Source organism: Somniosus microcephalus, chromosome 5 (genome assembly GCF_052327205.1).
Source record: "Somniosus microcephalus isolate GS21.2 chromosome 5, FLI_Smic_1.0, whole genome shotgun sequence".
Taxonomy (NCBI): Eukaryota; Metazoa; Chordata; class Chondrichthyes; order Squaliformes; family Somniosidae; genus Somniosus; species Somniosus microcephalus.
This window is the reverse complement of record NC_140991.1, coordinates 153,326,518-153,903,233: the sequence shown is the minus strand read 5'-3', so window position 1 is coordinate 153,903,233 and position 576,716 is coordinate 153,326,518. Positions and strand designations below refer to the sequence as shown.

The 576,716-nt window shown below is 46.8% G+C and overlaps 1 protein-coding gene across 1 annotated transcript; it reads right to left on the bottom strand.

The window, feature by feature from the left end:
- Window positions 1–277,059: 277,059 nt before the first annotated feature.
- Window positions 277,060–553,623, bottom strand: phf14 (PHD finger protein 14). The gene is made up of 14 exons (XM_085988375.1): window positions 553,443–553,623; window positions 549,980–550,091; window positions 544,862–544,999; window positions 527,083–527,229; window positions 515,058–515,328; window positions 514,597–514,703; window positions 510,389–510,484; window positions 508,704–508,807; window positions 494,453–494,584; window positions 484,031–484,199; window positions 440,349–440,405; window positions 440,135–440,259; window positions 368,906–369,023; window positions 277,060–278,033 (listed from the first exon to the last, which is right to left on the bottom strand). The coding sequence occupies exons 1-14, from the start codon at window positions 553,565–553,567 to the stop codon at window positions 277,944–277,946; spliced, it is 1,791 nt and encodes a 596-aa protein (XP_085844501.1). The 5' UTR covers window positions 553,568–553,623; the 3' UTR covers window positions 277,060–277,943.
- Window positions 553,624–576,716: the final 23,093 nt, after the last annotated feature.

The window sequence follows — 576,716 nt, the reverse complement described above, 5'->3', positions numbered from 1 at the left end:
GCTCCGCAAGCCCTCAGCCGGTTAAGGCAGCAAACGCTTCAAAGATCAAACATGGACAATCTGAATAAAGAAAATGGTTTATTGTACAAACTCAGGGCCCTTCCCACATGAAAACCAAAAACACACGAAACCCCCAAAAAACACTCACACACATGACTCACTCCCACAACCTGGGGAGCATTAACAAAAGATGTAAACAAAAATGGCCTTCATCCTCGGCCTTCACAAAACACCCATTCCAAAAAACAAAACATTTGGCCACACCCTCTACTTTGTGGCCCGCGAGGGTGATGCCTTCTGCAAACTTTGGCGGCCCCTGCACGCCCTGCTGCTCCTCCTCAAAGTGAGGCCAGTGGCTGCTGCAAGGCTGGGGGAAGGCTCCTGAGGGGCACATGTCGTGACGGCAGATGCCCTTGGGGGTCGGCCTAGACGAGGTCTGGCCCTTGAGGGGCCGGCTGGTGAATGCTGCAGCTGTGGCTGGGCAGCATCAGTCACTGCAGCAGCTCGTAGCAGCTCCACTGGGGGAGTGGCAGTGGCGGCTGGCGGAATGGGGGCAAGCTGGCGGATGGCAGGCGCTCGCTGGTCGCCTGAGACACTGGCACTCGCCTGGGCCAGCACTGCAGCATGCGCAGCAATCTGCCGAGCGACAGACCGCTGTGCTGCTGCAGCGCGGCGGGTGCCCTGGCAATGCTTGGCTGACGCAGCGAGTGTGGCAGCAGTGAGTGCCCGTGTTGCCCTGTTCTGTGACCGCATCAGAGCAGCCAGTGACTGCACGGCACCACTGATCACCTGGCCAGTCGCTGCCTGAGCTGCCCCGAATTCCGCCCGACTCGCTGCCTGATCTGCCCCGAATTCCACCAAACTCGTGGCCTGTGAGGCCCCGAATTTGGTCACACATTCGGACAGGGACTCGATGGCCTCAGGCATCCGTGCCACTACCCCCATGAGCTCCGTGTGCCGGCGCTCCGAGTCTGCGGACATGTCCTCGAGGAGGCGCAGCTCCTCGGCGGTGACCGTCTCCGGACTGGAGGCCGGACTCTCCCTCTGGGGAGAAGGCCGCCGAGCTGCCCGACCCTTCTTGCGTTGCTGGACGCCGCTGGGCCCAGCAATTGGACTCCCCTCCGACCCTTCCCCCCTCTGGGGAGAAGGCCGCTGAGCTTCCACCCCCCTCCCGCGTTGCTGCAGGCCGCTGGTCCCAGGAGCTACACTCCCCTCCGACACTTCCCCCAGGCTCCCCTCCAGGGAAGACGTGTCCCCTACATTGGCATGGCTTGCCGCGGCTGAGGGTTCCCCTGATGGGCCGCCTTCCTCTTCCTCCTCCTCCTCCTCCTCTTCTGAGGGGCTGTCACTGGCAACTTCAGGGACCTCCTCCTCACCATCTGAAAGCAGGAAGGCACAAGAGTAGCTTTAGAGTGAGGAGAGGGCGTCAGCGAGGGATGCATGAGTGGTGGCATTCAACGCATTGGTCGGACAGTGGCAAAGGATGTAGATCTGATGCGCAAGTGGGACGAGAGAGGTCCAAAAGGTGATGTCCTTACCATTGGTGCCGAGAACAGGGTCGGCATCTCCAGATGCAACGGGGCCAATCACCCGGGCACCCATGATGCGCTCCACGCGCTGTTGCAGCTCGGTGAGCTGCTGGATCTGGGGTCCGCCTCCCCCGGTCTCAGTCCGGCTCCTCTTATTATTGGCCAGCTTGGCCTGCAAGAGAAAGGACGGCCTCTAAGTACAGTGTGTAGCCCTGATCTTGTGTGCACTGCCTCCCATGGTGGAATAGCCTGGCCAGTGTGTAGCTCTGATCTTGTGTGCACTGCCTCCCATGGTCGAATAGCCTAGCCAGTGTGTAGCCCTGATCTTGTGTGCACTGCCTCCCATGGTCAAATAGCCTGGCCAGTGTGTAGCCCTGATCTTGTGTGCACTGCCTCCCATGGTCGAATAGCCTGGCCAGTGTGTAGCCCTGATCTTGTGTGCGCTGCCTCCCATGGTCGAATAGCTTGGCCAGTGTGTTAAGTGCAGAATGTGCAATTGATGTTCATGACTGTCCCATAGCTGCTGCATGAGGGCTGGCCATTAGGGCTTTCAGGTCCCTTTGCCCATAATGTGAGGTGCACATGCAAGGATGAGGCGGACACTGGAAAGGGTACTCACCCTGACAATCCTGGCGAGGTCATTTAGCTTTTTGCGGCATTGTACAGAGCTCCTGGGGACCTCACTGTTGGATGTCACCCTGGTGGCGACATGCCTCCAGGCTTTCCGGTAGACGCGGGCCGCCGGCTTCTTCCCATTGTCCAGAAACAAGATATGGCGTCTCTTCTCCACAGCGCCAACCAGCACCCTCAGATCATGCTCTGAGAAGCGCTGCGGTCGTTCACGGGCCTTCTCCATCCTTTCAGGCGCTATTTGGGTCCAGCAGCAGTGTACAGGCCTAGCTGGAGGGCTGCAGTGTCCAGGGCGTGGCAGCAGACCAACTCGACCCTTCCCCCTTAAGAGCTGGCCGGCGCCAGGGTGTCTGCTGTCAATCAAGAAATGACCGCACCTGCGCTGCGCCCAGCCTCGGCGGTATCGCTCAGCACCGCCGGCTTAGCGCCTAAAGATAGTCGTGCATCGCCAGTTTTAGCGCTCGAGCAAACTCTTAGGGCGAAGCTACTGAATATCGGCGAAGTGGCCTCGACTTTGCGCCGGGCGCAAACTTTAGCGGCCGCCCGACTTTACTGCCCCAAAAGTGGCTATAATGAATTTCTAGGCCTGTATCTTTTACTGATTCTTTTGCTATTTTCTTTGATTTTGTGTCTGACACGGGCAGCGCAGCAGTGACCATACTCACATGAACATCCATGTCTTTCTCAGTAGAGCTCACATGACTCATTGTGGGTGCTCGGGATAGTGCATCTGCTAACACTATGTGTTTGCCTGGTGTGTAGATCAGTTCAAAGTCATATCTTTGCAGCTTCATCATGAGTCGTTGAATCCTTGGAGACATCTCATTCAGATTTTTTTTTTATGATGGCAACCAGTGGGCAGTGATCTGTCTCAACTGTGAAGGTGGGAAGTCCATATATGTAGCCATGGAACTTTTCTAGTCCAACTACCAAGCCTAGACATTCCTTTTCAATCTGGGCGTATCGACACTCAGAATCAGTCATAGACCTGGAGGCATAGGCAACAGGCTTCCAATCTTCACCCTCTGCTTGTAGCAAGACCGCACCTAGGCCATCTTTTGATGCATCCGTTGACACTTTGATTCTCTTTGTTGGGTCAAAGAAGGTGAGTACAGGTGTGGTTGTCAGCACTGTTTTGCGGTTCATCCACTTTTGTTCATGTCTTTCTGTCCATGCGAACTCATTTGTTTTATGCAGCAGGTCTCGCAGACAGGCTGTCTTGGCTGACAAGTTAGGAATGAACTTTCCAATGAAGCTTATCATCCCCATGATGCGTAGCACTCCTTTTTTGTCAGTGGGTCGGGGCATGTTGAGTATGGCGTTTACTTTTTCGATATCTGGCTCTATTCCTTTGCCAGATAGATTATCTCCTAGGAAAGTGACTTCCTGGACGCCAAACTGACACTTGGCTTTGTTGAGCTTCAGTCCATTCCGGCATATCCCCTGTAGCACTTTAGTCAGTCTCTCATTGTGTTCTTTCAGTGTGGAGCCCCAGATGATGATGTCATCAACATAGACCCGAACTCCTTCCAGACCTTCAATTATGTGTTCCATCGCTCTATGAAAGATTTCAGATGCAGATATTATCCCGAAAGGCATTCTGAGGAAACAATACCTGCCAAATGGTGTGTTGAAGGTTGTTGTGTCTTCGAGCGCTTGTAGTGCTTTGTAAAGACGACTCTGGACTCTGTAGTTTGTAAAATAAACTACTGTTTTATTTGCTAAGTAATGGCTGCTGCCTCATGGTGCGGAGTGATACCCCAAGTGCCACAGTGTGGCGCCTGCTACTACTTTCCCAGCACGACCCAACACAATTGTCACTAAACAAAAGGAAAAATACCTGTCATATTGGGCAGAAACAACAAAAACCCAAAGCAAACTCAATTGCTACTTGGCCTTAAACAGACAATACAACATGGCTGAGTACCTGACCATAGTAAAGGATAACAAACTGAGAAAAACCTTGACAAGGTACAGACTTAGCGAACATAGCCTAGCGATCGAAAAAGGCAGACACAGGCAGACCAGGCTGCCAAGAGAGGACAGGATATGCTCTCACTGCAGTCAGGGAGTAGTGAAGACAGAGATGCACTTCTTCACAGCCTGTGGAAAATATCAGGGCATCAGGGAGAATTTCTACCAAAAATTCTCACAAATATGCCCTGAATTCAGAAATTTGAATGACGACCAAAAACTCCCATACCTACTGGGGGAGGAGAGAAGCTGTGTAGCACTGGCGGCACACTATGTTACAGCTTGCCATGAACAGAGGGACAACCAGTAAACCTAAGAAAAGAGTATATATAAATAATGCGAATGTATATTTATACACTCAGGGATATACCTGTTTATACACTGTATGAATAGAGCTGCGTTTATGTGTTCAACCATAAATGTATTTTGATGCTTTGGCAACATAAGATGTACCTTATCATGCCAATAAAGCGATTTGAATTGAATTGAATTGAATAGTACACTTGTACAATGTAGTCCCAACATAACTATGTAACATCCCTCTTTCCCAACAAAACTAATTACATCAATTTTTCTATTTTACAATGTTTCCAGTTGAATAACATTAACAAAATACAGAACGTGAGCTTTCTTTGCTCAATTTATATACAGATATTTGTCCATTTTGTTTTACTGTTGTTTTACTGTTCTGTGCAAATTATAATTGTTTTTATAATTATTCGTGATACCGCTCAGGTGGTTGGTTCACAGAAATCAAGAAATCACACAGTGCAGATAGAGGCCATTTCGGCCCATCGAGCCTGCACCGGCACATATCCCACCCGATCCCTGTAACCCCTACACCAACACCAACACATATCCCACCCTATCCCCGTAACCCCACGTATTTAATCCCCCTAACACTAAGGGTCAATTTATCACAGCCAATCAACCTAACCCGCACATCTTTGGACTGTGGGAGGAAACCGGAGCACCCGGAGGAAACCCACGCAAACACGGGGAGAATGTGCAAACTCCACACAGACAGTCACCCGAGGCCGGATTTGAACCCGGGTCCCTGGTGCTGTGAGGCAGCAGTGCTAACCACTATGCCCCCGTGTTGTATGTTACTCCTCCATCTTGTGGACTTGGCTGTAACTATTCCTCTCTGCGGTGTTTTGGTGTGTTCATTTCTTGTTGCCGGTGCTGTCGTGTTTGGCTCTGGAGAGTGCATGTTTGCAGTTGTTGTATTTGAGGTGTTTGTTTCTGGCATTATATTGTTTTCCGTGTCTGGTACCGTAACTGCTGTTAATGTTGTCCGCTGTTTGTCAGCTTCAGGTGAGGGTCTGATATGGATCCTGTTTCGCCTGTATTGGTTTCCAGGTTCTGTCTCTACCAAGTAAGATCTTGGAGTATCAGCTTTTCCAATAACCTTGGCTGGACTCCATGTTCTCAACAATGGATCTTGTATATGCACTGATTGCCCATTTAGCAGCTCCGGTAGTGGTTTTGCATGCTTGTTGTAGTGTTTGCTCCCCGTAGCTTGTGTTTCCATCAGCTTCTGCCGAACGTCCTCTTGGTCCTGGGGAGGATATATCTTTGCTGGTAGAGTTGTTTTGTATTTTCTACCGTTTAGTAGTTCTGCTGGTGATTTCGAGTCTACTCTCAAAGGTGTCGATCTGATTGCCAACAGGGCGAGGTCTTGGTCTTCTCCCATCTCCTTGCTTTTAATGAGAGCTCTTTTGACTGTTTGGATCTGTCTTTCGATAAATCCGTGTCCCCTTGGGTAATGTGGGGATGAGGTAATTATTTTAAATCCGTATTTTCCAGCCAGTGCTCTGAATTCGCTGGAGGTGAATTGTGTCCCATTGTCGCAGATGACCTTCTCTGGGATGCCCTGTTCTGCGAATAAGTTTTTCACAATTTTTGTGATTGTTGTGGCTCTCATGTCGTTTATCCTTCTGACAAAAGGAAATTTTGAGTAGTAGTCTGCTACTATGATGTACCACTCCTGGTTGCACAGGAACAGATCTGTTCCGACCGTGTGCCATGGTCTCGGGGGTACTTCCATTTGAATCATCTCCTCCTTCTGCTGTGTGTTTCGGTATTTCTGGCATATGCAGCATGTGGAGACCATTTGTTCTATGCTTTTGTACATGCCTATCCAGTACACAGCTGATCTGGCTCTTAGTTTGCATTTCTCCATCCCCATATGGCCTTGGTGTATTAAACGGAGAAGTTCCGTTTGCATCGTTTTTGGTATTATGATTCTTGAGCCAGCAAGGAGAACACCGTCCTCCACCGAGATGTCATCTCTGATTGTCCAGTACTGTCGGATTTGGCTTTGGACCTGCTGGATCTTCTCCGGCCACCCCTGTATTACCTGTTGCATGAGTAGTAGCAACTCCTCTTCTTTACCAGTCTCCTCTTGAATTTGGCTAAGCTTTGTGGGAGTAACATTTACGAGGTGGTGTATTTTTACTGTCAGGCCCTTCATCTCGTGTTTTTCGTGTGGTGACAATCGAGACAATGCATCTGCCAGTGCCATTTCTTTTCCTGGCTGGTATTTTAATTCGAAGTCGTAACTTTGGAGTCTTAACAGTAACCTTTGCAGTTTTGCTGGTGCCTTGCTTAGGTTTTTCTTGTAAATTTGTTCGAGTGGACGATGGTCACTCTCTACCTCGAATTTTCTTCCACTTTTCGCATCCGTATACTACTGCCAATAGCTCTCTTTCGATGTTTGCGTATCTTGTCTTTGCTGATGTCAATGCCTTCGATGCTAAAGCTATTGGTTTTCCTTCCTGCACGAGGGCTGCCCCTAGCCCCCTGGCAGAGGCATCTACCTGTAGGGTGACAGGTTTTTTTCTATCGTAATAAGACAGGCTGGTTTCTTTACATAATAATTCCTTTAGGTGTTTGAAGTTCCTCTCATGGGATTCTGACCATTGGTATTCCGTGTCTTCTTTTAGTAATTCTCTTAGGTTGGCGGTGTAGTCTGACATGTTCGGGATGAAAGAGCTCATATACTGGATCAAACCGAGGTAGCTTCTCAGCTCCTTCTTGTCGTTTGGAGGTTTCATCTCTGCTATCGCCTCGACCTTTTCGGGATTAGGCTTGACACCCTCCAGTGTGTAGATCATGCCAAAAAATTTGCATTTCGTACTTTTACATAGATACATAGATACATAGAGATAGGAACAGGAGTAGGCCATTCGGCCCTTCGAGCCTGCTCCGCCATTCAATGAGATCATGGCTGATCTTACCAGTTCAGTACCCCGTCCCCGCCTTTTCTCCGTAACCCTTAATCCCCTTAGCCTTCAGAAATATATCCAATTCTCTCTTGAAAATATTTATTGAATTAGCCTTCACAGCCCTCTGTGGCAGGGAATTCCACAGGCTCACCACTCTTTGAGTGAAGAAATTCTTCCTCATCTCTGTTTTAAATGATTTGCCCGCTATTTTTAGACTGTGGCCCCTGGTTCTGTGCTCCCCGGCCATTGGAAACATTCTCTCTGAATTCAGCCTGTCCAGGCCTGCCATAATTTTATATGTTTCGATGAGATCCCCTCTCAATCTTCTAAACTCCAGTGAGTACAAGCCCAAACTATTTAATCTCTCTTCATAGGTCATTCCCGCCATTCCAGGTATCAGCCTGGTGAATCGCCGTTGCACTCTTTCCATGGCAAGAACATCCTTCCGCAGATGGGGCGACCAAAACTGTACACAATACTCCAGATGCGGTCTCACCAGCACCTTGTACAGCTGTAGTAAGGTATCCCTATTCCTATACTCGAACCCCCTTGATATGAAGGCCAACATACCATTTGCCTTCTTAATCGCCTGTTGCACCTGCATGCTCTCCTTCAGTGACTGGTGCACAAGAACACCCAGGTCCCTCTGCACTTCTCCATCTCCCAATCTATTGCCATTTAGATAATAATCTACCCTCCTGTTTTTACCCCCAAAGTGGATAACCTCGCATTTATCCACATTATAGTGCAGCTGCCACGTATCCGCCCATTCCCCCAACCTGTCCAAATCGCACTGTAGCCTCCTGACATCCTCATCAGAGCCCACCCCTCCTCCTAGTTTAGTGTCGTCAGCGAATTTGGAAATATTGCATCCAATTCCCTGATCCAGATCATTTATATATATTGTGAACAGCTGGGGTCCCAGGACAGATCCTTGCGGCACCCCGCTGGTCACTGCCTGCCACTCCGAAAACGAGCCGTTTATTCCAACTCTCTGTTTTCTATCCGCCAGCCAGTTCTCTAACCACGTTAATACTTTGCCCCCAATTCCATGAGCCTTAATTTTGCATGATAATCTTTTGTGTGGAACCTTATCGAATGCTTTCTGGAAGTCAAGGTACACCACATCCACTGGCTCTCCCCCATCTATTTTACCAGTTACTTCCTCAAAAAATTCCAGCAGATTAGTCAAACACGATTTACCCTTTGTAAATCCATGTTGACTCTGTCCGATCCTTTCCCCATTTGTCAAGTGCTCCGCTATTTTATCCTTAATAATGGACTCCAGCATTTTGCCCACAACCGATGTAAGGCTTACTGGTCTATAATTCCCTGCTTTCTCTCTACCCCCCTTTTTAAATATTGGGGTAACATTAGCTACCCTCCAATCCACGGGCACTGTTCCCGAGTCAATGGAGTTCCGGAAGATGATCCTTAGAGCATCTGCTATCTCCAGGGCCACCTCCTTAAGTACCCTAGGATGTAGTTTATCAGGCCCCGGGGATTTGTCGGCCTTCAGTCCCCTCAACTTACCCAACACCATATCCCTAGAGATACTAATTTCTGTCAGCTCCTCCCTCTCATTAGTCCCCATGTTTGCCGATATTCCTGGGAGGTTATTTGTGTCCTCCTTTGTGAATACAGAACCAAAGTATGAGTTTAATTGGTCTGCCATTTCCTTATTCTCCATTATATATTCTCCCGAATCGGACTGCAAGGGACCGACTTGGGATTTTACCAGTCTTTTCCTCCTGATATACCGATAAAAGCTTTTGCAGTCTGTCTTTATGTTTGCTGCAAGTTTACTTTCGTATTCTATTTTCCCCTTCCTGATTAATCCCTTTGTCCTCTTTTGCTGTATCCTGTACTGCCCCCAATCTTCCGGTCTGGTGCTTTTTTTTGCCAGTTGATATGCCCTTTTTTTTGATTTTATGCTGTCCCTAATTTCCCTCGTTATCCACGGTTGAGTCACCTTTTTAGGTTTATTTTTATGCCAAACCGGTATAAACATGTTCTGGAATTCTTCCATTCTATCTTTGAATGCTTGCCATTGTCTCTCTACTGTCAATCCCCCCAGAAACACCACCCAATCAATCTTACCCAATTCCCGTCTCAGACCCTCGTAATTCCCTTTATTTAAGTTCGGGACCTTAGTCTCTGATTCAATTTCCTCACTCTCCATCTCGACTGAGAGCTCGATCATATTATGATCGCTCTGACCCAAGGGGCCTCGTACAAGAAGATTGCTGATAAGTCCCTTCTCATTGCACAATACCCAGTCTAAAATGGCCTGATCTCGAGTCGGCTCCTCGACATATTGGTCCAGATAACCGTCCCGAAAACATTCCAGGAATTCCTCCTCCTCAGAATTTTTACTAATTTGGGTAGTCCAATCAATATGTAAATTAAAGTCACCCATGATGACAGCTGTGCTCTTATCGCACGCTTCTCTAATTTCCCTTTTTATGCCTTCCCTCACCTCCATATTACTATTTGGAGGCCTATATATCACACCCACTAACGTTTTCCTCCCCTTGCTATTTCTCATTTCTACCCATACAGATTCCGTTTCATCCGAGTTAATATCCTTCCTTTCCATTGCATTAATCCCCTCCTTTACCAGCAATGCTACCCCACCTCCCCTACCTTTTTGCCGATCCTTCCTAAATATTGTATATCCCTGGATGTTAAGTTCCCAGCCTTGCCCACCCTGCAGCCACGTTTCTGTAATCCCAATCAAATCATACTTGTTTACCTCTATTTCCACAACTAATTCATCCACCTTGTTCCTAATGCTTCTAGCATTAAGATACAAAGCCTTCAGGCTTGCTTTTTTCACACTCTCATTATGAATTAGTTTGGCCCTTTGTGTTTCTCTCCTTTGCTTATTGCTTCTCACCTTTCTACCATCTATTTCTGACTTCATATGACTTCCCTCTTTTCCACTACCTAGGTTCCCATCCCCCTGCCAAATTAGTTTAAATCCTCCCGAACCGCCCTAGAAAATATTACCCCGAGGACATCGGCTCCCTCACAGTTCAGGTGTAGACCGTCCCCTTGGTACAGGTCCCTCCTCCCCAAGAACTGGTTCCAATGCCTCAAGAATTTAAATCCCTCTCCCTTGCACCACTGCTCAAGCCACGTATTTAGCTTATTTATCTTACTCTCTCTAAACTTATTAGCTCGTGGCACTGGTAGCAATCCAGAGATTACTACCTTTGAGGTCCTACTTTTCAATTTAGCTCCTAACTCCCTAAATTCAGCTTGTAGGACCTCCTCCCTCTTTTTACCTACATCGTTGGTACCTACATGTACCACGACAACTGGCTGATCCCCCTCCCCCTTCAGAATGCTCTGCACCCGCTCCGAGACATCCTTGACCCTTGCACCAGGGAGGCAACATACCATCTTGGAGTCTCGGTCTCGGCCACAGAAACTCCTGTCTATCCCCCTTACAATTGAATCCCCTATCACTATAGCCCTATCCCTCTTTTTCCCGCCCTTCTGTGCAGCAGAGCCAGTCATGGTGCCCTGAACCTGGCTGCTGGTGCCTTCCCCTGATAAGTCATCTCCCCCAACAGTACCCAAAACGGTAAACCTGTTTTGGAGGGAGATGACCGCAGGTGACTCCTGCACTACCTTCCTGCCTTTAACGATGCACTTCTCGGCGTTCAGCTTGATGCCAGCCATTCTGGTGCGCTCCATGGCCTCGTGCAAGTGCACGTCATGGTCTCTTTCATTTGTTCCGTAGACTTGGATGTCATCAGCGATTCCAATGGCTCCCTCACAGCCTTTGTATGTTTCATCGATCTTTTGTTGGAAGGTGTCTTGGCTGACTTTCAACCCGAATGGCAGCTGCAGGAATTTATAACGCCCCAATGGTGCATTAAAAGTCGTCAGGTTAGTTGATTCTTCGTCCAGTTTTATGTTCCAGTAGCCGTTTCTGGCATCCAGTTTGGAAAAGACTTTGGCTCCTGCCAGTGCTGGTGTGATTTCTTCTAATGTTGGTGTGGGGTAGTGGTCCCACTTTATTGCCTGGTTTAAATCTTTGGGGTCCAGACAGATTCTGAGCTGTCCGTTTCGCTTTTCCCGTACCACAATCGAGTTTACCCAGTCTGTGGGTTCAGTGACCTTTGCAATTATTTCTTTCTCTTCCATTTCTTTTAGTTCGGTGTGTAATTTTTCTTTTAGCTCAATGGGTATTTTTCTTGGAGTGTGGATGACGGGTTTTATCTCTGGATCTATTGTTATATGATACTTGAACTCCCCGAAGCATCCTACAGTGTCGTCAAAACACTCTGGATACATGTCCATCAAATGTTTCGTGTCCATGATTTGTGGACGATTTTCCAGTGGGGTGTTGCTGTCGACTTTCAGTGATGTTTTTGTTAGTTCGTGGTTTACCGAGATTAACCCCAGCTTCTCGCAGCTGTTTAAACCCAGGATTGCCGGTCCCTCGGAGTCGGTCACATAGAGCATGCAGTTGATGTTTCTGCCTTTGTGTGTTCCTTTTATATAGGTTGTTCCGAGTTGTCTGATCTCGCTCCCCCCATACGCTGTCAGCGTGACGTTGTTTGCTTTTAAACACCCTCTTTTCGGGTATCTATCTTCGTCCAAGTTTTCAGGGAAGATCATCCGGTATAGTCTCAGTGGAAGGATGTTGCTCTGAGCTACTGTGTCCAACTTTACTTTTAGATTGACAGTTGTGGGCTGTCCTTCGATCCTCTTTTTAATCTGGATGATAGTGTGCCATTCTTTCTTTGGGGTGCTTTCCGCTCTGGACGTTTCGTGTAAGAGAACCTTTATGGTTTCAATGTTCAGAGCTTTGTCGTACCCGCAGTCTTCGTCGTCTTGCTCACCCATGGTATGGATTTTGTTTTTCTTTTGTTGGTTCTGTTGTCCGCCTCTGCTTTTGGTGTGTAGCCCCTCTCTTTTAGCTCTGCACATCTTTTGGCAGTGGTTTGCTTTACCACACGTGTTGCAGCTTGTTCCATACGCTGGGCATTTTCTTCTGTCTGTGTAGTCGTGTTGTCTTCCGCAGTTTCTACACATATTCTTCCCGCTGTCATATACTTGTTTTTGTGTGCTGTGCTTTTCGCGCACTGCATCTACTCTGTGATCTGGTTCAGGAGTTGTCCGCACTTCAGCCGTATGATTATTCAGCGTTTTCATCTGTTGTTTTGTGGCTTCATGAGCCCTCGCTGTATCTATGGCTTCTGATATTCCGAGCTTTTCTTTTCCTATTAGTTCTTTTTGCACTTCTGTATGTGCCGAGCCCCATATTAATTGGTCTACCAGCCTTACTTCTAGTTCCATAAACTTGCATTTGCTGGCTTCGTTTTTTAATCTCGTCAGGAAATTGTCAGCCGTTTCACCAGGTTCCTGTCTTAAGCTTTGGAATTTATACCTGTGTATGCGGTGGTTTGATTTAGGCTCGAGATGGTTACTGAACTTTTCATAAATCTCCGTAGGGTTCGTTTTATCCTCTTCGGATAAACTCCAGCTATTATAGAGATCTAAGCCTTTTTCTCCCGCCCACAGTAGAATGTAGCTGACTTTTTCCTCATTGGAGGAGCCTTTCAGAAAACTTTTAAATGTAAGCTCGCATTTTTGCTTAAATTTCCGGAAAGCTTCCACGATATTGTCGGCTTCCCAGTTCATGATGGGGAGCATATTCACGGTCAGTGCATTGGACGCCGCCATTTTAGCTGCCCGTGCGATTTGCTGTTAAAACGCTGCAGAGTTTACTTTTAAGTTTCTTTCTTCAATCTGATATCATTTTTATACGCGTAAGTTTTACTCACTTATACCGCTACCACCATGTTGTGTCTTCTAGCGCTCATAGTGCTTTGTAAAGACGACTCTGGACTCTGTAGTTTGTAAAATAAACTACTGTTTTATTTGCTAAGTAATGGCTGCTGCCTCATGGTGCGGAGTGATACCCCAAGTGCCACAGTGTGGCGCCTGCTACTACTTTCCCAGCACCGTAGTGCTGCTACCTTGATTTGGGTGTTAGTACACTTGTACAATGTAGTCCCAACATAACTATGCAACAAAGGTACAATATTTGGTGCTCTCTTCATCCAGTTTTAGTTGCCAAAATCCTTGTGAGGCATCGAGCTTTATGAATTATCTGGCACCTGACATTTCACTGGTGATTTCTTCTCGCTTGAGAATATGGTAGTGTTCACGTTTTATGTTTGCATTTAAGTCCTTTGGATCCATGCATACTCTTAGATCATTGTTCTTTTTCTTTACACATACCATGGAGTTAACCCAGTCTGTTGGCTCTTCGACTTTCCTGATGACTCCTAGTGTGGTCATTCTGTCCAGTTCTTTCTTGAGCCGGTCATGCAGGGGTGCTGGAACTTTCCGTGGAGCATGTACCATTGGCTGAGCATCCTCCTTTAGCTGGATCTTGTAAGTGAATGGTAGAACTCCAAATCCTTTGAACACATCCTGGAAATTACTCACTACAGAATCCACCGAGTCATCTGGTCTGCTTATGGTACAGTTTATACGGTAGACTCTCTTGACCAGTTCTAAGTCCTCACAAGCTTTGTCACCTAGTAGTGAATCAAGTCCTTCAGCCACAACAGAAAACATGAGATGATGCACTTTGTTTTTGACTGTCACTTTAAGTCTGCATACACCTAAGCTATCTATTTTCTGTCCATTATAGTTCTTCAGTAGTACTGGCTTTTTCTGTATTTTGGGCTTTTCTTTTATATTAAGTTTGCTTTTGCCCCAGTGTCTAGTTTCAATGTAACTAATGCTCCATTTACCTGCAGTGGCATCATCCATTTGTCCTCTTTTACTGCATTAACTTTATGTTCAGCATTGTCCATTCCTGAGGGCTGCACATTTTCTGTATTCTTTTCTATATTGTCACATGACACCATTCCGACAAAAAATGTCTCACTTAAATCAGTGTCCTCAATCACATTGACTTGTTGCCCTTTCTTTGTTTTTAGTTTTGAAAAGCATTGTTTGGCAAAGTGATTCTTTCCATTACATTTTGTGCACATTTTCCCAAACGCAGGGCATTGTCTTGACTGGCGCTGGTAACCACAGCATTTACAATTAAAAGTTCCATCCTCCGATTGCTTTGCATTTCTGTTCTGCCCATGTTTCATCCCCTTGTAAGACACAGCACCGACAGCAGCACAGTCATTCACTACAGTCGCATTATTATTAATTTCACTGAAAGTCTTTGCATGCTGTTGAGCTAGCTCACTGGCATGGCATATTTTCACAGCATTCTCCAATGTTAGTTCAGTTTCTCTCAACAGACGTTCCCTGACCTTTTTATCATGAATACCAAACACGATCTGGTCACGAATCATGGATGATTTCAGTTCAGAGAAATTACATGTCTGTGCTTTCAGTTTCAGATCGGTCACAAAGCTATCAAAAGTCTCATTTTGCTGCTGTGTCCGTGAACGGAACACGTACCTCTCATAGGTCTCGTTCTTTTTGGGAGAACAATGTGTATCAAACTTCTTTAGCACATCGCCCATTCTTTCTCTGTCCTCCTCTTGATCAAAGACAAATGTATTAAATACCTCTATCGCCTGCGGGCCTGCAACCATGAGCAGCAATGCTATTTTCCTTGCATCTGGCATCGTACCGAACCCGATGGTGGCAATGTAGAGTTCGAATTGTTGTTTGAAAGTCCGCCAATTGCAGTTGACATTCCCAGTGAGTTTCAAACCCTCCGGTGGTTTCAAATTCTACATGTCGCGTTTCACAATATTCAGCAGATATTACCAATCCTGGTACCATGTTATGTTCATAAATAAATAGATGTTTTCATTATGAACAGCTAGCTTGAGCTAGTCATTTATTCAGCCATGTGGACTAGTGTACAGGCATCCATCTTGACTACTGCCTTGTGGGTAGCCCCTACTAAACATACAGCTCCACCTAGTGTACCATTCTAGAATGACATGTTACTGATCATTACACTTAGAAAATCATAGCATGATTAGGTAGAGTCAACATGGTTTTACAAAAGGGAAAACATGTTTGTCAAATTTATTCGAGTTTTTTGAGGATGTAACTAGCAGGGTAGATAAAGGGGAACCAGTGGATGTACTATATATGGGTTTCCAAAAGGCATTCGATAAGGTGCCAAACAAAAAGTTATTACACAAGATTAGGGTGCATGGGGTTGGGGGTAATATAATAGCATGGATAGAGAATTGGTTAACAAACAGAAAACAGAGAGTAGGGATAAACAGATTTTTTTCAGGTTGGCAGGTTGTAACTAGTGGGGTGCCGCAAGGATCAGTGTTGAGGCCTCAGCTATTTACAATCTATATTAATGACTAAGATGAAGGGACCGAATGTAATGTATCCAGGTTTGCTGATGATAGAAAGATAGGTGGGACAGTAAACTGTGATGAGAACACAAAGGGCTTGATTTTCATTCAGAAGTCGGGAAGGAGGCGGGACTACAACTTTCGGGTTTTAGTCCCGCCTCCATCGAGATGCGGCCAATCCACGCGGTTTTCCCTTGATTGACCTTGTTGAGCCCACCCAGCGGGCTCAGCAGGCCAATTAAGGGCCACCCGGCAACAGGTGACATCACAGACTGAAATTTCATCTGTCAAGACGTGCTGACAGATGAAATATCAGTGTTTCACAGCTGTTTGAAGCTGTCAAACACTGAGGCCTAGAAATTCAGTTGTTTGCACCAGCCGCTAGTGCCTTAGGAGGAGGAGATGTGGGGTGCTAAGCAGCTAGCGCCCCGGCGCAGCGCGATCTGCGCCTCTCGCCAACTTCAGTTAAGATTTAGCGGCGGCGCCAAGCCTTTGCGCGTGCTCAGCTGTGCGCGCAGATCCTGACGTCATTTCATGGTGCAACGCCCTTTGTGCGCCCCAAACCGGAAATTCAGTGGCGCCGGCCTATTGTGCGCCTGGCGCCCCTAGCGACTGGTAGAGGGGAATGGTTCCCAGTCGCTGCGGGGCATGGGGGGCGCTAATTAAAGGGCACTCCTCCTGCAGTAGAAATGGCAGCCATTTTGCAACACTCCTTCTTTGTGAGAGACGGATCCTTGGAGAGAGACAAAGGTAGAGAGCTTTCTGGTTTGGCTCAACACTCGCACAGGTACTTGTGGCTTCAGGCCACAGCTTTGCACTTGTCTTTAACTTCAGAGCCATAGCATTGATTGGAAACATATAATGGGGGCTGCAATGGGTGGGAACATTGGGCTTCTCCATTGCATTCAAAGGGCTCAGAGACGCCGTCAGAGAGTGCCAGTCATGGCCAGACGGAGAAGGGGCAACAGGCGTCGGCAAAGGAGGCCTTACCCACCCAGGGTATACCGCCAGCAGTTCTCATATCTGAACATGTCTGACGAACAGTGTGTTCGGAGGCTGCGATTCAGAAGGGCGGTGGTCACTGAGATCTGCCACCTGCTTTGCGGAGATCTGCAGCCACAGCTGAGGAGCAGGACGTCTCTTTCGGTGGCAGTGAAGGTGACGGTGTCTCTCAACTTCTATGCCACCGGCTCCTTCCAATCCGCTACTGGGGACATTTTAAACATCTCCCAGTTTGCGGTACATTGCTGCATCCGCCAGGTGACCAATGCCCTTTTCAGAAGGAGACGTCAGTTCATCTCCTTCTCCATGACCGTTGACAAGCAGCAACAGCGTGCAATGGGCTTTGCAGCATTCGCGGGCTTCCCCATGGTGCAGGGCGCCATTGACTGCACGCATGTGGCTTTGCGGGCACCTCTAGAGAATGCCGAGGATTACCGCAGCCGGAAGGGCTACCATTCGCTCAACGTGCAGTTGGTGTGTGACCACAGGCAGCTCATCCTAGCTGTCAATGCCCGCTTTCCAGGCAGCAGCCACGATGCCTTCATCCTGCACCAGACTTCTGTGGCAGACATGTTCCAGGCCCAGCCTCACCCATGAGGATGGCTTCTTGGGGACAAAGGCTATCCTTTGTGCACCTGGCTGATGACCCCGCTCCGTGCGCCCCGCACCCCTGCTGAAGAGGGATACAATGACAGCCATCAAGAAAGCAGGAACATCATTGAGCAAACAATCGGCGTCCTGAAGCAACGGTTCCGCTGTCTGGATCGTTCCGGAGGAGCCCTACAGTACTCGCCTGAGCGAGTCTCCCATTTCGTTGTCGTGTGCTGCATGCTGCACAACCTGGCTATCCGCAGGACTCAGCCACTGCCACCAGAAATTGGAGGACCACCAGAGGAGGAGGAGGAGGAGGAGGAGGAGGAGGAGGAGGAGGAGGAGGAGGAGGAGGAGGAGGAGGAGGAGGAGGAGGAGGAGGAGGAGGAGGAGGAGGAGGAGGAGGAGGAGGAGGAGGAGGAGGAGGAGGAGGAGGAGGAGGAGGAGGAGGAGGAGGAGGAGGAGGAGGACCAGCACAGGAGGGAGGCAGAAAGAGCAAGGGCCACCCGTCGGCGGCTTATTGCACGTCGGTTCTAGGCCCCCTCTCAGGGAATGGCTTGTGCCAATGGCACAAGATGAATGTCGCCACTCCACAAGCCCTCAGCCGAGCAGGGCAACCAGGACTTCCAAAAGAAAGCATGGACAGTGCGATTTCAGAAAATTTATTACTTTGATACCTCTGTGCCCTTCCCACATAACAAACTAATGGAGAGAAGCCCCCCCCAAAAAAACAAATAGACCAGTCTTGGCCTTTCCAAAAAAACAAATAGACCAGTCTCAGCCTTTCCAAAAAAACAAATAGACCAGTCTCGGCCTTTACAAGTAAAACAAAGACACCAGTATCGGCCTTTACAAGTGAAACAAAACATTTGGCCACACCTTCTACTTTTTCCCCCGCGAGGGTGATGCGTTTCGCATCCGTGACTGGGCCCTGCCCGCCCTGCAGCTCCTCCTCAATGGGACCCCAGTGGCTGCAGCAAGGCTGGGGGAAGGCTGCTGAGGGTCAGATGGCGAGACGGCAGATGCCCTTGGGGGTCGGCCTGGACCAGCTCTGGGCCTGGAGGGGCCGGCTGCTGACTGCTCCAACTCTGCTTGGGCGGCAGCAGTCTGTCCAGCAGCTGGTGGCAGCTGCAATGGAGGAGTGACAGTTTCGGCTGCAGGAATGCTGCCAACCTGACAGATCACAGGTGCTCCCTGGTCGCCTGATACATTGGCACTCGCATGGGCCAGCACTGCAGCATGCGCAGCAATCTGCTGAAGTACAGACTGCTGGGCTGCTGCGGCGCGGTGAGTGCCCTGGCGATGCCTGGCCGATCCAGCGAGGGTGGCAGCAGTTAGTGCCCGTGTGGCCCTGGTCTGTGTCCGCATGACACCAGCCAGTGAATGCACGGCACGACTGAGCACTTGGCTAGAAGCCGCCTGTGCTGCCGCGAAGTCCTGCAGACTCCTGGCCTGTGCTGCCCCGAATTCCTGCACACTCCTTGACAGTGACTCTATGGAGTCAGGCATCCTTGCCACTGTAGCCATGAGCTCAGTGTGCCTGCGCTCAGCCTGGGCGGCCATTTCCGCTAGGAGCCGCACCTCCTCTGCGCTCACTGTAGCAGGACTGGAGGCCGCATTCACCCTCCGGGGAGAAGGCCGCCGAGCTTCCCCACCCCTCCCGCGTTGCTGCAGCCCGCTGGGCCCCGGAGCTTCACTCTCCTCCGACCCTTCCCCCCTGCTCCCCTCCAAGGAAGACGTGTCCCCATCATCACCATGGGCTGCCTCGGCTGAGGGTGGCACTGATGGTCCGGCTTCCTCTTCCTCCTCCGATTCACTCACAGTGCCAGCTTGAGGGCCTGCCTCCTCACCTGGCGATTCAGCATCTGAAAGCAGGGAGGCACAAGAGTTGCTTTAGAGTGAGGACAGGGCGGCAGCGAGGGAGGCATGAGTGCTGCTATGCACTGCATTGGTCCGACAGTGGCAAAGGATGCTGTTCTGAGGCGCAAGTGGAAAGAGAGAGGTCAAAAAGGTGATGCCCTTACCATTGGGGCCCACAACAGGGTCGGCATCTCCACTGGCGATGGGGCCAATCAGCCGGCCTGACATAATACGCTCCACATGCTGCTCCAGGTCGGAGAGCTGTTTGAGGTCAGGATGGCCTCCCCCGGTCTCACGCTGCTGCCTTCGGTTGTGCGCCACCTTGCCCTGCAAGAGAAAGGACGGCCTCTAAGTACAGTGTGAAGCCCTGATCTTGTCTGCACTGCCTCCCATGGTGGACTAGCCCTGACAGTGTGAAGCCCTGATCTTGTCTGCACTGCCTCCCATGGTGGACTAGCCCTGACAGTGTGAAGCCCTGATCTTGTCTGCACTGCCTCCCATGGTGGACTAGCCCTGACAGTGTGAAGCCCTGATCTTGTCTGCACTGCCTCCCATGGTGGACTAGCCCTGACAGTGTGAAGCCCTGATCTTGTCTGCACTGCCTCCCATGGTGGACTAGCCCTGACAGTGTGAAGCCCTGATCTTGTCTGCACTGCCTCCCATGGTGGAATAGCCCTGACAGTGTGATGCCTTGATCTTGTCTGCACTGCCTCCCATGGTGGAATAGCCCTGACAGTGTGTAAAGTCCTGAATGTGCAAGTGATTTTCATGACAGTCCCATAGCTGCTGGATGAGGGCTGGGCATTAGGGCTTTCATGTCCCTTTGCCCATAAACTGAGGTGCACATGCAGGGATGAGGAGGACACTGGAAAGGGTACTCACCCTGACAACCCGAGTGAGGTCGTTGAACTTTTATCGGCATTGTACAGGAGTCCTGGCAACCACGCTGTTGGAGGTCACCCTGTTTGACACCTCCCTCCAGGCTTTCCGATAGGCGCTGGGCAGCGGCCTCCTGCCACCTTCAGGGAACAGAACATGGTGCCTGCGCTCCACTGTGCCAACCAGCACCCTCAGGTCACCCTCGCTGAAGCGCTGCACTCTCTCCCTGGCCTTCTCCATTGTCCTGGGCGTTGTACAGATCAAGCAGCAGTGGTCAGGCCTTGCTTCAGGGCTGCAGTGTGCAGGGCGTGGCAGCCAAACAAATCCACCCTCCCCCTTTAAGAGCTCACCGGCGCCAGAGTGTCTGCCTTCAATCAGCAACTCGCCGCACCTGCGCTGCGCCCGCCCTCGGGGGTATCGCCCCAGGCCGCCGGCTTAGCGCCTAATGATAGTCGTGCATCGCCTGTTTTAGCACAGCAGCAACCTCTTGGGGCGATGCCACTGAATATCGGCGAAGGTGGCGCTAAGTTGCGCCGGGCGCAAACTTTAGCGGCCGCCTGGCTGTAGCGCCCCAAACGTGGCTATACTGAATTTCTAGGCCTGACAGTCTTACTTCTAACCTGAGTCCTTCTATGCAGACTCAGTTAGAAATCTCGCCGGCACTGAAAGCTGAAAGCTGTCACTTTTGACAGCTCGCAGCCATTCAGCTTTCTGTGCCAGCTGAATGATGGACTCCCGAAGCCTAGAGGAAGAAAGGCTGTAATGGTAAGTACAGGTAATTTAAACTTCTTTACACACTAGTGACACACCAAACACACTTACCTTTGCACTCATGCACCCATCACTCACCTGAACACCGACATCGCGACCCCTCCAAGTCCTACAACCCGACGGCCCGCCTCCTCTAACCTGGCGTGGTTTGGAGCCGTCGGGAATCCCACATGACACCCCTCAAAATAGGGATTAGGCTAAAAACTGCCTGTTAACTACCTGTTAACAGGCAGTTAATTGGCACTAATCCCTTCCCGCCTCGGGTCAGCAGGTCCCAGTGCAGGGCGGGTACCCGCCTCCTTTGAAACTTACGTGGAGGCAGGTTTTGGGCGGGATGGTGTCGGGACCCCCGAATTCGGGATTTTTGCCCCCCACACGCCTAAAAGCCCGCCTCACGGCACACTGAAAATCGACCCCAAAGAGTCTGTAAAGGGATATAGATAGACTAAGTGAGTGGGCGGTAAAGTGGCAGACGGAGTATAATGTAGGGAAATGTGAGGTTATTCACTTTGGTAGGAAGAATAGAAAAACAGAATATTTTTAAATGGTGAGAAACTTTCAAATGTTGGTGTTGAGAGAGATTTGGGTGTCCTCGTGCAAGAAACACAGAAAGCTAGCATGCTGGTACAGCAAGCAATAAGGAAGGCAAATGGCATGTTGGCCTTTTCTGTAAGGGGGTTGGAATATAAGAGTAAGGAAATCTTGCTACAATTGTACAGGGTCTTGCTGAGACCACACCTGGAGTACTGTGCACAGGTTTGATCTCCTTATCTAAGGAAGGATACACTTGCCTTGGAGGCGGTGCAACAAAGATTCACTAGATTGATTCCTGGGATGAGAGGGCTGTCCTATGATGAGAGATTGTGTAGAATGGGCCTATACTCTCTGGAGTTTAGAAGAATGAGAGGTGGTCTCATTGGCCGCAAATTGAATAGAGGAGGCGGGTGGGAGTCGGGTTGCCTGGTTGGCGGGTACCAGTCCCGCTGCCGGTGTCAGCCGCTCCCGAATTCAGATTTTAATTTAAGTGGTCCAATGAGTGCGATTCGGGCTGTTAGTCACCTCTGATGACGTCATTGCTGCAGTTGTTTTTAAGGGGCCCATGCAGCCTCAGCCTTTCATTTCTCCTCTCTGCTTGTGTTTGAATGGACCCAGGCTACAATGAGTACTGCAAAAGCCAATGCTGCTCCACGGTTTAATGAGAACTCCCTCCAAGCTCTTGTGGAGGAAGTAAGAGGGCTCAGGGAGATTCTGTTCCCTCCCAATGGCCGGAGGAAGCCTCCTCAGCAAACAAAGACAGCCTGGCTGCACATTGCTGAGAAAGTCAGCCATAGGTCCATATGTTCACGCATCTGGGTCCAGTGCCGGAAACAGTTTAATGATCTTCTGCGATCATCAAAAGTGAGTATCACATCACACTTACCTTCAATCTGCTTCCTTTCTCTTCTCTTCACCAGCACTCTGCTTTGTAAGCCTGCTCCTCCATATCCCACCTTACCCTTACTTCCCTTAAGCCCTTAACTATCAATCTCTCTCTGTACTGAATCACTTTCCCATCCTATTATGCACCCCTCATACTCAATCTCACTGTTATGCATTGACAACAACTAACAACGCACAGGGAGGCAGCTTCCTCTTGGCACCTCACCCCATCTTGGTCTTCCTCTAAGCGTCAATGTTATGGATTCTTCACAGTCACTCCATCACTCTCGCTGAAACTCCACTTGTGTCCCTCCTTGCAGGACAAGATAGCCCACAATAAGAGGAAGAGAGCGAAGACAGGAGGAAGCCCACTATCCCTGGTGACATTGACAAGTGCTGAGGAGGCTGCGCACGAGATCGTAGGAGGTGGCGAGGAGCTGGAAGTGGGAGACGGAGCGACAGGCGCGCTAGACGAAGCTGGTGACAGAATAGATTTTCAACCCTCGCATTTAGATTTCATGATTGACTACAATGGCATCTGATGTTCATAGAGATTGACTTTTGATCATCTGCACAATAGGATGTGTCTGCTACCGAAATATCAGATGTCTAACTCATGCCTTTACTCTCCCACAGGACCATTGAGAGCCCCCTGCCCACTGTCCTGGAGGAAGAACCAGATGACTCCTCAGAGGAACCTGCAGCCTCTGAGGAAGCAGCGTCACCAAAAATCAGCGCACCCAGCACCAGCGCAGATACGCACACATCGGCGGGGCCTTCATGACATAGAGTAGTGTTGTCACTTGGTGTATCACAGCTCAAAAGTGAGCATCAGCAGATGGTGGAGACAGCGACAGCAGTGGAGAGTCCTTGTCGGAGGTCGCAGGACGCTCCTAGCTCTGCTCAGCTGCATGTAGACACAGTGCCTCTGAGGCCATCCAGAAAGAGAGCGGTGCTGGAACTCCAGGAACAAGTGCAGGAGCCTCTGACAATGTTTGCCTCCAGGGTAACTGTGCGTGTGGAGAGAATGGAGGAGTCCATCTCCAACATAAGCACTGCCTTTGTGGAGGCAATGGCGCATGAACGTGCTACCATGGAGAGGGTGGCAACCTCCATGGAGGACATAAGTCACCAGACACACAATAACATGGCAACTCTTTTAAATAGATGTAAGAAGTCACACAACACCAGTCTTATGTTCATTAATAAATAAACATTCTTATTATGAACACAGCTAGCTTTTGCTAGACACTTTTATTGAGCACATGTGGACTAGGCACAGTATCTGTAGAGGCATCCATCTTGACTGCTGCCTTGTGGGTAGCCTAGTGCCTCATGGGTAATGTAGTCTTAATATACATACAGCTGGGTAGTGTAGTCTTATATACAGCTCTACACAGCTCTACAGCTCCACCTAGTGTCCACTATAGAATGACATGTTATTGATCATTACATCCCCCTTTCTTTGAGGTTTAACAAAATCAATATCAATCAACTTTCAAGAAAACAATAAAGATAATATCAGTAACACTTTTGTTAGTGCTCTATAAACATAAACATTTTCAAAACAGTCAATACATTTTCAAAGCTTTACATTGTACTCAAAGATTAAGTCTATCAGGCTTTTTTACTTCACGTGTGGATCTTCTCAACACGGGTAAGTCTGATGTGTCTTCATGAGATTGTTCTGGCGGTGAATGACAAGATGCAGTTGCGGCATTGTCATCAATTTGGTCTTGAATAGTCTCTTGTGTTTTTAGAATCTGTCCTTCCTCAGTTCTAACAGTGTATGACCTTGGTCCTACTTCCTCAAGAACTGTAGCTTTCCTGTTCCATGCATCTGGATCCTCAATCCTGACAACATCATCCCGTGTCAATGGTGTTAGAGTTTTAGATGACTTGTCATAGTATGATTTCTGTTTCAGCTTTAACAGTTGAAGTCTCTGTCTCAGTTCCTCACTTTGCTGTTCTTTTGCACAGCAGGGTAGCGTGGTGCGCAACTTGCGACCCATTAGTAGTTCAGCAGGTGAAGAACCACAGTCTAAAGGTGAGGCTCGGTAGCTCAGCAGGGCGAGATAAGGATCAGACTTGCTTTCTGTCGCTTTCTTCAGTAGCTGCTTGAGAACTTGAACACCTTTCTCTGCCTTACCATTTGACTGAGCATACAAAGGACTGGATGTGATATGCTGAAAGTCATAATGTGCTGCAAACTGTTGCCACTCCTTACAGTTGAAGCACGGACCTTTGTCGCTAATGTCAATCCTGGGAATTCCATGTCTGGCGAAGATGGATTTCACATGCATTATGACACTGCTTGCTGTGGTGCTTGAGAGCAGCGCCATCTCAGGATAGTTAGAATAGTAGTCAATCACTATTAGATAGTCTTTACCATTTAAATGGAAAAGGTCCATACCAACCTTTTGCCATGGTGCTGTTGGTATGTCAGCTACTATCATTGGTTCCTTTGCTTGTTTGTTTTGGTGTTTCTGACATATCTCACATTTGCCTATCATGTTCTCAATGTCCTTATTTATGCAAGGCCAATAAACAGTGTCTCTTGCTCTCCTTTTGCATTTTTCAATTCCGAGGTGTCCCTCATGAATCCTTTTGAGCATGTCTTGACGTAGAGCCTGTGGAATGACTATTCTGTTCTGTTTTAGTAATAGTCCACTTGCGACACTCAATTCTGACCTTATGTGAAAATATTTTGGACAGGAACCTTTTGGCCAACCATGATGAATGTTCTCTATTACTGTTTGTAATACTGTATCTTTTACTGTTTCTTCTGCTATTTGCTTTGATTTTGTGTCTGACACGGGCAGCGCAGCAGTGACCATACTCACATGAACATCCACGTCTTCTTCAGTAGAGCTCACATGACTCATTGTGGGTGCTCGGAATAGTGCATCTGCTAACACTATGTATTTGCCTGGTGTGTAGATCAGTTCAAAGTCATATCTTTGCAGCTTCATCATGAGTCGTTGAATCCTTGGAGACATCTCATTCAGGTTTTTTTTATGATGGCAGCCAGTGGGCTGTGGTCTGTCTCAACTGTGAAGGTGGGAAGTCCATATATGTAGCCATGAAACTTTTCTAGTCCAACTACCAAGCCTAGACATTCCTTTTCAATCTGGGCGTATCGACACTCAGTATCAGTCATAGACCTGGAGGCATAGGCAACAGGCTTCCAATCTTCACCCTCTGCTTGTAGCAAAACCGCACCTAGGCCATCTTTTGATGCATCCGTTGACACTTTGATTCTTTTTGTTGGGTCAAAGAATCACAGAAATCACAGAAACCCCACAGTGCAGATAGAGGCCATTTCGGCCCATCGAGCCTGCACCGACACATATCCCACCCGAACCCCGTAACCCCTACACCAACACATATCCCACCCTATCCCCGTAACCCCATGTATTTAATCCCCCTAACACTAAGGGTCAATTTATCATAGCCAATCAACCTAACCCGCACATCTTTGGACTGTGGGAGGAAACCGGAGCACCCGGAGGAAACCCACGCAAACACGGGGAGAATGTGCAAACTCCACACAGACAGTGTGAGAAGAAGGTGAGTACAAATGTGGTTGTCAGCACTGTTTTGAGGTTTATCCACTTTTGTTCATGTCTTTCTGTCCATGCGAACTCATTTGTTTTATGTAGCAGGTCTCGCAGACAGGCTGACAAGTTAGGAATGAACTTTCCAATGAAGCTTATCATCCCCATGATGTGTAGCACTCCTTTCTTGTCAGTGGGTCGGGGCATTTTGAGTATGGCGTTTACTTTTTCCATATCTGGCTCTATTCCTTTAACAGATAGATTATCTCCTAGGAAAGTGACTTCCTGGATGCCAAACTGACACTTGGCTTTGTTGAGCTTCAGTCCATTCTGGCGTATCCTCTGTAACACTTTAGTCAGTCTCTCATTGTGTTCTTTCAGTGTGGAGCCCCAGATGATGATGTCATCAACATAGACCCGAACTCCTTCCAGACCTTCAATTATGTGTTCCATCGCTCTATGAAAGATTTCAGATGCAGATATTATCCCGAAAGGCATTCTGAGGAAACAATACCTGCCAAATGGTGTGTTGAAGGTACAGTATTTGGTGCTCTCTTCATCCAGTTTTAGTTGCCAAAATCCTTGTGAGGCATCAAGCTTTGTAAAGTATCTGGCACCTGACATTTCACTGGTGATTTCTTCTCGCTTGGGAATCTGGTAGTGTTCACGTTTTATGTTTGCATTTAAGTCCTTTGGATCCATGCATATTCTTAGATCATTGTTCTTTTTCTTTACACATACCATGGAGTTAACCCAATCTGTTGGCTCTTCGCCTTTCCTGATGACTCCTAGTTTGGTCATTCTGTCCAGTTCATTCTTGAGCCGGTCACGCAGGGGTGCTGGAACTCTTCATGGAGCATGTACCACTGGCTGAGCATCCTCCTTTAGCTGGATCTTGTAAGTGAATGGTAGAACTCCAAATCCTTTGAACACATCCTGGAAATTATTCACTACAGAATCCACCGAGTCATCTGGTCTGCTTATGGCACAGTTTATACGGTAGACTCTCTTGACCAGTTCTAAGTCCTCACAAGCTTTGTCACCCAGTAGTGAATCAACTCTTTCAGCCACAACAGAAAACATGAGATGATGCACTTTGTCTTTGACTGTCACTTTAAGTCTGCATACACCTAAGCTATCTATTTTCTGTCCATTATAGTCCTTCAGTAGTACTGACTTTTTCTGTATTTTGGGCTTTTCTTTCATATTGTTAATGTCACTCATTACAATCGCATCATTATTGATTTCACTGAAAATCTTCGCGTGCTTTCGAGCTAGCTCGCTGGCTTGGCATATTTTCACTGCATTTCCCCAATTTAGTACGGTTTCTCTCAACAGACGTTCCCTGACTTTTTTATCATGAATACCAAACAAAATCTGGTCACGAATCATGGATGATTTCAGCTCAGATAAATTACATGTCTGTGCTTTCAGTTTCAGATCAGTTATAAAGCTATCAAAAGTCTCATTTTGCTGCTGTGTCCTTGAACAGAACATGTATCTTTCATAGGTCTCATTCTTTTTGGGAGAGCAATGTGCATCAAATTTTTATAGCACATCTTCTAATTTTTCTCTGTTCTCCTCTGGATTAAATACAAATGTATTAAATACCTCTATTGCCTGTGGGCCTGCAACCATAAGCAGCAACGCTGTCTTCCTTGTGTCTGGCTTCGTACCGAATCTGATGGCTGCAATGTAGAGTTCGAATTGTTGTTTAAGAGTCTGCCAATTGTAGTCGATATTTCCTGTGAGTTTCAAATGCTCTGGTGGCTTCAAATTCTCTATGTCGCTTTTCACAATTTTCAGCAGATCTTCACCATCCTGGTACCTTCTTATGTTCATTAATAAATAGACATTCTTATTATGAACACAGCTAGCTTTTGCTAGACACTTTTATTGTGCACATGTGGACTAGGTACAGTATCGGTAGAGGCATCCATCTTGACTGCTGCCTTGTGGGTAGCCTAGTTCCTCATGGGTAATGCAGTCTTAATATACATACAGCTGGGTAGTGTAGTCTTATATACAGCTCTACACAGCTCTACGGCTCCACCTAGTGTCCACTATAGAATGACATGTTATTGATCATTACAACCAGGTTATAGTCCAACAGTTTCATTTGAAATCACAAGCTTTCAGAGCGCTGCTCCTTTGTCAGGTGAAGTGGAGAGATGCATAAAGACACAGCTTATATAGTCAGAGAATAATGCCAGATGATTACAGGTAATCTTTCTAACTGCCATTTATCACACCTCGGCAGAGAGATAATCACAGCAATCAAAGGTGTGAATGGTGCCCCAACAGGTTAGTCAGGAAAACATTACATCAAAGAACAATGAGGTGGGGTCACAAGGGGTCAAATGTTGCAGATGCTGGGGTCTGTATGAAAAACAGAAAACAGACAAAAAAACATTTTTTTTTTGCTGGAAATCACAGCAGGTCTGGCTGCATCTGTGTAGAGAGAACAAGCCAACAACGACTCGAGTCTGGGTGACCCTACATCAGGTGGGGTTACATGTAGCGTGACATGAACCCAAGATCGCGGTTGAGGCCGTCCTCATGAGTGCGGAACTTGGCTATCAGTTTCTGCTCGACGATTTTGCGTTGTCGTGTGTCTCGAAGGCCGCCTTGGAGAATGCTTACCCGAAGATCGGAGGCTGAATGTCCTTGACTGCTGAAGTGTTCCCCGACTGGGAGGGAACACTCCTGCCTGGTGATTGTTGCGCGGTGTCCATTCATCCGTTGTCGCAGTGTCTGCATGGTCTCGCCGATGTACCATGCTCCGGGGCATCCTTTCCTGCAACGTATGAGATAGACAACGTTGGCCGAGTCACATGAGTATGTACCATGTACCTGGTGGGTGGTGTCCTCACGTGTGATGATGGTATCTGTGTTGATGATCTGGCATGTCTTGCAGAGGTTGCCGTGGCAGGGTTGTGTGGTGTCGTGGTCGCTGTTCTCCTGAAAGCTGGGTAATTTGCTGCGAACGATGGTCTGTTTGAGGATAGGCGGCTGTTTGAAGGCGAGTAGTGGAGGCGTGGGGATGGCCTTAGCAAGGTGTTCGTTGTCATCGATGACATGTTGAAGGCTGCGATGAACATGGCGTAGTTTCTCCACTCCGGGGAAGTACTGGACGACGAAGGGTACTCTGTTGTTTGTGTCCCGTGTTTGTCTTCTGAGGAGGTCTATGCGATTTTTTGCTGTGGCCCGTCGGAACTGTCGATCGACGAGTTGAGCGTCATATCCCATTCTTACGAGGGCATCTTTCAGCGTCTGTAGGTGTCCATCGCGTTCCTCCTCGTCTGAGCAGATCCTGTGTATTCGCAGGGCTTGTCCATAGGGGATGGCTTCTTTAAGGTGATTAGGATGGAAGCTGGAGAAGTGGAGCATCCTGAGGTTGTCCGTGGGCTTGCGGTAGGGTGAAGTGCTGAGGTGTCCGTCTTTGATGGAGATTCGTGTGTCCCCACGTGGGAGACTTCTCCTGCCTCCCAAAGATACACAAAGCCAACACACCCGGACGTCCTATCGTATCAGGCAACGGAACCCTGTGTGAGAACCTCTCTGGATACATCGAGGGCATCCTGAAACCCATCGTACAGGGAACCCCCAGCTTCTGTCGCGACACTACAGACTTCTTACAGAAACTCAGCACCCACGGACCAGTTGAACCAGGAACACTCCTCACCACGATGGACATCTCAGCACTCTACACCGGTATCCCCCACGATGACGGCATCGCTGTGACAGCCTTAGTAATCAACACCAACAACAGCCAATCTCCAGACGCGATCCTACAACTCATCCGCTTCATCCTTGACCACAATGTCTTCACCTTCGACAACCACTTCTTTACCCAAACACACAGAGCAGCCATGGGGACCAAATTTGCACCCCAATACGCCAACATCTTCATGCACAAGTTTGAGCAAGACTTCTTTGCTGCACAGGACCTCCAACCAACGCTATACACCAGATACATCGACGACATTTTCTTCCTATGGACCCACGGTGAAGAATCACTGAAAAGACTACATGACAACATCAACAAGTTCCATCCCACCATCAAAATCGCCATGGACTACTCCTCAGAATCGGTTTCATTCTTGGACACACGAATCTCCATCGAAGACGGACACCTCAGCACTTCACTCTACCGCAAGCCCACGGACAACCTCAGGATGCTCCACTTCTCCATCTTCCACGCTAATCATGTTAAAGAAACCATCCCCTATGGACAAGCCCTGCGAATACACAGGATCTGCCCAGACGAGGAGGAATGCGATGGACACCTACAGACACTGAAAGATGCCCTCGTAAGAATGGGATAAGACGCTCAACTTGTCGATCGACAGTTCCGACGGGCTACAGCAAAAAATCGCATAGACCTCCTCAGAAGACAAACACGGGACACAAACAACAGAGTACCCTTCGTCGTCCAGTACTTCCCCGGAGTGGAGAAACTACGCCATGTTCTTCGCAGCCTTCAACATGTCATCGATGACGACGAACACCTCGCTAAGGCCATCCCCACGCCTCCACTACTCACCTTCAAACAGCCGCCTAACCACAAACAGACCATCGCTCGCAGCAAATTACCCAGCTTTCAGGAGAACAGCGGCCACGACACCACACAACCCTGCCACGGCAACCTCTGCAAGACATGCCAGATCATCAACACAGATACCATCATCACACGTGAGGACACCACCCACCAGGTACATGGTACATACTCATGTGACTCAGCCAAAATTGTCTACCTCATACGTTGCAGGAAAGGATGCCCCGGAGCATGGTGCATCGGCGAGACCATGCAGACACTGCGACAACGGATGAATGGACACCGCGCAACAATCGCCAGGCAGGAGTGTTCCCTCCCAGTCGGGGAACACTTCAGCAGTCAAGGACATTCAGCCTCCGATCTTCGGGTAAGCATTCTCCAAGGCGGCCTTCGAGACACACGACAACGCAAAATCGTCGAGCAGAAACTGATAGCCAAGTTCCGCACTCATGAGGATGGCCTCAACCGCAATCTTGGGTTCATGTCACGCTACATGTAACCCCACCTGACGTAGGGTCACCCAGACTCGAGTCGTCGTTGGCTTGTTCTCTCTACACAGATACGGCCGGACCTGCTGTGATTTCCAGCAACAACAAAAAAAGTTTTTTGTCTGTTTTTTGTTTTTCATACAGACCCCAGCATCTGCAACATTTGACCCCTTGTGACCCCACCTCATTGTTCTTTGATGTAATGATTTCCTGACTGACCTGTTTGGATACCATTCACACCTTTGATCGTTGTGATTATCTCTCTGCCGAGGTGTGATAAATGGCAGTTAGAAAGATTACCTGTAATCATCTGGCATTATTCTCTGACTATATAAGCTGTGTGTTTATGCATCTCTCCACTTCACCTGACGAAGGAGCAGTGCTCCGAAAGCTTGTGATTTCAAATAAAGCTGTTGGACTATAACCTGGTGTTGTGTGACTTCTTACATTTCTCCACCCCAGTCCAACTCCGGCATCTCCACACCATTTTAAATAGATGGTCTGCTATGGAGGATAGATTGGCATCTATTGAGGAGAGACACCAGAGGCACATTGACATCCCCATTATGAGGATTGTTAGTACTGAGACGGGCCCTCATGGCCCCACTAATGTGCAGCAAGGTGCTCTCCAGCCACTTGCTAACAGTGAAGTGCAGGTGACCCATGAGAGGGATGTTGATGGCAGATGAGAAGAAAGTGTGGGCTCCTCTCCAAGCGGTCACACTCCCATGCCACAGTGGAGTGCTCGGTTAGAGCCCCAGAGTCCTCACCCAACTGAGATGGCCGTCTCAGCCCCTGCACAGTCGCAGGAAGAGCAGATTGTGGAGGAGCCCTCCCAGGCTCCGAAACCCAGAAGACATCCGCCAAAGGCATCTAAGCAGGCGCAGCATCAAAGTGAGCAAGGTGCCTCTACATCTGCTGAAGCCACAGGTGAAGCACCACATAGAAGCACGCAGAAGAGGAAGTTAACACACCAATAGTCACAAGGGTAGTCACTTGGGTGTTTTGTTCTGTTGTATATTTTTGATTGTCATCCTTTTGTGATGAGATTAAACAAAAGTGATGGCAACCAGTTGAAGTTCTGGCCTATGTGTTCTGGAATGCTGTGCATTGAGTGCTGCTAGAGTTTGGTAAGAGGGAGAAAAGTCATTTAAGTGTATTTTGTGAATTTTAGTGTGTTAAAAAGTTAATTATTTGAAGTGTGTTTAATTTTTAAGTGTATATTAAACTGTTGGGGAGTTTAAACTGGAAGTAGAATCCGGGTATAAAAGGGGCGGGACTGGTGCTTGTGCACGGAGTGCTGTGCATTGAGTGCTGCTAGAGTTTGGTAAGAGGGAGAAAAGTAATTTAAGTGCATTTTGTGAATTTTAGTGTGTTAAAAAGTTAATTATTTGAAGTGTGTTTAATTTTGAAGTGTATATTAAAATGTTGGGGAGTTTAAACCGGAAGTAGAATCCGGGTATAAAAGGGGCAGGACTAGTGCTTGTGCATGGAGTGCTGTGCATTGAGTGCTGCTAGAGTTTGGTAAGAGGGAGAGTTCGGGCAAGTGGGAGGTGAGGGTGTGTTTTTTGTTCTGTTTTGTTCCCCACTCCCAGGCTTAGACAGCACTGCGGAAGCGGAGCAGTGAGACGAGTCAACCAAACAGGCCCCACAGACAGTATTCAAAGAGGAGGTTGGTGATCAGCAAGTCCTATTGAATAGTGGTGTAATAGTATCATCTACATCGGGGCAGAGGGTCTTCATAACTAATAATAATAAATTTAATTAATTACATAGATATGGGTGAACAGGTGATGTGTCACTGTTGCGAAATGTGGGAGCTGGTGGACCCCATTGAGGCTCACGGTGATCACATTTGCGATAAGTGTTTGCTGCTAGAGGAACTCAAGCTCCATGTTAAAGAGCTTGAGACCGAGCTTCAGACACTGTGACACATCAGGGAGGGGGAGAAGTTCCTGGACTCTATGTTTCAGGAGGTGGTCACACCTATGAAATTAATTACTGCAGATGTAGTCCGTGGCCAGGGACAGGACGGTGTGACTATGAGTGAGGAAGGTACAGGGATCCAGGATGTAGTGTTGAAGGAGACGCAGGATTGAGGTTCTTACTCCCTGTGAGGGCGGGAGTGGGGACTGCAGGGAGGATGAGCAACCTGGCCACAGCACCATGGTACAGGGGGCCATTCAAGTGGAGGGAGTAAAAAGAAATGTTGTAGTGGTAGGGGATAGTATCATTAGGGGGATAGATGGGGTTCTCTGCAGTCAAGAGCGGGAGTCCCAAAGGCTGTGTTGCCTGCCCGGTGCCAGGGTTAAGGACATCTCTTCTGGGCTGGAAAGAAACTTGGAGTGGGAGGGGGAGGATCCAGTTGTCGTGGTCCATGTTGGTACAAACGACGTAGATAGGACAAGGAAGACGGTTCTGTTAAAGGAGTATGAGCAGCTAGGGGTCAAATTAAAAAACAGAACCTCAAGAGTAATAATCTCTGGGTTATTACCTGAGCCACGAGCGAATTTGGCTAGGATAAATAAAATTAAAGAGTTAAATGCGTGGCTCAAAGACTGGTGTGGGAGAAATGGGTTTTGCTTCTTGGGACACTGGCACCAATACTGGGACAGGAGGGAGCTGTTCCATTGGGACGGACTCCACCTGGCCAGTGCTGGGACTAGAGTCCTGGCGAATCATATAACTAGGGCTGTAGAGAGGGCTTTAAACTAAATAGTGGGGGAGAGGTTTCTAGAGAGCAAATAATAGAAATGACAACAGAGAAGGTCATAGACTTAGGTAGCAGTGGGGGAATTAAAAAACAGAATGTGTCAGGAAGGGACAGAAGGTATGGAGTAAAAAGTAAAGTACTAAAAGGGGAAAAACAGGAACTAAGTGTTACAAAACATATTGAAAGCTCTTTACCTGAATGCACGTAGCATTCGTAACAAAATGAATGAGTTAACGGCACAAATAACGACATATGGGTATGATCTTGTGGCCATTACAGAAACATGGCTGCAGGGTGAACATGACTGGGAATTAAACATACCAGGTTATTTAACAATCAGGAAGGACAGGCAGGACAGGAGGGGAGATGGGGTGGCTATGTTAATAAAGGAAGGAATCACTATAATACAGAGAAATGATATTGGGTCAAAGGAGCAGGATAGTGAAACAGTTTGGGTGGAGATAAGGAATAATAAGTGGAAAAAAACACAAGTGGGTGTAGTCTATAGGCCTCTGAACAATTGCAACTCTGTTGGATGGAGTATTAATCAGGAAATAGTTGAAGCTTGTAATAAGGAAACAGCTATAATTATGGGGGATTTTAATTATCATATTAACTGGACAAATCAAATTGGGCAGAGCAGCCTTGAGGATGAGTTCATTGAGTGTATTAGGGATGGGTTTCTTGAGCAGTATGTAACTGAACCGACCAGGGGGCAAGCAACCTTAGATTTGGTCCTGTGTAATGAGACAGGATTAATTAAAAATGTCCTAGTAAAGGATCCCCTTGGAATGAGTGATCATAACATGGTTGAATTCCATATTCAATTAGAGGGTGAGAAGGTTGGATCTCAAACAAGCGTGCTGAGCTTGAATAAAGGAGACTATGAAGGTATGAGAGCGGAATTGATTAGAGTGGACTGGGAAAATAGATTAAAGGGTAAGACGGTACATGATCAGTGGTGTACATTTAAGGAGTTATTTTACAACTTCCAAAAGAAATATATTCCACTGAGGAAAAAAGGGTGTAAAAGAAAAGATAGCCATCCGTGGCTAAGTAAAGTAATTAAGGATAGTACCCGACTAAAAACAAGGGCATATAAGGTAGCCAAATCTAGTGGGAGGATAGAAGATTGGGAAGTCTTTAAAAGACAGCAAAAAATAACTAAAAGATTGATTAAGAAAGGGAAGATAGATTATGAAAGTAAATTAGCAAAAAATATAAAATCAGACAGCAAAAGTTTCTATAGTTATATAAAAAGAAAAAGCGTGGCTAAAGTAAATGTTGGTCCCTTAGAGGATGAGACCGGGAAATTAATGGTGGGAAACATGGAGATGGCAAAAACGCTAAACAATTATTTTGTATCAGGCTTTATGGTAGAGGACACTAAGAATATCCCAACACTGGACAAACAGGGGCTCTAGGGGGGGAGGAGCTAAATACAATTAAAATCACTAAGGAAGTGGTACTTGGTAAAATAATGGGACTCAAGGCAGATAAATCCCCTGGACCTGATGGCTTGCATCCTAGGGTCTTGAGGGAAGTGGCGGAAGGGATTGTGGATGCATTGGTAATCATTTTCCAAAACTCCCTGGACTCAGCAAAGGTCCCGGCAGATTGGAAAACTGCTAATGTAACACCCTTTTTTAAAAAGGGTAGTAGGCAGAAGGCTGGAAACTATAGACCTGTTAGCCTAACACCTGTGGTTGGTAAAATTTTAGAGTCCATTATTAAGGAGACAGTAACGGGACATTTGGATAAACATAATTTAATAGGACAAACTCAGCATGGTTTCATGAAGGGGAAGTCATGTTTGACAAATTTGCTTGAGTTTTTTGAGGAAGTAACATATAGGGTGGATAAAGGGGAACCAGTGGACGTAGTGTATTTAGACTTCCAAAAGGCATTTGACAAGGTGCCACACAAAAGATTATTGCTCAAGATTAAAAATCACGGGATTGGGGGTAATATTCTGGCGTGGGTGGAGGATTGGCTCTCTAACAGAAAGCAGAGAGTTGGGATAAATGGTTCATTCTCAGACTGGCAACCAGTAACTAGTGGTGTTCCGCAGGGGTCAGTGCTGGGTCCCCAACTCTTTACAATCTATATTAGCGATTTGGAGGAGGGGACCGAGTGTAACATATCAAAGTTTGCAGATGATACAAAGATGGGATGGAAAGTAGTGAGTGAGGAGGACATAAAAAACCTGCAAAGGGACATAGACAGGCTAAGTAAGTGGGCAGAGATTTGGCAGATGGAATACAATACTGGAAAGTGTGAGGTTATGCACTTTGGCAGGAAAAATCATAGAGCAAGTTATTATCTTAATGGCAAGAAACTGAAAAGTACTGTAGTACAAAGGGATCTGGGGGTCCTGGTGCACGAAACTCAAAAAGTTAGTATGCAGGTGCAGCAAGTGATCAAGAAGGCCAATGGAATGTTGGCTTTTATTGCTAGGGGGATAGAATATAAAAACAGGGAGGTATTGCTGCAGTTGTACAAGGTATTGGTGAGACCGCACCTGGAATACTGCATACAGTTTTGGTATCCATACTTAAGAAAAGACATACTTGCTCTCAAGTCAGTACAAAGAAGGTTCACTCGGTTAATCCTGGGGATGGGGGGGTGGTCATATGAGGAGAGGTTGAGTAGATTGGGACTCTACTCATTGGAGTTCAGAAGAATGAGAGGCGATCTTATTGAAACATATAAGATTGTGAAGGGGCTTGATCGGGTGGATGCGGTGAGGATGTTCCCAATGATGGGTGAAACTAGAACTAGGGGGCATAATCTTAGAATAAGGGGCTGCTCTTTCAAAACTGAGATGAGGAGGAACTTCTTCACTCAGAGGGTGGTAGGTTTGTGGAATTTGCTGCCCCAGAAAGCTGTGGAAGCTACATCATTAAATACATTTAAAACAGAAATAGATAGTTTCCTAGAAGTAAAGGGAATTAAGGGTTACGGGGAGCGGGCAGGAAATTGGACATGAGTCTAGGTTCGGAATGGTCATGGCCCTGTGGGTAGTGGAGTGGGTCCAGGGGCCATGTAGCCTGGTTCTGCTCCTACTGTATTCTAATTCTGTTTTAGATTTCAGGAGATGGTTTTATTCCTGTTCCTGGCTGGGGTGGAGATCGCCTTTACAGAAGGTAAGTACTGTAGAAAATATAGGGACAGAGTGATCTCCTGGACGAGTTTCGATCGCCTAGATGGGTCGGAGAGGAATTTCCCAGATTTTTTTCTCCCATATTGGCCATTGGGTCTTTTATCTGGTTTTTCGCCTCTCCCGGGAGATCACATGGGTTCGGGTGGATGGAGAGTGATAGAAGATTTGAGGTTAGGATCAGATCAGCCATGATCTTATTCAATGGTGGAGCAGGCTCGAGGGGCCGATTGGCCTACTGCTGCTCCAATTTCATATGTTCATATGTTCATATGAAATGGAAGTTGCACATTGAGGGCTCAGGGCAACTTGCATTTGTAATGATGGTGCTGAGAGTGATAGGAAAGCACTGTTTATTGAAGAGATGATATATGGCATCTTAAAAAGGTCATCCATACATTCATAGCCATATGCTAGCCACCTGTAGTTGAAGCGTAAGCTTACACGAATCTGGCATGGATGAGTGCATCCCTTGCGTGATGGCCAGCAATGTGCTCGAGTGCTGCTGTATTGGCCACATCCGGCCCCACAAGGTGTGCCTCCTCCTCCTCGTCCTCATCCTCCTCCTTTCCTCCTCCTCAGCCTCCTCCTCCTCCTCTTCCTCCTCATCCTGCCCCTCTTCTTCCGAGGATGCCCTGTGCTGAGCCACATGTTCCTCAGGTAGCGGTAAGCCACACTGCTGTGCGATGTTGTGCAGGGCACAGCAGACGACGATGATTCTGGACACTCTGGCTGGTGCATACTGCAGGGCTCCACCAGATCTGTCGGGGCATCGGAATCGCATTTTGAGCAAGCCGATGGTTTGCTCTATGATGCTTCTGGTGTAAACGTGGCTCACATTGCACCGCTCCTCAGCTTCATTTGATGGCCTCCTCATCGGTGTCATGAGCCACTTTTTCAGGGGATAGCCCTTGTCGCCAAGTAGCCATCCGGAAAGTTGGATTAGCGGTTTGAAGAGCTGAGTCGACTGCTGCAGGACGAAGGAGTCATGGCAACTGCCTGGGTAATTTGCGCAAACATGCACGATAATCTTCCTGTGGTTACACACCAGCTGGACGTTAAGGGAGTGGAATCCATTGCGGTTGACAAAAACAGCTGGGTTGTGATGGGGTGCCCTAATGCCACATGTGTGCAGTCTACGACGTCCTGCACCCTTGGGAAGCCTGCCATATTTGCAAAGCCAACCGCATGCGCAGTTACTCTTGTTTCATCCGTGGAGAGGTGGATGTAATTGTGCGCCTTTGCAAAGAGGGCATCGGTAACCTGCATGATGCAAGTATGTGCGGCCGACTGGGAGATGCTGCTGATGTTTGCAGCTGATCCCTGGGAGGAGCCTGAAGCAAAGAATTTCAGTGCGGTGGTGACTTTGACAGCCACTGGTAAGGAGTGTCCACAAGCTCCTCTGGGCTCCAGGTCTTGGTGCAGCATTGCGCAGATGTCAGCAACTACGTCTCACGGAAGTCTCAGCCTACCTTTGGCACTGCTGCTCACTCATGTTGAGGAAGCTCATCCTCTGCCTGTAAACCCTGTGTTGGAGGTATCTTGTGCGGCGAGGTGCAGGCCTGGGCTGACGCCCTCTGCCCTGTGCATCATCAGGTGGCTGAGGAGAAGGTTGGCACTCCTGTTGTTGGTGCTGCTGCTGTGCCTGGTTGCGTTGCTGCCGCGGCTGCTCTTCCTCCAAATCTGATGACCAGGATGAGAGGGTATAAATGGTTCCCGTACCACTGGTATATATCTCAGTCAAGGAGTGGAGGTTGCTTGCGCTCAGACAAAGGGGCCAGAGGGTCTTCCAAGGAGGTCACACTGCAGATGGATTTCAGCTCAACACTCACAAGATTAGTAGAGCTGAAAAATGTCTCCCAAACCTCAAAGCACTAAGTTGTGGCATGTGAAAGAATAAGAGATTGCTGTTATCTGCCTTAACTGCCTCTCCTGCCATTTGGTATCGGGTCAGTTCGGAAGTGGCTGACCCGACACTTGCCAAAGTCGTGTGGAGGTGGGATGGAGGCGGGTTTGCAGCCCGCCGGCAATTTTTCCAATTTTCGGAACAGACCCGCCTCCAAGCCCGCCCTCTGAGGTCAATTAAATTTGTGGCCATTGAAACATAAAAGATTCTGAAGGGGATTGACAGGGTAGATGCTGAGAGTGTCTAGAATTAGGGGGCATAGTCTCAGGATAAGGGGTAGGCCATTTAAGTCCGAGATGAGGAGGAATTTCTTCACTCAGAGGGTTGTGAATCTTTGGAATTCACTGCCCCAGAGGGCTGTGAATGCTGAGTCTTTGAGTATATTCAAAGCTGAGCTAGATAGATTTTTGGACTCATGGGGAATCAAGGGATATGGAGGGCGGGTGGGAAAGTAGAGATGAGGCCAATGATCAGCCATGATCTTATTGAATGGCGGAGGAGATTCGAGGGGCCGAATGGCCCACTCCTGCTCCTATTTCTTATGTTCTTCAAAACCAGCCATAACGGCCAGCGCTAAACCCCCAAATTTCTAGGCTATTGTATTTTTTTTTGTGTCACTGTGGGGGTTCCTGAGTGGTATCACTAGTCAGGGGAGTAAGGGGTATTCCCAGTTCGCTTTGACCACAACAGTTAGGGCTGCCCCTGTGCTTGTTGTCATCTGCCGGTCTGGCTGCAGTGTACAACACAACTCAATGACTATCTCTCTGCTGCAGCATAGCTGGGAAAGGCGGGTCACTTTCAGCATATCCAAGTTGTTGCACCTGCATCATAATTCCTAGATCACCAATGGGTGTGTGCCAGCCAGGTGCCTGCCATATCAGCGCACCTATCTCTCCTCCCTCCTCAGAAATTCCCATTGCTCCTCCAAATCTGGCTCCGGCATTGGCAGGCCCACTGGAATACTCATTGTCAGCAGTACTTCCAGCTGCTGGGGTGGCAGCAACAATACAGCTGTGGGAGGTGGGCACCAAAGCAGTGCTGAATCGAAGGAGCCCAGCAATAAATAGCTGACCAGAGCAAAACAACAGCTGTAATGCTCAATGTTCAAATTGTCAGGTCAAAAAACAGTCAAATATGGCAACCTAACTTTGAGTGATGGAGTTCTTCAACGAACAGCTTGCACACCTCCCTGTGCCTCTTTATACAGGCGCTCAGTGAATCAAGAGCTGCACTGCAAAACTGCACGGGGACTCCACAGTGGTACTAATTTGCATGTATTTGCATATATTTGTGGTGGTTAATGACACCAGTTTATACACAAAGCACTGCCGCTAAATCTTAATTCATTTTGTTCCGCGGAATCAGCCTTGATATCCTTTCTTAATAACATTGGAGGTGAATGTCCACGTGGTTCTCCTGATCGTCACAGTAACTTCTGCAGAACAGCAATGGAAACCACGGGAAAACGGCGTAAGGGCGTAAGCAGTTCTGGCGAAGGGTCTACACCATTTTTCCGGGGTTTCTGCATTCTTCTGCCAATATTAAGCAGGAAATTGGGAGAACCCACATGACTAATAGGTGATATATTGGTAATGTTCCCTTAAAAATTATTACATCCTGTCCAGCTGTTAGATCAGTAATCTATATCAGTTAGTTAAATACATAACCAGAAAGAGCAGAACTAAGCCTTTTTTGTAGTGAGTAAAAGTAGAGAGTAAAAGATCCAACCTCCACAACTTGCAACCTCAGTATAGCAAATTTATTAACTTGATAAAAGACATGTACATCATGGGCACTGACAGCTAGTTACTTTGGGGGAGAAATTCGGTATCGCCCATTTTGAGGCGCGAATATCGGCCGGGCACAAAGTTTAGCGCCCGGCGCAAATTATCGCCGCTGACTGCAAAATTCGCCTCTATCGCCCCTGGAGGTGATTGGAGCGCTAAATCAGGCGCTACACAACTCCCTTAAGGCGCTAAGGCCGAGGAGCGAGGCGCTACCTCAGAGGGCGGGCGCAGCGCAGGTGCTGTCAGTTAGCGATTGAACACAGACACACTGGCGATGGTCAGTTCTTAAAGGGGAGGGTCGATCTTGCTCTGCAGCCACACCCTGCTCACTGGAGCCTTAAATCTCGGCCTGGACAGACCTGTGGCGAAATCTTCCAGCCAAGCACTATGGAGAGGGCCAGGGAGCGAGCACAGCACTTCAGCGAGCATGCCGTGGAGGCTCTGGTTGGCGCGGTGGAGCGCAGAAGATCTCTACTGTACCCAGAGAGTGGCAGGAGGCCTTTGCCAAGCGAATACAGAAAAGCGTGGAGGGAGGTGGCTCACAGAGTGACCTCAAGCAGCATGGTGCCTAGGACCCCTATGCAATGCAGGAAAAAGTTCAATGACCTCACTCGGGTCATCAGGGTGAGTGCCTTTTTTCAAAACCTCTTCATCCCTCCATCTCCACCTCACTTTATGGCCAGAGGGTCTTGAAAGCCCCAATGCCCAGCACTCATCCAACACCTATGGCCCTTTCATGAAACACACATGCACATTCCACACTTTGCATACAGTAAGGGCTATTCAACCATGGGAGGCATTTCAGGCAAGATCATGGCTGCATATTTGCTCAGATGCTGTCCTTTTTCTTGCAGGTCAAGCTGGCTCATAATAGGAGACAGCAGCAATGGACCGGTGGAAGGCGGCCTCACCTTCAAGCCCTCAGTGATCTTGAGCAGCAGGTCCACAGGATTGTGGCAAGCTGGATGCTTAGTCTCGTCACCACTGGAGACACCGACCCCGTTCTGGCCAGCAATGGTAAGGTCATCACCTTTTTGTCCTCTCTCGTTCCACTTGTTCCTCACAACACCAGCCTTTGACACTTTCAATCCAAATCAGTACATCGCTGCACTCATGTCTCCCTTGCTGCCACCCTGTCCTCACGCTAAAGCCACTCTTGTACCTCCCTGCTTTCAGATGGTGATTCACTAGGTGAGGAGACGGGCCCTCAAGCTGCCATTGGGAGTGAAGCTGAAGGCGAGGAGGAAGAGGAAGCCGGACCATCAGCACAACCCTCTGCTGAGACAACCCATGCCCATACTGGGGACACGCCTTCCCTGGAGGGTAGCGGGGGGGAATGGTCTGATGAGGGTGAAGCTCAAGGACCCAGCGGGCTGCAGCAACGCGAGGGGGTTAGGGAAGCTCGGGGGCATTCTCCCCGGACGGAGAGTATGGCCTCAAGTCCTGCTGCACTGAACGCAGACGAGGAGCGGCTCCTCGCTGAAATGAGCGCCCAGGCGGAGCAAAGGCACACTGAGTTCATGGCTGCAGTGGCAAGGATGCCCGAATCCATTGAATCACTGGCAAGGAGTGTGGAGCACTTCGCTATAGCACAGGCGGCTGCCACGCAAATGCTAAGTGCTACAATGCAGTCAGTGGCTGGTCTCATGCAGATGCAGACTGAGGCCACGCGAGCACTAACTGCTGCCACCCTCGCTGGATCGGGCAGATTTCCCCGGGGCTCTCACCGCACTGCAGCAGTCAGGCAATCTGTGCTCCAGTAGATTGCTCTGCATGCTGAAGTGCTGCCCCATGGGAGTGCCAGTGTGTCGGTCGAGCAGGGAGTTGCTGTCCTCTCTCAAGATGAAAGCATTCCTGCTGCCAACACTGTCACTTCTTCACTGCAGTTGCCACCACCTGTAGGGCAGACTGCTGCCGCCCATGCAGAGTTGGAGCAGTCAGCAGCCGGGCCCTCCAGGCCCAGAGCTGGTCCAGGCCATCCCTCAAGGGCATCTGCAGTCTCAGTTTCTGACACTCAGCAGCCTTCCCCCAGCCTTGCTGCAGCCACTGGGGTCCCATTACGGAGGAGCTGCAGGATGGGAAGGGGGCAATTTCGCAAGGGAGGCAGATCACCCTCGAAGGGCAAAAAGTAGGAGGTGTGGCAAAATGTTTTTCATTGTTTTATTGAAGGCCAAGGTTCGTGGTCCAATTTTTGTTGCTGTTTTGGACATTATCTCCAGGTTGTGAGAGCCAGTTATGTGAATGACTGTTTTTTTTGGTGTTTCTTTCTATTACTTTGTCATGCGGAAATGAGACACAGTTTGGGAAAAAAAGAAGTGTCTGTATTCAAAATGTGCATGTTTGGTCTTTGCACTCATCATTGCGTTGACCTGCTTAGGGGTTGCGGGATGGTTTCATTCAGGTTGTTTGAATGGCAGAAGCCATTCCCTCAGAGGGGGCCTAGAAGCGACTTGCTATGAGCCTTTGACGGACGGCCCTTCCACTTTGTGCCTCCCTCCCGCCTTGGTGCTGCTGATGCTCATCCTCCTCCTCCTCCTCCTCCTCCTCTGCTGGTGCTCCAATGTCTGGTGGCATTGGCTGGGTCCTGAGGAGTGCCAGGTTATTCAGCATGCAGCACACAACAACGAAGTGGGAGACTCGCTCAGGCGAGTACTGCAGGGCTCCTCCAGAATGGTCTAGACAGCAGAACCATTGCTTGAGCACGGCAATTGTGTGCTCAGCGATGTTCCTGGTAGCTTGATGGCTCTTGTTGTATCATAGCTCAGCAGGGGTGCTGGGCGAACGAAGCGGGGTCATCAGCCAGGTGCTCAGAGGACATCCCTTGTCCCCGAGAAGCCAACCTCCTGGGAGAAGCAGTGCCTCGAAAAGATCTGCCACAGAAGTCTGGCGCAGGATGAAGGCATCGTGGCTGCTGCCTGGAAAGTGGGCATTGACAGCGAGTATCAGCTGTCTGTGGTCACAGACCAACTGGATGTTTAAGGAATGGAAGCCCTTTCGGTTGCGGAAATCCTCGGCATTCTCTTGCGGCGCCCGCAAAGCCACATGGGTGCAGTCAATGGCGCCCATTGTGCGTTCTTGCTGCTTGTCCGGGGTCATGGGGAAAGAGATGTACTCTTGTCTCCTTTTAAAGAGGGCATTTGTGACCTGACGGATGCAGCAATGCCCGCGAACTGGGAGATATTGGCGATGTCCCCAGTAGCGGATTGAAAGGAGCCGGTGGCATATAAGTTGAGAGCCACTGTTATCTTCACTGCCACCAACAGACGTCCTGCTCCTCAGTTGAGGCTGCAGATCTGGCTGAAGCAGGTGGCAGAGCTCAGTGACCACCTCCTTGCTGAATCGCAGCCTTCGCAAGCAGTGCTCCTCAGACATGTTAATGTATGAGAACTGTTGGCGAAAAACCCTGGGTGGGTAACGTCTCCTGTACCGACGCCTGTTGGCCCTCCTCTGTCTGGCCATGATTGCCACTCTCTCTGCGTCTCTGTGCCCTCTGAATGTGATGAAGAAGGACGATGTTCCCATCCATTGCAGCCCCCATAGTATCTGAGCAATCAACGTTATGATGGTCAAAAAGCAAAGTACCTGCAAAGTTATGGTCAGAAGCCAAAACTACCTCAGACAGTGTTGATTCAATGCACAAGTCTCTCTTTCTCCCTTTGTCTCTCTCCAAATCTCTCTCTCTCTCTCAGAATGAGTGGTGCAAAAATGGCTACCACACAAAAGCCAGGAAGAGGCCCCCTTTAAATAGCACCCCCCCAGCCCCACAGCGACTGTGAAGCGTTCCAGTCAACCTGTCGTTGGTCACGCCAGGCGGAAAGGAGGGGGGCGCCACTCAATTTCCGGTCCGGGGCGCCCCAAGGGCATTGCACTCTCGAATGACGTCAAGATCTGCGTGCGCAGGAGATCGGGCGGTATTGTTTAGCGCCGTCGCAAAATGTCCAGTCAATTTCGCGAGAGGTGCAGATATCGCCGCGCCCGGGCGCTAGTTGGTTTGTGCCCCACTTTGCGCCCTCTTAAGGCGCTAACGGGTGGCGCTACCAATTGAATTTTTCCCCCTTTGTCCTTTAAAACAGTGCATCTTTAATGTGTAATTATTCAAAATGGTATAATAGCCTATTTTGAAAATACTCATTTGCATAAAAGAGTTATAATTGTAAAAACATTGACATACCAGCAGAATATATACTAAAAATAAATCTGTTTTGGTAGCTAAATACAACAAGACATAGCCTGCAATGTGTTACACATTGAGCGGGTGGGATGATGCCGTGACCCATGAGAGTGAAGCTCAAGCCATTTATCAATGTCAATTCAAGCGCAGAATCTATTACTGCCTCGGAACACTGTAGACTGCTCCATTCTTTATTAGGTATAAAAAATCTTGCAATCTCTTAAATTTTAGAATTTTGATTTATTGTTTTTCCTTTGTTTTGCTAACAGTACTGTCACGATTGGCAGTGTTGGCTGTAGCACATAACATAGGTTCGAAGTCCTTTTTTCTTATAGAATAATCTACTGGAGTCCTAGACTTAGGGCATTCACAGTGCAATTGAGTGCTAGGCTATTGGATTACTAGGTCACCTCTCCTAATTCATCTCCTAATTCCTGCACAATATCCAATCCGCTTTGAATCACCTTGGGATGTTCTGCAATGTTAAAGGTGCTATGTAATGCAAGAAGTTGTTCTTGTCCTGGACTGATGAGCTTTGATGGACTGACAGCCTTTTCTAGTCCTTGACTTTTCTTCCTTAAGGATGTGTCAGCTGTGGCACAATTGGTAACACTCTCACTTCTGAGTCAGCAGGTTGTGGGCTCCAGTCGCTCCATTCCCTCAGTACTGTTGGTAGGTGCCATCTATCGGATGAGAAGTTAGACTGAGTCTACCCTCTCAGGTGGACATAAAAGATCCCATTTCAAATAAGAGCAGGGGAGTTCCCCCTGGTATCCTGGCCAATATTTATCCCTCAACCAACATCACTAAAATAAATTACCTGGTCATTGTTGCATTTGTGTTTGTGGGAGCTTGCTGTGCACAGATTGGCTGCCGCATTTTCTACATTACATCAGTGACTACATTTCAAAAGCACTTCATTGGCTGTGAAGCGCTTTGGGACATTCTGAGGTCATGAAAGGCACTATATAAATTCAAGTCCTTTCTTTCTTTCTTTAGTGATATTGCATCCTTCCTGACCTGCTGATTGGCCCAGAAACCTCGTTTTGGTTGGGAAGTCGGCCAGCAGCATGGTAATGACGCGTGGCCGTTAAAATCAGCTGGGCTTCCTACTGCCGATCCTGGACAGGCTGGCCGCTCACTAGCCCGTGCTCGGGAGTTAAAATTCCCACATCTGTCTTTGTCCTAGCTTTTCCAACTCTCAGCAAAAGACTGCTAATTAGTTGGCTCAAAATTCAAATGGTGTATTTTTGAAAATTGAACAAACATAAAGGGGTGAATTTTAACAGGAAATTGTAAGTGGGTTTGGGAGCAGGTGGGGTGGATAAATGCGCTGAAATTGACAACACGTCGAGAAGCTGGTTTCAACACGCCAGCTTTCGCATTTCACTCTGAGTGCGAGGAAACCCCTCAGGAGAGGCAGGTTACCAACTTAAAGCTATTAAGAGGTAGTTAAAGTGCTATTAAGAGTGTTTTTTACATGTGTTTTCAACTTTAACTGTGTGCACGGATTCCCCGACTTCCTGGACCTGGCCAGTGAAAGCAATTGAGGGGGCTGAACAAATGACAGGCAAAAAATCGCATAAGTACCTCACACCTGCTTCCTTGCCTAAGTGAAAGGCTTTTGTTCACCGTACCTGTTCTAAGAGTTTGCTTTCAGTACTTGGCAGGTGATTTCTACAAATTTGCAGGTCACTCTCACTACATTGGAGGTCACTGTTGTGTCGATACCTTTCTACCTAGACACAATTTAGGATTCAGAACTCAGAGATTCAAACATGAAGGCCTAGAAATTCGCTATCGCCGCGCCAGGTCTTTCGCGCCCGAAAGTTAGCGCACGCCCGGATTCCCGTAGCGCCCGCCTGAAATTCAGTTGCAGCACCCCAAGACGGAGGCGGGCGCTATTGCAGGGTTTGGCCGCCTCCGTTTGGGGCGCTGAAAGTCAATTTCAGGCGTCCAGCTGCCGCAGCGCCACCCGATGCGGTGCGACAGGCTGGGGTACTGCAGGCCTCCTCCTTCTCTTAAGGAGGAGCTGCCTGCAGCCGTGAGATCGCCGCTGGATTCCCCCGGCAAATGAGCCCGGCACCACGGAGAAGTGCCGGGCTCGCGGGGGTCAGAGACCAATGCCGCGGGGGGGTGGTGTGGGAGTCCGGGGAGGAAGGTGCGGCCAGGCGGCCGCCGGGAAAGCAGCCGGCCGCACCTCTACCTTTACGCCCCGGCCTCTCGGAGCTGCAAGGCCCCGTTTTACAAACGCTCTTTGCGACCGCTACGGGAGAGGCGGCCGCAACTGAATTTGGGCGTCGGGCCGGCATCGCGTTGGAACTGGGGCGCTGCGCACACCGATGACGTCATCGGTGCCGGCGCAGCGCTACCGGCTAACGCCGCCATTTGCGCTACACTGAATTCCAGGCTACCAACAGCGCCGGCGCAAAAGACCTCTTTAGGCGCTAAGTGGGCGCTAACACCACTGAATTTCTAGGCCGAAGTGCTTTATTGGAAGGAAAGGAAGTTCTGGAAAGTTCCGAACAAAGAGAGCTAAAACTTAACAGAGAACACCCAACCATTTATCTCCTGTGACAGCGCCACCACAGGTGGGGGGAGAACACACAATAGAACACACAATACATAACATTTCCTCCCCTCTTAAATGGAAGGTCCACATTATTCCTCAACAGGTAAGTTACTTTCAATGCACTCAATGAACCTAGGGTAGAGGTAGACTGCCTCAAACCCTGACTTTACCCTGGGGTTTATTCTGCCCCAGTCTTGTGGGTAAGTCACTAAGCCTACAGATCCAAGCGTCTTGGAGGCCGCCGCTCTCTGACAGGATACCGGCGGTCATCGCTGGCTTCCACAGCAGTAGGCATTGACACAGGCCTGGATGGAGAACTCATTTCTTTTTGAAACGTAAGGTTTCAAACTAGGAGAATCTCCTATCGCTCTCCCTCGAATGACATCGTCCATTACCTCAGACAGGACTGGATCGTTGCGGGTGTACCTTCGCACCTGAACTGCAGTGACAGGTGCTCCCTCCACTTGTCTAAAGTAGAAGATGTCTATCTGACGAGGCTCTGGGGGAGTAACAGGCAAGGGTAGCCTCGAGAGACCGTCTGCGTTGCTGTGCAAGTCTGATTTGCGATATTTGATGTCGTATGAGTGTCCTGACAACAGTAAAGCCCACTTTTGCATCCTGCTTGCAGCGAGAGACGGAATTCCGGTGTGGGGCCGGAAGATTGAAGTCAATGGGCGGTGGTCCGTCAGGAGTGTGAACCTTCTCCCAAACAGGTACTGATGAAATTTTTGAATTCCAAAAACGATTCCCACGGCCTCGCGCTCGATCTGCGCATAGTTACTCTCGGCCTTGTTCAAGGTGCGTGATGCGAAGGCGATAGGTTTCTCTTCACCCGAAGGCATGATGTGGGATATGACTGCTCCCACACCATATGGTGATGCATCACATGCTAGCTGCACGGGTAGCTTTGGGTCGAAGTGTGTCAGGACCTCCGAATTCAGCAATGCTTTCTTTGCTTGGGCGAAAGCTTCGTTGCACAGTTCAGTCCATTTCCATGTTTTGCCTTGACATAGCAACTGATGTAACGGCTTCAGCAATGTTGCTAAGTCTGGAATAAACTTCCCATAGTAGTTAAGTAGCCCCAGAAATGAATGTAACTGGCTCACATTCTGGGATGCTGGGGCCTCCACGATTGCCTTGACCTTTGGCGGCGCCTTATGCAGGCCAGTAGCATCAATCACATGCCCCAGGTGCTCAACTGAAGACTGAAAGAATTCACATTTGTCTTTACGAACTCTGAGTCCGTACTCTTTCAGTCGTTGTAGTGTCGCATCCAAGTTCAGAAGATGATCCTCCTCATTTGTCCCAGTGACAAGGATGTCGTCCAGGTAGCACTGGACTCCTGGCAGTCCACTCAAAATCTGATCCATTGCCCTTTGGAATAGAGCAGGGGCCGACGTAATTCCAAACGGAAGGCGGCAGTACCTGTATAGCCCCTTGTGTGTCACAATTGTCAGCAGCTCCTTTGATTTGTCATCGACATGCATTTGTAGATAAGCTTGGCATAAGTCTATTTTGCTGAACTTTTGCCCTCCGGCCAGGCCCGTAAAAAGATCATCAATGAGGGGAAGAGGGTACTGTTCCACAGACAGCACTGGGTTAATAGTCACTTTAAAATCCCCGCAGATTCGAACAGATCCATCCTTTTTCAGGACAGGAACAATGGGTGTGGCCCATTTGCTCACGCTCACAGGCTCCAGGACTCCATTCTCGACTAAGGCCTCCAAGTTAACCTCAACTTTTGGCCTAATTGCATAGGGTACAGGTCGGGCTTTGTGAAACTTCGGCTTGCTGTCAGGTTTAATGTCCAGTCTCACGCTGATCTTTTTCATGCTCCCAAGTTCCCCATTGAAGAGTTCTGCATGTTTGTTTAACACTGCAGTCAGACCTGACTCCCCTTTTGACATCATGCGGACTGCAGGCCAGTCCAGCGTGATTTTCTCTAGCCACGCACATCCCAGTAGCGATGGGTAATTTCCCTTTACCACATATAGTGGCAGTTTTGCAGTCTGTCCGTTCAATTTAACTGTCACCTCAATGATGCCTCTCATGGCCACAGGTTCGCCGGTATACGTCTTTAGCACAATGTTTGTTGGCTGAAGGGTAAGATGCTTTAGCATTTTGTTGTAGACAGTGTCTGAAACAAGGGACACAGCCGGGCCTGTGTCCACCTCCATCCGCACTGATTGTCCCTCCACCAGTGGTGACACCCAGTAGCCATTTCAATCACCTGCAACCGTCAGTATGTGCACCTCTTTCTCCTCGGAGGTGTCGCTCCCCTCTGTTTTGCTTGTTCCATCATACTGCACTGAATGAACACTCTTTTTCCTCTCTTGTCCAAATACAGACATTTTGCTTCCATGCTTCCCAGCTCTGTCTGTTCTTTTTTTACCTCTACAGGCGCGTTCAATGTGACCCTTTTTGCCACAATTTCGGCATTCCAGCTCCGTACACCAGCAGTCATTAGCGTGATGGCCCGTTTTCCCACAACGGTAACATGTGCCATTCTGCGCACCTTTAGGCTCAGACGACACCTTGTGAACTCTCCCTGTTGAACTCAACTGGTGAGCCTCCTTTTCCGCCATCTCCATGGAGACACTAACTTCAATGGCCTTTTCAAGAGTAAGGTTGTCCTCAGTAAGAAGGCGCTTCTGTGTGGCTGCATTTTGCAGACCACACACAAGTCTGTCTCTAATGGTGTCATTCAGCACCTCCTTGAACTGGCAGTGTTCCGACAACCTTTTTAAAGCAGCAATAAACATCGTCACTGATTCCCCCTCCTCTTGATTCCGTTTGTGAAATCTAAATCTCTCAGCAATAACCAGAGGTTTTGGTGAAAAATGTGCTCCAAGAATTTCCACTAGTTGCTTATATGTTTTAGTTCCTGGCTTATCTGGCTGCACGAGGCTGCGAAGTAAATTGAAAGTCTTCGGCCCGATTACACTCAAAAAGGTAGACACGACCTTTTCATTTGCCACCGCATTCGCCAATACAAAATAGTCAAAACATTCCGTATATGCGCTCCATTGCTCCACATTTTCATCAAAATCACCGATGTTTCCTAATATAGTAGCCATCTCACGTTTCAAATTAAATTTTCTGTTTACTCACTGCACCCGTAACGTACGCAGATTCATCCGCTCCTCGTTGCCACTTGTTGTGTCGGTACCTTTCTACCTAGACACAATTTAGGACTCAGAACTCAGAGATTCAAACATGAAGTGCTTTATTGGAAGGAAAGGAAGTTCTGGAAAGTTCCGAACAAAGAGAGCTAAAACTTAACAGAGAACACCCAACCATTTATCTCCTGTGACAGCGCCACCACAGGTGGGAGGAGAACACACAATAGAACACACAATACATAACAGTCACTCTCTCTACATTGGAGGATTCAGTACCTGATCTTCACTTTACATCTGTCATATATCAGATCAGTATGCTATTTCACCTTGGACCTCAGATGAGGACCAAGATGAGCACCAGCAGCAACAGCACCAGCAGGAGCAGCAGCAGGCTTCTCCTCACTGACCTGCCATTCCACAGGAGAGTGGGGATGGGCACAGGGGTCCACCTTGCAGGAGGCGATACCCCCAACATAGGGTATATAGGCAGAGGATGAGCTTCCAGGACATGATTGAACACCAGTGCCTCAGGAGGCTCAGGCTATCGCGTCAGGTCATGGTACACATTTGTAGCCTGCTGGAACAAGACCTGCTGCCAATTGGACATGGTGGACACGTGACAGTGGCTGTCAAAGTGACTACTCCCCTCAACTTCTTCACCTCAGGCTCCTTCCAAAGATCTGCAGGAGATATGTTCAGGATTTCGCAGTCGCCCACCTACAAATGCATCACCCAGGTGACTGACGCCATGTTTGCCAGGGCAGGCAGTTATGTACACTTTGCCACTGATGAAGCCAGTCAGAATGAGCAGGCGCTCAGCTTTGCAGCTCTGGCTGGCTTCCCACAGGTGCAGGGCCTCATTGACTGCACACATGTGCCAATCAAGGTACCCCCAGATCACCCAGGAGTGTTCATGAACCATAAGGGCTTCCACTCCATCAATGTGCAGCTCATCTATAACCATAAAAAGATCATCATGCATGTGTGTACCAGATTCTCAGGGAGCTGCTATGATTCATTCATCCTGTGCCAGTCCACCCTCCCTCAGCTCTTTACACCTCCGGCCAGACTTACCAGCTGGCTGCTTGGAGACAAGGGGTATCCACTGAAGACATGGACAATGACACCGTTGAGGAGCCCAAGCAATAAGGCTGAAGGGCACTACAATCAAAGCCAAATGACGACCAGATGTGTAATAGAACAAGCAATCGGGATGCTAAAGCTGTGCTTCAGATGCCTGGACAGATCTGGAGGAGCTTTTCAATACACACCAGCCAGGCTCTCCAGAATGATCATGTTAGGCTGTGCACAGCAGCGAGGATTGGAACTGCAGGAGGAGCAAGGTACAGAGCGCTGAGCCTCTTCAGAGGAGGAGGAGGTGGAAGAGGAACTTGATGTGGACATGGCAGCAGCAGCGCTGCACATTGTTGCCCAGGATGCCCTGGATGGCCTCATAATGGCACAATTTAGTTAGGCTGCACCAGTGCACCCATCTGGTACCAGATCCTGAACCCACTTCCCCCCACCCGCAACTCAAACCACAAAGCAGTCCTACAATGACCAAACCATTCCTTTCACAGACACCCATTGCTCGCAGTTAAGTCATGTCTTACCTTTCATTACAAGTGACAAGGCCACTTGCCAGGCAGCAGGCAAAACTGGGCAAGACGGGAAAGTGGTAAATAATTTTACGTGCCTCAAAATTTAAACATCAACTTGACAGTGTAAAATTGGCTAATACACCCATGTGCATACTCTTGTGCATCTAGAATTCTTTCATAGAATCATAGAATGATAGACATTCATGGCACAAAAGGAGGTCATTTGGCCCATCGTGTCTGTGCTGGCCGAAAAAGAGCTATCCAGCCTAATCCCACTTTCCAGCTCTTGATCCATAGCCTTGTAGGTTATGGCACTTCAAGTGCATATCTAAGTACTTTTTAAATGCGATAAGTGTTTCTGCCTCTCCCACCCTTTCAGGCAGTGAGTTCCAGACCCCCACCACCCTCTAGCCTCATGAGGTCGTTAAATTTCTTCCTGCACTGTATCCACGACCGTGCCACCACACTCCTGCTGCTCACCTCTGCCGTTATTTCCGGCCATACTTTCTTTGTCATTGAAGCTGGCCTTTTCCTCCCATCAGCAGAGAATACAACCTCCCTGCAGGTCCTAACACTTTGCTGCAGGAGGTCCAGGGAAGCATCACTGACGTAAGGGGCAGCTTTTGTGAATTACAACTTCATTTTCTCTCCAAGCAATCTTTCTGCCACCTCCACAAATCTTCAACTGTCATCTTTGCAGTGTTCCTTTAAATACCTCAGCTGAATTGGACCCATACATGACATCATCACACCCGCTAGCATTACTTGGTCGAGAAACCCAGAAGTCAGACTCAAATGCAACGGCTTCGTTAAAAAGCCACTGACAAATGCGCCGCTGAAACGTTCAGGTTCCCCACACAATCCAGGGCTCCTCCGCTGCCAACGCGTCGGACAGTGAAAATTCCGACCAAAGTCTCTTTTTTCTCTCTCTTTCTGTTTACTCCCTCTCTTTCTTCCCTCCCTTCTGCTTTATGCACTTTCTGAAGTTTACAGAGTAGGAAATCTACAACAGGTGTGCAGTCCGATCACTGTCACCTTTTTCTCCTTCTTTATCACACACACAGACATGCAGCTTCACTTCCCCAACTCCCACACCCCCATTGTATCTCCTACTCCTTCACTATTCCACCACCTCTTCCTACCAACTCTCACTCCCATCACTTCCCCTACCTCTTCCTCTTTGAAAGACCAAATCAACCCTTCCCCTGTGCTCTATTGTCTTTCACTTCATCTCACCTTTAACCTTCCATCGCTCACCCTGTCTGCTCCTAAGCATTGTGCTGAGCCGCAAGAGGCCTCTTCAGCTCAGCGACTTTCTCTTCTCCCCTGCTCCTACTATTTTGCGAGGAGAAAGGTAACCTGGAGGAATGCATGGGTTTGGGTGCGGGTAGAGGGGTTAAAACTGGCAAAAATGCGAGCGCGTCACGAAGTCGGCACCAACCCGCCGACTTCCGCGTTTAACGGGAGCATGATAGGCTGGTCAGGAGAGGTGGGTTCCCTGTTAACATATGCTAATCACTCAATTGCTGCGATATTTCAACACAGCTTTAAGTTTAAAGTCCCTTTAAGCATAGCCCTCACTCTACCATTACCACCAAGCCAGGGGACCAACCCTGGTTCAATGAGGAGTGTAGAAGAGCATGCCAGGTGCAGCACCAGGTGTACCTAAAAATGAGGTGCCAACCTGGGGAAGCTGCAACACAGGACTACATGCATGTTAAATAGCGGAAGCAGCCTGCTATAGACAGAGATGAGCGATCCCACAACCAATGGATCAGATCAAAGCTCTGCAGTCCTGCCGCATCCAGTCATGAATGATGGTGGGCAATTAAACAACTAATGGGAGGAGGAGGCTCCATGAATATCCCCATCCTCAACGATGGCGGAGCCCAGCACGCGAGTACAAAAGACAAGGCTGAAGTGTTTGCAACCATTGTCAGCCAGAAGTGCTGAGTGGATGATCCATCTCGGCCTCTTCCTGAGGTCCCCACCATCACAGAAGCCAGTCTTCAGCCAATTTGATTCACTCCACTTGATATCAAGAAATGGCTGAGCACACTGGAAACAGCAAAGGCTATGGGCACTGCCAACATCCTGGCTGTCATGCTGAAGATTTGTGCACCAGAACTAGCCGCACCTCTAGCCAAGATGTTCCAGTACAGCTACAATACTGGCATCTACCTGACAATGTGGAAAAAAGCCCAGGTATGTCCTGTCCACAAAAAGCTGAACAAATCCAATCCAGACAATTACCACCCCATCAGTCTACTCTCAATCATCAGCAAAGTGATGGAAGGTGATGTCGACAGTGCCATCAAGCGACACTTACTCATCAATAACCTACTCACCGATGCTCAGTTTGGGTTCCACCAGGACCATTCAGCTCCCGACCTCATTACAGCATTCGTTCAAACATGGACAAAAGAGCTTAATTCCAGAGGTGAGGCGAGAGTGACTGTCCTTGACATCAAGGCAGCATTTGACTGAGTGTGGTATCAAGGAGCCCTAGTAAAATTGAAGTCACTGGGAATCAGATGGAAAACTCTTCAGTGGCTGGAGATGGTTGCGGTTGTTGGTGGTCAATCATCTCAGCATCAGGACATCACTGCAGGAGTTGCTCAGGGCAGTGTCCTAGGCCCTACCACCTTCAGCTGCTTCATCAATGACCTTCCCTCCATCATGAGGTCAGGAGTGGGCATGTTCGCTGATGATTGCGCAGTGTTCAGTTCCATTCACAACTCCTCAGATAATGAAGCAGTCCATACCCGCATGCAGCAAGACCTGGACAACATTTAGGCTTCGGCTGATAAGTGGCAAGTAACATTTCCACCACACAAGAGCTAGGCAATGACTATCTCCAACAAGCAAGAGTCTAACCATCGCCCCTTGGCATTCAATGGCATTACCATCGCCAAATCCCCCACCATCAACATCCTGGGGGTCACCATTGACCAAAAACTTAACTTTACCAGCCACATAAATACCGTGGCTACAAGAGCAGGTCAGAGGCTGGGTATTCTGCAGCAAGTGTCTCACCTCCTGACTCAACAAAGCCTTTCCACCATCTACAAGGCACAAGTCAACTGTGTGATGGAATACTCTCCACTTGCCTGGAGGAGTGCAGCTCCAACAACACTCAAGAAGCTCGACACCATCCAGGACAAAGTAGCCCGCTTGATTGGCACCCCATCCACCACCTTAAACATTCACTCCCTCCACCACCGGCGTACCATGGCTGCAGTGTGTACCATCTACAAGATGTACTGCAGCAACTCACCAAGGCTTCTTTGGCAGCACCTCCCAAACTCGTGACCTCTACCACCTAGAAGGACGAGGACAGCAGGTGCATGGTAACACCATCACCTGCAAGTTCCCCTCCAAGTCACACACCGTCCTGACTTGGAAATATATCGCCGTTCCTTCATCGCCCCTGGGTCAAAATCCTGGAACTCCCTAACAGCACTGTGGGAGTACCTTCACCCCACATACTGCAGCAGTTCAAGAAGGCGGCTCACCGCCACCTTCTCAAGGGCAATTAGGGATGGGCAATAAATGTTGGCCTTGCCAGCGATGCCCACATCCGAGGAACGAATAAAAAAAAACAATCACTCTGACCTCTCTGTCCTTGACCTCCTACACTGTTCCAATGAAGCTCAATGTAAGCTCGAGGAACAGCACCTCATCTTTCGATTAGGCACTTTACAGCCTTTCAGACTCAACATTGAGTTCAACAATTTCAGATCATAAACTCTGCCCCCAGTTTTTCGGACGGCAGCTGTTGCTGATGATTCTAATATTCCCATTTACACCTCCTCTGGACACATCTTTTGTTTCTTTACTTGTCCCATTACCATCTCCTTTCACCTTGCACCATCATCCCTTTTGTCATTTAACCTCTCCTATCTTCCACCCTATCACAGACCTTCCCTTTTGTTCTTTCCTCCCCTCGGCCTCTGTACTTGCTTAAAACCTGTTACTTCTAACTTTATCCAGTTCTGACAAAAGGTCATTGATCTGAAATGTTGGCCCAGAAATTCAGGTCTCCACGGGTGAGTACGCACGGGGTACTCACCCGTAGGCCCAATGGAAGTGCCGGTTTCCTGCATGCACTGCGCATGCGCGGGAAACCGGCACTTCTGTTCCCCTGAACGAAGGGGTTCAGAGATCGAATGCGTGCGTGGGGGAGGCTGCGCGTGTGCATCGAATTTTGTTTTTTTTTACTGGTTTTCCCGGGAGGGTAAGCCTGCAGAAGTTAGAAATGTAAAAAGAAGGTGTAAGGCCTGCTTTTTACAAGGTAAGTGGTGAATTAATTAAAATTAAAACATTTTTTCCACAGGTTTATTATTTTAAATACTTTAAAGCAAGGTAAGTTTATTTTTAGCCCCGTTAGAAAATAAAATTATTATTTTCAAAAATTTAAATTATTGTTTAAAATAGTTATTTCATGTAATTTATAGTTTACTAGCTGGGGAGCCCTGCGTTGCGAGGGCAATTTTGGGGCCGAGGCTTTTTCGAGGGCATGTGGTTGTTGGAAGAGAGAGAGAGAGAGCGACTGGGGGGGTGGGGGGGTGGCAGAGAGAGACTGGGGGGGGGGAAGAGAGAGAGACTGGGGGGGGGAACAGAGAGAGACTGGGGGGGGAACAGAGAGAGACTGGGGGGGAACAGAGAGAGACTGGGAGGGGAACAGAGAGAGACTGGGGGGGGAACAGAGAGAGACTGGGGGGAGGGGGGAACAGAGAGAGACTGGGGGGAGGGGGGAACAGAGAGAGACGGGGGGAACAGAGAGAGACTGGGGGGGGAACAGAGAGAGACTGGGGGGAGGGGGGAACAGAGAGAGACGGGGGGAACAGAGAGAGACTGGAGGGGAACAGAGACTGGGGGGGGAAACAGAGAGAGACTGGGGGGGGAAACAGAGAGAGACTGGGGGGGAACAGAGAGAGACTGGGGGGGAACAGAGAGAGACTGGGGGGGAACAGAGAGAGACTGGGGGGAGGGGGGAACAGAGAGAGATGGGGGGGGAACAGAGAAGCTCCCCCCCCAGCGATTTCCCGAGGCTCTCCCCCCCCACCGCGATTTCCCGAGGCTCTCCCCCCCGCCACCCCCCGCGATTTCCCGAGGCTCTCCCCCCACCCCCCGCGATTTCCCGAGGGCAATTTTGGGGCGCTTGGTCTCCCTGCCCCTGTGTGTCCCCTCTCTCCCTGTCATGTCCTCTCCCTGTCCTATCCCTCCCCTCCCCTCCCCTCCTCTCCCTCCCCTCCCCTGTCTCCCTCCCTCCCCTCGCCCACTCCCCCGCTCCCCTCTGTCCCTCTCTCCGGCCCCTCCCCCTGCCTCGCGCCTGAGGTCCGGAGCTGAGGTCCCCCGCGTATCGCGCGGCTGATGGACGGCCGCTGTGGGCGGGCGGGCGGCGCATGCGCGCTCAGTGCGGGCGGCGCATGTGCGCTCAGTGCGGGCGGCGCGAGACGGCCCGCGGGGAGCAGGCAAGACCGCCGGCGTGCCCCGTTGCCGGGGTAACGGGGGCCATGGGAATGCGTGCCGTCGTCAAGGCGGCCGCGCAACTGGCGGCCTCTTGTTTTTTTTAAACTCATCAGCTCTCCCCCCACCCCCCCCCGCGATTTCCCGAGGCTCTCCCCCCGCGATTTCCCGAGGCTCTCCCCCCCCACCCCGCGATTTCCCGAGGCTCTCCCCCCCGCCGCGATTTCCCGAGGCTCTCCCCCACCGCGATTTCCCGAGGCTCTCCCCCCCCCCGCGATTTCCCGAGGCTCTCCCCCCCCTGTTAAATTGTTATTTAATTCCCTAACACATCATTAAAATATTTACCTTACTTCCCTAACACACTGAAAGTGTGGGGAAAAAATTGTGAAAAATCAAGATGGCGGCCACTCACCTCGGTTCAGAAGGATAAGGCCCGCCCACACACGCACCGATTGGTCGACCGGTCAGGTCACCGAAGCGTAAGATTGTTCAATCGTCGAGTCACTCGACACTCAACTGTAGGAAGGAACCCGCCGTCCGATTGGTCGACCTCGACGTCACACGGTCGCTAATGAGATGCTAATGAGCGGAAGGCTGAACGTTTTTCGGATACCACGGGCGCGGTTTTTGTCCAGCCGAAACGTAAATATGCCTATGACCGGTCCGGAATCGCAAGCTTTCTTTTGAGGTGATGCGCGCGTCGGTACGCTCTGTAACTTTCAAACGTATAGAGAACGGACAGACATTGGGACAGACAGACAGACATCGGGACAGACAGAAGAGCCGCTTTATATATATAGGCCTAGAAATTCAGTGCCCTTAGCACCGGTTTTGCGGCGCTAGAGGGCCTAGCGCTGCAATTGGCGCCGGTTCCTAAATTGCCTGGGGCCCTTCCGCGGCGGTAGACCGGTAGCGCTGCGCCGGCACCGATGACATCATCGGTGTGCGCAGCGTCCCGGTTGCCGTGGTAACCCGGCCCCAAGCCGAAATTCAGTTGCGGCTGCCTCGCCAGTGGCAGCCGCAACTAAGACTCCGGCAAACGAGTGCTGCCGGAGTCTGCGCCGGCGCTTTAAGGAGGCGCGGCGGCCGGCCGCTTTCCCGCCGGCCGCCTGCCCGCAGCTCCCTCCCCGGACTTCTCCCCACCCCCCCCTCGGAACAGATGCAAGCCCGGCACTTGTCCGAGGTGCCGGGCTCATTTTTGAGGAGATTTGCGCGGGCCGCGGCCGGGTGCAGGCAGCTCCTCCTTAACGGAAGGAGGAGGCCTGCACTTCCCCAGCCTGCCGCACCGCATCGGGTGCCGCAGCGCCGGAATTGCGGCGCGAAACGGCAGTTAGCGCCCTTTTCCAGGCGCTAAGACCCTTCAGTAGCGCCGGCAGCCGTTTGGGCGCGGCGCCACTGAATTTTTGGCGCGCGCAGGGGACTTAGCGCCGGCACTAATTTCCGGCGCTAAAGCCCTGGCTAAGCCAAAACCCAATTTCTAGGCCATAGATTTTAAAAATGTGATGTTTTTTTAAAATTTATTTGAAGATTTAGTGCTGTTTTGGGGCCGTAGTATTTATAAGTCCTGACAGTTCTTCCTGTCAATCTTATGAATGGAGCATTCCCTGCTCCGATTGGCTCCCCATGCCCCACGTGATCCCAGGGGATGCATTGAACTAATTGCGCCCCTGGGATACGCAAGCACTGCGCGCCAGCAGCTGGACCAGGCCCCGGATCGGAATTCCACGGGGGTCCAGAGCTCAACGGCCGGCGCACAAGGTAAGTGCAGGTCGGGGGCTTGCACCCGCGGGAAGCCCCCGACCCGAATTTCTGGGCCAAACTTTGTTTTTCTCTCCACAGATGTTGCCTGAACTGGCAAGTTGCCACCCAGCAACCAAGAATGGACAAGATGGAAAAGCGGTGCAAACTAGTAACATTTATGTGATTCTACTAAAGAAGAGAAACTTCACAACGTAACATTTTTTCATACACCCACATGCATAGCCTTGTGCAACTACAATGGTTTACTCTTCCTTTTTCTGCTACTCCTACGTGGTGCAACCTCTGAGGCTTCAGCAGAGGTAGAGGTAGGTTGCTTAGGTCCCTGCTCTGACTGCTGAGATGCTCTTGGCCGATGACCTTTGGGTTTTGGAGCCCGAGTGGGCCCCACTAATGTCTGTTCCACCTCCACCTGAGCAGGAGCAGAATCGGCCATCGGAACATGAGGCAGCATGTCAGGTATTGACTGAGGGCAGGGCAATGGGTGAGAAGTGGAAGCGCTTTGATTGGAGCCCCAACTTCCATGTTCCTTTTCGTCATCAATGCTCTCATGGGCCAGTCGCACTTCCCTGCTACCATTGTGCTAGAGAACACTTTGGTGCAGATCAGTGATATGCTGTAAGGCCAATGCTAAAGTATCTGTCATCCTATTTAAGGCAGCAGACATGGTGGCATCCAGAGTGTGCACGGCCATGGTCAAGGCCTGCATTGACTCATTTGATTGCTGCATTTTCTGTTCCATGGAGTTGGTGACTCTATCTATGGAAGAAGACATCATCACAATGCCCTGCAACCTCATATCACTCATGACTGAGGTGGACTGCTCCATTCTCTTTGCAATCGTAGTCAATATGCTTGGAAGGCCTGTCAGTACATCGCACATTCTCTGCTGCTCCTCAATGATTATCCTTTACATTGACGGACCCCGGGATATAGCATCTGTGTCCAGCTGAGCAGAACTTGGAGAGGGCTGCGTCCTCTGATGCGGACTCTCCACAGTTGTCTCTGCCACCACATCTACTTTTGCTCACTTGTGAAGTGTGAGTCACCAGGTGAAAACCCAACTATCTGTCTAACTGGACCAACCAAAATGTTGGTGCATGGTATGCATGAGTCCTAAGATGGTGGAACCTCAGAAGGAATTAGCTTCTCTGAGTATTCATCGTCCATGAGGTCCATGGATTCTTGCTGCACGCGTGACGGTCCTGGCTGAGAGAAAAGATATGAATTAGTATTGGCAAGGTAAGTATGTTGTAACTTATCATTACGAAGATAATCATATTTCACACACTGCTGAAATCAAGTCAACATGACTGAGTGCTGTATGACATGTGGACTGTTGATATTTAATTGTGTCACCAGATAGTGGGAGGTCCCCATCTCCCCAGCTTCCCATCTCCAATAGTTACGGACACCGAAATACTACTGATCTCCAGCGCTTCCTCCTTTGTATTGTTAGCTGGGAAATCTGTGGAGAATCATCTCCGATATTCTCCCTCTCCCTAGTGTTCTGTGCTCTCTTCTGCAACAGCGGAAAGAACAGACCTCTGAGTGAGTGCAATGGCATGTGTTCACCCGATGGATGCAATGCATTTGGTGAGGGTGACTATCAGGAAGAAGCATGAAATTGCATAAGGATGAGGGGGCGTGGCAGTGGTGGATGAATAGATGGGGATGTGAGGAAGTGCATTGAAAGAGGAGGATGGGCGCGCTTGCAAGGTGTGTGTGTGTGAGGAATGATAGGAAACATAGGAACATAGGAACAGGAGTAGGTTATTTAGCCCCTCGAGCCTGCTCCACCATTCAATAAGATCATGGCTAATCTGTGACCTAACTCCATGGCCTAGAAATTCAGTATAGCCACTTTTGGGACGGTAAAGTCGGGCGGCCGCTAAAGTTTGCGCCCGGCGCAAAGTCGAGCCCCCTTCGCCGATATTCAGTTGCATCGCCCTAAGAGGTTGCTGCTGCGCTAAAACAGGCGATGCACGACTATCATTAGGCGCTAAGCCGGCAGCCCGGGGCGCTAACACCGGAAGTTGGGCGCAGGGCAGGTGCGGCGAGCTGCTGATTGCTGGCAGACACTCTGGCTCCGGTGAGCTCTTAAAGGGGGAGGGTGGATTTGTTTTTTTGACAGGCCGAGACTAGTGTATTTGTGTTTTTGGGGAGGGCTTCTCTCCATCACTTTGTTGTTGTTCCTCCTCCTCCTCCCAAAGAAGGAGTGTTGCAAAACGGCTGCCTTTTCTACTGCAGGAGTGCCCTTTAATTTGCGCTCCCCGCGGCCCGCCTCGGCTGTGTACCGTTCCACTTCACAGTCGTTCGGGCCGCCAGGCGCACAATGGGGCGGCGCGAGTGAAGTTCCGGTTCCGCCGCACAAAGGGCGTTGCACGACGAAATGACGTCATGATCTGCGCGCGCAGATGAGCGCGCGCAATGACTTTGCGCCGGTGCTAAATGTCTACTGAAGTTGGGGCGAGGCGCAGATCGCGCTGCGCCCGGGCGCTAAGCGCCTAGCGCTCGAGATCTACTCCTCCTAAGGCGTTAACGGCTGGCGCAGCCAACTGAATTTCTAGGCCCATATACCCGCCTTTGGCCCATATCCCTTAATGCCTTTGGTTAACAAAAATATATCAATCTCAGATTTAAAATTAACAATTGATCTAGCATCAATTGTCGTTTGCGGAAGAGTTCCAAACTTCTACCACCCTTTGCGTATAGAAATGTTTGCTAACTTCATTCCTGAAAGGCCTGACTAATTTTTAGACTATAGTTTCTCTCTATCTACCCTATCAGTTCCACTTAATATCTTGAAAACGTCGATCAAATCACCCTTAACCTTCTAAATTACAGGGAATACAACCCTAGTTTGTGTAATCTCGCCTCATAATTTAACCCTTGGTGTTCAGATATCTTTCTAGTAAATCTACGTCGCACTCCCTCCAAGGTCACTGTATCCTTCCTAAGGTGTGCTCACAGTATTCCAGGTGTGCTCTAACCAGGGCTTTGTATAGCTGTAGTATATACTATCCCCTTGTATTCTAGTCCTCTAGATAAAAAGGCTAGCATTCCATTAACCTTTTTGATTATTTTTTGTACCTGTCCATGACATTTTAATGATCTAAGTACATAGAGCCCCCAGTCTCTTTGGACCGCCACTGTTTTTAGCTTTTCACCATTTAAGTCCAAAGTGGATGACCTCACATTTGCCTACATTGAAATCTATTTTCCACAATTTTGTCCATTCACTTAATCTATTAATATCTCTCTGTAACTTTATGCTTCCATCTACACTGCTTACAATAGATTCCATATGGATAGAGATAAAAGATAATAAAGGATCAATTGCACTAATAGGTGTAGTCGACAGACCACCTAATAGTGGAAGGGAGGTGGAGGAAGAAATATGCAGACAAATTAGGGAAAAAAGTAAAAAACGTAGAATAATAATCATGGGGGATTTCAACTACCCTGATATTAATTGGACAGAAGAGGTAGGTAAAGGGGATAAGGGAATGGAGTTCCTACAATGTGTACAGTACTCCTTTCTAACCCAATATGTAAAAAGCCCAACAAGGGAGGATTCACTATTGGATCTAGTAATGGGGAATGAACCAGAGCAGATAAGAGAAGGGAAATTAGGGGAACATCTAGGCAATAGTGACCATAATATAGTACGCTTTAAGATGATAATTGAGAAGGACATAAGTATGAGGAAAACCAGGGTAATAGATTGGAGAAAAGCTGATTTTGAGGGGCTGAGAATAGAACTTGGGAAAATAAAATGGGCAAAAATGTTGGCAAACAACGATGTAGAACAGCAATGGGAAACATTTAAAACGGTGTTCAACAGAGTGCAGGAACAATATATTCCGCTAAAAAGAAAGAACAAACTGAACACTAATGAGACTCTATGGATGAATAAAGCCATAAGGGAACAATTGAGGGTAAGGAAAGGGGCATACATTAAGTACATAAACAGCAGGGGAGTGCATGACAAGGGAGAATACAAAGAGATTAAGAGAAAAGTCAGAAAAAACAATTAGGAAGGCAAAGAGCAACTATGAAATTAAATTATCAAGGGACATAAAACAAAATAGTTAAATATTTTACAAGCAGATCAGAAAAAAGGAAGGTTGGGATGGGAATAGGGCCATTAAGGGATAGACAAACACTGGGGTTTATTTCTAAAGGTATAGAATTGAAAAGTAGGGAAGTTATGCTAAACCTGTATCGAACCTTGGTTAGACCACGCTTCGAGTACTGCGTACAGTTCTGGTCGCCATATTATAAAAAGGATATAGAGGCACTGGAGAGGGTGCAGAGAAGATTTACAAGGATGATACCAGAAATGCAAGTGTATACATATCAGGAAAGGATGAACAGGCTGGGTCTCTTTTCTCTTGATAAAGAAGGCTGAGGGGTGACCTAATAGAGGTCTTTAAAATTATGAAAGGTTTTGATAGAGTGGATACAGACAGAGGGGGAGAAATTCAGTATCGGCCCATTTGGGGCGTAAGTATCGGCTGGGCGCGAGATTTTGCGCCCGGCGCAAATTATCGCCACCTACTGCTAAATTGGCCTCCTTCGCCCCAGGAGGTGATTGGAGCGCTAAAACAGGTGCTGCACGACTGTCTTAAGATGCTCAGCCGGAGGAGTGAGGCGCTATCTCCGAGGGCGGGCGCAGCGCAGGTGCTGTCAGTTAGCGATTGCACGCAGACATGCTGGCACCGGTCAGCTCTTAAAGGGGAGGGTCGATCTTGAATTGTAGCCACACCCTGCACATCGGAGCCCTGAATCTCGGCCTGGACAGACCTGTTGCCACATACTTAAGCCAAGGACCATGGAGAGGGCCAGGGAGCGAGCACAATGGTTCAGCAAGGGGGCCTTGGAGGCTCTGGTTGGTGCGGTGGTGCACAGGCGATCTCCTCTGTACCCGGACAGTGGCAGGAGGCCGCTGCCCAGCGACTATCGAAAAGCTTGGAGGGAGGTGGCTCATAGAGTGACCTCCAGCAGCATGGTGCCTAGGACCCCTGTGCAATGCAGGAAGAAGTTCAACGACCTCACTCGGGTCGTCAGGGTGAGTGGCCTTTTCAGAATCCTCTTCATCCCTGCATGTCGACCTCACTTTATGGCCAAAGGGTCCTGAAAGCCCCAATGCCCAGCACTCATCCAACACCTATGGCCCTTTCAGGAAACTCACACACAGTGTGCAAAGTGCTGAATGTGCAAGGGCTATTTGACCATGGGAGGCATTGCAGCCAAGATCAGGGCTGCACACTGTAAGGGCTATTTGACCATGGGAGGCATTGCAGCCAAGATCAGGGCTGCACACTGTACTCAGAACCTGTCCTTTCTCTTGCAGGGCAAGCTGGCGCATAATAGGAGGCAGCAGCAACGGACCGGGGGAGGCCGGCCTCACCTTCAAGCCCTGACCGATCTGGAGCAGCGAGTCCAACGTATTATGGCAGGCCGGACGCTTGGCCCCGTCACCACTGGAGATGCCGACCCCGTTATGGAGAGCAATGGTAAGGTAATCACCTTTTTGACCTCTCTCCTTCCACTTGTTCCTCACAACAGCATCCTTTGCCTCTTTCGAGCCAAATCAGTACATCGCAGCACTCATGCCTCCCTTGCTGCCACCCTGTCTTCACACTGAAGCCACTCGTACCTCCCTGCTTTCAGATGCTGATTCACCAGGTGAGGAGGCGGGCCCGCAAGCTGCCACTGGGAGTGATTCTGAAGGCGACAACGAGGAGGAAGCCAGACCATCAGTGCCACCCTCAGCCGAGGCAGCCCATGGCCATAATGGGGACACGCCTTCCCTAGAGGGGAGCAGGGGGGAATGGTCTGAGGAGGGAGGCCCAGCAGGCTGCAGCAACGCGAGAGGGGTAGGGAAGCTCGGGGGCCTTCTCCCCGGAGGGAGATAATGGCCTCGAGTCCTGCTACCGTGAGCGCAGAAGAGGTGCGGCTCCTCACTGAAATGAGTGCCCAGGTGGAGCACAGGCACACTGAGCTCATGGCTGCAGTGGCAAGGATGCCAGATTCCATTGAGTCACTGGCAATTGCCAGGACTTCGGCACAGCACAGGCGGCTGCCACGCAATTGCTAAGTGCTGCAATGCAGTCAGTGGCTGGTCTCATGCAGACGCAGACTGAGGCCACGCAAGCACTAACTGCTGCCACCCTTGCTGGATTGGGCAGATTTCCCCGGGGCTCTCACCGCGCAGCAGCAGGCCAGCAATCTGTGCTCCAGCAGATTGCTCCGCATGCTGAAGTGCTGCTCCGTGGGAGTGCGAGTGTGTCGGTCGAGCAGGGAGTTGCTATCCTCTCTCAAGATGACAGCATTCCTGCTGCCAACACTGTCACTTCTCCACTGCAGTTGCCACCACCTGTAGGACAGACTGCTGCCGCCCATGCAGAGTTGGAGCAGTCAGCAGCCGGGCCCTCCAGGCCCAGAGCTGGTCCAGGCCGTCCCTCAAGGGCATCTGCAGTCTCAGTTTCTGACACTCAGCAGCCTTCCCCCAAGCCTTGCTGCAGCCACTGGGGTCCCATTACGGAGGAGCTGCAGGGTGGGAAGGGGGCAATTTCGCAAGGGAGGCAGATCACCCTCAAAGGGAAAAAAGTAGGAGGTGTGGCAAAATGTATGTCATTGTTTTATTGAAGGCCAAGGTTCGTGGTCCAATTTTTGTTGCTGTTTTGGACATTGTCTCCAGGTTGTGAGAGCCAGTTATGTGACTGACTGTTTTTTTGGGGGTTTCTTTCTATTACTTTGTCATGCGGGAAGGGTACACAGTTTCTGAAATAAAGAACTGTCTTTATTCAGAATGTGCATGTTTGCTCTTTGAACTAATTGTTGCCTTGACCGGCTTAGGGGTTGCGACACGGTACCATTCAGGTTGTTAGAATGGCAGAAGCCATTCCCTCAGAGGGGGCCTAGAAGCGACTTGCTATAAGCCACTGACGGATGGCCCTTGCACTTTGTGCCTCCCTCCCGCTTTGGTGCTGCTGCTCCTCCTCCTCCTCCTCCTCTGCTGGTGCTCCAATGTCTGGTGGCATTGGCTGAGTCCTGAGGATTGCCAGGTTATGCAGCATGCAGCACACAACAACGAAGTGGGAGACTCGCTCAGGTGAGTACTGAAGGGCTCCTCCGGAATGGTCCCGACAGCGGAACCATTGCTTGAGCATGCCGATTGTGTGCTCAACGATGTTCCTGGTAGCTTGATGGCTCTCATTGTATCGTTCTTCAGCAGGGGTGCTGGGCGAACGGAGTGGGGTCATCAGCCAGGTGCACAGAGGATAGCCCTTGTCCCCGAGAAGCCAGCCTCCTGGATGAGCCGGGGCCTCGAAAAGGTCTGCCACAGATGTCTGGCGCAGGATGAAGGCATCGTGGCTGCTGCCTGGAAAGTGGGCATTGACAGCGAGTATCAGCTGTCTGTGGTCACAGACCAACTGGACGTTTAAGGAATGGAAGCCCTTTCGGTTGCGGAAATCCTCGGCACTCTCTTGCGGCGCCCGCAAAGTCACATGGGTGCAGTCAATGGTGCCCTGCACCATGGGGAAGCCTGCTATCATCGCAAAGCCCATTGTGCATTCTTGCTGCTTGTCCGGGGTCATGGAGAAAGAGATGTACTCTCGTCTCCTTTTAAAGAGGGCATTTGTGACCTGACGGATGCAGCAATGCACCGCAAGCTGGGAGATATTGGCGATGTCCCCAGTAGCGGATTGAATGGAGGCGGTGGCATAAATGTTGAGAGCCACTGTTATCTTCACTGCCACCGACAGAGACGTCCTGCTCCTCAGTTGAGGCTGCAGATCTGGCTGAAGCAGGTGGCAGAGCTCAGTGACCACCTCCTTGCTGAATCGCAGCCTTCGCAAACAGTGCTCCTCAGACATGTTAATATATGAGAACTGTTGGCAAAAAACCCTGGGAGGGTAACATCTCCTATACCGATGCCTGTTGGCCCTCCTCTGTCTGGCCATGATTGCCACTCTCTCTGCGTCTCTGTGCCCTCTGAATGTGATGGAGAAGGACGACGTTCCCATCCATTGCAGCCCCCATAGTATCTGGGCAATCAAAGTTATGATGGTCAAAAACCAAAGTACCTGCAAAGTTATGGTCAGAAGCCAAAACTACCTCAGACAGCGTTGACTCAATGCAGAAATCTCTCTCCCTTTGTCTCTCTGCAAATCTCTCTCTCTCTCTCAGAAGGAGTGGTCCAAAAATGGCTACCACAAAGAAGCCAGGAAGAGCCCCCTTTAAATAGCGTCCCCCCAGCCCCACAGCAACTGGGAACCGTTCCAGTCAACCTGTCGTTGGGAGCGACTGGCGGAAAGGAGAGGGGTGCCACTGAATTTCCGGTCCAGGGCGCCCCAAGAGCGTTGCACTCTGAAATGATGTCAGGATCTGCGTGCGCAGCTGAGCGGGCGTTGCGGTTCAGCGCCGCCGATAAATGTCCGCTCAATTTTACGAGAGACGCAGGTATCGCCGCACCCGGGCGCTAGCTCATTCGCGCCCCACTTATCGCCCTCTTAAGGCGCTAACGGGTGGCGCGACCAACTGAATTTCTCCCCCAGAATGTTTCCACATGTGGGGAAGAGCCTAACTCTAGGCCATCAATATAAGATAGTCACCAAGAAATCCAATAGGGAATTCAGAAGAATCTTCTTTATCCAAAGAGTGGTGAGAATTTGGCACTCGCTACCACAGGGAGTGGTTGAAGTGAAAAGTATAGATGCATTTAAGGGGAGGTTAGACAAGCATATGAGGGAGAAGGGAATAGAGGGTTATGCTGATAGAATTAGATGAGGAAAGACGGGAGGAGGTTCGAGTGCAGCATAAACGCTGGCACGGACTGGTTGGGTCAAATGGCCTGCCTCTGTGCAGTATATCCTTTGTAATCCTATGTACAATGTTGCCTAACTTTGTGTCATAGGCAAACTATCCCATCATCTAAGTTGTTAATGAATACGGTGAATAGTTGAGGCTCCAACACAGATACTTATGGAACACTACTAGTCACTGTGGTAAACCACTGTTATAGTTATCACTGTATATTGTTCTCACTGTTCTCACTGTCACATCACTACACGAGGTCGCCTCTTGTCGCACTGTTATACCTGGGCTGACCACCTCCGACTCCGCCCATTACCTGCCCAGGTATAAAGGTAGCTGACTGGCTAGTATTCCTCCCTGTTGGATCGGATCACCCACGAGGGTGGGCTCTGTTATTTAGCCAATAAAAACCTTCAGTTACGTTCTTAACTCGTCGCCTTTTATTGGACTAATTGATAGGCATATCAATTTTATTGGCTAAATTTTAAAGATGTCTGATAATGAACAGCAACAGCAAGGAGCTCACCCAGCAGCACAGCAACAGCAGCCTCCAGACAACGGGCCACACCAGCCGGCTTGGCTGCAAGCCTTGAAACCACCATACCTGGATCTAAACCCACAGGCACCAAACGCAGCCCTCAACTTCAAACACTGGCTGGACTGCTTCGAATCCTACCTGGAAGAATCCGGCGCCCCGCAGAGATCCAAACTAAGACTTCTGAACGCCCAAGCGAGCCCGAGAGTATACGCACTCATACAGGACACGACTACGTACGAGGCCGCTATCAACCTACTGAAACAGCAGTACCGCAGCCCGGTAAATTACATGTACACCAGGCACCTCCTAAGATCCCGCCCGCAACAGCCAGGAGAGTCTGTAGCTGAATTTTTACGGGCGCTAAGAGCACTCGGCAGGAACTGTGACTTTAAAGCGGTGACGGCTGTTGAAAATACGGAAGATAATATCCGCGATGCCTTTGTGAAAGGCCTACGGTCCGACTACTCACGGCAAAGACTGCTTGAAGCTAAAGACCTCGACCTGGACAAAGCTGAAGCCCTCGCTCTCTCCCTGGAGGTGGCCCATCAGGACCAGGAGGCGTTTTCCAGGTACTGCTCGCGACCCTGGGACTCGGGCCCGACCCCTACCGCAATACCCTTCGCAGCGCCGCCCCCGGGACCTACCTCAGCGTCGGCGTCCCGGACCCGACCGGGCCCGCCACCCCCGGTACCGGCTCCGACATCGGGCACCCGCGATCGGGCCGCCGGCTGCTTCTTTTGCGGCCAGGAGAAGCACCCGAGGTCGCGCTGCCCAGCCAGGAACTCTACCTGCACAACCTGCAGGAAGAAAGGCCACTTCTCTAAGGCCTGCAGGAGCGGATCTTCAGAGGCCAGCAGTGCCTCATGCGAACTGTGGGGGCGGCCATCTTCTTTCACGGCAACTGAGGCCAGTATCCCCACACGTGAGTCATGGGGGCGGCCATCTTTGATCAAGGCAACCGACCCCAATAGTGCCTCATGTGAGTTATGGGGGCAGCCATCTTCTCCGCCATTTTGTCCTACCTCGTGGGAGACGCCATTTTACACACCACGCCCGACTGCCACCGGGCCCCCGGACCCGACGACCGCCTCGCCCGCAGACGACAACGACTCGCTTACCTACACGCTAGCCTCCGTCACTCTGGATCAAGCCCGCCCACACCACCTGTCCAAGTCGATGATGGACATCAAAGTAAACGGCCACGCCACGACCTGCCTGTTCGACAGCGGAAGCACGGAGAGCTTCATCCACCCAGACACGGTGAGCCACTACTCCCTCCCTGTCCTGCCAACGCGCAACCGAATCTCGATGGCATCGAGGTCCCACGCCACGGACATTAGCGGCTACTGTGCTGTGACCTTGTCGGTTAAGGGTACAGAGTATAAAAACTTTAAACTCCTCGTCCTCCCCCAGCTCTGCGCTGCCGTCCTACTAGGGCTGGACTTCCAATCCCACCTCCAAAGTGTAACCCTAGCATACGGTGGACCCCTCCCCCCACTCACAGTCGACAACCAGCGAAGGTTAAACCGCCCACCGCGTAACACCTGCAGCCTATCCACCCTCAAGGTGCCGCCACCTTCCCTGTTCGCTAACCTCACCCCCGACTGCAAACCCGTCGCTACCAAGAGCAGGCGGTACAGCGCTGGGGACAGAGCTTTCATTAGCTCTGAGGTGCAGCGTCTCCTGAAGGAGGGCATCATCGAGGGGAGCAACAGCCCCTGGCGTGCCCAGGTCGTGGTCGTTAAGACCGGCGATAAAAATCGCCTGGTCATCGACTACAGCCAGACCATAAACAGATACACCCAGCTGGACGCATACCCCCTTCCCCGCATATCTGACATGGTCAATCAGATTGCACAATACCGCGTATTCTCGACCATCGACCTTAAGTCGGCCTACCACCAACTCCCTATCCACCCCGAGGACCGCCAGTACACCGCCTTCGAGGCGAATGGGCGCCTATACCACTTCCTTAGGGTCCCCTTCGGTGTCACCAACGGGGTCTCGGTCTTCCAAAGGGAGATGGACCGGATGGTTGACCAGAACGGACTGCAGGCCACATTCCCCTACCTAGATAACGTCACCATCTGCGGCCGCGACCGGCAGGACCACGACGTGAATCTGGAGAAATTCCTCCGTACGGCCCAACGGCTGAACCTCACCTACAATAAGGAGAAATGCGTGTTTAACACAGCGCGCCTTGCCATCCTTGGCTGTGTAGTAGAGAACGGAGTCATCGGCCCCGACCCCGAAAGAATGCGCCCCCTCATGGAGCTACCCCTCCCCCACTGTCCAAAAGCACTTAGGAGAACCCTGGGGCTTTTCGCCTACTATGCCCAATGGGTACCCAATTATGCGGACAAAGCCAGACCCCTCCTGAAAACCACATCCTTCCCCCTCACGGAAGAGGCGTGCGCGGCCTTCTCCCTCATTAAGGGAGACATAGCCAAGGCCACAATGCACGCAGTGGATGAGTCAATCCCCTTCCAAGTGGAGAGCGATGCATCCGACTTCGCCCTAGCCGCTACCCTTAACCAGGAGGGTAGGCCGGTAGCCTTCTTCTCAAGGACCCTACAGGGCCCCGAGACCCGACACTCGTCGGTCGAGAAGGAAGCCCAGGCAATTGTGGAGGCAGTACGGCGCTGGAGGCACTACTTGGCAGGCAAACGATTTACCCTCCTCACCGACCAACGCTCGGTTGCCTTCATGTTTAATAACAAGCTGAGGGGCAAGATCAAGAACGACAAAATCTTGAGGTGGAGAATCGAGCTTTCCACCTATGATTATGAGATCTTGTACCGGCCCGGTAAACTGAACGACCCCCCTGATGCTCTTTCACGCATTACATGCGCCAGCGCGCAAAGTGATAGACTTCAGACCCTCCACAATGACCTCTGCCACCCCGGAGTCACCAGACTCTACCATTTCATTAAGGCCCGCAACCTGCCATACTCCATCGAGGAGGTCAGGACCATGACCAGGAACTGCCAGATCTGTGCTGAGTGCAAACCGCACTTCTATAAGCCGGACAGAGCAAGCCTGATCAAGGCCACCCGCCCCTTCGAGCGTCTGAGCATCGACTTCAAGGGGCCCCTACCGTCATCCGACCGTAATGTGTACTTCCTCAACATCGTTGATGAGTACTCCCGTTTCCCCTTTGCCTTCCCCTGCCCAGACATGACCAGTAACACGGTCATTAAATGCCTGAACAAACTCTTCGCCTTGTTCGGGTTCCCGAACTATATACATAGTGACCGGGGCGCCTCCTTCATGAGCGAGGAACTCCGTCAGTTCCTATTGGAGAGGGGTATTGCAGCAAGCAGGACCACCAGCTACAACCCCCGAGGGAACGGCCAGGTGGAAAGAGAGAACGCGACGGTATGGAAGGCCACCCTCTTAGCCTTAAAGTCTAAGGGCCTCCCAACCTCCCGCTGGCAAGAGGTCCTCCCGATTGCGCTGCACTCCATCCGGTCACTACTTTGCACTGCCATTAACACCACCCCCCATGCCCGAATGTTTGTCTTCCCCAGGAAGTCGACTACGGGAACCACCCTACCAACCTGGCTGACCTCTCCGGGACCCGTCTTGCTGCGAAAGCACGTGAGGGCCCATAAAACGGACCCCCTGGTCGAGAAGGTGAACCTCCTGCACGCCAACCCCCAGTACGCCTATGTGGCTTACCCAGACGGACGGGAGGACACTGTCTCCTTACGAGACCTCGCACCCTCACCCCCCCCTCCCAACCCCCCGAGTCCAGCCGAGGTAGACGGCATGCCGGAACCCCACGAGCCTTTGCCGACTACGCAGACACCAGCTTTAACACCGGATAATGTAACACCGCCGCTGCGACGATCGGAGAGGCTAACGAAGCCTCCGGACAGACTGACATACCAGAGCTGGTAATACACTTCACCCCGCCGGACTCTAATCTAAACAAGGGGTGAATGTGGTAAACCACTGTTATAGTTATCACTGTATATTGTTCTCACTGTTCTCACTGTCACATCACTACACGAGGTCGCCTCTTGTCGCACTGTTATACCTGGGCTGACCACCTCCGACTCCGCCCATTACCTGCCCAGGTATAAAGGTAGCTGACTGGCTAGTATTCCTCCCTGTTGGATCGGATCACCCACGAGGGTGGGCTCTGTTATTTAGCCAATAAAAACCTTCAGTTACGTTCTTAACTCGTCGCCTTTTATTGGACTAATTGATAGGCATATCAGTCACATCCTGCCAATTAGAGTACCTGCCCATTATCCCTACTCTGTCTCCTGCTGCTCAGCCAATTTCTAACCAGGTCAATAATTTGCCTTCAATTCCATGAGATTCAACTTTAGTTAACAGTCACCTATGAAGGACTTATCGAATGCCTTCTGGAAGTCTATAAAAATAACATCCATAGACTATTTCCATTACTTTAGTTCCCGCCTTAAAAAATTCCATCAGATTTGTCAGTCGTGACCTACCCTTTACAAATCCATGCTGGCTCTCTGATCAGCTGAAAATTTTCAAGGTGTTCAGTCACTCCATTCTTAATTATAGACCTTAGCAATTTCCTGACAACAGAAGTTAGGCTAGCTGGTCTATAATTCCTTGGTTTCACTCTCTCACCTTTCTTAAATAGCAGAGTGGCTTGCGTAATTTTCCAATCTTAAGGAACACTTCCTGAATTGAGGGAACTTTGGAAGATTATAGTTAGGGCATCTGCAATTTTCTCATCAACTTCCATTAAAACCCTGGGGTGGAAACCATCTGGTCCTGGGGATTTCTCACTCGTTAGTTCTATTATTTTCTTCATTACTGCTATTTTGCTTATGTTAATTTTGGTGAGTCCACATCCCTGACTCAATATTAGTTTCCTTGGAATATCCGGCATGCTATCCTCCTCTACTGTGAATACTGATGCAAAGTAATTATTGAACATGTCCACCATTTCCTTATTTTCATTTACAATATCACCATTATTAGTTTTCAAGGGGCCAGCATTGTTCCTGACCACCCTCTTTTTCCTAATATAATTGTAAAAAAAACATTGTGTTGATTTTGATATCCCTTGCAGTTTCTTTTCATACTCCCTTTTTGTAGCTCTTACTATCTGTTTTGTAACCTGTTGTTGTTCTTTGCATCTTTCCCAGTTGCCGGGATCTGTATCATATTAAATTACTTTTTGAACACCTCCCACTGATCTTCTGCCATTTTACTCATTAACAGATTTGCCCAGTTTACTGTGGACAGTCTCTGTCTCATCGCATTGAAGTCAGCCTTACCTAAATCTAGAATCTTAGTAGCTGTTTTGCGTTTCTCCCTTTCAAACATTACGTTGAACTCGATCATATTTTGATTTCACGCATCATTAGGCTGTTAACTAAACCTGGCTCATTACTCATTACTGTATCTAATATGGCCTGCCCCCTTGTTGGTTCGAGGACATATTGTTGCAGAAAACTATCCTGAATACACTCAAGAAATTCACTACCATTCTGACATGAGCTAGTCTGCTTATCCCAATCAATATGTGATGGAGTAGGCTTGACAAGGCAGAGTGAGGGGTTGGGGTGATGCGCACAGCAGGATGTAGGTGAATGTGCAACTGTGCTTACCTTTCCTGACCTGGTTAGGTCATTAAAGCGCTTCCTGCACTGAATCCAGGAGCGTGCCACTACGCTCCTACTGCTGACCTCCTGGGCTACATCCAACATGCCTTTTTTGTGGCAGCAGCAGGCTTCATTCTCCCATCACTGGAGAAGAGTATCTCTCTCTGGCTCCCCACAGCCCCAGCAGTACATCAAGAGAGACATCATTGAAGCAGGGCACAGCCTTTGCCCTTCTGGAGTCCATTGTCACACTTTGTCTCCTCTTGTTTCCAACTCCACTCCCATCTTTGGTTTGGCCCTTTAAATACTAGAGTTGAAGTTGTGTCATGTAGGTCTGCACCATGCCCTCTACTATGCAATTGAAAACCTGGAAGTAAAATGATAATGAGGTGGCTGCATTAAAAAAAATTGCCTGTCTGCCTTCTGTGCTGTAGCTTCTATTTAATTATCTGCCTTTATCGTTATTTGTATCTTTCTCCCTCCCTCTCTGCCTCACAGGGATATGCTGAACATGTTCTCACATTGAACAACTTCTCCTTTGACTCCACTCACTTCCTCCAAATTAAAGGTGTTGCTATGGGAACCCGCATGGGTCCTATCTATGCCTGCCTTTTCGTGGGATATGTGGAACATTCTTTGTTTCAGTCCTACTCAGGTCCCCTCCCTCACCTCTTTTCCTGGTACATTGATGTCTGTATTGGTGCTGTTTCCTGCTCTCGCCCTGAACTGGAAAATTTCATTCACTTTGCTTCCAATTTCCACCCTTCCCTCACCTTCACATGGTCCATCTCCGACTCTTCTCTTCCCTTTCTTGACTTCTGTCTCCATTTCTGGCGTTAGGCTATCGACAAACATTCACTACAAGCCCACTGACCTGAACTACACTTCCTCCCACCCCGCTTCCTGTAAGGACTCTATTCCATTCCCCCAGTTTCTCCGTCTCCGCCGCATCTGTTCTGACGATGCTACCTTCCATACCAGTGCTTCCGATATATCTTCCTTTTTCCTCAACCGAGGATTCCCCTCTACTGTGGTTGACACGGCCCTCGACCGTGTCCGTTCCATTTCCCGCACTTCTGCTCTCACCACTTCTCCCTCCCAGAACCACGATAGGGTTCCCCTTGTCCTCACCTTTCACTCCACCAGCCTCCACATTCAACGGATCATCCTCCACCATTTCCACCACCTCCAACGTGATCCCACTAAACGCATCTTCCCCTCCCCTCCCCTTTCAGCATTCCGAAGGGACTGCTCCCTCTGCAACACTCTGGTCCACTCCTCAATCACCCCCAACAGCCCCTCTCCTCTCCACGGCACCTTCCCGTGCAAGCGCAGGAGATGCAACACCTGCCCTTTTACCTCCTCCCTTCCCACTGTCCAGGGCCCCAAATATTCCTTCCAGGTGAAACAGTGGTACTTCTTGCAATTTAGTATACTGTATTCGCTGCTCACAATGCGGTCTCCTCGACATTGGGGAGACCAAACATAGATTGGGTGACCGCTTTGCGGAACACCTCCGTTCAGTCCATAAGGGTGACCCCAAGCTTCCGGTCGCCTGTCACTTTAATTATCCGCTCCACTCCCACTCTGATCTCTCTGTCCTTGGCTCCTTACACTGTTCCATTGAAGCTCAACGTAAGCTCAAGGAACAGCACCTCATCTTTCAATTAGGCCCTTTACAATCTTCTGGACTCAACATTGAGTTCAACAATTTTAGACTATAATCCCTGCCCCCATTTTTTCAGGTGGCAGCTGTTGATGATTCTGCCATCCCCATTTGCAACATTTAATCTTCATTCCTAGCACAGACTGTTCCTTCAGTTCCTTCCTCCCCTCCCCACCCCCTTTCCCTACCTCTGTGTCTGCTTAAAATCTGTTACATCTCCAACTTTTACCAGTTCTGACGAAGGGTCACAGACCTGAAATGTTAACTCTGTTTCTCTCTCCACGGATGCTGCCTGGCATGCTGAGTGTTTCCAGCATTTTCTGTTGTTATTTCAGATTTCCAGCATCTGCAGTATTTTGCTATTGTGTCACATTGATGCCATTGGCTTCAATGATGCCATTGGCTTCAAAATGCTTTTATGTAATTGAAATAACATTACATGAATGAAGAAACTATCTCTCTCCTTTCTCTCTTACTCTTTCTCTCTGATTCCAGTCTCTCTCTCTCTCTCTCTCTGTCCTTCCATTAGCTGAATTCCTCTTTTGTACAAAACAAAAGGTACAACAGGTATGTAATCAGAGCTTTCTCAAAAAAATTCAGAAAGCTTTTTCAGCAACTTATGGGAACCCAGTAACCACATTGTACAATCACAGGTTGAGGTAGTCTAACTATATAATAGCAGCTATCATAGTCACACAGTGTGAGACCTTTAATATTGAAAATACCTATGTACCTGCATAAGTGACATGCACTGTAGATACTTTAAATCTGTTTTCACATGCCCCATGTACTAAACTTAATATATGATCAGTCAATAGATAGATAAATATTTTGTTCTTCAGTTACTATACAAATATAACAAAATGAGGGTGAAAAGAATAGTAAAGAGGTTACAATACAGAAATAATACATTTACTGAATGGTAGACAAGAAACATCCAGTTGTAACAGAATGGAAGGAAAATGGTACAGTTACTAAAACAACACAGAAAATGTTAACTTCGTATTTCCAGCAATTTTCAGCACAAAAATAATATCTGAAGGCTGAGGTGAAAAATCCAATTCATGGCACTTGCCTCGAGATGCACCGCTCCAGCAATTTTTGAGCCATTATCACATAACATGACCTTCTTCATCCCCTAAAAGTTTCACAAATATTTCCTCATGAAAACAGTGTCCTTTTAAGCTAAAGATTGATACCAGTAACAATTTCCACAGGGATTCTCCTGCTCGTGAGCCATACTTTGGCGTAAGAGCCACAGAAAGCCTGGAAAAACAGCATAAATATTTTCCCCATTTATCAGGGGTTTCTGTAGCTCTTCCATCGAAGTTATGGCAGACGAGTGGGAGAATCCCTGTGCAAATTCGCCCCCAATATGTCATGGCATCAAATCTTAAAGCCTCTATCATGAATTAGCCCAAAATGATGGCACCATGTGATGATGGAAGAGTGATAAATATGTATCTGAGATTATCACAGCACTTGATTCCCAATAACATGACATTGTACCATTCTGCAGTTACTCTTTGCCTACAGTGATGCAGCACTTCTTTTACCCCACTTAGAAAATATAGAAATTTGACAAAAGTAAAACTCTTGCTTAAGCCTCCCTACATAAAGACTTTCACAAACACAACCATTTTAGTGAGGTAAGATTTAACTGAGATTTTTCAGTTAGGTTCTGGTAATTAACCCAGCAAGATGTCTTGACATTATTGCTGGCTTTCTCAGTAAAACTTAAATTCCAATTCTTTTATCAACATCTTGGGATAAATCTATAGTCCTACCCCAGGATATGAGTCAAATAATTGCTGTGTGAACAAGGGTTTTATGGCTCTCACAGAGCTCTCTGGTTGACAACATGCAGAAATAAAACACTAAAAGTGCTGTGCAGATAACCGTATCGCTGGTAGATTATTTACAACACTGTCATTAAATTATAATTACAGATTTTGTCATGTTAACACATTTTTTAAGCACGCATAATTAACATGCTAATAGTTTTGTGCAATATTCCGTGATTGTAATATTATGACTGTTAACTGACACAAGTATTGGAACATTTTTTACATTTCTTTTACAATTTTAGAATTACCTTTTTATAGTTCAAACATGAGAAATTGATGCTAATAATTGATCCAGGGATGATTGTTCTTCCTTGTTTCAAATTGGGTTGTATTCACCACTGGCTCAGAATGGTACAGTGTTACAGTGACTCACACGGTGAGTGTAACATGACATGATGGCCCGGATTTTGTGTTGCGAATAATGGTGAGGCTAACAGTGCTCACCGCTATTATGGAGTAAATCGGACAGCAATTTCCAGATTCCGTACATGCGCAGTTAAATATGGAAATCCGGAAGTTGCTCTCCAGTTTGCCCTACTCCTCCACAAGCTTTGCTCTGTGGGTACCTCGTCAATAGACTCAGCATTGAAATCCATGTAAGGGCGTGCAGTTGCGGTACTTACCCACTAATTACCCACTGAACACGCCAGAAAAAGTTAGGGCTTGTGCACTCAGGTGTAAGTGAATTTTTAACAGCGTGATAAGTCTTAAATACTGCCAAACAACCTCTCTGGCCCTGAAAATTTAATTATACGAACGTGAAGTCTCATTCCTTCAGAATTTAATTATTGTTGGATATTTTAAAAAGATTAAAAATTAAAATAAACATTTTTTTCGCTTTTTCTATCTGTCTCTTTTATCCCACTCACTTAATCTCATCTTTCTTTCCCTCGCTTTATTTTGCTTTCTGTACATGATTTTACAATGAATTAAATATTCAAATTTATACTTCCTGGTTTAGACTCTGTGGCCCTGCTGTTAACTCCAGGTGGATTCAGGCCTCAATGATTTCATCGGGCTGCAACATGCATATGTAAAGAAGGATTCTGCTGGCTCCAGTTGCATGTCCTTGTTGCCTGAAGTTTAAAGTTGCAGATGTTGGGATCGTGGCGGCTTTTGGACAGGTAAGAGCCAGGATGATTTTAACTGCCCACCCGCCAGGTTTCTGCTGATCGGATAGGGTTAAATCGACCCCCATGTCTCAGTGAGGATTCTTCAATCTGATTGGTTGAAGAGGCACGCTGTTGCTTGTCCTGCTCAGACATAGATAGGGTAGATAAAGAGGAACTTTTCCCCTTAGTAGGGGGGTCAATAACAAGGGGGCATAGATTCAGGGTAAGGGGCAGGAGATTTAGAGGGGATTTGAGGAGGAACTTTTTCACCCAGAGGGTGGTTGGAACCTGGAACTCACTACCTGAAAGGGTGGTAGAGGCAGGAACCCTCACAACATTCAAGAAGCATTTGGATGAGCACTTGAAATGCCATTGCATACAAGGCTATGGACCAAATGCTGGAAAATGGGATTAGACAGGACAGGGGTGGATGGGCGGCGTGGACACAATGGGCCGAAGGGCCTCTTTCTGTGCTGTAAAACTCTATGACTCTATGACTCTATGAGGGCAGCACGGTGGCATAGTGGTTAGCACTGTTGCCTCACAGCGCCAGAGACCCGGGTTCGAATCCGGCCTCGGGCGACTGTCTGTGTGGAGTTTGCACATTCTCCCCGTGTTTGCGTGGGTTTTCTCCGGGTGCTCCGGTTTCCTCCCACAGTCCAAAGATGTGCGGGTTAGGTTGATTGGCTATGATAAATTGACCCTTAGTGTTAGGGGGATTAAATACGTGGGGTTACAGGGATAGGGTGGGATATGTGTTGGTGTAGGGGTTACGGGGATCGGGTGGGATATGTGTCGGTGCAGGCTCGATGGGCCGAAATGGCCTCTATCTGCACTGTGGGGTTTCTGTGATTCTGTGATTCTGTGACTCCACAGATTCCCTGTAGATGGTGCCGCGCTGGATCAGATGCCCGATGACTGCAAGTTGCCACTCAAAACCCGCAAAATGTCTGTGGGCAGCTGTAAGCCTGATGAACGGTAAGTGCAGTTCCTTCGCTGCTGACTGCAAAATCCGGGCCAATATAAACTAATTGCAGATAGATAATAGAGCCAGTCCTCTGTACTTGTATTAAAGGACAATTCTCAGATCTTCAAGAGTTTATGGGTACCTAACCCCAGGAACAGCCTAGCCTGACATAATGGCTATTATGGCAAGGGATAGCTTATATGAACTACTGTGAATTTTTTTGTGTTAATCAAATTTATATACAGATGAACAAAAAAACTACAGATATGAGCAGTGATGTGATAAAGTTACTGTACCACTTCACCATTGTGCACAAGTGGTGAATACCGTCCAATGGGAAACAATGGAGAACAATCACCCACGATCAATAATAAACATTGGGCCGTATTTTGTGACACCTATGGGTGCGTACGAGATGTGTACGCGCTCATTGGGGCTGCGCAAGTTCTGGGTTTAGGCATGCAAAGCGCATGTGCTAAAACCCGGAACTTGCGATCTGTCAAGAATCCTCTTGACAGATCATCTGCATCCCTGGGAGATGGGCCTCCGCTGGTGGAGAGTTGCGCTATTTGTCCAACTTCCACCCGCTGAATGCCTGTGAAATTCTTACACCTGGTAAGGCATGCTTTTACCCGCATAAGAGTTTTAAAAATAGAAAAATAAAATGGTATCACTCATTTATACATTAAGGCCTAGAAATTCGGTTGTGGGTTCGCCAGGGCTTTAGCGCCGGAAATTTAGCGCCGGCGCTAAGTCCCTCTGCGCGCGCCAAAAATTCAGTAGCGCCGCGCCCAAACGGCTGCCGGCGCTGCTAGAGGGTGTCAGCGCCTCGAAATGGGCGCTGAGTGCCGCATTGCGGCGCAATTCCGGCGCTGCGGCACCCGATGCGGTGCGGCAGGCTGGGGAAGTGCAGGCCTCCTCCTTCAGTTAAGGAGGAGCTGCCTGCACCCGCCCGCTGGCCGTTCAAATGTTCAGAAAAATGAGCCCGGCAACTCGGACAAGTGCCGGGCTTGCAGGCCAGACGCATCTGTTCCGCGGGGGGGGGTGGAGGAGTCCGGGGAGGGAGGTGCGGGCAGGCGGCCGGCGGGAAAGCGGCCAGCCGCCGCGCGACCTTAATGCGCCAGAGCTAACTCCTGCAAGACTCGGTTGCCAAAGTCTTAGTTGCGGCTGCCACGGGCGAGGCGGCCGCAACTCAATTTCGGCGCTGGGGCCCGTCACCACGGCAACCGGGACGCTGCGCACACCGATGATGTCATCGGTGCCAGCGCAGCGCAACCGGTGTAACGCCGACGGAAGGGCCCCACTGAATTTGCCAACTGGCCATAACTCCGGCGCTAGGCCCTCCAGCGCCCCAAATGGGGCGCTAAGCCTACTGAATTTCTAGGCCTAAAAACCTTGTCCAATAAGGTAAGTTTATTTTTAGCCCTGTTAAAACATTCAAAAAATTACATTTTCATTTAAAATATTTAATTAAATGGCATTTTAAATATGTAATTTAAAAAAATTATTTCATGTGTTCATGTGTTTTTTAAGTGATCCCCATTCATACTTATGGGAGTTCCGTGGGTCTCTGCCCGCGCATACCTGGAAAGGCCCAGGATCGCAAGCCTCCATACTTCCCGGGCCACCAGGTAAATGCGTAGATTCTTTACAGGTCGGAGGCATCCACCCGCGGGAAGCCTCCAATTGCAAATTTTGGGCCATTGATTTCTCAAGTCTAAAACATAAATTGGTAAAATTTAAAATAGAAGAAGAAACTGCATACTCCTACTAACCTAGCAACTTCAAAGCCTTTCTTCACAGCTTCTGAGAAGCAGGAGACAATCATGTTCAGTGCCCAGTGAGTCAAAGAAGAAAATCAAGAGCCCAATGTTCCTCCTTAACATTAAGCACACCATCCAAATGTCTACTGCAGCTTAGAGGGTAAGCCCACTCCATGGTGTGGAACTAAACCATATAGACCAGGAATGTCCCAAGATCAATCCTGAGTCTGTGTTCATTTAGTTGATCTCAGCTGGGGTACTAGTAAGGATGCTACAATTGGCCACAGCAGTCCTTGGCTAGGAAGGGGGAAAAATCACCAGGATTCCCCACTTTTAATAGCCATCCAATGACAGCTGCTGGAAAGTGTGCATCTGTGAATGTTGGGTGGCATGATTCAGCTCAGCTGTGTTGCGCCCCCCTCCCCAACAGTCAAATAACCTGTCAACGAACTTTAGGCTCACATGAAGAATGGTCATATGAAGGAAGATAGCTATTACCCATAGAACTGTACTTTAGCATGAGCATCTACCTTCAGTAGAAGAGGGTAGAAAATGGAGAGAAAAGCACACAATCTAGAAGATGTCATTCTTTCTCAATTTTGTTTTTCATGATGGAAAATACATTCCATACCTTTACTTTCGCTCCAACAACTTTTTGTAGCATGCAGTGTCCAAATCCTTCATACTTCAAATATAATTTACATCCTTGACTTTCTTCACTGCTATGAAATTGTGCAAGTATTGCCCTTCACAAAAGGTTGGCAGTGAAAAATCACTGCGTTTGATTACACTGATCTTGGATTTTCCTAATATGTAATACCTGCACAAAATGATACTTGTGGGATTGCTCCGGCTATGTTATTATGTGCCAGCTCGAAAGCTGCAGTGGTTTGCTGCTGTGGTGTTAAGAGAATAAAATCATGGATCAGTTCATCCAACTCTTAAAGGTCCTGTGAAATCTTCAGGCAGCTCCAGATTAAATTCAACTCACCCAAAAAGGAGGTGCTTCCAGAAAAGATGTAAAGCATAGTGTTTTCTAAGGTGAATTCTGTTTACAGTGTGGCAGTTTTAACATTCCATTAAAAAAAATTATGTGGAAAGGTAGTTAGTATTATTCATACTCTGTTTCCTCAGTAACAATTGCTGTGGGATTGTGGGGGATATCCAATATCCTTCAGGATAGTTTTTCAAAGTGTTTACATGCATATTGAAGCATTTACAATTATAACCATGACTCCAGGACACTAACATACATTATTGGCCCAAAAATTTGGGCGGGGGCTTCCCGCGGGTGCAAGCCCCCGACCTGCACTTACCTTGCGCGCCAGCCGTTGAGCTGTGGGCCCGCATGGGATTCCGATCCTGGGCCTCCTCCAACTGCCAGCGTGCAGTGCTTGCGTATCCCAGGGGCGCAGTTAGTTCGATGCGTCCCCTGGGATCACGTGGGCCATGGAGAGCTAATGATAGCAGGGAATGCTTCATTCATATGTTTGACAGGAAGGGCTGGCAAACCTATAAATACTATAAGCCCCAAAACATCACTAAAACCTCAAATAAATTTTTTTTTAAATCACATTTTTAAAATAAACTATAAATTACTTTAAACAATTATTTTAAACAATAATTTAAATTTTTGAAAAAATTAATTACCTTTTCTATTGGGGCTAAAAATAAACATACCTTTCTTTAAAGTATTTAAAAATAATAAACCTGTGGAAAAAATGTTTTAATTTTAATTAATTCACCACTTACCTTGTAAAAAGCAGGCCTTGCGACTGCTTTTACATGTCTAACTTCTGGAGACTTACCTTCCTGGGAAAACCTGCAAAAAAAACGTAAATTCGATGCGCACGCGCTGCCTCTCCTGTGCACGCGTTCCACCTCTTAACCCCTTCTTTCAGAGGAACGGAAGTGCTGATTTCCCGCGCATGCGCAGTGCATGCACAAAACTGGCACTTCCATTGGGCTTACGGGTGAGTACCCCATGTGTACTCACCCGTGGAGACCCAAATTTCTGGACCATTATGTTGCTGGGCTGAAGGTATCCTGTATTCAGGACCCATATTACCATTATCAGAGCCTCCTTCAAAGAATTGCATGTGGGCCCACTTTGAATCATTCTCTACATTACTGGATTGAAGCTTATTGGTCAGCGGAAACTATAGTGCACCTGTGAGACTATGTAGTCTGTAATCAGCAACAAATATTTAATGTGCAATATTGTAATTTTAGTAGAATAAGCAATTTTATTCTTCATTTCTAAACCTTATAGGACCCTCTCACAAGTTGAAGCTGTCATATAAATGCAGGCTTCTGCCAAGAAAACCTCCCCTGATTATATTGTAAGAAAATCTGCTTCACTGAATTCCCTAAATTAAGGTTGAGACAATATTCTTTCACTCTGTTAGCCTTCTCTAGCAAACCTTGAAACCTACTCCAATTGACTTAAATTCTGTTTTTTTGTATTTATTTATTTATTTTTACATCGACAGTTTTTCACTGAATCAGCAACTGGAAAAATGCCTTTATAGTTATGGAAATGGGACTCAAGATACTCCAACAGGAACTGCAGGCAGATAAAATTGGATCTCAACTCTGGCAACAATAATGATCAAAGCTTGGAAATTATCCTGTAGGTTAGTACCATACACACGTTTAACATGTACATATCAAATCCCTTCTTCGGCTGTTTCAGCCATGAGACCCGCCTCCTGTTCTGTTGCCCCCATTTCCACTATACTGCTGACTACCCAACTTCCCTTCCTGGCCACCATGCTAGCCGACATTGTAAATAGTTTCCTATCCTCAGGTACTGTCCCCCTCCCTTTCAAAACTTCCCTCGTCACTGCTTCCTCAAAAAAACCATTCTCGATGTCTCTGTCCTTAAAAACTACTACCCATCTCCAACTTTCCTTTCCTCTCCAAAGTCTTTGAACATATGTTGCCTTCTAAATCCGTGCCTATCTTTCTCGCAACTCCATGTTTCAATCTTTCCAATCAGGCTTCTGCCTCTGCCACAGCACTGAAATAGCCCTATTTAAAGTTACAAATAACATCCTCTGTGACTGTGACTGTGACCGTGATGAATATCTATCCTCATCTTCTGCAACCCCTTTGCAGCCTTTGACACAGTCAATCACACCATCCTCCTCCAATGCCTCTCCTCCATTGGCCAGCTGAGTGAGACTGCCCTCACCTTGTTTCGCTGTTACCTATCCAATTGTAGCAGAGCATCTTCCACAATGGCTTCCCTTCCCACTCCAGCATCATTACCTCTGGTGTCCCCGAAACATCTATCCTTGACCCCCTCCTATTCCTCATCTACATTCTGTCCCTTGGCAAGCTCATCTACAGCCATATGGTTAGCTTCCACATGTATGCAGATGACATCCAGCTCTGTATCTCCACTGTAAGACCTCACCCCTGAGATCTACAGTGTAATGATTTGTACTTGAGATTTACGAGAAATTACATGAGACACATAAGTTCCATCTTTAAGATTTTATTGTCCTTAAGACAGATTCAAAGCCCCTATCACTATTGCTATGAATTCGAGCAGTACACCAATAATGTTACAAGAGATCATACATACAACCATCCGCAGATGATCAGTTCAGCGTTGATTGTAGGTCCTCGTAGGCGAAATGACTGACCAGGCCACCTCCTTCTGACTATTCCAATGTTCTCTTAGCCAGACTTCCATCCTCCACCCTCTGTAAACTTTAGCTTATCCAAAATTCTGCTGCTTGTATCATATCCCGCATCAAGTCCCACATGCCTATCACCTCTGTCTTCTGTAGGACATGCGGAATTACCCCTCGCCCCGTCCAACAGGTTATAGAGTTCGGGCTTGAGACTTATGAGAAATTACACCAGACACACGGGTTCTACCTTTAACCTTTTATTGTTCCTAACACAGATTCAAAACCCCAACCCAAAAATCATACATACAACCATCCGCAGATGATCAGTCCAGCGTTGATTGTAAGCCACTTCCTTTCAACTGCAGTAGCTCTCTGCCTGTCAACTGCAATAGCTCTTCGAGTTGAGATGATCAGCCAAGCCCCTCCTTCCGACTACAGTGCTGATATTTTCATTCATTGTTTTTTATACAGTTTTCCTTGCCTTTTTCAGTAAATTATTCAGAGATTGTGAAATGTTCCATTAATGTTTGACCTAAGTTGTTTGAGCTGTCACACTTTCACACTCACACAACGTGTGTGGTTACCCATTCATTCACTCATAAAAGTTTACAGAAGTGGCAGTAAACCACTTGGTCACATTTCACATGTTATGTTGCACCCTGTAAAGTGTTTAAATAAGCTTTACTTACCTTTATTTACTAATGCAGGCTTCCTTCCTTCAGGTCTCAGGAGTCCCTCATCTCATCGGCACAGAAAGCAGAATGGCCGCGAACTGTCAAAATCTGCAGCCTCTGCTTTCTGTTCTGGAGAGATCTCTAAATCAGGGCTAGGAATTACAGATTGTCAGTGTTTGACAGCTTCAAAGAGCTGTCAAACACTGATATTTCATCTGTCAAAAGCTCTTGACAGATGAAATGTCAATCTGTGACGTCACCTGTTGCCGGGTGGCCCTTAATTGGCCTGCTGAGCCCTCTGGGTGGGCTCAACAAGGGAAAATCAAGTGGGTTGGCCACAACTCAATGGAGGCGGGACTACAACCCCAAAAGTGGGAGTCCCGCCTCCTACTCACCTCCATTGATAAAATCCAGCCCGAAGTCTGCAAATCTAAGGGGGGGTTGTTTATCTCTGATGTCTATGACCACCCCCTGCAGTTACAACCATTTATTCTGTCAGTATCTACTATCCGACACCCAGCTCTTGAAATATCTCCATCAAAAAGCACCTTTGATTCAACAGTCTCTTTTGAAAGCACATCTGCTCACCAAATGTTTGCTGCCTTTTAGTAAAGCACATCAAAGCACATTCCATGTCCACTTAGCAGTGAAAGACATTCACCAACTTTATTTTACTTTGAAAAAAACCTTTTGGCCTGGCAAAGCATTTTAATATAAATTAAAAATTAAAGGTTTTGTATATACCTCCACTACATTGATCTATAATGACTTCCCATCCCCAACCCCTAAAATTTTTAATTTTCATTCTCATGTTTAGATCACCCCATGGTCTCAACTTCCCTAGCTCCGTAAGCTCTTCTAGCCCTACAATCCCCCACCCCGCGACAAACTCTCCATTCCTCTGACTCTGCCTCTCCATATCCCTCTCCGCCTTTGACCTTTCTTAAAACCCACCTCTTTGACGAACCTCATAATATCTGTTTCCTTGATTCAGTAACCATTTTCTAATCACTCTTTTGGTATTATTTCTACATTAAAAGCGTTATTTAAATGTAAGTTGTTGTTGTTATTACCAGAGATTTCAAATTAAATTGGTTAATGCCTCTATTAAAATAGTAGAAAGAGGAATTTGATATGAACATGTTATGTGTTCACGCAAATAATATTGCACAGGATAATTTCCAGCCTCAATAATCATAAGTGCTATCGAAGTTAATATTAGACTTTCTGTACTCCCAGGTCCTTGCATTTACATTTTCCCTTTTCTTGTTCTTTCCAGATAATAGCTTTCCAGATATAATTGTTCCCCAAAACTATGGGATGTAACTGAGCCCGTTACACAAGAGGCCAGCCGAGCCATTGTCAGGAGCCTCAGGATTCCAGGAAATGGACACCCCCATTCCTGACCACCCCTCCGAGTTCCTGACCACCCCTCCGAGTTCCTGACCACCCCCCCCAGTTCCTGACCACCCCCCCGTTCCTGACCACCCCTCCGAGTTCCTGACCACCCCTCCGAGTTCCTGACCACCCCCCCCAGTTCCTGACCACCCCCCCATTCCTGACCACCCCTCCGAGTTCCTGACCACCCCTCCGAGTTCCTGACTACCCCCCCCAGTTCCTGACCACCCCCCCGTTCCTGACCACCCCTCCGAGTTCCTGACCACCCCTCCGAGTTCCTGACCACCCCCCCGAGTTCCTGACCCCCCCCCCGAGTTCCTGACCACCCCCCCCGTTCCTGACCACCCCCCGAGTTCCTGACCACCCCTCCGAGTTCCTGACCACCCCTCCGAGTTCCTGACCACCCCCCCCGAGTTCCTGACCACCCCCCCGAGTTCCTGACCACCCCCCGAGTTCCTGACCACCCCCCGAGTTCCTGCCCACCCCTCCGAGTTCCTGACCACCCCCCCCGAGTTCCTGACCACCCCCCCCGTTCCTGACCACCCCCCGAGTTCCTGACCACCCCTCCGAGTTCCTGACCACCCCCCCCGAGTTCCTGACCACCCCCCCCGTTCCTGACCACCCCTCCGAGTTCCTGACCACCCCTCCGAGTTCCTGACCACCCCCCCCCAGTTCCTGACCACCCCCCCGTTCCTGACCACCCCTCCGAGTTCCTGACCACCCCTCCGAGTTCCTGACCACCCCCCCCGAGTTCCTGACCACCCCCCCGAGTTCCTGACCACCCCCCGAGTTCCTGACCACCCCCCGAGTTCCTGACCACCCCCCGAGTTCCTGACCACCCCCGAGTTCCTGACCACCCCCGAGTTCCTGCCCACCCCTCCGAGTTCCTGACCACCCCCCCAGTTCCTGACCACCCCCCCGTTCCTGACCACCCCCCCCGAGTTCCTGACCACCCCCCCCGTTCCTGACCACCACCCGAGTTCCTGACCACCCCTCCGAGTTCCTGACCACCCCCCCAAGTTCCTGACCCCCCCCGAGTTCGTGACCACCCCCCGAGTTGCTGACCACCCCCCCGAGTTCCTGACCCCCCCCCGAGTTCCTGACCACCCCCCGAGTTCCTGACCACCCCCCCAAGTTCCTGACCTAACCCCAGTGTTCCTGACCAACCCCCCGAGTTCCTGACCACCCCCTGAGTTCCTGACCCCCCCCCCGAGTTCCTGACCACCCCCTGAGTTCCTGACCACCCCCCGAGTTCCTGACCACCCCCTGAGTTCCTGACCACCCCCCCGAGTTCCTGACCACCCCCCCAAGTTCCTGACCTAACCCCAGTGTTCCTGACCACCCCCCCGAGTTCCTGACCACCCCCGAGTTCCTGACCACCCCCTGAGTTCCTGACCACCCCCCTGAGTTCCTGACCACCCCCTGAGTTCCTGACCACCCCCCGAGTTCCTGACCACCCCCTGAGTTCCTGACCACCCCCCGAGTTCCTGACCACCCCCCGAGTTCCTGACCACCCCCCGAGTTCCTGACCCCCCCCTGAGTTCCTGACCACCCCCCGAGTTCCTGACCACCCCCTGAGTTCCTGACCACCCCCCCGAGTTCCTGACCACCCCCTGAGTTCCTGACCACCCCCCTGAGTTCCTGACCACCCCCCGAGTTCCTGACCCCCCCCGAGTTCCTGACCACCCCCTGAGTTCCTGACCACCCCCTGAGTTCCTGACCACCCCCCCGAGTTCCTGACCTTCCCCCAGTGTTCCTGACCCCCCCCCGAGTTCCTGACCACCCCCCGAGTTCCTGACCTAACCCCAGTGTTCCTGACCCCCCCCGAGTTCCTGACCCCCCCCGAGTTCCTGACCCCCCCCCCGAGTTCCTGACCCCCCCCGAGTTCCTGACCCCCCCCGAGTTCCTGACCCCCCCCGAGTTCCTGACCCCCCCCCCGAGTTCCTGACCACCCCCCCGAGTTCCTGACCTTCCCCCAGTGTTCCTGACCCCCCCCCCGAGTTCCTGACCACCCCCCGAGTTCCTGACCCACCTCCGAGTTCCTGACCCCCCCCGAGTTCCTGACCACCCCCCGAGTTCCTGACCCCCCCCGAGTTCCTGACCACCCCCCCCGAGTTCCTGACCCCCCCCCGAGTTCCTGACCCCCCCCCGAGTTCCTGACCCCCCCCCGAGTTCCTGACCCCCCCCGAGTTCCTGACCACCCCCTGAGTTCCTGACCACCCCCTGAGTTCCTGACCACCCCCCGAGTTCCTGACCCCCCCCCGAGTTCCTGACCCCCCCCCGAGTTCCTGACCCCCCCGAGTTCCTGACCACCCCCTGAGTTCCTGACCACCCCCTGAGTTCCTGACCACCCCCCGAGTTCCTGACCACCCCCCCGAGTTCCTGACCACCCCCTGAGTTCCTGACCACCCCCTGAGTTCCTGACCACCCCCCGAGTTCCTGACCCCCCCCCCCGAGTTCCTGACCACCCCCCCGAGTTCCTGACCACCCCCCCGAGTTCCTGACCACCCCCCGAGTTCCTGACCTAACCCCAGTGTTCCTGACCCCCCCCCCGAGTTCCTGACCACCCCCCGAGTTCCTGACCTAACCCCAGTGGTCCTGACCCCCCCCCCGAGTTCCTGACCCCCCCCCGAGTTCCTGACCCCCCCCCGAGTTCCTGACCCCCCCCGAGTTCCTGACCCCCCCCGAGTTCCTGACCACCCCCCCGAGTTCCTGACCACCCCCCCCGAGTTCCTGACCACCCCCCGAGTTCCTGACACCCCCCCGAGTTCCTGACCACCCCCCCGAGTTCCTGACCCCCCCCGAGTTCCTGACCACCCCCCGAGTTCCTGACCCCCCCGAGTTCCTGACCACCCCCCGAGTTCCTGACCACCCCCCCGAGTTCCTGACCCCCCCCGAGTTCCTGACCACCCCCCGAGTTCCTGACCCCCCCGAGTTCCTGACCACCCCCCCGAGTTCCTGACCACCCCCCCGAGTTCCTGACCACCCCCCGAGTTCCTGACCACCCCCCCGAGTTCCTGACCACCCCCCGAGTTCCTGACCACCCCCCCCGTTCCTGACCCCCCCCCGAGTTCCTGACACCCCCCCGAGTTCCTGACCACCCCCCCGTTCCTGACCACCCCCCCGAGTTCCTGACCACCCCCCCGAGTTCCTGACCACCCCCCCCGTTCCTGACCACCCCCCGAGTTCCTGACACCCCCCCGAGTTCCTGACCACCCCCCCCGAGTTCCTGACCCCCCCCGAGTTCCTGACCCCCCCCGAGTTCCTGACCCCCCCCGAGTTCCTGACCACCCCCTCCGAGTTCCTGACCCCCCCCCGAGTTCCTGACCACCCCCCCCGTTCCTGACCACCCCCCGAGTTCCTGACACCCCCCCGAGTTCCTGACCACCCCTCGAGTTCCTGATCACCCCCCCGAGTTCCTGACCACCCCCCCCGAGTTCCTGACCACCCCCCCGAGTTCCTGACCACCCCCCCGAGTTCCTGACCACCCCCCGAGTTCCTGACCTAACCCCAGTGTTCCTGACCCCCCCCCCCGAGTTCCTGACCACCCCCCCGAGTTCCTGACCTAACCCCAGTGTTCCTGACCCCCCCCCCCCGAGTTCCTGACCACCCCCCCGAGTTCCTGACCTAACCCCAGTGTTCCTGACCCCCCCCCCCCCGAGTTCCTGACCACCCCCCGAGTTCCTGACCTAACCCCAGTGGTCCTGACCCCCCCCCAAGTTCCTGACCACCCCCCGAGTTCCTGACCACCGCCCCCCCAAGTTCCTGACTTCTCTTTCCCAACAAGTTCCTGACCGTCTCCTCCCCTGCTGCAACAAGTTCCTGACCTTCTCCGCTCCAACCCCATAGATGGGGCATTGTGTGTGGGTCATGGATTGGTAACAGGTTTATTGGGTATGAAGTGAATAGTGACAGTGTCATGACTTCCGAATTTCATCCAATCCAACGATGTCACTTGCCGCACACGTACTGAGCTTTCCGAGAAATCAACCAGGTCTAGGGGGAGGAGAGGAAGAATGTGGTGTGGGTGTAAAGCGGGTGGAGGTGGGGTTGGAAGAACGTGATCCACATCTACCAGACGGGGGAGAATGTGATCCATCTTCCCATCTGGATCACGTTCTCGCTCTCATCACCTCCCCCCCCCGCCGCCGTTTAAACCTGGATCACGTTCTCCCCATCCCCATTCTTCTCACCGTGCTCTCCGCCCTTCCCCCACCGAGTTCCTGACCTTCTCTGCCCCCGAGCTCCTGACCGCCTCTCCCTTCTCCGAGCTCCTTTCCTCTGCCCCTTTGACCCCTCTACTCTCCCCACCATATGATGCCCTCTCTTCTCCTCCCCTTTGATTCCCTCTCCTCCATCACTCCCCTTTTGATCCTCTCTTCCCCCCCTTCGATCCCCTCTCCTCTCTCTCTCTCCCCTTCGATCCGCTCTCCTCTCCCCCCAATCCAATCACCTAATCGTCTCCGCACAGAGCCGGGGGAAGTGTGGTGGTGCAGGCCGCAGCCGCCACATCGTTTGGTACTGTACATGCATGATCGTATCTAGTGCGCATGCACAGTACCAAATGGACACGCATGTGCACAGAGTCAAAAATGCATTGCAAGTAGTTACAGTGGACAATTAAATTGCCTGCTAGTGCTCATTAAAGAGGCTGCATGCCATTTTGCTGGCTAGCACTACAATTAACAACCTCTCCTAACAGCGACCAGCTGAACAGGAGTAAAGAAGTCATTGCTGAGGATTTTGAGTGCTTCTTAAAGCTATGCTCAGCTTTCACTGTTCACTTGCTGCTGGAGATTAACTGACTGCACTGTGTCTGAAGAGAACTTTTGAGACACATCGCGAGACTTTCTGGGACACTTTGTCAAGACTTCACCAACACTCTATCAACATTTTCCCAGAAATTCTCTGAGGACTTCACCTTAAAAGATATTGAGTGCTGTGCTACTCTACCTTATTGGAGATCTTAGAGGAGTCACCAGGAGAAAGGAAGAGCTTAGTCATAGGGATCTTGCTAAGTAAGGGTCCCCCTTGGTCTGGAGGAGGAATGGGAAGAGGAGATGAGGCCAGGCAGAGCAGCAGCAGCTGCTGCAGAAGAGAGGAACAGGAGGGCAAGGTGGGCTCCCTACCCCCCTGCGGGTACAGGACATCCCTCCTCCTCTGAACCTCCTCCACCAGGACTTCCAATGCTATGTCTGAGAACCTGTGCGCCCTCTCACTAGGTACCTGAGCCATCCTGAAACATCCGTTGAGTGTCAACCATCGCACTCCACACCTTCAGTGGCAGTGGGTGTCTGGAGCCCAGATATACTGCTCCAGGACAATTGCTTCTAATCAGCGCTAGAGTGCTAAACATGCAGGTGTCCGTTTTAGTGGCTCCTGGCATGTTTAAATCATGGTAATCGCCAATTAGCCCCAAATTTGTGGGCCAAACCAAGCTTTTAATCAGGCGTGTCTTATTAGCACAGTACCCACGTGGTGCCTGTTTTCACCCTTTCACCAAAATAAACCCCCAGGAGAGGGGTATATAAGTTTGAAGGGCTAATTTCAAAGAAGTGAGGGTACAACCTGTAGTGTATGTACCTTTAAGGGGAGAACTACTTTTTACAGCTCCTGTATACTGTAGTACCGGCAGTGACCACACCTGTATATAAACCCTGAGTAGGGATCTGTACGTTTAGTTTTAGAGTAACCCTCATCCAGTAAACACCTGTTGATTGTTCTCTGCAGTCTCTTGTCTAGTTATTGAAGGACACACAACATCAAGATACACGGATTTAACACAACCTAAACAAATGATGAAAAGTCATTGACCTGAAACATTAAGGCCGCGATTTTGCCGGTGCTCAGAGGGCAGGTTAGGAGGCGGGTCAAAGGTTAAAATCATTTTCATTGACGGCGGGTTGCGATTCCGCCGTTGTTTCTGTTTCTGGATGTTGATGACAGCTGCAGAAATGGCGTGAAGGATCCAATGTTGTACATGGTGAGTCTCAGGGGAAAGAACATGTTGGGACCTGCATTTTTAATACATTTACACTTTTCTTTAGGTTACAAGTTTTTAAATCCATGTCCAGTGCCACCTAATTGGGAGAACCTCTCTGACCAGTGACAGATCGCTCTGCCGCCTCACCTGCAGCTGCCATCTATTCATAAGAACATAAGAACATAAGAAATAGGAGCAGGAGTAGGCCATTCGGCCCTTCAAGCCTGTTCCACCATTCAATGAGACCATGGCTGATCTTCTGCCTCAACTCCATTCACTGGCCCTATCACCATATCCCTTGATGCCCTTACTAGTCAGAAATCTATTGACTTCTGTTTTGAATATATCCAATGACTGAGCCTCCACAGCCCTCTGGGGTAGAGAATTCCAAAGATTCACCACCCTCTGTGTGAAGAAATTTCTTCTCATCACAGTCCTGAATGGCCTACCCTTTATCCTGAGGCTGTGGCCCCTGGTTCTAGACTCCTCAGCCAAGGGAAACATTCTCCCAGCATCCACCCCATCAAGCCCTGTAATAATCCAGCCTATGGAGGGAGTCATTGGAGAGTCTGGGTGCAAGAGGTCACCTTTGTGTAGTGATTGTCAATGTTTTCAGTACCTCAATGCTGTCAAACACTGAGAAATCAACATCAAAATAAAATTATGCGTGGTCCCTTTAAGGAAACCGGCAGATGACATGTCATCAAATGACGTCATCTGACCCGCTTCCTCTTAATTGCCGGCAAGCCCACAGTGCAGGCTTAATAAGGTCAATCAAGGCAAAATCACATCTGTGGGCCGGATGCAGCTGGGGGCAGGACTAGAAGCCGGAAACCACCTGACCCACACCCAACCCGCCTCCATTAATAAAATCACGGCCTAACTTTGTTTCTCGCTCCACAGATGCTTCCTGGCCTGCTAAGTGTTTCCAGCATTTTCTGTTTTTATTTTTAACCTAAACAAATTCTTTGGGTAAAGTTGTTCAATACTCCAATAGTGGACACATGGAAGACCTATAAAAATAGGGAGGGGGGGGGAGGGGAATTGAGTCGCTTCACCGGGGCACTACTTTTAGCACCCCAAAAGAATTAGCACCCCCGCGGCCAAAATTCACTGGTAGCGCCCCAAGAGGGAAGTGGAGTGCTACTGGAAGTGCCCCACCTCCCTCTTGGGGCGCTGCGAGTGAATATCGCGGCACATCACGCCGTGGTACTGCAGGCCTTCCTCCCCTTCTTAAAGGGGAGGGGCCTAGCACAGCACGACCAGAGCCCAGCTGGGTCACCAGGGATCAGAGTGCCGGCAAAAGAGCCCAGCACTCAAGAGAAGTGCCGGGCTCACGGAGAGCTGCCGGCACTCCATGGGGGGGGTGCTGCAGAGGAGGCCAGGGACGGCAATGGGGGCAGGTGCTGGCAGGCGGCCAGCAACAAAAATGGCTGCCCGGCACCTCCCCTTTAATTTGCACCGGCCCTGCCGCAGGAAGGCCCCCCTGACCCCGTTTGACATAGCGTCCGGCGGTAAGTCAGGGGGCACTACCGAAGATCGCGGCCGGGGTGCGAGCAGAGCGCTGCGCACGGTGATGATGTCTTCGCTGGTGGTGCAGCGCCGTGGGGCGCTAACGGTTACCGCCACCGCTAACCTCCTGCTGAATTTCACGGGAGGTGTTGGCGGCGCCGTGCCCAGGCGCTACACCTTTAACTACCATGGTGGTTTTCCCATCTTCAGCCATAACTTCATTGGAAGATCCACGGAAATGCTGTAGATGGTATTAATGTCATTTCTTCAGGATTTCCAAAGATCTTCCATCGTTGTTACAGCAGCCAATCGGGAGAACTCCTGCAGAAATTCACAATGTTAAGCAAACAGGAGAGAGCTGGCAAGCTCAAACTAAACGGGCGTGACTCTAAATGGATTAATAAATGAATGAAAATGAAATAACCTCTACAAATCCTGTAGGGAGAAAGGGAATGGTGGTTCAGTGGGAATAATATAAGAACATGCAGAAACATGTTAAAAAGGTAATTATAGGGGCAGAGAAAAGCTGGGAATAAGCTTAGCCACAGATGCAAAACATTAACATGAGAAATTTGGTCAATACTTCAACAGTAAGAGGGCAGTCAGAGAAGAGGTGAGAACCATAAAAGATGCTTGATACAGAGCGCGAGCGCAAGATAGTAAACATTTTAAATGTCTACTTCCTCCAAACATTCACAAAGGAAGACATGAGCAAAAGGACCTCCTCAAGCTGAGTTAACCCAGGCAAAAATAATGACTTTAATACAAAATGAGATAGGAAGTTAAGACAGGTTAAAAGGGCTCAAAAACAATGGATCCCCAGGAATAGATGATCTTTATCACAGTGATTATAGAGACTAGGGAGGAGATTTCTGAGTCACTGACAATCATCATGAGGGAGTCAATGGACACGGAGAGGTACCATTAGGTTGGAAACAGGCTAACATGGTGTCCATATTAATAAAGGGTGGCAAATCAGACACAGGAAACTACAGACCCATCAGTCTTACTTCAATCCCATGTAAAACAATGAAATTAATATCAAGAGTCAATTTGTGGGTTATCTGCACAGCAATAGATTAGTAAACAACAGTCAACATGGATCCAGAAGGAGAAGGTGATGTCTATTAGACCTCTTTGAGCAAGTGACATCCTAAGTGGACTGTGGCAAGCCCTATGACATTTTGTATCTAGATGTCCAGAAGGCACTTGACAATGTTTCACATGAAAGACAATTAATTAAACTCAAAGCGGTGGGGATTCAGGGTAATCTTTGGTGTCAATAAGAAATTGACTAAAGGGTAGCAAACCATGGGTGCTTGTTAGAGGATTTATGTCAAGGTGGGGAGATGTACTAAGTGGGGCGTCCAGGGATGGGTGCTGGGGCCACTACTATGTTTCATTTAACTCAGTGATTTGGATTCAGAAATCCAATCCAATTTGATTAGATTTGCAGATGATACCAAACTAGGAGACAATGAAATCAGAGGAGGCAGCTCAAAAATTGCAGAATGAGTTAGATAAACTATGTAAGTGGGCAGAAGGATGGAAGAGAAAATTTGTTCGGGACAAATGTCTGAGTGCAGACTCAGAAAGAGCTCCTCTTGGATCATAGTCTCTGGCCCCAGGAGCTCCAGGGATCCCCCAAATGATGTAACCGGGCCTGCACCTACAGTCAGTGTGGGCCCAAGATAACAATGTAAATGAGGCGAGACAGAATGTTCCTGGGCTCCCTGCCTTAGTTCCTCTGACTATGCCCGTAGTTTGCCAAAATGGAGGGGCGCTCCACAAAGCTGACGATGGTACTTGCACCAGGGCCCTCATGGATTGGAGACTCAGCCGGGCTCCAGGAGCAGCTGGAAGAAAGGAGGCAAAAGCAGCAGCCTGTAGGCTCTGCTGCTGGCAGCCAGGGGAGTGGCAGCCAGGGGAGTAACTGCCAGCCTCTCAGGCCTACAGTTTCAATTCTGTTACCGCTTCACAATCCCAGCACCACATCCTGCCAGAGGGCGGGACTGCATTGGGAGGACAACCGGGTCATGTAATTGGCTCAAAACAGGAAGATTCAGCAGACGCCTCCCTTCGTAGGCTAATTGAACCTTCTGTGCGCTGCTCCAGTCGGGCATCCAACAGGGGACTGAATAGGAAAATCATCTCTCTGAAAGAGACAAGGCAATACGGTGATTCAAATCTTAAGTTCAAGTTCAAATGTCCATGGTATGCTCATGTCTAGCATAAAATTTGCCTCAAGTACAAAGTCAATGCAAACACCAGGCTGTCAGTTGGACTGCCACAAAAACAGAACTTTTCCCAAATCAAATGTGGTTCAAGCAGGATTTATACAAAGGACTAGAGATATGTATTTGGTTTTATTGGACTTCGATTTCAGCTTCAGAATTTTTAAAGTTCAAGTCCTTACACAATCCAAAGACTATAGACCACTAAGGTCAGTCACTCATGCAAGTAATTACCAGGCCACCAGAAACAAAGCATGCATTTCCCTTCCCATATGAGGTCCACATGTATAGAGAGACATATTAGCCTAGTTTTTCCAATCAGTTTGCCCGCTAAACAGCCTAAAATTGGGAGGATATACATAACGCCAGACCTCCGTACACAGGCACATTTTGGAAGGTGGGAAAAATGGGGGCCGAACGATCATTAAAATATTGAAATAAGGTACTGAAATTCATCTCGGGCGGTGGCGCAAAACGGGCGGTATCGGACCGGCCGCCCGTTATACACAGCGCCTGATAGTTAGTTCCATTGACTGCAATAGACTGAATATCAGGTGCTGTGTATAACGAGTGGCCGGTCTGATACTGCCCATTTTTCGTCACCACCAGAGACAAATTTCTAACCCACTGCCTGCTATTTCCAATTGTTCATGTGTGCAGGATGTTCAATGGTGTTTACACTCCTGAATAATGCCCATTCATGGTTGCTATGAAATCAACTGTGAGTAATAGTTCATTTAAATGGCACAGTAAGTAAATTTATTCTGCAGTTTAAATGTCATTCCTGGACCAGCTTGTTCTCTTCTTGTGTTTTTTTTTGCTGGCACTTGTTCTAAATTTACTTTATTTTATCCCCAAGTACCATGACAGGCACCAATAGGTTTACCAATGGGAATCCTCTATCTCTTGGAAGGAGGATCAATGGAAGGATGCCAGGCAGGGCAAAGCCACCCACCAGTGCCCACATACTCACATCTGCAAGCAGAGGACGATCAATGCATGCAAAGACTTCAATTCAATTCCAAAAAAGCCATGACACCACTAAAATATATGAATGCCTGACTAACTGTGATGCTGGATAATTTCTCAGAGGCACCCCAGTCACTGTATATCATGGCACTGCATGAAAGAAGACATGCCTGGGTGATCAACAGCTAGTCTACCCTGATTAACCACATTCAGTAAGAGGCCAGCAACCATATCTGCAGGTTCCGGCACACCTACCTGGCAATGACTGTGGGGAACTATTTTTGCAGGGGCTCAGCTTTCAGAGAGTTGTGCCATCTGCTGTAACGATAGCTATAGCTATGTTACAGCATAGCACAAGCATACCTAGTGACAGTAAGACCCAGGTTTCCTTTACCTCGGCGGGTCCGTGGCAGGTGACATCAGTGGCGGATCCCAACCCCGCTGTTGGCTCCATCCCGCTCTGGAAAATGATTTTACATTGGTAGGGCTTGTTAAGCCCGCCCAGCGCGTTACCCAGTCCAATTAGAGGACATCAGCCAGTTTCCTTAAAGGGACCATGGCCAACTTTCTTTTAACATTTGCAATGTCATTGTTCTACAGCATTGAGGTGCTGCAAACACTGACAAGCACTGCACAAAGGTGCACGGCTGCACCCTGGCTCTCCCATGACTCCCTCCATATGCTTATGGAGGGAGTCACAGCACGCAGGAAGGTCCTCTTCCCTTCCAATGGGCGGAAGAGACCTCCCCAGGAGATCAACACAGCCTGGTTGCACATTGCACAGGAAGGCACAAGCAGGGATGTGGTCAGGAGGACCTGGTTGCAGTGACGCAAACCTTTCAATGATCTCAGTAGATCCCAAAATGTTAGTACAAAGCCAAACTCACCTTCATCCTGCTGTGCCACTCATTGCATTCTCATCACTCTGCCTTCCCTACTCTACCCCAGCACAACCTTACTCACACCAACTTACCTTGCACCTCCACCCATCCCTCTCTATCTACAGTATCACATCCCCATCTCACTAGCCACCCCACACACTTACCCTCATCCTAGTCCAATCATACCAACTAACACACAAGGGTAGCCACTTGAGTGTTTTATCCAATGTTCATGTGAAGTTTCTGTTAACCTGCTGTCAAACATTGAAACCTTTATTTTCAACATTTTGCGTTCTTGGACAGATTTGTGTGCATCTTTGGAAGTGGCTTAATGAGATGTAGTGAATGGTGAGACATAATGGTACCCACCCATTGGCAATGAGTGTGAAAGGAATGGCTTGGACATTGTAGGGATGCTTTATGGTGTTGGTGTGAGGTGGTGCCAACCTGGCACATCATGTGGTAGCCAGGGTGTACAGCGTCAAGTGAAGTAAATCTGGCCATGGTGAGGCCATCCCTGGCATCCCGAGCAGTAATGTGCTCGGGTGCTGATGCCCTCTGTCCTGTGTAGCATCAGGTGATTGCAGAGAAGGTTGGTGTTGTTGTTGGTGCTGCTGGTGTGCCTGGTGTGCCTGGTGCTGTTGGTGTTGGGGCTGATTGTGGTCGGATTCTGAGGACCAAGGTGGGAGAGTATAAAGGGCACCCATGTTGATGGAATTGATGGCAGATGAAGTACAAATGATAGAAGCACTCTGTCAATGGTGAGAGAGTTCCTCCTATGAGGTAAGAGTGAATGGAGAGTGGAAAGTGGAAAGCCTGTAGAATCTGTGCTGGAAATGGACTGAGAAACAGCTTGTGGCTGAGGAAAGTGATGATCTGTCGGGTGGGAGCTTTTACTGTACATTTCAAGCTGTCAAGTAATCAGCTGGAGCAATGGCCACTGAACTCCTGCCTCAGGTTGACAGCCATGGTCCCTGAACAACATAGTTCCTGTGGCCATGAAGTTAAAGTGAAAAGGGAAGTTAAAAAAGCCCGTTAATGATCTGTCAACGAGATGCTAATGAGTTTTACCTTTCTCTTCATTTTTGCCCATCACTTCCTGGTCCCCTTCGCTTTCAGCCTCCGGAAAAGGTGCTGATGGCTTGAGATGCGTTCTGAGCCTTTCCACAGGTTTATGTTTTTTTTAATCACCCGATTGTGACACTGCGGTTTAATTATCTGTATCCTTTTAAATATCATTCGCACAATTTTCCACTTCCACCACTAATGTGCTGCCAGTACATATCAAAGCCTGCACCTGGAATTATGATAATGATCTGACCATGGAAAATTGGCAATATGGCACTTCTATTCATCATTGTGAAACGCATGTAACCATTTGGGTGTAAACCACAAATATGTTGGGAAATCTAAGCTACTGTCTCTGCATATCCACTAGCAATTTTTCAAAAGAGAGTGATACACCTAAATCCAAACTGGTCCAAGTTGGTATAAGTTCAATTATCTGTCAATTAAGAAATGTAAAATAACCTAATTTAGGTTAATTCTGCATCTAAATTTCATTGGTGCCCATCCCTATTAAAGAAATGTATTCAGTGCTGTACATACTAATCTTTCTCTTCTAACTGTACTGGAGATCTGATTCTGACTAATACAGACACCTAGGCCTAAAAATCTGGCTGCGTGGCACCCTTTTTTCAGGCACCACGCAGCCTACTAAGACCCCAAAATGGTGGACAGCAAGCCTGCGCACAATGCTGGTTGGAAGTGCGCCGACTGCCATATTGGGTATTGACAAACAAGAGGCGTCCTTTACTCACACCTGAAGCAGGCATGAGTCCTTTTACATTTGTAAATAAGGAGCCTAGCACCTGCTAGAGGTCCCCACTCCAACATTGTTTTGCCAACCTCCCCCTTCCCCTACCCCCCCACCCCCCAATCACCGCCATTCCCAACTCCCAATTGCGGACTCCATTGATAGCACGTGCACACAACCATTGTGCATTTATGGACGACAAGCGCTATCACTCATTGACTTTGTGTGATAGTATAAAATGGGTGATAGCAAATCGGCAACCCGTTTTACATTGTGGAAATAAAAAACAAATGACTTATTCAAGATCCAGACGGATGCTATAATGGGAGAGTTATGTGGGAATTTCTTTGGGGCTCCCCCCTGCTCCACTGCCACTACTTTGGTGGAAACCCCATTAACGTTAACTCTGTTTCTCTCTCCACAGGTATTGCCTGAGCTGCTGAGTGTTTCCAGCATGTTCTGTTTTTATTTAAGTGTATACAATATTTGTCCTTGAAGATCCACTTCCATAGCCTCCTGTTCTATGTTGTAGATTCTACATATATAGCTTTCTTCAATTGCTCATTGTGTCAGTAGTTGTGCAATAAAGTGTTCTACAGTGTAAACGGCTTGAATGCTGTAATAAATTGGAGGATTGGAGGCCCACTGCATAGTGCCATAAAATGGTAGGGTGTGGATTTGCAGCCAAACTCTGAACTCCTCAGCGATGCTGCTCTGTGGAGACACCAACAAAGACCAAATGCTTCTCCAGAATGCAGAGTAGAATCGAAGGCTGCGATTTTCCGAGTGGAGGCAGCTTTTATGTTCAGCTGGTTCCGGTCCCGCTGCTGGTTTCAGCCGCCCTGAAATAACGATTTTTGCTTAAGTGGGCTGATTAAGCGCATCGTGTGCGCTACCCAGCCCAATCAGTGGGTTCGGGCCTGCTGCTCGCCTCTGCTGACGTCTTTCAGCCAGCTGCATTTAAGGGGCCCATGCAGCCTTGTTGTTGATCAATCCTATTCTGCTGCTTCTCAATGTGGCACACCTGAAAATGACTGCTTCAAGACCAAAGGCATCTATCTCCCAGATTAGATGATGACTCCCTCCATGCTTTTGTGGAGGGAGTGAGAGGGCGCCAAGAGGTACTGTTCCCCTCAAACGGACGGAGGAAGCCTCCTCAGCAAACCAAAGCAGCCTGGCTGCAAATTACTGAGGAGGTGAGCGCCAGGTCTTTGTGTGGTCGCACCTGAGTTCAGTGCAGGAAATGACCTGCTTCGCACAGCAAAAGTGAGTATAACATCACACTTACCTTCAGTCTGCTCCCCATCTCCTCTCATCACCTGCACTCTGCATTGTCAACATACTTCTGCACATCCCAACTTACCCTTGCACCCTTAACCATCCCTCTCTCTATGTACAGAATCACTTCACTATTCTACTATGCACTCCTCACACTTGCTATCACTGTTATGCAATGACAGCAACTAACAACGCACAGGGAGGGCCCTTGGTATTGGCACCTCACTCTATCTTTGTCTCCATCTAAGCATCTATGCTATGGATTCTCTACACTCACTCCAACATTCTCACTCAAACTCCACTTGTGTTCCTCATTGCTGGAAAAGAGAGCCCACAATAAGAGGGAGAGGGGCAGGACAGGAGGAGGGTCACCTTCGAGTGTTCACTTGACCACCGCTGAGGAGGCTGCTTTCGACATCGTCGGAGGTGCTGAGGATCTGGAAGTGGGGGACAGTTAGACGGGCGCAGTAGAGCAAGCTGGTGACAGAATAGATTTGCAGCCCTCTCATTTAGGTTGCATGAGTGACTGATATAGCATCTGATGTTCATACAGATTGAGTTCTGATCAACTGCACAACTCGATGTGCCTGCTACGTTAATATCACATGTCTAACTCATGTCTTTACTCCCCCACAGGACCATCGAGTGCCCCCCTCCCCACTGTCCAGGAGGAAGAGCCGGAAGACTCCTCAGAGGAAGCTGCAACCTCTGAGATTGCAGTGTCAGCAGAATTGAGCACACCCAGCACCAGTGCAGAGAAGCACACCTCAATGGGTCATTCGCGAGATAGATTAGTGTTGTCACCTGGTGTATTACAGCTCACAAGTGAGCATCAGCAGATGGTGGAGACAGGGACAGCAGTGGAGAGTCCTCGTCAGAGGCTGCAGGGCACTCCGAGCTCTGCTCAGCTGCAGGTGGACCCTGTGCCTCTGGGGCCATCCAGAAAGAGAGCAGTGCTAGAGCTTCAGCAATAAGTGCAGGAGTCTCTGGCAGGTTTTGCATCCATGGTAACTGCGAGTGTGCAGAGAATGGAGGAATCCATCTCAAACATAAGCAATGCCATGGTGGAGGCAATGGTGTATGAACATGTCACCATGGAGAGGGTGGCAACCTCCTTGGAGGACATAAGTCACCAGATTCAAGACAGCATGGTGACTCTTCTAAATAGATGGTCTGCTATAGAGGATAGATGGGCAGCTATTGAGGAGAGACACCAAAGGTACATGGAATTCCCCATTATGAGGACTGTCAGTACAGAGACGGGTCCTCATGGCCCCACTAATGTGCAGCAAGGTGCTCTCCAGCTACTTGCTAGCAGTGAAGTGCAGACGACCCATGAGAAGGTGGTCGACAACAAGGAAATGTGGTCTCCTCTCCAAGCGCTCACACTCCCATGCCACTGCGGAGCCCTCGGTCAGAGCCCCAGATTCCTCACCCAACTGAGATGGCCGTCCCAGCCCCTGCACAGTCGCAGGAGAAGCAGACTGTTGCCTAGCCCGCCCAGGCTCCAAAACCCAGAGGATGCCCGCCAAAGGTGTCGAAGCAGGAGCAGCATGAAAGTGAGCAAGGTGCCTCCACATCTGCTGAAGCCACAGGGGAAGCACCATGTAGAAGCACGCGTAAGAGAAAGTTAACACACAAATAGTCACAAGGGTAGTCACTTGGGTGTTTTGATGTAATATAAATTGAAGATTATCATCGTCATTTCAATCATAATAAAGAAATGCGATGGCAAACATTCAAAGAGTTGGCCTATGTGTGCCCAGAAATGGATGTGTCACAGTGAGGTGTCAGGGCGCCTTTCATCTGTCATGATGGTGGTGAGAGTGATAGAAACCTACAGTTTATTGTACAGATGGTGTACGGTGTGGTAAGAAGGTGGCAGCCACATGTGTTTGCTTCATAAACTTAAGCGAACCTGGCATGGATTAATACATCCCTTGCATCACGGCCAGCAATGTGCTCGCGTGCTGGTGGAACTAGCACATCTGCGTCCGTAAGGTCTTCCTCCTCCTCTGAGGAGGAGGAGGAGGAGGAGGAGGCTGTGCGCTTAGGCACTTGTTCCTCAGGCAGCGGTAAGCCACGCTGCTATGCGATGTTGTGCAGTGCACAGCAGACTACGATGATTCTGGAGACCCTGGCTGGTGAGTACTGTAGGGCTCCACCTGATCTGTCGAGGCATCTGAATCGCATTTTGAGCAAGCTGATGGTTTGCTCGATGATGGCTCTGGTGGAAATGTGGCTGGCATTGTAGCGCTCCTCAGCTTCGTTTGATGGCCTCCTCAACAGCATCATTAGCCAGGTCTTCAGGGGATAGCCCTTGTCTCCAAGTAGCCATCCGGAAATTTGGGTTGGCAGATTGAAGAGCTGAGGCACAGTAGACTGCCGCAGGATGAACGAGTCATGGCAACTGCCAGGGAACTTGGCGCAAAAATGCATAATGTTCTTCCTGTGGTTACACACCAGCTGGATGTTAAAGGAGTGGAAGCCCTTGTGGTTGACAAATATAGCTGGGTTGTGATGGGGTGCCATAATGGCCATATGTGTGCAGTCTATGACGTCCTGCACCCTTGGCATGCCTGCCATGTTTGCAAAGCCAACCACAAGCGCAGTTACACTTGCTTCATCCGTGGAGAAGTGGATGTAATTGTGGGCCTTTGCAAAGAGGGCATCGGTAACCTGCATGATGCAAGTGTGTGCGGCTGACTGGGAGATGCCGCTGATGTCTGCTGATGATCCCTGGAAGGACCCTGAAGCAAAAAAATTGAGGGCGATGGTGACTTTGACAGCCACTGGTAAGGAGTGTCCAGACGCTCCTCTGGCCTCCAGGTGTTGGTGCAGCATTGCGCAGATGTCAGCGACTACCTCTCACAAAAGTCTCAGGCCTAGAAATTCAGTGGGCCTTGCGCCCACTTAGCGCCTAAAGAGGTCTTCTGCGCCGGCGGGGTTGGTAGCGCGGAAATTGAGTGCAGCGTTAATGGCGGCGGTAGCCGGTAGCGCTGCGCCGGCACCGATGACGTCATCGGTGTGCGCAGCACCCCGGTTCCGCCCCGATGCCGGCCCGACGCCCATATTCAGTTGCGGCCGCCTCTTCCGCAGCGGCCGCAAACAACGTTCGTGAAACACGGCCTTCATGCAGCGTTAGTGGGGCGCATAAAGGTGGAGGTGCGGCCGGCCGCTTTTTCGGCAGCCGCCTGCCCGCACCTCCCTCCCCGGCCTCCTACACCACCCCCCCGCGGCATTGGTGGTTGATTCCCGCGAGCCCGGCACTTCTCCATGGTGCCGGGCTCATTTGCCGGCAGAATCCAGCGGCGATCTCACGGCTGCAGGCAGCTCCTCCTTAAGAGAAGGAGGAGGCCTGCAGTACCCCAGCCTGCCGCACCGCATCGGGTGGCGCAGCGGCAGCTGGAGCGCTGAAATTCACTTTCAGCGCCCCAAGCGGAGGCGGGCACACCCTGGAACAGCGCCCGGTTCCAACTTGGGGCGCTAAAAGTGAATTTCTGGCGGGCGCAACGGGCTCCGAGCGCTGCGCAAACTTTTGGGCGCAACTGAGCTGGCGGGGCCATACCTAATTTCTAGGCCTCAGTCTCCTTTGGCAGTGCTGCTCACTCATGTTGAGGAAGCTCATCCTCTGCCTATAAACCCTGTGTTGGGGGTATCTCCTGCGGCGAGGTGCAGCCCTGCGTTGATGCCCTCTGCCCTGTGCAGCATCAGGTGGGTGAAGAGGAGGTTGGCGCTCCTGTTGTTGCTGCTGCTATTGTGCCTTATTCTGCTGCTGCCACAGCTGCTCTTCCTCCGATTCTGAGGACCAGGATGAGAGGATATAAATGGTTCCCATTCCGCTGGTATATATGTCAGTTGAGGAATAGATGTTATAAGCGCCCAAGCAATGTGGGGAGAGGGCTTTTGAAGGAGGCCACAGTGGAGATGGATCTCAGCTTAACCACTTACAAGCTCAATAGACCTGCAAAAAGTGTTCCAACGCCTCAAAAAACAAAGTTCTGTCATCTGAGAGTCAGCCATGTTACAGGTCCACTTTTATGCTGCAGGTGCAGCTGTCAAGAATTCACGTAGTTGCTGAACCCGGCACAATCAGCTAGTGTGTTTTGCAAACGGCGTGGAACACGCTGAAAATGTCCTAAAATGGGAAGAGCCTGCTAAAATTGGATTATGTAGGCAGTTAACAAGCTGTTAACTGCCTTAAGTGCCTCTCCCGCTGCTTGGTGGCGGGTCTGTGCAGGACCCCCAGAGCCGACACTTTGCAAATTTGCGTGGAGGAGGGTTGACGTAGGGTTCAGAACCCGCTGTCAATCAAAACAAATTTAACCTCTGACCTGCCTCCAAACCCGCCACCTGAGCGCTGGCAAAATCGCAGCTGAAGAGCCTGTTGTGTGTCTTGTGGTAGAGGCCTGGGAACAGGACAAGTTGTTCATTGCCCTTTGAACTGGTGATAGCGCATGGACCATTCAACCAAACATTGGGAAGATAAAAAAATATCCAACAATAATTTTTTTAAACTTTCTCCGGTCCGGCAACATATCGCTCAGCAACAATTCTTTTACAATTAGCCCTGATTTTAACCTAGGGTGGGTTCAATGCGGGCGGGAGACCCCCACGGAATCGTCAATGTGAGATCCAGACCATTTAACACCCAGGACTCAGATTAACTCTGCAGATATTTCTCTTGCCCAAAGCCCATGGAAAGGACTCCAAGGCCAGAAAGTTGAAAGCAGGAATTGGGGAGGAAGCCTGACATCGCAGTGACCCAAATGAACGTATGATAAGTGCTAGGGGGCGATGTGAAGAGGTGATGCCAGTTGAGAAAGGGAATGGCAAAATTGTGGCAGGGAAGGCCCAAGAGTTCCTTGCGGGACCCAGAGTGAAGGGATAATTACAAGTCCTAGCCCTTTTCGGGCTACCCCAGATCAGGCGTATTCCCCAGACGTTCACCTTCAACTAAAGTTAAAGATAGCCGAATTCTGTAAGACGCTTAATTGGGTCTAAAGGTTCAGACTATCTCTCCCTAAAGGAAAGGAACATCGTGAAGATGTTACCGTCCTCCAGATAGCACTTTTAATAAGTTTAACTAGACTGTAACCTTCCGGATATTATGAGGGTCCGGAATACCCCCCAGAATTCAGCAACTCCTCACAAAAGAGTGTACAGAAATTGAGTTCGCGAGATTGATACAGACATGCTTCTTGAGACAATTCTAGAAATATATAGATTTATTTAAGAGCCGACATACAGTTAACAGCTGTTGATTCAATCGCAACATTAACAGTTCAAAAACAAATAGCTTACATTTCTTATCCTCAGAGATCCTTATTCTCAAATCTTAACTTCGTACATTTTTACATTTCTTATCCTTAATTCTAATCCAGGATATCCACCAAAATCAAATACCTTGATTAGCCAAGACTCAAGAGTTGTAGGCTTACAGAGTGGTTCTGAAGCCGAGAATCGCTTGCCTCTTCCCAGTGACTTCTGACTGTCTATCTGAAAAACTCTTATTTTTATACTTTTTTTTTGTGGTTTATCCTTTGAAGTTTTCTGCTGATATAAGCTAATTATCTTTATTCATTTTCCTGTTGACTTTTTTCTATTCTTACTGTCAATTTAGCCGTTAACTTTTAGAATCCTGTCTCTGTGTTTAGGTGTTTCAAAAATGTATCATAAAATGGCTATTACAGATGTATCTCTTTGATGCCATTCTCACGAAGATCTTTCATTCAATTCTTAATATTGGCTTAACTGGTTATTAGCAGATGTTGTGACTCTGTGGTGTTCCAAGTTCAATGCAAAAGCCATGTGATTGCTTGGTGCATCCATTGAAGTCATATCTTCAAAGTGTTCTGTTGGTATCATATTTACTACATGTAAATTAAAAACACTTCAACCAGGGTGTTTCATGCATTTCTAGTTATCTCAATTGGTTGCATATATAATCTTATGTTTCCTGTCTTTCATTTGATGTTACTTTTACGAAGTCACACAACACCAGGTTATAGTCCAACAGTTTTATTTGAAATCGCAAGCTTTCGGACCGCTGCTCCTTCATCAGGTGAAGTGGAGAGATGCATAAAGACACAGCTTATATAGTCAGAGAATAATGCCAGATGATTACAGGTAACCTTTCTAAATGCCATTTATCACACCTCGGCAGAGAGATAATCACAGCAATCAAAGGTGTGAATGGTGTCCAAACAGGTCAGTCAGGAAAACATTACATCAAAGAACAATGAGGTGGGGTCACAAGGGGTCAAATGTTGCAAATGCTGGGGTCTGTATGAAAAACAAAAAACAGACAAAAAATCATTTTTTTTGCTGGAAATCACAGCAGGTCCGGCCGCATCTGTGTAGAGAGAACAAGCCAATGACGACTCAAGTCTGGATGACCCTACATCAGGTGGGGTTACATGTAGCGTGACATGAACCCAAGATCTCGGTTGAGGCCGTCCTCATGAGTGCGGAACTTGGCTATCAGTTTCTGCTCTACGATTTTGCGTTGTCATGTGTCTCGAAGGCCGCCTTGGAGAATGCTTACCCGAAGATTGGAGGCTGAATGTTCTTGACTGCTGAAGTGTTCCCCGACTGGGAGGGAACACTCCTGCCTGGCAATTGTTGCGCGGTGTCCGTTCATCCGTTGTCGCAGTGTCTGCATGGTCTCGCCGATGTACCATGCTCCGGGGCATCCTTTCCTGCAACGTATGAGGTAGACAACGTTGGCTGAGTCACATGAGTATGTACCATGTACCTGGTGGGTGGTGTCCTCACGTGTGATGATGGTATCTGTGTTGATGATCTGGCATGTCTTGCAGAGGTTGCCGTGGCAGGGTTGTGTGGTGTCGTGGTCGCTGTTCTCCTGAAAGCTGGGTAATTTGCTGTGAACGATGGTCTGTTTGAGGTTAGGCGGCTGTTTGAAGGTGACTAGTGGAGGCGTGGGGGTGGCCTTAGCGAGGTGTTCATCATCATCGATGACATGTTGAAGGCTGCGAAGAACATGGCTTCGTTTCTCCGCTCCGGGGAAGTACTGGATGACAAAGGGTACTCTGTTGGTTGTGTCCCATGTTTGTCTTCTGAGGAGGTCTATGCGATTTTTTGCTGTGGCCGTTGGAACTGTCAATCGAGCAAAAAATCGCATAGACCTCCTCAGAAGACAAACACGGGACACATCCAACAGAGTACCCTTCGTCGTCCAGTACTTCCCCGGAGCGGAGAAACTATGCCATGTTCTTCGCAGCCTTCAACATGTCATCGATGACGATGAACACCTCGCTAAGGCCATCCCCACACCTCCACTACTCACCTTCAAACAGCCGCCTAACCTCAAACAGACCATCGTTCGCAGCAAATTACCCAGCTTTCAGGAGAACAGCGACCACGACACCACACAACCCTGCCACGGCAACCTCTGCAAGACATGCCAGATCATCAACACAGATACCATCATCACACGTGAGGACACCACCCACCAGGTACATGGTACATACTCATGTGACTCGGCCAACGTTGTCTACCTTATACGTTGCAGGAAAGGATGCCCTGGAGCATGGTACATCGGCGAGACCATGCAGACACTGCGACAACGGATGAACGGACACCGTGCAACAATCGCCAGGCAGGAGTGTTCCCTCCCAGTCGGGGAACACTTCAGCAGTCAAGGACATTCAGCCTCCGATCTTCGGGTAAGCATTCTCCAAGGCGGCCTTCGAGACACACGACAACGCAAAATCGTAGAGCAGAAACTAATAGCCAAGTTCCGCACTCATGAGGACGGCCTCAACCGGGATCTTGGGTTCATGTCATGCTACATGTAACCCCACCTGATGTAGGGTCGTCCAGACTCGAGTCGTCGTTGGCTTGTTCTCTCTACACAGATGCGGCCGGACCTGCTGTGATTTCCAGCAAAAAAAATGTTTTTTTGTCTGTTTTTTGTTTTTCATACAGACCCCAGCATCTGCAACATTTGACCCCTTGTGACCCCACCTCATTGTTCTTTGATGTAATGTTTTCCTGACTGACCTGTTTGGACACCATTCACACCTTTGATTGCTGTGATTATCTCTCTGCCGAGGTGTGATAAATGGCAGTTAGAAAGATTACCTGTAATCATCTGGCATTATTCTCTGACTATATAAGCTGTGTCTTTATGCATCGCTCCACTTCACCTGATGAAGGAGCAGTGCTCCGAAAGCTTGTGATTTCAAATAAAACTGTTGGACTATAACCTGGTGTTGTGTGACTTCTTACATTTGTCCACCCCAGTCCAACACTGGCATCTCCACACCATGACTTTTACGAAGGCCCATGGTTTTTTAATATTCTGTGCTTCTGTTTCCCTGAGTGTTAGTTTTTAACACTTTACTTGGGTCATTCTATTGTGTTTCTCCCAAACTCCAGACCTTCTGGAAGTGCCAAACTGTTATTTCAATCGGGCCATTGTTTTAGTATATTAAACCAATTCCCATTTCAAAGCTTGTGGTGTTTACAATTTTTGTGTTATCACGTCACTTTATCTCAGAAGCCTGTATTGACACAGCTTGTGTCACCGAGGCTTTCCAGACTTTTAAACCCAGTATATCATGTATTAATAATATCAGAAATCTGTTCATATGGTGGTGTATCTCTTGGAATATGGCTTATTCCATCACAAGAGGAGCACTCTTGCTCCTAACCCCCAAGGAATAATTTTTTTTAAATGTAAATACAATTACTTTGGCCTCTTCTGGTCACACCACTTCTTCACGCCAGGTTTCACTGGCAGCTTTGTCACTGTGAGGGCCTCTCGCAATTTTAAATTAAAAATCCAGCACAGTGCCGATGACATCATCAGGCTGTGACCTTCACATTTTAATTATGTCCCCGCCTGCCTGTGGTGGGCAGCCTCCATCTTCCTTGAATCCCGGTAGTTAAGATGACAGGGGGCGGGAACGCAGCAGGAATGCAGTGACTTCCGTTCAGCCACCATTTTAACCCCCCACCCGCACCATTCCCGTCGGGAAGGCTGGTAAAATCAAGATTAATGTGTTTAAAGTCTCAACACAATCACAATACTGAATTTTTTTTACCTGAAGTAATTTGTCATGTTTAGATTTAGGTATAGTATGAAAACAGATGCGCTTTTAGTTCAAATATGTTCAAAATATGTGCAAAACCTACTTGTACTGGTCCGAACTGCATATAAGCCAGACAAAAAGGGAAAATCAAAGCTCAAGGCCCATTGAAACAAATCAAATATCCAAAATAAAACTGTTGTTAAGTCTGAAAGTGTTATATCTGCCTACCTAGTTTTTGATTCTAGTCCAACTTTTCATGCCGAACACTGAGCTCACAGAAAGATTCCTCTAGGACTCTTTAGTTCTGCCTTTCATCACAGCAGTGGGGAGTTAAGACTCAATAAAACCATTTCTTTGAACGTTGCTGCCTATTACATGGCCCCTGAGAGTCAACCTCTGTCATACCATGACCAGCACACTTCTTTACAAGTTTGCATTGGTCATCTGGGAGTTAACAAATACAAAACATCTTTGGTATTTTTAGACTGCCAGCTTGTTATGTCCAGGAGATCCAGCATATAATGGTTCACTCATAACTTACTAGAAGAAAGCTATGGCCTTCTTCTATGAATTAATGCTAGCTTAATCAACTTTAAAAAATCCAATCTAACTTGCACTCAACCGAGCTGAAAATTCTTCACAGACTAGTTTTAATCCCGGATTCAGCCAGCAGAGGGTGCTTGAAACCTGCTGTATAGACAAGAGTGAGGAGACTAAGGTGTTGGAATCCCTGGTAAATCAGTCGACATGTTATTGTGGTCACTGTTTGAAGATATTCAGAGTGAGTAGATTTCCACTGCACCATTAAGAAGCCTTTCAACAAGGTTACAATGAAATCTACATAATACCCAACGTCCCAGTCAAATGCATGGCATTAATGTGGTCATGGCAATATGTTGGCTTATATAAATATAAATAAATGATGACAGAACCGGGGGCAAAAAAATAAATATAAGAAAAGTAAGTGTAAATGTGGTACATTCAGAAGTGCTGAATGATAACTTACAATAATGGCAAAAATGAGAGATGTGTAGAAATCAATATGAGGTGAATGACGTGTTCTGGTCAGAAAGGGGATTAAAAGGTTATAATTTGTGGTCTGGGAAATTCACGACAGATTAAGCAAGAACATTGTTCTGCCTTAGGCTGCAGTTATACCATTACTTACAGGTCAATGCGAAGCAGTTTCAGCTGCATTTAACTCAGGATTCAGGTTTCAACCTCACTCCCGAGTATAATAAAACAAGTGTTCTGAGACCTGCTCTGACAAGGACTCCCACAGCACTTGAATGTGCTATGCATCAGGTGCAGTATAACTCCGAATGGTATGAAGTTGGTTCAAAATATGCTGGATCTCCTGGACACTTCATTAAGTTAGTATTGAACTTTATTAATGTTTGGAGACAGTGAAGAGACAGAGACCTTGGGTAGGATTTTCATTGGGCCGTGGAGGCGGGATTGGAGGAGTGTGGGGCGTTAAAATCCCGAAATCGGGGGGCATGAACCCATCCCGCCCCAACCCGCCGCCATGCCAGTTTCAAAGGAGGTGGGTACCCGACCCGCACTGGGACCCGCCTCCCTGAGGCAGAAAGGGGATTAGTGCCAATTAACTGCCTGCTAACAGGTAGTTAACAGGCAGTTTTTAGCCTAATCCCTATTTTTAATGTTGAAGTATGGGATTCCCGACGGCTCCAAACCACGCCAAGTTAGAGGAGGCGGACCGTCAGGATGAAGGGCTTGGAGGGGTCGAGATGTCCGGTGTTCAGGTGAGTGATGGGTGCATGAGTGCAAAGGTAAGTGTGTTTGGTGTGCGTAAAGTGTTTAAAGAAGTTTTACATACCTTTACTTGACTTTACAGCCTTCCTTCCTTCAGGTCTCGGGAGTCCCTCATCTCACCGGCACAGAAAGCAGAATGGCTGCGAGTTGTCAAAAATTGCAGCATTGAGCCTTCTGTTCTGGGGAGATCTCTAAATCATCCTGAGAGGAAGGAATTAACTTAGAATACAGATTGTCAGTGTTTGACAGCTTCAAACAGCTGTGAAACGCTGATATTTCATCTGTCAAAAGGTCTTGACAGATGAAATTTCAATCTCTGACATCACCTGTTGCTGGGTGGCCCTTAATTGGCCCACTGGGCTCAACAAGGTCAATCAAGTCAAAATTGCATGGGTTGGCTAGAACTCAATGGAGGCGGGACTACAACCCTGAAAGTTGTCGTCCCGCCTCCTACCTGACTCCTCAATGAAAATCCAGCCCCTTGAATTTTCTGTGATGATTGGAAAGTAAGCATTGGAGAATGGGAGTATAGTTTCTGCTTGGTTGAATTGTCTTTTTCAGCGCAATTCGCCTAAAATTGAAAATCGACGTAACCCACGCTAAAGATCGTGGGGTTTTAAGCACAAATTACATTCAGCGCAAATCTTTCTTTCGCGCTGGTTTTGAAAACATTGCGCTAGAACCCGGCCCTGCCCACAAAACTGGTTACGCCCCCAGATCAAATTAATCACCATTGTGAATTTCCGTTAATTGCGCTCGTTTGCAGGCTTTCGAGGAGGCTCCAAAAATTAAGCTGCAACTTTTGGGTTCAAGCGCACTAATAGGTACATTTAAAAGTTTTTGGATATCATTTTTTTTTGAATGACGACTGTACCCCAATATACCCAGCAAATGGTTCTGTATAGTTTACAAAAAACCTTTTCAGTAATTCAAAATCAGATTACTCACAAGTGGTGGATTGACTCTCTGATTAAAATGGCTTATTTTTTGTGATAAACCCATTTTCAGCTGTTTTAATCAAACTGTACCAAGTTACCACTCTTAAATATATCGAGGAATATTTTTTAAAGCAATTTTTTTTAAATTATGTTTTAAAATGCTGCTCGATTGGGCTGGTTCAAGGCAAATTTTGCGTTTGGCAATATGTAAATGAGTTTGAGCAGAAACTAGAGAAAAAAATACTTCTCAAAACAGACGCAATTTTGGGCGTAAGTTTCGCCCGGATCGCCGATTGCTCTCAAAGCGGAATCTCTAGATCTCTGAGCACGTAAGCAAACATACGCAAAGTTCTCTCCTATTGGGCAGATTGCAGTATGGGCTAAATTTTACAAATTAGCGCTCCCAATGCACAGGTTCGCATGATAGAGGCAAGCCTAACCCCCACCCTGCAACATTTTCCATCCATTCATTTTATTAGATGCAAAGGCAAAACTGCATCAGAAGTGCTAATTCCCAAAATCTGCCATTATAACTGGTCGTGGCAGCCGTGCTTCACACTTCACAGGCCCAGATCTCAGACTAGGAGTGTAATATAACAACAGCTTTGGTTTCAGGTCAGTTAAGGTGCTGTAAACAACAACAAAAAAGATCATAAAGCATCTACGATATCTTAAAAATGCACCAACAAATAAATAGGAAATTAATTGGTACACACTTCGATATTTTGTATCCACTGTGATTTGGTCCTATTAACTTCCTCCTTTCTAAACTGTAAAGTTTAAGCTTCACTAATCTTTCCTCATAGCCCATCTCCTTTACACGGGATCAGTCTTGTTGCTCTTTTCTATACCATTTCTAATGCACTTGAGGTGTTTCTGTGCCATGGTAATCAAACCTGAACACCGTATTGTAAGACAAAAGCAAAACACTGCAGATGTTGGTAGCGGAAATAAAAACAGAAAATGCTGGAAATACTCAGCAGGTCAGGCAGCATCTGTGGAGAGAGAAACAAAGTTCACGTTTCAGTTCCATGACCTTTCATCAGAACTGGTTTTATACCATATTGTAAGTATGGTGTGACATTGAGAAGGCTTTACATAACTTCTGCAGTTTTGTATTCTACTGTTGTAGCTATTCATCTATGAACTTTTCAATGGTTTCACCACATTGACGGTGGTGTGTCTTCTATTATGTCCTGGTCCCCTTCTTAAGTCTTCTGTGCTAATTCTATCCTATTTTATTCGTTGTACACTTATGCTTCACATTTTTTGAAATATGTATAATACTTTACATTTATGAGTACAAAATTCAATTTGCCAAGTTTACATAGGATATATGGTACAGAAACAGACCATTCGGCCCAACCAGTCCAGGCCGGCGTTTATGCTCCACATGAGCAAGTGTCTGCCCAATTGCATACATTGTTATGCAAATCATCACTACTGCTCTCTATGTTTTACTGTTGTCAACAAATTTGACCGCCTTGCACTTAGTCTCTATGAACATGTCATTTATGTAGGCGAAAAGCACGGATTCCTGGGGGTCACCGCACAACACCACCCCTAAGCCTCACATTCCACCTCTCACAAATCATTTTTGCTTCCGACTTTTTAATCAGCTTCTTATTGAGTCCTGTATTCTATACTGGATTCTTGCGGCTTTTAGTTCAATTAGAGGCTTTTCAAGTAAAAATTTGTTAAAGGTTTTCTGAACATCCAAATAAAACAGATTATAGGGTGGGCCACCATCCACTTTATATGTAATTTGCTCAAAGAAGGAAAGGAGATTTTTCAACTGGCTCTGTGTCAGCTGTGGCTCAGTTTGTAGCACTCTCGCCTCTGAGTCAGAAGGTAATGGGTTCAAGTCCCATTCCAGAGACTTGAGCACAAAAATCTAGGCTGACACTTCAGTGCAGCACTGAGGGAGTGCTATACTGTCGGAGGTGTCATCTTTCAGAAGAGATGCTAAACCGAGGCCCCGTCAGCTCTCTCAGGTGGATGTAAAATATCCCATGGCACTATTTCAAAGAAGAGCAGGGGAATTATCCCTGGTGTCTTGGCCAATATTTATCCCTCAATCAACATTACTAAAACACATTATCTGGTCATTATCACATTGCTGTTTGTGGGAGCTTGCTGTGTGCGAATTGGCTGCCGCGTTTCCTACATTAAAGCAGTGACTACACTTCAAAAAGTGCTTCATTGCCTGTAAAGCGCTTTGGGATGTCTGGTGGTCATGAAAGGTGCTATATAAATGCAAGTCTTTCTTTTTTCCTCATATTTATGGTCCCTAGTTTTGGACTCCCCCACAAGTGGAAACAGCTTCTCTACGTCTACTCTATCGAACCCCTTCATAATTTTAAAGACCTCCATCAGGTTACCTCTCAGTCTTCTCCTTTCTAGAGAAAAGAGCCCCAGCCTGTTTAGTCTTTCTTATTGGTTTCTTATTTAGTTTCTTATTAAGTTATGGCTGTACCAGTGCATAGCTTAGACTAGATTCCATTATTGATATTGATGTTAGGCTAGTTTGCCTGGGTCAGTTTTATTACTGTTTTAAATATGTTTACTTGCTTCCTATCCTGGCCAAACTCCCCAGTGCTTAGCGATATTTCCATGATATCCATTCGCCACAAACTTCAACCCTAGTCTCTTTAAGCACTCTGGGAAATAAACCATCTGGTCCAAGATTTGTAATTTTGACTTCAGAATAATGGAAATTAGTATTATTCTCTCTAGTAAGAGCTTCTAGCAAATATTTATTTAGATTTCAATTATCATTAGTTGCTCACCTGTGGTGTTGCACACGGCTGTCCAGAAAACCGATGACACTGTGCCTATTTTGCGGGCGGAAAATGGGCGCAAAAGCATTTAATATGGCGGATGGCGTGTACGTGTACATTCTAAGCCAGGAGTGCGCCATTTGCCATATTGGTGTAGACGTCAAAAGAGGTGTCCTGGACCAGCGTTTGAAACAGGCGTTAGGCCCTTTGCAGATGGAAATAAAGGCCCTAACACCTGTTGGATGCCTCACTTACCAAATTGGTTTGCCCGGAACACAGCCAGCGCTGGGCCAGCTGCAGTCAGGAAAATGTGGTTTGCATGCGGCCTAACCAGTAATCCTGAAAAGGATCACTGCCAGCCGCCACCAAAAAGGTAAGTTTTGCAAAATATACTTACCTGAATGTGGGGTCGGGAGGAGCGGTGTTATTTTCCAATTAATTTATTTTAGTCCACTGGTCATTCCTCCGAAGTTTGTATAAAACCTTATAAAATCATGTATTTATAAATCTTTACAACCTTGGCGGTGTTCTGCACAATGGCCTTGGCCCTTCACTTTGGTTTCACCATTAAAAACATCTAAAAACATTTGTCTGAGTTTCTAATAACTGTGCAGAATGCAGTTTGAGGTTAGTTCAGTATCTGACCCAGGGCTTTGATATTGTGAACTGTCCCTTTTCAATGTAACATTTCTCAAAATAAACTGAAGGACAGCTTAAAGTTGGGACTCAGAACAATGAAACAGTTGTCTGACCAAGAACAATTTAAAAACAAATGATTTCCTTTTGTTGTAACCCACTGTAATTATTTAGTCTGCTAATTTAAAGCTGTGCACTGAGAATTTTTTCATCCTAGTCAATACAGAAGACTTTAAGTAATTGCCAGTTGTCACCACTTGTGTTCTAATACTGAAATACTGTTTCTCCTCCTCGAGTCCTCTCCATCCTTATTCCCTACCAGGCATTCTTTTCAGAGGAAGAGCGAGGCAGTTTTTCAGCTTTGCCTGACACTTTCACAGAATGGTCTATAACCCAGGTCTCTGATGTAACAAGTGCCTCGGGCCAAACAAATGCCATTTATTTCTCTCACCTGCTTCCAGGGAAATTAAGGGAGACCAAAGCCTGTATTTGTTCTGCTTGATTGGGAAATGTGTCTGCTGAAATCCTGGCTGTCATCGGATCGTTTCTATGATGAAGTTCCTGGTGGCGGAGCTGAAAATGGATGAACTTACATCTGTTCAGTTGCAAGGTACCAGACTGCATGGCAACATATGCAGGCTCAAACACTGCCATCTGTGCAAGACAAATACACAAACCTGCTCTGAAATATGGAAAACATCAAAAATGTACAGAACAGACAGGCAAGGGTGCGTGTATGTAGTCATCTCACTTTAGAAAAACCCTTCGGTTAACCTGTCAAGGATTGTGTTAGCAATCTACCTACAAAAATAAAAACATAGCAAGTTCATGATTTCATTCCGAGAAATACTCTGCGGCCTTTATTCCAGTTTACTGTATGCAGCATTCAGAATTCTAAGAACATTAGTTTTATAATACATATGTTATATGTGAGAATCTAGAACCAAATGTTATTAATGTTGTTAATGTTGACAATGATCCTGTTGGTCAAATACCAAGCTTCATTCACTGGTATAATGCATGGTTATACAGAGCCGATTAGTAAGAACATTATTATTCACAAAACAGCCCAGCGCACTTTTGCACCAATAACACCATTGAAGTGCCAGAGCACCAGGTAGAAATGGCTCCAAACCCTGCTGGTCGCTATTGGGGCCATTTTGCTGCAATCAAGAAAAATAATATTTTTTTACAATCAAAGCTGTGTACAAATAGCACAAACATTGTTTGGAACACTGGTTTCCTTTCTTCAGTAAAAATTAGAAATTGGTGATGTGGCATCTTCATCGACCACGAACGTGGTTATGTTAACGCTGCCAGGCTGCGAACTGGTTATCTCTTGTAACATACTTTTCCCCAACCTAATCCCATGTTCCTGCATCTGTTATATTTGAATTAGCCACTAAGAAGTTCACAAGAGCAGTGGACTGATTTGCCCTCGCACCTTTTCTCTCCGTGGAAAACCACCTCCTCCTCCTTCTCTTCCTCGCCCAAAACTCACTCCCAATCCCACCCAAGGTTCCAGTTACCATAGGGGTTCCTATGTGGATAGCATGGCACTTCCCTCTCCACAACACCAGTCAGGCACAGTTCCTTTTTGGCAGATGAAGCCGTCCATTGAGTTGCATAAGCCCCAGAAGTATAGTATTTGTCAATATAAGTTATTTAACAAGCATTGCCATCACAATTGCAATGGTTCAATTTTTTTCCTTATGGAAACATATTTTGCTTAAAAAGCAGAGAATGACACTGAGAATTCACCATGTGGGGACCTTTGGGAGAAAAGCAAGTATGCCACAGCCCCAGAGTAACTGCCCGCTAGTGTATCTGCTGCTAGTTTTTCAATGCGCTGCACTGCAATTATTTTATTACAAGGTCGTACTGCTTATGTGATTCCATAATACCCTGTCTTGTGAGAGCAGAAGCCATATTAAGCGATAGGACATTTTACTGTAATTTGCTTACTTGCAAATCAATGATTCCACCATACAAGTGTTTTTTACTAGTTTCAACCTATGAGGCTTTACCCTTCAAGGCATAAGAGCAACAGAGCACAGAATTGAAAATGACAAGGTATGCATTGCAACGGGCCATGCATAGAACATGACCAAATACGGCCTTTCTTATCAAGCTTTTATTTCCATTTCCTATATCTTTATTAACCCCCTTGGCTATTGGCGCACTCGATAATTAGAAATAGGACTGACTGGAGTAACATTTAAAAGCAGCAAGCGATAGCTACTATCGCATAAAGATAACTATTAGCATGCAACAATCGCTTATCACAAGCTTCATGTCTTGGCTAAAGTTTTCAATTCCCCTTTTAATTTTGGAAGAGATTTTCTCTCCTGCTTAGTTTACCTCACACCACATATTTGCTCCCTGATAGGGCAGATAGGTTAACTGAGCCAAGGCCTGCACCTATGACATTCTTAAATCGACCAATAATAAGTGCACCACAGAATGGTAGTTCACCATGCACACTGCACTATTAGCTAACAGTCAACCAATCCATTCCTAGATGCCTTTACATGTCCCCCTTCCCCCTCTTCGAGCTGTAGATAAATATCTAACTGGAGTCCAAGTGTACAGGTACTTTACCCAACTGCAAAGCAGCATGTAGCAAGTCCTCTCAGCACTGCATTAAAATTTAATTTCAGAAAGTAAAAACACTTGTCACTAAAAATAAAACTTGTGGATTTGAAATACAAAACACTGCGAATACAAATGTTCTGCCAGCATCCCAGCCATTAGAGCAGGCAATTAGGGCCTGTGGATTTTGTTGAAAACTAGACAGTAGTATCCTACTGTGATAAATTAGCAATTTTTGCTGTTTTGAGGAAAAATTGCAACAGAAGATCTTGAAGCTTTTATTTATACATTTTGGTTATATATTTTGAAATTATATATATATTTTTGTTAAATTTTATTTTTCAACACAAATAAACAATGCTTTAAACTTATTTAAAATGTTTTATCTAGTAGAAATCCTGCCAATAATTATTGCTATTCCCTTTATACGTGTTGCAAGGTTTAGTTGTTTTGCTTCAACAGAATTTGTCATCAACACCTCTGCTGGAGAGCACGGTCTTGGTAGCGAGTGGAGTGTGAGGTGCTTGTCAGTAATTAAGATTTCAGCTTGTTTTTCTGGATGGTATAAGAAGTCTAGCCTGACCTCGATTATATCTTGCTCTTTGAGATGCCATATTGACAGTTATCCCGCTGATGCAGCCTATCTCAAAGCAATAAACGTAACTGCAGTAAATGCAGATTAAAATTAAAAGGAAGCATCTTTGTAAATTGATAGAAAAACAACAAAGCCCACTGCACATGTGAGCAGAAAGGGTTTCCAAGCAATGCATCTCAGGACAAATTATTGTGGAATAAATATATTGCAGTCACATTTCACACCAAGCTAGACTGTTCATATACATATTAGCTACCATCTGTCAAGCTTCAGCAGAAACCAGCAGGCTTTAATTACTTGTTTCAGCCAAGTTTATGAAAAGCTGCTTTTCAGAACGTGAAGGAAAAAATCTTATAAATAGCGACTTGCGACTTCCTTAACTTGTAACATTGCCATTGTATCCCATGGAAGAAATAAATCCAAATTTATTACACAAGAATACTGTGTGTATTACTACAGGATTGTGCTGCCACTTGCAAAAGAGCAGAGAGCTTGAAAAGGAATCAACACAAAATGATGACTGATGACCCAATTTCATAGGAAATAGAAGCACAGCAAGAATTTACTGAGGGGATGCCAATGCTCCTGGCTTCAGTGCAATAAATTTACATTTACAAATACTTTACAGGAGCAATCAAAATATTATACCAACAAGGTATGCTAGATAACTGCATACCTGAGGCAGGTATCATTCTGAGACAAGCATATAACACAAACTGCATTGCTTCCCATTCACTACTACTATCTAGATTTCCCACAGCAGCCATCACTGCTAAAAATACAAATGTAATATTCTTTCCAGTATTCACAATGCTCAACACGATAAATAATGCCAAGTCACAGCATGTAACTGGACTGGTCTGTTAGACATTAACATCTTTTTAAAAATACTATCATTTGAACGCTTTTATGTAAGGAAGGAGTTTATGTTATAAAATAAATTCAGCTGGGGAATGAACAATAGCTCATTTGTTTTTTTTAAGCAGTCTGTAAAAACTCTTATCTACACAAAACATTTATTGTAGGACTCTTATCAGGATTTAGCTAAATACAGATTATTACTACAATTACTACAAAACTGTAAGATGTCGTTTTTTCCTGATTCCACATTTCCCTGAATCAAAAATTAAAGATTACTGTTCTGATTTTAAACAATTTTATTTCTCCCCACTGGTAGATTTATTAATAAACATCACACAATATCTAGTTCCATGTTTAGTGTGGTCACCTCCAAAACATTTAAATTGCCTGAAATTCCTGCCTTATTCAAGAGAGCCAGCAATCTCAGCTGCTATATTGGATTGAAAATGATTTCACTTTTTAAAATTATCAGTTAACTTTAACAAATTTTATTGGATTTCATAATGGGCATTTTAGTAATGTGAAATGTTATTGAACGAAAAAAATGGATGCCTCTTTTCTCAAAATATTCACTAAACCTGCTGCAATCAAAATGGCCAACATGCTAGTGTCAATCTACAGTCTTCCTCTGAAGAAGGGAGAAAGTCACACATCTCCTTGCAAATGATTATAGGGTTAAGTGCAAGCAACTGGATCATCATGGTTCTTGAGCTGATGGAACCATGAAATTATCATGATCTGGAAAATCAAAGTTAAATAATGTAGGTTGCAAAGTTAAATAGATATTCCGGAATTTCAATTAAATATCTTTGGGGGAAATAGTCCCTGGGGAGATTAAATAAATTGAGTAGTCTATGATAGAGCTGACTGCACATGGTCTGACTTAATGGGTGAATAGCCTTTTCTCATACAGTGCCTTTTTAGGTTCATAGTCAGTATTTTCAAGTTGTATTTATGGTTGGTAAAGGTTGGTGTGGAGAAGGGTATCAGTATTGTGTTCGATCTGCTCTGTCCAGTCACTGGTATTGTAATATTTGGAACTTGTGCTTAGAAGTATCCACATTTTCCAGAAATTCAGACTTCAAAGCTTTCTTCTCACCTATGATGATGATATTTTTAATTCCTTCATAGGATTTATTTGCTCTAGTTAATGTATAAGTAATGTATTCATAGTACTAAGGGGGATGTTGTCCTTGAAATTGAATAAAGATAAGTTTAGTAGGACGGAAGACTGTGGATCAAAGTTAGGCTAGATAATAGAGGAAGTCAGAGATGGAAAGCAAAGTCTGGCCGGCATTGATTGCAGCACTAAGTTGATTCCGTGACAATAGTGAAATAAGTTAGGCTGGGTACAGAGATTTGAAGAATTGCATGTATAGTGTATGGATACGTATCACAAATCACATTCATGGATGTCTTGAACCACAGATTTGATGTAACTCACTAGAAATAAATCAACTTACATACATCACACACAACAAATGAACAACAAACATGCCCCATGAACATAGCCTAGCTACTACTGTATCTGAGAGACACAAACTAGTCTGTCAATTCCCCATAGCACTTGTCTCATAAAATCACAGGACTATGCCAGATTCCACTCTGTCTCTGCAGAGATTAGAACCCACACTGAATCTTAAGACTTTATATCCCAATGCCTCGGTAAATTTATCCACTACTGAGCCAAAGGGCTCGAATTTCCAAGTCCCGTGGAGGCAGGTTTGGAGGCGGGAGTGGTGGGAAAATTGCAGAATCGGGGGGCAGGAACCCATCCCACCCCCAACCCGCCTCCGTGCCAATGTCCCAGGAGGCGGGTATCCAACCTGTGCTGGGAGCCGCCACCCCGAGGCGGGAAGGGGATTAGTGCCAATTTTTAGGCAGTTTTTTGCCTAATCCCTATTTTTAGCCCTGAAGTGTGGGCTTCCCGACGGCTCCGAACCACGCCAAGTTAGCGAGGCAGACGATCAGTCTGAAGGGATTGAAGGAGTCGAGATGCCCGTTGTGCAGGTGAGTGATGGGTGCATGTGTGCAGAGGTAAGTGTGTGGGGTAAGTGTAAAGTGTTTTAATAAGTTTTACTTACCTTTACTTTCTCCTGCAGGCTTCCTTCCTTCAGGTCTCGGGAGTCCCTCAGTTCACCGGCACAGAAAGCAGAATGGCCGCTGAAATGTCAAAAGCTGCAGCCTCTGCTTTCTGGTCTGGAGAGCTCTCTAACTGAGTCTGAGTAGAAGGACTCAAGTTAGAAGACAGATTGTCCATGTTTCACAGCTTCACAGAGCTGTCAAACGCTGATTTTTCATCTGTCAAAAGCTCTTGACAGATGAAATGTCAATCGCTGATGTCACCAGTAACCAGGTGTCCCTTAATTGGCCTGCTGAGCCCTCTGGGCGGGCTTAACAAGGTCAATCAAGGGAAAATAGCGTGGGTTGGCCACAAGTTGATGGAGGTGGGACTACAACCCAAAAAGTGGGAGTCCCGTCTCCAAAAGCTCCCCATTGACAAAATCCAGCCCAGAGTGTCCAGGAAGGTCCACAATCTATGCTAGGATGACCATATTTTCTAAACCGAATCCGTGGACACACAGGGTGGGAGCACAACAAAGTAGCCAAGACATGTTTGAAGAAAACAGACTTTGTTGCTTCTGCTATTGGAATATGTGTACTGACAATGCCATTTTCATTTTATACCACATCTTGAATGTTGTGTGTGTTCTGGCAATAGTGCTGTACCATCAATACTCGTCCCCGAATACCCTAACATTTAATTTCTCAATTTTAAATCTGTTCCAAACAGACTGAGATTTTCCATATGATACCTTCTGCCTCGGAACGTTTCAGAAACCTCTTCCCAGAAGGAAAATTTAGAGCTTGCCTTATTCATTAAAAAAAAACACAATGCACCATAGTGATCTCTGAGGTAAAATAAATCCACTCACCCAGTAGCTCTCACCGTGCCCTCGGCTTCTCCTGCACATTTTAAAGGTTCCTCCCTCCGGTCGGTCACTATTGGCCGAAACAGGGGAGCGGGTGACTCAATCCCCCAGAATGCAGTGCAGCCCGAGCTATTGATGGGGTCTTTTCTCCATCGCACTGCATTGTGGGAAGGCAGAGCCGTCATCGTTGCTTCCGTTCAACCAGCTCCTGGAATCCGTTCCTGGGCACAAACGGGACGAGAAGCTCCCCCCGGGGTTTCTATACATTCGTGTTTAAAAAAAGAAAGATTGAATTTTTCCAGTGTATCCAAAAACAAAGTTAAAATCCAACTTCTGCCGACCAGCAGACCAATGAACATTAGCGGACATGTTTCCTGAACCAGGGACTCTTCTGGGGACGTTGTTTGCCCGGGGACACAGTACCTAATCCGGGACTGTCCCCGGAAAATGGGGACATATGGTCAGCCTAAACTATGCTGAGTTAGCTGTGTGAACAGCAGGCGAGGACAGGATCAGGCTTGGCTGTGATGCCCCAAAATCAAATATCTTACTTGTGCTCACTGCCAGGCTCACACATGAAGGACAGCAAGCTATTGATATGGCTGTTAAAAAAGCATGTGGGATCTTGGGATTTTCTAACGAGAGGAATAGAGTGCATACGCAAAGAAGTTATGCAAAATCAATGGTTAGGCCTCAGCTGGAATATTGTGTCCAACTCTGGGCACCACACTATAGGAAGGATGTGAAGGCCTTGGATAAGCTGCAGAGATGTACGAGAATGGTACCAGGGATGAGAGACTTCATTAAGTAGAGAGATTCAAGAAGCTGGGATTGATCTCCTTAGAGCAGAGAAGGTTAAGGGGAGATTTAATAGAGGTGTTCAGAATTATGAGGGGTTTTGACAGAGTACATAGGGAGAAATTGTTTCCACTGGTAGGAGGGTTGATTATCAGAGATAGATATAAGATAATTGACAAAAGAACCAAGGGAGAGATGATGAGAATTTATTTTATGCAGCGCGTTGTTCTGATCTGAAATACACTGCCTGAAAGGGTGGTGGAAGCAGGTTCAACGGTAACTTTCAAAGATAATTAGATATATAGGCCTAGAAATTCAGTTGGTTGCGCCAGCCGTTAGCGCCTTAGGAGGAGTAGATGTCGGGCGCTAGGCGGCTAGCGCCCGGGCGCAGCGCGATCTGCGCCTCGCCCCAACTTCATTAGAGATTTAGCGGCGGCGCAAAGTATTTGCGCGCGCTCAGCTGCGCGCGCAGATCATGACGTCATTTCCTCGTGCAACGCCCTTTGTGCGCCCCCAACCGGAACTTCAGTGGCGACGCCCCATTGTGCGCCTGGCGCCCCTAGCGACTGTTAGAGTGGAACGGTGCTCAGCCGATGCGGGGCGCGGGGGGCGCAAATTAAAGGGCACTGCTCCTGCACTATAAAAGGCTGCCATTTCGCAGCACTCCTTCTTGAGAAACGGATCTTTGGAGAGAGACCAAGGTAGATAGCTTTCTGCTTTGGCCCAACACTCGGACAGGTACTTCTGGCTTCAGGCCACAGCTTTCCACTAGTCTTTGCCTTCATTGACATCTCATTGTTTGCCAGCACATTATGGGGGCTGCAATGGGTGTCAACGCTGGCTTTCTCAATTACATCCAAAGGGCTTACAGACGCCGTGAGAGAGTGGCAGCCCTGGCTAGGCGGAGAGGGGGCAACAGGCGTCGGGAAAGGAGGCCTTACCCACCGAGGGTATACCGCCAGCAGTTCTCCTATCTCAACATGTCTGACGAGCAGTGTGTTCGGAGGCTGCGATTCAGAAGGGACGTGGTCACAGAGATCTGCCAGCTGCTTGGCGGTGATCTGCAGCCACAGCTGAGGAGCAGGACGTCTCTGTCGGTGGAAGTGAAGGTGACGGTGACTCTCAACTTCTATGCCACCGGCTCCTTCCAATCCGCTACTGGGGACATTGCCAACATCTCCCAGTTCGCCGTGCATTGCTGCATCCGCCAGGTGACCAATGCCCTTTTCAAAAGGAGACGTCAGTTCATCTCCTTCTCCATGGCCCTTGCCAAGCAGCAACAGCGTGCAATGGGCTTTGCAGCATTCGCGGGCTTCCCCATGGTGCAGGGCGCCATTGACTGCACGCATGTGGCTTTGCGGGCACCTCTGGAGAATGCCACGGATTACCGCAACCGGAAGGGCTACCGTTCGCTCAACATCCAGCTGGTGTGTGACCACAGGCAGCTCATCCTAGCTGTCAATGCCCGCTTTCCAGGCAGCAGCCACGATGCCTTCATCCTGCGACAGACTTCTGTGGCAGACATGTTCCAGGCACAGCCTCACCCACGAGGATGGCTTATCGGGGACAAAGGCTATCCTTTGTGTACCTGGCTGATGACCCCGCTCCGTGCGCCCAGCACCCCTGCTGAAGAGGGATACAACGAGAGCCATCAAGCGACCAGGAACATCATCGAACAAACAATCGGCATCCTGAAGCAACGGTTCCGCTGTCTGGGTCGTTCCGGTGGAGCCCTACAGTATTCGCCGGAGCAAGTCTCCCATTTCGTGGTCGTTTGCTGCATGCTGCACAACCTGGCTATCCGCAGGACTCAGGCACTGCCACCAGAGATTGGAGGACCACCTCAGGAGGAGGAGGAGGAGGAGGAGGACCAGCACAGGAGGGAGGCAGAAAGTGCAAGGGCCGCCCGTCGCCGGCTTATTGAACGTCGGTTCTAGGCCCCCTCTCAGGGAATGGCTTGTGCCAATGTCAGCAGATGAATGTAGCCGCACCACAAGGCCTCAGCCGAGCAGGGCAACCAGGACTTAACAAAAAAACCATGCACACTGCAATTTAACAACAATAATTTATTGCAAACCTCTGCCCTTCCCACATTACATCCTCATGTGGAGAAGCCCCCTCCAAAAACACAAAACTACCAGTCTCGGCCTTACAAAAAGAAAGACACCAGACTCGGCCTTACACAAACACAACTGCACCAGTCTCGGCCTTACAACAAGCACCAGGCATTTGTGCATACCTCTACTTTTTGCCCTGCGAGGGCGATGCCTTGCGCATCCTTGCCTGGCCCCTGCCCGCCCTGCAGCTCCTCCTCAATGGGAGCCCAGTGGCTGCAGCAAGGCTGGGGGAAGGCTGCTGAGGGGCAGAAGGCGAGACAGCAGATGCCCTTGGGGGTCGGCCTGCACCAGCTCTGGCCTTGGAGTGGCCGGCTGCTGACTGCTCCAAGTCTGGCTGGGCGGCAACAGTCTGTCCAGCGGCTCGTGGCAGCTGCAATGGCGGAGTGGCAGTGTCGGCTGCAGGAATGGTGGCAACCTGGCAGATCGCAGGTGCTCGCTGGTCGCCTGAGACATTGGCACTCGCACGGGCCAGCACTGCAGCATGCGCAGCAAACAGCTGAAGAACAGACTGCTGGGCTGCTGCTGCGCGGTGAGTGCCCTGGCAATGCCTGGCTGATCCAGCGAGGGTGGCAGCAGTTAGTGCCCGTGTGGCCCTGGTCTGTGTCCGCATGACACCAGCCAGTGAATGGACGGCACGACTGAGCACTTGGCTAGAAGCCGACTGTGCTGCCGCGAAGTCCTGCAGACTCCTGGCCTGTGCTGCACTGAATTGTTCCAGACTCCTGGCCTGTGCTGCACTGAATTGTTGCAGACTCCTGGCCTGTGCTGCTCCAAATTGCTGCACACTCCTTGACAGAGACTCTATGGAGTCAGGCATCCTTGCCACTGCAGCCATGAGCTCAGTGTGCCTGCGCTCAGCCTGGACGGCCATTTCCTCTAGGAGGCGCACCTCCTCTGCGCTCACCATCGCAGGACTGGAGGCCGCACTCACCCTCTGGGGAGAAGTCCGCCGAGCTTCCCCACCCCTCCCGCGTTGCTGCAGGCCGCTGGGCCCCGGAGCTTCACTCTCCTCCGACCCTTCCCCCCGGCTCCCCTCCAGGGAAGACGTGTCCCCTACATCGCCATGGGCTGGCGCAGCTGAGGGTGGCACTGATGGGCCGGCTTCCTCTTGCTCCTCCTCGTATTCCGAAGCGCTGACAGTGGCAGCTTGAGGGCCCGCCTCCTCACCTGGTGATTCACCATCTGAAAGCAGGAAGGCACAAGAGTAGCTTTAGAGTGAGGACAGGGTGGCAGCGAGGGAGGCATGAGTGCTGCCATTCACCGCATTGGTCGGACAGTGGCAAAGGATGCTGATCTCATGCGCAAGTGGAACGAGAGAGGTCCAAAAGGTGATGCCCTTACTATTGGTGCCCAGAACAGGGTCGGCATCTCCACTGGTGACGGGGCCAATCAGCCGGCCTGCCATAATGCGCTCCACATGCTGGTCGAGGTCGGAGAGCTCTTTGAGGTCAGGACGGCCTCCCCCGGTCTCAGTTCGGTTGCGCCGGTTGTGCGCCACCTTGGCCTGCAAGAGAAAGGACGGCCTCTAAGTACAGTGTGAAGCCCTGATCTTGTCTGCACTGCCACCCATGGTCGAATAGCTTGTACAGTGTGTAGCCCTGATCTTGTCTGCACTGCCTCCCATGGTCGAAGAGCTTGTACAGTGTGTAAAGTGCTGAATGTGCAAGTGATTTTCATGCCAGTCCTATAGCTGCTGGATGAGGGCTGGCCATTAGGGCTTTCAGGCCCCTTTGCCCATAAAGTGAGGTGCACATGCAAGGATGAGGAGGACACTGGAAAGGGTACTCACCCTGACAACCCGAGTGAGGTCGTTGAACTTCTTCCGGCATTCACAGGAGTCCTGGCAACCACGCTGTTGGAAGACACCCTGTTGGAGACCTCCCTCCAGGCTTTCCGGTAGGCGCTGGGCAGCGGCCTCTTGCCACCTTCTGGGAACAGAACATGGTGCCTGCGCTCCACTCCGCCAACCAGCAGCCTCAGGTCACCATCGCTGAAGCGCTGCGCTCTCTCCCTGGCCTTCTCCATAGCCCTGGGCGTTGTGCAGGTGAAGCTGAAGTGGTCAGGCCTAGGTTGAGGGCTGCAGTGTGCAGGGCGTGGCAGGCAAACAAATCCACCCTCCCCCTTTAAGAGCTGACCGGCGCCAGAGTGTCTGCCGTCAATCAAGAACTTGCCACACCGGCACTGCGCCCGGCCTCGGGGGTATCGCTCAGCACCGCCGGCTTAGCGCCTAAAGATAGTCGTGCATCGCCTGTTTTAGCGCAGCAGCAACCTCTTGGGGCGATGCGACTGAATATCGGCGAAGGGGGCGCGACTTTGCGCCGGGCGCAAACTTTAGCGGCCGCCCGACTTTAGCGCCCCAAAAGTGGCTATACTGAATTTCTAGGCCATATAGTCCCCACCACTTAAAATGTCCACATTTAAAATGGGCAGTCACTTATATTGGCCAGAAAGGGACAACCATTTGCCATTTGCATTAATGTAAATTTCAAAGTAGCTGGTTATGGCGTCTTAAGTGCTTTGTTTATTTCGGGCAGCAACAGCTCTGCTTACTCATTATTTCATTGACATTATTACCAAGACTAGGGATAATCTCCCAGAGCTTCTACCAAATAGAATTTAACTTAGCTAAAACATAACCTCGGACAAGATCTTGGTTAAAGGCTGAAAAATCTATCAACAGAAGAGAAATGGAATAGGTGGATAAACTCGAATCTAAGCTGAATAATTTCAGAAGAAGATGCAAGATGCAGTGATGAACTTATTGGAAGATTCTCCTTAGCTGCTGATAACTGATAATAGGGAACACAAGGAGTGACTCTGTAAACAAAACTAAGGTTAAGAGAAAGTACAGTTCCCACTGTAATGTCCGTGTGTAATTGAAACACGGACTGCAGAAGTTGGTTATAACAGGTGTTTACTGAATGGAGACAAACTGGAACTACGATACAAAGTTACTACACAGGCTTATATACAGGGGTGGTCACTACTGGTACTGCAGTATACAGGGGCTGCAGAATATAGTTCCTTCTTCAAGGTACATACACTACAATTCCTCCCCTTTTAGCTAAACAGTGCATAACATTCGATTAATAATTAAATAACATATTTACAATTACAGTTGCTATATACATTAGCTGAAGTTAATCAATTATAAATTCAGTCTTTGAAGAGGCTTCCTGATTCTGTCCAGATAACGCCTCTTTGGGGTATCAGGTTCTTCTGGCAAAGTTGATTCGGGATCAACGTCGTTGTTTGGTTCGTCTGCTTCCAATATCACCGATTCTGAGGTAGATGCAATTGGTACTTCGGTTTCATCACCAGGTGTATAGGATCGTGGTGTAGATTTGACGTTTTCCAGTGACTCTAGAATCTGGTCAGCATGGCGTCTTACAATGCTCTCTCCAACATCCACGGTATACATTAGAGGTCCTTGCCGTGTGCAGATCGTTCCTGGCTGCCATTTCTCTGTGCGGTAGTCCCGGGCCAAAACTGGTTGACCTATCTTGAAACTCCTGGTTGGCCTTTCATTCATATTCTGAAACTGCCTGTTCTCCACATCTCTTCTGATGTTTGGCTTAACCAAATCCAAGCGGCATCTTAGTCTTCGATTGAAGAACATCATGGCTGGAGTTTGGTTGGTAACCGCATGTGTCGCATTCCGGGAGGCAAACAAGAAGTTATCCACCTTGTGTTGTAGGGGTATGTCTTCATTACACATTGCCTTGATAGCCTTCTTGAATGTTTGAACGAACCTCTCAGCCAACCCATTGGTGGCTGGATGATATGGGGCAGATGTGTAATGCTTAACACCATTGTTCTTTAAGAACCTCCGGAACTCTTCAGACACAAACTGTGGTCCATTGTCGGAGCAAATCTGTTCAGGCAGCCCATTTCTGGTGAATATGGTTCGTAAGACTGATCGATTTTTCTGTGGTGGTTGAGGACATTTTTATTACCTCTGGCCACTTTGAATGTGCATCCACTGCAATTAAAAACATTGAGTCCATAACTGGACCAGCAAAATCAATGTGTACCCTTTGCCATGGAGATGAGGGCCACTCCCATGGATGTAGAGGGGCTTGTGGTGGGGCGTTTTGGACCTTCTGGCATCCTGTACAGCTCTTGGTCATCTCTTCGATTTCTCTATCGATTCCCGGCCACCACACAAACGCTCTGGCTACGTTCTTCATTTTTACCCCTCCCAGATGACCCTCATGAAGCTCATTGAGCACTCTATCCTTCAATTTGGGTGGAATTACTACTCTGGATCCACACATCAAGGTTCCTCTGCACACTGACAGCTGTTCTCTTCTCGGCAAGAATGCTGGCAACAGTGGTTCGCCATGTGCTGGCCATCCCTTCACTGTTAAATCATAGACCCTGGAGAGTGTCGGGTCATTTCGTGTTTCCTTTTCTATGTTTGCATTCGTCACAGGTAGACATTCGACTATGGTCAAGTGGAATATCTCCACAGGATCCACTGCAGGTGCTTCTTCCACCGTCGGCAACGGTAGGCGCGACAATCCATCAGCATTCCCATGCTATTCAGTTCCTTTGTACTCAATGTCATATTGGTGTGCCCCTAGGAAAAGGGACCACCTCTGTAGCCGTTGTACTGTCATTATCGGGACGCCCTTCTTAGGGTTGAAAATGGAGACAAGAGGTTGATGATCAGTTAGTAGAGTAAATTTCTGTCCGTGCAGGTAGTGATTGAACTTCTTCACCCCCCACACCAGGCTGAGGGCCTCTCTGTCAATCTGGGCGTAGTTACGCTTGGCTGCAGTTAACGAGCGTGACGCAAAAGCTATCGGCCTCTCTGAACCATCAAGGGATTTATGTGACAGTACCGCTCCAACGCCGTAGGGAGACGCATCACACGCCAGTCTTATCGGTAGTGATGGGTTGTAGTGAGCCAATACTTCTCTTGAAGTGATCAGGCCTTTACACTTCTGAAAGGCCCGCTTACATTCATCGCTCCATTTCCATGCTACTCCAGTTTGTAGCAGGGCGTTCAGTGGGTGCAGAATTGTGGACAAATTCGGCAAAAACTTATGGTAGTAATTCACCAATCCGAGGAATGACCTCAGTTGCGACACATTTTCAGGCGCTGGAGCCTTAACTACCGCTTCAATTTTGTCAGGGGACTTATGTAACCCCTCTTCATCAATCACGTGGCCACAATACGATATTTGTTTCTTAAAAAACTCGCACTTGGGGCGATTGGCTCGTAGCCCATGTTCTCTTAGTCTAGTGAGCACCTGCTCTAGGTTGGCAAGGTGTTCACTGTCATTTTCACCTGTCACTATGATGTGGTCCAAGTAACACTGAGTCCCCGGAATCCCTTGCAGGACTTGTTCCATCGCTCTTTGCCATATAGCCGGAGCTGATGCAACTCCGAATACCAGTCGATTATACTGGTAAAGACCTTTGTGAGTTTATCGTGAGATATTTCCTAGAGGATTCTTCAACCTCCATCTGCAAATATGTTTGCGCTAGGTCAATTTTTGTAAAATGTTTCCCTCCAGATAGTGAGGCGAAAATATTTTCTATCCTCGGAAGAGGATATTGTACTGTGTGAAGGACTGGGTTCACAGTCACCTTGAAGTCCCCACAGATGTGAACCTTCCTTGGCTCCTCAGACTTATTGTTAAACGTTTTCTTCATGACAGGAATGATGGGTGTCGCCCACTCACTCCAGTCTACCTTAGTTAACACGCCTGCATTCTCCAGATTCTCCAGCTCTGCCTCGACGGCTGGGCGAATTGCATACGGCACCGGTCTTGCTATGAAAAACTTGGGAATTGCATTCTCTTCTATTTTTATCGAGGCGGTTACGCCTTTAAGAGTTCCCAGTTCTTGTTGAAATACCTCTTTAGCATTAACCAAGATTTTTGACAATCATCCAGGTGTGACATCGTCATCCTTTTTACCAGCCACAGTCATTGCCTGAATGGCGTGCCAGTCTAAACTTATCTTTCTGATCCATTCACGTCCCAATAACGGTGGTCCACGATCTTGCAGTATGTACAGATACAATTTCTGTATTTCCTTGCCGTTGTATTCGACAGGCACCCTTATTTTCCCTCTGGGGTATACTTTCTGCCCCGTATATGTCTTCAAGACAACGGATGTGTCTTTCAAGGGTATGTGTGAGAATAGCTGCTCGTAGTCTCGTCGATTCATGACGGTCAGAGCTGATCCTGTATCCAATTCCATTTTGACTTGGGACCCTGCTATCGTGAGGGTGACCCAAATGGTTTGGTGATCCTCTTTTGTGATTACGTTGTGTAGTTTGAGACAGCTTATTCTCTTGTTCCCGGATTCACTATCGCTCTTCTGGTCTTCGGAACTACTGTCCGTCATCTTTTGTACTTTCCTGTACTTTTCCTTAGTAGTCTTTTTGTTGTCGTTAGTCTTCTTCCCGGACCTGCAAACTCGTGCAATGTGTCCCATCTTTCCGCATTGCCTGCATGTTTTGCCCTTAGACCAGCAGTCCTTCTGGTCATGGGTTGTTCTGCCGCAGCGATAACATTTTTCAAATCCCCGTGTCATTTCATGGGTGCTGTATTCCTGTGGCTTTTGCTGTATTTCCGCAGCTCCCCTTGCTGCTGCTTCGTGCGATACTGCCACGCTGAAAGCCTTATCTAGCGTCAGCTCTTTCTCTGAGAGTAACCTCTTCTGGGTTCCTTCACTCAGGAGTCCACAGACAAATTTGTCCCGTAGGGTATCTGCCAGTCCTGCTCCAAACTGGCAATGCTTTGATAGCTTGCGTAGTTCCGTAAGGTAATCAGCATTGCTCTCATCTTTATGCTGATTTCTCTTGTGGAATTTAAATCTTTCTGCTATCAGCAGCGGTGTAGGATTTAGGTGTTCCTGTAGGATATGAACAATTTCGTTAAAACTCTTTCCATCGGTTTGACTGGAGTGATCAGGTTCCGCAATAGGCCGTACGTTCTTGCGCCCATTAAGTTTAGTAATACCGATGCCTTTTTCTCATCGGCTACTTCATTTGCCTTGCAATATACTTCGACTCTATCCACGTACGTGGTCCAGTCTTCTATTGCATTATCGAAGGCAGTGATATTGCCAGTCTTTGGCATCTTGGAGATCTAAGATGGCGCCTCCCGCGCTTTGCCTTCTTCCCCGATTGAACAAAATGGCGCCTCCCGCGCTTTGCCTTCTTCCCCGCTGGATTAAGATGGCGCCTCCCGCGCTTTCTCTCTTTTCCGCTGCTGCCAGCGCTGTTGCTGGCATTTTTATGCCTTGATGGCGACGCCCTATGGTCTTCGCGCGCTTCCCCCCGCGCTGCTGCCAACACCGCTCTCCGCGGTCCCCGTGGCAAACTGCTGCTCCTCGCGGCTTTCTGCGCTTCTAATTTCTTTTTCTTTTATTTTAATTACTGTTCCCGTCGTCAGAGCAGACCCTATGGGACACTTCCCTCCCTCTTTTCGGGTCTGTACGCTGCCCGGCTTCGTAGCACCGGCCGCGCCCTGTGTGCTCCACCCTCTCCCTCTCTCTCCTCTTCCCGACAACGCTGCTCGGCCCCGTTGAAAAGCCACCCGATCAAGCTCTAGCCCGCCGCAGCCCAGGAAGGATCAGTGTACTACCTGCCACCAGCCCGATTAGCTGGAACACCATAGACTGGATAACCAAGCCCAGCTCTCGACAGCCTCTCCTGCAAATCTTCGAATTCGATGAATCAGAGGGCGGTTGCCCACGGTCGACGCCCGTTTCTTCTGTTTGTTTTTTTTTGGGGGGGGATTTCTTCCTTCTGGCTTCGACCTCTAATAAATTCGCTTCAGGGATGGATCCCTGTGAGGTGGTGCAGAACTGCAGGTAAGTTCGGATCTGTTCGTCGCCAATGTAATGTCCGTGTGTAATTGAGACACGGACTGCAGAAGTTGGTTATAACAGGTTTTTACTGAATGGAGACAAACTGGAACTACGATACAAAGTTACTACACAGGCTTATATACAGGGGTGGTCACTACTGGTACTGCAGTATACAGGGGCTGCAGAATATAGTTCCTTCTTCAAGGTACATACACTACACCCACTGCATATACACGGTGGACAGTAAATCCATCAGACTCCCTATTATTTTACACATCCATCAGAAATTAGATGCACATTTCAATTGCACTCTTTTAAGAGGGGAAATCCCGAAACAGATTTAGCGACAGCACTGTTACTTGCGCTGAAATTGTGAGAATCATCTTTCAAGAAGTCTGAAATGGTGGTTACTAATTCACTGCATCGCTTTTAATACATAGAAAATTATTGTAAATTAAATCCCACCCACTGAACCCTCGCCAGACATAGACACGCGAGCCAATGTTGAACATACACAGCACTCCGATCACATACTGTCATAGTGCTACCCTGTTATACGCTGGCCATCGCATATAGCAGGCAAATCGGGGTGCATGAACGTGCCCACTATAAGCGGTGAGGACTGTACCTGAAAAGGAAACAATTGCAGAGCTATGGGGAAAGAGCAGGGGGAGTGGGATTAATTGAACAGCTCTTTCAAAGAGCTGGCACAGGCACAATGGGCCAAATGGCCTTCTACAGTGCTGTAAGATTCTAAGGGGGAGAAATTTGGTTGGTTAGCGCCTCCCGTTAGCGCCTGGGGGTGTGCTAACGAGCCACTAAGGGGTTAGTGACCAGACGCAGCAAATGCAACGACGCCCGCAAAATTCATCTCCAGTTTATCGCTGGCACTACCTCTTACCGCCTGGGCCTCGAGCTCCTTGCATATCATGACGTCATCAAGTGCATAGTGCCCCGTTACCGCCCCGGATGTGAAATTGGCTTCCACCTCCTGCTGTATCGCCGGCCATGAACAACGGCAGGAAGAGGAATCGTTGTCAACTTGGCTGGCCGCTTGGGAAGCGCTATTTAAAGGGAAGGGTTTTCAGCTCGGCCAACCTTTAATATTTCCACCAGTCTGGTTCCTGCTGAAAGTTTTTGGTCACTTCATTGCTGCAAGATGTCCAAGCCCTCCACTTTGCAGAGTGTTTGGGGCTGTAATGGCAGTTGCGCAGGTCACCTTGCAACACAGACCTGCCGACAAGTGGGTTTTGAAGCATCACTGGCCCTTCCCTTTAAGCGAGAGAACCAACCTCTGATGCCATTAGCGATGTGCTCCAAATTGTTCAGCACTCTGCCGCCACCGCCCCACTCCCGGACTTTAGCGCCCTAGGAGAAGTGGTTAGTACTTGATTTAACGCTCCACTTCCCTCTTGGAGCACTAAAGCTGAATTTCCCATCAGGAGGGAATCATTAGCGCCTGGCACTACTTTTCCTACTTTTCAAAAGTTAGCGTCCAAACCGGGGCGATACGGAATTTCTAGCCCAACGGATTCTATGATTCTTTTGGAGGAATCATACAAGCATCTTCAAGAGAAGGGGAGGAGAGAAAATAGGCAGAAAAGGGAAATCATTCCTTTTATCTTTAACTACCAATACTGTGAAAATACATAGAGACTCAGGTTTTTATGACACCAGTAGTTCATTTTATTACTGCTTGTATGTTATTTAATCAGGTCATTAGTTGTGAATGAGACTGATCGGTATCCATCCCCTTTCACTACTTGTAATACAAGTTCTCTTTCTGAAGTATGACCATTTCACTCCGGTCTATGAACTTTTAACAATAAAAAGTCATGTTATTTTGTAAATGTAAAGCATACTGAAATTTTGTACATGTAAAGAATAAGTGAGCATCAGAACCCATGTAATTCATACCTCCCAGTTTATTAACGCTGTTATATCATGGCTTTCTGAGGCTATCAATTACTGAAGAACACTCTAAGTAGCAGTGATGCATTCACTCATAAAGCATAACACATTAGTTACATTTTGGGAAGCTATGCATGGGAGCTGAAGAAAGCAAGGACAGTTATATCTTTAGGACCCAATAGCACCAGTCAGGTTTTAACAGATACCTTTCATGTTTTCAGAAGTGACAAATGAAAAAGTAGATTGCTACTGTCAGATGTTTAAAAGTCTACTGCTCTCACAAGGTGGTAGCTCTGGTCTAATTCATCTAGTTAGTGTATCTATTATATTTAAGTTAATCAAGTCCACCTGCTTGATTTCTGCTGCAGAAAAAAATTACACATATTATCAATCCTCATGATTGTATTTCTTTCATAAGTGTTTTTATTTGGACTCTTAAGTGGACTTATTTTGAAATTAAGAGATACAAGCAGACTCTTTGAACACACAGACCTGAGGATACGCATACAAAAATAAATTGTAATTGTCTTTTTTCCTGATTTAGTAACTAGAAGGCAGGAACTCCTTTAGAATATAGTGCACCAAAATAACAAATGGTCTGCGGAGAGTTCCCTCACTTGAAACTTTGACTGGGTGGTCCAAGAATGTGACAGGTCAGTATGAATATTCTCTGTGCATTGACCCAGGACATGCATTCTGGTATTCCTTTCTGAAAGATTTTCCAATACCATTAAATCTGGAATTTGGAAAGTACTTAAATATGTGAAATGACCAACCTGTTGTGAAATTACAGAATATAATGGCCCAAAATTTCCTGTGGCAGGCCAACGAACAGTATTAGTTAGACTTGCTCTTCCCATTTAATGTCGATGATGTTTTGCCGTGCAAGTTGCTGGAAGTGTGAGATGGAAACTGTTGGATCCGTGGTTCAGTGGATATGCTGTTATTAAATAATCACACGGCTGCTGTACATTAACAATAAACAGGTCTTTACTGGAGGAGGGTAGTCTCAAGACTGGGGGTACAGAGGCATGCGCAAAGCTTATATACAGGTGTGGTCACTGCCGGTACTACAGTATACAGGAGCTGTAAAAGAAGTTCTGACTTAAAGGCAAATACACTACAATTCCTCCCCTTTTAGATTAGTAGTACCCCTAATATTCAAATAACAATTAACATTTCAACATGTACATTAAACAACAAAAGTCCATTTACAGATTCAGTCTTTGGGGCGGCTTCCTGACCCTTTCGGGATAGCGCCTTTCTGGAGGTTCTTGTTCTTGGTGCAGAGGCGATTCTGACCCCTTTTCATTGGGTAGTTAATCGGGTTCCACTGCTACTGGGTCTGAGGTAGATGCTACCGGTATGTCGGGTTCATTCCCAGGTACTCGAGACATGGGGTTGACGCGTTCCTGTGATGCTAAGATCTGATCGACGTGGCGTCTCACAATGTTCTCCCCGACATCCACTGTGTACATTAATGGCCCCTGCCTTGTACATATCGTTCCGGGTTGCCATTTCTCTGTTCGATAGTCACGGGCCAAGACTGGTTGCCCTACATTGAAGCTCCTTGTCGGCTTCTCATTGATGTGCTGGAATTGTTTGTCCTCAACATTTCTTCACACATTTGGTCTGAGCAAGTCCAGACGAGATCTCAACCTTCGGTTAAAGAACATCATGGCCGGGGTCTGGTTGGTAACTGCATGTGTCGCGTTTCGGTAGGCTAATAAAAAATTGTGCATCTTATGCTGTAGTGGAATGTAGCCTACATTTCGTTGTACTGCACTTGTGCACTAACAATGACAATAAAAGATGATTTGATTTGATTTGATTTCATCGTCGCACATGGCCTTTATCGCCTTCTTAAAGGTTTGTACGAACCTCTCAGCCAATCCATTTGTAGCTGGATGATACGGGGCGGATGTGTAATGCCTTACCCCATTCCTTCTCATAAATTTTTGGAACTCGTCAGACACAAACTGTGGTCCATTATCAGAGCAAATCTGCTCTGGCAAGCCGTTCCTGGCAAATATGGTCCGTAGGACTGCAATCGTTTTCTCCGTAGTGGTGGAGGACATCTTGATCACCTCAGGCCATTTCGAGTGCGCATCCACTGCTATTAAGAACATTGAGTCCATGAATGGACCAGCAAAATCAATATGCACCCGTTGCCATGGAGAGGAGGGCCACTCCCATGGGTGTAGAGGGGCATGTGGTGGTGCATTTTGGACCTTCTGGCATCCTAAGTAGCTCTTAGTTAGGTCTTCGATTTGTTGATCGATTCCCGGCCACCACACATAAGCCCTAGCAAGGCTTTTCATTTTCACTCCCCCCAGATGACCTTCATGTAGCTCATTTAGCAGTCTCTCCCGTAAATTGGGTGGAATCACCACTCTGGATCCACACATCACTGTCCCCTGGCATACTGACAGCTGTTCTCTTCTGGATGAGAATGCTGGCAACAGTGAGTCGCCATGAGTTGGCCATCCCCTCACCGTCAATTCATATACCCGAGACAGCGTCGGATCATTGCGGGTCTCCTTCTCTATATCCGCATTCGTTACTGGCAATCGTTCAATTATTGACGAATAAAATATCTCGATAGGGTCCACTGCTGGTGCTTCCTCCACAGTAGGCAGTGGCAGGCGCGATAGCCCATCAGCGTTCCCATGCTGTTTCGTGCCTTTATATTCTATTTCATATTGATTCGCCCCTAGAAACAGGGACCATCTTTGTAACCGCTGTGCAGTCATCACTGGAACGCCCTTCTTTGGATTAAAGATGAAGACAAGTGGTTGGTGGTCAGTCAGCAAGGTGAACTTCTGCCCATGCAGATAGTGGTTGAATTTTTTTACTCCCCATACTAGGCTGAGGGCCTCCCTGTCAATCTGGGCATAGTTGCGCTCGGCTGAGGTTAGTGACCGAGACGCAAAGGCTACTGGCCTCTCCAACCCGTCTGGGAATTTGTGCGACAGCACCGCTCCAATACCATAGGGTGATGCATCACATGCCAAATGAATTGGTAGTGCTGGGTTGAAATGGGCCAACACCTCTTTTGATGTGATCAATTCTTTACACTTCTGGAAAGCTCGTCTAGGTTCGTCATCCCACTTCCATGGTACCCCTGTTTGCAGTAGGGTGTTCAGTGGGTGTAATACCGTAGACAAATTTGGTAAGAACTTGTGGTAGTAGTTTACCAGCCCGAGGAACGACCTCAGTTGTGACACATTTTCCGGTGCTGGAGCCTTGACTACTGCCTCAATCTTGTCAGGGGACTTATGTAGCCCCTCTTCGTCGATGACGTGGCCACAATACGAGATCTGTTTCTGGAAAAACTCGCACTTGTGGCGATTAGCTCGTAGCCCATACTCCTTTAATCTGGTGAGCACCTTCTCCAAGTTGGCGAGGTGATCACCATCATTTTCGCCCATGACCAAGATGTCGCCCAAATAACACTGGGTCCCTGGAATCCCTTGCAGGACCTGATCCATCGCCCTTTGCCAGATAGCCGGAGCCGAGGCTACTCCAAATACCAGCCGGCTGCATTGATAGAGACCTTTATGAGTGTTGATCGTAAGGTATTGTTTCGAAGCTTCTTCTACCTCTATTTCCAAGTACGCCTGGGCTAGATCAATTTTGGTGAAGCGTTTACCTCCAGATAGTGAGGCGAAAATATCCTCAATTCGTGGAAGCGGATATTGTACCGTGTGAAGGACTGGGTTCACTGTCACCTTAAAATCCCCACAGATGCGGACCTTCTTTGGTTCCCCAGGCATATTACTCAACGACCTCTTCATTACAGGAACGATGGGTGTAGCCCACTCGCTCCAGTCCACTTTGGACAGTACTCCTGAACGTTCCAACCCTTCCAGCTCTGCTTCAACAGCTGGTCTGATCGCATAAGGCACTGGTCTGGCCTTCAGAAACTTTGGGCTTGCATTTTCCTCTATTTTAATCATTGCTGTTATTCCTTTTAATGTTCCTAGTCCCTCCTGGAACACTTCTTTTGTGTCAGTTGGCATTTTTGACAGTCGTCCAGGTGTGACATCGTCATCCTTTTTGGCCTCAACCTTCAGTGCCTGTATGGAATGCCAATCTAATTGTATCTTCTGAATCCATTCACGTCCTAGCAGTGGTGGTCCTCCATCTGGCAATACATATATATCCATTTTAGGTATTTCCTGGCCTTTATATGTCACTTTCACCCTTATTTTTCCTTTGGGGTAGACTTTTTGCCCCGTATACGTCTTCAAGACAATCTCTGTAGCTTTCAAGGGTATGTGTGAAAATAGCCGCTTGTAGTCTCTTTGATTTATGACTGTTAGAGCTGACCCTGTGTCCAATTCCATTTTCACTTGGACTCCGTCTATCTTGAGTGTAACCCAGATAGTCTGGTGATCCTCCATTTCTGTTACCTTATGTAGTTTCAGACAACCCAGCTCCTTGCTTCCGGAGTCTGTGTCACTTTTCTGTTCATCTGAACCACTGTCTATCACCTGATGTACCTTTTTGTACTTCTCCTGTGGAGATTTCTTACTGTTGGTTTTCTTCCCAGACCTGCAGACTTTTGCTATGTGTCCTGCTTTCCCACACTGTCTGCACACTTGGTCCTTGAACCAACAATCTTTCTGGTCATGTGTTGTTCTGCCGCAGCGATAGCACTTCCCTGTTCCATAGGACATTTCATTGGTGCCATATTCTTGCGGTCTCCGTTGTATCTCTGCAGCGCCCCTTGTGGCTGCTTCGTGTGATACTGCCATACTGAAAGCCTTGTCCAGCGTAAGGTCCTTTTCTGATAGAAGCCGTTTCTGGGTTCCTTCACTTTGTAGCCCACACACAAACTTGTCCCTTAACGTATCTGCTAGTCCCGCTCCAAACTGGCAGTGTTTCGATAGCTTGCGCAGTTCCGTTAGGTACTCAGCATTGCTTTCGTCTTTGTGTTGGTTGCTTTTATGGATCTTAAATCGTTCTGCTATCAGCAGCGGTGTGGGGTTTAAGTGGTCCTGTAGGATTTCTATTATGCTTTCAAAATTCTTGTTTACCGGCTTCTCTGGGGTTATTAGATTTCGCAGTAACCCATAAGTTTTTGCACCCATGGAATTTAACAGAACCAGTGCTTTATTAGCATCTGGCACTTCATTCGCCCTGCAGTACACCTCAATACGTTCCACATATGTCGCCCAATCTTCGACTTCATTGTCGAACGTAGAGATACTGCCACTCTTCGGCATCCTTGGGTGTTAGTTAACTGTCAAAAATGGCGCCTCCCGCGCTTCCCCTTCTTCTCCGCTAGCACAAAATGGCATCTCCCGCGCTTTCCTTCCTTCCCGCGCTCGCCCTTCTTCTCCGCTACGGCTCAATGGCGTCTCCCGCGCTCCCCTTTCTTCGCTCCGCGGACCCTGTTCAGCCCGTGAGCCCTGGCTGTGCTCTGCGCGTTCTTCTTTTTATATTTTTCGACGCCGCTCAGTCTAGAACCCGGCTGTTTCTCTACCCTCTCTCTCTCCGGTTTGTTTTCTTCTTCTCGACGCCGCTCGGTGTTCAACTCCCGGCTGCACCCAGCGCTCTTCACCCTCTGTCTTACCCCGTCGACGCTGCTCGGCTTTCTCTCCGCCGTCGGTCGGCTCCAGCCGCCGCTGCTCGGGAAGGGTCTGCACTGGACCTGTCGTCGGTCTCTTGCTGCTCATCATGGCTGGGGAACCAAGCCCGGCTCTCCACAGCCTCCCCTGCGAAGTTCAATCTCTGCCTGACTGCTGGGCGGTTGCTCGTGGTCGACGCCCGTGTTCCTGGCCTCGACTATTTTTTTTTTATGTTGCAGGTAGATTCGAATCGACACTCGTCGCCACTGTTGGATCCGTGGTTCAGTGGATATGCTGTTATTAAATAATCACACGGATGCTGTACATTAACAATAAACAGGTCTTTACTGGAGGAGGGTAGTCTCAAGACTGGGGGTACAGAGGCATGCGCAAAGCTTATATACAGTTGTGGTCACTGCCGGTACTACAGTATACAGGAGCTGTAAAAGTAGTTCTGACTTAAAGGCACATACACTACAGAAACGGCGCGGTGCCCTCTACCAGACATCTGGGATCTGAGTGAACAGGATAAGCAACTGTGCGTCTCCTTAACCAATCAGATTGAAGGATTCTGAAATTAACAGCGCAAAGACTGAGAAGAAAGTGTAAATTAGAGTCGAAGAATTCAATATCAAATCTGGTACAGAAAGAAAAGTAAAGGGGGGAATTTTCACACAAAAAAAGTGTGGGTTGAGGTGGGGGGTGTGCGCGCTGGAAGTTAAAGTTTTAAAAATCTAAAACCCGACCCGAACCTGCCTCCAACCACCCACTTTCACCTTTTATTCGAGCCAACCCACTGCCAGGAGGTGGGGTTGGCATTTTAAATATTATAATACGAGCGCTATTAGCCTCTCTGTTATTTTCACAACAATTTTTGGGCCATTATATAATCTGGATTAATTAATGATCCAGAAAGCAACCTATTTTTCTTAATCATTTTGTTAAAGACAGAAAATAGTTCCTTTTAAGTTTGATTTGTAATCTATGCAAAACAGGAGAACATTAAAAAGGATGAAAAACTAAAACGCTGGAAACACACAGCAGATCAGTCAGCATCTGAGGAGAGAACAGACTCGCTTAGGTTTTGGGTTTGGACCCTTCAGAAAAGGACAGCTTGTCTGTAGAAATCTAAATTTCTCACATAGTCTTATCATCCTGACCTGAAAACCAAAACTAGCATCTCGTTTCATTGAACTAAAATATATAATTTCAATAGATAATTTCATTTTTGTTAAGCCATATGTTTAAGAAACTATCTCACCAAACTGATGCATCCAAACAGCTTTTCCACCATAAAAATGAATTTCCTTTCTTTGTATTATTTAGAGGCTTGTTAGTATGCTGTAAGTGTCAATGGAAGACTTAAAGCAAGCATAAGGACTGAGCCTTTTAGTCATTAGTTTGATGATGGCTAACATTATTATGGGCATAATAAAATCTGCTATAGACTAGAATTCGGAGGTGCCATGCTGAGAAACCAATGATGTGGGTCGGTTTCTGACTGCGGGCAAGGAATATCTCATTAAAGCACACAAATTCCATGTGTCTGTTTCAAAATTTAAAGCCCTTAATGTAATAGTTTATGAGGTTCAACAATTTTAAAAGGATGCTCTTAGAGTCATTGTAATAAAGGAAGCATTACTTCTTAAAAGAAAAGCAAATGCAAGGAAAACGAGGTCACTTTCTGTTCACCTAATCTTCCAAATATTACCTTGCGGATTGGATAACAAAGATACACATTGTACAACGGACCCCCTGTATAGGCAATTTACAGCAGCTACTGATTGCATGTAAATCAGATAGCTGGAATCCTGACTCCCACAGAATGTAAAAATCCTCTGCTGCTGAACAAAGGACAAAAAACAGGATCAGAGCCATTATTAATTGTATTTCAACTTTCATACAGATAAAACTAGTGCAATGAGGCCAGAGGCGCTTCAGTTCTATAACAGAAGTCACTACAAGCAGGAACAAAATCTGTCTTTATGTGGATAATGAGCTTGTAGATCTTTGCACAACAGAGAGTAGTGCAATTGGTAATCCAGTCAAATCCACTTATATGCAAATCTGATTTGAACAAATCTACACCAAGTAGCAGCTTCCCCCGCCCCACCCCCTCCCCACCCTCCCCGTGGCAGTTTATTTGACCTTCTTAACCTGCTCTATATAACAAGCCTCCACTGCACTTGGATTTATTTATTTATTTATTCGTTCATGGGATGTGGGCGTCGCTGGCAAGGCCAGCATTTATTGCCCATCCCTAATTGTCCTTGAGAAGACCATAAACTGGATGGGCTGGATTTTACCTGCCGAGACGAGTTGGGGGCGGGACTGCTGCCTTCCGTGTTCTAGTCCTGCCTCCAGCAACGTCCGACGCACAGACACTATTTTCCTCTGATTGGCCTTGTTAATCCCGCCCTGCGGGCTTGCTGCCCAATTAAGGGGAAGCCGGTGTCAGATGACGTCAGTTGATGACGCTTCATCTGCCGGTTTTCTTAAAGGGACATGAACCATTTATTTTTGACAGATGATTTGACAGTGTTTGACAGCATTGAGGTGCTGTCAAACACTGACAATCACTGTACAATGGTGAACGCTTTCACCCAGGCTCTCCAATGACTCTCTCCTTAGGATAAAACAGATGGTAGCTGCAGGTGAGGGTACAGAAGCGATCTGTCACTTCTCCCAATGAGGCGAGGCCACACAAACACTTCAAAGCTTGTCACCTACAGGAAAATCTAAACACATTAAAAATGACTTTCCCAACATTTCCTTACCTCTGATACTCACCAGTGTCCCATTGCATCCTTCACACCACTTCTGCAGCTGTCATCTATACACAAACATTACAACAGACCCACAGCACACCTCACTTACCCTGGCGGGGTTCCCGGCTTCGGGAAGCCCACAGCAGAAGTCTCAAAATGGGAAAATGCCTCTTAACTGCCTATTAACTACCTGTTAATTAAGTGGCTATAATCCTCTTCCCGCCGCTAGGAGTCGGGTCCCTGCACAAATCAGGGACCCGACTCCTGGGAAGATTGGTTGGAGGTGGGTTGGGAGCAATTAGTTGCATCTGAAGCACTTTGAGATGTTTCTGAGAGATGATACATCAAACATTATGTAGGGTTAATATCAGTGGATGTTAATGTCTAACATTGAGTGTAGCACAATCATGGGATTCTGAGGACATCATCATTTCACAGTGAAAGGAATCTGGCAAATGTCAGTAAGATGTGCGATGTGCTCTTATAAAATCTATAGGGTATTCCATTCATATCTTTAACAATAAAATCCCGATAAACATATAATTTGTATTTTTTTAAAGAATGAAGAGATAATGGTAGTAATTTTAACTCCCAAGAACGGATGGATTTGGGTCGGGTGGGAAGTAAAAATGTGTAACATTTCAAACCCAACTCCAGCCCGCACACTTTTTAGCAGAGGCAGGTTGGGGGTTGAGCAGCCAAGCCACTCTCAGGTGGTGGCTCGGTCACTGAAGTCCTTTAAAGAGGCTGCATGCCTCCATTTTAACAATTTTTTATTTTTAACTAATGTCAGCCAGGTTTCCAGGGACTCAGGAAACCCAGCAGGTAAAAGGAGGTGAGAAGAGCTGGCTCCATAAGGTAACTGCCATTATAGCACTGCTTGTGGGCCAGGTGGAGCAAGAGTGTTTCCTCCAGGCCCAACAAGTTTGCCACTTCATAGACACCGCAATCTCCAACCCCCACCCCCCGCGATCTCCGACCCCCACCCCCACAATCTCTGACCCCCCAGCCCCGCGATCTCTGACCCCCACACCCAGCAATCTCTGACCCTCACACACCCAGTGATCTCTGACCCCAACAACGCGCAATCTCCCACCCCCAGCCCCGTGATCTCCAACCCCCAACCCCGCAATCTCCCACCCCCAGCCCCATGATCTCCGACCCCCAGCCCCGCAATCTCTGACCCCCAGCCCCGTGATCTCCAACCCCCAGCCCCGCGATCTCTGACCCCCACACCCAGCAATCTCTGACCCTCACACACCCAGTGATCTCTGACCCCAACACCCCGTGACCTCCCACACCCAGCCCTGTGATCTCCAACCCCCAGCCCTGCGATCTCCAACCCCCAGCCCCGTGATCTCCGACCCCCAGCCCCGTGATCTCTGACCCCCAGCGCCGCGATCTCCGACCCCCCACATCCTGCGATCTCTGGCCCCCAGCCCTGTGATCTCTGACCCCCACACCCCGCGATCTCTGACCCCCACACCCCGCGATCTCCGACTCCCACACCCCGTGATCTCTGACCCCCCCCCCCCACTTACCTGACATCCACTCCACTGCTGCTTTCCCACCTGATACTTACTTCTGGGTTTCACATCCAGAAAGCCTCCCACTGCTCTCTTAGCCCCGTGTAAATATCAGGGCCAATAATTGGGCTTTAATTTAAGATCAATAATGTTAGAAGTATTCAAATTGGCCTCTGTCCTATGATTTGCTCTCGACCTAGCTTCATGCCAGTACCACTGATGCAAGAAGCAAGACAATCTTTAGTTCCTCAGCACTAACATTATTCAAAAACAAAAACAGAAAATGCTAGAAACATCTAGCAGGTCAGACGGGATCTGTAGAGGGAAGAGACAAATTGCTGTTTCAGGTATGGGCACTTCACCCTTCATCAGAACTCACTAACATTGTCCATCTTAAAAAAGGACAAAGAGAAAACGGTAGCCATTTTCTGCAATCCAACAGCTGTATAATTACATTTATTGGCTTGGATGTGGCTGGTAGCCATTTTTAGTTTTGCAGCGCTGATTTTAAAAGGTCAATTTAAAATTGAAACAGAATTCAAGTATTAAGTCTGATTTTGCTGTTTTTTTAAACCTTAAATCTTCAGCTTATGTGGATCGTGTGAAGATGATAGGCAAAATGGGGGTGAAATTCAGTAGTACGAAATGGGCTCATAGTGAATCGGCAGCCCATTTTATACTGTGCCGAAATTCTTTTTCCACTGACTTCAATATAGGTAAATGTCAGCCTTGGCTTAGTGGCAGCGTTCTCACCTGTGACTCAGAAGATCATGGGTTTAAGCCACACTGCAGTGACTTGAGCACATCATCTAGGCTGACACTTGAGCGCTGCAGTGTCGATGGTGCCAGCTTTAGGATGAGATGTTAAACTGTGATCCTGCCTGCCCGCTCAGATGCAGGGGAGCTTTACTAGTGTCCTGGACAAAACCTGTACATCAACCACTGTCACTGAAACAGATTACCTGGCCACTTATCTCATTATTATTTGTGGGACCTTTCTGTGCGCAAATTGACTGCCACATTTCCCTACATTACAACAGTGACTACACTTCAAAAAGTACTTGATTTGCTGTAAAGTAATTTGGGATGTCCTGAAATCATGAAAGGTGCTATATAAATGCAAGTTCACTGTTCCTTTCTTCATTACATAATATATAGAGCATTTTCTTAGCTGTTTGTACCCCCTTCTGTTGTTGTTAATGTTAATTTACTGGGATAAAGCACTGGTGTTGATTAGCAGCTCTGTTTGAAATAAAATAGATAAAAGTGTACTTTCCATTGATAATTTGAATAAAAGATATTTAATTTTGTGGGCCTCATGAGCTGACAGCAACTTGTCTACATTATACGGCAGGGAGATTGGCCTAGAAATTCGATAAGGCTCCAAAATGGGCGGTGCCACAGCGGGCCGAGATTTGCTAACTCCCGTAAAAAGATCGCAGGCAGCGCAATTATTTTGGTGCTGCCTGCTGGTTAGCATTATTGTGGTGTTCAGCCCAGTGCTGAACATGCTGAAAGGCTGAATGCCAAGCAAGGACTCTGTGGGGGGGGGCTGAAGTTCAGGGCCGGGATTGGGGGGTAGATCGGGACCAGCATTAGGGGGACCTGGAGATCGGGACCAGCATCAGGGGGACCTGGAGGTCGGGACCAGCATCAGGGGGACATGGAGATCGGGACCAGCATCAGGGGGACCCGGAGATCGGGACCAGCATCAGGGGGGCCTGGAGCTCGGGACCAGCATCAGGGGGACCCGGAGATCGGGACCAGCATCGGGGGGACCTGGAGATCGGGACCAGCATCAGGGGGACCTGGAGATCAGGGCCAGCATCAGGGGGACCTGGATATCGGAGCCAGCATGAGGGGGACCTGGAGATCGGGACCAGCATCAGGAAGACCTGGAGATCGGGGCCAGCATCAGGGGGACCTGGAGATCGGAGCCAGCATCAGGGGGACCTGGAGGTCGGGACCAGCATCAGGGGGACCTGGAGATCAGGGCCAGCATCAGGGGGACCTGGAGATCGGGACCAGCATCAGGGGGACCTGGAGATCGGGACCAGCATCAGGGGGACCTGGAGATCGAGACCAGCATCAGGGGGACCTGGAGATCATGGCCAGCATCAGGGGGACCTGGTTATCGGGACCAGCATCAGGGGGACCTGGAGATCAGGGCCAGCATCAGGGGGACATGGAGATCGGGACCAGCATCAGGGGGACCTGAAGGTCGAAGCCAGCATCAGGGGGACCTGGAGATCAGGACCAGCATCAGGGTGAGCTGGAAATTGGGACCAGCATCAAGGGGACCTGGAGATCGGAGCCAGCATCAGGGGGACCTGGAGATCAGGGCCAGCATCAGGGGGACCTGGAGATCGGAGCCAGCATCAGGGGGACCTGGTTATCGGGACCAGCATCAGGGGGACCTGGAGATCAGGGCCAGCATCAGGGGGACCTGGAGATCAGGGCTAGCATCAGGGGGACCTGGAGATCGGAGCCAGCATCAGGGGGACCTGGAGATTGGGGCCAGCATCAGGGGGACCTGGAGATCGGAGCCAGCATCAGGGGGACCTGGAGATTGGGGCCAGCATCAGGGGGACCTGGAGGTCAGGGCCAGCATCAGGGGGAACTGGAGATCGGAGCCAGCATCAGGGGGACCTGGAGATCGGGGCCAGCATCAGGGGGACCTGGAGATCGGAGCCAGCATCAGGGGGACCTGGAGATCGGGGCCAGCATCAGGGGGACCTGGAGATCGGGACCAGCATCAGGGGGACCTGGAGATCGGGACCAGCATCAGGGGGACCTGGAGATCGGGGCCAGCATCAGGGGGACCTGGAGATCGGAGCCAGCATCAGGGGGACCTGGAGATCGGGGCCAGCATCAGGGGGACCTGGAGATCAGGGCTAGCATCAGGCGGACCTGGAGATCGGGACCAGCATCAGGGGGACCTGAAGGTCAGGGCCAGCATCAGGGGGACCTGGAGGTCAGGGCCAGCATCAGGGGGAACTGGAGGTCGGGGCCAGAATTGGGGGGACCTGGAGGTCGGGGCCAGAACTGGGGGGGGGGATCAGGGCCAGCATTGTAGGGAGGTCGGGGTCAGCATCAGGGGGATATTGGGGACAGCATCAGGGGGACCTGGAGGTCGGGGCCAATATCAGGGGGAGGTCGGAGAGGGCCTAAAGTTCGGAGTCAGGAGTGAGGTCGGAGATGATAATGGTAAGTACTTACCTTTTTTCTTTCGGTGCTGTTTAGCGTCAGTTTACCAAAGAGTAAACATCGCTGGTGCTGGCTGCCTCAGACGCAAGCCAAATTTGTAAGAGGCAGCAGAAGCAGCCGTTAAACCAGTTATTTGCATATGTTAATGGCCTAACACCGGCTTCAGATGAAGGTAAATGACACCTTTTTTTTGCCCTCACCACTATGGCGTCTGGCGCAGCCCACGCAGAAAGTGGGCAGAATCAAGGCAGACTCCATTTTTTCCACAAATCTGGCCTTAACAGCCGCCGCTAAGGTGCTGAATTTCAAGCCCATTGGGTTTTACAGTAGTTACAGCGTTAGATCTGTTTTGCAAAATAGATCATGTTATATAAATATAACACACTGTACTGCTAACATAAAACACTTTAGCCCAGATGTTTACTATTGGGGAACTTTTGCCCACTATTCTATCCAGAGGAGCCCAGGATCCCACCAAAAGTGACATCAGGGTAGGAGGAGCAAGCGGAGGAAATGCCCATCCCACTACCAGAAATCACTGGTGCAGTCAGGAAGGTGGGTGAACCTGTTTGGCCCTAATTTCCAACCCCTCCACTTCCAGAACACCTGAGCCTATCAATTTGATTGCGCCAAGCGTGTTTTCAGGCATAAAAAGGGTGCGTAAATGTCCAATCTGGTGAGCAGCGTGCGGGTGCCTGCCCCGCGGCAGAAGTGCGCCACCCAGCATTTTGTATCGGATGCCCAGTAGGCATTGAAAACATAATTAACATATTTAAATAAGGGCATTATACTTGATGTAGGACATTTTTTGTGAAATTGGGCTGCCCTAGGGCCTGAATTGTCACATGATATACTACTCACACACAAACAAATCAATTGTTCACACCACAGCAGTGTATTGCAGTAAAATCCTAAATAAGGGAATCTTAGTGCAATTTCTTCAAATTAAGTAATGTTCATTACCATTTTAACCTCATTTATTTCTAAATTCTGGCAATTGCACTCATGCAATGATTGAAATGCTTAATAAACCAGTTAATGCATTCACACGAGGAAATATCCTCAGTATCTCAAAAAATAAGCCGCATCAACTAATCTTGAGGAAAATTAACTGTTATATAAGGTAACAGCCAGGCATGTCCAGGAAGTTCTTTTGTGGAAGATTAAAAGTTTTTAAAAGCTGCATTTTGACAGTTCATTTGTTGTAAAATGGTTGTAACAGCCTTTAATTCTGCCCTCGAACTGATCTGAATGATTTTGACAGTCTTTAGTTGTGCCTTCTAACTGCTCTGCTCAGTTCATACTGACAACCTCCAATCCCAGTGTATAAAGCCGACTTTTCTTGTGAAGCACTGACAAGGGTTGAAAAGCTAACTGTCAGCCTAAAAAGCTCACGGTTGGCACACGTGCTGTAATTTGTTTTACTTGATCCGAGGAGTATTTTCAGGGTATACTGAGCTCATAACATGTTGTAATAAATGTAGAAGCAATGTTGGAAAATGAGGGAGAGGGATATGAAGAGCATATGAAATATAAATATTTTGATGATCTGATAAAGGCTTAGTAATTCGAGTAGGCTGGAAACCTGCCGCTGCCACCGCAGGCCGAAGATAACGGCTGCACTGGTATTTTGGTGCTGCCTGCTGATTTACATTAGTGCAGTGCAAAACTTGCAGTGTAACTAGCTGTTTCAGGTGGTGCTCTCAGCAGGAGGTCCAACGTACTGTAGCCGGAGCGACCCTGGAGTGAGGCAGCGTTCTCCTAAAGTTAGGCTGTCATTTTAGAAAGCAGTGTCAATCCCTTAAAGGGGAACTGCCTGTTAAATTAAAAAAATAAAAATCATTTAAAAATAGGCAGTCTGTAGCCCTTAGAGCTCAACTGCCTTCTGAAAAAATATATAAACATTAAAAATAATTCAGAAATGGGAGTCTTCAACTTTTGAAGCTGAACTGACTTCTGGACATAAAAAAAAGGGGAAAAGTGCCTCAGCACTAACACAAATGGCTCAGCAAGCCAGGGAAGGGGCACCCAGGGTCTTGCACGCAGCATTCCAGCTTTGCACAAGGGGTCAACACTTCAAGAGAGGTCCTCTACCCACAGGGGCCAAGAGGCCCTCCAAAGAGAAGGATGTGGGTCAGTGTCAGTGTCAAGGTCAGTGAATGCATCTTCAAAAGCTGCCTCCTACCTAGCCTCACATACTGCTCACTGCACGACCCCTGCTCCCTCACCCGCATCACTCACCACACTCTGTACCAAACACGAGGCACACCGCCCATTCCTAGCTTTACCTCACCCCTTTCGAGGAGACAGTGCTGGCCATTCTTGGCAGGGGCATGGCTGAGCACTTGGCCAGCGGCAGGGCTGAAAGGATACAAGATGCTGGTATCCTCATTAAAAAATATCCTCCTTCTCACATCTCACTTCTCCCTCATTCCACAATATCTTCTGATTTACAAGGTTGCACATGGTAAGCTCTTGCTTTCCTGCCCTCCCCTCACCACAACTCTACCCTTTGCATTCCTCTTTTCACACACCCAAGAAATCCAGCCTGCCCAGCCAATGGTTGACCAAGAAGAGGGAGAGGAGAGTGAAGAAGAGGAAGAAGCAGAAGAAGAAGAAGAAACAACGTCACTCGATTTGACACTCCCAGCCACCAACTCCTCGATGCTGTCCTGCATGGCCATCAGCGGTGTCCCCCACTGAAAGTCAGCAGCCTTCCACCAACCATGCTGCAGCCACTGGGGTAGCACTGCGTGACATTAGTAGGATAGGCAAAGGTACACAAAAGACAGTCACTAAGCGATTTCACAAGGGTGGTTAGCTGATTTCTTGATGTCATATTGGATGGATAGATGTATAACGTTGGATTCTAAAGTTTGCTTTGTGGTGGCTTTTCTTTCAGCATTGTGGCCAAGAGGATGTTGTGATGGTCAGTAACAGAGGGGAAGTAAAATGTGGACAAATGTAAAAAGGGGAATTGGGGTTGTGGTCACTGGTACCGCAGGCGGATGATTCCATCCCGGATAACCAGGTCAGAAAGGGTCTGTCTGGGTTGCATCCTTAGTTCCGCTACCTCCTCTTAAGCTTCTTCCTCTTCTGTGTCTTCCTCTTCTCTCTGCAAGCAGATGCTGGAAATCTGAAATTAAAGCAGAAAATGCTGGAGTTGCTTAGCAGGTCAAGCAGCATCTCAACCTGAGATGTTGGCCGCAAATTTGCTGGCACTCAGAGGGCGGGTTTGGAGGCAGGTCCGCTGTCAAAATAGCAATGATTGACAACGGGTAGTAAACCCACTGTCAACCTGCCTCCACGCGAGTCTCCCAGGTGTCGGGTCTGTCAGCAGAGAACTTACCCAACACCAAACGGCGGGGGATACAATTGAGCTCATTAAATGGCTTGTTAAGAGCCAACTTAATACTATTTTGAGGCTTCTTTCCAATTTTACGTTCTCTCCCATGGGTTACCCGCTGTTCAGGGAACACGCCAGATCAACCTGGCGTGTTTTGAGTCTGCTTGGATTTATCTGATAAGCTGACAGCTGCAGAAGTGGTGTCAAGGATGCCATGTTGCAGATGGTGAGTTTCAGAGTGCAGAAAATGTTGGTTACTGCATTTTTAATACTTATAGAGATTTCTTTAGCTTACAAGATTTTAGAGCCAACTGTCCAGGGCCACCTCATTGGAAGAACCTCTCTCACTATTGACAGATCACTTCTGTCATCTCAGCTGCAGCTGCCATCTATTACAGCAACATCGGTGCCCATGAAAAAATCACACCTTGGTCCTCTGAATCCTTCCACGATCAGCCCCAACATCACCATCACTAGCCTCATCACCAGCCTTCTCCGCCAACACCTGATGCTGCACAGGACACAGGACATCAGCACCAGAGAGAGTCAAGATGGCGGCCGAGACGGTCCGGTGCTAAGCGCGCTCTCCCTGCTTCGGGCGGCCCGCTCTCGGCGCTCGCTCCCGCAACCAGAGCAAAGTGTTCGGCGAGTCGGGCGGAGGCAGCGCAGCACAACGAGCAGCAGCAGCAGCCACGACGACCCGCTACAGCATGTCGGCCGGCAGCTCCTTGGCGGGAAGCTCGCAGTCCGACTGGGAGGAGGGGAGCCGGGCATGGTGGCCAGAGGTCGGATCGTGAGCGGGAGAAGCAGGCCACCACACGTGGAGCCGGCAACAGTGAAGGAGGAGGCCGTGGTGACGAGGAGGGCGGAGCGGCTGAGGGACATCGTGCTCCCACTGCCACTGGATGCCATTGAATTGACTTTCTGAACACGGCGCTGTAAGAATAGCTGATGTGTCCCTACGGGGAGTAAGCATTCCATTGCACTTGTACTAGTACTAGTTACATATGGCAAATAAAATTGAATTGAATTGACAACATTACTGCCTGGGAGGCCAGCGATGGCATCACCATGGCCAGATTAACTTCACTTGACACCGTTAACCCTAGCTGCCACATGATGCGCCAGGTTGACACCATCCCACACCAGCACCATAATGCATCCCTTTAATGTCCAAGCCATTCCATGCACACACATCAGTATAGCAGGGGGGTGGGGGTGGGGGGGAGAAGTTATGTCTGAACATTCACTGGAACTCAGTAAGACACTTCTCAAGTTGCGCTCAGATCTGTCCAATAAGGGCAGTTTTGGAAAAATAGATTTCACAGTATGACAACACATTACCAGAAACTTCACATGACCATTGGCGAAACCTCTCAAGTGCCTAGCCTTGTGTGTTGTTAGTTGGTATGCTTGCAGTAGGATGAGGGTGAGTGTGAGGGGTGGCTAATGAGATGGGGAAGTGATAAAGTAGATAGAGGGGGTTGGGTGGAGGTGCAAGGTAAGTTGGTGTGAGTAAGGATGTGCAGGAGAAGGGTATGGAAGGCAAAGTGATGGGGATGTGTTGAGTGGCACAGCAGAGTGAGTTTGAGTGTGGCTTTGCATTTCATTTCGTGATCCACTGAGATCATTGAAAGGTTGGCTCCACTGCAGCCAGGGACCCCTGATGACATCCCTGCTTTTGCGCTCCTGTGCAAAGTGCAACCAGGCTACATTGGTGTCCTGGGGAGGTCTCTTCCGCCCTTGGAAGGCAAGAGAACCTCCCTGCATGCTGTGACTCCCTCCACAAGCGTCCACCTTTGTGCAATGCTTGTCAGTGTTTGCAGCACCTTAATGCTGTCAAACACTGACAGAACAACTGTCAAACTCCATGTGGACATGATCCCTTTAAGGAAACCGGCTGATGACACGTCATCAAATGCCATCATCAGACCCGTTTCCTGTTAATTGGCTGGGAAGCCTGCAGGACGTGCTTAACAAGGTCAATCAAGGGAAAATCCCATTTACAGAGCAGCTGCAGCCAGGTTCGTGACTGGATCCCGGAAACCAGCTCTCCCATCACCCTCCCGCCTCCGCTGGGAAATTCACGGCTGTTAACTCTGTTTCTCTCTCCATGGATGCTGCCTGACCTGCTGAGTATTTCCAGCATTTTCTGTCTTCTCAGAGGCCTTTCTTTACCATCCAAAGCCTTGCAAGCGTTCAGCAGCACTCTCTGCGCTCCCTGCACACTTCAAAAGCTTTTAACATCTATTGCACCAAGACACTACTTCAGTTAAATATTTTAAAAAGTCCAAAAGCTTAAATCAAAACTCAGCTGAAAGATGTGTCTGTCCCTTTAAGAAGCACGGACAGCATCTCTACAGTGTCACTTCATGCATTTTTTTCTGTGCGTGCTTAGGACCCAGCATAATGATGAGTGAAAACGTCCAAGTTAGCAATCGTGGCCTCAAGTCAGGCGTTGCACACAAATTGACGTCACGATCTGCTAATTTACATATCAGAGGCCAGCGCTGTCAAAGGCAGTGCTCTGGCCCTTACCAAAATGGCGGCTGCCATGTCCCGTGCTGGAAGCAGCTGGAAGCGAGGCGGCTGCCATTTTTTCAAGAAAGCAAGTGTTAATGGTCGCCACTAAGCTGAGCAATTTCTCGGCCAAAGATTTCTAGCATGAGCCAAAACATCCTGAGAATTTCTAACTTACAATGATTTGTTGCCTGAGAACTGTAATTTTGCATTAAAAGTTCCTGGAGGCAATGAAACTGTATTCCAAGCAGATTTAAATGATAACAAATTACTTTCTGCAACAAATATCTTGCCCTAATTATGATCTGACATCATTTCTTCTTTCCAGCGATGGAAAGACAAGGGCTTCACTATAGTTAAATAAGAGGCTGTCTTTCTAATTGTCAGACTGGAATTAAGCTGCAGAATTAAACTGAAAAATCTATTCATCTAGAAACAAATATGGAGTGCCAGCAGCTCCTTAGATCTACAATTTGCCTTCCACAGATGCCAGCCTAAAGAGACTGGTCAGAGTCTATCTAGGGGAGTCCTTGGTCTGTACAGCAGTACTATGGAAACCGGAGAGGTCTCCAGGTAGATTTTTGAATCAATTGAAACATTTAGTGCTGTAGTAGCTTCTTGTTAGCAATTACTATAACTTTGTCTGGTGAGCCTGAAAAGAGTATCATTCCACTGCAAAGATGACAGGTAGTACATCAAAATAAAGGACTCCTGCTAAAGATGGAACACTTTCCCACAACTATGGGAAATAAAGTCAGTTAGAAAGATGAGCTCTTCAACTGTGAGCTTCACATTGTGACAGTGCAGTATGTGACAATTATTTTTAACCTGTCCTTCATAATTTTCTTAAAGACAGTGGTGTCAGTGAAAGAGCATACAAAGAAGGTGGTTAACAGCAGATATATAAGAACACATGAGGATCCCTCTTGCCTCAATCTGGTTTACTCCCAAAAAACAGTCCCAGTTATTATACATCAAATACCATTCGATCAGCACTAACTGCCCAGTACCTGTTTATTAACACTCATGTGTATACTCTAAAGGGGAGATTTCCTTGGCTCTGCGTCCAGTCAAGCTAATGCACCTGGGCACGGCAAATTTCAGAAATTTGGGAAACTTAGAGCACACATCAGTAAAGAAACCCGCCCAATTTTCCTGGGTGCAGACGCAAGAAAATTTCCCCTATCAACTTACTTCCTCAACCAAAGACCCGTGTTTCAATTTCCAGCAAAATACCTAAACCTCTGAGCCTCTGTGACTGCTGCTTTCCTATGTTGTTAATTCTTATGTGGACTATCACCATTAGCCCCTCTCCTGCTCTCTGCAGTAGTCCATTCGCCCTCTTCGCAATATCTATATTAGCTCCTATTTAAAGTCAGCTCATAATAAGCTTCGGTTAAAACTAAGGAATTAACATATCCACATTTTCATTAATAAGGTCTTTGCCAATGATATCTTAATAAAGAATCAAAGGGCAATTTTCACTCCATTGAAAAAACAAGAGGTTTGTACGTATGTATTTTTCATTAACCTGATGGCCGCTATTCTTCCTGCACAGATGTATTAAGGACATTGTGTACATTAATCCTGGGGAAATGTTAATGTTGCCCAATATTTATCCTATACATAAGAAATACTAAATGAAAAAAGACGAAGGGGGAATAATTGGGTTGCTTTGCGCCTCCTGTTAGTGCCCCGAGGGGGCGCAAAGCACCTAGCGCCCGGGCGCGGCACTGCTAACGCCTCCCGCAAAGTCAGTGGGAGGTTAGCGGTGGCGGTAGCTGGTAGCGCCCAGTGCCTCTGGCGATGACGTCATCGCCGTGCGCAGCGCCCTGCTTGCGCCCCGGCCGCAAACTTTGCTCGCACCCTCTGACCTACCACCAAACTTTGGCCTAGAAATTCAGTTGTTAGCGCCAGCCGCTAGCGCCTTAGGAGGAGGAGAAGTGGGGCATGAAGCGGCTAGCGCCCGGGCGTGGCACGATCTGCGCCTCTCGCGAGTTTCAGTCAAGATTTAGCGGCGGCGCAAAACTGCAGCGCCCGCTCAGCTGCGCATGCAGATCCTGACGTCATTTCATGGTACAACGCCCTTGGTGCGCCCCGAACCGGAACTTCAGTGGTGCCCCCCTTCTGTGTACCTGGCGCCCCCAGCGACTGGTTGAGGGGAACGGTTCCACGTCGCTGCGGGGCGCGGGGGGCGTTATTTAAAGGGGACTCTTCCTGCATTATTTGTGGCAGCCATTTTGTTCCACTCCTTCTGTGTGAGAGAGAGATATTTGACTCAGCGCTCGCACAGGTATTTCTGGCTTCAGGCCAGAGCTTTGCAGTTGGATTTAACTTTCAGTGCCATAGCCTTGAGTCGCCACGTATAATGGGGGCTGCAATGGGTGGAAATGTTGGCTTTCTGCATTGCATTCAAAGGGCTCAGAGATGCCGAGAGAGAGTGCCAATCATGGCCAGATGGAGAAGGGCCAACAGGCGTCGGCACAGGAGGCCTTACCCACCCAGGGTAGACCGCCAGCAGTTCTCATATCTCAACATGTCTGAGGAGCAGTGTGTTCGGAGGCTGCGATTCAGAAGGGAGATGGTCACTGAGATCTGCCACCTGCTTCAGAGAGATCTGTAGCCACAGCTGAGGAGCAGGACGTCTCTGTCGGTGGCAGTGAAGGTGACGGTGGCTCTCAACTTCTATGCCACCGGCTCCTTCCAATCCGCTACTGGCGACATTGCCAATATCTCCCAGTTCGCGGTACATTGCTGCATCCGCCAGGTGGCAAATGCCCTCTTCAGAAGGAGACATCAGTACATCTCCTTCCCCATGACCGTGGACAAGCAGCAAGAGCGTGCAATGGGATTTGCAAGAATAGCGGGCTTCCCCATGGTCCAGGGCGCCATTGACTGCACGCATGTGGCTTTGCGGGCACCTCTACAGAATGCCGAGGATTACCGCAACCGGAAGGGCTACCATTCGCTGAACATCCAGTTGGTGTGTGACCACAGGCAGCTCATACTAGCTGTCAATGCCCACTTTCCAGGCAGCAGCCACGATGCCTTCATCCTGCGCCAGACTTCTGTGGCAGACATTTTCGAAGCCCCGGCTCACCCAGGAGGCTGGCTTCTCGGGGACAAGGGCTATCCTTTGTGAACCTGGCTGATGACCCCGCTCCGTGCGCCCAGCACCCCTGCTGAAGAATGATACAATGACAGCCATCATGCTACCAGGAACATCATTGAGCACACAATCGGTGTGCTCAAGCAATGGTTCCGCTGTCTGGACCATTCCGGAGGAGCCCTACAGTACTTGCCTGAGCGAGTCTCCCATTTCGTTGTAGTGTGCTGCATGCTGCACAACCTGGCTATCCTCAGGACTCAGCCACTGCCAGCAGACATTGGAGGACCACCAGAGGAGGAGGAGGAGGAGGAGGAGAAGGAGGAGCACCAAGACGGGAAGGAGGCACAAAGTGCAAGGGCCGTCCGTTGGCGGATTATTGCAACTCGGCTCTAGGCCCGCTCTCAGGGAATGGCTTGTGCCAATGAAAGAACATGAATGGAGCCGCTCCACAAACCCTCAGCTGGTCAAGGCAACAAATAGTTCAAAGTGCAAACATGGACAATCTGAATAAACAAAATTTTTTTTTTACAAACTCTGTGCCCTTCCCGCATGACAAACAAATTCTGAGAAGCCCCCCAAAAAACAGTCAGACACATAAGTGGCTCTCACAACCTTGAGAAAATGAAAAAAACAGTTAAACAAAAATGACCATGATCCTCGGCCTTCATTTAAAAAACAAACACAACATTGTTGGCCCTCATTTAAAAAACAAACACAACATTGTCGACCCTCATATAAAAAACAAACACAACATTGTCGGCCCTCATATAAAAAACAAACACAACATTGTCGGCCTTCATATAAAAAACAAACACAACATTCTCGGCCTTCATATATAAAAAAAACATTTTGCCACACCTTCTACTTTTTCCCCTGTGAGGGTGATCTGCCTCGCTTCCGCGAGTGGCCCCTTTCCCGCCCTGCAGCTCCTCCTCAATGGGACCCCAGTGGCTGCAGCAAGGCTGGGGGAAGGCTGCTGAGGGTCAGATGGTGAGATGGCAGATGCCATTGGGGGATGGCCTGGACCAGCTCTGGGCCTGGAGGGCCCGGCTGCTGACTGCTCCAACTCTGCTTGGGCGGCAGCAGTCTGCCCTACGGGTGGTGGCAGCTGCAGTGGAGGAGTGACAGTGTTGACTGCAGGAATGCTGCCAACCTGAGAGCACAGGCACTCCCTGGTCAGCTGATACACTGGCACTCGCACGGGCCAGCATTGAAGCATGCACAGCAATCTGCTGAAGCACAGACTGCTGGGCTGCTGTGGCGTGGCGAGGGCCCCAGCGATGTCTGGCCGATCCAGCGAGGGTGGCAGCAGTTAGTGCCCGTGTGGCCCTGATCTGTGTCTGCATCAGACCAGCCAGTGAATGCACGGCACGACTGAGCACTTGGCTGGAAGCTGCCTGTGATGCCGCGAAGTCCTGCAATTCCTGGCCTGTATTGCCCCGAATTCCTGAACACTCCTTGCCAGTGACTCTATGGAGTCCAGCATCCTTGCCACTGCAGCCATGAGCTCAGTGTGCCTGCGCTCAGCCTGGGCGCCCATTTCACCAAGGAGTCGCACCTCCTCTGCGCTCACCGTAGCAGGACTGGAGGCCGCACTCACCCTCTGGGGAGAAGGCCGCCGAGCTTCCCCACCCCTCCCGCATTGCTGCAGCCCGCTGGGCCCCGGAGCTTCACCCTCATCGGACCCTTCCCCCCTGCTCCCCTCCAGGGAAGACGTGTCCCCATCATGGCCATGGGCTGCCTCGGCTGAGGGTGGCACTGATGGGCCGGCTTCCTCTTCCTCCTCCTCGAAATCTGAATCAGACACAGTGCCAGCTTGAGGGCCCGCCTCCTCACCTAGCGAATCAGCATCTGAAAGCAGGGAGGCACAACAGTTGCTTTAGAGTGAGGACAGGGCGGCAGCGAGGGAGGCATGAGTGCTGCTATGCACTGCATTGGTTCGAGAGTGGCAAAGGATGCTGGTGTGAGGCACAAGTGGAAAGAGAGAGGTCAAAAAGGTGATGACCTTACCATTGCTGTCCAGAACGGGGTCGGCATCTCCACTGGCGACGGGGCCAATCAGCCGGCCTCCCATAATTCACTCCACTCGCTGCTCCAGGTCGGTGAGCTCTTTCAGGTCAGGACGGCCTCCCCCGGTCCGTCGCTGCTGCCTGCGATTGTGGGCCAGCTTGCCCTGCAAGAGAAAGGACGGCCTCTAAGTATGCTGTCAAGCCCTGATCTTGCCTGCACTGCCTCCCATGGTGGAATAGCCCTGACAGTGTCAAGCCCTGATCTTGCCTGCACAGCCTCCCATGGTGGAATAGCCCTGACAGTGTCAAGCCCTGATCTTGCCTGCACTGCCTCCCATGGTGGAATAACGCTGACAGTGTCAAGCCCTGATCTTGCCGGCACTGCCTCCCATGGTGGAATAGCCCTGACAGTGTCAAGCCCTGATCGTGCCTGCACTGCCTCCCATGGTGGAATAGCCCTGACAATATCAAGCCCTGATCTTGCCTGCACAGCCTCCCATGGTGGAATAGCCCTGACAGTGTGTAAAGTGCTGAATGTGCAAGTGATTTTCATGAGAGTCCCATAGCTGTTGGATGAGGGCTGGGCATTGGGGCTTTCAGGTCCCTTTGGCCATAAAGTGAGGTGCACATGCAGGGATGAAGAGGATACTGGAAAGGGTACTCACCCTGACAACCCGAGTGAGGTCGTTGAACTTTTTTCTGCATTGCACTGGAGTCCTGGCAACCATGCTGTTGGAGGTCACCCTGTTTGCCACCTCCCTCCAGGCTTTTCGATACTTGCTGGGCAGCGGCCTCCTGCCACTATCAGGGAAGAGGACAAGTCGCCTGCACTCCACTGTGCCAACCAGTACCTTCAGGGCACCCTCGCTGAAGCGCTGCGCTCGCTCCCTGGCCTTCTCCATAGTCCTGGGTGTTGAAGTGTTGAAGCAGCTATGTTCAGGCCTTGATTCAGGGCTGCAGTGTGCAGGGCATGGCAACAAAACAAATCGAGCCTCCCCCTTTAAAAGCTGACCGGCGCCAGCGTGTCTGCCTTCAAGCAGCAACTCGCCGCACCTGCGCTGCGCCCGCCCTCGGTGGCAGTGCCTCGGCTCGCCGGCTTAGCGCCTTATGATAGTCATGCACCGCTTGCTTTAGCGCAGCAGCAACCTCTTGGGGCGATGCAACTCAATTTCGGCAAAGGTGGTGCTAAGTTGCGCCGGTCACTAAATTTAGCGAACGCCCGGCTGTAGCGCCCCAAACGTGGCAATACTGAATTTCTAGGCCTTTACGTCTGACAGGATCAGGGTGCTGTGTTTGCAGCTGCGGCGGCACAAATTAAAGGGTAGGTGCTGGCCAGCCACTTTTTTTGGGCCGCCTGTCAGCACCCGCCCCATTTTGCCTCCTCCTGCGGGATGCCAGCCACGATTGGTCAGCCCGGCACTCCTCTTGAGTGCTGGGCTCTTTTACCGGCACCCCGTTCCCTGGTGGTCCAGCAGAGCCCCGGTGAGGGCCACTCCCCTTTAATCAGGTGAGGGAGGCCTGCAGTACGGCAGTGCTACATGCCGACACTCGTGGCGCCATTGCATGTAGCGGTGCGATATTGAATGGCAGTGCCCCAAGAGGGAGGGGGAGTGCTTCAAGTAGCACCCCGCCTCCTGCTTGGGACATTACCATTCAATTTCCGGCGTGGGGGTGCTAACTTTTTTGGGGCGCTAAAAGGGCAAAGTTAACGCCCCAAAGAGGGCGCGACCCAATTTTTCCTCCCAAGGTCCATCTAGTTCACCTTCTACCAACGTGGTAATCACATGACACAATGATAATGGAAATGTTGCCTAATCATGCTATACATATCTACGTCAAGATGGTCATTAACTGTTAAAAAGATTCGACCTTAAACAAACTATGTCTGGTGTCTGAGATTTGTGCAAATCTGGAGACATGCTTGTAATGATATCAGCAAATAGAGATGGTATTTGCCTGTTCGATTATGATGCCTTAATAGCATGTTTGCATGTATTGATTGCTTGTGCCTGACCAGCAGAGGGCATGTGACCGAGAGAAGCAAGGCAGTTAGTTTAGTTTCAGTTTCATTCTAGATGCATCATCAGGATTTTGGCAGATGAAGCTGGACGAAGCAAGTTCAAGACTGTGCATGTTCAACAGTCCATTTGGCAGATACAGATTCCTAAGGTTACCATTTGGCATTGCCTCAGCTCCTGAAGTATATCACAAAACTATCCATATGATCTATGAGCACCTGGAGGGAGTTGATACATCAATGGATGACATCATAGTATGGGGAACCACGAGAACTGAGCATGACGAGAGACTGAAAAAAGTGCTGGAAGCAACAAGGAAAACAAACCTGAAGCTGAATAGAGAGAAATGCCAGTTCGGGGTGACAGAACTGACATTCGTGGGAGATATCCTTAGCAGTGAGGGCATCAGACCAGATCCCAGAAAGGTGTCCGCCATTGAGAATATGCCAAAGCCACAATGCAAAAAGGACGTGCAGAGGTTTAATGGAATGATCAACTACATGGGGAAATTCATATCCAACCTCTCAGAAAAGATGGCGCCACTGAGAAGACTAACTGAAAAGAACATAGAATGGGAATGGAATCATGAGCATGAGAAGTCATGGAGCGATCTAAAGAAACTGCTCACAGAGGAACCAGTTCTGAGGTTTTATGACCCAGCGAGACCCATCAAGATATCATCAGATGCATCACAGAGTGGGCTCGGTGCCGTTCTTCTGCAACAATATGACTGCTGGCAACCTATTGCATATGCATCGCGCTCAATGACAGACGCGGAGACGCAATATGCTCAAATAGAAAAGGAGCTGCTCAGCATCACATACGCCTGTGAAAGATTTCACCAGTTTGTGGCAGGACAAGCAATCAGTGTAGAGACTGACCATAAGCCCTTGATTGCATTGTTCCAAAAGCCACGAAATAGCTGTCCGCTTAGAATACAAAGAATGATGATCAGGCTGCAACGCTATACACTGAATGTTGCGTACACACCGGGTAAACTGATGCATACAGCAGACACGTTGTCCAGAGCTGTTCACCCAAGTGAGCCCGCAAACACCACAATGGATGAAAAAGTGAACGCCTACGTGGACATGATCACAAGTGCACTGCCCATAGCAGATGCAAAAATGGAGCTCATAAAGACTGAGACAAACAAAGATGAAACAATGAGACGATTAATCAGGGATAGTCAACATGGCTTTGTCAAGGGAAGATCATGTCTGACTAATTTGATTGAATTTTTTGAGGGGGTGACTAGGTGTGTGGATGAGGGTAACGCAGTGGATGTGGTATACATGGATTTCAGTAAGGCCTTCGATAAAGTCCCGCACAGGAGGCTGGTCAAGAAGGTAAGAGCCCATGGAATCCAGGGTGCCTTGGCACATTGGATACAAAACTGGCTTAGTGGCAGAAGGCAGAGGGTGATGGTCGAAGGTTGTTTTTGTGACTGGAAGCCTGTGGCCAGTGGGGTACCACAGGGATCGGTGCTGGGTCCCTTGCTGTTTGTGGTCTACATTAATGACTTGGATATGAATGTAAAGGGTATGATCAGTAAGTTCGCGGATGATACAAAAATTGGTAGGGTGGTAAATAGCGAGGAGGGTAGCCTCAGTCTGCAGGACGATATAGATGGGTTGGTCAGATGGGCGGAACAGTGGCAAATGGAATTTAACCCGGAAAAGTGCAAGGTGATGCACTTTGGGGGGACTAACAAGGCAAAGGAATACACAATGAATGGAAAGACCCTAGGCAAGACGGAGGGTCAGAGGGATCTGGGTGTGCAAGTACACAGATCCCTGAAGGCGGCGGAACAGGTGGATAAGGTGGTAAAAAAGGCATATGGGATACTTGCCTTCATTAGCCGAGGCATTGAATATAAGAGCAAGGAGGTTATGATGGAGCTGTATAAAACACTGGCTAGGCCACAGCTGGAATACTGTGTGCAGTTCTGGTCGCCACACTACAGGAAGGATGTGATCGCGTTAGAGAGGGTGCAGAGGAGGTTCACCAGGATGTCACCAGGGCTGGAGTGCTTCAGCTATGAAGAGAGACTGGGCAGATTGGGTTTGTTTTCCTTGGAGCAGAGGAGGCTGAGGGGGGACATGATTGAGGTGTACAAAATTATGAGGGGCATAGATAGGATGGATGCTGAGGAGCTTTTTCCCTTAGTAGAGGGGTCAATAACTAGGGGGCATAGATTCAAGGTAAAGGGCGGGAGGTTTAGAGGGGATTTGAGAAAGAACTTTTTCACCCAGAGGGTGGTTGGAGTCTGGAACTCACTGCCTGAAAGGGTTGTGGAGGCAGAAACCCTCACAACATTTAAGAAGCATTTGGATGTGCACTTGAAATGCCATAGCATACAAGGCTACGGGCCAAATGCTGGAATATGGGATTAGATTAGACAGGGCTTGATGGCCGGCGCGGACACGATGGGCCGAAGGGCCTCTATCCGTGCTGTATTACTCTATGACTCTATGACTCTATGACTGAGGAAAAGCATCTTGGATGGATGGCCCAACATGAAGCAAGACTGCTCACCTGACATGGCAGAGTACTGGAACTGCAGGGCGGAACTATCAGTGGTCGAAGACATCATCTACAAAGGAAGTAAAATAGTTATCCCAAAGAGTCTGAGAAAAGAGATGTTAAAAAAGATCCATGGAGGACATCTGGGAATCGAAAAGTGTAAGAAAAGAGCAAGAGAGGTGATGTACTGGCCACGAATCAACCAAGATGTGACAAATGAGGTGTCAAACTGCACAATATGCCTGAAATATCGAGCAAGCAATCCGGTAGAACCACTAAAGCCACACCCAGCACCAGACAGACCTTACCAGAAGGTAGGCGCTGACCTATTCGTATGTCAAGGGAAGGACTATCTTGTAGTCACAGACTATTACTCCCTGTATCCAGAGGTTTGTAGACTGTACACCACCACTGCAGATGCTGTGATAACATGTATGAAAGCCATATTCTCCAGACATGGCGTGGCAAGCGAGGTCTTCACAGACAACGGACCCCAGTTTTGCAATGCAAGTTTCCGACACTTTGCCAAAGAGTGGGACTTTGTCCACACAACGTCAAGTCCTCACTATCCACAGTCCAATGGACTAGTGGAAAAATCGGTCCAGACAGTGAAAAGACTGATGTACAAGGCAAAAGACAGTGGAACTGACTTCTACCAAAGCATGCTTTTATACCGCACAACGCCGCTCGAGTGTGGTAAGTCACCAGCCCAACTCCTGATGGGACGTCGGCTAAGGTCAAACCTACCCATCCTGGAGAACCTCCTGAAAACAAAAGAGGGGGAGAAAGTGAGGAAGTTCAAAGAACAACAGAAAGAAAAGCAAAAGTACTACTATGACAGAGGAACACAAAACCTACCTGAACTCCACACTGGTGACCAAGTAAGGTTGAAAGACAAAACAAACACATGGACTCAGAAGGGAACTGTCCTGAGTGAAGTTCAACCAAGATCATACACCATTCAGACAGATGAGGGTGCTATTCTGAGAAGAAATCGTCGAGATCTTCTCATGGGACCAGCCACAGCAGGTCAAGAGACTGATACTGTTGAACAACCTGATCACACAGCTGAGAACCAATCATCTGAGGCAACAACTCAGATTCAAGGACAATCAATCAGAAAATCCTCAAGACACGTGAAGCCTCCTGAGAGACTCATTGAGCAAATTTAAGGACTATTGTTATAGAAGGAAGTAATGTTATCTTATTCTTTCTTCAAGTTCTAGTGTATTGACATATTTCATGTGAACACACAAAGCAAGGTTAAAAAACCTTGATCATGATAATGATGTAGTGGCGCTTCTTAGTTTCCAAACAGGCAGCCACTGAGCTGTGGGGCTTTTAACGATGAGTAGACGCGTGTCGAAATAAAACATTCCCAAACGTAGCTTTGTCTTTTAAACTGTTTACTATAACACTTAACAAACGGAATTACAAAGCAAACACGTATAAACGAACACGGTCAAAAACTGTATTGCTCCAAACCTCACAACTTCTGCCTCCTTCAGCCACATGCAGTTTAAACTGTAAAATGGCTGCACACCATGTGTGGCTTAGGGACTGTACCATTGTGGCAAGAATGAAGGGGGTGTCTCGGACTATACTACTGGAACAAGAAAATAGGGGGTTTCTTAGTACAATAAGTCGGTCAGGTAAATTAACTGTATTATGCCATTTAACCACTATTTTAAAGTATTTTCTTAAGCTTTCATGGCTCTTACATTCCGGCCCCTAATTGACTAGGCACATGAAGCATATCAATTACTCAAACATTAAGAGTCATAAACTAATGAGTTCAACATATTTACAATATAAGTGTCCACTTTTTTCATTCAGGAACCTTTCACGCTGCTTCTTGTCGCAGGCAGAGCTTTGTGATCGGTCTTTCCAGGGTACTGGTCTTGGTTTGCAAACAAACGCGACGAACGTCGCCTCTGGAGTCTGGCATGGTCTGCCATTTTCTGCTCCCCAGCTCTAGCGTGTAACCGTCTGCAAACAATGCATTCAGAGAGTATTTTTCTTATTACGGAGTTAGCTCCTGGAATCCAGTATCTTTGTCTTAGCTTCGCAAGCACGTGATTCCTCCCACTGTGTCCAATACTCTGGTGTATATGCTGAAGAATGAGAGTAGCAACCCGGAGGTCCTTAGAAAGGATAGCAGGATGCTTAGCCTCCTCTGGCATAGCAGATTTGTTTAGTCTCCCTCCCACCCTCAGTACTCCATCTTGCAGTGTAGGGTCCAGCTTGTAGATATGACTACCTTTATTGATTGGAGTATTTCGCTGTAGAGCTTCGATTTCTTCTGGGTATCTTTGTCTTTGACTGAAGCAAACTATCTCCTTCTCAGCCTTGGCCAAATCCTCCACGGTCAATGAATTCTTGCCCAATGTGGTCTTGTGCTGATGCGTATACTGCTGTAGAAGCATTCTCTGCTTATCAGGGTTACTTTCAGACTGACTGATAGTGGCTCGGTACTCTTTTCTCTTACCGCTCAGGTGTAGCAGCAACTCTTTCAACCTTAGAAACCATGCAACTGCTTTCCTCAACTGGTGCCATCCTGAGAAATGGTTAACAAGCTTGTTCACTGTGTCAAAGTTCTCTTTCGTATTTATGAGATTTACTGTGACTGATCTCTTGACTTCGACGTCATCTTCAGCACTCTGACTTGGCATATCTGGTCTTTCTGGCCATGATCTCTCTGTTTCCAGCAGATAACTTGGGCCTTGTATCCAAGTTTCACTCCTCATGAAGTTTTCAGCCTTCAATCCCCGTGAGGCTTGATCTGCTGGGTTTAATGAGGTGTTTACATACCTCCATTGAGATGGTTGTGTAGCTTCTCTAATGGATGAGATTCTGTTTGCTACGAAGGTCTTGAAGCGTATCTTCTCATTCTCTATATACTTCAGCACCGTCGTGCTATCCGTCCAGAAGACAGATTCTTCTAATGGGAGCTGTAACTCTTTCCGCATCACCTGGTCAACTTTAACTGCAACAACCGCTGCCGTCAATTCCAGTCTCGGGATGGTGACCTGCTTCAGCGGAGCCACCCTGGATTTCCCCATGAGGAAGGCACAATGTTTCTGGCCCACTTGATTTGTCAGCAAGAGGTAAGTAGCCGTGCCATAGCCGTCCTCACTGGCGTCCGAGAAATGATGTAGTTGAGCCGTCTTTGTAACTCCAAAACTCGCGGGCTTGATGCATCTACTGACGTTGAAGCTAGAAAGTTGTTGCAAATCTGTCAACCATCTGTGCCATCTCTGAGCTTGACCTTCTGGGATATCTTCATCCCATCCTCTCTTGTCTCTACACAGCTCTCGTAGCATCAGCTTCACCGGCAGAATGAGTGGTGCCAGGAATCCAAGAGGGTCATAGATGGAACTGACCACGGAGAGAATCCCTCGTCTTGTGGATGGTCTTTCGTTCACCATTATCCTGAAGTTGAACGTGTCTGACTCAGTGCACCATTGTACACCAAGAGCTCTCTCGATAGGAAGGACATCGTGGCTCAGGTCCAGATCTTTGACTTCAGTGGCTCTTTCCTTTTCTGGGATAGAAGCTAGAACTGCTCTGCTGTTGCTTATCCACTTAGTCAGATGGAATCCTCCATTCGAACACAGAGTTCTAAGGTCTCTTGACAGTGCGATGGCATCGTCTTCTGTTGACACGGACTTCAGACAGTCATCGACATAAAAGTTTCTGAAGATTGTCTCCACGGCCTCTGATGGTGCTTTGCCTTTGCCATCTTCTGCAGTTTTTCTGAGAGCGTAGCTTGCACAGCTGGGAGATGATGTGGCTCCGAACAAGTGTACGGCCATTCTACATTCCACCATCGCTTGACTAACGTCGCCATCTGGCCACCAAAGGAAACGCAGAAGATCAGCATCTTCATCAGGGATTCTGACTTGGTAGAACATTGATTCTATGTCTGCCATCATGGCAACAAGCTCTTGTCTAAACCTAGTCAAGACGCCAATGAGGGTATTAGTAAGATCAGGACCTTGAAGCAGCTGGTCATTCAGTGAAGTTCCTCTGAATGAGGCGGCGCAGTCAAACACTACACGGATCTTTTTCTTCTTTGGGTGATACACACCGTGATGAGGAATGTACCAGACCCTTCCATCATCTCTGTTCAACTGTTCCTCGGGCACTTTTACAGCATAGCCTTTCGCTATGATGTTTCTCATGAAGCCTTTGTTGTCTTCGTGAAAGTCGGGGTTCTTGTTCAGCTTTCTCTTTAGACTGATGGCGCGTTGCTCTGCTATGCAGCGATTGTTCGGCATCTTCGCGGTCTGTCTTCTCAGTGGCAAACCAATGTGGTAGTGGCCATCAATGAACTGTGTAGACCTTGTCATCAAATCCATGAACTGATGGTCTTCTTGTGACATCTCTGTCTTTTCCTCACAGCTGCGTTCTGAGAAGTCTGCGTTGAACTGCTGTATCAACAGCTCTTCAATGCTTGCGATAGAGATGCGATTAACTGTGACATTTTGTCGTTCCTCCTTGTTGCCATCATCTCTCCTTACCGGTCCATTGACTACCCATCCAAGGGCTGTCCTGACGGCGTAGGGTCCGTCATCCTTGCTGTTTATCACCTGCCATGGCTCCATAGTTTTGTAGGCATTGGTTCCAATTAATAGGCCAATTTCTGCTTCAATGTATGGGAGACGCACCTTTTCTAGGTAAGGCCATCTATCCACATCCTTCTGCAGGGCTAAGTTCCCTATTCTAACAGGAATCTCCCTCTGTGTGAAAACATTAGGCAGGTCTATGAAGTCCTTCTCTTCAAGTCCACACACTTCTAAGTCTGACAGGATATAACTTTGCATTGACTTCTCATGACCCATGGTGCGTAATAGGATTTCTGTTCTTCTGCCTCTAACGTTCAGCTGTCGCATGAGTGATTCTTTGCAGAACGTTGCTGAACTACCTGGATCCATGAAGGCGTAAGTCTCCACAACCTTCTCACTCCTCTTAGACTTGATCTTTACTGGTACGATGGCAAGAATACAATCACTGTCACCGGCCCCAGTGAATCCGCAAGTCTCTGGTTCTAGCGACACCAGAGCACTTGAAACAACCTTCTCGTCGGTATTGTTTTCTTCACTCTTCTTAGAGACTTGTTCTTCTTTATGGATATGCAGCAGACTGGGATGTTTCCGAGTGCACTCTCTGCATGTTGTTCTTTGCTTACAGTTTCTACTCAGGTGCCCCTGAGAGAGACATCCAAAACATAGGCCGTTGTACTTCAGGAATTCGATTCTGTCCTTATGTGGCTGTGCTTTGATGTCGCTGCAGAAATCCAATGTATGATTCTTCTGGCAGAATAAGCATGGCTTCTGAAAGGCATCAGCAGACGTCCCTGTGCTGCTCCTTTTGGGAGATGAGTTCTGGGGCCTTTCTTCCTCGGCCTGAGTGACGATAGTTGCAAAGCTGCTTCCCCTGGGACCACCTTTCCTGAGAGTCTTTGATTCAACAGGCTTGGCTTTCACTCTTCCATCGGTGGTCGGGCTGACATCCTGGATGTTTCCAAACAATGGGTCACTAGCAATTTTAGCCTGTTTGTCTATGAAATTCACTAAATCTGCAAACCTGGCTCTACTTTTCCGTCTCTCCATTATCTCAAAGGCTGTTCTTCTCCATTGTTCTCTCATCCTGTAAGGAAGCTTAGAGATGATGATTCTCATAGTCGTAGGATTGTCCATCTCTTCCATGAATTCAACATCCTCCATGGTGTTGCGACATCCTATGAGGAAAAGAACATATGCGTTCAATGCCTCTCCGTCCTCCGATCTGATCTGTGGCCACTTGGTAGCCTTTTCAATATATGCAGTGGCTATCTTCAGCTCGTTACCATAGTGCTCCTGCAGCAACTTCCTGGCTTCTATGTATCCCCGGTCCGGTCTCATGCGTTCACAGCTTCTGACCAGGTCTTGTGGTTTACCACTGGTGTACTGTCCCAGGTAATACAACTTGTCACTGCTGCTCTCTGTTTTGGAGTCAATGGCTTGTTCAAAGGATCTGATAAAGGGCTTATACTTGAGTGGGTCGCCTTGGAACACTGGTATGTCTCTTTGAGGGAGTCGAAACAGATTCTGTTGTTTTACAAGCATCTCTGTAATTTCGTTCTGACGTTGCATCACTCGATATAGGCTTCTCCCTGTGTCTTCAGGCCTCTGGTGGTCATCAGCAGGGTCTAGTCTAGACCATCTGACATCTGGGGTAGCATCACGTGCTCCTGTTAGTGGAGAGGCCACTCTTCCACGCTGTAATGCCAGGGGATTGCCTTCGGACTCTCTTGTAACTCTTGAAGGTGCCCTGGATCCAACTCTATGTGACAACATTGACTGGCAGTATTCGCTCCCGCCGTCCCGTGAGCCTTCATAATCTTCGTACGCACTCAACCTGGCGTCTGAGACCGCGATAGCTGTTTTTATCTCCAGCTGTTCTTTCTTTGCCTGCACCTGGGCCTGTTGGGCCCGCACTTGGGCCTGCAGTTGGGCCTGTTGGGCCTGTTGGGCCTGCAGTTGGGCCTCTTGGACCTGCAGTTGGGCCTCTTCCCGTTCAAGAGCTTGCTTCTCCGCTAAAGATGCTGCGCGCGCCATCAACGCCGCCCGTTCAACCTCCGCTCTCATGCGTCGCGACGAGCTTGTGGTAGAAGCGGCTGACCTGCGTCCAGAAACAGAGCTACCTTCTTTTCGATTTTTGCTCGGTCTGGCGGAGGTCTCTGAAATGCTATCGTCTGGTCCGACTTCATCGTCAATTTTATCTTTCTCTGCTGTATCAGCATCTTGACGAATCTTTAACATCCACTGTTCTGTGGCCTTGATATAGTCCTTAATGCTGGTTGATTTAAGATCAAACCAGTTGTGCTGATCAGCATTTCCCTCTTCTTCAGACAGAAGTGCTAATACATCTTCATTGAGTACATTAAATTCTTCATGCAGCTTGGAGAAATCGTAATACATTATGTCTTCAGCTTTCTTAATATTAGCATTATCTTCCATGAGACGATCAATTATCTTCATTTTTCCAGTTATCTGAGCTAATGTAGCCTTCCTTGCACCTATGCTTCTATGTAACTTCTCTTCCATTGCCTTTGGGGGGAGCTTTATTTCCCTCTTTTGGCCAGCAATCCTTCTGGCTGGGGGAAGCTCCTGGCTCCGTAAGGCCTCGGCCATTTTACCCGCAGCTCTTATTTAGCTTCTCAATAGAATGAACAAAGCAAGTAACAGTCACTGTACCTTCGCTTTCTTATATTGTCGTCTGGCTCCGTGACCATTCATGTATACGTTCGCCGACGATTCCATCCTTTCCTTCTTAGGGAGCTAGTTTTTGACTAATGTAGTGGCGCTTCTTAGTTTCCAAACAGGCAGCCACTGAGCTGTGGGGCTTTTAACAACGAGTAGACGCGTGTCGAAATAAAACGTTCCCAAACGTAGCTTTGTCTTTTAAACTGTTTACTATAACACTTAACAAACGGAATTACAAAGCAAACACGTATAAACGAACACAGTCAAAAACTGTATTGCTCCAAACCTCACAACTTCTGCCTCCTTCAGCCACGTGCAGTTTAAACTGTAAAATGGCTGCACACCATGTGTGGCTTAGGGACTGTACCATTGTGGCAAGAATGAAGGGGGTGTCTCGGACTATACTACTGGAGCAAGAAAATAGGGGGTTTCTTAGTACAATAAGTCGGTCAGGTAAATTAACTGTATTATGCCATTTAACCACTATTTTAAAGTATTTTCTTAAGCTTTCATGGCTCTTACAAATGATAATGTAAATTCATCAAGTGTTACAGTTAAAATGCAGATTAATACAAAGAAAACATGTTGTTAGTTAAAAGTAAAATACTTTTGTTTTAAGAAAAGGAGATGTAATGATATCAGCAAATAGAGATGGTATTTGCCTGTTCGATTATGATGCCTTAATAGCATGTTTGCATGTATTGATTGCTTGTGCCTGACCAGCAGAGGGCATGTGACCGAGAGAAGCAAGGCAGTTAGTTTAGTTTCAGTTTCATTCTAGATGCATCACTAGCAGGGTGTCTCCTGAAAAGCTGTATAAAGTGTTGAACAAGCTTTAGATTAAAAGACATTCTCTTTCATAAATGTCTCGTCATTGAACCCACAAAGAAATCAATACAATGCTAACCTCTTTGGCGTATCTATTAATGATTGGAAACTAGGTTCAAGGCCAGCATTAAAAAATAATGCACGAGATGGGATGTATCTGTAATGGGTTTTAGTGCATCAGCAAGTGCGCTGGCAACGAGCAGCTCTGATTACAGAAGCATGCTATATATTCACGAAGAACACTCAGTATTGGTTTTACTGCCCTGCTGATTGTATTTTGTTTTCGGGTGGGGAGACAATATTCCACAGCTAAGAACTGTTTCTTATAAATTTGAGCACAGTTCACAGAAAAAGATCTTTAGTGGCTTCCTATAAAATAGTTGTTTGGTCATATTCAGGCTCACTCAATTATCCCAATTTTGTGTGTTTCCATGCATCATAGGATCAGCACAGAAGGTCATTCAGCTCAACATGCCTGTGCTAGTTCACTAATAGGGCTGTCCACTTAGTCCCATTTCCCCTGTCCTTTTACAATATCCATTAAAAAAAAATTTCAAATATTTATCCACTTCGCTTTTGCTTGCACCATTCTTTCTGGTAAAGTATTCCAGGGTAGAATTTGGTATACATTGCGCCCACATTTTTGGGCGTAAACAGGTGCAAAGCATACCAATTTAGCACTGAAACTGCCTGCACTCAATCCGCGCAGGCGTTAGTCCAACTGCTAAGTTTGTAGGACCCTCCTTTTAGGCATCCCGGATGGACACCTAAAACAGGCGTTAGGCCCCTTATATATGTAAATTAGGGGCCTAATGCCTGTTGAAGGACCTCATCAAGAAATTTGTCAATGATGAGCGGGCTAGGCACTCGGCTTGCCCAGCTCAAGATTTTTCACCAGCCCCCGCAGCCGCCAATGAAAGGTAAGTTAATAATTGATTCTTTTTTTTTAAATGTTCCTGCGGCACCAGGAGGAGCAGACATGCTCTTCCGACTCCACAGGAGTCACGATCACCCAGGACTTACCTGAGGGCCGTTGCCGATGCCTGAGCTGCCTGCGACTGTGTGGCCAGCGCTGGCAGCTTGCGCCAAATATGCTGAGGAGGCTCAAGGACCAAGTTCCATCACTCCTCAGGCTTCTTGTTTAAGGCGTGCTGGTCATGCAGAACTGAGTCTGAGCTTGAAAACAGGCCCAGACCAAAATCTACCCCTCCATTTTCTAAAAAAAAATGTAACTCTCCTCTCTCTTTGTTTTTTTGCTGATGAACTTAAATTTATGCCCTCCAGTTACTGACTCAACCATCACTGTGACAGTTGTTCCCTATTTACCCTATCAAAATCCTCCTTTTAACCTGTGTTGTTTGTGTGTGATTTGTTATCATAACTAAAGCCTCTCATCCTTGGCATCATCTAATAGAATCTCGTCTGGATCGATTCCTGGCTGGGACAGGGATCGCATTATACAAGAGAAGGGTACCAAATAATATAAGTCATGGTCAATGTAGTCACCTGGACTATTTTTGATTGCCAAGTGGGATCGGAGAAGAATTTTCCAGATTTCTGTTTTCCTAATTGGCCTTGGGTTTTTGGTCAGGTTGTTCACATCTCCCAGGAGACAACATGGCACTTATGGGGTAAGGAGTTTCTTGACATGATGCATAAGGCATCACAAATTATGGACAGACTAGATGGACCAGCTGGTCTTTTCCTGAAAGATGTTTTCATATGGTCTGCACCCTTTTCAGAGCCTTGATGTTCTTCCTAAAGTAAGGAGCCCAAAATTGGACACAGTTTTCCAATTGTGGCCTACCAATGATTTGTACAGCAAAAGTAGAATACTGCGGATACTAGAAATCTGAAATTAAAAAGAGGAAACACTCACCAGGTCAGGCAATATCTGTGGTGAGAGAAACAGAGTTAACGGGCGTGATCTTGCCAGCCCTGGAGAGGTGAGTATCTGAGGTAAGTGCAAAGTGTTAGTAAAAGTGTGCTTACCTTTGTTTCTTCCTGCAGGCTTCAGTCGGTTTGTATGTGAAGAGTCTCGCACCTCCATGGGAGAGATGACAGATGGCCGTTGCATTCTACAATACAATTACCATCCCATTTCTGCCAAAGAAGGATGTTTGATGAGGTCTTGAATTCAAGACCTCATCAAACTACAGAGAATGTCACTGTTTGATAGCTTCACAGAGCTGTCAAACGATGACAATTCATCTGTCAAAACTTTTTGACAGATGAAACGTCATACATTGACGTTCTCAGTAACCAGCTTTCCCTTAATTGGCCTGCTAAGCCCGCTGGGTGGGCTTAACAAAGTCAATCAGGGGAAAATAGCGTGGGTTGGCCAGAGGTTGTTGGAGGCGGGACTGAAACCCGACAAGTGGGAGTCCCGCCTCCAAAAGCTCCCTATTGGCAAAATCACCCCCAGGGTTTCAGGTTGATGACCCTTCATCTGAATTAAAAATTTGTGTAGGTTTAGCATACACAGGGTTGAATTTTCAAGCCTCCCGCCTGGCAGAAATGGGGCAGTGGCTGCCCGAGAATGGTAGGGATTGACCTACCGCCCTATTGCTGCCATTGCTGTGGCCACAGCACTGATCCCCAGGGTCAAACACTGGGCAGCCACAGCGACCCTGACTCACTCAGTTGGCTCTTTTAAATGCAAATCAGAGTCCTATGATGCACATGGGACCCCGACTGTCATTGGTGGACTGAACTGGTCAGAGCAGGAACGTTCCTCCAGGCGCCACAAAACCAAGCTGAGCCACTGCTGATCCAGCTCCCCTTCCGTCCAGATAGCCCTCCCCCCAGTACCATGGATCTACCTTGTTCCAGCCCAGAGACTGGCTGGGCCGTCTGATATTGCAGCAGCCCGGAGCCAGTGGGTTACCCCAGGGCACATGATCTCTGGCCGCAGTCCCTCTCTGATGCTCATATTGACCAGCACTCAAATTAGACAAATAGACCGGGCCTCCTGCTGGGACTGTCAGATGGCTGGTCGGCTCATTTGCTGGAAGTCCGCTCAGAGGAGGAATTTACCCGGCCGTCTGTTAGGATAAATAGGATGCTATCTGGTCAGGATGCCATTACTTGTGGTGTTCTCGATACAAAGAACTACTTTGCATCTTAACATAAACGCACAGTAATAACATTATGATAAAAGAGTACAAAATCCCAATCCATCCTTAGACGTTCTCTGTATCCAAATTTTAGTGCCACTGTTATTTTCTCAAGTGAATTAAATCACCCCATTCAGTTCACTCATTATTTGATATGGCACAGCCAGGGTAGCTATCTGACTAGTGAACCTACTCATCACTTATTTATGCTAGGAAATCTTCAAAATAAATTGTGTTCCTCACCAGCCTTTAATTACTAGATATAAATCTTTCAGAACACTATCTCTGGACTGGCACCCCAGCTGAACGAGAGAGCAGGATTCTGGAATTGAAAATATCTGATAACACAAGAATAATGTTAAGATTGTAAGTCTGGGCCCTTTTTAAAGTTTAGAACCTTTTTTTTACCAGGCATGAGAAAATAAAATCTTAGTCTGCTTACTCTTTGCTTGCCAATAAAGTTGCGGGGGTGGGGTGGGGGAAGGGTGGTGGAGACTGGACTTTGTCGTGCCTGTTTTTCAGGTGCAAAATGAGAGCAGAAAGATCCATTTTGCGGGACTATGTCCCACGCCCCAAGGACGGCTGAAATATGTCCACCGTCATTTTGGCTCGGACGATATTCCGGCACCCCTGGAGGCCCCTTAACCAAGCATCACACCTCTTGCATATGCCTGTCGATGGGTCCCTCTAAGAATTTTGTCTCCAATGAATGTACACACATGCAGCTCTCACATTGGTAGGGAGCCAATCGGCCAGCTGCCTCTGGATGTCTGATTGGTTTCTGCAGCTCACCAGAAATATGCTGATGAGGCCCAAGGTCCAATTTTGGATGAACCTAGCACCTTCAGCTTCCGGCGCAGGCTTCATGTGTGTCAGTATTTCGGGCCCGGAAATGGGCCTAAACCAATATCTAACCCAATATATCTCCCAACATTTCAATTTAAAGGCATAATTTTCTTTGTACACTATTTAGCATTTCCATCAACATGTTCCCACCAACTTCCTGTTTTTCCTGTTCTAACTGTCATTGTTTACAATAAACAGGCTAACAACTGTGTTAAAATAGAACAAACAAGAAGTTGTAACATATTAACCAGTGCAATAAAACTAAGGTGTAGACAAAATTAAACTCTTTAATGAATCTATTGCTATGCTGCCTACTACTGTAGTAGGGTTCTCTCCTATCAATTGAGGTATTCTTTATAAAATTATTTTTTCTGATTATTTTTTCAGTCATTTTTGAGGTTATTATTTTAAATATTATGTTAAGCATTTGTTCTTGTTTTGTACTGCAATCTTCAGCTGGTAAAACTATTTTGTAATTACAAATCTATAAATAATTATTGAACTTGCACCTACATTGATTAAATACTACTGCTTACTTGCAAATGGTTGTCTTTGTTCATGCAAGTGATGCATTTTGGAAGGAAGGATGAGAAAAGGCAATATAAACTAAATGGGGTGCAAGAGCGGCGAGACCTGGGGGTTTACGTGAAGAAATACTTGAAGATGGCAGGACAAGTTGAGAAGGTTATTATAAAAGCATACGGGATCCTTAGCTTTATAAATAGAGGCATGGGGGGAATTTTAACCCCCAAAAAACAGGTGGGTTGGGTCGGGTGGGAGGTTAAAATAATAAAAATCTGAATCCCGACCCCAGCCCAGCCACGTCTGCTTTAAAGGAGGCGGGACAGGGGACAGGCAGCCAACCCGCACCAAGAAGGCAGGATGGCACTTCAAAATATTATAATGAGGGGAATTTTAACCCCAAAAAACAGGTGCGTTGGTGTCGGGTGGGAGGCTAATGTGATTAAAAAATCTGAATCTCCCCACGATTGGACACCCCCGACTCTTCCGATCTCCCCGCCCCCCCCGCCCTGCCCCTCCCCGACCTCCCCACAACGAGGCCTCTGATCTCCAAATGCCCCCCGGCCCCAACCCTCCTCCGGCCTTCCGTCCCACGGTACCTGACCCCCGCTCTGGCCTTCTGACCCCGCCCTGGCCTCCAACAGCCCCCCCCACCCCACCAGCCTCCGATCCCCCCTCCGGCCTCCGATCCCCAGCCCCTGACCCCCCCTCTAACCTCCAGCCTTCTGACCCCTGCCAACCACAAGCCATTCGACCCCCTACGACATTCTCCAGCCTTCTGGCCCCCTCCGATGATATCCAGCCTTCAGACCCCACTCTGATGGTCTCCAGTCTTCCAACACCTTCTGAAGATCTCCAGCCTTCCAACACACCCCCCTCCCCGATCCCAGCCTTCAGCCACCAAAATGCTTCTGTCATCTCTACTTCACCTGCCATCTATTCCATCAGCATGGCTGCCATTTACACTCTCTCACCTTGATCCTCTGAATTCCACCACAATCAGCCCCAACACCAGCAGCACCAGGCACACCAGCAGCACCAACAACACCAACCTTCTCCACAATCACCTGATGCTGCATGGGACAGAGGGCATCAGCACCCGAACACATTGCTGCCTGGGAAGCCAGGGATGGCCTCACCATGGTCAGATTTACTTCATTTCATGCTGTACACCCTGGCTGCCACATGATGCGTCAGGTTGGCACCACCCCACACCAACACAATAAAGTGTCCAAGCCATTCTTTCACACGCACCACCATTGCAGGGGATAGAAACATAGAAACATAGAAGATAGGAGCAGGAGTAGGCCATTTGGCCCCTCGAGCCTGTTCCGCCATTTAATGAGATCATGGCTGATCATCCAAATTCAGTACCCTGTCCCTGCTTTCTCCCCATATCCCTTGATCCCTTTAGCCTTAAGAAATATATCTAACTTTTATGTTATGTACCACAATTATGTCTCCCCATTCACTGCAACTCACTAAGACTTCGATAAGGTACCACATAATAGACTAATGGATAAGGTCAGGGGACAAGTAGCAGAATGTGTAGCTAGCCAGCTTTAAGGCAGAAAGCAGAGAGTAGTGGTAAAGGGTAGCTATTCAGAGTGGCAGAAGGTGGGAAGTGGTGTTCCACAAGGATCAGTGCTGGGACCACGGTTGTCCACAATTTATATTAACGATTTAGACCTTGGAATCAAAAACACAATTTCTAAATTTGCGGATGACACCAAATGGAGGGGGGACAGCCAATACTGAGGAGGATTGCAACAAATTACAAGAAGACATTAATAAACTTGCAGAATGGGCATATATTTGGCAAATGAAATTCAATACAGATAAATGTGAGATATTACATTTTGGTAAGAAAAATAGGGAGGTCACAATTTACTTGGAAAATAAGAATCTAAATGGGGTAGAAAACCAAAGGGATCTAGGAGTTCAAATACACAAATCACTAAAAGTATCGACACAGGTTAACAAGGCCATAAAAAAAGCACTAGGGTTTATTTCTAGAGGGATAAAATTGAAAAGTAGTGAAGTTATGCTAAACTTGTATCGAACCCTGGTTAGACCACACTTGGAGTACTGTGTGCAATTCTGGTCGCCATATTATAAAAAGGATGTGGAGGTACTGGAGAGGGTGCAGAGAAGATTTACAAGGATGATACCAGAAATGCGAGGGTACACCTATCAGGAAAGGATGAACAGGCTGGGTCTCTTTTCTCTTGAAAAGAGAAGGCTGAGGGGCGACCTAATAGAGGTCTTTAAAATCATGAAAGATTTTGATAGACTGGATACAAAGAGGGTGTTTCCACTTGTGGGGAAGAGCAAAACTAGAGGGCATCAATATAAGATAGTCACCAAAAAATCAAATATGGAATTCAGAAGAAACTTCTTTACCCAGAGAGTGGTGAGAATGTGGAACTTGCTACCACAGGGAGTGGTTGAAGTGAATAGTATAGATGCATTTAAGGAGCAATTAGATAAGCATATAAGGGAGAAGGGAATAGAGGATTATGCTGATAGGGTTAGATGAAGAAAGACGGGAGGAGGCTCGAGTGGAGCGTAAACGCCGGCATGGACTGGTTGGGCTGAATGGCCTGTTTCTCTGTCGTATATCCTATGTAATCCTATGTAATGTAAGCCACTTCCAAAGGTGCACACAAATCTGTCCAAGAACGCAAAATGTTGAAAATAAAGGTTTCAATGTTTGACAGCTCATTAACAGAAACCTTACATGAACATTGGATAAAACACCCAAGTGGCTACAATTGTGTGTTGTTAGTTGGTATGATTGGACTAGGATGAGGGTGAGTGTGAGGGGTGGCTACTGAGATGGGGATGTGATAATGTAGATAGAGAGGGATGGGTGGAGGTGCAAGGTAAGTTGGTGTGAGTAAGGATGTAGGGGTAGGGTAGGGAAGGCAGAGTGATGGGGATGTGATGAGTGGCACAGCAGGATGAGGTGAGTGTGGCTTTGTACTAATGTTTCATGATCTAATGAGATCATTGAAAGGTTTGCGCCACTGCAGCCTGGTCCTCCTGACGACATCCCTGCTTGTGCCCTCCTGTGCAATGTGCAACCAGGCTGCGTTGGTCTCCTGGGGAGGTCTCTTCCGCCTATCGGAAGGGAAGAGGACTTCCCTGTGTGCTTTGACTCCCTCCATAAGGAGGGAGTCATGGGAGAACCTGGGTGTAACCGTGCACCTCTGTGCAGTGCTTGTCTGTGTTTGCAGCACCTCAATGCTGTAGAAGACTGACAGCACAAACGTCAAAATAAAGTTGGCCATGGTCCCTTTAAGGAAACTGGCTGATGACGCGTCATTAAATGACGTCACCAGACCCGCTTCCTCTAATTGGCCTAGGAAACACGCTGGGCGGGCTTAACAAGCCCTATCAATGGAAAGTCATTTCACAGAGTGGGATGGAGTCAGCAGCAGGGCCGCGACCCGCCACCGACCCACCGAGGTGAGTAAAATCACAGCCAGAGTTAACATTTCAGGTTGATGGCCTTTCATCAGAACTGGAAAAAGTTAGAGATGTAACAGATTTTAAGAAAGTGCAGAGTCAGGGAAAGGGTGGAGGGGAGGAAAGAACAAAAGGGAAGGTCTGTGATAGGGTGGAAGGCAGGAGTGACTAAATGACAAAAGGGATAATTGTACAAAGCAAAAGGAGATGGTAATGGGACAAGTAAAGAAACAAAAGATGGGTCTAGAAGAGGTGTAAATGGGTATAGCAGAATCATCAATAGCTGCCATCTGAAAAAATACAGGCAAAGGTTATAGTCCAGAAGGCTGTAAAGTGCCTAATAGAAAGATAAGGTGTTGTTCCTCAAGCTTGCGATGAGCTTCATTGGAACCGTGTAAGAGGCCGAGGACAGAGAGGTCAGAATGGGAGTGGAGCAGAGAATTAAAGTGACAGGCGACCGGAAGCTCGGGGTCATGCTTGCAGACTGAATGGAGGTGTTCCACAAAGCGATTAGCCAATCTGCATTTGGTCTCCCTAATGTAGAGGAGACCGCATTGTGAGCAGCGAATACAGTATACTAAGTTGCAAGAAGTACAAGTAAATCAGTATTTCATCTGGAAGGAGTGTTTGAGCCCTGGACAGTGGGAAGGGAGGAGGTAAAAGGGCAGGTGTTGCATCTCCTGTGCTTGCACGGGAAGGTGCCGTGGGAAGTGAAAGGGGTGTTGGGGGTGATTGAGGAGTGGACCAAGGTGTCGCGGAGGGAGCGGTCCCTTCAGAATGCTGAAAGGGGAGATGAAGATGTGTTTGGTGGTGGGATCACGCTGGATGTGGCAGAGATGGCGGAGGATGATCCATTGAATGTGGAGGCTGGTGGGGTGAAAGGTGAAGACAAGCGGAACCCTATCGTGGTTCTGGGAGGGAGGGGAAGAGGTGAGAGCAGAAGTGCGGGAAATGGAATGGACACGGTCGAGGGCCCTGTCAACCACAGTAGAGGGGAATCCTCGGTTGAGGTAAAGGGAAGGTATGTTGGAGGCACTAGTATGGAAGGTGGCATCATCAGAACAGATGCGACGGAGAGGGAGAAACTGGGAGAATGGAACAGAGTCCTTACAGGAAGCGGGGTGGGAGGAAGTGTAGTCCAGGTAGCTGTGGGAGTCAATGGGCTTATAGTGGATGTTTGTCGATATCCTATCTCCAAAAATTGAGATAAAGAAGTCGAGGAAGGGAAGGGAAGGGAAGAGTCAGAGATGGACTGTGTGAGGGTGAGGAAAGGGTGGAAATTGGAAGCAAAGTGAATGAAATTTTCCAGTTCAAGGCGAGAGCAGGAAACGGCACCGATACAGTCATCAATGCACTGGAAAAAGAGGTGAGGGAGGGGATCTGAGTAGGACTGGAACAAAGAATGTTCCACATATCCCACGAAAAGGCAAGCATAGCTAGGACCCATAGCAACACCTTTTATTTGGAGGAAGTGAGTGGAGTCAAAGGAGAAGTTGTTCAATGTGTGAACAAGTTCAGCCAGGCGGGGGAGAGTGGTGGTGGATGGGGACTGGTTGGGCCTCTGTTCAAGGAAGAAGTGGAGCGCCCTCAGGCCATCCTGGTGGGGGATGGAGTTGTAGAGGGATTGGACGTCCATGGTGAAAAGGAGGCTGTTAGGGCCAGGAAACTGGAAACTGTTAAAGTGGCATCAGGTATTGGAAGAGTCACGGATCCAGGTGGGAATAGACTGGACAAGGGGAGAAAAAAGAGTCAAGAAAGGAAGAAATCAGTTCCGTGGGGCAAGAACAGGCTGAAACAATGGGTCCACCAGGGCAGTCCTGTGTGTGGCATCTGGCTGACTGCAGGCGGGAATCAGAGGAGCAAAATGCTAATCAGGCCCTGCCATTAAATTCGGCAAGGCTTGAGGGAAATATGTTCTCCCGGTTTTCCCGACCGCATTCCAGCCCCCTCGCTCCCTACCCGCCTCCAAGTTAATATTCTAGCCAGAGTAAAAAAGCAAGGAATTCATGCTAAACCTTTAAAAAATATTGGTTAGGCTTCAGCTGGAATATTGTCCAATTCTGGGGACCACACTTTAGGAAGGATAATTCTGGGGACCACACTTTAGGAAGGATGTCAGGGCCTTGGCGAGGGTGCAGAGGAGATTTACTAGAGTGATACCAGGAATGCGGAACCTCAGTTATGTGAAGATACTGAAGAAGCTGGGTTTGTTCTCCTTAGAGCAGAGAAGGGAGATTTAATAGAGGTGTCCAAAATCATGAAGGGTTTTGACAAAGTAAATAAGGAGAGACTATTCCCAGTGGCAGAAGGGTCGGTAACTAGAGGACATAGATTTAAGGTGGCTGGCAAAAGAGCCAGAGGTGAGTGGAGGAGAATTTTTGTTTACATAGTCAGTTGTTATGATCTGGAATGCACTGTCTGAAAGGGTGCTGGAAGCAGATTCAATAATAGCTTTCAAAAGGGACTTGGATAAATACTTGAAGGGGAGAAAATTGCAAGGCTATGGGGAAAGAGCAGGGGAGTGGGACTAATTGGATAGCTCTACCAAAGAGCCGGCCCCCTTTGTCACAGATGTTAAGTCTGTGTGTTCCAGTTATATTTAAGGTCAATTACTGACACAGACTACAAGAATAACTTTTCAATAGGTCTTTACTATTCGGAGGTTAGGGCTGTACTACCCAGCAAATTACTACACAGCACTTATATACCGGTGTGGTCACCACCGGTATTACCGTATACAGCAGCCAGAGAAAGTAGTACATCTCTTAAGGTGGAACAGGTTTAAGTTCTCTTAAGGTGGAACAAGTTACATACACCACAATCCTCCCTTTTTAGCTTAACAGTTATATCCCCATTTAACATAACATAATAACATATATACATACTAGCTGGGGAGCCCCGCGTTGCAAGGGCAATTTTGGGGCGCGAGGGCAATTTTGGGGCGCTTGGTCTCCCTGCCCCTGTGTGTCCCCCCTCTCCCTGTCATGTCCTCTCCCTGTCCTATCCCTCCCTCCCCTCCCCTCCTCTCCCTCCCCACCCCTGTCTCCCTCCCTCCCTCCCCTCGCCCACCCCCACCCCCGCTCCCCCACTCCCCTCTGTCCCTCTCTCCAGCCCCTCCCCCTGCCTAGCGCCTGAGCTCCGGAGCTGAGGTCCCCCGCGTATGGCGCGGCTGATGGACGACCGCTGTGGGCGGGCGGGCGGCGCATGCGCAGTCAGTGGGCAATTTTGGGGCGCTTGGTCTCCCTGCCCCTGTGTGTCCCCCCTCTCCTTGTCATGTCCTCTCCCTGTCCTATCCCTCCCTCCCCTCCCCTCCTCTCCCTCCCCTCCTCTCCTCTCCTCTCCCTCCCCTCCTCTCCCTCCTTCCCCTCGCCTCCCCACTCCCCTCTGTCCCTCTCTCCGGCCCCTCCCCCTGCCTAGCGCCTGAGGTCCGGAGCTGAGGTCCCCCGCGTATCGCGCGGCTGATGGCCCGAATTGTTCCGGATTGCCATTTCTCGTTTCCATAGTCCCTGGCCAACACTGGTTGTCCTACCTCGAAACTCCGAGTGGTCTTGTTATTTATATGCTGGAACTGTTTGTTTTCAACTTCCCTCCACACATTTGGTTTTAACAAGTCCAAACTGGACCGCAACCTCCTGTTATAAAACATCATGGCAGGACTTTGGTTTGTCACTACATGAGCGGCGTTTCGATATGCCAGTAGAAACTTGTCCACCTTATGTTGTAGTGGAATCTGATCTTCGCTCATGGCCTTTATTGCCTTTTTGAATGTTTGTACAAATCTCTCGGCCAACCCATTTGTCGCCGGATGATATGGGGCAGAGGTATAATGTTTCACCCCATTCTTCTTTAAGAATTTTTGGAATTCTTCTGACACGAACTGTGGTCCATTGTCGGAACATATTTGTTCTGGCAATCCGTTCCTTGCGAATATCGTTCTTAACACCGCAATTGTCTTTTCTGAAGTAGTGGTAGTCATCTTGATCACTTCTGGCCATTTAGAATGTGCGTCCACCGCAATTAGAAACATGGAGTCCATGAATGGACCAGCAAAGTCAATATGTACGCGTTGCCATGGGGCTGAAGGCCATTCCCATGGATGCAGCGGTGCAATCAGAGGTGCATTTTGCACTTTTTGGCACCCTGAGCAGCTTTTCGTCAGCTCCTCTATCTGTTGGTCGATACCCGGCCACCACACATAAGCCCTAGCAAGGCTTTTCATCTTGACTCCCCCCAGATGACCTTCATGCAGTTCCTTTAGAACTCTTTCCCTTAACTTAGGAGGAATAATCACTCTCGTTCCATACATCAATGTTCCTTGACAGACGGACAGCTGGTCTCGTCTTGCCAAGCATGCCGGTAACAGAGAATCACCATGTGCTGGCCATCCCTTCACTGTCACCTCGTAGACTCGGGACAGTGTCGGGTCATTCCTGGTTTCTCTTTCAATACTTGCATTGGTGACTGGTAAACACTCGATGATGGTCGAGTGAAATAACTCAACAGGGTCAACCTTCGTTGTCTCCTCTTCTTCAGGTAGTGGCAGGCGCGACAGCCCATCAGCATTACCATGCTGCTTTGTACCTTTGAATTCTATCTGATATTGATGTGCCCCTAGGAAAAGGGACCATCTCTGGAGTCTCTGTGCTGTCATCACCGACACACCCTTCTTAGGGTTAAAAATGGATACCAACGGCTGATGGTCTGTCAGAAGCGTAAACTTTTGGCCCTGCAGGTAATGATTAAACTTCTTTACTCCCCACACAAGGCTGAGAGCCTCCCTATCTACCTGAGCATAGTTGCGCTCAGCGGAGGTCAATGATCTGGATGCGAACGCGACTGGCCTCTCCGTGCCATTTGGCAACTTGTGTGAGAGTACTGCCCCAATACCATATGGAGAAGCATCACAAGCCAAACGAATAGGCAGTGTTGGGTTGAAATGAGCCAACACTTCCTCTGAGGTTATCAATTCCTTGCTTTTGCGAAAGGCCTTCTTACAGTCCTCGCTCCACTCCCATGGTATTGCCTTCTGCAAAAGAGCGTTCAGCGGGTGCAGTACCGTGGATAAATTTGGCAGAAACTTATGGTAATAGTTAATCAATCCTAGGAACGACCTCAACTGAGATACATTAACCGGAGCGGGAGCCTTCACAACCGCTTCGATCTTGTCAGGAGACTTATGAAGTCCCTCCTGGTCAATGACATGGCCACAGTAAGAGATCCGCTTCTGAAAGAACTCACATTTCTGCCGATTAACTCGAAGTCCATATTTTTTCAATCTGATGAGCACCAGTTCCAAATTTGCGAGGTGTTCCTCGTCACCATCTCCTGTAATCAGAATATCATCCAGGTAACATTGTGTGCCTGGAATTCCCTGTAATACCTGCTCCATGGCCCTCTGCCAAATTGCTGGAGCCGATGCCACTCCAAAAACCAGTCTATTATACCGGTACAAGCCTCTATGCGTGTTGATCGTGAGGTACTGGCGTGACTCTTCCTCAACTTCCATCTGTAAGTACGCCTGCGCCAGGTCTATCTTGGTGAAGTGTTTCCCGCCCGACAATGAAGCGAAGATATCCTCAATCCGTGGAAGCGGATACTGCACCGTGTGAAGCACCGGATTAACAGTGATCTTGAAATCTCCACAGATGCGAACCTTCCCTGGTTCTCCCGGCTTGTTGCTCGAAGGACGTTTCATCACGGGAACAATGGGCGTAGCCCACTCACTCCAGTCTACCTTAGACAGTACTCCTGAACGTTCTAGCGCTTCCAGCTCCGCTTCCACAGCAGGTCGTATCGCATAGGGTACCGGTCTGGCTTTGAAAAATTTTGGTTGTGCATGTTCTTCAATCTTGATGTTTGCCGTAATTCCTCTCAGTGTTCCCAGTCCCTGCTGGAACACCTCTTTAGCATCGTCCAATATTCTGGACAATTGTTTAGGTTTGACATCTGTTTCCCTGGCATCTACCGTTAGTGCTTTTAAGGAATGCCAGTCCATATTCATTTTTCTAATCCACTCCCGTCCCAGTAGTGGTGGACCTCCTTCAGGTAGCACATATAAGTCCATTCCTCGGCTTTCTTTGCCCTTGTGGACCACCTTTACCTCTATCTTTCCGATGGGGTATACTCTTTGCCCCATGTATGTTTTCAATACAATCTCCGTATCCCGTAGGGGAATATGTTGGAATAACCTTTTGTAATCTTTCTTATTCATGACCGTCAATGCCGATCCAGTGTCCAATTCCATCTTCACTTGGACTCCTGCTATCTGAAGTGTGACCCAAATTGTCTGGAGGTCTGCTTCCTTACCAACGTTGTGTACTCATAAGCTACCCAGTTCATTACTGCTGGCGTCTGAATCTGACTTCTGTTCATTCGAACTGTTCTCTGTCACCTTGTGTACCTTCCTGTACTTTCCCTGCGGTGACTTTTTGTTGCTGGTCTTCTCTCCTGACCGGCATACTTTAGCTATGTGGCCAAGCCTGCCACATTTTCTGCATTCCTTATTTTTGAACCAGCACTGGTTCTGATCGTGCGTTGTCTTTCCACAACGATAACATTTTACTGTACCCAAGACCATTTGATTTGTGCTGAGTTCCGGTGACCGTAGCTGCATTACCGCCGTGCCTCTCGCTGCGGCTTCGTGCGATGCTGCCATAGCGACAGCTTTATCAAGCGTCAGCTCATTCTCCTCAAGCAGTCGCTTTTGTGTCTCTTCTTTTAACAATCCACACACAAATTTATCTCTTAGCGCATCTGTTAGTCCTGTTCCAAACTGACAGTACTTTGCTAGCTTACGCAATTCAATTAAAAATTCAGCATTGCTTTCATCTTTCAGCTGTTTTCTGCTGTAAAATTTAAGTCGTTCCGCTAGCATCAGCGGCTTGGGGCTTAAATGATTTTTCAGGACGGTAACAATATCCGTGAAAGTCTTATCCGCCGGTTTCTCTGGTGATAGAAGGTGTTTCAATTGCCCGTATGTCTTCGCACTCATTAAGTTTAATAAGGTTAGTGCTTTCTCCCCATCTGGTATCTTATTTGCTCTACAATAAACTTCTATGCGTTCTACATACGTGGTCCAATCTTCGATGTCGCTATCAAAAGTATTAATGTTCCCATGTTTAGGCATCTTTGCAATATTTTTTTTTCCAAAATGGCGGCTTCCCGCGCTTGGCGGTCTTTCCCGCGCTCGTCTTCTTCACCCGCTGGCTGCAATGGCGATTGCTGTGCTGCTGCCGGTCTCGCCTCCCCAGTGGTTAACAACTCCCCCGACGCTGCTTCTACTCCACCGCGGTTCCCGTGGGCATTCGCGCTTCCCTGCCGTCGCGCCTCGCAGCCCTTCTTGCAGCCCGGTTATGTGCACCCGCTGCATTCGAATTCACCGCGGCTCTCGCGCCTTCAGCTGCCCCAGTTGCTGTGCCTTTCGGCCCGAATGCGGCCCGGCCCTTTTCACCGGCCGCGGTCGATTTCACCGCCCTCTTTCCTCCGTCTTCCCTCCCCTTCGCTACAGCCAACGCGGCCGACTTTCGCTGATTGGCTTACCCACCACCGTGGTAGAAGGAAGATAGCTGTCTGCCGCTGATGGGGGCTTCGAGTTCAGAATTTCTCTTCTTCACTCCGGGTCCTCGATGCCTCCCGCGCGACGTGCTGTTCAGCAGGATGATGAGGGTGGATGCCTCTTCTCGATGCCCATTCTGAGGACGAAGCTGCCGTGGATGTAAACTGCCGCAGGGTAAGATCGGACTCGTCGCCACTGTTAAGTCTGTGTGTTCCAGTTATATTTAAGGTCAATTACTGACACAGACTACAAGAATAACTTTTCAATAGGTCTTTACTATTCGGAGGTTAGGGCTGCACTACCCAGCAAATTACTACACAGCACTTATATACCGGTGTGGTCACCACCGGTATTACCGTATACAGCAGCCAGAGAAAGTAGTACATCTCTTAAGGTGGAACAGGTTTAAGTTCTCTTAAGGTGGAACAAGTTATATACACCACAACAGGTGTGATGGATCGAATGGCCTCCTTCTGTGCTGTAAGATTCTATGAATCTAAGTGTGTCCAAACTTCATGCCCAGGACTAGTAACTCCATAGTGTTTCCTGTAATTGATTAAGAATTGATGACAAGAAATAGCCTTCATTTATTGAACTCTATACTGTGTAATTCTCCCCTCCCCAAGATAGGTCAGTTAGAAAATGCACCACATGATATGATGCTGAGTCATGCAGACATGGAAGATCTGGGGGGGAAAATTTGATTGTATTGCGCCTCCCGATAGCACCCTAACAGCAACAAAGCAACTAACGCCCTGGCGCAGCGCCGCCAACACCTCCCGCGAAATTCAAAGGGAGGTTAGCAGCGGCGGTAACCAGTAGTGCCCCGCTCGCGCCTCGGCCGTGATCTTCGGGAGCGCCCCCTGACTTACCGCCGGACGCTACCTGCGACCGGGAAGCGCTATTTAAAAGCAAGGTGGCCATTTTTGTTGCTGGCCGCCTGCCAGTACCTGCGGAGTGCTGGCTGCGCTCCATGAGCCCGGCACTTCTCTTGAGTGCCGGGCTCTTTTGCCGGCACTCCCGATCCCCGGGAGCCCAGCTGGGCCCTGGGTCACACTGTACAAGGTCCCTCCCCTTTAAGAAGGGGAGGAAGGCCTGCAATACCACAGCGCGACATGGCGTTGCGGCACGTAACGCCATGATATTCCCTCGCAGCGCCCCAAGAGGGAGGCGGTGTGCTTTCAGTAGCACCCCACTTCCCTTTTGGGGCGCTACCACTCAATTTCCATCGTGGGGGCGCTTTTAGCCCCAAAGGGGGCGCTACTCAATTTTTAGCCCCTGAGGTTTAATATTTGATTTCAACTAGATTTCAAAATAAAGTCTCTTCAGCATTCCTGGGATTGGAATGGGAAAAATATCAATCAGGATTTCTGTTCTTGATTGCGATCCAAAAAACCCTCCTGGAGCTGTTTGTGTTTAAAGGTTCAATGAGAACCAGATTGCCTCCACTATGATAAACCCTCCCCATATTGAATAGGTCATTGTTGATCACTGTCTAGATTCAGATATGACTTGACTGAGGTACTGACTGACTGATGCTACCCATGGAACTGTATCCAAGCACGTGTCAATATCTTCAGGAGAAGAAGTGGGCAAATATCAGGCAATGTTAGGAAATTACACCAAGGCCCTTAATGGTTCAAATGGACTTTAATGATCCCATAGAACTGTTCAAAGAAGAGCACAGGGTTCTGTTGCTGTTCTGGCCAACATTGCTTTCTTAACCAACATCACCAAATACAGGTTAACCAGTCATTCATCTCATTGATTAGTGGGATCTTGTACATGCAAATTGCTAGTTTTGCCTATATAACAAGACAGTGCATTGTATGTTAGGATTTTTTGTACTGTTTCTGAAAATTGTGCTGTATAAATGCAAGTCAAGCCTTTCTTTATAATGTAATCTGATAAAATTTTAAAATAACTTAATTGATAATATTTCAGAAAATTGCAAAATGACTTATATTTGTTACCCCCTTTGTTTCCTCCCTTTTCCCCTTCCATTTCCTACCTTGCTCCTCATCACGAGCGGCTTGTAAAAGGTGCAGCCAATCTGATTTGTGCCAGTTTCTCACCAGGCAAGGTTAGGTTAAAATTATCCCCTATACTTTCTGCTTTGGAAGATGGATGGGTTTCTGCTACAAACAACCTCAACAATGGATAGATTTAGAATTCAGATTCCATTACTTAAACTCCTGCTACAGTTCAGTCAACACAAGTTTAACTGATGAAGTCTGAGTTCTGAAGATACCTGTTTTGTGAAATCAATCCCAGTAGGAATCTTGATGATGCTCTGTAAGTGAAAAGATCAGTTTATACATTACTGACAGCAAGCCATTATCCATAGTACAATTTAATGTTTTGTCCAGAGGCTCAACTAACTTCAATTAATAATGTAGAATCTTCTAAAACTGGCCGCTGCATTTCATTGAACGACAAGCCTGCTTCAAGTAACGAGCACTGACTGATTGACTTTATTTGAGCAACAATCCACTGAGGCCTTGGCCTTGTGGGTTAAAGACTCCATGAATTGCTTTTCTCAGTAACGTTCTGCACCAAGTAATTTGCAAACCTTATTTTGAATTTGTTGACTGCTTTCTTGTAATTAGAACCACTATCTGATTAGTTTGGACCAGCAATCCCATGTGAAAGAAGCAATTTAGTTGTGTAATCCTCAGATGTCTTTGCAGTGAAACTATAGACTGATTGAAAGGTGCAGGTTACATTGATAAATGATAACATGCCAAGTACATTTTACAATTCAGGATACAAGAGGCAGTTTATTTCAATTTTGCAGCCTAATGCATGATCAGGTAAGTCTTTGCAGAAGAAAGGTGAAGTTTGCTTACCTGTTAGAAAAGCAATGCTTTTGACAGCGCATGAATACTTCCCAAATGAAACCATTAAAACAATTTGTTTTGCAGTGTATATCTCAGGACATTGAAAAGACAGTGATGAATTGTCACTTTCAGGAGCTAAATCTACTGATACAGATCTTTCTAATCTAATTATTTTTTTGTGTTAGTCAGTTTAATATTATTAGCAAAGCATGCATTTTCCCCTTTACATTGATATATTCTGGGCTGAGCCATATTCCATTTTAATTTCTACAAACATTTAAGGTACAGACGCTACTATCTCTGACTCATATTAATAGTACGACTTGATTGCTGCATTAAAAGCCAGACACACTGAATCTTTGTTGAGAATTAAAATAAAATTTGTTAGGTGAATCAAGTCTCCTTGGATATGGAATTGGTGCCAGAGGACTGGAGGATTGCAAAAAAAAGGTGGTGAGGGATACACCCAGCAACTACAGGCCAGTCAGCTTAATACTGGTGGTGGGGAAATCTTAAGAGAAAATGGCCACAAAAATCGGGGTTTTAGCGCTGGCCATTAAGGCTGGTTTTGTTGAAAAAATGGCGGCCGTCTCGCTTCCGCCCGCTTCTGGCACGGAACACGGTGGCCGCCATTTTGGAGAGGTCGTTAGCGCTGCCATTGCCTGCACTCACCTCTCACACGTAAATATGCAGATCATGATGTCAATTGGAGTGCAACAACTGAATTGACGTACGACTACGATTTTAGTCGTTGCCGCTCTCCATACCACCCTTTCCTAACCATGCACGGAAGAACGTGCATGGAACAGTTCTACAGAGACGCTGTCAGCACATCTTAAAAGGGACACACACATCTTTCAGGTAAGTTTTGATTTCAGCTTTTTGACCTTTTTTTTAACATTTTACTGGCGTAGTGGCTTGGTACAATACATTAAAAAAGTTGTTGAAGTATGCAGGGAGTGCTGCAAGTTGCTTGCAGGGCTTTGGATGTTAAAGGAAAGACTCTGAGAACACCACTTGCTCACAGTCCTGGGGGCTCTAGTTGCAGTCCCCCTTGGGCTGCAACATCACATGGAGATGAAGCAGAGGCAGCAAAGGGACAAGCTGCTCGCAGAGGAAAGAGAAGGAAGCAGACGAGGAAGAAGCAGAAGGAAGGAGACAACCCAGACAGCACCTTTCTGGCCGGGATACTCTGGATTGAATCATCCGCCTGCGGCCCCAGTGACCACAACCCCAATTCCCCTTTCAACATTTGTCCCATACCTTACCTTCCCTCTGTTACTGACCATCACAGCGTCCTCTTGGCCACAATGCTGAAATAAAAGCCACCACAGAGCAAACTTTCCAATCCAACTTTATCCTTATATGCAACCAATATTACATCAAAAAATCAACTAATCACCCTTGTGCATTCCCTTAGTGACTGGCTTGCGTCTGCCTTTGCCTATCCTAGTGCTGTTACGCAGTGCTGCCCCAGTGGCTGCAGTATGACTGGTGGAAGGCTGCTGACTTTCAGTGGGGGACACTGTAGGGGGTGGCGTGTGCCCAGTCAGTTATGCTCCTGACTGCCCATGAGCAGTTCGAATCGCTCCCACACCCCTGGGTTCTCGACACCGGACTTAGGTAGCGGCGGCGATACAGAAAACAAGTAGACAATTGGTTTGGTGCAAGAAACCGTAAACTTTATTAAAACAGGAATAAAAATTACAAATACTGAAAATCCACTATGTAGTTACAGGCTTATCAGAAGAATATACTCAAATGGGAATGGGGAACACACGGCACATCGAGGGAACAACACACATTAATAAAATCCCTTCACCCTAATACCTAACTAGATTAAGCTAAGAGGGGCCAGGAATTCATGCTCACCAATGGGGTTCCTTTGACAGTTCGAAAACCTGTCGATTAAGCCAGTTGCGGTTTTTGGGGTTCGCTCTTTGTGCTCTCTGGGGCCTGCCGTCGTCACGTGGTCTCAGGGCACTGCAAGGGCATCGTCCCGGTAAAGTACCCCGAGATTAAAGTCTTTGCTTGGGTACTTTACCTCGCAGGGATGATGGTTCTTCTTCTTCGGGTGGCAGTAGTTGAATTTTGCATGAAGATAGTCGCAAGTACGTTGGATTGAAGGCCCGATTATTCAAAGTGTTCCTCAATCTTCTTCCAATTCGTCTCGTCTCATCTCATCTCATCTCGTCTTGTCTCGTCTGGCCTGGTCTGCCCGTGTTCGCCTGGTGCTGTACCAGGCGTCCCTGATGGATTTGGGGAAGACACGGGCAGTGGCCAGGTAGCAAGCGCAGGAGGAAGAGAGCATGGCTACCAATGGGCCTATAATTATACTCCCGTCGAAAGCCCTTATCTGTGCACCAAATCAGGTCAGTCCCTTGTCCAATTTAGGCGGGCTCGTTTAATATAATTATACCAATCTAAGTTAACTGGCTTTAGATGACCGTTTATCGCACCTGATGGCCCCGATGTCCGGGTTGTATTGTCATTAATGCATTTTAATCGGCCTGTCCAACCTTGGTGGCTCCCTTGAGCTGTTTCTGATTATTTATGCGGACAAACTAATGGCCTTATGCTTAGGCCTAACTGGGCTTGATCTGTTTCGATCTGACGTAATGCATATTCAATGTTTGCCTAGCTGTCTGGCTTTCTGAAACACAAAGTCCTTTTCACAGAAATGCATTTTAAGTTTTGATTTCCCAAAGCTGCCTGCTTGTGCTGCAGAGTCCATGCTTTTAAAATCTTACAGGCTTTTGGTCACGAGGTGCGGACGCCATCTTTTTGGGTACCCTTTCTAAATTGTCCATACAGGGTTCCCTTTATTAATAACCTTGGGGGAATGTGGGAATTTTGAGAACCTTACACTCCCCCCTGTGATACTAAAACTTGCTTAAGTATCATCCTTACAAGGTGAGCAAAATTTCTGACCCTCCATAGTCAATCTTCCCCTGTAATTATCTATCTAACATACCCACGACACATGCACTTCCCATTCCGCGAAAATGTAGTGTACATAAGCATACATAGAATAACTACAGTCTTTTACACACATCCAAGCATGGAGGGGGTCCAACACCCCTGCACCACTTGGTACATATACATCTTTATTAACAACGCGTCGCAAAAATCTTTATTAAAAACAACAAAACACAAGAAGCAACAATCTTTAATCAAAAATACAAAACTCAAACAGGCGTATCTCCCTCCACCTTCACATAATGTTCCTTCCAGATCCTCTGGTTTCGGAATTCTAGCATTTGACCTTTTCCCTTGCACTGAGTGCAGACTAGACACAATACTGTTGTGTATGTACCTTTAAGAGAAGAACTGATTCTATACTGCAGTACCGGCAGTGACCACCCCTGTATATAAAGCCATAGCAGGCTTCTGTATTTCAGTCTTAAGTTACCCTCTGTTCAGTAAATACCTGTTATTATTGTTCTCCTGCAGTCCGTGTATTATTTATACTCGGACACTACATTGGCGACGAACAGGTTCGAACTCACCTGCAGTACTGCATCACTTCATGGGGATCTTTCCCTGAGAAGAAGCTTTTGGAGGTCGAAGTCAGAACAACAGGTGTCGACCGCGGGCAACCACCCAAGGATCCATCGGAGTTCGGAGAGTTGCAGGAGAGGCTGTGGAGAGCTGGGCTTGGCTCCCCAGTCAAGGTGTTCCAGCAAATCATGCTGGTAGCAGGTAGTGCGCTGACCCTTCCGGATTGCGGCGGGCTCGAGCTCGATCGAGCGGCTCTGCAAAGGGGCCGTGCAGTGTCGTCGGGAGGAAAAGAGAGAGAGAGAGAGGGTGGAGCGCACAGGGCGCGGTCGGTCCTCAAGAACCGGGCAGCGTAGCGAAAATAAAACAAGGGGAAGGAAAAGTGAGACGCACCGAAGCCGCGGGTCGCTGCCATTACCCTGCAGAATGCTAGGAGCAGCGTGGCAGCAAGGGGAAGAAGGAAAAGCGCAGGAGGCGCCGTTTTATTCCATTGGAGAAGAAGGAAAAGCGCGGGAGCCGCCATTTTAATCCATTGGTGAAGAAGAAAAAGCGCGGGAGGCACCATTTTAAATCACCCAAGATGCCGAAAAGTGGCAGTATCACTGCTTTCGACAACGAGGTAGAAGACTGGACCATGTATGTGGAAAGAATTGAAGTGTACTGCAAGGCAAATGAGGTGGCCGATGGAAAGAAGGCGTCGGTATTATTAAATTTGATGGGCGCGAGAACGTACGGCCTATTGCAGAATTTAATTACCCCAGCTAAACCAATGGAGTAAAGTTTTGAAGAGATTGTTAATACCTTACAGGAACACCTAAACCCTACACTGCTGCTGATAGCAGAAAGATTCAAGTTCCATAAAAGAAACCAGCACAAAGATGAGAGCAATGCTGACTATCATACGGAACTACGCAAGTTATCGAAGCACTGCCAGTTTGGAGCAGGACTGGCAGACACCTTACGGGATAAGTTTGTCTGCGGGCTCCAGAGTGAAGGAACCCAGAAACGACTACTTTCGGAAAAGGACCTGACGCTAGAACAGGCTTTCAGCGTGGCAGTATCCTATGAAGCAGCAGCATGGGGAGCTGCGGAAATACAACAGAAACCGCAAGAATACAGCGCTAACGAAATGGCGTATGGAGCAGAAAAGCGCTATCGCTGCGGCAGAACAACCCATGATCAGAAGGACTGCTGGTTTAAGGACAAAGTATGCAGGCAATGTGGGAAAATGGGACACACAGCAAGAGTCTGCAGGTCGGGAAAGAAAACCAACACTACAAGAACTACTAAGGAAAAGTACAAGAAAGTAAAGAAATTGACAGACAGTAGTTCGGAAGATTAGGAGAGTGATAAGGACTCCGGGAGCAGGAGACTAAGTTGTCTAAAATTACACAACGTGATCGCAAAGGAGGATCTCCGAACCATTTGGGTCACCCTCATGATAGCAGGGTCCCCAGTAAAGATGGAATTGGACACAGGATCAGCCCTAACTGTCATGAATCGACGAGACTATGAGCGGCTATTCCCACACATACCCTTGAAGGACACATCCATTGTATTGAAGACATACACGGGGCAAAAAGTCTACCCCAGAGGAAAAATAAGGAGGCCAGTTGAATACAACGGCAAGGAAACACAGAAACTGTATCTATATATACTACCAGATGGAGGACCACCATTACTGGGACGTGAATGGATCTGAAAAATACAATTGGATTGGCATTCCATTCAGGCGCTAACTGTGACTGATAAAAAGGATGATGACGTCACACCTGGACGACTGTCAAAGATTCTAACTGACGCGAAAGAGGTGTTCCAACAAGGACTTGGGACTCTAAAAGGAGTAACGGCAATGATAAAAATCGAAGATAACGCAAACCCAAAATTTTTTAAGGCCAGACCGGTACCTTACGCGATCCGCCCAGCCGTTGAAGCAGAGCTGGAGAGTCTGGAGCGTTCGGGTGTGTTGTCCAAGGTGGACTGGAGCGAGTGGGCCACACCCATCATTCCTGTAATGAAGAAATCATTGAGCAGCATGCCTGGGGAACCGAAGAAGGTTCGCATCTGTGGGGACTTCAAGGTAACTGTGAACCCAGTCCTGCACACAGTACAATATCCACTTCCACGGAGAGAAGATATTTTCGCCTCACTATCTGGAGGGAAACGCTTTACAAAGATTGATCTGGCCCAAGCGTATCTACAAATGGAAGTGGAAGAAGCATCTAGGAAATACCTCACGATAAACACTCACAAAGGCCTTTACCAGTACAATCGACTGGTATTCGGGGTAGCATCAGCCCTGGCTATTTGGCAGAGGGCGATGGAACAAGTCCTGCAAGGGATCCCGGGGACCCAGTGTTATTTGGACGACATCCTGGTTACGGGCGAAAATGACAGTGAACACCTTGCCAACCTGGAGCAGGTGCTCACGAGATTACAGGAATATGGGCTACGAGCCAACCGCCCCAAATGCGAGTTCTTCAGGAGACAAATCTCGTATTGTGGCCACATGATTGATGAGGAAGGGTTGCATAAGTCGCCGGACAAGATTGAGGCTGAAGTCAAGGCTCCAGCACCGGAAAATGTGTCGCAACTGAGGTCGTTCCTCGGGTTGGTGAACTACTACCATAAGTTCTTGCCAAATTTATCTACAATTCTGCACCCACTGAACTCCCTGCTGCAAACTGGAGTAACATGGAAATGGAGTGATGAGTGTAAGCGTGCCTTTCAGAAATGTAAATGCCTAATCACTTCAAAAGAAGTATTGGCCCACTACAATCCAACACTACCGATTCGGTTAGCATGTGATGCATCTCCCTATGGCACCAGAGCGGTGCTGTCACACAAATTCCTTGACGGTTCAGAGAGGCCAATAGCCTTTGCGTCGCGCTTGTTAACCTCAGCCGAGCGTAACTACGCCCAGATTGACAGGGAGGCCCTCAGCCTGGTGTGGGGGGTTAAGAAGTTCAATCACTATCTGCATGGGCAGAAATTCACCCTACTGACTGATCATCAGCCCCTGGTCTCCATTTTTAACCCAAAGAAGGGCATTCTGGTGATGACGGCGCAACGGCTGCAAAGATGGTCACTTTTTCTAGGGGCACATCAGTATGACAGAGAGTACAAGGGTACGAAACAGCATGGAAACGCTGATGGGCTGTCGCGCCTACCGTTGCCTACGGTAGAGGAAGCACCTGCAGTGGACCCTGTTGAGATATTCCATGCGACCATAGTCGAATGTCTACCTGTTACAAACTCAAGTATAGAGAAGGAAACCCGAAATGACCCGACACTCTCTCGGGTCTATGATTTGACGGTGAAGGGATGGCAGCACATGGTGACTCACTGTTGCCAGCATTCCCGCCAAGGAGAGAACAGCTGTCAGTGTGCTGGGGGACCTTGATGTGTGGATCCCGAGCGGTAATTCCACCCAAGTTGAGAGATAGAGTGCTCAATGAGCTTCATGAGGGTCATCTGGGAGGGGTAAAAATGAAGAGCATAGCCAGGGCGTTTGTGTGGTAGCCGGGAATCGATAAAGAAATCGAGGATATGACCAAGAGATGCACAGGATGCCAGAAGGTCCAAAACGCTCCACCACAGGCCCCGCTACATCCATGGGAGTGGCCCTCATCTCCATGGCAACGGGTACACATTGATTTTACTGGTCCATTTATGGACTCAATGTTCCTAATCGCTGTGGACGCCCATTCGAAATGGCCAGAGGTCATCAAAATGTCCTCCACCACCACGGAGAAAACTATTGCAGTCCTACGGACCATCTTCGCCAGGAATGGCTTGCCAGAACAGATTTGCTCCGACAATGGGCCACAGTTTGTGTCAGAGGATTTCCGGAGGTTTCTGAGTAATAATGGGGTGAAGCATTACACATCTGCCCCATATCATCCAGCCACAAATGGATTGGCTGAGAGGTTTGTTCAGACCTTTAACAAGGCAATAAAGGCAATGCATAATGACGACATACCACTACAACACAAGATGGATAATTTCTTGTTTGCTTACCGGAATGCGACACATGCAGTCACCAACCAAGCTCCAGCCATAATGTTCTTCAACCGAAGGCTAAGGTGTCACCTGGATTTGGTCAAACCAAACATAAGACGAGATGTTGAGGATAAGCAATTCCAGCACATAAATGAGAAGCCAACCAGGAGCTTCAAGATAGGGCAACCAGTCTTGGCCCGCGACTACCGAACAGAAAAATGGCAGCCAGGAACGATATGCACACAGCAGGGACCACTAATGTACACAGTGGATGTTGGAGAGAGCATCGTGAGACACCATGCTGACCAGATTCTAGAGTCACAGGAACAAGCCAAACCCATACCACGAGCAGGTGCACCTGGTAATCAACCCGAAGTACAGATTGCGTCTACCTCAGAAGCAGTGGTATTGGAAGCTGATGAACCAACCAATGACAATGAGCCAGGATCAACTCCGCCGCAAGAACAGGATACTCGAGAAAGGCGCTATCCAGTCAGGATCAGGAAGCCTCCTCAAAGACTGAACTTATAAATGATTATTTCAGTTGATGTATATAGTACAGAGAAAATTGTAATTGTAATTAGTTATTATTTATTTGTTAAATGAATGTTATGTACTGTTTATCTAAAAGGGGAGGAATTGTTGTGTATGTACCTTTAAGAGAAGAACTGATTCTATACTGCAGTACCAGCAGTGACCACCCCTGTATATAAAGCCATAGCAGGCTTCTGTATTTCAGTCTTAAGTTACCCTCTGTTCAGCTGCAAGCACGAGCAGAGGGAGCAGCCAGACTTTGGAGAGTGGATTAAAGTGGTGGTCCCCTGACCAGGAAGAGGAGGAGAACGTTGGACCACCACCACCAACTCCACCATCATTACATCAACTGAGGTGCCTGGAGAGAGAGGACAGAGGAGGAGAAGGAGAAAGGAGGCCTACATCAACATCAACCAGGGGAGAGGCCTTTCTATCACTGCCTCCCCAAATTGGCCTCCACTTCAGGAGAGGGAGAGAGGGGAGAGAAACCAACTGCTTGGAAGGAGGGAAGAAAACTTAATCCGGAACATCTACAGGTGGGTGTTATTTGGGGCACTCTCCCAAGACTTTGTATTTTAGGTGGGGGGAGAAAAGAAGAAGCAAGGCCGGATCATCAAGGGGTGTAGTGTGTGTGCTCTTGTTAAAAGCGAGGCCACACACACCACTAATTAGCATCCCTTCTATTGCCTGCCCTGGGAGAGCTTGGAGCTGCCCAAGGTGAAGTCCTTAATTTAATTTAATTACATCGTTAAGACCTGTTGCAGGACTAAGCCTGGGCTTCTCCAGCTTTTCCAGGTGAAGACGTCTTCTCCCCCTGCCAGAAGACCACCATCACCAAAGACTTTTTCCATCGGAGAGTGCAACCCTGCCTACACCCACCCACCATCCTGAGTGGCAACACTGCCCTTTGCGGCCTCCCTCCTTCCCACCCCCCCACCTCTCTCTCTCTCTCTTTGTCTCTCTCTGCCTGTCTTTCTAAGGCACCTTAGTTTCATCTATTTTATTAATTGCCAATTGAGCAGAGGGGCGAGGGATCCTCTCCCAATTTAAATCAATAGGGAGAGAGGTGTGTCCTCATTTTTAATCAGCTCCCTCTGCTCAATAGAGGACAAAAAAATATATATATACACCGAGGCCATTAACACCTTCAGGCCTGTGACTTGGGGTGAGTGTAGCCCTTAAAAAAAGCACCCCAGAATGGCGACTGCATCTTCGCCGGTGGCGGGGCCAGCCGGGACCTATGCGAGAGTGGTAGCCACAGCCACAGCTGCTCCCGCTGTTCCTGCTGCCCCGTCACCTTTTCGATTAATAACAAAAAAGCTTGGGGTGAAGAGCTACACTCACCCCACTATGACCATCGAGGCCTGCGTCAAGGCCATGGCTGGGGTTGTCGGCCCCTCAGCCATCGTCGCGGCCTCGAAAATGTATGGGAAGGCTGTGTTCTTCCTGGGGTCGGAGCGGGCGGTGTCCCTGGCTGTCGCCAAGGGGCTCACCGTGGGCGGGACCTTCCTGCCGGTGGATCCTCTCGAGGCCACCGCGCAGAGGATCATTATTTCCAACGTCCCGCCCTATGTTCCTGGTGAGCTCCTCCTTCCCCATTTGCGACAACTTGGGGAGGTGAGGTCGGGGATCACGCCCATCCCGCTCGGCTTCCGGGAGGCCAGCCTTCGCCACGTCTTCTCCTTCCGGCGCCAGCTGTTTATCCAGCTGGCGCGGGAGGAGGACACTGAAGGGGCGTTCGTCGTCCTCCACGAGGGGACCGCCTACCGCGCCTTTTGGACGTCGGACGGTGTGAGGTGCCATGCCTGCAGGGAGGTGGGGCACATCAGGAGGAACTGCCCTGCCTCCAAGGCCGCCGGATCATCTCGTGCGGCCGAGGCTGGCGCTGCCGCCGCCGCCCTTCCCCCCGGATCTGCCCGCGCGTCAAATACGTCTGATGCGCGGTTGACGTCGGGGGCCGATGCCACCAAGGCCTCCGGCGGGGGGGAGGGAGCGTGTCCGGCCGGAAAGAAGGCGCGGGGAAAAAAGAAGCACCTTAGGGCAGGTCCCCCCGTGGATGGTGAGCCCTTGCCCCTTACACCCGCGCTCCTCGCGGAGTTGATCAGGGCAGATGTGAGCGGGAGGGGCCCCGTGCCCGAGCCTGTGGCCGCAACCGCCGCAGCGGTAATGCCAATACCTGCGGCCGGGCTCGGGCCCGAGGAACCCGACAAACCTGCTCCGCCGGAGGGAGTCGAGGAGGAGGCCTTTGCAGACATGGAGGTCTCCCTCGCTCCCTCCGTGCTAAAAAGAAGGCGCGACCCCCTGGATGAGGAGGAGGACCGGGAGGAGGAAGGTCCCTCCGAGCAGGGGGAGTCGTCGCCCGCCGCGGGTACTGCGCCCCCCCGCCCCCCCAGCGCTGTCGTCATCACCAGCGATCGGCAGGGGTCGCCTGTCCCTCAGGAGGCTGAGGCAGATGTGTCTGTCCAGCACGTGCCTCCCGGGGATGGGGATGAGACCCTGCCCGTGGGGGGGGTTGCGGAACAACCCGCGGCAGTAATTGAAGTTGACCTTTTATCGGTGTCGTTACCCCTTGCCGGGTCGGGCAGCCTGGGGGCTGGGTCGGGCGAGCTCGAGGATAATGAGCTCGCCCAATGCGACCCGGACGTCTCCCAGGGGATGCTCGTCCTGGTAGAGCTTTTAATTCAAAACCCCCCGTCCGCTGGGTCGGAGGTTGGTGGCGGGGAGGAGGATGGCCCCCTGGCTGCGTCTCTGGTGCCGGACGTACTGGAGGAGCTGGAAATTGTTCTCTCCCCGGTTTCTCCGGTCGTTCCGGCGTCTGAGGCGGAGGGGAGCTCTGAACTGCCGCCGTCTTCTGGCCCGGCACCCCTAGAGGAGCCCAGGGAGAAATCCTCTGCCGCCGATCCTGGGGGTGGGATCCGGGCGGAGGCGGGGCTGGCTGGCGCGGCCGAGTCGTTCGCTTCGCACTGCGCGGCGGACGGGTCGGCCGCTGGTGACGACCCCCTGGACGAGGATGGGGACTCGGTGATGGGCACGGAGGACGATTCGGACTCCAGCGCCGACGTGGCGATGGATGACCTCGTGCCCCTTGCCGAGTCTCCCCTCATTTCCGTAAGGGAACTCCGGGATTTTATGGCCACGTGCCTGGGTCAGCGCAATAAGGTCCGGCTGGCCCTCGACAGGTGGTCGGAGCTGGCGCTGCTCATCGATTCCGTCCGCGCCGCCGTTAAGATCTTGGGCGCGGACGAGGGTGTGAACCCGCTCGAGCTGCGTCGGCTCACAACGTTTCTCACTGGGCTGCTGAGGAAGTGGCGGCGGACCAGCGGCTGCGCTTCCTCCCCCCGTTAGGTGTAGGTAGAGGTTGCACTATGCTTCTGACATGAAGATAACCATAGCCAGCCTCAACATCAACGGCAGCAGGGAGGCGCGCCGCAGATTCAATAACTTCTCGGTCCTTCGGGACGGGAAGTATGCGGTGTGCTTCCTGCAAGAAACCCACACCGTTCCGGGAGACGAAGCCACGTGGCTCCTGGAGTGGCAAGGAGGGGTCAGCATGAGTCACCTCTCCAACAATTCCAGCGGGGTGGCTATCTTGCTGGCCCTGCATTTTCAGCCGGAGATCTTGGGGGTCAAGGAGCACGTGCCGGGCCGCTTGCTCCATGTCACTGTTCGCCTGGGGGGCGTGCCGCTCCATCTAGTGAACGTGTACGCCCCTCAGACCAGTGCGCAGCAAGTGCGCTTCTTCGAAGAAGTGTCCGCTCTCTTGGGCTCCATCGACGTGGGCGAGTGCGTCATCCTCGGGGGGGATTTTAACTGCACCCTCGAGGCGAGGGACCGTTCGGGTCCCCCGCGAAGCCCGGCGGCGATGGAGAAGTTGAGGGACCTGGTTGGGTCCTTCGACTTGGTGGACGTCTGGCGAAATCTCCACCCCGACTCCAGCGCCTTCACTAGCGTGAGGTCTGGGGGAGGAAGGTCCAGAATCGACCGCCTCTACATTTCCCGGGCGTTCGTCTCCTGCGTTCCGGCAGCTTCCATGCGGCCGGTGCCGTGCACGGACCACCACCTGGTGTGGGCGGAGCTCGCTCCGCTGCGCGCGCGGGGGGGGTCCGTGTACTGGCATTTTAACAACCTGCTGCTGGAGGACGCACGGTTCCGGGATTCGTTTCGTCGATTCTGGGCCGACTGGAGAAGGAAGCAGGGGGGCTTCCCCTCCTTGAGGCTATGGTGGGATGTGGGCAAGGCTCACATCCGTCTCTTCTGTCAGGAGTACGCGAAGGGGTCGACCAAGAGGCGGGAGGCCCGGGTCGGGCGGTTGGAGAAGGAGGTGCTCGACCTGGAGTCCCGTCTCGGTCAGGTCGTCGAGGACCCGGCCCTGCGGAAGGTGTACGAAGAGAAGAAGGGCGCGCTGAAGGACCTGCAGCTCGTCGGGTCCCGAGGCGCGTACGTGAGGTCGCGGATCCAGCTCCTGCGGGACCTGGACCGCGGCTCCCCCTTCTTCTTCTCGCTGGAAAAAAGACGGGGGGTCCGTAAGCAGCTCTTGGGGCTGCTGGCCGACGACGGATCTCTGGTCTCGGATCCGGAGAGAATCAGCGCGGAGACCCGCGCCTATTACGGGGCTCTGTTCTCTCCGGATCCATCCAGCGAGGATGCGCGCAAAGTTTTGTGGGAGGACCTGACGAAGGTTGGCCCGGAGGGCGCCGAAAAATTGGACGCTCCGCTAAGTCTGGCGGAGCTGACCGGCGCCCTCCGCCAGCTCTCTAGGGGAAAGTCCCCGGGGCTGGACGGGCTGACCGTGGAGTTCCACAGGGCGTTCTGGGACGTCTTGGGGGGCGACTACGCGCGGGTCCTGGGGGAAAGTTTGGCGACCGGGGAGATGCCCCTCTCTTGGCGCAGGGCGGTCATTGTCCTGCTGCCTAAGAAGGGCGATCTCCGCCTCCTTAAGAACTGGCGCCCGGTCTCCCTCCTCAGCACGGACTATAAAATCTTTGCCAGGGCCATGTCTGCTCGCCTTGGCACCGTGCTGGCCCACATGATCCACCCCGACCAGTCCTACACGGTCCCGGGCCGGACCATCCACGATAACATCCATCTGGTCCGGGACCTGGTCCACCACTCCCAGAGGGCTGGTCTGTCGGTCGCCTTCCTTTCCCTGGATCAGGAGAAGGCGTTCGACAGGGTGGATCACGAGTATCTCTTCAGGACTCTGCGCGCATTCGGGTTCGGGACGCATTTCGTCGCCCGGATCCGACTTCTGTACGCCGCCGCGGAGTGTCTGATTAAAGTTAACGGGTCCTTGACGGCGCCCCTTCGCTTCGGGAGGGGGGTGCGTCAGGGATGCCCCATGTCCGGTCAGTTATATGCCATTTGCGTGGTGCCTTTCCTGCGCCTCTTGCGGAAGAGGTTGACGGGACTGGCTCTGCAAGGGCCGGGCGTGGAGGTGGTCCTCTCGGCTTACGCCGATGACGTGCTCCTCACGGTCACGGATCCCGCTGACTTGCGGAGGATGCGGGAATGCCAGCAGATTTACTCGGACGCATCCTCCGCCAAGATCAACTGGGAGAAATGTTCCGGACTCCTGGTGGGTCAGTGGCGGGTGGACTCCCTGCCGGAGGAGTTCAGGCCTTTCGCCTGGAGCACCACGCACCTCCTCTATTTGGGAGTCTACCTTAGCCCTGCCGAGGACGCTTGGCCGGCGAACTGGCAAGAGCTGGAGGCCAAAGTCACCGCTCGCCTAGGACGCTGGACAGGACTGCTCCGAGTGTTGTCCTACAGGGGTCGAGCGCTGGTCATAAACCAGCTGGTGGCCGCCATGTTGTGGTACCGGTTGGTCACTTTGATCCCTCCCCCTGCGTTTGTCGCCAAGATTCAGAAGAAGCTCATCGACTTCTTCTGGGACAAAAGGAAGCACTGGGTCTCTGCCGCGGTTCTGTGTCTCCCGCTTAGGGAGGGCGGTCAGGCGCTGGTTTGCCTTCGCACCCAGGCTGCGACTTTCCGTCTTCAGACGCTGCAGAGATACCTGTACGTCGAGAATCCTCCGAGATGGTGTGCGCTGGCGACGTTTTTCTTCCGCCAGCTGCATGGCCTCAATTACGACACACAGCTCCTGTTTGCGAAAGTGGGCAGCAGGCGTGCCGGCCTGCGGGAGCTGCCTGTCTTCTACCAGGAACTACTATGGGTTTGGAACTACGTCGCTTCCAGGCGGAGCTCTCCCCGTCAGGAGCGGCGGCTCTCCTTCGGGAGCCGCTGCTCAGGAATCCGCACCTCCACGAACATGGGTTCGGGCGGCTGGCGGAGGGTAGGGCTGTGGCTGGCAAGGTGACCAGAGTCGGGGACCTGCTCGATGGCGGAGGAGCGGGCTGGATGGCGCCGGAGGAGCTGGCGCGGCGCCTGTCCTGGGCCAACGTCCAGCTCGCGGTCGAAACCATCGAATCGGTAAAAGCGGCACTGGGCCCCGACTCCACTAGGTGTATCGAGGCGGCTCAAGCACGTGGGGCGATCCCGTCCGAGCTTACCCCCGTTCGGACGGAATTCCTCATCGGCGCCCGGCCCCGAAACTCCCCTCGGGAACCGGCGCCTCACAACTTGAGCCGTCTCGAGGAAATACCCTCCGTGCCTTTTCATTCCGCGCGGAGGGGTTTCCTGTACGGGCTGCTCCTGCACACTCTCCACTTTGCCATCTTCGTCTACCGTCCGGACACGCCTTGGCGTGGCGTTTTGCCGACCGGCGGTAGCGGAGGTCCCCAATGGAGGGCTCTCTATGCGGGAGTCCTCCCTTGTTCCATCGGGGACTTGGCCTGGAGGGTGTTGCACGGAGCGGTCCCGTGCAATAAGGTTTTAAGTAGGTTCACGGACTCCCAGGCCGCCTGCATTTTTTGCGGCCTGGAGGAGTCCGTGTTTCACGTTTATATGGATTGTGAGAGGTTGCAGCCCCTCTTTCACTACGTGAAGGGGCTGCTCCTCGATTTTTGGTTGCACTTCAGTCCCACGCTCTTGATCTACGGTCACCCGGTGCGGAGGGGAGCGGACAGGTTGGAGGACCTCCTTGTGGGCCTGCTCCTGGGCCTGGCTAAAAGAGCCATCAATTGGTCCAGGCAGCGGGCGGTCGAGGGGGTCGTCCAGCCGGATTGCCTGCATCTCTTCCGCGGCCATGTTCGCGCCCGGGTGGCCCTGGAGATGGAGCACGCGGTGTCCGCCGGTGCGCTTGAGTATTTCCGCGACCGGTGGGCGCCGCGGGGACTGGAGTGCATCATCAACATGGAAAACCACATTTTAATTTGATTTGTTAAGCTTTAGTTGAACTTTTGTTTATTTACAGTCGAATTGGTTTTTTTTGGGTCCAAATAAAAGAGTACCCTCTGTTCAGCTGCAAGCACGAGCAGAGGGAGCAGCCAGACTTTGGAGAGTGGATTAAAGTGGTGGTCCCCTGACCAGGAAGAGGAGGAGAACGTTGGACCACCACCACCAACTCCACCATCATTACATCAACTGAGGTGCCTGGAGAGAGAGGACAGAGGAGGAGAAGGAGAAAGGAGGCCTACATCAACATCAACCAGGGGAGAGGCCTTTCTATCACTGCCTCCCCAAATTGGCCTCCACTTCAGGAGAGGGAGAGAGGGGAGAGAAACCAACTGCTTGAAAGGAGGGAAGAAAACTTCATCCGGAACATCTACAGGTGGGTGTTATTTGGGGCACTCTCCCAAGACTTTGTATTTTAGGTGGGGGGAGAAAAGAAGAAGCAAGGCCGGATCATCAAGGGGTGTAGTGTGTGTGTGCTCTTGTTAAAAGCTAGGCCACACACACCACTAATTAGCATCCCTTCTATTGCCTGCCCTGGGAGAGCTTGGAGCTGCCCAAGGTGAAGTCCTTAATTTAATTTAATTACATCGTTAAGACCTGTTGCAGGACTAAGCCTGGGCTTCTCCAGCTTTTCCAGGTGAAGACGTCTTCTCCCCCTGCCAGAAGACCACCATCACCAAAGACTTTTTCCATCGGAGAGTGCAACCCTGCCTACACCCACCCACCATCCTGAGTGGCAACACTGCCCTTTGCGGCCTCCCTCCTTCCCACCCCCCCACCTCTCTCTCTCTCTCTTTGTCTCTCTCTGCCTGTCTTTCTAAGGCACCTTAGTTTCATCTATTTTATTAATTGCCAATTGAGCAGAGGGGCGAGGGCTCCTCTCCCAATTTAAATCAATAAGGAGAGAGGTGTGTCCTCATTTTAATCAGCTCCCTCTGCTCAATAGAGGACAAAAAAATATATATACACCGAGGCCATTAACACCTTCAGGCCTGTGACTTGGGGTGAGTGTAGCCCTTAAAAAAAAAAAAAAAAAAAGCACCCCAGAATGGCGACTGCATCTTCGCCGGTGGCGGGGCCAGCCGGGACCTATGCGAGAGTGGTAGCCACAGCCACAGCTGCTCCCGCTGTTCCTGCTGCCCCGTCACCTTTTCGATTAATAACAAAAAAGCTTGGGGTGAAGAGCTACACTCACCCCACTATGACCATCGAGGCCTGCGTCAAGGCCATGGCTGGGGTTGTCGGCCCCTCAGCCATCGTCGCGGCCTCGAAAATGTATGGGAAGGCTGTGTTCTTCCTGGGGTCGGAGCGGGCGGTGTCCCTGGCTGTCGCCAAGGGGCTCACCGTGGGCGGGACCTTCCTGCCGGTGGATCCTCTCGAGGCCACCGCGCAGAGGATCATTATTTCCAACGTCCCGCCCTATGTTCCTGGTGAGCTCCTCCTTCCCCATTTGCGACAACTTGGGGAGGTGAGGTCGGGGATCACGCCCATCCCGCTCGGCTTCCGGGAGACCAGCCTTCGCCACGTCTTCTCCTTCCGGCGCCAGCTGTTTATCCAGCTGGCGCGGGAGGAGGACACTGAAGGGGCGTTCGTCGTCCTCCACGAGGGGACCGCCTACCGCGCCTTTTGGACGTCGGACGGTGTGAGGTGCCATGCCTGCAGGGAGGTGGGGCACATCAGGAGGAACTGCCCTGCCTCCAAGGCCGCCGGATCATCTCGTGCGGCCGAGGCTGGCGCCGCCGCCGCCGCCCTTCCCCCCGGATCTGCCCGCGCGTCAAGTACGTCTGATGCGCGGTTGACGTCGGGGGCCGATGCCACCAAGGCCTCCGGCGGGGGGGAGGGAGCGTGTCCGGCCGGAAAGAAGGCGCGGGGAAAAAAGAAGCACCTTAGGGCAGGTCCCCCCGTGGATGGTGAGCCCTTGCCCCTTGAGCCCCTTACACCCGCGCTCCTCGCGGAGTTGATCAGGGCAGATGTGAGCAGGAGGGGCCCCGTGCCCGAGCCTGTGGCCGCAACCGCCGCAGCGGTAATGCCAATACCTGCGGCCGGGCTCGGGCCCGAGGAACCCGACAAACCTGCTCCGCCGGAGGGAGTCGAGGAGGAGGCCTTTGCAGACATGGAGGTCTCCCTCGCTCCCTTCGTGCTAAAAAGAAGGCGTGACCCCCTGGATGAGGAGGAGGAACGGGAGGAGGAAGGTCCCTCCGAGCAGGGGGAGTCGTCGCCCGCCGCGGGTACTGCGCCCCCCCGCCCCCCCAGCGCTGTCGTCATCACCAGCGATCGGCAGGGGTCGCCTGTCCCTCGGGAGGCTGAGGCAGATGTGTCTGTCCAGCACGTGCCTCCCGGGGATGGGGATGAGACCCTGCCCGTGGGGGGGGTTGCGGAACAACCCGCGGCAGTAATTGAAGTTGACCTTTTATCGGTGTCGTTACCCCTCGCCGGGTCGGGCAGCCTGGGGGCTGGGTCGGGCGAGCTCGAGGATAATGAGCTCGCCCAATGCGACCCGGACGTCTCCCAGGGGATGCTCGTCCTGGTAGAGCTTTTAATTCAAAACCCCCCGTCCGCTGGGTCGGAGGTTGGTGGCGGGGAGGAGGATGGCCCCCTGGCTGCGTCTCTGATGCCGGACGTACTGGAGGAGCTGGAAATTGTTCTCTTCCCCGGTTTCTCCGGTCGTTCCGGCGTCTGAGGCGGAGGGGAGCTCTGAACCGCCGCCGTCTTCTGGCCCGGCACCCCTAGAGGAGCCCAGGGAGAAATCCTCTGCCGCCGATCCTGGGGGTGGGATCCGGGCGGAGGCGGGGCTGGCTGGCGCGGCCGAGTCGTTCGCTTCGCACTGCGCGGCGGACGGGTCGGCCGCTGGTGACGACCCCCTGGACGAGGATGGGGACTCGGTGATGGGCACGGAGGACGATTCGGACTCCAGCGCCGACGTGGCGATGGATGACCTCGTACCCCTTGCCGAGTCTCCCCTCATTTCCGTAAGGGAACTCCGGGATTTTATGGCCACGTGCCTGGGTCAGCACAATAAGGTCCGGCTGGCCCTCGACAGGTGGTCGGAGCTGGCGCTGCTCATCGATTCCGTCCGCGCCGCCGTTAAGATCTTGGGCGCGGACGAGGGTGTGAACCCGCTCGAGCTGCGTCGGCTCACAACGTTTCTCACTGGGCTGCTGAGGAAGTGGCGGCGGACCAGCGGCTGCGCTTCCTCCCCCCGTTAGGTGTAGGTAGAGGTTGCACTATGCTTCTGACATGAAGATAACCATAGCCAGCCTCAACATCAACGGCAGCAGGGAGGCGCGCCGCAGATTCAATAACTTCTCGGTCCTTCGGGACGGGAAGTATGCGGTGTGCTTCCTGCAAGAAACCCACACCGTTCCGGGAGACGAAGCCACGTGGCTCCTGGAGTGGCAAGGAGGGGTCAGCATGAGTCACCTCTCCAACAATTCCAGCGGGGTGGCTATCTTGCTGGCCCCGCATTTTCAGCCGGAGATCTTGGGGGTCAAGGAGCACGTGCCGGGCCGTTTGCTCCATGTCACTGTTCGCCTGGGGGGCGTGCCGCTCCATCTAGTGAACGTGTATGCCCCTCAGACCAGTGCGCAGCAAGTGCGCTTCTTCGAAGAAGTGTCCGCTCTCTTGGGCTCCATCGACGTGGGCGAGTGCGTCATCCTCGGGGGGGATTTTAACTGCACCCTCGAGGCGAGGGACCGTTCGGGTCCCCCGCGAAGCCCGGCGGCGATGGAGAAGTTGAGGGACCTGGTTCGGTCCTTCGACTTGGTGGACGTCTGGCGAAATCTCCACCCCGACTCCCGCGCCTTCACTAGCGTGAGGTCTGGGGGAGGAAGGTCCAGAATCGACCGCCTCTACATTTCCCGGGCGTTTGTCTCCTGCGTTCCGGCAGCTTCCATGCGGCCGGTGCCGTGCACGGACCACCACCTGGTGTGGGCGGAGCTCGCTCCGCTGCGCGCGCGGGGGGGGTCCGTGTACTGGCATTTTAACAACCTGCTGCTGGAGGACGCACGGTTCCGGGATTCGTTTCGTCGATTCTGGGCCGACTGGAGAAGGAAGCAGGGGGGCTTCCCCTCCTTGAGGCTATGGTGGGATGTGGGCAAGGCTCACATCCGTCTCTTCTGTCAGGAGTACGCGAAGGGGTCGACCAAGAGGCGGGAGGCCCGGGTCGGGCGGTTGGAGAAGGAGGTGCTCGACCTGGAGTCCCGTCTCGGTCAGGTCGTCGAGGACCCGGCCCTGCGGAAGGTCTACGAAGAGAAGAAGGGCGCGCTGAAGGACCTGCAGCTCGTCGGGTCCCGAGGCGCGTACGTGAGGTCGCGGATCCAGCTCCTGCGGGACCTGGACCGCGGCTCCCCCTTCTTCTTCTCGCTGGAAAAAAGACGGGGGGTCCGTAAGCAGCTCTTGGGGCTGCTGGCCGACGACGGATCTCTGGTCTCGGATCCGGAGGGAGTCAGCGCGGAGACCCGCGCCTATTACGGGGCTCTGTTCTCTCCGGATCCGTCCAGCGAGGATGCGCGCAGAGTTTTGTGGGAGGACCTGACGAAGGTTGGCCCGGAGGGCGCCGAAAAATTGGACGCTCCGCTAAGTCTGGCGGAGCTGACCGGCGCCCTCCGCCAGCTCTCTAGGGGAAAGTCCCCGGGGCTGGACGGGCTGACCGTGGAGTTCCACAGGGCGTTCTGGGACGTCTTGGGGGGCGACTACGCGCGGGTCCTGGGGGAAAGTTTGGCGACCGGGGAGATGCCCCTCTCTTGGCGCAGGGCGGTCATTGTCCTGCTGCCTAAGAAGGGCGATCTCCGCCTCCTTAAGAACTGGCGCCCGGTCTCCCTCCTCAGCACGGACTATAAAATCTTTGCCAGGGCCATGTCTGCTCGCCTTGGCACCGTGCTGGCCCACATGATCCACCCCGACCAGTCCTACACGGTCCCGGGCCGGACCATCCACGATAACATCCATCTGGTCCGGGACCTGGTCCACCACTCCCAGAGGGCTGGTCTGTCGGTCGCCTTCCTTTCCCTGGATCAGGAGAAGGCGTTCGACAGGGTGGATCACGAGTATCTCTTCAGGACTCTGCGCGCATTCGGGTTCGGGACGCATTTCGTCGCCCGGATCCGACTTCTGTACGCCGCCGCGGAGTGTCTGATTAAAGTTAACGGGTCCTTGACGGCGCCCCTTCGCTTCGGGAGGGGGGTGCGTCAGGGATGCCCCATGTCCGGTCAGTTATATGCCATTTGCGTGGAGCCTTTCCTGCGCCTCTTACGGAAGAGGTTGACGGGACTGGCTCTGCAAGGGCCGGGCGTGGAGGTGGTCCTCTCGGCTTACGCCGATGACGTGCTCCTCACGGTCACGGATCCCGCTGACTTGCGGAGGATGCGGGAATGCCAGCAGATTTACTCGGACGCATCCTCCGCCAAGATCAACTGGGAGAAATGTTCCGGACTCCTGGTGGGTCAGTGGCGGGTGGACTCCCTGCCGGAGGAGTTCAGGCCTTTCGCCTGGAGCACCACGCACCTCCTCTATTTGGGAGTCTACCTTAGCCCTGCCGAGGACGCTTGGCCGGCGAACTGGCAAGAGCTGGAGGCCAAAGTCACCGCTCGCCTAGGACGCTGGACAGGACTGCTCCGAGTGTTGTCCTACAGGGGTCGAGCGCTGGTCATAAACCAGCTGGTGGCCGCCATGTTGTGGTACCGGTTGGTCACTTTGATCCCTCCCCCTGCGTTTGTCGCCAAGATTCAGAAGAAGCTCATCGACTTCTTCTGGGACAAAAGGAAGCACTGGGTCTCTGCCGCGGTTCTGTGTCTCCCGCTTAGGGAGGGCGGTCAGGCGCTGGTTTGCCTTCGCACCCAGGCTGCGACTTTCCGTCTTCAGACGCTGCAGAGATACCTGTACGTCGAGAATCCTCCGAGATGGTGTGCGCTGGCGACGTTTTTCTTCCGCCAGCTGCATGGCCTCAATTACGACACACAGCTCCTGTTTGCGAAAGTGGGCAGCAGGCGTGCCGGCCTGCAGGAGCTGCCTGTCTTCTACCAGGAACTACTATGTGTTTGGAACTACGTCGCTTCCAGGTGGAGCTCTCCCCCGTCAGGAGCGGCGGCTCTCCTTTGGGAGCCGCTGCTCAGGAATCCGCACCTCCACGAACACGGGTTCGGGCGGCTGGCGGAGGGTAGGGCTGTGGCTGGCAAGGTGACCAGAGTCGGGGACCTGCTCGATGGCGGAGGAGCGGGCTGGATGGCGCCGGAGGAGCTGGCGCGGCGCCTGTCCTGGGCCAACGTCCAGCTCGCGGTCGAAACCATCGAATCGGTAAAAGCGGCACTGGGCCCCGACTCCACTAGGTGTATCGAGGCGGCTCAAGCACGTGGGGTGATCCCGTCCGAGCTTACCCCCGTTCGGACGGAATTCCTCATCGGCGCCCGGCCCCGAAACTCCCCTCGGGAACCGGCGCCTCACAACTTGAGCCGTCTCGAGGAAATACCCTCCGTGCCTTTTCATTCCGTGCGGAGGGGTTTCCTGTACGGGCTGCTCCTGCACACTCTCCACTTTGCCATCTTCGTCTACCGTCCGGACACGCCTTGGCGTGGCGTTTTGCCGACCGGCGGTAGCGGAGGTCCCCAATGGAGGGCTCTCTATGCGGGAGTCCTCCCTTGTTCCATCGGGGACTTGGCCTGGAGGGTGTTGCACGGAGCGGTCCCGTGCAATAAGGTTTTAAGTAGGTTCACGGACTCCCAGGCCGCCTGCATTTTTTGCGGCCTGGAGGAGTCCGTGTTTCACGTTTATATGGATTGTGAGAGGTTGCAGCCCCTCTTTCACTACTTGAAGGGGCTGCTCCTCGATTTTTGGTTGCACTTCAGTCCCACGCTCTTGATCTACGGTCACCCGGTGCGGAGGGGAGCGGACAGGTTGGAGGACCTCCTTGTGGGCCTGCTCCTGGGCCTGGCTAAAAGAGCCATCAATTGGTCCAGGCAGCGGGCGGTCGAGGGGGTCATCCAGCCGGATTGCCTGCATCTCTTCTGCGGCCATGTTCGCGCCCGGGTGGCCCTGGAGATGGAGCACGCGGTGTCCGCCGGTGCGCTTGAGTATTTCCGCGACCGGTGGGCGCCGCGGGGACTGGAGTGCATCATCAACATGGAAAACCAAATTTTAATTTGATTTGTTAAGCTTTAGTTGAACTTTTGTTTATTTACAGTCGAATTGGTTTTTTTTGGGTCCAAATAAAAGAGTACCCTCTGTTCAGTAAATACCTGTTATTATTGTTCTCCTGCAGTCCGTGTATTATTTATACTCGGACACTACAAATACTATCCCTAACTGGCAAACAACGAGAATGTGGGAAGCCAGCCTGATCCACGAAGGGACCTCTATGTTATTGAAAATGTCCCCCCAGGGTGGAGTCACAATATCCAATATCTTAGCCCCTATCTCTACTGTTTTCTGCTCTAGAGTGTAAAAATGTTTCTGCGAAACTATAACGGCTTTGAGTATTTTGGTAAGGTTTTCAGGGAGAGGGGGAATTTCGTAGCCAAAATGCGCTACATACTTCTGCAGGTTGGGAAAATTCTCCTTTACAGTGAGGTGAACAGTGGAGGGTTCAGGAATGGGAACAATTCGCTCCTGGGCCACTTGAACTTCTGCCTTGGGTTTAAAACAGAAACTGCTGTCACTAACCGGACACCAGCTATGCTGTCCATGCTGGTAGTGGGGCACCCCTGTGGTGACACAATATGTCCCACCTCCTATATATGCTACCTGCAGGGGAACATGGCCTGCATGGATAGCGCCTCCATGGTACAATTTGTAGGTATCGCGCTAGCAGCTCTGAACCCGCACTGCGGTTTTGAATAGGCATTCAAGTGCTGGGGACACAGGATTATGTGTGCTCCCTGGCTCCAGCACCCTGAGAGGTCAGTACCTGTCATAGCGTGCTCCCACTTTATGACGTAAGGTGGGACTGCTGTGAAGCGGATGTGTGCACCCCCTTGAATGACTCCAATGTTCTCAACCCTGTATACCGGTGCGGGTCGGGCTGTCCTACCCATGACCGGCATCCTAACTACTACTCCCATGATCGTGTGGTTGGACCGTCCACAATCCACTGGGACTGGGTAGGCCTCGGAGGCTAGCCAGAGTTGGCACGGGCTTAATGTGTTCTCAAACGGATGGAGGGCTGCGAGGTGTTTGTTGCTGATCCAGGAGGGGACTAAACCCTGTTTTAAATCCTCCAGATTACTGCGGCCCTCGCCCAGCAACCACGCACCATACAGCATGCACACCTCGTTCTGCGCAGCCTGGTCAGAAGCATTTCTGTCCTCCCTTATGAGGGCATTTACGGTCTTTGTGTGCTTCTCCAACTCCGCTATAATCTCCTTTAAATGTATCGTCATGGCCTGGTCCTCATGCAACTCCGAGCCCAATACTTTGCTCTCATCCATTAATATCTTCCTTAACTGTGTTTTTAAACCGTTTACCTGGGTCAGCCCCTACAAACTGTTGATAACAGAGGACCCAGTGTTAAACGCAGTAAAAACATCATTCCATACTTCCCTTCTTTGTCTCCCTGCTTTACCCAAAAACTCGCGGTGTGTGGTGTACAGTTCGGTCTTGTCGACATTGGCGAAATTGAACTCATAAAACTTCCTGAACATGTCCTTCAATAGGGCCTGGTATAGCTGCTCTGTTTCTTTGGGACACCACTCCGGTAAATGTACCTCGGTGAGATTTAAAATCACGGAGGCTACCGCGTAGTGCACCCCTTGGTACAGTAACTGATCCATAGGCACTAGTACCAGCCTGGTCCCTTGGTGGTGGTGGGGCGCCCTTCCCTGGGTAACTTCGCCGCTTGCGCCGTGGGCAGGGGCTTTCAGGGGCGGGTTACCAGCTCAGTGGCATTGACTGGGATCGGGGAGAATGGGACTGCGCACACCTTCAGGCTGGTATCCCACCTCATCCCCTCCCCAGCGTCTTGCCACTGCCGGTGGAAAATGATAGATATGCCTGTGGGGCAGACCCTCTCTGACCCCCACATACAGATATAAATCCCCATGTCCGGTTCCCACCACTTGTCCCAACACACGCTTAATCCTCCGTGAGTCCCTGTAATCGTCCGGTGGGTATTGTTCCCCAACCGTTCCCACTCGACTGCAGGGTTTCTCATATCTTTGCTCAGCTTCCTGAGCCACCACCAGCTATCCAGAGAAATGTGTCCCTTGCACATTAAACATACACGTTTCCCTACGGTGACGCTGACCCTCGTGGTAACGACCCGTACCCTGGGGCACAGGAGGGAGACCTCCCCGTACGTGAACCCGGTCTGGCTGGAGTACTGAGACGAATTGGACCCCAGCCACCCTGGCCACCTTCCCTCATGGATGTAGACGGCAATCTCTTCCATATCCCGTTCGCCGCTTCCGTCGGTTGCTATAGGTGCTCTCTCCCCCGAGCACCCGTAGATGTGAGAGTCCTCCACGTCGCCCCTCCTTCCAAGGCTTAGTCCTATCAGGACGAGTAATGACTTTAATCTACATATAGATTGGGCTAACCAAATTAGTAACAATGCTGTGGAGGAGGAATTCCTGGAGTGTTTACGGGATGGTTTCCTGGACCAATATTTCGAGGAACCAACCAGAGATCAGGCCATCTTAGACTGGGTATTATGTAATGAGAAAGGATTAATTAGCAATCTTGTTGTACGAGGCCCCTTGGGTCGGTGCGATCATAATATGATCGAATTCTTCATTAAGATGGAGAATGAAGTAGTTGACTCAGAGACTGGAGTCCTCAATTTAAATAAAGGAAACTACGATGGTCTGAGGCACGAACTGGGTAGGATTTATTGGGGAATGTCGCTCAAAGGGTTAACGGTGGATAGGCAATGGCAAACATTCAAAGACCGCATGGGTGAACTACAGAATTTGTTCATCCCAGTTTGGCATAAAAATAAAACAAAAAAGGTGACTCAACCATGGCTGACGAGGGAAATTAGGGATAGCATAAGATCCAAGGAGACGACATATAAATTGGCCAAAAAAAGCAGTAATCCAGAGGATTGGGAGCAGTTTAGGATTCAACAAAGGAAGACAAAGGGATTAATTAAGAAAGGGAAAATAGAATATGAGAGTAAGCTTGCAGGGAACATAAAAACTGACTGTAAAAGCTTTTATAGATATGTGAAGAGAAAAAGATTGGTGAAGTCAAGCGTAGGTCCCTTGCAGTCAGAATCAGGGGAATTTATAATGGGGAACAAAGAAATGGCAGACCAATTAAATACATATTTTGGTTCTGTCTTCACAAAGGAGGACACAAATAACCTCTCAGAAATGTCGGGGAACATAGGGTCTGATGAAAGGGAGGAACTGAAAGAAATCAGTATTTGTAGGGAAATGGTGTTAGGGAAATTGATGGGATTGAAGGCTGATAAATCCCCAGGGCCTGATAATCTACATCCTAGGGTACTTAAGGAAGTGGCCCTAGAAATAGTAGATGCATTGCTGATCATCTTCCAACATTCGATGGAATCTGGAACAGTACCCATGGATTGGAGGGTAGCTAATGTTACCCCACTGTTCAAAAAAGGTTGTAGAGAGAAAATGGGGAATTACAGACCGGTAAGCCTGACATCGGTAGTGGGGAAAATGCTAGAGTCCATTATAAAAGATGTAATAGCAGAGCACTTGGAAACAGTGACAGGATTGGACAAAGTCAACATGGATTTACAAAAGGTAAATCGTGCTTGACTAATCTACTGGAATTTTTTGAGGATGTAACTAATAAAATAGATAAGGGAGAACCAGTGGATATGGTGTATTTGGACTTTCAGAAGGCTTTCGATAAGGTCCCACATAAGAGATTAGCGTGTAAAATTAAGGCACATGGGATTGGGGGCAAGGTATTGACTTGGATAGAGAACTGGTTGGCAGATAGAAAGCAAAGTGTTGGAATAAACGGGTCTTTTTCCGAGTGGCAGGCAGTGACTAGTGGGGTCCTTGGACCCCAGCTATTCACAATATATATTAATGATCTAGAAAAGGGAACTAGATGTAATATCTCCAAATTTGCAGATGACACAAAGCTGGGTGGGCGTGTGTGCTGTGAGGAGGATGCCGAGAAACTACAGGTTGATTTGGACAGGTTGGGTGATTGGGCAGAAGCATGGCAGATGCAATATAACGTGGATAAATGCGAGATTATCCACTTTGGTGTCAAAAACAGGAAGGCAGATTATTATCTGAATGGCAATAGATTGGGAGAAGGGGAAGTACAACGAGACCTGGGTGTCCTTGTGCACCAGTCGCTGAAGGTAAGCATGCAGGTGCAGCAGGCGGTTAAGAAGGCAAATGGTATGTTGGCCTTCATAGCGAGAGAGTTTGAGTACAAGAACAAGGATGTCTTGCTGCAGTTGTACAGGGCCTTGGTGATGTAATGTTCATAATAAATAGACGTTTTCATTATGAACAGCTAGCTTGAGCTAGTCATTTATTCAGCCATGTGGACTAGTGTACAGGCATCCATCTTGACTACTGCCTTGTGGGTAGCCCACTACTAAACATACAGCTCCAACTGGTGTACCATTCTAGAATGACATGTTACTGATCATTACATCCTCCTTCCTCTGAGGTTAAATAAAATCAATATCAATCAATATCAACCAATCATAACGACCTAAACATCTTCACAACAGTCAACACATTTTGAAAGCTTTACTTTATGAGCTCTAAGCTTTTCATTCTTTTATTATAGTTTTTTCTTTGTACTCAAAGATTAAGTCTATCAGGCTTTTTTACTTCACGTGTGGATCTTCTCAGCACAGGTAAGTCTGATGTGTTTTCATGAGAGCCTGTATGTGTGTTTGTGTTAGATTGTTCTGGTGGTGAGTGACAAGATTCAGTTGCGGCATTGTCATCGATTTGCTCTTGGATAGTTTCTTGTGTTTTCAGGAGGGAATGGCGGTTCCTCTTGAGAATCTGTCCTTCCTCAGTTCTAACAGTGTATGACCTTGGTCCTACTTCCTCAAGAACTGCAGCTTTCCTGTTCCATGCATCTGGATCCTCAATCCTGACAACATCATCCCTTATCAATGGTTTCAGAGTTTTGGATGACTTGTCATAGTGTGATTTCTGTTTCAGCTTTAACAGTTGATGTCTCTGTCTCAGTTCCTTACTCTGCTAAAGGCAATCCTGGGAATTCCATGTCTGGCGAAGATGGATTTAACATGCATTATGACACTGCTTGCTGATGTGCTTGAGAGCAGCGCCATCTCAGGATAGTTAGAATAGTAGTCAATCACTATTTGATAGTCTTTGCCATTCAAATGAAAGAGGTCCATACCAACCTTTTGCCATGGTGCTGTTGGTAAGTCAGCTACTATCATTGGTTCCTTTGCTTGCTTGTTTTGGTGTTTCTGATATGTCTCACATTTGCCTATCATGTTCTCAATGTCCTTATTTATGCCAGGCCAATAAACAGTGTCTCTTGCTCTCCTTTTGCATTTTTCAATTCCGAGGTGTCCCTCATGAATCCTTTTGAGCATGTCTTGATGTAGAGCCTGTGGAATGACTATTCTGTTCTGTTTTAGTAATAGTCCACTTGCGACATTTAACTCTGACCTGATGCGATAGTACTTTGGACAGGAACCTTTTGGCCAACCATGATGAATGTTCTTTATTACTGTTTGTAACACTGTATCTTTTACTGTTTCTTCTGCTATTTGCTTTGATTTTGTATCTGACATGGGCAGCGCAGCAGTGACCATACTCACATGAACATCCACGTCTTCCTCAGTAGAGCTCACATGACTCATTGTAGGTGCTCGGGATAGTGCATCTGCTAACATTATGTGTTTGCCTGGTGTGTAGATCAGTTCAAAGTCATATCTTTGCAGCTTCATCATGAGTCGTTGAATCCTTGGAGACATCTCATTCAGATTTTTTTTAATGATGGCAACCAGTGGGCAGTGATCTGTCTCAACTGTGAAGGTGGGAAGTCCATATATGTAGCCATGGAACTTTTCTAGTCCAACTACCAAGCCGAGACATTCCTTTTCAATCTGGGCGTATCAACACTCAGAGTCAGTCATAGACCTGGAGGCATAGGCAACAGGCTTCCAATCTTCACCCTCTGCTTGTAGCAAGACCGCGCCTAGGCCATCTTTTGATGCATCCGTTGACACTTTGATTCTCTTTGTTGGGTCAAAGAAAGTGAGTACAGGTGTGGTTGTCAGCACTGTTATGAGGTTCATCCACTCTTGTTCATATCTTTCTGTCCATGCGAACTCATTTGTTTTATGTAGCAGGTCTCGCAGACAGGCTGTCTTGGCTGAAAAGTTAGGAATGAACTTTCCAATGAAGTTTATCATCCCCATGATGCGTAGCACTCCTTTTTTATCAGTGGGTCGGGGCATGTTGAGTATGACGTTTACTTTTTCCATATCTGGCTCTATTCCTTTACCAGATAGATTATCTCCTAGGAAAGTGACTTCCTGGACGCCAAACTGACACTTGGCTTTGTTGAGCTTCAGTCCATTCCGGCGAATGCTCTGTAGCACTTTAGTCAGTCTCTCATTGTGTTCTTTCAGTGTGGAGCCCCAGATGATGATGTCATCAACATAGACCCAAACTCCTTCCAGACCTTCAATTATGTGTTCCATCGCTCTATGAAAGATTTCAGATGCAGATATTATCCCGAAAGGCATTCTGAGGAAACAATACCTGCCAAATGGTGTGTTGAAGGTACAGTATTTGGTGCTCTGTTCATCCAGTTTTAGTTGCCAAAATCCTTGTGAGGCATCGAGCTTTGTGAAGTATCTGGCACCTGACATTTCACTGGTGATTTCTTCTCGCTTGGGAATCTGGTAGTGTTCACGTTTTATGTTTGCATTTAAGTCCTTTGGATCCATGCATACTCTTAGATCATTGTTCTTTTTCTTTACACATACCATGGAGTTAACCCAGTCTGTTGGCTCTTTGACTTTCCTGATGACTCCTAGTGTGGTCATTCTGTCCAGTTCTTTCTTGAGCCGGTCACGCAGGGGTGCTGGATCTCTCTGTGGAGCATGTACCACTGGCTGAGCATCCTCCTTTAGCTGGATCTTGTAGGTGAATGGTAGAACTCCAAATCCTTTGAACACATCCTGGAAATTATTCACTACAGAATCCACTGAGTCATCTGGTCTGCTTATGGCACAGTTTATACGGTAGACTCTCTTGACCAGTTCTAAGTCCTCACAAGCTTTGTCACCTAGTAGTGAATCAAGTCCTTCAGCCACAACAGAAAACATGAGATGATGCACTTTGTCTTTGACTGTCACTTTAAGTCTGCATACACCTAAGCTATCTATTTTCTGTCCATTATAGTTCTTCAGTAGTACTGACTTTTTCTGTATTTTGGGCTTTTCTTTCATATTTTTAATGTCACTCATATTGATTAAGTTTGCTTTTGCCCCAGTGTTTAGTTTCAATGTAACTAATGCTCCATTTACCTGTAGTGGCATCATCCATTTGTCCTCTTTTACTGCATTAACTTTATGTTCAGCATTGTCCATTCCTGAGTGCTGCACATTATCTGTATCCTTTTCTATATTGTCACATGACACCGTTCCTACAAAAAATGTCTCACTTAAATCAGTGTCCTCAATCACATTGACTTGTTGCCCTTTCTTTGTTTTTACTTTTGAAAAGCATTGTTTGGCAAAGTGATTCTTTCCATTACATTTTGTGCACATTTTTCCAAACGCTGGACATTGTCTTGACTGGTGCTGGTAACCACAGCGTTTACAATTAAAAGTTCCATCCTCTTGATCAAATACAAACGTATTAATACCTCTATCACCTGCGGGCCTGCAACCATGAGCAGTAACACTATTTTCCTTGCGTCTGGCATCGTACCGAATCTGATGGCAGCAATATAGAGTTCGAATTGTTGTTTGAAAGTCCGCCAATTGCAGTCGACATTCCCCGTGAGTTTCAAACCCTCCGGTGGCTTCAAATTCTCCATGTCGCGTTTCACAATATTCAGCAGATATTACCACTCCTGGTACCATGTTATGTTCATAAATATATAGACGTTTTCATTATGAACAGCTAGCTTGAGCTAGTCATTTATTCAGCCATGTGGACCAGTGTACAGGCATCCATCTTGACTACTGCCTTGTGGGTAGCCCATTACTAAACATACAGCTCCACCTCATGTACCATTTTAGAATGACATGTTACTGGTCATTACAGGTGAGACCACATCTTGAGTATTGTGTGCAGTTTTGTTCACCTTATCTGAGGAAGGGTATTCTTGCCATGGAAGGAGTTCAGCGAAGATTCACCAGGCTGATACCTGCGATGGCAGGACTGACATATGAGGAGAGATTGGGTCGATTGGGCTTGTACTCGCTGGAGTTTAGAAGAATGAGAGGGGATCTCATTGGAACTTATAAAATTCTGGCAGGACTGGACAGACTAGATGCAGGGAGGATGTTCCCGATGGTCGGGGAATCCAGAACCAGGGGTCACAGTCTAAGGATAAGGGTTAGGCCTTTTAGGAAAGAAATGAGGAGGAATTTCTTCACCCAGAGAGTGCAGAACCTGTGGAATTCTCTACCACAGAAGGCAGTAGAGGCCAATTCATTAAATATATTCAAGAAGGAGTTGGATATATTTCTTAAGGCTAAAGGGATCAAGGGGTATGGGGAGAAAGCAGGGACCGGGTACTGAACTTGAATGATCAGCCATGATCGCATTGAATGGCGGAGCAGGCTAGAGGGGCCGAATGGCCTACTCCTGCTCCTATCTTCTATGTTTCTATGTTTCTAGGATTACGCTCCCCTTCATCCTGAAAGTCTATCGGCAACTGATACAAAAACATACAGCCAGGTCCCCAAGAGATTCTCTGGCTTGGGTGAAGCATAGTCGAGTCTCGCGACCTCGACTCAAATATCCACACTCTTAGCAGATTACTACTTAATTAAAACTACCCATCACCTTACTTAACTTAAGCTAAAACACCCAAACTTAAATTAAATACTTAAACTTAACAATAACCAAAACTTAAATTACCTAAACTATGTACATCCGCCGCCCGTCTCCGGGCAGCCAGTCTAATACCTGTTAGAACTGCGGCCCACCGCTTCCTCCGGCGTGACCACACTGTCCTGCACTGTTGTTCCTTTGCCACCCGTGGCTGCTGGCTGGGGACCTCTTTCGTTTGACTTCCCCCTGACTCAGGAGGCTGTCCCTTTAAACTGGGGAGCTGGTGACCAGGGTTTCCTGGGTTGGGGCGTCCGTGGGGACCTTCTAGGGGCTTTGGCGGGTGGGGTTTTCTTGGCCGATGGGTCTTTAACCCGAACCGCTGTCCCCTTCGGTGCGGCCTGTGGGCTTACCACTACCGCTGACTGGGGATCTTCCCCCTTAAGCTTGACCTCTCCCGAACCTGGGCTAGGGGCAGGTAACTCTTCGCAGCCTGTTGTTGTAGGCTGAGAGTCTCCGCCCCCAGGTCCCAAAACTGGGTCCGGGGCGGGGTCTTCGCCCTCAGGTCCGTCCTCCTCTACACCTGGGTTAGGGGCGGGGTCTTCACCCTCGGGTCCCTCCTCATCTGGAGCCCAGAAGAGCGGGGGAGTGTCCCAATCGGTGGGTGGGATGGCCCCTCCCCTTAAACAAGCCACAGCGCCTGCCCGTGCAGTCTGTGAACTCGCTCCTGCTGCAGGCTGAGGATTTTTATCCTCAGACCCTACCCCAACTGGCGGTTTTCTCCTCTCAGGTTTAAACAGTTTGCACTGATTAATATGGGACCATCTGGTACGCCGAGGCATCTTAACAGCGTATACCATGGGGCTGGCTTTATCTACAATGCTGTAGGGCCCCATGTACAATGGTTCCAAACTTCCTACTCGGGCATAGTTCCTCACCATGACCTGATCTCCTACCTCCCACTCGTGGTGCTTTCGGGGTTCGAGCAGCAATCGGTTACTCCGATGCTGTCTTCCCATGTTCCCAGCCGCCTGCTCGTGGACCTGTTTAAGGTGTTCAAAAAGGTTTCGGGCGAACCTGTCCCGGTTTACCTCCCTGAGCTGACCCTCCGTGAGCACCGGGGCTAGCACATGGGTGGGGGTCCGCATAACCCTGCCAGTCATCAGCTCGTACGGGGAGTACCCCATGCTTTTCGACTGGCTGGCCCAGATCCCCATCAAAACCAACGGTAGGACCTCGGCCCATTTGCGGGGCGAGTCCGCCATCTCCTTCCTCAACCTTTCTTTTAAGGTCCTATTCATTCTTTCCACAATCCCTGATGACTGTGGGTTGTGGGACACGTGCCACTTCCCCTCGATGTCTAGCAGCATAAGGGTATTCTGCATCACCTGTCCGGTGAAGTGGCTCCCTTGGTCAGACTCCACATACTGTGGTAGTCCCCACCGCGAGAACACTTTCCGGACCAGGATCCTGGCAGTACCCAGAGCTGTGGCTGTTCTGCAGGGGAAGGCCTCTACCCACTTGGTGAACACATCCACCAGGACAAGGCAGTACTTATAGCCTCCCTGGGCGGTGGGCAGGGGCCCGATGTAGTCGACCTGTATCGACTGCCATGGTCCCTCTACCCTCCTGACGTGTCCCATAGGGACCTTCCTTTTGTGGGGGTCAGGGTTATTAGCAGCGCACACAAGACAGCCGGCACAGAACTCGCGGACATCTTCCCTGAGTCCCGGCCACCATCCCGCCTGTTCCACCCGCTTCCAGGTGGTCTCAGGCCCAGGGTGTCCCACTCTTGGACCCTCATGGGCCAGTTGAAGGAATTCCCTCCGGTGCTGTTGCAGCACAACCCACTGTTCCCCCTGGAACAGCATACCCTCTTTGACGGAGAGGGTTGCTGTGCCGTACAGACCCTCTAACCTTTTTCCCTCAGTCACCGCACTGAGGACCGCCTTGAGGACAGGGTCTTGGGCTTGGACCGTCTTAAGCTCCGGGGCTAAAGCTACCCCTGTACTCCCCTGGGTCCCGTCCCTACCTCTGACCGCCGCCATGGGTCTGGACCCATAGGGGTCCCAGAAAGTGCCGGTGCGGGCACCCTCCTTGGCGAGCATGTCAGCCTGCTGGTTGCCCTGGCTGCGGGGTTCTGTGGAGGAATGGGCTTTCACCTTGTGAATGAAGACCTCCCCTTCCTCCCCCACTGCTGCCAGGATCTTTTCCAGCAGGGGTTTTACTATGAGGGGTCTCCCGTCGGCGAAGGTGTATCCGCGGCGGGACCAGATGGCCAGGTACTCCGTACACGGATTGCACGTAAACATGCTGTCCGAGCAAATCGTGTATGGGGTAGGGAAGATTTCGGGGTGTGTAACAACGTACACTACCGCAGACAGTTCAGCCTGCTGGGCGCTCATGGTGCTGCGGAGCTTAATTGCCAGGGCAATGTTTGCCGCTGGGTCATAAATTCCACACCCCGTGAGACGCTCGCCAGCACATACCGTGATGGAACCGTCTACATAGATCTCGCAGCCCGTGGGATGTATCCCGGCCTGTAAACCTACGTTCACTTCCCAAACCCCTTCAATGGAACACCGGTGGGCTGTTCCAGGATATACCAGGTTGGCTGCGAGCTTTGGCTCGCAGAGACCCTTCACCTTAAGATCCATCTGCGAGAGGAGCATGGTCCAGCGGGCAATGCGGGCACTGCTCACTGTTCCATCCTTGATCCTCCCATCCAGAAGCATCTGGGTGGGTGTGTGATGGGTGAGGAGGGTGATGGGAGAGGTGCCTGTGAAGATCAGTGATCTCTTCACAGCCCAATGTGTGGCCAAGAGGTGCCTCTCACAATTGGAGTAGCTCCTTTCCACATCTGTGAGTATCCTGGAGGAGTAGACCACCGGCCTCAGCCTGCCGTGCCGCTCTTGGAGCAGCACAGCACTCAGGCTATCCCCGCTGGCTGCTACTTCCAGGAAAAACTCTTTCCCCCCATCTATGGCCCCTAAAGCTGGTGTGGTCTGCAATCTTTCTTGAGCCTGACGAATGCTGCCTGGCAACCCTCATCCCAAAGCCACTCCACTCCCTTGTGTAGGAGTCGGAGCAGAGGGGCTGCTGTGGCTGCATAGTCCTCAATAAAGTCCCTGCAGTACCCGGTTAGCCCTAGAAACGACCTCACACCCGTGACTGTGTTAGGGACTGGTAACTCCTGTACCGCTTCCCTCCTAGCCTTATCTATGGCCCTTTCTCCAGCGCGCACGGTCAGACCCTGGAATTTTACCTCCTGCTGGCCAATCTGCACTTTCTTTGGGTTTACCTTAAAACACTTTTGCCCGAGCAGCTCCAGCAGTTCGGCCAATAGTGGGCCATGCTCCTCTCTTGAATCAGTGAACAGGAGCAGGTCATCCATATACTGGACCAACTGTCTGGGCTGGCTAAAATCCTTTAAACTGTTTGCCATGCACTGATGGAAAATGCTGGGGCTGTTGTGGAAGCACTGCGGCAAGTGGTTCCACGTGTACTGTTGCCCTTTAAACGTAAAGGCAAACTTGTACTGATCCTCCCTCCTTAAAGGGATGGACCAAAACCTGTTGGAAATATCCAGCACCGTGAACGTGGTCGCGGACGCTGGGATACTTCCTATCAGGTCGGCAACTGCTGCTACCGTGGGTGCACAGGCTGGGATGTTACTATTGAGCACCCGATAGTCCACCGTGGCCCTCCAGGAATTGTCCGGCTTTCTAACTGGCCACAATGGAGAGTTTACGTGGGTGGCTATCGGTCTCAGAACTCCCTGCTGTACTAACGAGGACATGGCTGCTTCCATGTCTGGCTCCGCTTCCCTGGGGAAGTTATACTGTTTCTGTGGTCGGGCCATGGGGTCCCCGTCTACGCTGACCTCAAACCCGTTGACCCTCTCGCAGTCGTGTTTGTGTGTAGCAAATGTGGCCAGGTGGGCCTGCACAAATGCCTGGAACTCCTGTGGGGTGTTCATGACCATGAGCTCGAGGCTATAACCCTCTTTGGGCTTCATGGTGCATAGGGTCCCCTTCCCTTCCTTTCCTGGGATTACTACTATCTCGCCATCCTTTCCTTTACTTGCCCCCCATAGGCAATGATTCCTCAAATCTAGTAGGATCCCGTGGCCTACAATAAAGTCGGCTCCCAGGACCCCTATTCCACCCTCCACTTCCCACTTCATCAGAACACAGGTCCACTTGGAGCGGAGCGGTCTTAACCGAATGGCGAACGGGATGGAAAACGAGCCAGCCTGTTCTTTGACTGTGAACCCCGACAGATTGTATGGGACCCCGTTAGAGAGAGGTGACGTGGTGGGGTTATCTGAATGGACCATGGTGCATGATTCCCCCGTTTCCAACAGATAGGTCCCCTTCACCCTTTCCACCTCCATCTCCACAAGGGGTCTTTTCCATTCATCATACCGGAGAGAACACAAGTAAACAGGCTGCGCTGGCTCTAGTCAGGGCTGTGGGTTGGATGGGGCTGACGGGGTCAGAGCACTGGTAGCGGCTGCTACTTTCCCGTGGCCAGTCAATAAGGACCTCATGGTGTCCAAGAATGACTCAACTGCTGCGGGAGGGATTCTCGCCTCTGCCTTTTGGGCTGGGGCTGTGGAATTCTTTCCCTTGTTGTCTTTCCAAGGGTTTTTGCAGTCCTTCCGCCAATGACCATCCTTCCCACACCCGTAAAAATTTGTCTTTGTGTTGGGGGGGTTATTCCCTTCCTGGCGCCACTCTTTCCTACCCGGTCCGGGTTTTACCTCATGCACCTTCCCCTTGGGTAGGTGTGCATCGGTTCCCATACCGTTTTTTTAGGCTAGAGTCAACTGTCTGATCACCGTAAGTTCGGTGGTCTGGGGGTTCTTGGGGTCGAACCAGACTTCTGCCTTGGCCCGGGCCTCTGGCAAGCTGTTCACCACCAGGCAACGGAGCCAATGGGCCAGTAGATCCCCGTTCAGGAATGCCCGGTTAGGTGTCCCCGGACAGGCACTCCGGTACACCGGCCATAACCGGTCTGCGAAAGCCTGCGGGGTTTCCCCTGCGAGCTGGACCGTCTTCTCCACACGGGAGAAAGGCCTTCCCTCATTCATCCCCATGGCCTCTAGAACTTCATCCCTGAGCGCCTCATACCCGCTCTGCCCCTTCTTACACTCATCAGAGAGGGATTGGAGGAGACTACTCTCCAGGGAGAATAGCAGCATTTTGGCCTTCTCAGCGCCATCGCAGTCGTTGACGCTGGCTGCCTGCTCTACTTCCCTGACTTGGATCGAGGGGTCTCCCTTTTCGGAGAGCTTTGGGATATGGTTCACAATAGCCCTAAGCTGTTGGGTGCTGTAGGGTAATACGAACTGGTTTTGGAGGGGTCCCTCATCGTCACCATTGACGGGTGGGCCGAACCTCCGATGCCGGGCTGGGCACATCGGTCCCGGCTCTGACCTCTCTGGCGGGGGTTGCTCCACCTCCGCTTCCACCTCTGGCTCCACCCCCCCTTGCTGCCAAACCTCGCTGAAACCTGGCGCTATGGGTGGTGGTCGTGAGACCTCCTGTCCCTCAACCAGGTCGTCCCTGGGCACTACCGGTGATGTTTGAACTGTTCTCCCCTCGTTCCCCATAAAATCCACCTGACCTGCCCTCAGGCTTATAAGGCATACCCATGCCTTTTGCCTTCCTGAGGGCCAGGCTCAGATTTTCTATCTGCTGCTTGCAGGGGCCATGGTCTGCCTCCTCAAACCCCTGTTCGCTCGCTAGCTTATAAGCTGCCTTTACATCCTGTACTTTCTCTTCCTGTTCGCTAACTAAGCGGGCGTTCTTTTCCCGCAACCTTAACACATTTCCCTTGGCTTCGGTGACTTGGCACTGCAGGTATTCCAACTGGGCCTTGTGTTCTCCCATTAAATACAACCTCTCCTGATTCAGGACCTGCAATGCTACCATTAACTTCGCCCCTGCTAGAGCCTTATCCTGGATCTCCAGAGCTGACTCCTTTAACTCGGCTGCCTGTGCTGCAACTAGCCTGTCCAAAAGCTGGACCTGCTTTTTGAAACACATCAGCCAGACTGCCTTCTCTAAAGACTTCTTGTGTTCCTTTCCCTCTGTCCACTTAGCTGCTGTTTCTACCGGACGCCCAGCCCTTAACAGAGTGGTGATCCACTTCTTTGTGATATTCACCTTGCTAAACACATAATCAGAAATCCTTTCCTCCATCATGGTTTGCTCATCCAAACCATTGTCTACTGTATCGCAACCCTGTTGCCGGTGTCCTGCCGCGGTCGGCATTTTCTGTAGGGGGTGGCGTGTGCCCAGTCAGTTATGCCCCTGACTGCCCATGAGCGGTTCAAATCGCTCCCACACCCCTGGGTTCTCAACACCGGACTTAGGTAGAGGCGGCGATACAGAAAATGAGTAGACAATTGGTTTGGTGCAAGAAACCGAAAACTTTATTAAAACAGGAATAAAAATTACAAATACTGAAAAACCACTATGTAGTTACAGGCTTATCAGAAGAATATACTCAAATGGGAATGGGGAACACACGGCACATCGAGGGAACAACACACATTAATAAAATCCCTTCACCCTTTTCCCACCTATAATGCCTAACTAGATTAAGCTAAGAGGGGCCAGGAATTCATGCTCACCAATGGGGTTCCTTTGACAGTTCGAAAACCTGTCGATTAAGCCGGTTGCGGTTTTTGGGGTTCGCTCTTTGTGCTCTCTGGGGCCTGCCGTCGTCACGTGGTCTCAGGGCACTGCAAGGGCATCGTCCCGGTAAAGTACCCCGAGATTAAAGTCTTTGCTTGGGTACTTTACCTCGCAGGGATGATGGTTCTTCTTCTTCGGGTGGCAGTAGTTGAATTTTGCATGAAAATAGTCGCAAGTACGTTGGATTGAAGGCCTGATTATTCGAAGCGTTCTTCAATCTTCTTCCAATCCGTCTCATCTCATCTCATCTCATCTCATCTCGTCTCGTCTCGTCTGGCCTGGTCTGCCCGTGTTCGCCTGGTGCTGTACCAGGCGTCCCTGATGGATTTGGGGAAGACACAGGCAGTGGCCAGGTAGCAAGCGCAGGAGGAAGAGAGCGTGGCTACCAATGGGCCTATAATTATACTCCCGTCGAAAGCCCATATCTGCGCACCAAATCAGGTCAGTCCATTGTCCAATTTAGGCGGGCTTGTTTAATATAATTATACCAATCTAAGTTAACTGGCTTTAGATGATCGTTTATCGCACCTGATGGCCCCGGTGTCCGAGTTGTATTGTCATTAATGTATTTTAATCGGCCTGTCCAGCCTTGGTGGCTCCCTTGAGCTGTTTCCGATTATTTATGCGGACAAACTAATGGCCTTATGCTTAGGCCTAACTGGGCTTGATCTGTTTTGATCTGACGCAATGCATATTCAATGTTTGCCTAGCTGTCTGGCTTTTGAAACACAAAGTCCTTTTCACAGAAATGCATTTTAAGTTTCGATTTCCCAAAGCTGCCTGCTTGTGCTGCAGAGTCCATGCTTTTAAAATCTTACAGGCTTTTGGTCACGAGGTGCGGACGCCATCTTTTTGGGTACCCTTTCTAAATTGTCCATACAGGGTTCCCTTTATTAATAACCTTGGGGAATGTGGGAATTTTGAGAACCTTACAACGCTGCAGATGGCCTTGCAAGGTGACCTTGAGGCACTGGTAGCTAGGGATTTGAAATCGAGTGACGGTTCTTCTTCTTTTTCTGCTTCTTCTTCTCTCTCCTGTCCCTCTTCTTGGTCAACCATTGGCTGGGCAGGCTGGATTTCTTGGGTGTCTGAAATGAGGAAGGTACAAGGGTAGAGTTGTGGTGAGAGGAGGGTGGGAAAGCAAGAGGTGCATGCTTACACCATGTGCAGCTTGTACATCAGTAGAGATTGTGGGATTAGGGGGAAGTTAACATGCAGGTACAGCAAGCAATTAGGAAAGGAAATGGTATGTTGACCTTTATTACAAGAGGATTTGAGTATAAGAATAAAGATGTCTTACTGCAATTATATAGGGCCCTGGTGAGACCACACTTGGAGTATTGTGTAAAGTTTTGGTCTCCTTACCCAAGGAAGGATATATTTGCCATAGAGGTAGTGCAACGAAGGTTCACCAGACTGGTTCCTGGGATGGGGGCATTGTCAGAGGGTGGTGAATCTTTGGAATTCTCTACCCCAGAGGGCTGTGGAGGCTCAGTTGCTGAGTATATTCAAGACAGAGAGCGATAGATTTTTGAATAAATGGAATCAAGGGATATGGGGATAGTGCAGGAAAGTGGAGATGAAGTAGAAGATCAGCCATGATCTTATTGAATGGCAGAGCAGGCTCAAATGGCCTACTCCTGCTCCTATTTCTTATGTTCTTATGTTTTTAAGTGGGGTGTGAGGAGGATAATGTATGAGGATACCAGCATCTTGTATTCTTTCAGCTCCATCGCTGGCCAAGGGCTCAGCCATGCCCCTGCCAAAAATGGGCAGCACCGTCTCCTCCAAGGGGGTTAGGTGAAGCTAGGAATGTGAGGTGTGCCTCATGTATGGTAGAGATTGTTGGTAGGTGAGTGATGGGTGGAGGGTCGTGCATTGAGCAGTGTGTGAGGCTAGTGGTGCAGTTGGTAAGAGATGGCTTTTGAAAATGCATTAACTGACCTTGACCACTCCTCTGAAGTCATGAAGTTTATTTGGGCACTGGAGCCAGGTCGTGGGGCGGGGGGGGGGGCAACACTGCTGGCAGTAATGGCCTCGGTTATCTGGTCCCACATCCTTCTTTCTGGAGGGCCTTCTGACCCCCTGTGGGTAGAGGACTTTTCTTCCAGCATTGATCTCCTGCACAAAGCTTGGGTACTATGTGCAAGCCATTTGTGTTAGTGCTGAAGCACTTTTAACATTTTTTATGTGCAGAAGGCAGTTCAGCTTTAAGAGCTGCAGACTGCCTAGTTTGGAATTTTTTTTTCAGAAGGCAGTTCACCTTTAAGGCCTTGAGACTGCCCTCAAAACTGACAGCCTTGCTTTAAGAAAGTGCAGCGTCACTCCAGCGATGCGCCCTTGTGCCTCCTGTTGAGTGCAGCCCTGTTAGCAGCACAATAATCATTGGTATGTGCACTAAAATCTTTTAAATTAGCGGGCAGCACCATATTAATGAGCTGCCTGTGCTTTCTAATTGGGTGTGAGCAAATCTCCCCCCGCTCCCCCCACCCCCACTGTTCTCAGGCCTTATCGAATTTCCTGGCCTAAACTCCAGGACAAAATTAATTGTCATTTGGAAAAGTATGGGCTAATAAGTGAAAGTCAACACATATTTGTTAAAGGCAAAATATGTTTGACTAACTTGATCGAGTTCTTTGATGAAGTAATGGAGTGGGTTGATGATGGTAGTGCATTGACTGTTGTGTATATGGACTTTCAAAAGGTTTTTGACAAAGTACCACATAATAGACTTGTTAACAAAACTAAAGCCCATGGGATTAAAGGGATGGCAGCGTGGATACAAAATTGGCTAAGGGACATAAAGTAGAGAGTAGTGATGAACGATTGTCTTTTAGACTGGAGTGAAACATACAGTGTTGTTCGCCAGGTGTCAATATTACGACCATTGCTCGTTTTGATATATGTTAATGACCTGGACTTGGATATACAGGGCATAATTTAAAAGGTTGCAGATGATACGAACTCAGAAATGTAGTAAACAATGAGGAGGATAGTAACAGACTTCAGGAGGGCATAGACAGACTAATGACATGGCAGATGAAATTTAACGCAGAGATGTGTGAAGTGATGCATTTTGGTAGGAATAATGAGGAGAGGCAATACAAACTAAATGGTACAACTTTAAAGGAGGTGCAGGAACAGAGAGATCTGTGGGTGCATGTACACACATTTTTGAAGGTGGCAAGACAAGTTGAGAAGGCTGTTAAAAAGCATATGGGATCCTTGGCTTTATTAATAGAGGAATAGAATACAGAAGCAAGGAAGTTATGCTAAACTTTTAAGACACACTGGTTAGGCCTCAGCTGGAGTACTGGGTTCAATTCTGGGCACCACACTTTAGGAAGGATGTCAAGGCCTTGGAGAGGGTGCAGAAGTGATTTACTAGAATGGTTCCAGGGATGAGGGACTTCAGTTATGTGGAGAGACTAGAGAAGCTGGGATTGTTCTCCTTAGAGCAGAGAAGGTTAAGAAGAGATTTGATAGAGATGATTGGCAAATTCATGAAGGATTTTGATACAGTAAATAAGAAAAACTGTTTCCAGTGGCAGAAGGGTCAGTAACCAGAGGAAACTTTTTTTTACATAGCTAGTTGTTTTGACCTAGAATGCACTGCCTGAAAGTGTGGTGGAACCAGATTCAATAGTAACATTCAAAAGAGAATTGGATAAATACTTGAAGGGAAAACATTTATAGGGCTATGGGGAAAGTGCAAGGGAGTGGGATTATTTGAATAGCTCTACCAAAGAGCTGGCACAAGCACGATGGGCCAAATGGTCTCCTTCTGTGCTGTATCATTCCATGATTCCATGATTCCATTTTATTGTACAAAAGACCAAACAAGCAAACCTCTGTGCAGTATCTTGTGATATTGCTATTGTTTTGACATAAGGTATAAAGCTTTCCACTCGGAGTTTCAAACTGTGATTTTATATAGTATTACATAGTATTTACAGCGCAGAAACAGGCCATTCAGCCCAACAGGTCTATGCTGGTGTTAGTGCACGACACGAGCCTCCTCCCACCCTACTTCATCTAACCCCATCAACATATCCTTCTATTCCTTTCTCACACATGTTTATCTAGCTTCGCCTTAAATGCATCTATGCTAGTTGCCTCAACTACTTCATGTGGCACCAAGTTCCACATTCTAACCACTCTGTGGGTAAAGCTGGATGGGAGCAAATAGCTGGGAATTTGCTTGGTGCTGCAAATGGGGTTTCCGTGCTGAAAATGGAGTTTCCACTAAACTTCCAGTGAAGTTACCACAGCGGAGTGGAAGCAGCTCCAAGAAAATTAACAGCCAATGTAAGTTTTCAAAAGATGAGTAAACTCAGTATTTCACTGTATGATTTAAATATATATAAAATACTGCATTTCAATGGTATTGGTCTAAAGACAGTCATATACAAGATGATGAAAGTATTGTTAGTAAATTTTCTTTAGGTGAGGCTAGATTTAATTGCTCCATCTGAAGAACTATCACAATTTTAATTATTGGATAAATGTAGTAATTCTTTTTTTCAGATACTGACAGTATAAAATGACCATTTTGAAGTCTTTTTTTGCATTTTCCTTGTTCTGTTCAAAGATCAATCCATTAAACTGAAGAATAAGAACTGACAGTGAAATACTTCTCCTTGGTCTTGGACGAGCAAGTTCAGTTTATTCTGATAGGGAATCAATAATTCCTTTAATAGATCGTGCGAGATAGAAAACCACATAGGATGAGGTCAAGGTAGGGCAGTCTGGGGAACCTTTCATTCAATTTTTGTTAGATGCCTGGGATCAGGATGGCTGGTGGCAACAATTTCTATTAAGTATAGTATTAACATAACTCTTTCAGTTTGGGCATCTAAAGTGTAATCTTTTTTCCATCCCCAGATAATAGAGTATTATTGTGCAAAAAAATAACTGAAAGATACAATGGGAAATGTTATCACTAAAGCTGATTATGGACTATAGCAAGAAGCTTTATCTGGCAAATCTAAGATCATGCCATATAGCTCATTAACATTCAATAGCTACTGACACTAGGCAAATCATTTATACTAATCATCTTAATTCTTGGATTAACATGACTAATGGTTTATAAAATATATGGCAAATTATGTAATATGGAAAGAAGCGAAGAATCAGTTTGTATTTTTTTCTTACAAAATGTGGAAAATTAAGCATACAAAATATTCTTCTTTAAAGTTTGCCCCTTATGTCTCTTCCTCGTGCTGGTGTATGGGTCCACAGACACTGGTGGCATGGTACTCGCCCAAGTGCATGTTATTCCTGTGTGAACATACTAAGGGGAGTATCAGCGCAGAACTTGATCTGGTTCCCAATCTATAGCTGCTTTTATATTGATCTAGTACTACTGTCTCTCAACGTACAAATGTCGCACAGCTGTGACAAGCTCTACATAAATCTATCCGATTTGCTATGGCCGGGAGTAGGAACACTCAATTTTTTTTTACTATGTCCTCCCAACTGCTTTGTAACGTCAGTCATCATGCAGGCAGTTACAACTTGCATTTATCAGACAGAGATGGACACAGAGCCAAAGAAGGAGATATTAAAAAGGGTGACCAAAATCTTGATCAAAGGCATGCGTTTTAAGGAGGGTCTTAAAGGAGGAAAGGGAGATGGAGAGGTTTAGGAAGGGAATTACAGAGCATAGGGCCTAGACTGCTAAAGGCATGGATGCCAGTGGTAGGGTGCTGTAGATGTTCTTCACATTCCTTCACCTATATTGGAGGTGAAACCATAGGATCATTTTATGGATCAATGCTTCTAATTTATCAAAGCAAATATCAGGCATTAGGGTGCAGAGGATAGCATGTCCCGCAGGATTTTCCAACCAGGTATTCTCAGCTCATGAAGCTCTACATGGGGAGCAGGATTTTGTAAAAACTCCCCTGAAAAGTACATGGAAGCCTCAGGGGGATACAAGTGTTGAGAAGGTAAGATTTATTTTCTGTGAGTCTGATTACGCTCCTGCGAAGCCTTGGGACACTTTACTACATTAAAGGCACTATATAAATGCAAGTTGTTGTTGAGCTGGAGGGGAGGGGAGGGGAGGGGAAATGGAACCCCTGGTGAATGGTGGTATTTGACCCTATTTTGGTGCATTTTCTAATACTTTGGACCTGACTATATACATAAACATTGCATTGTAGTAATCTAAACAGGAAAGGTTATTTGCTCCATTTTATAAAAAAATATCCATTTATCAATTTGCATATTAACTATTTACTTCATATTTTACATTTTTATCACTAGTAGAAAGTACCAGTTTGGCACTTGGCAGCACTCTCCCCTCGAAGGCAGAAGGTTGTGGATTCAAGTCCCACTTTAGATTTGAGCACCTGATCGACACGAACCCTTCAGGGAGTGCTGCATTATTGGAGGTGCCATCTTTAACAGGATGTGTGAAACCAAGCAGAAATTGCTGCCTCAGGTGGCTGTATACTTCCCCAGGTACTATTTAAAGAAGATCAGGGCATCCGTGTCCTGCTAATATTCTCCCACCAACCAACATGTCAAGCACAGATAATTTATCTAATTCGATTTGTGGGATCATACTGTGAGTGATTTGGCTATTATTTTTACCCACACCCTTCATAAAGTTATTAATTACCTGTAAACACTTTGGGATATCCTGAGGTTGTGAAAAGATGCTCTATAAAGGCAAGTTTCTTCCTTCTATCCTTCTAACAGTTAATAATCTATAACTTGGATAAAAAGTGCTATAGACAGGAAATTTAGAATTGGGCACACTGCTGATCACTAATGCCTGTTTTGTGCCCTGCCGAAGTTGAATTTTACCCCATGATCTTTATGTTAAGTCCGTGAATAATTGAGACACGGACAGCAGGAGTGAACTATATAAGTCTTTACTGGTGGAAGTCCATAGTGAAACTAAAAACACAGAGGCTCACTAGCGCCTTTTATACAGTGGTGGTCACTGCCGGTACTGCAGTCTGAGACCAGTTATTCTCTTAAAGGTACATACACAACAATTCCTCCCCTTTTAGATAAACAGTACATAACATTCATTTAACAACTAAATGATAACTAATTACAATCACAATTACTGTTGCTAGATACATTGGTTAAGTTTAAGCAATTATAAGTTCAGTCTTTGAGGAGGCTTCCTGATTCTGTCTGGATAACGCCTCTTTGGGGTATCAGGTTCTTCTGGCAATGTTGAGTCGGGATCAATGTCGTTGTTTGGTTCATCTGCTTCCAATATTACCGGTTCTGCGGTAGCTGCAATTGGAACGTCGATTTCATTACCAGGTGTATCAGATCGTGGTGTGGAGTTGACGTTTTCCAGTGACTCTAGAATCTGGTCAGCATGGCGTCTTACAATGCTCTCCCCAACGTCCACGGTATACATGAGAGGTCCTTGTTGTGTACAAATCGTTCCTGGCTGCCATTTCTCAGTGCGGTAGTCCCGGGCCAAAACTGGTTGACCTATCTTAAAACTCCTGGTCGGCCTTTCATTCATATTCTGAAACTGCCTGTTCTCCACATCTCTTCGGACGTTTGGCTTAACCAAATCCAAGCAGCATCGTAGTCTTCGATTGAAGAACATCATGGCTGGAGTTTGGTTGGTAACCGCATGTGTCGCATTCCGGTAGGCAAACAAGAGGTTGTCCACCTTGTGTTGTAGGGGTATATCTTCATTACACATTGCCTTGATAGCCTTCTTGAATGTTTGGACAAACCTCTCGGCCAATCCATTAGTGGCTGGATGATATGGGGCAGATGTGTAATGCTTAACACCATTGTTCTTTAAGAACCTCCGGAACTCTTCAGACACAAACTGTGGTCCATTGTCAGAGCAAATCTGTTCAGGCAGCCCATTCCTGGCGAATATGGTTCGTAAAACTGTGATAGTTTTTTCCGTGGTGGTTGAGGACATTTTTATTACCTCTGGCCACTTTGAATGTGCATCCACCGCAATTAAAAACATCGAGTCCATGAAGGGACCAGCAAAATCAATGTGCACCCTTTGCCATGGAGATGAGGGCCACTCCCATGGATGCAGAGGAGCTTGTGGTGGGGCGTTTTGGACCTTCTGGCATCCTGCACAGCTCTTGGTCATCTCTTCGATTTCTCTATCGATTCCCGGCCACCACACAAACGCTCTGGCTAAGTTCTTCATTTTTACCCCACCCAGATGACCCTCATGAAGCTCATTGAGCACTCTATCCGTCAACTTAGGAGGAATTACTACTCTGGATCCACACATCAAGGTTCCTCTGCACACTGACAGCTGTTCTCTTCTCGGCGAGAATGCTGGCAGCAGTGGTTCGCCATGTGCTGGCCATCCCTTCACCATTAAATCATAGACCCGTGATAGTGTCGGGTCATTCCGTGTTTCCTTTTCTATGTTTGCATTCGTCACAGGGAGACATTCGACTATGGTCGAGTGGAATAACTCCATTGGATCCACTGCAAGGTCTTCTTCTTCCACCGTCGGCAACGGTAGACGTGACAATCCATCAGCATTTCCATGCTGTTTAGTTCCTTTGTACTCGATGTCATATTGGTGTGCCCCTAGGAAATGGGACCATCTCTGCAGCCGTTGTGCTGTCATTATCGGTACGCCCTTCTGAGGGTTGAAAATGGAGACAAGAGGTTGATGATCGGTTAGTAGAGTAAATTTTTGACCGTGCAGGTAGTGATTGAACTTCTTCACCCGCCACACTAGGCTGAGGGCCTCTCTGTCAATCTGGGCGTAGTTACGCTCGGCAGAAGTTAACGAGCGTGACGCAAAAGCTATCAGCCTCTCTAAACCATCAAGGAATTTATGCGACAGTACCGCCCCAATGCCGTAGGGAGACGCATCACACGCCAGCCTGATTGGCAGTGCTGGGTTGTAGTGAGCCAAAACTTCCCTTGAAGTGATTAAGTCCTTACTCTTCTGAAAAGCACGCCTACAATCATCGCTCCATTTCCATGCTACCCCCGTTTGTAGCAGGGCGTTCAGTGGGTGCAGAATTGTCGACAAATTCGGCAAAAACTTATGATAGTAATTCACCAATCCGAGGAATGACCTCAGTTGCGACACATTTTCAGGCGCTGGGGCCTTAACAACCGCTTCAATTTTGTCAGGGGACTTATGTAACCCCTCTTCATCAATCACGTGGCCACAATACGATATCTGTTTCTTTAAAAATTTACACTTGGGGCGGTTGGCTCGCAGCCCATGTTCCCGTAGTCTAGTGAGCACCTGTTCTAGGTTGTTAAGGTGTTCACTGTCATCTTCACCTGTTACAAGGATGTTGTCCAAGTAACACTGAGTCCCCGGAATCCCTTGCAGGACTTGTTCCATCGCTCTTTGCCATATCGCCGAAGCCGATGCTACTCCGAATACCAATCGATGATACTGGTAAAGACCTTTGTGAGTGTTTATCGTGAGATACTTCCTAGAGGACTCTTCAACCTCCATCTGCAAATATGCTTGTGCTAGGTCAATTTTTGTAAAACGCTTCCCTCCAGACAGTGAGGCGAAGATGTCTTCTATCCTTGGAAGAGGATATTGTACTGTGTGAAGGACTGGGTTCACCGTCACCTTGAAATCCCCACAGATGCGAATCTTCCTTGGCTCCCCGGACTTATTGCTTAACGTTTTCTTCATGACAGGAACGATGGATGTCGCCTACTCGCTCCCGTCGACCTTAGACAACACGCCCGCCTTCTCCAGATTCTCCAGCTCTGCCTCGACGGCTGGGTGAATTGCATATGGTACCGGTCTTGCTTTGAAAAACTTGGGAACTGCATTCTCTTCGATTTTTATCGAGGTGGTTACGCCTTTAAGCGTGCCCAGTTCTTGTTGAAATACCTCTTTGGCGTTAGCTAAGATTGTTGACAATCGTCCAGGAGTGACGTCTTCATCTTTTTTACTATCCACCGTCATTGCATGAATGGAATGCCAATCTAAGTTTATCTTCCTGATCCATTCCCATCCCAATAACGGTGGTCCACCATTTGGCAGTATGTAGAGATAAAATTTCCGTATTTTCTTGCCATTGTATTCGACAGGCACCCTTATTTTTCCTCTGGGGTATACTTTTTGCCCCGTATACATCGTCAAGACGATGGATGTCTCTCTCAAGGGTATGTGTGAAAATAGCCGCTCGTAGTCTCGTCGATTCATGACGGTTAGCGCTGATCCTGTATCCAATTCCATTTTAACTTGGGACCCTGCTATCGTGAGGGTGACCCAAATGGTTCGGTGATCCTCTTTTGTGATTACATTGTGAAGTTTGAGACAGCTTAGTCTCCTGTTCCCGGATTCACTATCGCTCATCTGGTCTTCGGAACTACTGTCCGTCATCTTTTGTACTTTCTTGTACGGATCCTTAGTAGCCTTTTTGTTGTCGCTGGTCTTCTTCCCAGACCTGCAAACTCATGCAATGTGTCCCATCTTCCCGCATTGCCTGCATATTTTGTCTTTGGACCAGCAGTCCTTCTGGTCATGGTTAGTTCTGCCGCAGCGATAACATTTTGCAAATCCCCGTGTCATTTCGTGGGTGCCGTATTCCTGTGGTTTTTGTGGAATTTCTGCAGCTCCCCTGGCTGCTGCTTCATACGATACTGCCACGCTGAAAGCCTTATCAAGCGTCAGCTCTTTCTCTGAGAGTAACTTCTTCTGTGTTCCTTCACTCAGGAGTCCACAGACAAATTTGTCCCATAGGGTATCTGCCAGTCCTGCTCCGAACTGGCAGTGCTTTGATAGCTTGTGTAGTTCCGTAAGATACTCAGCATTGCTCTCATCTTTGTGCTGAGTTCTCCTGTGGAATTTAAATCTTTCTGCTATCAACAGCGGTGCAGGGTTTAAGTGTTCCTGTCGGACAGCAACAATTTCGTTAAAACTCTTCACCTTCGGTTTGGCTGGAGTAATCAGGTCCCGCAATAGGCCGTACGTTCTAGCGCCCATTAAGTTTAGCAATATCGATGCCTTTTTTCCCTCCGCTATTTCGTTTGCCTCGAAATATACCTTGACTCTTTCCACATACGTGGTCCAGTCCTCTATTGTATTATCAAAAGCAGTGATACAGCCAGTCTTCGGCATCGTGCAAATCTAAAATGGCGCCTCCCGCGCTTTGCCTTCTTCCCCGATTTAACAAAATGGCGCCTCCCGCGCTTTGCCTTCTTCCCCGCTGTTGTTAGCGCTGCTTTCCACGGTTTCTTGCGCGTTTAATATTGATTTTTTTTCTTTTATTATTTTCCCATCGTGGAGCGGACCCTCTGGGACACTTCCCTCCCTCTTCTTAGGTCCGAACGCTGCCCGGCTTCGAAGCACCAGCCGCGTCCTGTGTGCTCCACCCTCTCTCTCTCTCTTTGCTTCCCGACTCGCTGCCTGGCCCCGTTGAAAAGCCACCCGATCGAGCTCTAGCCCGCCGCAGCCCAGGAAGGATTAGTGCACTACCTGCCACCAGCCCGATTAGCTGGGAAACCACAGACCGAGGAACCAAGCCTGGCTCTGGACAGTCTCTCCTGCAAGTTTTCAATCCGACGATTTGGAGGGCGGTTGCCCACGGTCGACGCCCGTTTCTCGAGTTTCTTTGGATTTTATTTATTTATTTTTTCTTTCTTCTGGCTTCGACCTTCAATAACGTTGTCTGAGGTGCTGCCGAGTTGCAGGTAAGTTCGTTTCTTACTCGTCGCCAGTGTTACGTCCGTGAATAATTGAGACACGGACAGCAGGAGTGAACAAAATAAGTCTTTACTGGTGGAAGTCCATAGTGAAACTAAAAACACAGAGGCTCACTAGCGCCTTTTATACAGGGGTGGTCACTGCCGGTACTGCAGTCTGAGACCAGTTATTCTCTTAAAGGTACATACACAACAGTTTGCTTACCTACTGATCACTGAATCAGCGAGATTCCTTTAACTTTGGTTTCTAAGTTGTCTTTTAAATTAACAATCTTTTCCTCTAATAATAATAATAGACAACCGCAATGTGGAAGAAAAATCACAGCCCATGGATATTTATTGTAAATATGTTGGCAAATTTTGCAGTTATTTAGCAATTTTCTAACTCATATATCTTAGTTTTATTGAGTTAATATAAAAGTTCTAAGGCAAAATTCAGCTTAACTAGATTTAATTATTTCAAAGAAGTCCATCAATTTATACCTTGGGCTCGATTTTGCCATTGGGGTCGGGCTGGGGCGTGTCAGGTGGTTTTCATGTCAGGACCCTGACTCCAATGTGAAGTGGGAAAAAAGTGCGATTTTGCCCTAAATGGGCACTTGATTTCCAGCGTGTGAAAACCCCTGGCCCAATGAGTCTTTTCATACAGAAAGTTGCCTCCGATGATGTCATCAATGCTGCTGGATTTAAGGCCTGCAAGCAGCCTTGCTTCTTCTGGAGACTTTAAACTTTATGCCCACTGTTGTGATCGCTTAATTCAGCAACTATGTCCAGCAGTAGGCCAAAGTGTGCTCCAAGGTTCGATTAGGCCTCCCTCCAAGCTCTGGTGGAGGGAGCAAGATCAAATAAGGAGGTGCTCTTCCCTTCCTCAGGGAGCAAAAAAGCCTCCCCAGCAGACTAAAGCTGTGTGGATGCAAGTGGCCCAGGAGGTCAACTCAATCTCTATGTGCCGCAGAACCTGGCTGCAGTGCAGGAAGATGTTTCATGACATTCTCCGCACAGGAAAAGTGAGTATGACTTTCCCATCACCCTCAATCTGATCCCCATCGCCTCTACTCACCAGCACTCTGCTTTGCCAACCTCTTCTTCCACATCCCACTTGACACTTACATCCCTGCACCCTTACCCATTCCCTCTCTCTATGGTCATATTCACTTAACTATTCGACCATGCAGCCCTCACACCACCTATCACTGTGACGCAATGACAACAACTTACAACACACAGGGAGGGTCCTTTGTCTCCTTCTAAGCATCTATGCTATGGATTCTCTACAGTCACTCCTCCATTCTCACTCAAACTCCACTTGTGTCCCTCATTGCAGGAAAAGAGAGCCCACAATAAGAGGGAAAGAGCGAGGACAGGAGGAGGGCCACCCTCAGTAGCCCAGCTCACCACTTCGGTGGAGGCGGCCCTGGAAATCGCCAGTGTCGAGGAAGATTCGCAAGTGGGGGACGGACAGACGGGCGCATCACAGCAAGCTGGTGACAGAATAGTTTGGCATCTCTCTCATTGACATTGCATGAGTGACTGATAATGATTCTGATGCTCTAACAGATTGACTTAAGATCATCTGCACAATTCAATGTGCATGCAACCTTTACCTCACATCTCTAACTCTTTTTCCTTTACTCCCCCACAGGACCATCGACAGCCCCCGTCCCCACTGTCCAGGAGGAAGAGCCTGAGCCTCAAGACTCCTCAGAGGAAGCTGCAACCTTTGAGGGTACAGCATCAGCAGAACTCAGTGCACCCAGCACCAGTGCAGACACTCGCACCTCGGTGGGGCCTTCGCGAGATAGAGTAGTGTTGTCACCTGGTGTATCACAGGTCACAAGTGAGCATCAGCAGATGGTGGAGTCAGGGACAGCAGTGGAGAGTCCTCATTGGAGGGCGCAGGACTCTCCCAGCTCGGCTCAGCTGCATGTCGACCCTGTGCCTCCGGATCCATCCAGAAGGAGAGCGGCGCTGAAACTCCAGGAACAGGTGCAGGAGTCTCTGGCAGGTTTTGTCTCCAGGGTCGCTGCGAGTGTGGAGCGAATGGAGGAGTCCATCGCGAACATGAGCAGAGCCTTTGTGGGTCACCACGGAAAGGATGGCAACCTCCGTGGAAAGGATGGCTACACTCAAGGAGGAGCTAAGTCACCAGAGTGTTAAAACATGGTCATTATTCAGAATAGACTGACATCTCTTGAGGAGCGATGGTCAGCTATTGAACATAGAAACCAGACCTTCATGGAAGTCCTCTGGAGTTGGACTTCCAGTGCAGAAACGGGTTCTCATGGCCCCCCTGAAGTGCAGCAAGATGCTGTCAACAAGGAAGTGGGGGTCATCTCCAAGCGCTCACATGACCATGCCACTGCAAAGCCCTGGATCAGAGCCCCACCAGAGTCCTCACCCAACTGAGATGGGCGTCTCAGCCCCTGTACAGCCGCAGGAGCAGCAGACTGTTGCCGAGCCCTCACAGGCTCACAACCCCAGAGAACGCCCGCCAAAGGTGTCGAGACAGGAGCAGCAAGAAAGTGAGCAAGGGGTCTCCACATCTGCTGAAGCCACAGGGCAAGCACCACGTAGAAGCACGCGTAAGAGGAAGATAAAGCACAAGTAGTCACAAGGGTAGTCACTTGGGTGTTCTGTTGTATTGTTTTTTGACAAGCCATCCTTGTAATGTGATGATAAACAGATTTGATGGCAAACTGTTAAAATTGTCGCCTGTGTCATCTCGCTAATGGGACTTCCACATTGAGGGCTTAGGGCTACTTGCAATTGTCAGTATGGTGGTCAGAGTGATAGGAATCCGTAGGTTCTTGTCCATTGTCGATGTTCTGGTAAGAAGGTGCTAGGCAAAAGTGTTTGATTGTGCAGGCTAAGCAAATCTGGCCAACATGAGTGCATCCCTTGCATCCCGGGCAGCAATGTGGTCGCGCGCCGGCGCCTTCTGGCCTGTGCAGCTTCAGGTAGGTGAGCAGCAGCTTGCCGCTCCTGTTGTTGCTGCTGCTGTTGGTGGTGCTGTTGTTCATGGCTCTGCTGCTGCCGAATCTGATGTCCAGGTCGAAAGGAAATAAATGGTTCCCATGCTTCTGGTATATGCCTCAGTTGAGGAAGCGCTCAGTCAAGGTGGGGAGACGAGTTTCCCAGGAGGTCACACTGGAGATGGGTGTCAGGCTCCAAACTTCCACAACAATGAGTATGCCTGCTAAAAGTTCCCCCAGGCCTGAGACAACAAAGTTCTGCCACCTGCAAATGATCATTGGTGAAAACTCCTTTTTAATGGTGGAGCTGCAGCTGTTAGTAAGCAATCCACTTGTGAGGCCACCAGGATTAACTGGCGTGTTCCAGAGGAGACGTGCAGGACGGGGGAAATGTGTTAAAATCAGAAAGGCTTCTCAAAATGGGATTATAGAGGCACTTAACTGGTTGTTAAGGGCCTTAACGGCCTATCCCGCCTCTTGGAGGTGGGATGGAAACGGGGTCTGAAACCCCGATTCTGGGAAAATTGATTGGAGGTGGGATCGGAGCCGCCCGCCATTATTTGCGATTTTAACACCTCACACGCCTCCAATACAGCCTCCTCGGGCCTGGCAAAATCGAGCCCCTTATCTCTTTTGTTCAACCAAAGTAATCTTGTTAGAGTCACAAACCACTGAAATATTACTTTTGTGTCTCACTATCAACTCAAACTTCCTAATAAGACCATAAATGACTCTGAAAACTGGGTACCTATTCACATGACATTTCCAGATCTGCAAATAATGATTAAGCATCTGTTGCTATTGCAGTTGTCTTTCTTCGAATGAAGATGCCCTTTACTGTGATGGGCAAGGTACCCCAACCTGTCGAGGTTCCAAGAGATGCCTTTCACTTTGAGATTTTTCAGGTAGAAGTAACTTTACCTTCTGTGTGGTGCCACCGACAGTTATCTTCAGTTAATTTCCCTAGGGGAGACATTTTGCACAACGTTTGGCGATGAGATTATTCAGGTCCTATTTCTTCTCAAGCAGGAAAAGAGGAATACTCTGAAAAAAAGTTTTTAAAATCTCAAAATTTGAATTAAGCCAGTTGAAAGTGACTCAAGAAGAAAAATAGGGGGAGAAATTCGGTATCGCTCCGTTTGGGGGGCGGTAACTTTCCAAAGGTTTCCAGCTTTTGGGCTCCAGGAAGGAAGTGGAATGCAAATCAAGCGCTCCTCTTCACTCCTGGAGTGCAACAGGCAGGGCGGTAGGTGTGCAGCGCTGCACAGTGGGCCATGCAGTGCTGCCACGTTCAAAGGCTTCTTCCCTCCCTTAAAGGGAAGGGCCATCGCTGCAGGCTGTGCAAGGGGAAAACTTACCTGGTCCCTGACAGCAGCCGTGATCGGGCCCGATCAGCTCGCTGCACTGCAGCAGAGTGCCGGGCTGATCGATGGCTGGCGAAGAAAGAAAAAAAACTGGAAAGAGTGTTTCAGATTTTATTTCACCTACCTCGCCTTTCAGTATTGCCCCCGAAGCGCCCGGTGATGCTGCAGGGGGCGGAATTGAATTTCGGGACTGGGGCGACGTTCAGTCGGATGAAGTCACGATCTATGGGCTCAGCCCCCCGGAGGCACTAACAGGAGGCGCTTCAAAAAAGCTGACAACTTTTAATGCAATGGAAAGGAAGGATATTAACTCGGATGAAACGGAATCTGTATGGGTAGAAATGAGAAATAGCAAGGGGAGGAAAACGTTAGTGGGTGTGATATATAGGCCTCCAAATAGTAATATGGAGGTGAGGGAAGGCATAAAAAGGGAAATTAGAGAAGCGTGCGATAAGAGCACAGCTGTCATCATGGGTGACTTTAATTTACATATTGATTGGACTACCCAAATTAGTAAAAATTCTGAGGAGGAGGAATTCCTGGAATGTTTTCGGGACGGTTATCTGGACCAATATGTCGAGGAGCCGACTCGAGATCAGGCCATTTTAGACTGGGTATTGTGCAATGAGAAGGGACTTATCAGCAATCTTCTTGTACGAGGCCCCTTGGGTCAGAGCGATCATAATATGATCGAGCTCTCAGTCGAGATGGAGAGTGAGGAAATTGAATCAGAGACTAAGGTCCAGAACTTAAATAAAGGGAATTACGAGGGTATGAGACGGGAATTGGGTAAGATTGATTGGGTGGTGTTTCTGGGGGGATTGACAGTGGATAGACAATGGCAAGCATTCAAAGATAGAATGGAAGAATTCCAGAACATGTTTATACCGGTTTGGCATAAAAATAAACCTAAAAAGGTGACTCAACCGTGGATAACGAGGGAAATTAGGGACAGCATAAAATCAAAAAAAAGGGCATATCAACTGGCAAAAAAAAGCACCAGACCGGAAGATTGGGGGCAGTACAGGATACAGCAAAAGAGGACAAAGGGATTAATCAGGAAGGGGAAAATAGAATACGAAAGTAAACTTGCAGCAAACATAAAGACAGACTGCAAAAGCTTTTATCGGTATATCAGGAGGAAAAGACTGGTAAAATCCCAAGTCGGTCCCTTGCAGTCCGATTCGGGAGAATATATAATGGAGAATAAGGAAATGGCAGACCAATTAAACTCATACTTTGGTTCTGTATTCACAAAGGAGGACACAAAAAACCTCCCAGGAATATCGGCAAACATAGGGACTAATGAGAGGGAGGAGCTGACAGAAATTAGTATCTCTAGGGATATGGTGTTGGGTAAGTTGAGGGGACTGAAGGCCGACAAATCCCCGGGGCCTGATAAACTACATCCTAGGGTACTTAAGGAGGTGGCCCTGGAGATAGCAGATGCTCTAAGGATCATCTTCCGGAACTCCATTGACTCGGGAACAGTACCCGTGGATTGGAGGGTAGCTAATGTTACCCCAATATTTAAAAAGGGGGGTAGAGAGAAAGCAGGGAATTATAGACCAGTAAGCCTTACATCGGTTGTGGGCAAAATGCTAGAGTCCATTATTAAGGATAAAATAGCGGAGCACTTGACAAATGGGGAAAGGATCGGACAGAGTCAACATGGATTTACAAAGGGTAAATCGTGTTTGACTAATCTGCTGGAATTTTTTGAGGAAGTAACTGGTAAAATAGATGGGGGAGAGCCAGTGGATGTGGTGTACCTTGACTTCCAGAAAGCCTTCGATAAGGTTCCACACAAAAGATTATCATGCAAAATTAAGGCTCATGGGATTGGGGGCAAAGTATTAACGTGGATAGAGAACTGGCTGGCGGATAGAAAACAGAGAGTTGGAATAAACGGCTCATTTTCGGAGTGGCAGGCAGTGACCAGCGGGGTGCCGCAAGGATCTGTCCTGGGACCCCAGCTGTTCACAATATATATAAATGATCTGGATCAGGGAATTGGATGCAATATTTCCAAATTCGCTGACGACACTAAACTAGGAGGAGGGGTGGGCTCTGATGAGGATGTCAGGAGGCTACAGTGCGATTTGGACAGGTTGGGGGAATGGGCGGATACGTGGCAGATGCACTATAATGTGGATAAATGCGAGGTTATCCACTTTGGGGGTAAAAACAGGAGGGTAGATTATTATCTAAATGGCAATAGATTGGGAGATGGGGAAGTGCAGAGGGACCTGGGTGTTCTTGTGCACCAGTCACTGAAGGAGAGCATGCAGGTGCAACAGGCGATTAAGAAGGCAAATGGTATGTTGGCCTTCATATCAAGGGGGTTTGAGTATAGGAATAGGGATACCTTACTACAGCTGTACAAGGTGCTGGTGAGACCGCATCTGGAGTATTGTGTACAGTTTTGGTCGCCCCATCTGCGGAAGGATGTTCTTGCCATGGAAAGAGTGCAACGGCAATTCACCAGGCTGATACCTGGAATGGCGGGAATGAACTACGAAGAGAGATTAAATAGTTTGGGCTTGTACTCACTGGAGTTTAGAAGATTGAGAGGGGATCTCATCGAAACATATAAAATTATGGCAGGCCTGGACAGGCTGAATTCAGAGAGAATGTTTCCAATGGCCGGGGAGCACAGAACCAGGGGCCACAGTCTAAAAATAGCGGGCAAATCATTTAAAACAGAGATGAGGAAGAATTTCTTCACTCAAAGAGTGGTGAGCCTGTGGAATTCCCTGCCACAGAGGGCTGTGAAGGCTAATTCAATAAATATTTTCAAGAGAGAATTGGATATATTTCTGAAGGCTAAGGGGATTAAGGGTTACGGAGAAAAGGCGGGGACGGGGTACTGAACTGGTAAGATCAGCTATGATCTCAGACGAAGATCAGCCATGATCTCATTGAATGGCGGAGCAGGCTCGAAGGGCCGAATGGCCTACTCCTGTTCCTATCTCTATGTTTCTAACTCAAAAAGTGTTTGAAAGTCCATTTTTAATACAAAGGATGTCTAACAGTGTTTGGATCATCACATTCTGCAATTTGGCCTATTCCTCTGTGAAAACCAAAACCCAGTGGGGGTTATTTTGGCCAAAGGGTGAAATGGGTGCTGTGCTAATAAGAAACCCCTGTTTGAAAGTCCGGATTTAGCACGCAATTTTCAGTTTAATTGATAATTATCATGATTCGAACGTGCCTGCAGGCACTAACCAGAAACCTCCAGGTTTGGCACTCAAGTGCTGAATGGATGCAATTTTTGTGCAGCTGTATATGTAGCCTGCACGCAACGACTTCTGTTGAATGTGTGGAGGACGATGTCTGGAAGTGGAAGGATGTTGCAAGAGAGAGGGCGCCCAGGTTCTACGATGTGGCACTGGAAGTCTTGGTGGAGGAGGTACAGAGGAGGAGGGATGTCTTCTACCTGCAGCGGGTAAGGAGGACACAGAGGCAGCTGATGCACCACATGTGGGAAGCAATTGCCAAAGAGGTCACAGCCAGGAGCCCTGGCCCCAGGACATGGCTCCAGTGCTGCGAGAAATTTGATGACATGACACGAGTGGTCAAGGTAAGATCCCATCTCACAAACACACTTCTCAATAACTGCACCACCACCAGCATCACAACCTCAACACACTTCATCCACCATCTAACTGTACACTGACATTCACACAACCCAAACTATTGCATCCTTCACAGTCACTATTCACACCTCAGACACATCTCACAGCTCTTTAACTGTGTGAGGCATCACACACATACACAAGTACACCTGCCAATGCACTCATTCACAATCACTTCTCTCTCTTCCAGGAAACATTAGCACATAATGGGTATCAGCAGGACCTGATTGGGGGAGGGGAAGCACAAATTCATGACATCACTCTCTTTAAGGAGGCAGTGCTGGTCGAGATCGGGAGGGGTGTGGCAGACCCAGTGGCCAAAGGCTCAGCAGGGGGCATCTCGCATAGAGGCATGTGACCACTGCAGCTTCCTTGCAGATGCTGAACTATTCCTGATCCCTAATCACCCAAAGCTATCCTCACTCCCAACCTCCTTATTGTCTCATCACACATAATCCTATAGTGGCCACATGTGCTGCACCCTAACCCTTCCAGCTTTATCATTCCAGGCTACCAGGAGCAAGAACCACCTCACCCCATGGAGCAGGTTCATCAAGAGCAACAGCCACCTCGCCCCCTAGAGGAAGAGGAGAGCAAGGACAATTGCATTGCATCAACGGCTACCACTATCGCAGGCACCAGCTCAGAGAACAGCACCACACGCAAATTAGAGGCTAGCTTAGAAGAGGGATGCTCACAGTGGGATGCACCGGGCACTAGCGAGCAGCAGCCACGCTGGATGGAAGGGACACCACAGGTGCCACCTTTCCAGGGGGAAAGTTCGCATACCAGTTCAGCTGTAGAGGGATCAGATGAGGACCTCGCAGGGCCAAGCTTCAGAAGAAGGCTGATGGGTGCGACAAAGCAAATACTTGGTGCAATGGAGAGCCTGCCTGAAAGCTTATGGGTCATGTCTAGGGGGGTGGAGGAGTCTGCTTCCATCTTGGTCTGTGGCTGGACGCAGAGCCTGGAACCCATCCTCCAGAGTGGAGAGGCCGCCAATTCAAGCAAGCAACATCATGTGGAGCCCGACGTCATGCAGTGTCTGATGACGGAGGACGCAGCTTCCACTGCAGTCATTGCAGCGTGCATGGAACGGCAAACTGCTGCAGTGGAACCGCAGGCTGCTGTCATGGTGGCTCTGGGCTCCTCGGTTGAAAGGGGCTTGCAGAGTGTCTCCGATGCCCATAGATCTGTCCTCCAGCAGATCATTGGGCGGACTGAACAGAGGCCCCAAGGTAGTGGCGTGGGAATCATGGAGCAGGAACCGACTACCGGATACCAGCATTGCTGCTCCCTCCCCCGCCACGCCACCATTGCTCTTGCCGTTGCCTGTCAGCCAGGTGGCGCAGATTGCTGAAGCCTATGCTGAGATGGTGCAGTCTGAGGCCGGGCCACTCAAGGGCATCCAGGAGGACATCTTAACTGCCCTCTTCACATTCTGAGCATCAATCCATCTCGCCTGCTGCTGCCACTGGGGTTGCACTTCATAGAAGCACTACATTATGAAAGACCACTTATAGATAGCCACTAAGGGTAAACACCAGGGTGACTAGTTCAATATTTTTAAGTGATGTTGGTTCTGCCATATTTACATATTTTGTTTGAGGTATATAAACAGTAATTATGGTCATTTGGTAGTGGTGAAATCGGTGGTCTTTTTTATTGTGATCTTCATGGGGAAGGGGTTGAAAGGATTGGGTGCAGATAATGGACTGCCTGATGGATTCTAAGTCATGGAAGGTACATCATGTGGCCAAAGTGCTCTGGAGTCTGATGGTGAAGCACGTCTCTCAAAAGCACTGATCAATTAGATGGCGGCGAGCCTCCCTCCCAGGTATGGCCCGTCTACCTGGAAGCTGCTGGTGCTCCCCCGGTCCTCCTCCTCTTCTTCCTCCTCCTCCTCCTCTTGTTGTGGCTCCTGAGCTTGACCCTCTGGCACAATTGCTGGTGGTAATGCCTGGTTTCTCATGATCGTCAGATTGTGCAGCATGCAGCAAACCACCACAGATCTCGGCCGAGTACTGCATCTAAGGCATCTAAACCTTGGCTTGAGGACCCCAATGGTCTGCTCAATGATATTCCTGGTAGCTGAGTGGCTCCCATTGTATGAGTGCTCAGCTGATGTCTGGGTGCATCACTTGTCATGTAGTAGCCAGCCATACACATTGCATTGGGGCTCACAGATCTGTGGGATGGGTTACTGTCTCATTATAAATGCATTGTGGCAGTTCCCTGGATAGTAGGCAGTCACCTGCATGATGTGCTGCCGGTGGTCACAGACAAGCTGTACACTGAGGGAATGGAATTCCTTCCTGTTCCTGAACACCTCCGAGTTTAAATGAGGGGCTCACATGGCCACATGTGTGCAGTCAATGGCTCCCTGGACCATGGGGAACCCCTCAATCCTGTCGATTCCTAGCGCTCTCTGCCTCTGGTCTTCTCTGGCAATAGGGAATGATATATAATCATTCCTCAGAGCGTATAGAGGCTCAGTGACCTCCCTTATGCAGAAGTGCACAGCGGATTGTGAGATGTGACTTATAACACTTGTGGCAGCCTGGGAGGTTCTAGTAGCATAAAAAGTTAAGTGCTACTGTGACCTTGACTGCCACAGGCAATGTAGTCCTGGCTGTGCTGCGAGGTGAGTCTTCATTCCACAAGGCCACAGATCTCTGTAATGACCTCCTTGGTAAAGTGCAGCCTCCTCATGCACTGGTTTTGGGTCATGTGAATGTAGGAGTAGTGATCTCTGAAGACCCTGAGTGGATAGGGCCTCCTGCTGAGAGCCCTCCTCGCCCTCCTGTCCCTCACTCCTGCAGCAGCTGGTGCTGCTGTGTCTGGCCTCATCTCCTCCTCCAACTCCTCATGCTGAGCAATGGGGACTCCTATCAAGATACCCAGGACCAACCAGTCACTTTCTTCTGGTGACTCTTGTAAGGTGTCCAATAAGGTAGAGTAGCACAACACTCTTTTTAGGTGAAGTCCTGAGACAATATCCAGGAAAAACATTGATAGAGTTTTGGTGAAGTCTTGGCAAAGTGTCCCAGAAAGTCTCCCGATGTGTCTCAAAAGTCGTCTTCAAACGCAGTGCAGTCAGTCGAGCTCAATCAGCAAGTGAACAGTGAAAGCTGAGCGTGGCTTTAAGTTGTGCTCGAAACCCTCAGCAATGACTTGTTTACTCCTGTTCAGCTGGTCGCTGTTAGGAGAGGTTGTTAAATTAAGTGTTATCCACCAAAATGGTGTGCAGCCTCTTTAATGAGTGCTAGCAGACAATTTAATTGTCAATCAGCCTCTTAACGATCCTCCAGTCATTCCTAGCGCACACTTCAACTCCTTTACCACTAAACACATGCTAAACCAGCATTGCAACTTAAGACCCCATCTTGGCCACCTCATTATCTCTAGCACCTAAAGTATTTGGCCAAAATAGCCCCCCAAAATCTTAGCCTGTGACATATAAACACAAGGGAGATGCAAAGTTTTCAAGTGCTATAGGGAAAGCTCAGGTAATGTAACTCATGGCAGCTCTTTGAGATCTTAAGTCTAGTGATGGAAAAGATAGTATAGGTAGTTGTGTGTATACTGCTCTGCAGTGGAACAAAGGGCTCTTTATTTTGTGTCGGTTTGAAAACATCTCTCTCGCCAAATTGGATTTATTCATTTAGCAAAATTACAATTTATACATATGCACAAAGTGGTAAAGTTTGTTTTAGAATTTTTGAAATTGTTCTTTAATAAATCATTTAAATAATCAGAGGTGTCCACCTAGGAAATCTACATTCTGAGCAAGGTCCTTATCAAGAGATGGATATTGCCTTAAACATCCATATCTAGCAAGATGTAAAGCAGAAATACCTATTACATACAGCCCTGTGGAATTGGGTTTATGCCCTGTCCAGCATGTTGCAGGACAGGGCATAAAGAATCTGAGTCACCTCATGTTTAGGTTCCTATTATCAGAGAGTGCTGCAGAAAAGAACAAAGGTTTATCATCTAACTTTCTTATTCATTTGCCAAGATTATATTCCACAGTACCAAAACATGGAGGTGACCAATTTGTCATTTGATCCCAAGCTTTGTTTTCAGAATAGATTTTCCAGCATCTGTCTTCTTGGATACTACTACAATTGGTTGTATTGCAGTTGGAATCAGTTCCATAGCATTACATAGAATGTACAGCACAGAAACAGGCCATTCTGGTCAACTCGTCCATGCTGGTGTTTATGCTCCATATGAGCCTTCTCCCACTTTGCTTCAACTCAACCAATCAACCTATTGTTCTATCCCTTTCTCCCTCATGTATTTATCTAGCTTCCCTTTAAATGCATGTATGCAAGTCGCCTCAACCAATCCATTGTGGTAGTGAGTTCCACATTCTCACCAATCTCTGAGTAAATAAGTTTCTCCTGAATTCTTTATTGGAATTATTAGTGACGATCTTATAGTTATGGTCCCTAGTTTTGGACTTCCCCACAAGTAGAAACATCTTCTCTAAGTCTACCATATTGAACACCTTCATAATTTTAAAGACCTCTAACAGGTCATCTCTCAGTCTTTTCTTTTCAGAGAAAAGAGCCCCAGCCTGTTCAGCCTCTTTGATAGTTGCACCTTCTCAGTTCTGGTATTATTCTCATAAATCTTTTTTACACTTCTATATCCTTTTTGTCATTGGAGACCACAAAAGTGCGGTCTAATCAAGGGTGAATTTGGACCATTACCTGGACATACTGCAACTAGAAAGAACTTTTGCTTTACCTGGCAGTTTGTGACTTTTAAACAAGAAAGAAATAATTTGCATTTATATAGTGTCTTTCATGTCCTTAGGACATCCCAAAGTGCTTCTCAGCTAATGAAGTATTTATGAAGTGCAGCCACTGTTGTAAAGTAGGAAAAACTTACATTCACAACATAATAAAATATATTTAACCATCCATCCAGGAATATTTTGCTTGGGAATGTGATTAAAAGTCTAAAGAAACATAAAATTAGCTGGAAGCTCATTTAACATATAAACACTAAAGCTGTGACTCGAATGAACACAAGAATTTTGAGGTTACGTAATAACATTATCCCAAAGGGAGTGGAAATAAATTGGTATGAATACATTTAGCACACTAGATTGTGACTAAGGGGCGAATTTTTGGGGGGATCAGCGGGCGCGTTCGGTGGCAGGTCGGGTGGGAATTTAATTTTTGACAGCTGGTTGGGACCCCACTATCAAACTGCCGCCATGCGACTTTCCTAGGTGTCGGGTCTATCAGGGCTGAGCAGACCTGGCACGCAGTGGCGGGGGAGGCAATTCAGGTCATTATGACCTTGTTAACAGCCCATTAAAAAGTATTTGAGCTCATCTTCTCATTTTACGAGGTTGCACACGGGGTCCACACTGCTCAGGGATCACGTCAGGTAAGGCGGCAAATGGTATATTGGCCTTCATAGCGAGAGGATTCAAGTACAGGAGCAGGGATGTCTTGCTGCAGTTGTACAGGGCCTTGGTGAGACCACACCTTGAGTATTGTGTACAGTTTTGGTCGCCTTATCTGAGGAAGGATGTTCTTGCCATGGAGGGAGTGCAGCGAAGATTTACCAGACTGATACCTGGGATGGCAGGGATGATGTATGAAGAGAGATTGGGTCGATTAGGCTTATATTTGCTAAAGTTTAGAAGAATGAGAGGGGATCTCATTGAAAGTTATAAAATTCTAACACGACTAGACAGACTAGATGCAGGAAGGATGTCCTCGATGGTGGGTGAGTCCAGAACCAGGGGTCACAGTCTAAGGATAAGGGGTAAGCCATTTAGGACTGAGATGAGGAGGAATTTCTTCACCCAAAGAGTGGTGAACCTGTGGAATTCTCTAGCACAGAAGGCAGTTGAGGCCAATTCATTAAATATATTCAAGAAGGAGTTAGCTATAGTTCTTAAGGCTAAAGGGATCAAGGGATATGGGGAGAAAGCAGGGACAGGGTACTGAATTTGGATGATCAGCCATGGTCATATTGAATGGCGGAGCAGGCTTGAAGGGCTGAATGGCCTACTCCTGCTCCTATCCCCTACGTTTCTATGTAAGGAGCTCGGGAGTTGTATGACCATGTAATCATCTCATTACTTGACAGCTGCAAATGTGCTATAAAAGCTCCTATCTCACAGCTGTTCACTTTCCAAGCTCAGAAGTTGTTGCTTACTGCATTTGGAAGACAGATTGAGCTTTATGCAGGTTGCAAGTGTTTGGAGCAAACTCTCTATCCAATGTCACCTCATTGGAACAACCTCTCTCACCAGTGACAGATCGCTTCTGTCATCTGAAACTCACCTGCCATCTATTACATCAGCATTGGTGCCCTTGAAAATATCTCAGCTTGGTCCTCAAAATCCCACCACAATCAGCCCCCAACACCAGCAGCACCAACAACAATACCAACCTTCTCCGCAATCAACTGATGCTGCATAGGACACAGGGCATCAGCACCCAACCACATTGCTGCCCAGGACTCCAGGGATGGCCTCACCATGGCCACATTTACTTCACTTGGCGCTGTACACGATGCACCAGGTTGGCACCAGCCCACAACAACATCGTACGTGAATTGGGTCTGCAGTGGAACCGTTGGTCAGGATCACGGCTTGCATGTCGTCGTGAAGCAGGCGGAGAATAGTGACAAACTTTTGAGGGCAGCCGAATTTGAGGAGGACACTCCATAATCCCTCACGGTTGACAGTGTCGAAGGCCTTTGTGAGATCAAAGAAGGCCATGTACAGCAGTTGGTGCTATTCCCTGCATTTCTCTTGTAATTGACGTGCGGTGAAGATCATGTCCATTGTGCCCCTTAGTGGGCGGAATCCGCATTGCGACTCTGGGAGGAGCTCTTCGGCCACTGGGAGAAGGCGATTGAGGAGGATTCTTGCGATGACTTTCCCTGTGGCAGATAGCAGGGAAACTCCTCTGTAATTACCGCAATTGGACTCGTCACCTTTCTTGAAGATGGTCACAATTACGGCGTCTCTTGAGATCCCTGGCATGCTCTCCTCCTTCCAGATAAGAGAAATGAGTTCATGAATTCATGCCAGTAGTGCTTCTCCGCCATGCTTTAGTGCCTCGGCGGGGATTCCATCTGCTCCTGAGGCCTTGTTGTTCTTCAGTTGTTGGATGACCTTTTCAACCTCATGCCAGGCTGGGGTTGTGCTGAGATGGTGGCGGGTAGCATGCTGTGGGATGGAGTTGAGGACACTCGTGTCGAAGACAGAGTCGTGGTTAAGGAGACCTTCGAAGTGCTCCTTCCAGCGGGCACAGACTGCTTCCCTGTCCTTGATGAGTACCTCTCCGTTCTTGGCCTGCAGTGGGGAAGGGCCTTGGATGCTTGGGCCGTAGATAGTCTTGACTGCGCTAAAGAATCCACGCACGTCGTGGTTGTCGGCTAGCTGCTGGATCTCCTGCGCTTTCTCCACCCACCATCTGTTCTTTAGGTCGCGAGTTTTTTGTTGGACCTCGGCCTTCAGGCTTCTGTAGAGCTGCTTTCTTGCTCTCGAGCTCTGTTGCTGTTTCCAGATCAGAAATGCCTTGCGCTTGCGGCTTATTAGCTCCTGGATCTCCTGGTCATTCTCGTCAAACCAGTCTTGGTGTTTCCTGGTTGAGTGACCGAGCGTCTCTTCACAGGTGCTGATTATGGAGGCCTTGAGTGCAGACCAGACGCTGTGGGCACTCTGTGTCTCTGCATCACTGGGAGTCGTCAGATTGTTTGTGAGGTGCAGGCTGAATAGGGCTTTCTTAGTGGGGTCTTTGAGTGCTCCAGCGTTAATTTTCCTGCGGCATTGTTTCTGTTGCCGCCGCTGTTTTGGGGCTACATTGATGGAGATGACAGAGCAGATTAGGCGGTGGTCTGTCCAGCAGTCATCAGCTCCTGTCATGGCGCGGGTGACGCGGACGTCCTTGCGGTCCCTTGCTCAGATGATGACGTAATCCAGCAGATGCCAGTGCTTGGAACGAGGGTGCTCACATGAAGCCTTGTACTTGTCTCTCTGATGGAACAAAGTGTTGGTTATGGCAAGGCCATGTTCTAAGCATTTCGACAGGAGGAGGGTACCGTTGGAGTTGGCTTTCCCTACCCCCTCTCTCTGCCGATCACACCTCTCCAGAGGTCTGTGTCCTTTCCAACTCTGGCATTGAAGTCACCAAGGAGGATCAGCTTGTCGCCCGTTGGGACTCGGGACAGGGCTTGTTCGAGGCTGGAGTAGAATTTCTTTGGTCTCGTCTGTGGCTTCCAGTGTTGGGGCGTACGCACTGATGACCGTAGCGCACGTACGAACCGGGGTCAAGCAAGGCTGTGTCATTGCACCAACGCTCTTCTCAATCTTCCTTGCTGCAATGCTCCATCTCACCCTCAGTAAGCTCCCAACTGGAGTGGAGCTAATTTACAGAACAAACGGGAAACTGTTCAACCTCCGTCGCCTCCAGTCCAGATCCAAGGTCGTCCCATCCTCTGTCATCGAATTACAGTACGCAGATGATGCTTGCGTCTGCGCTCACTCGGAGGTCGAACTCCAAACCACCGTAAACACCTTCACCGAAGCATACGAGAGCATGGGCCTTACATTAAACATCCGTAAGACAAAGGTCCTCTACCAACTTGCCCCCGCCACACAGTGCTGCCCCCCGATTATCAAAATCCACGACAAGGCCTTGGACAACGTGGACCACTTTCCATACCTCGGGAGCCTACTGTCAACAAGGGCAGACGTCGACGACTAAGTCCAACACCGCCTTCAGTGTGCCAGTGCAGCCTTCGGTCGCCTGAGGAAGAGAGTGTTTGAAGACCAGGACCTCAAACCCAGCACTAAACTCATGGTCTACAGGGCAGCAGTGATACCTGCCCTGCTGTATGCCTCAGAGACATGGACCATGTACAGCAGGCACCTCAAAGCACTGGAGAGGTACCACCAACGCTGCCTCCGCAAGATTCTGCAAATCCATTGGCAGGATAGGCGCACCAACGTCAGTGTTCTTGCTCAGGCCAACATCCCCAGCATCGAAACTCTGACTATGCTCAATCAGCTCCGATGGATGGGTCACATTGTCCGTATGCCCGATACGAGACTCCCAAAACCAGCGCTCTATTCGGAGCTCCGGCATGGCAAGAGAGCCCCAGGTGGGCAGAGGAAACGCTTCAAGGACACCCTCAAAGCCTCCTTGAAAAAGTGTAACATCCCCACCGACACCTGGGAATCCCTGGCCCAAGACAGCACAAAGTGGAGGAGAAGCATCCGGGAAGGCACCGAACACCTCGAGTCTCTTCGTCGGGAGCAAGCGGAAGCGCAGCGCAAGGAGTGCATGTCAACCCAAGCACCCCACCCACCCGCCCCTTCAACCACCGTCTGCCCCACCTGTGACAGAGACTATAGGTCCTGCATTGGACTAATCAATCACCTGTGAGCTCATTTTTAATGTGGAAGCAAGTCATCCTCGGTTCCGAGGGACTGCCTAAGAAGACAACAACACCATAAAGCATCCCTACAATGCCCAAGCCATTCCTTTCACTCATGACCATTGCAGGGGGTACCGTTATGTTTCACCATTCACTGCAACTCAGTAAGCCACTTCCAAAGGTGCACACAGATCTGTCCAAGAACGCAGTGTTGAAAATAAAGATTTCAATGTTTGACACCACATTAACAGAAACTTCACATGAACATTGACTAAAACACCCAAGTGCCTACCCTTGTGTGTTGTTAGTTGGTATGATTGCACTAGGATGAGGGTGAGTGTGAGGGGTGGTTAGTGAGATGGGGAAATTATAATGTAGATAAAGAAGGATGGGTGGAGGTGCAAGGTAAGTTGGTGTAAGGATGTGCAGGAGTAGGGTGGGGAAGGCAGAGTGATGGGGATATGATGAGTGGCACAGCAAGATGAGGTTGAGTGTGGCTTTGCAGTAATGTTTCGTGATCTACTGAGATCATTGAAAGGTTTGTGCCACTGCAGTCTGGTCCTCCTGACGACATCCCTGCTTGTGTCCTCCTGTGCAATGTGCAACCAGGCTGTGTTGATCTCCGAGGGAAGTCTCTTCCACCCATTAGAAGGGAAGAGGACTTCCCTGTGTGCTCTGACTCCCTCCATAAGCAAATGGAGGGAGTCATGGGAGAACCTGGGTACAACCATGCACCTTTGTGAAGTGTTTGTCAGTGTTTGCAACATCTCAATGCTGTAGAACACTCACAGCACAACTGTCAAAATAAATTTGCCCATGGTCTCTTTAAGGAAACCGGCTGATGACGCATCATCAAAAGGTGTCAACAGACCCGCTTCCTTCAGTTGGCTGGCAAACGTGCTAGGCGTGCTTAACAAGCCCAATCAACGTAAAATCATTCTACACAGTGGGCTGGAGCCAGCAGCGGGGTCAGTACCCGCCCCCAACATCACCCACCACAGCCAAAGAGTTGAATGAAAAGTCCGATTCTCAAATCATCTTCATGAATTTCAATACCATAGGATGTTTTCCAACAGTTTTTTGCTCCATAGAAGGATAATTTGATGAAATGCTTGTAATATTAACTCTAATAGAGCTTGGTGCCAGATCTCCTTGTTCTTAAGAGTCTTGATGGATTGTTGGATTAAAGTGATTACTACACCAGGAAATACATTTCTGATACACTATGCAATTAATTAAGAACTTGCGTTTATATAGCGCCTTTCATGATCTCAGGATGTCCCAAAACATGTTACAGCCAATGAAGTACTTTTGAAGTGTAGTCACTGTTGTAATGTAGGAAACGCAGCAGCCAATTTGCGCACAGCACGCTCCCACAAACAGCAATGTGATAAATGACCGGATAATCTGTTTTACTGATGTTAGTTGAGGGATAACTATTGGCCAGGACACCGGGGAGATCTGCTCTGCTCTTCTTCAAAATAGTGTCATGGGATCTTTTACGTCCACCTAAGAGGGCAGACGGAGCCTCGGTTTAACGCCTCATTCGAAAGACGTCACATCTGACAGTGCAGCACTCCATCAGCACTGCACTGGAGTGTCAGCCTGGATTATGGGGCTCAAGTCTCTGGAGTGGGGCTTGAACACACAACTTTCTGACTCCGAGGCGCGAGTGCTACCCACTGAGCCATGGCTAACACCGCAACCACAACCAATGGAGTGATAGTGGAGGTAGAGCTGGGTATCATCCACATACATGTAGAAGCGTGTTCAGCACACGTGTGCGGGATCAAGTGGAAATAAGGTGAGCTCATTCCTTCTTACATTTCCATTCACCCCTCTGCGAAAGGCATTCATGGAAAGGAATTCCAGATTGTTCTTTAATGCATGTTCCTGATTCAATACGAGAAAGAAAAATTCAGAGGAATCTGTTCTGCAGTGAAACAGGCTGTACCATCAGTATTCTGTTGCAGCTGAAACCTTGGGAGGGGATAATGGGGGGCGGGCACACAGTCAGGAAGTTCAGCTGGGGGGTTCTGTTCCGGGTCAGGCAGCAGCAGTGTGTAAGGGATTAAATTGCAGTCTTGTTTCAGCTAGATTCCTTCATGCATCAAGTCTTGCTCTGGTCCCTATTTATGATCCAACAGGGAGTGCCAAGATATGGAGGGGCCTCCCAGGGCAAGCTTCAGTCAATTCATTCCTTGTATTATCTGCTTTGCTTCCTTTTCACTGCACAGGTCCTTTAGACTGAAGGGATAATTACTAGTCCTAGCCCTTTTCGGGCTACCCCAGATCAGGCGTATTCCCCAGACGTACACCTTCAACTAAAGTTAGAGATAGCTGAATTCTATAAGACGCTTAATTGGGTCTAAAGGTCCAGGCTCTCTCTCTCTAAAGGAAAGGAATGACTGAAGATGTTACCGTCCTCCAGATAGCGCTTTTAATAAGTTTAACTAGACTGTAACCTTCCGGATATTATGAGGGTCCGGAAAATCCCACAGAATTCTGCAACTCCTCACAAAAGAGTGTACAGAAATTGAGTTCGCGAGTTTGATACAGAAATACTCGAGACAATTCTAAAAATATATAGATTTATTTAAGAGTCGACATACAGTTAACAGCTTGTGAGCCAATCGCAACTTTAACAGTTCAAAATACAATTAGCTTACACAATCTTATTCTCAGAGATCCTTATTCTCAAATCTTAACTTCGTTACACAGTCTAAGGATAAGGGGTAAGCCATTTAGGACAGAGATGAGGAGGAATTTCTTCACCCAGAGAGTGGTGAACCTGTGGAATTCTCTGCCAAAGAAGGCAGTAGAGGCCAATTCATTAAATGTATTCAAGAAGGAGTTGGATATATTTCTTAAGGCTAAAGGGATCAAGGGATATGGAGAGAAGGCAGGAACAGGGTATTGAATTTGGATGATCAGCCATGATCTCATTGAATGGCGGAGCAGGCTCGAGGCGCCGAATGGCCTACTCCTGCTCCTATCTTCTATGTTTCTGTTACATTTATACATTTCTTATTATTTCTAATCCCGAATATCCACCAAAATCTAATTAAAAGTACCTTTTTACCACCGAGACTCAAAGGGTTAAAAACTTACAGATACCTCTGAAGAGTGAGCGAATCGCTTTGTCCCTTTCCAGCGACTTCTGACTGTCTATCTGGAAAGCTCTATTTTTATACCTTTTTTTAAGTGGTATATTCTTTGAAGTTTTCTGCTGATGTAAGCTAATTATCTCTAGTCATCTTCCTGTTGATTTTTTTCTATTCTTACTGTCAATTTAGCTGCTGCATGCATAATTATGTCTCTACCTTTAGGTGTTCCAAAAACTTATCATAAAATGGCTATAACAGATTTATCTCTTTGATGTCATTCTTATCGAAGGTTTTCTATTCAATTCTAAAACCACAGACTCCTGTCTCCGTGGTGTTCCAAGTTCAATACAAAAACCAAGTGATTGCTTGGTGTATCTATAGATGTAATATTTTCAAAGTCTTCTGTAGGTATATTTTACAACATGTAAATTGAAAACACTTCAACCGAGTATTTACTTTTCTAGCTATCTCAATGGATATGCCACAGACGTCGTGTCTGCTTGTTTCATTTGATGTGATATTCTGAAGGCATATGGTTGTTTAATATTCTAAGTTTCTGTTTCCCAGAGTGTTTGTTTTTAACACTTTAAACTGGGCATTGCTATTGCATTGGTTCCAAACTGCAGACATTCTGGAAGTACCAATGGTTTGCTTCAATAGGGCCATTGTCTCAGTATTTACAACCAATTCCCATTTCAAAAGCTTGTGGTGTTTACAACTTGTGTTATCAAACCATCCCATCTCAGAAGCCTGTTTGCACAGCTTGTGTCGTTGAGACTTTAGAATTTTAAACCCAGTATATCATGTATTAATAAAATCAGAATTCTGATCATATGATGGTGTATTTTTCTGAAATATGGCTTATTCCTTCACAAGACGACAGATCTTTAGGGTCAGTACAAAACAAATGAGCAGGTTCTGGAGGGAAAGGCCCGTCAGCTGGATGGTCTCATACCTTCTTGTAGGGACTACTGCAGCATTTCCCACCATGGATTTGACTTTCATCTCCGTTACACTCTTTGACCAAGCTTTGGTCACCTGCCTTAATATATCCTTCTGTATTAGGAGACGATTGTATGGCTTCTCAAAAGCCTGCATTAAGCAAAGTCCTTAAAGGGACACTACACCATGAATGATGGACCTGAATTCTGATATATGTGGAGGGTAAATGAAAGAAAAATAACATGGTTTTCTGCAATTATTTCACAGAAATTTCTCAAATGATCTATTGCAGAAAACAACATTTGTGACCAGAGTTTTAAGGTCTTCTAATGGTTATAATATTAAACTTAATAATTCTAGGAGAATGAAATTTTCAGACTAGTTTTAGAAATACATCAGACCTAAGATCCTTATTCTTGAGCCTCTATATGTGATAAATGTTCTATTTAATGGAGTGCAACAATGTATTCCATTAAGTGTTGCAGGTGTACTGCCCACGAGCTGACTGAGGCATTAAGGATCAAATTCCATTTAGAGATGACCATCAAACAACAGTACCTCTTATAGCACATCATGAAGCTCTTGCTGCTAGGCAAGTCTGCATTGAAAGTCTTGAAAGAGAATTAGACTTGTTCAGTGAGGCATGTATTAGAAAGTTTGGCTGCAGGAACATACCTTATCTAAATATAGTGAAATCTGAGCTATGTGCGGCTACTCCTGTCATAATCATTAAAAAATGTACGAGGTTGATAAATGCATACATTTTAAGAAATATTTATTCTCTTCAAAGAGTATAGCATTAATGCCCTGTATGCTAAAGTCCAGGTCATTAATATATAGCAAAAAGAGCAATGATCCCAATACCGATCCCTGGGGAACACCACTGTATACTTCCCTCCAGTCTCCATTCACCACTACTCTCGGCTTTCTGTCCCTTAGCCAATTTTGCATCCATGCTGCTTTAATCCCGTGGGCTTTAATTTTGCTAACAAATCTATTATGTGGTACTTTGTCAAATGCCTTTTGAAAGTCCATATACACAACATCAACAGCACTACCCTCATCAACCCTCTCCGTTACTTCATCAAAGAACTCAATCAAGTTAGTCAAACACGATTTGCCTTTAACAAATCCATGCTAACTTTCACTTATTAGCCCATACTTTTCCAAATGCCAATTAATTTTGTTCCGGATTATTGTCCGTAGAAGTTTCACCACCACCTATGTTAGGCTGACTGGCCTGTAGCTGCCGGGCTTATCCCTCTCCTCATTTTAAACAGGAGTGTAACATTTGCAATCACAAGATTTTTCATTTATCACAGAAGTAATAGCAATAGAAATGTTCTATCCTCCTCATTTACTGTTAAAGAAAGAAAGTAATTGCAAGATAAGAATTGTCATTGATAACTATTTACCCATCAATGACTTTTATGGCCAGAGGGATGAGTTGGAGGCTATCAGTGTCAATCTAGCTGAGCAACAGAAGTCAATTACTGGCTCTTTAAATTTCTGTCCTTTCCCCTGGGAATCAGCTGACCGCTGCTCTTGCCTCCCATAGAGCAACGCTGTTCCGATCAGGAAGTCAACTTTGAGAGAATTTTGCAAGGAACTAAGTCTACCTCCTTGCACTTCATGGTGAAGTGCACCAGAGTTCCAACCAATTGCAGCAGTAGACTCGGTTTAAAATTTTGATTTATTTTCAAAATAACTTTGTTCATGAGCCTCTGCATGCATTCATTTTTGTGCAACAGAAATAATGTGGTGCCATAGACATCTTCTTACAGCTTCTGGACTCAATGGGCTGGATTTTCATTGAGGAGGCGTGTAGGAGGCAGGACTACAACTTTTGAGGTTGTAGTCCCGCCTCCATCGAGTTGTGGCCAACCCACGCGATTTTCCCTTGATTGACCTTGTTGAGCCTGCCCAGCGGGCTCAGCAGGCCAATTAAGGGCCACCCGGCAACAGGTGATGTCACAGATTGTCATTTCATCTGTCAAGAGCTTTTGACAGATGAAATATCAGCGTTTCACAGCTGTTTGAAGCTGTCAAACACTGACAATCTGTACTCTAAGTTAATTCCTTCCTCTCAGGATGATTTAGAGATCTCTCCAGAACAGAAAGCTGAATGCTGCAGATTTTGACAGATCGCGGCCATTCTGCTTTCTGTGCCGGTGAGATGAGGGACTCCCGAGACCTGAAGGAAGGCTGTAAAGGTAAGTACATGTAAATAAAACTTCTTTAAACACTTTACACACACCAAACACACTTACCTCTGCACTCATGCACCCATCACTCAACTGAACACCGGACATCTCGACCCCTCCAAGCCCTTCATCCCGACGGCCGCCTCGCTAACTTGCCGTGGTTTGGAGTCGTCAGGAATCCCACACTTCACCAATAAAAATAGGGATTAGGCTAAAAACTGCCTGTTAACTACCTGTTAACAGGAAGTTAATTGGCACTAATCCCCTTCCCATCTCGGGGAGACGGGTCCCAGTGCGGATCGGGTACCCGCCTCCTTTGAAACTGGCATGGAGGCGGGATGGGTTCGTGCCCCCCCGATTTCAAGATTTTAACCCCCCACCCGCCTCCAATCCCACCTCCACGGCTCAATGAAAATCCTGCCCAATATGTGGCATAGGCATCTCCTTTCGGTTAAGGACTCAATAGCTTTGGAATTGGTTTATAATTTTTGAAAGGCTGATTGCAGAATTTTTTTCCCAAGTCTGTATAGAGACCTTGCACAGTTGTCAATGCTGTTCAAAAAATGTAGTGCAAGACTGCCCCTATTTCTTCAGCACATTTACTGGGTCTAGCAGTTCACTGAATATAACAAAGCTGCAGCTGAGACACCAGCAACTCACAGAATATTATATATTTGAGGAGCTGGAATAAATGAATGGCCCCTCTCCCTGACAGAAGCAATCACTGAAGATCTATCCTTATGGAAAAGGCCCCTCTTAAACGAACAAAACTCCCACGTAAAAATAATTGCCAAAGACCAATTGTCCCATCTTAATTCATCCATGCAGAGATCCAAACGTCTCCACATTGTAGCATGCTATTGTTTCTGAAATTATTCTAGTGTTTTTGCGTTCACTACTCTGTCTGGAACACTATTCCATATATTACTAACTTGATTGAGTTTTTTTAATGAGGTAACAGAGAGGGTTGATGAGGGCAATGCGGTTGATGTGGTCTACATGGACTTCCAAAAGGCGTTTGATAAAGTGCCATATAATAGGCCTGCCAGCAAAGTTGAAGTCCATGGAATAAAAGGGAGAGTGGCAGCATGGATATGAAATTGGCTAAGTGACAGGAAACAGGGAGTAATGGTGAATGGTTGTTTTTCAGACTGGAGGAAGGTGTTCCCCGGGGTCAGGACTAGGACCACTGCTTTTCTTGATATGCATTAATGACTTGGACTTGGGTACAGGGCACAATTTCAAAATCTGCAGATGACACAAAACTTGGAAGTATAGTGAACAGTGAGCAGGATAGTAATAGACTTCAAGAGGACATAGATAGGCTAGTGGAATGGGCGGACACGTGGCAGATGAAGTTTAACGCAGAAAAGTGCGAAGTGATATATTTTGGTAGGAAGAATGAGGAGAGGCAATATAATCTAAAGGGTACAATCCTAAAGGGGGTGCATGAACAGAGAGACCTGGGGGTATATGTGCACAAATCGTTGAAGGTGGCATGGCAGGTTGAGAATGCTGTTAAAAAAGAATAAGGGATCCTGGGCTTCATAAATGGAGGCATAGAGAACAAAAGCAAGGAAGTTATGATGAACCTGTATAAAACTTCTCTTCTTCAGCAGTCCCTCGGAACCGAGGATGACTTGCTTCCACACTAAAAATGATTTCTCAGGTGACTGATGAGTCCAATGTGGGACCTACAGTCTCTGTCACAGGTGGGGCAGACGGTGGTTGAAGGGGCGGGTGGGTGTGGTGCTTGGGTTGACGTGCGCTCCTTCTGCTGTTTGTGCTTGGCTTCCGCTTGCTCCCGGCAAAACACTGGTTTGGCCTCAACTGGAGTATTCTGTCCAATTCTGGGCACCGCACTTTAGGAAGGATGTGAAGGCCTTAGAGAGGGTGCAGAAAAGATTTACAAGAATGGTTCCAGGGATGAGGGACTTCAGTTACGTGGATAGACTGGAGAAGCTGGGGTTGTTCTCCTTAGAGCAGAGAATGTTGAGAGGAGATTTGATAGAGGTGTTCAAAATCATGAGGGGTCTAGACAGAGTAGATAGAGAGAAACTGTTCCCATTGGTGGAAGGGTCGAGAACCAGAGGACACAGATTTAAGGTGATTGGCAGAAGAACCAAAGGGGACATAAGGAAAAACTTCTTCACACAGTGAGTGGTTAGGATCTAGAATGCACTGCCTGAAAGAGGCAAACTCAATCATGGCTTTCAAAAGGGAATTGGATAAGTACCTGAAGGAAAAAAAATTGCAGGGCTACGGGGAATGGGCAGGGGAGTGGGACTAGCTGAAGTGCTCTTGCAGAGAGCCGGCATGGGCTCGATGGGCCGAATGGCATCCTTCTGTGCTGTAATCATTCTATGATTCTATGTTGATCACTCTTAGTGTGAAGAAGAATTTCCTGATACTAGACCTAAAATTACTTTTCAACAATTTCAGATCATAGCCACTGCTCACATTTTTTTGGACAGCAGCTATTGGTAATAATTCTGCTATTGCCATTTACAGCTCCTCTAGACCCATCTTTTGTTTCTTTACTTGTCCCATTAACACACCCTTTCACCTTGCACCATCATCCCTTTTGTCATTTAATCTCTCCTGCCTTCCACCCTATCACTGACTTTCCCTTTTGTTCTCTCCTCCCCTCCCCCCTTTCGCTGCCCCGGCACTTGTTTAAAATCTGTTACATCTCTAGCTTTTTCTAGTTCTGACAAAGGGTCATCGATCTGAAACGTTGGGGGCGATTTTGCCAGCCCTGGGGAGGCAGGTTTGGAGGCGGGACTGCCGGGAAAATGGCAGATCTGGGGGCGCGTACCCATCCCGCCCCCAACCCGTGCCATCTTCCCAGGAGGCAGGTACCTGACTCGGGAATCCTTGAGGCGGGAAGGGGATTACAGCCACTTAACTGCCTGTTAACAGTTACTTAACAGGCAGTTAAGGGGATTATTCCCATTTTTCCAACAGAGGTGCGGACTTCCCAATGTCGGGAAACCCCGCCAGGGTCAGCGAGGCGAGCAGAGGGTCTGCGGGGGTGAGAGCCGAGAGGGGTCCAAAAGTGCGCTGTGGAGGTGAGTGATGGGTGCAAGTGTGGAGAGGTAAGTATGCGAGGTGAGTGAAAAGTGTTAAAGAAAGTTTCCTTACCTTTGTTTCTTCCTGCAGGCTTCAATCGTTGGGGATCCGGAGGCTCCGGCATCTCACCAGCAGAGATGACAGAATGGCTGCTGCATTCTCTGATGTAACAGCCATCTGCTTTCTGCTCAGGAAATAGGTTTGGTGAGTCTTGAGTACAAGACCTCACCAAACAAAAGAGAATGTCAGTGTTTGACAGTTTCTCAAAGTTCTCTGTCACCGGCTGGGCGGGCTTAACAAGGTCAATCAAGGGAAAATAGCACGGGTTGGCCACAAGTCGATGGAGGTGGGAATAAAACCCGACAATCAGCAGTCCCGCCTCCAATGCGCCCCCATTGGCAAAATCACTCCCGTTAACTCTGTTTCTCTCTGCACAGATGCTGCCTGGCCTGCTGGGTATTTCCAGTATTTTCTGTTTTTATTTCAGATTTGCAGGATCTGCAGTATTTTGCTTTGGTATTACTTTTTACTAGTTTGAGCCTGTGTTCCCCGGTTCTAATCCCAGTTTAAAGTAATATTCCAGATTAATTTTTTTCTCTACCCTTAACTATTTTATATACCTCTCTAAGACACCTCTCAAATGCATCCTTTCCCAGATGAAAAGCCAACATTTCTCCAGTCTTTCCTTCTAACCCAGACCTTTACACAAGGCTTCAGCCTTGTATCTCTTCTCTGCACTGCCTCCAGTGCTTGAACATCTCTCTTATTTCTTGGCAACTAGGACTGGTCGCACTATTCAAGGAGTGGTCTGACCAGAGCACAATAAAGCTTGGCAACAACCTCCTCCGATTTATATTCTACTATTTTGGTTAAGTAGTTCAACATCCTATTGGATGTGGATTGCTGATCTACATTGGTTGGATTTGTTTAGCATTGAGTCTACTAAGTCCCTTAGATTTCTTGCAGCTGCATCCTTAGCTACTTAAACAAAATTTATGGGGTGTGTGTGTGTCACTGATTTTTCCTTCTTGTGTGCAGCATTTACACTTGTCTGCATTCATTCCACTGCCACTGTTCTGCCTACTTATATATCTTGTTTAACTCATGCTTTAATTTCCGAGCTGCCTCTTCTAAATCCACAGCCCCTTCTAATTTGCATTGAGTTTTGGAATCCATGACCCTGAAATTGCGGTGTCTGTGATGGCGTACTCGCAGAGTGCGCTGCTGTACTCCCTTTGAAAGGTCCTGGAAATTCTGGATTTCCACAAGCGCTTGCGCATGTGCGAAATCCAGAATTTACGATCTGTCAAGGTACGCCTTGACAGATCATCGAAACCGCCTGAAAACTGAGTATTGCTGGCGCAGAGTTGGGCTATTTGCCCAACAACTGCCCAGCAATTGCCCATGCAACAGTTATGGCTGGTAAAAGCAGGTATAGGGCCTGCTTGCATCAGCATAAGGATATACATGAGGCTTAAATAAAACATTTAAAAATCCAAAATTATGCACATACACTTTAAATGAGTTCATTCAAATGATGGCCTGGATTAAGATGTTTAAAGTGATAAATGTAATTTTTATTGAGGCTGGTACAATGAAGGAATTTATGAATAAAATTACAATTCAGTACATTGTCAAATTATTTGGGGATTCCATTGCACATCATTAGGGGATTCCCTTCATGAATGATTGCAATGGAATCCTCCTTTGACATTGGAGGACTAGGCCCAGGTGATCCCAGGGACATTTCCGAACCGCCTGCGTCCCTGGGATCCATGGGCCTTTATGCTGCCATCTGCCTGGAGGCCTGAGACTGCAACTCTTTGCAGCTTGGATGCCTGGAGGTACTTTCGGAATTGTTTTGCGGATCGGTGGCGTACTCCGGAGGTACACCTCCGACCGCAATTTCTAGGCCCATGTCACTTATGTAAATTTGAAACAGTAGTTGTTGCTAAACATGTCCAACAGTGCTTTCCCCATCTATCCATAACTCCTTTAACAAGTACTCATCATGAACAGATGTTCTCCTATCTTTGGTTCTTAGGCCAAACCATTGCGATGGTTCTACCTATGGTAGGCTGAATCTCAGGAAATTAATATTCCTACTCTTCCACTCCCTCAAACAAGAGATTCTTATCTTGTTTAAAGATGATCATTTCACATCTCTATGATTGTCAGGTTTCACCGTACCGCTCTACCTTCTCATTCATCACCTTAGTTGTGATTTCACTCAATACTGAGGAGGTCTGCAACAAATTACAGGAGGACATTAATAAACTTGCAGAATGGGCATATAATTGACAAATGAATTTCAACACAGATAAATGTGAGGTATTAAATTTTCATAGGAAGAATAGGGAAGTCACTTATTACTTGGAGGATGCGAGTCTAGGTGGGGTAGAGGAACAAAGGGATCTCGGAGTACAAATACACAAATCACTAAAAGTTGCGACACAGGTTAGCAAGGCCATTAAAAAAGCAAACCAAGCACTAGGGTTTATTTCTGGAGGTATAGAATTGAAAAGTAGGGAAGTTATGCTAAACCTGTATCGAACCTTGGTTAGACCACACTTCGAGTACTGCGTACAGTTCTGGTCGCCATATTATAAAAAGGATATAGAGGTACTGGAGAGAGTGCAGAGAAGATTTACAAGGATGATACCAGAAATGCGAGGGTATATATATCAGGGAAGGATGAACAGGCTGGGTCTCTTTTTCTCTTGGAAAAAAGGCTGAGGGGTGACCTAATAGAGGTCTTTCAAATTATGAAAGGTTTTGATAGAGTGAATACAGAGAGAATGTTTCCATTTGTGGAAGAGTGTAACTAGAGGCCATCAATATAAGATAGTCACTAAGAAATCCAATCGGAAATTCAGAAGAATCTTTTTTACCCAAAGAGTGGTGAGAATGTGGAACTCGCTACCACAGGGAGTGGTTGAAGCCAACAGTATAGATGCATTTAAGGGGAGGCTAGACAAGCATATGAGGGAAAAGGGAATAGAGGGTTATGCTGATAGATTTAGTTGAGGAAAGACAGGAGGATGCTCGAGCGGAGCATAAACGCCGACATGGACTGGTTGGGCCAAATGACCTGTTTCTGTGCCGTATATCCTACATAATCCTATGTAAAATTGTTGTTTTTAATTCCTTTATTTCAGGGATCATCAGGGTAGGTCTTCATACCCACATATTCCTTTGTTGTGCCTCTTGTGGTTTAAAAAAATATTTCTTCAAATAGACTCAATGAGCCAAATGACTTTTGTATATTAAGGCTGTGTCAACCAAATATTTTTGTAATTAAGTATTCTCTTTCTCGAGTGTTTAATTGAATATCCAAAGCAGGGGTGCATGAAGCACAATGACTTTACTGTGTAATAAAAGGAATACACAGTAAATGAGGAACTGGTGAGAGTTCATCCCAGCTTATTCACAACACTTTAAAGGTGAACTGGCCAGTTAAAAAACTACATGCAAAAATATTTATACTTTTATTGTTTTTGTTTTTCATGTATTATTTGCTTCCAGTTCAAATGGATGAGTAGCAACACTGTACAAATCTTTTCAGCTTCACCTCTCTTCTAACCAGAGAACATATTTCTTGGGCAGTTATGAAAGCAGGGTTTATTTTTGGGCTTTGATGATTGATATTGGTTCAGTGTCACTGGCCACTCCCATAAGCGAACCTCGTTTCCTACGAACCAGAGTGCACCTTCACCTGCCCAATATCTAGGTAAACGTTGAATAGAGAACCTTTGTTGCTGTACTTCAGGTTGCTGGAATATATTAGGTGCCACATGTGATCTTCTCATCTTCAGCAGGTGGAACAATATACATTCTATCAGACTGTGATTTGGGCTATAAACCACTAAATAAATATATTTGAGTATAAAACAGGTAAATGAATAGTACTCAGTAGAAACAGTATATTGACAATAATTACAAACTTTACTATTCTCCTCAAAATTAAAATATTAAATCAAACACTTCTCCTGGTCTAACGCTCAGTGTTAAACTGACCCTTGAAATACAAATCTTTTATTTCTTATATGGCTATCTTTAACTAGAGAGCCTTCTGACTAGCCCTGTATCTGATGGCATCAATCTGGCTGCTCTTTCACCGCAATTCTGTGAAAGTATAGCCCCAAATTGTGTCCAAGAACAAAAGGAATTAAAACCTAGGGGGAAAAATTTGTGTTCGCCAGCAAAGTTGCCAATGTCACCGACAACTGCAGTTAACGGCCGCTGGAAATGGCCGCAATGCTAAGCGAGTGAAATTGGTCTAGGGGGCATGGAGATAGGTGGCGCAGCTCTCACCTTCCGTGTATTGCCGTCCTGGTGGTGTTACTGGAGTGATCCGGGACAAAGTTCTTGTCCAGGTCCGACGATGCAGCTTCCCACAGCCTCTGTGAGTGAAGCTGTGGAGCCTGCAGGGAATTGTGGGCAATGAAGAGGTCTGCGATTTAAAGGGGCCACGCACACTGGAGCAATAAAAAATAAATTGCAGTGAATCAATACATGTTTCAGCCTTTTCTGCCTTTTAAGAAATATTCAATACTTAAAAGAAGTTCCAAATGTGAATATGTGAATATTCAGCTGTTAAAACCTTCCTAACCTCAACAAATGGGAAAACTACCTCAGCACCAACACAAATGGCTCAGTAAGACAGGGAAGGGCACCGAAAGTCTCACATGCAGCACTCCAGCTTTGTGCAGGGAGTCAACACTGCAAGAGCGGCCCTCTACCCACAGGGGCCAGGAGGCCCTCCAGAAAGAATGATGTGGGAGTACATCACTAAGGCTGTCACTGCCAGCAGTGTCACCCCCACCACCTGGCTCCAGTGTCCAAAGAAGCTTCATGACTTTGTAATGTTATCTTATATCTTTATTAAGAGGCTTACGAGTAGATATAGTTGAGTACTCTTTATTAGGTCTTGAGTCAGTGCCAGCTCGTGCAGTACTGCCGCATGGCCAAGATGGCTTCCTATTTATACGACTGCCGTCAAGCAGCTGTCTTTACTACAGCTACCGTAAAGCAGCTGTCTTTACTACAGCTACAGTTATCTGTACAGACTTCAGACCGCTGGTCAAGGTCAGTGAATGCATCTTCAAATGCCGTCTCCTACCAACTGCACCACTAGCCTCACACACTGCTCAATGCACAACTCCCCCCCCCCCCCCCCCAATCACTCACCTACCAACAATCTGCACCAATGATGAGGCACATCTCCCATTCCTAGCCTCACCTCACCCCCTTGAAGGAGACGGTGCAGGCCATTCTTGGCAGGGGCATGATTGAGCCCTTGGCCAGCGGCGGGGCTGAAAGGATACAAGATGCGGTTATCCTTGTACGTTATCCTGCTTTCCATGTACCTCTTGCTTTCCCGCCCTGCCATCAGCACAACTCCGCCTTTGTGCCTTCCTCATTTCACACACCCAAAAAATTCATCCTGCCCAGCCAGTGGGACCATAGGCAGATGGTTCCATCCCGGATATCCCAGCCATAAAGGGTCTGTCTGGGATGCATCCTTCCATGTGATTCCTCCTCTTTGGCTTCCACCTCTTCGGCATCTTCCTCGTCCCTCTGCAAGCAGATGCAGTAAATGTGAAATGACAGCATAAAATACTGGAAATACTCAGTTGGTCAGGCAGCATGTCGACCCGAGATGTGAATTCTGTTTTTCTCTCCACAGATGTGCGTGACCTGCTGAGTATTTGCAGCATGTTCTGTCTTCTCAAAGGCCTTCATTTACCATCTGAGCCCTTGCAAGTGTCCAGCAGCACTCCCTACATACTTAAAAAAACTTTACACATCTATTGCAGCAAGCCACCACTTCAATAAAAATCAACAAAAAAAGTCCAAAACCTTAAATTTAAACTTACCTGAATTGTGTGTGTCCCTTTAAGAGCTGCAGACATCACCACTGTCAGCCTGCTTGTACGCCAGGTTAACCAGCGCTACGGAGTGGCAGTGAGTACATGAACTTCTAGCTCTGTAGTTCTTTAAACTACATTAGATAATTAGCCATTCACAGCAGCAGAATAGTGTAATATTTGTCCACACAAATACAGTGCCTACTTACAGTAGAGTTCAAAGACTTCTCTCAGCCTATCTGTCTGTACCCAAGCAAGTGTCAAGCTGACTAATTGAATAGAATGGGCTAGAAATTCGGCTCCTTTGCACCTGCCATTAACGCCTCAGGGGGGCGCTAACTGGGCGCAAAAGGCTTATAGACGGGGGGGTGGGGGGGGGGGCGATAAAAGCGCCTCAGGAGAAATTTGGCAGGGCGTTGCTGAGGCAATACTCAATAGCACCGCCCCCCTGCTGGTAACGCCCCGGGCCGCCGCGCCTCTGGCGATGCGCCCTGCCAGGTCCCCTTACCGCCCCGCGACAGAAATTCAGCTGTGCCAGACGAGGCTACCGCGGGCAGTGTCAGCACCAGCCTCGTGGGTTGCGAACCGGGCTGACGTCCGCTCGCTGGGCGGTATTTAAAGGGGAGGTGCACGCTGCCATTTACTTTTTTTTGGCCGACCTCCAGGTTCGCCCTCCATGGCAGCCCTTGCCATGGTCCTGGCTGCCATCACGGAGCCTCCGCCGAGCATTGCCGATCGCGCTCTGACATCGCCTCGGCTACCGCCCCAACAGGAAGTGGTGTGGCTGGGATTGTGCTCCACTTCCTGTGCAGGGCGGTAAGCTGAATTTAGCGGCCGGGTCTGTACTTCCGCGCTGGGCACTAAATGTCTGGCCTTAACTCGGTTACCACGCTCAAACGGGGTGTAACCGAATTTCACGTCCATAAACTCTTAACCAGAAAGATGTAAGTAATGCTTCTGAAATATCGGCTTGGCTCAGTAGTAGCAGAAGGTTGCGGGTTCAAGCCGCGCTCTAGGGTAATCTAGGCAGAAACTTCAATGCTGTACGAAGGGAGAGCTGCATTGCAGAAATGCCATCCTTTCGTTGAGATGTTAAATTGAGGTCCTGTCTCCCTTATTAGGTGGACATAAAAGATCCCATTGCAGCATTTTGAAGAAAAGCAGGGATTTCTCCCAATATCATAGTCGACATTAATCAATTAAAAAAATCTCATCAAGAAACAGTATTTTAGATTAAACTCATTAAACAAGCTGAGTCACCTCAAATGTCCCAAAATTTTCAATTCAAATGATTAAACATTTAAAAAATTTAGAACTGTCAATTTTATATCTGTAGTCTCATGTCCAGAATTAGAGTCCGCCACATAATTTATAATAACCAGAATTTCACTGTGGCCACAATAAAAGTCTGGTTTTCACAATTTAATAATTTAGTTAACTTCAATAGTTCCAATTTAATTCAGACCAATATTTTATTAACTAACACAATACAGAACAGATAATATAAAAAAAAAGCACTTGCTTACAAAAAACCCAGTGAATTATGTCATCTTTCCTTTCTTCAGATGGCTTTCCAAATGACTGTAAAAATACTGAATATAACTGAACAAAAAAATTAGTTTTCACATTTAAACAAAACCTTCAACATTCTTACATAAAAGTGAAAAAAAGGCAGACCTTCCCACAGCTTGTGGAATCAGAAACATTCACACAGGCCTTTAAAGATATATAGGTTGAAAAGAAAAGAACTCCTGCAACTTGTGACAGTGTGAGGCTGAACCACACTGTTCGCAACCTTGGTGTCATATTTGATCCTTAACTGAGCTTCTGACCACATATCTGCAGCATAATTAAGACCGCCTATTTCCACCTCCATAACATCACCCGTCTCCGCCCTTGCCTCAACTCATCCGCTGCTGAAACCTTCATCCGTGCCTTTATTACCTCTAGACTTGACTATTCCAATACACTCCTGGCTGGCCTCCCACATTCTACCCTATATAAACGTGAGGTGACTCAAACTCGGCTGCCCGTGTCCTAACTCGCACCAAGTCCCGTTCACCCATCAACCCTGTGCTCGCTGACCTACACTGGCTCCCAGTTAAGCAATGCCTCAATTTTAAAATTCTCATCCTTGTTTTCAAATCCCTCCCTATCTCTGTAATCTCCTCCAGCCGCACCCCCCCCCCCCCCCCCCGAGATAGCTGCACTCCTCTAATTCTGGCCTCTTGAGCATCCTTGATTTTAATCACTCAACAATTGGTGTACGTGCCTTCTGCTGCCAAGGCCATAAGCTCTGGAATTCCCTCCCTAAACCTCTTTGCCTCTCTTTCCTCCTTTAAGACGCTCCTTAAAACCTACCTCTTTGACCAGGTTTTTGGTCACCTGCCCTAATTCCTCCTTATGTGGATCGGTGTCACATTTTGTTTTATAATACTTCTGTGAAGTGCCTTGGGACGTTTTACTATGTTAAAGGCACTATACAAGTTGTTGTTGATGGTGTTCCCATGCACCTGCTGCCCTTGTCCTTCTTGGTGATGGAGGTCGCAGGTTTGGAAGGTGTTGCTGAAGAAGCCTTGGCGAGTTGCTGCAATGCATCCTGTAGATAGTACACACTGCAGTCACGGTACGCCAATGGTGGAGGGAGTGGACGTTTAAGCGAGTGGATGGGGTGCTGATCAAGTGGATTGCTTTGTCTCTAGTGTTGTTGGCGCTGCACCCATCCGGAGAAGTGGAGAATATTCCACCACACTCCTGATCTGTGCCTTGTAGGCAGTGGAGAGGTTTGGAGAGTCAGGAGCAATGTTCTCTTTAAGCTGCGTGGCCGCGCAGCGCTCTGCAGCTCTCGCGCAGCCGGCTCACCAGCTTTTAAATAGGAAGAACAGCGCATGCGCAGTATTTTGAATAGGCCGCGCACTCAAAAAAAAAAAAAAATTAAAGGAAACATTGGTCAAGAGGTGGGCCTGCTTTCAGTATTGTTCAGCTGTTTGAAGTGCCGGTGAGCAGCGCTGAGAGTAGGCACTCCTGTTATATTTGAATTGAACTTTTAGGCGTTCTTCCTTTTCCTCAAATGATTGTTCCATTTTACCAGCACAAACCAATCAGTGGGGGGAAAAAACATGCTAGATAAGAATGGATTTTGGGTAATGGTATTTGATCCATATATCTGAATAATAATCACTGTAAGTAATGATAGTTAAAAGCCAATTTATTGTATTTTTCCAGCAAGGGCATAGTCTAAATCAGCTTTCAAACTTTTCTTTTTTAAATAAATGTAAATTAATAAATTACAGTGAGAACATTTATCTGCCATTAGGAGAAGGGTATATTCACATTCCAAATGTGGGGTTGATAAATGCAGACTGGATCCAGCATCAGGACCTGATCTGATCCAGAACCAAGTTGAGTGAGACCCCCTGGATGATGTAATGTCACTCCACTTCTGTTTGGAGTCAATTCAGGGCATGGCACGCAATTTACACTCCAAGTTTGGTGTTGGTATAAAGTGGTTTCTTGTGACAAAGTGGTTTCTTGAGGAGTGTGACTGCACCTTCAGTATAGTTTTGAAGTGTTTGCTCCAATGGCAACCCAAATTTTAAATCCATTCTAATTTTGCAGCTACAATTTGAACCCCTAGCTATGTTGGGTGTACTAGCATCATCCAAATTTAAAATTAAAAAAATATATATTGCCATTCTATTGAGGTATGTCACAAAACAAAACTATATCATTCAAGCCTGCATAAACTGCAGGAGTGATTAAAACCACATTGGCGCTGCATGTTCTGGATATTTATTAACAAAGGACTGCACTAAAGGTTTTAACTTCTACAATAATTTTTAATTCCAGTACAATACATTGAGAGAGCTTGATTTTAAAAAGACAGTATTTTTTAAAACGTTTTTGAGGTATTTATTAGCAGGTTCACAGACATGGAATGAACACACAACTTAACTTTTGATGAGAGTTGTATTGAAGAACAAAGCAGACAAACCACTATTTTTAAAGGTAGATCTCAACATGAAGCATTTAGCATTTTTATTTTCTATATGCTGAAGTTGTACTATTCTTATCTTATTCATTTATTGGGGCGAAATCATTTTCTTCTAAAACATTTTCTTCTTCACCTTCTTCTTCATCTTCCTCAAGCTCTTCATCATCTTCCTGTGAAAATTAAGTTTTTTTTTAAATGAACCATTCTTACTCCAGCATCAATTCTACACCACGGTAACACTACCTTTTAATATGTTTATATCACTTTTTGATAGAATTTAATTTTTCAGTTTGAATACACATTCAAATTGTATTAAGCTATTTCTTTTATAGTGAAGTTTTAGTGTAGTCATTTGTAAATATATACACGGTCTAATCATTCATATCTTTAAATACAAGTAGTAGCATATTGATCGAGCACATCTATCATAATTACATCATGAGAGCTTCCCCCTGGATTGAGGTAGTAATTTATCCCTCACTGTGCCACAGTAATATAATCAAAAGATCATTTCCTTGCCATTTACAAAGCAGCATTGAAGCTCATTTAAACAGTTAATTTGAAACAGTATTTAATGCATTAAAAATAAAGTTTACAAAAGTCTCATCAACTACCTCAGAATTAATAGCACCAGGTAGTTGTGCTGACAAAATGTTCTTCTATTCTGCAGTCAGTTACTTCAGTCAGCTGAAGTGGCTATAAATCTTATTTCACAGACATTTTATGCTTCTGTGTTGTATTTTATGCACTATCCACCAAAGTTTCCTGACAAGCCTGCCAATTTTCCAATTACTGGTAGCACCATATGTTATCTGAAATTCAGTCAAGTCTAAAATAGGAGAAAAAAATCATGTCAGACAGCTGCATGCTAGCGATCTTCCATAACCCTAACTTAAGAAGTTCTGCATGCCAGTCACTGTGCATCCATCGCAAGCCAATTTTAAAAATAAAGCAGTGCCATAATGTTCTTTTGCAATGCATTCACTTCTAAGAACACAGCTGTAATATGACGCCAGCAGCTACTAATTTTCAAGTTTCAAAATGCATTTGGTTACTAATTTTCTTTTTCCAGGATTCAGTAAGTTGTGGTGTGGGGAGATATTAAGAAATGCACAAACACCCAAAGCAAAATCAGCGAGACAGCTGTTCACAAGAAATAAAAATATCAGGGGAAACAAGTTCAAAATAAGCAAGTTAAGAGTAAGGAGGGGAGTCAGACAATACTGAAATGTAAAACTATCTTTTCTCGTTCAGATGCTGACTGGCCTGCTGTGTATTTTCAACATTAGCAGTTCATCTTTTTATTGTCAAATGTTTTGTCAAATTTTTTGTTTTAAAATACTCCTGTGCAGCGCCTTGGGACGTTTTACTACATTAAAGGCGCTATATAAGTACAAGTTGTTGTTGTTGTGGCACACCTCAACCTGGTTACTATGGCCTCACTAATAGAAAAATCAGGTGAAAGGAAAAAATAATCTCTCTATAACATGCCTCTTGCTGGGATAAGGTTACTGTACTCCTTCCAATATAGGATTGTAGACAGGGTTCACTGTATTTCAGCAAAAGACTGACTTCCACATTTCCTTCAGCAGTGTATACTAGGTGTCAACTCTAATGGATGATGGTGGTCTCTTAAAAGTACTGTGGGTGTGTGGTGACCTATGTATGAAAGACCTCAACCCACTGTAAAACATGAGACTGTGAACAGTTAAGCCTTGCACCAATTGCTTTACAGGCAGATATAAAATATTTATAATAGATTGCAGATTTTGACATTGCAACTGCAAAGCAAAGACAGCTGTTTATTATCCAGGGAAAAGGAGACCATGACTACATGGATCATTTTCATACGACAGCCTCGACAAGTTTGACATTTGCTTTGTGAAGCATTGTGAAGCAGCTGTCAGGAAAATGCACCCCCTAGGGCTTTATACAACTTACAACTGCGCCCTCGATGGTACATCTTTATTGGTTTTCACGAGGGAAGAAATAAGATTGCATGTGGCGAGCCCCCTTCCACTAACATTCCTATGAAAAAAGCTTGTACTGACTGTAATTACAAAATGGGGCAGCCATGACATTTGTTTTTTTTTCAGATTTGCATGCTCAATTGCAATCATTTAGCAAGAAAAGCCATCTTGTGAAAGTTACCTTCACTGAAGAAGTAAGAGGAAGATTTACAGCAGAAGTTCATTTAATTAACCTTCAAACTACTTATCACAGAATAGTATTTGCCAGACATGTTATTCTATAGGGTAAAGGGTTAACAGAGCAGATCAAAACACTGATTTTGTCCTAAACAGTAACAAATGCTGCTCACACTCCATGTGATGAGAAGATTGACAGTAAAATTAGGGCTCCGCAGATTTTATATAATCTTTAAAATGCCAAAATACTTCTTAGAAAATGCTTCTTTTAACAATGCACCACATGTTAGGCACAACTATTTGGCAACCGTTGCCCCTTTTCTATATTTCGATTCAATTTTCCAATGGATTGAATTAGCAATCAGCTAACATAATTAATTTTAGTGACACACAATTATGTGCTTCTACATTCCAAGTAATGCAAAAGGTCAATTAATCTACTTTCCACTTTTTGAGGACTATGACAAATATTGTGACGATTATAAAAGGCATAATTATATTTGCTGTAAAATACGCAAAAACAGTATTTTTCTTGATAATGCAGATTGCATACTTCAGATAGTAAGTTGCAATTGAATTATTAATTTGATACAAATTTTGCAACCAAATTGTGTCAAATGGGTTCATTTGTATCAGTTTGAGCATGACATTTAAAATGATCAAGAGTCTGCATTCAAACTAGAATTGGTTTTTAAGATATTAAAAGACACTTATTGAAAGATTGGATCTTAACCCTTAAGACCAGGCAAGGAATTCAACACCGCCAGGAGAACACTGGACTACTCAAGTCCAGCAAATAACACATAAATGTAATGTTATGCAAGTGGTAGGACCGACACAGAATACGCTCTCATTTTAAAAAATTGATTTATTTATTGCCTGGATCACGTTCTTTCCCCCCCTCCTCACTGTTCGCACCATGCTCCCACCCCCCCCTTCTCTCCCCGAGTTCCTGACCTCACCCCCCCCCCCCTCTCTTCGGGCTCCTCTCTACCCTCTCTGCAAGTTCCTCTCTCTCCCCTTTGATCCCCTCTCTCCTGCTTCGATACAATTGAGAGTGATCTAGTTCAGTCTGAAACTAGGGTTCTAAACCTGAACAAAGCAAACTACATAGGTATGACAGGCAAGTTGGCTAAGGTAGGTTGGGAAACTGGATTAAAAGATATGACAGTAGAAAAGCAATGGCAAACATTTAAAGAAATAATTCATAATTCGCAACAAATATACATTCCCTGAAGGGATAAAAACACCACGGGAAAAATGGTCCAACCGTGGCTAAAAAGAAAAATTAAAGATAGTATTAGATTAAATGAAGAGGCTTATAATGTTGCCAAAAAGAGTAGTAAACCTGAGGATTGGGAGGACTTTAGAATTCAGCAAAAGATCAAAAGAAATTGATAAAGCAAGGGAAAATAGAATGAGGGTAAGCTAGCGAGACATAAAAACTGACTGTGAAAGCTACTATAGGTACGTAAAAAGGAAAAGATTAGTGAAAGTAAATGTGGGTCCCTTACAGGCTGAGACAGGAGAAATTATAATAGGGAATAAGGAAATGGCAGAGAAATTAAACAAATACTTTGGGCTGAATTTTGCCAGCGTTCAGAGTGTGGGTTTGGAGGCGGGACCCACTGTCAAAATAGCAAAGATTGGCAGCAGGTAGGAAACCCGCCGTCAACCAGCCTCCACGTGAGTCTCCCAGGTATCGGGTCTGTCTGCGCAGAACTGACCCGACACCAAGCGGCGGGGGAGACAATTTAGATCATTAAATGGCTTGTTAACAGCCAATTTAATGCTATTTTGAGCCTACCTTGTAATTTTACGTGCTCCCCCACCGGTTATCCGCTGCTCGGGGAACACGCCAGCTCACCCTGTCGTGAGTTGAGTTTGCTTTGATTTATCTGATAACCTGACAGCTGCAGAAGTGGTATAAAGGATACCATGTTGCAGCTGTTCAGTTTCAGAGCTCAGAAACTGTTGGTCACTGCTTTTGTAAGACATAAGAGGGGAACATTTGGTGTCGCCTCCTCTTGGGGCGCTAACGTCGCCGGAATGCTAATTTTAGCACCCTGAAAAAATTAGTGCCCCTCTGCCTGAAATTCAGTTGTAGCACCCCAAGCAGGAGGTGGAGCGCTACTGGAAGCTCTCCATCTCGCGGCGCGTGTCGGCACGTAGCACTGCGTCATTGCAGGCCTCCCTCCCCTGATTAAAAGCCGGCACCCTGAATAAAAAACAGGAAGGTGGCAGGTGTTGGCAGTCGGCCTAAAAAAAATTGGCCGTCCGACACCTGCCACTTAAGTAGCGCCGTCGCAGCTGCAAAAACTCTACCCTGACCCTGTTGGACATATTGTCCGGCGATAGGTCAGGGGGCACAACCCAAGTTTGCGGCCAGGGGCGCTGCGCACGGAGATGACGTAATTGCCGGAGGCACAGCACCGCGGAGTGCTACCGGTTACTGCCACTACTAATCTCCCACTGAATTTCACGGAAGGTGTTAGCGGCGTGGCGCTGGGCGATTTGCGCCCCGTTAGAGCCCCCCCGGGGGCGCTAACGAGAAATGCAAATCAACCCAATTTTTCCCCCATAGAGCTTTCTGTAGCTTGCAAGTGTTTAGAGTCAACTCTCTATCCAGTGACATCTTACTTAACTTTAAGTTACTTAAAGGGTTGACGGTGGATAGGCAATGGCAAACATTTAAAGATCGCATGGATGAACTACAGAATTTGTTCATCCCTGTCTGGCATAAAAATAAAACAAAAATGGTGCCTCAACCGTGGCTAACAAGGGAAATTAGGGATAGTATAAGATCCAAGGAGAGGACATGTAAATTGGCCAGAAAAAGCAGTAAACCTGAGGATTGGGAGCAGTTTAGGATTCAGCAAAGGAGGACAAAAGGATTAATTAAGAGGGGGAAAATAGAATGAGAGTAAGCTTGCAGGGAACATAAAAACTGATTGTAAAAGCTTCTATAGATATGTGAAGAGAAAAAGATTGGTGAAGTCAAGCGTAGGTCCCTTGCAGTCAGAATCAGGGGTATTTATAATGGGGAACAAAGAAATGGCAGACCAATTAAATACATACTTTGGTTCTGTCTTCACAAAGGACACAAATAACCTTCCAGAGATGTCGGGGAACATAGGGTCTAATGAGGGGGAGGAATTGAATTAAATCAGTATTTGTAGGGAAATGGTGTTAGAGAAATTGATGGCATTGAAGGCCGATAATCTACATCCTAGGGTACTTAAGGAAGTGGCCCTAGAAATAGTAGATGCATTGCTGGTCATCTTCCAAAATTCTATACACTCTGGAATAGTTCCCATGGATTGGAGGGTAGCTAATGTAACCCCACTATTTAAAAAAGGTGGTAAAGAGAAAGCGATAATTATAGACCAGTAAGCCTGACATCGGTAGTGGGGAAAATGCTAGAGTCCATTATTATAAAAGATGTAATAGCAGAGCACTTGGAAAACAGTGACAGGATCGGACAAAGTCAACATGGATTTACAAAAGGTAAATCATGCTTGACTAATCTACTGGAATTTTTGAGGATGTAACTGGTAGAATAGATAAAGGAGAACCAGTGGATGTGGTGTATTTGGACTTTCAGAAGGCTTTCGATAAGGTCCCGCATAAGAGATTGGCGTGGAAAGTTAAAGCACATGGGATTGGGGGTAAGGTACTGACTTGGATAGAGAACTGGTTGGCAGACAGTAAGCAAAGAGTTGGAATAATCGGGTCTTTTTCCGAGTGGCAGGCAGTGACTAGTGGGGTACCGCAAGGATCGGTGCTAGGACCCCAGCTATTCACAATATATATTAATGATCTAGACAAGGGAGCTAGATGTAATATCTCCAAGTTTGCAGACGACACAAAGCTGGGTGGGCGTGTGTGCTGTGAGGAGGATGCAGAGAAACTCCAGTATGATTTGGACAGGTTGGGTGATTGGGCAGATGCATGACAGATGCAGTATAATATGGATAAATGCGAGGTTATGCACTTTGGTGGCAAAAACAGGAAGACAGATTATTATCTGAACGGCAATAGATTGGGAAAAGGGGAAGTGCAACGAGACCTGGGTGTCCTTGTGCACCAGTCGCTGAAGGTAAGCATGCAGGTGCAGCAGGCAGTTAAGAAGGCAAATGGTATGTTGGCCTTTATAGCGAGAGGATTTGAGTACAGGAGCAAGGATGTCTTGCTGCAGTTGTACAGGGCCTTGGTGAGAGCACACCTTGAGTATTGTGTGCAGTTTTGGTCGCCTTATCTGAGGAAGGATGTTCTTGCCTTGGAGGGAGTGCAGCGAAGATTCACCAGACTTGATGCCTGGGATGGCAGGAATGACGTATGAAGAGAGATTGGGTCGATTAGGCTTACATTCACTAGAGTTTAGAAGAATGAGTGGGGATCTCATTGAAACTTATAAAATTCTAACAGGACTGGACAGACTAGATGCAGGAAGGATGTTCCCGTTGGCGGGGGAGTCCAGAACCAGGGGTCACAGTCTAAGGATAAGGGGTAAGCCATTTAGGACTGAGATGAGGAGGAATTTCTTCACCCAGAGAGTGGTGAACCTGTGGAATTCTCTATCACAGAAGGCAGTTGAGGCTAACTTATTAAATAAAATTCAAGGAGTTAGATATATTTCTTGGGTACTGAATTTGGATGATCAGCCATGATCTCATTAAATGGCGGAACAGGCTCGAGGGGCCGAATGGCCTACTCCTGCTCCGATCTTCTATATTTCTGTGTCTTTGGACCAACCTCTCTCACCATTGACAGATCGCTTCTGTCATCTCAACTGCAGCTGCCATCTATTCCAGCAACATTGGTGCCCTTGAAAAAATCTCACGTGGTCCCGAATCCTTCCACGATGAGTCCCAACACCAGCATCACCAACCTTCTCCGCCATCACCTGATGCTGCACAGGACATCAGCACCTGACAACATCGCTGCTCGGGGGGCCAGCGATGGCATCACTTCATATGACGCTGTACACCCTGGCTGCCACATGATGTGCCAGGTTGACACCATCCCACACTAGCAGCATAAAGCATCCCTACAATGCCCAAGCCATTCCATTCACATGCATCGCAATCGCGGTGGGGGGGGGGGGGGGGGGGGGGGGGGGGAGTTATGTCTCAACATTCACTGGAACTTACTAACACACTTCTCAAGGTGTTCACAGATATGTCCAAAAAGGTGAAGTGCTGAAACTAGAGATTTCAATGTTTGACAACTCATTAACAGAAACTTCACATGAACATTGGCTAAACCACCCAGGTGCCTATCCTTGTGTTGTTAGTTGGTATGCTTGCAGTAGGATGAGGGTGAGTGTGAGGGGTGGCTAGTAAGATTGCTAAGTGATAATGTGGATAGAGAGGGATGGGTGTAGGTGCAAGGTAAGTTGGTGTGAGTAAGGATGTGCAGAAGTAGGGTAGGGAAGGCAGAGTGATGGGGATGTGATGAGTGGCACAGCAGGGTGAGTTTGAGTGTGGCTTTGCAGTAACGTTTTGTGATCTACTGAGATCATTGAAAGGTTTGCACCACTGCAGCCTGGGACTCCTAATGACATCCCTGCTTGTGTCCTCCTGTGCAATGTGCAACCAGACTGCGTTGATCTCCTGGGGAGGTCTCTTCCGCCCATGGGAAGGGAAGAGAATCTCCCTGCGTGCTGTGATTCCCTCCATAAGCATATGGAGGGAGTCATGTGTGAGCCTGGGTGCAGATGTGCACCTCTGTGCAGTGCTTGTCAGTGTTTGTAGCACCTCAATGCTATAGAACACTGACAGCACAAATGTCAAAATCAATGTGGCCGTGGTACCTTTAAGGAAACCGGCTGATGACGCGTCATCAAATGTCTTCATCAGACCCGCTTCCTATTAATTGGCCAGGATTCCCACAGGGCAGGCTTAACAAGGTCAATCTACGGAATATCATTTTCAGAGAGCGGCTGCAGACGGGAATGGGACCAGAACCCGCCAACCAGCTCTCCCGCCACCACCCCGCCTCCGCAGAGAAAATCCTGCCCTTTGTGTCTGCCTTCACGGAATAAGATGCAAAAATCCTCCTGGAAATAGTGGAGAACCAAGGGTCTAGCGAGAATGAGGAACTGAAAGAAATTAATATTAGTAAGGAAATAGTACTGGAGAAATTAATGGGACTGAAAGCCGATAAATCCCCTGGACCTGATGGCCTACATCCCAGGGTTTTAAAAGAGGTGGCTAGAGAGATAGTGGATGCATTGGTTGTCATCTTCCAAAATTCCATAGATTCTGGAATGGTTTCTGCAGATTGGAAAGTAGCAAATATAACTCCACTATTTAAGAAAGGAGGGAGAGAGAAACTGGGGAACTATAGACCTATACCGTGCGGAAGCTGAACGCCAACTCTCCAACACCTCCTCCTACCTCCGCCTGGACCATGACCCCAGTAGCAAACATCAAGCCATTGTTTCCAAGTGTGTCACTGACCTCATCTCCTCTGGAGATCTTCCCTCCATGGCCGCCAACCTCATAGTCCCCCAACCCCGCACAGCCCGCTTCTACCTCCTTCCCAAGATCCACAAACAGGACTGCCCTGGTAGACCCATCGTTTCAGCCTGTTCTTGCCCCACAGAAATTATCTCTTCCTATCTCGACTCTATTTTTTCTCTCCTTGTCCAGTCTCTTCCCACCTACATTCGCGACTCTTCCGACGCCCTTCATCACTTTAACAGTTTCCAGTTTCCTGGCCCCAACCGCCTCCTTTTCACTATGGACGTCCAATCCCTCTACACCTCCATCCCCCACCAGGATGGCCTGAGGGCGCTCCGTTTCTTCCTTGAACAGAGGCCCAACCAGTCCCCATCCACCACCACCCTCCTCCGCCTGGCTGAACTTGTTCTCACATTGAACAACTTCTCCTTTGACTCCACTCACTTCCTCCAAATAAAAGGTGTTGCTATGGGAACCCGCATGGGTCCTAGCTATGCCTGCCTGTTCATGGGATATGTGGAACATTCTTTGTTCCAGTTCTACTCAGGTCCCCTCCCTCACCTCTTTTTCCGGTACATCGATGGCTGTATTGGTGCCGTTTCCTGCTCTTGCCCTGAACTAGGTAAGTTCATTCACTTTACTTCCAATTTCCACCCTTCTCTCACCTTCACATGGTCCATCTCCGACTCTTCCCTTCCCTTCCTTGACTTCTCCGTCTCCATTTCTGGCGATCGGCTTTTGATAAACATCCACTAGAAGCCCACCGACTCCCACAGCTACCTGGACTACACTTCCTCCCACCCCTCTTCCTGTAAGGACTCTATTCCATTCTCCCAGTTTCTCCGTCTCCGCCGCATCTGTTCTGATGATGCCACCTTCCATACCAGTGCTTCCGACATGTCTTCCTTTTTCCTCAACTGAGGATTCCCCTCTACTGTGGTTGACACGGCCCTTGACCATGTCCGTTCTATTTCCCGCACTTCTGCTCTCACCCCTTCCCCTCCCTCCCAGAACCATGATAGGGTTCCCCTTGTCCTCACCTTTCACCCCACCAGCCTCCACATTCAATGGATCATCCTCCACCATTTCCGCCACCTCCAACGTGATCCCATCACCAAACACATCTTCCCCTCACCTCCCCTTTCAGCATTCCGAAGGGACCGCTCCCTCCGCGACACCCTGGTCCACTCCTCAATCACCCCCAACAGCCCTTCTCCTTCACCTGGCACCTTCCCGTGCAAGTGCAGGAGATGCAACACATGCCCTTTTACCTCCTCCCTTCCCACTGTCCAGGGCCCCAAACACCCCTTCCAGGTGAAACAGCGATTTACTTGTACTTCTTGCAATTTACTGTATTCGCTGCTCACGATGTGGTCTCCTCTACATTGGGGAGACCAAACGCAGATTGGGCGACCGCTTTGCGGAACACCTCTGTTCAGTCCGTAAGGGTGACCCTGAGCTTCCGGTCGCCTGTCACTTTAATTCTCCACTTCACTCCCACTCTGATCTCTCTGTCCTCGGCCTATTACATTGTCCTAATGAAGCTCAACGTAAGCTCGAGGAACAGCACCTCATCTTTCGATTGGGCACTTTGCAGCCTGCCGGACTCAACGTAGAGTTCAACAATTTCAGATAATAATCCCTGCCCCCATTTTTCATGCAGTATGATTTTGCCATTCCCATTTGCAACATTTTCACAGCATGTTCTTTCAATTCCTTCCTCCCCTCCTAAACCCCCACCCACCACCGCCCCCCACCCCCGTCTCTGCACCTGCTTAATATCTGTTACATTTCCAGCTTTTTCCAGTTCTGATGAAGGGTCCCAGACCTGAAACGTTAACCCTGTTTCTCTCTCCATGGATGCTGCCTGGCCTGCTGAGTATTTCCAGCATTTTCTGTTGTTATTTCAGATTTCCAGCATCCGCAGTATTTTGCTATTATATGAACTATAGACCAGTTAGCCTGACATCAGAAGTAGGAAAAATGCTAGAATCTATTATTAAGGACGTGGTAACAAGGCACTTAGAAAATAATAATAGGATTGGGTAGTCAACATGGACTTGTGAAAGGGAAATCATGTTTGACAAATCTGTTAAGAGTTTTTTGAGATTATAACTAGCAGAGTAGGTAAGGGGGAACCAGTGGATGTGGTGTATTTGTATTTTCAGAAGGCATTTGATAAGGTGCCACACAAGAGGTTATTAAACAAAAATAGGGCTTATGGGATGGGGGTAATATACTAGCATGGATTAAGCATTAGTTAACAGACAGAAAACAGAGAGTAGGAATAAACAGGTCATTTTCAGGTTGGTAGGCTATAACTAGTGGGGTACCACAAGGATCAGTGCTTGGGCCTCAACTATTCACAATCTATATCAATGATTTGGATGAGGGGACCAAATGTAATATATCCAAGTTTACTGATGCTACAAAGCTTGTTGGGAATGTAAGTTGTGAGGAGGATGCAAAGAGACTTCAAGGGGATATGGACAGGTTAAGTGAGTGAGCAAGAACATGGCAAATTGAATATAACGTGGAGAAATGTGAAGTTATCCACTTTGTTAGGAAAAATAGAAAAGCAGAGTATTTTTTAAATGGTGAGAGATTTGGAAATGTTGGTGTTCAGAGGGACTTGCGTGTCATTGTACACGAATCACTGAAAGTTAACATGCAGGTACAGCAAGCAATTAGGAAAGCAAATGGTATGTTGGCCTTTATTACAGGAGGATTTGAGTATAAGAGTAAAGACATCTTATTGCAATTATAGAGGGCACTGGTGAGACCACACCCGGAGTAATGTATACAGTTTTGGTCTCCTTACCCAAGGTTCTTGGGGTGGGGAGATTGTCCTATGAGGAGAGATTGAGTAGACTAGGCCTATATTCTCTGGAGTTTAGAAGAATGAGAGCTGATCTCATTGAAACATAAAAAATTCTTACAGGGCTTGACAGGGTAGATGCAGGGAGGATGATTCCCCTGGCTGGGGAGTCCATAACCAGGGGTCACTGTCTCAGAATAAGGGATCGGCCATTTAGGACTGAGATGTGGATAAATTTCTTCACTCAGAGGGTGGTGAATCTTTGGAATTTTCTACCCCAGAGAGCTGTGGAGGCACGGTCGGTGAGTATATTCAAGACAGAGATCGATAGATTTTTGAGTATTAAGGGAATCAAGGGATATGGGGATAGTGCAGGAAAGTGGAGTTGAGGTAGAAGATCAGCCATGATCTTATTGAATGGCGGAGCAGGCTCAAGAGGCTGAATGGCCTACTCCTGCTCCTATTTCTTATGATCCCTTCTCCTCTCCTCCCTCGATCCCCTCTCCTCTCTGATATTATGGATTTGACTGGGATTACATACTACATCAGTACATCTCTAAATTCTGAACCTATGCGGGTGTCTTGAAGTTCTTGAGATCTGTCTGAGGTCACATTTCAAAATGTACTTTTTATAGCCTTTTACTGAATATTCTTTTCTAATGTAATTAAATTATGGCTGCATAAGATAGTGAGGCTGGAAAAACAGCACTGCCGAAGGGCGGCTTTGAATCGTTATTCTGTTGTTCTTTCGAGCCCCGGTTACAGAGCTACAACATTTGGGGTAAATGCACGGATCCCCTCCATTCAACCAAGGATGGCAATCAAAGTTTCACCTTTCTGTCGCTGCGCACATTTCCCCCCCCCCCCCCAATCAATATTATTTTCCTCTGCCGCTGTTGGAAATACTGCCTCATTCTCAGTCTCTGCACATCGTTCCAACTTTCAATACCGCACTCTCAAACTCGGCACGGCGTTTTATTAACAGAGAAAGGAATACAAGCATCATCGGCAGCACTCTCTCGCCCGCCATGTTGATTGAGTGCGAGTTTTAATCCGGGAAGTGTTCGAGCCCATCGCCACCCCTGGCCTGGAACTTCCGCCCGCTCATTGCGCCATCGGCAATTAGAACCAAATTCGAGCTCTCCCAGAGGCTACCCCTTCGATCCTCTCTCCTGTCCCCCCATTCGATCCTCTCCTCCCCTTCGATCCCCTCTCCTGTCCCTCCTTCTATCTCTGCTCCTCCCCTTCGATCCCCTCTCCTCAGATCCCCTCCTCTCTCCTCTGATCCTCTCCTCTCTCTTCCCCTTCGATCCCCTCGCCTCTCTCTCCCCCTTTGATCCCCTCTTCCTTCGATCCCCCTTCGATCCTCTCTCCCCCCCTTCGATCCTCTCTCCCCCCCCTTCGATCCTCTCTCCCCCCCCTTCGATCCTCTCTCCCCCCCCCTTCGATCCTCTCTCCCCCCCCTTCGATCCTCTCTCCCCCCCCTTCGATCCTCTCCCCCCCCTTCGATCCTCTCTCCCCCCCCTTTCGATCCTCTCCCCCCCTTTCGATGTTCTCTCTACCCCTTCGATCCCCTCTCCTCTCTCTCCCCGTTCGATCCCCTCTCCTCTCTCTCCCCCTTCGATCCCCGTCCCCCAAATGGCAGAAGTGGCTACTAAATGTACTGCATCAAACCATCTATTTTACTCTCTTCTATCCTCTCCCTTCACCTCCATGAGACTGGGTTCAATACCTCCACAGTTGAGCTTACCATCATCCTCGGTTGACTGGATCCATGCTCGAGAATCTGAGGGAAAAGACCACCACCCTAAATCAGCTTGGCTGAGCGTAGTTTAAGAAACAGTACAGAAATGTCAATCAAGTCTGGCACTTGAACCTGATCTCTTACGCAGAAATTCATGAATTGCTTTAAAAAGATTTCCAGTGAAAAGTTTCTTCCTCCATTTAATTTTGCTCTCCCAGACACAAGAAATGTTTGGGATTAAGTATGTCTTTGACAATCTCATCATACTTTAAGAACATGACAATATCAGAACTGTACACTGACTTTGAAAAGATGGACAGACTGCATTTAATTTCCAGTGCTGGCAGCACTGCTTATTGTCGTAAGTCACCTCAATTCTTCAGGTCAAGATCATCTTTATATCGGTATAAATTTATATTAGATTTTCACAAAGCAATCCAAGCATCCTGCTAACAGTAAGCAACAATAGAAAGAATAAAGTTAACAACACATTCTACCACATAACAAAAGGACAAAAATCCTGAGGGGGAGATTTTGGCCGAATATTTTAGGCGCTAAAGAGGTGGCCAAGACGGGTTCTTAAGCTGCAGTGCCGGTTTAGCCCTCGTTTAGCGCAAGACGCCATCTTGGTAAAGGTGTTGAAGCCAGCGCTAGTAACGGCTGCCCAGAGGATCGTTAAGAGCCTAAATGACAACTAAATTGCCTGCTAGCGCTCATTAATGAGGCTGCACATCATTTTGGTGGATAACGCTTCATTCAACGACCTCTCCTGGTAAACAAGTCATTGTTGAGGATTTTGAGTGCTATTTAAAGGTATATCACCTTTTACTGTTCACTTGCTGCTGGAGGTTTGAAGAAGACTTTTGAATCACATCGGGAAACTTTCTGCGACACTTTGTCAAGACTTCACCAACACTCTTATCAACATTTATTCCGGAAATTCTCTGAGGCTTCACCCAAAAAGAGTGAGTATGGTGCTACTCTACCTTATAGGATTCACCAGGAGAAAAGGAGTCACCGACATCTTGCTAGAGGTCCCCCTTGGTCTGCAGGAGGAATGGGAGGAGAAGATGAGGCCGGGCAGAGCAGCACTAGCTGCTGCAGGAGAGAGGGACAGGAGGGTGAGGTGGACTGCTTCCCCCCTGCGGGTACAGGACATCTCTCCTCCTCTGGACCTCCTCCACCAGGACCTCCAGTGCCACGTCTGAGAATCTGTGCGCCCTCTCACTCAGTCTCTAAGCCATCCTGAAACCTGCCAGTGTTAGCTTCAGTGGAAGTGGGTGCATGGAGCCCACATCTATTGCTCCACAAAAATAGCATCCAATCAGCACCTGAGGGCTAAATTTGCAGGTGTCAGATTTAGCTCCTCCAGGCAAGTTCAAATTATGGTAATCAGCAAGTAGGACCAAAATTGCATGCTAAAACCAGACTTTCAAACAGGAGTGACATATTAGCACAACACCCATTTAGTGCCTGCTTTCAACCTTTCACCAAAATAACCCCAGGATGTTTTAATTTGTTTGGTGGAAATGCTCCTAACCAATGGCGCAGCCCATTCAGTTTCGCGCAGGCATGAAACTGCACATTGAAATAGTCGGTCCAGGGCTGCGCGGGACCGGCAGAGAGGTTGCTCCTAACCCCTGCCAGCTACAAGACAGCATTAAAAGTTGAAACTTTAATTCAATACATCTCATGCAAAAGGACCTTGCTATCTTTTTTTAAATTATTTTTTATTCATTGATGGGATGTGGGCATCGCTGGCTAGGCCTGCATTTAGTGCCCATCCCTAATTGCCCTCGAGAAGATGGTGGTGAGCCGCCTTCTTGAACCGCTGCAGTCCATATGGTGTAGGTACACCCACAATGCTGTTAGGAAGGGAGTTCCAGGATTTTGGCCCAGCAACAGTGAAGGAACGGTGATACAGGTCCAAGTCAGGATGGTGTGTGGCTTGGAGGGGAACTTGTAGGGGAACTTGTAGGTGGTGATGTTCCCATGCGTCTGCTGCCCTTGTCCTTCTAAGTGGTAGAGGTCGTGGGTTTGGAAGGTGGTGTTGAAGGAGCTTTGGCGAGTTGCTGCAGTGCATCTTGTAGATGGTACACACTGCAGCCACAGTGCGCCGGTGGTGGAGGGAGTGAATGTTGAAGGTGGTGGATGAAGTGCCAATCAAGCGGGTTGCTTTATCCTGAATGGTGTTGAGCTTCTTGAGTGTTGTTGGAGCTGCACTCATCCAGGCAAGTGGAGAGTATTCCATCACACTCCTGACTTGTGCCTTGTAGATGGTGGAAAGGCTTTGGGGAGTCAGGAGGGGAGACACTCGCTGCAGAATTCCCAGCCTCTGGCCTGCTCTTTTAGCCACAGTATTTATATGGCTGGTCCAGTTCAGTTTCTGATCAATGGTAACCCCCAGGATGTTGATAGTGGGGGATTCAGCGATGGTAATGCCATTGAATGTCAAGGGGAGATGGTTAGAGTCTCGCTTGTTGGAGATGGTCATTGCCTAGCACTTGTGTGGTGCGAATGTTACTTGCCACTTGTCAGCCCAAGTCTGAATGTTGTCCAGGTCTTGCTGCATATGGACACGGACTGCGTCAGTATCTGACGAGTCTCGAATGGTGCTGAACAGTGTGCAATCATCAGCGAACATCCCCACTTCTGACCTTATGATGGAGGGAAGGTCATTGATGAAACAGCTGAAGATGGTTGGGCCTAGGACACTGCCCTGAGGAACTCCTGCAGTGATGTCATGTGATTGAGATGAATGACCCCCAACAACCACAGCCAACTTCCTTTGTGCTAGGTATGATTCCAACCAATGGAGAGTTTTCCCCTTGATTCCCATTGACTTCAGTTTTGCTAGGGCTCCTTGATGCCACACTCGATCAAATGCTGCCTTGATGTCAACGGCAGTCACTCTCACCTCACCTCTTGAGTTCAGCTCTTTTGTCCATGTTTGGACCACGGCTGTAATGAGGTCAGGAGCTGAGTGGCCCTGGCAGTCCCCAAACTGGGCCTCAGTTAGCAGGTACCATATGATCAAGTAGTATGATTTATCAAAATATTTAAAAATAAATTACTTTTAGTGGGATGAGAAAGCATGAACAGAGAGGGTGACAAAGTGCAAAAAGAGGAAGAAGATAAAGCAGAGAGAGAAAAAGCAAGTGAGCACAAAAACTATGGAGGAATTGGGAATGTGGGCAGAGGAGCAACACACAAAAGTACATGCAGAGAAGGCAAAGGGAATATAGGTAACAGAAAGTTATTAAGGGTCCTGTAAATCCTTGACTTGTGTTTGTTGATGCACTTATAGATGCAATCAAGCACTAGCTCCATCAAATATTTTAAAATGATGACAATGTATAATATTTTGATAATTTGTGATTTAGAAACAGACATATTAAATTGTAAATATGAAGCGATTTGCCAAGGGATATATCAAACTTTAAAAACAAGACTTGTTCAAATCAGCTGCTCGGAGCTGTATAACCTTTAACCCTAGTCTCTGTATTGTAACTTGTCATTCCAAAGTCTATGTGCCCATTTATGATGCTGAGATTCAAATACGCAATATTCTGAAACTGTCACATGTCTTGGTAAAGTAACCAGCAGATATATTTTCTGTCCTTTGCTAATTTTATTGGAAAAGTCGACATGAGTATAAAGCTGGTCCACGATTTACATTCACACCTACATTTTTGCTCAAATTAGTCAACAGTAGAAACTTAATTTAACGGTACTGTTCACAGTAAATGAATTTTAATAAAACATTTGAAAATAAAATGGGTCATAGGATTGCCGGTATAGAACTCTCTTTACACGACTGTGGTTGTGCATTTGAACTCTACTGTTGACAGACAATTGAGTTCAAGTATATATGTAGCAGCACTAATTATTAAATTTACTCTAAACAGATCTGAAGGAGGTGAGTTTGGATATATTTTAATGTACAGGAAACTCTCTTTTAACTGTCAAAATTCAGGAGTAGTTTCAGGTAAGTTTTACTATATATTAGTGGCCGTGTAACGGAGGGTCCTGGATCTGTGGCCGTGTAACCGGGGTTCCTGCACCTGTGGCCATGCAACAGGGACTCCTGGATCTGTGGCTGTGTAACTGGGACTCCTGCACAAGTGCCCTGTAACCGGGGCTCCTGCACCTGTGGCCGTGTACGGGGCTCTCGTACCTTGCTAAGTATACCTCTCTGTAATCTGGACTTTGTGGTCAACCGGCACCATGCCGGTCCCGTTGGTGCTGGATAAAAAAGAGTTTCCTGTACTGCACATTTCTTGATTTTTTAAATTTTTGTTTGCTAAAAATAGCCTTGGTAGATAACCCTCTCTGTCATCCGGAATTTTTAATCAACCGGCACCATCCCGGTCCTGTCGGTGCCGGATACCAAAGAGTTTCCTGTATTTGATTTTATACCATTCAAATATACATAGATTTAGATGACGCCCTTCTGGTCTGCTTTGCACAGGTATAGCAGCTTAATAAAATATCATATTTAGATTTTTTTAACTCCCTTTTCCCCTCCTCCTAACTACCATAGCACAGGTAAGACAATGGTTAGCAAATATATTGTTGGATTTCTGTTAATGTTGCTCTTGATCAATGATGATAATGTGAGAGAGCATGCCTAATTTCTTCACTCAGAGGGTGGTGAATCTTTACCCCAGAGGGCGGTGGATGCTCAGTCGAGTATATTCAAGACAGAGATCCGACAGATATTTGGATATTAAGGGAATCAATGGATATGGGGATAGTGCAGGAAAGTGGAGATGAGGTTGAAGATCAGCCATGATCTTACTGAATGGTGGAGCAGGCTCGAGGGGCCGAATGGTCTACTCCTGCTCTTATTTCTTATGTTCTTAATTCCATGTAGGATCTGAGGCAAAAAGCAAATTGGAACTCAAAGACAAGTACTAATTAGCAACATCTGAGATTAGATAATGGCAGATTACTTCTTCATCTGTTTGTGATGCTCATTTTCTACAAATCTATTTTTCCCATTTTAGATTTGGCTTTTACCCTTTTTCTTGCTGAAGATCATCACAAATCCTGCATAATTCTTCATCCAGACCAGCAAGATGGTCTGAGCTGCAGATTTTATTCAATGACACAGAAGGTAAGGATGAAAAAGGGCAATCCAATTCATTGTGTTACTGTGAATCAAAAATTGATCTACTTCCCTTTTGAGTGCTTCAGATGAATCAGTATTTTCTATATTAGGTTACCGTTTCATTAGCCACTAATTCTAACTCATAACCACATTCTTTAATTTATAATCGCATCCTCTGGACACACAAAGTGGTGGGAATTCAAAATAAATCTTGGGAATGAATGAGAACTGGCTGAAGGGCAGTAGGCAGCAGATACTAATTTGTCGAGTTAAGTCAGACTAGGGGAGTGATACCCCACAGATTGGTGTTGGAACCCCATCTATTTCTAACTGACACCAATGACTTACATGCAGAAACTCAATACAAGTGGGTGAAATTTGCATGTGATATCAAACTAGAAGGAGCAACTGAATCTGAGAAGATAGCTCAGAAACGAGAGAATGAGTTGCATAAAACATGTAATTGGGAATAACGATGGCAGGTGAAATTTAATTTGGGCAAGTGCAAAGTATTGCACATAGGAAGAAAATCTATGAGTTTTAGGAGACACAGGCCTAGAAATTTGATGGTGCCCACCCATTTTTCAGGATCTAAATGAGCGCTTAAACCTCCAATATGGCAGACAGGAATTAGCCACTCATTACGACCCAGAAGTGCACCGCCCACCATATCGGGTTAGGCAGAAAAATAGGTGTCAGTGCCTGCACCTGAATCAGGTGTTCGGCCCCTTATTTGCATATGCAAAGCACGTAGTACCTGTTTGAGAACCCCTTTGTAAAATTGGGCTGCCCTGAACACAGGCAGTGACCAGGAAAACACAGTCTACATGCAGCCTAACTAGCGGTCCTTAAAAGGTTGCTACCAAAATGTTAAGTTTATTAAAAATATTTACCTGAATGTGAAGCTGGGAGGAGCAGGAGTGCTGCACTGTTTCAGCATAATACCAAAGGCCGCTGCTGGGCACTGCTTGCACTCTCACATCGCGATTGCACTCATCCCACTGTGATTGCGCTCGTCCCACCGTGATCGCTGCCTTGAAACCTCTCCCTGTTGCCCCCCCCCTCCAGATTGCCAACCCTTCCCCTTTGGGCACTTTCCTGCGTTGAAATTCCAAGCTTCTTCACCGGCAAGCTGTCTGATGAACCAAACGGATATCTATGTCTTTTCCACATGTGTTTCTTCAGTCTCTCTGAAAGCTGCTTTATTCTACAGTGTGAAGTATACAGCGCAATAGGTATGATCAGTCACTTTAATTGATATAACTTGGCGCTGCATAAGGCAATGAAAATAATTAATCTTCAATTCTATCCCACTTTGGTAGGTCGTCCTACTTAGAATAGCCCGCCAGCATTCCACCCTACAGTCCTGGGACAGAACATCTTCTCCACCTTGCCCCCTCATCACCACCTCGTGTCTTTTGCAGCCTTACTACTTGTGCAGTCCTGTATCCAAAGGCCAGACTGCCTTTCGGTGCATGTGCCTCTTTTTTAAAAACCTGACTGCAGTGCCAACTTTTATACAAAACTGACTACCTCCCCCAGTGCAGAATCCACCAACCTAATTTGGTAATGATCCTTGCTGAGAATTAATAGGATTGTTGCAGCAACAATGAGTGTGAATGGTCACTGTAATATCAAATTATCTTTCATTGTCTTCAGGATGCTGCTTTCAGATGCCAGCCTTGTTGCCCTTGTGGCGGAGCCACTAAGGGACTCAGACCAACTGTATATAATTTCCTTTAACAATATGTTAGCTACAGCCTGAGTTTTTACTGTTTGCATGTACAGAGCGCGGTCCCTTTAAGAGCGCGGGCAAACGTGATGACGTCACGTCGTTCATCACATGATCCCCCACCGGCGGGAAAAACGTGATGACGTCATGACGCCAACCACGGGACCGCCCTAGCAGTCCTCGTGGAGCCTCCGAACTGACTAGACCTGTATACGTAGTTCTCTTGCATTTTGTTGTTAAACTCTGTTAGTTTTTCATTAAACATTGTTTGTTTGATCGCCTGAGTCGACCTCAGTCTCTTGATAGGAACTAGACACTCCTACATTGGTGACCCCGACTTTTGCGAACGTTTTTCGCAGAAGGAGCGAAGCATGGAAACAAACGCCGTTGCATTGAAGCTACCGCAATTCTGGGAACAACAAGCAGCCTCGCAGTTCATCCAGGTCGAAGCCCAGTTCGCACTACGAAACATCGTTGCGGATCAGACCCGTTACTTATACGTGGTCTCCGCGCTTGACAGCTCCACCGCCTCGCGGATCATCAGCCTGCTCGAAAACCCCCCGGACGACGGCAAGTATGAAACAATCAAGGCGCGGTTGCTGCAGGTCTTCGGGCTCATGAAGTCGGAGTGTGCCCGCCGACTGCTCGCTATGCCTGGCCTCGGGGACCCCAAGCCGTCGGAACTCATGAGCTCATGCTCCTTGGCTCTGAACCGCAATGCTTCCTCTTCAGGGAGCTATTCCTCAGTCAGCTACCGGAGCAGGTACAGGCTGCCCTGGCCTGGTCCAAAGTCACAGACTGCACTGAGCTTGCAGCCGAAGCGGATAAAATTTTTGCGGTGACGCAGCAGTACTGCGCGGCCACGAGGCGACCATCCCCCATGGACGCCGCCCCAGCCCTTCAGCCTGCGGGCCTGTGCTTCTACCACACACGGTTTGGCGCGAAAGCCCGATGTTGCCGCCCTACCTGCAACTTCGCTCCCAAAAAAAAGAAAAATCTCCAACTGCAACCCCGGTGACAGAAGAGCGGGTCTGACGGGTGTCCCGCGGCTGCGATGGCAATCACCGATTCCATCTCTGGCCAACTATTCCTATGCAACACCGGTGCACAGTGCAGCATTATTCCCGCGTTAACTATGGATGTTCAATCTGGGAGGCACGGTATCTCACTCGAAGCGGCTAATGGCGATGCTATCCGGACCTTCGGCAAACGGCGGGTCCAGGTGTGTTTTGGCAGCCAGCGATTTGTTTGGGAATTTGTTACGGCCAGGGTTTCACAAGCCATCCTCGGCGCGGATTTCCTGTGCGCCAACGGCCTCCTGGTCAATGTGCGGAACCGGCGGCTGGTCAACGCGGCCACGTTTCACTCCATTCCCTGTCACCGGGGAAACACCATGTTGCGCACCGTCTCCTGCACTCTCTCAACTGTGGACGAGTTCACTCGCCTACTCGGAGAATTTCCGGACCTGACCAGGCCTACGTTCTCCTCTACGGCCACGAAGCATGGTGTGGAACACCACATCACTAACATCGGCCCCCCAGTCCACACGCGGGCCCGGCACCTCGAACCCGGCAAACTGGCGGTCGCGAAGGCAGAGTTCGCTACGATGGAACGCCTGGGAATAATTCGCCGGTCCAATAGTCCCTGGTCTTCGCCTCTCCACATTGTGCCGAAACCTGGCGGCGGATGGCGGCCATGCGGCAACTATCGACGGCTTAACGACGCTACCACTCCTGATCGATACCCGATCCCCCACATTCAGGATTTCTCTGCCCATTTGGCTGGGAACACTGTTTTCAAAGGTGGATCTGGTCCGAGGATACCACCAGGTCCCGGTACACCAGCAGGACGTGCAGAAGACTGCAGTCATCACCCCATTCGGCCTGTTTGAATTCCTGCGGATGCCCTTTGGTTTGAAGAACGCTGCCCAGGCCTTCCAGCGTCTCATGGACTCTGTGCTGCGGGACCTCAAATTCATTTTCGTCTATTTAGACGACATCCTCGTGGCCAGTCGGAACACATTGCGCACCTGCTCACTCTCTTTCGTCGCCTCAGCCAACACGGCCTGATTCTCAACCCGGCCAAGTGTCAGTTTGGTCTACCGCACATCGATTTCCTGGGGCCTCGCATTACGCCGGAGGGAGCAGTGCCTTTACAAGCAAAGGTAGTGGCGGTGACGTCCTTTCCACGCCCACAGACCATCAAAGCCCTGCAGGAGTTCCTCGGGATGGTAAATTTTTATCACCGTTTCGTGCCCAAGGCAGCTCTGCTCATGCAGCCCCTGTACGAGGCCCTCAAGGGCAAGTCTGGCAAGGATCCAGTTTGCTGGACGGTCGACATGGACCGGGCGTTCGTGGACACGAAAGGCGCCCTCGCCAACGCGACCATGCTGGTGCACCCGCTGCCAGGTGCCACCATCGCCCTCACCACCGACGCGTCAGATTATGCCATCGGCGCAGTGCAAGAACAGTGGGTAAATGGTACATGGCAACCGCTGGCGTTCTTCAGCCGTCAACTACGGCGCAACGAGCGAAAATACAGTACTTTTGATCGGGAGTTGCTAGCTCTTTTCCTGGCCATCTGCCATTTCCGGTTCTTGCTAGAAGGACGTCCCTTCACTGCTTTCGTTGACCATAAGCCCCTGACGTTCGCCATGGCCAAGACCGCCGAACCGTGGTCAGTCCGACAACAACGTCACCTTACGTTTATTTCGGAGTTGACCACTGACATTCAGCACGTGGCCGGTAAGGACAACCTGGTGGCAGATTGTCTCTCCCGCGCGACCGTTCATGCAGTCCAGCTCGGCATCGACTATGCCCTCATGGCTGCAGATCAAGCCTCGGATCCAGAGGTGCAAGCTTACCGGACCAGCCCCTCCAGCCTCCAAGCGGCCGACGTCCAATTCCATGCCGCGGGCACCACACTGCTTTGCGACGTCTCCGTAGGAGATCTTCGCCCTATCGTGCAGGTCGCCTGGCACCGAAAAGTCTTTGACGCCATACACGGGTTGTCACACCCGGGCATGAAGGCCTCGCAATGGCTGATGTCGTCCAAATTCGTGTGGCAGGGCATGCACATGGATGTCCGCGACTGGGCCAACACCTGCGTGGTCTGCCAAAAGGCCAAGGTGCAGCGTCACGTCAAGGCTCCATTGGCCACCTTCGCTGTTCCGGAACGTAGGTTCGATCACGTGCATGTGAACCTGGTGGAGCCACTTCCACCTTCGCACGGGTTTACTCATCTTACGATGGTGGACCGCACCACTAGATGGCCAGAGGCAGTTCCTTTGTCATCCACTTCCGCGGACGTAGCCAGGGCATTCATCTCCTCTTGGGTCGCCCGTTTCGGGGTACTGGTGGTCATCTCTTCCGATCGTGGGCCGCAGTTTTCCTCTGAGCTCTGGAACGCAGTGGCTCAAGGGCTCGGCATCAAGCTACATCGCACCACAGCCTACCACCCACAGGCGAACGGCCTGTGCGAGCGATTTCACAGGTCGCTCAAAGCCGCACTGAGGGCCAGCCTCCAAGGTGCTGGTTGGGTGGACAGGTTACCACGGGTCATGTTGGGTCTTTGCATGGCACCCAAGGAAGATCTTCGCTCGTCCTCAGCAGAGCTCGTCTATGGCCAGCCGCTCCGCGTGCCAGGAGATTTCCTTCCGACTCCAACAGAGTCATGGTCCGCATCCAAGCAACTCATCAGCCACCAGGAGGCTGCCAGGTGTTTTGCACCAGTACCAACGTCACATCACGGCTTTCAAAGCTCCCACGTCCCAGCAGAGCTGAAGAACTCTGAATTTGTGTTCATCCGCCACGACGCTCATCGGGATCCGCTCAAGGCCCCTTACACTGGTCCTTTCCGCGTGCTAGAGCCGGGAGACAAAACTTTCTCGTTGGACATCGGGGGCAAACCGGACCACATTTCAGTTGACCGGTTGAAGCCGGCTCACTTGGACCTTGACCGCCCGGTTGAGACCACACAGCCGCCAAAACGTGGCCAACTGCCCACAGTCACGGTGCCAGATCAAGCGCAACCGCCCGCCAACCCGCCCGCCGTCCAACAGCTTCCACTTCAAACGTACAGAAGTCGCTCTGACAGGCTTGTCAGGCCTCCTCGCTGTTTCACTTTTTCTGTTGAAGGCAATTCTGGGGGGGCGCATGTGGCGGAGCCACCAAGGGACTCAGACCAACTGTATATAATTTCCTTTAACAATATGTTAGCTACAGCCTGAGTCTGTATCTTTGTTTTTACTGTTTGCATGTACAGAGCACGGTCCCTTTAAGAGCGCGGGCAAACGTGATGACGTCACGTCGTTCATCACGTGATCCCCCACCGGCGGGAAAAACGTGATGACGTCAACCACGGGACCGCCCTAGCAGTCCTCGTGGAGCCTCCGAACTGACTAGACCTGTATACGTAGTTCTCTTGCATTTTGTTATTAAACTGTTAGTTTTTCATTAAACATCGTTTGTTTGATCGCCTGAGTTGACCTCAGTTTCTTGATAGGAACTAGACATTTCTACACCCTGCAAATTTAACTTTAAAGCACATTTTAATATAGATACCTCCTTTATTAGTTCCTCAATTGCTGGCAGAATTTGATAAGGATATGGAAAAGGAAAAATGAGGGGAACTGGTAAGTTTTGGGACTAGTTTCACAGAAAGGATTTGGAAAAAGCTACTTTTAAATATTGGATTTTTTTTAAAGCAAAGTGTATTCACACAAGTTTAGAAAAAATCCAGATGAAATGTGATTAATATGTTAATTGTGGTTGGTTTCCCCAAAGACTGTAAACAATAAGCAATAAGCAATAAGCCTGTCTGTCTCAGCAGAGCTTTGAATAAAACAGAAATAGAAGCAGTCCTTCAGGTCCCAAAAAGGCTCATAAATAAAACCAATTGAGTGCAAGCTTTAGCCAGGCTCAGAAGTTTAGCATGCACAAAGGTAAAGTGTGACAGCTCGCTGATGTGGAGAAGCATAATGTTACTAGTGTGTTTATCATTTTGTATTATTACACAAAGAAAAATGGTTCTGATGGAGCAAAATTAATCTGATCATAACTGTTGCTCTGTATATTCACTTGCTGTTCAAATAAAGCAGTTTATCGATTAGTATCTGGCCTAATCACACCAAATGTTTTCATTGTCCACTTTTGAAGAGATTGAAGTAGCACATGTGTGAAAGACACAAATATCCAATCAAATCACAAGGCGTTACTATTGTTACACCTATGAGTTACATTATTGAATTGAATATTTACATATTGGCACACCCCTAAACATAAGATGCTCAGACTGCTTACGGGAGTTACTAGTACTGCTGGACCTAAAAGAATATTTAAGGGAATACTGGTAACAGAAACCAACTCAGGAAACTATAGATATCTAAACAATATTAACCTTTCACTACAATGGCAGACATTTCCAATTGATGAAACTATTTCTATTTTTTCTAAAATAGCCATCATGTTTAGGTTAAGCACTTAACTGACAACATTAATACAGCAGGGTTCTCTGTAAGAATGCTGTATTCAAAGTTCAGGTTGTCATATAACCAAAACTGGCATATCCAGTCTTCACCAGGGATAACATGTGGAGAGCTGCTTCTGTAACACTTGTCTCAGCCACAGACTGGAGCTTCAGATTTTATTTAAAAATTAAAAACATGTCTACCCTCATGCTATTTTATTTCAATGTAGCACTGTAATATCTTTCTCATATTCAAAGTTCATTAGAAACCATCAGCATTTGTGGCTGGATGTCCTATTGTCAACATGTATATCAGCAAATGAACAATTATAATAGCAAAATACTGCGGATGCTGGAAATCTGAAATAACAACAGAAAATGCTGGAAACACTCAGCAGGTCAGGCAGCATCCGTGGAGAGAGATAGAGTGAGGCACATCAATAATAAAGCTCCACACAACTCAATGGATAGACAAAACCATGAATAAGTTATGTTTGATGCGACTTCTGATTTAGCAAAGAAAGGTAAATTTATACATATATACATGTCCAGATATTTACAAATAGTACCAGTTCATTTCAGTGTTGTTCACAGCAACTGCTGTCTGCATTTTACCCTGCCCAAATGCTATTATTTTGTTTCTTCAATTACCAACTCTCCTGAAGATGGTGATTCATACTGGATACATTTCCACAGGCAAAACGCTAGATTTAATTTATTGCAAGGAATATTTTTGGAGTAGCCGCAAGAGTTAACAGATTAAAACTCAGCCTGCAGCTTTTCATTGCACGTAAACTGTCACAATTCTAATCTGTAAGTCATTTTCAGAAACTCGACCTAGCTTGTGACTGGAAATAAAAAGTTGTTTTCAGTAAAATAAGAGTGACTATGGCAGTGTTTTTTTTGTGCAGGGTGAATTAGAGATCTTTAGAGAAGTTACAATTTCTGTACCATATTCTCAAATCGGAGCACCAACATTTTCCTAGCTAAAATATTTGTTTTATATCCATTTGGAGCTAATTCTACCACTCCTCCAAGTGACAGCTTGGTTTGATTGTCAGCATTCTAGCCAGAAGGTTGTGGGCTTCAGGGCATAATCTAGGCTAATACTTCCATGCAATATTACAAGGTTGCAGATACCATATTTCGGATGAGATGCTAATCCCCATCTGCCTGTAAAAGATCCCATGGCACTATTATATCGAGTCTACAACAACAACAACTTGTATTTATATAGCGCTTTTAACGTAGTAAAACACCCCAAGGCGTTTCACAGGAGTGTTTTAAAACAAAATTTGACACCGAACCACATAAGGAGAAATTAGGGCAGACTTGGTCAAAGAAGTAGGTTTTAAGGAGCGTTTTAAAGGAGGAAAGAGAGGTAGAGAGACAGAGAGGTTTAGGGAGGGAATTCCAGAGCTTAAGCCTTGGCAGCTGAAGGCACGGCCACCAATGGTTGAGCGATTATAATCAGGGATGCTCAAGAGGCCAGAATTAGAGGAGAGCAGATATCTTGGAGGGTTGTGGGGCTGGAAGAGATTACAGAGATAGGGATGGGAGAGGCCACGGAGGGATTTGAAAACAAGGCTGAGAATTTTAAAATGGAGGCTTTGCTTAACCGGGAGCCAATGTAGGTCAGCAAGTACAGAGGTGATGGGTGAACGGGACTTGGTGTGAGTTAGGACACAGGCAGCAGAGTTTTGGATGACCTCAAGTTTACGGAGGGTAGAACGTGGGAGGCCGGCCAGGAATGCATTGGAATAGTCAAGTCTAGAGGTAACAAAGTCATGGATGAGGGTTTCAGCAGCAGATGACCTATGGCGGGGGGGTGGGGGGAGGAGGTGGGAGTCGGGCGCTGGAGGTGGAAATAGGCTGTCTTAGTGATGGTGCAGATATGTGGTCGGAAGCTCATTTCCGGGTCAAATATGACACCAAGGTTGCGAACAGTCTGGTTCAGCCTCAGACAGATTCCAGGGAGAAGAATGGGGTCATGGCTAGGGAACGGAGTTTGTGGTGGGGACCGAAGACAATGGCTTCGGTCTTCCCAATATTTAGTCTATAGCATAGAAACAGGCCATTTGGTCCAACTGGTCTATGGTTTATGCTCCACACGAGCCTCCTCTTAATCTCACCCTATCAGCATGCCTACTCCTTTCTCCCTTATGTACTTATCTAGCTTCCCCTTAAATGCATCTCTGCTATTTGCCTCAACTACTCCCTGTGGTAATGTGTTCCACATTCATACCATTCTTTGGGTAAAGAAGTTTCTCCTGAATTCCCTTCTGGACTTATTAGTGACTATCTTACATTTATGGCCTTTAGTTTTGGTCTCCCCCACAAGTGGAAACATTTTCTCCATGTCTACAGTATCAAACACTTTAATTAGCTTAAAGACCTCTATCAGGTCACCCCTCAGCCTCCTTTTTCTAGAGAAAAGATCCCAGCCTGTTCAGTCTTTCCTGATAGTTATAACCTCAGTTCTGGTATCATCCTTGAATCTTTTTTGCATCTTCCCCAATGCCTCTGTATCCAGTTTATATTATATAGACCAGAGCTGTGCAGTACTCCAAGGGTGGTCTAACCAAGGCTATGTACAAGTTTAACATAACTTCCCTGCATTTCAATTCAATCCCTCTAGAAATAAACCCCAGTGCGTTGTTTGCTTTTTTATGGCCTTATTAACCTGCGTTGCTACTTCTGGTGATTTTTGTATCTTACCCCTAGATCCCTTTGTTCCTCTACCCCAATTAGACTCCTATTATCTAAGCAGTATGTGGCCTCCTTATTCTTCCTACCAAAATGCATCACCTCACACTTATCTATATGGAAATTCATTATTCAAAGAACAAGAAGCCTTCCTAGGTGTCTTGGCCAACATTCCACCCTCAACCAATACCACGAAAAACAGATTATCCCATTGTTCATTCATTTGATGTTTCTTAGAAATTGCTGTGCACAGATTGGCGACTGCGTTTGTCTACATAACAGCAACAACTGCACACCAAAAGTTATTCATTGGTTGTGAAGCACTTTAGGATGTCCTGAGGGTGTGATAAAATATTATATAAGCGCAAGTTGTTTTTGTTACTTCCCATTAAAGCTGAAAAATATGAGAAGATTAAATACCCGAAGTAATACAAGAGGCAGGGGAAACACAGAAACAAAGATTGAAAGACAACAGGATCCTGCCTCCTAGGTTCCCACTAGTGACTTTTGGCATTCTTCAGCCTCCCCAGACATGACGGGAGTAATTTCAACCCTCCAAAACAGGTGGGTCTGGGTCGGGTGGGATGTTAAAATGTTAAAAATCTGAATCCCTACCCCAACCCGCCCACTTCCGGTTTAAACAGAGATGGGACGGGGGGGTGGGGGGTGAGTAACCAACCTGCTCCCAGAAGGCGGATTGGCAATTTAAATATTATAATGAGGCTGCGTGCCTCATTTTTAACCGCCATTTTAAATTTAACCCCGGCCGGCCTAGCTTACCAGACCTCGGAGAAACCTGGCAGATAAAGGGAAGCAAGGACTGCTGGATTGAGGAGGTAAGTGCCTTTCCGCTTACCTGCGGATCTGGTTTACCTCCTTCAGCCACCCCTGCAATTGGACATCCCTCCCCCCAACTCTTCTGATCTCCTCCCCGACCCTTCTGATCTCCTCCATGAGACGTCCGATCTTCATTCTGGCCTCCGATCTCCAACCCCCCGCCCACCTCCGGCCTTTCCGATCCCTCTCTCCCTCCTCTCCGCTCCCCAGCTACGGCCTGGTGCCGAAGGGCTACCTGCCCAACAGCCAGCCAGCCTCTCAATCTGGCTGGCTGCGGCCAGGAAAGAGAGATAAAAAATGCTAATCAGGTCCTGCCGTTAGATTCAGCAGGACCTTCGGGAAACCCGTTCTACCAGTTTCCCGACTTCAAAGCAGCCCCCCCGCTCCCTCGCCGCTTCTGAGTTAATATCCAGCCCGACATCTCCCGTGTCTCTCTCACCAACAGAATAAACTAATGCTAAATGTTCCAAAATTTTAGCCCTTCATCTTCTGTATTCATTTGCACTTCTTCATGAGGGTAATTCAATCCATTCGATGCTAAAACTGATCAGTTTAAAAATTGAAACGCATTAAACATTTCAAAGTTTCTGAAAGTAACTGATTTCCCCCTTTTATTGACATATACAAGTCCTTTATCTGCCTTTTGTAGAATTGTTCTTTTACTTACTAAGATCTGAATGAATGCAACATCCAGTACACGTTATGTGTCAATTTACCTCTACCCAAAGTCATATCTGTCTCTTCTAGTTCAGTGACCAGCTTTATTGTTGATTTCCAGCAAACCACTACATTGCTAAATGCCCCCCATCTTTTTAAATAACTTCAGTGTCATTACTAAACTACCGGTGCATATGCAGTTGGCTTGACTACTACTAATGAGAATTTAATCCTTTTGTACTGTTTCAGCTAGGTGTGAAATTCCATATACACTGGAGATGAGGAGTTTAATTCCTAGACTGATCTCCTGAATATGTAAATAATTCAATACAATATTCTGTATACAAAATTATTGATAACTTAAAAAATAGGTTTGAAATTCTGTTGGATGCATGAATGTGAAAGGCAAATCAAACTCTGAACATGAAATGGCATAAGCTGAGTCATTTACACATAACAAATGGGGAGAGAGCAGCTTGGTCACAGGAGACTGAGGTCTTCATCATGTAAATAAAACAGAAATATAATTATTCATACCAATTAGAAAAAGAAATGACAGTTACTGTCAAAAACATCTTACTATAGGGGGTGGGGTGGTGGTGGTTGGGGGGAGGAAAGCAGGCATCTACACTGTTAAAATTAAGCCTGATATGGTAAATTTATGATAGTGGCTCTCTAGCAAGTCACTGCATGGAATTGTAGCTGCTCGAGAGATTTTTAACATATAAATTTGAATCTAAGCCTCAGACTTTCACACAATTCCCAACCCAAAATTCAAGAATCCTAAGAACCAGTACAAAAACTCCTTTTGTTATTAGCCTTAACCAAATAATTCCTAGACACAGCTGACTGAGCAAATTTTATAGGTTGGTTATATTATAAAGTTTGAGCAGCTTTGAAGCAACAGAAATTAGCAGTATATCTTAGCAGTGAAGTCACTGAAGAAGGCATCCTCAGACTACTTTAACTTTGTGGCTGCTGCAATTCAACTATGCAAAGTACAAAGTTGGACTGCCTCAAGCCTGAACTTTAAACATTTGGATGGCGGTGAACATGGCAGGTTTGCATGAATGTGCAGAAGTCTGCTCATTGGCATGGATGGGAAGTCCTATTTGGATAATTCCACAATTCCGTGTTCCCAGTGGGCAGGTGATAGAGCCAAAACATTGCAACCCCTAAGCTCCAACACATGTACCTTGCAAGTGTAGCTTCCCAGTGGGAGCACTGGATGCAAAATTACCTCTTAAAGTTCAGGTACCTGCAGTATACCTGCACTGTAATGGGGTTTGGTGTCAGTTAAAGGGTCAAAAATATTTATATGAATTGGTATGGGACTTCATTACAGAAATTTTTATCAGCCTGCACTGTAATTAGAATTTAGACTTATTCACACAGGAGAACCTTTTATAAGAACTGCCGTAATGAAACAAAATGCAATGTCTTGTCTCAATTTGTTTTCAATGTGACTGACAGAACCTCCAGTTTGTAGTGAACACTCATGTGCTAATCCACTCGTTAGTCTTTCGGCAAGTATTTGAAAGGGCCTCATAGGTTACAGGAAACCAGTATTGGTCATAAGGCATTTCATCTCTATGTGTAGTTACTTCTTCAGCATTTGATTCAGTTCGTCTATAGGAAACAGTCAGTTTCACAACTGGAATTCCTTCTGGAAAGTATACAGCTGTTTTCAAATCTAACTCAAAAACTGAAGTACCAGAGGATATACAACTTCTTCGGATTAGAATCTGTAATGTATGTTATAAATGCAGTAACTTCAAGTTAAGTTACTCAGTATTTGATTTTGTTTCAAACACTGCAGTAACAATCAATCATTTCCTCCAATCCAGTTGTACCTTATGTTTGAGAACAAAGGGTCACAGTTAAAAAAAAGACAAGGTAAATCAAAAATTACTGATTAGGTGACATGGGGGTGGGGGAGTTGGGGAGCTCCACAGTTTGAGGTCACAGGAGGGAATAATGTAGTAGAAGACTGCAATGAGACCTGATTTCAATAGAAAATAGTCAAAGCTAAAGGCACTATATCTGAATGCGCTAAGCATTCGCAACAAAATAGATGAATTAATAGCAGAGATAGAAATTAATAGGTTTGATCTAAATGCCATTATGGAGACGTGGTTGCAAAGTGACCAGGGTTGGGAACTAAATATTCCAAGGTCGTTAACTTTTAGAAGAGATAGGCAAAATGGAAAAGGAGGAGGGGTAGCCCTGATAATAAAGGGTGGGATAAAGACAGTAGAGAGAAAAGATCTTAGCTCTGAAAATCAAGAAGTAGAATCAGTTTGGGTGGCGCTAAGAAACAGCAAGGGGCAGAAAACATTGGTGGGAGTTGTTTATAGGCCCCCAAACAGTAGTTGTAACGTAGAGGCGCGTGTAACAAGGCCAAATTTGCAGTAATAGCGTGGAGGACAAATTCATGGAAAGATAGTTTTCTAGTGGTCTAAAGATCTAAAGGTGCCATGCACCCCCAAAAATTAAAGGGAACATTGATCCTCAGGATCTTTATTTCAGTCAAATCCTACGTAAAGAATGCTATTATTTTGCCTCTGGTTGCACTGCTTGGCTTTAATTCAGTGGTGTAGTTGAGGCAAATAGTATAGATGCATTTAAGGGGAAGCTAGATAACCAGATGAGGGAGAAAGGAATAGAAGGATATGTTGATGGATTAAATGAAGGGGGTGGGAGGAGGCTTGTGTGGAGAATAAATACTGGCATAGACCAGTTGGGCCGAATGACCTGTTTCTGTGCTGTAGACTCCGTAAGATCAGTATGTTGAGGAACCAACTAGGGAACAGGCTATTTTAGATCTATTATTGTGCAATGAGAAAGAGTTAATTAATAACCTTGTAGTAAAGAGGCCCTTAGAGAAGAGTGCCAATAATGATAGAATTTTATATTAAGTTTGACATTGATTTAGTTCAATCCGAAACTAGGGTCTTAAATCTAAACAAAGCAAACAACATAGGTATGAGGGGTGACTTTCCTAAGGTAGATTGGGAAACTACTGTAAAAGGTATGATGGTAGACAAGAAATGGCTAGCATTTAAAGAATTAATGCATAATTTACAACAAATATACATTCCTTTAAGGCACAAAAACCCCACAGGACGTAGCTAACAAGAGAAGTTAAAGATAATATTAGATCAAAGGAAGAGGCTTATAATGTTGCCAAAAAGAGCAATAAGCCCAAGGACTGGGAGAATTTTAGAATTCAGCAAAGGAGGACCAAGAAATTGATAAAGAAAGGGAAAATAGAACATGAGAGTAAACTAGTGAGAGACATAAAAACAGACTGTAAAAGCTTCTATAGGTATGTAAAAAGGAAAAGATTAGCGAAAGTAAATATGGGTCCCTTACAGGCTGAGACAGGAGAAATTAGAATGGAGAATAAGGAAATGGCAGAGAAATTAAATAAATACTTTGGGCTGGATTTTCCCAGCGCTCAGAGGGCGGGTTTGGAGGTGGATCAAAGGTTAAAATCATTTTGATTGACGGCGGGTTGCGATTCCACCATCAACTCACCTCCAAACAATTTTCCCAAGTGCCGGGTCCCCGATTTGCGCATGGACCCGACACCTAGTGGCGGGAAGAGGATTCAAGGCAATTACCTGCTTAGCAACAGGTGGTTGCTAGTAGTTGACGAGCTCTTTTTGAATTTTGCTGCTTCTGGCTTGGGTTTCCGAGCGTCTGGACACCACGCCAGGTAAGTGCGGCGGGTTGTGAGTCTGCTGTAATATTTCTGGATTGGTGACAGCTGCAGAAGTGGTGTGAAGGATCCAATGTTGCACTGGTGAGTCTCAGAGGTAAGAAAATGTTGGGAAATGCATTTTTAATACATTTACACATTTCTTTAGGTTACAAGTTTTGAAATCCATGTCCAGGGCCACCTCATTGGGAGAACCTCTCTCACCAGTGACAGATCACCTCACCTGCAGCTGCCATCTATTCGAGCCTATGGAGGGAGCCATTGGAGAGCCTGGGTGCAAGAGGTCACCTTTGTGCAGTGATTGTCAGTGTTTGCAGCACCTCAATGCTGTCAAACACTGAGAAATCAACTGTCAAAAAAAAATTGTGCGTGGTCCCTTTAAGGAAATCGGCAGATGACGCATCATCAATTGATGTCATCTAACTCGCTTCCTCTTAATTGGCCGGCAAGCCCGCAGGGCGGGCTTAACCAAGTCACTCAACGTAAAATCACGTCTGTGTGCCAGATGCAGTTGGGGGCGGGACTGGAAGCCAGAAACCACCTGACCAACCCGCCTCCATTGATAAAATCGCGGCCTCTGTGTCTATCTTCACGGAAGAAGACACAAAAAAAACTCTTGGAAATAGTGGAGCATCAAAGGTCTAGCGAGAATGTGGAACTGAAAAAAATTAGTATTAGTAAAAAAAGTACTGGAGAAATTAATGGGACTGAAAGCCGATAAATCCCCTGGACTTGATGGCCTACATCCTAGGGTTTTGAAAGAGGTGGCTATAGAGATAGTGGATCCATTGGTTGTCATCTTCCAAAATTCCATAGATTTTAGAATGGTTCCTGCGGATTGGAAGGTAGAAAATGTAGCCCCACTATTTAAGAAAGGAGGGAGAGAGAAAATGGGGAACTACAGACCAGTTAGCCTGACATCAGTAGGAGGGAAAGTGCTAGAATCTATTATTAAGGACATGGTAACAGGGCACTTAGAAAATTATAATAGGATTGGGCAGAGTCAACATGGAATTATGAAAGGGAAATCATGTTTGACGAATCAATTAAGAGTTTTTTGAGGTTGTAACTAGGAAAATAGATAAGGGGGAACCAGTGGATGTGGTGTATTTGGATTTTCAGAAGACATTCGATAAGGTGCCACACAAGAGGTTATTAAACAAAATTAAGGCTCTTGGGATTGGGAATAATATACTAGCATGGATTGAGAATTGGTTAACGGACAGAAAACAGAGAGTAGGAATAAACAGGTCATTTTCGGGTTGGCAAGCTGTAACTTGTGGGGTACCGCAAGGATCAGTGCTTGGGCCTCAGCTATTCACAATCTATATCAATGATTTGGATGAGGGGACCAAATGTAATATATCTATGTTTGCTGATGATACAAAGCTAGGTGGGAATGTAAGTTGTGAGGAGGATGCAAGGGAGGCTTCAAGGGGATATAGACAGGCTAAGTGAGTGGGCAAGAACATGGCAAATGGAATATAATGTGGAGAATTGTGAAGTTATCCACTTTGGTAGGAAAAATAGAAAAGCAGAGTATTTTTTAAATGGTGAGAGATTGGGAAATGTTGGTGTTTAGAGGGACCTGGGTGTCCTTGTACAGAAATCATTGAAAGTTAACATGCAGGTACAGCAAGCAATTAAGAAAGCAAATGGTATGTTGGCCTTTATTACAAGAGGATTTGAGTAAAGATATCTTACTGCAATTATATGGGGCCCCGGTGAGACCACACCTGGAGTATTGAGTACAGTTTTGGTCTCCTTACCTAAGGAAAGATATACTTGTCATAGAGGGAGTGCAACAAAGGTTCACCAGACTGATTCCTGGGATGGGGGGATTGTCCTATGAGGAGAGATTGCGTAGACTGGGCCTATATTCTCTAGAGTTTAGAAGAATGAGAGGTGATCTCATTGAAACATACAAAATTCTTACAGGGCTTGACAGGGTAGATGCAGGGAGGATGTTTCCCCTGGCTGGGAGTCTAGAACCGGGGTCACAGTCTCAGAATAAGGGGTCGGCCATTTGGGACTGAGATGAGGAGAAATTTCTTCACTCAGAAGGTGGTGAATCTTTGGAATTCTCTACCCCATAGGGCTGTGGAGGCTTTGTTGTTGAGTATATTCAAGACAGAGATCGATAGATTTTTGGATATCAAGGGATTTGGGGATAGTGCAGGAAAGTGGAGTTGAGGTAGAAGATCAGCCATGATCTTATTGAATGGCGGAGCAGGCTCGAGGGGCCGAATGGCCTACTCCTGCTCCTATTTCTTATGTTCAACACATTGAGTATGTAGGGAGGAGGAGGCAAGCATGAATAAGCATGCTTAAATAGCTTGCTCCAAGGTTAGACTGGGGATAATAGAATTCAGCTTTTGTTTCTGGGTTTAATGTGTTTCAGTAGAAAAACTGATGTGAAGGAAACTGGTGCAAAATAAAGGTTGGTTAGAATTAACAGCACTGATTATAGTAACATCATAAAGTAGAGAAAGAAAAGATTTAAATAAAGAAAAAGTTGGAGGTTGATGGTTAGACAGATTACCTGGTATCCTGTTCAGAGAGAGAAATGCTGTCTAAGAAATGAAAGCAGTATTTAAATCTTAGATGGAGTTAGACTTTATAAAGGTTTAAGAGTTGTTAAAAGGGGAAAAAATACTTGGCACAAAGAAGGAAACTAAGCTTTGTAGGTAGCTTTAGCAATGGAAGAGATATGGGAGTTCCTTTTGAGTACCCAGGAATGATGATAGATGAACAAGAGCCCAGAATAGGACCATCAAAGATATGAGGTGGTAGCTGTTAGTTAAGACTTGTGGAAAATTATCTTTAAAGAATTGAAAGGATTTTCATTGCCACATTGAAGGGAGATGATCAAAGTTAATGGGCCTAAATTTGCAGTCGGAGGCGTCCCGCGGGCGAATGCCTCCGAACTGCAAAAAAAGTATGAACCTTCCTATTGGTCCTGGAGGTTTGAACACTTGCGGTCCTGTGCCCATTTACGTACGGAATCCCCATAAGCATGAATAATAATCACCCAAAAAACACAATTACACACCAGTTAAATAAAAATAAATCATTACATGTTCAAAATTAATTAAAATACAATTAAATTAAACATTTAAAATTAAAATTTTTGAAAAATAAATGTAAATGTTTTAAAGGGGCTAAAAGTAACCTATAACTAATCTAAATATTTTTTTATCTTTATATCATAAAATTAAAAAATATATATTTACTGTATTTAAACTCTTACATTGGTAAAAGAAGGCATAAGAGTTTCATGGGCATTCGATGGGCAGTTTCTCTGCCAGCGAATGTCCATTTCCTGGGGATGCGGATGATCTGTCAAGCTGCGTAAGTGCCCCACAAAGTGGAAACCCGGAACTTGTGGGGCATTTACGGCCACATACGCACCACGTATGCGGTTATAGGCCCCGGAAAATCCGGGCCATTGAACTACAGGTTACATAGAAACATAGAAGATAGGAGCAGGAATAGGCCATTCGGCCCCCTGAGCCAGCTCCGCCATTCAATGAGATCATGGCTGATCATCCAAATTCAGTACCCTGTCCCTGCCTTCTCCCCATATCCCTTAATCCCTTTAGCCTTAAGAAAGATATCTAACTCCATCTGGAATATATTTAATGAATTGGCCTCTACTGCCTTCTGTGGTAGAGAATTCCACAGGTTCACCACTCTCTGGGTGAAAAAATTCCTCCTCATCTCTGTCCTAAATGGCTTACCCCTAATCCTTAGACTGTGACCCCTGGTTCTGGACTCCCCGACCATCGGGAACATCCTTCCAGCATCTAGTCTGTCTAGTTCTGTTAGAATTTTATAAGTTTCAATGAGATCCCCTCTCATTCTTCTAAACTCCAGCGAGTACAAGCACAATCGACCTAATCTCTCCTCATATGTCATTCCCGCCATCCCAGGTATCAGCCTAGTGAATCTTCGCTGAACTCCTTCCATGGCAAGAACATCCTTCCTCAGATAAGGCGACCAAAACTGCACACAATACTCAAGATGTGGTCTCACCAAGGCCCTGTACAACTGCAGTAAGACATCCTTGTTCCTGTACTCAAACCCTCTCGCTACGAAGGCCAATATAACATTTGCCTTCTTAACCGCCTGCTGCACCTGCATGCTTACCTTCAGCGACTGGCGCACAAAGATGCCCAGGTCTCGTTGCACTTCCCCTTCTCCCAATCTATTGCCTTTCAGATAATAATCTGTCTTCATGTTTTTGACACCAAAGTGGATAACCTCACATTTATCCACGTTATATTGCATCTGCCATGCTTCTGCCCAATCACCCAACCTGTCCAAATCATACTGGAGTTTCTCGGCATCCTCCTCACAGCACACACGCCCACCCAGCTTTGTGTCATCTGCAAACTTGAAGATATTACATCTAGTTCCCTCATCCAGATCATTAATATATATTATGAATAGCTGGAGTCCAAGGACCGATCCCTGCGGTACCCCACTAGTCACTGCCTGCCATTCGGAAAAAGACCCGTTTATTCCAACTCTTTGCTTTCTGTCTGCCAACCAGTTCTCTATCCAAGTCAATACCTTGCCCCCAATCCCATGTGCCTTAACTTTACAAGCTAATCTCTTATGCGGGACCCTATCGAAAGCCTTTTGAAAGTCCAAATACACCACATCCACTGGTTCTCCCTTATCTATTTTACCAGTTACATCCTCAAAAAATTCCAGTAGATTAGTCAAGCACAATTTACCTTTTGTAAATCCATGTTGACTTTTTCCAATCCGGTCACTTTTTTCCAAGTGCTCTGCTATTACATCCTTTATAATGGACGCTAGCATTTTCCCCACTACCGATGTCAGGCTTACCGGTCTGTAATTCCCCATTTTCTCTCTACCACCTTTTTTGAACAGTGGGGTAACATTAGCTACCCGCCAATCCATGGGTACTGTTCCAGAGTCTATCGACTTTTGGAAGATGACCAGCAATGCATCTACTATTTCTAGGGCCAGTTCCTTAAGTACCCTAGGATGTAGATTATCAGGCCCTGGGGATTTATCGGCCTTCAATCCCATCAATTTCCCTAACACCATTTCCCTACAAATACTGATTTCTATCAGTTCCTCCCTTTCATTAGACCCTATGTTCCCGACATCTTTGGGAGGTTACTTGTGTCCTCCTTTGTGAAGACAGAACCAAAGTATGTATTTAATTGGTCTGCCATTTCTTTGTTCCCCATTATAAATTCCCCTGATTCTGACTGCAAGGGACCTACACTTGACTTCACCAATCTTTTTCTCTTCACATATCTATAAAAGCTTTGAGTCAGTTTTTATGTTGCCTGCAAGCTTACTCTCATACTCTATTTCCCCCCTCTTAATTAATCCCTTCGTCCTCCTTTGTTGAATCCTAAACTGCTCCCAATCCTCAGGTTTACTGCTTTTTCTGGCCAATTTATATGTCCTCTCCTTGGATCTTATGCTATCCCTAATTTCCCTTGCTAGCCACGGTTGAGTCACCTTTTTTGTTTTATTTTTATGCCAAACTGATCCATGCGATCTCTGAATGTTTGCCATTGCCTATCCACCGTCAACCCTTTGAGTGACATTCCCCAATCAATCCTACCCAACTCGCGCCTCATACCATCGTAGTCTCCTTTATTTAAATTCAGCACCCTAGTCTCTCAGTCAACTATTTCACGCTCCATCTTAATGAAGAATTCTATCATATTATGATCGCTCCGACGCAAGGGGCCTCGCACAAGATTGCTAATTAATCCTCTCTCATTACATAATACCCAGTCTAAGATGGCCTGATCTCCAGTTGGTTCCTCGACATATTGGTCCAGGAAACCATCCCGTATACACTCCAGGAATTCCTCCTCCACAGTATTGTTACTAATTTGGTTAGCCCAATCTATATGTAGATTAAAGTCACCCATAATAACTGCTGTGCCCTTATTGCACGCTTCTCTAATTTCCCGTTTAATGCCATCCCTGACCTCCGCATTACTGTTTGGCGGTCTATATACCACGGCTGATGAATGTAAAGTTGAACCATCAGTAAGAGTAGATTGGGCTAGGTGATGAATATTAGTGGTCATTGATATGAAGGAGAACAGAGTAGCAGGGAAACTAGGGTTTTATATAAAAGGGTTCCAATGCACTGCATTGGGTAGATTAGACTGGTTCCATGTATTGGCTGTACTAGAATGATTTCGTTTTTGTAAAGTTGTTAGTACCTGACTTATAGAAGTCTCATTTGAAATGTCTACGCAGCTGACGAGGTTGCTATGATTTGCCTAGAAAGTAATCACATTTATACAAAAATAATGCTGGCAAGTAGCTTTTTGGGGGGGAGGGGGGAGAAGAATGAAGGTAGATAGAACTACGAAAACTGAATATTGTTAGAACAACTTTTACCTCCCCCCTTCTACATATAATTAGAGGTTGAGTCAAACTAGGCTAAACATTTTGTCACACTGAAAGTGTAATGATACTGTAAGGATCAGATCAATTAATATTTCCTGAGATTAAGCTCACTTTAGATTGTTATAACTCACCTCTAAAAGAATAAAAACACAGTAATCTGATAACATGATCACCTCATAAATACTCCTTCAAAAAATCCTTCTCGAAGGAGGCTGTGCACTCTGCACCTTGCTCCTCTTGCAGCTCCAATCCTCGCTGCTGTGCTATGTTGTGTAGCACGCAGCATACAATGATGATTCTGGAGACCCTGGCTGGTGTGTACTGAAGGGCTGCTCCAGATCTGTCAAGGCATCTGAAGCGCATCTTTATCATGCTGATTGATTGCTCTATGACACATCTAGTGGACATGTGGCCGTCATTATAATGCTCCTTGGCCGCATTGCTTGGCCCTCATGGATGTCATCGGCCACATCTTCAGTGGCTAGCCCTTGTCTCCAATGAGCCAGCTGGTAAGTCTGGTTGGAGGTGCGAAGAGCTGAGGGAAGGTGGACTGGCACATCACAAGAGTCATGACAGCTGCCAGGAACTCTGGCACACACATGCATGATAATCTTTTTATGGTTGCAGACGAGCTGCCAGTGCCACTCAGTAACACTGGCTTCATCAGTGGCAAAGTTTACATCACTGGCTGACTTGTGAAACATGGCATCGGTCACCTGGGTTATGCATCTGTGGACAGCCGAGATCTTGCAAATGTCTGCTGTAGATCCCTGGAAGGAACCTGAGGCAAAGAAGTAGAGGGCGGTGGTGACTTTGACAGCCACTGGTAAGGCATGTCCACCAAGTCCTCTGGGCAGCAGGTCTTGTTCCAGCAAGTTACAAATGTCTGCGACGGCCTGGCGTGATAGCCTGAGCCTCCTGAAGCACTGCTGTTCAGTCATGTTCAGGAAGCTCATCCTCTGCCTGTAAACCCGGTGTTGGGGGTATTGCCTCCGGCGTGGTGCACCCCTGTGCTGACCCTTCTCTCCTGTGGAGCATCAGGTCGGTGAGGAGAAGGTTGCTGTTGAGGTTGCTGCTGCTGCTGGTGTGGCTAGTGTTGTTGGTGCTGATGCTCATCTTGGTCCGATTTTGAGGTCCAAGGTGAGACAGCATAAGCGGCACCCATGCTGATCTAACAGATGGCAGGTAAAGTAGAGATCAGAGACACAATCCTCCAATGTACTGATAATGACTTGCAATGTGGTGAGAGTGGCTTCCGAGGCTGCAGAAATGATCTGCAAACTCCTGACAGCTAAAGCTCTGCATAAAATGGTGTCAGCAAGAGCCTCTCCCTTAGCCAAGTAAGCAGGTGTAATGTGTGAGTATTTGTGTGTTTTTTCCAGCTTTCAATTAATGGACTCGCACAATGGCCACTGAGCTCCCACCTCCCCTTCACAGGCGAGGTTCCCGAGGTGCGTGAATAAATGGTCGGAGTATAAATCAGGAAATAGTTGGGGCTTGTAATAAGGGAACAGCTATAATCATGGAGGATTTTAACTTTCATATTGACTGGACAAATCAAATTGGGCAGGGCAGCCTTGAGGAAGAGTTCATAGAGTGCATTAGGGATGGGTTCCTTGAGCAGTATGTAACTGAACCAACCAGGGGGCAGGCAATCTTAGATCTGGTCCTGTGTAATGAGACAGGATTAATAAAAAATGTCCTAGTAAAGGATCCCCTTGGAATGAGTGACCATAACATGGTTGAATTCCAAATTCAGTTGGAGGGTGAGAGAGTTGGATCTCAAACCAGCGTACTAAGCTTAAATAAAGGAGACTATGAAGGTATGAGAGCAGAGTTGACTAAAGTGGACTGGGAAAATAGATTAACGTGTAAGACGGTACATGAGCAGTGGTGTACATTCAAGGAGATATTTCACAACTTTCAAGAAAAATATATTCCAGTGAGGAAAAAGGGGCGTAAAAGAAAAGACAGCCATCCGTGGCTAAGTAAGGTAATAAAGGATAGTATCCGACTGAAAACAAGGGCATATAAATTAGCCAAATCTAGTGGGAGGATAGAAGATTGGGAAGCATTTAAAAGCCAGCAAAGAATAACTAAAAGATTAATTAAGAAAGGGAAGATAGATTATGAAAGTAAACTAGCAAAAAATATAAAAACAGATAGCAAGAATTTCTACAGTTATATAAAAAGAAAAAGGGTGGCTGAAGTGAATGTTGGTCCCTTAGAGGACGAGACCGGGAAATTAGTGGTGGGGAACATCGAGATGGCAAAAACACTGAATGAATATTTTGTATCAGTCTTTACAGTAGAGGACACTAAAAATATCCCTGTGGTAAACCACTGTTATAGTTATCACTGTATATTGTTCTCACTGTTCTCACTGTCACATCACTACACGAGGTCGCCTCTTGTCGCACTGTTATACCTGGGCTGACCACCTCCGACTCCGCCCATTACCTGCCCAGGTATAAAGGTAGCTGACTGGCTAGTATTCCTCCCTGTTGGATCGGATCACCCACGAGGGTGGGCTCTGTTATTTAGCCAATAAAAACCTTCAGTTACGTTCTTAACTCGTCGCCTTTTATTGGACTAATTGATAGGCATAGCCGGACAGAGCAAGCCTGATCAAGGCCACCCGCCCCTTCGAGCGTCTGAGCATCGACTTCAAGGGGCCCCTACCGTCATCCGACCGTAATGTGTACTTCCTCAACATCGTTGATGAGTACTCCCGTTTCCCCTTTGCCTTCCCCTGCCCAGACATGACCAGTAACACGGTCATTAAATGCCTGAACAAACTCTTCGCCTTGTTCGGGTTCCCGAACTATATACATAGTGACCGGGGCGCCTCCTTCATGAGCGAGGAACTCCGTCAGTTCCTATTGGAGAGGGGTATTGCAGCAAGCAGGACCACCAGCTACAACCCCCGAGGGAACGGCCAGGTGGAAAGAGAGAACGCGACGGTATGGAAGGCCACCCTCTTAGCCTTAAAGTCTAAGGGCCTCCCAACCTCCCGCTGGCAAGAGGTCCTCCCGATTGCGCTGCACTCCATCCGGTCACTACTTTGCACTGCCATTAACACCACCCCCCATGCTCGAATGTTTGTCTTCCCCAGGAAGTCGACTACGGGAACCACCCTACCAACCTGGCTGACCTCTCCGGGACCCGTCTTGCTGCGAAAGCACGTGAGGGCCCATAAAACGGACCCCCTGGTCGAGAAGGTGAACCTCCTGCACGCCAACCCCCAGTACGCCTATGTGGCTTACCCAGACGGACGGGAGGACACTGTCTCCTTACGAGACCTCGCACCCTCACCCCCCCCTCCCAACCCCCCGAGTCCAGCCGAGGTAGACGGCATGCCGGAACCCCACGAGCCTTTGCCGACTACGCAGACACCAGCTTTAACACCGGATAATGTAACACCGCCGCTGCGACGATCGGAGAGGCTAACGAAGCCTCCGGACAGACTGACATACCAGAGCTGGTAATACACTTCACCCCGCCGGACTCTAATCTAAACAAGGGGTGAATGTGGTAAACCACTGTTATAGTTATCACTGTATATTGTTCTCACTGTTCTCACTGTCACATCACTACACGAGGTCGCCTCTTGTCGCACTGTTATACCTGGGCTGACCACCTCCGACTCCGCCCATTACCTGCCCAGGTATAAAGGTAGCTGACTGGCTAGTATTCCTCCCTGTTGGATCGGATCACCCACGAGGGTGGGCTCTGTTATTTAGCCAATAAAAACCTTCAGTTACGTTCTTAACTCGTCGCCTTTTATTGGACTAATTGATAGGCATATCAATCCCAACACTGGACAAACAGGGGGCTATGGGGGGGGGGGGGGAGGAGCTAAACACAATTAAAATCACTAAGGAGGTGGTACTCGGTAAGATAATGGGACTAAAGGCGGATAAATCCCCTGGACCTGATGGCTTACATCCGAGGGTCTTGAGAGAAGTAGCAGTAGGGATTGTGGATGCATTGGTAATTTTCCAAAACTCCCTGGATTCAGGAAAGGTCCCAGCAGATTGGAAAACTGCTAATGTAACACCCTTATTTAAAAAGGGAGGCAAACAAAAGGCTGGAAACTATAGACCAGTTAGCCTAATATCTGTGGTTGGTAAAATGTTGGAGTCCATTATTAAGGAAGCAGTAACAGGACATTTGGATAAGCATAATTTAATCGGACAGAGTCAGCATGGTTTTACGAAGGGGAAGTCATGTTTGACAAATTTGCTCGAATTCTTTGAGGACGTAACAAACAGGGTGGATAAAGGGGAACCAGTGGATGTGGTGTATTTGGACTTCCAAAAGGCATTTGACAAGGTGCCACACAAAAGATTACTGCACAAGATAAAAAATCACGGGATTGGGGGCAATATACTGGCATGGGTGGAAGACTGGCTATCTAACAGAAAACAGAGAGTTGGGATAAATGGTTCATTCTCGGATTGGCAATCAGTGACTAGTGGTGTTCCGCAGGGGTCAGTGCTGGGACCCCAATTCTTTACAATCTATATTAACGATTTGGAGGAAGGGACCGAGTGCAACGTATCCAAGTTTGCCGATGATACAAAGATGGGAGGGAAAGCAGTGAGTGAGGAGGACATAAAAAACCTGCAAAAGGACATAGACAGGCTAAGTGAGTGGGCAAAAATTTGGCAGATGGAATATAATGTTGGAAAGTGTGAGGTTATGTACTTTGGCAGAAAAAATCAAAGAGCAAGTTATTATCTAAATGGAGAGAAACTGCAAAGTGCTACAGTACAAAGGGATCTGGGGGTCCTGGTGCATGAAACACAGAAGGTTAGTATGCAGGTACAGCAGGTGATCAGGAAGGCTAATGGAATCTTGGCTTTTACTGCAAGGGGGATGGAGTATAAAAGCAGGGAAGTCTTGCTGCAGTTATACACAGTACTGGTGAGGCCACACCTGGAATACTGCGTACAGTTTTGGTTTCCATATTTAAGAAAAGATATACTTGCTCTCGAGGCAGTTCAGAGAAGGTTCACTCAGTTGATTCCAGAGATGAGGGGGTTGACTTATGAGGAAAGGTTGAGTAGGTTGGGCCTCTATTCATTGGAATTCAGAAGAGAGGCGATCTTATCGAAACATATAAGATTGTGAGGGGGCTTGATCGGGTGGATGCGGGGAGGATGTTTCCACTGATGGGTGAGATTAGAACTAGGGGGCATAATCTTAGAATAAGGGGCTGCCCTTTCAAAACCGAGATGAGGAGAAACTTCTTCACTCAGGGTAGTAAATCTATGGAATTTGCTACCTCAGAGAGCTGTGGAAGCTGCAACATTAAATAAATTTAAAACGGAGATAGACAGTTTCCTAGCTGATAAGGGAATAAGGGGTTACGGGGAGAGGGCAGGGAAGTGGACGTGAGTCTAGGTTCGGATCAGCCATGATCCTATTGAATGGCGGAGCAGGCCCGAGGGGCCGTATGGCCTACTCCTGCTCCTACTTCTTATGTTCTTATATTCTTATGAATCCCATGCGCAACAAGTTAAAGCCAAAAACGGAGGTAAAAAATGCAGTTAAGGGTCTGTAAACAAGCAGTTAAGTACGTCAATGAGGTTGTTCGCCTCTCCCGAGTGGGTCTGTGGCGTGCCTCGAAACGCACCCGAGTTAAATGCGGAAGTCGGCGGGTTCCCGACACGCTGTCAATTTCTGCGCTATTAACTGCCGACCCGGCCCCAAACCCGCATGCTCTGCAATGGGAAAATTCCAGCCAATGTCTTTGGTATTCCAATATTTAGTTGGAGGATATTTCTGCACATCCAACACTGGACAAGCAGCGTGACAAATCAGAGGCTGTGGAGGGGTCGAGAGAGGTGGCGGTGAGGTAGAGCTGGGTGTCGTCAATGTACATGTGGAACCTCATGTGTTTTTGGATGATGTCAACAAGGAGCAGCATGTGGATGAGATATAGGAGGGGGCCCAAGGATAGATAGTTGGGGAACTCCAGAGATAAGGGTGCAGGAGCAACTATAGCATAGGGTTAGAAAAACAAAGTTCTGATGTTATTTCTGTATTGATTTTCTTTTTTTCTCATTGCCACTTTGGCTTTCGTGGGCCTTTTTTGGTATTTCCTTTGCCACTTTTATGGGTGTCCCAATGGGAAGAGGACTCTAGCAGACAGGTCAGGCTGTGCTAGAGGTTCTGTGCCCATCCGCCAGTAGCCTTATACTTTGCTTTGGCAGAGGACTAGTGTATGTTCAGACGCCAACTCTGAATGTAGATTGTGACAACAGACCCAGTGGCATAGATACAGGTGAAGGCCTGATTAATTGTTTTGCTGGATGGTTCTTCAGAAGCACTTCAATCACAAAACATTAGAATTCCAGAAGGGATAGGACGGTGATTATCTGCTTGCAAAGGCCTTATCATCCAAGATGCTACCAAACTTATTTGCAAGCACTGACATAACTACCTAGCAACACTGCGGTGAACAGTTTTCAATTTGTCCACATCGGAGAGCTGAGCCATCTGCTGTAAGGATACCTGTTGCTACCATGCATCAAAGGGCTGGTATAGCTAGTGACAGTACCTGTCACCTGAGGACTCAAGCCTGCTTCCACCTATATCCAAGCAAGTACTAATACAGGCTTACGGGCTGTTGCTGAGCACCGATACAAAGGGTAATCCCTCTTCACAATCATCTCAGTCAGCACCACCTCCACTGCAGCAGCCATCAACCAGGGGTTAGATGCCGGGCTGCACTGTCACTTTACCTGCAGGCTCATGTCTGCACCTTAGCCTTCCTTTCTTTTCATTTTTGCTTGTCACTCCTTAATCTATTCCCCTTCAGCCCTGGCAAAGGCTACTAATGGGTTGAAATCGTTTTTGAGCCATTCCAAAGGATTTCAGAATATTTATCATCCTATTATTACACTCCCCATTCTTTTATTAGTCTTCTCTTTAAATGTCACTTACAAACAATTTTACACTCAGTAGGTTGCTCCCATCATTTGCTCCAATCTGCACCTGGAGCTGAGTATTTATGCAAATAGGCTGACCCACAAAATTTGTGTGTGATTGACACGTAACCATTCTGTTGGGATTTGTACCAGATCTTAACATCAGTTTCAATTGTCAGAATTCCTCATGTTTTTATCTTCCCTAAAGGCAATGCCTCACAATAAGTACACTGCCACAGTGCTGGTTTTCCTCCCAACTCATACTACAGTTTAATAGCACTGGCAGCCATTCTTGTCCACGTGGTCAATATTCACAAATGAGTCTAGCTAGTCATCATCACTGCCAAGCCCAATGCTGTACTTAATTGACATCCACACATATTGGGAGAGAAATCAGGAACACCAGTTGATTATTCCAAACCCTAACTAAGAGACCAATTATTGTGGCTCCAACAATTAATTCTGTGCTTCTCCAGACTAATACTGGCTAACTCTGTATATACGAACAATGATGGACAGGCAAGGACCATCTGGTCCATCGAGCCTGTCCGACACAATTGCGATACCTTGTGTATCACAACATATACACTCAACTGTACCCAAAACCATGTGATCTCATGGGAGAGGCAAAAAAACCCCAGAAAAAACCCCAGGCCAATTGGGAGGAAAAAATCTGTGAAATTCCTCTCCGACCCATCTAGGCAATCGAAGCTAGTCCAGGAGATCACTCTGGCCCTGAATTCCCTGCAGTACCTACCTTCTGTAAGAGGTGATCTCCGCCCCAGCCAGAAACCGGTCCAGCTCTCGCCTAAAGGAATTTAGTGAGTCCGCGTCCACCCCACGAGACGGCAGCCTGGTCCAGAGGTCCACTATTCTCTGGGAAAAGAACCACCTCCTGACATCTAGCCTAGATCTAGCCTTATACAACTTACATTTGTGACACCTGGTCCTCCCTAACCTATTTAATTGAAACAAACTGTCAGCTGAAACACAATCTATTCCCTTCATTATCTTATAAACCTCAGATCCCCCCCTAAAGTCTACGCTTCTCTAAAGTGTAGAGTCCCAACTCTTTTAGCTGATCTTGATAACTAAGAAATAACAACAGAAAATGCTAGAAATACTCAGCAGGCCAGGCAGCATCCATGAAGAGAGAAACAGAGTTAACGTTTCAGGTCTGGGACCCTGCATCAGAACGGGAAAAAGCTGGAGATGTAATAGATATTAAGCAGGTGCAGATACAGGGGGGGGAGGAATCTCTAGCTTTTTCCAGTTCTGATGAAGGGTCCCAGACCTGGAACGTTAACTCTGTTTCTCTCTCCACGGATGCTGCCTGGCCTGCTGAGTATTTCCAGCATTTTCTGTTATTTCAGATTTCCAGCATCCGCAGTATTTTGCTATTGATAACTAAGATGCTTTAGACTAGGAATTAGTCTAGTGGCCCTCCTCTACACCCTTTCCAAAGCCTCAATATCACCCACCATGTGAGGAGACCAAAACTGGACACAGTATTCCACGTGTGGCCTGACTAAAGTCTTGTACAAGGACAAAACAGTATGCCTCATCTTGTGCTCAATTGTCCTATGGATACACCCCAACACCTTATTTGCTCTAGCTATCGCTTCACGGCATTACTCATGTACCTTTAAGGATGTATGCACTAGAATATCCAAATCTCTTTCTATCTCCACCTTTTTTAATGCCTTTCCCTGAAGGGTGAATGAATGTTGAGCATTTGCCCGGCCCACATGCAGAACACTGCACTTATCCAAGTTACACATCATTTTCCAGTCATGAGCCCAATCTCCCAACACATTAAGATCTGCCTGAAGCAGACGAGCATCAACTACAGTCCCAACACTGATCCCCTGCAGGGCACCACTGGTGACCGGTCTCCAAACAGAGCCAAATCTGTCTATAACTACTTTTTGCCTACGTCCTGCCAGCCAGTTCTCAATCCAGCTCAATATATTACCACTAATAGCAGAGACTTCGATCTTATAGAGAAGCCTCTTGTGCGGTACCTTGTCTACTTAGACTTCCAAAAAGCTTCTGATAATGTCTACTGGACTTCCCTCATCCACTAACATTGTAACTTCTTCAAAGAATATAATTAGATTTGTAAGACATGACCTTTTTATGAAGCCATGTTGGGTGTCCCTAATATGTCCTTCTCTATCCAAGCATTCATATATTGCATCCATAATGATTCCTTCAAGCATCTTACCTATTACTGATGTTAAACTAATGGGCCTATAGTTACCTGGGTCTGTCTTGTCACCTTTTTTAAAGATAGGGATGACATTAGCCTCCTTCCAGTCTATAGGAACCATTCCAGAGTGCAGTGAACTATTAAAAATACAGGCTAGGGGCTTGCACAGCACATGCCCCATCTCCTTGAGAACCCTCGGGTGGATATCATCTGGCCTGGCAGCTCTATCTATTTTCAGGTTCGTAATTCTTTCTAAAACAATGGCCAAAATTTTCTCAAGGGAGGCAGGCTGGAGGCCTCCGAGGGTGGGAGAGGATCAGCCGGGGTCGGGGATCGGGATGTGGGAGAGGATCGGTCGGGGTCGGGGATCGGGGGGTGGGAGAGGATCGGTCGGGGTCGGGGATCGGGAGAGGATCAGCCGGGGTCAGGGATCGGGATGTGGGAGAGGATCGACCGGGGTCGGGGATCAGAAGGTGGGAGAGGATCGGTCGGGGTCGGGGATCGGGTGGTTGGAGAGGATCGGCCGGGGTCGAGGATCGTGGGGGGTGTCGGCCGAGGATCGGCAGGGGAGGAGAGGATCGGGCCGGCCACCGGAGGATCATCATCGTTGGGGGGTGGGGGAAGAGACCTGGTGGTGGGGGAAGGTGATTGGAGGTCTCGTGGGGGGATCACCGATCGCAGGAGGTGGGTTAGGCAGGAACCCTGGATCCAGGAAGTAGGTATAAAGCCACTTATCTCCTGGATGCAGCAGTCCCCGCCTCTGTTTAACTGCTTGGTTTAATGAATTGTGTGAGACCCGTCCACAGGTAGTTAAACACAAAATGGACGGGGAAGAAGAGGCTTCCAGCCTCATTACAATATTTCAATTGAGGTAATGCCACCTGGGAGCGGGTTGGTCGCGCTCCCCCCCGTTCCGCCTTCGGCAAAACCGGAAGTGGGTGGATTGGAAGCAGGAACAGGTTGGGAATCCCATTTTTTAAACCTTACGCTTCAAACCCAACCGTTTTTTTTCGGGAAAATTCCGGCCAATATGTTAATCTACGTTAATATTACTAGTTTTGTTAGTAACATCATTAAATTCTAACAGTTGAGCATCATCTTCATGGGTTGGAGTTGAGAGCTGAGAGACCAGTGAGCCGAGGCCCGGTGAGTATAAAAACTCACTTTCGCGGGCTTTCCTTACAGCGGTTGGAGTCGGGAGCTGAGAGGCCAGTGAGCCGAGGCCCGGTGAGTATAAAAACTCACTTTCGAGGGCTTTCCTTACAGCGGTTGGAGTCAGGAGCTGAGAGGCCAGTGAGTATAAAAAATCACTTTCGAGGGCTTTCCTTACAGCGGTTGGAGTCGGGAGCTGAGAGACCAGTGAGCCGAGGCCCGGTGAGTATAAAAACTCACTTTTGCGAGCTTTCCTTACAGCGGTTGGAGTCAGGAGCTGACAGACCAGTGAGCAGAGGCCTGGTGAGTATAAAAACTCACTTTCGCGGACTTTCCTTACAGCGGTCGGAGTCGGAAGCTGAGACCAATCTCAGACCGGCGGCGGCATTCCAGAGCCACGTCACGATTCGGAACATGATGCAGGCAGGAGAGAGCAGCTGATTGGGTGAGTACGGCCAGGTTAGCTTGACAGTTAAGGTTCATCGGCCTAGAAATTCACTGGCGCCTCGTTTGGGGCGCCAGTCTCGCCAGGGCGCCGGAAGTGCCGCCCCGGAAGGAGTCGCGAATGCCCGCCGGAAATTCAGTTTCAGCGCCCCAGACGGAAGCGCAGCGCTACTCGAGGTGCCCCGCATCCCTCTTGGGGCGCTGCAACTGAAAATCGCAGCGCAACGTGCTGCAACGCCACATGCTGCGGCACAGCGCGCTGCGGTACTGCAGGCCTTCCTCCCCTTCTTAAAGGGGAGGGGCCTGCTGCAGCGCGATCGGCGATCGCGAGTGCCAGCAAAAGAGCCCGGCACCGAGGAGAAGTGCCGAGCTCTTGGGACACAGCTGGCACAACGCGGGGGAGGGAGCTCAGGAGGCCGGGGACGGCGGCGCGAAGAGGTGCTGGCAGGCGGCCAGCAAAGAAAATGGCTGCCCCGCACCTCCGCGCCGCTACCGCTGCAGGTAGGCCCCCTGAACCGGTCGCAAATTGTGACCAGCGTTAAAGCAGGGGGCGCTACCAAATTTTGCGATCAGGGCGGAAGCGGGGCGCTGCGCACACCGATGATGTCATTGGTAGCGGTGCAGCGCTAACAGCTAGCGCCGCCATTAGCGTCCCGCTAAATTTAGCGGGAGGCGTGGCCAGTGGCGCTAAACCCACTAAGTGCCCTCTTTGGGCGCTAACGGGTGGCGCAGCCCACTGAATTTCTAGGCCATAGTTTGTAAAGTTTAGAAGGTCTTCATTTTTTTTGTGTGGTTATAGTTTCTAGTGCTAGTAACCAAGGGTCCTTGAGTATATCATTTAATTGGTGGTATTGAATTGATTTCAGTTAATTTAAATTAATTAAACAGGAGAGCACGGCCCCGTGGTATGCCCCTCCTGCGCTATGTGGGAAATCAGGGACACTTCCCGTATCCCTGACGACCATGTGTGCAGGAAGTGTATCCAGCTGCAGCTACTGACAGGCCACATTGCGGCGCTGGAGCTGTGAGTGGATACATACTGGAGCATTTGCGATGCTGAGGAGGTCGTGGATATCACGTTTAATCAGTTGGTCACACCGCAGGTAAAGGTTGCACAGGCAGAAAGGGGGTGATCACCAGAGTAGTAGGCGCAGGCAGGTAGTGCAGGAGTCCCCTGTGGTCATCCCCCTCTCAAACAGATATACCACTTTGGATACTGTTGGGGGGGGATGGCTTACCAGGGGAAAGCAGCAGCAGCCAACTTCCTGGCACCAGGGGTGGTTCTGCTGCACAGGACTGGAGGAAAAAGGGTAGAGCTATAGTAATAGGCGATTCTATTGTAAGGGGAATAGACAGGCGTTTCTGCGGCCGCAAACGAGACTCCAGGATGGTGTGTTGCCTCCCTGGTGCAAGGATCAAGAATGTCTCAGAGCAGCTGCAGAACATTTTGGAAGGGAAGGGTGAACAGCCAGTTGTCGTGGTGCATATAGGTACCAACGATATCGGTAAAAAACGGGATGAGTTCCTAAAAGCTGAATATAGGGAGTTAGGAGGTAAATTAAAAAATAGGACCTCAAAGATAGTAATCTCAGGATTGCTACCAGTGCCACGTGCTAGTCAGAGTAGAAATAGAAGCATATTTCAGATGAATATGTAGCTAGAGGAATGGTGCAAGGGGGAGGGATTCAAATTCCTGGGACATTGAAACCGGTTCTGGGGGAGGTGGGACCAGTACAAACCGGACGGTTTGCACCTGAGCAGGACCGGGACTGATGTCCTAGGGGGAGTGTTTGCTAGTGCTCTGCGGGAGGGTTTAAACTAAAATGGCAGGGGGTTGGGAACCTAAGCAGGGAGACAGAGGAAAGGGAAACAAGGATAGAAGCAAAAGACAGGAAGGAGAAAAACAAAGGTGACAGTCAGAGAAATCAAGGGTTTAAATCAAACATGGCCACAGTAAATAATAATTCTAAAAGGTTTAAGAGCGTTAAAAAAACAAGCCTGAAGGCTTTGTGTCTTAATGCGAGCAGCATTCGTAATAAGGTGGATGAATTAGCTGCACAAATAGAGGTAAATGAATATGATATGATTGGGATTACGGAAACATGGCTCCAGGGTGGCCAAGGCTGAGAACTCAACATCCAGGGGTATTCAATATTCAGGAAAGATAGGCAAAAAGGAAAAGGAGGTGGGGTAGCATTGCTGGTTAAAGAGGGGATTAACACAATTGTAAGGAAGGATATTAGCTCTGATGATGTGGAATCTGTATGGGTAGAACTGAGAAATACCAAGGGGCAGAAAACATTAGTGGGAGTGGTAGATAAGACCTCCAAACAGTAATGCGGAGGTTGGGGATGGCATTAAAAGGGAAATTAGAGAAGTGTGCAATAAGGGCACAGCAGTTATCATGGGTGACTTTAATCTACATATAGATTGGGCTAGCCAAATTAGTAACAATACTGTGGAGGAGGAATTCCTGGAGTGTATACGGGATGGTTTCCTGGACCAATATGTCGAGGAACCAACTAGAGATCAGGCCATCTTAGACTGGGTATATGTAATGAGAAAGGATTAATTAGCAATCTTGTTGTGCGAGGCCCCTTGGGTCAGAGCGATCATAATATGATAGAATTCTTCATTAAGATGGAGAGTGAAATAGTTGACTGAGAGACTAGGGTCCTGAATTTAAATAAAGGAAACTACGATGGTATGAGGTGCAAGTTGGGTAGCATTGATTGGGGAATCTCACTCAAAGGGTCGATGGTGGATAGGCAATGGCAAACATTCAAAGATTGCATGGATGAACTATAGAATTTGTTCATCCCAGTTTGGCATAAAAATAAAACAAAAAGGTGACTCAACCGTGGCTAACTAGGGAAATTAGGGATAGCATAAGATCCAAGGAGAGGACATATAAATTGGCCAGAAAAAGCAGTAAACCTGAGGATTGGGAGCTGTTTAGGATTCAACAAAGGAGGACAAAGGGATTAATTAAGAGGGGGAAAACAGAGTATGAGAGTAAGCTTGCAGGGAACATAAAAACTGACTGTAAAAGCTTTTATAGATATGTGAAGAGAAAAAGATTGGTGAAGTCAAGCATAGGTCCCTTGCAGTCAGAATCAGGGGAATTTATAATGGGGAACAAAGAAATGGCAGGCCAATTAAATACATACTTTGGTTCTGTCTTCACAAAGGAGGACACAAATAACCTCCAAGAAATGTTGGGGAACATAGGGTCTAATGAGAGGGAGGAACTGAAAGAAATCAGTATTTGTAGGGAAATGGTGTTGGGGAAATTGACGGGATTGAAGGCCGATAAATCCCCAGGGCCTGATAATCTACATCCTAGGGTACTTAAGGAAGTGGCCCTAGAAATAGTAGATGCATTGCTGGTCATCTTCCAAAATTCTATAGACTCTGGAACAGTACCCATGGATTGGAGGATAGCTAATGTAACCACACTATTCAAAAAAGGTGGTAGAGAGAAAAGGGGGAATTACAGACCGGTAAGCCTGATATCGGTATTGGGGAAAATGCTAGAGTCCATTATAAAAGATGTAATAGCAGAGCACTTGGAAAACAGTGACAGAATCGGACAAAGTCAACATGGATCTACAAAAGGTAAATCATGCTTGATTAATCTACTGGAATTTTTTGAGGATGTAACTGGTAAAATAGATAAGGGAGAACCAGTGGATGTGGTGTATTTGGACTTTCAAAAGGCTTTCGATAAGGTCCCGCATAGGAGATTACCGTGTAAAGTTAAGGCACATGGGATTGGGGGCAAGGTATTGACTTGGATAGAGAACTGGTTGGCAGAGAGAAAGCAAAGAGTTGGAATAAACGGGTCTTTTTCCGAGTGGCAGGCAGTGACTAGTGGGGTACCGCAGGGATCGGTCCTAGGACCCCAGCTATTCACAATATATATATTAATGATCTAGACGAGGGAACTAGATGTAACATCTCCAAGTTTGCAGACGACACAAAGCTGGGTGGGCGTGTGTGCTGTGAGGATAATGCCGAGAAACTCCAGTATGATTTGGACAGGTTGGGTGATTGGGCAGAAGCATGGCAGATGCAATATAACGTGGATAAATGCGAGGTTATCCACTTTGGTGTCAAAAACAGGAAGGCAGATTATTATCTGAATGGCAATAGATTGGGAGAAGGGGAAGTACAACGAGACCTGGGTGTCCCTGTGCACCAGTCGCTGAAGGTAAGCATGCAGGTGCAGCAGGCGGTTAAGAAGGCAAATGGTATGTTGGCCTTCGTAGCAAGAGGGTTCGAGTACAGGAACAAGGATGTCTTGCTGCAGTTGTACAGGGCCTTGGTGAGACCACACCTTCAGTACTGTGTGTAGTTTGGTCGCCTTATCTGAGGAAGGATGTTCTTGCCCTGGAGGGATTGCAGCGAAGATTCACCAGGCTGATACCTGGGATGGCAGGAATGACGTATGAGGAGAGATTGGGTCGATTGGGCTTATACTCGCTGGAGTTTAGAAGAATGAGAGGGGATCTCATTGAAACTTATAAAATTCTAACAGGACTAGACAGACTAGGTGCAGGAAGGATGTTCCTGATGGCCAGGGAGTCCAGAACCAGGGGTCACAGTCTAAGGATAAGGGGTAAGCCATTTAGGACAGAGATGAGGAGGAATTTCTTCACCCAGAGAGTGGTGAGCCTGTGGAATTCTCTACCACAGAAGGCAGTAGAGGCCAATTCATTAAATATATTCCAGACGGAGTTAGATATATTTCTTAAGGCTAAAGGGATCAAGGGATATGGGGAGAAAGCAGGGACAGGGTACTGAATTTGGATGATCAGCCATGATCTCATTGAATGGCGGAGCTGGCTCGAGGTGCCGAATGGCCTACTCCTGCTCCTAACTTCTATGTATCTATGTAAAGTCCGATGCAAAGTACTGATTTAATGGGCCTGATTTTCCAATCGGTGGCTTCCTACGGGCGGATGCCTCCAATCGGAATAAATCTACGCACTTACCTGCTGGCTCCGTAGGTCCCGAGACTTCCGATCCTGGGCCTCTGCTCTTCGATATGCGCAGAGGCCCAGGTATCCCAGGGGCGCATGCGGTTCGCAAGCGTTCCTGGGATCACGTGGGCCATGGGGAACCAAAGAACTGAATCCCCCTTCACACTTTTGGCAGTTCTCTACGTATGGATCTGTCAAAAGTATGAATGGGGATCACTTAAAAAAGTTAAATATTAAATAATTTTTAAAAAACATATTTAAAATTAGTTAAAATTACATTAAATTAAATATTTTAAACAAAAATTTAATTTTTTGAAAAAAATAATTGAAGTTTTTTACGGGGCCAAAAATAAACTTACCTTTTCTAAAAGTATTCTTAAATTATAAATGAGTGAAAATTAAAAAATTTTTTTTTAAACACTTATGCTGGTAAAAGCAGGCCTTATGCCGCTTTTACCAGGCGTAAGATTTTAAGGTTTTCAGCGGGCGGAGGTTGTGCAGAAAGCGGAACTGTGTGCCCGCGGAGGCCCTTCTCCCGGGCAGGCGGATGATCTGTTAAGAGGATTTGCATGCCTGAAACCGGCACTTGCGAGGCCCCTACGGGTGCGTACACACCCATGGGGGTCGGAATATCCAGCCCAATATTTCTGCCAGTTGTAATCTGTCCTTCAACATTCTTCAACGGCCTAATACAGTCTTTGACAGTTCACTGACTCTTCATATAACTGAAAAAGCTTTTCCCATTATTTCCACAGTTGTCTACGATCCTTTTTTCCATTAGCCTTTTCGCTGATCTAATAGCAGCCTTCATTTGCTTTAGTTGTTCCTTGTACTCAACTCTGTTGAGTATTAAATGTCTTTAATTTATAGAAACATTTCTGTTTACATCTTATTTGACTTTGTATATAACCAGTCAGCCACCTTGGCTTTTTCTTACCACACTTCCTTCTTTTGACTTTGGGTACATAATTTGTTTTCCACATTTTTTTATCTTGTTCTTAAAAAATTTCCATTTGTATTCTACATGGGTCTCATCACCACCCAGTAGGGTTAGCCAATTTACCTGTTCCAAATCATCTGCCATTTTGGTGAAATTTGCTCTTCTGAAATCTGGTACGAGTTGCAGATTCTCATTACCTTTAGTTCTACTAACCAATTGAAACTGTATAATGTTGTGGTCACTGTTGGCTAGATGTTTCCCCACATGAAGGCCCGATACAAGGTTAGGCTCACTTCTAAACACTAGATCCAATATATGATTATCCCTAGTTACTTCATTAAAATGTTGAGTCAGGAAACCATCTTGTATATTTTCAACAAATTTTTCAGCTGCACTTCCCACCACAACAGCGGGTAAACCATCGTACCACCGAAGGTCAGGAAGATTAAAATCACCCATCAAACAAAGGTGGCATCTTATATTAAAAACATTTGCAGTCTGTTTCCATAATAACTCATCATGCTCAGGTATCTGACCCGGGGGCCTATAACAATTACTGATAATTACTCCCTGCCCATGAGCTTGGTCCACTTGAACCCAGATAGCCTCAGCTGTACTTGAGGCAATATCAAGCCTTTCTCTAGCTGTTAGATTCTCACTGATAAAAATAGCAACCCCACTTCCCCTTTGACCTACTCCAGCCATTCTGAATCCCTTGTAGCCCTTCAGGTGAATTTCTGTCCCATCACTTTCATCTAGCCATGTCTCTGACCAAAGATCAAACTTGAGACCTTGATAGTCTGCATGGATCTGCACACCATGTGGTAGGTACATTTACTCACTAACCATCTTTAATTTAAGAATATTGATTTTATTTTACACCAATAATTTCAGCATATTTCCACAGTAAGTTGGAAATCGCTTCACTAATTTAATACAATCAATGAAAAATAGTGAATATTTTAAGAAACAGCATACAGAAAAAAATCTATCAGATTAATAGTTTTAGCACCTGTATCAGATTTAAGATGAACTCTTCTTACACCAAGTATGAAGGATTTAAAGAAACAAGACTATGATAAGTCATATATTAGAAACATGGGCCCAGATTTGTTAAGGAAAGGTCGTGTCTGACTAACTTGATTGAATTTTTTGAGGAGGTAACAAGGAGGGTCGATGATGGTAGTGCATTTGATGTGGTCTACATGGATTTTAGCAAGGCTTTTGACAAGGTCCCACATGGCAGACTGTTCAGAAAAGTAAAAGCCCATGGGATCGAAGGGAAAGTGTCAAGTTGGATCCAAAATTGGCTCAGTGGCAGGATTGGTGTTTTTGTGACTGGAATACTGTTTCCAGTGGAGATCGGCAGGGCTCAGTACTAGGTCCCTTGCCTTTGGTGGTGTACATCAATGATTTAGACTTCAATGTAGGGGGTATGATTAAGAAGTTTGGAGATGATACAAAAATTGGCCGTGTGGTTGATAGTGAGTAAGAAAGCGTAGACTGCAGGAAGATATTAATGGACTGGTCAGGTGGCAGAAAAGTGGCAAATGGAATTCAATCTGGAGAAGTGTGAGGTAATGCATTTGGGGAGGACTAACAAGGCAAGGGAATACACAATAAATGGTAGGATACTGAGAAGCGTAAAGGAGCAGAGGGACCTTGGAGTGCATGTCCACAGATCCCTGAAGGTAGCAGGACAGGTAGATAAGGTGGTTAAGAAGGCATATAGGATACTTTCCTTTATTAGCCGAGGCATAAAATATAAGAGCAGGGAGGTTATGCTTGAACTGTACAAAACACTAGTTAGGCCACAGCTAGAGTACTGTGTACAGTTCTGGTCACCACTTTACAGGAAAGGTGTGATTGCACTAGAGAGGGTAGAGGAGATTTACGAGGATGTTGCCAGGATTGGAGAATTTTAGCTATGAGGAAAGATTGGATAGGCTGGGGTTGTTTTCTTTGGAACAGAGGAGGCTGAGGGGAGACTTGATTCAGGTGTATAAAATGATGAGGGGCCTAGATAGAGTGGATAGAAAGGATCTATTTCCCCGAGCAGAGAGGTCAATAACCAGGGGGCATAGATTTAAAGTAATTGGTAGAAGGATTAGAGGGGAGTTGAGGAGAACTTTTTTCACCCAGAGGGTGGTGAGGGTCTGGAACTCACTGCTTGAAAGGGTTGTAGAGGCAGAAACGCTGATCACATTTAAAAAGTACTTGGATAAGCACTTGAAGTGCCGTAACCTACAAGGCTACAGACCAAGAGCTGGAAAGTGGGATTAGGCAGGATAGCTCTTTTCGGCTGGCACAGACACGATGGGTTGAATGGCCTCCTTCTGTGCCATAAATTTCTATGATTCTATTTTGCTGGAGCGGACCATTTCGCGGCGTATGCCATAAACTAGACTTCGTCCTGCACCCTTCAGCTGAAATTTTTTTGCCCTGTTAATTGTGAGCTGATAACGATGGGCTGGATTTTACCAGCCCTGAGGAGGCGGGACTCCGGGAAAATGGCAGAAACTGGGAGCGGGTACCAACCCCACTCCCAACCCACCTCCATGCCATCTTCCCGGGAGGCGGGTTCCCAAGTCGCGCAGGCGGGAAGGGGATTAGAGCCAATTAACTGACTGTTAACCTCACCTCGACAGCTTATATATCTTACTTTTCCTTTCTGTCTCTTTTTTCTCTCTCTCTTAATCCAGTCTAATTTCCCTCTCTATATTTATCTTTCTTTACCTGATTTGACTCTAATTCATCCTCTTTCTCCATTGTTCCTCTGTTTCTTTCTCAATCCTTAAATATTATTGGTTAAGGACAAGTTGTTCCCTCATTCACTAAGGTCTCAAATGCCAAGTTGCCTTCATCAAGCTGGATTTTGCCAGCCGAGACGAGTTGCGGGCGGGACTGCTGCCTTCCGGGTTCTAGTCCCGCCCTCAGTGACGTATGACGAACCCACTTTATTTTCCCTTGATTGGCCTCGTTAAGCCGGCCAATTAAGGGAAAGCCGGTGACAGATGACGTTAGCCCAAGACCTCTCTCCTCGAAGACTGTACTACATGCAGAAATGAGACACAACAGTTTAAATAGTTCCCTTTCTGGGCCAGAGAGGTTGATTGGCATTGCATTAATAATCATCAAGCTGTTAAAAAGGGTATTATGCTGTTAAGTACCAGCTCTAACTTACTGCGGTGAGTTTAATGTGCAAATCCAGCAAGCTCTTAAAAATAACGGCGCGGCTGAGGCTGAGCTGCTGCTTTGGCAAGGCTAACGGCAGAGTGGCGCAAATCATCCAGCAACGTGATTTGCAATTCATGGGGTATCTCTTCCTTGCCACAAGTTGCTGGACGATTTACACATTGGGCTGGAATTTATGTTGTCATCGATGGCGTACGCTGTCATAATCCTTCTGAAAGGTCCTGCAAGTTCCAGGTTTTCACATGTGCTGCACATGTGCGAAAACCTGGAACTTGCAATCTGTCAAAGTACACCTTGACAGTTCGTACGAACCGAGTGGAAAATCACTTTCGCTGGTGCAGAGTTGGGTTATTTGCCCAACAACTGCCCACAAAACTCTTATGGCTGGTAAAAGCAGGCGTAGGGTCTGCTTTCATCAGTATGAGGGTTATTATAAATCTTAAATTTAAAATTAAAAAATTAAAAATGATGCACAAACACTTAAAATTAGTTTATGCAAATATTGGCCCGGATTAAAATGTTTAAAATTATTTTCAAAAAATCTCACTTTTTGCTATACATTATTAATCACTACAGAATGGCCTTCACTTATCTAAAGCACCTCAAAAGTGACACTGAAAATTTAATTAACTTTTCATCTTTACTCATGTAACCTCGATCTCCAACAACCTAATTTAGTCCAATGATTTTTTTCCCATGCTGCAGGAAGCATTAATGAAAAATGCTTTCTCTAACCAATTAAAGGTATTTTCATTTAAAAAGCCTTTGCATACAGAACTAATTGTGACAACAGTCTATTTGAAAATATGGTAAAGCACGCCCATTACTTTATGGCTGTAGTACTTTTTAAAATGATGTCTTCTCTATTTAGTAGGCAACAGGGAATGGAAGGGACAGGAAACATTTCAACTAAAATGTGTAAGGAGGACATCCCATGTGGAAAATAAAATGCAATTCTCCTTCACTTGAATCAAGATCTTTAATCGCTGCAAAACTCTTTCAAGTATAAACCACTGAGTAATGATCTTTATTTGTCTTTAATTTCCTTCCATCAGTAAACCCACCAGAGTGAGACAATTAACTAACTTAATTAGGCTAACTTAATTATGTGCTCTCTCAGGTCAATATGTAGCACTACCTTGCTTAATACCAGTGCTTGTAAAGTTAACCTTCATTCTAATACAAAGTCATCAAGTCATCTCTTAAATAGCTAGCCAAGGCTAAAGATGATACAAAGCATTACTTGTATGTGGCTCTACACAAAGCACAACTCTGGGAACAATGTGGCTTGTTATATAATAAAAAAATATAAGGCAAATGGAACCACTTTCAAAAACAATTAAAAAAAAATTCATTTATGGGATGTGGGCGTCGCTGGCAAGGCCAGCATTTATTGCCCATCCCTAATGAAACTAGAAGCAAAAGAAGCAAAAAGAAAACCTCCCCATGTCATGTGAACACATTTTTGCAGCTCAGTGTTTGAAGCAACATCAGTTTTTATTGAACTGAACAATGTCAGCTGCCACTTGTGGCTACAATAATTAAGTGGTATGTCAGTCTACCTAATCTAACTCGGTGCTGCACAAATGACATAATAGACTGAAGTCTCCTCTAGCCACTGTAAAATTAATGGAATGACCTTTAATACCTCTGGAGACGCTTGCCAATTTTTCTAATCCTCTTAAAGCTGCTTACTGAGTACTTTTGACTAATAGCACCAACTTAAGTAAACAGTACATCTTTGCTCATATAAATCTGTAAGATGCAACAGCCCTGTATCACGGAGGAAAAAGAAACATAAAACAACTTATCCTTGTTTGCCATGAGTGCTAAGTGCACTGGTAATAAGTAGCACCCTCAACAGATTAACTGCAACTAATTTAATCTATTCCTTACTAGATATTTTATTTATTGCTAGTTCTACTCCCTACCACACACAATACAATGGTCAATATATTGGCCCAGATTTTGCAGTCAGCAGCGAAGTGATGGTGCTCACCGCTGACCTCGAAGAAAGCTGCCCACAAAATTTTAGTGGGCTCTGTGGCATCGATTTCCCCTTTTCCAACATGACTTTATATCTGGCACCATCTATAGGGGATCTGTGGAGTCTAGTATCAGTGAAGTCATCAAGCAGGTTCAGAAGCCAATCAGATTGAAGAATTCTGACACAGCAAACCAGGAAGTAAAAAGTAGGTTTTCTCATTCACCTTTTAATCATTTTACAGAAAGCAAAATAAAGATGGGGCAAACATAATGGATTAAGGTAGAAGCTGAAAAAGCATAAACAAACTTTAAAATATAAAATAAAAATTAATATTTATTATTTTAAAAATCTGTGGAATTTTTATCATGGAATGGAAGGAATGACACCTCACACATAAAATTAGATTTTCAGGGCCAGAGAGGTTGTTGAGCAGTAATGATGACTTAGTAGGCTGCTAAAAACTCAGTTACATCTCATCAACAACTTAACTTTTTCAGTGGTTTTTACAGCGAGAATAGTGTGTATAAAGTTGAACTTCACGTCAAATCACTGATTCTGTGTTGATTGCATCTGCAAAGACTGCAACAGCGCACCCTGTGGAGGAGCAGGGTATCACTGACAGCAACTTCCGGATTTCTGCGTTTAACTGCGCATGTGCCGATGCCAGAAGTTTCTGTCAGTTTTACACAACAATGACAGCGAACGCTAACAGTTTCACCGTCATTACAACCACAAATTTCGGGCCATTAAGTCTTTTTCTGTACATGTTAAACTCAGAAAATAGTAAGTGAGAAAAATCCTACTTACATTATAATCAATTTCATAAAAATAGACAATTTATTAGAATCAATTACAAAGTACATGAAACACAAGGCACACATTTGCGAGTGAATGCTACTGCAATCCAAAGAAAAAGCTTGTTAAAATCTTTATCAAGCTCCATCAGTTTCAGAAGCGCCTGTAGAATGGGACAAAATGTTTGCGTGTTTAGCTTCATGCAGGTTTGTTTCATCAGTTTTCTTGAAAAGTATTAAGGCAATTAAATTCAACCACGACCATTAAAAGAAATTTCTGTAAAAATGCACGGCTTCAGTCCTTTGTAACAATATACCTTCTAAGGCACTATCCAAGATAAAAATAGATATATTTAGCCCAAGGAGACAAACGGAATCTCAATGAATTGGGAACAAATGTTAACCCGACTCTTAAAACAACTGTTTTTGTGAAATCATGCATCATACTGTTGACAGATTTAGGCTTGAAGTAAAATTGGACAAAAGAAAAAAGTAAAAGGTGCTCTGGACAGCTCAAATATTGAATATTCATGTAGAATTCTAATATATTAAGAAATATACAATGCTCCAGAGAACAATGCCCATAAACAAAACTAGTCAAGTTGTATCCATTTCATGATTTAAAATCCATAATTCTTAAAATAATTAATTATAATACTCACTGCTTTAAACATTGCAGGAGTTGTTAGACTGCAATGCCACAGATAAGGTGCTGTAGATCAAAATCAAACCACCACAGCACAAACAGCAGCAAGATGCTAGATAAATCTGGATTAGTTGATGTACTGCTTTTACTCTTGAAGTAAGTTAAGATAAAGGGTACATGCAAATTAAATTCAACATCAGAATTTAAGATTCTACTTTCTTCACTGTGTTATTCTAAATGAAAATTCTAGAAATAGCACAGACCAAACAAACAACTACCAGCTTATTTGAGATCATTCAAATCATCAGATTCTGAGAAAAACTATGGAAAACTGGCAACAGGCAACCATGCAGGCGAGGCATATCAGAAAAGGAACTGAGGGAATAAAGTCTTTTGTTTAGCTTTTAGGGAAAGGATATATTGAATCCTATAGTGATCAGAAGTTTTATCAGAAGACTATGTTCAAAATGGTGAAGTAGCTCAAATAGCTTTCTCAAAGAGCTGGGTGAGACTGTTGGAAAGGTTTACTCCAAATAAAAGCTGAAGCTCAGAAGAATGGAGACAGGGCAAATTGAACAGAAAGTTAAAAATGGGAAGGTTGCAGAGAAGTGGGGGAAGACTAGAGGCAGGTGAGGGAAGGCTCTTCCTTTGAGCTTTGGGGTGTTTCTCTTTCTGAGATGGTACTAGTTGAGGTCTATGAGTGGCTTTTAAACTTAAGAATGCTACCAGCTCCAGAGAATCCTGTACATCCTGAGACGCCCATTTTTTCGCTGTTTATTATTTCAATACAAGGCCACTAATTCACAGAAAAAAATGTATGGAATTGTGAAATTTGACCTTCAAAATACTGGTTAAAAATCACTGAATCCTATGTAATAAAAATGACATTTGACTCAGTAAATCAGTGGTTCTGCTAATTATTGTACATTATAGCTCACCTGCTAAACAGCACCACTTTGTGGCAGAAATTAAGTATACATGTATCACAGAATCGTACCACAGCACAAAGAAGACCACAGAAACATGACAAAAATTGGATATCAAAGAGAACTTTCTGCTCAGCCAAGTCAAAATAGAGGAAGTCCTGGACTGTGACCTTGGTGTCAGCCTTGGCACAGTGGTAGCATTCTAGCCTCTGAGTTAGAAGGCTGTGGGTTTAAGCCCTACTGCACAGACTGGAGTACATAATATAAGCTGGCATTGTCAGTGCAACATTGTCTGAGGTGATGTTTTTTAGATGAGATGTTAAACCAAGGCCTTGTCTGCCTACTCAGCTGGAGTAAAATATCCCACGGCACTATTTGAAGAACAAGGGTGTCTTGGCCAATATTTATTCCTGAACTAGCAGCATCAAAATGGATTGCCTGGTTATTTATTTTACTGTTATTTGTGGGACTTTGCTGTACACAACTGGTTGCTGTATTTGCCTTCATTATAATAGTGGAAGTTCCTACCCAAATAACGAATTCCAACGCAGATAAACGAAGTAATCAACTTTTAATAAACTCAATACTTTAACTTTTAAACTACAGGAGCAGAGATCAGCAGGTCTGTTAAGGTCTCCAGCCTTTCTCAGACTGCCCTTAAATACTGGAACCTGACGTCATCACGTTTTCCGCGCCAACTGGGGGTCACGTGATCGGCGTCATGACGTCATCACGTGAAAATACAAGAAGCTGCATACAGCTTAAAGGTGCAGTCCACAACTGCACTACAGAGTGTTTAAAGGAATTATTACAGGTTGTTCAGTGTCTCTTGGTGGCTCTGCCACAGGCGCCCCCCCAGAATTCTCTTTAACAGACAGCATCAAACGTGCAGGAGGTTTAATTATTCTGCCCGAACGACTGCGAACTTCAGACGCTGGATCGTTAGAAGATGGGCCAACATTCGGCTGTGTCTGAAGAGGTACATCTGGGGTGGAGGAAACCGTAGCAGAAGGTGTAGATGAGGATGAAGCCGAAGCAGGCAATTTAATAGTAGGCCGCTTCAGGATTGGTCTAGTAGCCAATGGCAGTCGTCCACGGCGAGGCGGCTGAGCAACAACCACCGGTTCACTCCGATCCAGATGGGCTGGTTTAAGTCGGTCGATGGAGATGGTATCCGATTTACCTCCTATTTCGATCGTAAAATATTTCTCTCCCGTTGCAATAACCCGAAACGGTCCATCATAAGGTGGTCTGAGTGTATCTCCATGAGCATCCCGCCGAATGAAAACATAATCGGAACTCATAAGTTCTGCCGGTACATGAGGCTGCTGTAGATCGTGATGTGAAGTTGGAATAGGCAGAAAATTCTTTGCCGCCTCTTGATGCAGAAGAAGCTGCTGAGCAGGCGACCATGATTCTGTATGTGGAGGGAGGAAATCCCCGGGTACTCGAAGCACCTGACCGTATACTAATTCAGCCGATGAAGCCTGGAGGTCTTCTTTAGGGGCTGTACGGAGGCCTAGCATCACCCAAGGGAGTCTATCCACCCAGTTGGAACAACGCAAACTGGCACGGAGGGACGCCTTTAAAGAATGATGAAATCTTTCACATAAGCCATTTGCTTGCGGATGGTAAGCGGTGGTACGATGCAGCTTGGTACCCAAGCCCTGTGCAACTGCATTCCATAATTCTGACGTAAATTGAGGACCATGGTCAGAGGAGATATCAGATGGCACACCAAACCGGGCCACCCACGCTGAAATAAATGCCCTGGATATGTCTGCTGTGGTAGTAGCAACTAAGGGAATCGCCTCTGGCCACCTGGTAGTACGGTCTACTATTGTCAGGAGATGCATAAACCCCCGCGAAATGGGGAGGGGGCCCACCAAGTCCACATGTACATGGTCGAAACGGCGTTCAGGCACTGGAAAGATGGCCCTTGGAGCCTTCACATGACGATGAACCTTTGACTTTTGACAGTCCACGCAATTGTTTGTCCAGTCACGAACATCTAAATGTATCCCCTTCCAAACAAACTTACGGGACATAAGTCGTTGTGAAGCTCGCATCCCCGGGTGTGATAAGCCATATATTAAATATCTTCTTACGCCATTCGCCTGGCACAATTGGTCGGGGCACTCCCATGGATATGTCACACAACAGCGTGGTTCCTGCTGATTGGAACATAACATCAGCTACCTGCAAGCTAGAAGGCATGGTCCGATACGCCTGAACTTCAGGGTCCGCCTGCTGTTCTTTCGCCAAGCCGACGTAATCAATTCCCAGGTGAATTGTCTGGACTGGGGCACGTGACAGGCAATCAGCCACAAGATTATCTTTGCCAGACACGTGTCGCAAATCCGTTGTAAATTCAGATATGAATGTGAGATGACGCTGTTGTCGGGCTGACCACGGCTCCGCCGTTTGGGCCATTGCAAAAGTAAGTGGTTTATGGTCCACAAATGCTGTAAAAGGACGTCCTTCTAACAGAAAACGAAAATGCCGGATGGCCAAAAACAAGGCCAGCAACTCTCTATCAAAAGTACTATATTTTCGTTCATTTTTACGTAATTGGCGGCTAAAAAAGGCCAATGGCTGCCACGTACCATCCACCCATTGTTCCTGCACTGCCCCGATGGCGTAATCGGAGGCGTCGGTAGTGAGGGCGATGGTTGCGCCCGGAAGTGGGTGTGCAAGCATAGTTGCATCTGCCAATGCCGCCTTGGTGTCCAAGAATGCTTGGTCCATCTGTGGTGTCCAAATGATAACAGCTTTACCCGACTTCCCTTTAAGTGCTTCGTACAGCGGCTGCATTAATTGAGCTGCCTTGAGGACAAAACGGTGATAAAAATTCACCATTCCCAGGAACTCCTGAAGAGATTTAATCGTTTGAGGCTGCGGGAATGCCATAACTGCTTCTACCTTAGTGGCCAGTGGGACAGCGCCTTCTGAGGTGATCCTGTGCCCTAGAAAGTCAATGCTGGTTAACCCAAACTGGCATTTGGCTAGATTTATAATGAGGCCATGTTGGCTGAGACGGGCAAAGAGTGTACGTAAATGAGCCATGTGCTCTTCCTTATCTTTACTAGCAATGAGTATATCATCCAAGTAAATGAAAATGAAAGAAAGGTCCCGTAACACAGAGTCCATAAGCCGCTGAAAAGCCTGAGCTGCATTTTTTAATCCAAACGGCATACGAAGGAACTCAAACAGGCCAAACGGTGTGATGACCGCCGTTTTGGGGATGTCTTGAGGGTGTACAGGAACTTGATGGTATCCACGAACGAGATCCACTTTAGAAAATATCAATTTACATAGATACATAGATACATAGAAGATAGGAGCAGGAGTAGGCCATTCGGCCCTTCGTGCCTGCTCCGCCATTCGATGAGATCATGGCTGATCCTTTAATTCAGTATCCCGTCCCCGCCTTCTCTCCGTAACCCTTAACCCCTTTTGCCCGTAGAAATATATCTAATTCCCTCTTAAATATATTTAATGAGCTGGCGTACACTGCCCTCTGTGGCAATGAGTTCCACAGGTTCACCACTCTCTGAGTGAAGAAATTCCCCCTCATCTCTGTCCTAAATGGTTTAGCCCTTATCCTTAAATTATGTCCTCTAGTTCTGTTCTCACCCGCCAAGGGAAACATTCCTTCTGCATCCAGTCTGTCTAGACCTGTCAGAATTTTATACACTTCTATGAGGTCCCCTCTCAATCTTCTAAACTCCAGTGTGTACATCCCTAAACTACATAGTCTCTCCTCATAGGTCATTCCCGCCATTCCTGGTATCAGCCTGGTGAATCGCCGCTGCACCCCCTCCATGGCAAGAACATCCTTCCTCAGATGAGGCGACCAAAACTGTACACAGTACTCGAGGTGTGGTCTCACCAGTGCCCTGTACAGCTGCAGCAAGGTATCCCTGTTCCTGTATTCTAACCCTTTTGCTATGAAGGCCAGCATACCGTTTGCCTTCTTGACCGCCTGTTGCACCTGCATGCTCGCCTTCAGTGACTGGTGTACAAGAACACCCAGGTCTCTCTGTACTTCCCCCTCTCCCAATCTATTGCCATTTAAATAATAATTTGCCCTCCCGTTCCTGCACCCAAGGTGGATAACTTCGCACTTGTCCACATTATAGTGCATCTGCCATTTATCCGCCCAATCGCCCAGTCTGTCCAAATCGCTCTGGAGCTTCCTGGTCTCTTCCTCTGAGCCCACCCCCCCTCCTAGTTTAGTGTCGTCTGCAAATTTGGAAATGCTGCATCCGACTCCCTGATCCAGGTCATTAATGTAAATTGTGAACAGCTGGGGGCCCAGGACAGATCCCTGTGGTACCCCACTTGTTACTGCCTGCCATTCAGAAAATGAGCCGTTTATTCCAACTCTCTGTTTTCTATCTGACAGCCAGTTCCCTATCCACGCCAAAACTTTCCCCTTTATCCCATGAGCCTCAATTTTCCATGCTAATCTTTTATGTGGGACCTTATCGAAGGCCTTTTGGAAGTCCAGGTACACCACATCTACTGGCTCTCCCCCATCTATTCTACCAGTTACTCCCTCAAAAAATTCCAATAGATTAGTCAAGCACGATTTACCCTTTGTAAATCCATGTTGACTCTGTCCTATCCTGTCCCCATTTGCTAAGTGCTCCGCTATTTCATCCTTAATGATGGACTCCAGCATTTTGCCCACAACTGATGTAAGGCTTACAGGTCTGTAATTACCTGCTTTTTCCCTACCCCCCTTTTTGAATAGTGGGGTAACGTTAGCTACCCTCCAATCCATCGGCACTGTTCCCGAGTCTAATGAATTCTGAAAAATCATCCTTAGTGCATCCGCTATCTCTAGGGCCACCTCCTTCAGTACCCTAGGATGCATGTTATCAGGCCCTGGGGATTTGTCCACCTTCAATCCCTTTAGCTTCCTTAACACCATATCCTTAGAGATATTGATTTGCGTCAGTTCCTCCTTTGCCAATGTCCCTATTTTTCCCGATATCCCAGGGAGGTTTTTTGTGTCTTCCTTCGTAAAGACTGACCCAAAGTATGCATTTAGTTGATCTGCCATTTCCTTATTTCCCATTATATATTCCCCCGTATCTGACTGCAATGGACCAACTTTGGTTTTCACCAGTCTTTTCCTTTTGATATATTTATAAAAGCTTTTGGAGTTAGTTTTTATATTTTCCGCCAGCTTGTTTTCGTAAGCTATTTTGCCCCTCTTGATCATGCCCTTTGCCCTCCTTTGCTCTATCTTAAACTGTTCCCAATCTTCCGCTCTGGCGCTTTTTTTGGCTATTTTATACGCCCTATCTTTGGATTTTATGCTGTCTCTAATTTCCCCTGTTATCCACGGTTGAGTCACCTTTTTAGATTTCCTTTTATGCCAGATTGGTATAAACAATTTTTGCAATTTTGTCATTCTATCTTTAAATGTTTGCCATTGTTTATCTACCTCCAGTCCTCCCAGGAACGTTGTCCAATCAGACCTACTCAGTTCCCGTCTCATGGCATCATAATTCCCCTTGTTTAAATTCAGGACCTTAGTCTCTGAGTCAATTTCTTCGCTCTCCATTTCGAGTGAGAAATCGATCATGTTATGATCGCTCTGACCCAAGGGTCCCCGTACAACAAGATTACTGATTAGTCCCTTCTCATTGCACAGTACCCAGTCCAATATAGCCTGTTCCCGAGTTGGTTCCTCGACATATTGATCCAGATAACCATCCCTTAAACACTCAAGGAATTCCTCCTCCTCATTATTTTTACTGATTAGGCTAGTCCAATCTATATGTAAGTTAAAGTCACCTATGATGACAGCTGTGCTCTTATTGCACGCTTCTCTAATTTCCCTCGTGATGCCCTCCCTAACCTCTATTTTACTATTTGGAGGCCTATATACCACTCCTATTAATGTTTTTCGCCCCTCGCTATTTCTTAGCTCCACCCATATAGATTCTGTATTAACTGAGTTAATATCCTTCTTTTCAATTGCATTTATCCCCTCTTTTACTAGCAATGCTACCCCTCCTCCCTTTCTTTTTTGTCGATCCTTCCTAAATACTGAATACCCCTGTATGTTAAGCTCCCAGCCCTGCTCACCCTGCAACCATGTTTCCGTAATCCCAATTAGATCATAATTATTAACCTCTATTTCCACAGCTAATTCATCTACCTTGTTCCTGATGCTTCTCGCATTAAGGTATAAAACCCTCAGGCTTTTTTTATGCTCACATTTTTTATGAATTAGTTTGGCCCTTTGTTTTTTGTTCCTCACCCTTTTACCATTTATTTCTGTCTGCCTTTCACTTTCCTCTATTTCACTACATAGGTTTCTAGCCCCCTGCCATACTAGTTTAAATGCTCCCGAACTGCTTTATCAAAAATTACCCCGAGAACATCAGTTCCATCTCTGCACAGGTGTAGACCGTCCCTTTTGTATAGGTCACACCTACCACAAAACTGGTTCCAATGCCTCAAAAATTTGCCGGCCAAATGAGCAGAAAAATCCTGTATATGTGGTATTGGATACCTATCTGGCCTAGTGGCTTCGTTAAGGCATCTGTAATCTCCACAAGGCCTCCATCCGCCACCTGGTTTGGGTACAATGTGTAATGGGGAAGACCAAGGACTGTTGGAGCGTTGGACAATCCCAAGGCGCTCCATAATACGAAACTCTGCCTTTGCGGCTATAAGCTTTCCGGGTTCCAATCTTCGTGCACGAGCGTACACGGGCGATCCCGTTGTGGTAATATAATGCACCACCCCGTGCTTCGCAACTGCTGCCGAGAATGTAGGCCTGGTGAGCTCTGGGAATTCGCCAAGTAGGCGCTTAAACCCGTCTTGCGATGGAACCGCACAGGCAACCGACCAGGAGACAACAGTACTGCGGTGACAAGGCACTGCATGGAAGGTAGATGCATTAATAAGTCGACAATGTTGGACGTCGACCAGCAAACCATAGGCACAAAAAAAATCAGCCCCCAGGATGGCCTGTGATACTTTAGCCGTTATAAATTCCCATACAAAACGTTGACCTCCAAGAGTTAAATTAACTGTCCGTTTACCGAATGTGCGAATAGCCGCACCATTGGCTGCCTCAAGGGAAGGGCCGTGACTGCCGGATTGTAGGTCCAGCTTTGAAACTGGCAATATACTACACTGAGAACCAGTATCACATAAAAATCGTCGCCCTGTTCCAGAATCAGTAACATAGAGGAGTTTTCCTGCTGAACCGACTGCCATGGTGAACTGGATGTGTTTGTCAGTTTCTGTCTTCTTCGAAGCTTGTGAGTCTGCTGGAGACTTTTTCTCTACCCAACTGCAGGGTGGACGGCAGCGTCTAGCCCTGACGCCAAAACGGGCGTGGTACATACACAAGCCTGACGAAGGAGGGCTGGATTTTGCTCGTGTAGGAGAAAGACGCCTCGTAGCTGCGCAACTCTGCTGTATGACCATAAAAGACTTATCTGCCTCCGCAGCCAGCTCGGCACAGTCCATAATCGTAGAACTGGCCAAGACTGCCTGAACTGGCTCGGGTAGCTGGCAGAGGAAGAGCTCTCGAAATAAAAAACATTGGGGCTCTGAACCCAAAAGCGTGAGCATTTGGCTCATCAATTCTGATGGTTTTGAGTCCCCAAGACCCGGCATTGCAATAAGCTTGCGTGCACGTTCCGATTTAGTTAAAGCATACACTTGTAGTAAACGCTCTTTTAAAGCTGAGTACTTGCCCTCTGCCGGTGGATTCCCCAGGATGCTGATGACGCGTGAAGCCGTGGCGCTGTCCAGAGCGGAAACCACGTAATAATAGCGGGTTGAATCCGCTGTAATGTCCCGGATAGCAAACTGGGCTTCTGCTTGAAAAAACCATGCTTCTGGTTGCTGTTCCCAGAACTGCGGCAATTTAAGGGCAACGGCGTTCGTATTCATCATGAATATCTCGAAGAAAGTTGTCCAACGAGCTCGAGGTCACCAATGTAGGAACGGAAATTCCTATCCAAATAACGAATTCCAACGCAGATAAACGAAGTAATCAACTTTTAATAAACTCAATACTTTAACTTTTAAACTACAGGAGCAGAGGATCAGCAGGTCTGTTAAGGTCTCCAGCCTTTCTCAGACGGCCCTTAAATACTGGAACCTGACGTCATGACGTCATCACGTTTTCCGCGCCAACTGGGGGTCACGTGATCGGCGTCATGACGTGAAAATACAAGAAGCTGCATACAGCTTAAAGGTGCAGTCCACAACTGCACTACAGAGTGTTTAAAGGAATTATTACAGGTTGTTCAGTGTCTCTTGGTGGCTCTGCCACAACTACGTTTAATAAATATTTCATTAGTTTTGAAGCACGTTGGGATGTCCTGAGTATTTGAAAAGCGATATAAATAGTGCTATAGAGATTACAACGTTTTGCAAAATGATACAGAACATACAATATATGACTAAAAGTTCAGTAAAAAAGTTAAGAGGTTGGCAGCATACTGGTGCTTCTAAACACTGAACCACGGAGCAGCAGAATATGGGTTCATGCCCATTATTCTTTACAAACATCTCCTTCTCTCTGCTCATTGGCAGGTAAAATTAGAAGCTAAGCAATTATGGGGTTCCACATAACTTTCCAATGGATGATACCAGAATAGCACAGGCAGAGACCTTGAAACCTAACTAAAGATGCAACATGTATAAAAAAATCAATTTTAGAAAAAGTTTCTTCATAACAAATAAGATGCCATTCTTTAGACAATGTGTTAAACAAAGAACTTGCTTCCAAAGTGCTTTACAGTCAATGATGTGCTTTTGAAGTGTAGACACTGTTGTAATATCGGAAACGCAGCATGCGAGGGAACATAAAAATGGATTGTAAAAGCTTCTATAGATATGTGAAGAGAAAAAGATTGGTGAAGTCAAGCATAGGTCCCTTGCAGTCAGATTCAGGGGAATTTATAATGGGGAACAAAGAAATGGAAGACCAATTAAATGCTTACTTTGGTTCTGTCTTCACAAAGGAGGACACAAATAACCTCCCAGAGATGTCGGGGAACATAGGGTCTAATGAGAGGGAGGAACTGAATGAAATCAGTATTTGTAGGGAAATTGACAGGATTGAAGGCCGATAAATCCCCAGGGCCTGATAATCTACATCCTAGGGTACTTAAGGAAGTGGCCCTAGAAATAGTAGATGCATTGCTGGTCATCTTCCAAAATTCTATAGACTCTGGAATAGTTCCCATGGATTGGAGGATAGCTAATGTAACCCCACTATTCAAAAAAGGTGGTAAAGAGAAAACAGGGAATTATAGATCGGTAAGCCTGACATCGGTAGTGGGGAAAATGCTAGAGTCCATTATAAAAAATGCAATAGCAGAGCACTTGGAAAACAGTGACAGGATCGGACAAAGTCGACATGGATTTACAAAAGGTAAATCGTGCTTGACTAATCTACCGGATTTTTTTGAGGATGTAACTGGTAGAATAGATAAGGGAGAACCAGTGGATGTGGTGTATTTGGACTTTCAGAAGGCTTTCGATAAGGTCCTGCATAAGAGATTAGCGTATAAAGTTAAAGCACATGGGATTGGGGGTAAGGTACTGACTTGGATAGAGAGCTGGTTGGCAGACAGGAAGCAAAGAGTTGGAATAAAAGGGTCTTTTTCCGAGTGGCAGGCAGTGACTAGTGGGGTACCGCAGGGATCGGTGCTGGGACCCCAGCTATTCACAATATATATTAATGATCTGGACGAGGGAACTACATGTACTATCTCCAAGTTTGCATACGACACAAAGCTGGGTGGGCATGTGTGCTGTGAGGAGGATGCCGAGAAACTCCAGGATGATTTGGACAGGTTGGGTGATTGGGCAGAAGCATGGCAGATGCAATATAACGTGGATAAATGCGAGGTTATCCACTTTGGTGTCAAAAACAGGAAGACAGATTATTATCTGAACGGCAATAGATTAAACATAGAAGATAGGAGCAGGAGTAGGCCATTCGGCCCTTCGAGCCTGCTCCGCCATTCAATGAGATCATGGCTGATCATCCAAATTCAGTACCCTGTCCCTGCCTTCTCCCCATATCCCTTGATCCCTTTAGCCTCAAGAAATATATCCAACTCTTTCTTGAATATATTTAATGAACTAGCCTCCACCGCCCTCTGTGGCAGAGAATTCCACAGGTTCACCACTCTCTGGGTGAAGAAGTTCCTCCTCATTTCAGTCCTAAATGGCTTACCCCTTATCCTTAGACTATGACCCCTGGTTCTGGACTCCCCGGCCATCCGAAACATCTTTCCTGCATCTAGTCTGTCCAGACCTGACAGAATTTTATAGGTTTCGATGAGATCCCCTCTCAATCTTCTAAACTCCAGTGAGTATAAGCCCAATCGACACAATCTCTCCTCATACGTCATTCCTGCCATCCCAGGTATCAGCCTGGTGAATCTTCGCTGCACTCCCTCCATGACAAGAACGTCCTTCCTCAGGTAAGGCGACCAAAACTGCACACAATACTCAAGGTGCAGTCTCACCAAGGCCCTGTACAACTGTAGCAAGACATCCTTGTTCCTGTACTCAAACCCTCTTGCTACGAAGGCCAGCATACCATTTGCCTTCTTAACCGCCTGCTGCACCTGCATGCTTACCTTCAGCGACTGGTGCACAATAACACCCAGGTCTCTTTGCACTTCCCCTTCTCCCAATCTATTGCCATTCAAATAATAATCTGCCTTCCTGTTTTTGCCACCAAAGTGGATAACCTCACATTTATCCACATTATAGTGCATTTGCCATGTTCCTGCCCAATCACCCAACCTGTCCAAATCGTACTGGAGTTTCACGACATCCTCCTCACAGCTTACCCTGCCACCCAGCTTTGTGTCGTCTGCAAATTTGGAGATATTACATCCAATTCCCTCGTCCAGATCATTAATATATATTGTGAACAGCTGGGGTCCTAGGACCGATCCTTGCGGTACCCCACTAGTCACTGCCTGCCACTCGGAAAACGACCCGTTTATTCCAACTCTTTGCTTTCTGTCCGCCAACCAGTTCTCTATCCAAGTCAATACCTTGCCCCCAATCCCACGTGCCTTAATTTTGCATGCTAATCTCTTATGTGGGACCTTATCGAAAGCCTTCTGAAAGTCCAAATACACCACATCCACTGGTTCTCCCTTATCTATTTTACCAGTTACATCCTCAAAAAATTCCAGTAGATTAGTCAAGCATGATTTACCTTTTGTAAATCCATGTTGACTTTGTCCGATCCTGTCACTGCTTTCCAAGTGCTCTGCTATTACATCTTTTATAATAGACTCCAGCATTTTCCCCACTACCGATGTCAGGCTTACCGGTCTATAATTCCCCGCTTTTTCTCTACCACCTTTTTTGAATAGTGGGGTAACATTAGCTACCCTCCAATCCATGGGTACCGTTCCAGAGTCTATCGAGTTCTGGAAGATGACCAGCAATGCATCTACTATCTCTAGGGCCACTTCCTTAAGTACCCTGGGATGTAGACCATCAGGCCCTGGGGATTTATCAGCATTCAGTCCCATCAATTTTCCTAACACCATTTCCCTACAAATACTGATTTCTTTCAGTTCTTCCCTTTCATCAGACCCTATGTTCCCCGACATCTCTGGGAGGTTATTTGTGCCGTCCTTTGTGAAGACAGAACCAAAGTATGTATTTAGTTGGTCTGCCATTTCCTTGTTTCCCATTATAAATTCCCCTGATTCTGACTGTAAGGGACCTACGCTTGACTTCACCAATCTTTTTCTCTTCACATATCTATAAAAGCTTTTACAGTCAGTTTTTATGTTCCCTGCAAGCTTACTCTCATATTCTATTTTCCCTTTCTTAATTAATCCCTTTGTCCTCCTTTGTTGACTCCTAAACTGCCCCCAATCCTCAGGATTATTGCTTTTTCTAGCCAATTTATATGTCCTCTCCTCAGATCTTATGCTATCCCTAATTTCCCTTGTTAGCCACGGTTGAGTCACCTTTTTTGTTTTATTTTTATGCCAAACTGGGATGAACAAATTCTGTAGCTCATCCATTCGGTCTTTGAATGTTTGCCATTGCCTATCCACTGTCAACCCTTTGAGTGCCATTCCCCAATCAATCCTACCCAACTCGCTCCTCAGACCATCGTAGTTTCCTTTATTTAAATTGAGGACCCTTGTCTCTGAGTCAACTACTTCATTCTCCATCTTAATGAAGAATTCGATCATATTATGATCGCTCCGACCCAAGGGGCCTCGTACAACAAGATTGCTAATTAATCCTTTCTCGTTACATAATACCCAGTCTAAGATGGCCTGATCTCTGGTTGGTTCCTCGACATATTGGTCCAGGAAACCATCCCGTAAACACTCCAGGAATTCCTCCTCCACAGTATTGTTACTAATTTGGTTGGCCCAATCTATATGTAGATTAAATTGGGAGAAGGGGAAGTGCAACGAGACCTGGGTGTCCTTGTGCACCAGTCGCTGAAGGTAAGCATGCAGGTGCAGCAGGCGGTTAAGGCGGCAAATGGTATGTTGGCCTTCATAGCGAGAGGATTTGAGTGCAGGAGCAAGGATGTCTTGCTGCAGTTGTACAGGGCCTTGGTGAGACCACACCTTGAGTATTGTGTGCAGTTTTGGTCGCCTTATCTGAGGAAGGATGTTCTTGCCATGGAGGGAGTGCAGTAAAGATTCACCAGGCTGATACCTGGGATGGCAGGAATGACGTATGAGGAGAGATTGGGTCGATTAGGCTTATACTCGCTGGAGTTTAGAAGAATGAGAGGGGATCTCATTGAAACTTATAAAATTCTAACAGGACTAGACAGACTAGATGCAGGAAGGATGCTCCCAATGGCAGGTGAGTCCAGAACCAGGGATCACAGTCTAAGGATAAGGGGTAAGCCATTTAGGACAGAGATGAGGAGGAATTTCTTCACCCAGAGAGTGGTGAACCTATGGAATTCTCTACCACAGAAGGCAGTTGAGGCCAATTCATTAAGTATATTCAAGAAGGAGTTAGATATATTTCTTAAGGCTAAAGGGATCAAGGAATATGGGGAGAAAGCAGGGACAGGGTACTGAATTTGGGTGATCAGCCATGATCTCATTCAATAGCGGAGCAGGCTCGAGGGGCCGAATGGCCTACTCCTGCTCCTATCTTCTATATTTCTATGTTTACACACAGCAAGCTCCCACAAACAGCAATGTGATATGACAAGATAATCTGTCTTTAAGTGTTGGTTGAGGGATAAATATTGGCCCGGACACCGGGGAGAACTCCCTTGCTCTTCTTCAAAATTGTGCCATGGGTTCTTTTATGTTCACCTGAGAGGGCAGATGGGACCACGTTTTAATGCCTCATCCAAAAGATGGCACCTCCAACAATGCAACACTCCCTCAGTACTGTACGGAAGTGTCAGCATAAATGTTGTGCTTAAGTCTCTGGAGTGGGACTTGAAGCCACAACCTTCCGACTCAGAGCGAGTGTGCTACCAACTGAGTACAGCTGAATTCTCCAACTGCTATTGGTTTAGACATAGGAACAGAAGTAGGCCATTCAGCCCCTCGAGCGTGTTCCGCCATTCAATGAGATCATGGCTGATCTGTATCCTAACTCCATTTACCTGCCTTGGCTCAACATCCCTTAATACTCTTGGCTAGCAAAACTCTATCGATCTCAGATTTTAAATTATTAATTGAGCTAGCATCTACGGCTTTTTAATGGGAGAGTATTCCACACTTCTACCACCTTGTGTCTGAAGAAGTGTTTCCTAACATCTCTCCTGAATGGCCTGGCTCTGATTTTAAGGTTATGTCCACTTGTCCTAGATTCCCCCACCAGCAGAAAAAGTTTTGCTCTATCTACCCTAAAAATGCCTTTAAAAATCCTAAATGCTTCAATCATATCACCCCGTAACCTTCTATATTCTAGGGAATACAAGCCTAGTTTATGTAATCTCTCCTCATAATCTAACCCTTGGAGCCCTGGTAACATCTGATGAATCTGAGCTGCACTCCTTCCAAGGCCAATATATCCTTTCCAAGGTACGGTGCCCAGAATGGTACACAGTACTCCAGATGTGGTCTAACCAGGATGTTGTATAGCTGTAGCCTAACTTCCTCCCCCTTTATATTCTAGCCCTCTAGATATAAAGGCTAACATTCCATTAGCATTTTTGATTATTTTTTATACCTGACTACTACATTTTAGTTATCTGTGTAAATAGACCTCTAAATCTCATGGACCTCCACTGTTCCTAGCTTTTTATCATTTAAAAAATATTAGATCTATCATTTTTTGGTCCAAAATGGATGACCTCACGCTTACCTGAATTGAAATCCATCTGTCACAGTTTTGCCCATTTATTTAATCTATCATTGTCTTTTCGTAATTTTATGCTCCAGTCTACACTACTTACTATGCCACCAATCTTGGTGTCATCAACAAATTTGGATATATGGCTCTCTATTGTGTTATCTAAGTCATTAATGAATATAGTGAATGGTTGATGCCTCAGCACAGATATAGCACATTCTAGAAAAGGTATCTGTTTTTTGTCAATTTTATGTGTATATTAACTGTGTGCTTGAAAAGCACAACATAGTGTGTTTGCTTTGGTAAACCAACAGGTGAGTTCATATAATGATTAAATATTTATTTTTGTCAACACAAAATTTTATCTGTAAAATTACAACATGTAATGTTTTGATTTTTTTTTTAAACTGATTAAGAATCACCACATATAATTTCTAGAGTCAGGTTTTAACTATAAATGATCAAATCAGAGATCACAGTTATTGATTACTTTATTGAAGTGCTAGCCTTCCTTTTTCCTCTACTAGCATCAACTGGGCTACAGCTTCTTTCCTGAGTCTCAGGTCAAGGGAAATCAAATCAGAATTCAATCAATTTTGTAATTATTAAAAAAAAATCTATTACCACTCTTAAAGGATGATAACGGAACCACTCTCAAAACTGTTGGTGTCACTATGGCCCATTTGTAAGTGTAAAAATATTTTGGACTTTTTTTTTTTTTTAAAAGGCGGGGGGAGAAAAGAAATGTTTTAAATGTTCATTATTTTACATCTCTATCTCTACTTATTCAAAACACCATTGTTTTCCACCTACGTGATTCTTCCTGGAAAAAGGTGGGTGCTTAGGTGGGGGTCGGAGAAGAGGCCTATTTCAGTCAAAGATCTACATATAGGTGTTGTCTCTGTTGTTCCACATGATTTAAAGGTTTGTGAGTCAAAATTTCTTCCAGTTCAATGTCAACAACTGAAGCTATCCTCTTTAGCTCCCGCTAGCATCTATGTCTGCATGAATTTTAATGTCCAAGGGGGAGAGATTCAGTAACGCCCTGGTGGGGGCGGCAACTTTTGAAAGCTGGGAAACTTAGCACCAGGTGCTAATGATTCCCAGCTTTTAAAACGTTGGGTTTTTGCACTCCAGGAAGGAAGTGGAGCACTAAATCAAGCGCTCCACTTCCTTCCTGGAGCGCTAAAGGACGCAGGCAGGGCGTTGGTTGTGCAGTGCTGCACACTGGGCCGTGCTCCTTCCCTCCCTTAAAGGGAAGGGCCATTGCTGCAGTCTCTGCATTGGAGCCAGTTAGCTGACGGCAGCCATGATCCGGCTCGATCAGCCCCATGCATTCAGCAGAGTGCCAGGCTGATCAATCGCGGCCCAGGAGAAGTAAAAAAAATTGAACAAAAATATTTCAGAAATTTAGGTACTTACCCGAGGAACCTCCCCTTTAACTTTCGCCCCCGAAGCGCCTGGCGTCCCGATCAACGCCTCCTGCAGCTGACGGTGTCATCGCCCGGCGATGCTGCAAGGGGCGGAACCGAAGTTCAGGTCCGGGGCAATGCGCATGGCAATGTCGTCACGATCTTCGGGCAAAGGAGATCGTGGCGCAAATTCTTACAGCTGCCGCAAACCTCTCACCGAAGTTCGCGGGAGTCGTTCATCTCGCCACGCCCAGGCGGTAAGTCATTAGCGCCCCATTATCGCCCCCGGGAGCGCTAACCCACCGAATTTCTACCCCCAAGTGTTTTGATGAACTGTAAAACATAATGCTTACTATATCATACAGTATAGTATACAACAAGCAAAGCGATTTGTGTGTCCACTACAAAATACAAGCGGCAACCTGAATATTTCCACTTGTTTCCATGGCTTATACCACTAAAAATAGTCTCAAAACTTCAACTTCTATAATACATAGACCCAATTTTAACTCCAGGTGGATTCCCTGCTCGGGCCTAAGTTAAAATTACAGTCGGGTCTCAATACTGCACATATAAAGAAGGACCCTGTTGGCTCCGGACATGTGTACTTGCTGCCTGCTCAGGAGAGCAGGTTAAAATTGCAGATGTTGCATTCATGGCGGCTTTCGGACAGGTAGGAGCCAGGGCGATTTTAACTGCCCACCCACTAGGTTTCTGCTGAGCAAGTAGGGTTAATCTAATCCTTGGGGCTGAATTTTGCCAGCGCTCAGAGTGTGGGCTTGGAGGCGGGTCTGCTGTCAAAATAGCAAAGATTGACAGTGGGTAGGAAATCCGCTGTCAACCAGCCTCCACGTGAGTCTACCAGGTGTCGGGTCTGTCTGCGCAGAACTGACCCGACACCAAGCAGCGGGGGAGACAATTTAGATCATTAAATGGCTTGTTAACAGCCAATTTAATGCTATTTTGAGTCTACCTTGTAATTTTATGTGCTCCCCCATGGGTTACCCGCTGCTCGGGGAACACGCCAGCTCATCCTGGCATGAGTTGAGTCTGCTTTTGAATCTGATAACCTGACAGCTGCAGAAGTGGTATAAAGGATGCCATGTTGCAGCTGTTCAGTTTCAGAGCCCAGAAACTATTGGTTACTGCATTTGTAAGACATCTAGAGATTTCTTTAGCTTGCAAGTGTTTAGAGCCAACTCTACATCCAGTGGCACCTCATTGGAACAACCTCTTTCACCAGTGACAGATCGCTTCTGTCATCTCAACTTCAGCTGCCATCTATTCCAGCATCATCGGTGCCCTTGAAAAAAATCACAATTTGGTCCTCTGAATCATTCCACGATCAGCCCAACACCAACATCACCAGGCACACCAATAACAACTCCAACCTTCTCCGCCATCACTTGATGCTGCACAGAACACAGGGCATCAGCACCTGACAACATTGCTTCCCGGGAGGCCAGCGATGGCATCACCATGGTCAGATTTACTTCCCTTGACACTGTACACCCTGGCTGCCACATGATGCGCCAGGTTGACACCACCCCACACCAGCACCATGAAGCAGCCCTATAATGTCCAAGCTATTCCTTTCACATTCATCACTATAGCTGGGGGGGGGGGGGCGGGGAAGTTATGTCACGACATTCACTGAAACTCACTAAGACACTTCTCAAGGTGCGCACAGATCTGTCCAATAAGGTGAAGTGTTGAAAATATTGATTTCAATGTATGACAACACATTAACAGAAACTTCACATGAACATTGGCTAAACCTCTCAAGTGCCTACCCTTGTGTGTTGTTATGTATGCTTGCAGTAGGATGAGGATGAGTGTGAGGGGTGGCTAGTGAGATGGGGAAGAGATAATGTAGATAGAGGGATGGGTGGAGGTGCAAGGTAAGTTGGTGTAAGGATGTGCAGGAGTAGGGTAGGGAAGGCAGAGTGATGGGGATGTGATGAGTGGCACAGCAGGGTGAGGTGGAGTGTGGCTTTGCAGTAACGTTTCGTGGTCTACTGAGATCATTGAAAGGTTGGTGCCACTGCAGCCAGGGACTCCTGACGACATCCCTGCTTCTGTCCTCCTGTGCAATGTGCAACCAGACTATGTTGATCTCCTGGGGAGGTCTCTTCCGCGAAAGGGAACAGAATCTCCCTGCGTGCTGTGACTCCCTCCATAAGCATATGGAGGGAGTCATGTGTGAGCCTGGGTGCAGACGTGCACCTTTGTGCAGTGCTTCTCAGTTTTTGCAGCACCTTAATGCTATAGAACACTGACAGCACAACTGTCAAAATCAATGTGGCTGTGGTCCCTTTAAGGAAACCGGCTGATGATGCATCATCAAATGACATCATCAGACCCGCTTCCTGTTAATTGGCCAGGAACCCCGCATTCTTTGAGGATGTAACATACAGGGTGGATAAAGGGGAACCAGTGGATGTAGTGTATTTGGACTTCCAAAAGGCATTTGACAAGGTTCCACACAAAAGATTACTGATCAAGATAAAAAATCACGGGATTGGGGGTAATATACAGGCATGGGTGGAAGATTGGCTATCTAACAAAAAACAAAGAGTTGGGATAAATGGTTCGTTCTCGGGCTGGCAATCAGTAACTAGTGGTGTTCCACAGGGGTCAGTGCTGGGACCCCAACGCTTTACAATCTATATTAACGATTTGGAGGAAGGGACCGAGTGCAACATATCCAAGTTTGCCGACGATACAAAGATGGGAGGGAAGGCAGTGAGTGAGGAGGACATAAAAAACCTGCAAAAGGACATAGACAGGCTAAGTGAGTGGGCAGAGATTTGGCAGATGCAATATAATGTTGGAAAGTGTGAGGTTATGCACTTTGGCAGAAAAAATCAAAGAGCAAGTTATTATCTAAATGGAGAGAAACTGCAAAGTGCTACAGTACAAAGAGATCTGGGGGTCCTGGTGCATGAAACACAAAAAGTTAGTATGCAGGTACAGCAGGTGATCAGGAAGGCCAATGGAATCTTGGCTTTTATTGCAAGGGGGATGGAGTATAAAAACAGGGAAGTCTTGCTGCAGTTACACAGGGTATTGGTGAGGCCACACCTGGAATACTGCGTGCAGTTTTGGTTTCCATATTTAAGAAAAGATATACTTGCTCTCGAGGCGGTTCAGAGAAGGTTCACTCGGTTGATTCCAGAGATGAGGGGGTTGACGTATGAGGAAAGGTTGAGTAGGTTGGGCCTCTACTCATTGGAGTTCAGAAGAATGAGAGGCGATCTTATCGAAACATATAAGATTGTGAGGGGGCTTGATCGGGTGGATGCGGTGAGGATGTTTCCACTGATGGGTGAGATTAGAACTAGGGGGCATAATCTTAGAATAAGGGGCTGCCGTTTCAAAACTGAGATGAGGAGAAACTTCTTCACTCAGAGGGTAGTAAATCTATGGAATTTGCTACCCCAGAGAGTTGTGGAAGCTGCAACATTAAATAAATTTAAAATGGAGATAGACAGTTTCCTAGCAGATAAGGGAATTAGGGGTTACGGGGAGAGGGCAGGGAAGTGGACGTGAGTCTAGATTCAGATCAGCCATGATCCTATTGAATGGCGGAGCAGGCCCGAGGGGCCGTATGGCCTACTCCTGCTCCTATTTCTTATGTTCTTGTGTTCTTATGTAACAAGCCCAATCTACAAATTCATTTTCAGAGAGCGGCTGCAGACAGGAGCGGGACCGGAACCCGCCAACCAGCTCTCCCGCCACCATCCCGCCTCCGCAGAGAAAATCCAGCCCTTGGAGTCCAGATATCATTCTAGTAAATCTACGCTGTACTCCCTCCAAGGCAAATGTATAGTTCCTAAGGTATGGTGCCCAGAACTGCTCACAGTACTCCAGGTGTGGTCTAGCCAGGGCTTTGTATAGCTGCAGCATAACTTTGACCCCCTTGTATTCTAGTCTTCCAGATATAAAGGCCAGCATTCCATTCGCCTTTTTGATTATTTTCTGTACCTGTTCATAACATTTTAATGATCTATGTACCTGGACCCCCAAGTCTCTTTGGAGCTCCACTGTTTTTAGCTTTTCATCATTTAGAAAGTACCCTGTTCTATCCTTTTTAGGTCCAAAGTCAACGACCTCACAATTTGCCTGCACTGAAATCCATTTGCCACAGTTTTGCGCATTCATTTAACCTATCAATGTCCCTTCGTAGTTTTATGCTACCATTGAGTCCTCCCAGCTCCACCTCCAATTCACATGGTGCTGTTCTCAAGAGTGCTAACCACCTCAGTCCTATAAAATTCAGATCTCTATCCACACTTTCCCCTGTTCCAAGCCTGCCTTTTCCACCTCCTTGCTCCCACCACCTGGCCAAAACCGATCACCAGTCCCTTTACTCCTGCATTCCTCAGTAAGAAAAGCCACTATTTCATAGAAACATAGAAGATAGGAGCAGGAACAGGCCATTCGGCCCCTCGAGCCTGCTCCGCCATTTAATGCGATCATGGCTGATCATCCAAATTCAGTACCATGTCCCTGCTTTCTCCCCATATCCCTTGATCCCTTTAGCTTTAAGAAATATATCTAACTCATTCTTTATATTTAATATTTAATGAATTGGCCACAACTGCCTTCTGTGGTAGAGAATTCCACAGGTTCACCACTCTCTGGGTGAAGAAATTCCTCCGCATCTCAGTCCTAAATGGCTTACCCCTTATCCTTAGCCTGTGACCCCTGGTTCTGGACTCTCCTGCCATCGGGAACATCCTGCATCTAGTCTGTCTAGTCCTGTTAGAATTTTATAAGTTTCAATGAGATCCCCTCTCATTCTTCTAAACTCTCGCCAATATAAGCCTAATCGACCCAATCTCTCTTCATACGTCATTCCTGCCATCCCAGGTATCAGTCTGGTGAATCTTCGCTGCACTCCCTCCATGGCAAGAACATCCTTCCTCAGAGAAGGCGACCAAAACTGCACACAATACTCAAGGTGTGCTCTCACCAAGGCCCTGTACAACTGCAGCAAGACATCCTTGCTCTTGTACTCGAATCCTCTCGCTATGAAGGCCAACATACCATTTGCCTTCTTAACCGCCTGCTGCACCTGCATGCTTACCTTCAGCGACTGGTGCACAAGGACACCCAGGTCCCGTTGCACTTCCCCTTTTCCCAATCTATTGCCGTTCAGATAATAATCTGCCTTCCTGTTTTTGCCATCAGAGTAGATAACCTCGCATTTATCCACATTATACTGCATCTACCAAATCACCCAACCTGTTCAAATCATACTGGAGTCTCTCTGCATCCTCCTCACAGCACACACGCCCACCCAGCTTTGTGTCGTCTGCAAACTTGGAGGTATTACATCTAGTTCTCTTGTCTAAATCATTAATGTATATTGTGAATTGCTGGGGTCCTAGCACCGATCCCTGCGGTACCCAACTAGTCACTGCCTGCCACTCGGAAAAAGACCCGTTTATTCCAACTCTTTGCTTCCTGTCTGCCAACCAGTTCTCTATCCAAGTCAGTACCTTACCCCCAATCCCATGTGCTTTAACTTTGCACGCTAATCTCTTATGTGGGACCTTATCGAAAGCCTTCTGAAAGTCCAAATATACCACATCCACTGGTTCTCCCTTATCTATTCTACCAGTCACATCCTCAAAAAATTCCAGTAGATTAGTCAAGCATGATTTACCTTTTGTAAATCCATGTTGACTTTGTCCGATTCTGTCGCTGTTTTCCAAGTGCTCTGCTATTACATCTTTTATAATGGACTCTAGCATTTCCCCCACTACCGATGTCAGGCTTACTGGTCTATAATTCCCCATTTTCTCTCCACCACCTTTTTTAAATAGTGGGGTTACATTAGTTACCCTCCAATCCATGGGAACTGTTCCAGAGTCTATAGATTTTTGGAAGATGACCAGCAATGCATCTACTATTTCTAGGGCCACTTCCTTAAGTACCCTAGGATGTAGATTATCAGGCCCTGGGGATTTATCGGCCTTCAATCCCGTCAATTTCCCTAACACCATTTCCCTACAAATACTGATTTCATTCAGTTCCTCCCTCTCATTAGACCCTATGTTCTCCGCATCTCTGGGAGGTTATTTGTGTCCTCCTTTGTGAAGACAGAACCAAAGTATGTATTTAATTGGTCTCCCATTTCTTTGTTCCCCATTATAAATTCCCCTGATTCTGGCTGCAAGGGCCCTATGCTTGACTTCACCAATCCTTTACCTTCACATATCTATAGAAGCTTTTACAGTCAGTTTTTATGTTCCTTGCAAGCTTACTCTCATATTCTATTTTCCCCCTCTTAATTAATCCCTTTGTCCTCCTTTGCTGAATCCTAAACTGCTCCCAATCCTCAGGTTTGCTGCTTCTTCTGGCCAATGTATATGTCCTCTCCTTGGACCTTATGCTATCCCTAATTTCCCTTGTTAGCCACAGTTGAGTCACCTTTTTTGTTTTATTTTTATGCCAAACAGGGATGAACAAATTCTGTAGTTCATCCATGCGATCTTTAAATGTTTGCCATTGCCTATCCACTGTCAATCCATCCTAGCCAACTCGCGCCTCATACCATCGTAGTTTCCTTTATTTAAATTCAGGACCCTAGTCTCTGAGTCAACTACTTCCCTGCTTATCATAGTAAAAGTGCAGTCAGTGCACAAAGAACTTAGAATCTGGTTTCTGGTCATGGACAGGAAAGGAGCTTTGAGCCTTTCTTCAGGCAGCAGTTGGATTCCCAAAAGGACTTCTCCAGCGCTGAGTTACTGAAAGCACATTTTGTGCTTATACTGTATTTCCCAATTTATAAGCTCAGTATGCACTTTAAATAACAGAAGCTTCCCCAGCACTCCTTTTCTACAACTTCTGATGAGGGGAAGGGGGAAGAAGTTACACAACCCTTACTCTCCTTTGCCCCCTTCCCCCACCTTGCTCACTCCTACTGCCATGGAATGCCCATGCTCCCCCCATGCCTCAATGCCAACCCACCCTTGATAAGAACACCCATCACAATCTATCTGATTGGGATTCATGAACTGCTTTAAAGCTCTTAAAATCACTAACTATGCTTTTGCCTTGATAGTAAAAGAATGGTAAGTGCTTTAAACATACTTATAGCCAGTTCCCAGGTTATAGTCACAAACATGGCTATAGTACTTTTTTCTGCATTACCCCGCAACCCTTATCCCACTCCACTGCTCCCCTCTCTGGAAATCCCTCCCAGTACTGCCACACCCAGAAATGTCCCTCCACAATGTTATCACACCCCTCCTAATATACACTCTCTCGCTACTCTTACACCTAATCCCCACCCCATTAACCCTCTACTCCTCCCACACCCTTAGGCCACTCTCCCAACACCAGTAAAACATATCACCCCCTCTTCAGTATTTATAAATGCTTCCTACCTACCACTTGAAACATCAGTCCTATAATCTTCCTTTAGTTCCTGTACTTTAAAAAGACATAACATTCACTACATAACTAAACAATTGCATGATAATAATCATCAAGGACATGATTTATAATCACATAATTTGCATACAAAAATACAGCTACCACTTCCATAATACTTAGGTTATACGGCATAAAACAACACATCATGTGACTCACCATGAACAATGTCACAGGAAGTCTACTAGTATAAATAATAGAGTAAGATATTAAGGATCTACTGCATCCCCATCATGCACCCTGCCCAAATTGCTGTGACAGCAGATTGGCTCTTAACTCCAGGTTTAACCTCGGCCCATGTCCTCACTCCTCTACCACCTCTTCTCTCTCTCTCTCAAGGCTCTGTTCATCGGTCATCTACCCAGTGCCCCAGCTGCTTTGCTCACTGAAATATCCTCTCAGTCTCTGCAACAAATGACACCTAGGGCAGGATTTTCATTGGGCCATAGAGGTGGGATTGGAGGCGTGTGGGGGGTTAAAAATCTCGAAATCGGGGGGGGGGGGGGGGGGTGGGCACGAACCTATCCCACCCCCAACCCGCCTCCATGCCAGTTTCAAAGGAGGCGGATACCCGACCTGTGCTGGGACCCGCCTCCCCAAGGCGGGAAGGGGATTAGTGCCAATTAACAGGTAGTTAACAGGCAGCTTTTAGCCTAAACCTTATTTTTATTGCTGAAGTGTGGGATTCCCGACGGCTCCAAACCACGGCAAGTTAGCGAGGCGGACCGTCGGGCTGAAGGTTCGAGATGTCCGGTGTTCAGGTGAGTGATGGGTGCATGAGTGCAGAGGTAAGTGTGTTTGGTGTGTTTAAATAAGTTTTACTTACCTTTACAGCCTTCCTTCCTTCAGGTCTTGGGAGACCCTCATCTCACCGGCACAGAAAGCAGAATGGCTGCGAGCTGTCAAAAGTTGCAGCATTCAGCTTTCTGTTCTGGAGAAATCTCTAAATCAGCCTGAGAGGAAGGAATTAACTTGGAGTACAGATTGTCAGTGTTTGACAGCTTAAAACAGCTCAACAAGGTCAATCAAGTGAAAATCGCGTGGGTTAGCCACAACTCGATGGAGGCGGGACTCCAACCCCGAAAGTTGTAGTCCCGCCTCCTACACGCCTCCTCAATGAAAATCCAGCCCCTAATCTCAATTACTTCAACTTCCAATTAAAGTCACTCCTCACTGCACCCCACGCTGTCTCTGCTGACTTCCCTGCCTCCCTCAACTTCACCCTTTACATTGATTTACCACTCACACACGTGAATACCCTCTTGACCTCATCATCACAGCCAAGACCTCAGACCACTGGCAGGGAGGTCTCAAATCATTTCCTTTCTCTACACATCCTACTGCCTGCCCCTCACCCTACCATTCTCACTTTATGCACTGAAAATCTACCCTGTCCATCTCCCTCACAAGTACCTTCTCAAACTCCAATCCCCCTTCTATGCTTGCCAAGAACATCACCATTGATTTTTCTTTCAGTCCTCTTATATTCTCATCCCCACTGGATACTAGACAGTCTCCCACCCCCATCACTCCCCAATTGGTGGTTTACAAGCTTGAACGCGGATTGCAAGCCACTGGCATGACTACCCACTGCCAGATCTGTCTGGACTGCTTCAAGCAGTATTGTTGCTGTCGCTTCATGGCTAAACAGCTGAATATTAAAGCTGCTTGAAGCACTGGAGCAATATTACTATTTAAGGTCTCAGGTATCAGGCCAAATGGAAGTAGAACAGCCTTCAAAATCACTTGCAGGGAATTCAATGCAGATTGGAAAACAAATGTTCCAGTTTAATGTGAATGCCCTTTTCTGTAATTTTTAATGATATGAGTCAAAAGCCAATCCAGTCTTTGTTTATGCAGTAGTCATTTTTGGCAAAATGCAAACCAACATAATTTTCAATTAATCTTATATTTTTTACATGTGTTCACCCACACATTACTGCCTTGAATACATTATATTAACTCTTCATCAGTTCCTATACATCATGCTGAACACCAATACTGTTGTTGATTATGCAAAGTGTAAATTAGCATTAAACTACCTTTAAATCAAAATGCAACCAGTTTTCAAACTAAAGCCCCATCAGTATGTTACAAGGTGCTGTCTTTTAATAACAAAATCAATTCCCCTTGGCCTGAAGTAAGAAGAAAACAGATGCAGGGTTCATTTGCAAGAGGTTTATCTCTGGTGCCAGGCTCTGAAAGCATGATTGCAATAAATAAATGAGCTCAGCTTACTAATAAAGTCCTCAGTAACAGTGGCAAATACAGTTCTTCTTCTAGGCTTGTCAATGTTTGTAAATTAATTAGAACCATTTGAGAAAAACAAATATTGCTATTAACATTAACTACACCTATTAAAAATCTTAAGGTACACACTATAAGTGCTAAACACTTGAGCAGATACTGGCTGTTGTACAGGTCCATATAACAGGTATATAGTATTCAATCTCAACACGATTCCCTTCAGGGACTATATCATGTTTTGCATCTGGCTAGTTTGATTCAGTGTTGATTTTATCCTTAGCATACTGATTATTTGTACAAATAAATAAAAGAAAACTAGACTATTAACCATTTTTTTCTCATTCCTTTTTAACAAAACATTAAAAAAAAATTACTGCTGCGGTCCACCCGTCCACTAGCAATATTAAGAGCTGGAAAAAGTGTTGTTAATATCTGTGCAGTACACCAGCAAAGCTTTCAAAATATCCTTTAGCCAAAGGTCACTGTGGTGATTTGGTCAGACTGAACCTTTTGAAATAGATGCTAAAACCAAACAGTAATACTATCCTGAGTACCAGCATACATAAAAGTTGCTTTGTGCAACAAGCCTGAAGAAAGGCATCTATTTCCAAATTAGATGGTTGTGTTAGAGCCAACATTCCTCATTTCCGTTCCCTGCCATGGGAAGGGGAAAAAAGAGAAATGAGGAATGTTTTCATATTTTTTGTCATGTCTCTTAGCCAGGAAAAACACTCAGTAAATAGCTCAATATACCACAACCAGTCTAATTTGTATTGTTTTGTAATGTTTTATTGACCTCTTATTGAAACTTTTTGAAGGTTGCTTGTCTTTGCGCATATAGATTCTTACACATACATAAATGCTCTCCTACTGTAAAGGTTTATCAGTTAAAGGGTAATGTGCTTCCTGATGTGCAGGGTAGCTGCTATAAAGCTCTTCCTCTCGATCACACAAACAATTTCAACACAGCAGCATTCAACTAGTAATAGCCTGCGAAGGTCATCAGGTTTTAATAACCTGTCCAGTGGAGCTTGGCCGAGTTCCACAGTCCTATTCACTGCGGGAGTGCTGACTCAGTGCAGGAATACATTAAAGACATCTTCTTTGGAACAGAGCAAATTTTACTCCCTTCAAACATCATTTGCTGAAAGAAATATTCAGTATTAAACAAAAAGATTAAATCAAATATAAGAATCCAATTAACTTTTAACTTATTGAAACAGCTGTTTTTTTTACATTTCTGGTTAACATTAGTAACTATAGTGTTTCAAACATCTATCCAATTCACCAACACTGCAGAATTAGCCTCTCTAACAAACCTGAAGCAAGAAGCAAATGGGGCATTTCTACTAATACTCTACGACAGCCCATTTCACGTTACAAGGCTGACAGAAATTCAATATCATTTTTGATTCTCTCCAGAACTGACTAGGATATTTAAGCACTCTAAGACTAAGATTGCTGGATACCCAAACTACTGTGGACAGGCAATTTCCACACTCTATCTTTGGAAATCTTGTGGTGAGCTGAATTCTAAGGTAACATGCATTTAATCTTACTTTTGAAGATGTGGAGTCACACTCCTGACAGATCCAACCATAGCCTGTCTGCTTTGGGGACTTCTTCAGTGGTGGGTCGAGACAACCAAAGTGGTAACAGAGTCTGCATTCATCACATCTGCACAGGAGAATAATTTTCAGATAAAATCAGTTTTATGATGCTGCGAATCAAATCTATACATTAAGTAACATAAGTTTGATTTGACCATCAGTTTCTTGTTCAGCTGGTTGCACAATCAAAATTTTGGGGCAGAGGAAGAAAAATAACTGGTTTATAAAACTCTGACAGCACCACCACCCCCCCCCCACCCAACCAATGAGACAGTCTCTGCAAGGTGAAGAGGAGGAGTCAATTTCTGTTTTTAAAATCTAGTTTATAGGTAACTGCCCCACCTTTAATGAATACCAAATCAATTCTGAAAACACTCAGCAGGTCAGTCAACAACTGTGGAGAAACAGTAAACTTTTCAGGTGGATGACATTTCACCAGTTCTGATGAAAGGTCATCGACCTGAAACGCTAATTCTTTCTCTCTGCACAGATGCTGCCTGACCTGCTGAATGGTTCCAGCATTTTTCTGTTTTTATCTCAGATTTCCAGCATCCGCAGTATTTTACTTTTGACCAAATCAATTCTCCTTGGCCTCGAAAAGGAGGTAAGTGGATGCAGTCTTCACCTGAAAACATGACAACTCAGTAAAATGGAGGTGAGACAGGTTGTGTTAACCCATTGGTCTCTTAAGATGCAACAGTAATACTGGAACACTGCTGCCTAATATGTGGACCTGAACTGAATACGAGAGTTCCAAACCTGTCATCTGAGATCTTGAAGACTCTCACTTAAAGCATCTTTCTTTGGTTTTAGACATCTGGGAAGAACTTTGGCAAATTATTGCGTATAGTGCTAGTACTGGCAACCAACCATTTCCCTAAGTGGACCACACCATTCACTTATTTTCTGTGCTTTGATACTTTTTTTTGTCATTGTATGTAACTGAGTATACAAAATAGTTCATACTATGCTGGGTATTGTCAAGTCAATTTATTGTGTACAAATCTTAATTTAATAAAGACAGATTACCTAACTAGAGGGGTCTTTTTCATTATTTTAATGATATGCATCCTGCACATATGTGTGAAGATAGTATAGGCTCAACAGATTCTGGGGAAACCACGTCTTGAGCATGCAAATGAAAATGTCACAATGGTATTAGATTGTCAGTGCCACACATTGGGGGAGAAATTCAGTATCGCCACGTTTGGGGCGTAATACTCGAGCGGGCGCGAAATTTAGTGCCTGGCGCAAATTATCGCCACCTACTGCTAAATTGACCTGCTTCGCCACAGGAGCTGCTTGGAGCCCTAAAACAGGTGCTGCACGACTGTCTTAAGGCGCTAAGCCAGAGAAGCGAGGCGCTACCACCAAGGGCGGGCACAGCGCAGGTGCGGCCAGTTAGCGATTGCACGCAGACACGCTGGCGCCGGTAAGCTCTTAAAGGGGAGGTTCGATCTTGGATTGCAGCCACACCCTGCACATCGGAGCCGTGATTCTTGGCCTGGACAGACCTGCTGCCACATTCTAACGCCTAGGACCATGGAGAGGGCCAGGCAGCGAGCGCAGCGGTTCAGTGAGGGGGCCTTGCAGGTTCTGGTTGGCGCGGTGGAGCGCAGGCGATCTATCCTGTTTCCGGACAGTGGCAGGAGGCCGCTGCCCAACGACTATCGCAAAGCTTGGAGGGAGGTGGCTCACAGAGTGACCTCCAGCAGCATGGTGCCTAGGACCCCTGTGCAATGCAGGAAGAAGTTCAACGACCTCACTCGGGTCGTCAGGGTGAGTGGCCTTTTCAGAATCCTCTTCATCCCTGCATGTCCACCTCACTTTATGGCCAAAGGGTCCTGAAAGCCCCAATGCCCAGCCCTCATCCAACACCTATGGACCTTTCATGAAACTCACACGCACATTCAACACTTTACACACTGTAAGGGCTAATCGACCATGGGAGGCAGTGCAGCCAAGATCAGGGCTTCACACTGTAAGGGCTATTCGACCATGGGAGGCAGTGCAGCCAAGATCAGGGCTTCACACTGTAAGGGCTATTCGACCATGGGAGGCAGTGCAGCCAAGATCAGGGCTTCACACTGTACTCCAAGCCCGTCCTTTCTCTTGCAGGGCAAGCTGGCCCATAACAGGAGGCAGCAGCAACGGACCGGGGGAGGCCGGCCTCACCTTCAAGACCTCAGCGATCTGGAGCAGCGAGTCCAGCGGATTATGGCAGGCCGGATGATTGGCCCCGTCGCCACTGGAGATGCCGACCCCGTTCTGGACAGCAATGGTAAGGTCATCACCTTTTTGACCCCTCTCCTTCCACTTGTGCCTCACACCAGCATCCTTTGCCACTATCGAACCAATACAGTGCATTGCAGCACTCATGCCTCCCTCGCTGCCGCCCTGTCCTCACGCTAAAGCAACTCTTGTACCTCCCTGCTTTCAGATGCTGATTCACCAGGTGAGGAGGCGGGCCCTCAAGCTGCCACTGTAAGTGACTCTGAAGGCGAGGAGGAAGAGGAAGCCGGACCATCAGTGCCACCCTCAGCCGAGGCAGCCCATGGCCATAATGGGGACACGTCGTCCCTGGAGGGGAGCAGGGGGGAATGGTCCGAGGAGGGTGAAGCTCCAGGGCCCAGCGGGCTGCAGCAACGCGGGGGGGGGGGGGTAGGGAAGCTCGGCGGCCTTCTCCCCGGAGGGAGAGTCTGGCCTCGAGTCCTGCTACAGTGAGCGCAGAAGAGGTGCGGCTCCTCGCTGAAATGAGCGCCCAGGCGGAACACAGGCACACTGAGCTCATGGCTGCAGTGGCAAGGATGCCCGAATCCATTGAGTCACTGGCAAGGAGTGTCTAGGACTTCGGCGCAGCACTGGCAAGGAGTCTGCAGGACTTCGGCGCAGCACAGGCAGCTTCCACGCAAGTGCTTAGTGGTGCAATGCAGTCAGTGGCTGGTCTGATGCAGACGCAGATTGAGGCCACATGAGCACTGACTGCTGCCACCCTCGCTGGATCGGGCACGAATCGCCAGGGCCCTTGCCGCGCCGCAGCAGGCCAGCAGTCTGTGCTTCAGCAGATTGCTCCGCATGCTGCAGTGCTGCCCCGTGGGAGTGCCAGTGTGTTGTCCGACCAGGGAGTGGCTGTCCTCTGTCAGGATGGCAGCATTCTTGCTGCCAACACTGTCACTTCTCCACTGCAGCTGCCACCACCTGTAGGACAGACTGCTGCAGCCCATGCAGAGTTGGAGCAGTCAGCAGCCGGGCCCACCAGGCCCAGAGCTGGTCCAGGCCGTACTTCAAGAGCATCTGCCGACTCAGTTTCTGACACTCAACAGCCTTCCCCCAGCCTTGCTGCAGCCACTGGGGTCCCATTGCGGAGGAGCTGCAGGGTGGGAAGGGGCCAATCTCGCAAGCGAAGCAGATCACCCTCGAAGGGCAAAAAGTAGGAGGTGTGGCAAAATGCTGTTAATTTTTTTATTGAAGGCCGAGGATCGTGGTCATTTTTTGGTTACTCTTTTGTTCATTGTCTCCAGGTTGTGAGAGCCAGTTATGTGTCTGACTGCTTTTATTGGGGTTTCTCTCTGTTACTTTGTCATGCGGGAAGGGCACACAGTTTGTTAAATAAAGAAGTGTCTTTATTCAGAATGTGCATGTTTGCTCTTTGAACTATTTGTTGCCTTGACCGGCTTAGGGGTTGCGGAACGGTTCCATTCATATTCTTTCAATGGCACAAGCCATTCCCTCAGAGGGGGCCTAGAACCAACCTGCAATAAGCCGCTGGCGGACGGCCCTTGCACTTTGCCTCCCTCCCGTCTTGGTGCTCCTCCTCCTCCTCCTCCTCCTCTCCCTCCTCCGCTGGTGCTCCAATGTCTGGTGGCAGTGGCGGAGTCCTGAGGATTGCCAGGTTATGCAGCATGCAGCACACTACAACGAAATGGGAGAGTCGCTCAGGTGAGTATTGAAGGGCTCCCCCGGAATGGTCCAGACAGCGGAACCGTTGCTTGAGCACGCTGATTGTGTGCTCAATGATGTTCCTGGTCGCTTGATGGCTCTCATTGTATCGTTCTTCAGCAGGGGTGCTGGGCGCACGGAGCGGGGTCATCAGCCAGGTGCACAGAGGATAGCCCTTGTCCCCGTGAAGCCAGCCTCCTGGGTGAGCCGGGGCTTCGAAAAGGTCTGCCACAGAAGTCTGGCGCAGGATGAAGGCGTCGTGGCTGCTGCCTGGAAAGCGGGCATTGACAGCGAGTATCAGCTGTCTGTGGTCACACACCAACTGGACGTTCAACTAATGGAACCCCTTCCGGTTGCGGTAATCCTCGGCATTCTCTTGCGGCGCCCGCAAAGCCACATGCATGCAGTCAATGGCGCCCTGGACCATGGGGAAGCCCGCTATTCTTGCAAATCCCACTGCTCGCTCTTGCTGCTTGTCCAGGGTCATGGGGAAGATGTACTGACGTCTCCTTTTAAAGAGGGCATTCGTGACTTGACGGATGCAGCAATGCACCGCAAACTGGGAGATATTGGCAATGTCCCCAGTAGCGGAAAGGAAGGAGCCGGTGGCATAGAAGTTGAGAGCCACTGTCACCTTCACTGCCACCAACAGAGACGTCCTGCTCCTCAGTTGAGGCTGCAGATCTGGCTGAAGCAGGTGGCAGAGCTCAGTGACCACCTCCCTGCTGAATCGCAGCCTCCGAAAACACTGCTCCTCAGACATGTTGAGGTATGAGAACTGTTGGCGGAAAACCCTGGGACGGTAAGGTCTCGTGTGCCAACGCCTGTTGGCCCTCCTCCATCTGGCCATGATTGGCACTCTCTCTCGGTGTCTCTGAGCCCTCTCAATGTAATGGAGAAGCCCAACGTTTCCACCCATTGCAGCCCCCATAGTATGTGGCCACTCAAGGTTATGCCAGTGAAAAAGCAAACCAACTACAAAGTTCTGGGCCGAAGCCAGAAGTACCTCTGCGAGCGCTGATTCAATGCAGAAACCTCTCTCCCTTTGTCTCTCTGCAAATCTCTCTCTCTCTCGCAGAAGGAGTGGTCCAAAAATGGCTACCACAAAGAAGCCAGGAAGAGCCCCCTTTAAATAGCGCCCCCCCAGCCCCTCCAACCATTCCAGTCAACCAGTCGCTGGGAGCGCCAGGCGGAAAGGAGGGGGGCGCCACTGAATTTCCGGTTCGGGGCGCCCCAAGGACGTTGCACCATGAAATGACGATAGGAGCTGCGTGCGCAGCTGAGCGGGCGTTGCGGTTTTGCGCCGGCGCTAAATGTCCGCTCAATTTCGCGAAAGGCGCAGGTCTCGCCGCGCCCGGGCACTAGCCGCCTTGCGTCCCACTTATCGCCCTCTTAAGGCACTAACGGGTGGCGTAAACAACTGAATTTCTCCCCCATTGTCTTTTATTCCCATGTTGTATAAAGCCCATAGTGTGTGCCATTGGACCACTTCACATTAACTTTAAACTAAATTAAAAACTAACTAACCGCTTAACACTACTGCCCAAAAAATGATCATCTCTGCAGGGCCTGTAGAAAGGGATGAATAAGACTGCGACATACATCATTTGTAAAATTAAAACAAATAATATATCTTTATCAAACTGCTTTTTGTATAATAATAAAAATCGTCAACAGAATCTGTTTTCTATTACTCGTTGTTTAAAAACCACACCATTGATTGATTAGTTGAATAAGATCAGTCCAAAATTTCAATAAGCAAATGAAGAAATATGTAATTACACAGACTATTTAACAATTATGCTAAAAATAGTAGCATTTTTTCCATTTGAGAACAATTACAATTTCTTAAAGAACTTGCATTTATATAATGAATTATCACATTATCAGAATATCCTAATGAATTTCACATCAAATGAATTACTTCTGAAATGTTGTTATGTAGGCAAAAGGATGGTCACACATGGTCACTTATAAGGTACACATACATGCACTTGTTGAGCTCCCATGGCTTTACACACGGTAAGTCAGAGAATATGGTCACTCTCTTGCTTATCTCTTCTGTCTTTGTGTCGCTGTTTCTTTCTCTGTCTCTCTCTACCTTCTCTTCTGCTTCTCTTCCCTTAACTCTTATTTTTGTTTCTCCCTCTTTTTCTTCTTTCATTTCAGGTGGGAGATGGTGGTGGTATGGTATGGTGTGGTGGGGAAATGGTTGCAGGCTGCATTTGTGATGGGGTCTGGAAGAAAATGTGGCCCACGGTAGCTCTCTTCCTGTCCCCTCCCCAATCACTCATGTTTCCCTCCATCAATCTCATTCCTATGTTATCTCCTACGACTTTATCTTACCACTACCCACTGTCGCTCATCTCACCCTTAACCCTCCATCCATTCACCCCACTCCCACTCATCCAAGGACAGGTAATAAGTGACAGAGTCCCACTGATCCTCCCCGTTTCTCTCCTCCCCGTACACCTCCTACTGTAACTTTGCATCCATTAGAGGCCTTGTTGCTTTGAACCGTCAGTGTCAGCTGTGGCTCAGTTGGTAGCACACTCGCCTCTGAGTCAGAAGGTTGTGGGTTCAAGTCCCACTCCAGAGACTTGAGCACATAAAGCTAGGTTGACACTCCAAGGGAGTGCTGCACTTTGGAGGTGCCGCCTTTCAGGTGAGACATAAGAACATAAGAAATAGGAGCAGCAGTAGGCCAATCGGCCCCTCGAGCCTGCTCCGCCATTCAATAAAATCTGATCCTAACCGCCAATCTACTATCACAGAACCATCTCCTGAATCTAACAGAATTAGACACATGAAATAGGAGCAGGATCAGGCTACACGGCCCCTGGGCCCGCTCCGCTACCCACAGGGCCATGACCGATCCGAACCTAGACTCATGTCCAAATTCCTGCCCGCTCCCCGTAACCCTTAATTCCCTTTACTTCTAGGAAACTGTCTATTTCTGTTTTAAATTTATGTAATGATGTAGCTTCTACAGCTTTTTGGGGCAGCATATTCCATGGACCTACCACCCTCTGAGTGAAGTAGTTCCTCCTCATCTCAGTTTTGAAAGAGCAGCCCCTTATTCTAAGACTATGCCCCCTAGTTCTAGTTTCACCCATCATCGGGAACATCCTCCCCGCATCCACCCGATCCAACCCCTTCACAATCTTATATGTTTCAATAAGATCGCCTCTCATTCTTCTGAACTCCAATGAGTAGAGTCCCAATCTACTCAACCTCTCCTCATATGTCCATCCCCTCATCCCCGGGATTAACCGAGTGAACCTTCTTTGTACTGACTCGAGAGCAAGTATGTCTTTTCTTAAGTATGGACACCAAAACTGTATGCAGTATTCCAGGTGCGGTCTCACCAATACCTTGTACAACTGAAGCAATACCTCCCTATTTTTATATTCTATCCCCCTAGCAATGAAAGCCAACATTCCATTGGCCTTCTTAATCACTTGCTGCACCTGCATACTAACCTTTTGAGTTTCGTGCACCAGGACCCCCAGATCCCTTTGTGCTTCAGTACTTTCCAGTTTCTTGCCATTAAGATAATAACTTGCTCTACGATTTTTCCTGCCAAAGTGCATAACCTCACACTTTCCAGTATTGTATTCCATCTGCCAAATCTCTGCCCACTTACTTAGCCTGTCTATGTCCCCTTGCAGGTTTTTTATGTCCTCCTCACTCACTACTTTCCCTCCCATCTTAGTATCATCTGCAAACTTTGATATGTTACACTCGGTCCCCTCCTCCAAATCGTTAATATAGATTGTAAAGAGTTGGGGACCCAGCACTGACCCCTGCGGAACACCACTAGTTACTGATTGCCAGTCTGAGAATGAACCATTTATCCCAACTCTCTGCCTTCTGTTAGATAGCCAATCCTCTATCCATGCCAGAATATTACCCCCAATCCCGTGATTTTTTTATCTTAAGCAATAATCTTTTGTGTGGCACCTTGTCAAATGCCTTTTGGAAGTCTAAATACACTACGTCCACTGGTTCCCCTTTATCCACCCTATATGTTACTTCCTCAAAGAACTCCAGCAAATTTGTCAAACATGACTTCCCCTTCATTAAACCATGCTGACTTTGTCCTATTAAATTATGTTTATCCAAATGTCCTGTTACTGTCTCCTTAATAATGGACTCCAAAATTTTACCTACCACAGATGTTAGGCTAACCGGTCTATAGTTTCCAGCCTTCTGTCTACTGCCCTTTTTAAATAAGGGTGTTACATTTGCAGTTTTCCAGTCTGCCGGGACCTTTGCTGAGTCCAGGGAGTTTTGGAAAATTACCAATGCATCCACAATCCCTACCGCCACTTCCCTCAAGACCCTAGGATGTAAGCCATCAGGTCCAGGTGATTTATCCGCCTTGAGTCCCATTATTTTACCGAGTACCACTTCCTTAGTGATTTTGATCGTGTTTAGCTCCTCCCCCCCTTTAGCCCTGTTTGTCCAGTGTTGGGATATTCTTAGTGTCTTCTACTGTAAGGACTGATACAAAATATTCATTCAGTGTTTTTGCCATCTCCATATTTCCCACCATTAATTTCCCAGTCTCATCCTCTAAGGGACCAACATTTACTTTAGCCACCCTTTTTCTTTTTATATAACTATAAAAACTCTTACTATCTGTTTTTATATTTTTTGCTAATTTACTTTCATAATCTATCTTCCCTTTCTTAATCAATCTTTTTGTTATTTTTTGCTGTCTTTTAAAGTTTCCCCAATCCTCTATCCTCCCACCAGATTTGGCTACCTTATATGCCCTTGTTTTTAGTCGAATACTATCCTTAATTTCTTTACTTATCCACGGATGGCTGTCTTTTCTTTTACACCCTTTTCTTCTCAGTGGAATATATATTTTTTGGAAGTTGTAAAATAACTCCTTAAATGTACACCACTGATCATGTATCGTCTTACCCTTTAATCTATTTTCCCAATCCACTCTACTCAATTCCGCTCTCATACCTTCATAGTCTCCTTTATTCAAGCTTAGCACGCTTGTTTGAGATCCAACCTTCTCACCCTCTAATTGAATATGGAATTCAACCATGTTATGGTCACTCATTCCAAGGGGATCCTTTACTAGGACATTTTTAATTAATCCTGTCTCGTTACACAGGACCAGATCTAAGGTTGCTTGCCCCCTGGTCGGTTCAGTTACATACTGCTCAAGAAACCCATCCCTAATAGATTCAATGAACTCATCCTCAAGGCAGCCCTGCCCAATTTGATTTGTCCAATTAAGATGATAGTTAAAATCCCCCATAATTATAGATGTTCCCTTATTACAAGCCTCAACTATTTCCTGACTGATACTCCGTCCAACAGAGTTGCAACTGTTCGGAGGCTTATAGACCGAGGCCCTGTCTGCTCTCTCAGGTGGACGTAAAAGATCCCATGGCAGTATTTCGAAGAAGAGCAAGGGAATTATCCCCGGTGTCTTAGCCAATATTTATCCCTCAACCAACTTAACAAAAACAAATTATCTGGTCATTAGCACATTGCTGTTTGTGGGACCTTGCTGTGCACAAATTGGCTTTCCCACATTACAACAGTAACGCCACTTCAAAAGTTCTTCATTGGCTGTAAAGTGCTTTGAGACGTCCGGTGGTCATGAAAGGCGCTATATAAATGCAAGTCTTTCTTTCAAAATGTAACTTTATTCAAAAAATAAATCAAATTATGAGGGAAAAAAAACTATCCGTCTTTCTCTCTGTGTCAGATACCGTTTCACAGGTATTAGAAATGAGAACCTCTGCCTCACCAGTATAAGCTATTCACCGTGATTATTTTTGCTGTGTTCTCGTCCCTCTGCACATGTGCCCCATTTGGTAATGTACATTCAGAGTGATTCCGGCCGGCCGCGCATGTGCCACTAAATGGAAAAACCGTGCATGTGTGGAGTTCTGGGGCTGCGCAGGCCAAAAGAAAATTAGAGGGAACATTGTTTATATCGTAAGTAGACTGGAGGGAGGTATAAAGTGGTATTTACCAGGGTTCAGTACTAGAACCACTGCTGTTTTTGATATACATTAATGACTTGGACTTGGGGTACAGGGCACAATTTCAAAATGTGCAGATGACACGAAACTTGGAAGTGTAATAAAAAGTGAGGAAGATAGTAATAGACTTCAAGAGGACATAGGCAGGCTGGTGGAATAGCAGATGAAATTCAACGCAGAAAAGTGTGAGGTAATATATTTTGGTAGGAAGTAGGAGGAGACCTGGGGGTATTTGTGCACAAATCTTTGAAGGTGCCAGGACAGGTTAACAAAGCAGTTACATAGATACATAGAAGATAGGAGCAGGAGTAGGCCATTCGGCCCTTCGTGCCTGCTCCGCCATTCAATGAGATCATGGCTGATCCTTTAATTCAGTATCCCGTCCCCGCCTTCTCTCCGTAACCCTTAACCCCTTTTGCCCGTAGAAATATATCTAATTCCCTCTTAAATATATTTAATGAGCTGGCGTACACTGCCCTCTGTGGCAATGAGTTCCACAGGTTCACCACTCTCTGAGTGAAGAAATTCCCCCTCATCTCTGTCCTAAATGGTTTAGCCCTTATCCTTAAATTATGTCCTCTAGTTCTGTTCTCACCCGCCAAGGGAAACATTCCTTCTGCATCCAGTCTGTCTAGACCTGTCAGAATTTTATACACTTCTATGAGGTCCCCTCTCAATCTTCTAAACTCCAGTGTGTACATCCCTAAACTACATAGTCTCTCCTCATAGGTCATTCCCGCCATTCCTGGTATCAGCCTGGTGAATCGCCGCTGCACCCCCTCCATGGCAAGAACATCCTTCCTCAGATGAGGCGACCAAAACTGTACACAGTACTCGAGGTGTGGTCTCACCAGTGCCCTGTACAGCTGCAGCAAGGTATCCCTGTTCCTGTATTCTAACCCTTTTGCTATGAAGGCCAGCATACCGTTTGCCTTCTTGACCGCCTGTTGCACCTGCATGCTCGCCTTCAGTGACTGGTGTACAAGAACACCCAGGTCTCTCTGTACTTCCCCCTCTCCCAATCTATTGCCATTTAAATAATAATTTGCCCTCCCGTTCCTGCACCCAAGGTGGATAACTTCGCACTTGTCCACATTATAGTGCATCTGCCATTTATCCGCCCAATCGCCCAGTCTGTCCAAATCGCTCTGGAGCTTCCTGGTCTCTTCCTCTGAGCCCACCTCCCCTCCTAGTTTAGTGTCGTCTGCAAATTTGGAAATGCTGCATCCGACTCCCTGATCCAGGTCATTAATGTAAATTGTGAACAGCTGGGGGCCCAGGACAGATCCCTGTGGTACCCCACTTGTTACTGCCTGCCATTCAGAAAATGAGCCGTTTATTCCAACTCTCTGTTTTCTATCTGACAGCCAGTTCCCTATCCACGCCAATACTTTCCCCTTTATCCCATGAGCCTCAATTTTCCATGCTAATCTTTTATGTGGGACCTTATCGAAGGCCTTTTGGAAGTCCAGGTACACCACATCTACTGGCTCTCCCCCATCTATTCTACCAGTTACTCCCTCAAAAAATTCCAATAGATTAGTCAAGCACGATTTACCCTTTGTAAATCCATGTTGACTCTGTCCTATCCTGTCCCCATTTGCTAAGTGCTCCGCTATTTCATCCTTAATGATGGACTCCAGCATTTTGCCCACAACTGATGTAAGGCTTACAGGTCTGTAATTACCTGCTTTTTCCCTACCCCCCTTTTTGAATAGTGGGGTAACGTTAGCTACCCTCCAATCCATGGGCACTGTTCCCGAGTCTAATGAATTCTGAAAAATCATCCTTAGTGCATCCGCTATCTCTAGGGCCACCTCCTTCAGTACCCTAGGATGCATGTTATCAGGCCCTGGGAATTTGTCCACCTTCAATCCCTTTAGCTTCCTTAACACCATATCCTTAGAGATATTGATTTGCGTCAGTTCCTCCTTTGCCAATGTCCCTATTTTTCCCGATATCCCAGGGAGGTTTTTTGTGTCTTCCTTCGTAAAGACTGACCCAAAGTATGCATTTAGTTGATCTGCCATTTCCTTATTTCCCATTATATATTCCCCCGTATCTGACTGCAATGGACCAACTTTGGTTTTCACCAGTCTTTTCCTTTTGATATACTTATAAAAGCTTTTGGAGTTAGTTTTTATATTTTCCGCCAGCTTGTTTTCGTAAGCTATTTTGCCCCTCTTGATTATGCCCTTTGCCCTCCTTTGCTCTATCTTAAACTGTTCCCAATCTTCCGCTCTGGCGCTTTTTTTGGCTATTTTATACGCCCTATCTTTGGATTTTATGCTGTCTCTAATTTCCCCTGTTATCCACGGTTGAGTCACCTTTTTAGATTTCCTTTTATGCCAGATTGGTATAAACAATTTTTGCAATTTTGTCATTCTATCTTTAAATGTTTGCCATTGTTTATCTACCTCCAGTCCTCCCAGGAACGTTGTCCAATCAGACCTACTCAGTTCCCGTCTCATGGCATCATAATTCCCCTTGTTTAAATTCAGGACCTTAGTCTCTGAGTCAATTTCTTCGCTCTCCATTTCGAGTGAGAAATCGATCATGTTATGATCGCTCTGACCCAAGGGTCCCCGTACAACAAGATTACTGATTAGTCCCTTCTCATTGCACAGTACCCAGTCCAATATAGCCTGTTCCCGAGTTGGTTCCTCGACATATTGATCCAGATAACCATCCCTTAAACACTTAATAAAGCATATGGAATCCTGGGCTTTATAAATAGAGGCAGTGGCCGGAATTTTGCAGGGTGTCAGCGGGCGGGATCGGTGGCGGGTTGAGTGGGAAAGAGTTTAAAATTTTTTTTTTTTTTTTTTTTAATAAAAACAGTGGGTCAGGACCCCGCCGCCACTCATCTTTACCAATGTTGGGTCTGTCAGTGCTGAGCAGACCCGACAGGCAGCAGCAGGGTACCCGATTAAGCTCATTATTGCCTTGTTATCAGATCATTAACAGGCTTTTTTAACTTACTTTTTCACTTTAACTTCATGGCCACGGGAACCATGTTTTCGGGGACCACAGATGTCAACCTGAGTTCAGTGGCCATTGCTCCAGCTGATTCCTCAACAGTTTCCTGTACAGTTTCAAATGTACAGTAAAAGCTCCCACCTGTCAGATCTTCACTTTTCTCAGCCACAAGCTGTTTCTCAGTCCATTTCCAGCACAGATTCTGCAGGCTTTCCACTCTCCATCCAGTATCACCTCTTTGGAAGAACTCTCTCACCAGTGACAGATCACTTCTGTCATCTCTACTTCTCCTGCCATCTATTCAATCAACATGGATGCCCTTTATACTGTCTCACCTTGGTCCTCAGAATCCGACCATGATCAGCCCCCACACCAGCAGCACCAACAACACCATCAACCTTCTCCGCAATCACCTGATGCTGCACAGGACACAGGGCATCAGCACCCGACCACATTGCTGCCCAGGAGGCCAGCGATGGCCTCACCATGGCCAGATTTACTTCACCTGATGCTGTACACCCTGGCTACCACATGATGCACCAGGTTGGCACCACCCCACACCAACACCATAAAGTATCTTTACAATGCCCAAGCCATTCCTTTCACATTCATCGCCATTGCGGGAGGTACCGTTACGTCTCACCATTCACTACAACTCTCTAAGCCACTTCCAAAGGTGCACACAAATCTGTCCAAGAATGCAAAGTGTTGAAAATAAAGGTTTCAGTGTTTTACAGCACATTAATAGAAACTTTACATAAACATTGGATAAAACACCCTAGTGGCTACCCTTGTGTGTTGTTAATTGGCATCATTGCACTAGGATGAGGGTGTGTGTGAGGGGTGGCTAGTGAGATGGGGATGTGATAATGTAGATAGGGAGAGAGGGATGGGTGGAGGTCCAAGGTAAGTTGGTGAGAGTAAGGATGTGCAGGATTAGGATAGGAAAGGCAGAGTGATGGGGATGTAATGACAGGCACAGCAGGATGAAGGTGAGTGTGGCTTTGTATTAACATTTCATGATCTAATGAGATCATTGAAAGGTTTGCGGCACTGCACCCAGGTCCTCCTGATGACATCCCTGCTTGTGCCCTCCTGTGCAATGTGCAGCTAGGCTGTGTTGATCTCCTGGGGAGGTCTCTTCCGCCCATGGGAAGGGAAGAGGACCTCCCTGCGTGCTGTAACTACCTCCATAAGCATATGGAGGGAGTCATGGGAGAACCTGGGTGCAGCCGTGCACCTCTGTGTGGTCATTGTCAGTGCTTGCAACACTTCAATCCTGTAGAACAATGAGAGCACAAATGTCAAAATAAAGTTGCCGATGGTCCCTTTAAGGAAACCAGCTGATGACGCATTATCAAATGAAATCGCCAGACCCGCTTCCTCTAATTGGCCCGGGAAACGCGCTGGACGGGCTTAACAAGCCCCATCAACGGAAAGTCATTTCACAGAGCGGGATGGAGCCAGTAGCGGGTTCGGGACCTGTCACCGACGTCGCCCGTCGCGGACCTGCCGAGGTTAGTAAAATCAGGGCCATAGAGTAGAAAAGCCAGGAAGTTATGCTAAGCCGATATAAAACACTAGTTTGACCTCAGCTGGAGTATTTGTCCAATTCTGGACGCTACACTTTAGGAAGGATGTGAAGGCTTTGGAGAGGGTACAGAAAAGATTTACTAGAATGGTTCCAGGGATGAGGGACTACAGTTCCGTGGATAGACTGGTGAAGCTGGATGTTATTCTCCTTAGAGCAGCGAAGGCTAAGAGGAGATTTGATAGAGGTGTTTAAAATCATGAAGGGTTTAGATAGAGTAAATAAAGAGAAAATGTTTCCAATGGCCGAAGGGTCGATAACGAGAGGGCACAGATTTAAGGTGATTGGTAAAAGAACCAGAAGCAACATGAAGAAAAACTTTTTTATGCAACAAGTGATTAGGATTTAGAATGCACTGCCTGATAGGGTGGTGGATACAGATTCAATAGTAGCCTTCAAAAGGGAATTGAATACTTGAAGGACAAAAAATTCCAGGGATGTGGGGAAAGAGCAGGGGAGTAGAACTAACTGGATTGCTCTTCGAAAGAGCCAGCACAGACTCGATAGGCTGAATGGCCTCCTTCTATGCTGCACTCGCCTATGATTCTATGATCTGGTAAGCAGGTGAGCTGAATAAGAGAATGCAAGGCACTTGTCTTTACTTTGGCACATCGAAAACAATTAAAACATCTTAGAAAAGCATGCTTGGTGTTAAGTCAGCTTTTCATGGTCAATAGTATACTGGGTATCATCAGAAGTCTCTTTGCTCTATAGAACCATTAACTCATTAATTACAAGCAAGACAAGAGCAACAGAATCACTACAGGTAAATATAGCCAGACATGCACAGTGGCAAATAGGGAAAGAAATTGACATGTACAGTAACTTTAAAAGTAAGAATCAAAGTCACTAACTTTGTCAAGAAAGACTGACCATAATATTGCCCACCTACCTCCAGCCTATACAGGTTGTAAACTCTTTTCCGTTACAAGCATTGTCATTCGTTTGGTAATCACATTTGATATATTCCAGTCAAATAAGTAGAGAAATTAGCTACAAAAGCTGGTAAAAGAGCAACCTTTTGTTTCAGACAAAGCCTGCATCTACACAATAATGGAATATTGTAGTCCTGCTTGACCAACTACATGGAAAATCCAGTTTTTGTTTCTGGACTCAACTTAACACAAAGTGGAGTAGGTCAGTGGACTTAATGAGAGTAACATTCCTTTAAGTTTCCTACATTACAACAGTGACTCCACTTCAAAAGTACTTTGGGATATCCCGAGGTCGTGAAAGGCACTATATAAATGCATGAAGAAATATGACCAGCCTATCTGTCCTCAACAAGATTACAACTGGGCAATACTACAAGAGTTGATGTCACTTAAGCAAAATCCCCATGTCAGGAACACAAGAGGTTCACCTCAATATTTAATATCAATTCAAAGTCCATGCAGAATACCAGCAATTCTCATAGGGTTTCTGTCACACTTCATTGCATTCAAGTACTGTATATCATCATTTGCAGAGAATGCACTTGGGAGAACCTATCACATATGCGATAACTCTGGCAAGATATTAACTGGTATTTTCAAAGAATGCACTCATCAAATGTTGTATGGAATATAAGCAAATTAACTTCCTTGTCATCAGAAATTAACAAACCAATCAATTACTGTCCATCAAACACCGACATGGAAACCCAAATTTCACATGATTTAAGCTACTTGTGAAAATAAACTAACAACTACTTTGCACCTGATTTTCTTTATCACCTCGATTCCAACAAAGCTTTGGTTATATTTGCCCAGATTTTGAGGTCAGCGGTAAAGAAACGGCACTCACCATTCATCACTCTGACAGCTGCCCAGACTTTTTGCGGGCTTTGAGTGGCAACTTATGGTTCCTAGAGGTCATTTTCAGCGCAACGCCCTTTACAGGGGATCTGTGGCTTGTGAGCAGGAAAGCAACAACGTTCTCTTCAACCAATCAGATTGAAGACTCCTCACTGAGTCACACAAAGTCTAAGCCAGGAAGTATAAATTAGATTTAATTCATTGTAAAATCATGTAGAGAAAGCAAAAGAAAAGGAACGAAAGATGGGACTAAGAGAGTGAGATAAATGAGACAGAAAGAAAAAGTAAAACAAAAAAGTGCTTTTTAAATTTCCAACACTAATTATTCTGAAGGAATGAGATTCCTCACTTGTAAAATTACATTTTCAGTGCCAGAGAGGTTGTTTGGCAGTAATTAAGACTTATCACACAGTTAAAAATTCACTTACACATGAATATACCAGCCCTAACTTTTTCTTATTTCAGAGGGCAGTTAAGAGTCAACCACATTGCTGTGGGTCTGGAGTCACATATAGGCCAGACTGGGTAAGGACGGCATATTTCCTTCCCTAAAGGACATTAGTGAACCAGATGGGTTTTTACAACAATCCGGTAGTTTCATGGTCACCATTACTGATACTGGCTTTTTATTCCAGATTTATTTATTAACTAAATTTAAATTCCCCAGCTTGAACTCATGTCTCTGGATCATTAGTCCAAGCCTCTGGATTAGTAGTCCAGTGACATTACCACTATGCTGCCGTACCCAGGGGGAATGGGTAAGTAGCTCAACTTCACACCCTTACTTGGATTTCAATGCCGAGTCTATTGGCGAGGCACCGGTATAGCGCAGCCTGTGGATAAGCAGGGTAACTCAGGCAGCAACTTCTGGATTTCCGCATTTAACTGCACATGTGCGGACTCCGGAAGTTGCTTTCCGATTTACTCCATAATAACTATGCATTTTTAACGTTATTCTCGATGCAAAATCCGGGCTAATAAGAATCAAGATAATGGGTACTGTTACCTCAGCACTAATATTCTGGTGAAAGAGTATTAAAGAGAAAGAATTTTGGCACGCAGGCTCCACTTGCCCTTCCACTTTTGGAGCTTTGGTTCAAATCCTACTCAAATTGAAAGCAGTAAGGATCCTAAAAGGGGGAAAAAGCAGCAGTCTCAATCCAATTCCTTGAGTTCACTGCTAAATAATCTTCAGAATTCAGGACTGCTTATGTAATCAGAAAAAAAATCTGAGGGACCCCACTGTCTTAAATAGACTTTACAGTCAATTTTTTTTGGAACAGCCCCTTAGGAAGTCATTCTATTACTGTGCTCCTCAGGGGTCGCAAAAGAGAATGTCAGATGGGCTTTGTGTTATTTCTAACAACTACTTGCATTGACATAGCATTGTTCATGTAAAAAGGTGTCTCAAAGCACTTCTGAGTCTTATACAATATTGACATCTTTTAGTGGCGTAAACAGTATCAGACAATCCTCAGCTATGTGTGCCTTGCAGGAATAAAATCTTATGCTTTGTAGTGTCCATGCAAATTTTAGCTTGTTGAATGCAGCAGGTAGAGTGAGAACTTTGCAGTAGCTTCCACCTGTGCCAACTGCAGAGAGGCAGTCTTCTAAGTTAACTGCAAGGCAACTACTTGGAGTCAATAAGATGCTATTCAGTAGATCTATGTTTAGTTCTGCCCTGAATCCCAGATCGTTTTTTGATTCTCTTTCGATCACCCCCAAATTGAGATGCTATTCAACCAGTTATCTAAAAAAGAGCTTATTCTCGTTTTTCACTGTATGAGAGGTTACCTATTATGCACTATAATCACCACTTTCTTCCACATGCATTGGTGAATACATTGGACTGTTGTGTGTTTCCTCTTTTGCTGTTATTGTATCTATATATACAATGTATTTCAGAGATATTAATCTACGTTGCATGTTTTGTGGGGTTACATTTTTCAAATTCACAGACAATTCTCTAAATAATTTTCATGTACAACTTATTATAAAGTAAAAGAATCTTAATTTCATTACTATGCATGCTGCAAAATATTAGTTATAGGTCATAAGGGAAATGAGTTAACATTAAAAGGTATCTGAAGGGCCTTGGCTAGCTGGTATTTTACAAGAAATCAGAGTTCTTCATGTATTTGCAAGCTGGTTAACAATAGTGAAAATTTCGACACAAAGGTTTCCTATCTCACTGAACTTTCTACTGCACCGAAGGGGAAATACTTATCCTTGGTAAAGGTTGCAGCTCAGTGGGTACAGAAAAGCAAGAGAAAAAATAAAAATGTCTCAAAGTGTATGAATGGGTAGGGTGCAGGTTATTTTCAGAAGCTTGGACCCTTTCAATAGCTGAAAGGACAGAGTTATAATTAAAGGCGTTACGCTGTGCAAACAGGTTGCTGCACCAGCCATAAAATTTTCATGCGATTTTGAACGTGTTGTCGCCTCCCAAATTCGTGCCCATCTTTCCCTCCAATTAGGTTTCCGCCCCTGCCACAGTACAGAAACGACTCTCATCAAAGTCACAAATGACATCCTTTGTGACTGTGACAAAAGTAAATTATCCCTCCTCGTCCTTTTCGATCTGTCTGCAGCCTTTGACACGGTTGACCACGCCATCCTCCTCCAACGTCTCTCCACCGTCGTCTAGTTGGGTGGGCCTGGTTCCATTCTTATCTATCTAGTCGAAGCCAGAGAATCACTTGCAATGGCTTCCCTTCCCGTTCCCACATCGTTACCTCTGGTATCCCCCAAGGATCTATCCTTGGCCCCCTCCTATTTCTCATCTACATGCTGCCCCTTGGTGACATCATCCGAAAACACAGCATCAGTTGCCACATGTACGCTGACGACACTCAGCTCTACCTCACCACCACTTCTTTCAACCCCTCCATGGTCTCTAAATTGTCATCCAGTACTGGATGAGCAGAAATTTTCTCCAATTAAATATTGGGAACACTGAAGCCATTGTCTTTGGTCCCCACCACAAACTCTGTTCCCTAGCCACCGACTCCATCCCTCTCTAGAATTTGTCTGAGGCTGAACCACACCGTTTGCAACACCTTGGTGTCATATTTGACCCTTAAATGAGCTTCCAAAAACATATCCGTGCCATAACTAAGACCACCTATTTCCACCTCAGTAACATCGCCCGCCTCCGCCCCTGCCTCAGCTCATCTACTGCTGAAACCCTCATCCATGCTTTTGTTATTCTGGTTGGTCACCCACGTTCTACCGTACGTAAACTTGAGGTCATCCAAAACTTGGCTGCCCGTGTCCTAACTCGCACCAAGTCCCGTTCACCCATCACCTCTGTACTCGCTGACTTACACTGGCTCCCGGTTAAGCAACTCCTCGGTTTTAAAATTCTCATCCTTGTTTTCAAATCCCTCCATGGCCTCGCCCCTCCCTATCTCTGTAATCTCCTCCAGTCCCACGAGATATCTGCGCACCTCGAATTCTGACCTCTTGAGCATCACCGATTTTAATTGCTCAACCATTGGTGGCCGTGCCTTCAGCTGCCTAGGCCCTAAGCTCTGGAATTCCCTCCCTAAACCTCTATGCCTCTCTACCTCTCTTAAGACGCTCCTTAAAACCTACCTCTTTGGCCAAGCATCTGCCCTAATTTCTCCTTATGTGGCTCGGTGTCAAATTTTGTTTTATAACACTCCTGTGAAGCGCCTTGGGACGTTTCACTACATTAAAGGTGCTGTATAAATACAAGTTGTTGTTGTATGCATGCATAATTGCTGGGCAGTTGGTGGGCAATTAGCCCAACTCTGCGCCAGCAATGAGAATACAGTCGGAGTGGATGAACTATCAAGTCGGAACTTGACAGATCGCAAATTTGGGATTTAGCACATGCGCTACCCGAACTTGCTGTCCATTTCAAAGGCGGTATGACGGCGTACTCAGTACACCTTCATACCGCCTGCAAATTCTGCCCCATGTGTTTTAAATTTAAAGATTAAACAAAACAATTTCCATTGTTAAAACACCAAAATCTAGATTTTCCAATCAGCATTATTTTAACGGCAGCAAATAAATGGGTTAATGCCAATGTTCCAACTTTTTTTGGGTGCGCGGCCCCTTTAAGGGGCTGCACGGCCCATTTATAGTTTAGTGCATGCACGGATTTAACACCGGACCAGCAGAGAGCTGTGTGGCCGTGCAACTTAGAGGGAATGTTGGTTACTGCCAGGGTTAAAATAACACTGGTCAGAAAATCCAAGCATTAGTATCTTCCATTGGACTTGGGGAGTTGGTTTGGACATTTGTAATACAGCACAGCAATAGTCAAGTGGTACATTTACAGGAAAATATGGCCCCCTGCAAATATAACTATTGCTCTAGGTTAGTTAAGAATGACAATTTCTAATACATGGGGAAAAAATGCACTAGATTTGTTGTGGAAATTTGGTACTTGCGAGGTTATTCCATTCAGTAGTGCCAATTTATCTAAATTACTAAAGCCCAGGTTATTGCCTTGTTATCTGACAAAAACAGTGGTACACTCACTGCTCCCCAGTGAAATGGACTCTAAAAGTAGCCTGCTCTTGATACTCTCAATATTCTAAGCTTGTTAAAAAAGGATTGTTAAATCAGGAAAAGGTAATGAAGTGTCTGCAACCTTTTCATGCATTGCAGTAGAACGCTCCATCACGTACATTTTCCTATTTGAAATTACATCATCAAATTTCTATGCAGCAGTAAATTTACACACATCAGTGATTCTTAATATTGCAGGATATATTGAAGTATGCTTTCAACAGAATGGATATGCTAAATTTACACTTTTTAGAGAAAGCAATTCTGTATTATCTACAGTCCAGCTTAAAGACAAAATGGGACCATTTTATAGACATCAACATTATCAACGAGGTAGCTTATATTACTGTGATAAGCAAAAGGCATTCCTTAACAACATGCCAATTTAAGAATATCAAAAGTTTAAATCAATGAACATTTCTCTCTTCCCTCGCCAGCACACAAATAATGATTTTAAATATGATGATACAGCTCAGCCTCCAAACTAAATGCAAGAAAAATACACTTTACACTGTGAAGTTGTGCTTAAGTAGCTCACATTTATATATTTACCTGTATTTTGTCAAAGATTTAACTTTAGCTAAATACAGTATGAAAGAAAATGAAATGAAACAAACTTTATTTCACAATGATTCTTTAGTTTTTCTAGGATCATAAGAGCCTAGTCAGTACTATTCAAAATAAATTAAATTTTCTTAATAACGCTATATTTAGCTTGCATAAAGTGTGCATTTCCTGTCCATAAACCTTACTTCCTGTTGTCACGGCTTTTGGTCATATTTCCCTGTCACATTTAGGATTATAAACTCCTATGTCAACTTTTCCCATTCAATTTTGCTATGTCAACTGTCACGGTGTTGTTATAGGCTCTGGGCACTAGGTAGTTCTGTGGAGCTATTTTCTGAAATCTCTCTTCTCCCAACTCTCGTCACCATCTTGTGTGTTGTGTATCTGTATGTGTGTATGTATACATAGATAAAACTTATACCAGTCAACTGACCATGGGCCAATGACACTAAGCAATTTATTAGTTATATAATTAAAAGTATTGAATATCACATCACAAAAATGCTACACTTTTCTGACTGGTTCAAATAACAGATGTGCTTAGATACAGAGTTACCAGAGGCCATTTTACTTTCTCATCCACTTTAATAATAACCCTACAAGTAATATTTATAATATAAAATAAACACACAAAATTAAAGAATTATTTTAAATAAATGCTAAACTTATCAATAGCTACCCATTATATCTTTCCTAGCAGCCTTAGCCTCGGCTTCTGTGCACAAGCCTTCCATTTTTCCTTATGCCCTAATTAAGACAAGTCTGTTCTGTCAATACTGCTCTTCTGATCTTTCCACATGCATTATTTCTTCCTCCCTTTGCCTTTCGGGCCTACTCACACAGTAGTCAGGGGTGCCATGTTTTGGCTGAGATATTAAACGGACTACATATTTGTGTGGAGCTGTTTCCCTTGAAGGCAACAAAATCCAACTGTTAAGTAAAGAGTGTCTCAGGTCATTCAGAATTTAGTAGTTAGTCTGTAGGGGACTTTTGCCAATTAGAATGTGCTCATCAGTTTCAAGTCCCAATTAACAAGCATTTTAAGATTGTTGTACATCTGTAAGAAACTGGTGTCTGGAGATTGGCATCTGTATGTGCAAACATACAATTTTTAATGTATTACTTGCAAGTCTCCTGAAGTTGATCAAGATTGAGTCAGAGGTTATATTATTGCAAGAGTGGGTTGGAGTGGGGGTGGGGTGCACTTCTCCACTGAAAGAATTTGGAAAGATGTCTAAATCCCTGATTTTATCTCGGGACAGAAATCCTATTGTTGAAGCAAGCAATGAACTGTCCAGCCCCCTCCAGAGCGTGATGCCTGGGATTTTAATTAGAGTTGTCTATCACTTTAATTCTCCGCTCCACTCCCACTCTGAGCTCTCTGTCCTTGACCTCTTACACTGTTCCAATGAAGCTCAACGTAAGCTCGAGGAACAGCACCTCATCTTTCTATTAGGCACTTTACAGCCTTCCGGACTCAACATCGAGTTCAACAATTTCAGACTATAACCTCGGCCCCTATTTTTTCACATGGCAGCTGTTGATGATTCTGCCATTCCCATTTACATCTCTTCTAGACTTTCTTTACTAGTCCCATTACCATCTCCTTTTACTTGGTACTATCATACCTTCTGTCATTTAATCTCTCCTGCCTTCCACCCTATCACAGACCTTCCCTACTGTTCTTTCCTCCCCTCCCACCTTTCCCTGCACTTGCTTAAAACCTGTTATATCTCAAACTTTTTCCAGTTCTGACGAAAGGTCATCGACCTGAAACTTTAACTCTTATCTCCTATGCACTTTGATTAATTTTTGTACATTGATATTTGTATACATATTGAAATACAAAGATGTCAGGAATGAGTGAATTTTATTTCAAATGTAGCCTGTGCTAAACAAATACCTGAAGATTCCTAGTTTTATCAAGTGGTTTAAATGGAAAACAAAATATAGTGTAGTCCAGCAGTTATGCATGTGGTTTTTATATTCTATTTGTACAACACATCTTTGTTAAGAAATATAGTTTGAAGTTAATTCTGTTATTTTTTTAAATTTGTTTAAACCATTTCTTTATTTGTGGCTTATTTGAATCCATCTCACCCCCACATGATCCAAACTTGGCAATCCTACTCATGCTGTCCATGCCAATTCCCCAGTGTTGACCGACCGCTTTGCTGACTCCAGCCTTTCGTGAGTTCTCCTTCATCAGACTGGAGGGGTAGGAAGGGTTTGGCACCAGAACTTGAAGCTGTCGCATGTGCATATTGCAAACTCTACTTCTGAATTTTTCCCGGGTTGCCAGCTACAGCACCCGGGAGATCAATCGGCGATTCCGGATTACTTCCAGAAAATCTGGGAGGGTTAGCAACCCTATCAGACATGGTTTCCTAACTGTAGCCGGCGGGAATGACAACATTTGTTGGGGGTTGACTTAGGCAAGGTAAGTCAGGAATTGGGGGGGGGGGGGGGGGGGGGGGGAAATCGAAAGGTCTGCGATCAGGGGGAGGGGATGCCCGAGGTGGAGGAAGTCCAAAGTATTCCTTGTGGAGCCAGGGGATTCCTGATGAAACATTTTCTTAAAAAATTCACTTACCTGGCTTCCTGTGGCTTGGATCCTGGCTGCTACCAGCTTTTTATGGCAGGTTCAAGACTGTGCGGGTCTTAGTTGGGCCTGCACTTAAAATGGCATGATGTCATCGGGCGCAACTTCGCTATTGAAATTAGGCCCATGGATCACTGCCCACGACTGAATTCAGGCAAGTTAAAATGGTGTGGGGTGGGAAGACTTAATGAATGCAGCAAGAACCTCCCTCCCACCCCAACCCCCACCCCCAATCATAACCCCCCAACTGCAAAGTTCCTACTGGGCGGGCTAGGTTAAAATTTAGCCTCAAGTGTGTTACTTATCCATTGTATTCAACTAAATAAATATTTCTGCAATGTTTTCATATTCTCAATAGAAACAAAATAAAGCATAGTATTCTTAATGCCGATTTTTGCATAAAACATTGAGGAAGTTCTGGCCCAAATGACTTGCACTCATTTTTATGCTACGTCCGAATTTCCTTGATCTTTCAGGCCGATTTCATGAAATACCCACCAAAACCCTCTGTTGCTCATTAACAGCTTTGTCCTTCTGTGCAAAAGTGCAGCTCATATGAATTTCCTGAGTTCTGAACAGTTCTGTAAATTTACACCTAAAATGTTAGGTGCATCAGCAGCCAAAGTCATATTTCTGGTGATTTTTTTTTAGCAATTTGTTCAAGCAATGTTTTTCATTTCTACAATGTATTTTCTACATCTTTGAATGCATCTTTGTGATTTGCATTAAAAATGGAAAACTGCCACAATTGCATTTTCTAAAACATGCTGTGCCCAATGTGCATACATGATCATTTGATGGCTTCAAATTTTAATTTTCATACATAAAGATAGACGTAAGGAAGGAATATGGCATAAGTTTGGTGCTTTCCTCAGGCCCCAATTGTTTATGCTGATTTCCACTTGTTCTACACCAGTTTTTAATGTTCTGGCGTATGTCAATGAGATTCTCAGGAAATGTCAGGGTAACTCGTCGACAGGAAGATCGGCATAAATTGTCAGTTCTGTCATTTCAGGAAATTCTGGGCCCTATGTACTAGGCATGTTTATATATGCAATTTATGTTTATTAACGAAGTCATGTACAGTATGTTATTTACTATTAATGTCTGAAAACACTAATTAATTTAATTTTCAAGAACCCCCTCCCCTCCCTCCTGTGTATTTCCACATCCCACATTTATCCTCAGTTCTGTCAAAGCACAGGACTCCCATCCCAGTTCTGTTAATCTCCAGAATCCCTTCCTCAGTATTGTAAATGCAAGTTGTTGTTGTCAAACACCAAGGCCGCACTCTTGCAAATATAAAGAAAATTATTTTATTTACTAATTTTATCACCATTAATAAGCAAAAATATTTCTGAAAATAATCAAGTTGTAATGAAGCTTTAACAATCTGTCTTTCTAACCCTAACCTCACCAACTTGCTGCTCATCACTGATTCAACTGAAAAAAAGAAGACAGCTGCTTTGCCTTACCATCAGCTCAAGAAAACTGCTTTTGCTTCAATTAGATTTTTTGCAAACCTTGTCACAAGGTCCTTGATATTATCAGAGCAACTTTAATCATAGTTAAAATTGAGCAACCTTAAGAAATTTAGGTTAAGAAGATTTCAATGACTTAAAAAAGTAATTATTACACAGAAACAGGCCATTTGGCCCAACCAGTCCCTGCTGGCGTTTATGTTCCACTCGAGCCCCCTCCCTTCTTTCATCATCTAAATCCATCAGTGTAACCCTCTATTCCCTTCTCCCTCAGATGTTTGTCCAGCCTCCCCTTAAATGCATCTATACTATTCGCTTCAACCACTCCCTGTAGTAGCGAGTTCTATATTCTCACTACTCTTTGGGTAAAGAAGATTCTTCTGAATTCCCTATTGGATTTCTTAGTGACCATCTTATATTGATGGCCTCTCGTTATGCTCTTCCCCACAAGTGGAAACATTCTCTTTGTAGCCACTCTATCAAAACCTTTCATAATTTTAAAGACCTCTATTAGGTCACCCCTCAGCCTTTTTTCCAAGAGAAAAGAGACCCAGCCTGTTCATCCTTTCCTGATATGTATACCCTCGCATTTCTGGTATCATCCCTTTAAATCTTCTCTGCACCCACTCCAGTGCCTCTATATCCTTTTTATAATATGGCAACCAGAAGTGTACGCAGTACTCTAAGTGCGGTCTAACCAAGGTTTAGTATAACTTACCTACTTTTCAATTCTATTCCTCTAGAAATAAACCCTAGTGCTTAGTTTGCATTTTTTATGGCCTTGCTAACCTGTGGCGCAACTTTGTGATTTGTACTCCGAGATCCCTTTGTTCCTCTACCCCACTTAGACTCCCACCCTCATTATTGACTAATGTCATTTCATTTGGATGCGACCAAAAATAAATGATTGTCTTTTGTACACTGTATGTTTGCTTCCTGAAATGATTTTATGATTGAGTATGTAAACTATGAGTACATCCTTGATGGTTTATTTTCTTGCAGTTCTCAAAAAAAGTTAGTTTTGTAGAACACAATAATTAACCATTTTATAATTTCTTCCAACTTATGGTTACCAATACCAAAGCTTTGGCTCCCACCGCTGGCTGTGACACCTTCAATTTCACCGGCTGCCACCTCAGGCTATATCCAGTGATGTGGAGTCAAGGCAGATGGCTCGACACCAAAATGAGCTTCCTTCTCCACATCTAACAAGATGGTTTTCTTCCGCAACACTGCCCACCTCACCTCTTTGCCAAACCCCATGTCCATGTTTTTGGTACCTTGGGGTTAATTTGTTTAATGCACTCGAGTTAACTTTCCTTCCTCCAAAAATTACAACTCAGTCATTAGTTACTCGGCCCATTAGTTCATCTATCCATAAAGAACCTCAAGTCCCCCCATTTCATCATCCAATTCTTTTTCTTAAAAAATTCCAGATTTTTGTCTCCATCACTGTATTTAGAAGTTTATAGTTGTCAAATCATGAGTTATAAATCACGAGGAGGGTTGGGCAGTCACTGTGTAATGATGCAGATTTTTTTTCTGGTTTATTATTTGTAGTAAACCACACCACAGGCAACTATGACACAATCTTTTACAATCAAAAGGTTAAAAAAATGCTACAAATAGCTATAATTCAAATTCACAATTTAAATATTATTCAAATGATCCAGATCTAAGCATCCTCATTGTTTTCATATGGATCAATTAGTAATAATGTGGGGTAATAATTGATTCCTAAATAATATGAATCAAATGACAATATGAGTTGTTCAATGTCAATAACCTCTCTTAAGTAAGTAAAAAGAAATAGGATATAATCCATGTTAATGTTAGCATGTTCAAGCCATTCTTCAATAGCGATGTGTCAATTTGATTTTAAGCTTCTCCACTTCCAGGTGGCAGGAAGTAACCTGTTCAAAGAGATGGAACGATAGATCTAAACCGAGCTAGGTGAAATAGTGACAACCAACTTGTCTGAATCAGTTGACCTCAGAAATGTCTGTAGGTTGCATAATGTAACATTCCTCAAGGACACACACAAGCTGACAAACAGCTGACAAGATAGAAGTAAACTAATAATGCTCAGAACAACTAATTATTTCATAAGTCACTTTATGCAATAGATCAGGAAGTTTCTCTGCTAATCTGTTCTATTTGTGGATTTAAAAAGCACATTTACACTAACATATGGTTTCACAGAAAAATATTAGCAGCTAAAATGTACAAAAAAGTGGTCACCATCACACACATAGCAGATAGAGATGGGACAGTGGTGGACAAGTCAGCATTGAGCATTTTAGAAAAAAAATCAGTAGATTTACTTTTTAAGTGTCATTACCCACCCTATGCGTCATCTAGATTCACTTTATCCTTTCTCCATGCGAAAATAGATTGCCTATCCCATTAGCAGAAAAAAAGAAATGAGCTGTCAAGAGAGCTCTATAGATCTCTGAAGGACTGACCAAATTTGTCAAGGCTAATGCTGTAAAATGTGCTACAAAAGCTAGACAGTTTATCAGCTCCAAGAAAAAATCCAAAGCAACTAAGAAGCTTGCAGTAGATTGTAGTTGAATAATTCTTTAGCCTAACCTTTTAAATTATTTGCATTAAGTGCAGACAAGCATCTACATTTTGTCTCTGCTCCGTACTACTGTGGTATTGCTCCCTATAAAATTCAACCCAGTGAAGTGATAGGTACTGACCTTCTACAGTATTACACATATTCAAACGTTGCTCCTTCCTTCATAATAATCTCCACAGGTTTATAATGCATTCTGACTGACAAACAGAAATAAGATGTGGCATGTGTATACGTTGGGTAGTTAATGCATTGGGTCTCCTCTCTGCTAATTAGTGGCAGCATGCTTCTGATTTATAATGTTTCTTGGAATGCAATTACCACTCAAGGGACCAACATAAATTAGCCTCAAAGAACTGGGTGTCTCAAAGTATTGCTCCCAAAGGATAGAAATTCTAGTCAAGAAACGATGCAGATGATTCATTTTTTTTTGTTTAACAATGGGGACCCTTGTAATAGAATCTGAATGCTTAGCCACTCTTTCTTCACATATCTAATCTGCCATTTTATTCTTGATTTATCTGAACTAAGAGACTCAACACAACAGAATGCTAACACTAAATTATTTGGGAATGTTTTATATAAAATGTTTAGCAGGAAGGATTACTGTTCCCTCAGCACATTTTTAACCTGGTTTAAGGCCCACCTGAGGATACACTATTACTCTGTGAGCACTATTAGCCATTATTCTCAGCAGGTGTAATGGGGCATCTGAAGGAGACTGGCATTTAATAGGGCTTTACAGTGCAGGAATATTGGGTACTAATTGGCTACACTTCAAAATTACCTTTAAAGACAGTTTGGTAAAACTAATAAATTTACATCCACTTTCCCAAAGCATAAGATGATGCAACCACACTGTGTTAGTGTCAGGGACTATGTTCCCACAAATCTGAATAAAAGGCTAATGCGCAGATGTTTGAAGCTGGGTTCTCCCAATGATCCTGTGACATTTACCAGTGAGTACTATAACTGAGCACTACAGTCCGTCCAGGAAGGTCCGAGGATCAATCCCTAGTTTGTGCCGAATAGGTCAACCTCAGCCAGAGTAGTAGGAGGGCTACAATTGATCTCAGCTCTCATAGGAAGAAGCAGACTCATCTTGATTGTTTTTCAGGACTTTGCTGGAAGTATGCACATGTAGACATCAGGCAAGGGCAAGATTAAGCTTGGTAATGGTGCCCTCGTCATCAAGGCTCCTGTGAATGAGGGACATTTGGTGCCTGTAGAGCTATGCCTCAGCAAGGAGTCAATGCCTTCAGGGGAGGTGTACTTAGGGGAAAAAAAAACACGTATGCAATGAACTTTTCAAAGCAACCACAAAATCTTCACCCACCATTACATTTTTTAGCCAATGGAGAACACAGAAAAAATAGCTGTTTGACTAATGCCATGGAATTTTTAATGTCTACCTGAACCACTTGAAAAAGCTGGCTGAACATCACATCCAAATATGACACCTCTGGTAATTCAACTGCACTGAAGTGTCAGCCTAGATTATGAACTGAAACTCTGGTATGGAGCTCAAACCCTGGTCTTCTGACCTACAGGCATGAGTGCTACCAATTGAGTCAAGTCGATAATCTTGGATGAAATCATCACCGATCCCACCTTTCTATTCAAAGATTAGAAAAGAGACCATGTGACAGATGGTATAGTTGAGGGACAAGGGATTTTCACCTTCAGCTCCAACTGCCTTTTCTTCTCCAAACACTAATTCTTCACCTGTAGTTTCCTTCAAAAGGCAAGAGATTTATACTACACCTTAGTTTCCCATACAGGAATAATGACCCAGATTTTGCTGCCAAAATAACGGCGAGTTTAATGCATACGTCATTATTAATGTGTAAATCATCCAACAACTTGTGGCAAGGAAGAGATGACCCGTGAATTGTGAATCGCCACAAGCTGCTGAATGATTTGTGCCACTCCGCTGTTAGCCTCGCAAAAACGGCAGCTCACCCTCAACTTCCCAGTGAGTTTCAAGAAATTACTACATTTACACATTAAGTGCCAATTAAATCTGTTGTAGAAAGTTAGGGCTTTAAAATTATATTTAAAATTTTTTCTTACTTTTCCTCTGTCTCTTTTTTCACTCTCTTAATCCTATCTTTAATTCTCTCTATTTATTTCTCTTTCTGTACCTGATTTAACTGGTTCACTCTATTTCCTTCTCCATCGTTCCTCTGGTTCTTTCTCAATTCTTAAATCTCATTGGTTAAGGAGACAGATTGTTGGTCCAGTCATTCACCAAGGTCCCAGGTGCCCCGTTATCAGCTCATACTTTTAGCAACTTACAGGGCAAAACATTTTCAAGCTGAAAGGCGAGGGGAAAAGTCTTAATAGGGCATGCCGTGAGATGCCACACTCCAGCAAAACCTGGCCATTATAAGTCCTGAACAACAGGGCATAAACTTAAAATTAAAGCTAGGCTGCTCAGGGTGATGTTGGGAAGCACTTCACACAAACGGTAGTGGAAATCTAGAACTCTCCTCCCCCCAAAAAACTATTGAGGCTAGGCCATAGAATGATACAGCACAGAAGGAAGTCATTCGGTCTATCGTGCCTGTGCTGGCTCTTTGAAAGAGTTATCCGATTAGTCCCATCCCCCTGCCCTTTCCCCATAAGCCCTGCAAATTTTTGTTTTTCAAGTCTTTATCCAAGTCCCTTTTGAAAGTTATTATTGAATCTGCTTCCACCACCCTTTCAGGGAGTGCATTCCAGATCCTAACTCGCTGCGTGAAATTTTTTTTCCTCATCTTGCCTCTGGTTCTTTTGCCAATCTGTATCTTTTGGTTACCGACCCTTCTGCCACTGGAAACAGTTACTCATTATTTACTCCATCATCATTTTGAACACTTCTATTAAATCGCCCCATAACCTTCCCTGCTCTAAGGAGAACAACCCTAGTTCCCTCTAGTCTCTCCGCGTAACTGAAGTGCTGCATTCCTGGTACCATTGTAGATCTGCTCTGCGCCCTCCGTAAGGCCTCGACATCTTTCCTAAAGTGTGGTGCCCAGAATTGGACACAATACTCAAGCTGGGGCCTAACCAGTGATTTATAAATGTTTAACATACTTTTGTACCCCATGCCTTTGTTTTGTAAAGCCAAGGATACCATATGCTTTTTTAACAGCCTGTTCAACCTGTTGTGCCACCTTCAAAGACTTGTGTACGTACACTCGCAGGTCTCTCTCTTTTCTTGCACCCCTTTAAAATTGTACCATTTAGTTCATATTGCCTCTCCTCATTCTTCCTACCAAAATGTATCTCTTCACACTACTCTGTGTTAAATTTCATGGGCCATGTGTCTGCCCATTTCACCAGTCTGTCTATGTACTCCTGAAGTCTGCTATATTCTTCCTCGCTGTTTACTACATTTCTGAGTTTCATATCATCTGCAAACTTTGAAATGATGCCCTGTTTACCCAAGTTCAGGTTAATATAGATCAAAAAGTCAAATATCAAAGGCCAACTGAAAATTTCAAAACCGAGATTGATAGATTTTTGTTAGGTAAAGGTAATAAGGGATATGGAACCAAGGCGGGTAAATTAAGTTAAGATACAGATCTGCCATGATCTAACTGAATGGTGGAATGGGCTCAAGCGGCTGAATGGCCTACTCCTGTTCCTATGTTCCCAAGTCTAATGAAATGACAGTCTTCCTGACCTTGATAGGTTTGTTGAAACAAGCACCAATGACAATAATAAAGCTATTCAAATAGCCTAAGTAGTTTTGTTATTGTAAAATTAAACTACAAAAAAAAATTCTTGCCCAATTCGCTCATTTTTATTTACTTTTTGTACCTAATCTAATTTCTTCAAAAAATGTTTTCTATTATTTTTTGTTTAGTTTCTTAATTCTTCCTCTTGGCTCCCAACATCTATTTTGGGGTGTAAGCAGCACTTTTCGAATAAAAGAATATTATTGGGTAATCTCGTACCTGACACACACAGAAACCCATCACCATGTTTAAGAGCCTCCAAATCAGACTGAGAAATCTCCACCCACCTGTATGGTTTTGCTTGCCCAACATGGAGTGCACACACACTGTAACACATCCCACTTAACCATGTTCAAGGAACTTAGGCACAGGTTGACAGAAACCCACAAGTGTGGGCAGGGCATAACTGGAACTTAACACATGGGCCTAGAAATTGGGTATAGCCTCGCTTGAGGCGTTAGAACTGGCGAAGCGCTAAGTTTATAGCCAGACGAAAGTTATCGCCCCCAAAGGGTCTTGAGGCGCTAATTCAGCCATTGCACGGTGCTCTTCAGGCGCAAAAGTTCAGGCGCTACTCAATATCGACGCGGATGGGCGCAGCGCAGGTGATCTCAATTACGGGAAACCACGAGATCTCCAGGCGCCGGCCGGCTCTTAAAGGGGTGGGTCAGTCAGCCTGAGCTTCAACACCCAACACCCTGTAGGCCTCAGATTCGGCGCTCGCCCTTGTCTGGCGGTACAAACTTGTTCATCATGGAGAAGGTTAGACAGAGAGCAGAGCGCTTCAGCACTGAGGCTCTGGACCACTTGGTGGCTGCAGTTGAACGCCGTCAAGAGGTCCTGTATCTGGATAATGGCAAGAGGCCGAATCAGAAGGCTTACCGACGATCTTGGAGGGACGTTGCTGTGAGGGTCAACTCCAGCAGCATGGCGACCAGGACCCCTGTTCAGTGTAGGAAGAAATTCAACGACCTCACATGGATCGTTAGGGTGAGTGATGGTTTAGCAATCTTCTGATTCCCTCCATCTGCAGCTGACTTCGGGCACCCTGCTGCAATGATGCCCCAATGGCCATCTGTCAGCATGCACCCATGGGCCTTTCTGGGCACACACATGGACAGATGTCTCAAGGTCTCATGTAAGGGCTCTTGCACCATGGGGGGCATGCGATGATCTCTCAAGGCCTCATGTAAGGGCTCTTGCACCATGGGGGGCATGCGATGATCTCTCAAGGCCTCATGTTACAGAACTTCCCCTTCTTTCCCCTGCAGTCCAAACTGGCCATGATCCAAAAGGAGCAGCGTCGAACCGGTGGCGGACCTCCACAAGTGGTCACTCTGGCGGATCTGGAGGAGAGAGTGCACCAGATACTTGGAGGACGTCTGTCTGGTCCTGTGACCACTGCATCTGCCGACCCCATTACTGACAGCGAGGGTAAGACTCTCACCTTTTTCACCTGTTGCCTTCCACTTGGTCCCCCCGCCAGCATGCACCCTCAGTGTGCAGCCATGTCAGAGCCTTGCCGCAGTCTGGCATGCCTTTCAGCAAAGCTGTCCTTTTGCTAAAGCCACTCTTCCACCTCCCACTTTCAGATGAAGCAGCACCAACTCGGGCTCAACGCGCTGAAGCTGCAAGTGCCAGTGCCACCGGAGGCGAGGACCAGGAGGAATCCGGACTAGCCGTTGCAGAATCCGGGGAGCTGACACATCTACAGACTGGGGATAGTAGTCCCCTGGAGGGGAGGGGTGGGGGGTGCTCTGAGGATGAACCAGTTGCCGGACCAAGCGGCATGGAGCAACGCAGGGGGGATAGGCAAGTTCGGCCACCGTCTCCCCGCAGGGCAAGGCAGGTCGTTATGACTGCTGCACAGAGTGCAGATGAGGTCCGTCGCCTGGCTGAGATGAGCAAACAGGCCCGGGTCAGACACACAGAGCTGATGGCTGCAGTGGAGAAGATGCCTGAGTCAATAGATTCATTGGCTAAGAGTATGTTGGACTTCGGGGCAACAATTGAGAGGACTCTCCAGGGCTTTGGGGCAACAATGGATAGGACTCTGCAGGTGTTCGGGGCAACAATGGACAGGTCTATCCAGGGCTTCGGGGCAACAATGGACAGGACTATCCAGGGCTTCGGCCCAACAATGGAGAGGACTGTCCACGGCTTTGAGTCGGCTATGGAAAGGACTGTTCAGGGCTTCGGACAATCCCTGGAAAGGTCTGTGCAGGGCTTGTCCGAGGCAGTGGAGCGGTCGGCACCTGGCTTGTCCGAAGCAATGGGAAGAACTGTCCAGGCCTTCTCCGAAGCACTGGCACCTAGCACACAGGTCCTCACTGTTGCCATGCAGTCACTTGCTGGGCTCCTCCACAACCAGATTGACGCAACGCGATCTCTCACTGTAGCCACCCTCTCTGCATCAGTTAGGATCACCCCGGGCACTTCCAGTCCCATACAAGGCCAGCAATCAGTGGAGCATGCGATTGTGGCGGTAGAGCCGAGCCGTTCCCCTCAGATAGCCAGTCTGTCGTCCGACCATGGTGCAGGTGTCCTCTCTCGGCAGGAGACCACTGCACATGCCAGCGCTGGGACGCCTGCATTGCAGCTGCCACCACCTGCAGGCCACACTGCTTCCAGCCATGGTCCCATCAAGCATCCTGCATCCGCACCCTCCAAGCCCAGAGGTCAGCCAGGCCGTCCCTCAGGGGCTTCTGCGCTTCCAGACAGTCAGCAGGCGTCCCCCAGCCTTGAGGCCGCCACTGGGGTCCAATTACGTCGGAGCAGCAGGGAGGGAAGGGGCCGGGCGCGAAAGAGAAGTTGTTCTCCCTCAAGGGGCCAGTTGTAGAGAGGTGCTGAGACGTTTGTTTGTCCAAATGCAAGGACACCCTCACCTGTTGTTATATTTGCAGAAGGTTTGTTGAGTTTTGCGGCTTTGCCGAACAGTTCACAGTTATTTTGAAAGTTATGGTTTCTGTTGACATTTACGTTGTTTAGCTGTAATGAAAGACTTTTGTGCCAATAAACAGAAGTTTCAATGTGGCATGGTGCATGTGACTAGTTTCAGTGATGCTGGCATTCAGAGGCCCTCAAGCATCCAAAGTGCGCATGAGTTAAGAATCTCATCATTCCGCCACAGGGGTCTCGACACGAGTGCAGATGAGCCTCTGACGTATGGCCCTTCCACTTTCAGCAGCCCTTCCATCTTCCTCCTCCTCCTCCTCCTCCGCCTCCTCCGCCTGCTCTGCTGGTCGTTGAGGGACAGCTGGAATTGGCTGTGTGCGTCGAATCGCCTAGTTGTGGAGCATGCAGCAGACGACGACGATGTGTCCTACTTGCTGCGGCGAGTACTGCAGGGATCCCCCCGAATCTTCCAGACATTGGAGACGCTTTTTGACAACACCAATAGTGTGCTGTTTACTGTGCCTGGTCGCCTGATGGCCGCTGATCAGCTCTTCTGCTGGGGTGTCGGCCACACGGAGTGTTGTCATCAGCCATGGCCAGAGAGGATAGCCCTTGTCCCCAATAAGCCAGCCTCGTCTTCGAGGCAGCACCTCAAAAAGGTTACAAACTGAGGTCAGCCGCAGGATAAAGGCATCGTGGCTGCACCCTGGGAAATGCGCGGTGACTGCCATGATGATTTGGCGGTGGTCACAGACCAGCTGCATGTTGAGGGAGTGCAACCCCTTGCGGTTGCGGATGTCCTAAGGATGATGGCATGGCACCCTCAAAGCCAAGTGTGTGCTGTCAGTCGCCCCCTGCACCATGGGGAAGTCCGCAATAGAAGCGACACCCTGCGCGCCCCCCGTCTGCTTGTGTAGGGTCCGAGGGAAGGTAATGAATTGACGCCTTCGCCTATAAAGGGCTTCTGTAACTTGCCGGATGCAACAGTGGACTGCAACCTGAGCGACAGTCGCAATGTCCCCAATGGCTGACTGAAAGGATCCGTTGGCCTCAATTTTTATGCCAACAGTCAGTTTAGCCATCACGGACAGAGAGGTTCTGCAGCGTTCACGCGGCTGCAGATCATGACCAAACAGGTGGCACAGATCAGTTACAATGTCCCTCCAGAATCGGAGCCTTCCCAAACACTGCTCCTCCGACATGTCAAGGCTTGTCACCTGCTGCCTAAAGACCCTCGCAGCTTCCCGTCGGATTGGCCAACCTCCATTGGCCCTCCTCCTTCTGGCCAATCCCAGCCCTCTCTCCCGCCTTCTCTCTGCCCCTTCACAGTGTAGGGCGATGAGGCCGTCGCCCTCCAAACAAGCTCTCATTCCGATGCCAGTTGGTCAAAAGGCTTTTAGGTGTAGTGCTGCAAGTGCTTCGGACAGGTTTGAAGGACCCAAGTACTGTAAAGCTACATTCCCAGAACTCCGCTCCACATTAGCTCGCCAACTCTCTCTGGCAACGATCGCAATGAGCAGGCCAAGTGGCAGAAGAATCTGCACTAAAGCTGTCCCCTTTAAATAGCGCCCCCTACTCCGAGAAGGGCCTGTTAGCCCTCCCTCGAACTGTCACTAATAGCGCTGGGCGCTAAGGCTCCGGGCGCCACCCAATATGCGCTCAGGCGCTCCTAGAAGGCGTTGCACACTGAAATGACGTCATGAACTGCTTGCGCTCGCGGGCGCGCCCAAACACTTAGCGCAGGCACTAAATGTATAGTCAGTATCTGAGTTGTCGCTATCTTCATAGCGCCCGCCCCAACATAGGGCATCGCCCCAATTCTAGGTCTCTTTAGGCGCTCAGCGCCGGCGCTACCGACCCAATTTCTAGGCCATGGAGTTTACCAGTACAGTTGTCTAGAGCAAAGTCAAAAGAATCCTGGCATCTACCTCTCCAGGTCCCATTACTGAGCCAGGCTGGCTGGTTCATCATTAACAGTGCCCTGGATACTGGATTACAGAGTCCATCATGGAGGGTTTACTTAGTCTGAGCATTTATTGTCGGTGTGTCATCTTGGAGCCACCTCAATCCCAGAGACCCTGATTAACTCCCTCTCCCTCAAGGATAGCCACTAATTGGCTGTCAGACAACTGATAAGTGCTGTTTTGAGCCCTTGCAAGGTGGACAGCAGGCATGGTCACAAGTGGCACAGTGAGCATGACAAGGTGTGTGAGTGCATTACCACCATCCTTCTGATCACATCATTAATATATTCCATTGAATAGTGGTTCCACAAGTTGGAGGTGCAGAGCTTCAGCAACACCTGCATCCCCATCTTCAACCTAGTCACAGTAGGCTTGGAGCACTCAATGATGGGTGTTCTCTCTCGTACTCAGCCTCCAGTTAACACATTCCAGCAGGTGTCATTCCAAGTCTCAGTTTCTTTATTGGCTATAATGACAGGCATTCAGAATGGAGGACCTATACAAGGCAGCTTGAATCATGTGAGCCACCTTGATGTTCAAGATTTCCACATCCATTGCTGCATACCAGGCTTATTCATCACCGACTGCTTAATCCAGGTCATTGTGTGAGGAGCTTTAGTAAAGAAATGTGCCTGCCATGAGGGTGAATCTCCTTCCAAGTTACTCAGTGACAGATTCTTCCCTCCTTATAGCCTTTTCCTCTTTTGTGCCACACTGCACAGCTTGGTCATGGATCTGGCAGATGGAATGGAAGGAGCCCTTCTACTGCATGCAGTAGAGGTCTGAACCATGAAGGTGAACTGTATGAAGACATGTTATGCACCAAGATCTTAACCTGTATGGGATTTTGCTGTTGTTGAAAAATGACAAAAAAGACTTTGCCTCTTCTTAGTGTGGTCCCATAAGACTGTGTTGATGCTGATGTTGCCATCGATTGATATGAATAAATATTTAGAACATGTTTCCCTTGTATCTTTCAATAACCTTGGAGGTCCCCTGTTCAGCCTTGCAGTACCTACTTTAGGGCATGCACCACAATATCCAACTGGTTAGCCCATTGTTCTTTATGGCGAATAGATCACTGGGTGATTCTGTTAGCAACACAGCATCATATGTGAAAAAGAATGCTGTAATATTTTCAGAAGTGCCTGGACAGACATTCCAAAGCGGTTGCTTGCAATGCCATTGAACTGCACAATTCTGTAAGCTTCAGTGATCCATGCATCACATTTTCAGGAGTCTAAAAACCATTTCTGGGTACCAGTAAACAGGACAAATTTAATTTTTTTTGTTGGTTCCCTGCTTTTCACCTAATCATTTACTCCAACAGTGTTAGCTTTTTTGTATCAAAATAGTTTTGGTTGCTACTTTCCTCATGTTGGTCTTTAATTTTGCCCTTTAAAACTTAAAACTTCTGGGGGGGCGGGGGGAATTTTACCCCCCCCCACCCCCAAAGATGGGCGGGTTCGGGGCAGGTAAAATTCTAAAATCCAACCTTAACCCGCCTCCAAAGTGTTCACTTCCAGGTTTAATGGCAGCGCGTTTGGCTGCGTGCGAGTAACCTACTCACCGGAGGTGAATCGATCATCACAGGCAGTTTGATCATTAGCATATGCTAATGAGGCAATTTTCAAATGATTTCAACAAGGATTTGAATTAACGCCTCCATCACGGGTTTCCCCGAGACTCTGGAAACTTGCCAGTGAAACTGGAGGCAAGATTGAGAGGCACTTCATGTGGGTGTTTAAAGTTCAGATTGCTCAGTATCAATAATGGCTCAGTGCTTATAGCGGCTTTCTCAGTTCCCTCTGGCAAACGTTTTGCAGAGAGTTCTTGTACTCAGATGTTTTTTTGAAGCTTGGGGGATTTCAAATGGATATCATCAGGATGGGGGTGGGGTGGGGAAATATGGATGTCTCTGGTAGGACATTGGACGAGGAAGACAATCACCATCCACGGCAGTAATGTTGTACTGTGGTTGGATGTGCAGGTGCAACATCTAGAGAACAGCACAGAGTGGAGAGCAGCACAGAGTGGAGAGCAGCACAGAGTGGAGAGCAGCAGAAAGGAAAGCAACAGGGGAGCCGAGATCACAGGAGGCACTACCCACGCGAGAGGGACTATAGACAGAGGCTCAGCTACCTTGACCAATCTGAAGAGCGTTGCTTCTGCTGGCTCAGATTGACATGACAGGTGGTCGCAGACATAGAATGATACAGGACAGAAGGAGGCCATTCTGCCCATCGTGCCGGTGCCGGCTCTTTGGTAGAGCTATCCAATTAATCCCACTCCCCTGCTCTTCTCCCATAGCTCTGTCATTTTTTTTCCTTCAAGTATTTATCCAATTCTCTTTTGAAATTTTCCAATTGAATCTGCTTCCACCACCCTTTCAGGCAGTGCATTCCAATCACATCTGCAGCATCCTTCAAGAAGAGCTGCTCCCGGCTAGCCACGCATTGCCCATCATGGTCAAAGTCACCACTGGCCTCAATTTTTTTTGCCTCTGGCTCCTTCCAGTGTGCCACTGGAGACATTGTGAGGGTCTCTAAGTCGACTGCACGTAAATGTATTAAGGCAGGTTACAGGTGGGTTGTTTGATGAGCAGGCAATCGGATTTGCATCTCTGGCTGGCATCCCATAGGTATAGGGTGCCATCAATTATATACAGGTCGCAATCCGAGGACCAACCTATCAACCAAGAGCTTTTATCAACTGCAAGGGATAGCATCCATCAATTTACAGCTGGTGTGCAATGACAAGAGGAGGTTAATGCAGATGTGCACCATATTCCGTGGGAGCTGACATGATGCTTTTATAATGCAGCAGTCCAACATTCCAAACAACTTCATACCAAAAAACAGAATTAAGGGCTGGCTCGTAGGAGACAAGGGATACCACCTTCAAACTTGGCTCATGTGAGGAACCCCACAAGTGAGGCGCAAGAGGGCTACAACTCAAGCTACATGACCACCAAGTGCGTCATCAAGCAAACCATCGGGATGTTGAAGATACGCTTTAGGTGCCGCGATAGGTCTCGAAGCGCCCTTCGCTAGCGAGGGTGTACAGAATCATACTGGTGAGCTGTGTCCTGCAGAACATTGCGCAGCAGAGGGAATTGGAGGTGGAGAACGGCCAAGGTACTCGTCAATCATCTTCTGATGACGAGAATATTGAAGAAGACGAGGGACAATTTGAAGATGGGGCATCCATCGCCAGACCAGCCGCATACGTTGCCGTTCAGGATGCCCTAAGGTTCAGTTAGTGACTCACCCAGGATAAAATAAAAAATGAAATCCTCCTGCTGCTTCCACAACCAGCCCCCACAGCACAAAACAGTCTTCAACCACACATACACCCATTGCACATCCCAAAATGGGGTCCCGTCGTGTATTTGGTGAGTTGGCACATGGGATGCAATAATGGGCAAGATGTGGAAGTGGTGCTAAACATTAAATTTGATGTGTTGTTATACAAAAAGAAAAGTTAACGTTTTGTCAAAAGCCCATGTGCATACAAAACCCATGTGCATACACTTGGTCAATTACAATTGCTTTAACTTGCGCTTCGTACCGCATCTATGTGGTGCATCCCTTGTGGCTTCAACAAAGGTAAAGGCAGGCTGCGCAGATCCCTGCCCTCACTGCCAAGATGCTTTTGGTCTATGACCTCTGGGTTTCGGAGACCCCGAGGGCCCGGCCAATGACTGCTCCACCTGCACCTGTGCAGGGGCAGATTCGGCCATCGGGAGACAAGGCAGCATATGTTGGGTACTGGCTGAGGTGGGTGGGGCAATGCGTGTGAAGGGGGAGCACTTTGAGTGGAGTTCCCACTTCCACGTCCCCTTTCACCATCATCCCTCTTCTGGGTCAGCGCCACATCACTCCTACCACTATGCTGCAGAACAGCTTGCTGAAGATCAGTGACTCGTAGGGCCACAGACAAAGTATCCGTCATCCTGTTTAAGGCGGTAGATATCTCCTGCACGGCCATGGCATTGACTCATTTGAGAGTAGTGCTTCAATCTCCACGGAGGTGGCCACTCTCTCCATGGCAGACATTCTCGCAATTACCTACAACACCAAACCATTACTGTTGGAGGTGGACTCCTCCATCCTCTCAGTTATTGTGGAGCGTGTACGTGGCACGTCTACCAGTACCTCGCAAAGTTTCTGCTGGAGCTCAATCATTCCCTATCTCAATGATAACCTCCAGGATTCAGCATCTGTGTCCAGTTAAACAGAGCTTGGAGAGGATTGTGCAGCCGCCGCCACCCCCACCCCCACCCTGGACTCCACAGAGCTGTCCCTGCCACCAGTGTCTGCTCGTGCACACGGGTGAATTCTTTAAACCCAACGAACTCCCTAACTGGACCCACCAAAGTGCGAGTATTTGCGCTGGTGCAGGACTGTATGGCCTGTGATGGTGCACCCTCAGAAGGAATCAGGTCCTCTGAGGAATCGTCGTCATGCAAGGCCACAGACTCTTGCTCTACGTGTGAAGGCCCTGAAAAACAAAAGGGATATGAATTACTTCTGGCAAAGTCACAATCCTGACAATCACCATACAAAGGCTTCTCATAGTACAGTCATTGATGAAATGAAGACAGCATGTGTATCAGAGATATTTTAATTCTGTCACCAGCCATCTGCGTGTTCCCAGTCTCTCCATCTCCAGTTGACAGACACACAGATGAGCCCAACTCCAGCCCTCTCCCTCACGTTTGCACTCTCTTATCCTACAAGGGATGAAAGAACAGACCTGTAAGTGACTGAAGGTCATGCATTCACCCAATGGATGCAGTGCATTCAGTGAGGGTGACTGTCAGACAGATGCATCACATTGCATAAGGACTGTTGTGAGTAGCAATGGTGGATGGATAAGTGGGGAGGTGAGAAAGTGCATAGAAAGTGAAGGATGGGTGCTGCTGAAACTTAAGTGGTTATGAGGTGTGATGTGATGGAGTACGCTTGGCAAGACAGAGTGAGAGGGGGTGGGGCATGAGTTGCACCCCACACGATGTCGGTGAATCAGCAACTGCACTCACTTTTCTTGACCAGGTTAGATCATTAAACTGCTTTTTGCACTGTATCCAAGACTGGGGCACAATGCTCCTGCTGCAAACCTCCTCAGCCACTTCCAGCCACGCCTTCTTGGTAACGGCAGCAGGTTTCTTCTCCCACTGCTGAGGAAACTCCTGCTCCTTACTGCACCCAGCAGTAATTCAAGAGAAGCAACACTGAATCTGGGTGCTGGCCTTGCTCTTCGAGAATCCATATTAAATACCTCGTAGCTGCTCCAAATTCCATTTATGCATTGGCTTTTTAAATAGTCGACTTGAGATTATGTCATGCTAGTGCGCATCAGGCCCCTGCGCCACTTGGGAGACGCAAAGCCCAGAAGGAAAAATGAGTGCATCAACTTGAAGTCGGAAAATCTGACCCGCTAAGTTTTCTTCTGGGTTTTGTGCACGCAATTTACATTAATACAGAGGCCTGTATCTTTTTAGTGTATTTTCCTTTCCCTTCCCTCAGTCATTTTACTTTTCCTTTAAGAGCTTCACTCCTTTCAATGCTTACAATTGTCCTATCACCATCTCTATCATTCTCCCATTTGAAGTTTTGTCTTTTCCTTTGCTTTATCCTTCTTCTTCTTTTGGAACTTTTTTGTCCTTTTCATTTATTAAATTCATTTCTTGACATTGTTTACCACTGAATATTTATTTAAATGTATTAATTTGTTTTCACTAAGTAACCTGAGGTTGTCCCAAAGCGTTTTACAGCCAATGAAGTACTTTTGAAGTATGATCACTATTGTAATGTAGTGAAATGCGGCAACCAATTTGCACACAGCAAGGTCCCACCAACAGCAATGACATAAATGACCAGATAATTTGTTTTAGTGGTGTTGGTTGAGGGATAAATATTGGCCAGGACACCAAGAGAACTCCCCTGCTTTTCTTAAAAGATCCCATTGCACTATTTGATGTCCATCTGAGATGGTAGACATGACCTTTGTTTAATGTTTCATCCGAAAGACATTTCCGACACTTCCGAGAGCAAAGCACTCCCTCAGTATTGCATAGAAGTGTCAGCCAAGGTTATGTGCTCAAGTCTCTGGAGTGGGATTTCATCCCATGGATTGTTAGACTCAGACGAGAGTGCTACGGCATCAGAAGGTCAAGTCATGTGAAGCCGGCAGGTCTCGCCTCTCTTTCACTGACGGCTTTCCCGAGCCCTGGGAAACCCACATAGCAACTTTAAAATTTAAAATTGTTACTGAAGTACCCACCTCTTGACAATGGGACACTTGGACGTCCCGCTATCCGCTGCCGTAAAAACAGCAACAGGTGTGTACCTGGCATGTTGGGGGCGCGTTCCCCTTTTTATTTTCATTTTTAAAACCCTCCCCATTGTTGGGGGTTAATATAGAGGGCAATAATTTTAAGTTACTTCAGAAATTTAGCTGAAACATTTTCTAACATCAAATAAAATGTTTAACTTATGTACTTTCCACTTGTTCATTGTTTGCTTCTAATAACCCAATACCCAGCCGTAGAAAAATATTTATGAAGATCTGTATTAATGGAACTTCTAAAATGGGAATTTAGAAAAAGGCTTTAGTTTGGATATACTGTAATGCAATGAATTCTCCGATGCAGCACTGTTGGTCCTCCTGGAGGGAGTACAGAGGAGGAGGGATGTCCTCTACCCACAGCAGGGGGAAGGAGGCCACAGAGGCAGCTGATGTGGCACGTATGGGAGATCATCACTCGTGAGGTCACAGCCAGGTGCCCCGGCCCCAGGACATGGCTCCAGTGCCACAAGAAATTTAATGACTTGACACGAGTGGTCAAGGTGAGATCCCCTCTCACAAACACACTTCTCAATAACTGCACCACCACCATCAGGATCACAACCTCAACACACTTCATCCTCCATCTAACTATACACTGACATTCACACGCTCCACATTATTGCATCCTTCACAGGCACGAATCAGACCTCAGACACATCTCACAGCTCTTCAACCATGTCTCCATCTCACACACACAAATACACTCATTCACGAACACCAGTCTTTTTCTTCCATGAAAAAATACCACATAACAGGCAGCAGTAGGACCTGACCAGAGGAGGTCAATCAAGCCTGCATTAGATCACTCCCCTTGAGGAGGCAATGATGGCCGTGATCAGGAGGGGAGTGGGAGATGCCGTGGCCAGAGGCAGAGCAGGGGGCATATCAACTAGAGGTTTGTGGCCACTCCAGCTTCCTTACAGATGCACAACTATTCCTGATCCCTAATCATCCAAAGTTATCCTCCCTCCCAAGCTCCATATGGTCTTAACACAGATTCCCCTATAGTGACCACAAGTGCTGCACCCTAACCCTTCTAGCTTTATCACTGCAGGCTCTCAGGAGCAAGATCCACCTCACCCCACAGAGCAAGTTCAAGATGAGCAACAGCCACCTTGTCCCCAAGGAGGAGGAGGAAAGTGAGGAAGAACGTACTGCGTCAATGGCTACCACTATTCCAGGCACCACGCGTAACTTAGAGGCTAGGTCAGAAGAGGGATCCTCACAGTGGGTTGCACCGGGCACTAGAGAGCAGCTGCCACGCAGGGTAGAAGGGACACCCCCCAAGTGCCACTTTCTGGGGGCCAAGATCGCATACTAGTTCTGCTGTAAAGGAGTCAGATGAGGACCTTGCAGGGCCAAGCTTCAAAAGGTGGCTGATGGGTGCGACAAACCAAATGCTTGGTGCAATGGAGTGCCTGCCTGAAAGCTTACGGGTCATGGCTAGGGGGATGGAAGAGTCTACCTCCACCTTGGTCCGTGGCTTGATTCAGAGCCTAGAACCCATCCTCTCCAAAGTGGAGAGACTGGTCAATTCCAGCAAGCAACCTGTGGAGCCCGACATCATGCAGCGTCTGATGACTGAGGTCGCAGCTTCCAGTGCATTCACTGCAGTTTGCATAGAATGGCAAACTGCTGCAATGGAAACTCAGGCAGCTGTCATGGTAGCTTTGGGTTTCTCAGTTGAAAGGGGCTTGCAGAGTGTCTCTAATGTCCAGAGGTCTGTCCTCCACCAGATCACTGGACGGGCTGAACAGAGGCCCCAATGTAGTGGTGTGGGAATCATGGAACAGGAACCTGCAGGTCTCTCTTCGGATGCCAGCATGGCTGCTCCCTCCCCCACCACTCCACCATTGCCGTTGCCTGTCAGCCCAGACTGCTGAAGCCTATGCTGAGATGGTGCAGTATGAGGCATGGCCAGCACTGCCCACAGCCTCTCGAGGGCCTCCCAGGAGAACATCTGAACTGCCCTCTTCAGATTAACAGCAGCCATCCACCTTGCCTGCTGCTGCCACTGTGGTTGATGATGGTAATTGGGGAGTGGTGGAATCTGTGTTTTTTTTTTGTGATCTTCATGGGGAAGGGGTTGATAGGATTGAGCGCAGATGATGGACTGCCCGATGCATCGTAAGTCATGGAAGGTATATCATGTGGCAACAGTGCTCTGGAGACTGATGGCGGAACACATCTCTCAAAAGCGCTCTTCAATTAGATGGTGGCGAGTGTCCCTGACTGGTGCAGGCAGTATGCCTGGAAGCCTCTGGTGCTCCCCCTGGTCGCCCTCCTCCTCTTCCGGCTCCTCAGCTTGACTTTCTGGCACAATTGCTGGTGGTAACGACAGGTCTCTCATGATTGCCAGATTGTGGAACATGCAGCAAACCACCACGAATCTGGAGACCTTCTCGGCTGAGTACTGCAGGGCACCTCCTGTCCGGTCAAAACATCTAAACCTTTGTTTCAGGACCCCAATGGTCAGCTCAATGATATTCCTGGTGGCTGAGTGGCTCTCACTGTATGAGTGTTCAGTTGGTGTCTAGGGGTTTCTCAGGGAAGTCATGAGCCATGGCATCAGAGGGTATACCTAGTCACCTAGTAGCCAGCCATGCACATTGTGTTGGGGCTCAAAGATCTGTGCAACATAGGACTGTCTCATTATAAACGCATCGTGACAGCTCCCGGGATAGCAGGCATTCACCAGCATGATGCGCTGTCGGTGTTCGCAGACAAGCTGTACATTGCGGGAATGGAATCCTGTTCCTGAACACCTCCAAGTTTGGCGCTGGTTTAAATGAGGGGCTCGCTTGGCCAAATGTGTGCAGTCAATGGCTCCCAGGAACATGGGAAATCCCGCAATCCTGTCGAATCCTAAAGCTCTCTGCCTCTAGTCTTCTCTGGCAATAGGGAATGATATATAGTCATTCCTCGGAGTGTAAAGAGCCACAGAGACCTCCCTTATGCAGAAGTGCACCGAGGATTGAGATGTGACTTATATTACCTGTGGCAGCCTGGAAGGTTCCAGAAGCATAAAAATTAATTGTGACCTTGACTGCCACGGGCAATGCAGTCCTGGCTGTGCTGTTACATCCGAGTCTTCGTTCCACAAGGCCATAGATCTCTGTAATGACCTCCTTGGTAAAGTGCAGCCTCCTCATGCACTGGATTTGGGTCATGTGAATGTAGGAGTAGTGCTCTCTGAAGACACCTGGTGGATAGGGCCTCCTGCTGAGAGCCCTCCTGTTCCTCTCTCCTGCAGCAAATGGTGCTGTCTGGCCTCATCTCCTCCTCCAATTCCTCATGCAGAAAGTGGGACCCCTAGCAAGAGGCCCACGACCAAGCACTCCCTTTCTCCTGGTGACTCCTACAAGGTGTCCAATAAGGTTGAGTAGCACAGCATCCACTCTTTTTAGGAGATATCCTGAGAGAATATCCGGAAGTGTCCCAGAAAGTCTCCCGATATGTCTCAAAGGTCCTCTTCAAATGCAGCGTAGTCAGTTGATCTCAATCAGCAAGTGAACATTGAAAGCTGAGTATTGCTTTAAGTAGCGCGCAAAATCCTCAGCAACAACTTGTTTACTAATGTTCAACTGGACGTTGTTAGGAGAGGTTGTTAAATGAAGCGTTACCCACCAAAATGGCATGCAGCCTTGTTAATAGGCGCAAGCAATTTAATTGTCAATCAGCCCCTTAACGATCCTCCGGGCAACCGTTACTCTCGCGCACGCTTCAACTCCTTTACCAAGATGGCGCCTTGCGCTAAAAGCGGGCTAAACCTCGGAAGCTCTTCAGCGCCTAAAGTATTCGGTGAAAATCGCCTCCAGTATATAATTTCCTCATCCTGTTCTTTTTCTCTATTTCTATATTCTTTCATATTTTAAATCTTTTCCCTACAACTTTGTGGTTTTCTCTCTACACTCATTTGTGAAGCATGAAGTAAATGGTGTTCAAGGAAAGACAAATAATGAAAATGAAATATGTAATGGATATCAGCAATAGCTAAAAAAGTGAGAATTTTTTTTTCTAACGGGGAAAAGAAAAAAATAACTGAAGGAAAAAAAAATCACAAAGATAATGTTCACAAACAAATCCTTCTGTGGATGGGAATACAGACAATACCACAAATTAATCAAACAGCAAATAAATTGCATGTGCAAACATTTTTTTTTACAATTGTGCTTTCAGTATAACATTATCAATTCGGTTGTTATTCATTTTTGTCAGCAATTAAAGATCAAAGGTAGTAGAGATAACCAGCGTTAAACTTAATTGGTTTTAATCTAAATGCTTATGTTGGTGAATTTACAAGTATTATAATTCACAAATAAACAAAATGGTTACCACAGTGGGGAAGAGGAGAATATTAACTGATCATTTTTTAAGCAAATATATTTCCTTTAGTTACTGAATGTTCTAACTAATTAAAGCTAGAATTCAGATAATCCAGGTCAATTAAAAGGTTTACTGAATGCAAATGCACAGTAGCAGCGAGGGGAATTTGTTGACAGTTATATAATTTTTCTTTAAGTGATGATTATTTTCACACCTCCCAAACTGGGCCTGCACCCCACAAACATAACCTACATGTACAATTCACACACTACAGAAAAAGCTGAAATAACCATGTTTTACACTACACGACTAAATCTGAATCAACAGTTAAGACTAATTGCCTACCAATGGAGCTCAAAGTCTTGTGCTTCATTTTTGAAAAGCAGAAATTGACAAAATACTGTATACAATCACTGCACTCAGTCACTAGCACCAAGCAACAGTTTTAATTTCCAAATCTATATTAAAGACAGTTAATTTAAGCTCAATACCATGCACATCCTTCCTCATTTTTCCAGATAAAAGAGACACGCATCCAAGGATATTTAACGGTTGTTTTATGTCTAAAAACTTGTAACAGATTTGAGAGAATGCTGAAAGCACTTTCAGTTAGTCATGTTCTTATTTTGTTCTAAGGTAAACGATCCCTGCTCGTCCTTCTCGACTTGTCTGCAGCCTTTGACATGGTTGACCACTCCATCCTCCTCCAACACCTCTCCACCGTCGTCCAGCTGGGTGGGACTGCACTTGCCTGGTTCCATTCTTATCTATCTAATTGTAGCCAGAGAATCACCTGCAATGGCTTCTCTTCCCGCTCCCGCATCGTTACCTCTGGTGTCCCCCAATGATCTATCCTTGGCCCCTCTCCTATTTCTCATCTACATGCTGCCCCTTGGTGACATCATCCAAAAACACAGTGTCAGTTTCCATATGTACGCTGACGGCACCCAGCTCTAGCTCACCACCAGTTCTCTCGACCCCTCCACAGTCTCTAAATTGTCAGATTGCTTGTCCGACATCCAATTCTGGATGAGCCTGTGATGAAATATGTCATTCATCAGACTCTGTATTTAACTACATATATTGTATTGCCTGCTCCTGTGTTCTTACCTTGTATTGTATATAGTGCACCGCGCCCTTTCTCCCCATTGGGTGTGTCGGCTCCGCCCATACCTGGCCCTACTTAAGACAAGCCCAGGCTTGTCTTGCAGCAGAACAGCAGAATGCTAGGTGAAGACACAGGCATCTTTCTTTGCTAATAAAAGCCTAGTTTTATCCAGTTAACTTTGAGCCTTGGAGTTATTGAGGCGCATCAATTTTATTAGCAAACTTTCAACGATGGATCAACTTTTGAAACCGGAACGCTTGGATTTGGACCCGCATGCTTCGGATGCATCGGCACGGTTTGGACACTGGTTCCAGTGCTTGGAATTTTTTATGGCCCACTCCAAAGCCGTCACAGCCTCTAGAGCCACCGGAGATGTGAAACTCGGGATCCTGCAGAATCGGGTAAGCCACCGGGTTTTTCCACTCATCCAAGGCGCCGCCACCTACCTGGATGCCTGCAACATTCTAAAGGCCCACTATCAGCGGCCTACCAACGAGGTGTACGCCAGGCATCTGCTTGCTACCTGCACACAGCGACCCGGAGAGTCGCTAGAGGACTTTCTAGTCACCCTAAAAGTGCTTGGCAAAGACTGCAAATGCAAAGACGTGAAAGGCACGGTATACACAGACGAGCTTATTCGGGATGCCTTTATCGCAGGCCTTAGCTCTAATTACATCTGGCAGAGACTGCTAGAGAAAACGGGCCTAGATCTGACACAGGCTGTGGACACAGCGCGATCGCTGGATGTGGCTCAGAAGAACTCTGACTCCTACTCTTCAGGCCGCGCGGCCCACGCCGCCTCGTACGCACCAAGGGCACCGCCATGTTGGAAGACATCTCCCCGCCCGGCAGCCCAACACCGTCGGGGCCCTGCTCTCCCCCCAGAAGCCCTACGACCGCCGTGACGCATCGGGGCCCCAAATGCTACTTCTGCGGGCAGCCGAAGCACACCAGGAACCTGTGCCCGGCGAAAGGCACCACCTGCTGTAAGTGCGGTAAGAAGGGGCACTTTGGGAAGGTGTGCAGAGGGAACCCCGCAGGCAAACCCGCCACCGCCGCGTGCGCGCCGTGGGAGCGGCCATCTTGGACACCATCTTGTCCGACCTCGTGGGGTCCGCCATCTCGCGAGCAGACATCGTGGACGCCATCTTACCCGGCCTCGTGTGGCCCACCATCTTGTCCCGATCAGGGCCCTACAGTGGCGTCGATCACAGTGGACCAGTCCAGACCGCACCCACTATCCAAATCGATGGTGGACATCGAGGTAAACGGGTGCAAGGTTAAATGTTTAATTGACAGCGGGAGCACGGAGAGCTTCATTCACCCTGGTCTGGTACAACGACTCTCTCTAACTATAGTCCCTACTCAGGGCACGATCTCTATGGCCGACAAAACCCAGATATCGACTATTGCAGGTTACTGCGCGGTACGATTGTCTGTTAAAGGCACTGTATATAATAATTTTAAACTGTTAATTATGAAGGATTTATGTGTGAGCGTGATCTTGGGCCTGGATTTTCAGTGCCACCACCAAAGCATCACGCTCAATTTCGGTGGGACCCAGCCGCCCCTCACAGTGTGCGGTCTGGCTACCCTGAAGGTAAAGCCGCCTTCGCTATTCGCGGACCTTACCCCTAACTGCCGGCCAATAGCGACCAAAAGCAGGAGGTACAGCTGGGAGGACAGGCAGTTTATCGCGACCGAGGTAGACAGGCTCCTGAGGGAGCGCATTATTGAACGCAGCAACAGCCCGTGGCACGCCCAAGTGGTGGTGGTGAGGGGTAGCGAGAAGAAGCGGATGGTGATTGACTATAGTCAAACAGTCAACATCTATACCCAACTAGACGCCTACCCGCTACCCCGCATATCCGAGATGGTGAACCAAATTGCCCAATACCGGGTGTTCTCCACTATCGACCTCAAGTCAGCGTACCACCAGCTCCCTATCAGACCAGAGGACCGTTCGTACACCGCCTTCGAGGCAAACGGGCGCCTCTACCAGTTCCTCAGAGTCCCCTTTGGGGTGACGAATGGGGTCTCGGTCTTTCAGAGGGAGATGGACCGCATGGTCGATGACCACCACTTGCAGGCAACCTTCCCCGATCTCGACACCGTCACCATTTGCGGCCACAACCAACAGGACCACGACTCAAACCTCGCGAGGTTTCTGAAAACCGCACAAAAACTCAACCTCACTTACAACGAGGACAAGTGCGTTTTCAACACCATGCGCCTCTGCATACTAGGCAGCGTGGTGGAGAATGGGGAAATCGGACCAGACCCCAACCGATTGCGCCCCCTACGGGAGCTGCCCCTGCCCAACACTCCCAAAGCCCTGAAAAGGTGCCTGGGGTTATTCTCGTATTATGCCCAATGGGTCCCTAACTACTCCGATAAAGCCCGCCCCCTCTTGAAAGCATCCTCTTTCCCGCTCTCTGCTGAGGCCCATGCTGCCTTCAAAAGCATTAAGCAGGATATTGAGCGGGCCACGCTACAGGCAGTGGACGAGAACACTCCCTTTCAAGTAGAAAGTGATGCGTCTGACTTTGCCTTGGCGGCCACCCTCAACCAGGCGGGGCGGCCCGTAGCTTTCTTCTCGAGGACCCTCCAGGGGCCCGAGATCAGACACTCCTCCGTGGAAAAGGAGGCCCAAGCCATCGTGGAGGCAGTGCGCCACTGGCGGCACTACCTAGCCGGCAAACGCTTCACCCTACTTACCGACCAGCGGTCGGTAGCGTTTATGTTCAATAATAAACAGAGGGGGAAGATTAAAAATAAGATTCTTAGGTGGCGGATCGAGCTCTCCACCTTCGAGTACGACATCATATACCGGCCGGGGGCCCTTAACGAATCCCCCGACGCCCTCTCATGAGGGATGTGTGCCAACGCCACCGGGGATCGGCTACAGACCCTCCACAACGACCTCTGCCACCCAGGGGTCACACGGCTGTTCCACTTCATAAAGTCCCGCAACTTACCCTACTCGATTGAGGAAGTTCGGTCTCTGACCAGGAACTGCCGCACTTGCGCTGAGTGCAAGCCTCGGTTCTACCGCCCTGATAGAGCCCACCTAATCAAAGCTACACGGCCCTTTGAGCGGCTTAGCTTAGATTTCAAGGGCTCCCTCCCGTCCGTCGACCGCAATGTTTACTTCCTGAACATTGTGGACGAATACTCCCGTTTCCCATTCGCCTTCCCCTGCCCAGACATGACCAGCGCCACGGTCATTAAATGCCTCAACAGCCTGTTCTGCCTGTTTGGTATGCCAAGCTATATCCACACGGATAGCGGGGTGTCCTTCATGAGTGAAGAGCTACGCCAGTACATGCTGTCCAAGGGGATTGCCACGAGCCGTACCACCAGCTACAATAGTAACGGTCAGGTGGAGCGAGAGAACGGGACAGTATGGAGGGCAGTCACTCTAACTCTAAGGACCAAGGGCCTCCCTATCTCCCGCTGGCAGGAAGTACTCCCAGATGTGCTCCACTCAATACGGTCACTATTGTGTACCGCCACTAATGCCACGCCCCATGAGCTAATGTTTGTGTTTCCCCGGAAATCCAACTCAGGCGTATCCATACCGTCATGGCTCTCCACCCCAGGTCCGGTACTTTTGCGGAAGCATGTGAGGGGCCACAAGACGGACCCTCTCGTGGAGCCAGTGCACCTGCTCCACGCCAACCCACAATATGCGTATGTCCGGCACGCCGACGGACTGGAGGACACTGTGTCCATAAAAGACCTCGCCCCAGCCGGTAACAACAGCAACAACGACAACAACAACAACAGCAACAACGACAACATCTATTACCCACCCACTCCACCCACTATTCTTTCATCACCCCCGGAAGACCACCAGCCAACGGTACCCCCACCACCTACTCCTTCAACAACCCCGGTGGCGCCCCCGGCAGAGACCCAGGAGGTCACCTGGGACACCCAGCCGGCACCCGCGGCACCGCAACCGTTACGTCGGTCACAGAGGACTATCACACCCCCGGACAGACTAAATCTGTAGAAGGGGTGAATGTGATGAAATATGTCATTCATCAGACTCTGTATTTAACTACATATATTGTATTGCCTGCTCCTGTGTTCTTACCTTGTATTGTATATAGTGCACCGCCCCCTTTCTCCCCATTGGGTGTGTCGGCTACACCCATACCTGGCCCGACTTAAGACAAGCCCAGGCTTGTCTTGCAGCAGAACAGCAGAATGCTAGGTGAAGACACAGGCATCTTTCTTTGCTAATAAAAGCCTAGTTTTATCCAGTTAACTTTGAGCCTTGGAGTTATTGAGGCGCATCAGAGCCAAAATTTTCTCCAATTAATTATTGGGAAGACCAAAACCATTGTTTTCGGTCCCCACCACAAACTCTGTTCCCTAGCCACCAACTCCATCCCTCTTCCTAACATCTGTCTGAGGCTGAACCATACAGTTCGCAACCTTGGTGTCATTACCTGAAATGAGCTTCCGACCACATATCCGCAACATAACTAAGACCGCCTATTACCACCTCCGTAACATCGCCTGTCTCTGCCCTTGCCTCAGCTCATCTGCTGCTGAAACCCTCATCCATGCCTTTGTTACCTCTAGACTTGACTGTGCCAATGCACTGTTGGCTGGCCTCCCACATTCCACCCTACATAAACTTGAGGTCATCCAAAACTCGGCTGCCTGTGTCCTAACTCGCACCAACTCCCGTTCACCCATCACCCCTTTGTTCGCTGACCTACACTGGCACCCAGTTAAGCAACGCCTCAATTTAAAAATTCTCATCCTCGTTTTCAAATCCCTCCATGGCCTCGCCCCTCCCTATCTCTGTAATTGCCTCCAGCCCCACAACCTCCACCCCACCCAGAGATATCTGCACTCCTCTAATTCTGCCGTCTTGAGCATCTCTGATTATAATCACTCAACCATTGGAGGCCGTGCCTTCTGTTGCCTAGGCGATAAGTTCTGGAATTCCCTCCCTAAACCTCTCTGCCTCTCTACCTCTTTTTCCTCCTTTAAGACGCTCCTTAAAACCTACCTCTTTGACCAAGCTTTTGGTCACCTGCCCTAATTTCTCCTTATGTGGCTCGGTGTCAAATTTTTTCGTTTTATAATACTCCTGTGAAGTGCCTTGAGACGTTAAAGGCGCTACAGGAAACTTTGTGTTATCTGGAAGCGAACCATCCAGCAAGCTGGAGCCACCGGCAAAAATCAGGAGCCGTTTTTTATTCTTTTCGTTTCTTTTCTTTGCTTTTTTTGAACAGTCAAGCTCTGCAAGGTCTGTAGCTAAGCAACAGCTTCAGCTAGAGATGCTACAGAGACACTTGCCGACTGTTTAGAGGCTGTTGCTAAGCAACAGGGTTTGTTGATTCATACGGAGATGAAAATCTCCGTATGTTTCAACATTAGCTCTGGAGTGTCCGGCAGTTTTGAGGGAACGGCAGCAGCTCGGTCCCGTCGGTGCCAGATAGCACAAAGTTTCCTGTATATAAATACATGATTCTGTTGCTGTTATTGCTGTAAGGAAGACATTTTTTTGGACACCATTATGTATACGCAAATGTGCAAAGCAGCAAATACGTCAGAAGTGTAGGTTGGTTGATTACTCCAACACATTTGTACAGAATCATAGAATATATCCTCTACTAAATGATGCCACTGCCTTAGCAACACAAAGGACAAGCCTCTACTGGTCCTCAGCAAAATACTCTAAGACTGGCAGATTATAAACTGAATGGATGTGTTCACAAATGTGAGGTTATTGCTGCATCAACTTCTTGTTTTAGAAGGTAAGAAAACTTAATTTATGGAGGAACAGGTATCCTGTATTCATGAAACTGTTCATAGCCTTGCTTTCATTGTGCTGTGAGAGAGGTTTTTCTCATGCTATATACCGTATATTTGTTGCTAATTAAACCACTGAAACTCATTCGCTTGTAACCTTCAACAGCTATCTGTAAAAGATGAACCATTTACCCCCATTTGCGGAGCTACATTCCAGCCTGGTCACCAGAGTCCTGAAGTCAGAGGTCACCGTCTTTGATTGGTGCACAATAGAGTAAGAAAGAATCACAAAAAACTACAAATTTATTCTAAAATATAGTCACAACCGTGTACTGCAGTTTACCATTCACCCAGTGAACTTCAATACTCAATGATCAACTATAGCACAGGGTAAATGCAGGAGTTAAGCTCCTTCTACTATAGATCAGCAATATGCATCAGCCCTACTCGGAGTACAGCATCTTCTATTGAACTAGGGTGATGCTGTTCCAATTCTCACACCAGCCATTCTTTGGCCTCTGAGTTAGATTGGCAATTTAGTGTTCAGTTAAGGGCAGATTTATACTGTGTCCCATGCCTACTATGAACTGGCCAAACTCATTTTGCATACAATCCTTACGACCAACAGATAAAGAGGAGAAAATGTGCAACTCATTGGTCTGGATTCGAAACAAGTCCCAAAGGAAAAAAGTCAGTGTCTAGTCCACTGCACTACAGAGTCTCCTCTAAATTCTGACAGTTCATGCACCCCTTATTGAAATTCAGCACAGAAAAGCTCAAAGGGATATGGAGATCGGGCGGGAAAGTGGAGTTGAGGTTGAAGATCAGCCATGATTTTATTGAATGGTGGAGCAGGCTGGAGGGGCTGTATGGCCGACTCCTGCTCCTAATTCTTATGTTCTTAAAGCTTGAATCCGCTATTCCATTGAATGAGTGATTCAGTCATAATTTTGATTCAATCCATTACTGGAAGGCAATTGAGAATGGGGAATGTCACATAAATTTAAAAAAAACTGATGGCATAGTTCAAGGATTTGAAATCTCATCAAAAAGGTGAAATATCCATCTAGCGCTTTAAGAAAACAGCAAGGGCATGCAACTAAGTATATATTCAACAGTTCTCTGGGGTCTGAAATTATTCGAATGGACTCAAGGGAGGCTCATCATTAAAAAGAGCAGTAAGTCAAAGCCAGGAAATTGCAGGTCCATTAGCTTAACTTCAATTGTACGCAAGTTACTAAAAGGAATCATTAGAGATACACTATACAATTGCCTTGAAAAAAGGGGGTTATTACAGAATCTCAACATCGCTTCAGAAAAAGGTCCCGTCTTACCAACCTGGTTGAATTCTTTTGAGGTAGTCACTAATTTGGTGGATGCAGTTGGCCCAGGCGTCATTGTATTTTTTTTTATTTGTTTATGGAATGAGGGCGTCGCTGGCAAGGTCAGCATTTATTGCCCATCCCTAGTTGCCCTTGAGGTGATGGTGAGCCGCCTTTTTGAACCGCTGCAGTCCGTGGGGTGAAGGTACTCCCACAGTGCTGCTGGAGGGAGGGAGTTCCAGGAATTTGACCCAGCGATGATGAAGGTACGACGATATACTTCCAAGTTAGGATGGTAGGGGAATTTGGAGGTGGTGGTGTTCCCATGCGCCTGCTGCCCTTGTCCTTCTAGGTGGCAGAGGTCGCGGGTTTAGGAAGTGCTGCCGAAGAAGCCTTGGCGAGAGTTGTTGCAGTGCATCTTGTAGATGGTACACACTGCAGCACAGTACACTGGTGGTGGAGGGAGTGAATGTTTAAGGTGGTGGATGGGGTGCCAATCAAGCGGGCTGCTTTCTCTTGGATGGTGTTGAGCTTCTTGAGTGCTGTTGGAGCTGCACTCATCCAGGCAGGCAAGTGAAGAGTATTCCATCACAATCCTTACTTGTGCTTTGTAGATGGTAGAATGACTTTGGGGAGGCAGGAGGTGAGACACTCGCCGTAGAGTACCCGGCCTCTGACCTGCTCCACTAGTCCTATCACCATCTTGTCTCGTTTTGAATACCTCTTAATGTCTCTTCACTTCTCTTTTGTTCTCTCCCAGCCCCCATACTGGCCTTTTAATCTATTTCATTTCCTGTGCTTCTTCAGTCTTGACAAAGGGTTTACCCAAAACGTTGACTCTATTTTCTCTCCATGGATGTTGCCTGGCCTGCTGAGTCTTTCCAGCATTTTCTGTTGTTATTTCGGATTTCCAGCATCTGCAGTATTTTGCTATTGTACTAGTGTTTGGTTCACTGCCACACCTCTTCTAGGAATGCTTACCTTGAAGAAGTTCTGCTCTTCTCTTCGACGGGATCTCCGTTTGGCTCTTCAAACTTGTTCATCTTCATTACTTATCAGTTTCCCTTCTCGTGTTTGATCAGGTATCTGCCAAGACTCGGTTTCACAGCCACATCATTTTCCTCAGCAGCTGTTTCCGGTTCCGACTTATTCCACGTGGATTCCAACTAAACTTTCACCCTTCGTGTTTCGGATCCACCCAGGATTACAAATATCTCCAAGATATTCATCGTTCCTCGAACTACTGCTCTCGCCGCATCTTGAGATCCACGCTCAACGCCACGTGGCGCCACTTGAACACTCTCGACCTCTCTCTTCAGCAGCACCGACGCACTCTATCTCAAAGCTGTCCGGGTCCACAGTTCCATTTCATCCTTCGACTCATCCGATGCTTCAACAAAAAACTTTGTTTCTTCCTTTCCGATGTCAAGGATCGTAAGCTTCATCAACTCTTGAACACCAACGCCCCTCCAGAACCTTCTTCCCCTTCACTTTCCTCTGACCCCCCTTCTCCCAATCTCACCCCCTGCCACATCTTCACTATCCCCTCTGACCTTCCCCTCTCTGACCCCGAACGATCAGTCCTCAGCAAAGGCCTGAGCTTCATCCCCTTATGCCCCCACCTCAATGAATTTCGAGCTCGGCACGATGTTGAGCTCTTTTTCCGCTGCCTTCGTCTCTGTGCCCATTTCTCTGGCCAGGAGTCTTTCCCCCGCACGGCTGACCCTTTCTCCTGCTTTCAGAATTCCCGTTCTACCTGGACCCCTCCCCCTGGCCTTTTACCCTCTCTAGATCTTTTCATCACTAACTGCCGCCGTGACATCGGCCGTCTCCATTTCTCTGCTCCCCTCACTCACTCCAACCTACCTCCCTCTGAACTTGCAGCACTCCATTCTCTTAGATCCAACCCTGACATTGTCATTAAACCTGCTGACAAGGGTGGTGCTGTTGTTGTTTGGCGAACTGACCTCTACCTAGCGGAAGCTGAACGCCAACTCTCCGACACCTCCTCCTACCGCCACCTGGACCGTGACCCCACTACCGAACATCAAACCACCGTTTCCAAGACGGTCACTGACCTCATCTCCTCTGGAGATCTTCCCCCCTGCGGCCACCAACCTCATAGTTCCCCAACCCCGCACAGCCCGCTTCTACCTCCTTCCCAAGATCCACAAACAGGACTGCCCTGGTAGACCCATCATTTCAGCCTGTTCTTGCCCCATGGAACTTATCTCTTCCTATCTTGACTCTATCTTTTCTCCCCTTGTCCAGTCTCTTCCCACCTACATCCGCGACTCTTCGGACGCCCTCCGCCACTTTTAACAGTTTCCAGTTTCCTGGCCCCAACCGCCTCCTTTTCACCATGGACGTACAATCCCTCTACACCTCCATCCCCCACCAGGATGGCCTGAGGGCGCTCCGCTTCTTCCTTGAACAGAGGCCCAACCAGTCCCCATCCACCACTACCCTCCTCCGCCTGGCTGAGCTTGTTCTCACATTGAACAACTTCTCCTTTAACTCCACTCATTTCCTCCAAATCAAATGTGTTACTATGGGTACCCGCATGGGTCCTAGCTATGCCTGCCTTTTCGTGGGATATGTGGAACACTCTTTGTTCCAGTCCTACTCGGGTCCCCTCCCTCGCCTCTTTTTCCGATACATTGGTGACTGTATTAGTGCCGTTTCCTGCTCTCGCCCTGAACTAGACAATTTCATTCACTTTGCCTCCAATTTCCACCCTTCCCTCACCTTCACATGGTCCATCTCTGACTCTTACCTTCCCTGACTTCTCCATCTCCGTCTCTGGGGATAGGTTATTGACCAACATTCACTACAAGCCCACCGACTCCCACAGCTACCTGGACTACATTCCTCCCACCCTGCCTCCTGTAAGGACTCTATTCCATTCTCCCAGTTTCTCCGTCTCCGCCGCATCTGCTCCGATGGTGCCACCTTCCACACCAGTGCTTCCGACATGTCTTCCTTTTTCCTCAACCGAGGATTCCCCTCTACCGTGGTTGACACGGCCCTCGACTGTGTCCATTCTATCTCCCGCACTTCTGCCCTCACCCCTGCCCCTCCCTCCTGGAACCACAATAGGGTTCCCCTTGTCACAGAATCACAGAAATCCCAGAGTGCAGATAGAGGCCATTTCAGCCCATCGAGCCTGCACCGACACATATCCCACCCAATCCCCGTAACCACTACACCAACACATATTCCACACTATCCCCGTAACCCCACGTATTTAATCCCCCTAACACTAAGGGTCAATTTATCATAGCCAATCAACCTAACCCGCACATCTTTGGACTGTGGGAGGAAACCGGAGCACCCGGAGGAAACCCACGCAAACACGGGGAGAATGTGCAAACTCCACACAGACAGTCACCCGAGGCCGGATTCGAACCCGGGTCCCTGGCGCTGTGAGGCAACAGTGCTAACCACTATGCCACCGTGCTGTCCTCACCATTCACCCCACCAGCCTCCACATTCAACGGATCATCCTCCGCCATTTCTGCCACCTCCAAAGTGATCCCACCACCAAACACATCTTCCCCGCCCCTCCCCTTTCAGCATTCCGTAGGGACCGCTCCGTCCGAGACACCCTAGTCCACTCCTCTATCACCCCCAGCACCCCTTCCCCTTCGCCTAGCACCTTCCGTGCAAGCGCAGGAGATGTAACACCTGCCCTTATACATCCCCTCTTCCCACTGTCCAGGGCCCCAAACACCCCTTCCAGGTGAAACAGCAATTTACTTGTACTTCTTGCAATCTAGTATACTGTATTCGCTGCTCACGATGTGGTCTCCTCTACATTGGGGAGACCAAACGCAGATTGGGTGACCGCTTTGCGGAACACTTCCATTCAGTCCGGAAGGGTGACCCCGAGCTTCCGGTTGCCTGTCATTTTAATTCACCGTCCCATTCCCACTCGGACCTCACCGTCCTCGGCCTCTTGCATTGTTCCACGGAAGCTCACCGTAAACTCGAGGAACAGCGCCTCATCCTTCCGGACTCAATATCGAGTTCAACAATTTCAGATCATAACCTCGGCCCCTATTACATTTTTACTTATATCTTTTATCCACACCTTTGTTTTGGCCTTCCCCCCCCGCCTTTCATTTTTTTTCTCTCCCACATGGCAGTTGTCTCCCATTCTGCCAGCGCACTTCACACCTAATCTAGAGCCGTCTTTTGTCTCCACTAGTCCTATCACCATCTCGTCTCGTTTTGAATACCTCTTAATGTCTCTTCACTTCTCTTTTGTTCTCTCCCAGCCCCCATACTGGCCTTTTAATCTATTTCATTTCCTGTGCTTCTTCAGTCTTGACAACGGGTTTACCCGAAACGTTGACTCTACTTTCTCTCCACGGATGTTGCCTGGCCTGCTGAGTTTTTCCAGCATTTTCTGTTGTTATTTCTGACCTGCTCTTGTTGCCACAGTATTTTTGTGGCTAGTCCAGTTAAGTTTTTGGTCAATGGTGGCCCCCAGGATATCGATGGTGTGGGATTCGGCGATGGTAATGCTGTTGAATGTCAAGGGGAGGTGGTTAGACGCTTGCTTGTTGGAGATAGTCATTGCCTGGCACTTGTGTGGCATGAATGTTACCTGCCACTTATCAGCCCAAGCCTGAATGTCATCCAGATCTTGCTGCATGCGGGCAAGGACTGCTTCATTATCTGAGGAGTTATGAATGGCACTGAACACTGTTCAGTCATCAGTGAACATCCCCACTTCTGACCTGATGGCGGGAAGGTCATTAATGAAGCAGCTGAAGATGGTTGGGCCTGGACACTGCCCTGAGGAACTCCTGCAGTGATGTCCTGGGGCTGTGATGATTGACCTCCAACAACCACAACCATTTTCCTTTGTGCTAGGTATTACTCCAGCCAGTGGAGAGTTTTCCCCCCCCCCGATTCCCATTGACATCAGTTTTACTAGGGCTCCTTGATGCCACACTCGGTCAAATACTGCCTTGATGTCAAGGGCAGTCACTCTCACCTCACCTGGAATTCAGCTGTTTTGTCCATGTTTTAACCAGGGTTGTAATGAAGTCTGGAGCTGAGTGGTCCTGGCAGAACCCAAACTGGGCATCAGTGAGCAAGGTGAGTAAGTGCTGCTTGATAGCACTGTCGACGACACCTTCCATCACTTTGCTGATGATTGTGAGTAGACTGATGGGGTGGTAATTGGCCGGATTGGATTTGTCCTGTTTTTTGTGGACAGGACATACCTGGGCAGTTTTTCGCATTGTCAGACAGATGCCAGTGTTGTAGCTGTACTGGAACAGCTTGGCTAGAGGCGCGGCTAATTCTGGAGCACAAGTCTTCAGCACGACAGCCAGGATGTTGTCAGGCCCACAACCTTTGCTGTATCCAATGCGCTCAGCCGTTTCTTGATATCACGTGTAGTTGATTTTCCAAAGCCTTCGACAGGTGGCACACAATAGCCGACTGTTGTGTCTCAAGGGGTTTTATACCCTTACCTATATAACAATTAAAAAGGACTCCGGGGTGGAGAGTTTAGTTAACGGCCATTTTATTTACACTGTGCTTCTTCACTCACTGCACATTTCCCATAATGCATTGCAAATCACCACTACGGTATCCCATGTGGGACAATTCTAATACACATTCAAAATACACAACATATTTCCTCCCCCTTAAAATAGAATGTCCACAAAACAGAATAACTGAAAATGACTATAACTTTGGAAGGGAGGGTAGACTGCCTCTACATTCCGCTAACCCTGGGGATTATTCTGCCCCATGCAGACAGGTTAGCACTAACTGTAACTAAGGCGCTCTGGAGGCTGCCTTTCTCTTTGGGGGTAACGCCTAGTCTCAGGAGGAGGCTCTGGCTGGCTCTCCCGTGACCCTGCAGGCGTGGCTTCCTCCCTCGATGGCACAAGAGTGGATGGTGCCACCGTCTCAGGGTCGGACGACCAGTGCCTGCTGGAGCCCCCAGCAGGTCCTTGATCCTGTTTCTTGGGTTACCTGTGGCGACTGTCTTGGCAGTAACTGGTCTACATGCCGTCTCCATGTTCGGTCGTCTCCGGTGCGGACTCGGTATGAAACGGGGCCCGCCTTTTGAATGACCGTAGCCGGGACCCACCGCTCCGGGGTGGTGTAGTTACGCGCGAGAACTTTGCCCCCCACCACAAAGTGTCGTTCTTTGGACCTCGGAGCTCGTCTGCTGACTTGATCCTGCTGATTGGCGTGCACCACTGCTTCTGTGGACGTTGGCCTCAGCAGGTCAAGGCATGTCCGTAGCTGCCTTCCTATGAGTAGGTAAGCAGGAGATGCTCCAGTCGTAGTATGAGGCGTGTTTCGGTATTTCAGCAAGAAAGCATTCAGGCGCTGCTTTAGAGGAGCATCACTTCTTGCCGCTTTCAACGCGCGTTTCAGCGTTCTGACAAATCTCTCCACCAATCCATTCGTGGATGGATGATAAGGCGCGGAGAACGTGTGCTGGATTCCATTGCTCTTGAGGAACTCCTCCATCTCCTGGGATGTGAACTGTGTTCCATTGTCGGTTACGATCTGCTCCGGCAGACCAAATCGCCCGAACATCTCTCTCAGAGTCTCGATGGTTTTCTCAGTAGTGGTAGTGGACATTACTGCAACCTCCGGCCATTTGAAATGGGAGTCCACCGCGACCAGGAACATCGCTCCTTCCACTGGTCCCGCGAAGTCCAGATGGATCTGTTGCCGCGGTGTCGCCAGCCATTCCCATGGATGCAGTGGCGCTGCTCTTGGCGTATCCCTGGTTGTCTCGCATGATGGGCATGATTTCGCTTCAACTTCAATTTCATGATCCAGACCGGGCCACCAGAAGTAGCTTCGTGCCAGCTCCTTCATCCGGACAATACCACAATGTCCTGAGTGCAGCTCGTTGAGGACATGTTTCCGCAGTTTTGGTGGGATGATCACTCGCATGCCCCAAAGGAGGCATCCTGACGTGACAGACAACTCCTTCCCTCTTGACAGGTAAGGTAGGAGCTCAGGCACCCGTGATCCATCTCCTCGCATCACCCGATCCAGCACCTTGGATATCGTAGGGTCCACTCTGGTCTCTTTTTTGACCTGCCGGGCCGTGACAGGGGCATTGCTCACCATGTCAAAGTAGAAAATCTTCTGCTCACAGCCTTCAGAGGGCACAGGCAGCGGAAGTCTTGACAATCCATCCGCATTGCCATGTGCTGCTGACCTCCGGTATTTGATGTTGTAATCCTGCACGCTGCCAGGGAGGGTATTCCTGTGTGTGGACCAAAGATCGATGTCAGAGGACGATGATCCGTCAACAAGGTGAATTTCCTTCCAAACAAGTAGTGATGGAACTTTTTGATTCCAAAGATGATGCCCAAAGCCTCTTTTTCGATCTGCGGGTATTTCACCTCCGCCTTGCTCAGGGACCTTGACGCGAATGCAATCGGCTTCTCTTCGCCTGAGGGAAAGATGTGGGACACTACCGCGCCGACGCCATAAGGCGACGCATCACAGGCCAGCTGAATCTGCAACGACGGGTCAAAGTACTTCAACACTCTGGGGTCAGTCAAAGCTGCTTTGGCTTTCTTGATTGCAGCTTCGCACTCCTTCGTCCACGCCCAGGCCTTGCCCTGACACAGCAACTCATATAATGGCTTCAACAGTGATGCCAGCTGTGGAATAAACTTTCCGTAATAGTTCAGGAGACCTAAGAATGACCGCAGCTGGCCGACATTTGTAGGTGCAGGAGCGTCGGCAATGGCTTTCACTTGCGACGGTGCTGTGTGTAGGCCGTCCGCGTCGATGACATTGCCTAGGTACTCCACTGATGGCTTGAAAAATTCGCATTTGTCCTTGCGAACGCGTAAGCCATATTCTTCAAGTCTTCCCAGTGTCTTCGTCAGGTTCTGCAGATACTCGTTGTCGTCCTTTCCTGTGACAAGGATATCGTCGAGATAACATTGTACCCCTGGAATGCCGCTTAAGATCTGGTCCATAGCCCGCTGAAACAATGCTGGTGCTGACGTTATACCAAAGGGTAGGCGGCAGTACCTGTAGAGGCCCTTGTGGGTGGTGATGGTGAGGTACTTCTGTGAGTCCTCTTCTACATGCATCTGCAAGTAGGCTTGGCATAGATCAATCTTGCTAAACTTCTGACCGCCTGCTAAACCCGCGAAAAGATCTTCAATGATGGGGAGGGGGTACTGTTCAGCTGAGAGCACAGGATTCACTGTTACTTTGAAATCTCCACATAAGCGAACCGCGCCATCACTCTTCATCACTGGTACCACGGGCGTGGCCCACTCACTGTGCGAAACCGGCACCAGGACCCCTATCTTGACCAGACGCTCCAGGTCAGCCTCCACCTTTGGTCTGAGGGCGTAGGGAACGTTCCTGGTCTTCAGGAATCGTGGCTGGCTGTCAGGCTTCACCTTGAGTTTGACCGTAATCCCCTTCATACTCCCCAATTCTCCATCAAAGACAGCCGCATGCTTTGTCAACACTGCCGCTAGCCCCGCCTCTTCGACTGACACCGCATTCACTTTTTTCCAATCCAGATGAATTTTCTCCAACCATGGCCTGCCCATCAGGGATGGATAGTCACCCTTGACCACGTAAACTGGCAGCATCACGGTTTGTCCATTAAGCTCCACCTTGACCTCCGTCTTACCCAGCATTGGGACTGTTTCCCCAGTGTAGGTCTTTAAGATGAGCTTGGCCGGAGTCAGTGATAGGTGGTTCAGTTTTTCTTTGAATAGCTTCTCTGAAATCAAGGCGACAGCGGCCCCCGTATCCAGCTCCATTTTGACCGGTATTCCCTCTAGTAGTGGAGTGACTCCATAGCCTGATGAGCCTCCATTCACCGTTAACACGTGGAGATTCAGCTCCCCATCAGAGTCTGTGTCACTGTCTTCCTGTTCTTGTTTCACCATGTGTAGGTTTTTCTTTTTAGAACACCAGTTGGATGTGTTTCCTTGTTTGTTTTTGTGTGTCTCTGTGTAGGATTGTTTGCTTTGCCCTTTACACACACATTCAATGTGTCCTTTCTTTTCACATTTCCGACAGGTCAGGTCTTTACACCAGCAGTCAGATGGCTGATGACCTGACCTTCCACATCTGTAACACTCTCTGGCGCCCCTTGCATGCTTATCCGGTGTAGCTGCTACCCTGTGCACTCTTGTTGCAGCCCCCAACAGCTGTGCATCTTTAGCTGCTAACTCCATAGACACAGCGAGCTCCACTGCTGATTTAAGCGTCAGTTTGTCAGTCGTGAGCAAGCGCTTCTGTGTTGCTTCACATCTTAATCCACACGCAAACCTATCACGGACAGTGTCATTTAGAGTTTCACCAAACTCACAATGCTCAGTTAGCTTCTTTAGCACTGCAACATATTCGGCTATGGACTCACCCTCCCCTTGGTTTCGTTTGTGAAACCTGAACCTCTCGGCAATCAGCAGCGGCTTGGGTGCAAAATGTGTTTCCAAAACTTCCACAATCTGATCATATGTCTTAGCGCCGGGCTTATCCGGGTGCATCAAACTCCGTAACAAGCCAAATGTTTTCGCTCCGATCACACTGAGAAACGTCGCCACTTTCACGTCATCTTTAATGCCATTTGCAGTCACGAAAAATCCGAAACGCTCTGTATAAGCACTCCATTGCTCTGCCATTTCATCAAATGGTCCAAACGCTCCGGTTAGCATAGCCATTTTGTTTTCTTTTTTTTTTCTTTACAGTCCTTTCTCTCCACTTTTTAAAAAAATTTTTACAGTCCTTTTCTTCCACTTCGTTTCACTGTATCGTTACTCTCCCCCTTCCTATTTGTGTAACACACGAACCGCCACCTTTACGAGGCGATTGCATCAGCACTAAACTGCGGGCGCGCCATTAAGAAAAGACAGGAACTTCTTACTTTAAACATCGCCGATTCCAGTGCAAAGTGATGCGCAAGTCCGTCGTCATCGTCGCCAGTTTTGTTGCATCTCAAGGGGTTTTATACCCTTACCTATATAACAATTATTAAGAAGGACTCCGGGGTGGAGAGTTTAGTTAACGGCCATTTAATTTACAATGTGCTTCTTCACTCACTGCACTACATTTCCCATAGTGCATTGCAAATCACCACTACGGTATCCCATGTGGGACAATTCTAATACACATTCAAAATACACAACACCTACTAAATAAGGTCATCCCGTGGGATTAGCAGGCAGGCTTTGGGATGGATAAAAAATTGGTTGGATCTCTCATAAACAGAAGGTAGTTATTAACGAAGGTGGTTCTGTGTGGGACCATTTACTGCTGGAGTCCCGTTTGGATCAGTGTTAGGACCATTTCTTTATCAATATTCTGGATGAAAGCATTGGGCGGAAATGTCCACAAGTTTGTGGTTGTTATCATGCAGAGTTATGTGCTCAAGGTTGCTGAGTGAGAGAAGGAACTGGATGTTATGGTGCATGAATTTTGAAGGATCATGACCAGTGCCACAAGGGCAAAAGCAAATAGGGTATTAGGAAGCATCACCAGGACCATTAAATACAAAGCAAGAAATACTAAACTTGGTAGGCATCGTCTAGAATACAGGTACCAGTTTTGGTCCCCTCACATGGTGGGTGATATAGAGACACTGGAAAGGTTCAGAGGGCCACTATATTGATAACTAGTTTAAAGACCCTTAATTACCATGACGGGCTTAGTGAGCTCCATTTTTTCCTCTAGAAAAGTGTAAAATTTGAAGAGATTTGATTGATACTTTTAAAATAAAAGGATTAGATTCAGTCCATGTGGATAGGCTATTCAAGCTAGATAGACTGGTGAAGACCATGGGACAAAAGCATAGAACGTAAACATAGAATTAGGTTAGATGTCAGGAGGTACTTCTTTTCATGGCAAGATGTTGACCGTTGCAACAAGTTGCTGGCACCTACAGGGAGTGCAGATTTGCTGAAAGCATTCAAAAGGGACATGGAGAAATTCCTGAGTGTGGCCAACATAACTATGTATACAAGGTAGGTGGGTATTGAGAGATGTGTGTTCCAGTCATTGTGGTCTCCTGTTACTTGTTTGTTCACCTTCAGGGGATGGAGAGGGACTTCCCAGTTTTCTTCCTCCCTCAATTAACCTACGTTTTTTTTGTCTCTCATAGGAGCAAGGATATCAAGACCTTGGAGAGGGTAGAGGAGATTTACTAGAATGGTACCAATGATGACTTCAGTTACATGGAGAAACTAGAGAAGCTGGGATTGTTCTCATTAGAGCAGAGAAGGTTAAGGGGAGATTTAATAGAAATGTTCAAAATTATGAGGGGTTTTGATAGAGTACATAGGGAGAAACTGTTTCCACTAACAGGAAGGTCGATAACCAGATTTAAAATAATTGACAAAAGTACCAGGGAGCAGATGAGGAGAACTTTTTTGATGCAGCGATTTGATATGATCTGGAATGTACTGCCTGAAAGGGTGGTGGAAGCAGATTCAATAGTAAGTTTCAAAAGGGAATTGGATAGATATTTGAAAAATAAAAATTTGCAGGGCTATGGGGAAAGAGCAGACGAGTGCAACTAATTGGATAGCTCTTTCAAAGAGCTGGCACAGGCACGATGGACCAAATGGCCTCCTTCTATGCTGTGTGATTCTAGGAGCATGCATGGCTGGTGGGGGTGAAATATGGTGTCCAGGTGTTACAGCACGATAGTCTAGGACAGGTTCAATGGGCCTGCTGTTCTTTTTCTGTCTTTCATTTTCGTGTGTTAATATTCCCTTTCTATTTTCTCCCTTTAGCCCTCCTCTCTTGAATGAGACAATCGTGATGCCAGTACAGTTCTATATTTGCCAAATTTCTCTTTGGTGACCATTCTTCATGTGAGAACTTAGATGGCATTTATTGACAAGTTATTCAATTGTTCATCACAAGGGTGCCCAGTCCTGTTCTCAATTGAGATTCACACATACACATACTTCCAGCAGGGGCTGACTTCCTGCTTCAGTGCCCCACTTACATCCTGGTTGAAATGGTTTAACTCAACATAGACCAGGAAACTAACCTGGGATTTTCCTCAATTCTATAGTTCAATGCCATATCACAGGGTGCATTTACCCATTGAACCATTAGAGGAGGTACAACTAACCCTTTTGTTGAACAGGAAATGGTTGGTATATAATACAGGGTGAGGAAATCAATTATGTGGGATCTTTACACTGAAAAAAATGCACCATATAAAAATACTTCTACAAATCCCATTTCTAGTAGCTTTACAAATCTGAAATTAAACTTGGATTACAAACATAAACAAAAGCAATGAGAATTGGTTTTAATACAAAAAAGAACATACAGGAAACTTTGGTTTATCCGGAGGTTAACTGTCCGGAATGCTCGAGCCACCGGCAAAATTCAGGAGTCGGTTCAGTAAGTTTTTTTTCTTTTCGTTGCTTTTTTTTCCACCAGTCAGGCTCTGCAAGGTCTAGCTAAAGCTGTTGCCTAGCTACAGAGACACTTGCAAGCTACGGCCGACTGTTTAGAAGCTGTTGCTAAGCAACAGGGTTTGTTGCTAGATACGGAGCTCAAAAGCTTCCGTATGTTTTAACATTAGCGCTGGTTTGTCCGGCAGTTTTGATGGGACGGCAACAGCTCGGTCCCGTCGGTGCCAGATATCACAAAGTTTCCTGTAGAATGTTTTAAAAACTTTCTTCATGCTGTTTGTAATTTATAAAATTTAAATTAAAAAAATTAAAAAAGCAAACAAAATTTAGCTCCCAACTTTATTAAAGACAGGTATGAATCTTTAGAAGGTATTCCTTGACTCAATCACAACTGGATCATTACAGTGCTGAACAATCTGCATAGTGCTACTCTATGTCCCTACTGCATTGCAAGCAGCCATATTTACTAAAATTTACAGTCTTTAACAAGCAAAGCCACCTATTTTTACATATTTACTATTTTTTGAGATTTGGCTGCCAACTTCTGATATTCAGCAACTTAATTGTCTGTGATATTTATATATGAATTAAAAATAAAATGACAGCTTCTTCCACTTTTGTTTTAAACAATGCTTCTTTGTTGTTTGAAAGAAAGAAAATACAGAACTTGCTTTTTTTTGCACCCGTCACAATCTCAGGTTGTCCCAAAGCACTTTACAGCTAATGAAGTACTTTTGAAGCGTGGTCACTATATTGTAAAAAGGGAAACGCTGCGACCAATTTGTGCACAGCAAGGTCCCACCAACAGCAGAGAGATAAATGACCAGATCATTTGTTTGAGTGATGTTGGTTGTAGGATAAATATTTCCAGCACACCAAGAGAACTCCCTTGCTTTTCTTCAAATAGTGCAATGGAATCTTTTATGTCCATCTGAGATGATAGACAGGGCCTCGGTTTAATGTTTCTTCCAAAAGTCAGCACTCCCGACAGCGAAGCACTCCCTCAGTATTGCATAGAAGTGTCAGCCATGGTTATGTGCTCAAGTCTCTGGAGTGGGATTTGATCCCATGGATCTTTAGACTCAGAGACGAAAGTGCTACTGAGTCAAATCATGGCACTGAACTGGTTCAAGTCCCACTCCAGAGACTTCTTTTAAGATTAGAGTCAGCTTCAAAGAGTAGGTGCTCTCGAAGCTGACCCATTATGTACTAAATGAGAATTCTTCATTTAGACAAACTAGAAATCCCATTTTTAATTTGCAATCCTGTAACTTTTTTCACTCATAGATATGTGGCTTTATTGCTATATAGTAATTATTATCCTGTTGGTGGAGAGGAAATATTTAAATTAACTAAGTAACCGGCACCAGATATTTTAATGTGTTTTTTTTAAATAATGAGCTATTGTACATTCCTACACTATACAGACTATGTTGTCAGGATGCCTGAATACATCATCTAAGGCTGTATTTGCTTTGCTAATAATTCATTAATAATAAAAAAATCACATTTATACCAAATGAACAACTGTAGTCTGAACAGTAGTAATTTAATATGACAAATATTTTAGAATACAGCAGATCACATTATTGAAATAGCCCCCAAAAAATCCCATTATACATTTTTTTAACCCCAATTTGATCCCCTTATTCCTCTTGTGCTGAAGAATGGTTTCATGGACAAAAGCAGCCCTTCTGACTGTATCCCATTTTTCATGTGCAAGCCTAGATAGTGAAGGGGTTGGCAAGCCTAATCCTGTCCTCACTTAACCTCTATGTCGTTGTATCATCAGCAAGTGTCACTGGATAGCAATCAGGAGTGGGACTGTTATTATTTTTTTTATTTTTTTTTTTTAGGTACTTTCTACAATAATAGATGCTTCATTTTTTGTGTGTTAATATTTAGGTACAGGTTTCTTTAAAATCATCAGGACAAATCTTTGTACATGTATTACTGAAGGACAATATTGAATCTAACACGAAACTAAATGCCAGGTAAGACGTCATTTATTCTATAACCAAGTCTTTGAATGCATGTTGAACCCAGCCAAACTTTATATAATAGCAAATCCTGGGAAAATAAAATACATCACAACAGAATGCACATTACTCTGGTTTTATCACTTCAACATATTTAGATAAATCATCTTGCAATTCTATGCAAGCTAAGAATTTCACATTGTGAATGTATTTTTCTGGAATGTCACTTAAACTCTGACCATGTCGAGCATTTAATTTCCCCCTCACCCTCCAACTGACTCTTGCTGAGGTACAATTATACAGGTACTAATAGTCCTTGGTATTTTGCTTAAATGGCCATTGTCCATGTGTAAAACAGAGAGTGAGTATTGACAGGCTATTTGACTGTAAAGGGCATCACAATCAAGCTCAATTCTGTTCTCAACTGATGCCACACACATGCAGTAACCTGCGTGGTTCACTGAATACTAATCACAAGTCGGAACTACAGGTAATATTTCTCTCCACCCTAGTTTAAGGGCACTGAGGCCAACTGCAGCACCCCAGCTGCTGTCTTGGCTGAGATCATCAACTAACTCGACACAGATGAGGCATCAAACCTGGAACTTTCTTATCTGTACCACTTAGTGTTACATCAGGTGCTGTCTTTACCCACTAGCTCATCAGGGAAGCCTCGAGTAGAATTCTTAATAGACAACTATATTTCTGAATATGTTCTGAATGTTTTTGTCTAGTTTTTCTCATTAAACTTGTTTGCAACTTTCCACAGAGGAAAATGGCAAGCAGGCATGTTATGCCCTGAATTACAGATCAGCGTGACTAGATGTCAGAAGCAAGCTAACCCATTGATTATTTGCTACTCTGAATAGGCTTTACTTAATACAGAACTCTAAGTACTCCAATTGGATTACTGTTTGTTTATCTTTGTGACCTGTTGTTATACTACATTGACAATCAACCTGACAAGGAAGAATTAATCTTCCTGTAGGAGAAAAAAAAAGATTATCCTGCTTAATTACATCAAAATCCATAGTGTAAATGTGTGTGGCAGCTCAATAAGCAGAATCAATCTACTTTTGCAAAGTAATGTTTCTGCACGGAACCAGAATTTTTAAGAGGTTGCTGTATTCCAATTTACTTCATTTATATGGCTATAATTAAGTACTAATGAAGGCAGAACTTTAAGTAGCAGTAGCAAAGTTCATAAAACATCTACCTGACTAAATTTTCATTGTCTCCAGGACTCTTGCATGTAGCACATTCTGTTCTCAAATCTTCCGATTTTGGTCTCTTCTGCAATGAGGTCTGCCGTCGTCGTCTTGCTCTAGGAGGAATTGGTTCCTAGGAAACAATAAAAAATAAAATTTCAGATGCAATATACATAATATTGTTAGATAAAAACATATGTGCTTTCCAGACTAAACACAAACCTCAGTTTTTTCTCCATCGGAGCTGGTCCCCCTTTTTCGTTTCTGGCCTCTACTTCTCTGTGAAAGAAAACATATGTCCTTACCAATTACCTGCAATATAGTTTCTCAATCAATATTTTGAGTGAAGAATTACATGGTTTCAAAATTAAATGCTGCTGGCTGCAATCACCAGCTACTAATTACCAGAGTGTAATACATCATGAATAAACCAGCTTAAACACTAAAACATCATAATCCAAAGAAAACTGATGAAGAGTCCTATCAATCTTCTGTCCTCCTCGAGCACAAATATCATTTAATATAACCCCCAATATTTCAAAATTGCAAAGCCAACAGAAGTTCGACGTGCATGATGCATTTGTGCGAGCAATTCTTCTGTCTGGTCCAATGATAATAGCTCAAGATCCTAGCTCCCACTTTCACAGGCAGAGGGTCCTCTTGGATGTTTCTTTTGTGCTTTAAAATCGAATAAAGAGCCTGCTAAGTAGTATAGAATTCTATTTCCCAATATTTAATTCTGTAATGTAAAAATCATTAAAAACAGCAGTTGAGAATTTATCTGTTCTCAACAGCTGTTTTCAATGATGGAACCTTTCGATCTCTTTTCTGAATCTTCCATTCACAATTACACTGCAGAGAGATTGGTTCCACTCCTCTTGCTGCCAATACTTTTGAGTGCCAATTCTTTACTTTGAACAATCTGTAATTATACTGAATTTACTCATTGGATATATACTAACTTAAAATACACAACAGTCCACAAAATACAGCAGATAAAATCTTTCCTGACAATGTTTTATGAGATTTTCTATACAACCAGATATTTCAAGCTATTGCCTTAGGCGGTATAGAATCTCTGAAAATGCACAGGATCACAGCACACAGTATCATGTGTACCATGCTACATACAGTCTGTTATCTATGTATACACTAGTAAATCCTCCTGAAAACAGATATAAATAAACTCCAGGCTAAATTCACTGATGCTCTCCATCACTCCCGGCCTTGCTCCAAGCTCTGGGCTTTGACATCATAGAAGGCGGTAGCAAATTGTGGCCCTCCCTCCCCACATGAACATAAATTGAAGATCTAATATTGGTAACATCTCAAAAATTATAGCACTTATACTTTAAAAAAAAACCTACCTACTTTATAACTTAGTCAACAAGACCAAAGCCACCCTTTTTAAAACCTGCCATCATCCATGTGCCCCTTATCTTGGTTCCACCAACCTCCCAGCTGTTACCTCAGGCTGTATGGATAAGCGCATCTTCCTCCCCCATTTTCACTCCAAGACTGCTTTCTTCTACCGCCATAAATCATTTCTTCTTCATAGCATGCACCCACTGCTCCTCAAACTACAAGTTTTGCCTTGTCCACCCCATGGATAACCACTCATTTAGCCACTTCACTTCTGTTCTCTAGAAATTCCAACCTAATTCTCTCTGCATTGCTTCCTTGCTCTCTTAATAAGAACACAAGAGCACACTCAGTTGTACCAAACCGCTACAAAGTATACTACGAATAAAACCGGACGACCTAGGCACCGGACACGACAATGGCACAGCAAGCCCAGTCGACCCTGCGAAGCGCTCACTAACATCTGGGGACTTGTGTCAAAATTGTCAACCAACAGACTAGTCAAGCAACAGCCTGACAATCATACTCTTAGAAACATACCTTTCAGCCAACGTCCCAGACTCCTCCATCACCATCCCTGGTGTACCGTATACCGCCACCTCTGGGTCTGTCCCACTGGCAGAACAGACCCAGAGGCGGCGGTATGCGGGAGGGAGGGAGTGGCCCTCGAGATTCCTCAACATTGACACTGAACCCCATGAAGTCTCATGGCATCAGGTCAAAGATGGGCAAGGAAACCTCCTGCTGATTGCCACCTACCACCCTTCCTTAGCTGATGAATCAGTACTCCTCCATGTTGAACACCACGTGGAAGAAGCACTGAGGGTAGCACTCTGGTTGGGGTCTTCGTCCATTACCACGTGTGGCTTGGTAGCACCACTACTGACCGAGCTGGCTGAGTCCTGAAGGACATAGCTGCTGGACTGGGCCTGCGACAGGTGGTGAGAGGACCAACACGAGGGAAAAACCTACTTGACCTCGTTCACACCAATCTACGTCGCAGATGCATCTGTCCATGACAGTATTGGTAGGAGTGACCACTGCACAGTCCTTGTGGAGACGAAGTACCGTCTTCACACTGTGGACACCCTCCATCGTGTTGTGTGGCACTACCATTGTGCTAAACGTTATAGATACAGCTCAAAACTGGGCATCCATAAGGCGCTGTGGGCCATCAGCAGCAGCAGAATTGTATTCCACCACAATCTGTAACCTCATGGCCCAGCTTATCGCTCACTCTACCATTACCATCAAGCTAGGGGACCAACCCTGGTTCAATGAGGAGTGTAGAAGAGCATGCCAGGAGCAGCACCAGGTGTACCTAAAAATAAAGTTCCAACCTGATGAAGCTACATACATGCTAAACAGCGGAAACCGCATCCTACTGACAGAGTTAAGCAATCTCACAACCAACAGATCAGATCAAAGCTCTGCAATTCTGCCACATCCAGTTGTGAATGGTGGTGGACTATTGAAACAAATAATGGGAGGAGGCGGCTCCATGAACACCCCCATCCTCAATGATGGCAAAGTCCAAGGATGAAGTGTTTGAAACCATCTTCAGCCAGAAGTGCCGAGTGGATGATCCATCTCGCCGGCCTCCTGAGGTCCCCACCATCACAGAAGCCAGTCTTCAGCCGATTTGATTCACTCCACGTGATATCAAGACGCGGCCAAGTGCACTGGATACAGCAAAGGCTATGGGCTGTCGCACTGAGGACTTGTGCTCCAGAACTAGCCGCACCTCCAGCCAAGCTGTTCCAATACTGCTACAATACACTATCATCTACCCGACAATGTGGAAAACTGCCCAGGTATGTCCTGTGCACAAAACCAGGACAAAGCCAATCCGGCCAATTACTGCCCCATCACTCTACTCTCAATCATCAGCAAAGTGATGGAAGGTGTCGTCGACGGTGCTATCAAGCAGTACTTACTCACCAATGCTCACTTTGGGTTCCGCAAGGGTCACTCAGCTCCAGACCTCATTACATAAGAACATAAGAAATAGGAGCAGGAATAGGCCACTTGGCCCCTCGAGTCTGCTCCGCCATTCAATAAGATCATGGCTGATCTTGGGCTCAAAGGCACTTCCCTGCCTGCTCCCCATAATCCCTCACTCCCTTATCTTGCAAAAATCTGTCTATCTCCACCTTAAATGTATTTAATGACCCAGCCTCCACGGCTCTCTGGGGCAGAGAATTCCACAGATTTACGACCCTGAGAGAAGAAATTCCTCCTCATCTCAGCTTTAAAAGGGCGACCCTTTATTCTGAATCTATGCCCCCGAGTTCTAGATTTCCCCACGAGGGGAACACCCTCTCTGCATCTACCTTGTCGAGCCCGCTCAGTATCTTTTATATTTCAATAAGATCACCTCTCATTCTTCTAAATTCCAATGAGTATAGGCCCAACCTGCTCAACCTTGATCCAAACATGGACAAAAGAGCTGAATTCCAGAGGTGAGTTGAGAGTGACTGCCCTTGACATCAAGGCAGCATTTGACACAGTGGCATCAAGGAGCCTTAGTAATATTGAAGTCAATGGGAATCAGGGGGAAAACTCTCCACTGGCTGGAGTCATACCTAGCACAAAGGAAGATGGGTGTGGCTGTTGGAGGCCATTCATCTCAGCCCCCAGGACATCGCTGCAGAAGTTCCTCAGGGCAGTGTCCTAGGCCCAACCACCTTCAGCTGCTTCATCAATGACCCTCCCACCATCATAGGGTCAAAAGTGAGGCTGTTCTCAGATGTCTGAACAGTGTTCAGTTCCATTCGCAACACTTCAGATAATGAAGCAGTCCGTGCCCGCATGCAGCAAGACCTGGACGACATTCAGGCTTGGGCTGATAAGAGGCAAGAAACATTCGCGCCACACAAGTGCCGGGCAATGACTATCTCCAACAAGCGAGAGTCTAACCACTGCCCCTTGATATTCAACGGTATTACCATCGCTGAATTCCCCACCATCAACATCCTGGGGGGCCACCATTGACCAGAAACTTAACCAGAAATATAAATACTGTAGCTACAAGAGCAGGTCAGAGGCTGGGTATTCATCATCAGGAATAGGCCACTTGGCACTTGGCCCCTTGAGCCTGCTCCGCCATTCATCAACATCATCCAGGACAAAGCAGCCCGCTTGTTTGGCACCCCATCCACCACCTTAAACATTCAGTCCCTCCACCACCGGCGCACTGTGGCTGCAGTGTGTACCATCTACAAGATGCACTGCAGCAACACGCCAAAGCTTCTTTGGCAGCAGCTCCCAAACCCGCAACCTCTACCATCTAAAAGGACAAGGGCAGCAGGTGCATGGGAACACCACCACCTGCAAGTTCCCTAATGTAAACGCCTTGAGCCATTTTTCTGCATTGTAGTAATGAAGCCCTGGAGGCAGCAATGTTTTTTTTTTACAAAGAATATTGCTCTAATTTTTACAACAATATCAGTATCAGGCTGCACTTTATATTCATATGCAGAAGGCACCACACCACACCACCATTTTCTGACCCAGAAGGCTTTGGCCTTCCTGCTCCCTCCTTCCAATCCATGCCTGCCTGCTTACCAACACCAACTCCACCGCATCTCCTCGGCTTGCTCCTACTCTGCACCACCATCCCCTGCTTGCTCATTCCTGGTTTTCCATTCTAACCCCAAATGTATGTTCTCTCTCAACCTCAGGCAGGCCCCACTATTTCTGCTTACTTCCCACCCAGCCCAGGAGCAAGGAGATATAGTGAAGGAGACACTCAGAGCAAATCAGACAGAAATACAGAATTAATAACAGTATACCAGACCAGAGACAGATAAACAGACACACGTGCATCTGTGCACATGTTCCCACACATGCACACAGACAGAAAGAGAAGGGGAGAGGAAGACACACTGTTGGAGACAAACAGAAAGACAGAGTGAAGGAAATAAACAATTGGAGAATGAGAAATAAGCAGAGGCAGATAAGGAAGACAGACATTTTAATTTTGGTTATGAGCAACGCTATGGGAGATCAACCAGTATATATTATATTAACTGAATGCAACTGAGGAGTGGGTGCGTTACAGAAATATTATTTTCCTGTGCTGCCATAATAGCTCACTTCTATCTGCACCGTTGAGTTATTAGGCCAATGTCACTTGGTTTATTCTGCATTAACTTCTGCTCCAATATGTATCCCTTGTTTCTCCAGCAGCTCATCTACTATTTTTAACTTACTGAAATGTGAACAGCACTCAGTTGATAAAGAACAATAAAGAACTTGCCTTACAGCACTCCATCATATCCTCAGGACATTCCAAAGCACTTTCCAACCATTGGATTACTTCTGAAACCCTGCAGAGTCCCACAAACAGCAAATGAATGACCAGAAAAGCAGTTTTTAATACTGTTGGCTGAAGAAAGAATGTTGGCTAGGGCAACAAGAGAACTCTCTGCTCTACTTCAAATAGAGCCATAACCACCTGAGCAGGCAAGACCTGGGTTTAATGCCTCAGCCAAAGGATGGCAGCTCCAGAAAATCCATGGGGCTTGCACCACAGAGAAAATACTTCCACCCAACGATGCTCTCCAGTGCTAACTCTGCCATAAATCACATTGTCATCTCATTTGCATATCATTTGGCATTGGAGCACAACTTCCATTGAGCACTGAAGATCTGCATGGGGTGGGGGGTAGCATTGGCAAGTGCAGACATGAGTGGCCCCAGATTGCAATGGAAACTACAGAGCTGCTACTATGGAGAAGAAACCCAGTGGAAACTAGGGTTGCCAATCCTCCCAGATTATTCAGGAGTCTCCCAGAATGGGGCATGAATCTACCGGGCACTGCTGCGAGCTGCCGGGGAGAACTTTACCCTTTAAATCTTTTGCCGTAGCAGCGGCCCAGCCCTCCACTCTAACATCATTGGCTACCACTGCAGAGAGCTATGGGGTGAACAGAATTGGGACAGGCTGGGAGAGAAACCAGTGTGAGTGTTGGGAGGGGTGTGGGTCCTGGTCGGAAGAGGGTGAACAGGGACTAGGGGGAAGAGGCTTGGGGCTTTGTTGCCGGGGGGGGGGGGGAGAAGGAGAGAGACAGAGACAGGACTGTGGGTCAAGAGGATTTGAACTTGAGCGGCGGGGGAGATTGGGGAATGTGGTCAGCATGGGGTCTAGCATTCCCTGCAAAGCTGGGAGCAGCAGCAGCGTGGTAGTGGAAGCAGCGCCGAAAGAGACGTAGCCAGTAAAGAGGTGAGTGAAACCCGGGGACTTTACTGTGGGTAAGCAATGAAAGATTGTTTCCACTGGTGGGCAAATGTGAAGAAAAGGATGGAAGCCGAGGATTCTCACTGGAAAAGCAAGGGAGATGGGAGAAACATGGTTTTTTGAACTGAGGACCAGGATGCTTCACCACGAGTGGCTATAGAGGTAGAAACCAAAACATTTAAAAGGGAAAGGGATAAGTATTTGAAAAAGGCGGATTTTGGGGGAATGGAGGTACAGGACAGAGCGCCAGCACCGGGGGCTGCATGGCCTCCTCCTGTGCTGCAATTTCTATCATTCTATGAAAACTTATCTTTATTGAGTACAAGCCCAGGGAGTGGCTTAGAAATGTTGGTGCTGAGCTGTGTTTAGGACAATGTGCCCTGCAAGACATGCCCCAAGCAGGAAGTTTGCTGCCCTTTAATTGGTGTTGTAACATTTGCATACTGAGTTGTCATTGGCCTGCAGGCATCTGTAAGGACTCCATTTTGTCCACACGGTGCTATACTGATATGAGTAAGCACAGACCTGATGCTTCATTAAAATAGTTTAAATTGTAATACTCCGTTGTCCTGCAATATATTAGTTTTGTACAAAGTGTGTAAAACAAGACAGGTGTCTCGGTTTGGTTCAGGTCGGTCTGTGCCGGCCGGTTTAGACATGTGAATTCCAAGTACAGATCGGCTTGCGAGGGGGAAAATGAGTGTTACCAGCATTGCTGTTTATTTATGAGTGCAATTCAGTGAGTTACTGTTATTTACTGGCAGAATCAAGTTCCCAGCACCTCTGTTTCCCTCCCCGATCTTCGGTTTCCCCTCTTTCCCAACTTCGGTTTCCCTTCTTCACCAGCTTGCGGCTGGCCTCTTCATTCTTGGAACTTCTCACACAACAGCTGCTGGCGCAAAACCACGAGCAACGATACTCAACTACAGGGGACCCAACCTTTATAAGGTAAATGCAGTAACACATGATCAGACAGCACATGATCAAACCACCAGGAATACCTCCAACCAGAGTTGGCAATCCTAGTGGAAAGAGGTGCCACCCTAGGATCTACCTCCAAAAATGCCATATGTTCATTTAAAGCCACTAACTCACTAAAAATAGCCATGGTGTGGAGATGCCGGAGTTGGACTGGGGTGGACAAATGTAAGAAGTCACACAACACCAGGTTATAGTCCAACAGCTTTATTTGAAATCACAAGCTTTCGGAGCGCTGCTCCTTCTTCAGGTGAAGTGGAGAAATGCATAAAGACACAGCTTATATAGTCAGAGAATCATGTCAGATGTTTACAGGTAACCTTTCCAACTGCCATTTATCACACCTCGGCAGGGAGATAATCACAGCAGTCAAAGGCGTGAATGGTGTCCAAACAGGTCAGTCAGGGAAACATTACATCAAAGAACAATGAGGTGGGGTCACAAGGGGTCAAATATTGCAGATGCTGGGGTCTGTATGAAAAACAAAAAAACAGACTTCAACATGTCATCGATGACGACGAACACCTCGCTAAGGCCATCCCCACGCCTCCACTACTCGCTTTCAAACAGCCGCCTAACCTCAAACAGACCATCGTTCGCAGCAAATTACCCAGCTTTCAGGAGAACAGCGACCACGACACCACACAACCCTGCCACAGCAACCTCTGCAAGACATGCCAGATCATCAACACAGATACCATCATCACACGTGAGGACACCACCCACCAGGTACATGGTACATACTCATGTGACTCGGCCAACGTTGTCTACCTCATACGTTGCAGGAAAGGATGCCCCGGAGCATGGTACATCGGCGAGACCATGCAGACACTGCGACAACGGATGAACGGACACCGCGCAACAATCACCAGGCAGGAGTGTTCCCTCCCAGTCGGGGAACACTTCAGCAGTCAAGGACATTCAGCCTCCGATCTTCGGGTAAGCATTCTCCAAGGTGGCCTTTGAGACACACGACAACGCAAAATCGTCGAGCAGAAACTGATAGCCAAGTTCCGCACACATGAGGACGGCCTCAACCGAGATCTTGGGTTCATGTCACGCTACATGTAACCCCACCTGATGCAGGGTCATCCAGACTCGAGTCGACATTGGCTTGTTCTCTCTACACAGATGCGGCCGGACCTGCTGTGATTTCCAGCCAAAAAAAATGTTTTTTGTCTTTTTTTGTTTTTCATACAGACCCCAGCATCTGCAATATTTGACCCCTTGTGACCCCACCTCATTGTTCTTTGATGTAATGTTTCCCTGACTGACCTGTTTGGACACCATTCACGCCTTTGACTGCTGTGATTATCTCCCTGCCGAGGTGTGATAAATGGCAGTTGGAAAGGTTACCTGTAAACATCTGACATGATTCTCTGACTATATAAGCTGTGTCTTTATGCATTTCTCCACTTCACCTGAAGAAGGAGCAGCGCTCCGAAAGCTTGTGATTTCAAATAAAGCTGTTGGACTATAACCTGGTGTTGTGTGACTTCTCACTAAAAATAGCAAGTAAATCCAACAATGCAGCTCTCCCTCACTAATGCACTGGGTATCAGCCTAGATTTTGTGCTCAAATCAATAGTGGGGCTTGAAGCCCATGACTTCCTAATTCAGAGGCAAGACTACTACCAAATGAATGAAGCGAACACTTGATAACTAAACTATTACTGTGGTGAAGCTCAAAGGTGCTCTATTTAAATTTGCAGAAGATTTGCAAATTACCATTTTACTTTTTAACTTCATAGAAAGAAGCTGCTTGCATTGATTTTATAGTATAGAATCACTTCAGAAGCGGCTCAGTAACATTTGTTCATTGGCTTTCTCCTGGTAAACCACCCATTTATAATGTGAGGCACTTTCCAAGAAGGTAGCAGCTATAGAGCATTACTTGCCCTTGCTTATCGTTGAAATCTTTTTTAGCCAGGTGGCAGGGGATCTACTGAGTAGCTTCCTTTATTTATTTTTTTTTGAGGTGGAGAACTAATGCCCAAAGTGCAGAACAAGAGATTGAAAAGCAAAAAAGATGAGTTAACTCAAGTAGTGATAGTTGGAGAGATGAGGAGTTCTACAGTTTTGAGGTTGTGGAAAACTGACAGTAGGAGATGGAGTGCTGAGTTTTAATTTCAACACAGTGAGGATGTAGGAAGGAGAAAAAGCATGCTGGATGTTATATTTTGAGCTCAGGAGGAATGAAAGTGGAAAAAGTTCGTAGGAATAAGGAGTAGTAGTATCAATCAATAGAGAAGTGACAGAGAGCGAGAAGCAAGAGAGAAACTGAGTAGTTAATTGATTGCAGGCTAGAAATATAGAGATCAACTATCATATGGCAAGTTTGATGAATGCAGAGGAAAATTGTCAGCAAAAAGTGGACAGGGTTGGATGATGAGTGGAGGTCACTGATATGGAGCAGGAAGAAACTAATAATGCATGTTGTAGAAAAAAATGCACTGAAAGAGATATGGTGGCAGGGTTCATTCCAGCATGTCCACTCCATAATGACTGCCCAAATTGAATACTTAGGTCCAAAAATGTGTGCCCTACATTCTGTAGAAGAGTAACTCTTTAAAACGCACTTAAAAATTTTAACCAATTGAAAATGTAAACACAATATTGGGCACAAAATGGATAATCACAAACTTTAGTTTAAAGAATACAATTTAGTTCCTTTTACTCCAACAGTTTACTGAAAGAAAATCCACTGCATTGTTATAGATGTCTAGCTAAATGCTAAATTATTCAGGGCCTGCCAGTTTCTAAAATCTTCAGCTAATTAAAATCTCCAACAAATGCATAATTTTAATTGTCATTTTTACAAAACCAGTATTGCTTAAGAAATAATTTGAAACCATAGCTAATAACAAATAATATAATTTCAAAAACCTACAGTGCATCATTCCAAGACAGAAGATTTCCAGTGCAAAATTTGCACTCTTGCCTGAATGGAAATAAATGGCAGCTACCAATTTATCATTATATAAGTAGAGAAACTCACTACCCCAGCCAGCAACTAACATGCTCCAGCTTCAGAAACCAACAATCATGATCTTGTAGCAGAAAACACTGATCAAATTTAGCTCTTATATCGAGGCCCCTCAGAATGCAATAGAGAAGAAAGACCTCCAGCATATTTTAACAGATTGTGGTTTGTGTCCCATCTGTTTGGTTCTGGCTGTTAACACACAACAGATGGAGCAGTTATCACTTAAAAGCACCAATAACTCTAGTGCTGCCAATTCTGGGCTAAATTTAGTATCTAACTATTTCTAACTGGAAATATTCAAGTAGGTCATTAAAATAAAAAAAACAAATAAGACTGCAGCAGCCTGACACTTTGCACCTGGAGATCACTACAGTGTTAAATAATCATTTGCATAGAACAGTCAAATACTACACGACGCTGTATACCAAATTTTTTTTGACCTTTGAAACCATTTTTGTTATGTTAATATCTGCAACCTATTTTAGTTTTGACACACAAATTGGTATTTTCCATCAACAAAGTGACAGAACTCACTCCACACCCACCTCCCTGGTCAAAGGTTTTATTTTGGACATTCAAGTCTATTTGTAATATAACAAAAATAGTTTTGTTATTTGTACCATGCATGAGCAGCTGGGGAGCTGTGGTATTCCACTCCTGGGATGGCATATTAGCCATCTATATTTTAACATTTAAGCAGAAGCTATCCCTGGATGCAGCATACAACAGACAACCAACCTACAGTAAACAAGTATGTTTTTTTTAGCTCATTCCCATACAAGATAGAATCTTAGCTGCTGTCATATCTTAAGTCTTAACCATGATTTACAAAATTAACAAAGTTTTACAATCTGTTGACAATATTGTTTGTAATTAAATTTTACAGGGTGGAGAAGCAGTGTATTCATCTTTACCAGTGGTATTCTAGGTAGGTTTTGAAGACTAATAGAATGTTTCACTCATAAACATGAACGTCTGGCTTGAACACTAGCATATCTTGTGGTGTAGGTTCAGATGTGATTTGGTAGCTGACCCACAGTCCAACCACATCTATTCAGTGTTGTATTGGATACACACTGGTGTTAGATCCGTGTATCTTGATGTTGTGTGTCCTTCAATAACTTGACAAGAGACTGCAGGGAACAATCAACAGGTGTTTACTGGATGAGGGTTACTCTAAAACTAACTGCACAGATCCCTACTCAGGGTTTATATACAGGTGTGGTCACTGCCGGTACTACAGTATACAGGAGCTGTAAAAAGTAGTTCTCCCCTTAAAAGGTACATACACCACAATTCCTCCCCTTTTAGATTAACAGTACCATAACATTCATTTAACAATTAAATATCAACTAATCACAATTAACACTTTTAACATGCAACATTAACTGAAAATAGTCCATTTATAAATTCAGTCTTTGGGGTGGCTTCCTGATCCTTTCTGGATAGCACCTTTCCTGAGTGTCTTGCTCTTGGTGCGGAGGCGATTCTGGGCCCCTGTCGTCGGTTGGTTCATCAGCTTCCGATGCTACTGTTTCTGGGGTAGACGCTACCTGTATGTCGGGTCCATCACCAGGTACGCGAGACATGGGGTTGACTCGTTCCTGTGACTCTAGGATCTGGTCGACATGGCGTCTCACAATGTTCTCCCCAACATCCACTGTGTACATTAGTGGCCCCTGCCGTGTGCATATCGTTCCTGGTTGCCTTTTCTCTGTTCGGTAGTCGCGGGCCAAGACTAGTTGCCCTACATTGAAGCTCCTTGTCGGCTTCTCATTGATGTGATGGAATTACTTATTCTCAAAATCTCTTCGTACATTTGGTCTGAGCAAATCCAGACGAGATCTCAACCTTCGGTTAAAGAACATCATGGCCGGGGTCTGGTTGGTAACTGCATGTGTCGCGTTTCGGAAGGCTAATAAGAAATTGTCCATCTTATGCTGTAGTGGAATGTCGTCATCGCACATGGCCCTTACTGCTTTTTTAAAGGTTTGTACGAACCTCTCAGCCAATCCATTTGTGGCTGGATGATACGGGGCGGATGTGTAATGCCTTACCCCATTCCTTTTCATAAATCTTCGAAATTCTTCGGACACAAACTGTGGTCCGTTATCAGAGCAAATCTGCTCTGGCAAGCCGTTCCTGGCAAAAATGATCCGTAGGACTGCAATAGTTTTCTCCGTGGTGGTGGAGGACATTTTGATGACCTCAGGCCATTTTGAGTGCGCATCCACGGGTACTAAAAACATTGAGTCCATGAATGGACCAGCAAAATCAATATGCACCCGTTGCCATGGAGATGAGGGCCACTCCCATGGGTGTAGAGGGGCATGTGGTGGTGCATTTTGGACCTTCTGGCATCCTGAGCAGCTCTTTGTTAGGTCCTCCATTTGCTGATCGATCCCCAGCCACCACACATAAGCCCTAGCAAGGCTTTTCATTTGCACCCCTCCCAGATGGCCTTCGTGAAGCTCATTGAGCACTCTCTCCTTTAACTTGGGTGGCATTACCACTCGGGATCCACACATCACGGTCCCCTGGCATACTGACAGCTGTTCTCTTCTGGGTGAGAATGCTGGCAACAGTGAGTCGCCATGTGTTGGCCATCCCTTCACCGTCAAGTCATATACCCGAGACAGTGTCGGGTCATTTCGGGTCTCCTTCTCTATATCAGCGTTAGTTACTGGCAAGCGTTCAATTATAGTCGAATAAAATATTTTGACAGGGTCCACTGCTGGTGCTTCCTCCGCAGTAGGCAGTGGCAGGCGTGATAGCCCATCAGCGTTTCCATGCTGTTTCGTGCCCTTATACTCGATTTCATATTGGTTCGCCCCTAGAAAAAGGGACCATCTTTGTAGCCGTTGCGCAGTCATCACCGGAACGCCCTTCTTTGGATTAAAAATGGAGACAAGTGGTTGGTGGTCAGTCAGCAAGGTGAACTTCTGCCCATGCAGATAGTGGCTGAACTTTTTCACTCCCCACAATAGGCTGAGGGCCTCCCTGTCAATCTGGGCGTAGTTACACTCGGCTGAGGTTAGTGACCGAGACGCAAAGGCTACTGGCCTCTCCGACCAGTCCGGGAATTTGTGCGACAGCACCGCTCCAATACCATAGTGTGATGCATCACACGCCAACCGAATTGGTAGTGCTGGGTTGAAATGAGCCAACACCTCTTTTGATGTGATCAATTCTTTGCACTTCTGGAAAGCTCGTTTACATTCGTCATTCCACTTCCATGGTACCCCCGTTTGCAGTAGGGTGTTCAGTGGGTGTAGTACTGTAGACAAATTCGGCAAGAACTTATGGTAGTAGTTCACCAGCCCGAGGAACGACCTCAGTTGTGACACATTTTCCGGTGCTGGAGCCTTGACTACTGCCTCAATCTTTTCAGGGGACTTATGTAACCCCTCTTCATCAATAACGTGGCCACAATACGAGATCTGCTTCTGGAAAAACTCGCATTTGTGGCGATTAGCTCGGAGCCCATATTCCTTCTATCTAGTGAACACCTGCTCCAGGTTGGCGAGGTGATCACTGTCATTTTCGCCCGTGACCAGGATGTCGTCCAAATAACACTGGGTCCCTGGAATCCCTTGCAGGACTTGATCCATTGCCCTTTGCCAAATAGCCGGAGCTGATGCTACCCCGAACACCAGCCAGTTGTATTGGTAGAGACCTTTATGAGTGTTGATCGTGAGGTACTGTTTCGAGGCTTCTTCTACCTCCATTTGCAGGTACGCCTGGGCCAGATCAATCTTAGTGAAGCGTTTCCCTCCAGATAGCGAGGCGAAAATATCTTCAATCCGCGGAAGCGGATATTGTACTGTGTGAAGGACTGGGTTCACTGTCACCTTAAAGTCCCCACAGATGCGAACCTTCTTTGGTTCCCCAGGCGTGTTACTCAACGACCTCTTCATTACAGGAACGATGGGTGTAGCCCACTCGCTCCAGTCCACTTTGGACAGTACTCCTGAACGTTCCAAACCTTTCAGCTCTGCTTTGACGGCTGGGCGGATCGCATAAGGTACCGGTCTGGCCTTAAAAAACTTTGGGCTTGCATTTTCCTCTATTTTGATCGTCGCTGTTATGCCTTTTAGTGTTCCGAGTCCCTCCTGGAACACTTCTTGTGTGTCAGTTAGTATTTTTGACAGTCGTCCAGGTGTGACGTCGTAATCCTTTTTGGCATCTACAGTCAGTGCTTGTATGGAATGCCAATCTAGTTGTATCTTCCGGATCCATTCACGTCCTAGTAGTGGTGGTCCTCCATCTGGCAATACATATAGGTCCATTTTTGGTGTTTCCTTGCCGTTATATATAACGTTCACCCTTATTTTTCCTTTGGGGTAGACTTTTTGCCCCGTGTACGTCTTCAAGACAATCTCTGTATCTCTCAAGGGTATATGCGAGAATAGCCGCTTGTAGTCCCTTTGGTTTATGACTGTTAGGGCTGATCCTGTGTCCAATTCCATTTTCACTTGGACTCCGGCTATCTTGAGCGTGACCCAGATAGTCTGGTGATCCTCCGTTTTGATCACATTATGTAGTTTCAGACAACCCAGCTCCTTGCTTCCGGAGTCTGTATCACTTTTCTGTTCATCTGAACTACTCTCCGTCACCTTATGTACCTTCTTGTACTTCTCCTGTGGAGATTTCTTGCTGCTGGTTTTCTTCCCCGACCTGCAGACTCTTGCTATGTGTCCTACTTTTCCACACTGTCTGCACACTTTGTCCTTGAACCAGCAATCATTATGGTCGTGTGTTGTTCTGCCGCAGCGATAGCACTTCACTGTTCCGTATGACATTTCATTTGTGCCATATTCTTGCGGTCTCCGTTGTATCTCTGCAGCGCCCCGTGCGGCTGCTCCGTGTGATACTGCCATGCTGAATGCCATGCCGATAGAAGCCGTTTCTGGGTTCCTTCACTTTGAAGCCCACACACAAACTTGTCCCTTAAAATATCTGCTAGTCCCATTCCAAACTGGCAGTGTTTCGATAGCTTGCACAGTTCCGTTAAATACTCAGCATTACTTTCATCTTTATGCTGGTTCCTTTTGTGAAACTTAAATCTTTCTGCTATCAGCAGCGGTGTGGGGTTTAAGTGGTCCTGTAGGATTGACACTATGTTTTCAAAATCCTTTTCCACTAGCTTCTCTGGGGTTACTAGGTTTCGCAGTAAGCCATACGTTTTTGCACCCATTGAATTCAACAATACCAGTGCTTTCCTGTCATCTGGCACTTCATTCGCCTTGCAGTACACTTCTATGCGTTCGACATATATCGCCCAATCTTCGACTTCATTGTCGAACGCTGTGACACTGCCACTCTTCGGCATCCCTGGGTGTGGTTTGACTGGCTCAAAATGGCGTCTCCTGCGCTCTCCCTTCTTCTCCGCTGTGGCTCAAAATGGCGTCTCCCGCACTCTCCCTTCTTCTCCGCTGCGGCTCAAAATGGCATCTCCCGCGCTCTCCCTTCTTCTCCGCTGCGGCTCAAAATGGCGTCTCCCGCGCTTTCCTTTCTTCCCCGCTGACGCTGCTCGGCCCTTGAACACCGGCTGCGCTCTGCGCGTTTTCCTTTCTTCCCCGCTGACGCTGCTCGGCCTTTGAACACCGGCTGCGCTCTGCGCGTTTTCCTGCGCGCCTCTCTCTCGTTGACGTTGCTCGGTCCTGAACACCGGCTGCGCCCTCGTTGACGCTGCTCGGTCCTGAACACCGGCTGCGCCCTGTGCGCTCTACCCTCTCTCTTCTCCCGTCGACGCTGCTCGGCCTTTTTCTGTGCTGTCGGTCGGCTCTAGCCGCCGCTGTCCGGGAAATGTCTGCGCCGTACCTGTTGCCAGCCCGTTTCGCTGGACCACCGTGACTGGAGAACCAAGCCCAGCTCTCAACAGCCTCCCCTGCGATGCTCAAGTCGCCGCTGGATGGTCGACGCCCGTATTTCTGGACTCGGCCTTCTTTCACTGTTCTCCAGGAGCGAATCCCTGGGAGGTGATGCAGAGTTGCAGGTAGGTTTGAATCTTCTCGTCGCCAATGTTAGATCCGTGTATCTTGATGTTGTGTGTCCTTCAATAACTTGACAAGAGACTGCAGGGAACAATCAACAGGTGTTTACTGGATGAGGGTTACTCTAAAACTAATTATACAGATCCCTACTCAGGGTTTATATACAGGTGTGGTCACTACCGGTACTACAGTACACAGGAGCTGTAAAAAGTAGTTCTCCCCTTAAAGGTACATACACTACAACTGGCAAACAGTAAACTATCCTTATCAATCCTCTGGGTTTTAGACTCTGCTAAGTCCAACAGCACTAGGGCTTCCTCTTCAGCCTACCAAATACTCTTATAACTTGACAATGCAGGCTTTGCATAACAAAGTTGGTCAGTAAAAGGTAGGGCAGGGCCTTCTCACACTTGGTACATTTTCCAGCAATCCTATCCACCCATTTGTTCCAGCATAGCTCAGGTGCAACTATAAAAACATAAGAAATAGGAGCAGGATTAGGCCATTCAGCCCTTCAAGTCTACTCCACCATTCATTAAGATCATGACTGATCTTCTACCTCAACTCCACCTTCCTGCTCTATCCCCATATGCCTAGATTCCTTTAATATCCAAAAATATATCAATCTCTGTCTTAAATATATTCAACAGATGGGCATCCACTGCCCTCTGGGGTGGAGAATTCCAAAGTTTCACTACCTTATGAGTGAAGAAGTTTTTCCTCATCTCAGTCCAAAATGGCCGACCTCGTATTCTGAGATTGTGATCCCTAGTTCTAGACTCCCCAGCCAGGGAACATCCCTCTCAGCATCTACCCTGTCAAGCCCTGAAAGAACTTTATATGTTTCAATGAGATCAACTCACATTTTTCTAAATTCTAGGGAGTATAGGCCTAGTCTCTTCAATCTCTCCTCATAGGACAATCCCCACATTCCAAGAATCAGTCTGGTGAACCTTCATTGCACTCCCTCTATGGCAAGTATATCCTTCCTTAGGTAAGAACAAAACTATACACAATACTCCAGGTGTGGTCTCACCAAGGCCCTATATAATTGCAGTAAGACTTCTTTACTCTTTTACTCCAATCCTTTTGTAATAAAGGCAAACATACCATTTGCTTTCCTAATTGCTTGCTGTACCTGCATGTCAACTTTCAGTAGTCCGTGTACAAGGACAACAAGGTCCCTTTGAATACCAATTAACAAAGCAAGGATCTAAATGTTTGTTATTGGATAGAGTTTGCAACCACTATAAACTAGAAGTGCATGGGCAACATCAGTCGATCTCTCTCAATAGATTAATGGATTTGGTCTTTCTAGCACTGAAGATAATGTACAACTTGTTCACTTCTGTCATTGTTGGCATTATCAACAGAGAACACAGTGTTATTTTTAATGGCATTCATCAGGTCAATGATGAAGGGGAGAAACAGAGATGAGTCATTTCCTTGAGGGGCCCAGTGTTGTTGTTTCTGTGATAAGACAGCAAAGAGTCATCCTTACTCGCTCTGATTACATCCTATATACAGTTTAGCATATTTGTAACTGAGGCCCCGATATTAATGCTAAGGCAGGTCCGAGTTTGTTTGTGGGGGGGGGGGGGGGGGAAAGAGATTGTGTGTGCCAATCCTGGAAGAAAACTCAGCGGGTCAGATTCTCCGATTTCAACTTGATTGATTAAATTTTCCTTCTGGATTTCGTGTCTCCAAGCCACGTAGTGGGTGTGATGCGCACCCATATGATGCGATCTCAAGTCAACTATTTAAAAGACCAATGCAAAAATGGAATCTGGAGGAGCTAGGAGGTGTTTAACATGGATTCACAAAGAGCAAGGCCAGCACCCAGATTCAATGATGCTTCCCTTTAATTACTGTTGGGTGCAGTCAGGACCAGGAGGGATATCATTTTCCCCAGCAATGGGAGGAAGAAACCTGCTGCTGTTACCAAGGAGTGGGTGGGGATGCCCGAGGAGGTGAGCAGCAGCAGCATTGTGCCCCGGTCTTAGATGCAGTACAGGAAGCGGTTTTATGACCTATCCCGATCAGGAAAAGTGAGTACAGTTGCACATTCACCGTCATCATGTGGGGTGCAACCCACGCCCCACTGTCTTGCTAAGCGTACTCCATCACATCACTCCTCACAACCACTTAACTTTCAACAGCACCCATCCTTCACTTTCTATGTACTTCCTCACCTCCCATTTATCCATCCACCACTGCGACTCACCCCAATCCTCATGCAATGTGATGCATCTGTCGGATAGACTCACCAAATGCACTGCATCCATCAGGTAAATTCCTGACCTTCACTCACAGGTCTGTTCTTTCTGCCTTTATAGGAGAAGAGAATGCAAAGGAGAGGGAGAAGACTGGAGGTCGCTCACTACAAATTATGCAGCTCACAGATGCAGAAGGGGAGGCCATGGAGATAAGTGGCACATCTATGCCCCTGTCAACTCACAGATTTCTGGTGACAGAATTAAAAATATCTCTGACACACATGCTGACTTTATTTCTCAATGACTGAACTATGAGACACTTGAGCATGGTGACTGGCGAGATTGTTACTTTGCCAGGACTAATTCATATCCTTTTCTTTTCTCTTCCAGGGCATTCACGTGCAGAGCAAGAGTCTGTGGACATGCACGACGATTCCTCAGAGGACCAGATTCCTTCTGAGAGTGCACCATCACAGGCCGTACAGCCATACACCAGAGAAAATACTCTCACTTTGGTGGGTCCAGTTGAAGAGTTAGTTGGGTTTTCACCTGGTGATTCACAATTCACAAGTGCGCACAAGCAGGCGCTGGTGACAGGGACAGCGCTGGAGAGTCCGCGTCAGGGGGTGCAATCCTCTCCAAGCTCTGCTCAGCTGGACACAGACACTGAACCCTAGGGGCCACCTCTACAAGAATGATAAAGGTAGAACAGCAACTTTGCAAGGTACTGACAGACATGCCACACACACTCTCCACAATAACAGAGAGGACAGTGGAGTCCACCTCCAAAAGTAATGGATCAGTGTCGCAGGTAATTGCAAGAATGTCTGCCATGGAGTTTCAAGCACTACTCTCAAATGAGTCTATGCAGGCCATGAACATGGCTGCGCAGGAGATATCTTCCGCCTTAACAGGATGATAGATGCCTTATCCGTGGCCTTACAATGAGTCACTGATCTTCAGCAAGCTGCTCTCCAGCTGAGTGGTAGGAGTGATTTGGCGCTGGCCCAGAAGAGGGATCATGGTGAAAGGGGACATAGGAAGTGGGAACTCCACTCAAAGCGCTCCCACTTCTCACCCATTGCCATCTCCTCTCCCCTCAGCCTGTACCAAACATGCTGCCTCATCTCCCGATGGCAGAGTCTGCCCCTGCACAGATGCAGGTTGGGCAGTCTTTGGCGGGGCCCTCAGGCGCTTCAAAACCCAGAGGTAGTAGACCAAAAGCATCTCAGCAGTCAAGACAGGGATCTGAGCAGCCTGCCTCGTCCTCTGCTGAAACCACAAGGGATACACCACATAGAAGCAATAGGAAGCATAAGCTAAAACAATTGTAATTCACCAATGGTATGCACATGGATGTTTGACAAAATGTTACATTAAATTTCATTTTTTTTAATATAACGCCACATAAATATTTAATGATTAGCACCACTTCCACATCTTGCCCATTATTGCGTCCAGAATGCCAATTCTCCCTTTCACTTGCTTCATGATGAATGTCGATGGCAGGACCCATTGGGCAGATAGGCAATGGGTGCATGCGTGGTTGAAGGGCTGTTCTGTGCAAAGGGAGTGAGGGGGTGGAGGTGGAGGTGAAGGCGGGTGGTGGTGGGAGCAGGCCAGAAGATTTCATTTTTTTCACTGCTAGCTGAACCTTTGAGCTATTAGCGCACCCCGAGCAGCAATGTACGATGGGCGCCCCATCTTCATATTGCTCGTTGTCCTCTTCTTCAATATTCCCGTTATCAGAAGATGATTGATGAGCATCTTCGTTGTCATCCACCTCTAATACCATCTGCTGTGCAATGTTGTGCAGAATGCAGCACACCACTATGATCTGGCGAGTACTGAAGGATGCCTCCAAAATTATCTAGGCATTATTTTATTTCAATCATGCGATATGGGCGTTGCTGGCGAGGCCAGCATTTATTGCCCATCCCTAATTTCCCTCGAGGAGGTGTTGGTGAGCCGCCTTCTTGAACCGCTGCAGTCTGTGAGGTGAAGGTACTCTCAAAGTGCTGTTAGGAAGAGAGCTTGCAGGTGGTGGTGTTCAATTGTGCATACTGCCCTTTGTCTTTTTAGGTGGTAGAGGTATTTGAGAGGTATTTAGGAGCGCATCTTCAGCATGCCAATTGCTTGCTCGATGACATACCTGGTGGTCATGTGGCTCAAGTTGTAGCGCTCTTGCGCCTCACTTGTAAGGTTCCTCACAGGTGCCATGAAGTAAGTTCGAAGGAGGTAGCCTTTGTCTCCTACGAGACAGCCCTCAAGTCTGGTTCCTGGAACAAAAAGGTTTAGAATGTTGGACTGCCGCAGTATAAAAGCATCATGACAGCTCCCAGGGAATCTGGCGCACACCTGTATGAACCTCTTGTCACTGCACACCGGCTGTACATTGATGGAATGAAATCCCTTGAGGTTGATAAAAGCGCCTGGTTGATCTGGTGGTCCTCGGATTACCGCGCGTGCAATCGATAGCACCCTGTACACCTGTGAAAAGCCAGCCAGTGACGCGAATGCAACTGCCCACTCATTCTGGCTATTATTGTCGCAAGGGAAATGAACATAAGTCGACGCCCTGGCAAACAACCCATCTGTGATGTGCTGTATACATTTATGTGCAGCCGACTGAGAGACCCAGGAGATGTCTCCAGTCCGCACTGGAAGGAGCTAGAGGCAAAGAAATTTAGGGCAACGGTGACTTGAACCACCACTGGCAATGTGTGGCCACCAGGTCCAGCAGGGAACAACTCTTCTTGATGGTGGCTGCAGTTGTCTGCAACCACCTGCCATGCCAATCTGAGCCTGTGGAAGCACTGTTCTTCAGATAGGTAAAGGATAACTAGACTTCCATGTTGTGAAACAGTCGATTAAAGCCTTGTTTAACACTCTGACCAAGTGCCTAGTAGTTTTCTTACGTCACTCTGTCTGTAGACCCTCTCACATGGGTAGTGCCTCCTGCGACCTCGGCCTCTATGTTGTTCTCCTCTCTGTTCTGCTCTCGGCTCTTCTCCAGATCTGTCTTGTACACCTGCAGATCTCGCCACAGCACAATGTTGCTGCCGGGGATGTCCTATCGAAAACATTAAGGTGTCACCACCCACCCCCCCCATCATCATGATATCCATTTGAAAGTCTTCAAACTTCTGAGAAACATTTATGATCACAAGAACTCTCTGCAAAACGTCTACCAGAGGGAACTGACAAAGCAGCTATATGCACTATGCCTTTATTGATATCAGGCAATTTGAACTTTAAACACCCCCATGAGGTGCCTCTCAATCTCGCCTCAGTTTCACTGGCAAGTTTCCAGAGCCTCAATAAACCCATGATGGAAGCGTGAAATTCAAATCCTTGTTCAAATCATTTGAAAATTACCTCATCATCATGTGCTACTGATTGACCCACCTGTACTAATCATCGACCCGCCTCCAGCAAGCAGGTTACTCACAAGCAGCAAAATGCCTCTGCTAAACCCGGAAGTGGGCGCGCTCGTGGAAAGCTGCAGTCGCGCTTGAAATTTTTACAATTTTAACTTCCCACCTGTCCTTGGGGGTTAAAATTACCCCCACCATACGAGTTTCAGAAAGGAAAAGACCTTTAGTCCATCTAGCCCACCTATCCACAGTATTCCCTTGGTGCATTTCTAATAACTCAGAATCTTATTTGTTGACAAGAACCTGTCTTGAAATTCATGAAAGATTTCTTGTTTCATCACACATGCCAGTAATCTGTCGACATATTTATCACCCTTTTAACTAAAAAGTTCCTCCTTTACTTCCTATTTTCTTTTGTTGTCTTTAATTTGTAAATATACCACAAAGGACAGCATCTCAATGAGGCCAGAATGCTATGCCCCAATGTAAAGCAATGACTTGCTATTGGGTACTAAGAAAATCCCTCCATTTTTAGAGCACAAGTTGTCAAAAGTGTGATGTTACAGCATATTGCTTTTTTAATGTATGTTAAACCATAGAGTCGAGTTTTATTTTTTTTAATTTGGACATCTGGTTTCTACATGCCTATAATAAAATGTCTAGATTTGGGAGCTTTAATCTACTGAAAGCAATGATTTACTAGCAAGAAGCTGAATCAGTGGTAAGCGTGACATAATTCAATAAAGGTTTCCCAAGTGTATTCATCAAGCTTACCAGTGCATACAGATTTATTAGAAACCACAGACTGAAGAAGTGTACACTCTGCTTCAATACTTTAATATTTTTCTCTATTTCATAATTATATATTAATTACACGTTACAAAAAGGTTTCCAGGTTTCCAAAAAGCTTGATGGTTCAGATAATATTACAGAGAAAGCTAGTTATTACAAACTCATGGGAACTGGGAAAGCAATTTATAAACCTCCCTTCCTTAACTTTAATCGCACTTCAGCTAGAACTAGAGAAGATTGTTGCAACAAAAATTAAGTGCATCCATTTTTGGAAGTAATGTAATTACTTATCCAGGCTGCGGTAGTCTTCATTATTCAAATTAACTGCTCCCATACATATAAAACATATTCATCAAAACTAGCAGAACTCACAAAGGTGATGTTTGGATACATGGATTTTTATGGCATCATCTCATCATACAAGTTATCATCTTCTGCAGCAAGAAACAAGAACAGGTGGACCATAGTTTAATTCAAAACCTCAACAGTCTTTCTGGTCCTTCTGTTGCTCTATTCGCTCAATGATGCAACTTCTGTTTTATTGGAGCATAAATATTGGCAAGAACCATTCTGTGGCTCCTATGTACTTTCAAGCTCTCCATTTATCTGATGCGTCTCTCCCCTGAAATGAGGGTGTGAGGGAATGCTACTGGGAGCAGAGAATAACCTCTGGGACATGGGACTATTTCAGTCTCAACTACAGGCTGAAGCTGGTTTAATCCCTTTAACTGTAATATGTGCAGGGTGGGCTGGGTGAACACTCTCTTTCCCTGTAGCTTTTCCAATCATTCTGGCAGAAATGGAGAGCAGGAGTAAACAACAATAGTTGAAGGAACATCGAAGGTTGAGGGAATTCAAAGGCATGCTGGGTGAGAGCAGGTACAAGGAGGAACTAAAAAGGCATGAGGGTCATTGAGTGAAGAAGGAAATCAGAAGTATAAGCAAGTCGTAGCTGTCAAGGCACCCTTGGGTGGTACAATACCTCTCAGTAAAATCTTCGGCTGGATGCATTGTTCACTGATTTGTTCTTCTGTCAAAAGATCATCATACAAGTAAAGTTAAGGGTGAGAAAAATGTTTGGCCCATCAAAGCTCAGCCCTCTAATATGGTAATGCTCCCAGCTCCCATGAAATGGAAATTATAATGCCTCCAATTTAGGAAAAGCTCTGGGAAATTCCTCTCTAACCCCATAGGGCAATCAAGCAAACCTTCAGAAGACTTCAGTAAATCATAAATCTGACTCTTCCTAGCTACCCCACAAATTACTCTCCATAACGGGAAATGTCCTCTTTCTCAAGAACTTGTTGAGCACCCTTGTGAAGGACTGCAGAGAATCCATACTCATCACATGCTTCCGGAACCTATTCTAGAGGGCAATGACTGTCTGGAGTCATGTAGAAATACTACTTCCTAACTTCTAACTTAACACTCTTTGTCTATGTATTTTACACCCATACCCTCTAACTCTCCCATCCCTCTCCATTTCAAATAACCTATGTACTGTAATCTCTTCATTATTTTAAAAACCTCAATCATATCTCTCCTCGGCCTATGGCCCTGAAAACGCACAGAACCATTTACACCAGTGTCACATCTCGGAGGCAGAACTTCCACCTGCTGATCGGCAGCAGCTCATTTAAATATCCTCTGGCATTCCTGCAGAGCAACAGCTGCGTAACACGGAGTAAGTGCTGGAGAGGGGAGGGGGTAATGACTGGTGTAGACTTTAAGTAACAAAGTGGCTGAATATTGTAGTAAAAGATTGGGTGGGAGCAGCTGGTAAGTAGTGAAAGATTGCGTTGATGGTCAGGTAGTCATAATAGATGGCACATGTTAGTTTGTGAGGCACTTTTGAAGAGTGCTTTCTACTGGAGGACCAAGCAGTTAAAAGCAACCAAAGGAGGGAGCAGGGCATGGGATGAAGGCTGAAAAGAGCAAACATTTGTACCGAGGCTGACTTAACACTCCACAAAAGGAGAGAAAGACTTTGGTGCCCATGAGAGAATACCTCATAAAGGTGCCTTGTAATAGTGATAGAGTGCCACCTCGCTCAACCCCAGAACTACACATCAGTGCCAGAAAAAGTTTAAATGACTTGATGAGGGCAGGCAAGGTAGCAGATCAGCCATTCGCCCTTTTCTTTCTTTCTTCAGAAACATAGGCACCAACACACTGTTCCCCCTCCAAGATGACTAGCGGCATGCCACCTGGGAAATAACCCACACATCCTTCAACGAATGCACTTAATACTGGTAAGGGTGATGGTTCCTCTGGGGAGTACAGCCAGAGCCAAAGTCCACGGCACCACAGGTGGCACAGCTGAACGGGGTTGGGGGGGGAGGAAAGAGAGGGTTGGGGAAAGAGGAGGGAGATCGGGAAAGCAATAGTGATAGGTGATTCAATAGTTAGGGGAACAGACAGGCATTTCTGCAGTCACAGAAGTGATTCCAGGATGGTGTGCTGCCTACCTGGTGCCAATGTCAAGGATGTCACTGAGCTGATGCAGAACACTCTGAAGGGGGAGGGTGATCAGCCAGAGGTCGTGGTCCATATCAGTATCAACGACATAGGTAGAAAGAGGGATGAGGTTCTGCAAGCAGATTTTAGGGAACTAGGAAAGAGATTAAAAAGCAGGACCTCAAAAGGTAGTAATCTCCGGATTACTCCCGGTGCCACGCGCAAGTGAGTATAGAAATACAGTAAGAAGATAGAGCAGATGAATGTGTGGCTGGAAAGGTGGTCCAGAAGGACGGGCTTTAGATTCCTGGGTCCTTGCAACCGGTTCTGGGGGAGGTGGGACCTGTACGGGCTGGATGGGTTGCACCTCAACAGAGCTGGGACCAATGTCCTCGAGGGGTTGGGGGGGGGGGGGGGGTTGTTAGTGCTGTTGCAGAGGGTTTAAACTAATTTGGCAGGGATTGGGCATCAGGATGTAGCATTAGAAAGGAGAAACATGGTGTACAAAAGAGTGGGAGATACAGATAGCACTAGAGGAAGAGATAGAACGGTATTAGGTGGGATCAGACTAAGAGAAAATACAAGAATGTTGAAGATAAGTTTACAGTATATGTATGTAAATACACAAAGCATGGTGAGCTGCAGGCACAAACAGCCACATGGGAATATGATGTTGTTGTGATAACGGAGACCTGGCTCAAAAAAGGGCAGGATTGGGTACTAAATATTCCTGGATATAAGCTGTTCAGGAAAGATAGGGGAGGAAAGAAAGGAGGTGGGGTGGCAGTATCAATTAAGGAGAATATTACAGTGCTGGAGAGAGAGGATGTCCTGGAAGGGTCAAGGACAGAATCTATTTGGTGAGAGTTCAGAAACAATAGAAGTGCCATTACACTACTAGGTGTATTCTATAGGCCACCAACTAGTGGGAAGGATATAGAGGAGCAAATTTGCAGGGAAATTACAAAAAGTGCAAGAACTATAGAGTAGTGACAATGGGGGACTTCAATTATCCTAATATAGACTGGGATAGTAACAGTGTAAAGGGCAGAGAGGGGGAAGAATTTCTGAAGTGTGTTCAGGAGAATTTTCTTGATCAGTATGTTTCCAGCTCAACGAGGAAATAGGCATTGCTGGATCTGGTTCTGGGGAATGAGGTGGGTCAGGTGGATCAAGTTTCAGTAGGGGTACATATATGGGAACTGTGATCATAGTATCATAAGGTTTAGGTTAGCTATGGAAAAGGACAAAGAGCATTCTAGGCCTCAATTTTCCCATTGGAGGCGGGTTGGGTGCGGGTCAGGTGGTCCCGATCCCACCTTCGCTGCCAGGTGGGAAAAATTTTCGATTTTCCCCTAATTGGCCAATTAATTCTGGGCATGTGCGTTCCTCTGGCCCAATTAGTCTTTTGGAACCGAAACTCGCCTCTGCTGACGTCACTTATCCAACTGCATTGAAGGGCTCCAAGCAGCCTTGGTTCATTTTATGCCTCTCTTTCTGATGATTTACAACTCTGTTACTTTCTGCTGCTATAAAGATGTCCAGCTCAAGGCCCAAGGCCTCCCTGAGGTTTGATAATGACTCCCTCCATTCTCTTGTGGAGGGAGTAACAGCTCACAAGGAGGTGCTCTCGCCTCATGTGGGAGGAAAAAACCTCCCCAACAAACAAAGGCTGTGTGGCTCCAACTCGCAAGGGATGCGAGCTCTAGGTCGGTGTGCAGCAGAACCTGGCTGCAGTGCCGTAAGAGGTTCAGTGACCTTGTCCGATTAGGAAAAGTGAGTATACCATCACCTTGACCCTCATTCTGCTCCCCTTCTCCTCTCATCACCAGCACTCTGCATTGTCAACCTACTGCTACACATCCCACTATACCCTTACATCCCTTGCACCATCTCTCTCTCTCTATGTACACACTCACTTCACTATTCGACTATGCTGCCCTCACACTCCCTATCACAGTTATGCAATGACAACAACTAACAACACAGGGAGGACCCTTGGTATTGGAACCTCACTCCATCTTTGTCTCCTTCTAAGCATCTATGCTATGGATTCTCCATACTCACTCAAACTCCACTTGTCTCCCTCATTGCAGGAAGAGAAAGCCCGCAACAAGCAGGAAAGTGCGAAGACTGGAGGAGGGCCCCCTCATTAGCCCATTTGACCAATGCTGAGGAGGTGGCACTCGAAATCATCGGAGGTGATGAGGATCTGGAACTGGGGGACGGACAGACGGGCGCATCTGAGCAAGCTGGTGACAGAATAGTTTTGCATCTCTCTCATTTACATTGCATGAGTGACTGAAATGGCTTCTGATGCTCATACAGATTGACTTATGATCATCTGCACAATTCCATGTGCATGCGACATTAATATCAGATGTCTAACTCATGCCTTTACTCCCTCACAGGACCATCGACAGCCCCCCTTCCCCACTGACCAGGAGGAAGAAGTGGAGCCTGAAGACTCCTCAGAGAAACCGGCAACCTCTGAGGGCGCAGTGTCAGCAGACGTAAGCGCACCCAGCACCAGCACAGATACGTACATTTCGGTGAGATCTTCGGGAGATAGTGTTGTCACCTGCTGCATCACAGCGCACAAGTGAGCATCAGCAGATGGTGGAGACAGGGACAGCAGTGGAGTGTCCTCATCGGAGGCCGCAGGGCGCTCCTAACTCTGCTCAGCTGCATGTGGACCCTGTGCCTCCAGGTCCATCCTCAAGGAGAGCGGTGCTGGAACTCCAGGAACAGGTGTAGGAGTCTCTGGCATGTTTTGTCTCCAGGGTCACTGCGAGTGTGGAGAGGATGGAGGAGTCCATCGCGAACATGAGCAAAGCCTTTGTGGAGGCATTGGCGTATGAACACATCACCATGGAAAGGATAGCAACCTCCGTGGAAAGGATGGCTACGGTAGAGGAGAGGATGGCTATGGCCATGGAGGAGCTAAGTCGCCAGAGTGTGGAAAACATGGTGAATGTTCAGAATAGACTGACATCTCTGGAGGAGCGACTGGCAATGATTGAGCAGAGAAACCAGAGTTTCATGGAAGTCCTCTGGAGCAGGACTGCCAGTGCAGATACGGGTCCTCATGACGCCCTGATGTGCAGCAAGGTGCTCTCCAGCCACTTGCTAGCATTGAAGTGGGGTTGACCCACAAGAGGGATGTTGGTGGCAGACAACAAGGAAGTGGGGGCTACTCGCCAAGCGCTCACACTCCTATGCCCCACCAGAGTCCTCGCCCAACTGAGATGGCCGTCTCAGCCCCTGCACAGCCGCAGGAGGAGCAGACTGTTGGCGAGCCCTCACAGGCTCACAACCCCAGAGAACGTCTGCCAAAGGTGTCGAAGCAGGAGCAGCATGAAAGTGAGCAAGGGGCCTCCACATCTGCTGAAGCCATAGGGGAAGCACCACGTAGGAGCATGCGTAAGAGGAAGATAAAGCTAATTAGTCACAAGGGTAGTCACTTGGGTGTTCTGTGCTGTGTAATTCTTCAATGCCATCCTTTAGCGAATGTAATAAAGTGAGGTGGTGGCAAACTGTTGAAGTTCTGGCCTCGGTCATTTCAGAAATGGATGTTTCACATTGAGGGCTCAGGGCGACTTGGATTTGTCATGATGGTGGTCAGAGTGATAGGAAGCCACAGGTTCTTGTCCATTGTCTATGGTGTGGTAAGAAGGTGCCAGCCACATGATTTTGATTGGGCAACCTAAGCAAATCTGGCCAAGATGAGTGCATCCCGGGCAGTTATGTGCTCGCGTGCTGCTGCAGCTGGTTGATGCGCCTCCTCAAGGTCTTCGTTCTCCTACTCCTCCTCATCTGAGGAGGCTATGCGCTAAGCCACGATGCTGTGCGATGTTGTGCAGTGCACAGCAGAACACGACGATTCTGGAGACCCTGGCTGCTGAATACTGCAGGGCTCCACCTGATCTGTCAAGGCATCTGAATCGCATCTTCAGCAAGCCAATGGTTTGCTCGATGATGGATCTGGTCAAAATGTGGCTGGCATTGTAGTGCTCCTCAGCTTCATTCGATGGCCTCCTGAACGGCATCATTAGCCACATCTTCAGGGGATAGCCCTCGTCTCCAAGTAGCCATCCGCAAAGTTGGTTTGGCAGATTGAAGAGCGGAGGCACACTCGACTGCCGCAGGGTGAACGAGTCATGGCAACTGCCAGGGTACTTGGCGCAAACATGCAAAATGTCCTTCTTGTGGTTACACACCAGCTGTACGTTGAGGGAGTGGAAGCCCTTGTGGTTGACAAAAAGAGCTGGGTTGAAATGGGGTGCAGTCTATGACGCCCTGCACCCTTGGCAAGCCTGCTATATTTTGCAAAGCCAACCGCACGCGTGGTTATACTTGCTTGATCGTTGAGAAGTGGATGTAATTGTGTGCCTTTGCAAAGAGGGCATCGGTAACCTTCGTGATGCAAGTGTGTGCGGCCACTGATGTCTGCTGATGATCCCTGGAAGGAGCCTGAAGCAAAATAGTTGAGTGCGGTGGTGACTTTGACAGTCGCTGGTAAGGGGTGTCCACCGGCTCCTCTGGGCTCCAGGTGTTGGTGCAGCATTGCGCAGATGTCACCGACCACCTCTCGCGAAAGTCTCAGTCTTCTTTGGCACTGCTGCTCACTCATGTTGAGGAAGCTCATCCTCAGCCTGTAAACCCTATTTTGGGGGTATCTCCTGCGGTGATGTGCTTCCCTGCGCTGGCACCTTCTGCCCTGTGCACCATCAGGTGGGTGAGCAGCAGGTTGGCGCTGCTGCCGCGGCTGCTCTTCCATCTGAATCCAAGGTCCAGGATGAAAGGGGATAAATGGTTCCCATGCTGTTGGTAGATACCTCAGTTGAGGAAGCGCTCAGTCAATGTGGGGAGAGGGTTTTCCCAGGAGGTCACAGTGGAGATGGATCTCAGCTTCACCACTTCCAAAATCAGTAGACCTGCAAAAAGTTCTCCAAGACCTGAAAAAACAAAGTTCTGCCACCTGCAACTGATCCTTGTTGAAAGCTCCATTTTTATGGTAGAGCTGCAACTATTAGGAAGCCAGCCACTTGTGAACCCGACAGGATTAGCTGGCGTGTTTTAGGAGAGCCGTGAAGCATGCTGAAAATGTGGCAAAATTTGAAAGGCCTCTCAAAATCGAATTATAGAGGTAGTTAAGTGGTTGTTAAGTGCCTTAAGGGCCTATCCCGCTGCTTGGAGGTGGGACCAAAACAGAGTCTTCAAGCTCGCCTTTGGGAGAGCTGTGCAGAGGCGGGTTGATGGCGAGATCGGAACCCGTCATTTTTTGCAAGTTTCCCACCTGCAAACCCGCCCCGAGTGCTGGCAAAATCCAGCCCCTAGAGTCAAAATACTTAACTGGAGGAGGGCAAATTTTAGTGGGTTAAGAATGGACCTGGCCCGGGTAAATTGGAATCAAAGATTGGCAGGCAAAACTGTAATTGATCAATGGGCTGCCTTTAAAGAGGAGATGGTTCGGGTACAGTTGAGGTACATTCCACGAGGGGGAAAGGTATGGCAACCAAAGCCAGAGCTCCCTGGATGACAAAAGAGATAGAGAGTAAGATAAAGCAGCAAAAAGGAGCGTATGACAAATGTCAGGTTGAGAATACAAGTGAGAACCAGGCTGAATACAGAAAGTTCGGAGGGGAAGTGAAAAAGGAAATAAGAGGGGAAAAGAAGGAGTATGAGAATAAACTGGCAGCTAACATAAAAGGGAATCCAATAGTCTTCTATAGGCATATAAATAGTAAAAGGGTAGTAAAAGGAGGGTGGAGCTGATTAGGGACCAAAAAGGAGACCCACGCATGGAGGCAGAGGGCATAGCTGAGGTACTAAATGAGTACTTTGCATCTGTCTTTACCAAGGAAGAAGATGCTACCAAAGTCAGTGAAAGAGGAGGTAGTTGAGATATTGGATGGGATAAAAATTGATAAAGGAGGTACGAGAAAGGCTGCACTTAAAGTAGATAAGTCACCAGAACCGGATGGGATGCATCCTAGGATGCTGAGGAAAGTAAAGGTGGAAATTGCAGAGGTACTGGCCATAATCTTCCAATCCTCCTTAGATACGGGGGTATCATGAGGGGTACGGCGAATATTGGAAAATCTGGTGGGTCAGAGCACATGACTGTAAAGAAACCCACTCGATCTTCTTCCATTTAAGTTAATGGAGGAAAATCAAGCAGGTTCCTTTACAGGTGTGCACTCCAACCTGCCTGATTTTGCAATATTTGTTGCGCCCAGGTGATCCAGTGTGCTTAGGCTTAAGTGTGTGCCCAGAAAAACCGCCCCTTCATCATATTTTAGATTCCTAATTCTGTTTTTTACTGCAAGTTTGCTTTTTTTTAGAAAATGCTATTAAAATCTACATGATTAAAATAGTAGAGACTTAATTCTTTCACAATATTTTTTCTGTAAGTGATTTGGTTTTGTCTCCCAAGTTTAGAATAAAGCAATAGGTCATTAAAACTGCTATGGATGCCTCTGGTATGTATATTTTCAAAGAAGCATTATCTGTTAACTTCATTTAACAGTCCATCCTCCAGATTCACATTGTATGCTAAAAGATCCTTCTAAATATTATACTGACTATAAATAAAACACACTTGAGCTCCCCTGACAGATAGAAGTGAAGACACCTACTTTGATCAGTAATGCCCGAGATTTGATTTCAGGTCTGTGTTGATCTCAGTCAGGGAAGTGGCAACAGTGTTATAATTGGCCACAGGGCCCTGTGTTAAGGAAGGAAAAGGCAGTCAGGCTCTCTGCTCCTGATTGCTATCCAGAAACCCTTGCAAGGAGTTCACGTGTGGATGTCTAGTGAGGATAAGACTGGCTACAACACTGATGTCTTCCCAGTTGAATAGCTTGTTGGCACTCATGGTCAAAGTTTGCAAATGACTAATGGCCAGAAATATTGGACGATATGGAATCAAATCCTAGCAAGGAAGTCAATGCTTTCAAGAACAAGAGGACAAGAAAAAAATGGAAGAGAAAATTGGCACTACAGTATAAATCTCTACTTGACAAATGCAGATGGGTTTCTCGGAGTTTTACTACATATAAAATCCACGTTATCTGTGTGCATCACCGTATAAAAGTAAAACAGATCAAGAAAGTTAAAAACAAGCAAAAACATGCCTGTCCTAGGGAGAGGTTGTTTGGGGGGGGGGGGGGGGGGGAGGGGGAGGATATGTCTTCAGCGAGTTAAGGCAAAAGTTTTTATTTTAGAACATACAAAAACTGTGCGCTCAAAGATTTTCTTGTGGAATAATTTAAAATTTAAAATAGAAAAACAGCCTCAGAAAATGTTTCCACCCCGAGGACAGGCCACGGGAAGACCTTATACCTGGTTTGTTCTGTATCCCTGTACCTTAATTGGAACTCAGCCGTCAAATTCACAATGTTGAGCTGAGCAAAATTTCCAGTTTATTATGCTAGCTCACTGGGGCAAGTCCATGCTCAGTTATTCTTTCTTTGTAGACGTGCAAATGCAACACAACATGCGGATGCAGAGTGTGAGGATGTCATCAGAAATCACTCCATTTGAGCATCAGATCATGATGGAGGCTGCTAGAGTTAATTGAGCAGACAATCTGCTTGACAGTTTGGACTATACTGCCTCTAAATTGGTCACAAATGAAACCAATGGGTAGCTGATGCTGGTACAGTCAGAGCACAGAATTAGTGCACTTCATTCATGTAGCTACTTAGCCCACTCCAACCTCTGATTTTATAGCAAGAGAGCTCCAGAGTAGAAAAGGATGGGCTACTTCATCATTTAACTGTTTACTACATCTTACAGCGTCAGTAAACACTGTTCCTTTGTTATAACAATAGCAATTCACAAAAACAAGGGTGAGGTAGTATTCCTCGAGTCAAAGGGAAGGAAGGACAAGCAAACCTTGCCAAACTGCACTGCATTTCAAATCCTAACCACTCGTTGCATAAAAAAGTTTTTCTTCATGTTGCTTCTGGTTCTTTTGCCAATCACCATAAATCTGTGCCCTCTCGTTATCGACCCTTCAGCCACTGGAAACATTTTCTCTTATTTACTCTATCTAAACCCTTCATCATTTTAAACACCTCTATCAAATCTCCTCTTAGCTTTCTTTGCTCTAAGGAGAACAACCCCAGCTTCTCCAGTCTATCCACGTAACTGAAGTCCCTCATCCCTGAAACATTCCAGGAAATCTCTTCTGTACCCTCTCCAAAGCCTTCACATCCTTCCTAAAGTGTGGTGTCCAGAATTGGACACAATACTCCAGCTGGGGCCAAACTAGCGTTTTATGGAGGTTTAGCATAACTTCCTGGCTTTTGTACTCTGAGGGAAAAATTGGGTTGCTTTGTTCCTCCAGTTAGCGCCCGAGTGCCGCCAACGCCTCCCGCAAAATTCAGCGGGAGGTTAGCGTCGGTGGCAGCGCCTACAGCGACGATGTCGTCGCCGTGTGCAGCACCTCGCTCTCAACCCGGCCGCAAACTTCAGTTGCGCCCCTTGACCTACCGCCGGACGATACGTCCGACAGGGCCAGGGTGGCGTTTTTGCAGCCGGGCAAATTAACGGGCAGGTGCCAGGTGGCCATTTTTTTTGGGGACCGCCTGCCAGCACCTGCCCCCTTCCGCTTCTTAATGCGGGGTGCCCCTCGAGTGCCGGGCTGGTTTCCTGGCACCCCGCTCCCCGGTTGTCCAGCAGGGCCCGGTGCGTGCTGCGCTAGGCCCTGCCCCTTTAATCAGGGGGGCGAGGCCTGTAATACCGCGGCGCTACAATCCGATGCACGTGGCGCTGTTGCACGTAGCACCCAGATATTGAATAGCGCCCTAGGAAGGAGGGGGAGCGCTTCCAGTAGCACCCCGCCTCCTGCTTGGGGCGCTACCACTCAATTTACGACGCTGGGGTGCTAACATTTTTGGGGAGCTAAAAGTAGCGCCACGGCGAAGTTAGGGCCCCAAAGGGCACGCAACCAAATTTCTCCCCCATGCCTCTATTTATGAAGCCCATGATTCCATATGCTTTATTAACTGCTTTATTAACCTGTCCTGCCACATTCAAAGATTTGTGTACAAACACCCCCAAGTCTCTTTCTGTTCTTGCACCCCCTTTAAAATTGTGCCATCTAGCTTGTATTGTCTCTCATTTTTCCTACCAAAATTTATCACGTCACACTTTTCTGCATTGAATTTCATCTGCCACATGTCCGCCTATTCCACCAGCCTGTCTATGTCCTCGATGTCTATTGCTATCTTCCTCAGTGTTTACTATACTTCCAAGTTTCGTGTCATCTGCAAATTTTGAAATTGTGCCCAATCATTAATGTATATCAAAAACATCAGTGGTCCTAGTACTGAACCCTGGGGAACACCAAGTATACCTCCCTCCAGTCCAAAAAACAGCCATTCACCACAACTCTGTGTTTTTATCCCTTAGCCAATTTTGTATCAATACTGCCCTTTTATCCTACGGGTTTCATATTTTGCTAACAAGCCTAATGTGTGGTGCTTTATCAAACACCTTTACATAGTCCATATACACAACATCAACTGCACTGCCCTCATCCACCCTCTGTTACCTCATCAAAAAACTCAATCAAGTTAGTCAAACACGATACCCCCCAAATGTTGCTGAAGTTAATTATTTGAACAGAAAGCAAACTTAATTTTTATGCAATTACCTTTTGTTGTTACTAGAACTCATTTTTGGAACTGCACTCGTGGAGTAATGCATAGCATGTGCTTTTCACAAATTAAGATCAAAGGTTCAAGCCAGCACTTATCCACCAGTATTTTCAGTTCAAAGAACGTGGAGAAATTGCAGTCATGTAGTGCCTTTCATGACCTCAGGACGTCTTAAAGCACTTCACAGTCAATGAAGTACTTTTGAAGTGTAGTCACTGTTGTAATGTCGGCAAACACGGCAGTGAATGTCACATAGCAGGATCCTACAAATAGCAGTAAAACAACCAGTTAATCTGTTTTGGTGGTGTTGGTGGAAGGATAAATGTTGGCCAAGACAGCGAGAGAATTCTGCTGCTCTTCTTCAAATAATGCCATGGGATTTTTTTTACATCCACACAAGAGAGCAGATAGGGTTTAACGTTTCATCCAAAAGTCGGCACCTCAGAGTGCAACACTCCCCTCAGTACTGCACTGGGAGTGTCAGCCTGGATTATGTGCTCAAGTCTCTGGACTGGGGCTTGAACTCCAACCTTCTGACTCATGCAAAAGTACTACAGTCCCCACCATTTAAAACGTCATGTTTAAAACAACAGTCGCTTATATCGTCCAAAAAGCGCCAACTACTAACCATTTACATTATCAATTACAAAACTGGCGGTTATAGTCTTAAATGCTCCATTTATTTTGGGCAGAAACAGTTGTATTAAGGGTCTCTGACAAATTAATGAATTGTTATCTTCCTTTTTCACACTGATCATTGTGGAACTTTATTTCAATTAAACTCAGATTACATCAAATTAAATTAGGTGCAGTGTGTGAACCACTCACCCGTGTTATACACAGGCAGGAAATTGGATTACAGTAGCTCCTCCTGTGCCGCAGTATCAATGCTTCTATGAAACTGACCAGTTGTACAGATGGTCCTGGTGGTGCTCTGTATTGATTTACTATGCAAAGACCTTCCACCCCAACATAGTGCCTCACTCAGTTGTAGTTAAAAGTGTCGAAGGTCTTTGTGAGATCAAAGAAGGCCATGTACAGCGGTTGGTGCTGTTCCCTGCATTTCTCTTGTAATTGATGTGCGGTGAAGATCATGGTCCATTGTGCCCCTTAATGGGCGGAATCCGCATTGCGACTCTGGGAGGAGCTCTTGGGCCACTGGGAGAAGGCAATTGAGGAGGACCAGCAGGTTTAAGAACAGTTTCTATCCACAGGCAGTGCGCCTACTGAACTGCTAACCGCACTGCCCCACATATTATAGTTATATGTTTATGTAAATATATATATTATACTTATATTACCATATATTTATCATATTACATTACTATTATTTCCAGTGGTAAATGAGGCTTTTTTGCACTATTCATCATATCCTGCAACTTGGACTGTTATTGCTATACTTTCTGCTTAGTTTTTATTTATACTTGGTTTTTACTTTTTGCTTTTATATTTATATGCTTGTATTGTGGGAGTGAGTGGGGAGTAAGCATTCCATTGTACTAGTTACATATGGCAATAAAATGATCTTGAATCTTGAATCTTGCGATGACTTTCCTTGTGGCAGACAGCAGGAAAACTCCTCTGTAATTACTGCAATCGATTATGAGGGATTATGGAGTGTCCTCCTCAAATTTGGCTGCCCTCAAAAGTTTGTCACCATCCTCCGCCTGCTTCATGACGACATGCAAGCCAAGATCCTGACCAACGGTTCCACCACAGACCCAATTCACGTACGAACCGGGGTCAAGCAAGGCTGTGTCATCGCACCAACGCTCTTCTCAATCTTCCTTGCTGCAATGCTCCATCTCACCCTCAGTAAGCTCCCCACTGGAGTGGAGCTAATTTACAGAACAAACAGGAAACTGTTCAACCTCCGTCGCCTCCAGTCCAGATCCAAGGTCGTCCCATCCTCTGTCGTCGAATTACAGTATGCAGACGACGCTTGCGTCTGCGCTCACTCGGAGGTCGAACTCCAAACCATCGTCAACACCTTCACCAAAGCGTACGAGAGCATAGGCCTTACACTAAACATCTGTAAAACAAAGGTCCTCTACCAACCTGCCCCCGCCACACAGTACTGCCCCCACCGATTATCAAAATCCACGACAAGGCCTTGGACAACGTGGACCACTTTCGATACCTCAGGAGCCTACTGTCAACAAGGGCAGATGTCAACGACCAAGTCCAACACTGCCTTCAGTGTGCCAGTGCAGCCTTCGGTCACCTAAGGAAGAGTGTTTTTGAAGACCAGGACCTCAAACCCATCATTAAGCTCATGGTCTACAGAGCAGCAGTGATACCTGCCCTGTTGTATGCCTCAGAGGCATGGACCATGTACAGCAGGCACCTCAAAGCACTGGAGAGGTACCACCAACGCTGCCTCCGCAGGATCCTGCAAATCCATTGGCAGCATCAGCGCACCAACGTCAGTGTTCTTGCTCAGGCCAACATCGAAGCTTTGACCACGTTCGATCAGCTCCGATGGACGGGTCACATTGTCCGCATGCCCGATATGAGACTCCCAAAACAAACGCTCTACTTGGAGCTCCGGCACAGCATGAGAGCCCCAGGTGGGCAGAGGAAACGCTTCAAGGACACCCTCAAAGCCTCCTTGCAAAAGTGCAACATCCCCACCTACACCTGGGAATCCCTGGCCCAAGACCGCACAAAGTGGAGGAGATGCATCCGGGAAGGCGCCGAACACCTCTAATCTCTTCGCCAGGGGCAAACGGAAGCCAAGCGCAGGCAGCGCAAGGAGCGCACGTCAACCCAAGCACCCCACCCATCCACCCCTTCAACCACCGTCTGCCCCACCTGTGACAGAGACTGTAGGTCCCGCATTGGACTCATCAGTCACCTGCAAACTCATTTTTAATGTGGAAGCAAGTCATCCTCAGTTCCGAGAGGCTGCCTAAGAAGAAGTTAAAGTACTGAATTAAATTACAAAAATAGTAGAAATCCACAACAATCTCTACATTTATTTTGTCTTTACAGAACTCCTGTCCATGGTATCTCCCCCCTGTGATAAGGGAGAATTTCATAAAGATTGGTCACTCAGCAAAGAAATGAATGGAGGACCTGTACACCCATATTACAGCGCTACCCAGCTTTCCGGCCATTGTGCATAGGTGGCAAATCACGTTCACACAAGTGCACCTGCTACAAGCAGTGGGGACTGTACCACTGAGCCAAGTCTGACACCAGCTCATTAGCTGAGAGCACTTCATAATAGTCTTATTCTCTTTGCAACAAAGACATTTTGTGATCTAAAGTTAACTGAATAAGGAATGGCACTGGCAATTGTGGAGTTTTGCAATATGGACTGAACAGCTTCCCTGCTAGCTGGAGGATACCATCAAGTACTCTCCAGTCCATTGTAGAACATGTCAGATGCAATGTAGAATATTCCTTTCGCACTCCAACTTCAGAAAACACTCACATTTCTGATGCCCAATACTGTATACATATGGATATCCCATATTAACAGGCAAGAGTTGTGCAAAATTGTCAATACTCAGAAGGCAAGCTGGCTTCATCAAACTTCACAAAAATGTTTTGGCTGGGTGCTCGACCATTTACTAGTACAAAAAAAGTTACCTTGATATAATGTACAGAATGGTCTATATCACAGAATCACAGAAACCCCACAGTGCAGATAGAGGCCATTTCGGCCCATCGAGCCCATATCCCACATGATCCCCGTAACCCCTACACCAACACATATCCCACCCTATCCTTGTAACCCCACGTATTTAATCCCCCTAACACTAAGGGTCAATTTATCATAGCCAATCAACCTAACCCGCACATCTTTGGACTGTGGGAGGAAACCGGAGCACCCGGAGAAAACCCATGCAAACACGGGGAGAATGTGCAAACTCCACACAGACAGTCACCCGAGGCCGGATTCGAACCCGGGTCTCTGGCGCTGTGAGGCAACAGTGCTAACCACTATGCCGCACAATAAAATAAATCTGTCTGAATTCTGTACATTGTACTGTACTAGGATTTTTATCTTTTGCATTCACACTATTAGATTAGGAAATAGAAAAGCAGTCAATCTGTGTATGGTAAAGCACGATAAGTTTTTAAAAAATAAAATGAAGACCAGTGCCAAAAATCTCTCACTCTTTTATTGTTTCAGCAAGAAAGAAAGAAAACAATGAGAGAAATAACCGTGGGAGATATTGACAACTTTATGCAACAAATGTGCCTTTATTAAAGCATGTTAGCTCTGACATTCAAGATAAAAAATAAATTTCTAAGTAGAACTGGATTAAGCTATTATGTACCACATTTTCAGCATTTCAAAATGCACATCTGGCCATTTGGAGCTTAATTTAAAAATAACATGGCCATCGTTTCCACAGCAACTGACTGCTCCACTACATAACTACAAGCCAAGGTGATTATTTCTCATTTGCACTCCTTAATAGAAATTTGTTACTATTTTTATACTTTTCACTTTCTCCTTGTTGCATGCAGTATTTGAAAGAGAATCACACATTGTTAAAGAATTGTTCAAATTGATCATCTTTTGAGCAGATAATTCCTAAATGGGGGTGAAACTGGTAAGCATATGTCTTAATCAGGCATTCTTATTGATTATTATATTGTTCATAACAGTATTTCTCAATATCTATAATGCAAAACGGGTACTCTTATCTAGATTAATAAACTCTTCCAAAAATCTCGAATCCTATCCCTAATTGGAGGATGTTGCAAGTTTAGGGTCTTGCCTTAGATATCCTCTCAGGTACAGTGCTGCTAATTACTCCTGTAAGTGATCTGAGTGTGTTAGGTTTAGGAGTGTGCCCGTACTATATGATAGCGCAAACAAGGGATGTAACAATAAAACCCCCTTGTAATCTGGACTGAATATTCGTGTCTTTCATACATGTCCTCATGTACGTCTCCAATCTTTTCAAAGGCAGTCTGAGCAAACACTATGTAAGACAAGGCCAGCTATGAATTATTAAGCTGCTTTACTTCACAGCAAATGAATATACAGAACAATTACAATCAGACTTGCAACTTGTCTTTGTGTAAAATTACAAAATAATGAACATACTACGTTCCCCCACATCAGTAAGTTGTCTTGTTTGACTTAAACAAAATAACTTAACTATTCCCCTGCATGCTAACTTTCTTGCAGCCTATGCTGGACTCGACTGCTCTCATAACTTTCTGTTTTAAAAATCCTGACTGCCTGTGTCTCTATCTTTTTATTTCCCTGTGTCCACAACTCCAGCAGAGAGCCCAGACAACCCCAGCCAAATGCCTGAGACCAGGGACCTCCCAACACAGTGGATCTGAGGTGTTTCGCAATGCCAAGACAAAACATTGCTTGGCATTTACATTCTTTGGGAAAACAACATCAAAACTTAGTCCATTACCACCTTATGTCTTGATGCCTTTTTTAAAATTTGTGTGAATATATTTTTCTTTAAAACACTACCCTTAAACGAAACAGCACCCCCCTCTCCCCAATCCTTTGTGGAAAAAGTAAAAAAAATCCTGAAATGAGACACAGGGTAACACTATCATTACAGCACTTAAGGAGTGATCAAATTTTTTTTATTTTAAATAAACTGAATCTTATTCAAGTTTTGATTCATTCTGCATCATTTTCCTAAACAATGTGGCATGTTCCCAACTCTCCACCTATGTTGTTCTTTTATTTGATTCACTAGGATCTGTATGAAAGTGAATTTACATCACTCGCCCATTGAAATTCCTTTCCTCAGCTTGGGTGAAGGGAGGTCAAGTTCGGGGATTAAACATATATGACTACAAACATGAAACCATTTCTTCCCACTCTTATGGCACAGTACATTGGATTGCCAATTCCCTTTACGACCATTGCAGAACAGTTATCTTTGAAAGAAAATTCAGTAGGTGCTTTCCACAGAATGCTGGCGTGACTAACATATTTCAAACAAGTAAACAACTGCCTCTTCCTTCAAGAGTTTCAAAAACATATTCTTTTCCATTGAAAGTGCCCACAATGAAGTAATGTAACACTTCAGTGGCTTGTATATTATTTGTAATGGCCTTTATCTACAAAAGTTTATTCTGCTGTTGCAATAATCTGGGTGGTTTATCTATATACCTGACACAGCGAGCTGGGTACATTGCCAATCTCATTTGTAAGGCACACTGCTAGTATAAATTAATCACAAAAAGAATTAAAGGAAAGTGAATTCTGTCACAAACCATTGTTGAAGCAGATTCCATAAATTCTCTTAAAAGGAAATGTTATGTATGCTTGAAAAGGAATATTAAAAAGATGTAGGGCACAAGAAGGAAGTTGCCTTCAGACTACGGGGCTCATGTGGAGAAAACTGCCAATACAGACTTGATGGGCCAAATGGTCAGTTTCTCCTGTAAGAGTCTATGAATCTTCTAATTCAACAAGTATTTGCATAGCATGTTTAAAAAGTCCAAGGTGCTTCACAAATGAAGGTAAGAAAATACAGTAAATGTCATGCCAGGTAGAGATGACAAAGGCATCAATAAGGCTTTCAGCAAAGAAAGGGCTGAGGTAGGGGTAGAAGTGGGCAATATTGCAGAGGTGGGTCTTCGAAGTATTGATGATCGATAGCATACAGGGTGCTGCTCAAGGTTGAACAAGATGCCAAAGCTGTGCACTTAAATCATTTTTCTCAGTTATCAACTTTTTGGAGGAACAAACACATTGTCCCCAATAGGGATTTTATGTACTTTGTCTGTAACTGAAAAAACAATAATAATTCTGTGTAAGCATGTTCCTCCAATAGCTCAACTTATAGCAAGGAGTATCTGAACCCTCCAGGTTGGAGGTTCAAGGTTCCATGGACTCTGCTGAATTGGCTGATCTTCCTAAGTGGCAAGAACTGAGTGAAGGTGGCAAACTGTCCCAGATTCTCCAACATTGTGAGTGGTGGAGATGAAGTTACAGATGTTTAACTATGAGGGAATTATAGTAATCAAGAGGGATGTGAGTGGATTCTTAGGTACAGGAATGCTGAGGAATAGTTTCCTCTTGCTGATGATCCTTCCTGAAAGCTTATACAGTCTGCTCCCCACTAATGACATCCTGCTCATTGGACAGAATAGAGTATTCATCCAGCCATTCTGGAAAAAAAAATGGCTCTAGGAGTTTATTGGTACTGTAGGGTCAGCAGTGTTAGGCAAAAATCAATAAAAAGCCTTTCTTGTGAATTAATACTAGAATTGGAAGGTGCCACAGTAGTGGTTTTCTGTACATAGCAAGCCAGCATGCTGTGAAAATGTTACAGTAACAGAAGAGATTGTACTAAAATAATCCTTCAGAAAGTCTAGGAGGAGATATCTTGGTCAACAACTTTTGTATTTGCCAGAGGTATATCAATGGGAAGATTTGTTGGTCAAAGCCAACTGCTCCTGTTGTGGATTTGGTACAGATCCTGACTGGTAATGAGCTCATGGGTCCCAGCATCAGGCAGTACCTGTGAAGGCAGTGATAACAGTATTGAAGACTTCTACTCATTAGAGTCTGTTAATACTGCAACTTTAGCATCACTGTGAAGCCCTGAAGTTGCAGTATAAATCCAGTGTCGGGGCTAACCTGATTCTGGAATCAAGTGATACTAGACTCCTGGAAGAACTGGTTCTTATACCGTTTGGGTTTGGCAATGCATGGGGTGTAACTCGAGTGCAGTGTAAAACAATGTTTTAAAGAATGCATACAAGGTTCCTTGGACCTCCTGGACACTCTTTAGACATACCTAGTGCTAATTTAAAAGTTGAAACAATGTGGATGGTCCTGCTAATCACACGTGTAGCACTCTCTCCTGGGCAGGAGAACTGCAGTTCTGTCTAGCTGGAATCCATATTGCACAAATGTGCTTCAGAACAGTAGCGGCATTTTAAATGCAACATTACGCTGTTATTTCCAATGTTGAGCAGTTTCATAATCTGAAAGTTGAGCAGGGTTGTAACCAACACTGGAGGAAGTATGTAAGCCACAGAGGACCCTAAGCACAAAACATGAATCACATCAACTAAAGCTTACACATATGGAATTCCAGATTGTGTAATGTTCATTCCCAGCCCCCACCCCAGCATGGTGTAGGTTAAGAGCACAATTGTAAGGTTTCCATAAGCAGAGCTTCAAAAACTGTGCCAACAGTATAAAGACACATCTAAAGCTCTGGCCAAATCACTTGAGTTCTCCCCATTTCACATGGATTAGTATGGCTCTCTAAAATAACATAGCAGATATGTGTTTCATCACTCAATGTAACATTATATTGGTGAGGATAATATTGGAGTTTTTAACAAATATTTTAAAATGTGATTATGTAAAACTTGGGATACTGTCCACAATTTTGATAATGAAGAAAAATAAAGGGAGAAACTGGCACTTCATTTTTAACCAACAGGTCCCATAATGCCCATTTCTCCTCTTAACAGTTTTGGCAGGATAATGCACATCACACACCAAACACTACTGCTACTTTTGTAGGAATCCTCCAACCAGTTCCTACTGCCCCTTCTGTAAGACACACACAATATTTTCGATTTTAAATTCCAGATTTCCTTCAAGAAATTTCGACGCCTGCGTCAGAATTTAAAAAAAAGTATTAGCCACATCAAAAATGTATTTAAAACACCTATTTTCTTTCCTTCTTGTGTGTTGGATAAATAGAATACATGACAAACATTGAATAAGCAGCTTTTCCCACCCAGTAGAAATATTTTTATAACTTTGGAATAAACTGATTATATCATTGCATAACCTCTATCATAACTTATGGCATTGGAAAGGTGCAGTACAGGTATAGAGGAAAAGGGGTTAAGTTACCATATTTTTGTTCATGATCTTCTTTGGTTCAATCACAATATCCAATGGAGTGAATTTCACAGGCTCCTTAATCTGCCTCCTTGATCTCTTGGTCCCATCTGGTAAAGTTTCCATGGTGATGTCTGCCTCCAAGTCACTACTACCTGCTTGGTCACATTCTGAGCACTGCCTGTAGGACAGAATAGATTAGCAGCAGAGTGTGCGACCAAGAAAAAAAATGGTAAAATTGCATAACCTTTCTGCATGGAGTTTTAGCATTAGGTTACAGAGGTCTCGCTTGGGGCCAAGTGCTGCCATCCATCAAGCTTCCCTACTGATGACAATTGGGTTACATGTTTTTACCTTGCAAACATTTACTCAATACTGTACTGCAAAGCTGGCAGTTGGCAAGACAAGCTCAATGCGTGAGCAGGCCACAGTTATCGATGCATTTTTCATTTCCATTTCACACAGTCTTTTGAGTATCCTGACAAAAAAAGCACATTTCATACCTACCTGAAATGGGGGAAAAACATTATCAGGAAGCTGGTCAATTGCCTTTAACACAGAGCTGAAGTATGAGTGAACAGAAATTCACTCAATGATTCAGAACTAAATGAACTACATAAAAGACTAAAAGATGACACTTCTCCCCTTGAGGGTTCTTAACAGGGACATAAATTGTGTATCTTCAAATAGGTCAAGGCCCATGACAAATTCAATCATGCCTAGCTTATAAATATGTCTTAAAATCTCATGAACCACAAAGAAAAGGGCTGGGAATTTTCAAAAGAATCACAGCTTTTAGGATAGCTTTAGACATTTATATACTTTCCATTACGCTCCAAAGGGATTCATAAAGACACAACAAAGATGAAAAAGAACAATCAATAAAACTCAATTTCTCTACAATAATCTTATCTTGCAGAGTGTGCTCAGACTAATTAAAAGTGAAACCTAAGTTGGTGATCAGGAGCACAGCTCAAGCATGAAATTCACAACAAGGACAGATGCCAGTTCTACAAAATAGAATTTGTATTCACCTAGCGCACATTACCACCAATACACTAAGATTTACTTTACTGTCAAGTATTTGGATGGTTATAAATAATGTCATGAGGATGGGTATAAATAAAGAATTAAATTCAAGTTTAAAACAAAGATTTTCCTGGAGCCGTCAGGCGGGGTTTCAGGCGTGTGGGGGGGGGGGGGGGGGGGGGAAATCCCGAATTCCCGCCCAAAACCCCACTCCACGCAAGTTTCAGAGGCAGCGGGTACCTGCCCCACACTGGGACCCGCCGACCCCAGGCGGGAAGGAATTAGTGCCCAGGTAGTGAACAGGCAGTTTTTAGCCTAATCCCTATTTTGAAGGGTGTTGTGTGGGATTCCCGACGGCTCCAAACCACGCCAGGTTAGAGGAGGCGGGCCGTCGGGTTGAAGGAGTTGGAGGGGTCGCGATGTTGGTGTTCAGGTGAGTGATGGGTGCATGAGTGCAAAGGTAAGTGTGTTTGGTGTGTCTAAAGTATGTAAAGAACTTTTACTTACCTGTACTTACCGTAACAGCCTTTCTTCCTATAGGCGTCGGGAGCGCATCACTCAGCTGGCACTTAAAGCTGAACGGCTGCGATCTGTGAAAAGTGACAGCCTTCAGCTTTGCGTGCTGCTGAGAGTTCTAACTGAGTCTGTGCAGAAGGACTCATGTTAGAACTCAGACTGTCAGTGTTTGGCAGCTTCAAACAGCAGTGAAACACTGATATTTCATCTGTCAAGAACTCTTGACAGATGAAATTGCAGTCTGTCATCACCTGTTGCCAGGTGGCCCTTAATTGGCCTGCTGAGCCCGCTGGGTGGGCTCAACAAGGTCAATCAAGGGAAAATCGCGCGGATTGGCCGGACGTCGATGTAGGCGGTTCTAAAACCCAAAAGTTGTAGTCCCGCCTTCTTCCCGACAGCTTCAGGAAAATCGAATCGAGTGTTTTCTTTTAATAAAAGTGAATGGAAAAAAAGAAAAAAATTCTCAGGATCAGCATCAACAGCTCATTTGTATACAGTATACAAAAATATGACTGTGTAGATGTTTATTTAGACCACAGGAGATCTGGAACCTTATAAGTAATCAGCAAAATATGGAGACAAGAGCATTGTTATGCTGTAATACTCTATTAATTTATTCAGTTGGTTGTAAGTTTTATGAGTTTAAAGCAACACTGACTCTCATTATTCAATGACTTGCTCCTTCACACATGCCTAAATTTAACTTAAAGCCATTAGATTTTTCAAATAACTAATCTGTATTACTAATGCTCAGTTTGAACAGGCACAAAATGATTCCTAACGTCAGACATGGTCTTGTAAAACACTGCGATACACAATCATCTATAGCAGCATTAAGGTATTGAGCAAGGTAAAACTTCACGTGGCATACTTTGCAGCCAAGTATATACAACTGATCTAACATTTCTCCAAGAAATAAATCCATGAAATATCCCTTGTAAAATATATTTTGATTGTTTAATTTCCCTGTAAATGGGCTTTAGGCCCGACTCTACACCCCCAGCCAACTCCGCACGTCATGGCCCAGATATTCCGATTGCAGGCCTCCCGCGCGCGGAGGGCTGCGATCTGGAAAAATCTGCGCCCTTACCTGAGGGCTCCCGAGAGGCGCAGTCCGGATGCTGGGTTTCTCCAAACTGCCGGTGCGCAGGGCCCACGTATCCCAGGGGCGCATGTAGTTCGCAGCGTCCCTGAGATCACGTGGGCCATGGGGAGTCAATCACAGAAGGGAATCTCCCTTCATACATTTGACAGGAAGACCTGTCAAATATATGAATGGAAATCACCCCCAAAACATAGTAAAACTTCAAATAAAATTTTTTTAAATCACTTTTAAAATGACTTGAAATTACATAAATTTACATTTTTGAAAAAAATAATTAAAGTTTTTAACGGGGCTAAAAATAAATTTACCTTTTTTAAAAAAGTATTTTTGAATGATAAATCAGTGAATTTTTTTTTTTTTTTTTAAACTTTTTTCAACTCCTATCCTGGTAAAAGCAGGCCTTACGCCTGCTTTTACCAGGCGCAAGAATTTTAAGTGTTTTCTGCAGGCGGAGGGTCTCCAAAAAGCGGAACTCTCCACCTGCAGAAGCCCTTCTCCCGGGCAGCCGGAGGATCTGTCAAGAGCTTTCTTGACAGGTCGGAAATGCCGGTTTCCAGCGCATGCACAGTGCATGCCTGAAACCAGCATTTCCGATGTCCCTACGGGTGAGTACACAGCGCGTAACCACCCGTAGGGATCGGAATATCAGGCTCCGTGTCTCAAAAGACCTCCCCATGACACGCTTCTCCCCATCTCATTGTATGATTAAATATTTTACCCATTTTTAGCCTCGTCAAACAAAATTTCCTCCTTCACTTGATTTTTGTATATGTTTGCTAGTTGATTGTTCATGGTTATTCACAGATGCATGGGGAGGGTAATGATATATAAAAACAGAACATAGTATCAGTGGTGTTAAAGAGCAGTACAGTACTGGCAGAAACCTGGAACCAGGTTATCTACCTGCCCTTTCAGTTGACAAACACCATTTGGTGATTGAGACTTAAGCGGAGGAAAAAACAGGAATACACAAATCTATCTACATGATAAAATATTTGTGTCTCTGTATGTGTAAAAATTGAGTTTTACGATTATCCAACATTATTTCACTGCCTTATTGAGGAACTGTGAGGGAAAGTGTGTGAAAAGGGGTCAACCAATGTGGGAATTTGAAACTTCATCACAGTCCATCACACAACCAGCAGATTAAATAGCTCTGAAAATAACAAAACTACACAAAAAAGTTGAACAATTTATAAATTCCGATCACTTCAATTTTCCAACCACCAACTCCATCCAACCCAATGCACTCTACCAGATCTAATTAATAGGAACTGACATGCACCTTCTGATTCAAGCAGTCCTCTCCCTTAATGAGGACCCAACTAAAAATCCATCACGTTTCTTTGGCTGAGCCAGCTGCTGCTTGAAGTGGACAATACATGTCAGCCACTGGACACCTCAATCATTAAACAGAACTTGAGCCCAAGAAAAGGAAATAAGAACATAAGAATTAGGAGAAGGAGTAGGCCATACAGCCCCTTGGGCCTGCTCCGCCATTGAATGAAATCATGGCTGATCTCCGAACTCAACTCCACTTTCCCGCCCGATCTCCATATCCCTTGATTTCCCCTAGAATCCAAAAATCTATCCATCCCAGCCTTGAATATACTCAACAATTCAGCATCTACAGCCATTTGGGATAGAAAATTCCAAAGATTCGCAACCCTCAGAGTGAGAAATTCCTCCTCATCTCAGTTTTAAATGGCCGACCCCTTATCCTGAGATTATGACCCCTAGTTCTAGACTCTTCAGCCAGGGGAAACAACCTCTCAGCATCTACTCGTCAATCCCGCTCAGAATTTTATATGTTTCATTGAGATCATCCCGCATTCATCTAAACTCCAGAGTATAAGCCCACTCTGCTCAATCTCTCATCATAGGACAACAATCTCATCTCAGGAATCAATTTAGTGAACCTTCGTTGCACTGCCTCGAAGGCAAGTATATCCTTCCTCAGATAAGGAGACCAAAACTGTACACAGTACTCCAGGTGTGGGCTCACCAAAGTCCTGTACAATTGTAGCAAGACTTCCTTACTTTTGTACTCCAACCCCCTGGCAATAAAGGCCATTTGCCTTCCTAACTGCATGCTTTACCTGTATGCTAACTCTGTGTTTCCTGTACAAAGACATCTGAATCTCTCTGAACACCAACATTTAATAGTTTCTCACCATTTAAAAAATATTCTGCTTCTCTATTCTTCCTACCAAAGTGAATAACCTCACATTTCTCCACATTATACTCCATCTGCCACCTTACTGCCCACTCACTTAACTTGTCTATATCTTTTTGCAGGCTCTTTGTGTCCTGACAGCTTACTTTTCCACCTAGCTTTGTAACGTCAGCAAACTTGGATACATTACGCTCGGTCTCTTCATCTAAGTCATTGATATAGATTGTAAGTAGCTGAGGCCCCAACACTGATCCTTGCAGCACCCCACTAGTTACAGCCCACCAATCTGAAAATGACCCATTTATCCCTACTCTCTGTTTTCTGTCCGTTAACCAATCCTCTATCCATGCTAATATATTACCCCAATCCCATGAGCCCTTATCTTGTGTAACAACCTTTTATGTGGCACCTTAGCGAATGCCTTTTGGAAATCCAAATATACTACATCCACTGTGTGGAGATGCCGGTGTTGGACTGGGGTGGACAAATGTAAGAAGTCACACAACACCAGGTTATAGTCCAACAGTTTTATTTGAAATCACAAGCTTTCGGCGCGCTGCTCCTTCGTCAGGTGCTCCTTCACCTGACGAAGGAGCAGCGCTCCGAAAGCTTGTGATTTCAAATAAAACTGTTGGACTATAACCTGGTGTTGTGTGACTTCTTACACTACATCCACTGGTTCCCCTTTATCTATCCTGCTCGTTACATCCTCAAAAAACTTAATGAATTTGTTAAACTCGATTTCCCTTTCATAAAACCATGCTGACTCTGCCTAATCATATTATGATTTTCTAAGTACCCTGTTATCACTTCTTAATAATGGATTCCAGCATTTTCTCAACAACTGATGTCAGGCTAACTAGCCTGTAGTTCCCTGTTTTCTCTCTCCCTCCTTTCTTGAATAGCGAGGTTACATTTGCCATCTTCCAATCCGCTGGGACCGTTTTAGAATCTAGGACATTTTGTAAGATCACATCCATTGCATCCACTATCTTTGCAGCCACCACTTTTAGAACCCTAGGATGTAGGCCATCGGGTCCAGGGGATTTGTCAGCTTTTAGTCCCATTCGTTTCTCAAGTTCTTTTTCTCTACTGATCTTAATTACTTTATGTTCCGCACTCTAATTAAGCCCTTGGTTCTCCACTATTTTTGGTAAGCTTTTAGTGTCTTCTACTGTGAAGACAAATACAATATATTTATTTAAAGTCTGCCATTTCCTTATTCCCCATTAGAATTTCTCCTGTCTCAGCCTCTAAGGGGCCAATGCTTACTTTTGCTACTCTCTTCCATTTTACATACTTGTAGCAGCTCTTACTATCCGTTTTTATATTTCTTGCTAGCTCACTCATATTTTCTTCCTTTTTATCAATTTTTTGGTCATCATTTGCAGGCTTCTGAAGCTCTCCCAACCTTCAGGCTTCTACTATTCTTCGCAACATTTTAAGCCTCTTTTTTTAAATCTAATACTATCGTTAGCTTCTTTAGTTAGCCACGGATGGATCACTTTTCCCATGGAGTTTTTATTTCTCAATGGAATGTACATTTGTTGAGAATTTTGGAATATTTCTTTAAATGTCTGCCACTGCTTATCTACCGTCATACCTTTTAATCTAAATTCCTAATCTACCTCAGCCAACTCGCCCCTCATACCTATGTAACTGGTTTTATTTAAGTTTAAGAGTCTAGCTTCGGACTTAAGTATTTCACACAAACTCAATGTGAAATTCTATCAGATTATGATCACTCTTTTCCAGAGGATCCTTTACTATGAGATTACTAATTAACCCTGTCTCATTACACAATACAAGATCTAAAATAGCCTGTTCCCTGGTTGGTTCCAAGACATATTGTTCTAGGAAACTGTCTCGAATGCATGCCATGAACATGTCCTCTAGACTACATTTGCCCAGTCTATATGAAGATTAAAGTCCCCCACAATTATTGCATTAATTTTGTTACAAGCTCCTATTATTTCTTGATTAATACTCTGTCCAACGGTATAGCTACTGTTTGGGGTCTTATAAACTACTCTCACCAGTGTTTTCTACCCCTTATTATTTCTCATCTCCACCCATACCGATTCTGCTTCCCGATCTTCCGAGCCAAGATTTTCGTATCTCCACCCATACTAATGTTTTTTTTTTTTTTTAAAGAAACCTCACATTGCAGACAGAGGCCATTTCGGCCCATCGAGCCTGCACCGACACATATCCCACCCGATCCCCGTAACCCCTACACCAACACATATCCCACCCTATCCCCGTAACCCCACGTATTTAATCCCCCTAACACTAAGGGTCAATTTTATCATAACCAATCAACCTAACCCGCACATCTTTGGACTGTGGGAGGAAACCGGAGCACCCGGAGGAAACCCACGCAAACACGGGGAGAATGTGCAAACTCCACAGACAGTTACCCGAGGCCGGATTCGAACCCGGGTCCCTGGCGCTGTGAGGCAACAGTGCTAACCACTAATTCTACTTCCTGATCTTCCGAGCCAAGATCTTCGTATCTCCACCCATACTAATTCTACTTCCTGATCTTCCGAGCCAAGATCTTCGTATCTCCACCCATACTAATTCTACTTCCTGATCTTCCGAGCCAAGATCTTCGTATCTCCACCCATACTAATTCTACTTCCTGATCTTCCGAGCCAAGATCTTCGTATCTCCACCCATACTAATTCTACTTCCTGATCTTCCGAGCCAAGATCCTTTCTCCCATTCTGCCTGTCTTTTCGAAACGTCAAGTGCCCTGGAATATGTAGTTCCCAACCTGGGTCACCTTGCAACCACGTCTCTGAAATGGCTATTAGATCAAACCCATTTATCTCTAATTATGCCACTAATTTGTCTATATTGCTACAAATGCTTCGTGCATTCAGATAAAGAGCCTTTAATTTTAACTTTTTACCATAATTACCTGCTTTCACCTTATTCGCTGATGCAGTATTACCATGAAACTCTCTGTACCTTCCTGTCACACTCTGCTTATCTTTACCTAAATCGCTACACTGCTCCATAACTGACCAGAGAACACCATCAGGAGATCAAGGCCAAGGTGTGGGGCATCTGCAACAGTATTGCTAGTGAGCAGGTAATGTGGTGGCATTGAATGCAGAAAATACATAAAAGGCAGTACATTTATGGTGCAGATTTTAATCATTATAGTTTGTACAATGTTGAAAGTTACACTGTGTGAAGGGGAGGTATTTGAAGTGAGACACTGGTTCTTAACTTATTTTGAGCAACATCATAGAAGATTTACTAAATCTATCTCCAAAATATTCAAGACAGAGATTGATATATTTTTGGATACCAAGGGAACCAAGGAATATGGGGATAGTGTGGGAAGGTGGAATTGAGGTAGATGATCAGCCACGATCTCATTGAATGGTGGAGCAGGCTCGAAGGGCCGAACGGCCTACTCCTGCTCCTATTTCTTATGTTCTTCCAGATCTTCTCTGGCATTGCTCATGGTGAATTGTAAGATCTACTGTTTATGGACAAAATATTGAATACACCAACAATTTATTTTCTACAGTTGTAATTAGCTTGTAGAAGTTAAGATCTTATAGAAGCACTTGACAGTAAATGGTATGGAAAAAGTAAATCTGAAATATTACTTTAAATTAAACTGTGAGCATAGCACAAGTTCAAACAAATGAAAGGTAACATTGGGACTGATATAAGGAAGTTCTTCTTCATGCACTTAGGCTGGACTGCTCAGTGGAGTAATGGAGGCGAAAATCCTGGATGCATTTGAGAAACAATTGCATGCTGTATTGAGGACTGTAGGGAGCTTGTGGATGAATGAGCTAATTTGGAACAAATGGCCTTCCTCGTCTGTAATTATCTTGTGATCTTCTGGACTGCCATTAACAGTTGTTTACTAACAGTTTTCCTTCTTCCAAGTAGCACTTAATCTAGCGGCCAAGCAGAGAAATGGTAATATTTGTGCAATCAGAGCGGGGAACTTGAAATAACGGTCAAAGCTGGGTTTCATACTGGTGACCCACTGGGTTGAGAGTTCAGTGCACTACCACTTGAGCTAATGGGCCACTCTAAGAGATTTTCATCTTCTGTTGTAAAAGTTTTACATATCGGCACTTGATACTGAAGGGATAATTACAAGTCCTAGCCCTTTCGGGCTACCCCAGATCAGACGTATTCCCCAGATGTTCACCTTCAACTTAAGGTAGAGATAGCCGAATTCCATAAGACGCTTAAATGGGTCTAAAGGTTCAGGCTATCTCTCCCTAAAGGAAAGGAACGACTGAAGATGTTACCGTCCTCCAGATAGCATTTTTAATAAGTTTAACTAGACTGTAACCTTCTGGATATTATGAGGGTCCGGAATACCCCCCAGAATTCTGCAACTCCTTACAAAAGAGTGTACAGAAATTGGGTTCGCGAGTTTATACAGAATTACTCTGAGACAATTCTAAAAATATATAGTTTTATTTAAGAGACGACATTCATTTAACAGCTGTTGAATCAGTCACAACATTAACAATTCAAAATACAGATAGTTTACTTTTCTTATTTCTCAGAGATCCTTATTTTCAAATCTTTACTTCATTACATTTCTACATTTCTTACTTATCTCTAAATTCCAGAACATCCACCATAATCAATTATTTTGATTACCCGAGACTCAGTTAAAAACTTACAGAGCATGCCTGTGAAGTTGAGAAACGCTTGCCCCGTTCAGCGAGTTCTGATTTTCTGTTTGAAAGGCTCTTATTTTTATACCCTTTTTGCAGTGGTTTATTCTTTGAAGTTCTCTGCTGATGTCAGCTAATTGTCTTTATTCATTCTCTCTTTTGAATGCTTTCTATCTTACTGTCAATTCAACTATTGCATGCATAATTATGTCTCTACCTTTAGGTGTTTCAAAAACCATCATAAAAACAATGACAGCTATGGTTTCTGTTTGATGCCATTCTTACAAAATTCTTTCATTCAATTCTTAATATTGGCTTTACTGGTTTTTAGCAGTCATTGTGACTCCTTACTGCTCCAAGTTCAATACAAACACAATGTAATTGCTTGGTGTCTCTATTGAAGTCATATCTTCAAAGTGTTCTTGTTTGTATCATATTTACTATGTATATATTAAAGACACTTCAACTAGGGTGGTTCATGCATTTCTAGCTATCTCAGTTGGTTGCATATTTAATCGTGTTTCCTGTCTTCCAAGTTTAACATAAAAACTATTTGACCAGCAGGTGCTTCTTTTACTTGATAACATCTTTTCAAAGGCACTTGCCTCTTTTAATGTTTGTGCTTCTGTTCAATGTGTTAGCTGGTAACACCTTAAACTGGGCATTTTCATTGTGTTCCCTCCAAACTCTAGACCTTTCGGAAGCGCCAAACTGGCATTTCAATAGGGTAATTGTTTTAGTATATTTAACTAATTCCCATTTCAAAGCTTGTTTGGTTTTTACAACTTTGTTAAACAACTGATCTCTATCTCAGAAGCCAGTATTTCTGTTTGCAGCCTGTGTCTCCGAGGCTTTAGATTTTTAAACCCAGTATATCAAGTATTAATAATATCAGTATTCTGTTCATATTATGGTGTATCTTTTTGAAAGATTCTTACCAGTAACTATTTTTGGTCTTCTTGGGCATCCTGGTGAGGGGTGGGTCCAAACAGCCAAGATGATAATAGAGTTTGCAAGTGTCACACAGGACAAGAAGGTGTTGGTCGTGATTCTTCTTACAAATTCCACAGCTGCAAATAAAAATAATAAAACCATTTCATCACAAAATATTAACTCTAATCAATATAGCACCAATTTACCAGTACATAATGCCCCAATACTCTCAGTTGAACAAGCGATTAAATGCTCTAATAACAGCACAAGTAACAAAATATAGCTGATCAGGTTTAAAACTCTGTAAATTACAATCACAGTAAATAGTTGAGGCCGCAACACATATCCTTGCGGGACACCACTATTCACATCCTGCCAATCAAAATGCCTGCCCATTATGCCTACTCTGTGTGTCCTGCTGCTCAGTCAATTTTCTAACCAGGCCAATAATTTGTCTTCAATTCCATGAGCTTCAACTTTAGCTAACAGTCTCTTATGAGGGACTTTATCAAATGTCTTCTGGAAGTCCATAAAAAATAACATCCATAGACATTCCCCTGTCCACTACTTTAATCACCTCTTCAAAAAGTTCAATCACGTTCGTCAGTCATGACCTACCCTTTACAAATCTATGCTGGCTCTCTCTGACCAGCTGAGAATTTTCAAGGTATTCAGTCACTCTATCCTTAATTATAGACTCCAGTAATTTCCCCGACAATAGATGTAAGGCTAACTGGTCTATAATTCCCTGGTTTTCCCGTCTCACCTTTCTTAAAATAGCAGCGTGACATGCAAAATTTTCCAATCAGGAATGGTTCCCGAATCGAGAGAACTTTGAAAGATTATTGTTAGGGCATCTGCATTGTTCTCACCTACTTCCATTAAAACCCTGGGATGGAAACCATCTGATCCTGGGGATGTTACGCTTTAGTGCTATTATTTTCTTCATTAGTTATTTTGCTTATGTTAATTTTGGTGAGAACCCATTCCTGATTCAATATTAGTTTCCTGGGGATGCCCAGGATGCTATGCTCTTCCTCTACTGTAAATACTGACGCAAAGTAATTAGTCTACATGTCCATCATTTCTTTATTTTCATTTACAATATCACCGTTATCAGTTTTCAAGAGGCCCACATTGCTCCTGACTTTTTCCTAAAATAACTGTAAAAAAGTGTTGATTTTGATATCCCTTGCAACTTTCTTTTCATACTCCCTTTTTGTCGCTCTTACTATCTGTTTTGTCATCTATTGTTGCTCTTTGTATCTCTCCCAGTTGCCAGAATTTGTGCTAGATTTTGCATTTTTGTATGCTTTTTCTTCTAGTTTTAAGTTGCCCCTTACCTCTTTAGTCATCCATAGCTGTTTTTTTGGTCAAGTAGAGCTCTTGCCCCTTAGGTGTATAAACTGGTTCTGTATCACATTAAATTATTTTTTGAACACCTCCGACTGATCTGTCATTTTACCCATTAACAGATTTGCCCAGTTTACTGTGGACAGTCTCTGTCTCATCACATTAAAATCAGCCTTACCTAAATCTAGAATCTTAGTAGCTGTTTGGCGTTTCTCCCTTTCAAACACTATGATGAACTCGATCATATTATGATCGCTATTAGATAAATGTTCACGGACCGTTAGCTAAGTTCCCTTTAAGCATTAGCTGTGGGATCGCTTAGCACTGTCTATAGCATGTTGCTTCCGCTGTTCAGCATGCATGTAGTCGTGTGTTGAAGCTTCACCAGATTGGCACCTCATTATTAGGTACACCTGCTGCTGCTCCGGCATGCTTGTCCACACTCTTCATTAAACCAGTGTCGATCCCCTGGCTTGATGGTAATGGTAGAGTGAGGGATATGCCGGGCCATAAGGTTACAGATTGTGGTGGAATACAATTCTGCTGCTGCCAATAGCCCACAGTGCCTCATGGATGCCCAGTTTTGACCTGCTAGACCTGTTCTGAATCTATCCCATTCACTACCCATGTTGTAGTGCCACACAACACGATGGGGGATGTCGTCAGTTTGAAGACGGGACTTCATCTCCAGAAGGACTGTGCGGTGGTACTCCTACCACTACTGTCACGCTGCGACAGGTCAAAAGTGTGACAGAAACTCCGTTTACATGCGCAAATTAAGTTTCCACCAAAGTCACAGTAGCGGAGCGGGAGAAGCTCTGAGGAAGTCTACCCCACCCCACCCCTCCCCCCCACCCCAATGTCTTTGGAAATGCGTAAAGTATGGCACAGTTAATTCAAAAATATTTTAGTAAACACAATTTAGAAATGCTTTGTTAGATCAGAATACATCCCATTACAGTGCTGTTACTTTCACTATCCAGAAGTGGTTGCTGAGTTTTATTTATATATAGCACTAGTCAGCACAAAGTCTAACACCATGGAGTAGTAGCATGTGGATTCATGCCTTGTCACTCTCCAGCTGCTGAGTTCATCAATGCATTATTGTAATATAATGTGTGAAGGTTAGGTGGAAGAGGGATATCACTATAGGCTACACTAATGCAGGTCTAAAGTAGCATTGGCAGAGGCTGAGAATACGTCACCAACCTACTGTTTTAACCAGGGTGGTTTATAATAGAAGACATTTTTAAAGTAAAAAAACAGAAAAAAAATGGCATTTCAAAGAAATCTCTTAGAGGATTCAGTATAAATTAGCTGCAAGTCACAGTAACATCACACACCCGTTGATGCCCAGAAGACAAGTAACATAGAAACATAGAAGATAGGAGCAGGAGTAGGCCATTCGGCCCTGCTCCGCCATTCAATGAGATCATGGCTGATCATCCAAATTCAGTACCCTGTCCCTGCTTTCTCCCCATATCCCTTGATCCCTTTAGCCTCAAGAAATATATCCAACTCTTTCTTGAATATATTTAATGAACTGGCCTCCACCGCCCTCTGTGGCAGAGAATTCCAACGGTTCACCACTCTCTGGGTGAAGAAGTTCCACCTCATTTCAGTCCTTAATGGCTTACCCCTTATCCTTAGACTATGACCCCTGGTTCTGGACTCCCCGGCCATCATAAACATCCTTCCTGCATCTAGTCTGTCCAGACCTGACAGAATTTTATAGGTTTCGATGAGATCCCCTCTCAATCTTCTAAACTCCAGTGAGTATAAGCCCAATCGACACAATCTCTCCTCATACGTCATTCCTGCCATCCCAGGTATCAGCCTGGTGAATCTTCACTGCACTCCCTCCATGGCAAGAACGTCCTTCCTCAGTTAAGGTGACCAAAACCGCACACAATACTCAAGGTGCGGTCTCACCAAGGCCCTGTACAACTGTAGCAAGACATCCTTGTTCCTGTACTCGAACCCTCTTGCTACGAAGGCCAACATACCATTTGCCTTCTTAACCGCCTGCTGCACCTGCATGCTTACCTTCAGCGACTGGTGCACAAGAACACCCAGGTCTCTCTGCACTTCCCCTTTCTCCCAATCTATTGCCATTCAAATAATAATCTGCCTTCCTGTCAAAGTGGATAACCTCACATTTATCCACATTATAGTGCATTTGCCATGTTTCTGCCCATCACCCAACCTGTCCAAATCGTACTGGAGTTTCACGACATCCTCCTCACAGCTTACCCTCCCACCCAGCTTTGTGTCGTCTGCAAATTTGGAGATATTACATCCAATTCCCTCGTCCAGATCATTAATATATATATTGTGAACAGCTGGGGTCCTCGGACCGATCCTTGCGGTACCCCACTAGTCACTGCCTGCCACTCGGAAAACGACACGTTTATTCCAACTCTTTGCTTTCTGTCCGCCAACCAGTTCTCTATCCAAGTCAATACCTTGCCCCCAATCCCATATGCCTTAATTTTGCACACTAATCTCTTATGTGGGACCTTATCGAAAGCCTTCTGAAAGTCCAAATACACCACATCCACTGGTTCTCCCTTATCTATTTTACCAGTTACATCCTCAAAAAATTCCAGTAGATTAGTCAAGCATGATTTACCTTTTGTAAATCCATGTTGACTTTGTCCGATTCTGTCACTGCTTTCCAAGTGCTCTGCTATTACATCTTTAATAATAGACTCCAGCATTTTCCCCACTACCGATGTCAGGCTTACCGGTCTATAATTCCCCGCTTTTACTCTACCACCTTTTTTGAATAGTGGGGTAACATTAGCTACCCTCCAATCCATGGGTACCATTCCAGAGTCTATCGAGTTCTGGAAGATGATCAGCAATGCATCTACTATCTCTAGGGCCACTTCCTTAAGTACCCTAGGATGTAGACCATCAGGGCCTGGGGATTTATCGGCCTTCAGTCCCATCAATTTTCCTAACACCATTTCCCTACAAATACTGATTTCTTTCAGTTCCTCCCTTTCATCAGACCCTATGTTCCCCGACATCTCTGGGAGGTTATTTGTGTCCTCCTTTGTGAAGACAGAACCAAAGTATGTATTTAGTTGGTCTGCCATTTCCTTGTTTCCCATTATAAATTCCCCTGATTCTGACTGTAAGGGACCTACGCTTGACTTCACCAATCTTTCTCTCTTCACATATCTATAAAAGCTTTTACAGTCAGTTTTTATGTTCCCCTGCTAGCTTACTCTCATATTCTATTTTCCCTTTCTTAATTAATCCCTTTGTCCTCCTTTGTTGACTCCTAAACTGCTCCCAATCCTCAGGATTATTGCTTTTTGTAGTGTATGTACTTTGAAGAAGGAACTATATTCTGCAGCCCCTGTATACTGCAGTACCAGTAGTGACCACCCCGGTATATAAGCCTGTGTAGTAACTTTGTATAGTAGTTCCAGTTTTGTCTCCATTCAGTGAACACCTGTTATAACCAACTCCTGCAGTCCGTGTCTCAATTACACACGGACGTTACATTGGCGACGAACAGATCCGAACTTACCTACAGTTCTGCACCACCTCACAGGGATCCATCCCTGAAGCGAAGTTGTTAGAGGTCGAGGCCAGAAGGAAGAAATCCAGAAAGAAAAACAAACAGAAGAAACGGGCGTTGACCGTGGGCAACCACACTCTGATTCATCGAATTCGAAGATTTGCAGGAGATGCTGTCGAGAGCTGGGCTTGGTTATCCAGTCTATGGTGTTCCAGCTAATCGGGCTGGTGGCAGGTAGTACACTGATCCTTCCTGGGCTGCGGCGGGCTAGAGCTCGATCGGGTGGCTTTTCAACGGGGCCGAGCAGCGTTGTCGGGAAGAGGAGAGAGGGTGGAGCACACAGGGCGCGGCCGGTGCTACGAAGCCGGGCAGTGTACAGACCCGAGAAGAGGGAGGAAAGTCTCCCATAGGGTCTGCTCTGATGACGGGAACAGTAATTAAAATAAAAGAAATTAGAAGCGCAGAAAGCCGCGAGGAGCTGCAGTTTGCCACGGGGACCGCGGAGAGCGGCGTTGGCAGCAGCACGGGGGGGGGGGGGGGGGGGAAGTGCGCGAAGACCATAGGGCATCGCCATCAAGGCATAAAAACGCCAGCAACAGCGCTAGCAGCAGCGGAAAAGACAGAAAGCGCGGGAGGCGCCATCTTAATCCAGTGGGGAAGAAGGCAAAGCGCGGGAGGCGCCATTTTGTTCAATCGGGGAAGAAGGCAAAGCGCGGGAGGCGCCATCTTAGATCTCCAAGATGCCGAAGACTGGCAATATCACTGCCTTCGATAATGCAATAGAAGACTGGACCACGTATGTGGAAAGAGTCGAAGTATATTGCAAGGCAAATGAAGTAGCCGATGAGAAAAAGACATCGGTACTACTAAACTTAATGGGCGCAAGAACGTACGGCCTATTGCGGAACCTGATCACTCCAGTCAAACCGATGGCGAAGAGTTTTAACGAAATTGTTGATATCCTACGGGAACACCTAAATCCTACACCGCTGCTGATAGCAGAAAGATTTAAATTCCACAAGAGAAATCAGCATAAAGATGAGAGCAATGCTGATTACCTTACGGAACTACGCAAGCTATCAAAGCACTGCCAGTTCGGAGCAGGACTGGCAGATACCCTACGGGACAAATTTGTCTGTGGACTCCTGAGTGAAGGAACCCAGAAGAGGTTACTCTCAGAGAAAGAGCTGACGCTAGATAAGGCTTTCAGCGTGCCAGTATCGTACGAAGCAGCAGCAAAGGAAGAAGCGGAAATACAGCAAAAGCCACAGGAATACGGCACCCATGAAATGACACGGGGATTTGAAAAATGTTATCGCTGCGGCAGAACAACCCATGACCAGAAGGACTGCTGGTCCAAGGACAAAACATGCAGGCAATGCGGAAAGATGGGACACATTGCACGAGTTTGCAGGTCCGGGAAGAAGACTAACGACAACAAAAAGGCTACTAAGGAAAAGTACAGGAAAGTACAAAAGATGATGGACAGTAGTTCCGAAGACCAGAAGAGCGATAGTGAATCCGGGAACAAGAGACTAAGCTGTCTCAAACTACACAACGTAATCACAAAAGAGGATCACCGAACCATTTGGGCCACCCTCACGATAGCAGGGTCCCAAGTCAAAATGGAATTGGATACAGGATCAGCCCTGACCGTCATGAATCGACGAGACTACGAGCCGCTATTCTCACACATACCCTTGAAAGACACATCCATTGTCTTGAAGACATATACGGGGCAGAAAGTATACCCCAGAGGGAAAATAAGGGTGCCTGTCGAATACAACAACAAGGAAATACAGAAATTGTATCTGTACATACTGCAAGATGGTGGACCACCGTTATTGGGACGTGAATGGATCAGAAAGATAAGTTTAGACTGGCACTCCATTCAGGCACTGACTGTGGCTGGTAAAAAGGATGATGACGTCACACCTGGATGATTGTCAAAAATCTTGGCTAACGCTAAAGAGGTATTTCAACAAGAACTGGGAACTCTTAAAGGCGTAACCGCCTCGATAAAAATAGAAGAGAATGCAATTCCCAAGTTTTTCAAAGCAAGACCGGTACCATATGCAATTCGCCCAGCCGTCGAGGCAGAGCTGGAGAATCTGGAGAATGCAGGCGTGCTAACTAAGGTAGACTGGAGCGAGTGGGCGACACCCTTCGTTCCTGTCATGAATAAAACGTTAAACAATAAGTCTGAGGAGCCAAGGAAGGTTCGCATCTGTGGGGACTTCAAGGTGACTGTGAACCCAGTCATTCACACAGTACAGTATCCTCTTCCGAGGATAGAAGGTATTTTCGCCTCACTATCTGGAGGGAAACGTTTTACAAAAATTGACCTAGCGCAAGCATATTTGCAGATGGAGGTTGAAGAATCCTCTAGGAAATATCTCACGATAAACACTCACAAAGGTCTTTACCAGTATAATCGACTGGTATTCGGAGTTGCATCAGCTCCGGCTATATGGCAAAGAGCGATGGAACAAGTCCTGCAAGGGATTCCGGGGACTCAGTGTTACTTGGACCACATCATAGTGACAGGTGAAAATGACAGTGAACACCTTGCCAACCTAGAGCAGGTGCTCACTAGACTAAGAGAACATGGGCTACGAGCCAATCGACCCAAGTGCGAGTTTTTTAAGAAACAAATATCGTATTGTGGCCACGTGATTGATGAAGAGGGGTTACATAAGTCCCCTGACAAAATTGAAGCGGTAGTTAAGGCTCCAGCCCCTGAAAATGTGTCGCAACTGAGGTCATTCCTCGGATTGGTGAATTACTACCATAAGTTTTTGCCGAATTTGTCCACAATTCTGCACCCATTGAACGCCCTGCTACAAACTGGAGTAGCATGGAAATGGAGCGATGAATGTAAGTGGGCCTTTCAGAAGTGTAAAGCCTGATCACTTCAAGAGAAGTATTGGCTCACTACAACCCATCACTACTGATAAGACTGGCGTGTGATGATTCTCCCTACGGCGTTGGAGCGGTACTGTCACATAAATCCCTTGATGGTTCAGAGAGGCCGATAGCTTTTGCGTCACGCTCGTTAACTGCAGCCGAGCGTAACTACGCCCAGATTGACAGAGAGGCCCTCAGCCTGGTGTGGGGGGTGAAGAAGTTCAATCACTACCTGCAGAGACAGAAATTTACTCTACTAACTGATCATCAACCTCTTGTCTCCATTTTCAACCCTAAGAAGGGCGTCCCGATAATGACAGCACAACGGCTACAGAGGTGGTCCCTTTTCCTAGGGGCACACCAATATGACATCGAGTACAAAGGAACTAAACAGCATGGGAATGCTGATGGACTGTCGCGCCTGCCGTTGCCGACGGTGGAAGAAGCACCTGCAGTGGATCCTGTGGAGATATTCCACTCGACCATAGTCAAATGTCTACGTCTGACGAATGCAAACATAGAAAAGGAAACACGAAATGACCCGACACTCTCCAGGGTCTATGATTTAACGGTGAAGGGATGGCCAGCACATGGCGAACCACTGTTGCCAGCATTCTCGCCGAGAAGAGAACAGCTGTCAGTGTGCCGAGGAACCTTGATGTGTGGATCCAGAATAGTAATTCCACACAAATTGAAGGATAGAGTGCTCAATGAGCTTCATGAGGGTCATCTGGGAGGGGTAAAAATGAAGAACTTAGCCAGAGCATTTGTGTGGTGGCCGGGAATCGATAGAGAAATCGAAGAGATGACCAAGAGCTGTACAGGATGCCAGAAGGTCCAAAACGCCCCACCACAAGCCCTTCTACATCCATGGGAGTGGCCCTCATCTCCATGGCAAAGGGTACACATTGATTTTGCTGGTCCATTTATGGACTCGATGTTTTTAATTGCGGTGGATGCACCAAGTGGCCAGAGGTAATAAAAATGTCATCAACCACCACAGAAAAAACCATCACAGTCTTACGAACCATATTCGCCAGAAATGGGCTGCCTGAACAGATTTGCTCCGACAATGGACCACAGTTTGTGTCTGAAGAGTTCCGGAGGTTCTTAAAGAACAATGGTGTTAAGCATTACACATCCGCCCCATATCATCCAGCCACCAATGGATTAGCTGAGAGGTTCATTTAAACATTCAAGAAGGCTATCAAGGCAATGTGTAATGAAGACATACCCCTACAACACAAGGTGGATAACTTCTTGTTTGCCTACCGGAATGCGACACGTGCGGTTACCAACCAAACTCCAGCCATGATGTTCTTCAATCGAAGACTAAGATGCCGCTTGGATTTGGTTAAGCCAAACATCAGAAGAGATGTGGAGAACAGGCAGTTTCAGAATATGAATGAAAGGCCAACCAGGAGTTTTAAGATAGGTCAACCAGTTTTGGCCCGGGACTACCGCACAGAGAAATGGCAGCCAGGAACGATCTGCACACGGCAAGGACCTCTAATGTATACCGTGGACGTTGGAGAGAGCATTGTAAGACGCCGTGCTGACCAGATTCTAGAGTCACTGGAAAACGTCAAATCCACACCACGATCCGATACACCTGGTGATGAAACCGAAGTACCAATTGCATCTACCTCAGAATCGGTGATATTGGAAGCAGACGAACCAAACAACGACGTTGATCCCGAATCAACTTTGCCAGAAGAACCTGATACCCCAAAGAGACAGAATCAGGAAGCCTCCTCAAAGACTGAATTTATAATTGCTTAACTTCAGCTAATGTATATAGCAACTGTAATTGTAAATATGTTATTTAATTATTAATCGAATGTTATGTACTGTTTAGCTAAAATGGGAGGAATTGTAGTGTATGTACTTTGAAGAAGGAACTATATTCTGCAGCCCCTGTATACTGCAGTACCAGTAGTGACCACCCCGGTATATAAGCCTGTGTAGTAACTTTGTATAGTAGTTCCAGTTTTGTCTCCATTCAGTAAACACCTGTTATAACCAACTCCTGCAGACGGTGTCTCAATTACACACGGACGTTACACTTTTTCTAGCCAATTTATATGTCCTCTCCTTGGATCTTATGCTATCCCTAATTTCCCTTGTTAGCCATGGTTGAGTCACCTTTTTTGTTTTATTTTTATGCCAAACTGGGATGAACAAATTCTGTAGCTCATCCATTCGGTCTTTGAATGTTTGCCATTGCCTATCCACCGTCAACCCTTTGAGTGCCATTCCCCAATCAATCCTACCCAACTCGCTCCTTAGACCATCGTAGTTTCCTTTATTTAAATTGAGGACCCTTGTCTCTGAGTCAACTACTTCATTCTCCATCTTAATGAAGAATTCGATCATATTATGATCGCTCCGACCCAGGGGCCTCGTACAAGATTGCTAATTAATCCTTTCTCGCTACATAATACGCAGTCTAAGATGGCCTGATCTCTGGTTGGTCCCTCGACATATTGGTCCAGGAAACCATCCCGTAAACACTCCAGGAATTCCTCCTCCACAGGTACTCACGTTAGAGAGGCAGCCACAATTATGCACATTTTAAAGTAAAAACATTTTATTTTATAAAAAGGACAATGTTCCTGGATGTGGGCATCGTCATACTGAATGGATTTAACCAACTGTGTTAACTAGACAGACTCTTAGGCCGGAATTTTCCGGGGTGGTAGCAGGCACGATCACTGGCGGGTCGGGTGGGAAAGTTGTTATTTTTGACAGCGGGTTCATCCCGCCCTCACATGCCTTCCCCCCAGGCACATCAGTCATAGCAGAGCCGACCCGACCAGCAGCAGCGGGCGACCCAATTGAAATCATTATCAGGTAGTTTACAGGCACTTAAGAGCCTTTTTTCACTTACAATTTAAATTTCCCTGCATGGCCACGGGATTCACACAGCTCGGGAACCACATCCGTCAACCTGAGGCAGGAGTTCCTTTACCATTGCTCCAGCTGATTACTTGACAGCATCAAATGTACAGTAAAAGCTCCCACCTGACAGATGATTACTTTCCTCAGGCAGAAGCTATTGCTCAGTCCATTTCCAGCACAGATTCTGCAGGCTGCAAGTCTTTCCAACAAAGTCTCCATCCAGTGTCACCTCATTGGAAGAACACTCTCACCATTGACAGAATGGGTGTCATTTATACTGTCTCACCTTGGTCCTCAGAATCCGACCATGATAAGCCCAACACCAGTAGCACCAACAAGATCACCAACCTTAGAATCATAGAATGGTTACAGCACGGAAGGCGGCCATTCGGCCCATCTCGACTCTCAGCTAGTTCCACTCCCCTGCCCTTTCCCCGTAGCCCTGCAAATTTTTTTCCTTCAGATACTTATCCAACTCCCTTTTGAAAGATAAGATCGAGTCTGCCTCCACCACCCTTTCAGACAGTGCATTCCAGATCATAACCACGAGCTGCGTAAAAAGTTTTTTCTTACGTCGTCTTTGGTTCTTTTGCCAATAACCATAAATCTGTGTCCTCTGGTTCTCGACCCTTCTGCCAATGGGAGCAGTTTCTCTCTATCTACTCTGTCCAGATCCCTCATGATTTTGAACACCTCTATCAAATCTCCTCTCAATCTTCTCTGCTCCAAGGAGAAGAACCCCAGCGTCTCTAGTCTATCAACGTAACTGAAGTCCCTCATTCCTGGAATCATTCTCGTAAATCTTTTCTGCACCTTCTCCAAGGCCTTCACATCCTTCCTAAAGTGCGGTGCCCAGAATTGGACACACTACTCCAGTTGGGGCAGAACCAGTGTTTTATACAGGCTCATCATAATTTCTACACTTTTGTACTCTCTACCTCTATTTATGAAGCCCAGGATCCCATAAGCCTTTTTAACTGCTTTCTCAACCTGTCTTGCCACCTTCAACAATTTGTGCACACATTCCCCCAGGTCTCTCTGTTCGTGCACCCCCTTGAGGATTGTACCATTTAGTTTATGGGCTGGATTTTCATTCAGAAGTTGGGAAGGAGGCGGGACTACAACTTTCGGGTTTTAGTCCCGCCTCCATCGAGATGCGGCCAATCCACGCGATTTTCCCTTGATTGACCTTGTTGAGCTCACCCAGCAGGCTCAGCAGGCCAATTAAGGGCCATCCGGCAACAAGTAACGTCACAGACTGAAATTTCATCTGTCAAGACGTGTTGACAGATGAAATATCAGTGTTTCACAGCTGTTTGAACCTGTCAAACACTGACAGTCTTACTTTTAACCCGAGTCCTTCTACGCAGACTCAGTTAGAAATCTCGCCGGCACTGAAAGCTGAAGGCTGTCACTTTTGACAGCTCGTGGCCATTCTGCTTTCTGTGCCGGCTGAATGATGGACTCCCGAAGCCTAGAGGAAGGAAGGCTGTTAAGGTAAGTACAGGTAATTTAAACTTCTTTACACACTTCAGACACACCAAACACACTTACCTTTGCACTCATGCACCCATCACTCACCTGAACACTGACATCTCGACCCCTCCAAGTCCTTCAACCCGACGGCCCGCCTCCTCTAACCTGGCGTTGTTTGGAGCCATCGGGAATCCCACATGACACCCTTCAAAATAGGGATTAGGCTAAAATTTGCCTGTTAACTACCTGTTAACAGGCAGTTAATTGGCACTAATCCCTTCCCGCCTCGGGTCGGCAGGTCCCAGTGTGGGGCGGGTACCCGCCTCCTTTGAAACTTACATGGAGGCGGGTTTTGGGCGGGATGGTGTCGGGACCCCCGAATTCGTGATTTTTGCCCCCCACATGCCTAAAAGCCCACCTCACGGCACACTGACAATCGACCCCTATATGTCCTCTCCTCATTCTTTCTACCAAAATGTATCACTTCACTTTTCTGCGTTAAATTTTATACTCGTGTCCGCCCATTTCACCAGCCTGTCTATGTCTTTCTGAAGTCTATCACTCTAATCCTCACTTTTCACTAGACTTCCAAGTTTCGTGTCATCTGCAAATTTTGAAATTGTGCCCTGTACACCCAAGTCTAAGTCATTAATATATATCAAGAAAAGCAGTGGTCCTAGTACTGACCCCTGGGGAACACCATTGTATACCTTCCTCCAGTCCAAAAAACAACTGCTCACCACTCCTCTCTGTTTCCTGTCACTTAGCCAATTTTGTATCCATGCTGACACTGTCCCTTTTATTCCATGGGTTTCAACTTTGCTGGCAAGCCTAGTATGTGGCACTTTGTCGAACGCCTTTTGGAAATCCATGTACACTACATCAACTGCATTACCCTCATCAACCCCCTCTGTTATCTCATCAAAAAACCTTCTCCACAATCACTTGATGCTGCACAGGACAGAGGGCATCAGCACCCGACCACATTGCTGCCTGGGAGGCCAGGGATGGCCTCATCATGGCCAGATTTAGTTAACTTTATGCTGTACACTGGCTGCCACATGATGCGCCAGGTTGGCACCACGCCACACCAACACCATAAAGCATCCCTACAATGACCAAGCCATTCGTTTCACACTCATTCCCATTGCAGGGGTAACGTTATGTCTCACCATTCACTGAAACTCACTAAGCTACTTCCAAAGGTACACACAAATCAGTCCAAGACTGGAAAGTGTTGAAAATAAAGATTTTTATGTTTGACACTGTATTAACAGAAACTTTACATAAACATTGGATAAAACACCAAAGTGTGTTGTTAGTTGGTATAATTGCACTAAGGTGAGTATGAGGAGTGGCTAGTGAGATGGGGGTGTGATACTGTAGATAGAGAGGGGGATGGGTGGAGGTGCAAGGTATGTTGGTGTGAGTAACGATGTGCAGGACTAGGGTAGGGAAGGCAGAGTGATGGGGATGTGATGAGAGGCACAGCAGGATGAAGTTGAGTGTGGCTTTGTACTAACGTTTCCTGATCTAATGAGATCATTGAAATGTTTGTGGCACTGCACCCAGGTTCTCCTGCTTCCCTGCTTGTGACCTCTTCTGCAATCTGCAACCAGGCTGGCTTTGTCTGCTAGGGAGGTCTCTTCCACCCATCAAAAGGGAAGACCACCTCCCTACGTGCTGTGACTCTCTTCACAAGCAGATGGAGGGTGTCATCGGAGAACCTGGGTGCAGCCCTCTGCCTCTGTGCAGTCATTGTCAGTGTTTGCAGCCCTCCAATGCTGTAGTGCACCAACAGCACTACGTTAGATTAAACTTCAAATCTAATGTGGCCATGGTCCCTTTAAAGATGCTGGCTGAAAACACATCATGAATGACATCACCAGACCCACTCCAACTAATTGGGCCAGGTAGCACGCTGGGTGGGCTTAATAGGCCCCATTAAGGCAAGTTCATTTTCAACAGCGGGATGGAGACAGCGGCGGGGTCACAACCCGCCATGGACCCGCCCAGGTAGGCATAAATCCGGCCTTAATGTGGATGAGGAAGCTTAAAAAACTGATCAACGTTTTTGTCATTACCTGTATAATACTGCTGGAGGTGCTAATGATTTCAAAGTTCCTCCATCCTTCTTACTTGGTCGTCGTTCCTTGGGAGTACGCAAGATCACAGGGAAATTCAATTTCTGTTAATTTAGAGATATTTTTAGAAAACAGAATATATGATAAGAGCAAAAATAGTATATAATCACAAAACTGAGCACTGTAGCAGGAAGCTTAATATTCTCCTTAGCAATATAAATATATATTTTTTAAATGTACTAAATTTTAAATTCTGGAGAGCACTAGGGTTTTAAATCAATTTTAAAACAACAGTTTACATAAAAACGACATATAAAAGCTTTACAGAACAATGGTTTCCACAAGTTTTGAAAGTGACAGACAAGGACAAGTTACTTTACGTGAGGAAAAACGCCATCCTTGACAAAAGAATATTGAAGTAGTTTATTTTCCACAGCATCCAGATACATTGGTGCTCCATAGGTTAATTAGAAAAATTATCTTATTGGACCAAACTCCCCATAAAACAGACAAGATTCTCTTTGGGTTTCCACTAATCTGCAGCATGCTCGCTTCCCAGACAGCAACCATCTATCAAAGTCATTTCACAGTGGCCCTGTGGGCCTGCATCTGTTCAGCCAACTGGAAAAAAGTGTCATGCAAGCTGTGTAAATGAATCCTGCTGTTGCCGGTTTTACTGCATGCAGTTGGAAATATATTAGCAGGTCTCGTTGCCATTGTGCTTTGTTATTTTCTGACTTGGCATAAGGTACCAAAACTAAGATATTGCAGTTGATAAGCAAAGTCCATTTTAAGCATTGCAGTTGGGATCCAATTGCATTAGCTTTCCAGTTTCACAAGGCAATCACAGTGCCATTTAGGTTAGTCTATCCAAGAGTTTATTTAACCTTATTGACAACAAAAATGCATACACTGTTCTCGCTAAGACTGTAAGGTGCTACCCCCCACCCCCACCAAATAAAACCACCATTTAAAAATACACAGGATAAAACATTTTATTGCAAGGAGCTGTTTATACTTCATCATCTGTGATTTATCTATTCTGCATACACTTTCGTAATTATGTTTTAACATCCTATTTTGATTTATTTATTAGCATATTATCTTGTATGCATTGATAGTAATTCTAATTAATTCATTCACCCCTCCCAAAAAATATCTTTAATAATAATAAGCTGTGAAAAGGAATCCCTTTCTCCCCAAAAGAAATGATAACCACGCTACCAAATTAGAATTGTATATTAAGGCACAACTGTCTGTTACTAATGAAAATGCTGAGTAGAATTTAATCAGTATTCATTTTTTCCAAGAAGCTGCCTTTGTTAATCAAAACAAGATGGCTAAAATTAGCAGATCTTCATTTAGCTTACAATACATGAGTTCTTGCCAGCTTTGTAATACTGTACAATTGAAAAACGAAATGTGGTAGGGCAGTCAGGTCAATCACACGACAGGTCAGTTACTGTAAATGGAAAGAAATAAGTACATTCTGCAAAGATAGGTATTATAACTTCCAAACAAACCCACAAGAACCTTACAGGTGGGCTGCATGACTAAGTTTATTTCAATCAGAAATCATTGCCCCTAGGGTGCTGTTGATCAAATAGAATTTTTTTCAGGCACTAAATTGTGAGGAGGGAGCAACACAGGCTGAAGCAGCCACACAGCAGATTGCATCTACTAACCTGCCCAACAATGTTACTGAGTGTACTCCACAGCGTTTGCCCTTCTCGACGTAATTTACCATTCATATTTCTCAGGTTTTCTAGAGATTCAAACAACTGGATAACAGAGGAAATGTATGTAAGTAAGGAAAATGAAGTGTAAGAGACTAAAACAACAAAAACCTACATTTATCATTCTAGGCCTGCTTTTTTGTTTTACTGTCTATAGGAGGCGCTCTAAACTTACAAGTGCACAATGTCTTGGAAAGCAGTAAACACAGGCAAGCTGTTCCTTAAAAAAAACAGTACAGTAAATCCCTCCAGTCAGCAGTAGCATTGGAAAAAAACAAAAATGTGCTGCTGGCCAGGGCAACTTTGAAATTATACAAAAATAACAATGAGGGATTCATTAGGAGAAATCAATCAATTGTAATTCTATACCACACTGATGTGCAAATGGGACACTTTTTTTTTTAAAGAAGTCAGGTGTGCAGCTTATAAACTCCACTCCTGCAATGATCAAATGCCTGTCAATGTTACCATAGAGTAACACCTGTGTACTGATGCCAGCATGCAATGCATTTAGTAATGGTTTGGGTGGTAAAACAGCAAGATGAGTTCCTAGTAACATGGTAGGAAAAGAGAAGCTGCCCATGAGAAAAACATGTCGCTGGTGGAAACAGAAAGACACACTGGCAAGAAGACTTCACAAGGAAAAGCATTTTCAGGGTAGAAACATGTAGAGATGGGAGGTATTTCTATGAGCTAATCAACTACAAAGTTTGCTTAGAATTTAGTGTTGCTTTTAAGTGTAACGTATATTAAGTACATTAAGTATGCCTATAATTATGTGATAGAGAACTGTGACAGACTGGAAGTGCACACACAAATGTTTCAGAGATAGATAGAAATTTTACTAGGGAGGAAGCCAGTTCTGGTGCTTGTGTGCCTTTAAAAGGCTTCCCCTAAGTTCGCACAGATGTTTCTGGCCGGTTTAGCTACTTTCACCAGTTTTACACCAATGTTTGTGCCAATAAGGGAACTTCTGTGCATTTCCTTCTAGAGACCAGTGGCAGATTTTCTTTAAAAAAGGTGCAACAACATTATCATATCAAGGAAATTCTAGGCCAATATGTTAGGCAAGTGACATAAGCAAGAACTTCCAGCTTCTCCACTACTACATACAGATATATATGTAATCAATCTTTGCCCATTCAGACCTTCCTTTTAATCACACTTAACATTACCATTTTACTAGCATTTTTGATTTGTGCATTACTCAAAAATGTGTCAAGTTTTAAGGCCAATCATTCGCAAGAAGCTGTTGGATTACAAATGTTCAATGAAAAATATTTAAATTATCTAGCATTGAAAACAATATGAAGTCCTAAATAGATAGATTTAACTTGTTTATTAATAAATTATTGATATCAAAGAGTCATTATGTAGATTTAAGTAATCCATGGAGTGATACCACAGTTTACTTAGCTTTTAGGATCTTTCCCATTTTATGCTTATTCAGCTCTGAAGCAATCACAACTAGCATAGGCTTGCTGTCTCACACTGACAACATAATTACAGATGTATATAGGGATAAACCGTTATACTTATTGGGCCTGAATTTGCGGTCGGAGGCTTCCTGCGGGTGGATGCCTCCGAACCGCAATAAATCTACGCACCTACCTGATAGTGCTGGATCCACAGAGACTCGCGCTCCTGGGCCTCTACGTGTAGGCCTGTGTAAAGGCCCACATATCCCAGGAGCGCATGTGGTTCACGTGGGTCAGCCCAACCAATCAGAAAGGGGATTCCCATTACGCTTTTGGGGATTCCATTTATGTACAGAACCCCCATAAGCTTAATAAGAGTCACCCAAAAAACACATGTAGACAACCTTAAAATTAAAAAAAATTACATGTTTAAAATTAATTAAAATATAATTTCATTAAACATTTAAAACAAAAATGTAATTTAAAAATATTTTTAAAACTTTAAGGGGCCAAAAATAAACTTATTTTACAGGTTTTTGAATGTTAATGATTTAAAAAATATTTTAACTTATTTTCACCCTTACGCTGGTAAAAGTAGATCTTACGCCTGCTTTTACCAGGTGTAAGAGTTTCATGGGGATCCGCTGGGCAAGAGTTGGGCTCCCGCCAGCGAATGTCCATTTCCTGCGCATGCTGAGGATCCGTCAAGAAGATTGTTGACAGATGGTAAGCACCGGGTTTTCGCGCAGGCGCAGCCCATGCGTAAACCCGGAACTTGCGAGGCAGTTGCCTCGCGGTGCGCACGCAGTCATAGGCAATGGAAAATCCAGGCCATTATGATTTTATTTCCTAGTACTATTTGATCTGAAGATATTCAAGTTTTCACAGCAAAGGTCAACTTTAGGAGCATGATTCGAGAACTCATGAAACCGACCTCAGCTCTTTGTCCCTAGGAGTCTGCCAGAGATCAGTTAAAAGCGTAGGTAAAACATGCAATTCTAATTTCAACCTCGGACTTCAAAACTATTTCTTCAAAGCAGCTGGTTGTAAGTATGGGAGAGCGTACATTTTTTACCCCCCAAAGACAGACCTCCTTTCATTCCATCAAACATTAAAAAGTCATGTAGGAAACCTGAATTACAGCTGTTGTTAAATCAACTAGGCCAATTAAAAAAAATAATCACAGTGCTTTTGGCAATAGTTAGCTCTGCAATTTTTAAATACACCCGACTTCATTTAATTAGCATGAATTTCAGGTATATTGTACACAATTAAGTGCAAGCCACCATTTTAATGTTTCCCAGTGCAGAGGTGGAATGTAGGCATTATCTTATGTCGATGTTTCTGCTTGGTACAGAAAAAAAATCAAATCAATAACATATTCAAAGGAATATTCATATAGAAGGAATCACCTACCGAGATCATGTACATGATCATGACAATGTCAGGAATCAAAGTTAGGCTGAAGAATTTGTTGCAGTTTTATGTGCATGATATACATTTGTGCATGTTAGTATTACAAAATAAGAGCAAAAATCACCATCATTAAGAGTAGAGGGATTTCACCCAATTTAGAAAAAGGGATCAACAAGGCAGTACTTCGTATTAAAACATTACATTTTACTATTAAATCCTATCCCAGAATTGTGCAGCACGGTTTATCCAGTTTTCAGGAATAATTACAACACATAATGCTACTGCACAATTAAAATTTACTAACTTAGTAATATAACTTCTCAAATGTTCAGATTAAAACTAACAAACACTAAAAATAACCTTAGTACAAGACATTCCAGCTGATGTGAAGTGATGTGCAACATTTGGCAAACTCCATCAAGCTGCACTTGTCACTTGAATGCCACACAGCTGTGATATCTTGAAGAACAAAAAAAAAGGAAATTAGAAGTGTAAAATGTAAATACAAGTTAATGCTGTTGTGGAGGCATTTCATTCAAATCTGCATTAAAGTTGAGCTGGTGACAGTGCTTGCCGATTGCTCTACACTGAGCAGATTACTAAAGGTCCTCTCATACTGCCTCTTGTATAATAGGATTTATGTTTTTGTTATTGCCAGGTTTTGAGTAACAACAGTCCTTATGATGTCATTAGGCCACAAAGGCAATAGTTATGTGAAATGATCTATCAGCTCTTTAATTACACATTATACTACAGTGGTAGTAAATTTTCAGTTGGAAGCTGCGCAAATTTAGAATGACTTCCATGTGTTGGATTTTCTTCCATTGTTTCAACAAATGCTCATGTTGATTTGAAGAATTATAGTACATATTCAGGGGTTAAAATTAAGGGGGAGAAGGGGGCTAGAAAACAAAATGCTCTCAAGCTCAGCAGCCATCTAACTTACCAAACTGGTCTTTCATAGAGTTCAAATTAACCTCTCACTCAAATCTTAACTTGAAAATATCAGTGTGTATTGAAGGCACTTTGCAGTGTATTTTGTTTCTCGCTCCCCTCCCCACCCCACCCCATCTTACCTCATTAAAAAATAATGCTCCAACATGGTAATTCCCTACAAAGGATCCCTGAATACAGAGACTCAGTAAACACTTTACTGTACAGAGATTGTTTCCCCTTTCTGACCTACCTGATATATGTACAATGATTATGATTCCCTCCCAGGGTCACTCCATCCTCTGATAACAATATGGTTTCTATATACACACAAAACACATTCAATATAATACAAGTATAGCAGACACTTAAACATGAACTTAACCGTACCTTATTATATTCTACATGAAGTAATTCCTGCTCATTTTGAAGTTTATCCTTTAAGTTCTTTTGTTCACAAATGTTTTCCTGTATCTGCATCATCCGCATGTTCCTCTCTGCAAAAAGAACCATTGGGATTGAGACTGGGATATTAATAAAATGTCAGCCAAATAAACTAGTTTAACACTTCACACAGCAATAGTTAACAAGCATGTAAAATAATATTAAAATGCAGCCCACAGCTTAATTTTTTTGACATAGTGGGCCAATTTACATATGTACCTTTAGTAAATAACCACAAAATTAAGACTGATGAATTTTAGCCCCTGCCTTTGTTCATGGGTAGTGAAGTGTTTCTGGCATTAAAAAAAGTAGCATTACATGGAATTTTACTCCAAGAATCAGTGAAGAATTTAATTTTCAAGAGAATTACTTTCAATCCCTGTTGTTTTTTGTGTTTGTTTCCATACCAAGATAATAATTCACAAAGTCAGCAGTCAAGGCTGGCTGCTTGTGCTTTCTCCTGCCATCTACACTGGAGCTGGTATCTAGAGTGTCTACAGGGAAAATGTCGGTGCTAATTCCCATCAGTTCAGCTTTCCGCATAAGCTTGCGTATCACTGAGGCGCTGCTGGTGAGTGGTCGTGGCAGCTTTTCCCTGGGAACCCATGCGTTGGGTTTGGTGCTGCGAGCTAACTCCACTTTAGCACGATATTGCTGCAGTCTTGTCGTAATGCGGGCCTAAACATAAAGCAAAATGTTAAATATGAATAATACTAAATTGAACATGAAAGCATGTTTTACATTCAAATTATAATAAAATTATTGTTAAGAACACAACAGGTATTAGTTGGCAGCACTTAATTTATGACAAAACAAACAGACCATCAAAATAGTTCAACAAGAAAAATACCCAGTGTTACCACCAAAAAATATTGGCACTACATATGGTTTGTCAGCTTCATTATAGCAACACTTAAGAAGTTTACATTTTTAAGTCAAAATAAAAAGAAAATTATTATAGTTCCTCAACTTTTATCAATTATTTTGTTAACTTAAAATAATGTGTGATATAGTGCAGTATAATGTGTGATATAGTACTATAGTATAGTATAATGTATGAATTTGCCTCATTTTATATGCTTCTTAACCTGAAATACATAAAGAGTTTGAGGAGTTTAATCATCTTTGTTCATATTTTTATTATATACTGGTTAACGGGTGGTCTGTCCCCCTACCCCTCTGGCATCTTCGCCTCCTTTGAGCATCTTGCCTCATTCCACCCCTCTCGCTTCTCATTTAAAATCCTCATTCCCTACCACCCACCCACGTACCATGCTAATTTTCTCAACGAGATATCTTCACTGCTTTCCTCCCTCAGCCTCGGCACCAAGCAACTTCTCATCCTTGGTGAATTCAACCTCCATCTCAACTCATCATGCTTTCTCTCCTCGAAGTTCACTGCCCTCCTATACTCCCTTAATCTCTCCCTCCATATAAACTCCCCTACCCATATTCACGGCCACCCATTTGACCCTGCCATCTCACATGGCCTCGCTTTTCCCATCGTATCAATCAGATAAGGCAATCCCTGATCACAACCTTGTATCGGTCTCTACCTCCTCCCAGCCCTACTTCTTTCTGTGGGATTGCCCCTGGAAAAAACTCATCTCCCAATTCAATTACAATTGCACTTTCAAAATCCCAACTGTCTAGCCTTTGGCCCTCACCACGACATTTCTGCAGCTACCGATCTGCTCAACCATACCTCACCTCCAACCTCTGATGCCCTAGTCTCTATTAAAACAATTACTCTCTCACCCACTCTGGCTGCTCCCCTGGTACAGCCCTCATCTCTGCTCCCTTAAGTCCAAGGGACACAGACTTGAACGTATATGGCAGACAACTGGTTTAGTCATTCATCACCAGACCTGGCTGGACCACAGAAAGCACTATCGGGTCCTGCTCTCCTCTGCCAAAACTGCTCACTACATCAGGATCATCCTGGAATGCAAAGATAACCCCCGGGTTCTTTTCTGTACTGCTAGCCGTCTTCTTAAACTCCTCTCCCATCACCTCCACCCTCACCTCCAACAAGTGCGAGGAGCTCATGGACTTCTTTGTCACCAAGATGGAGACCATTCGTTCAGCTGCCTCTGCCGCTTCCCTCTCTTCCCCTAGCCACTGGGCCAAGCTTCCTCTAAGGTTCCCCCAACCCTAGCCCTGAACTCGCACCTTTCTCTAGTTGCTCTCCTATCTTCCTCATGCCCTTTGAGCTCATCTTGCCCATGAGACCCACCTTCTACTCCCTCGACCCTATTCCCACTAAACTACTCCCTTCCGGGTCATCAAGTTAGCCAATATTGTTAGTGATTCTCTCCTCAGGTACTGTTCATCTTCCCTCAAATCTGCCGCCATTATCCCTCTCCTAAAATAAAACAATCCTTGACCCCTCTTGTCCTTGCAAACTACCGCCCCATCTCCAACCTCCCTTTCCTTTCCAAAGTCCTCGAACATGTTGCCTCCAAAATCCGTGCCCAACTTTTCCGGAACTCCACGTTCGAAACCCTCCAATCAGGTTTCCGCCCCTGCCACAGGCAATAGATTGGGAGAAGGGGAAGTGCAACGAGACCTGGGCGTCCTTGTGCACCAGTCGCTGAAGGTAAGCATGCAGGTGCAGCAGGCGGTTAAGAAGGCAAATGATATGTTGGCCTTCGTAGCGAGAGGGTTTGAGTACAGGAACAAGGATGTCTTGCTGCAGTTGTACAGGGCCTTGGTGAGACCACATCTGGAGTATTGTGTGCAGTTTTGGTCGCCTTATCTGAGGAAGGATGTTGTTGCCATGGAGGGAGTTCAGCGAAGATTCACCAGGCTGATACCTGGGATGGCAGGAATGACGAATGAGGAGCGATTGGGTCGATTGGGCTTGTACTCGCTGGAGTTTAGAAAAATGAGAGGTGATCTCATTGAAACTTATAAAATTCTGACAGGACTGGACAGACTAGATGCAGGAAGGATGTTCCCGATGGTCGGGGAGTCCAGAACCAGGGGACACAGTCTAAGGATAAAGGGTAGGCCATTTAGGACAGAAATGAGGAAGAATTTCTTCACCCAGAGAGTGGTGAACCTGTGGAACTCTCTACCACAGAAGGCAGTGGGGGCCAGTTCATTAAATATATTCAAGAAGGAGTTGGATATATTTCTTAAGGCTAAAGGGATCAAGGGGTATGGGGAGAATGCAGGGACAGGGTACTGAATTTGGATGATCAGCCATGATCTCATTGAATGGCAGAGCAGACTCGAGGGGCCAAATGGCCTACTCCTGCTCCTATCTTCTATGTTTCTATGTGTAGCCTGCTCTCTGGTTTGCTCCAGAACGTGCTGTTCAAAGAAACTATCCCGAAAACATTCTATGAACTCCTCATCTAGGCTACCTTTGCCCATCTGATTTTTCCAGTCTATATGTAGATTAAAGTCCCCCATGATTATTGCCATACATTTCTGACAAGCTCCCATTATTTCTTCCTTTATACTCCATCCTACCGTGTGGTTACTGTGAGGGGGCCTGTACACCACTCCCACAAGTGACTTCTTGCCTTTATCATTTTTCATCTTAACACGCAGGTGCAGCAAGCAATTAGGAAAGCAAATGGTATGTTAGTCTTTATTACAAAAGGATTGGAGTATAAGAGTAAAGGGCCTAGAAATTCGGTTTTGGCGCAGCGAGGGCTTTAGCGCCGGAAGTTAGTGCCGGCGCTAAGTCCCCCTGCGCGCGCCAAAAATTCAGTAGCGCCGCGCCCAAACGGCTGCCGGCGCTACTGAGGGGTCTCAGCGCCTCAAAACTGGCGCCACGCGCCGCATTGCGGCGCTATTCCGGCGCTGCGGCGCCCGCTGTGGTGCGGCAGGCTCGGGAAGTGCAGGCCTCCTCCGTCCGTTAAGGAGGAGCTGCCTGCACCCGGCCGCGGCCCGCGATAATCTTTATAAAAGTGAGCCCGGCACCTCGGACAAGTGCCGGGCTTGCTTCTGTTCCGCGGGGGGGGGCGGGGGGGGGGGGGGGGGAGTCCGGGGAGGGAGCTGCGGCCAGGCGGCCGTCCGCCGCGGGGCCTTTAATGCGCCGGCGCAAAGTTCTGTAAGGCACCTCTGCCAGAACGTTGTTTGCGGCTGCCACGGGCGAGGCGGCCGCAACTCAATTTCCGAGTTCGGGCGGGTTACCATGGCAACCGGGACGCTGCGCACACCGATGACGTCATCGGTGCCGGCGCAGCGCTACCGGCCTAACGCCGATTTAGGGCCCCTGTCAATTTCTAAACTGGCCATAACTTCGGCGCTAGGCCCTCTAGCGCCTCAAAAGCGGCGCTAAGGCCAGTGAATTTCTAGGCCAAGATGTCTTACTGCAATTATATAGGGCCTTGGTGAGACCACACCTGGAGTATTGTGTACAGTTTTGGTCTCCTTACTTAAGGAAGGATATACTTGCCTTAGAGGGAGTGCAACAAATGTTCACTAGACTGATTCCTGGGATGGGGGGATTGTCCTATGAGGAGCGATTGAGTAGACTAAGCCTATATTCCCAGGAATTTTGAAGAATGAGAGGTGATGTCATTGAAACATACAAAATTCTTAGAAGGCTTGACAGGATAGATGCTGGGAAGATGTTTCCCCTGGCTGGAGAGTCTAGAACCAGGGGTCACAGTCTCAGAATAAGGGGTCGGCCATTTAGGACTGAGATGAGGAGAAATTCCTTCACTCAGAGGGTTGTGAATCTTTGGAATTCTCTGCCCCAGAGGGCTGTGGAGGCTCAGTCATTGAGTATAATCAAGGCTGAGACAGATAGATTTTTGGACTCATGGGGAATCAAGGGATATGGGGATCGGGCGGGAAGGTGGAGATGAGGTACAAGATCAGCCATGATCTTATTGAATGGCGGAGCAGTCTTGAAGGGCCGAATGGCCTGCTCCTACTCCTATTTCCTATGTTCTTAAGAAAGCTGTTTGCTATAGCCTGCTGCACCACGACAAATACACAGAGGATTTCAGTTACGTGGAGAGACTGGAGAAGCTGGGATTGTTCTCCTTGGAGCAGAGAAGGTGCAGCGGAGATTTAATAGAGGTGTTCAAAACATGGAGGGTTTTGATAGAGTAAATAGGAGCATGGGAACAGGAGGAGGCCATTCAGCCCCTCCAGCCTGTTCCAACATTCAATGAGATCATGGCCGATCTGTGTCTTAACTCCACCCACCTGCCTTGGCTCCATATCCCTTTGCTCCCTTGTCCAGCAAAAATCTATCACTCTCGGATTTAAAATGATTAATTGAGCTGGCATCGACTGCTTTCTGTGGGAGAGGGTTCCACACTTCTACCACCCTTTGTGTGAAGAAGTGTTTCCCAACTTCTCTCCTGAATGGCCTGGCTCTGATTTTAAGGTGATGTCCCCTTGTCCTCGACTGCCCCACCGGCGGAAAAAGTTTCTCTCTATCTACTCTACCAATTCCTTTCAAAATCCTCAATCACTCCTTAACCTTCTAGATTCCAGGAAACACAAGCCTAGTTTATGTAATCTCTCCCTCATAATCTAACCCTTGGAGATCGGGTAACATTCTGGTGAATCTGCGCTGCACTCCTTCCAGGGCCAATATATCCTTTCTGATGTGCGGTGCCCAGAACTGTACACAGTGCTCCAGGGAGTTCTTGGAAGTTAATGTGCGTAGGTCCCTGAAGGTGGCGGGACATATTGAGAGAGTGGTTAACAAAGCATATGGGATCTTGGGCTTCATAAATAGAGGTATTGAGTACAAAAGTAGAGAAGGTATGCTGAACCTTTATAAAGCGCTGGTTAGGCCACAACTGGAGTATTGCATCCAGTTCTGGTCACCACACTTTAGGAAGGACGTGAAGGCCCTTGAGAGGGTGCAGAGGAGATTTACCAGAATGGTTCTGGGGATGGGGGATCTCAGCTACAAGGAAAGGTTGGAGAAGCTGGATTTGTTTTTATTAGAGCAAAGGAGGTTGAGGGCTGATTTGATAAGAGGTGTACAAGATTATGACGGGTTTGGATAGGCTAGACGGGGAAAGGCTGTGCCCATGAGTTGATGGTACAAGGACTAGGGGACACAGATTTAAGGTTTTGGGCAAGAGATACAGGTTGGATGTGAGGAAAAACTTTTTTACGCAGCGAGTGGTGAGGACCTGGAACTCACTGCCGACGGAAGTGGTGGAAGCGGACACACTCAATGTTTTCAAGGGGAGACTGGATAGACACTTGAGGGAAATAAACTTGCAGGGTTACGGGGATAGAGCGGGGGAATGGGATTGACTGGATTGCTCTACAGAGAGCCGGCACGGACTCGATGGGCTGAATGGCCTCCTTCTGTGCCGTTATGACTCTATGGGCTGGATTTTGCTGCGGGGGCGGGTTGGGGTCGTGTTCCCCGCATTTCGTGTTTCCCACACGAATCCTGAACGATGTGGGAAATTGATGCAATTTTGATTTTATAGCCCAATTGATTCCCCACGTGTGGGAACCCCTAGCCGGAGAGCTTTTCAGGTGGGAAGCTCGCCTCCGATGACATCATCGCTGCTGCTTCATTTAAGGGCTTCCACAAGCCTTGCTCACTTCAGCAGACTGCCAAGCTTCTGGCCCTGGCAGCTGCTGCTACCATCATCAATCATGGCGACACATCGGAGTAAGGCATCCCCCAGATTTGACGAGGCAGCCCTCCAGGCATTGGTGGAGGGAGCGACAGAGAGCAGGGAGGTGCTCTTCCCCTCCTCGGGGAGGAAGAAGCCACCCCAGCAAACCAAGGCTGTGTGGCTGAGGGTGGCAGATCAGGTGAACGCCAGCTCGAATACCAGCAGAACATGGATCCAGTGTCGGAAACGCTTCCATGACCTTCTGCGCACTGGAAAAGTGAGTATGATGTTCCCATCACTCTTAATCTGATCCCCATTGCCTTTCCTCACCAGCTCTCAGCTTTACCAATCTCTTCCTCCACATCCCACTTGACACTGACATCCATGCACCCTTTCCCACTCCCTCTCTCTCTATGGTCACATTCACCTAACTAATGGACTATGCAGCCCTCACACTCCCTATCACTGTCATGCTATGAAAACAACTTACATCACATAGGGAGGGCCCTTGGTCTTGCCATCTCACTCCATCTTTCTCTCCTTCTAAGCATCTATGCCATCGATTCTCTACACTCACTCCTTCATTCTCGCTCAAACTCCACTTGTCTCCCCCATTGCAGGAAAAGAGAGCTCACAACAGAAGAGAGCGAGCCAGGACAGGGGGAGCGGCAGCCTCCTTAGCCCAGCTGACCCCATGGGAGGAGGCGATCCTGAAGATCGTCGGCATCCAGGACGACACACAAGTGGGGGACGGAGAGACCGGTGCAGCAGAACAAGCTGGTGACAGAAGAGTTTTCCAACTCTCTCAATTGCATTGCATGACTCGCTGATAATGACTTGGAAGCTCTAGCAGATGGACCTCTGATCATCTGCAATAAGCACTGTGCAGGTAACCCTGGCCTCTCATCTCTGACACTTTCCTTTACTCCCCCACAGGACCATCGCAAGCTCCCGTCTCCAGGACGCAGGAGGAGGTTCAGCCTCAGCATCCAGACTCCTCAGAGGAAGCTGCAACCTCTGAGGGCGCAGCGTCAGCAGAAGGCAACGCACCCAGCACCAGCGCAGACACTCACACCTCGGTGGGACCTTCGGGACATAGAGTAGTGTTGTCACCTGGTGTATCACAAGTGAGCCTCAGCAGATGGTGGAGACAGGGACAGCAGTGGAGAGTCCTAGTCGGAGGGCGCAGCACTCTCCCAGCTCGGCTCAGCTGCATGTCGACCCTCTGCCGTCCATCCACAGTATCAGCGGTGATGGCACTCCAGGAAAATATGCAGGAGTCTCTGGCAGGTTTTGTCTCCAGGGTTGCTGCGAGTGTGGAGCGAATGGAGGAGTCCGTCGCTAACATGAGCAGAGCCTTTGTGGAGTCATTGGCGCATCAACGCATTACCACGGAAAGGATGGCAACCTCCGTGGAAAGGCTGGCTACGGCCATGGAGGAGATAAGTCGCGCGAGTGTTGAAAACATGGTGAGTGTTCAGACTAGACTGACATCTCTGGAGGAGCGATTGGCAGCTATTGAACAGAGAAACCAGACCTTCATGGCAGTCCCTCTGAGAAGGACTGCCAGTCCCGACACGGGTCCCCATGGTTCCCCTGATGTGCAGCAAGGTGCTCTCTCGCCACTTGCAAGCGCTGAGGGGGACCTGACCCATGAGAGGGATGATGGTGGCAGAGAACAAGGAGGTGGGGGCTCCTCTCCAAGCGCTCAAACTTCCATGCCACTGACAAGTCCTCGGTCAGAGCCCCACCTGAGTCAGCACCCAAGTGAGATCGGCGTCTCAACCCCTGCACAGCCGCAGGAGCAGCAGACTGTTGCGCAGCCCTTACAGGCTCGCAACCCCAGAGGACGCCCGCCAAAGGTGTCCAGACAGGAGCAGCAAGGAAGTGAGCAAGGGGCCTCCACATCTGCTGATGCCACTGGGGAACCACTACGTAGGAGCATGCGTAAGAGAAAGAAACTGCACAAATAGTCACAAGGGTAGTCACTTGGGTGGAATTTAATGTGTTATGGTTGAAAGCCATCAGAATAATGGTAATAAATCATCTGTTGGCTACTGCTGTAGTTGTGGCGTGTGTCATTTCGCGAATGGGACTTTCACTTTGAGGTCAGTATGGTGGTCACATCGCTAGAAGTCAGCTGGTTCCTGGCTATTGTCAGTGCTCAGGTAAAAGGATGCGAGGCAATAGTCCCTCATGGGCGAGGCTCAGCAAATCTGCCCAATATGAGCGCGTTCCTTGCATGCCGGCCACCAATGTTCTCGCGCACTGCTGCCGCTGGTTGATGAGCCTCTGCAAGATGTTCGTCTTCGCTCTCCTCCTCCCCCTCCTCCTCCTCCTCATCTGAGGAGGATGTGTCAGGAGCCACTTGGTCCTCGGCCATCTGCAAGCCACAACGCTGTGCCATGTTGTGAAGCACACAGCAAACCACAACGATTCTGGAGACCCTGGCTGCTGAGTATTGCAGGGCTCCACCTGATCTATCCAGGCATCTGAAGCGCATCTTCAGCAGACCAATGGTCTGCTCGATCATGGCTCTGGTGGAAAGGTGGCTGGAGTTGTAGTTCTCCTCAGCTGCGTTGGCTGACCTCCTCAGCGGCGTCAATAGCCACGTCCTCAAGGGATAGCCCTCGTCTCCAAGTAGCCATCTGTTAAGTTGGTGTGGCGGACTGAATAGCGGAGGCACAGTAGACTGGCGCAGTATGAAGGAGTCATGGCAACTGCCAGGGTACTTGGCACAAACATGCAAAATTTCCTTCTTGTGGTCACACACCAGCTGAACGTTGAGGGAGTGGAAGCCCTTGCGGTTGACAAAAATACCAGGATTGCGATGGGGAGCCTTAAGGGCCACATGTGTGCAATCAACGATGCCCTGCACCCTTGGAAAGCCTGCAAAATTAGCAAATCCAACCGCTCTCGCCATGACACTTGCTCGATCCTTGGTGAAATGGATGTGATTGTGCGCGATGGCAAAGAGGGCATCGGTTACCCGCTTGATGCAGGTGTGTGCGGCCGCCTGGGAGATGCCACTGATGTCTGCCGCTGATTCCTGGAATGAGCCTGAGGCAAAAACGTTGAGTGCGATGGTGACTTTGACGGCCACTGATAAGGGGTGTCCAGCTGCTCCTCTGGGCTCCAGGTCTTGCTGCAGCATTGCGCAGATGTCAGCCACTATCTCTCGCGAAAGTCGGAGCCGCCTTTGGCACTGCTGCTCAGACATGTTGAGGTAGCTGACCCTGCGTCTGTAGACCCTGTTTGGGGGGTATCTCCTGCGCCGACGGCCTTCCATGCGCTGGCCCCTTCTGGCCTGTGCATCCTCAGGTGGGGCAGCAGCAGCTTGGCGCAACTGTTGTTGCTGCTGCTGTTGGGCGGCCTCATGTAATATCCAGAAGGGCAGGACAAAAATGGCTCCCATGCTTCTGGTAGATGCCTCAGTTGAGGAAGCGCTCAGTGAAGGTGGCGAAAGAGGTTTCCCAGGAGGTCACACTGGAGATGGTTGTCAGGCTGCAAACTTCCAGAGCTGTGGGTATGTATGCCTTCTGAAAGATCCCCCAGACCTGAGAGAGCAAAGTTATGCCACCTGCAATTAAAGCCTGTTCAAATCTGCCATTTAATGGTTGAGCTGCAGCTGCTACTCCGCAAGCCAGTTGTGCTCCCGCCACGTTTCAGATGTGTGTTTCCCACCAGGCGTGTTTCACGTGGGACAACGATTAAATTGGGATTATAGAGCCAATTGAGGGCTTGTTAAGGGCCTTAAGGGCCTATCCCGCCTCCTGGAGGCGGGACGGAGTCGGGACCAGCAGACACGAATTTAGGAAAATTGCGTGGAGGTGGGATGGAGGCGGGTTTGGGCCCGCACGCCAGTTTTGCGATTTTTATCCCCCACACGCCTCCAATCCCGCCTCCCCGGCCCTAGCAAAATCCAGCCCTATGACTCTATGACTGTTGACAACAACATCCTCCTCCAATGCCTCTCCTCCGTTGCCCAGTTGGGTGGGACGTCACTCGCCTGGTTCCATTCTTATCTATCCAGTCGTAGCCAGAGAATCACCTGCAATGGCTTCTCTTCCCACTCCCACATCGTTATCTCTGGTGTCCCCCAAGGGTCTATCTCTGGCCCCCTCCTATTTCTCATCTTTATGCTGCCCCTCGGTGACATCGTCCGAAAACACAACACCAGGTTCCACATGTACGCTGACGACACCCAGCTTTACTCCACCACCACCTCTCTCAAACCCTCCGCTGTCTCTAAATTGTCAGACCGCTTGTCCGACATCCAGTACTGGATGAACAGAAATTTCCTCCAACAAATTATTGTCTTCGGTCCCTGCCACAAACTCCATCCCCTAGCCACCGAGTCTATCACTCTCCCTGGCAACTGTCTGAGGCTGAGCCAGGCGGTTTGCAACCTCAGTGTCATATTTGACCCCGAGATGAGCTTCTGACCACATATCCACGCCATCACTAATACTCCGTAACATCACCGGACTCCACCCCGCCTCAACTCATCTGCAACTGAAACCCTCATCCATGTCTTTGCTACCTCTAGACTTGACTATTCCAACGCACTCCATGTCAGCCTCCCATCTTCCACCCTCCATAAACTTGAGATGATCCAAAACTCTGCTGCCCGTATCCTAACTCGCACAAGTCCCATTCACCTATCACCCCTATGCTCGCTGACCTACATTGGCTCCCGGTTACCTAATGTCACGATTTGAAAATTCTCATTGTTTTTTTCAAATCCCTCCTTGACCTCGCCCTTCCTCCCTCCGAGATATCTGCGTTCCTCTGATTCTGGTCTCTTGCACATCCTTGATTTTAATCGCTCCATCACTGACGGCTGTGCCTTCAGGTGCCTAGGCCCTAAGCTCTGAAATTCCTTCCATAAACCTCTCCACCTCTCTTTTCTCCTTTAAGTCTACCTCTTTGACCCTCATCTGCCATAATATCCCCTTATGTAGCTTGGTGTCAAATTTTGTTTTATAACGCTACTGTGAAGAACCTTGGGACATTTTACTACGTCAAAGGAGCTATATAAATGCAAGTTGTTGCTGTTGTTCAAATTCCTGTCTTAGCTATTTTTCCACAGGGATTAAAATAGTGCCGACACAAATTTAATGTAAACGCATTAATCAGTGCATAAAATATAGCACAAAGCAATGAAACCCCGAGTGTTTCAAATGTGTCTCTGCTCAAACATTTGTAAGACATACTTTTTGTATTTTATTTCTTTTTAAACTCAATTATTTTCTTCCTTTTTAAGGTCTTACTTACCTTTCCCTTCAATTGCTACACCATGCATCATTTCCTAACTAAGGTGCTGCTTTGTAACTAGCTATCAGGAGGTATGCTAGCCTTCCCCTCCCTCTCTTTGAAGAAACACCCAGCTTCCCATGATGCCTCTTCCTTTATGTCCTGCAGGGGCCGAAATTTAACTTATAGTACAATTATTGATTTTGCACATTTCTAATGCTGATTACTGGGAACTAGAATTAGCAAATCGTACACAATGACAATATATTTTGGCATTCATCACATTTGTTTTGGTGCAAACAGCTACAAGGCATAGAGGTTTAAAGAATAACCTAGGTTGCAAGGGTAACCATTTACTCATGCACCAGGTATTAAGTTTCCTAATCCACTGAAAAGGGAAAATTTGCAATATACTATGAAACATTACATCTTTAGAATTATAAACTGTCATGTTCTGGCATGTTGCATATAAAAATTACAATATTTTGTTTAAATTCAACAAATCCGTTGATCTTATATGATTGCATTTTTATTTAATTTCGCTTGCATAGCTATTAATCTTTCATACAAAATGCTGCAAAACAGTATGGCGCACTTCTGGCACCCATACCTGTGCTTCTGGGGCAACGTGCTTGTCTCGCTCTTGCAAGGTCATTTTACAGTACGACTGCAAAGCTAAATAGTTCTTTCGTTTCCATTTTCTGTCAAACTTGTCAGCATGCTGCTTGCAATATGCAAAAAATGGATCAGCTATATCCTGTTCCAAAAAACCAAAAACAGAGACACTTCAATTTTGCTTTTATAGAAAGTTATTTAAATCATACCACCAGCTTTTTCAATTGAAAAGGATTGCGATGGCATCTGTTCTGATTTCCGATCTCTTTCAAAGATAGTCAACAATTACAGCACACAATATTTCAGACCTCTAAACTGAGCAGCTGGTTGCAATCTTCTACAGCAGATGCCTTTGCACGCCATAAGCACATATTAACATTTCAAAAACTTGAATATGTATTGAAATTACAAACAGAATTTCTTCCATTTTTTTCTCAAGTATCAATTTGAAATGCATTACACTAAAATCTGATTTTAATACACTCCTGTTGAAATTGCACCTCCTCTTTACACAATACAAGCACTCTTCCCTTCACAATTTTATAACAAAATACAAAGAGTGCCTTGAATTAAGCATTGGTGTTAAAATTTACTAACATCAACAACGGGCATGCTTGAATTAAATATGGCAATTACTTTTCCTAGTTTCTTTCCTATCAAAAGGCCTTCAATAAGGTACAGGTACACTATCCCTTATCCGAAAGCCTTGGGACCAGCTGAGTTTCGGTTTTCGGAATTTGTCTGATTTCAGAAGGTATTGGGAAATTTGTCGGGGGTCGGGGGTGGGGGTCGGCGGGGGGTCGGGGAGAAGAAAAGAATATCGGACGGGCCGCGGTTCGGGTCGGGGGGGGGGGGGTCGGGTCGGGTGGGAGGGTGGAGAAAAGAATATCGGACGGGTCGGGTCGGGTGGGGGGTGGAGAAAAGAATATCGGACGGGTCGGGGGGCGGAGAAAAGAATATCGGACGGGCCGCTGCAGCTATCAGACGGGCCGCTGTATTGTTGGGTTCACTCTCCCGGTACCTCCTTCACACTGCCCGGCTCGGCCTGCAATCTCCTACCCAGGAGGGAACTCTGTGACCCTCTGCCCTGCTCAGCGTAAGTCGTGCGCCACTCTGGTCCTGTCGTGCGCACGACTTACGCTGAACGAAAAAACTTTCGGTTTTTAGAGGTTTTCGGAAGTTCGGATAAAGGATAGTCTACCTGTACTGCATAGTAGACTCATGACTAAGGTCAGAGCATGTGGAGTCAGGCGACAAGTAGCAGAATGGCTAGCAAACTGGCTACAAAACAGAAAACAGAGAGTTGTTCACCATTTACATAAATGATTCAGACTCAGGAATCTGAAGTACAATAAGAGTCTAAATGGGATAGAGGGGGATCTAGGGGTACAGATTCACAAATCATTAAAAGTAGCAACTCAAGTTAACAAAGCCATAATAAATGCAAAAGAGCACTGTGGTTCATTGCTAGAGGAACAGAATTAAAAAGCAGAGAAGTTAGTTAAACTTATATAGAACCTTGGTTAGACCACATTTAAGAGTACTGTGCTCAGTTCTGGTCTTCATATTACAAAAGAGATATACTGAGGCACCGCAGAAGATGCAAAAAAGATTTACACAAATTATTCCAGAACGGAGAGGTTATAACGATCAGGAAAGACTGAACAAGTCGGGGCTCTGTTTTCTAGAAAAGGCTGAGAGGTGACCTGATAGTGGTCTTTAAATTATGAAGGGATTTGATAGGGTAGAAACATAGAAGATAGGAGCAGGAGTAGGCCATTCGGCCCCTGGAGCCTGCTCCGCCATTCAATGCGATCGTGGCTGATCATCCAAATTCAGTACCCGGTCCCTGCTTTCTCCCCATACCCCTTGATCCCTTTTGCCTTAAGAAATATATCCAACTCCTTCTTGAATATATTTAACGTATTGGCCTCTACTGCCTTCTGTGGTAGAGAGTTCCACAGGTTCACCACTCTCTGGGTGAAGAAATTCCTCCTCATTTCTGTCCTAAATGGCTTACCCCTTATCCTTAGACTGTGACCCCTGGTTCTGGACTCCCCGACCATCGGGAACATCCTTCCTGCATCTAGTCTGTCTAGTCCTGTCAAAATTTTATAAGTTTCATTGAGATCCCCTCTCATTCTTCTAAACTCCAGCGAGTACAAGCCCAATCGACCCAATCTCTCCTCATACGTCATTCCTGCCATCCCAGGATTCAGCCTGGTGAATCTTCGCTGAACTCCCTCCATGGCAAGAACATCCTTCCTCAGATAAGGCGACCAAAACTGTACACAATACTCAAGATGTGGTCTCACCAAGGCCTTGTACAACTGCAGCAAGACATCCTTGTTCCTGTACTCAAACCCTCTCGCTACGAAGGCCAACATACCATTTGCCTTCTTAACTGCCTGCTGCACCTGCATGCTTACCTTCAGCGGCTGGTGCACAAGGACACCCAGGTCTCGTTGCACTTCCCCTTCTCCCAATCTATTGCCATTCAGATAATAATCTGCCTTCCTGTTTTTGCCACCAAAGTGGATAACCTCACATTTATCCACGTTATATTGCATCTGCCATGCTTCTGCCCAATCACCTAACCTGTCCAAATCATACTGGAGTTTCTCGGCATCCTCCTCACAGCACACACGCCCACCCAGCTTTGTGTCGTTTGCAAACTTGGAGATATTACATCTAGTTCCATTGTCTAGATCATTAATATATATTGTTATGTAGAGAAGATGCTTTGACTTATGGGGGAGTCCAAAACTAGAGGACATAAATTTAAGACAGTCATCAATAAATCCAATAAGGAATTCAGGAGAAGCTTCTTTACTGAGAGAAGTTTAGAACGTGGAGTAGTTGAGGCGAATAGCACAGATGCATTTAAGGGGAAGCTAGATGGAAGTACATGAGAGAGAAAGGAACAAGGTATGTTGGTAGGGTGAGATGAAGCAAGGTGGGAGGAGGCTCGTGTGGAGCATAAATACCGGCATAGATCCGAGGGGCCGGACGGCCTGTTTCTGTGCTGTAAATAAAAACTATTTCCCCTCATGCCCCCTCAGAGATCATCTTGTCTGTGAAACCCACCTCCTGTTCTCTCGACCACATTCCCACGAAACCTCCGACCACCCAACTTCCCTTCTTGGCCTCCATGCTAGCTGACATTGTAAATGGTTCCCTCTCCTCAGGTACTGCCCCCTCCCCCCTAAAGTTCTCTCTGAGCTGCGCTTTGTTGTGCGCAGCCTGTTGATTTCAATGCACGGTCCCTTTGAATTTCTGCGTATTTCCACTGGAAAGGCTTCTGAGTGGCACCTTTCAGATTACTGCATGGCTGTGTGTGGTAAACCACTTTTGTCGTTCACTATCGTTACACTATAGTTATCACTGTTATATCGTTACTCTATGGTTATCACTGTTCACACTGTTGTATCACTATACGAGGTCGCCTCTTGTCACGCTGTTATACCTGGGCTGACCACTGCTGACTCCGTCCATGGCTCCACCTACCTGCCCAGGTATAAAGGTGGTCGACTGGCTGGTATTCCTCCTTGTTGGATCCGATCACCCACGAGGGTGGGCTCTGTTATTTAGCCAATAAAAACCTATAGTTACTTTCTTAACTCGTCGCTTTTCATTGGATGAATTGATAGGTATATCAATGTGCATGCGCACAGCTTAGAGGAAACATTGCCTGCACCCACCCCCCCGCCCCCCACATCATCTTTAGTCACGCCACAAACTCCGTACTCCCATCGCCAATACTATCCCCTTCCCCAGCCACTGTCTCTGGTTGAAGCCCACTATTCGCAACCTATTTGACCCTGAGCTGGACCCAAATATTCTCCATTACAAAGACTACCTACTTTTATCTCTCCAACATCGGCCATATCTGCTCCTGCCTCAGCTTATCTGCTGTTGACGCCCTCATCTATGCCTTTGTCATCTAAAGACTCAACTATTCTAATGCTCTCCTGGTCAACCTCCCATCTTCCACCCTCCATAAGCTTGAGCTCATCCAGAACTCTGCTGCCCATATTATATCCCACACCAAGTCCCACTCACCCATCACCCCTGTTCTCACTGACCTACATTGGCTATCAGTCCCCCAACGCCTCAAATTTAAAATATTCATCCACTTGTTCAATCCCTCCATGACCTTGCCTGTCCCTATCTCTGTAACTTCCTCCAGCCTTACAACCCTCCCAAGAACACTGGGTCCCTACAACTCTGGCCTCTTGTATGTCCCCCATTCCCTTCACCCAATCACTGGCCTTCAGCTGCCTACGCCCCAAGCTCTGGATTTCCCTCCCTCAGCCTCTCCACCACCTTCTCTTCCTTATAACCCACCTCTCTGATCAAGCTTTGAGTCACCCCTTCTAATATCTCCTCCTTTAGTCGGCATCAATTTCTCTCTGATGACACATTTGTGATGTGCTTTGGGACGTTTCTCTACATTAAAAGGTGCTATATAAATGCAAGTTGTTGTTGTGCTTAGCTTTTCTTAGGAAATCAGAACAGTTTGGACTTGTTTAGGCTCACTACTTTCATTTAAGTTATATCCAAGACAATGGCCTAGAAATTGAGTGGGCTTTGCGCCCATTTTGCGGCGCTAGAGGTCATTGCGCTGGACTTACAGCCGGTTCAGAAATTCCCTGGGGCCCTACCATCGGCGGTAGACCAGTTGCACTGCGCCGGCACCGATGACGTCATCGGTGTGCGCAGCGTCCCGGTTGCCGTGGTGACGGGCCCCAGCGCCGAAATTGAGTTGCGGCCGCCTCGCCCGTGGCAGCCGCAACTAAGACTCTGGCAACCGAGTCTTACAGGAGTTTGCACCGGCGCATTAAGGTCGCGCGGCGGCCGGCCGCTTTCCCGCCGGCCGCCTGCCCGCAACTCCCTCCCCGGACTCCTCCACCCCCCCCCGCGGAACAGATGCTTCTGGGCTGCGAGCCCGGCACTTCCCCGAGGTGCCGGGCTCATTTTTGTGAAGATTTTACCGGCCAGCGGGCGGGTGCAGGCAGCTCCTCCTTAACTGAAGGAGGAGGCCTGCACTTCCCGAGCCTGCCGCACCGCATCGGGCGCCGCAGCGCCGGAATAGCGCCGCAATGCGGCAGGTAGCGCCCATTTTCAGGCGCAAACACCCTTCAGTAGCACCGGCAGCCGTTTGGGCGCGGCGCTACTGAATTTTTGGCGCGCGCAGGGGGACTTAGCGCCGGCGCTAACTTTCCGGCGCTAAAGCCCTGGCGCGGCGCCAACTGAATTTCTAGGCCAATTACTTGGTAATTTGGGCCCCGAGTTTCCTCCAAGGCCGCAATCAGCAAATTGTGCCAAAAAGCACATAACACTGCGCCCGTCTGGCCACGGTGAAATTGCGCCCAAGTTTCCACGCAAGCTAATTAACCTAAGCCCAAATGTAAAATCCCCTATGAATCAGCGTAATCAACCAGCTTAATCAATTTGTGACTGGAACAGAGCCAATGGGGCCTCAACATGCCAGGATGGCATAGTATAAAAGGTGAGAAAAATAAATTCCCCTTCAGAGTTTTTTAAAATTCATTTATAGGATGTGGGCGTCACTGGCAAGGCCAGCATTTATTGCCCATCCCTAATTGCCCTTGAGAAGGTGGTGGTGAGCCGCCTTCCTGAACCGCTGCAGTCTGTGTGGTGAAGGTACTCCCAGTGCTGTTAGGTAGGGAGTTCCAGGATTTTGACCCAGCAACGATGAAGGATCGGCGATGTACTTCTAAGTCAGGATGGTGTGTGACTTGGAGGGGAATTTGGATGTGGTGGTGTTCCTATGCGGCTGCTGCCCTTGTCCTTCTAGGTGGAAGAGGTTGCGGGTTTGGGAGGTGCTGCCGAAGAAGCCTTGGCGAGTTGCTGCAGTGTATCTTGTAGATGGTACACACTGCAGCCACGGTACGCCGGTGGTAAAGGGAGTGAATGTTTAAGGTGGTGGATGGGGTGCCAATCAAGCGGGCTGCTTTATCCTGGATGGTGTCGAGCTTCTTGAGTGTTGTTGGAGCTGCACTCATCCAGGCAAGTGGAGAGTATTCCATCACACTCCTTACTTGTGCCTTGTAGATGGTGGAAAGGCTTTGGGGAGTCAGGAGGTGAGACACTCACCGCAGAACACCTAGCCTCTGACCTGCTCTTGCTGCCACTGTATTTATGTGGCTGGTCCAGTTAAGTTTCTGGTCAATGGTGACCCCCAGGATGTTGATGGTGGGGGATTCGGTGATGCCAATGCCATTGAATGTCAAGGGGCGGTGGTTAAACTCTAGCTTGTTGGAGATAGTCATTGCCTGGCTCTTCTGTGGCGCGAATGTTACCTGCCACTTATCCTTCTTTTTCTTCTTAACCGAGGATGACTTGCTTCCACATTACAAATGAGTTCGCAGGTGACTGATGAGTCCACTGCAGGACCTACAGTCTCTGTCACAGGTGGGGCAGACGGTGGTTGAAGGGGCGGGTGGGTGGGGTGCTTGGGTTGACATGCGCTCCTTGCGCTTGGCTTCCGCTTGCTCCCAGCGAAGAGACTCGAGGTGTTCGGCGCCTTCCCGGATGCTTCTCCTCCACTTTGTGCGGTCTTGGGCCAGGGATTCCCAGGTGTAGGTGGCGATGTTACACTTTTTCAAGGAGGCTTTGAGGGTGTCCTTGAAGTGTTTCCTCTGCCCACCCAGGGCTCTCTTGCCGTGTCGGAGCTCCGAGTAGAGCGCTTGTTTTGGGAGTCTCGTATCGGGCATGCGGATAATGTGACCCGTCTATCGGAGCTGATCGAGCGTGGTCAAAGCTTCGATGCTGGGGATGTTGGCCTGAGCAAGAACACTGACGTTGGTGCGCCTATCCTGCCAATGGATTTGCAGGATCTTGCGGAGGCAGCATAGGTGGTACCTCTCCAGTGCTTTGAGGTGCCTGCTGTACATGGTCCATGGCTCGGAGGCATACAGCAGGGCGGGTATCACTGCTGCTCTGTAGACCATGAGCTTAGTGCCGGGTTTGAGGTCCTGGTCTTCAAACACTTTCTTCCTCAGGCGACCGAAGGCTGCAGTGGCAATCTGAAGACGGTGTTGGACTTCGTCGTCGACGTCTGCCCTTTTGACAGTAGGCTTCCGAGGTATGGAAAGTGGTCCACGTTGTCCAAGGCCTTGTCGTGGATTTTGATAATCGGGGGACAGAACTGTGTGGCGGGGGCAGGTTGGTAGAGGACCTTTGTCTTACGCCCAAGCCTGAACGTCGTCCAGGTCTTGTTGCATGCAGACATGCATTGCTTCAATATCTGGAGTTGTGAATGGTGCTGAACACTGTGCAGTCATCAGCGAACATCCCCATTTATGACCTTATGTTGGAGGGAAGGTCATTGATGAAGCAGCTGAAGATGGATGGGCCTAGGACACGGAGGCTGGCGACTACAGGGTAAGCAGCACTTCTCTCTGTCCTGCAAACTATTACAGTAATTAATTTAAATTGTTCGCTACTGAGTCTAAAGTATTCTTAACTTTTCCCACCATGCAGAGGAATAGCCAGAAAATAAGCCATCCTTCAAGTTTTTTTTAAAAAAACATGAATGATTTCTGCATCAGCAGAGCAGGCCTGAGGCTGGTTCATGGCTGGTCAGCTGATTTGAGCTGGATTCATAATCATGGGTTCCTGTGCTGCCGAGAATCTGGACGCAATGTAATGAACCCCTCGAACAACTGCAATTGGATTTGAGTATAAGAGTAAAGGGCCTAGAAATTTGGTATAGCCCCGCTTGAGGCGTTAGAACTGGCGCTGCGCAAAGTTTATACCCAGACGAAACTTATCGCCGCCTGGCGCGATATTGGGTTGCATTGCCCCCAAAGGGGATTGAGGCGCTAATTCAGCCGTTGCGCGGTGCTCCTAAGGCGCAAAAGTTCAGGCGCTACTCAATATCGACGCGGACGGGCGCAGCGCAGGTGATCTCAATTACGGGAAACCACGAGGCTTCCAGGCACCGGCCGGCTCTTAAAGGGGTGGGTCAGTCAGCCTGAGCTTCAACACCCAACGCCCTGTAGGCCTCAGAATCGGCGCTCGCCCTTCTCTGGCGTTAGAAACTTGTTGAGCATGGAGAAGGTTAGACAGAGAGCAGAGCGCTTCAGCACTTGAGCTCTGGACCACTTGGTGGCTGCAGTTGAGCGCCGTCGAGATGTCCTGTATCCAGACAATGGCAAGAGGCCGAATCAGAAGGCTTACCGACGATCTTGGAGGGAGGTTGCTGTGAGGGTCAACTCCAGCAGCATGGCTACCAGGACCCCTGTTCAGTGCAGGAAGAAATTCAACGACCTCACACGGATCGTTAGGGTGAGTGATGGTTTACCAAACTTCTGATTCCCTCCATCTGCAGCTGACTTCGGGCACCCTGTTGCAATGATGCCCCAATGGCCATCTGCCAGCAAGCACCCATGGCCCTTTCTGGCCACACACATGGACAGATGTCTCAGGCCTCATATAAGGGCTCTTGCACCATGGGGGGCATGCGATGATCTCTCAAGGCATCATGTTACAGAACTTCCCCTTCTTTCCCCTGCAGTCCAAGCTGGCGACGATCCGAAAGGAGCAGCGTCGAACCGGTGGTGGTCCTCCACAAGTGGTCACTCTCACGGATCTGGAGGCGAGAGTGCACCAGATTCTTGGAGGACGTCTGTCTGGTCCTGTGACCACTGCATCTGCCGACCCCATTTCCGACAGCAAGGGTAAGACTCTCACCTTTTTCACCTGTTGCCTTCCACTTGGTCCCCCAGCCAGCATGCATCCTCAGTGTGCAGCCATGTCAGAGCCTTGCCGCAATCTGGCATGCCTTTCAGCAAACCTGTCCTTTTGCTAAAGCCACTCTTCCACCTCCCTACTTTCAGATGAATCAGCACCAACTTGGGCTCAACGCACTGAAGCTGCCAGTGCCAGTGCCACCGGAGGCGAGGAGCAGGAGGACTCCGGACTAGCCATTGCAGAATCCAGGGAGCGGACACATCTACAGACTGGGGATAGTAGTCCCCTGGAGGGGAGGGGGGGGGTGCTCTGAGGATGAACCAGTTGCCGGACCAAGCGGCATGCAGCAACGCAAGGGGGATAGGCAAGTTCGGCCACCGTCTCCCCGGAGGGCAAGGCAGGTAGTGATGACTGCTGCACAGAGTGCAGAGGAGGTGCATCGCCTGGCTGAAATGAGCAAACAGGCCCGGGTCAGACACACGGAGCTGATGGCTGCAGTGGAGAAGATGCCTGAGTCAATAGATTCATTGGCTAAGAGTATGTTGGACTTCGGGGCAACAATGGACAGGTCTATCCAGGGCTTCGGGGCAACAATGGACAGGACTATCCAGGGCTGCGGCCCAACAATGGAGAGGACTGTCCACGGTTTTGAGTCGGCTATGGAAAGGACTGTTCAGGGCTTCGGACAATCCCTGGAAAGGTCTGTCCAGGGCTTGTCCGAGGCAGTGGAGCGGTCGGCACCTGCCTTGTCCGAAGCAATGGGAAGAACTGTCCAGGGCTTCTCCGAAGCACTGGCACCTGGCACACAGGTCCTCACTGTTTCCACGCAGTCACTTGCTGGGCTCCTCCACACCCAGATTGAGGCAACGCGACCTCTCACTGCAGCCACCCCTCTCTGCATCAGTTAGGATCACCCCGGGCCCTTCCAGTCCCATACAAGGTCAGGAATCAGTGGGGCATGCGATTGTGGCGGATGAGCCGAGCCGCTCCCCTCAGATAGCCAGTGTGTCGTCCGACCATGGTGCAGGTGTCCTCTCTCGGCAGGAGACCATTGCATATGCCAGCACTGGGACGTCTGCATTGCAGCTGCCACCACCTGCAGGGCACACTGCTTCCAGTCATGGTCACATCAAGCATCCTGCGTCCGCACTCTCCAAGCCCAGAGGTCGGCCAGGCCGTACCTCAGGGGCTTCTGCGCTTCCACACAGTGAGCAGGCGTCCCCCAGCCTTGAGCCCGCCACTGGGGTCCAATTACGTAGGAGCAGCAGGGAGGGAAGGGGCCGGGCGCGAAAGAGAAGTCGTTCTCCCTCAAGGGGCCAGTTGTAGAGGGAGGTGCTGAGATGTTTCTTTGTCCAAATTCAAGGACACACTCACCTGTTGTTATATTTGCGGAAGGTTTGTTCAGTTTTGCGGCTTTGCCGAAGAGTTCACAGTTATTTAGTAACTTATGGTTTCTGTTGACATTACGTTGTTTTGCTGTAATGAAAGACTTTTGTGCCAATAAACAGAAGTTTCAACGTGGCATGGTGCACGTGACTACTTTCAGTGATGCTGGCATTCAGAGGCCGTCAAACATCCAAAGTGCGCATGAGTTAAGACTCTCATCATTCCGCCACAGGGGTCTCGAAACGAGTCCCGATGAGCCTCTGACGTATGGCCCTTCCACTTTCAGCAGCCCTTCCACCTTCCTCCTCCTCCACCTCCTCCGCCTGCTCTTCCTCCTCCTCCTCCTCCTCCTCCACCTGCTCTTCCTCCTCCTCCTCCGCCTGCTCTTCCTCCTCCTCCTCCTCCTCCTCATCCTCCTCCGCCTGCTCTGCTGGTCGTTGAGGGACAGCTGGAATTGGCTGGGTGCGTCGATTCGCCAAGTTGTGGAGCATGCAGCAGACGACGACGATGTGTGCCACTTGCTGCGGCGAGTACTGCAGGGATCCCCCCGAATGTTCCAGACATCGGAAACGCTTTTTGAGAACACCAATAGTGTGCTGTTTACTGTGCCTGGTCGCCTGATGGCCGCTGCTGATCAGCTCTTCTGCTGGGGTGTCGGCCACACGGAGTGTTGTCATCAGCCATGGCCAGAGAAGATAGCCCTTGTCCCCAGTAAGCCAGCCTCGTCTTCAAGCCAGCCCCTCAAAAAGGTTACAAACTGAGGTCAACCGCAGGATAAAGGCATCGTGGCTGCACCCTGGGAAATGCGCGGTGACTGCCATGATGATTTGGCGGTGGTCACAGACCAGTTACATGTTGAGGGAGTGGAGCCCCATGCGGTTGCAGAAGTTCTAAGGATGATGGCATGGCGCCCTCAAAGCCACGTGTGTGCTGTCAGTCGCCCCCTGCACCATGGGGAAGTCCGCAATAGAAGCGATACTCTGCGCGCTCCGCCTGCTTGTGCAGGGTCAGAGGCAAGGTCATGAATTGACGCCTTCACCGAAAAAGGGCATCTGTAACTTGCTGGATGCAACAGTGGACTGCAACCTGAGCGACAGTCGCAATGTCCCCAATGGCTGACTGAAAGGATCCGTTGGCATAAAAGTTGAGGCCATCAGTCAGTTTAGCGATCACGGACAGAGAGGTTCTGCACCGTTCACGCGGCTGCAGATCCTGACCAAGCAGGTGGCACAGATCAGTAACAATGTCCCTCCGGAATCGGAGCCTTCCCAAACACTGCTCCTCCGACATGTCAAGGCTTGTCACCTGCTGCCTAAAGACCCTCGCAGCATCCCGTCGGTTTGGCCGACCTCCATTGCCCCTCCTCCTTCTGGCCAATCCCGGCCCTCTCTCCCGCCGTCTCTCTGCCCCTTCACAGTGTTGGGCGATGAGGCCGTCGCCCTACAAAGCAGCTCCCATTCCGATGCAAGTTGGTCAAAAGGCTTTTAGGTGTAGTGCTGCAAGTGCTGCGGTTTGAAGGTCCCAAGTACTGTAAAGCTCAATTCCCAAAACTCCGCTCCACAGTAGCTCGCCAACTCTGTCCAGCAGCGATCGCAATGAGCAGGCCAAGTGGCTGAGGATTCTGCACTAGAGCTGTCCCCTTTAAATAGTGCCCCCCTACTCCGAGAAGGGCCTGCTAGCCCTCCCTCGAACTGTCACTAATAGCACTGGGCGTTAAGGCTCCAGGCGCCACCCAATATGCGCTCAGGCGCTCCTAGAAGGCGTTGCACACTGAAATGACGTCATGATCTGCTTGCGCTTGCGGGCGCGCGCACTTAGCGCAGGCGCTAAATGTATAGTCAATATCTGAGTTGTCACCATCTTCATAGCGTCCGCCCCAACATAGGGCATCGCCCCAATTCTAGGTCCCTTTAGGCGCTCAGCGCCGGCGCTACCAACCGAATTTCTAGGCCAAGATGTCTTACTGCAATTATATAGGACCCTGGTGAGAACACACCTGGAGTATTGAGTACAGTTTTGGTCTCCTTACCTAAGGAAGGATATATTTGCCAATAGAGGGAGTGCAACAAAGGCTCACCAGACTGGTTCCTGAGATGGGTGAATTGTCCTATGAGGACAGATTGAGTAGACTAGGCCTATATTCTCTAGAGTTTAGAAGGCTAAGGGGATCAAGGGATATGGGGAGAAAGCAGGGACAGGGTACTGAATTTGGATGATCGCATTGAATGGCGGAGCAGACTCGAGGGGCCGAATGGCCTACTCATGCTCCTACCTTCTACGCTTCTAGAATGAGAGGTGACCTAATTGAAACATACAAAATTCTTACAGGGCTTGACAGGGTAGATGCAGGGAGGATGTTTCCCCCGGCTGGGGAGTCTAGAACCAGGGGGTCACAGTCTCAGAATAAGGGGTCAGCCAATTAGGACTGAGATGAGGAGACATTTCTTCACTCAGAGGGTGGTGAATCTTTGGAATTCTCTAACCCAGAGGGCTGTGGAGGCTCAGTTGTTGAACATATTCAAGACAGAGATCGATAGATTTTTGGATATTAACAGAATCAAGGGATATGGGGATAGTTCAGGAAAGTGGAGATGAGGTAGAAGATCAGCCATGATCTTATTGAATGGTGGAGCAGGCTCGAGGGGCCAAATGGCCTACTCCTGCTCCTATTTCTTATGTTCTTATGTAATTGGTAGAAAATTGCCTTTCATGCCTGGGAGCATGGTCAGTTTTATAGGCGGGGAACTGGTTCGGGCAAAGGGTTCAATGGACAAGCTTAAAAGATCGTGGATACTTGGCCATATTGTAGTTATGGCCATAACTCATTTATGACTACAGTTCTGTGATCTTTTACACTATTTGACTTGGTTCAGCCCAGATTAAGCTCTTATCTGGGTGGAAATCAGGCAGATACTCAGTGCTGTGATGTTTTACAAATTACTTACCCTAGCCAGTCTGGTAGCATAACCATGGACATAGTGCCCCAGGTATATAGTTGAATCTACCACCACTACATTTACCTTGGATGTTTGTCACCAATTGCACTTCCTTTATCAGCAGCAAACTCCTAATTTAGGTGCAATGACCGTACGGCTAGAGGTGGCACATAAAGTTAAAGTCCAACAGTGGTGTCACCAAATAACGTTCATGTCCGAGGCAGAGGCAGCATATGTTCAACTGTTTTAAAGTCAATCGTTGCTGCTATTTTCTTTAGTGCTGGCACCTTACCCAATAGCTGGGAAAGGACCCAGGCAGGTGGGTACTGAGGCAGCTGCTTGACCTGGTGGTAGTCATAAATTTTTGGCCCTCTTCCTCCTGCAAACTGTAAAATCACTTCTAATATAGATGGGGCAATTTGATTTTAGTGGACACGTATCCAGCACAGGAAAGCCAATTTATGGAGCAATTCTACAATATAAATTGGCTTTTTTTTTTTAAGTGAATTTGTATGCATGTTGAAGCAGTCCTTTTCAGCTGCCTTTTACCCACTATATTAAAAAGCTATCACACCCATTATCCCTATTTATACACTGGCTTCCTAAAATTCTTCTATTTTAAAATCAACTTTAATTGCCTCAGAGTAAAGATGAGTGAACCACCTTAATTTCATAAATTTAGTTCAATCTGATGATTCAAACCAATTGAACTCTAAAGCCAAATCTGAATTGCTGCAGTCAGTTCTGATGAAAGGTCATTGACCTGAAACGTTAACTCTGCTTCTCTCTCCACAGATGCTGCCTGACCAGCTGAGTATTTCCAGCATTTACTGTTTTTATTATACAAGTAAAAAAACTTAGCTTAGTTACTTTTTTCCCTGTTTGGAAATTTATTTTTTTGCTTGGCTATATTCAAAAATGGAAAACGTTACTAGAAATTCAAGCCAAAAAAAAAAAATCTGAATTTTGGGTCAACACAATCAAACTTATCAAATACGAATCTGTATTCAACTCTACTTCAAATAAATTTATATTGTTCTTAAAGGACAGTTGCTGCAATTGCAATTTCTAGACTTTCTAAAACATTTGCTTAGCAGAGTCAAATAGAGAAAGCAGATTGCATTACAGGTTATTACAGTGAGTGATCACTATATAATGCATGAGCTATGAAGTCAGCATTGATTATAATTAATTTCCCCATTTTCTTTCCTGTTTCTTCCACCTCCTTCCAATTCTTTCACCACCATTTTGGAGGTTTTTTTTAAACCCTCTCTCGATGCATTGCCTGACTTAACTATTTTCATTTGTGTGTGATTACGCTCCTGTGAAGCACCTTGGGACATTTTACTACATTAAAGGCGCTATATAATTACAAGTTTGTTTTTGTTCTTCAAATTACTTCTCATTGCCTTATTATGACTAACTACCTATATCAACCACCAGTTTTTAAGTTTTCAAAAAACTTGTTTGCTGGCCATTTACCCATTAACTGCTCTGACAGAAATCTGCATTCCTGGCTTTTGCCTGTTCTTTAACCCGCCCCATCAAATTTTGTCCTTATTAAGAGACTTGTTTTTCTGCCAGGTCAGCCAGTAGCACCCTCGTATCTGAGTCAAAAGGTTGTGGGCTCAAGTCCCACTCCAGAGACTTGAGCACAAAAATCTAGGTCAACACTCCAGTGCCGTACTGAGGGAGTGCTGCACTGTCGGAAGTGCTGTCTTTCGGATGAGACGTTAAACCGAGGTCCCATCTGCTCTCTCAGGTGGACTTAAAGGATCCCATGGCACTATTTTGAAGAAGAGCAGGGGAGATATCACTGGCCAATATTTATCCCTCAATCAACATAACAAAAACAGATCATCTGGTCATTATCACATTGCTGTTTGTGGGAGCTTGCTGTGTGAAAATTGGCTGCCACATTTCCTACATTGCAACAGTGACTACACTTCAAAAAGTACTTCAATGGCTGTAAAGTGCTTTGGGACATCCGGTAGACATGAAAGGCACTATATAAATGCAAGTCTGTCTTTCTTTCTTTCAGGTCCCAGATAACTTACTTCTACACACAAAACAATGCTGGCAGACCTATTTATTTCTAGAATTTTCTGTTTTTATTTCAGGTTTGTGGCATTTGCAGTTTTTTGTGTACTGTTTGATTCAGAAGCTCAAGAAACTCCTGGATGCCAGATGATCCTCTTCCTCTTCATTCTCTTCTGTTCCCTTTCCAGCCTCACTCCTTTCAGGATAAATGTTTGTCAGATTTTCATTATCCCCTCCAACCTTCCCATTTTGACTGAGAATGATCTTCAGCAAGAGCCTCAGCTTCATTTCCCCTACATCCCATCACAACGAGTTCCTCAACATTATGCTGATGTCTTGTTCTGTTGCCTGTCTCTCTTGCTTTTAAAGTGCTTTCTCTTTCGGCCAGAGACCAACCACTCATGAATCTGACCCACTGTTCTATCTCCACCCTCCTTGATCTTTCTAGAATCCTGCCTCTGGTCTCTTGTTTCTCTCAATATTTACATCAAAATTTGTCACTGCAGTATAATCTACTCCTCTTAATTCAAAGTGACTTAATTCAAATTATTTGATAATACAATGTTTTGGCACTAAATTCTCATTTTGTTGTTAATTCAAATTATTGGATAATTCAAAGTTTGTAATGCAACACATGACTGAATTATCAGCAACAGACTGTATCAGCAGTCCTGTGTCTTCACCTCGCTGCCTCTCCCACTGTATTGCCCTTGGCCATTTACTACATCCTTTATTCATTCTTGGGAGGTGGGCGTCACTGGCAAGACTGACATTTATCACCCATCCCTAGTACAATGGAGTGGCTTACTAGGCCATTTTTCAGAGAGTAGTTAAGAATCAAACACGAAACAGTGTGGAACTGGAGTCACATATAGGCTAAACCATTCAAGGACAGCAGATTTTCATTCTTAAAGGGCATTTTTATGACACTCTGTCAGCTTCGTGGACACTTTTACTGATACCAATTTTTATTCCCTGATTTATTTTTTTTTAAACTGAATATAATTTCTCAAACTGTAGGATTGATCATGGTAGGATTTGAACTCAAATTCTCTAGATTATTAGTCCAGGCCTCTGGATTACTAGTCTAGTAACATGACCACACTACCATTCCTTTCTAGGCAGCAGACATAAAAGAATTTTACATCAGTCTCGACTGGGCTCCAGGTCCCAGAGATGAAAAGCCAGTGTCTACCATAACACCACTCACTGCTCTCAAGCAGTCAATCTTACTCAAACATGGGGGACACCACAACTGAGCCTGATCCCGTACTCACCACATATTAACATACATGTACTTTTCAGCAGACATCACTGGATTAGCAAACTGGAACTGGAGCGCTTACTGATTTTAAACCCAGCAACAATGAGGCTAACAAAACTTCTCCCATTTTGTCCTGTCTGAAATCACCTGACTCCACTTAGACCAAGGATAAAGCCCTTCTAGTCGGTATGGTTCAGTATTTAAACAGCAGCAATTATTCATTAAGCGAATTTAAGTTGGTTTGGCTAAATTGTATTATTAAATAAAATTCAAGAGTGCCCAGCAAAAAAATTAGGTTGTATTAAGTTTATGAAAATATCAGTGACTGCAATCACACTATTAGCTATTTAATAAAGTTATACAGAACATGAATGATGTGAAGAGGGCAATGTGTGGATTTTGAAGTAGTGAATCAGAGTGCTCTAATGTCAGACTGAGGTCCCATGTAGTCACATTGTGTTCTCAACATTAAAGTTTGTGCAGCTTAAAACTCAACATATATACAATTAATCCAAAGTCCAATGATGAACCACTGTTTGCAATTTGATGGAATAAAATTCGATAAGTCTTATTCTTCATGAGGACAGCTATCCTTTCAAAAATAAATCAAACATGGCTTTCTCTTAGCATTGATGTAATGATTTGCTGAATGTTATTGATGCAGAACAGATAGTTTGGCTGCTATCCATACACAAAGGCAGCATCATTTCAACATCAAGTCCTATACAGGGTCCCACTAAAATAAGCTCTTAAGTGCATCTAGATATGCTGCTTCATGCACTGAAGTGGTCTTGACTACTTAACAGTATGAAAAATGGGCTGGTGAGTGCATTCAAATTAAACTGCACACGTCAAAGAGCAGCCCATAAAATAGAAAGTAATTTACTGCTGAATTTCAAGAGTCTTTGACTTGACTTTATATTTAAAAAATTGTTACTAAACACACACCTATTCTAATTTTAAAGTGACCTTTGACACATATAAGTTAATACTTATAATACATCCTTTGCTAGTATCATTAAATGGAAAACAGTTAGGTCACCAGCAATGGGTGCTTTTAATATATTTTAACCTGTGATATAGTTAATAGTAATTGAAACAAGGGTATCAATCCATAATTTTTGATCATTCCCCCTTTTACACAAATTACATTTTAAAACTAACAGCAGTACTTGGCTTACCCATGTTAATTACATGTAGAAAAACAGATGTTCCCTCAACCTTTTATTTCTTTATTCAGACCTTAAGCCATTTTGTCTTGACAGTCCCCGATGAGTAAGTTGATGAAATATGTAGCTGCCTCATAAATCTCTTTAAAATGTCATTTATTTAAATACAGTTAACACAGAAAAACCTATTATCTGGGAAGCGAGTTATCATGCAGGGGTGAAAGCAGGAAGCAGAAGGAGTTGTAAATATGGGTTCACCTCTTCAGCAGCAGCTTCAGAAAGTAGCCCTTCTCTCTGAGCACACGTCACATGGAAATATGCTCTGCACATGCCAGCGTCGCAACTTATGCATACTCCAGTTCGAGCAAACCGTATGTCTTCACATAAACTGCACTCCTGAATGAGCGAAAGAAGAAAATCAGCAGGGAAATCCTCCAAGCATTATAGTATAGCCTAGCTCAAAAGATTCTGCAGAAATCATGAGCCAAACACGCACATGAAAATACTGTTGTGATTTGGTAGATGGGAGACCATGTACAACACACTTACTATTACATATAAAAGCTCTAGGACCTGTATCATTGTGCCAGATGTCAAGCTAAAATAAAACTAACCACTTAACACTAACTCACCCACCCGCAACTGTAGCCCTACAGGGTCTAATGAAAACTGATGCATTGGATTGTAGTGTGTGGAGGATAGATGTAAATGAAGACCGTACAAATTAGAGAATATGGGGTCGATTTTCCTGGGGCCGTCAGGTGGGGTTTCAGGCGTGGGGGGGGGGGGGGTGGGGGGGGGAATCCCGATTTCGGGGGTCCCGACACCATCCCGCCCAAAACCCATCTCCACGTAAGTTTCAGCGGAGGCGGGTACCCGCCCCGCACTGGGACCCGCCGACCCGAGGCGGGAAGGGATTAGTGCCAATTAACTGCCTGTTAACAGGTAGTTAACAGGCAGTTTTTAGCCTAATCCCTATTTTGAAGGGTGTCGTGTGGGATTCCCGACGGCTCCAAACCACGCCAGGTTAGAGCAGTCAGGCTGTCGGGTTGAAGGATTTGGAGGAGTCTCGATGTCGGTGTTCAGGTGAGTGATGGGTGCATGAGTGCAAAGGTAAGTGTGTTTGGTGTGTCTAAAGTGTGTAAAGAAGTTTAAATTACCTGTACTTACCTTAACAGCCTTTCCTCCTCTAGGTTTCGGGAGTCCATCACTCAGCCGGCACTGAAAGCAAAATGGCTGCGAGCTGTCAAGTGACAGCCTTCAGCTTCCATTGCCGGTGAGACTTCCAACTGAGTCTGTGTAGAAGGACTCAGGTTAGAAGTCAGACTGTCAGTGTTTGACAGCTTCATACAGCTGTGAAACACTGATATTTCATCTGTCAAGACCTCTTGACAGATGAAATTTCAGTCTGTGACGTCACCTGTTGCCGGGTGGCCCTTAATTGGCCTGCTGAGCCCACTGGGCGGGCTTAACAAGGTCAATCAAGGGAAAATTGCGTGGATTGGCCGAACGTCGATGTAGGCGGGACTAAAACCCGAAAGTTGTAGTCCCGCCTCCTTCCCGACAGCTTTATGAAAATCTACCCCTATGTCTTTATTCTACATCTTCCATACACTGTAGGGGTAAAAGAAAGTATTACGGAAATAAAAAGGGCAGGTACCTTTGCATAGGAGCCACATCATCAGTTATAAGAACATAAGAAATAGGAGGGAATGTAAGTTGTGAGGAGGCACCTCTTTCAAAACCCTAGGATGTAGGCCATCAGGTCCAGGGGATTTATTGGCTTTCAGTCCCATTAATTTCTCCAGTACTATTTTTTTTTTTTACTAATACTAATTTCTTTCAGTCCCTCATTCTTGCTGGGCCCTTGGTTCTCCACTATTTCCGGGAAGTTTTTGCATCTTCTTCCGTGAAGACAGACACAAAGCATTTGTTTAATTTCTCTGCCATTTCCTTATTCCCCATTATAATTTCTCCTGTCTCAGCTTGTAAGGGACCCACATTTACTTTTGCTAATCTTTTCCTTTTGACATACCTATAGAAGCTTTACGGTCTGTTTTTATGTCTCTCGCTAGTTCACTCTCATTTTCTATTTTCCCTTTCTTTATCAATTTCTTGGTCCTCCTTTGCTGAATTCTAAAATCATCCCAGTCCTCAAGCTTCCTACTCTTTTTGGCAATATTATAACCCTCTTCCTTTAATCTAATACTATCTTTAATTTCTCTTGTTAGCCACGGTTGGACCATTTTTCCTATTGGGACCAATCAGTCATGCGATAGTTAAAACTTGAAAATATTTGAGTAAATGAGGATTACTCATGCATTGCATATGCTATCAATTACAGCTTACTCAAGAGATGACCAAGAAACAGCTATGGAACTGGTGGATTGACATTAAACTGCTTCATGATTCTTCCCTAAAAATGGCAACAATGTTGGGCACATTCAACCATCCATTTGGCTATCCACTGGTTTTACTCACCAGTTGCCTGAATTGCTGTGTGAGATATACAACTTGGAATTCTGTGAGTACCTGAGCATACTGAAAACAATATTCTAGTTTGGATTGTGTGACACTTGTGTGACAAGTGAATCTAGAAAGTGGCCTTAGATTAAAAACTCAGTTAAGTCCTAAAGACCATGTCAGAATGCCAAATCAAATATCACATCATAATAAGAGCATTAAGAAACAAAATCAGTGCTAAAAATGGTACAGTTCACATGTATGAAATAAATGTGTGTTCAAACAGGTTCTGCAGAACTAAATTAAGGTTCCAATTGCAGACCTGTGAATTTACAAAAAGATTCCATAAAACAAGGAAATAAGCAGTGGGAGTATAAATGAATAGTGACATACTGGAGAACAGAGCACAGAAGAGAGATCCAAGGGTATTGGTGGATAGCTCATTGACACCAATAGCACACTATGTGACAGCAGTAACATAGACAAAGAAGAATTTAACCAGATACGGGAGTGTCTATGGGTGTTATTTATATGGACATCCAGAAGGCATTCGACAAGGTTTCACACAAGAAATTATTAGCAAAAATGAAAGCACATGGAATTGAGGTAATCTTTTGACATTGATAGGAAATTGGTGAGAAAGAGTGTACAGATAATGGGTATGTATTCCAATTGGCAGGATGTGTCTAGCAGTGTCCATCAGGGATCGGCACTGGGGCCCCAGATTTTCACTATATTTACCAATGAATTAAATGAAGCAATAAAGGACAGTATAAAGAAAAAAGACTTGCATTTATATAGTGTCTTTCATGACCTCAGGACATCTCAAAGCGCTTTACCGCTAATGAAGTGCTTTTGGAGTGTAGTCACTGTTGTAATGTACATAACGTGGCAGTCAATTTGTGCACAAGGTCCCACAAACATCAATGAGCTAAATGATCAGATAATCTGTTTTTGGTGCTCACTGAGAGATAATATTGGCCAGAACACTGGGGAAAACGCCCCTGCTCTTCTTCGAATAGTGCCACAGGGTCTGTTACATCCACCTGAGGGGGCAGACGGGGCCTCGGTTTGATGTCTCATCCAAAAGACAGCACCCCCGATGTGCAGCACTCGCTCAGTACTGCACTGGGAGTATCAGCCTGGATTATGTATGGACTCTGGAGTGGGACTTGAACCCACAACCTTCTGTTTCAGAGGCAAGAGAGCTACCAACTGAGCCATGGGTGGCACCTTATATCCAAGTTTTCTGACGACACCAAGTTAGGCGACACAGTAAGTAGTGTAGATGGGAGCAGAAAGTTGCAAAGGAACATTGACAGATAAAGTGAGTGGGCAAAACTGTGGCAGATGAAGTTGAATGTGGGGAAGTGCACAGTCATCCACCATCTTTCCTAAAACCCAAGAAAGATAGATCAGAGTGCTTTCTAAGTGGTGAGAAGCTAGGAACTGTGGAGGATCAGAGATTTAGGGATTCATAAATCATTAAATACTAGGGGGCAGGTACACAAAATAGTTTAAAACACTAGTGGATTGTTAACTTTCATCTCAAGGGGGGTGGCATACAAAGAGGTAGAGCTATGCTACAGTTGTATAGATTGCATCTGGAGTACTGTGTTCAGTATTGGGCACCACAGCTCAGGAAGGATATATTGGCCTCGGAGGGGGTGCAGCACAGATTCACCAGAATGATACCGAGGCTTAAAAGATTAAATTAGGAGAACCGGTTGCTTCAGCTTGGCTTGTATTCCAAGTTTAGAAGGTTGAGGGGCGATCTAATTGAGGTGTTTAAAATGATAAAGGGATTCAATAGGGCAGATACAGAGAAACTATTTCCTCTGGTGGGGGAATTAGAGCTAAGCCATTTAGGAGTGAAATCAGGAAGCACTTTTTCCACACAAAGGGTAGTGGAAGTCAGGAACTCTCTTCCCCAAAAGGCTGTTGACACATTTTCAAGGCTGAGATCGATACATTTTTGTTAGGCAAGGGTATCAACAGATATGGTTAAAGTTGAGGTACAGATCAGCGATGATCTGATTAAAGTAGTTGAGGGACTGAATGGCTGATCCCTGTTCCTTCGCAGGTTACTTGATTGCCTGTGGTAAGCAGAGGGGAATTTCCTTGTGTTTTTTTCCCATAAATTGGCTTACCCTTTTCCCTTCTATTTTTCTGCCTCTCAACAGATTGTGACACTGCTGGGGCGGGGGTGAGGAAATGGGTTTAATGGTGTGTGTTGGTTGCACCGTGTAGGAATGTGATATGTTTCATTTACCGCTTGTTTTGTCCTGTACTTTTTTCATACATTTGTATTCCCTTTAATGCTGTGGCGCTGATTTTGTAATGGCAGTAACAGAAATGCCAGAGATTGGGCAGGCGCTTGCAGCTACTGCATCAATGGATGTGGCTCTAGATATTACAAGGACAGTTCCTGTCCCTGTCTCGACTACGTGAACAAGGCACCGCACCCAATAGCAACCTGCAACCACAGTTGCTCCTCCCACTCAGAACACTTCAACACAGTGTTAGGCTGAGGAGTAGGGGCACCAAGGGGAAGCACAGGCGCAAGGCGTAGGACACGTGCAAACTATAAATGGTATCAATAAAGAGAAATCACTCTTACAAGATCATTATTGTGCTGTGCTACTGGTTTGCCCCAAATTTTCCAGTCTTCTATTCTTGTAATAGTTGTACAGTATATTTTATGCAAAATACCTAGTCACATTTTTAATTTTAATACCTAAAACTTAGTGGAAATTTCTGGTGAATGCCCCAAGACTTTTTTTGAAAATTGTTAAGTTTAGTAAGTTTTTAATCTATATATTTCCGATCTCCTGTTTTTCTCATAATCCTCTTACCAGATGCTCAAAAAATTTAAGAACATTTTCACTGCCACACACAAATATAATATCTTACCTTGGCACCATATTTTGAATAGTTCATTTCTGTAAGAGTAACAGGACGAAGTTTGTCTATATCTCCAAATGCCACACCAGGGACATAAAGGGCACAAACAACATGAACCCACCTAAAGAGAAAATGCACAGGAGGCTACTGAGATTACTTAGAATCATAGAAACTCTGAGTGAAAAGATTTTTACTCTTCTCCCCTCTAGATCTTGTGCCAATGATTCTAAATCTATGACCACTTGTTATTGACCCACTCAGCAGAGAGAACAGCCTTTCGCTATCTACTCTATCAAAACCCCTGATCATCTTGAAAACCTCTATTAGGTCACCTCTTAACCTTCTCTGCTCCAAGGAGACCAGCCCTAGCTTTTCCAACCTCTCCTCATAGCTAAAGTCCCTCATCCCTGGTAACATCCTGGTAAACCTCCTTGTGTCTAAAGTAAACCTATAGTTTGGCCAAACTGAATATAATGTTCAAAAAACAATGAACAAGATATACAAGACAGTCAGTGGAATCCAAGGTTAACTGAGAATAAAGTAAGTTTCACATATGCACACTTTCAGGTACATGAACTCCTTCTAGAAGTATATCAATCTATCTCAGCTTTTTTATTTGGGGAAAAGGAAAAGGAAATAGGCTAGGCTTCTCACTCCTGATCCAACAACCCCTGGTAAGGGTGAAATGCACCTGTAGACATCAGGTGAGGACAGGGTCTGGCTTGGCATGATGCTCCCTGCACTATCAAGGCTCACTTGTGAATGGCACCTCGGGCTAGTTACTGACAGGCAACCAGCACCTGTGCAATCATACTGCAGCAATGACCAGCCACTCTTAGGAGAGGAGGGAAGAGAAGACAATTTGAAAGATTATTTGTAATACAGGTTGAGCGTCCAAAATCCGGAGTTCCGGAATCCGGACCGATTGGTGGCAGGGTCGTCCGGAATCCGTAAAATGTTCTGGAATCCAGCCACCCTGTCAAACCGCAACCTGGGCCCAGGCATTTTCAGACTCAGAACGTGTTTCTGACGTCCGAAGTCCGGAAACGCCCGAGCCCAGGTTGCGATATTTTAGGACTTCGGACATCAGAAACACGTTCCGAAGTCTGGAAAAACACGAAAATCGGCTTGGCCTCGGTCCCAAGGTTGCCAGATTCAGGACGTTCAACCTGTAGTATTATTTCACTGCCATTTACCAATTTAATATTCAACATGTAACAAATATGTAATTTCATAGCAAAATATTTCAATGGGTTAAAATCCTGATTTTCAAAAGCCCGTCAATAATGTCAACTATATACGGATAATTAATCTGAGCATAGCTTCATAAAATATCATTCTTTTAGCAAATAAAATGTAATAGATTTTGATTTTAGCTTGCAAGTTTGAACCACTTAAAAATAGCTTTAATATATCATTTACACAATTTCTCACAGATCTGATTGCCATGTTATTACCTTGTATGGTATCTTTTTCATAAACATTACAGCATGTTAGCCAAATAAGATTATGCAGTATTATGTAGCTACTGATGGTAGCGCACAGCTGTTTCCCTTTTTAAAGCAAACTGCACTAAGTCCTATTGCAGCTTAAATTAGTTCAGTTCTAGATTTGTAAAATACATGGGAGTTTCCATATTGAAAACGCCACTTGGATTCCATTTATTTTTTCCAAATAGGTTACACAACTAATTAAACCAATGAAAGAATGAAAGGTTTTCTATTGACTTCACAATTTCTGTAACTCAGGCTAACATTTCTTTATGAAGGGTTTAGGCATCTTCAGTGATAATTGCAACTGTTTTCCTCATCATTAGATTTATTATACATTCATCTAAACTTATAATCAGGATAAATTAGGTAATTAAAAACAATAAATTACTCCATACCTTCACATTTTGCTTGTAGCAAAAGTGACAAGTATTGATAGCAGATTCTGAAAATCTGTGCCAGTTTTTAAATTATTGGTAATACACGTTCTAAGCTATTCATACAATTACAATTTAATGGCAAACTGTGAATAAATCAACAATGCCATCTGCATTCTTTGTTTAGCAGGTTACTTTACCAACTAATTTTGAATGGAAATTAGGGCTATCAACCCTCCCAGATTGCCCAGAATCTCTCAGAATTACATATTAATCTCCCGGTACTGCTGCAAGAAACCTGGAGAAAATTAGGAAGAAGGGTTGATTGGCAGTGCAAGTGCACCAATGAGACTAGGTGAAGCGTTGACAGGCAGGTGTGGTGGGCACAGGGTGGGGGGCAGGCTTCCATTAGCAGGTTAGGTTGCGCTCGAGCCGGTCAGAGCACATAGGCGGTAAAGTTTGGCTGCAGCAGTAGCCCTTTTAGGCAAGTACTTGTGATAATTTCTCTATTCCAATCAGTTCCTTTTTCCATTTGCCACGCCACTTTTACTGCATCTTTTTCTAAGTCTGTAGCCTAACTCTGAGGGAACGATCAGGTCATTTTGGGAATGATGGGGTTGGAAACAACTGCTGGACTTTTTTTTCCCCCCTCTGAATAATTTTTTCCTGTCACTTTTCATTGGCGTATGAAATGGTGTTTAAATTCCCACCCTTCTGCTCCCAGTGCCTGTGTGTGTGGCAGAGATGGTAAACCCTTATGCAGGAGTCTCTAGGCATGGAGGATTTATCTCTCAGGCACTACTGTCAGCAACCCAGGAGAAAAGTACATTGCATTTGCACCTGTGTAGTAGTATTGCTTTTGGAAGGTTGTTTTGTTTTGCTTTAAAAGAAAAAACTTATTTTACACAACTGTTTATAAAAGGTATGGAAAAATAACTATTCAATAGAGGTTGCATCTTGAAATCCAGAAGTGCTAGTGTTAGAGCTGTCAGATAGTTCCACAATATTTAAAAAAAAATAGGTATGGCTTTTAGACAGAAGTCTTCAGAAGTTTAATGCTTCAGTGGATACATTAACATATTTTGATGAGTTCTAGCTTCAAACCCCTTTTGCAGCTGAGGGATCGTAGTGAAGCTGCAAAATAAACTCTGTAGATTTGAAAGGGGATGGATCGGCAGGGTGGGGGAGAATTATAACGTTCGTGGTGCCCAAGGTCCCAAGAATTTTTAATACAGCTTTGCATACTGAATGGCCAACAGCGGACAGGGATATCTGGTAGCTCTGCTAAGTTCCAGACATGAACAAACAGAGTGCAAGGGTTTCCTCTTGGACAGATCTGTCAGAAAGCATGTGTAATCTAACTTTGTAAGGTAAATGCAATAAAAGTTGCAAACTGGTATGTGATCCGATATCATGTGTTCAGGTGTCACACGAACTAACTTCCCGGATACTCTTCTACTCCGGGCATTACAAACTGCAACATTGCTTAGCTTGACATTCTAAGCACCACATTCAATCAGCCTACATTCTAGACCTGTCAACAACTCCCCGGGACTTTGAAGATAGCCATTTTTCTTTTATTAAATAAATACTGGTGAAACAAACCTTCCAGCATCCGTCTCTTTAAAAATTCCATCCACGTTGGGGCACAACTCACAACTGGGTGTCGCTCCACATTTGCATGCATCACAGAACCAGGGTTCTGTAGAATTTTCAGAGGCAGAACTCATAATGGAGTCACTTTCTCCATCAACACCATAGCAACCTGCCGAAAAAAAGAAAAATAAATCTGGTGAAATACCAAAACTTCACCTCAAGAATTTGTTTCTTGTGGCATTACAAGAGGTGAATATTGGCTGGCTGGAGAATTTTTAAATTACAAGCGCAAAACATCTCCACCGTTGTACCTTAAAAAGACTTTAGCTACTTGCATTCTGAAACTGAAAAGAAGTTCTCTCAGAACTGAAGCAAATCCCAATGACAAACAAATAAATCCTTTTGAAAATGAATCAAATAAATTGCTCAAATTTTCCAGGCAACAGACACAAAAATAATATTTTAGATGATGATGTAGAAGGAATACCGCTAAAGACCACTAAATTACATATGCAATTCATGGATTAAAACAAAATATTATCTGCCTAAATGCTTAAAAAATCCAACTTGCAATCTGAATTCAAATAGAGATTCTATAGAAGACAGGATATTAAATAATTAACGTTATTAAACTGACAACATAGTATGCTCAGGTTGCCATAAGAAATTCAAAGGTTATATTTCATGACATTGATCTTTCCAAGTGTTTACTGAAAAAGTGTATTACAGCACAAGTATCAAAAATCAAACTATATTAAGAGATCTCCCATGAAGTTGCTCATGGTGAGTCAGAGGATCCGCGGTCTCATAATGGGGTGTAGATGCCATGTAAGGGAATATCAGAGCCACCGATTTACAGTAACTGAATAAGTCAAATTCTATGTTTTTATTATATTCTGGGATTTTACTGGCATTCCCAAGATTGAATTATTCAACCCTGTTCATTATTCTGTAAAAATTGCATGAGTGACCATTCATGATTTATATATCTCTTTACCCATGCATTTAATTTTACTATATTTTATATACACAGCAAGATGGTATTCAGGATGCACCAGTTAAAAACAGATATGTCGGCCTGGAGTTTCTGCTCAATTGCATGTTTTTTCTGGCGCAATTCGGCCAAAACCGGCACAAAAGATTGCGGAATTAAGCGCAATTTGTGTTCAGCACAACTCGAGTTTCCGCAATCTTTTGGGCTGGTTTCAAAATCTTCGCACTGGAAGCAGGCCCCGCCCACAAAATTGACCATGCCCCAGGGTGAGCTAATCACCATTGGGAGTTTCCGCGTATTGTGCTTGTTTGCAGACCTTCAGGCTTTAAAATTAAGCTAGATCTTTTGGGTACAAAAAGATACATTTTAAAAGCTTTTAAATGTGATTTTTGTTTTAATTTACTAAGAAACTGACTAATGTACCCTAATATTTCTAGAAAATAGTTTTATATATTTAAAACAATGAATTTCAGTAATTTAAAATCTAGTTACTCAGGTGGCGAATTGACAGTGAGTAAAATGCTTATTTTACGTGATAAACCTATTTTCAGCTGTTTTAATCAAACTTCACTTAAATGTGTAAAAGCAATTTTTCTTAAGCAAATTTTTTTTTTTTAAATTACATTTTAAAACACTGCCCGATTGCGCTGGTTCACGGCAGATTTTACGCTTGTCGATATGCAATTGAGTTTGAGTGAAAACTCGGGGGGGGGGGGGGGGGGGGCCCAAGAGAACCACTTTTCAAAACGGGCGCAATTTGTGCCGGAATCGACAACTGCACCCAAAGCGGAAACTCTACCTCCTCATATTTAGCACCACAGAGAGGGAAATGATATTTAAGCTGCACTTGGGGGCAGTCCTCTGTTTTGGCCTTTTGTTATTCCATGCTTTATTCTATTCTTATCCTGGAAATGTGCATTTTAGCGTTCAGAACATAAGAAAATATCAACAGGCCATTCGGTCTGTACCCGCTCCAAAATGCAATCTGTTCTATCATGGACACTATTCAACCAATTTCATATCCTGAGCAGAGATTCTGCAACATTTCTCCTGCCTGCCCTCCTCTGTCCCCCCAAAAGGTGTCAAGCACAATTCTAGGATTTATATTGTAATACACAAAATGAAATCCATGTTGAAGTTAAACAAAATAAATTGTTTTATTGCATCATGCTTTAACACAAAAGCAAAACTATCTAGTCACCTTCTTCCAAACAAAGTGCAAATTAAAAGATAAAACTATTTTGTTCACATTTAAAGAATAGACTTTACTAATCAGCTCAAACAGGGTTGCTGAGCTCCTTTTTGTCCTAATCAATGAAATGTTAATAAAGGAATTTGAAAAAATTACAATTCTGTAATTGTTCAGAAAGCAACTCAGCTGTGTTGAAAAAAATCTTAATTAGTGGATCTCATTAATATACAATTTCAAGCAAAATCACTTCTGCTGCAATTATATTCTGAAGATATTACTGGTAGGAAATGCTGAAATTTCAGCAAAATTATTAGTTTTAAACTTCATCACAATAGCTGACATAGCAATTATTAAAGAATTGTAAATGGTCGGTTTCTGGTTTCTCTTCCGATTTGTATGTTTTTGTTAACAGATCTGACTATAGTAAATAAAATGCAAATCATTGTCAAAAATCTAATGTACTATACAGTTCTATATACCATCTCCCAATCAAATATTCCAGTAAGCTGAAATTTTCAACATCTTAAATACTCAGCACATAATAGAAAAATTTATAAAGCAGCACATGTAAATGGGAGTTAAAAGGCAGTATTCCAATCATATTCCGGTATCATTTGTGAATGATTCTATCTTCACTCTCATGGATTTTTACAATCTCTGAACCTCTGATTCAAATACAACTGCGTATCTCTGTCCAAACATCATTTCTAATGTCCCGTGGCGTTGCACACAGCAAATCAGAGATTATGGTCTTTCTCTTACCCAGTTCTGTTGTCTTGGTGTTACTGTTTCTCTGTCTCTCCTCTACTTCAGTCTCTTCTGTTCTACTGATCTGTCCCTAACTACTTTTTGCTTCTCCCAGTTATCTCTGTATTTTTCTTCTTTCTTTTCAGGTGGGAGGTACTGGGCAGCGTGGTGTATTGTGGCAGGGAAAGGAGGCTCTGATGATATTTTTCCGGTTTGGGTTGCAGGGAAATGCAATTTTTAGTGGTTCTCTTCTTCCACCCCTTTATTCTCATCACATCTTTCACACCTGTGCAATCCCACTACCCCCTCCTATCACTACACCTACCTCTTCCCCTTTGATCTACCTGTTCAATCCTTTATCTACCCTTCTTCTCACTCTGCTGACACATACCTTATTCTTAACTCTCAATTCACTCCCATTTGCTGCAGAAAATGTGTGGGGGGTGCAAGAGGCCAGAGATCACCTCACCTTCACCCAGTTTCTCCCCTCCACTCACCGCATTCAGCTCCTTCAAATAGGCACAGTTGCTTTCAAAATGTAACATTTTAAAAAAAAAAAACATTTTTAAGATAAGGTAAGACAATGTCTGCCTGACCCTCGCCACCATTTCCTCCCTCTCTGCCTCAGGTGTCAATAATTAGAATGCTTACAATTTGTCAACAATCAACAAAACAACTGATAATGAAAGGCTGTTTGGTTCAAAATTAACTCTTAAAAGTAAAATTAGGGTGAGGAAAACACCATTGCCACTAATTTCCATGGGGGTTTGTCCAGCTCTCCCACCCCGTGGAAAATGTACCCCCATCTCTCTCAGCTTAGTATGCTTTCTGAAATTTATAGAACCCAAAAGCTACAACGGGCATGTAATGTAGCCAGTCATCTCTCTCCCTCTTACACAAACACATTTCAAACAAAACAGTCGATACAAACTTCATCTGAATAAAGCTTTTGAAATTTGTCATCCAGCTTTTCTTCAAATAATTTATGAAAGAATAGAAATTGATATAAATTGAAGAAAAATATTCCAGCGGTTCAGCTGATGGAATGAACTGATGCATTCTTCGAAACTGGGAACATTATACATGTCCAGAGTGCATAATCTGTCTTCAGCTAACAAAACCACACCGTTATCAAAAATATCCAAGTCCCAGCTCAAGCTTTTGGGAGACACTGAGATCTTCAAGTAAAAACCTTTATGCAGGCATTGTTTTCTGGGAAGAAGTTGAAGTGATTTACAGAAAAAAGATAATATAGCAGCAGCTGGTGATGTGACAGGGAGCCGCGATAGGCAAGTCATAAAATTAGCATTGAAACTCCTATTAGGGTGTCTCACCTCCTGACTCCCCAAAGCCTTTCCACCATCTACAAGGCACAAGTCAGGAGTGTGATGGAATACTCTCCACTTGCCTGGATGAGTGCAGCTCCAACAACACTCAAGAAGCTCGACACCATTCAGGATAAAGCAGCCCGCTTGATTGGCACTCCATCCACCTTCAACATTCACTCCCTCCACCACCGGCGCACTGTGGCTGCAATGTGTACCATCTACAAGATGCACTGCAGCAACTCGCCAAAGTTCCTTCAACAGCACCTTCCAAACCCGCGACCTCTACCACTTAGAAGGACAAGGGCAGCAGACGCATAGGAACATCACCACCTACAAGTTCCCCTCCAAGCCACAAACCATCCTGACTTGGACCTGTATCACCGTTCCTTCACTGTCGCTGGGCCAAAATCCTGGAACTCCCTTCCTAACAGCATTGTGGGTGTACCTACACCATATGGACTGCAGCGGTTCAAGAAGGCGGCTCACCACCATCTTCTCAAGGGCAATTAGGGATGGGCACTAAATGCAGGCCTAGCCAGCCAGCGACGCCCAAATCCCATCAATGAATTAAAAAATAACTATTGTCATCCAGGGAAATGCAACGACGACTTGCATTTATAAAGCATCTTTAATGTAGCAAAATGTACCAAGGTGCTTAACAAGAGCCTTATCAATAAAAAATGTTGACAGAGCCACAGAAGGAGATATCAGGGCAGATGACCAAAAGCTTGGTCAAAGACGTAGCTTTTAAGGGGCATCTTAAAGGAGGAGAGAGAGAGAGAGAGAGAGAGAGAGAGAGAGAGGGGTTTAGGGAGGGAATTCCAGAGCTTAGGGCCAAGGCAGCAGAAAGCATGGCCGCCAATGGTGGAGTGATTAAAATTGGGGGTGCACAAGGTGCCTGAATTGGAGGAGCACAGCGATTTTGAAGGCATGTAGGGCTGGAGGTTACAGAGATAGGGAGCTGTGAGGCTATGGAGGGATTTGAAAACAAGGATGAGGATTTTAAAACTGAGGTGTTGTCAGACTAGGAGCCAATGTAGGTCAGCAAGTACAGGAGTGATGGGTGAATGAGACTTGGTGCAAGTTAAGTTATGAGCAGCAGAGTTTTGGATGAGCACAAGCTTATGTAGGGTGGAAGATGGGAGGCCGCCCAGGGGAGCATTGGAATAGTCAAGTCTAGAGATAATAAAGGCATGGATGAGGGTTTCAGAGCAGATGAGCTGAGGCAGGGTCGGAGTCGGGGGATGTTACTGAGGTGGAAGTAGGCAGTCTTTTTGATGGAGTTGATAAGTGGTCGGAAGTTCATCTCGGGTAACATGCAAGTGTGGGCATTTTGACATCGGAATCTCCAGAGGAAATATTTACGTAGAAATTTTCAATATATATTTCAATAGATTACTAGTAAATTGCCTGTGCTGTTACCCAAGGTCAGTTTATGATTTTTTTGTATATAAAATGGTGACAGGTAGAAGAGACTTCAGAAACTTAGTCCACAGAAACACGCAGTGGCCAGAGCCCACAACTACCCCACGACAATTGAAACAGCAATTTAAATTGGGAAACGCTTAAGGAAAAGCATGACCAGAAATCATGACAACAGGGACTAAGATTTCTGGACAAAAAGTGTGTGTCTTACACAGGATTTGTAAGATATACAAGTCACTCTGCCATGGCAGTGCAGTGTCAAGGCCAAATGTAGTCTTAAACAAAGCAGGGCTAGAGGGCAGGAGATAATTGGAGCACGGCACACAGGCATAATTTCAACTCTGTTTTACACACATTTATTCTCCTATTTTTATATAATATTTCAATATATTATTTACAGTTAAACACCAAAACTTTACGCAATTTGGGAAGCAGAGAACTGGAGTTAGAGTGCAAGAGTTTTTCTGCAGTTTAGGCTAAGGAACTGGGAGACCCAGAACGAAGGTGCTACAATGCCACAACTGGTGGGGAAGTGTAATTACAGCATGACAAGTTTGCATATTTTCAATTCTAAATACGGACATAGAAATTTATAATGGAAAAAATGATACAAAATTGAGAGAAAAACTTGACAAGAGTTGTAGCCAGAAGTGCATAGGTGTTGCATAATATTGACCACACACACCATACAGGAAACTCTTTTGTTATCCGGCACCTACGGGACCGGGATGGTGCCAGTTGATTAAAAATTCCGGATAACAGAGAGGTATACCTACCAAAGTACGAGAGCCCCGTTACACAGCCACAGGTGCAGGAACCCCAGTTACACGGCCACAGATCCAGGAGTCCCGGTTACACAGCCACAAGTGCTGGAGACACGGTTACACGGACACAGATCCAGGAGCCCCGGTTACACAGCCACAGGTGCAGGAACCCCGGTTACACGGCCACTTGTGCTGGAACCCCGGTTACACGGCCACAGGTACAGGAATCCCGGTTACACGGCCACTTGTGCTGGAGCCCCGGTTACACGACCACTTGTGCTAGAGTCCCGGTTACACGGCCACAGATCCAGGAGCCCCGGTTACATGGCCACAGATCCAGGAGCCCGTTACACGGCCACAGATCCAGGAGTCCCGGTTACACGGCCACTTGTGCTGGAATCCCGGTTACACGGCCACTTGTGCTGGAATCCCGGTTACACGGCCACTTGTGCTGGAGCCCCGGTTACACGGCCACTTGTGCTGGAGCCCCGGCTACACGGCCACTTGTGCTGGAGCCCCGGTTACACGGCCACTTGTGCTGGAGCCCCGGTTACACGGCCACTTGTGCTGGAGCCCCGGTTACACGGCCACTTGTGCTGGAGCCCCGGTTACACGGCCACTTGTGCTGGAGCCCCGGTTACACGGCCACTTGTGCTGGAGCCCCGGTTACACGGCCACTTGTGCTGGAGCCCCGGTTACACGGCCACTTGTGCTGGAGCCCCGGTTACACGGCCACTTGTGCTGGAACCCCGGTTACACGGCCACTTGTGCTGGAGCCCCGGTTACACGGCCACTTGTGCTGGAGTCCCGGTTACACGGCCACTTGTGCTGGAGCCCCGGTTACACGGCCACTTGTGCTGGAGCCCCGGTTACACGGCCACTTGTGCTGGAGTCCCGGTTACACGGCCACTTGTGCTGGAACCCCGGTTACACGGCCACTTGTGCTGGAGCCCCGGTTACACGGCCACTTGTGCTGGAGCCCCGGTTACACGGCCACTTGTGCTGGAGCCCCGGTTACACGGCCACTTGTGCTGGAGTCCCGGTTACACGGCCACTTGTGCTGGAGCCCCGGTTACACAGCCACAGATCTAGGAGTCCCTGTTACACGGCCACAGGTGCAGGAACCCCAGCTACACGGCCACTAATATACAGTAAAACTTACCTGAACCTACTCCTGAATTTTGCCGGTTAATAGAGAATTCCGGATATTTAGGTGCCATTTAAATGAGAATTTCCTGTATTTCAAAAAACAATCATGTATGATTGCTTTACAAGCCTGCAGTAATGCTTTCAAAATCATATTTTGGTATGAAGGTGATTATGAATATCAAGTGCACATCAATACTATTTACAATGATTGTTAACCAAACCCCAAAACAGACACGAACTGAATAAATTCCACATCAATTTAAAATAATGTACATTCTAAAAATTACAAACACTAAGGTGTTAAATCACTGCCTTCTTGTGATTTGCAGGTATCTATTATTTTCCATTTATCTTTTTCTAGCATGGTATCATCCCAAATATCAGTTTGTAACAATCTCACCTCTAGGTCAAATGTTTGTAATTCAACTTCACTCTGGGCTGACACTCCAGTACAGGACGAAGAGTGCCATCTTTTGGATGATATGTTTAAGCTGCCTGCCTATTCTGATGGTCCAGGGAGACATTAAACATGGCATTTTTTGAATAACAGTGATTTCTCCCAGTTTCCTGCCCAACATTCCTCCTCCGACCACCGCAATAAACCATTCCTTCTTCACAAAATGCCCGTTAAATTTGCCTACATATTAGTCATTGCAAAGTAATTCAGTGTGTGTGAAGCACTTTGAGAGTTTTTTTTTTGAGAGAGTTGATTAAGATGCTGTATAAATACATGGTTCTTTCTTTCTAGGCCAGGTGTTCAGATTCTAGAAAGTGGACGAATCTACAATATTTGTAGATTTGCTTCTTTCTACATGTGAAGTCAACCACAAGTAATTTTAAAAGCCCTTTATTTGTGGCAAGTCTACACAGGAGTCTTTACATTTGAAAAGTACACTATGAAACAGACAGGAAGCAAGTCTTGCGAATGAACCTAATATGTAGTGTGTATTATCAGCAAAAATACCCAGCAATGGTACTGTACTCAAGGAATGGAGATTTGTGCCTGAAATAGCTGTGTTAAAATAACTTTCCTGTCATTTTTTCAAAATTCAGGCTAGCATAAAAAGTTAATGCAAATATTCAAAGCATATTCAATAATCTTTTCTTTCTAAATCACATTTTCATGAAATATCTTCACTGAGTAAACTCTTCATTAGCAGTTCTGAAAGTGCTCAATAACAAATTCACCCACTAAGTGTAATAATTATCCTGCCACTAAATTCTAATTTTTTCTTCCCAAGGTTCATCACTTTTCATAAGAATTCTCATTCACCTTGCATTCTGAAACATACCAAAAAAAGCCTTTGCTTTGATCTTTGTTGTTGATCAAACTTACAGTTAACATACCTGAAATACTTCCTTACAAGTAATGGCATTAAACCTGACACAAATCTGCAATTTCCCCTGCGCTTTGCTGTCTGTTTCTAAACTGATTACTTTTAATCATGATGACTATTCTTCTGCTTTCTTCCAGCTACTTTACTGTTTTAATTTTATTTTATTCCAGTCAACAACTGGGCAACTACTAGAAAAAAATCTATTTGCATTTGAAAAACAGGTTACAGTACTTGTGATACAAGAGGTGTTTTAATAACATTGTTCAGTGTAAAAAACATACACATACACGGGTGAAATTACACCAGGCTCAATCAAGTTAATAACTGCAAAACCATTAAAAAAATCTTTTATATCTATGTATTTGGTTTAATTGTGGCATATTTGAGGTCACACTGCACTCAAGTAGATACACAGATTGGTGGGCAAAGTTAGGGTGTACTGCACATTGTATATTCTTACTTCTTAGCAAGCAAAATTAAGCTTAAATTCAATGATCATTGGATGTGAGTGGTGGCAGAGCAGCAGCTGGTATTTATAATTTTTTAATCTTTTCATGTACTTAGTGATGTTTGAACTAGTATCCTGGCCTTACTGATATGAAGAGGGAAAGGGCAGTGAAAAAAGCAGACTCTCTCCATTCTTAATGCCTGTGGAACCATGCCTCAACCATGTGCCCTAGTATCTCAGCTCAGTGGACATTCTTCACAGTGAGTGTAGAAAGCGCAAGTCAGCAAGCAATTTTTGACTGTTTGGGTGGAAAGCATCAGTCAAGCTTAAGCCTGACACCCACACATGTGCACCAACTTCCAGAGCTGCAGGACAAAAATGAGATGTAGAAATCCTGGCTTATTTTCCCCTCACTAATCCAGGGACAATAAAGGCAATTGTACTGCCCCTAATGATTTTTCTGCAGGTAGAGGTTACCTTCCAAGCTCTTCAGCACTCCTGTCAGGCAACAACCTAGGTCTTGCTCTCATCAATTATATCTGCCATCATCATGGTAAAGATCAGAGGTCGGAGCTGTGTCTGCAGGGTTATATTCTGGTCTCTTGAGTCTCAACTCCAAAAGGCGGTTGGTTTGTGCTGGATTTTGGGGAGGGTGCAGGTGCTAGAGATGTCAGAGCTGGAAGTTACAGAAAAGGTTGTGATTTACCCCTAAGAAGCAGCCTAAAGATATCAGTGACATGCTTTTGATGTCATATCTTAAATTCACTAACTGTAAATTCTTCTGGGAAGTTCAGTGACTATAGTGGAGCAAGGACTGCTCTGTCCAAGACATCTTCAGCAAAGTGCACGCCTGCCACCAGAATGCTAAAGACAGTGATAATAAGGGGTGTCTAAGGATACGAGATGGGAAAAATAATATTTTGCAGTAGATCAATCCATGAGAATCGGATGTAAAAATTAAAATTAAACCACAATACCCAATTCTTCTATGCAATTAAAATCATTTCAGAAAATCATTGTGCTCTAAAATGATTTGAATATGCAAAGGAAATCCAATAGACTAGCAGGTAGAGATTAGCGCTCAGAAAATCCAGAGCACACAGGACGCACAGATATCCAACTCAGAAAAAATGAAACACCTGAATTGCGCATTTAAAAAAAAATGCTTTGTATTTGTAGGCCTCCCACTTCTGATACCACTCAGATATGTCAAAGTAATTTCTCAGTTCTATCTTTTTATATCATTAAACACATTTTCTGCCAAAACAATGCATCAGGCAGGAAACTGGTGCTATAACCAAATATGTACTACAACTTGTACTGCACCAGAGAACTGAGGATAGGCAGGAATGTCTGAACAAGACTCTAGGTCACTCTTCAATCACCTTGCTGTCTTCAATTCCTAGTACAGTAGTGACCAATATTCATAGTTCAGCCACTGCTTTTTGGTTCTTTGTATCTTTCAAAACTGAATGCTTGGGTTTGAAGAGTAGTCACATGCTACTGGAGGTGATTTGTTGATTTTTTTTTGTTCACTCAGATGAGGGATGTTAACCCTGGAAAATAGTACACTTAGTAATGGCAACTCTCGCGAATTAATTGCGAGACACGCGATTTTTAATAAAACTAAAAACTCATGATTTTCCTTTTGGAGTAAAGGGAGGATTTCAAACCACACCACGCTGCTGCCGCACCACCGGAAACAGCTCCAGCTTTGAATCTAACCGACCCCACGCGAGCATTGAAATCATTAGTTACCGCGGGCCAACAGGAGGAAGGGGCAAAAAAAAGACAGCCAATCAAAAATAGACCTCCGGTCGCGTGGACGAGGACCAGATCTCTGTAGTCATGTGACAGTCAAGGATTAAAACCCAGGCAGGCAGCGCACAGTCACAGTGATTCGGAGTCGAAGAGTTCAGTGAGTAATTATATCAGAGTGAAGCTTTCCCGCCTCTCTGAGCTGTCAAAAATCTGAGCTGGAAAAGCAAAGCTGCTTTTGTTGCAAAAAAAAGGTCAAGACCTCCCCCCCCCACCCCCCTTACCCAGGATTGAAAAAAAAAAGTTGCAAAAATAACATTGTAATTGTAATGTAGTTTTATGTTGCTATCCCCAAGGTGTTTCCTCTTCACTCTTTGTGCAGCCAAAGTTTTAGTTTGCAATTTGTTTTTGAAAAGTTTGTCTCTCCCTGGGGCTCGTGCTGTGCGGGAAGTGACATCTGGGGTAGAGAGACCACTGCAGAGCCTATTAATTATATCGTTTAATTTTCAGTGATATCCTGGCTGGATTAATGCAAGGGATAAAAGTATTTCTAGCTGATTCTGCCTGTAGTGTAACGTGGGAGTCAGGCGGACTGGAATAAATTTGCTGTCTGATTTCACGGTACAAAGTGCAAGGAATTCTTTTGATTTAAAGGGTTTATCAAACTCAACTCAATTCACAGGACTGGGCTCCAGATTAGGGAGTTAAAAAGAAAATACTTTAAGATGCTTTTGGTCAAACTCATTTATAATCTAAGCAAAAGTAATAAAAAATTGTGTTCTAATCATGTGAAGCAGAGTGATGATCTGTAGCAGCTGAGATAGCGCAGGATCAGTAATGCCAACACTCACGAATTAATCGCGAGACATGCGATTTTTAATGAAAATTTACCTCAACTCACGAAGGGTGGTGATAACGGGTAGGATTTTAAAAGTTTTTTGTAAAGCATTTTCAGAATGTGGTAAACCACTGTTATACCTGCCTGTATGAGTGTTTGTATTCCACTGTGTACATGTCTGTACATGCCTCGGCTGACTCCTCCCACGAGTCCAGGTATAAAGGTGACTGCTCCACAGTCCCTCTGTATTCTGGACTGGTCGACCACTCGAGGCACACCTTCATTCTCTTGTTAATAAAAGCCTGTTAGTTACTCGCTTAACCTCAGTCTTTTGAGTAATTGATAGCGCATCAATTTTATTAACAAGATTTTTATAATGGAGAAGATCCTCACACCAGCATGCCTGGAATTAGACCATCGGGAGGCGGACGCATCCACCAAGTTTGCTCACTGGCTTAAGTGCTTTGAAAAATTCCTGATCGCCTCCGCTGCAACGGTCAAATCGGATGAGGACAAACTGGATGTCCTGATCTCCAAAGTGAACCACCGAGCGTACTCGGTCATCCAGGACGCGACCTCGTACACGGCTGCTATCAAGCTCCTCAAGGACCAGTACACGCGCCCAGTGAACGAGGTGTACGCCAGGCACCTCCTGGGGAGTCGTAAACAACAACCTGGGGAATCGACCGAGGAATACCTTCAGGCACTGTCTGTGCTTGGCCGGGCCTGTAGTTGTAAGGATGTAAAGGCCGCCGTGTACACAGAGGAACTTATCCGGGACGCTTTTGTGGCGGCCACAGGTCCAATTACACCCGACAGCGACTGTTGGAACAGAGTGACCTCGACCTCAACAAGGCCTCTGAACTCGCACTATCATTGGACGCAGCCTACCGGGGCATGGATGCCTACTCCTCTGCACCGTGGACGCCGCGGGGAACGACAGCCTGGGACACGGTAGGACCGTCTCATAGCGCCGTGCCACCCCAGCCACGGCCCAACTACCGCAGCAGTGTCCCAAGGCCAGAAATGCTACTTCTGTGGCCAGGCCAAACACCCAAGAGCGCGCTGCCCGGCGAAAAATGCGATCTGCTCGGGCTGCAGGAAGAAGGGACACTACGCCAGCGTCTGCAGGGCCAAAGCCACCCCGAACGCCAGCAGCGCCGCGTGTGGGCCGTGCAGGCCGCCATCTTGGGCCTCCCCAGCCATGTGCGAACCACCGGAACAGCAGCCATTTTGGACGCCTCCAGCCACATGGGGATCATGGACGCCGCCATCTTGGACGCCAGCCGCCATCTTGGCCCCCAACACCGCCTCATCTGATACCCGCAACGACACACCGACCCCTACGCTGGCCTCCGTTACGCTGGACCAAGCGAGACCGCACCAACTGGCCCGGTCCACAATGGACATTAAGGTAAATGGTCACGAAACAATCTGCCTTTTTGACTCTGGGAGCACGGAGAGCTTCATCCACCCCGACACGGTGCGGCGTTGCTCTCTCCCAGTCCTGCCAGCGCACCAGCGGATTTCTATGGCCTCCGAGTCCCAGTCGGCGGACATTGGCAGCTACTGCGTGGTGACACTCTTAGTAGACGGGACTGTGTACGATAATTTTAAACTTCTGGTCCTGCCCCACCTCTGCGCTGCCGTTGGATTTTCAGTGCCACCTTAAAAGTGTTACGATGGCGTACGGTGGACCCCTCCCCCCACTCACAGTCCGCAGCCAGCAGCTTCCAAATTGCCCGCCGCGCACCAGGTGCAACCTCTCCACACTCAGAGTCACACCCCCCCCCCACTGTTTGCTAACCTCACCCTCGACTGTAAGCCCATCGCCACAAAGAGCAGGCGATACAGTGCCGGGGACAGGGTTTTCATTAAAACCGAAGTGGAGCGGCTCCTGAAGGAGGGGATTATTGAGGGCAGCACCAGCCCCTGGCGAGCCCAGGTTGTGGTCATTAAGACCGGCGAGAAGCAGCGCCTGGTCATCGACTACAGCCAGACAATAAATCGCTACACCCTGCTGGACGCTTACCCACTCCCCCGCATAGCTGATATAGTCAACCAGATCGCGCAGTACCGCGTCTTCTCGACCATTGACCTGAAATCAGCGTACCACCAGCTCCCTATCCGCCCTGAGGACCGCCAGTATACTGCCTTTGAGGCAAACGGCCGCCTCTATCACTTCCTTAGGGCTCCCTTTGGCGTCACCAACGGGGTCTCCGTCTTCCAAAGGGAGATGGACCGGATGGTAGATCAAAATGCGTTGCAGGCCACTTTCCCATATCTGGACAATGTGACCATCTGCGGCCATGACTTGCAGGACCATGACGCAAACCTCGAAAAATTCCTCTGCACCGCCCAACTCCTGAACCTGACGTATAACAAGGAGAAGTGCATATTCCGCACAACCCGCCTCGCCATCCTTGGCGGTGTTGTGGAACACGGAGTCATCGGTCCCGACCCCGACCGGATGCGTCCCCTTATGGAACTCCCACTGCCTCAAGGCCCTGAAGAGGTGCCTAGGGTTTTTCTCCTATTACACCCATTGGGTCCCCTACTATGCGGACAAGGCCCATCCGCTGATCAAGTCCACCTCTTTTCCCTTGACGGCAGAGGCCCGCTTAGCCTTCCACCGTATCAAGGAAGACATTGCCAAAGCCACCATGCACGCAGTGGACGAATCCATCCCCTTCCAGGTGGAAAGCGACGCGTCCGACTTTGCCCTGGCCGCTACCCTTAATCAGGCGGGGAGACCCGTGGCCTTCTTTTCACGAACCCTCCAGGGCCCGGAGACCAGACACTCCGCTGTTGAGAAGGAGGCCCAGGCTATTGTGGAGGCTGTGCGTCACTGGAGGCACTACCTGGCCGGAAAACGATTTACCCTGCTCACTGACCAGCGTTCAGTTGCTTTTATGTTTAACAACAAGCAGAGGGGCAAAATCAAAAACGACAAGATCTTGAGGTGGAGAATCGAACTTTCCACCTACAATTACGAGATCTTGTACCGGCCCGGGAAGCTCAATGAACCCCCGGATGCTCTATCGCGTGGCACCTGCGCCAGTGCGCAGATCGATAGACTGCGGGCCCTCCACAATGACCTCTGCCACCCGGGGGTCACCAGGTTCTTCCACTTCATCAAGGTCCGCAACCTGCCTTACTCCATTGAGGAGGTCAGGACCATGACCAGGAACTGCCAAGTCTGCGCTGAGTGCAAACCGCACTTTTATAGACCAGACAGGGCTCACCTGATAAAAGCCACTCGCCCCTTCGAGCGCCTGAGCGTTGATTTTAAAGGGCCTCTCCCCTCCTCCGACCGTAATGTGTACTTCCTCAACATTATTGATGAGTACTCCCGTTTCCCGTTCACCATCCCCTGCCCGGACATGACCAGTGCCACGGTCATTAAATGTCTAAACGACCTCTTCACCCTGTTCGGTTTCCCCAGCTATATCCATAGCGACCGGGGCTCATCGTTTATGAGCGACGAACTCCGCCAGTACCTGCTCGCTAGGGGTATTGCCACAAGCAGGACCACCAGTTACAACCCCCGGGGGAACGGGCAGGTGGAAAGAGAGAATGCGACAGTTTGGAAGGCCGCCCTGCTAGCCTTAAAGTCTAGGGGCCTTCCGACCTCCCGCTGGCAGGATGTGCTCCCCTCTATTCGGTCACTGCTCTGCACTGCCGCTAACGCCACCCCTCATGAGAAAATGTTTGTCTTCCCAAGGAAGTCCACATCGGGGACATCGCTACCGCCATGGCTGACGTCCCCAGGGCCGGTCCTACTGAGAAGACACGTGAGGACCCATAAAACGGACCCCCTGGTCGAGAGGGTCGACCTCCTCCACGCCAACCCCCAGTACGCTTACATTGCGTACCCGGACGGGCGGGAGGACAGTGTCTCCATACGAGACCTCGCACCCTCGGGGGCCCCAGTAACCCACTACCCACTACCACCACGATCCAATATCCAACCCCAGCAGACGGCACGCCTGGGCCCCGCGACCCGCTCGACACCCACGAGGACTACACACCAGTGCCCCAGCCTACGCGGGACTCGACGCCGGAAGCTTCACTGCCCCTGCCGTCGCCACGTCGATCACAGCGGCAGACAAGACCTCCGGAGAGACTCCAATACACAAACTTTTAATACACTTCACCCCGCCGGACTCATTTTTAAACAAGGGGTGAATGTGGTAAACCACTGTTATACCTGCCTGTATGAGTGTTTGTATTCCACTGTGTACATGTCTGTACATGCCTCGGCTGACTCCTCCCACGAGTCCAGGTATAGAGGTGACTGCTCCACAGTCCCTCTGTATTCTGGACTGGTCGACCACTCGAGGCACACCTTCATTCTCTTGTTAATAAAAGCCTGTTAGTTACTCGCTTAACCTCAGCGCATCACAGACGCAGTCATATAGTTTTTATAAAGAGCTGTGACCTGTTAGAGATTAAATAAAACCACTAATGAGGTTAATAAACCAAAAAATACCAACTCATTATTTCTTACCAAATCGCATGATTTTTAAGATTTTGTCTCATGATTTATGAGACGGTGGGGTTGGCATTACTGTACACTTTCCCAATATGGGCACCTGTAGTATCAAGAACCATATGAATTTAAGAATACCTATATCCTCAAAGAAGGCTGACTTCCCTCAGAGAGTATGAACAGTATTCAGCCCTGTTCTGTTTGGGACAATGTAATGGGATTAAAATTCACTTCTTTCCTCTCTTATAACACAGCAATGCAACAGTACATTCAGCTTATTTAATAATACATCATCTTACATTATTCACTTCCTGGTCAAAGCCCACTTTGTGGAATATAGAAATCATGGCCTAGAAATTCAGTTGTTTGCGCCAGCCGCTAGCGCCTTAGGAGGAGGAGAAGTGGGGTGCTAAACGGCTAGCGCCCGGCGCAATGTGCGCCTCTCGCGAAATTCAGTTAAGATTTAACGGCGGCGCAAAACCTTTGCGCGCGCTCAGCTGCGCGCGCAGATCCTGACATCATTTCATGGTGCAACGCCCTTTGCGCGCCCCGAACCGGAAATTCAGTGGCGCCGGCCTATTGTGCGCCTGGCGCCCCACACGACTGGTATAGGGGAACGGTTCCCAGTCGCTGCGGGGCGCGGGGGGGCGCTAATTAAAGGGGACTCCTCCTGCAGTATAAATGGCAGTCATTTTGTTCCACTCCTTCTTTGTGAGCGACGGATATTTGGAGAGAGACAAAGGTAGAGAGCTTTCTGGTTTGGTTCAACACTCGCACACATACTTGTGGCTTCAGGCCAGAGATTTGCACTTGTATTTAACTTTCAGTGTCATAGCATTGATTGGAAACATATAATGGGGGCTGCAATGAGTGGAAATGTTGACTTACTGCATTGCATTCAAAGGGCTCAGAGACGCCGTGAGAGAGTGTCAGTCATGGCCAGACGGAGGAGGGCCTACAGGCGTCGGCAAAGGAGGCCCTACCCACCCAGGGTATACCGCCAGCAGTTCTCATATCTGAACATGTCTGAGGAGCAGTGTGTTCGGAGGCTGCGATTCAGAAGGGAGGTGGTCACTGAGATCTGCCACCTGCTTCGCAGAGATCTGCAGCCACAGCTGAGGAGCAGGACGTCTCTGTCGGTGGCAGTGAAGGTGACGGTGGCTCTCAACTTCTATGCCACCGGCTCCTTCCAATCCGCTACTGGGGACATTTCCAACATCTCCCAGTTTGCAGTACATTTTGCTGCATCCGCCAGGTGACCAATGCCCTTTTCAGAAGGAGACGTCAGTTCATCTCCTTCCCCATGACCGTGGACAAGCAGCAAGAGCGTGCAATGGGCTTTGCAGCATTAGCAGGCTTCCCCATGGTGCAGGGCGCCATTGGCTGCATGCATGTGGCTTTGCGGGCACCTCTAGAGAATGCCAAGGATTACCGCAACCGGAAGGGCTACCATTCGCTCAACATGCAGTTGGTGTGTGACTACAGGCAGCTCATCCTAGCTGTCAATGCCCGCTTTCCAGGCAGCAGCCACGATGCCATCATCCTGCGCCAGACATGTTCGAGGCCCAGCCTCACCCACGAGGATGGCTTCTCGGGGACAAAGGCTATCCTTTGGGCACCTGGCTGATGACCCCGCTCCGTGCGCCCAGCACCCCTGCTGAAGAGCGATACAATGACAGCCATCAAGCAACCAGGAACATCACTGAGCAAACAATCGGCGTGCTGAAGCAACGGTTCCGCTGTCTGGGTCGTTCCGGGGGAGCCCTACAGTACTCGCCTGAGCGAGTCTCCCATTTCGTTGTCGTGTGCTGCATGCTGCACAACCTGGCTATCCGCAGGACTCAGCCACTGCCAGCAGACATTGGAGGACCACCAGAGGAGGAGGAGGAGGAGGAGCACCTGCAAGAGAGGGAGGCAGAAAGTGCAAGGGCCGCCCGTCGGCGCCTTATTGCAAGTCGGTTCTAGGCCCCCTCTCAGGGAATGGCTTGTGCCAATGACAGAAGATGAATGTAGCCACTCCGCAAGCCCTCAGCCGATCAAGGCAACCAAGACTTCCAAAATCAAACATGGACAGTGCGATTTAAGAATTTTTTTTACTGTGAGACCTCTGTGCCCTTCCCAAATGACAAACTAATGGAGAGAAACCCCCTCAAAAATGCAAATACACCAGTCTCGGCCTTTATATATAAAACAAATACACCAGTCTCGGCCTTTATATATATTTTTTTTAATTCATTGATGGGATGTGGGTGTCGCTGGCTGGCTAGGCCTGCATTTAGTGCCCATCCCTAATTGCCCTTGAGAAGATGGTGGTGAGCCGCCTTCTTGAACCGCTGCAGTCCATATGGTGTAGGTACATCCACAATGCTGTTAGGAAGTGAGTTCCAGGATTTTGGCCCAGCAACAGTGAAGGAACGGCGATACAGGTCCAAGTCAGGATAGTGTGTGGCTTGGAGGGGAACTTGTAGGTGGTGATGTTCCCATGCGTCTGCTGCCCTTGTCCTTCTAAGTGGTAGAGGTCGCGGGTTTGGAAGGTGCTGTTGAAGGAGCTTTGGCGAGTTGCTGCAGTGCATCTTGTAGATGGTACACACTGCAGCCACAGTGCGCCGGTGGTGGAGGGAGTGAATGTTGAAGGTGGATGGAGTGCCAATCAAGCGGGCTGCTTTATCCTGAATGGTGTCGAGCTTCTTGAGTGTTGTCGGAGCTGCACTTATCCAGGCAAGTGGAGAGTATTCCATCACACTCCTGACTTGTGCCTTGTAGATGGTGGAAAGGCTTTGGGGAGTCAGGAGGTGAGACACTCGTCGCAGAATTCCCAGCCTCTGGCCTGCTCTTGTAGCCACAGTATTTATATGGCTGGTCCAGTTCAGTTTCTGATCAATGGTAACCCCCAGGATGTTGATAGTGGGGGATTCAGCGATGGTAATGCCATTGAATGTCAAGGGGAAATGGTTAGAGTCTCGCTTGTTGGAGATGGTCATTGCCTGGCACTTGTGTGGTGCGAATGTTACTTGCCACTTGTCAGCCCAAGTCTGAATGTTGTCCAGGTCTTGCTGCATATGGACACGAACTGCGTCAGTATCTGACGAGTCTTGATTGGTGCTGAACAGTGCGCAATCAGCGGCGAACATCCCCACTTCTGACCTTATGATGGCGGGAAGGTCATTGATGAAACAGCTGAAGATGGTTGGGCCTAAGACACTGCCCTGAGGAACTCCTGCAGTGATGTCATGTGATTGAGATGAATGACCTCCAACAACCACAGTCAACTTCCTTTGTGCTAGGTATGATTCCAACCAATGGAGAGTTTTCCCCTTGATTCCCATTGACTTCAGTTTTGCTAGGGCTCCTTGATGCCACACTCGATCAAATGCTGCCTTGATGTCAAGGGCAGTCACTCTCACCTCACGAGTTCAGCTCTTTTGTCCATGTTTGGACCAAGGCTGTAATGAGGTCAGGAGCTGAGTGGCCCTGGCGGAACCCAAACTGGGCATCAGTTAGCAGGTTATTGCTGAGTAAGTGCCGCTTGATAGCACTGTCGACGACACCTTCCATCACTTTGCTGATGATCGAGAGTAGACTGATGGGACGGTAATTGGCCGGGTCGGATTTGTCCTGCTTTTTGTAGACAGGACATACTTGGGCAATTTTCCACATTGCCGGGTAGATGCCAGTGTTGTAGCTGTACTGGAACAGCTTGGCTAGGGGCGCAGCTAGTTCTGGAGCACAAGTCTTCAGTACTATTGCCAGAATGTTGTCAGGGCCCATAGCCTTTGCAGTATCCAGTGTCTTCAGCCATTTCTTGACATCACGTGGAGTGAATTGAATGGGCTGAAGACTGGCATCTGTGATGCTGGGGACCTCAGGAGGAGGCCGAGATGGATCATCCACTCGGCACTTCTGGCTGAAGATAGTTGCAAATGCTTCAGCCTTGTCTTTTGCACTCACGTGCTGGGCTCCACCATCATTGAGGATGGGAATATTTTTGGAGCCTCCTCCTCCTGTTAACTGTTTAATTGTCCACCACCACTCACGACTGGATGTGGCAGGACTGCAGAGCTTTGATTTGATCCGATGGTTGTGAGATCGCTTAGCTCTGTCTATCGCATGTTGCTTCCGTTGTTTGGAATGCAAGTAGTCCTGTGTTGTAGCCTCACCAGGTTGACACCTAATTTTTCGGTATGCCTGGTGCTGTTCCCGGCATGCTCTCCTGCACTCTTCGTTAAACCAGGGTTGATCTCCCGGCTTGATGGTAATGGTAGAGTGAGGGATATGCCGGGCCATGAGGTTACAGATTGTGGTTGAATACAATTCTGCTGCTGCTGATGGCCCACAGCGCCTCATGGAAGCCCAGTTTTGAGTTGCCAGATCTGTTCGAAATCTGAATATATAAAACAAATACACCAGTCTCGGCCTCTATATATAAAACAGCACATTTGGCCACACCTTCTACTTTTTCCCCTGCAAGGGTGATCCGTCTCGCTTCCGTAACTGGCCCCTTCCCTCCCTGCAGCTCCTCCTCAATGGGACCCCAGTGGCTGCAGCAAGACTGGGGGAAGGCTGCTGAGGGTCAGATGGTGAGACGGCAGATGCCCTTGGGGGTCGACCTGGACCAGCTCTGGGCCTGGAGGGGCCGGCTGCTGACTGCTCCAACTCTGCTTGGGCGGCAGCAGTCTGTCCTACGGCTGGTGGCAGCTGCAGTGGAGGAGTGGCAGTGTTGGCTGCAGGAATGCTGCCAACCTGACAGAGCACAGGCACTCCCTGGTCGGCTGATACAGTGGCACTCGCATGGGCCAGCACTGCAGCATGCGCAGCAATCTGAAGCACAGACTGCTGGGCTGCTGCAGCGCAGCGAGTGCCCCGGCGATGCCTGGCCGATCCTGCGAGTGTGGCAGCAGTTAGTGCCCGTGTGGCCCTGGTCTGTGTCTGCATGACAGCAGCCAGTGAATGCACGGCACAACTGAGCACTTGGCTAGAAGCCGCCTGTGATGCAGCGAAGTCCTGCTGACTCCTAGCCTGTGCTGCCGCGAAGTCCTGCACACTCCTTGCCAGAGACTCTATGGAGTCAGGCATCCTTGCCACTGCAGCCATGAGCTCAGTGTGCCTGCGCTCAGCCTGGGTGCCCATTTCCACTAGGAGCTGCACCTCTGTGCTCACCGTGGCAGGACTGGAGGCCGCACTCGCCCTCCGGGGAGAAGGCCGCCGAGCTTCCCCACCCCTCCCGCGTTGCTGCAGCCCGCAGGGCCCCGGGGCTTCACTCTCCTCCGGCCCTTCCCCCCTGCTCCTCTCCAGGGAAGACGTGTCACCATCATAGCCATGGGCTGCCTCGGCTGAGGGTGTCCCTGATGGGCCGGCATCATCTTCCTCCTCCATGTCGGACTCCGACACAGTGCCAGCTTGAGGGGCCGCCTTCTCACCTGGCGATTCACCATCTGAAAGCAGGGAGGCACAAGAGTTGCTTTAGAGTGAGGACAGGGCGGCAGCGAGGCAGGCATGAGTGCTGCTATGCACTGCATTGGTTCGAAAGTGGCAAAGGATGCTGGTGTGAGGCACAAGTGCAAAGAGAGAGGTGAAAAGGGTGATGACCTTACCATTGGTGCCCAGAACAGGGTCGGCATCTCCAGTGACGACGGGGCCAATCAGCCGGCCTGCCATGATATGCTCCACTCGCTGCTAAAAGTCATTGAGCTGTTTCAGGTCAGGACAGCCTCCCCCGGTCTGTCGCTGCTGTCTTCTGTTATGCGCCAACTTGCCCTGCAAGAGAATGGACGGCCTCTAAGTACAATGTGAAGCCCTGATCTTGCCTGCACTGCCTCCCATGGTCGAATAGCCCTGACAGTGTTTAAAGTCCTGAATGTGCAAGTGCTTTTCATGACAGTCCCATAGCTGCTGGATAAGGGCTGGGCATTAGGGCTTACAGGTCCCTTTGGCCATAAAGTGAGGTGCACATGCAGGGATGAGGAGGATACTGGAAACGGTACTCACCCTGACAACCCGAGTGAGGTCGTTGAATTTTTTCCGGCATTGGGTTGGAGTCCTGCCAACCACGCTGTTGGACGTGACCCTGTTTGCCACCTCCCTCCAGGCTTTCCGATATTCAGCAGGCAGCGGCCTCCTGCCACCTGCAGGGAAGAGGACATGGCGCCTGCGCTCCACTGCGCCAACCAGCACCCTCAGGTCACCCTCGCCGAAGCGCTGCACTCTCTCCCTGGCCTTCGCCATTCTCCTGGGCGTGGAGCAGTTCCAGCAGCAGTGTTCAGGCCTTGCTTTAGGGCTGCAGTGTGCAAGGCGTGACAGCCAAACAATTCCACCCTCCCCCTTTAAGAGCTGACCGGCGCCTGACTGTCTGCCCTCAATGAGCAACTCGCCACACATGCGCTGCGCCCGCCCTCGGTGTTAGCGCCCTGGATCGCCGGCTTAGCGCCTAATGAGAGTCGTGCATCGCCTGCTTTAGCGCAGCAGCAACCTCTTGGGGCATTGCAACTGAATATCGGCGAAGGTGGCGCTAAGTTGCGCCGGGTGCAAAATTTAGCGAACGCCCGGCTGTAGCGCCTCAAACGTGGCTTTACTGAATTTCTAGGCCCATGTCTTTCAATACTCTCTCCAAGAAAATAAATAGGAGTAAATTACATCTTTTTTTAAATCTAAGCTTAATATCTTGATCTGACAGTGCAAGATGTACAGCACTTTGGTAAAGTTGTGTTGCAAGTTCATGGTAAAATCAAGGTTAGCAGAGGGCATAGAGGAGGGTGGAGAAGGAAAGGTGGTCAGAGCAGGATTGCCAGGAGGACGAGGAGAGAGGAAGGGAGGA

What these genes read in the sequence shown, in the direction of transcription:
- phf14 (XM_085988375.1), bottom strand. Translation starts at nt 553,567, where the DNA reads ATGAGTTCTGCCTCTGAAAATTCTACAGAACCCTGGTTCTGTGATGCA. An exon ending in TCAGTAACATTGTTGGGCAG is followed by an intron (nt 508,808 to 510,388) that starts GTTAGTAGATGC and finishes CTAAATTAACAG; the next exon opens with AAATTGAATTTCCCTGTGAT. An exon ending in CCTCCAGCAGTATTATACAG is followed by an intron (nt 494,585 to 508,703) that starts GTAATGACAAAA and finishes TTTTATTTGCAG; the next exon opens with CTGTGGAATTTGTAAGAAGA.